The 576,716-nt window shown below is 45.6% G+C and overlaps 6 protein-coding genes, 2 long non-coding RNA genes, 4 other non-coding genes and 2 pseudogenes across 42 annotated transcripts in view; 3 read left to right on the forward strand and 11 right to left on the reverse strand.

Moving 5' to 3' along the window:
* Positions 1-18,635: 18,635 nt before the first annotated feature.
* On the reverse strand, positions 18,636-22,269 carry LOC117197796 (uncharacterized). The gene is made up of 5 exons (XR_004478676.2): positions 22,076-22,269; positions 21,613-21,722; positions 20,141-20,205; positions 19,733-19,813; positions 18,636-18,877 (listed from the first exon to the last, which is right to left on the reverse strand). It is a non-coding gene; the product is annotated as an uncharacterized LOC117197796 (long non-coding RNA).
* Positions 19,972-20,062, reverse strand: LOC117197803 (small nucleolar SNORD12/SNORD106). The gene has a single exon (XR_004478684.1). It is a non-coding gene; the product is annotated as a small nucleolar SNORD12/SNORD106 (small nucleolar RNA).
* Positions 20,280-20,370, reverse strand: LOC117197801 (small nucleolar SNORD12/SNORD106). The gene has a single exon (XR_004478682.1). It is a non-coding gene; the product is annotated as a small nucleolar SNORD12/SNORD106 (small nucleolar RNA).
* On the reverse strand, positions 21,798-21,888 carry LOC117197802 (small nucleolar SNORD12/SNORD106). Its single transcript, XR_004478683.1, has one exon. It is a non-coding gene; the product is annotated as a small nucleolar SNORD12/SNORD106 (small nucleolar RNA).
* A 144-nt stretch (positions 22,270-22,413) lies between the features above and the next one.
* Positions 22,414-50,234, forward strand: ZNFX1 (zinc finger NFX1-type containing 1). Of its 3 annotated transcripts, none has more exons than XM_049699834.1 (15): positions 22,414-22,840; positions 24,167-24,282; positions 24,842-24,982; positions 29,149-30,957; positions 34,963-35,094; positions 36,542-36,690; positions 37,274-37,423; positions 38,726-38,840; positions 40,113-40,363; positions 42,045-42,184; positions 43,193-43,347; positions 43,725-43,870; positions 45,485-45,595; positions 46,017-46,112; positions 46,722-50,234. In XM_049699834.1, the coding sequence occupies exons 3-15, from the start codon at positions 24,922-24,924 to the stop codon at positions 49,161-49,163; spliced, it is 5,757 nt and encodes a 1,918-aa protein (XP_049555791.1). In that variant the 5' UTR covers positions 22,414-22,840; positions 24,167-24,282; positions 24,842-24,921; the 3' UTR covers positions 49,164-50,234. The 3 variants fall into 3 exon arrangements, with proteins under 3 accessions (XP_049555791.1, XP_033267100.1, XP_004282934.1); XM_033411209.2 differs by having other exon boundaries at positions 24,868-24,982; XM_004282886.3 differs by having other exon boundaries at positions 24,876-24,982.
* A 2,283-nt stretch (positions 50,235-52,517) lies between these two features.
* On the reverse strand, positions 52,518-72,542 carry DDX27 (DEAD-box helicase 27). The gene is made up of 21 exons (XM_004282885.4): positions 72,383-72,542; positions 70,208-70,354; positions 68,987-69,046; positions 68,631-68,796; positions 67,285-67,328; positions 67,081-67,167; positions 66,294-66,399; positions 64,675-64,848; positions 63,854-64,004; positions 61,091-61,190; positions 60,830-60,971; positions 59,791-59,944; positions 58,882-58,963; positions 58,592-58,769; positions 56,745-56,851; positions 56,436-56,538; positions 54,773-54,867; positions 54,554-54,677; positions 53,945-54,032; positions 52,780-52,854; positions 52,518-52,648 (listed from the first exon to the last, which is right to left on the reverse strand). The coding sequence occupies exons 1-21, from the start codon at positions 72,473-72,475 to the stop codon at positions 52,630-52,632; spliced, it is 2,295 nt and encodes a 764-aa protein (XP_004282933.1). The 5' UTR covers positions 72,476-72,542; the 3' UTR covers positions 52,518-52,629.
* Positions 72,543-72,667: 125 nt separating this feature from the next.
* On the forward strand, positions 72,668-162,834 carry STAU1 (staufen double-stranded RNA binding protein 1). Of its 24 annotated transcripts, XM_033411151.2 has the most exons (17): positions 101,362-101,500; positions 112,778-112,843; positions 118,994-119,282; positions 120,966-121,090; positions 122,641-122,688; positions 124,115-124,319; positions 126,355-126,493; positions 127,924-128,089; positions 138,632-138,730; positions 152,633-152,863; positions 153,840-153,983; positions 156,213-156,359; positions 158,104-158,179; positions 158,404-158,723; positions 159,333-159,455; positions 160,239-160,324; positions 161,222-162,834. In XM_033411151.2, the coding sequence occupies exons 3-17, from the start codon at positions 119,078-119,080 to the stop codon at positions 161,235-161,237; spliced, it is 2,130 nt and encodes a 709-aa protein (XP_033267042.1). In that variant the 5' UTR covers positions 101,362-101,500; positions 112,778-112,843; positions 118,994-119,077; the 3' UTR covers positions 161,238-162,834. The 24 variants fall into 24 exon arrangements, with proteins under 24 accessions (XP_049555795.1, XP_049555797.1, XP_049555799.1 ...); XM_033411152.2 differs by lacking the exon at positions 122,641-122,688; XM_033411153.2 differs by lacking the exon at positions 122,641-122,688 and having other exon boundaries at positions 124,115-124,271.
* A 9,142-nt stretch (positions 162,835-171,976) lies between these two features.
* Positions 171,977-213,596, reverse strand: CSE1L (chromosome segregation 1 like). Of its 2 annotated transcripts, none has more exons than XM_004282883.3 (25): positions 213,440-213,596; positions 205,479-205,574; positions 202,066-202,208; positions 199,171-199,272; positions 198,950-199,095; positions 198,531-198,621; positions 196,816-196,923; positions 192,939-193,031; positions 190,973-191,140; positions 190,736-190,865; positions 189,834-189,899; positions 189,246-189,448; positions 188,715-188,799; positions 186,993-187,054; positions 181,248-181,384; positions 180,008-180,111; positions 178,037-178,134; positions 176,616-176,766; positions 176,265-176,473; positions 175,741-175,838; positions 175,554-175,639; positions 175,020-175,101; positions 173,559-173,705; positions 172,419-172,650; positions 171,977-172,197 (listed from the first exon to the last, which is right to left on the reverse strand). In XM_004282883.3, the coding sequence occupies exons 1-25, from the start codon at positions 213,573-213,575 to the stop codon at positions 172,108-172,110; spliced, it is 3,063 nt and encodes a 1,020-aa protein (XP_004282931.1). In that variant the 5' UTR covers positions 213,576-213,596; the 3' UTR covers positions 171,977-172,107. The 2 variants fall into 2 exon arrangements, with proteins under 2 accessions (XP_004282931.1, XP_033267037.1); XM_033411146.2 differs by lacking the exon at positions 213,440-213,596 and adding an exon at positions 212,877-213,030.
* A 12,275-nt stretch (positions 213,597-225,871) lies between these two features.
* ARFGEF2 (ADP ribosylation factor guanine nucleotide exchange factor 2) lies at positions 225,872-325,502 on the reverse strand. Of its 3 annotated transcripts, XM_004282882.4 has the most exons (39): positions 325,202-325,502; positions 310,817-310,847; positions 310,032-310,155; positions 302,676-302,822; positions 301,557-301,736; positions 300,963-301,197; positions 289,431-289,499; positions 287,651-287,802; positions 283,850-283,980; positions 282,426-282,660; positions 281,697-281,796; positions 280,840-280,979; positions 279,452-279,560; positions 278,559-278,742; positions 276,707-276,818; positions 275,929-276,134; positions 273,464-273,548; positions 273,189-273,360; positions 272,062-272,213; positions 270,865-270,993; positions 269,689-269,847; positions 265,881-266,028; positions 264,642-264,741; positions 262,713-262,753; positions 262,441-262,610; positions 259,710-259,861; positions 251,479-251,651; positions 249,090-249,250; positions 247,052-247,182; positions 246,773-246,902; positions 243,573-243,708; positions 242,581-242,719; positions 242,418-242,472; positions 241,122-241,236; positions 237,836-237,966; positions 233,876-234,044; positions 232,115-232,253; positions 230,127-230,244; positions 225,872-229,571 (listed from the first exon to the last, which is right to left on the reverse strand). In XM_004282882.4, exons 1-39 carry the CDS (start codon positions 325,320-325,322, stop codon positions 229,395-229,397), a joined length of 5,358 nt encoding a protein of 1,785 aa, XP_004282930.1. In that variant the 5' UTR covers positions 325,323-325,502; the 3' UTR covers positions 225,872-229,394. The 3 variants fall into 3 exon arrangements, 2 of the variants coding, with proteins under 2 accessions (XP_004282930.1, XP_033267099.1); XM_033411208.2 differs by lacking the exons at positions 310,032-310,155; positions 310,817-310,847; positions 325,202-325,502 and adding an exon at positions 304,022-304,130; XR_004478675.2 differs by lacking the exons at positions 225,872-229,571; positions 233,876-234,044 and having other exon boundaries at positions 325,202-325,499.
* TRNAR-UCU (transfer RNA arginine (anticodon UCU)) lies at positions 232,952-233,024 on the reverse strand. Its single transcript has one exon. It is a non-coding gene; the product is annotated as a tRNA-Arg (tRNA).
* A 34,701-nt stretch (positions 325,503-360,203) lies between the features above and the next one.
* On the reverse strand, positions 360,204-360,547 carry LOC101272306 (60S ribosomal protein L31-like; annotated as a pseudogene).
* A 28,232-nt stretch (positions 360,548-388,779) lies between these two features.
* The window catches only part of PREX1 (phosphatidylinositol-3,4,5-trisphosphate dependent Rac exchange factor 1), a 201,649-nt gene continuing 13,712 nt past the window's right edge, over positions 388,780-576,716 (forward strand). The window contains exons 1-30 of one of the 3 annotated variants that reach the window (XM_012537823.3): positions 388,780-389,120; positions 470,363-470,434; positions 475,839-475,961; positions 485,080-485,184; positions 491,620-491,721; positions 513,452-513,613; positions 521,202-521,335; positions 527,080-527,198; positions 528,717-528,866; positions 531,050-531,197; positions 538,223-538,323; positions 538,861-538,964; positions 539,158-539,207; positions 541,556-541,631; positions 549,479-549,551; positions 554,127-554,269; positions 555,961-556,053; positions 556,989-557,137; positions 558,827-558,912; positions 560,712-560,848; positions 561,559-561,670; positions 565,166-565,353; positions 565,644-565,805; positions 566,481-566,691; positions 567,136-567,412; positions 570,196-570,402; positions 571,730-571,818; positions 573,112-573,194; positions 573,355-573,445; positions 575,339-575,467. In XM_012537823.3, coding sequence (XP_012393277.1) covers positions 388,908-389,120; positions 470,363-470,434; positions 475,839-475,961; positions 485,080-485,184; positions 491,620-491,721; positions 513,452-513,613; positions 521,202-521,335; positions 527,080-527,198; positions 528,717-528,866; positions 531,050-531,197; positions 538,223-538,323; positions 538,861-538,964; positions 539,158-539,207; positions 541,556-541,631; positions 549,479-549,551; positions 554,127-554,269; positions 555,961-556,053; positions 556,989-557,137; positions 558,827-558,912; positions 560,712-560,848; positions 561,559-561,670; positions 565,166-565,353; positions 565,644-565,805; positions 566,481-566,691; positions 567,136-567,412; positions 570,196-570,402; positions 571,730-571,818; positions 573,112-573,194; positions 573,355-573,445; positions 575,339-575,467 — 3,889 coding nt within the window. In that variant the 5' untranslated portion in view covers positions 388,780-388,907. Of the gene's footprint in view, positions 389,121-470,362; positions 470,435-471,949; positions 471,986-475,838; positions 475,962-485,079; positions 485,185-491,619; positions 491,722-513,451; positions 513,614-521,201; positions 521,336-526,182; positions 526,275-527,079; positions 527,199-528,716; positions 528,867-531,049; positions 531,198-538,222; positions 538,324-538,860; positions 538,965-539,157; positions 539,208-541,555; positions 541,632-549,478; positions 549,552-554,126; positions 554,270-555,960; positions 556,054-556,988; positions 557,138-558,826; positions 558,913-560,711; positions 560,849-561,558; positions 561,671-565,165; positions 565,354-565,643; positions 565,806-566,480; positions 566,692-567,135; positions 567,413-570,195; positions 570,403-571,729; positions 571,819-573,111; positions 573,195-573,354; positions 573,446-575,338; positions 575,468-576,716 lie in introns of those variants that run through there. The other 2 variants (XM_049699089.1, XM_033411142.1) reach the window with 2 other exon arrangements.
* Positions 423,795-425,498, reverse strand: LOC105748697 (ADP-ribosylation factor 1-like; annotated as a pseudogene).
* LOC125961382 (uncharacterized) lies at positions 509,668-511,518 on the reverse strand. The gene is made up of 2 exons (XR_007472051.1): positions 510,770-511,518; positions 509,668-510,672 (listed from the first exon to the last, which is right to left on the reverse strand). It is a non-coding gene; the product is annotated as an uncharacterized LOC125961382 (long non-coding RNA).

Below are 576,716 nucleotides of genomic sequence, written 5' to 3' on the forward strand. Positions count from 1 at the left end.
GAAAAAAAAGTTAAGTGATTGCCCCTAGAGAACTGATAGGGTGTGGGAAGGGTAGAATGGGATGGTGGCTTTTAATTACATATATATAATAAAATATATATTATATGTATGTAACAATATTACATATATATAAAATATTGATTTACAAATGCTTTAACTACCAAGAAAAAAGAAAGAAAGGAAAAAAGAAGAAAGAGATACAGAAACAGAGAAAGGTGGTCTCTATTGATGTAAGGGTCAGTTGGGGGCAGGCAACCACTCCTGACCATGGCATGTCCCCTTGACAAGGACCAGGGGCTTCCTGTAGTTTCCAGCCTCCTTTATCTGGTTTCTTTCTGTCCTGCCAGGTTTGAAGCATCCAAGTAACTGGTGACCCAGTTCCCAGAAGATCTCCCTTGTTGTCCTTTTGTAAGGGCCCTGGGGGCTGTGGGGCTCTTGGCAGATGCCACATCTGTGGACACAAAGAGAAGCTTATTCTCCTCTTAGCAGGGAGGGGGGACCCATCAGAATTCAGAGAGCCGTCCAGCTGAGGCGGAACACCCCTCTCTCCATGGGTCTGGGCTGAAGGCTACTGGGCTTTGGGTGGGGGCAGGGGGGCTTGTCAGTCTCCCTTCACTGCTCACGTCTGTCTCAGTTATCTGCTGCTGCATAACGAACTGCCCCAGAAGTTAGAGGCCTAAAACAACAATTTATTATGATCACTCATAGTCCTGTGGGTTGGTTCGGTGGTTCACTTGGGGTCTCTCATGCAACTGCAGTCAGAAAGCAGCTGCTGCCGGGAATTCCCTGGTGGCCCCGTTAGGACCCCGCACTTCCCCTGCAGGGGGCCCGGGTTCAATCCCTGGTCAGGGAAGTAAGATCCCGCGAGCTGCTAAAATAAACAGACAAACAAACAAATAAATAAATAAGCAGCTACTGCTGAAGTCATCTCAAGGCTTGATTGGGCCAGACATCCAAAGCAGCTTCTTCACTCACCTGTCTGCTGCCTCGACTGAGATGGTTGGAACAACCGAGGACTAGTGGGCCATCTTTTTCTCTCCATATTTTCTTGTCACGTGGCTAGCTCGGGCTTCCTCCCATCATGGTAGTCTCACAGCCAAACTTCTTCGATGGCAACTAATTTATTCCAGAGCGATGTTCCAAAAGCCAAGGTGGAAGCTACAGGGCTTCTTTCAACCTCAGAAGTCAGGCACGTCACTTCTACTCCATTCTGTTGGTTTCGCAGGGTCAGCCCAGAATGAAAGTGGGAGGGGCCATACCGGAGTGTGAAGAGCAGAGTGTGTGGTTCTCTACGGGCCATCTTTGGAGGCCGGCCACTATAGTGTTGCCTGCCAGGAAACACTTTCTTCTCTTCCTCCTCCTCTTACCTCGCCAGCCACTCCTTCTTAGTTGCTTTGAGTGGTTTTTGCTCATCTTCTGATTAATCGAGTGCCCCCAAACCCAGATCTGGCCTCTTCTCTGCCTACACACTCTCCCTTACTGGTCTCATCTGGTCTCGCGACTCAAAACACCGATAAGTTGACAACTCCTGAATTTACATCGCCAACCTGGACCTTTCCTCTGAAGTCTAGCCTCTAATATCCAACTGCCTGGGACTTCCCTGGCAGTCCAGTGGTTAAGATGCTGTGCTTCCAACGCAGGGGGAGCAGGTTTGATCCCTGGTTGGGGAACTAAGATCCCACATGGCGTGGCCAAAAAATAAAAATAAAACTAACCATGCAACTGCCTAATTGACATCTGTGCTTGGGTATCACATGGGGACCTCAATGTTAGCAGCTTTAAAAAACACCTTTGAGGGCTTCCCTGGTGCAGGGGACACGGGTTCATGCCCCGGTCCAGGAGGATCCCACATGCCGCGGAGTGGCTGGGCCCGTGAGCCATGGCCACTGAGCCTGCACGTCCGGAGCCTGTGCTCCGCAACAGGAGAGGCCACAGCAGGGAGAGGCCCGCGTACCACAAAAACAAAAAACAAAAAACAAAAAACACCTTCAACCACCTGCTCCCAGACACTTCCCAAAAGAGTATATGTGAATAGCCAGTAATTGCACATAAAAAGATGCTCCATAGTCATTAGGGAAATGAAAATCACAATGAGATACCACTGCACATCCATTAGAACATCGAAAATTACAAAGACTGATCATAACAAGTGTTGGTGAGGACAGGGAGCATATGGAACTCTCATACGCTGCTGGTGGAATGCAAAACGTGCTAAACCATTTTAGAAAATAGTTTCTTGAAATGTTAAACCTGTACCCACCGTACGATACCATCCAGCTATTCCACTCCTATGCATTTACCCAAAGCAACAAAATATTTGTCCACAAAGACTTGTACTGAAATGTTCAGAGCAGCTTTATTTGTAATCACCAAAAACTAGAAATAATCTAGAAAGTTCATCAACGGATGAATGGATAAACAAATCATGGAACATCCATACATGGGATACTTCTCAGCAGTAAAAAAAAAGAAAAAGTATTGATACCTATGACATCTCAAAATCATCATACTGAATAAAAGAAGCCAACCTCCATCACCTAAAAATGAGTACATACACTGTGATTTCATTTACTTAAATTCTAGAAAGTGCAAACTAATTTATAGTGACAAGAGTAGATCAATGTTCGGGGGTGGGGGGAGGAAGGGAGGGAGGATTGCAAAAGGGCACAAGGATGGATAACAGATTTGGAAGGTGATAGATATGTTCATTATCTTAATTGTGGTGAAGTTACCATAGGTTTGACATGTAGCAAAACTAATCAAATAACACACTTTAAATATGTGCCGTAGAGTGTATAATATAGTGTATTATACCTCAATAAAGTTGAATCAAAGGAAAAGAACAAAGGACCAAAAAAAAGACATGTGTTTGGATGAATACACACCAAAAGTTAATCATCATTACCTTCAGGGAGTGGGAAGGGGGGGCAAAACTATCACTTGTTACCTTACATGCACCCAGCTTCCTAGTTTAAATGTTTTCCAACACGCATGTATTACTTATGAGCTTAAGAAAAAGAGTAATACATTTTTTGCCCCAAACTTCAGCCCAGCGCTCAGGAGACCTGTGTCACATGCCCCCAGTGGACCAAGTTGTTCCGCTAAACAAAGACACCTCCTGGAATTGAGCCAAGGGTTTCTGGGCCAAATTCCCATCTGGAGACAATGAAAAATGCTCTCCCTCAGAACAGGGACTTTATTTACACCTTATATCTACATTCCAGACTGAGGCCCACATGGGATGATTGCCCAGGAAGATAATGGAGTCATTAATCTCTGCCCAAGACTGAGCTCTCGCAGCCAACTTCCCATCTGAGTAATTAAACCAGCTGGCAGCCTGGTATCAGTCTCCACAGCATCTGCGGGGCAGAGGGAGAGGGTACCTCTGGAGGCCGCACTTGACTTCTCCAGAGGGGCATCTTCCTGGATGACTTTAGGACAAGCGAACTGAACAAAGGCTGGGGTCCTTGGTCTTGACTTGGCCAAGGCCAGGACTCAGGCAAACATGGACCTCTTGGCATGTCAGGGCTTTGGGAACAGCTGTCTGAGCTTCTGTATTTGTGACGTTGCCCATGTGTGTGCTTCTACTTTTCCTAACCTCACCCTAAACACTGGTTCCACTGAATGCCACAGGAGTGGGCTACCCCACAGCTAGTCTACCTCTCCCCCAACTTTCTCCCTTCCTCAATAACAGCATCAAGATGTTTCAGGAGACGGCCGCCTCCCCCTGCCCTCAGACCCAGAAGGTAAATCTTGATTCGGCTTGGCCCTCACTACCCAGAACAGAGTCCAGCATCCGCATCACCTGGGAGCTTGTCAGAAATGCAGAATCTCAGGCCCCATCCCTGACTTACGGACCCAGAATCTTCATTTTTAAAATTATTTACTTATTTATTTGGCTGTGTGGAGTCTTGGTTGCAGCAGGCAGGCTCCTTAGTTGCAGCATGTGGGCTCCTTAGTTGTGGCATGCAAACTCTTAGTTGCGGCAGGCATATGAGATCTAGTTCCCTGACCAGGGATCGAACCCGGGCCCCCTGCATTGGGAGTGTGGTGTTTTATCCACTGCACCACCAGGGAAGTCCCCAGAATCTTCTTTTTTTTTTTAGCAAGATCTCAGGTGATTTGAACACATTAGTTGTCAAACCTAGTTGAACATTAGAAGCCCCAGAGAGAGTTTTCCCAATACCAGTACCTGAGATTCTCAGTTGAGATTTTGATTCAGTTGATCTGAAATACAATTTGGACATCAGTATTTTTTACATTTAGTAGAGTTAAGTGCACTAACTTTAAATGGATAGATTGGTATTTTTACACACATGTACACCCATGTAGCCACCACCCAGATAATGACATAGAACATGTCCAGAAAGTTCCCTCTTGCCCCTTCAAGGTAGGATGACACACTGTCCTGATTTGTCCAAGACTGGGGGGGTTTTCTGGGATGTAGGACTTTCAGTACTAAAACAAAGAATGTCCAGGGCAAAGTGGGACAAGTTGGTCACACTTCTTGAGGTCTATACCCCAGCCCACTTCCAGAGGTAACCACCATTCTGATTTCTATCCAGTGGTAATTTTAAGAGTTGCCCTGATGACTCCAGTGTGTAGCCCGGGCTCAATCCAGTGTGTATCAGAATCACTGGGAGACCTTGGGAAACCATTGCTGGGCCTCATCCCTCGCCTTTCTAATTCACTAGGCCTGGGGTAGAACCCAAGAATTTGCATATCTAACAGGTTTCCCAGGTGGTGCTGATCCTGCTGGTCTGAGCACCTTCCTTTAAGAACTAGCTGTCTAAGCCAATCACAGTCATCCTATCTCCTTGCCAATGACGGGTTAGCCTTGACTGCAGGACGCTCTTCTGGCTACGGAGATGGAGACGTGAGGAGAAGACCGCTGGGAGCTGAGGCAGCATTCCGGTAAAGTTTATTAAAGTGGTATCCCTGGGCTGTGCATATCAGTAGCCCTCGAGGGGCAGGGGGCTCTGGGAAAGACTTTCCCACTGATAGTGGGAAATGCACAGGAAGGGATGCTCTCCTCTTCCCTTGAAAGTTCAGTAGTGTGTGTGTGTCCCCTGGAGCTGTCTCATGACCTTGAGGCAACAAGCCTGAAGGCTAAACGCCAACCACCCGGGATGGGGGACAGGAAAACGGAAGGGAGCCTGAGTCCTTAAAGAACTTGTTGAACTGCTGGATCAACCAACCCTGAACTTCCTCCTTGGGAACTTCTTTCCTTTTTATTTGTCACGTATAGTTGGCTTCTCTCTAATTTGTGTCCAAAGGTATGCAACACCCTGCTATTCAAAGTGTGGTCCTAGAGCCAGCAGCATCGGTCTCGCCCGAAATCTTGCTTGTATCAAATGGCAAAACTAAAACAATTTAGTAACGTGTTCGATGTCTTTGTTGAAGGGCAAACAATCCATGGAGTGGGGGAGTACAGCGCCTCCCGAGCAATGGGACACTGTTCGTGAGGGGTTTGGGGCAAGAGCAAGTTTTATAGAGCATTAGAGGAGGCAATACAAAACAAGGGGAACTTCCCTGGTGACGCAGTGGTTAAGAATCCGCCTGCCAATGCAGGGTACACGGGTTCGAGCCCTGGTCCGGGAAGGTCCCACATGCCGCGGAGCAACTAAGCCCGTGTGCCACAACTACTGAGCCTGCACTCTAGAATCCGTGAGCCACAACTACTAAAGCCCGCACGCCTGGAGCCCGTGCTCTGCAACAAGAGAAGCCACCGCAATGAGAAGCCCACGCACCACAACGAAGAGTAGCCCCTGCTCGCCGCATGTGCACAGCAACGAAGACCCAACACAGCCAAAAATAAATAATATTTAAAAAAAATACAAAACAAGGCATGATGGGCTAGAAGGTCCTGCTTTCTAGGGTTAAGGTCAGCTCATGACGTTGGAGGATTGTGATTGGTGTATGTTAGGATTCCTTGACAGGTGTTTCCCACAAGTGCAGGCACTTAGGTTTGGATCTGTGACATGAGCCAGGCCACTGAAGCAGCCCTCACTTTGTGGGTCCTGATATACAAATTCACTTTATCACTAGAAATGCAGAACCTCGGGCCCCGGCGCAGAATCTGCCTTTGAACAATGCACATTACCCCCACAGTAAGGCCTGAGAAGCACTGCTCTAATCGACACAGCAGCACGTATGCTTTGAATCTTCTGGGCCTTTCGGCGGGCTGCCTGCCCCACCTAATAGCTGCATGCAATCATGTTATTGCAACCACGCGAGGGCTCCTGTGCCCTTGGCGCAGAAAGCCAACGTCTTGACAGCTGTTTGCAGCAAAGCAGGGCGCCAAGCAAGGGAGTGGGAGACAAGCCTCAGATGACTCCAACTTGGTCTTTGATTAGGTTTTTTTTTTTTAAAGGGGAAGAACAAAGAGGTTGGGATTAATCCTTATCTTGTGACATTTCTTAATCCTAGTTTCGAGAGTCAGAATGTCTCTGGTTTATGATTCTCTGGCCAGGTGGTCCCTGACTTGGGGGTCTGTTAACTCACCTTGCCCTGAAGAAACAACCTGAGTTTGTACGTTAATGATGACATATCTATAACAGCGATTTTAGTACGTTAACAATCTTATTGACAACAGCAATTGTAGTCACAATTGTAGTCACAACAGCAATTGTAGTCACTCATCTGGTTGATGAGTGGTTAGCAGAGGATTGAGGTCAGAGGGGACAAGAAAGGGAATAAAGTTTTGGAGAGAGAGAGATTAATCATAAACTCAGTGAGGGAACTTGGTTTTAGGGAGACTCAGTTTCATGATTATTAATAATCATATGAAAAGATGCCGTGGGCACTGCATCTAGAAACTCCCTGGCCAAGTTTCCCTTGCATCTTATTGGTCAGAACTGAGCTGCGTGCCTTAATGCAAAGGAGGCTTGGAAGGTGAGTGGCTGGCTTCATCTGCCTCTAGAGTGGGAGACTGGTTCCAGCAAGGACACGAGGCAAGGAAATGGCTGTTGGGTAGGAACCAGCAGTATCTACCACAAATAAATATTATTAATGACTTTTGCAGAGATTGGACAAGGCTCAGAGGTGTGAAGTCACTTGCCTACAGTCACAGAGCTAGAAAGTACTTGCCACTTCGTAGAAAACTGGTAAATTTTTATAAATGAAGGTGGCTGAGTCAGTGCCTAAGCTGGGCCTTGAACCCTGATGTCCAATATAGTGATCTAGCCACTTCCTCAAGCTGCTTTCCTCTCGCCCTTTGCGTGTGTTTATATCTTAAATAATATGTTTTTGAAGGACAGAGCTAACTCAGTGGGCAATATGTGTCTGTGTGACTTCCTGTATGGCTAGCCACACCCAGAGTGAACAGATGGATGCCTGAGAAAACTGGAATTTTCCCAGCTGCTTTTGGATACCACCCAAGCCAAAATGCATATGGTACCCTCAGCCACCAGGAAAATGTTATTTTCACCATTTCCTGCCAAATGTCTAGCGGGCTCCACTGGTAAATGATGAAGTTTAGGGTGGAGCCAGGTGCATGACCCTCTCTGGAGGGTTAAACTTCCAGCTCAATTTCCCTCTCTGGCAGAGAGAGTCTGAGAAATTGGAGGCCCATTAGTTAGAGATGAGGAAAATTCCTTCAAAGCAAATGAAACACAAGTGTTTAGAATGTCTGGAGTTTTCCATTTTTACTCCACATTAACAAGAGTCCAGGTCTGATAAGTGGTTTTTTTGTTTTATTTTGTTTTTTATAAATTTTTTTTTTTTTTCTTGTGGTACGCGGGCCTCTCACAGTTGTGGCCTCGCCCGTTGCGGAGCACAGGCTCCGGACGCGCAGGCTCAGCGGCCATGGCTCACGGGCCCAGCCGCTCCGCGGCATGTGGGATCTTCCCGGACCAGGGCACGAACCCGCGTCCCCTGCATCGGCAGGTGGACTCTCAACCACTGCGCCACCAGGGAAGCCCTGTTTCTTATAAAATTTTTTAAAATAAATTTATTTATTTATTTTTGGCTGCCTTGGGTCTTCATTGTTGCGCGTGGGCTTTCTCTTCCCGGGCCAGGGCTCCTACCCGTGTCCCCTGCATTGGCAGGCAGATTCTTAACCACTGTGCCACCAGGGAAGCCCCTAAATTTATTTATTTTTTATTATTTATTTTTGTCTGCGTTGGGTCTTTGTTGCTGTGCACGGGCTTTCTCTAGTTGTAGCGAGCAGGGGCTACTCTTCGTTGCGGTGTGCGGGCTTCTCATTGTGGTGGCTTCTCTTGTTGCGGAGCACGGGCTCTAGGCATGCAGGCTTCAGTAGTGTGGCACACGGGCTCAGTAGTTGTGGCTCACAGGCTCTAGAGCGTAGGCTCAGTAGTGTGGCTCACAGGCTTAATTGCTCTGTGGCATGTGGGATCATTATGGTTTATCACAAGATATTGAATATAGCTCCCTTTCCTATACAGTAGGACCTCATTTATCTATTCTATATATAATAGTTTGCATCTTCTAACCCCAAACTCCTAACGCATCCCTCCTCCACCCCCCTCCCTCTTGGCAACCACAGTCTGTTCTCTACGTCTGTAAGTCTGTTTCTCTTTCGTAGATAGGTTCATTTGTGTCATATTTTAGATTCCACATATAAGCGATATCATATGGTATTTGTCTTTCTCTTTCTGACTTACCTCACTTAGCACGTTAATCTCTAAGTCTATCCATGTGGCTGCAAATGGCATTATTTCATTCTTTTTTATGGCAGCATAGTATATCATTGTATATAGGTACCACATCTTCTTTATCCATTCATCTGTCGATGGAAACAACCTAAAAGTCCATGTCTTGGCTATTGTGAACAGTGCTGCTATGAACATAGGGGTGCATGTATCTTTTTGGATTATACTTTTGTCTGGATATATGCCCAGGAGTGGGATTGCTCAGGAACCTCCATACTCTTTTCCATAGTGGCTGCACCAACTTACATTCCCACCAACAGTACAGGAGGGTCCCCTTTTCTCCACACCCTCTCCAGCATTTGTTATTTGTAGACTTTTTAATGATGACCATTCTGACCAGTGTGAGGTGGTACCCTACTGTAGTTTTTTTTTTTTTTTTTTGCGGTACGCGGGCCTCTCACTGCTGTGGCCTCTCCTGCTGCGGAGCACAGGCTCCGGACGCGCAGGCTCAGCGGCCATGGCTCACGGGCCCAGCCGCTCCGCGGCATGTGGGATCTTCCCGGACCGGGGCACGAACCCGCATCCTCTGCATCGGCAGGCGGACTCTCAACCATTGCGCCACCAGGGAAGCCCCCTACTGTAGTTTTGATTTGCATTTCTCTAGTAATTAGCGATGTTGAGCATCTTTTCATGTGCCTTTTGACCATCTGTATGTCTTCTTTGGAGAAATATCTACTTAGGTCTTCTGCCTACTTTTTTTAAAGCATTTTGGGGTTTTGTTTGTTTATTTTTGGCTGTGTCGGGTCTTAGTGGCGGCACATGGGATCTTCATCACAGCACGTGGGTTCTTTGTTGTAGCGCAAGAGCTTCTATCTAGTTGTGGCTTGTGAGTTTTCTCTCTCTAGTTGTAGCACACGGGCTCCAGAGCACGTGGGCTCTGTAGTTTGAGGTGTGTCTGCTCAGTAGTTGGGGCATGTGGGCTTAGTTGCTCCGCAGCATGTGGGATCTTAGCTCCCGACCAGGGATCGAACCCGTGTCTCCTGCATTGCAAGGCAGATTCTTTACCACTGGACCACCAGGGAAGTCCCCAAGACTGTCTTTTAAATGGAAGATTTCTTCAAAAATGACATATTCTAATTTTTTTTTGGATGTGGACCATTTTAAAAGTCTTTATTGAACTTGTTACAATATTGCTTCTGTTTTTTGTTTTGGTTTTTTGGCCCAGAGGCATGTGGGATCTTAGCTCTCTGACCAGGGATCAAACCTGCACCCCCTGCACTGGAAGGTGAAGTCTTAACTACTGGACCACCAAGGAAGTTCCAGAAAATGACATATTCTAATAAGTCCATTGCCAGCAGAAGTTCATATTCTAATGATATGTCCAACACCAGCATTGCCAGAGGAGAGTTCATTATTCCTCACTGAGAAAGGACCCTGGGCCAGATGTCAGGAGAAACTCACTATGTCCTTGAACAAAGCAAGCTCTCTCTTTGGGACTCAGTTTACTCATCTATATAATGGGGATAGGGTTGAGAGAGGGCCCTTTTCCAACAGCTCTTACATCTCTGACAGCCAATGACTATAAGCTGTGATGCAAATACTTTTTTCCATAAGGGTCATAAGCTAGTAGACCCACAACAGTAAAAACCAGAGGGGACCAGCTCTAAGATGAATTATTTGGGTGGAACTATTTTACACCTATGTGGGTCATGGAAAGTTACCTTATGTTAACACTGTGGCAGACACTGCTCCTTCCATATTACCAGAGTTTATTGTTGCCCTTGAACATTTTTTTTCTAACTGTGGTAAAATACACATAAACATAAAATGTACCATCTTAGCCATTTTTAAGTGTACAATTCAGTAGTGTTAAGTTGTGCAACCAATCTCCAGAACTTTCTCATCTTACAAAACTAACACTCTGTACCCAATAAATAACCCCCAATTGTCCCCTCTCCTCAGCCCCTGGCAACCACCCTTCTATTTTCTGTTTCTACATGTTTGACTACTGTAGGTACCTCATATAAGTGAAATCATACATTTTCTTGTCTTTTCATAACTGCCTTATTTCAAGGATACTGTCTTCAAAGTTCATCCATCTTGTAGCATTGCCAGAATTTCCTTGTTAAAGTTGAGTAATATTCTGTTGTGTGTATATACCACATTTAAAAAATCCATTCATCTGTCGATGGACATTTAGATTGCTTCCACCTTTTGGCTATTGTAAAAATGCTGCTGTGAACGTGGGTGTATAGTTATCTCTTTGAGACCCTTCTTTCAATTCTTTGAAGTATATACCCAGAAGTGGAATTGCTGGATCATATGTCATATTTTTAATTTTTTGAGGAACCACCATAACATTTTCTAAAGCAGGTAAACCTTCCTACCAACAGTTTGCAAGGGTTCCAGTTTCTCCATATCCTCACCAACACTTGTTATTTTCTGCTTTTTTTGTATAGTAGACATCCTCGTGTGTGTGACGTGATATCTCATTGTGGTTTTGATTTGCATTGCCCAAATGATTAGTGATGCTGAGTATCACTTCATGTCCTTGTTGGCCATTCATATATCTTCTTTGGAGAAATGTCTATTCAAATTCTTTACCCATTTTTTTTTTAATTTTATTTATTTATTTATTTTTGTGCTGGTTGGGTCTTCGTTGCTGTATGCAGGCTTTCTCTAGTTGCAGCGAGTGGGGGCTACTCTTTGTTGCGGTGCGCGGGCTTCTCATTGCAGTGACTTCTCTTGTTGCAGAGCATGGGCTCTAGGTGCGCAGTCTTCAGTAGTTGTGGCACGTGGGCTCAGTAGTTGTGGCTCACAGGCTCAGTAGTTGTGGCTTGCGGGCTCTAGAGCACAGACCCAGTAGTGTGGTGCACGGGCTTAGTTGCTCCGTGGCATGTGGGATCTTCCCGGACCAGGGCTTGAACCTGTGTCCCCTGCATTGGCAGGCGGATTCTTAACCACTGTGCCACCAGGGAAGTCCCAGGAAATGCTTCTCAAAATCATTCTCATTAAGAACTTGGGGGTAGGGTGAGGGTGGGTGTGCAAGACTTCGCTAGGAGATTGTTCCTAAGAACAAGTCATGTCAAGCTAGCATTGTTTTTTATTTGTTTTTAATAGAGTCCATATACTAGCAGGCACAGAAAATGCACTTAGCAACATTTCCTGTAATTGTTGGAGAAAAGAATAGAAATGAGAGTAGATCCTGGTCCAAGCCAGAATGAAAACACTGTGGCTGGCAGGAGCAAGCAGTTCCAGGATGCCATTAGCAAAGAGGTTATTTTGGAGTCCTTGGGTTCGAATCCCAGCTCTGCCTCTTTACCAGTCCTGGCCCACTGGAAATAGAATAACTCTAAGCAGAGTATAATTCAAGAAGAATACAGTGGTGCTCACAGAATATAAGGAAACCACAGGAGCTAGTGCAAAACCTTGGAGCTGGAAGTAGAGGGGATACCCCTACATCTGAAGGGGCCAGGGAAGGAGCATCAGAGCCCAGAAGGAGGGTCAGGTAGAAGAACATCTGGAGAGGTGTCCCCACAGGGTGCGGCCAGGGGGATGCATAGGTCATCCTCACTCCCCAACCCCACCTCCATCTCCTGCTGAAGCTCCCACCACAGGGCTTAGAGCTGACGCTGATGTGTCCCTGCTCTAGGAGTGGTGAGCAAGGTGGACTAGGGTAAGGAGGGGACCTGGATGGACAAGGAAAGGCATTGGTAGAGCCATTTACTAACTGTGTGACTTAGGTAAGTCACTTCCCCTTTCTAAACCTCAGTTTCCTCATCTGTAAAGTCAGGATGATAATATTACTGCCCTTGCAGAGTTGAGGTGAGGAATAAATTATTTTAAAATGTAAAGTACCCTAGATTAGAGGCTGGTAAGAAATTTCAATAAATGGCATTGCAGTTATTGTGCTGTTACTATTATGATTCAAGTAGGGAGAAATGGAGCTTACAGAGGAATGTTTGGACTTGACCATACAGTGCGACAGTGAAATATTTGAGGCAGCCTAGCATTTACTTTGATGAATACCACCACTCTCAGCAGGTAGCTCCTCTAGCTGTAAAAACACCAGGTCAACCTGGGCACAGCCAAAAGTGATGACAAAGTCCCAGTTTGCACATGCCACCATTTTAACACTGGAGCAAAAAAAAAAAAAAAAGAAAAAGAAAAAAATGCTCTCACCCACCAGGACCACCCCCATCCCAAACCCTCCCACCTGCAAACTGTGGCCCTGTGGCGCCAGTCTGTTTTAGCAAAAGGACCATTTGTTTAAATGAGCCTGCCAAGTGAAAGGATCCAGATTTCTCCTTTTCTCTCTTTTTAAAAAAGCCACAGATATAAATAAGCCCAAGATGGTCTGTTTCTGCCATGACTAACAGATAAAGGAAAAGACAGTTGCCTTCTAAACAAACTTGCAATTAATCAACATTGGGACCTTGGGAGAAACTGATCAGGGGACCAGCCCAGGGGACCATAGGACCTGCCAATTCTACCCATCCAGGCATTACAGCCAAATTGTAAACTATCAGGAAATTTCAGAAACCCCAATTCCCCCCCGCCAAATAATCTGAGAGGAAAGTTCAAGTTGGCAGAGATACAAGTTACTCAGAAGGAATGAGGTCCATCAAGGCTTCATCTTAAAGAACAGATGCACCATCCCAAGCCAGATGCTCCCTGGAATGAGGTTGCCAGATCTAGCCAATAAAAATACAGAACACCCAGTTACATTTGAATTTCAGATAAATAACGATTTTTTAGTGTAAGTATGTTCCATGCAATATTTGGGACATGGTTAAAATTATCTGAAATTCAAATGTATAATAACTGGGCATCATGTGTTTTACCTGCACCAGGAATGACAAGGGCGGTGCTGAAAGGGTCACAGCTCAAACTCCAGAGGTCTTACACTGGTGGCCTCTGGGCTATATGAGGCTCACACGTGTGCATGGTTCAGTCTTCACAGTTTATAAAATTGGAATCAGTTGCCAACATTTTAAGGGTTTCTGGCTTTCTTTAAAAATTGGAAAAAGCTCCAACCATGTTGGTAGTAGCTGCTCCACTACAACGAGAACAGAAGGGAACATGCAAAAGTGAAAACTGATTACTGACATGTTAGATGAAGGGATCGTGGGTAAATTTGTTTTTGGTTGGTTTCTTACACTGTGAGTGGTGGTCGCACGATCAGCAGCCCATGATTCAGGCCTGGGGAACTCGCCCTTTCTCAGGCTCCCCTGTGACAGCCAACCCCCAAAGTGCTGGCTGCAGGATCTGAAAATCTGGCCTAACTATGAAAACTCTCCTGCGGGCCATCTTCCTTCTTCCTAGCTGGAGAGTGGAGGCATCTCGCACAGGCTGGAGAAACGTGTGTCCACAGCGCCCCCTGCAGACACAGGCTGGAGCTGCAAGTTCTGGAAGGGATAAATGGGATTGTAATGAACAAGGGTGGGGTATGGATTAATGAAATAATAATACAATATGGCACATGGTAAGCACTCAATGAGCACACTTCTTACATCTCCCCAGCACAGATTTTTCTCCCATCTCAATGTGGCAGGAAGATTTGTTTATTCACTAGATATGAATTGTGTCCCTATAATGTGCCAGGCCTGGGCTAAGTGCTTTACAGACCTGATTTTATTGAAGGTTTCAACTCTCTGAAGCAGACATTGTTATGAACCCCATTTCACAGATGAGGAAACTGAGGCTGATAGAGGTAAAGAATGTGCCCAAGATCCCTCAGGTAAGAGGACAAAGAAGTAGAATGAGTCTGAAGCATCAAATGTTTTGTGGGACTGAAGCTGGGGAGACAAGATGCAAAGAATTTGAGCATCTGAGGCCTATCATTGCCTTTGGGGTTCAGGGAAGCAGTGATAGCAAAGCCTAGAGACTTAAGGGGGTGGGAGTTCTCTAGGGAACTTCTCTGACCCCTGGCTGGTAGGCATTTGGGGCCACTTCTGACCTCAGAGGTGTCTCACCAACAAGGAAGTCAAAAGCATTGAACTGGACTTCCCTGGTGGCCCAGTGGTTGAGAATCCACCTGCCAATGCAGGGGACACAGGTTTGATCCCTCGTTGGGGAAGATCCCACCTGCCGCGGAGCAACTAAACCCATGTGCCACAACTGCTGAAGCCTGCACACCTAGAGCCTGTGCTCTGCAACAAGAGAAGCCACCGCAATGAGAAGCCTGCGCACTGCAACGAAGAGTAGCCCCCTCTTGCCACAACTAGAGAAAGCCCACAGGCAGCAACGAAGACCCAACGCGACCAAAACATAAATAAATAAAATAATTAATAAATAAATAAAAGCATTTGAACTTTTCAGAACCGGAAATTGGCTCCCTCCAGTATCAGTCAGACTGCATTTCAGTAAGAGGCTGCAATTAAGCCAAGGGTTACAAACTCAAGAGCCAGACTGACAGGGTTCGAGTCCTGGCTCTACTACTTACGGACTGTGTGACTTTAGACAAGTCATTTTATCTCTCTCAGACTGTCCCTTCAACTGTCAAATGAGGTTAATAATACAATCTGCCTCATATGGTTGTTGGAAGAATAATGTTTTATTACATTTGAAGAACTGTAATTAACACACAGTAAGGGCTCAATAAATGTTAGCCATTGTTAGTATTATTACTACAGGGGTTGGTATATTAAAAGAGGGAGGGCTTCCCTGGTGGCGCAGTGGTTGAGAGTCCGCCTGCCAATGCAGGGGACACGGGTTCGTGCCCCGGTCCGGGAAGATCCCACATGCCACGGAGTGGCTGGGCCCGTGAGCCGTGGTCGCTGAGCCTGCGCGTCCGGAGCCTGTGCTCCGCAACAGGAGAGGCCATGACAGTGAGAGGCCCACGTACTGCAAAAAAAAAAAAAGAGGGAAATACACCATTGTGGGGAACTAGAAAGCACATGACCTGCCTAAAAACACATACATACATACATATTAATACATATATGTATAAAACGTTATTCAGCCACAGCTAATTATCAGGCGGGAAAATGGGTCTACTATAATCAGATCTTCCAATTTTCCATAAGAAGCCACAGTGACCTCCTTTCTATGCTCCAAACACAAAACCCAACAAGCAGGTTTTTGCCTCAAAACCTTTGCACTGGCCTGGAACGTTCATTTCCCACTGATACTCACACCACTCACTCCCTGATCTGGTTTAGCTCTGTACTCAAATGTCCACCTTTACATTTCCATTTCTTTTCCGTTTCTATTCCTTTTCCTCACTTTAGTTTTCTCCATTGCACTTATTAAATAACATACTACAGTATATTACTTTTTATTGTTTCTCTCTCTCACTAGCAATGTCATGTCCCATGTAGGCAAGAATTTTTTTTTTTTCACTATTGTATCCTCAGCACCTAGAACAGAGCCTGACACAGGGTAGATACTCAATAAATATTTATGGAATGAATCATGTCAATGCATTTTCTTTAAGAAACATTTTGTGGACTCAATATGTCTTCAGGTTACCAGGTTGAGTGCTGGTTCAAGGAGTCATTTAGTCAGTTTTGCCTCTTTGAGCACCTACTATGTGCAAGGAACAGCTTTAGAAACTGCAGGGGATACAAAGAAATGAAAACACTTCTTGTTCTGGTAAAAGGCAGTTAAGTTGGAGAGAGAAAAGGAGTCAAATAAGTCAGAGTTTGTGACCTGATTCTGTCTCATATAGAGACTGAATTTCCTCATCTGTGCAATAAGAGTGAGAATCATGCTAGTTCTCACCTCACAAGGCTGTTGTGATGAATAACAAAGTGTGCCAGTCAAGGGCTTCCCTGGCGGCACAGTGGTTAAGAATCCGCCTGCTAATGCAGGGGACATGGGTTCGAGCCCTGGTCTGGGAAGATCCCACATGCTGCAGAGCAACTAAGCCCATGCGCCACAACTACTGAGGCTGTGCTCTAGAGCCTGCGTGCCACAACTGCTGAAGCCCGCATGCCTAGAGCCTGTGCTCCACAAGAGAAGCCACTGCAGTGAGAAGCCCATGCACAACTAGAGAAAGCCTGCACGCAGCAACGAAAACCCAACGTAGCCAAAAAGAAAAAAAAAGAATAAAATAAACCTTTTAAAAAGGTGTGCCAGTCAAGTACCTTAGCAGTCCTGCCACAAGGCAAGCGTCTGATTCACTTTTTTTTTTTTAAATATTTATTTATTTTGCCGGATCTTAGTTGCGGCACACTGGATCTTTGTTGCAGCATGCAGGATCTTTAGCTGCGGGATCACAGCATGCCGGCTTCTTCGTTGCAGCGTGCAGACTCTTAGCTGCGGCATGCATGTGGGGTCTAGTTCCCTGACCAGGGATCAAACCCGGGCCCCCTGCATTGGAAGCATGGAGTCTTACCCACTGGACCACCAGGGAAATCCCAGATTCATTCTTTCATTTAATATTTATTGAATGGCCTACCATGTGCCAGGATCTGTGCCGCGTGCCATGGAGGGGCCACAAAGGAGGGACAGCTGCTATCTACACTATCTATCTCTTGTACTATCTACCATGGAGTCATGGTCTAATGTAGGGAGACAGATGACAAATATATATGCTACATAAACATACACATATAATGTATGTATACTGTAATACACATAGGCACTATTTATTAGGCAGTGGAAAATAATACGAAGAAAAACATAAGGGAATAGAAAGTGATGGGGAAGATTGTTTTCGATAGGTTCCCAGAGAAGGTGACATTTAAGTAAACCAAGGGAACCATACAAAGATCTGGCGGGGCTGGGCCTGGTCCTTCATTCCAGGTTGGAGTGCACCTAAAGTGATGGAGGACAGTTAGACCTGTGACTGAAAGAGAAGGGAGGAGATGAGGTCAGAGGTTAATAGAGAGGAAGATGGTCCAGGCCATTGAGTTCAGCTTTTACTGTGTGAGGTGGGGAGACACAAGAGGGTTGAGCAGGACAGTGGTGTGATCTCTGGTTTTCAAGGGCACTCTGGCTGCATATAGAGAATTAGATCTCAGGGAGCAAAGGTGGAAGTACAGACCAGTAATCAAAGCTTGGATGATGGTGGCTTGGATCCGGAAGATGGTAGCAATGGAGGTGGGAAAAGGGGTGAATGTCAGATGTATTTTAAGGGTAAACCGGGAATTCCCTGGGGATCCGTTGGCTTCTGGGGTCCGGGTTCAATCCCTGGTTGGAGAACTAAGATCCCGCATGCTGCATGGCACAGCCAAAAAAAAAAGGTAAACCAACGTGGGGAATGGAGCAAAACGTCAAGCATAACTAAGATTTCTGGCCTGAGCACCTAGACTGACAGTGTTGCGACACCTGGAATAGAAATGGTTGTGGGAGCTGCAGCCTTGGTGGAAGGGGGTCAGTTCAGGTTTGGACATGTTAAGTTGAATGCTCACAGGCATCATGGTGTAAGGTTTCTAGTCACCAAATACCAGGGGAGGATCTGCTCCCAAACTCAGTTGTTGACAGGACTCAGTTCTCTGCACATTATTGGCTGGAAGCCAATCGCAATTCCTCACTAGCTTGTCTCACTAAAGTGAGCAAGCCAAGGAATAAGACAGGAAGGGAACTAGGCAAGAGGATATCAACAAGTCTTTTATAACCTAATATCAGAAGTAATACCCCTCTTGGACTTCCCTGGTGCAGCAGTGGTTAAGACTCCGAGCTTCCACTGCAGGGGCATCAGGCCGTGGTATGCGGCAAAAAAAAAAAAAAGTAATATACCCCTTTAGCGAGTTTTCTATTCACCGGATGCACTAGGTCCGCACACTCAAGGGACTTGGAGTCAACATCAGGAATCAGATTAGAAGGTACAAAGTCAAAAAAACCCACAATGGAATCCTATCTTCCTAAGATTAGTCAGATCAAGTATCTGGGACAGAGTAGGGAAGTTAAAGTGAAACCAGATTAGCCCTATGTCACTAGTCTGTTTGGAACTTTCCATGTTTAAACATTAAAATTTTAAGTTTAATATTAAAAGCTCTCTCTGCCCCTAAAGCTTTTTACCTCAAGTATCATTTGGTTCAAGGTCTCTATCTCCAATGACCAAATACAACAGTATTTTGATTCAAAGGATTTTATTTTCTTTCTCCAGATAGGAAGGCTACAAAGTTAGAAATTTTTATCTAAGTTTAATATAATACTTGATTCTTCAAAACAGCCAGAGGCTTTTCAGCTCTGGACACTCAGGTTACACAGCAACCTTATGAGACTGATTCAACCGGAACCTTCATGCTTTCTCAGTAAACAGGGTCATCTTTTTCCAAGAGACCTTGCATTCCAACTCCACAGTTGAGAAACTCCTTAAAAGAAAAAAGATACATCACGATCAGGACTTCATTCTGATGTAAACTGATATAAACAGCTACTTGTTTGGGATGTGGCAGTATCTAGACTTCAGGAACTAGGTGGGTGTTGAATTAAGTACCAGACCGAGGAGAGACTTCCAACCTCGAGTCTGGCACCTCACTGAAGTCTGTGTTGTTCCTGATAACGTCAAAATGTTCATCATCAATCTACAGCCTTTCTAGGTACAGTAAATAGAGGTAAGGGAGACAAACCCAGGACCACACCAAAAGTTATGTTGATTCTAGAGGGACTTAACACAAATGAAACTCATTCAAAAGATACTTTAGGGACAAATGGGGGCATCTGAAATATAAAGTGGATAAGCAGACATTAGGGATACAAAGTGTTATTTGTTTAAAAAGAAAGGAGGCAGGAGATAGAGACTGCCTGTCTCTGGCTTGCTCACTGTGATGCAGCAAGCCACTGTGTTCCTTACCCATGGGGTAAGGAACTGAGGTTGGCCTCCAGCTTACAGTGTGAAGAATTCAACCGTTCAAAAAAAAATTACAACCAATTTCAATCTCAACTCAAAAGATGGCTTGGAGCTCCTCATCTTGTATTATCTGCCAAGGCAGAATTAAGTTTTCATTTAATTTTTTCCCCTTTCTTAAGGAAAGACCTGGTAGTACCAATAGGTCAACAGTACTGCCAAGGACACGATCTTCCCCTCCTGTTTTGCCCAACTTGGAACTGGGTACTCAGGTTACTCCCAAGTGGGCAAACCCAACACCTCTCTACCCTGAGCACATTTAGTAATCATTTTACTAAGGAGGGGTTAACACCTAGATAACAATTTGCAGAAACCTCACCTGTTACAGGACAGACTGAACCAAGCTGAGATCAGGCTGCAATCAACCTACTTACGCCCTGACGCACAAAGGGCTCTGGTCCTGTAGGAAGTTAACAGATGAAGCCAAGATAAATGACTTGAATGATGGAAGAGGGAAAAACCCCATAGGGCAAGCCCAATTCCCACTAAAAAAAGCCCCACAGAAAGTAGTCTGTTGGTGGTTAAGCAGAAAACAAATAAACACAAGTTATCTTTGTGGCCAATGCATCAGACAAAACTGGCTAATAGTTCAGTTAGATCAACAGGGTCGATCTGATGGGGAAAAAATTAAGTCATCAGCTGCAATGGCCATACGAGTCACAGAAAGTAGAAAGCAATGGGGATAACCTCTTTCAAAGAAAAGCAGTTAATAATGGACGTGACTTACCAATTCTCTCCCAATCCTGGATCCATCATGGTCCATTCAAAGTCTGCTTTCTGCCAACAGTGAACCTGAGATGAAAACAGAAACATGACCGCCAGTCAGCTAGATACCCAAAGGAGTGGGGGACAGAGGAGATGCTCAAGCTGGCATATCAGACAGAAACTGGCTTAGAGAAGTTAGATCAACATGGTCGATCTGTCGGGGAAAAAAGTTCAGTCATCATTTATGCCAGCAGGAAGCTTTTCGCCTCTACAGAAAGAACCCTGGGGACTTCCCTGGTGGTGCAGTAGTTAAGGATCCGTCTGCCATTGCAGGGTACATGGGTTCGAGCCCTGGTTCGGGAAGATCCCACATTCCGCGGAGCAACTAAGCCCTTGTGCCACAACTACTGAAGCCCACACACCTACAGCCTGAGCACCGCAATGAAGAGCAGCCCCCGCTTGCCCCAACTAGAGAAAGCCCATGTGCAGCAACGGAACGCCCAATGAAAGAAGGGAGGGAAGGGAGGGAGGGAAGGAAGGGAGGAAGGGAGGGAGGAAGGGAGGGAGGGAAGGAAGGAAGAAAAAAAGAAAGAACCCTGAACTAGGAATAAGATTTGGTTCGTCTGTTTCTCTACCTTTGACTTCATGCAGTATTTCAGCACTTCTGGGTCCTGTCCTCGGGAATAAGATAGTAGCTAAGACAAATACCTCTGACTTCTGTGCTTACATTTGATAGAGGCCAGCGTGGCTGGCAAGAATTGTGGGGAAATGGCTGGGTTTTACGTAGGTGACTGCAGGGTTTCGACTATGTGTTAGGATGTTACATTTTAATGCAAGATGTCATCACTTAAAACGCGACTTAATACTCTGGGACAGCAAGGTTTAAGGAACACTTCGTCCAAGAAGTCCCACCCTTAAAGTGCATTTCTGGACTCAGTTAAGTTAAGGAGTTGGTAATTAAAGCAAACAGGCCAACAGAAACACATTTGGCTTTCCTTAAAAATGTCATCACACCTAAATGGGAAGGAAATCTGAAAAGAGGGAATATATGTATACATGTAACTGATTCACTTTGCTGTACAGCAGAAACTAACACAACATTGTAAAGCAACTCTATGCCAATAGAAATTTTTTAAAAATGTCATCACATTATCCATCCACTTGGAAGCTTAAGTATAAAAGAAAGCTGTTTATTAAGAAACAAGTGAAGGAATGGCATCTGAAAATGTGCCTTAAAGAGCATTACAAAGACATTTAAAATTTAACACCTATTCACTTTCAAGAGATAATTCACTTATTTCACTTTGTAATAAGATATGTTTTTGTGAATTATAATAAAACCAAGCACCCAGAATACCTCAAAGAAAACATAGTAACTAAAATATGCTAATTGCTGCCCTTAATCATCTTTTCTTTCCCTCCAAGCTGCCTAGCAAACTAAGAGGCTCCTCAGAGCATGCGTTTCTTACAATAGGCCAAAAGACAAATGCTTACTCCAGAGGTCAGGAGATTGAAGGTTGTACATGTCTACACGTGGTTTCCTTGAAGGCCCAGCAGGGACCCCTTCCTCCAAGATCCATTCTGTATGCTGTGATCGCGCAAACCTGCGAACCAACAAAGAAAGGTCATCAAGCGCCATCTTCCCACAGTCGGAAGAGAACATGGCAGCGCCTTTTGAGGCCGGTGTCTCAGAACTAACTGGCAAGTATTCAAAGACATCAGCATTGTCGATCTGATGGGGAAAAAAGTGAAGTCATCATTTACACCAGCCGAAGACTCCTCAGGCCCGAGCACAAGGCGCGGGCTTTTCCAGCTCTAACTGATCTCCCCAAAGGCGCTGAGGCCTATTTAGAGTCAGAGCAGAGGCAACCACGAGGAGAGGGGGCCACCGGTAGGGGCGACCGCACAAAAAAGGGAAAAAGAGGCACAGAGATCTCGAAGCGAGGTTTCCACTCACCACATACAGTAGTAAATCCTGGTTGCCGGGATGGGACGACACGGGAGGAGAAACAGAGGAGCTACGGCGAAGAACGGACAGCACCGAGGACGGAAAAGAACAAGCAGCTCCAAAGCCTCCCTTATATAACCAGAGGGGACTCACGCCTGCGCACTGGACCCGAGGCGCTTCCTCCCCGCCCCCCAAGCCGCGCCACGAGAGGCCCTCTGGGAAATGTAGTCGCCGCGCCGCCCAGGCGGAGGAGGCCTAATGGTTGTCAAGGCGACACTAGCCCCGCCCCTTCCCGGTACACACGAGGCCACCCGGGCTCCTCGGCCTCGCCGCCATGTCGCGCTTCACACGCACCAAGCTGTCCGCTGGGTCCCCGCTCCTTTGGGTACGGCTGAGGCCTGCAACGGCCTCGGGTGCCGTTAAGCCGCCCCCCGCAGTCCCCTCCCCTCAGCGGCGCCGGCCCAAGACCGCCTGCCCCGCCGCCGCGGGGAGCTGAGGCGACGCCCGCGGGTCCAACCGCCCCTGCCGGGCCTAAGGGCGGGGGCGCCGGCTGCGCCAGGGCCCGGCCCCCTCGCTCGCTGTCCCAGGCCCCCTCCTGCTCCCCTCCCTCCTCCTCTGGGCCGGCCCCTCGGCCCGCCCAGTGTCTGCGGGGAAAGGAAACCGAAAGTAAGCTGCGCCGGGCGGGGCCGCTGACCTGCTTGGGCCCGAGTCCGAGCACCAGTCGGCGGCGGCGGCGGCGGCTTCGCTGGCAGAGAGAGGACGCGCTGGAGCCCGGTGAGCGACCCCCGCCCCGCGCCCCGGTCACGCATTTGCTCCCGCCCGCCGCGACCCCCGGCGCCCGCGCCGCCCCTCCACTGCCACTTTTGCCCCGACGCCCGCCTCAGCGCCCCCGCCACCTCCTCAGCCCCCGCGCCTCCATCACCCGCTTCAGCACCCGTCACCGCCACAGTACCCGTCACCTTCTCAGCGCCCCCATCACCCACCTGAGCCCCTGGCCCCTCTCCTCAGCGCCCCTCTTAGCCCCCTCAGCGCCTCCATCACCACCTCCGCCTCCAGCCTCATCACCTAGCTCTCCTCTGTCCCCCCATCTCCATCCTCATTTTCTGCCACAGCTCCCCCTTCATCTTCCACCGTCCTCAGCTCCCCTCATCACCTCATTCATCCCCATCCTCTACAACCACCCTGCGCACCTAGACTCCCCACTCCTATTTCCAGGCCCTCATCACTTTAGCAAACAGCCCCCAGCTGAGCTCAGCCCCACCCTCTCCTTGAGGCCCCCAAACCTCTTCCACTGTCCCCCACCTCCCCAGCGGCTCCCCGCTTCAGCTTTGCCCTGGCACCTTCTTCACTGCCGCACACAGCCCTGGCTCTCCCTTGACCCTACAGTATCTCCATCAGGAGCTGCTGGGCGCCTGGGTGACAGGGACTTCTCCATCCTTTCTTATACTCTCTCAGGACCCTGGAGACTTCCCCCTGAAACCCAGCTCTAACCTCTTTCATCCCATCCTGGTAATTAATATTCCTCTCTAATTTAACCACTACAGCAGCTTGACCATCACTGATTTTCTTCATCCTGCCCTTACAGGCCTTGATTCCCAAAGAAACCCGTTCGATTCTGCTTTTGTGGTAGCATTTCCTGTTCCTCTCTGCTCCTCCCTTTCCTTGCCTTTCTTTTTTCTTTTCTTGTTTCTTTTATCCCAGAAAATTTGTGAGTTTCTGTTCAACAAGAGGAAGAAGGAATTTTCCTCTGAGCATTTTTTTCTAATTAGACAAACAAACAAAAAACCCTCTAAATATTGAACCTGTGCCATGAGAGCTGGGTTTGATAAGATGAGGGATGAGATTCACCAAAAATATTCCCAGCAGGAAGGAAAGGGACTCCTTTCTCTGATGAGGGTAAAAGCTACTCCTCATGTAATGCCAGATCTATTCACAGTTTCCAACTATGAATGTTTTAAAACTCAGTGAAAGGGACAGTTGAAAAAGTCCCTTTGCTGAGGACTCTCAGTTAGCCACTCTTTCCCTAGCCCCAGCCCACATGATGTGTATTGAGTAGGATGGAGAAGTTTCCTTATAAGGGGCTTCCTCTTTCTCTTACAGGACTACTGTTGAAAACCATCAAGATAAAAGAAAGAGGAGAAGGAAAGAACTGCAGATATCTAGCTGTCCTGAGGAAACAGCATCCTGTAGATGCTAAGCCTCCTGGTTATTGAAACGTAATTTCTTTCTCTTGATTCAATAGAGCAGAGGACTTAATGCGTTTGGCTGTGTTCCAAAGAGTAGTATAGGGATAACTGCTCACTAATTATTTATGTACTATAGAGTACTGTAAGCTATAGAGTATTATATAGTATAAATGCTGGATGGAATGGTAAATACATGGTTTGGGGGTTCATAAAAATGTACTTCTTTCTGTTGTGGCAACAATATTTGTTTGCTTTATAGGAGAGGAAAGTGAAACCTAGCAACTGCTTAAGTATCTTGGCTAAAGGCATAAATCAAACAGGAGTTTTGAATGGGAATTGATGACACTCCCTTAACCCCAAGAAAGTACAAGGATAAAGGGAAGGGGGAATTTGATCCTTTGAAATTTGATCCTAGATTGTGAATTTAGTGTTTTGTATCATAATTGAGCATTCGCAGAATTGAACACTTGTGCACATGATTAAAATCTATGTTTGACTCTTAATTAACGAATCATTAAGATGTAGAGGTAGAAAGGATTAGCTTGATACTATTTGGGTTTTTTTCCTGCTGGATGCTGTATTTCAAAAGGCACTAATAACTGTCAACCTGTGCAGACTTCCAGACAACTGAAAGTAACGTGAACGTGGAAGAAATCAGGTGACTCAGACATGGAGAACCGAAGACCTTGTCCGGAGGCCCGGCCCAGGAATCCTCATATTAACCACAGAGGTGAGCAAGGGTTTCTACCTTCAGATGGTCCCAGACTGATGATGGTTCCACTTATGATTTTTTGACTTTGCAACATGGTCCAAAAGCAATATGCATTCAGTAGAAACCATACTTCAAATTTTGAATTTTGAACTTTTCCTGGGTAAGATACTGTCTTGTGATGTTGGGCAGCGGCAGTGAGCTGCAGCTCCCGGTCAGCCACTCTGTCCCAAGGGTAAACAGCTAGTACACTTACAACCATTCTGTACCCAGACAACCATCCTGTTCTTTCAGTACGTTATTCAGTAAATTACATGAGGTATTCAACACTTTGTTATAAAATAAACTTTGTGTTAGATGAGTTTGCCCAATGGTAGGCTCATGTAAGTGTTCTGAGCACATGTTAAGGTAGGCTTTGCTAAGCTATGATGTTTGATAGATCAGGTGTATTAAATGCTTTTTCGACTTAATGTTTTCAACCTACAGTGGGTTTATCGGGAAGTAACCCAGTTGTACGTTGAAGAAAATCTGTAATGGGAAGGAAATTGAGTTACTTATGAATGAGCAGGCCCACCAAAATAGACTGCATCTCTCAAGTAAAGAATGGTTTATTCCTGGGAATTCCCAGATGGTCCAGTGGTTAGGACTTGATGCTTTCGCTGCCAAGGCCCAGGTTCAATCCCTGGTTGGGGAACTAGGGTCCTGCAAGCCGCACAGCATGGCCCAAAAAAAAAAAAAGAGAATGGTTTATTCACTAGCTACAACATGAATGACTCAGACTAGACGACCGTCCCCTCTCCTTAAGAGAGCTTCTAAATGGGTGCAGTTCACTTTAGCAAAGGTAGTGTTGAGGTGTCAGAAATGGAAATAACTGTTTTTTTTTTTTTAATATTTATTTATTTGGCTGCGCTAGGTCTTAGTTGCAGCACGTGGGATCTTGTTCTCTGACCGGGATCGAACCTGGGCCCCCTGCATTGGGAGCGCAGAGTCTTAGCCACTGGACCACCAGGGAAGTCCCCGGAAGTAACTGGTTTAGAGGAGCATTATCCAGTAGAAACATAATGCAAGCCCAAAACTTAATTTTTAATTTTCTAGTAGCATCATTAAAAACAAAAAGAAACAGGTAATATACATTTTAAAAACTTAATATAATAAAATTTGGTATTTGTCTTATTTAAGCCAATATATCCAAATAATATCATTTTATTATAATTGAATATATTTTACTATTATAGTACTTTTCTTGGAGTTTTTTTTCTTTCCAGGTTTATTGAAATATAATTGACATACAGCACTGTAAGTTTAAGGTGTACAGCATAAATGATTTGACTTACATGTATCATGAAATGATTACTGAAATAAGTTTAGTGAACATCTGTCATCTCATATAGATACAAAATTAAAGAAATAGAAAAAAAATTTTTTCCTTGTGATGAGAATTCTTAGGATTTACTCTCTTAACAACTTTCCTATATAATATATAATGGTGTTAATTACATTTATCATGTTGTACCTTATATCCCTAGTACTTATCTATCTTATAACTGGAAGTTTGTACCTTTTGACTCCTTCATCCATTTTCCCCTCCCCCAACTCCTTGCCTCGGGAAACCACAAATCTGATCTCCTTTTCTATGACTTTGTTTTTGAAGTATAATTGACCTACAACATTATGTTAGTTCCTGTTACACAACATAATGATTCAGTATTTCTATATATTTCAAAATAATCACAGTAAGTCTAGTTACACAATCTGTTACCATACAAAGATATAACATAATTATTGACTATATGCCCCACACTGTACATTTCATACCCATGATGCATTTATTTTGCAACTGTAAGTTTGTACCTCTTAATTTGCCTCATCTATTTATCTTCTCCCCCTACCTCCCTCCCCTCTGGTAACCACCTATTTATTTTCTGTATCTATAATTCTGTTTCTGTTTTTTTGTGTTTGTTCATTTCTTTGGTTTTTTAGATTCCACATATAGGTAAAATCATACAGTATTTGTCTTTCTCTGTCTTATTTAGCGTAATGCCCTCTAGGTCCATCCATGTTGTTGCAGATGGTAAGATTTCATTCTTTTATGGATGAGTAGTATTCCGTTTTATATATATATGTATGTGTATATATAGTGTGTGTGTGTGTGTGTGTGTGTGTGTGTTTGTGTACACCCCACATCTTCTTTATTCATTCCTCTGTTGATGGGCACTTAGGCTGCTTCTGTATCTTGGCTATTGTAAATAATGCCGCAGTGAACCTAGGGGTGCACATACCTTTTCTAATTAGTGTTCATAGTACTTTAATAATCTTAATATTTGTATTGACTCCCCCCAGATATTCAAATATTATAATTTTAAGATGTTATCAATATAAAAAATTTTAATGAGGTATTTAACATGTTTTGCTGTTAAGTCTTTAAAATTCCATGTGTCATTTTACACATCTTAATTCAGACTAGTCATATTTAAGATGCTTAATAACTACACATAGCTAGTCACCGTGTATTTGATAGTACATGTCTAGAGTCCTAGGCACCAAAGCAAAGTTAGTTCCGAAAGCATCACTCTACTGTAGTGATTATTCTGTTTGCTCAGAACTTTCTAAAACGAAACTAAACTGAATGGATTCTTGCCTTTCCCTAAGTTTGCAACATGTCTTCTGAGTATCAGTCATGGAACGAATGAGGAGGAACTGTAGAACTTTATTTTATGAGCTATGTGAATGTTGAAAGGATGAGAAATGATACAATTTTCCATTCTTCCAAAATACTGAGTCTTCTAATGAGATCAGATTATTAAAAGTAGGACTTTCTTATGATGTCTTGGGAGTTTGAAAAGTAACAATTATAAAAATTTAAAGTTCGGTATTACAGTATTTATATTTTACCAAATTTTCCTTTGTCTTGTCACATTAAAATTTTCTCGACAACATACAAAACAAGGAAATGTACATTAGTGGATTTAGGATCTGATGGCATGAAATGGTACAATCATCTTGAATATGATGTGCATTTGAAACTTTCATAACATTTGTTATCATCCAATCATGGCATACAGTCTTCTTTTGTTTATTTGTTCTTAAAATCTCCAAGTCATTCTGCTAAGTTGGGTCAGCTTTAGAATCCGTTTTAGAGAAAAGGAAATTGAAAGAAAAAGGGCTTGGGTATGTTTGCCAAGGTCACTTATGAAATGTGTGGCAGATCAAGGAAGACAAATTCAGCTTCAGCCACAGGATGATGTTAGCTTTCCTGTGTGTGTTGGGTATGTCTCCTTCCTCTCCCCACACCTCCTTGTCTGAGGCTTGGGAATAGATAAGTACTAGGTCGATGAACTCGTGCTGCAGAAAGGAGGAAAAGTTAATTTTCATTTTTCAGTTTCCTGAATCACAGTTTGAGTTTCATTTCTCAGTTTCCTGAAATAGAACTTGAGTTTTATTTTTCAGTTTCCTTCACAATCTATTATTTGGCTCAAAAACATCTTGGTAAAGGAAGCCCTACCTTCCCCTTTGCCATCTGATGCTGAGGAAGGTTCAAAAAGCATTTCCCTTTATGGTTTTATCCCATTTGATGTCTCTGTTGCCTATGACCTAATTGTTTAGAGGCAGAACAAATGGTCCTAGAGATCAGCAGGGTATTCCCAATAAAAAATTATTAGTATTTCTGTTAGTAATTAACATTAATGAGAGCTTTTTATGTGTCAGGTAGTATACTAAGCATTTTATAAACATTTAATCTTTACAGCAACCCAGATGGTGAAGCTTAGAGAAATTATGCAACTTAGCCAAGGTTATACAGTAAGGAAGTACCTAGACCAAGGTTTGAACCAGGTCTGTTCAGCTGTGAAACTCATGCTCTCACTGTTGTTCGGTACTGCCAAGAGACTGAAAGCAATGAGATGACCTTTTTGAGCCTCTGAAATAATCCCAGCTTGTGAGGATTAAATGAGTAGTTATCCTCTATCATGTATTAGGCACTCAACAAATGTTTATTTTTTCTGTTGCACCCTTTGAAAAAACAATATTTTTGTAATATATACAACAACCCTTGTAAACTAGTTTATATTTATCACGACTTGGTCGGAAACCTTTTTTCTCTCCAAATAAAACCTAAGCTCCTTAGTTGTTTTGGAAAATGAAAGTATGTCCATATCATTGTGCTTACCCAAAATTCCCATTGTGTTTAGGGCCTATGGATGGAGAATTACCACCAAGAGCTAGAAATCAGGCCGATAATCCAGCGGCCAGTGCTCTCAGAGGAGGAGCCAACCAGCCCGGAAGGCATCCTAGGGCCAACAACCATCCTGTTCCTCATCGGCAAAGAGAAGAGAGGTTTGGGGCAGTGGGCAGGAACCCACATCAGGGAAGGAGAAACCAGGAGGGGCATGCCAATGATGAACCTAGAGGCCAAAGACATGGTCAGGAAAATGACACCAGGCAGAGAAGTGGCAACCAGGAGGGAAGGAACCGCAGACCACCACGATCCGGTGAAAACTTTCAGCAGTGGCGGAACCCCCACCAAAAGCCTGCAGAACAGCCACAGCAGGTGAAGAAACTGGGCTACAAGTTCCTAGAAAGTCTTCTGCAGAAAGATCCCTCTGAGGTGGTCATCACACTTGCCACAAGTTTAGGACTGAAGGAGCTCTTGTCTCATTCTTTTATGAAGTCCAACTTCCTTGAGCTCATCTGCCAAGTTCTTCGGAAGGCTTGCAGTTCCAAAATGGACCGCCACAGCGTTCTCCATGTTCTGGGCATATTGAAGAATTCCACATTCCTCAAAGTCTGCTTGCCGGCTTATGTGGTAGGGATGATCACTGAATCCATCCCCCATGTTCGAAACCAGTATCCAGAACACATTAGCAACATCATCTCCCTCCTCCAGGACCTTGTAAGTGTCTTCCCTGCCAGCTCTGTGCAGGAAACTTCCATGCTCATTTCTCTCCTGCCAGCTTCTCTTAATGCTTTGAGAGCCTCTGGTGTTGACATAGGAGAAGAGACAGAGAAGAACCTGGAAAAGGTCCAGACCATCATCGAACATCTGCAGGAAAAGAGACGAGAGGGCACTTTAAGAGTGGACACCTACACTCTCGTGCAGCCTGAGGCAGAAGACCATGCTGAGAGCTACCGGACCATGCCCATTTACCCCACTTACAATGAAGTGCACTTGGATGAGAGGCCATTCCTTCGCCCCAACATCATTTCTGGAAAATACGACAGCACTGCTATCTATCTGGATACCCACTTCCGACTCCTGCGAGAGGATTTTGTCAGACCCCTGCGGGAGGGCATTTTGGAACTTCTCCAAAGCTTTGAAGACCAAGGCCTGAGGAAGAGAAAGTTTGATGACATCCGAATCTACTTTGATACCAGGATCATCACCCCCGTGTGTTCGTCAACAGGCATTGTCTACAAGGTGCAATTTGACACAAAATCACTGAAGTTTGTTCGCTGGCAGAACTCCAAGCGATTGCTCTATGGGTCCTTGGTGTGCATGTCCAAGGACAACTTTGAGACATTTCTTTTTGCCACCGTGTCTAATCGGGAGCAGGAAGATCTCTGCCGAGGAATTGTCCAGCTCTGCTTCAATGAGCAGAGCCAACAGCTGCTAACAGATGTCCAGCCCTCTGACTCTTTCCTCATGGTGGAGACAACTGCATACTTTGAGGCCTATAGGCACGTCCTGGAAGGACTCCAGGAAGTCCAAGAGGAAGACATCCCCTTCCAGAGGAACATCGTGGAATGTGACTCTTATGTGAAGGAGCCAAGGTACTTGCTAATGGGGGGCAGATATGATTTCACTCCCTTAATAAAGGATCCCTCTGCCACTGGGGAATCTCTGAGGAATACTGAGGGCTTGAGACATCCCAGAGTTAATGTCTTAGACCCCAGCCAGTGGCCCTCAAAAGAAACCCTGAAGCTGGATGACTCCCAGATGGAAGCCTTGCAGTTTGCTCTCACAAGAGAACTGGCTATTATTCAAGGACCTCCTGGAACAGGTAAGAGAAAATTTTTCAGAGCACATGACATCTGCCCTGTGAGATAGGCAAGGGAGGCTTGACTCTAGGTTTCTGGAATGTCTCAGTTTAAAACATTGCCCTGAAATGGGCATTGAACTTGTTGAAAAAGCAGCTTCTCATAGTGATTTTCCAGTGAGGACCCATTGGTGTGCGTAGTAAGACTGCTGAGGGGTCAGACTTAGGGAGATGCATTACTTCTGCTCCGTTGCAGGCTATATTAATTTGCTTGATCTTATATAAATTTAAGTTAAATAATATCAGGTATATAATAGCACTGGACACCAAATACTGCTGTATATGATTTGCATCTGTTAACTCATTGCAACTCTGTGAGGTAGAAACCATTCCATTTTACAGATGGAAAAAACTAAGGCAAAGAGAGGTTGAATAATATATTGAAGCTCACACAGATGACAAGTGACAGACCTAAGACTAGAACTCAGGCAGTCTAGAAGCCGGCTCCTGGCTTCTCTCTCTCTTCTCTTGGAAATATACTTCCCTACATCTTCCTCCCTGTGTGCCACTCTAATCCTCCTCTGAGATGATAGCTACTATTAGCAGTTTGACATGTGTCTTTTGAGATGTTTTCCAAAGTTAAAACTGATATATCTTTGTGTCTTTATGGGTATTTATATGTTTACATAGCACACTTTTCCTATTTTTTAAATAACAAAAACAAGATTATGCTCTATATATTGGCCTACAGTTTATATATATGTATATAACATGTACGGATATTTTTACATTCTTTACACTACAGTCACATTTAGAAATATACCTCACTCTTTTTTACCATGCCTGCATTCATGGCATGAATGCACCAAGATTTTTTTTTTTGGTTTCATAGACAGTGCTTAATAAGTATTCATAATCTATATCTGTGTGTGTTTATCTCTGAGTACTCTGCTTATTATTTCTGTAGTTTTTTTCCTAACGTGGGAATTCACATTAATAGTTAGGGTAGGTACTGCTAAATTACCCTCCCAAAAGAATATTTAAAAAATAAAAAACAAAACAGGAAGAGGTTCTTTAAAAATAACGATAAAAGAATGGTAACTCATGATAAAAAATTAATGTAACAAAATGGAAAGTTCTTTCTGATAAGAAACACCCATATGATGGGAAAATCTGCATAATTAAAGTGATGCTTTCAGGGCTTTAGAAGAAGAAAAAGGATGTACCAGTTTGTACTGCCACCCAGAATGAATTAGTGTTCCCATTTCCTTATATACTTTCCAGCATTGTTGTATGTTATCAATGTTTGCTCATCAGCAGTTTTTGCTGATCTGAGAGGTTAGAGTTTTTGGCTCATTATTAATTTTAACTTTATGTTTTAATAAAAAATGGTTCAAATATTTTAAAAATTCCACGTCTCTCTCCTCCCACCATCCCACCCAGTACCTTTATCTAAAGCAATGTTATTGTCTTCCTGTTTATCCTTCACGAGATAGTCTATGAATATTCAAGCAAATGCATAATTATATTTATTTCCCCCCACTTTTTTTTGACTCACTATGCTAGAAAACACTTTGCATGTGTTTTGCTTTGCTCACTTATAAAATACATTGGTGATCCTTTCATACTGGTGCATAAGTATTATCTCACTCCTGTTTGTGGCTGCATAATATTCCATTGTATAGACAGCTCATAATCTCTTTAACCAGTTCCCTATGGAAAGATTTACTGATACAAACAATAGGTCAGTGAATAACCTTGTTTGTGAGTCATTTCACACAGAAGCAGAGTATATCCAGGAGAGAAATCCCTAACTGAATCAAAGAATATGTGAATTAGTAATTTTAATAGATAGTGCCAAATTGTCCTCTGGAAATGTATATCACAGTGGTTAATTTGTATTTCTTTAATCAAGAGTGAGATTAAATATCCTTTCTTGTTTTTATTAGCTATCTATATAACTGTTTCTGTAGATTGCCTTTTCGTATTTGCCGTATTTCTGTTGAATGGTTTCTTTTTCTTACTGATTTATAGAAGCTGTTTGTATTTTCAAAATATGCATGTTGCAACTAATTTCCCCTAATGTTATCATTTGACTTGAGACTCTTTAGCTCCAAGTATAGTAATATAATCATTTCACTCTAGGTTGGTACATACACACACACACACACACACACACACACACAGAGAGCTACTAAGAAACAGCCTACCTGTGAGTTTGAGAGGGATGTGACAACACGCTAGGTTGACACACACACACACGCAGAGCTACTAAGAAACAGCCTGTGAGTTTGAGAGGGATGTGACAAAGGGGGTCATTTTTGAGGTGGAAATCCCGAAAAGTATCCATTCCAAGGGGAAGGAAGCAGTAGGAGAGGATGGGGTAAATATTGAATTATAAAGATTTTCTTTCCTCCGAAGGACTCCTTAGCCATCCAGTCCTCCAAATTAGAAACATAGGAGTTATCCTTTTCTGTTCCTCACCCCAGCCATACCATTATCAAGTTCCAATCAAGTTTATCTCTGAAACTTCTCCCCAGTCTGCGTAATTATCTCAACTGCTGGAGCCAGACCTTGTCCTCACTCACTGGAAGATGTCAGGAACCTCCCAACCAGTCCATCCCTATTCCGCCTTGCCCGCTCTTACTCAGTTATCACTTTCCCAGGGAAGCCTCTTCTAATCTCATTGAGTAGGCCAGAATCCCAATTATTTGTTTTCTTGGTACCTTGTATTTCTCATTTCCCACATTTGTGATTTTTGCATTTGTTTGTGTGATTATCTTTCTCTTCTGCAAGTCTGTCAGGTCCAGGAAGATAAGAACCATGGCTATTTTGCTCACCATTGTATTTCTTGCACCTAACCCAGTGTCTAACACCTGTTTGGCACTCAATACATATTATTTGAAGAAAAAAAAGGAAGCAAGAAATTGTTATTTATCTATACTGAAAAGTATTCAGCTGTACTGAAATGTTTATTTTCTTGTATTGCTCACTCAACATTGAGTATTTTTTAGGACAGTGGCTTCTCAGCTTGACACAATGTAAGAATTTAGCTGTTTGTAAACAATTAATTATTGACCATTTATTAATGAGCCCATAACTCTAACTCCGATGTTGATTTCTGTGAGTTTTTCACTCCTATCACAAAGGCAAGTCTACTGTGGTATATTAAAAGCATTTCTAGGGCTTCCCTGGTGGCGCAGTGGTTAAGAATCCACCTGCCAATGCAGGGGACACGGGTTCGAGCCCTGGTCCGGGAAGATCCCGCATGCCACGGAGCAACTAAGCCTGTGCGCCACAACTACTGAGCCTGCGCTCTAGAGCTCGCGAGCCAGAGCTACTGAGCCCACATGCCACAACTACTGAGGCCCGTGTGCCTAGAGCCCGTGCTCTGCAGTAAGAGAAGCCCTACAATGAGAAGCCTGTGCACCACAACAAAGAGTAGCCCCCGCTCACCACAACTAGAGGAAGCCCGCGTTCAGCAACAAAGACCCAACACAGCCAAAAATAAATTAAATAAATAAATTTATTTTTAAAAAAAAGCATTTCTAAATAATTTGCTGTGTGAGATTGGAAACAATGTATATGTCCATCAACAGAAAACTGGCTAAAAAAATGCCTTACAGCCCTGAAAAACAAAAAGAGGATTCTTTTTATGTACTGATAGAGAACTATATTAAGTGAAAAAAGCAGGATGTAGAACGGTGAAAATAGCCTGCTACTGTTTGTATTTTAAGAAGGAAGGGGAAGGCTAGAAAAAGACTATATTCGTTTTTGTTTGTGCATAGAATGACTACCTCTGGAAAGTTACACAAGAAACTGGTAACGCCGGTTGCTTCCAAGAGGAACTAGGTGGCTGGGGGCAGAAGAGTGAGGAGGACATAACACACCCATTTGCGCTTCTAGGATTTTAAACCATCTCAATATATTACCTTAAATTTTTAAATAATAATAATAATTTGCTGTACATAATTACTCCTTTTAGAAAGTCTCTAAGTTTTTTAACTCTCCTTTTTCCTTGTTTTTTAGGCAAAACCTATGTGGGTCTAAAAATTGTTCAGGCCCTTCTAACCAACGAGGCTGTTTGGCAAATTAGCCTCCAGAAGTTCCCCATCTTGGTTGTGTGTTATACTAATCATGCTTTGGACCAGTTTCTGGAAGGTAATATCTGTAGGCAAAATTGTTCTCTGTTGGGAGTTCCCTGGTGGCCTAGTGGTTAGGATTCTGGGCTTTCACTGCTGTGGCCCGGGTTCAGTCCCTGGTCAGGGAACTGAGATCCTGCGGGCTGTGCAGTGTGGCCAAAAAAAAAGTTCTCGACTTTGAACCATCAGCAAGTTCAGTAGCTTTCTATTGCTCTTTGGATAAAGTCCACAGCCTGAAAGGCTGTGTGTGGTTTGCTCCAGCTTAATTCTGAACCTCATCTCCTACCTCTTCCCTTGTTCTCTCTAACTCCAGCAACCCTGACTGTCTACAGTTTCTTGACTTCCTCCAGCTTCTCCCTTGGCCCATGCTGTTCCCTCTGCCTAGCATGTACTTTTTCTTTCTCCCGCTGTCTCCATCTTGATGCACCCAGCCTGGATGGCTCCAGCTGATTCCTCAGGTCTCACTTCATGTGGACTTGCCCTCTTGGCCCCAGACAAGGTTAAGACTCCTTTTGTATTTTTTCCTTCAAATACTTAATTAGCATATATGTACCAGTTTATTTGTATGTGTCTCTACCCTAGACTATAAACACTAAGTGGATTGGTCCTGTTTCTTGCTATATTCACAGATCCTGGCACATACTAGACACTCAAACAATACTAATTGCATAAATGAATGAATAAGTATTTGTTTTTCCTCTGGAAAATAATGCTTAGACTATTATTTTCCACTCTTTCATATCCTCCTTTCACCTAGATTAAATCTTCCTTATTCCTAGAGTATCAGTTTAAATTAGATCCTTAAAAATTAGATCTCTGCCCCACCCAAGCTAGTTAAGGTCCCCTGTTATACACTTTTAGCATGTATTTATAGTATTAAGTTTTATTATGATAAAATGTTTAATATGTATCTTCTCTGGTAGACTGTGAGACATGAGAACAAATGAGGAACTGAACCTGTGTTTTGACCACTGTATCTTCAGAAACTAACACATGCCTGGCACAAAATAAGCAATTAGTAAATATCTGTAGAGTGAATAATAGAGAACATTTACTAATGCTTACTTTGGGCCAGGCCCTCCCTAGGAGCTATAAGGATACTCTCTCGTTTATCCAGACTATAGCCCTATAAGGAAAGTATTACTGTCTTCAAATCACAGACAAAGAAACTGAGGCTCAACTTAAGTAACCTGCCCCAGGTTACATAGCAGTAAGTGTGCAGACAAGACTTGGGTCCCCAAGTGTCTGATTCTAAAGCCTGTGCTCTTAAGCACCACACTTTACTGCTCTGCAGGTCACATCATCTCTGGGGCCTTCTTGTTCACTGGTGGGGTAGGTTCCCTGTAAGTACCAGTTTGTACCCTAAGGGACCGGCTGCAACAACGTCCCAAACATAACACAGCTCTCACCTGAGAGAATCCAGCATAGCTCCTCTTAACTCTGCCATGCTCTGCTTTGCTCCACAGGCATCTATAAGTGTCAAAAGACCAGCATTGTGCGGGTAGGTGGAAGGAGCAACAGTGAAATCCTGAAGCAGTTCACCCTGAGGGAGCTGAGGAACAAGCGGGAATTCCGCCGCAACCTCCCCATGCACCTCCGAAGGGCCTACATGAGTGTAAGTCCCAGCTTTGGAGATCTGAGGTAGCTCAAGGGAGAACTAACCAAGATAGCAGTGGCTTTCTGGGTAGGCAGTCCAGGGGAGATAGGGAGGCTCCACAAAGCTGTGAAGGACCCTGGTTCCTTCCAGCATTCCATTCGGGTAATCCTACGGTGTGATCTTTGCCCTCATAATCCAAGATGGGGAAAGGACAGAAAAGGGCACACCACCCCTCCCAGCCCCTGCCAGGGCCTTAAAGCTACTTCCCCAAAACCACCCATAGCACTTTTACTTACGGCCTGTTGACCAGGTAAGTATCATCTTCTAGCTGGGCAGCATTGTGCCCAACCAAAACTTTGAGTTCTTATTACTAAGGAAAAAAGAGAGCGGTCTCTACCACAGTATATTTGGCCTGCTTTTCTGTTGTATTATTTGTTTCCTTTTCTTACTAGTTGGTAGGAGGTTTTTAGACATTTTAGATACTAATCCTTTGGTTAAAGACTGGCTGTTCCTGTGTTAGCTTTGTTTTCCCTCAAGGCAGAGACTGAGTTTGGGACATGATGATACTTCTTCATCATTTCTTTCCCTCTGTTCTTGATAGATCATGACACAAATGAAAGAGTCAGAGCAAGAGCTGCATGAAGGGGCCCAGACCCTGGAGTGCACCATGCGTGGCGTACTACGGGAACAGCATCTGGAGAAGTACATCTCCCTCCAACACTGGAAAAGCCTGATGAATGGACCAGTACAGGTAGGGGTCATCTTGTGGGGCACAAGCATCTCACTTGTCCCCATATTTGGCAGCAGAAGTAGAAGTCCAAAGCATTAGCTATAATCTGCTAAGATGCTGCTGTGATGTGAAAAGTTCCTTTTCGTGAGAAAAGGCAGCTGAATATACTAGTCAGAAACAAGACTCTGGAGCCAGTCTGCTGGATGTGAATACTGATTTTGCTCTAGGCAATTACTTAATTTTCTTGTTCCTGTTTCCTCTTTTATAAAGTGGGGATAGGGACTTCCCTTGAGGTCCAGTGGTTAAGACTCCAGGCTTCCACTGCAGGGGACACGGGTTCCATTCCTGGTCGGGGAACTAAGATCCCGCAAGCCGTGAGGCGTGGCAAAAAAAAAAAAAAGTGCGGCTAATAACATTAAGTTGAACCCCGTGAAATTGCCAATATTTTTAAATTTAACTTGCAAAAATGGCAGTTTCTTACAGATCAACTTATTTCTTATAGGATTGTTATTGAATAAACAAGTCAATATTTGTAAACCTCTTGATTTAATAAGTGCTCTAAGTGCTTGTTAAATTAAACAAAACCATAACGAGGCAACCTAGCACATATAGAGGGTCTGGGACTTGACAGACTGGTCACACAGACTTGTGACTTGAGCCAGTGTGATCCTCAGGTCCCTCAGCAGTCAAGCAGGAATAATAATAACGCCTGCCTTCAAAGGACATTATAAGAAGTATCTGCTATCTGTGTGTTTTTTTTTTTTCTTTGTTGGCTGTACTGCGCGGCATGCAGGGATCTTAGTTCCCCAACCAGGGATCAAACCCGTGCCCCCTGAAGTGGAAGCACAGAGTCTAAACCACTGGACCACCGGGGAAGTACCTGACACGATCTCTGTAAAGTGGTTGGCCAGGAATCCAGTGAGATGGTAGCTCTACTATCAATGGGTTGGTGATTTCCAGGGTTTCAAGCCCCAAAGCCTAAAAGGGTCAGTCAGAGTCCTATAAAGGACTGAAGCAGGCTAGATGTGAGGCGTTGGGAAGTAGCAAGGACTGAGGCAAACTGGAAAAGGGGTGGCAGCAGCCAACTTCGGCCATTTGTTGCCATTTAGGAATGCAGGCTCATTGCTCTCATAGCTCCTGATTTTTTCAAAAGAGGCAGGAAATTTTTGTTTTTAAATCTATGCAAGTCATATTAAATGAGCCAGTTGCCCAAATGTTGCATTTTTAAGAGAATTTTAAGGGAATTACCTCTTGATCCTTTGAGAAGACCTTTCCTCATGCTAGTTGTCATAGAATTCTCATGACTAATAATTCTTTCCTCAGAATAGCGAATGGGTTTGCTTCCAGGGCTGGAAGCATTCCATGATGCTGGAGTGGCTGGGTCTAGGTGTTGGTTCTTTCACCCAAAGTGTTGCTCCAGCAGGACCTGAAAATACAGGTAAGAGGTGCATGTCTGCCTAGAATCACATCTTAAGGTGGAATGGTAAAGACTAGAAGAGCAGGACTTAAAAGTAAAGAGCTATAATCAATCAGAAAAAGACAAATAATAGGTTAATAGGAAAACAGATAAAAGACTTTTAATAAGCACATCACAAAATAAATCCTCATGGTCAATAAACATGAAAAGTGCTCATTAGAAATGAGAGGAATTAAAACTACAATGATATACTATTACACACCTACTAGATTGGCAAAAATTTAAATGTTTGATATAATCCCACATTGAAAGAATGTGGAGCAGTGGGAACTCTGATATGAGGCTAATGGCGATATTAATTGGCAAAACCACTTTATGATAAAAGAAAGGCAGAAGGAACTCAAATATCCATCCACATTTGTACACCAGATGGATAAATTACAATCTATTCAGATAATGGATACAACTGTGAAAAGGATTGAATTACAGCATATACAGCAATATGTATGACTCAAAAACATGCTTGGGCTTCCCTGGTGGCACAGTGGTTGAGAGTCCGCCTGCCGATGCAGGGGACGTGGGTTCGTGCCCCAGTCCGGGAAGATCCCACATGCTGCGGAGCGGCTGGGTCTGTGAGCCATGGCTGCTGAGCCTGCGCGTCCGAAGCCTGTGCTCTGCAACGGGAGAGGCCACAACAGTGAGAGGCCCGCATACCGCAAAAAAAAAAACCAAAACAATGCTGACTGAAAAAAGCAAGTTATAGGAAAATATTGATATATACAGTATGATTTCATTTATATAGAGCTCAGAAAAGTCAAAACTAGATGATGGTGGTTGTTTGAAGATATATATATATTATATATGTGGTAAAGTTAAAAGGGAGGTATGACTAATATAGAATTCAGGTTAGTAGAGCCCACAAGGGTCTTCAAAGAAATTGGTAACTTTCTGCTTCTTAAGTTGGGTGGAAGGTACTTGGATGTTCATTTTATATACTTTTATAATCCTTTAAGTTGCACATTTACGTTGTATACTTTCCTTTGTATATGTATTTGACATAAGTAAAACCTTCCTTAAAAAGGCATACATTCATGTGATTTTTTAAATGTAACAAAAATGTATGCAAGGAAACCTAAGTCTCTCTCCCCTGTCATTCCTCCCATTTCCCTACCCAGAGGTAACCACTTAAACCCCTTAAGAATGTCTTCATGCATCTAAGCTCTTATAGGTACCCTTTTTCATCCTTTGGCTTCAAGAGTCTCCATCCCTGTCCTGACTGCTTTCCTCTCTTAGCCAAGGCAGAAGGGGAGGAGGAGGAGGAAGAAGGGGAAGAGGAGGGTTCGCTGATTGAGATCGCAGAGGAGGCTGAACTGATTCAAGCAGACCGGATGATTGAGGAGGAAGAGGTGGTGAGGCCCCGGCGACGGAAGAAGGAAGAGAATGGGGCAGTACAGGAGTTGGCTAAAGTGCTTCTGGCCATGAGGCTAGACAACTATGGCCCCGGGACAGCAGCCGGGCAGGAGCAGGCTGCAGGAGAGTGGGAGGTAAGCTCACTTCCTCGTAGCCCCTGCAAGTCCTAACAGAGTAGGAAATGGGAGTTCAGTTATTATTGCCAGGTGGGTGTGGGTAACTCTCCTAAACAGGCCTGAGAGCATATGTTCTGACCAGAACCGCAGCCCCTGATTTTCACTCACTTCTGTTGCACCGTATTCACTGCATCCTCATAATTAGCTTAATTTACCCTTTTACAACCTAATCCTAGTATAAGATAGGTCTAGGGCTTCCCTGGTGGCGCAGTGGCTGAGAGTCCGCCTGCCAATGCAGGGGACACGGGTTCGTGCCCCAGTCCGGGAAGATCCCACATGCCGCGGAGCGGCTGGGCCCGTGAGCCATGGCCGCAGAGCCTGTGTATCTGGAGCCTGTGCTCCGCAAAGGGAGAGGCCACAGCAGTGAGAGGCCCGCGTACTGCAGGAAAAAAAAAAAAGATAGGTCCAGTTTCCAAGAGTATAAAAATTATGGCCTTTTAGAGGGGCCCTGGCAAGAAATGCTAACTTAGAAAGACAGGAAGTAGGTAGCCAAGTGCTTCTCTTGAACTTTTAGAGAAGCGCAGCACATATGAGTCAGATCAAACACTTACGGTCTCAGTGCTTGGTGCTTTCATGGATATTCTCTTTTCAACTACAAACAAGTCTATGCATTAAGATTTTAGAGGATTCAAGTAAAACAGAATGAAGTAAGCTATGTAGACTGGATGGAATATTTATCCTTCAATCACTCTGAAATTTGATATTTCTCTTAGAGCCAGAATAGTATAAATGTCCAGACTTTCTGTCCGCTCCTTCCTTTGGTAGAACCTAGTGGTCCTCAGAATTTACCGTGTCTTACTCTGACAATAGAACACTGAACCCCACTGATGATTTAAGGGACTTTAAGGGCAGCTTTGAATGCAGCTTTCTCCAGTCTGCTGGCTTTGAATCTGATCTCCTAGTTCAGTTCAACGTCTCTATGCGAGGGACAGAATCATGAGCCCAATACTTGGAAGCATGGATTGGGCATCTGCCATCTGGCCTCTGGAGGAGTTGAATTGTTTGGTTTTGAAGCGGAGGGGGGTCCATAGTATTGTGACATCTATCTGGCATGCCAGTCCTTCTAAAGGCTCATGCAGAGCCGGGGGGAGCACTTTCTCCGAAATGGTGCCTTTTACCCACTTGTTAAAGGTACTATCTTGATATAACGGCATTAAGACCATCTTAGCAGGACCTGTATGGCATTTAACGAGAGAGACGCACCTCCACTACTGTCATGACATATGCTTTAGGAATGAGAAGCAGACTGTGGTCAAAGATGTTCAGTAATGACTAGTGCCAGCACTCTTCTAAAGTGCTTTCCATGTATTTACTCCTCCAGTCAATCCAGCAACTCTGTGAAGAGGTACTATTGTTATTCCCATTTTATGGAAGGGGATGCTGAGGCACATAGAGGTTCAGGTTCAGTAACTTACTCTAGGTCCCGCAACATATAAGAGGTAGATGGGACTTTGAACCCAGACAAACTGGCTCCAGAGCCCTCATTTAGCAATGAAATATCTGTTGGGAGAGTGTGAGACACTTAGAGAAGTTCATCAGAGATGACAGCTCCTTTTTTAAATGTGCTCTAGCCCCCGCCTCGGGCTTAGAACTAGGCCCACCTCTACTCAGTGACTCTGACTGGTATTGATATCCATAGACCCAGCGCAACCAGAAAAAGAAAATGAAAAAGAAGGTGAAGGTTGAACTTCGCAAGCTGAACACCATGACTGAGGCCGAGGCCAATGAAATCCAGGATGTTTGGCAGCTGGACCTGAATTCTCGCTGGCAGCTTTATAGGTACTGTGCCCACCCCACCCCCACCTACCCCCAGCCCCAGCCAGCCCATGTAATTTCCCTAGGGGGTTCCTTTCCTGTTCCTAGAATATAAGCCCTTCAGATCTTCAATATTAGTGTTAACCGACGATTGATTGAGCACCCCACTGAGCTGAGTGCTAGATGCAGCCATGGGATAGAATAGACACGCTTGGTTCTACCCTCACAGGGTTTAGAGGCTATCCAGGAAGACAAATCAGTTAGTTCCACAAATAAAAAGTTACAAACAGGCATCAACACCAAGGAAGAAAAGAGCAAGGAGTGCTAAGAATATTAACATGGGAGCTGATCTGATCTATCTAGGAAAGTGACATTGGAGGCAGGATCTGGAAGATGAGTAGGCATTAATAAGGCCAGTTGGGAAGGGGGAGCAGATGAGCTTGCAGGGACCACACGGGTAAAGGCCTCGAGGGGGGAGGGAGCATGTTTGAGAAATTGAAAGAAGGCAGCCAGCATGGCTGTATCTCAGACAAATAGAAAGTGAGGTCAGAGAGGTGGGCAGGGGCCAGACTGTGCAGGGCCTCTTAGGGCTGAAGAGTACCACTGGAAGGTTTTACAGCAGAGTGGTGAAATGATCTGTTTTACTTGTGGAGAGTTACAAGTAATTCTCCACAATTACAAGTAATTGTGAGGGGAGGAGTGGGGACTCGGGCAGGAATGGAGTAGGGACAGTTTGTGAGAAATTCTTCCTGAAGCTTTTAAAGTCCCTTGCTCTTGTCCAGTAGTTAACCTCTGTTCTTTAGCCCCCTCCTTCCTTAGCTCCTGACCACTTATATACATCTCCCTGCACATCATTTTGTTGGCCATTTTGGACTCTCAGGTCCCTGCACATCTGGGTCTCTCCTTTCTCTGTGGCTTGTAACTTCCTCTAGGGTGTAGGTTCCACTTCATGCACAGGGCACACTGAAGGGGCTTCCTCCACCTTCTCAAAAAGCACATGGCTTCCTCTCCCTGGTTCTTCACATTCTCCAGGCTGTGGCTACAGATGTACCAGGCTGACACCCGCCGAAAGATCCTCAGCTATGAACGTCAGTACCGCACATCAGCAGAGAGAATGGCAGAGCTGAGACTCCAGGAAGACCTGCACATCCTGAAAGATGCCCAAGTTGTAGGAATGACAACAACAGGTAAGAAAGCATAGAGTTCACTACTGTTGCCAATGCCTATCAGATTATCTAGGACAGGTAAAGAGAAACTTCTTTAGTAGGTTAGAGGAAAATACCATGAAAAGCTATTGGAAGCAAGCTGTGTTTAGGGTTCTCTTGGTGAAATTCACCCACTTGCTTCTACTGCATTTAGAACCTCAACAGTGACAACATGGGGATGGTGCTCTGGAGACCACCCAGCAGCACTCATTCTCATGCAGTGGTCACCGTGGCCCTGGGTGAATGTGAGGACTCAGTTGTAACAGACTCAGGCTCGGGGGTCACCAATCCAGAAGCCCAGTGGCACAGCGAGTCCAGTACATCCGCTCAGAGAACTCTCTTTGTTCTCTTGACTCGAGGTGCTGCCAAATATCGCCAGATCCTGCAGAAGGTGGAGCCTCGGATCGTCATCGTGGAAGAGGCTGCTGAAGTCCTTGAGGCCCACACCATTGCCACCCTGAGCAAAGCTTGCCAGCACCTCATTCTGATTGGGGACCACCAGCAGGTAGGCCAGGGGCCCCTAGAAGATAGGCTGGCTCTCTGCAGGAGTGGAATCAGGAATCAGACAGGAAGACCCTGGTCTCTGCTTTACCAGTCCTCAAGCTTATTAGTGGCTGTCTGTGACACCTCTTTTCCTCACCTCCCATGTTCAATCTAAGAGCAGGTGCTCTTAGATTGGGGGCATGTTTTAGAGGTAGCATTATCCATTTCAGGTTCCCTTTGCTACTTTTTTTTTTTTTTTTTTTTTTTGGCGGTACGTGGGCCTGTCACTGCTGTGGCCTCTCCCTTTGCAGAGCACAGGCTCCAGACGCACAGGCTCAGCGGCCATGGCTCACGGGCCCAGCCACTCCACAGCGTGTGGGATCTTCCCGGACCGGGGCACGAGCCCGTGTCCCCTGCATCGGCAGGCGGACTCTCAGCCACTGCGCCACCAGGGAAGCCCCCCCTTTACTACTTTTTAATAATCTACCGTGGCCTTTTTTTTTTGCGCTGCGCGGGCCTCTCACTGTTGTAGCCTCTCCCACTGTGGAGCACAGGCTCCAGATGCGCAGGCTCAGCGGCCATGGCTTACTGGCCTAGCCGCATCGCGGCATGTGGGATCTTCCGCGACTGAGGCATGAACCCGTGTCCCCTGCATCGGCAGGCGGACTCTCAACCACTGCGCCACCGGGGAAGCCCTACCGTGGCCTTTTAAGTGGCCTGTTAAAACAGCGTGTTCCCCATCCCACTGCTTCCATTTTTGCCACCTTCTAATCCATTCTTCATAAAGGAGCTAAAAAGTAAATCAGGTCATGTTACTCCCCAGCTTAAAACCTTCCAGTGGTTTCCCATTGCACTTAAAATAAAAATCAAGCTTCTGGGGCTTCCCTGGTGGCGCAGTGGTTAAGAATCCGCCTGCCAATGCAGGGGACACAGGTTCGAGCCCTAGGTCCGGGAAGATCTCACATGCCGTGGAGCAACTAAGCCCATGCGGCAGTACTACTGAGCCTGTGCTCTAGAGCCCGTGAGCCACAACTACTGAGCCTGCGTCCTGCAACTACTGAAGCCCACGTGCCTAGAGCCCATGCTCCGCAACAAGAGAAGCCACCACAATGAGAAGCCTGCGCACCGCAATGAAGAGTAGCCCCGCTCGCCGTAACTAGAGAAAGTCCGTGCACAGCAACGAAGACCCAACGCAGCCAAAAATAAATAAATAAATAAGTCAAGCTTCTTAAAGTGGCCTACAAAGGCCAGTATTCTCAGGGTTCAGCCTGCTTCTCTGACCTCACCTCATACCACCATCTATCTCATTTGCTCACTGTGTTCCCACCCTCTTCTTTCTGCTCTCTCTTATGGCTTGCTCTTTGAATGACTGGTGACTTCCTCCATGCTGGTGTCAACTCAGATGTCACTGTTCAGAGAGGCCTATGTAAAGAACCTCCACCCCTGGGCATTCTGTCCCATCACCCTTATTTCTTGGCTTCATGGCCTTTGTCACTCTTTGTCCTTAGCCTGTTAACAACTAAAGCAGTGCCTGGAACACAGAAGCCACTTGAAAAACATTTGATAGGTGGGTAGATGGATGGATGGTTAAAATACATTTTCAGTGGAGAATCCTCAGACGTGTTTCTCTTCTCAGCTGCGCCCCAGTGCCAATGTGTATGATCTGGCCAAGAATTTCAACCTTGAGGTGTCCCTCTTTGAACGGTTGGTGAAAGTAAACATTCCCTTTGTCCGTCTGAACTACCAGGTGAGAAGCTAGACCTTTGTTACTACCAAATGTCCAAGGGAAGGCTCCTGGGAGCCTGCCAAATGCCAACAAGAAAGCTTGGCATTTTTATTTCATTAAAATACTGCTAGTTTAGTAATGAAATGACTCTGTCAGATTTATTTTGTTTTTTTGTTTTAAAATACCGCAAGTTCAGCCTGTGTTGAGTTTGTGTCAGATGAAGGAGCTGTTTACATTCTGCTCTTTTTTCCCTATTATTCTTTTCAAATGTTACTGCCCCAGATTTTCCACTAGCAACTTAGTCTTTAGAAAACTGTCCATTTTACTCTTTGCCCATGTTTTTAATGACATACGTGTCTTGTTTCAGCACCGCCCATGTTTTTAATGACATACATGTTTCAGCACCGCCCATGTTTTTAATGACATACATGTCTTGTTTCAGCACCGCATGTGCCCCGAAATTGCCCGGCTTTTGACACCCCACGTTTACCAGGATCTGGAAAACCATCCCTCTGTTCTCAAATACGAGAAGATTAAGGTGAATCTGCCCTACCTGATCTTTCTCTGATGCTGTCAGCAACCTAGGAGGTTATATTTTCCTCAGGATAAAAAAGGGCTTTCAGAAGGGGAAACAGCCAGCTTTTTAAAAAGCTGCCTATTGGGAATTCTCTGGTGGTCCAGTGGTTAGGACTTGGTGCTTTCATTGCCGGGGCCTGGATTCGATCCCTGGTTGGGAACTAAGATCCCTCAAGCCATGTGATGTGGCCAAAAACAAAAATCAAAACAGTAAAAAGCTAGTTATTAAGAAGAGGAATAGAATATAAGTTGAGAATACAGACCTGGATTTTTGAATCCCAGCTCTGCCATTTAGTAGCTGTGTAACCTTTAGCAAATTATATACCAATTCTGAGGGTCAGGGTCTTCTTTTGTACATGAGAATAATGGTTGCTGCTTCGTAATATTATTGTATTGAAGGAGATAAGGTATATAAAGCATTCAGCACCGTGGAATGCTCCTAAATTAAAGGTTATGGTACAGAGTATGTAGAAGCCTTCTAAGGTCCTTCCCTGGGACAGGGTCAGTGGCCAACGCACATGAAGGTAGAAAAAACTACCATGAATGTACCTTCTCTTCTTTTTCTTTCCAGGGGGTCTCTTCCAACCTTTTCTTTGTAGAACACAACTTTCCTGAACAGGAAATCCAAGAAGGCAAAAGCCACCAGAACCAGCATGAGGCTCGCTTTGTGGTGGAGCTGTGCAAGTACTTCCTGTGTCAGGAATACCTGCCCTCCCAGATCACCATCCTCACCACCTATACCGGGCAGCTCTTCTGCCTGCGCAAACTCATGCCTGCCAAGACATTTGCTGGTGTCAAGGTCCATGTGGTGGACAAATACCAAGGGGAGGAGAATGATATCGTCCTCCTCTCACTAGTGCGCAGCAACCAGGAAGGCAAGGTGGGTTTTCTCCAGATACCCAACCGCATCTGCGTGGCCTTGTCCCGTGCCAAGAAGGGAATGTATTGCATTGGAAACATGCAGATGCTGGCCAAGGTGCCCTTGTGGAGCAAGATCATCCATACCCTTCGAGAGAACAATCAGATAGGCTCTGCCCTCCGGCTGTGCTGCCAGAACCACCCTGTTATCCACACTTCAGTATCCAAAGCTTCTGACTTCCAAAAAGTGCCCGAAGGAGGCTGCAGCCTACCCTGTGAGTTCCGGCTGGGCTGTGGGCACGTCTGCACCCGTGCCTGCCACCCCTATGACTCCTTGCACAAGGAGTTCCAGTGCATGAAGCCATGCCAGAAGGTGATCTGCCAAGACGGGCACCGGTGCCCCCTTGTTTGCTTCCAGGAGTGTCAGCCTTGTCAGGTGAAGGTGCCCAAAGTCATTCTCCGGTGCGGCCATGAACAAATGGTCCCTTGTTCCATGCCTGAGTCAGATTTCTGCTGCCAAGAGCCTTGCCCCAAGGTCCTGAAATGTGGGCACAGGTGCAGCCACCCATGTGGTGAAGACTGTGTGCGGTTGTGTTCAGAAAAGGTCACCGTGAAACTCAAGTGTGGGCACAGCCAAAAGGTGAAGTGTGGCCATGTGGAGGACCTCAGGTATGACCTGCCAGTCAAATGCACCACCAAGTGTGGCACCATCTTGGACTGTGGGCATCCATGTCCCGGCTCCTGCCACAGCTGCTTCAAAGGGCGCTTCCACGAGCGCTGTCAACAGCCCTGCAATCGCCTGCTCATCTGTTCACACAAGTGCCAGGAGCCGTGCATTGGTGAGTGCCCGCCCTGCCAGCGGACCTGTCAGAACCGCTGCGTCCACAGCCAGTGCAAGAAAAAGTGTGGGGAACTGTGCAGTCCCTGTGTGGAACCCTGTGACTGGCGCTGCCAGCACTACCAGTGCACCAAACTCTGCTCTGAGCCCTGTGACCGACCCCCCTGCTACGTGCCTTGTACTAAGCTGCTGGCTTGCGGCCACCCCTGCATTGGTTTGTGTGGGGAACCATGCCCCAAGAAGTGCCGTGTCTGCCACCAGGAAGAAGTCACCCAGATCTTCTTTGGCTTTGAGGATGAGCCAGATGCCCGCTTTGTACAGCTGGAAGACTGCAGCCACATCTTTGAGGTGCAAGCCCTGGACCGCTACATGAACGAGCAGAAGGATGACGAAGTTGCCATCAAGTTGAAGGTCTGCCCTATCTGCCAGGTGCCCATCCGCAAAAATCTGAGGTATGGAACCAGCATCAAACAGCGGCTGGAAGAGATTGAAGTTGTCAAGGAAAAGATCTTGGGCTCAGCAGGGGAAATTGCAGTCAGCCAGGAACAACTTAAGGCCCTACTGGAGAGGAAGAATCTCCTCTACCAGCTGCTCCCTGAAGACTTCCTGATGTTGAAAGAGAAGCTGGCCCAGAAAAATCTGTCAGTGAAGGACCTGGGCCTTGTTGAGAATTATATCAGCTTCTATGACCACCTGGCTGGCCTATATGATTCCCTGAAAAAAGTGCATGTCTTAGAACAGAAGCAGGTGAGGACTCGATTAGACCAGGTCCATGAGTGGCTGGCCAAGAAGCGTTTGAGCTTCACCAGCCAGGAATTGGATGACCTCCAAAGTGAAATCCAGAGGCTCACATACCTGGTGAACCTGCTGACCCGCTGCAAGATAGCAGAGGGGAAGGTGAGAGGCCGCGTGGCAGAAGAGGTCTCCAGAGTCCGGAAGATCCTCGAGGGGACGTGTAAGTTCACCCGGGAGGATGAACAGCTTGTGCAGAGAAAGATGGAGGCTCTGAAAGCCACCCTTCCCTGTTCTGGCCTGGGCATCTCAGAGGAAGAACGAGCGCAGATCGTCAAAGCCATAGGTTACCCTCGTGGCCACTGGTTCAAGTGCCCCAATGGCCACATCTATGTGATTAGTGATTGTGGGGGAGCCATGCAGAGGGGCACGTGTCCTGACTGTAAGGAGGTGATTGGGGGCGTGAACCATACTCTGGAAAGAAGCAATCAGCTTGCTTCCGAGATGGATGGGGCCCAGCACCCTGCCTGGTCTGACACGGCCAACAACCTGCTGAACTTTGAGGAGATCCAGAGGATGATGTAGGAAGATGACATACCGCTGCCTTTTGCCCCGGCCACCGTATGGCTGGGGCCGGCTCCCCCATGAAAGAACCGAAGTTTGTTTTTTATTACTGTCCTTTTAGTCTTAGCACCTATTTAAGGATCCACTTTTAGGGCTTGCCCACATTTGTTTCTAGATTTACCCCTGCTCTAGAGTAAGCACTTTACTTCCAGAACTGAGAGCGAAGTTAACAGGTCTCTTCTCTCTTCTGCAAGTTAGTGGACAGACTGCCTGAAGCACGTTTGGGGCTTCCACCCAGGCTACCTAGTAGTGTCTCTGGATCCTGACTCAGTCACATGTTTTTTTCCGCAGTGCTCCAGAGGCAGATAGGAGCTCAGTGAAGCAGACTCATTCTAAATTGCCAGGACCTAACTTGCACACTCATTTCCAGTCTAATAAAGAGGCCCAGAGTTGTTGTTTATGAGCTGCTTATCCTTTCAAGGAGCACAAGAATCCCTCCTACCCTCCTCCTCGGGCACCCTCATTCTAGGAGACGGAGGCACGTGATGAGACAAAGACTTCACTGACTAATCCTGATGTTACATATTCACTGAGAGTGGGGGAAAGTGTGATAGACCACAGCTGGGGGCTTATGCAGCAGGCCCAGGCCAACTAAGGAGTGATCCCTGTACCCTTCCTGGGACTTGCACTTTGGGATGGTTGAGGTTTTTTTCCCTGCAATAGGAGACGCTCAGTAGCTGTGCTCGTTCCCCAGGGCCTTGAAAGGACTAAACTCTCATTTAGTACCAGCAGCGCCTATCCAAAGTGTGACCCTTTTGTCCCAACACCCTCTATTGCAGCTTTTGCCTGGGCAGGGTTAGCATGCCAGCAGCTTCTGTAGGTCCCAGGTCCATACCAGAAGCCAGCCCCCAGGCCTGCTGCCTGCATACGTATTCCCTCAGTCCAGTGTTCCCTAGAACTGACACTTAGGCATCTCAGGTCTTTCTAATGTTGGCGAGAAAACGTCCCTTTGCTATGTATACATTTCCTTTTTTGTCTTTACTATGCACTTTAGCCTATAAAGCCAATTAATAAAAACAGTGAGAAAAATCAGTGGTCTGTGTTTGTCCTCAACTGTTAAAAGCAGCTCAAGCAGCTTGAGACAGTGAGGATGGGAATGGAGGCAGTGCCTACAAGGAGGTCATACTTCTGTGTCTGTGTCTTTGGCTGGTAAGTCATTTTCACTCTTGGTGAAAAGAAAACTCCAAAGGTATACTTGAAGTTTCCTTCCCCAGAGGCACTCCTATTAACAGCTTTATGAGTTCTCCCAGAGAAAATCGATCAATCTGTGCATATGCAATATCTAACCCTTAAAAAAGTACGTAGTTCTGCACTTGGCCTAACGATCTAGCTTGGGGATCTTTCTGTAAGCATGTAAAAACGGTGACTGGGCTTCCCTGGTGGCGCAGTGGTTGAGAGTCCGCCTGTTGATGCAAGGGACGCGGGTTCGTGCCCTGGTCCGGGAAGATCCCACATGCCGCAGAGTGGCTGGGCCCGTGAGCCATGGCCACTGAGCCTGCGCGACCGGAGCCTGTGCTCCGCAACGGGAGAGGCCAAAACAGTGAGAGGCCCGCGTACCGCAAAAACAAGAACAAAACGGTGAGTCTGGGACTGCCCTGGCAGTCCGGTGGTTAAGACTCTGTGCTTCCACTCCGTGGGGCACGGGTTCAATCCCTGGTCTCCATCTTGTGTGTGTGCCAGTATTTACTGAACTGGAACCCTCTGTTGGCAACTTTTAGGTACAGCCTAAATGAATAGCGTTAAACATACTCTAATCTTGAGGGTATATGCTACTGGATAATAATTTTTGAGCTGAAAGGAAAAGGTCTGTGTACTGCTTAAAATTATGACATAAACTACAATCACAATTTTCCCAAGGAGTGTCCTCTGGCTTTCAATCTAATTGTCGAAGGGACCTGTGATTCAGAAAAGGATGAGAACCACCATTCTACAGGGTACAACCTGTTTTTTTTGCAACAAAGAGCTAATTTATCTGGTACCCTTTTCTGGGTTTTTTTGGCCGTGCCGCATGGCATACAGGATCTTAGTCCCCCTACTGGGGATCAAAACTGTGCCCCGTGCAGTGGAAGCGCAGAGTCTTAGCCACTGGACCACCAGGTAAGCCCCTATGTGGTACCCTTTCTGTCCCCTTTGAGCTTCCGTCTCTCCAGTAGCACTTCCACACCATAGTAAAGGTATAGGTTGAGATATACCACGATTTCAAAAACTTGAATTCCCAACTGTGCAATTTTGGAAAGTTACTCCATCTTTCTAAGCCTCTGTTTCTTTATCTGCAAAATGGGGATAACAGTACCTGCCTCATAGGGCTGTAGTGAACTGAATGAAACAGTGCTCAGTACACAGAAATGTCTGGCGCACGGCTGGTGCTCAATAGATGACAGCTTTTTGTTTTAGGACATTGACAGAACTTCTAGCACGAATATCCTTATTCCACACCCAGCTCCTCTACAAGCATAGAGATGCATACCAAGTATATATGGCAGTGCCAAGCTAGCAGACGACGTAGACTGTGCTATGGAGGGAAGAGACAGAAGGATAAGATATACAATTAGACTGGTCTCTTCAGCCTCCCAAAAATACTTCTTCCATTTGGTATTTTCTTTTTTTAATTAGTTTATTTTTGGCTGCGTTGGGTCTTCATTGCCGCGCGCGGGCTTTCTCTAGTTGCGGCGAGTGGGGGCTACTCTTTGTTGTTACATGCGGCTTCTCATTGTGGTGGCTTCTCTTGTTGTGGAGCATGGGCTCTAGACGTGCGGGCTTCAGCAGTTGTGGCTTGCAGGCTCAGTAGTTGTGGCTTGTGGGTTCTAGAGCATAGGCTCAGTAGTTGTGGCGCACAGGCTTAGTTGCTCCACGGCATGTGGGATCTTCTTGGACCAGGGCCTGAACCCGTGTCCCCTGCACTGGCAGGCAGATTCTCAGCCACTGCGCCACCAGGGAAGCCCCCTAGTATTTTCTTTATGTGAAAGCTAATCAAGAAAGGAGTCTTGGGGCTTCCCTGGTGGCGCAGTGGTTGAGAGTCCGCCTTCCGATGCAGGGGACACGGGTTCGTGCCCCGGTCCGGGAAGATCCCACATGCCGCGGAGCGGCTGGGCCCGTGAGCCATGGCTGCTGAGCCTGCGCGTCCAGAGCCTGTGATCCGCAACGGGAGAGGCCACAGCAGTGAGAGGCCCGCGTACCGCAAAAAAAAAAAAAAAAAAAAAAAAAACGGGAAAGAACCTTTGCTGACAAGGATGCTTAGGATGCTTAGGAAACAGCTATGTACCACCACCACCCCCAACTTTTCCGTTTCTTTAATGTACAAATGACAAAGATGTATTAAAGTTTTAAATAATTTTTTTACAAACAGAAAAGAGAGACCAAACCAGGATGACTTCCCACAAAGAAGGGATCTAAGAGCCGCCCCATGAACTTCTTCAGGCCACCACGGCTACTTCCTCCTCTTGTACCTATGAAGAAAATGAGCAGAGTAAAGACCAACGCTAAGACCAGAAAGAGGAAGGAGAAGCTCCTTTCCCAGGAAAGCTTTCCTCTCCAACCCCACTCATAGCCTCTGGTCCTCCAGAACTATAAACATTACCTGGATTTAGATTTAAAGTTTCCTCCTCGTCTCTGGTGGGGCAAGCCCAATTGTTTTCTTTCTTCAAAGGAGGGGCTGTGAATGAGAGAAGATGGCAAAATATTGGACAAGCAGGCAATGTTTCACCCCCCATCCTACCAGCTCCCACACAAAGCAGCAGCACCACAGATGTGTCATTTTCAGGGCCTGAGGTTCTAAGTCTGTGTTCTTCCACCTGATAATATGGGTTTATGGAAGTCAGGGCCCAGCACTAAAACAAGACGAAGAGGCTCCTCCTTCTTGTGTATGTAATAAAACTGCTGGGGTAACTTAGTTTACCCAGCCACCAACCCCAGCCCAGAGGATATGAGGAGGAAAGCACATTCCCAAGAGCACACCAGAATCCTTTCTTTGGGGTTCTATCACTCCCCTGAGAGAAAGCTCTATTTCTGAACCAAAAATGTGCTATTTCACCTCCAAGGCAGGAGGGCCTTAACACTTCTCTTACTCTCACCGTGGGAATCCACAGATGGGCTGGCGGGGAAGGGGACAGACAGGAGCCCTTAAAATTATATACAGGCAGACCTCAAAGATATTGAGGGTTTGGCTCCAGACCACTGCAATAAAGTGAGTATCACAATAAAGCAAGTCACACGGATTTAGTGGTTTCCCAATGCATGTAACGGTTACGTTTACACTATACTATAGTGTCTTAATAAAGTGTGCAATAGCATTACATCTAAAAAGAAAAACAATGCACATATCTTAATTTAAAAATACTCTATTGCTGGGAATTCCCTGGTGGTCCAGTGGTTAGTACTCCGCACTTTCACTGCTGGGACCCAGGTTCGATCCCTGGTCGGGGAACTAAATAAGATCCTGCAAGTGTGTGGTGCGGCCAGAAAATAAATAAATAAAAATTTAAAAAATAAAAATACTCTATTGCTAAAAAAAGGCTAACCATCATCTGACAACGCAGGGTTGCCACAAACCTTCAACTTGTAAAAACTGCAGTATCTGCGAAGTGCAAAAAGCGAAGTGCAATAAAGCAGAACACAATAAAACGAGGCACGCCTGCATTATAAAGCCGCAGGTGTGTGAGAACTGGGAGTGGGGAAGGAAGGGGGGAGAAGATTCATAGCTTTCATCAGAATACCGAGAGCTCCGTGATGACTTAAAACCCTACCCAGCTCGATACTGTTTCAGGGCCTTCTTGCTTGTGTTGGTGAGTTCTTCGTCAAATACAGATTTCTTCACCTGCTTTTGCTTCTTTGCTGTGCACAGAGAGAATGGGTTAGATATGGCCTTTTTGTCCCAAGCTCCTAAATCCCCTTAAGCTCAAGGTAATGGTTCCAAGTTCAGTGGATGCTCTGGCCTGATGTTTTGACATGGAAGCAAGACATCAGATCCCAGCAGAAAAGAGATAAGGAATCTTAAGTACCAGGTGTGAAGAACCACTCCAAAGGATGCCTGCAGCGTCCAAAGGTGGAATGGACCATGTAAACATAAAATGGGCTGAAAACATCTTCCCCTCATTCCACCCTGACCCATTCCTTCAAGCAGCAGCTGGTAAGGATTTAGCCTCCAGAATCAGAAAGGCTTGTGTTCAAATGCTACTAAACATGGGGTCACTTCACCCCTTGGAGCCAATAAAGGACAGCTGTACACACCTACATACTCATTAGTCAAAAAGTGTGGGCTCTTATCATCATCCCTCCCCTTTTGTCCCTGACCACAAGCCCAGGTTTCAGGCAGAGCCTTCCTACCAGCTCCTTCAGGTTCCCCATCTGCCTACCAGGGCCCCTCGCTGGCTCCTCCTCGGGCATTGCTCTGGCCCGCTTGGCTCTGCGGTTCCTCTTGGCCAGCCGCTCAGCGAACATCTGTGCCTTGAGGATTTCAAACTGGGACCTTTCGTCTGCCTGGGGAGAGGATGACATGTAAGTGTGGAACAGACCTGGCAGCCTTGACCCACATCCTCAGGCAGGGACCCAACTCCAAAGGGGAGGCTACTCACTGTCATCTCCCCCTTTTTCTTGACATCCTTCATAAACTTCTTCCTTTTCTTCTTTCCTCTTATGGCTAAGTCAAACTCCTGCAGAGCCTTGGCAACTGGGATGAGAAGAGAGCATGAGAGTCCAGGTACCATTTCATAAAATCTTTTTTTAAACTTACAATAAGAAGTGTACATATTTGGGCTTCCCTGGTGGCGCAGTGGTTGGGAGTCCGCCTGCCGATGCAGAGGACGCGGGTTTGTGCCCCGGTCCAGGAAGATCCCACATGCCGTGGAGCGGCTGGGCCCATGAGCCATGGCCACTAAGCCTGCGCATCCGGAGCCTGTGCTCCGCAATGGGAGGGGCCACAACAGTGAGAGGCCCAGGTACCGCAAAAAAAAAAAAAAAAGAAGTGTACATACTTAAAAGTGATACATTTAAGGGCTTAAAATGAAAAGCAGCAGTCACTTCCTCTCCTGGCAGTTACCTCCATCTCACTAAATAACCTGCTGGTTCCACTATTTCTTAATTAATCTACTTGAGACATTCATTATATATCTGCCTCATATTATGAAAGATATACTTCCCACCCCTTCCCACAATATAGTTATAACTCTATTTATAACACAGAAACTTAACATACATCACCTTAATTTTTTGTCCCATCAAATACAGACAGTATTTCTTAAATGCTGGTACTACCTCTTTGGAGGGTAATTTTGCAATCCCTAACAAAATAATGAATACACATAGCCTCTGACCTACAATTTCACTTTTTGGAACTTACCTTGTAAATCAAATATGCTTGCTTAATTGTGAAAGGGCATCTGTATAGCTATCTACTACATCACTTGTTTATAATAGCAAAAGATTGGAAACAACCTCAATGTCCCTCAATGGGGAACTAATTAAAATAAACTATAATCCACCTATGTGATGGAAGACCACATAGCCACTGAAAACAAGAAAAGGCACCTATATATGTGCCTATATAAAATGATCTCCAAACTACAAAATTCATTGAAAAAAGCAAGGTGTAGACAATGTGAATTTGTTTGTTTTTTAAAGGGAGAGAAAAGGGAATATATATATCTAAATATCTTTCTGACTTACTTTTTCTAAATTGTGGCAAAATATATATAACAAAGTTTGCCATTTTACCCATTCTTTAGTGTACAATTCGGTAGCATTAATGACATTCACAATATTGTACAATCATCACCATTATCTGTTTCTAAAACTTTTTCATCATCCCAAACAGAAGCTCTATTACCATTAGAGCTTCCCCATGGCTCCTGGTAATCTCTATTCTACTTTCTGTGTCTCTGCATTTGCCTATCTAGGTACCTATTATAAATGGAATCATAAAGATGTGTCCCTTTGTCTGGATTATTTCACTTAGCATGTTTCCAAGGTTCATCCTTATGGCATGTACCAGAACTTCATTATGGCTGAATTAATATCCCATTGTATGTACCTACCACATTCTGTGTATCCATTCATCTGCTGATGAACATGGTTGTTTCCACCCTTTGGCTATTGTGAATAATGCTTCAATGAATACTGGCATACAAGTATCTGTTTGAGTCCCTGTTTTCTGCTCTTTGGGGTATAGACCTAGGAGTGGAATTGCTGGGCCTGATGGTAATTCTATGTTTAGCTTTTTGAGGAACCTCCCCAACATACTTTTTTCCTTCTTCCTCTCTTCTTTGGTCTGGAACCAGCTCCTTTCAGGCTCAGGGTTTGGTGCCCCCTTCCCTTTCTCCAGGAGCCGCTGTGCTGTGTTGATCTGTGGGGACAGCAAAAGGATGCCTGCCATGAAACCTACATCTGATAATACAGAACATGGTGGCTGCAGGAAGCCACTGCCTGTAAATACTTGGGGCTCTGATGATATGTTTGGCAGACACAGCATATAAGAAGGCAGAGCAGCCGGGGCCCATGCAGTCTGCTTACTAAGCAGCATGTGGACCAGAGCGCTCCTCACAGCCTCACCTGGGCTTCTGACTTTTGCATCTCTTTTTCTTCAGCCTCTAACTGCAGAACTGCATACACATCCTTCTCCATTTTCTCAATCTTGTCCCGGAATTTGAGGATGACATCTCAGGGGAAAAGAATGAAAAAGATTTTAAAATAAGGATGAACATGGTGTAGCTGATGCAAACAACGCAGATGGCGATTTTTCTTTAATTATTTATTTATTTATTTTTGGCTGTGTTGGGTCTTCATTGCTGCGCTTGGGCTTCTCATTGCGGTGGCTTCTCTTGCTGTGGAGCACGGGCTCTAGGCACACAGGCTTCAGTAGTCCTGGCATGCGGCCTCAGTACTTGTGGCTCGCGGGCTCTAGAGCGCAGGCTCAGTAGTTGCAGCGCGTGAGCTTAGTTGCTCCGCAGCATGTGGGGTCTTCCCTGACCAGGGCTCGAACCCATGTCCCCTGCATTGGCAGACAGATTCTTAACCACTGCGCTACCAGGGAAGCCCTCAGATGGGTATTTAGTGACGCAGAAAACTGGGTTTTTGGGGGTTTTTTTATGTGTGGCTGCTCTGCTTAACACCTCCCCAAAGGCTTCCTGATGCTCGTGGAATAAATTCCAAACTCCTCAGCATGGCCCCTGCCTACCTCTCTGACCTCTGCCTACCCCTTGCTCACAGGCCTCGGGCCTCTGGCCCTCCCTGTCTTCTACTCCCACATCAAGTGTGTTCCTGTCTCTGAGGCTTTGCCCTGGTTTTCCGTGCTTGGCACACTCTGTCCCCAGACCACCCACAGCCATCTCATTCCTGTCATCCGGGACTCGGCTCAAATGCCATCTGTCAGAGGCCTTTTCTCAGCAGCTTTTCTAAAGTAGGCACTTCTCCTGTCGTTCTCAATCACACCTACAATTAGCTTATTTATTGTGTCTTTTTCCCAACAGTGTCAGCTGTTTTGTTTCCTGCTGTATCCCCAATACTTAGAATACAACAAACAGCAATAGACTGAATGAATTAAATGAAATTTTTTTAAATGAAAGGAAAAAAAAAAGACCTATGAATGGAAAAAAAGGTCTTGAAAAGATGTGTATCTAAATGCTGTGAGTGGTGAGCTCTTTCACATACAATTACATTTTTACTCTTATTTGATTTACTTTTTTCCAACACTGAATACATATTACTTTTGTAACTTAAAAAAAAATTTTTTTAACAATGTGCATTATATGACCGCTACAGATGAGTAAAAAAGGAATGAAAGATATACAAAAAGAGTAAGTGCTGACTTCCTCCCCATCCGGGGCCCCCACCAAGAGGAAGTGGTGAAGGGTTAGTGGGGGTGGTGCCTTAAGAGGCCTTCTTGGGCTTCCCTGGTGGCGCAGTGGTTGAGAGTCCGCCTGCCGATGCAGGGGACGCGGGTTCGTGCCCCGGTCCGGGAAGATCCCACATGCTGCGGAGCGGCTGGGCCCATGAGCCATGGCCGCTCAGCCAGCATGTCCAGAGCCTGTGCTCCGCAACGGGAGAGGCCACAACAGTGAGAGGCCCGCGTACCGCAAAAAAAAAAAAAAAAAAAAAAAAAAAGAGGCCTTCTCTTCCCAAAGGCTGGCGAATACCTATGACTAAGCACTTGGGGCACAAGTCTCTCCTCAGTCCCTTTCACACACAGAGAGAATGAAGCCCAGAGAGGCAAGGGGAGACCTGCCCGGGGCCCCTCAGCAAGGAAGTGGCAGAGCTGGGATTCAAATCTGGCTCCTAACTGCAAAGCGCCTGCTCTCACCCATTACCCTCTGCCCGCTGCCCCGTCCTTCGGAGTCTGAGCTAGGATGCTCCCCCACCCACCCGAACCGCCCTGAGCCGTGGTACTGACGCCTGCTCACCCTGGGGCGGCATCCGGGCCTTCACGGGGGCCTTGGCAGCCTTCACGATCTCCTTCAGCATCTTCCGCTCCTCCTCTCCCACCAGAGAGACTGAGCGCCCGGCCCGGCCGGCACGAGCTGTTCGCCCCACCCGGTGGACATAATGCTTGATGGTGTTGGGCATCGTGAAGTTGATGACCTGGAAGGCCAAAGTTAAGCATCAGTCAGACCTGGGAGTCGGCGGGGAGAGGGGGACGTGAGGAGGCAAAAGGACTCCCAGCAAAAACTCAAGGAAGATGGGGCCTGCTCACCGTTTTGACCCCATCGATGTCAAGTCCACGGGCTGCTACATCTGTGGCCACGAGGATGTCAATCTGTTCATCCTTAAAGCGCCTGGAAACAGCCACAAACATGTTCCTCTGAATACCTGACCCCAGTCAATACTCTGCAGAAGCCTGAGCCAGCGAAGAGAACACAAACCCTTCTGGAGTCAAGCAGCAGAGTACAGACCATCACAGTGGAGACAGATCCTAAGTGTCAGCCTAACGACACTCACATGCCCCCCAAACATCCCACGACATAGAGCAAATGTAGTTTTGTGTATACCACTTTAAACAGCAATTCCTATAAATAGAGAAGCTTGGGAACCACAGAGCTAGACTATAACACGGAGCAGAGGCAAGTGCCTCAGCATTGAAAACAGCCTTTAAGAAACAACTCTCAGCTGCCTGTGTGAATAAGGACCAGTGGAGAGTCCTAAAGGGTTCCTCCTTGCCTACCAAGCTGACTCGATTCTGCGAGAGTTAAACAAGAAACCACGTGGAAAAGCACAGGGCCTGGCAAGGTAAGTGCTCAAGAAATACGAATGGATTTGCTTCAGGATCTCATTCTAGCAGACCCGGGTATGTCCCCTGCTCTGGAAAGGCTGCAGAGATCAGAATGTGTGCTGCATCATCCCAAGTCAATTTCCTGCTGTGACCCCGCTCAGCAGCTCCCACGCTCAAATCCTGGGGCAAGAGTATCATTTTGTACAAAGTCAGAGTTCTGAATGTCTCTAAGACCTGACCTTAGAATGGTTAGGCTAGAATTTGTGAAGTGGGGAACTGTACTGTATCCCCTGGTACCACTCACACATGACCTCTGGAGGGTACTTTCCGTCTCTGGAATGAACAGAGCCCCCTCTGAAGGATGGGTGGGAGCCTCAGCCCCCGAAACTTTACCGGAGGGCCTCCAACCGCTGCGTCTGTGACAGGTTGCCGTGGAGCTCGCCCACCTGCAGCCCCATCAGCCCCAGGAGGATGTGCATGCGGTGGGCCTGCTTCTTGGTCTGGGTGAACAGCATCACGTGGTCGGTGAAGGTTCTCATCAACAGAGCTGCCAGGGAGAGAAGAGTGAGCGGGTGGCTGCCTCCAGCACGTCCTCCCTCCTCGCCTGCAAAGCGGCTGCTGTGCCTGGTTCGGGGGTGGCAGGTGAGGCCCCTGCCTTGGGGAGCTCCCACTCCAGGGCAGAGACGGAGAGGCCGAGTCCCAATTCTCAAGGGCGGTAAATGCCGTGAGAGAATGAAGAGAAGATGCGGCAGCTTCAGGGCTGGCCTCTCTGAGGAGGTGACATTAGGCTGAATGACAAGGCAGTCTCATCCACGAGAAGATTTGGGGGAAGATTCCAGGCAGAGGAAAGAGCAAAAGCTTGGGGGGTTTGAGAAAGCGAAAGCAGGCGGGTGTGGCTGGAGGGCCATGAGCTAAGGCACCAAGGCCGGGGGCTCCGGGCAGGCCGGGGCAGGTCCAGGGGTCTTACAGGACTCGCTAGGGAGCATGGATTTCAGTCTAAGAGCAATGGAAGACACCAGAGGGTTTAAAGAGCGAAGGAACAGGAGCGAATGCTTGTTTGTACATGATCCTTTTAAATGGTCTGCAGTGTGGAGAAGGCACCTTCCACAGGACAGCGTGGAAGCAGACGGCCAGGTCAGAGGCCACTGCAACAATCCAGGTGACACAGTAGTGGCCTGGACGAAGGGCCAGAGGGGCAGCTGGAGGGAAGTGGCTAGGAGTTCAGCAGGACATAAAGAGGACTGGACGGTGGAAGGGAGGTGAAGCGACGAAAGAAAGGGAGGAAGAACTCGTGGAGCAGAGGAACAGCAGTACCACACGCTGGGGCACGGGAGACCGGATGGAGGAGTCGCCGGGGAAAAACCAACACTTCGGTGTGAAGCTCAGGGGAGCTGAGCAGCCCTCCCTGCTCAGTCCCACCCTGGGCTTTCACCTGCCACGATGGCTTCCCGGTCCCCTTCCCGGTTTGGCCGGATCCGGATGAACTCCTGCCGCAAGAAGGGGGCCACGTCCGTGTTGCTGTTCACAAATATCCGGACGGGATTCTTCAAGGAGACAGAAGCCAGATCTTTCACCTGCCAGGCACAAAGGCAGGGGCGCTGACCAGCCTGTCAGGAGGCAGGGAGGGAGGCAAGCCGGGGCTCCAGCTCAGCCCGGGGTCCTCTGCGCCGTCCCTCTGTTCCCTACAGCCCACCTCATCCGTCATCGTGGCTGAGAAGAGCATGGTCTGGCGGTGGTGGGAACACATTCGGATGATCTCCTTCATCTGCTCCTCGAAGTACTCGTCCAGCATCCTGGCAAGCAGGGGAGGGGAGGAATCAAGAGAAATGGACTGGGCTTGCATCTGTATCGATGAAGGACAGAAAACACTGCACAGATGATGTTTCGATACTGTCATTGGTTATGTTTCAGGCTCATTTATTTACTTATTTTATTAGCATTGTTTTACCCTTTTTCCAAGATTCACCAAGAATTATCATTATCATTTTATATTTGCTTAGTCTTTCTTTTTTTTCTTTTGCTGAATCATATGCTATTAAGTTGCAGATATCATGACACCGGACCCCTAAATATTTCAGCACACATTCCCTAAGAACGGTGACTTTCTCCTACATAAACACAATGTCGTTACCACACCTGAGAAATTCAAGTGTCTGAATGATATCTAAAGTAAAGTACAATGTATATTCAGTTTTCCCTAACTGTCCCCCAAACGTCATTCTAGAGCTGTCTTTTTATTTTTTTAGTCCAGGAATGACAGTTCCTACGTTGTACTTGGTTGTCACATCTCTTTAGTCTCCCTTAGTCTACAAAGCCCTCTCATCCTTTTTCACACTCTGAATATGTCTAATTATTCCCCAGTGACTGGATTTAACAATCATTGCTGGGAGCGGGGTGGGGGGCAGCTGTGCACCTCACTGTCACTCCATCCGGAGATAGACAGTTTGTTCCAGCATCGCAGTTTGGTCACTTGGTTGAAGTGGTGTCTACCACTCTCCACTAGGAAAGGAACCTCTTTCTCTTTGCAGATAATAGTCATCTGTGAGATTACTGTGACTCCAATTTTTTCAACCCATCCAATCCTTTATAGTATTTCTTGTTCAGTTCAGGCTGCAGTTGAGGGACAGGTATCACCTTTAGTTGTCGTGTCTCTTTGGTCTCAGTCTGAAACTTCCACAGCCTTTCTTGGTCTTTTGAGACACTGATATTTTTGATATTTAAAACCTAAATCAGATCATGTTCCCTTGGCTTAGAACGATCTCCTTTACCTCCTTCAGGCCTCAAGAATGCTCGTGGGAGGCAGTCTACCAGTTATTCAACACCTATTGTGCACCTGCTAGATTCTAGACACGGCCCTGGCACTGGGATGTGGCAGCAGGCAACACAAACACAAAGTCGGCCCTTCTTGAACATGAAGTTCTGGGGAGAAGAGGGACACAGCCACCACACGAGCATTCAGGTAACAATGCGGGAGGTCAAGGAGGTGTAGCACCTCAGAGAACATAAGGCAGGAAGGGAAGGACGAGGCGGGGGTGTGGGGGGAAGGGAGGAACTATTTTTTTTTTGTTTTTTAAAAAATATTTCATTTATTTATTTATTTATTTTGGGGGGCTGCATCGGGTCTTCGTTGCTGTACACAGGCTTTTCTCTCTAGTTGCGGTGAACGGTAGCTACTCTTCATTGTGGTGCGTCAGCTTCTCATCGTGGTGGCTTCTCTTGTTGCGGAGCACAGACTCTAGGTGCACGGGCTTCAGTAGTTGTGGCGTGCAGGCTCAGCAGTTGTGGCGCATGGGCTTAGTTGCTCTGCGGCACGTGGGATCTTCAGGGGTCGAACCCATGTCCCTTGCATTGGCAAGCAGATTCTATTTTTTTTTTTTTTTTTTTTGCTGTACGTGGGCCTCTCACTGTTGTGGCCTCTCCCATTGCGGAGCACAGGCTCCGGACGCACAGGCTGAGCGGCCATGGCTCACGGGCCCAGCCGCTCCGCGGCATGTGGGATCTTCCTGGACCGGGTCACGAACCCGTGTCCCCTGCATCGGCAGGTGGACTCTCAACCACTGCGCCACCAGGGAAGCCCGCAAGCGGATTCTTAACCACTGGACCACCAGGGAAGTCCCAGGAACTGTTATAGAGTGGCCAGCAAAGTGACAGCTGGAGCAGAAACCTGAGGAGGTACAGGAGGTCATTCCAAGCTGAGGGAACAACGATGCAGAAGAGAAGCCCCAAAGTGGGAGTGTGTGGATGGGATTTACCAATGGATATCCTGGGGGGATGAGAAAATGAGGAGACAAAAATGGCACTGAGAATATGGCCTGAACAACTAGAAGGCTGGAGTTGCCCTTCAGTGGGATGGGAAGCGGGAGAGGGGCACAGAGGATGAGAAACTTGGTTAAGGACCTGGTTAGTTTGGAGATGCTTCAGTTTGAGAGTAAACTTGAACAGCCTCCTTACCCTGCCACCTCCACAGCAGTCCAGTTCATTAAGAGTTCATTCTGTTGAGTCACGAAGGAAAGAGGTGAGCAGATGAGACACGAATGAGAGAAAGGAAGGAAGAGAGGGAGGGAGGGAAGAGGAGGGAGCGGGGAAGGAGGGGGAGCCTGCAGAGTAATCGAGGCTGTCGGTTGAATGCTCCCTGTGCACTGGCACTATACCGGAGTTACTCCTTGAATCTTCAACAGCATGAGGTGGGTACTTATCCCCCACTTACAAACAAGAAAAGATTTGCTTTAAGACTCTAAATAACGTTTCCCAATCTCAGGAAGCGGTGGAGCCAGAATTTAACTTGCCTTCCCTCTTAACCATCACATTACAGAAAAAGAGCAGGATAATCCAGGCTAAGATGGACAAAAAGGCTCAAACGTGAACAGCTGAACTGGTCAGAGCCAGGTAGGACCAGGCAGAGTGCAGGTTCCCGCCCCGGGGTGTGGCCCTGGGGACCCCACCATTTCAGGTGTACCTGTCAGCCTCATCCAGGATGAGCACTTCGATGCTGCTCAGGTGGAAGGAAGGGCAGTTGTGGAGGTGATCGATGAGCCGGCCCGGGGTGGCGATGAGGATGTCAGGCGCTGCCCGGAGGGCTGCTTCCTGAGACTTCACGTCCAGGCCGCCTGCAAAAAGCAAAGCCCACCAGGCAGCCAGCTGAGTCACCCACCAGTACGGCCTTGAGCCCTGCTACCTGCCAGCTCCCGCGGCAGATGCCGAGCAAACGGCAGAGCACAAGACTGACAGAGGCCCCCCTTGCGCAGATTTTACGATACGGTGGGAGAGACAGATTATTTAATTACAATTGTGCCAAGTGCAAAAATCTAAAACGATGATGACACCAAGCCACTTCAGAGTACAGCTCAACCGTCCACCAACTGAGAGATGCAGCGGAGAGGCTGATAATCTTTCTAAATCACCTACAATTTCCTACTGCTTAAGGAGGGTAAAATGCAGGTTAGATAACACTATCATATAACATCATCAGAAAGATTCTGCCCCAATAAATATCTGATTCATTATTCATGCAAGACAAAATCATATCCTAAATTTGTTCAGCATCAAGAACAAATTTGTTTCATCATTTTGAAGTTTCGTTTTGCAAGGCTGGTGAAGCCTCAGTCAAAACCCTCCCCATCGCCCTCACTATCTACTGTGAAAACGTCATCTGGTTTTTAACTGGTTTCAATCACATGAAGGCTTTCCTGCACCCATCACCCTCAGACAGTGGTGCACATCCCCCCTCCACCGTGCCACACTCTGTCAGAGGCAGCCAGCCCTCAGCCAGACACTCACCCACAGCCAGGCAGGTGGTGATGCTGCAGAACTGGGCCAGCTGCTTGGTGACGGAGTGCACCTGGATGCCCAGTTCCCGGGTGGGAACCAGCACCAGCACACGGGTCACCGGAGCCTGGCGGGGTTTGTAGATCAGACGCTCCAAGACGGGAAGGGCAAAAGCTGCAGTTTTACCTGGAGGGAAGGGCAGCAGGAAAGCAAAATGAGAAAAGCTTCTGTCCTTCCCAGGTCCAGGTTTTCACCTGCACACAGAAAACCTACATATCTACTCAGAGGGAAATGAAGCAACTTATTTTTCATAAAACTTTTTTTCTGATTTTAAATCACATGGTCAGGGCTTCCCTGGTGGCACAGTGGTTAAGAATCCACCTGCTAATGCTGGGGACACAGGTTCGAGCCCTGGTCCGGGAAGATCCCGCATGCCGCGGAGCAACTAAGCCCGTGTACCACAACTACTGAGCCTGCGCTCTAGAGCCCGCGAGCCACAACTACTGAGCCTGCGTGCCACAACTACTGAAGCCCTCATGGCTAGAGCCCATGCTCTGCAACAAGAGAAGCCACCGCAGTGAGAAGCCTGTGCGCTGCAACAAAGAGTAGCCCCCGCTCACCGCAACTAGAGAAAGCCCGCATGCAGCAATGAAGAACCAACACAGCCAAAAATAAATAAATAAAATAAAATTTAAAAATCAATCAATTGGGCTTCCCTGGTGGTGCAGTGGTTGGGGGTCCGCCTGCCAATGCAGGGGACACGGGTTCGTGCCCTGGTCTGGGAAGATCCCACATGCCGCGGAGCGGCTGGGCCCATAAGCCATGGTCGCTGAGCCTGCGCATCCGGAGCCTATGCTCCGCAACAGTGAGAGGCCCACACACCGCAAAACAAACAAACAAACAAAAAAATCAATCAATCAATCAATCACATGGTCAATGTAAAAAATCTGGGAAATACAAAATAAAAAAAAAAAGCAATAAAAATCACCCACAGTTCAGCCAACCAGAGGTAAGCATTACCAAAACAGTATCTATATTACCAATCTTTTTTTTAATGGACAAAAATGTTAATTTTAATTCAATAACACTATATATTGTTTAGCAACATCCCTTTAAAAAAAAACATACATTTTCCTATTTCTTTAAGTACTCTACTTTTTTAAAATGGTTGCATCGTATTTTATTACATGACTATTTCTATTCTATTCTATTACATGACTATATAATTAACTGCACTAACACACAATGTTGTGATAAACATCCCTTTTATAAAATCTTTACTCCTATGACAGGGGCTTATCATGGGAGTGACAGGAGATCATGGTTACAGAGACACCCTGATAGGATTAAACAAAAATGATCTTCACCAGATCACCTGAAACCTGTAACCTGTGACTACCCTATTTAAAAAAAGTAAAGAGTATTTAAAAAAAAATAGAAAAATATATATTAATATTTTTTAAAAGGGAAGTTACTACACAGAATATACAATGTTATTGCATTAAAATTTATATTCGCATATTTAGCAAAGTGGGCTTTTGGTAAGTCAACCCAGAGTCTATTCTATGTTGCACATCCTCCTTCTTCCTCCTCCTCTCCCTCCCCCACCCCCAAGTCCCTGTCCTTTTTACCTGTCCCAGTGGCTGCACAGGCACAGATGTCCTTCCCCAACAGACCCACAGGTATGCATGCCTTCTGGATCGGTGTGGGCTCCTTGAAGCCCATGGCTGTGATGGCCTGAAGAAAAAGAAAAGATAGGGTCAGAGAGGAGAGGAGGGGGAGTCTCAGCACAAAACAAACAAGGCAGGTTTCCAAACAGGTTTCAATCCCTCCCAGTCATTCAATCCACCTACTATATGTCACTTATCTAGGCCCTGAGGATATAGTAATAAACAAAAGGAACAACCCTGCCCTTAGAATCTGGTAGAAAAAACAGGCCGAAAACAAACAAGTGTCATATGAAGATAAATGCTATGGAGAGAGCTACAGCAGTCAAGGGGGCTGGCAAGGGCATGGGGAGGGGATGAGTGCAATTTACAGAAGGGCTGTCAGGGAAGGTCTCACTGAGCAGGGGATACTGAGTAGAATCCTGAAAGAGGCAAAGAGCACCCCAACCAGATTTCTGGAACGATCTTCCAGGTGGTGGGAACAGCAAGCACGAAGGCCCTGAGGAAGAAGATGCCTGGCCTGTGTGAGGGCCAGTGAGGCCAGTGCGACCAGAGCAGAATGGCTGCTGAGAGACATCATCAGAGGGGCTCCGAAGGGGCAGGGCCGTGCAGGCCAAGACGAAAACCTCTGCATAAGAGGGTTCTCTGTGTGGACAACAGAGTTCAGGGAGGCCACGAGCCCAGTTTAGGGCAGACAGCATGGTTACGGGGCGACTGCAAGAATCCCATGGTTGACAAAAGAAGCCACTACCTTCAGAAGAGGGCGGGAAAGGTTCATGTCCTGGAATGAGAGGTTTTCATCATACTGAGATGCATCTTCAAAAAATCCTCCTGCTTCCTACATCAGAAAATCAAAAGACAGAATGAGAATTCAGCAAAAAGGGAATTAAATGACCTTAAAATTCTTTCAGGTTGTAAAAACAAGCTGCACACTGTTGTCCAAGCCCACGCTCACCTGTCCTTTCTTCTTCTTCTTCTGCTCCTTTACTTTGAGTGTATCTATGGAGAAAAAGAGAGCTGATAATCAGGGCTCATACTTCCTGAGCACTCAGTCTGCTAGACACTGTCCTAAGTGCATTACGTAGATGGACACCTCACTGAATCCATGCAACAACCTGAGGGAGCTCCTGTCACCAGCGTCGCCTCACAGAAGAGGAGGCTGTGCAGCCGTGCAGGTAAGTCACTCACCTGAGGTCAGACAGGAAGCAAACTTGGCAGCTTCCAGAGACAAGACTCCCAACCACTGTGCTATATAAGGACGCGTTAGCACTCATTTCTGCAAGAAATATTAATGGAACACCTACTACGTGGCTGGACTCATCTGAGGTGGGGGACCTATCACCCCAAATAAGTTTGAGTCATAGAAGTGTCAACAGCTGTGTGGGGCTGGAGATGAGGAAAAGAGTGAATGTGGGAATTCTCTGGCAGTCCAGTGGCTAGGACTTGGCGCTTTCACTGCTGGTACCTGGGTTTGATCCTTGCTCGGGGAACTAAGACCCCGCAAGCCTCGCGGCATGACCAAAAAAAAAAAAAAAGAAAAGGAAAAAGAAAAAGAGTGAACTCTGACTGCAAAGTACAACAACCCTACCAAAATCCCAAGGAAAAAGAGAAGCTAGCGCTTCCCTGGTGGCGCAGTGGTTGAGAGTCCGCCTGCCGATGCAGGGGACACGGGTTCGTGCCCTGGTCCGGGAAGATACCCCGTGCCGTGGAGCGGCTGGGCCCGTGAGTCATGGCCACTCAGCCTGCGCGTCCAGAGCCTGTGCTCCGCAACAGGAGAGGCCACAACAGTGAGAGGCCCGTGTACCGCAGGAAAAAAAAAAAAAGAGAGAAGCTAAAAGAAAAGAAGTCGGGACTTCCCTGGTGGCACAGTGGTTAAAGAATCTGCCGGCCAATGCCGGGGACACGGGTTCGAACCCTGGTCCGGGAAGATCCCATGTGCCACTGAACAGCTAAGCCTGTGTGCCACAACTACTGAGCCTGCGCACCACAACTACTGAAGCCCACGCATTCTAGGGCCTGTGCTCCACAACAAGAGAAGCCACTGCAATGAGAAGTCCGCGCACCACAATGAAGAGTAGCCCCCGCTCACCGCAACTAGAGAAAGCCCGTGCACAGCAATGAAGACCCAACGCAGCCAATAAATAAATAAATTCATTTAAAAAAAGAAAAAAATTAAAAAAAAAAAGAAAGGCGGTCGACCCAGAGATCTTAAATTTAACTGTGTAGAAGAGCATAGGATAACCTACAAAGTAAAAGCGAACACTCCAATTTCCTGTCCCCATTTCTGACAGTATTGCCTACCTGCTTTGGTGAGGATGTTCTCATCAGCTGATGAGTAGTCAGTCTCTGATTCTTCATCTTCTGTGGCTTCCTCGTCTTTCCCTTCAAAGTCTTCCTGCTCCTCCGGTTCAGAGCCCTCCTTTGCTTCTTTCTCCTTCTCCAACTTCCCAGACTTGGCTTCTTTACCCTAGAAAAAGAAACTGTAATAAAGCAAGGCGACTACAAACTTCAGGAAATCCAGAACCTGTGAAGGGAAAGCGAAGGGAAGGAAGGGAAAAATATTATGCTCCCATAAAGCTCCCATAAAGCTTTACTTTATGCTGAGAGTAAAGCTCAGGGCTCACCTACAAAGAGAAGTAACTGCTTTGCTTACTCACCTCTGTTTTCCTTTTCTTTCGAACTTTCTCAATCTTCTCATCTAATGTTGTGGCTGCCCTCTACAGATAAAAATAAAGAGATGAAAAAGAAACATACGTATGGGAAAGAGATAAAGCAAAGGGCTTCTTAAGGTAGGGTCTCAGATGTCAAATATAGAAAAAGCTCATCTGTACTTGGACAGGTTAATCAATCCATAGATTATTCACAACAAAACAAATAAGCAAACAAAAGACCATTAAATAAATGGTCATTTTGTGAAAAAACTTCAAATTACCTGGAACCAGTAAGAACACCCACACTGTCGGTGTTTAATATCGAGAATGATACAGTTACCAAGAGATGTCACATTGTATCTGAATGCTACTTGGAAAAACTCTTCCCCTTGCCCATCGGACATAATTTAGCCTATCAAACTGTTGAAAGGCGAGCAAATTCAGGTAACGCTGGATCTTGCTAAAACTTTCAAAAGGTGAGGTAATGGCAGGCCCCCTTGATACACGCTCAAAGCACCCCGAACCGCTACAGCGCTTACCACAGCCATAAGGAACGGCTTAATTGTTTGTCTAGTCATTTTCTACCCTGCTAGAATGTAAGCGCTATAAGACCAAGTCGGTAACTACATGAAGTACACATGAAAAGGAAAAAAAAAACCCACTCAAGATGACTTTGAAAAGGCAATGCTGTTTTATTTGAAACAGAACAAGGACCAGCAGGGTCTGGATTAAACTGCCTTGAGCAGGCAGTATTTCCCTCGGAAGCATGTGAAATGGAAAATAACTTTTAAGCACCTTCTAGCTTGTTAACCAGATTCAAAGAAAAGCACAGGGTCTTGGCAAACAAGCAGATGACAGAGACATTCACGGCAGTTTTGGCCGTGATGTGTGGGAACCAGGGACCCTAAAGAGAAAGGCCACATGAGATCACCTGGCAAGTGACAAAGAGTGATAGTATCTGTGGGGCAGAGTCAAGCCTTCAAAAACACCACTACCGAGGATGGCTGCTAGATTGTTTTTTGTTACAAAACAACATAAAAAAGGTTTCTTTCTAACACTCAAAACAAGGAGCGAATACCTAGAAAATAGACGATTGTAACATAGCTATGTCCATTTTTTAAGCAATTTATATGTAACATTTGGCATTCCTAAACCATTGGACCCTGAAGCTCACCGTCCAACCCTAACAGCCTACGGCATGGAACTGCCTATCTGTGTCAGTCTCACCTTCTTCTTGAGCTGGCTCATGACGTCAGCCATGGCCCAGCTGCCATCGTACATCCCCTCCTTCTCAGTGAAAACAAAGTCAGGGTTGAAATCGGCACTGCGGTTCTTCTGCAAGGCTTTCTGCTTTCTGCCCAGCACAATGGGCCCCTGGGAAGAGGGAGAGGCAGGATGACTATGGGACTGAGATGAAAGAACACTGGAAAAAGAAGAAGGAAATGAGGGTACCCAATAAGAGAACAGAAATATACAAGGTAAAAGCTGACAGATGACAAGAAGTAGAATAATCTACAATTGTCCTGGGAGATTTTAACACATCTCAATAACTGACAGATCAAGCAGACAAAAAAAATGAGTAAGTCCATAGAAAATGTGAACAGCACAATTAATAAGCTTTATTCCAATGAACATATAGAGAACACTGCACTAGAACACGTACATTCTTTCTAAGCACACGTGGAATAGTTGCAAAAACTGATCACATAGTATTCCTTTTAAGCAAATCTTCAATAAGTTCAAAAAAATCAATATTGTACAGACTCTGTTCTCTGACCACAATTCAATTAAGTTAGAAATAAATAACAACAGCAACAAATTTTTTTAACTCATACATTTGGAAATGGGAAAGGAAGGAGAACTGGCTGAACTATGGCTTCAGGAGGATAAACAGAAGAAAAAACCCTGAGAGCTAAAAAGTGCTATACTGATTTTTTTTTCTTACTTGAGTTAAACAATTTCATAAGAACTCTGACCCTAAACTTTATTAGTAGTAATGATTATATCTCATTTCTCCAGTACCTAGTTTAAATCGGTAATTGTATAGCACTTCAAGCTAAACTTGAAGTTTAGCATTATCATCTGCCATATTTCCTTCAGTCCTTTTCTATGACAATTTTTAAAAAATTTTTTATTGAAGTATGGTTGATTTACAATGTTGTGTTTAATTTCTGCTGTACAGCAAAGTGACTCAGTTATACATATATATTCTTCTTCTTCATATTCTTTCTCATTATGGTTTATCACAGGGTATTGAATATAGTTCCCTGTGCTATACTGTAGGACCTTGTTGTTTATCCATCCTATACATAATAGTTTGCATCTGCTAACCCCACACTCCCAGTCTTTCCCTCCCCCCACCCCCCCTTGGCAACCGCAAGTCTGTTCCCTATATTTGTGAGTCTGTTTTTGTTCCGTAGATATGTTCATTTGTGTCGTATTTTAGATTCCACATATAAGTGATAATATTTCTGTGACAGTTTTCCATTCAAGAAACAAAAAGATTCTGGCTGCTAAGTGGAAAATACACTTGGGGGGAAGGGGGGGCGACAAGAGAAACAGTTAGAGACCAGGTATGTTAGGATTGTAGGTATCCAGGTACAAGATGGCAGTGTGTCCTGGACTAGGGTGGAAGCAATGTGGACTGAGGGAGAAAGAAGCTTAAGAGAGATTTCTGAGGTAGCCTGCAGAACACTGGAGGGGAAAGAGGCTGGATAACTCCAAGGTTTCTGGCTTGAGATAAAGCAGGTTGGGAGGGTGAGGGAGACCAGAGTTCAGCTTTGGAAAAGCTGAATTTGTAGAGGCCGAGGGACACCCAAACCAGAGGTGTCAGTAAGCAGATGAGGCCACAGAGGGGAAAACACTTGAGCTGGAGCTTTAAAGGATGAGCACCTTTTCGTGACACCGGTCCCTTTTTAACTGCCATGCTGTTTAATGTCTCTAACTCCCCACCACAACATAAGCTTCAGGAGAGCGGTGTTCCTTGCCCTTCTTGTTCACTGCTGTGTCCTGAATGCTTAACACTAGGTGTAGCACATGTAGTCAATGAATACTGACTTAATGAACGCATGGATAACCATGGCTCCTTGACTAGGAACCAGGACTGACTCTCTCTCTGGATCTCTATGACACAGCGCCTGGATTAAATATCAGTTCAGTGAATGGGTACTGAGTTCACCAAGGCGACACAGAATAGCACGAGCACAGGCGCGGAGGTGAGGAAAAGCTAGTGGCGAGCAAACTGAGGAAGATTTGGGGGTCCGGGTGAGACCCAGGGACACTTGCCGGCCTGGCAGAGGATGCTGAGCCCTTGGGGGCAGGGACCTGAGGCACCACGGGGAAGGGAAGCAGTCAAGGACATCGGCTGCCCGCCGCCGCGCTCCCACCCCGATCGGCTCATACCTCCTCCTCCTGGTCTTCGGAGTCAGTCTCTGGCTCCACCGGCACCTCATCATCTTCGCCTATGGTCCCGATTAAACCCAGCTCCGCAAGCATGTCGCCACAGCAGCCACTTCCGGAAACCAGCGCGGCGCACTAGGCTGCTCTCCTGTTTCCCCGACCTCCGCGTAATCACTGCGCTTGTGCTTACGTCACTTCCTCTTGGAGGCCGCCCTGGCCCGCCCCCTCTCGCAAACTCTCGCGGCGCGCGAGCGGCAACCTGGGGCGTGGTTTGTGTGACGAAGGCAAGGCACGGCGTTTGTGTTAAACAAAATCCGTACTCTTGGTGCTCAGAAAACGGTGGGACGGTTGGAGGCGTGTGCGAGTTGCGGAGGAGAAAGTCTAAAGAGGTGCGTGGATGAGCTCCGTATATTTATGTACAAAAAAATTGTGGAAGAAAATACACTAAACACTTAGCAGTGATTGTCTCTGGGTGGTAGAATTTTAAGCGATTTTTAGTTTCGTCTTAGGTTTTTTTCCACAGTAAACATTTACTTTCATAAAAAAAGAAAAAATTAAAAATAGGAATAGCTGGGACTTCCCTGGCGGTCCAATGGGCCGCACTTTCACTGCCCAGGGCGCGGGTTCGATCCCTGGTCGGGGAACTAAGATTCCGCAAGCCGCCGCTGTGAGGCCAAAAATTAAGAATAGCTAACACTTGTATAACATTTACTCTGTGCCAAGTACTGATCTAAGCACTTCTACATGTATTAACTAATTTAATCCTTACGGCAACCCTAGCAGAAGGTACCATTACTGTCGCCATTTTACAGATAAACTAAGGCGATGGGGCTTCCCTGGTGGCGCAGTGGTTGAGAGTCCGCCTGCCAATGCAGGGGACACGGGTTCGTGCCCCGGTCCGGGAAGATCCCACATGCCGCGGAGCCTGCGCGTCCGGAGCCTGTGCTCCGCAACGGGAGAGGCCACAACAGTGAGAGGCCCTTGTACCGCAAAAAAAAAAAAAAAACTAAGGCGCAGAGAGGTTCCCAGGGTCACAGAGCCACTTAATTACAGAGCCAAGATTATAACCGAGGCAGTGGCTCCAGGGTCCTTAAGGAAAGTAGATGTCACAGCTTACCAGGAAGTTTTCATCTCTTCTCTGCTTGTGGAAATCTCACTGAATCTTAACTTCCTAAATACCACCTCCTACCTGGAGCCTTCGTGGACTACTGCCTATCCTCCTTCATAGCTGTTTGCTCCTTCCGTGTTTAACACTTTGTACTTGCAGCAGAATTGCAGTTGTGTCATAAAAGTAGGTTCAGTTGTCTTTTTTTTTTTTTTTTTTTGCTATTTTAACTATTTTTAAGTGTACAATTCATTGGCATTAATTATATTTACAGTGTTGTGCAACCATCACTGCTATGTGTTTCCAAAACTTTCTCATGAGCTCAAGTCAAAGCCTTGTAACCATTAAGGAATAGCTAACTCCCCATTCTTCTCTCTCCCCAGTCCTGGTAAACCTCTAACCTACTTTATGTCTCTATGAAATTGCGTGTTTTAAATATTTCATGTAAGTTGAATTATACAATATTTGTCCTTTTGTGTCTGGCTTATTATACTTAGCACAGTGTTTTCAAGGTTCATCCATGTTGTAGCATGTGTCAAGTTCATTATGGTTGAATAATGTTCTGTTGTATGGATATACCACGTTTTGTTTATCCATTCATCTGTAAATAGACACTTGGGTTGTTTCCACCTTTTGCCTATTGTGAATAATGCTGCAATGAACATTGGCGTACAAGGATCTATTTGAGTCTCTGTTTTCAATTCTTTCAGGTGTATACCTAGGAGTGAAATTGCTGTGTCATGTGGTAATTCTGTGTTTAGCTTTTCGAGGAACCACCAAAATATTTTCCACAGCAGCTGTACTCTTTTTACATCAGTAATATATGAGTGTTCCAATTACTCTACTTTCTATCCTGTTCACTGCTGTATCCCTAGTGCTTAGTATATAGTAGGCATTCAGTAATTACTAGATGAATAAATGAGTGAATGAATGTCCTTATGTGTTTTTGAATCATTTTCAGACGTCCGTCAAGTCTATATGTCAATGTTTGCTCAATTCAAATAAGCCTTATGTCAGCTCTGGCTCCCTCCACTCTTCTTCCCTGAGCTCTGGAGGGCCGGAACCATGTCCAAGTCATCCTTGCACCTTGGAGCACTTGTACCTGCAAGTGCACAATCTATAGTGAAGGACCAGCATTTGAAATTTCCAATCCATTGCAGACTGGTACTTCTGTAAAATACAATAAAAATGTGTGACAAGATCAGCTTGCTAGAAAACTTTCTGAAAGCTTATTCTCAATTTCTATATTTATAGTGTCCTGAGCAGGTAATGAACAGTTTACAGTTTAAGTCACACTGTCCATATTTTGAGTCACACTGCCTTGAACTCTTAGAAAACCAAGACAGCATCACATGAGATTAAAGACAAAGATGGAGGTGAACAGACTTTGTTTACTACAAAACATCAGATAAATGCCAATTGTTAGATTAATACTGTCCATTGGAACTTTTTGCAGCATTAAAATGTTTTCTATCTGTGGTATCCAATATGATGGCCACTAGCCACAAGTGGCTGTTGAGCACTTGTAATGTAGCAAGTTGAGGAATTGAATTTTCTGTTTTTATTTTAATTACAATAGCCACGTGACGGCAGCGGGAATAATTAGGAGTTTTGGATTAACATATAAACACTACTATATATAAAATACATGGAGAATTCCCTGGTGGTCCAGTGGTTAGGACTCAGTGCTTTCACAGCATGGCTGAATAAATAAATAAAAATAAAAAGATTTATTCTCTTAGCAACTTTCAAATATAAAATACAGTATTATTATCTGTTGTCACCATGCTATATGTTACATCTCCATGACTTACTTTATAGCTGGACGTTTGTACCTTTTGACCACCTTCACCCATTTCACCCGCCTCTGGCAACCACCCACTGTTCTCTGACCTATGAGTTTCAGTGGGGGTTGCTTTTTTCTTTTTAGATTCCACATATAAGTGAGATAATACGGTATTTATCTTTCTCGGTCCTACTTATTTCACTTAGCATTATGCCCTCAAGGTCCATCCATGTTGTTGCACATGGCAAGATTTCCTTCTTTTTTATGGCTGAATAATATTTCATTATGTATAAATACCACATTTTCTTTATCCATTCATCCATTGATGGACACTTAGGTTGCTTCCATGTGTTGACTATTGTTAATAATGCTGCTATGAATATGGGGGAGTTCAGATACGGTTTTGAGTTACTGTTTTCATTTCCTCTGGATAGATACCCAGAAGTGGAATTGCTGGATCATATGGTAGTTGTATTTTTAATATTTTGAGGCATCTTCATACTGTTTTCCATAGCGGCTGCACCAATTTACATTCCCACCAACAGTGCACAAGCATTCCTTTTTCTCCACATCTTCAGCAACACTTATTTCTTGCCTTCTTGATGATAGCCATTCTAACAGGTGTTAGGTGATATCACCTTTTGGTTTTGATTTGCATTTCCCTGATGATTAATGATGTTGAACACCTTTTCATGTAACCATTGGCCATCTGTATGTCTTCTTTGGAAAAATGTCTATTTGGATCCTCTGCCCATTTTTTAAATCAGATTTTCTGGGGTTTTTGGTATTGAATTGTATGAGTTCTCTATATATTTTGGATATTAATTAGTCCCTTATTGGATATGTGATTTGCAAATATTTTCCCACATTTGGTAGGTTGCTTTTTGATTTTGTTGATGTTTTTCTTTGCTGTGCAGAGGCTTTTTAGTTTGATGTAGTCCCACATGTTTATTTTTGCTTTTATTGCCTTTGCTTTTAGTGTCAAATCAAAAAATCATCACCAAGACTGATGTCAAGGAGCTTATTGCCTGTGTTTTCTTGTAGAGGTTTTATGGTTTCAGGTCTTACATTCAAGGCTTTTTTGAGTTAATTTTGAGTTAATACTTGTGTATGGTGTGAGGTAGTGGTCCAGTTTCATTCATCTGCATGTTGCTGTTCAGTTTTCCCAACAGTGTTTATTGAAGAGACTGTCCCATCCCCGCTGTATATTCTTGGCTCCATTGTCGTAAATTAATTGACCATATATATGTCGGTTTATTTCTGGGCCCTCTATTCTGTTCCATTGATCTATGTGTCTTTTTAAAATATGAATACCATACTGGTTTGATTACTATAGCTTTGTAATATAGTTTAAAACCAGGAAGCATGATGCCTCCAACTTTGTTCTTCTTTCTCAAGATCGCTTTGGCTATTTGAGGGGTCTTAAACAATTCTTTACATTAAATTTTCTCTGTTAAAATAACTAGTATAGGACTAGTGGTGGTGGTGCAGTGGTTAAGAATCTGCCTGCCAATGCAGGGGACACAGGTTTGAGCCCTGGTCCAGGAAGATCGCACATTGCTGCGGAGCAACTAAGCTCGTGTGCCACAACTACTGAGCCTGCACTCTAGAGCCCACATGCCACAACTACTGAGCCCTTGTGCCACAACTATTGAAGCCCACAAGCCTAGAGCCCATGCTCCGCAACAAGAGAAGCCACCACAATGAGAAGCCCGTGCACCACAACGAAGAGTAGTCCCCGCTCGCCGCAACTAGAGAAAGCCCACGCGCAGCAACGAAGACCCAACGCAGCCAAAAATAAATAAATTAAATATATATATATATATTCAGACAAGTGTACACAGTCATATGTACATCAAAACACTGTTTACAACGGTAAAAAGTTGTAAATGACCCTACTGTGTAACAATAAAGAAATAGTTCACTCAGTTGTGGTACATTTTTACAAGGGAATACTGTAGCCATTAAAAAATATGTAGCTCCGTTTATGCTAACATAGAATAATATCTAAGATACAGTAAGAAAGCAGATCATAAAACAACATGTATGGTAAGATTCCATTTTTATGTCTGGAATATGGGGAAGTTATTAAGAAAACGGTTGGTATTTTGTGCTTTTTGCTGCTGTGGACTCACCAAGAGGGGGCAATGGGATTTTAGGCCCACCAAGAAAGGCTAAACTGAAGAGAAACAGCGGAGAAAGCAATGGAGGTGTGTGGCTTCAGGGTTGTGAGAGGAGTGTGGCCTAATGTTTATGTTGGGTTATAGGTTTTCTAAAATGGGAAAGAGGTGGAAGCTCCTGCTTTGGGTTGAAGACGGACAACTAATCCAATCCCAGAAAGTTGTTTATTGGTCATTGTGATGGTTAACTGTATGTGTCAACTTGACTGGGCCACAAGATATCCAGATATCTGATCAAACATTCTAGGTGGTTCTGTGAGAGTGTTTTGGGGTGAGATTAAGGTAAATGACTAGACTGAGTAAAGCAGATTATCCTCCATAAGGAGCCTAATCCAATCAGTTGAAGGTGTGAATAGAACAAAAGACTGACCCCTGTGTGAGAGAGAATTCTTCCTGCCTCAGGGCATTTGTCAAACTGGAACTGGAATTCTCGTGATTCCAAAACAATTTGCAGCCTTCGGACTCAAACTGGGACATTGGCTCTACAGATTTTGGACTTGCCAGACACATAATTGCATGAACCAGTTCTTTACAATCTCTATCTCTCCCTCTCCCATTCTTCCTCTGTCTCTGTCTCTTTCTGTATCTCTATAGCCATATAGGTATCTCTAGGTGGATGGGTGGATTGATAGATAGAAAGGAAGGAAGGAAGGGAAGAAAGGAAGGAGGGAAAGAAGGAAGGAAAGGAAGGAAGGAAGGCAGGAAAGAAAAGAAAGAAAGAAAAAGAAGGAAGGAAGGGAGGGAGGGAGGGAAGAAAAAGAAAGGAAAAGAAAATCTTCAGACCTGAAGGCTACATCCAGAAACAATGGCCAAATTACTTTGTAAATCTCCTTTGACTGAGCTACCACTGAAGCCACTGCTGTTTCCAGACATCATGATTTGTCCTCTGACTAAAGAACCAGAGGTCCCTGCTGTCTCCGAAGTTGAGAGTCTCTTCTGCCATGCTGGCTACAGTGGATTCTGACTGGCTGTCTGCTTCCCATGGAAGACGGGCACTGATCCTCTGATTGGCGGAGCTTAGGTCACAAGCCTGTACTCCAGATGCAGGGATCTTGAAAAAGTGATGATCTAGTCTCCATCTTAGATAGGCATGAATTGATGAGGTGGGATACTCCCGAACATTGGGAGGGGAAGGAATCCAAGGATGTTGAGCAGCGATAAAGAATAACAGACATTCACTACAGGAAGGCTGGAAGGACAGAGAGTTGTGAATTTCTGAGTATTCAAGACCTACATCTCTCATGCTCCCAGTGCCCTGCAAAGCAGCAAGTTCCTTGATTGGGGTCTCTGCATGGCCAGGCTTTGCACAGAGGAAGTGGATGTTGAGAGCAGAGCCATCTAACTTTTTTGGGACTTGGTCTGGACTTGGTCTCTGAGCAAATCAGCAGTGATCATGAGCAGAAAACTAAATTGGGCCTTCCCCACTTTTCTTGTATTATGGGAACCCGGGCTGGTGGGTTGGTTGGTTGGTTGGTTGGTTTTGCATGATTCCAAGTGATGGGAAAGAGCCCTGCAAAAGAGCTGACATTGGATTTACCGACAAACTTGGTGAATGGAGACTGAATCAAATAAATTCAACACTGAGTTCTCTTTTGAATAAAAGGGCAAGTAGGGTGGTTTCACAAAGTCATCAGGAACCCAGGCTCCTCCCACCCTTTTGTTCCATATCATCATCACGTGGCTTCCACCACACTGTCCAAAATAGCTGCTAAACCTCCAGCCATCAGGCCTCATTCCAGCAAGCAGGAAGGAAGGGGCAGGGAAAGAAAAACACATATCCTACCCTTAATCACACTTCTAGGACTTCTGCTTCCATCCCATTGACCAGAACTTAGTCTGTGGGCATACCTACCTGCAAAGAAACTGGGAAATACAGGTTTTATCCTGAGCAGCCATATGCCCAACTAAAATTCAATGGAAGAAATGGATAACAGCTACTGGAGGCAACAGGAAATCTGTTACAGTCAAGAGGTACATACACCAAAATTTATCTCTGGAAAGGGGGTAAAATTATGGGTGATTTTTAGTTACTTCTTTATAGTTTTCCATAATACTTGATTTTTAAAAAACTGACCATATATTTGTAATCAGAGGGGAGGGGGAAGCATTGTCACTCTTTTCAGTTTGAGGGGGAAATACAATATGAGTAAAAGAAACGGTAAAAATGAAACAGGAGGGAAGAGGCCAGGGCACAACCTTTAAAAGAATGACATAGCCATAGGACATGACAAAAACTGGTTAGAACTAACTACATCCAAGATGGTGGAAGATTTGACTTCCAGTAGACCTTGAGCCTCATTATTTGCTCATTGTAATACATTCGCTAAATGACACACCCACCAGTGCCATGACAGTTCAGAGCTAACCATAAAAGGCCAAAAATTGGGTGGTGGCTGAATTCCTGGAAATCCCCACTACCCTGCCACCCCAAAATAGTTGGACTAATCCTCCCACTCATTAGTCTATGAAATTACCCAGCCTATAAAAACTAAACACGCCGTATTTCCGGGCCTCTCGCCTTCTGAGATGGCCCGTACTCTATGGAGTATGTTTCTCTCTAAATAAATGCACTTCTTACCTGTCACTTTGTCTCTCACTGAATTTTCTCTGCGTTGAGACATCAAGACCCTGAGCTTCATTAAGTCCTGAGACTAGTTGTGTGACTTCAATTAAAAGACCGTGGGGGGCTTCCCTGGTGGCGCAGTGGTTGAGAGTCCGCCTGCCGATGCAGAGGACACAGGTTCGTGCCCCGGTCCGGGAAGATCCCACATGCCGCGGAGCAACTAAGCCCGTACGCCACAACTGCTGAGCCTGCACTCTAGAGCCTGCGAGCCACAACTGCTAAGCCCGCATGCTACAACTACTGAAGCCCGTGCACCTAGAGCCTGTGCTCAACAACAAGAGAAGCCACCGCAACGAGAAGCCTGCGCACCGCAACGAAGAGTAGCTCCCGCTTGCCGCAACTAGAGAAAGCCCGCGTGCAGCAACAAAGACCCAATGCAGCCCCAAAAATTAATTAATTAATTTAAAAAAAAAAAAGACCGTGGGTTCAAGTCCCAATCAGGGTTTTGGCCGGGTTCAAATCCCTGCACGTGGGTTCAAGTCCCAGCCTGAGTTGCATGGTTTCAAAGTGATACCAAGAGCTAAGGCAATTTTTAAAGAAACACATCTGCTCTCTTGTGCAGTGTTCCCAAGGAAATAAAACTTCCCTGGAAATGCTGCTTCTTTTAGCAGCCCTACTTGGCTCTCTCCACCTACAGATAAGACCTCTTCCTCCCCAGAATGCCAGGATGATGTGTTAGGACTTGTCATTGGCACGAGGAATGTTTTGTATTGACGTGTATCTACTTGCCTTGATTCTCGAACCACCAGGCTGTGTTCCAGGAGTGCTATGCATTTCCCTGCACGTGGTGCCCCACCGGCTTAAGCTTCATTAACTATTTATTAGCCAGATCCAGGCTGCCTTCACATCTTAATTCCCTGAAATGATTTGCGATTGATAAGATCTGGGTAGATGTGGAAATCTTAACAACGTTGCCCAAGAATGAGCAAGTCCTCTGAAATCTTTGGAGGTCAAAGATGTTGGGAGCTTTGGAGATTTGCTGCACTTCCTTGTAAAATCCATCTGGACTCTCACTTCCACCCTTCCTCCTCACCATTCCCACTTAATTTCTTATCTCCTCTCCAAACTAAAGTCTAAGAAGAACAGACTGGAAAAAAGGAAAAGAGATTGCTTATTTTTCTCCTTGGGGGTCTAACATCAGCCCCAGAACTTTATTTTTATTTATTTTTGGCTGCGTTGGGTCTTCGTTGCTGCGCGCAGGCTTTCTCTAGTTGCGGCAGGCAGGGGCTACTCTTCGTTTCGGTGCGCGTGCTTCTCATTGCAGTGGCTTCTCTTGTTACAGAGCACAGGCTCTAGGCTCGCGGGCTTCAGTAGTTGTGGCGCCTGGGCTTAGTTGCTCTGCGGCATGTGGAATCTTCCCAGACCAGGGATCAAACCCATGTCCCCTGCATTGGCAGGTGGATTCTTAACCACTGCAACACCAGGGAAGGTCCCCAGCCCCAGAACTCAAGCTGTATTTAGGAAAATCAAGTTTTCCCCCTCCAATTCAACGCAGAGTTTCCAACTGATTTCGTTCTCAGAGAGTCAAGGTGGATATTCTCAATAATTAGTGTTGAGCAATATTCTACTACTGAACAGTGGTACCAGACGTTTTCATTAATTCCACAACTATTTATTGAGCTCCTGCTTTGTTTCAGCCTCTGTTTTACACACTGGGGATATTGCCTTCTCATTCCTTCTCTCTTCTCTCGCCAGAGCCAGCCATTCTCGTGAGTTCGAAGTGTAACCTTCCTAATGGTGCTATCATATGCTCATTTTACAAGTGAAGAAACTGAGGCACAGGGAGATAAAGGAATTTGCCCAAGGTCACACCCTTGGTAGGTTGTAGAATCAGTACAAACTGAATAAGTGAGATGAAGAAAAGGCAGGTTGATAACAGGGACTGTCCCAAAGCTGAGAACTGAAAGTGGAGAAAGAGGCACCAAATGTTGATTTCTAAGAAATCCTCCCACAAACACCCCAGCCCTAGGCAATCACTAATCTACTTTTCGTCCCTATGGATTTGCCTCTTCTGGACAATCGTGTAATTGTGTAATATATTGACTGGCTTCCTTCACTTGGCATGTTTTCCAGGTTCATCCATGTTGTAGCATGTATCGGTACTTCATTCTTTTATACATGGCTGAATAATATTCCATTGTATGGATATGCCAGATTTCACTTATCAGTTGATGGGCATTTGAGTTGTTTCTATTTTTTGGCTGTCATGAATAATGCTGCTGTGAACATACATGTATGAGTTTTTATGTGGACATACGTGTTCAGTTCTCTTGGGTACTAGGAGGGGAATTGTTGGGTATATGTTAACTCTATGTTTAAGTTCTTAAATAGCTGCCAGACTCATCAGAACAACATTGGGATCATCAGGTTGGGAAGTGTGCTCACTGTAATCACCCGTGGGCCCAGGCTTACAAAGGCTTTATCTCAACATGGGATGTGATGATTACCGCAGCAGTGAGAAGGATATATGACAACGATTGAACTGCCTCTTAGACTTTTGTCCAGAAACAATATAAATCACTTCTGTTCACATTTTACTGGTCAAATCAAGACATAGAGCCACACTCAACATCAAGGGGACAGGAAAGTACAGTCTTACCTAAAGTGCTGACAAGGAGAACTAGAGACATTTACAGAATGATGTTAATAATGGCAGCTGCGGGACTTCCCTGGCGGTCCAGCGGTTAAGACTTCTTCCAATGCAGAGGGTGCGGGTTTGATCCCTGTTTGGGGAGCTGAGATCCCAAATGCCTTGCAGTCAAAATACCAAAACATAAAACAGAAGCAATATTGTAACAAATTCAATAAAGACTTTAAAAATGGTCCACATCACAAAAAAAAAATCTTAAAAAAAATAACGGCAGCTGCAGTGAATGTTACATAAAAGACGTAGGGAAGGCCTCTGTGAGAAGAGGACCTTTACTCTGAGACTTGAAAGGTCAGAAAGAGCCTGTTGGAGATGATGAGGGCAAAGAGATGCTCAACGTCACTAATCATTAGGGAAATGTAAATAAAAACCACAGGCACTGTCACTTCGCATCCACTAAGATGGCTGTAATAAAAAGAGAAACTGACAATAAGAACTGTTGGCAAGAGTGTGGAGAAACTGAAACCTTCATACATATTTGGTGGGAATATAAAATGGTGCAGCCCCTTTGGAAAACAGTTTGGCAATTCCTCACAAAGTTAAACACAGAGTTATCACATGGTCCAACAATTCCACTTCTAGATACATACCCAAGAGAATTAAAAACATCTATCCACACAAAAACCTGTAAATGGATGTTCATAGAAGCCTTAATTCATAATAGCCCCAAATGGACACAACCCAAATGTCCATCACCTGATGAATAAATAAGCAAAATGTGGTAAATATATCCATACAATGGAATACTAGTCATCAACAAGAAGGAGTGAAGTACTGATACATGCTACAACATGGATGAACCTGGAAAACATTATGCTAAGTGAAAGGAGCCACCAAATATTTTATGATTCTGTTTGTATGAAAGGTCCAGAATAGGCAAATGCATAGAGACAGAAGGTAGATTAGTGTTTGCCAGTGGCTGGGAAGAGGGATGAACAGAGAGTGACTGCTAATGAGTACAGTGTTTGTTTTGGGGTGATGAAAATGTCTGGAATTAGAAAGGTATGAGTATACTAAAAACTCCTGAATTGTACACTTTAAAAGTGTGAACTGTTTTTTAAAAAGGTGAGTTTTATGGTATGTGAATTACATCTCAATTTAAAAAAAGTAACAGGGACTTCCCTGGCAGTCCAGTGGTTAGGACTCGGCACTTCCACTGCTGGGGGCGCAAGTTCGATCCCTGGTTGGGGAGCTAAGACCCTGCATACTGCATGGCGTGGCCAAAAAAAAAAGTAACAGATTAAACCCATTGAATAAAAGAGAAAAATAAAGAAATTGAAGTCTGTACAAACTACTGTTCATAAAATAAGTTGTAAGGATATATTGTACAGCACAGGGACTATAGCAAATATTTTATAATAACTATAAATGGAGTATAATCTTTAAAAATTGTGAATCACTATGTTTCACACCTGAAACCTATAATATTGTACATCAACTATACCTCAATGGAAAAAAAATTTTTTTTAAAGAAATTGAAAGTCTGATAAGGAATAACATATTTACCTAATTTCAAAGTGCCTTTCCACAAAATACTTAATAAGAAGGAAAAAAGAGTAACTATACGGATGGGAAGCCCAGCAGATGCCACCTTAATCAAGCGATCAGAGTGAACATGATCAGCAAGGGGACAAATCGCAGTCACATGTCACCTGGTCAGATGCAATGAGAAAACACCATTAGCAGTGTTTGATTTTCCTGCCAAAAACCTGAACCGAATCATGAGGAAACCTCAGTTAAACCCAGATGGAGGAACGTGCCCCAAATAGTTGCCCTGAAATCTTCAAAAGTGTCAAGGACGAGAAAGTTGAGGAAAGACTGAAGAACTGTTCCAGACTGAAAGAAATAGAACAATCTGAATGCAAAGATCTTTTTGCTGGAAGTTACATTGTTGGGTGAATTGGCAAACCTGAAAGGTGTCTGAGGGTTAGATGATAGCCCTGTATCATAATTATTTTATTTGGATGTGCGTATCACATAGAAGAAAGTCCTTGTTGTAGGAAATATGCACTGAAGTGTTTGGGGATGACGAGGTATCAAGTCATCATTTACTCTCAAATGGTTCAGGACAAAAAAAAAGATCCGAACCATATTCACAACTTTTTTTGCTTGTAGATCCGAGATTGTTTTTAAAAACGAATACACCGGGACTCCCCTGGTGGTGCAGTGGTTAAGAATCCACCTGCCAATGCAGGGGATGCGGGTTCGAACACTGGTCTGGGAAGATCCCACATGCCACGGAGCAACTGAGCCCGTGCGCCGTAACTACTGTGCTCTAGAGTCAGCGAGCCACAACTACTGAGCCCTCGTGCCAAAACTACTGAAGCCTGCGCACCTAGAGCTCGTGCTCTGCCACAGGAGAAGCCACTGCAATGAGAAGCCCGTGCATCGCAATGAAGACCCAACGCAGCCAAAAATAAAAATAAATTTTAAAAAATACACCAATTTCCTGTGAGGTTTCATACTTTCTCAATTAACCCAGGGACCAGGGACTAGGGATCAAACCCGCACCCCCTGCATTGGAAGTGCGGAGTCTTAACCACTGGACCGCCGGGGAAGTTCCCTCAGTTAACTTACTTTAATGTTAATCTTTTATGCACCTTACAATCTCTTATATCTCATTCAATATAAATAATATCTACCATTTATGTGGCACAAAATTCTTTATACATGTGTGACAACATGCATGACAAACCCTGTAATTTATTGTGTCACTTAGAGTTCAGGTTTCTGAATTCTTTTTTCTGCTTGACTAACTCAAGCAGGGAAAAGAATTTACTGGAAGAATATGGGGTATATGGCAGGCTCTGTTTTAACTGTTTCCTCCACTTAATGAAAGTGTGTTGATCTTGGGCAAATGACTTTACTCTGTGCCTCAGTTTCTGCATCTCTAAAATGGAGGAAATTATAGTACCTACCTCATGAGATTGTTGTGGGGGTTAAATTAATTAATACATGTAAAGCACTTAAAAGAGTGCCTGACACATAGTCAGTGCTCCATAAGTGTTATTTGTGATCATTAACTGACTTGTCCAAAGAAGCCATTGAGTGGCCAGTGCAGGATTTGAACCCAAGTCCACCGGAAACAAAAACCTGAACTTGCCAGCAACCCCTTATCACAACATTAACTGAGCCGTGATTCTCCCTCTTTTCTCCTAAACGTGGATGAAAACTGAAGGATGTTCCTTCTCCCACCCCACGAGCAGTTACTTCCTCTTGCATTCTCCTAGGGCTTATACACAAAAACTTGTCAAGCCAGCTCCACCCTTTCAGAGGCTCAATTCCTGCCCACACCCTCCAAAAGCTTTTGCTTCACTGGTACACTTTGTTTGCCTTGGGTAATGTTATTCTTTTAAGTATGGAGGACATTTAATGTAAATAATACTGTCCATGGTCTTTGACCTAGGCCTGCAACAGCTGCAGCTGTGAGTAACGTGCTTGCTTCATGCATTGTCTATCTATCTAAGCATTATCCTTCCTTCTCATATCTGATGTATCAGGTCAGCATCTGAAAGAGTAATGCAGTTCCCTGGAAGGTGTAGTATTAATCATGTTTTAAATTTTCTGATGTTGTGACATCTTAAAAAGCTTGCTGGTAGGGAAGAGGCTGCTCCTCCCAGGGCTACTCAATCCTTAGCGATAGCAGAGGACTCAGCTCAGAGCACGTCTTTCATATACAAACCAACCAATCTCAAGTGTATAGCTCTAATCACCTCCTTATCTAACTCACTCATCAAGCCAATATTTCCCTTGCCCTACATCATCCCAAGGCTAGGTACCAGGCAACTAGAGACCACCCCTATAGCCCAGAGCCCACTGGGATTATTCAAACTAACCAAACCTAAACGGTTTAGCCCTATTCCAGTAAAGGCTCTGGCCCAGGCTTTCCCCTCTCTCCTGTCTTCTGCCACCTGACCAACCCCGGGTGCTTCCCCTGTGGTCCTGCATGGTATAGAGTGATCCCTTCTCTGGCGGACCTGTGAGTAAATAAACTTTTTCCTTGAAGAAGAGCCTCGTTCTCATTTCCACCAACTTTACCATGCTATTGCTAACATCTACATTCTTAGAATGTACTATGAATTGATTATTTTCTTAAAAATATGCTTGATTTATATATGTTGTTAAAATACTATTAATGCGTGTTAATTATACCCAAATAAAATATATATCGTACAAAACACTGTTACGGTATAAAGGAAATTAGAGAAAGAGAGAAGATGACACCTGTAATCTACCATTTCAACAAAACCATCACTTTTATTTTCCAGTCCACCTTCCAACTTTGCTCCATATGCATTCCTCTCTTTATATGAGTAACAAAAATCTATTAACGATTTCTGCTAATTACAGTGTTCAGGTTTGCAAAACACTTTCATCTATCTCATTTTGAGACCTTAAAAAGACGGAAAAGGGGACTTCCCTAGCAGTCCAGTGGTTAAGACTCTGCATTTCCAATGCAGGGGATGCAGGTTCGATCTCTGGTCAGGGAACTAAGATCCCACATGCCGCGGGGCAAGTAAGCCCGCACGCCACAACAAAGGGTCCCTCACGCTGCAACGAGTATCCCGCATGCTGCAACAAAGATCCTGCGTGCCGTAACTAAGAGCCGACGCAGCCAAATAAATAAATATTTTTTAAAAAAGAAAAGAATAGGAGTGATCAGAGAAATAGGATGAAAACTAGAAGAGAGTCAGGTCCAGAAGCCCAGGGAGAAGATTATTTCTAGAAGGGAGTGATGGACCACGTCCAATGCCTGTGAAAGACCGAGAAACAGGAGATCTGAAAAGTCCATTGGACTTGGTGACCTCTTTTAATAAAGTATTGGCAAAGCTTTCAAGAAGTTTGGCTGTGAAGGGAAAGAAGAAAATGGGGTAGAGCTGGAGAGCAAATGGGACTAAGGCATTTTTTGTTTGTTTGTTATGTTTTTGTCCTTTAAATAAGAGAGACTTGAGAATGCTTAAATAAAGATTGGAAGAATCTAGTTGAGAGCTAATGCTTAGATATCCAGAAGAGAAAATGAATCATTGAAAGTGTGAGGTTTATATGAAGGAGAGGAGGAGATAAGGGTTGGTTTGGATAGGAGAGACACCAACCACTCCTATGGCAACTGGAAAAAGATTGGTTCAAATGTAGATAGGGTTTTGTTTTGTTTGGGGAAGATGAATGAGTTTTTCAGTATAGACATTGGCAAAGCAGATAGATGGGTTTTGACAGGCAAGTACAGCAAAATACAAATGGTCACGAGAGTTTAGGGTGTTGGAAAGAGTGTTCTTGAAATGATGGACCATGAAATCTTGCTAAATATGGAAGGGCACGAAGAATGAAGAAAACTGTTGGAAGGGGAGAAGCTAGATAGGTAAATAGACTAGAGTCCTGATGAGCTAGAAGAACAGTCTTAGTGGTCATTGAATATGAAAGCTGGAAGGGATGTGGCCAGAATGTAGAATGATGTTTTGGATATGTTTATTTTTTATGTCAAGACCCAGTGTATGGCCATAGGATGAGTGACTGAGGTGGGAGGGAGGAGGTCGCTGGAAATGAGAAGGTCCTATAACTCAATGACCAGGGTCTTTGATCGTATGTGTGTGTGAATGTCGAGGTCACTAGGATGGTGAGTGGAGGGGAGTTATATGAGCCAAGTACCAAAATGTGATGGATAAAGGCAGTGGGGAAGGGACAACTGGGCTATAGCTGAATTACGTCTCTCCTGGACTCCATTCTTGAATTTTCAGCTATCTATCCAATATCTCCACTTGGATGTCTAATAGATATATTCAACTTAACAGTGTGGCTAAGCCTCGAAGCAGAGGGGCCAGAAAATATAGCATTTTTTTTTCCTGGGCACATAGTTCTTTCAAAAATAAAGTTAGGGTTCTATTGCAAAAAAATGAGAAAATGGGTATCATTAGGCAATGAATGGTCTCTTCCACATTGTGTGGAACACTCAAATATTAACAGATATTACAACAGTGAAAATTCAGGTAGCTTTGGAAATTAAGAGAAATATCTAGAACATATAAAGAACTCTTCAAAACAAAAAGACAAATGACCCACTTAAAAAATGGGGAAGAACTTGAATAGACTTTTCTCCAAAGACGATATACAAATGGCCAAGAAGCCCATGAAAAGATGCTCAACATCATTAGACATTAGGGAAATGCAAATCAAAACCATAATGAGATGCCACTTCACACCCACTAGGATGGCCATAATTTAAAAAAAGGAAAATGACAATCATTGGCGAAGATGTAGAGAAATTACAACACTTGTACATTGCAGGTGGGAATGTAAAAGTGGTTCAGCTGCTGTGGAAAACAGCTTGGCAGTTCCTTGAAAACTAAACATAGAATTACCGTGTGACTTAGCAATTCCACTCCCACATATATACCCAAAAGAACTGAAAACAGGTACTCAAAAAAAATCCTTGTACACAAATATTCATAACAGAATTATTCACAGTAGCCAAAGGTGAAAACAACCCAAACATCCACAAACAGATGAATGAATAAACAAATTGTGTTATATCCGTACAACGGAAATTTGGCTGTAAAAAAGAATGAAGGTCTACCTATACATGCTATAAGGTAGATGAGCCTTCAAAACTTTACGCTAAGTGGAAGATGTCAGGCATTAAAGGTCACAAATTTTATGATTCCATTTATATGAAATATCCAGAATAGGTAAATCCATAGAAACAGAATGCAGATTGGGGGTTGCCAGAGATTTGGGGGAGGGGAGAATGGGGAGTAACTGCTTAATGGGTACAAGGTTTCCTTTAGGAGTGGTGAAAATGTTTTGGAACTAGTTAGAGATGGCGGTTGCTCAACGTTGTGAATGTACTAAATGCCACTGAATTGTTCGCTATAAGATGGTTAATTGTATGTTATATGAACTTCACCTCAATTTAAAAAAAATTAAGGGGAAGAGTTGTAGTATTAGGAATGATAGAAAAGTCACTTATGAAGGTAGAAGCAAATTTTTTTTTTTTTTTTTGCGGTACGCGGGCCTCTCACTGTTGTGGCCTCTCCCGTGGCGGAGCACAGGCTCCCGACGCGCAGGCTCAGCGGCCATGGCTCACGGGCCCAGCCACTCCGCAGCATGTGGGATCTTCCCGGACCGGGGCACAAACCCGTGTCCCCTACATCGGCAGGCAGACTCTCAACCACTGTGCCACCAGGGAAGCCCAAGCAAAATTTTTAACTGAAAAAAGCAGTACATGATTGTTTGTATGTTCTCACTACAGCAGTAATTCAAACACAGCGCAAAGTGTAAGCACCAAATTTATTTTCTGCTATATAAATACAAGTCTATGGACTTCCCTTGTGGTCCAGTGGCCAAGACTCAGCACTCCCAATGCAGGAGGCCTGGGTTCGATCCCTGGTCAGGGAACTAGATCCCACATGCCACAACTAAAGATCATGCATGCTGCAACAAAGATCCCACGTGCCACAACGAAGATCCTGTGTGCTGTAACTAAGAGCCTGCACAGCCAAATAAAAATAAATAAATAAGTAAGTAAGTAAAAATAAATACAAGTCTATGTTAGGAAAACAGTTGTGTGCTTTTTGACAGCTCTAGAGTTTGAAAACCCAGTGATGTAGAATTTTTCCCCACCACCATCAAGAAGAAGAAAGAGAAGGAGGGGGAGAGGAGGGGGAGGAAAAGAAAGAGAGACAGAGAGAGAAATACAGGGAAGAAATAAGAGAAAATTTGGTTTCCCATCTAAGTGTAAAGTTCTAAGGAACAGATTTCCAACCCCCCATTCCCTCTGCCAGTATGAGATAGAAAACCTCTGTGTTCTGAAGGACAATGATCTCTAACCTAGAATTCTATACCCAGCCAAATTACCCACGAAATGAGAGGATAGAATGATGATATTTCCAAATATGTAATCTCTCAAAATTTTCTCTTTCTCAGAAAGAGAATGGAGCATGAGGGAGAAAGCCATGAAAAAGGAACTTGTGGAATCCAGGAAACAGGAGTTCCAGCCCAGGAAAAAGGCAAAAGGGAGGGCTAGCGCTGCAGCTTCCAGCAGGTCTAGAGAGGAATCAGTCCCAATCAGAGCAGGAGAACAGAGAGGTATGGGGTAATGTCTCCAAGACAAAAAATGAAGAAAGAAAGAAAGAGAGAGAGAAAGAGAAGAAGGAAGGAAGGATGAAAGGAAGGAAGGAAAGAAATAGGTTACCTATTTCTGATGTGTTTGAATTTATTGAGAGATTTCTATTCCTGTCAGAGACTTTGTGGGTCGACTGGTGATAAACACATAGAAAATGAAGTGTAGCCAATTTGTTGAACAGATGGGGCCTATGGGGTGTAGGCAGAAAAGAAGTTTATTCTTGGATGTAAAGTTTATTCTTTGCATGTCAAATTGTCTCTGGGAAGCCAGTTCTTCCCTCATACTCTTAGATGAAGTCTAGGGCAAATCTCACTCTCAGGTAATAAAACTCTCTCCATCACTTAAAACTCCCAAACAGTCTCAGTTCAGTAATTAAAATGTCCACTCTTACGCATTAAGCTGAATCACATGAAATTGCCATTTTTGTGAGCATAGATGGTTGAATATTAACAATTTCATTTGATTCACTCTAATGAGTCAAAAATTCCAAATTTATTTAAAATTAAACCATCTCCCCTTCTGCCACTTTGGACTGGTCACCTGAGGTGAGAAGAAGAGGCCTGGGGGGCTTCTCTGTTTCCCCACCCAGGCCTTCCACCACCCTCCTCCACTCAGGAGTCAGCCTCTGTGGAGGTGGGGTGGGCGCTCTCTGACCTTGGCAGGTGTTTCCAATGGACTCCACCTCTCTCAGGGTACTTTTGGCATCTGTGATGCTCAGAGATACTCCTCCACCTCTCAGCCCCCACTCTGCACTCCTCTGGATGGGTCAGGCCTCTGTCAACCTGAAGATCCCTTGATTTGATGACTGCTTACAATTCCACCTTTAGCCCCCAGGCATGCAGTCTCTTTTGACAGGGTCACCTCACACCATGGGGGAAACCTCTTAGACAAGATGCAAGCTGGTGTTTCCCCAGCACAGCCCAATCTGGTCCTCAGGACACTGTCCTGCACCCTTGAACACCACCACCCCTTCCCTCTGCCGCTATCAAAGCAGCTAACCAGCCACAGTGCCTTTCATTTATACCTCTCAGGTGTGAGTCAGACACCACTTACTGTGTCACCTGAGCTTCCAGAGACACTTCAAGCTCTTCAAGAGGTCTGATGGAAGTCTTTCTTTAGGCTCGAAGAAAAAGCATCGTTCTCTTCCCCTTCCCATAAATTGGGCAAACTTACTGTCATCTCATCAGCAGCTCTCTCTCCAAACATTTTCTTTATAGTCTCTGGAAATTTCAAACTTAGCCCTTTTATGCTCTTGAATGGGTAAGGGACCAAAGATAACAAAATCAGTTTTTGTGTTTTTATTTTAGTAGATTTAATTTACTTCATTTTTTAGAGCAGTTTTAGGTTCACAGCAGAATTGAGCAGAAGGTACAGAGATTTTCTGTACATCCCCTGACCCCACAGATGCACGGCCTCCTCCAGTTTCAGCATCCCCCGCCAGAGTGGTACATTTGTTACAATCATGAACCTACACAGACACATTATTAACACCCAAAGTCCATAGTTTACTAGGGTTCACTCTTGGTGTTTTATATTCTGTAGGTTTGGAAAAATATATAATGGCATGTATCCACCATTATAGTGTCACGTAGAATAGTTTCACTGCCTTAAAAATCCTCTGTGCTCTGCCTATTCATCCCTCCCTCTCCCGCAAACCCCTGGCAACCATTGATCCTCTTCTAACCATCTCCATAGTTTTGCCTTTTCCAGAATGTCATAGAGTTGGAATCACACAGTATGTAGCCTTTTAAGATTGGCTTTTTTCACTTAGTAATATGCATTTAAGTTTCCTTCATGTCTTTTCATGGACTGATAGCTCATTTCTTATTAGTGTGGAATAATATTCTATTGTCTGAATGTACCACAATTTATCCATTCACCTGCTGGAGGACATCTTGATTGCTCACATGCTTTGGCAATTATAAATAAAGCTGCTAGAACCAGTTTTTAATCACCGCTTTTACAAGTCCCACCTGGGTGGACTTACTTTGGAATGGGGAAGCATCACTTGAAACTGAGATGGAAATAGTTCTCTATTACATCCTGTTACACAAGAAAATGAAAAACCAAGGCAAGTAATAACTTCAGGCAAGGAAATTTATGTAAGAAATGAAATTTAACCATACTACTCTACATACTCAGTGGTGAATACTACTTGTACAATCTTAATAATGTAAATATTGATTGAATCAAGAATTGTGGTACAAACATATTGGAAGGATAGGAGAAGGGGAAATTTGTGTGTTGGAGTGAGTGGGAACAGGACTAAGAGAACAAAATTCTCATATACCATAGTAAGCAAGCAACAGAAGAAGTCTAAATGGAAGAATCGAGGATTATCTGTTCAGGCATGGCGTTTAGAAACATGAAGGGAGATACCAGAGAGCTGAAAGTGTTCAAAGTGAGTGGGTGGGGATGTTGTTTCATGATAAGCTTCTTAAAGCTATTTGACTCTTTAGACTATGAACACATTACTTTGATTAAGCAATTTAATTTAAAAAACTGTAATAAAACATAGAAATTATCTAGAGACTAGGTAATATTTCAATATAACAAGAGCACTTGTACTCTTCTTTTTTTTAACATCTTTATTGGAGTATAATTGCTTTACAATGGTGTGTTAGTTTCTGCTGTATAACAAAGTGAATCAGCTATACATATATCCCCATATCTCCTCCCTCTTGTGTCTGCCTCCCACCCTCCCTATCCCATCCCTCTAGGTGGACACAAAGCACTGAGCTGATCTCCCTAGCACTTACTCTCTTAACGACAAATGATTTGCATGAAGCCAAAAGTTATTTTGCGTGACCAAAATCTTTCTAATGTTACAGGGAAAATGACTCCCTTTAGCTTTCTGCTTCTAGTATAATATGAAAATACACCCTCCTATTTCCAGATAACCTTGAGATAAGCAGTGGATTCTCCTACGAGATCAACATTTAAAAATTATATCGTGAGGGATTTGTTTTTCCCACTGGGTTACTTAGTATTAAATGTGAGAAATAACCAGGTCAGCTAAGCCAAGAGGGGCTACCTTGTCGATCTATAACTAACCCATGATCACTAATTCTCACCTCACTTATCCTGGAGCCCTTAACATCCCAATGATGAAACCCTATCAAGATTTTTTAGGACAATGGGTGAGAGAAAAAGACCAAGAGAGAAAAACAGAGATATGTTCTTCATGTAACCTCCACGAGGACAGGGGCCTGTCTTGTTCGTTTTATATATTTATTTATGTATTTGTTTGTTATTTTTTAAAACTTTTTGGCTGCGCCGCGGAGCATGCGGGATCTTAGTTCCCCGACCAGAGATCGAACCGGTGCCCCTTGCAGTGGAAGCGCGGAGTCTTAACCACTGGACGGCCAGGGAAATCCCCTTCTTGTTCATTTTAGTATTCTCGGTGTCTGGCACATAGTTAATGCTCAGTAAGTATGTAAGAATCTATTGAATAAATAAATCAATGAGTGATCCTAATTCCCCACTTTTCTCAAAGTCTATGTGCATTGGAATAAAGTTATGTTACGTTTACAGTTCATAGATCTGTAAACATCAACAGGTAAGATAGCCCTTAGGTAAGGGTACCCCATTGGATGTTTTGTGAAACAGCCAATTACAAATACTGGAAACGTAAAGTCTACCAAGTGCGTGAGGAGATGCGCAAAAATGTTGACAGTAGTAGTATTTATAATAACAAGAAATGGCACTAACCTGAATGTCCATCAATAGAAGCCTGGGTAAGTACAAGATGGTCTACTCATTTGATGGCATACTCTATAGCAATGAAAATGAACAAGCTAGAGCTACACCTACACATATAGATGAACCACCCAAAAATGTAACGTTGAGGGAAAAAAGCAAGTCATAGAAGAATTCAAATATCAGTATGCCATTTATATAAAGTTTTAAAATGTACAAAACAATATTGTTTTAAGAAGCCTTCATTTGCAGTGTAAGTATAAAAATGCATGGAAATAAGAAATACTAAATGTTAAATGAATGAATGAATATGCTTTTTGGAATTACCAGCCCCCAAATGAAGATGTTTTCTTTAAAAAAAAAAGCATTTTATTTACTTTTAATAGGTGATTATACATGCACATTCAAAAGAATACTAAAAGGTATTTTCAGTATTTTTTCCACCTCATCCCTAGCTACTCAGTCCTTGTCTCCAGAGGTAAATACTGTTATCACTTTTTGTTTTTGGTCACACCACGCGGCATGTGGGATCTTAGCTCCCCAAGCAGGGATCGAACCCATGCCCCCTTGCATTGGAAGCATGGAGTCTTAACCACTGGACCACCAGGGAAGTCCCCTGTTATCACTTTTTTAATGTCTCATTCCAGACCTCTGGAATCCAGAGGTGGTCTCTTCATTAATAAACATATATGTGTTCTGCACCTACCACAAAACTTATGGCTGTTTTTTCTTGATCAGTATGGCTAAAGATTTATCAATTTTATTGATATCTGCTTTTACCTTTATCATTTCTTTCCTTCTGCTTGCTTTGGGTTTAATTTGATCTTCTTTTTTTTTTAAAATACATTTATTTATTTATTTTTGGCTGTGTTGGAGCTTTGTTGCTGCGCGCGGGCTTTCTCTAGTTGCGGCGCGAGGGCTTCTCATTGCAGTGGCTTCTCTTGTGGAGCACGGACTCTAAGCGCGCGGACTTCAGTAGTTGTGGCACGCGGGCTCTAGAGCGCAGGCTCAGTAGTTGTGGCACACGGGCATAGTTGCTCCAAGGCATGTGGGATCTTCCCGGACCAGGGCTTGAACCCATGTCCCCTGCGTTGGCAGGCAGGTTCTTAACCATTGCGCCTCCAGGGAAGTCCTTAACAACTTTTATTTATAAAGTGCAGCAGCATTAATCATCTTTATCATGTTGTATATTACATCCCTAGTAGTTCCTTATAATTAACTGGAAGTTTATACATATTGACTATCTTCATCTAATTCCCCTCCTCCCATTTCTTAGGTCCTCTTAATGTGTTATGAAATTTGCCTTTTCCATAATTGAGGTGCAATTCTTTTTCCAGTTTGTCATTTATCTTTTTACTTCACATGATTATTTTTTGTATTTTCATTGATCTTTTCCCCTAAGCCTCCTGAATTTTGTGTTATAGTTAAAAGGGTATTCTCCAAAAAAAAAAAAAAAGGATATTCTCCACTTCAGGGTTGTAAAAGAATTCTCCCAGGGATTTTCCTGGTACTTTTATGGTTTCCTTCTTTCCAGTTAAATCTTTGATCCTTTCGGCATTTTTCCAGGTATAAGATATAAAGTATGGATGTAACTCTGTTTTTCACTTGCAGAGGCTGCATAGTTGTCCCAAGCCTCTTACTGAATGAAATCCATCTTATCTTAGCCAATTTGAAATACCACCTTTGTTGAATATTAAATGTCTACATGTATTTGAGTCTATCTGGGAATTTTTCTTCTCTTCCACTGATTTGTGGAACTAATTAGGTACTAGTACCTAATAGTCGTAATTATAAGGCTTTATAATATGTTCACTACATGGTCAGGTGTTTTCAGAAATGTTTTCTTGTTAATTTTTCCAGAAGAATTTTAGACATGGCTCATCTAGTTCCAAAACAAAATCCTATTTGTGTTTTTCTTGGGCTGTCATTAAATGTCTAGATTAAATCTCATCAACTGTCTGATCTCTTAGTGATATGGAGTCTTGCTAGCCAAGAACATAGCTTATATTTCTGTTTGTTCCAGTTTTTCTGTGTCCTTCTGCGGAATCAAATTTTTTCTTCACATAGATTGTGAATCTTTATTGTAAAGTTTATTCCTAGGAATTTTAAAAGATTTCTTTGGAAATGGAGGCTTCCATTATATCTTCTGTTGTATCCCTAAGATTTCTGAAATAGCCCTCGGAGATAACACTATCTTAAATAATCCCGAGAATTACCTAGACTAGCAAGTAGTTCTCAACCTGTTTCCCCTTGCAACACATACTATAGGTGACCTTGACATAGGCCAATCAATCCTACAGGTGTTCCTTGTTTTTTAGAGACTCCAACAGAGAAAGAGGCTGTGGTTCTTCAGCAGCTGATGGAAATTTATGTGTACCAGACATGCATTGAGGGTCAGGGACACCATGGTGACCAAGACAGCCTGAGTCCCTGCCCTCATGAAAGTTGATCACATAGTTCTAGCCAAACAGAGCAAACTCAGCAAATAATTGAATAATTATAAGGGTGCAAAGTTCTGCTAAGGGGCTATGAGATTGGAGCAGAGATAATGGTCAGGTGTTAACATCCATTAACATCCACACACAAGGCTTCAATTACCTCCCAAATGCTACTCACTCATACATTGTGTCTCCAGTCCTGAATTTCCTCTAAACTCCATTTCCACTTCCCCATCAGGAGGCAGAGTCTAATTCTCCTACCCTGATCTGGACTGGCTTGTGTTTTGCTTGTAGCCAATTAACTACAGTGGTAGTGTGAGATACGAGTCTAATTTCTTCCTTATGCTTGTGAATATTCAGTTTCCCACTAATTTACTGAAGAGAGGATCCTTTTCTCATTGCATATGCCTCTGGCACTTTTGTCAAAGATCATTGATTGTAAATTTGTAGGTTTATTTCTTTCCATTGTTCTGTATGTCTGTTATGATGTGGCTCTATGTTACGTCCAAGGCTAGGTCACATGAGGTAGTGCACCTCTGCCTTGCTGTATGGGATACACACTCTTGAAGCCTTCAGCTGCCATGTAAACAATTTGACAGCCCTGAGGCTGCCATACTGTGAGGAAGCTCAAAGTAGCCCATTCAGAGACCACATGGATAGGCCCTAAGGCTTCCGGAAGAGAGAGAGGCCCAGCTAGCACCCAGGCACTCTGTCCCCCAGTGGTCCACTCCACAGTAGAGACCCCCAAGTTACAAGAACCTAGCCAAGCTCTTTCCAAATTCCAGACCCACAGATCTACTAGAGATAATACAATAATTGCTGTTCTTCCAAACTACTAAATTTTGGAGCAGCTTGTTTTGTAGTATAGTAACTGGGACCTGGGCCACGTGTCCTACCACAGGGTTTTGCACATGCTTTCCCTCCTACTTGGAACACTTGCACTGCTTTTGCCTAGTTACCACCAACGTGTCTCTTCAGACCTTTGCTAAAGCTACAGTGCTTCTGGATGCTCCATCCTTAAACCCTGAAACCAGGGTTTCATAACATCAGGTACCTTTACTTCCTATACTTATCACAGTTGTATTTGGAGATTCTTTCACTGTCTTTCTGACAGGTCTTCAGCTCCATAGACCAGCATTCAGTCCATGCAGTTACACAGTAAGCCAGGCATTGCAAACTCAAATATCAACAGGTACAGGAAAGTAACATAAATGAGAGATGCGGGCAGGGTGGGGACTGTGGTAAAATATAAGTACCCATCTTTAGGGCAGAGCTGCCACTCAGCAGGCTCTGTGAAGCCTAATCTGCCTCATTTTTTAAAATTTTATTTTATTTTATTTTTTTTGGCTGCGTTGGGTCTTCGTTGCTGCGTGCGGGCTTTCTCTAGTTGCGGCGCAAGGGCTTCTCATTGCAGTGGCTTCTCTTGTTGTGGAGCACGGGCTCTAGGCACGTGGGCTTCAGTAGTTGTAGCATGCGGGCTCAGTAGTTGTGGCTCACGTGCTTAGTTGCTCGACGGCATGTGGGATCTTCCCGGACCAGGGCTGGAACCTGTGTCTCCTGCATTAGCAGGCGGATTCTTAACCACTGCATCACCAGGGAAGTCCCTGCCTCATTTTTAAGGAGATGACACAAACCCAGATTATTATGTGTATGTTAAAGTGATAGCAACTAATTAAAAGTAAAAACCCAGAAGAAAGAAAAGGAGAGAAAAGAAAAACAACCACCAGCTGAAGATTTAATACTCCTTGTTTTCTGAGAACGCTGAACTCTTACTTTGTGTAACCAAGAAATTGTATTTAACTGAGGCATAGGTTAGCCGTGGGCTGGCTGTGGTTCAGGGGTGGGTCACTTGGATTTGTTTTTCTCTATTTGTACCTAGAGACTGTCAGTCAAAATCTATTCCAAGGGCCAGAATGCTTCTTGACTCTTGCTTAATAATAAAATAATAATTATTTTTTAGGAATTATTTATTTTTCTTTAGGAAGCAGGTGGAAGTAAGATATTGTGACCATTAAGTTACACTAAATCCTGTGTGTTCCTTGCCAGAAGATAAATTATATATGTGTTTGTAATATGGAATGGAACATGCAAAGCTCATAAAAACCCTGTGAGAAGTTGATTTTTATCTAAAGATTATGCTTCTTGTTAGTTAATGTGTCTGTTAAAAAAACAGAAAAAGAAATGAGCTATGAAGCCATGAGAAGGCATGGAGGCAGGAGTTCCCTGGCAGTCCAGTGGTTAGGACTCAGCGCTCTCACTGCCATGGCCTGGGTTCAATCCCTGGTTGATGAACTGAGATCCCACAAACTGTGCGTTGCGGCCAAAAGAAAAGTAAAAGAAAAGAAAAGACATGAAGGCCACATACATGCAATGCATATTACTAAGTGAAACAAGCCAATCTGCATGATTCCAACTATATGACATTCTGGGAAAGGCAAAACTGCAGGACACAGTTCAAAGATCAGCGGTTACCAGGGAATGGGAGAGGGAGGGGAAGGCAGTGCTCTGAGAACAAGTGATTCCCTAGGATGACGGGTGATCAGTCACTAACAAGAGCAGGTAGGGAATTCCCTGGAGGTCCAGTGGTGAGGACTCCATGCTTCCACTGCAGGAGACACAGGTTCAATCCCTGGTCGGTGAACTATGATCCTGCGTGCTGCGAGGAGCAGCCAAAAACAAAAAACAAAAAAACCAAGAGCATGTAGTAGCCTTGGTTGCTCAGAGCAGCACACTGAGGACTTCACTAAGGAGCGTCCTATCACTCTTTAGATGGGGAAGTTGAGACAGAGTGTCATCGAACTCTACTAATTCTCATGACCCCTGGATAAAACAGGAAATTGTTTTTCCCGTTTAACTAAGAGGAAAACTAAGGCCCAGCTGTGTTGAGGCCCAAGTCACAGGATAAAATCCAAAGACTGGCTTAGAGAAGGAAAAGAGAGATCTCCCCTCAATATATGGAAGGAGGGAAGAAAGTTGAGACTAGAAGTCATAGGCCCATCACTTGGGTGCCCAAGGGTGATAGTAAAATGGGTCAGAACACCCCCTTCTACCTTTAAACCTTTGAAGAGATTGTCTGATTGTGCAGGGACCTCAGCTTTGGGTTTAGGGAAACCCCTCTGTGTCTGCTCCTTCACCCAAGCGACCTATGGGATCCAGATTGCTTGGAAGATAGAAAGAAGAAAATTCACCTTTAGCAGAGGGCTGGACAATATCTGAATGTTGCTTAGTACTGTCTTAGACTGGCACTCAATGGACAGTGAAATTCCTTTGACTGTTTTTGGTGTCCTGAAATTCAGTCTCAATGTATTTTATAAGGAGCAAAGTAAGGAGGCCTGCCTGGTCCAGAGAAGGGAGTCCTCCAAGGCTGGGGCAAGGTCCCAAAGCACTGTTTGGAGTGGCCCCGTCAGCCACACATTTCATATCATGAACTTATGCAAATTAAACTATATAGCCTTGGCAAGGAAGATTGAGCAGGAGTTAAATTGAGAGATATTGAGAGATAGAGAAACTATTTTTAAATAGTGGGGAAGCAGTCCTAGAGTGAGCAAGAGAGAGCTTGCCTGGACATCTGCAGTCCCTTCACTCACTGTTCCCTGAACCTACCACAACGCGTGTATAATTCTTTGCTGAGTGTGATTCTAGAGGGTCAACATTCCCCACGCCCAAACCTCAACCTGTCATGTAAGAGGGCTACAAAAAACTACTTAGTTTATCTAGAACTGGGTGAAAGAAATAGCAATCTGGCACTTCTTGCCTTTTAACTCACTATAAAAGTTACTGATTTTATTGTTTCACCCTCACTAGAACCTAAGTTCCATGAGGGCAGGGATTTTTGTCTGTTTGATCACCACTATGTTCTCAGCTCTGCGAGCAGTGCTTTGCAAGTAGTGGGCGTTTAATAAACACTTACGAAAGGAGCAATTGAGGGAAGGAGAGAAAGGAGTAACAAAGGCCGGAGAAGAGGAATAGGGAAAGGGAAAAAGGGAAGAACGAAGCGGAAGGAGAAAAGAAGGAAGCCCCAGCGTCCGCGTCTAGCGGGCAGCCTGCAACTCCCAGTAGAACTGCAACTCCCAGTAGAACTACAACTCCCAGCAGGCCTCGGGGCCCAAAAGGCTGGCCTAGGAGGCTCAGGCGGGACCAACGAGGGTTAGCCCGGCTCCCGGCGTGCCTTTGCGAGCGCAGGCGTCGCCGCAGGGCCCGCCGGGACATGTGGTCCGGGCCGCGGGTGGGGCTGGGCATGGAGGCGGGCGGGGGCCGGGGGCGGGCGCAGGCCCCTCCCCCGTCACTTCCTGCCGGGCTGCGGGCGCCCGAGCGGCTGTTCAGTGTTTGTGCCGGTAGCGGCCGCGTCTGGCTGGGCTCCCCCTCCCTCTAACCCCCGGCCCGGCGGCGCCCGCCTCCTCCGCGGCCACTCCGCCTCTTCCCTCCCGCCGTCCCTTCCTCCTCTTCCTTCCTCCTTCCCCTCCTCGCCGTCACCTCCGCCGCCGCCCAGGACTGCCGGCCGGGAGACGAGTTCGGGGCAGCAGCCAGGTGAGGCGGCAGGGCCAGGCCTGGCGGGGCCCGCGCGGGCGCCGTGGCCGCTGGGAGGTGGGTGGCGGGCGGGGTTTAGGCCTCGGCGGGCGCGCGCGCTCGGCCTTTTTCCCCGGGCTTCTCTCCCGCCCGCGGGGCCTTCCCGGAGGAGGCGGGTTCTCCCGCGCCCCCCGCCTCGGGGCGCCCCGCGGCCTGGACCTTGGGCGTCCCTAGCTCCTCCACCCCTTGCTGGGCCCAGAAACAGGTGCCACGCCGCCTTTCCTCATTCCTCTGATTGCGCTGCGATGCCGAAGTTATTCCCGGGGCGGGGGCGGGGCGGGGGATCCCCGCTTCAAGTCCCTGCGGGCCGGAGCACCTAAATCTCCCCAGCCGGGCCTGTAGCGTTATAGTTACGCACACGGCCCAGGTGTCCAGCGCGGGTGCAAATCCCAGCGCAGTCCCCTTCGGCAAGTCACTTGAAGTCTTTGTGTTTTGGTTAGAAAAAGGGGCTAATGCCGTCCCTGCCTCTGAAGGCTGTTAAGGTTCAGTGAAATGGGGCGTATAAAGCGCTTATCAGAGTGCCAGACGCACAGCGTGTCCCAATAAACCGTCTGCATAATTTATTAGCATGATATTAAGGTATAACTTAATGGGTAGAGTGGACCAAAGTTGACCTACCTAGCCGTTTGGGTTTCTTTAGGGGCCGAAACGTTCAGCGTTTTGCCCACCGCCAGCACCGGGGCATTGTTTTGGGTTGTTAACAGCTGAAAGGGGCGTACGTTTAATTGGGACACTCTGTAAGTAGGCAGTCTGTAAAAGATAGTGTTGCTATTTCCACGTCCTCCGCTGAGTCAACTGCAGGATTTTCACCAGCTCCCTCCGTATGAGCAACCTGTCCATTTTCCTGCCATCATCCGCTTCTTGTTGTCTTTCCATTTCTGGGAAAGTTTCCTTGAGTTTAGCAAACCTTTCTGGAGCACTTGCTGTGTGTCAGGCTCTGGAGGGAGGGTGTACGGAGCTGGAAAAGTTGTCTTTTTTTTGCCGCTGCATTTCTAACTTTTGACTTTTTCTCACGGCAGCTTTGCTTTTATTCCCTCCGTCCCCGTTGGCCGACTTTCCTTTTAAGCCCTTGCCCCACCTCCGTGTCGCAGTATTGCTTATGTGGAAGTTTTCTTCTGTTCGGGCGAAGATGTGTGCTTCAGTCTGTTCTGCCTCTGTTCTCTTGCTGTGGGGACGTTTTTAAGGTCACTCTTCCTGCTTGTAGCTTTAATTGTTTAGAGGGTGGTGGAAAAAGAGTTAGACCAGATTTTTGGTTGATTTTGGACTTTCAGGAATCAGTGTGCTTACCAAATGTATTCAGTAGATTACATTGCAGCTTGAAGTAAAAACTAAAAATACAGTGGGATTGTAGAGGGGGTAGTTTCAGTCATCCTGGTGACAGGTGGGATTTTTAAAACATTAGCTTTATTTAAAGATACTGAGTTTTTTTGTTTTTAATTTTATTTTTTTAAATTTATTTATTTAATTTATTTGTTTTTTGCTGTGTTGGGTCTTCGTTGCAGCGTGCAGGCTTTCTCTAGTTGCGGCTAGCGGGGGCTACTCTTTGTTGAGGTGTGCAGGCTTCTCATTGCGGTGGCTTCTCTTGTTGCGGAGCACGGGCTTTAGTAGTTGTGGCACGCGGGTTTAGTAGTTGTGGCTCGCGGGCTCTAGAGCGCAGGCTCAGTAGTTGTGGCACACGGGCTTAGTTGCTCCGCAGCATGTGGGATCTTCCTGGACCAGGGCTCGAACCCATGTCTCCTGCATTGACAGGCGGATTCTTAACCACTGCGCTACCAGGGAAGACCCTGAGTTTGTTTTAATTCTGTTCTTAGTTGTATAGGTGTACCCTTCATTAAGGAAATTCAATTTAAGGAGGTTCAAATTTACAAAAGAGGAAGGAGTGTGTGTTTGCTCTACTGACTGATCCTCCTGTGTCATAGCATTGTTTTAGGTAGTAAATTTCCTTACTGAATTTAAACTCTTTTGATTTACACTCATCTCTCAGTAACACACAGGATGCAAAGTGGCCTCCCTGTTTTTGACATTTTCCTGGAATTTTCTGACACAGTGTTACCATCAAGAAATAGTTTAAAGTGTTCGTTTGGATGACTCTTAAAAACACCTAAGCAAACAGCTGTAGAAGCAGTACAAAGCATGTCTTCTGCCATATCAAAAACAGTAGTGTTAGGGAAATGATGTTTTAACATTTCAGTCAATAATCTAATTTTGAACAACTTTCTCTCATGGAAAACATACAAAAGTCGAATAGTATAGAGAACCCCCCCGAACTGGTTACTCAGATTTGATAATTATTAACGCATAGCCAAGGTCAATCTTGTTTCATGTAGTACTCCCTCCCCCAAACTGGGTTATTTTGACATAAATCCTGAATATCATATAATTTTACCAGGTTGCCCCAGGCTCATAATCTGTCGCAAAATTACTTTTAGTGGAATCATAGTTCTCATTTTGTTTGCTTTGTGGGGCTTCTTATCTCTGTTTATGCATGATTACAGCAGAAAAAAAATATCCTCATCCCCCTCAAAGTCATATCCAGGATGCTGCCTTGCTTCTTTGTGTACAAGAGCAACAGTTTTTGAGCTATTAATGACTATAATTGAGGAGCAATCAGAAATACAGATAAACCTAATCCTGTTTTGGTGGAGGCCTACCTATGAAACCACTTTTTTTTTTTTTTAATTTCCTGGAACTTTTTAATTTCCTATATCATGGGCAGCTTCCCATTTCAGCACAGATCTATTTCATTATTTTTGTCTTGTGTATTCTACTGCATGGAAAGCTAAGATATTTTTAAATGATGAAGTCATTGGTCTGTGGAGATGATTATTACCTAAAGTTTAATTCTAGCAAAATGTCATCAATTTTAACTTGAGAACTGAGATATTTGGCAAAGAGATTGTTCCAGTTTACCTTTACCTATAAAATGAAACCACTTTTGATGGAGAATAACTTTGTGTTAAAATACAGTTAATAGTTCATAATGAAACTTGTAAAGTTTCTTTACAGTAGTTGTGTAAATATACTGCTGTCACCTTAGGTTAAGAATTAAGCAAAAGATTTTTTTTTTTTTTTTTTTTAAGCCGTACGCGGGCCTCTCACTGTTGTGGCCTCTCCTGTTGCGGAGCACAGGCTCCGGACGCGCAGGCTCAGCGGCCATGGCTCACGGGCCCAGCCGCTCCGCGGCACGTGGGATCTTCCTGGACCGGGGCACGAACCCGTGTCCCCTGCATCAGCAGGCGGACTCTCAACCACTGTGCCACCAGGGAAGCCCAAGCAAAAGATATTTGATTTCAAAAGTGTTGTAGAATTATTTTCTAAAGACCGCCCCCCCAATCTGCTGTATTTACAAACCAATTTTATAAATATGAATGAATTCACAGCATAAATGATCATATTTTTCTTTCTCATCTAAAAAGAGATCTCTCCTAGAATGGAAGTTGACAGGAATATTATGTTTGTCATTGTTACTTTTGAAAATTCTGGTCATGAACAGTTTTCAACTCATAGACCTGTAATGTCATTATTTCATTTGTGTAGGTTTACTTTTGAGCTTGATCAGTTACAGTTAACTTATGTTTTAGTTATTACAACTTGGGAGATGAGGAGGGATATGCATACCTCTTAACATTAGGGGGAAAAAACCCCCCAACCAATTTGGCATCTAAGAAAGGACACAATATGTACTTTATTTTAAAAAATGCTCAGTGCTTCCCAGTAGGCTTTCAGTAAAACTTTTAAGTATTTGGAATTGTTACCGTTAATACAGTTTGTTCAGACTAAAGTGCTCTAAGATTCAGCCAGAAAGCCTATTTATATACAGATTATCTTAAGTTTAGAAATGAGCATGAGGCATGGAACTCCCCCCCGCCCCCAGTTCTTGAAGTCTAACCCATTAACGTTCTGGGTGTAATCATTAAACATGGGGCTGCACTGTGCTGCTTCATCCACAGCTTCTCCCCAATACGACAGTGACAATGTAAGGCGGCACAGAGTGGGTCTCAGCTTGTGGGACAGTTTTCTCTGATGCCTTTTTACTAGATGGAGTAAGAAAGAGTGAAATTCACCAGCATAAAGATGGAACTTTCATGAAAAATGTATCTTTCTGTAGAATGTCATAAATCAAAATTCTAGGAGCCTTGTTTATGAACCTCCAAACTGGATCATATTTGATGTCATACTTAGTGACAAACATTTGCTCAATTTGGGGAAATATAAATTCTATCCCCTCAGATGAGAGCTTTTGGAGTTGCTTTATTTCTCTCAGAATAGGATTTTGTGGCCTTCAAAAATGTTTAGAGAACTTTTTTTTCACTTACATATATATGTATGTATCTTATATATGTGTGTGTTTGTTGGATTGTCATGTAAAATGTATTTTTTAGGTCAAAAAAGTTTGCAGGCCACTGTAGTTAAGTTATACTGGCAAATAAAAGCACAAATTAACCTCAAAAAAATGTTTAGAGAATTTTATGACAGATTTTTGTTTCACACTAGACCTATAACAGATTGTTTTAAATTAACTTCTTGTGACAGAGACCTTTGTGGTTAAAATGCTTCTGGTGTAATTTTCTGCATGAGCTTTTCCTTAAATGCTTGATTTTGACCAGGTTTTATTTATGCCATTCCAAAAATATAATTTGTAGGTTAGAGGTTGAACCATGAGAAGACATGTTATTTGCTATGGTTATTTTCCCCCAACATTTTGTTATGAAAAATTTCACACACATAAGAAAGTTTAAAGAATTTCAGTGTACACTTCTATGTTTACCACCTACTTTCTGCCATTATTTTACTGTATTTACTTTATTACATGTCTGTTCCATCTCTTTTAATTCATTAATCCATTCTATTTTTCGATACATTTCCAACTACATTATAACATTAGCACACAGCATGCATATCTACCACAGTTAATTTTATTTATTTTTTATAACTTTTTTTAACATCCTTTTTTTAAAAAATTAATTAATTAATTAATTTTGGGCTGCATTGGGTCTTCGTTGCTGTGCGCAGGCTTCTCATTGCAGTGGCTTCTCTTGTCGCGGAGCACAGGCTCCAGGCACGTGTGCTTCAGTAGTTGTGGCTCACGGGCCCTAGAGCGCAGGCCCAGCAGCCATGGCGCATGGGCTTAGTTGCTCCGCGGCATGTGGGATCTTCTCGGACCAGGGCTCGAACCTGTGTCCCCTGCATTGGCAGGCGGATTCTTAACCACTGTGTCACCAGGGAAGCCTGCATCACAGTTGATTTTTTTTTTTTTTTTTGCGGTACGCGGGCCTCTCACTGTTGTGGCCTCTCCCGTTGCGGAGCAACAGGCTCCGGACGCGCAGGCTCAGCGGCCATGGCTCACGGGCACAGCCGCTCCGCGGCATGTGGGATCTTCCCGGACCGGGGCACGAACCCGCGTCCCCTGCATCGGCAGGCGGACTCTCAACCACTGCGCCACCAGGGAAGCCCCACAGTTAATTTTAAAGTGAGACAGTTCTACAAGGTGTTCCTAGATCTTTAAAAGCCAAGAGCTTTGTTGACTTTTGTTTCCAATTTTACTTTGATTACAGAACTCTTTGCTGTTTATTTTATATTTTAAATTTTATTTATTCGTTTATTTATGTATCTATATATTTATTTATCTATTTATTTATCTTTATTTACTTATCTATTTATATATCTATTTATTCATCTATTTATCTATTTATTTACCTATTTATTTATCTATATTTATCTATTTATCCATTCATTCATTCATTCATTCATGCTGCGTCCTGAGGCATGTGGAACTTCCCTGACTAGGGATCAAACCTGTGCCCCCTGCAGTGGAAGCACCGAGTCTTAACCACTGGACCACCAGGGAAGTCCCAGAACTCTTTGCTTTTTAAAGGAAATTGTTTAAAGAACTTTTTGCACCAAGCTGTGCTTACCTACGAATCACTTATTACGAAGTTGGAATAATGTTGATCAAATCCTTTCTTCTAACATAAAGAGATAATAAGATTATAAATATGCAGCTATGTTGATCTTAACAAATGCCACTAGATGGATGGCTTGGCTATGTTTTGCTGACAGCTTAATGCTCTGAACTAAAAAACTTTACCAAAGAGAATTATTTATTTTAATAAAATGGTAAAATGAGGAAATTACTGCAAATAGCTTATTTACTTTTTAAAATATTTACATTCCTATAGTAGTGAATATGGTTGATGTTAAGTGATTTATGTCACCAGATAAATGGAGGTAGAAACAAATTCTCTTCAGACTTAATTATATTTTCTGGAATAACACATGTTCAATTATTTGTTAAAGGAATATATTCAGGGGGTCCCTCAGAGTAATTTACTGAAAGCAAAAGTAGAAAAATCTATCCAAGAATGTGTTTGCTTTCAATTAAGAATTAGTCTTCTAAATATTAAATCTGTATCCCATCTGCTTCTGTTTAATCTGGAATCTAATTTGGAAAAATGTGATGACTTTGTGAGTTTATAACAGTAATGGAAGCAACACAGATAATTGTATTATAATAGAGAGGTCATAATTGTCCTAGAGGCTTTTTGAAATGTCTGCTGGACTACAAAGTCTAAGAAAATCTATTTAAGTGCCCTGGGGTCTTTTCCCAAAATGAAAATGATTGCTCATCAGATTGTCTCTATATTTGAAGTAGCGTTAAAATTGGTTGCCCAGTGAGTGTGGGTTGATTTTAGTCAGCATGTCCTCTATTCCCATTTAAAATGTTTTTTTTACAAGTGGTGTGTAACTATTAAGTTTATATTTGTAGATGTTTATATGTGACTGAGGACAGGATCAGTGAATCTGCTGGATAATAATATTTGCTACTATTTATTAAGCTCTTACCATGTGCCAGGTTAGGATTACAGGGTGAGAGTTATTTGATGGAGCAAAGGAATCTGAAAGGTCAGATTGAATTTATCTAATAATATAAAAGCTGCTGTTCACCGAGCTCTTCCTTTGTGCCAGAGGTTGAAGTGGACGCTTTGTGTTGTATTTCTGTTACTCCCCAACGTCTTTGCAAAGGAAGGGTCGTAATAGCTGAGGTGCTGAGGCCCATCTGGGAGGCCAAGTAACTGGAGTGGGGTCCTGAGCTCTTTCCACTGAAGCACAACACGTCTCTAATTATTCTCAGGTGCTTTTTGTTTAGAGTAATTTATTCTGGGTGTCACCAGTGCTTTCTCCCCAGTTCTCCCACCCACCACAGTTAGGATGAATTTTGTTCACTAGGACTTCAGACCAATTTGGAAAAAAGTCTGGCTCGGTAGTACTCAGTCTTTCAAATGAATGCTGTTCATGATTTCCTTGAAATAGTTGGAAGATTTTCAGTTTCCTTTTGTTTGTTGTGACAGATTACTGTAGTCAAATTAAACTAAAACTTTTAAGCTGTTTCAAAGGTTGGGGGTGGGTCTTAGAGGTAAATGGGGATGAGGATGTTTCATTAGCCTTTGTGTTGAAGGATGCTGTCCCCTAAATTATTGCTATAATCCTTCATGAAGTTTATTGAAATGATTTATTAACTGTAGACAAGGTTGTTGCCAAGAAAATCAGTTTTTTATTTTTAATATATAAATTTATTTATTTATTTAATTTATTTGGCTGCGTTGGGTCTTTGTTGCTGTGCGCGAGCTTTCTCTAGTTGCGGTGAGCGGGGGCTACTCTTTGTTGCGGTGCGTGGGCTTATTGCGGTGGTTTCTCTTCTTGTGGAGCACGGGCTCTAGGCGTGTGGGCTCAGTAGTTGTGGCTTGCGGGCTCAGTAGTTGTGGCTCACGGGCTCTAGAGTGCAGGCTCAGTAGTTGTGGTGCACCCGCTTAGTTGCTCCGTGGCATTTGGGATCTTCCCGGACCAGAGCTCGAACCTGTGTCCCCTGCATTGGCAGGCAGATTCTTAGCCATTGCGCCACCAGGGAAGTCTGAAACTTAGTTTCTTTAGAATTATATTCTTCTGCTTTACTGCAAATGAGTTAACTAAGCCTCTAATTAACTTTATAGGGTTGTTGCCCTCTTTGCTTCCCAGCCATTTTTAAAAAATTTTATTTATTTATTTTTGGCTGCTTTGGGTCTTTGTTGCTGTGCGCCGGCTTTCTCTAGTTGTGTCAGGAGGGGGCTACTCTTCATTGCGGTGCGTGGGCGTCTCACTGTGGTGGCTCTAGGCATGCGGGCTTCAGTAGTTGCGGCACGTGGGCTCTGGGGTGCGTGGGCTTAGTTGCTCTGCAGCATGTGGGATCTTCCCCGACCAGGGATCAAACCCGTGTCCCCTGCATTGGCAGGCAGATTCTTAACCACTGCGCTACCAGGGCAACCCTTATGGCTAGTCTTAAAAAGGCTAGATCACTGAAATTTAACGTGCCTTTGGATTTGGGGTTATGAGTTTGGATTTGGTATATGAGTTTCCATTCTGTGTTTAACCTCAACCAAGGCATAAGTGTGTCTCATTAATCATGAAAAGGTGTTGGAAATGTGTCTTTTCTGGGAATGAAATGAGCAGATAATGCTTCTTAAGGTGTTACTATATTAGCTCCTCTCAGGCATGAGCTTTATGATCTACCTAGATCTTGTCTGATTCTTGCACATTTTTGCTCTTTTGAAGTCCATGCTTTCTGTAGATTAAAATTAAGACATGAATTTTCTACCCTTGCAGATTCCATCCTGCAAGGGCAGACCATTGTCTGCTGGTGCCATTGTGATTTGGTACAAAATGCAAGGCAGTCCTTTCCTCTGTTAGTAGATAATTTATATGTAATGATAAGTCTGATTATTCTTGGAGGCTTACGTTCTTTGTTGCGCAGTTTAACCTGCTCATTGAGGCTCCATGACCCTTTACCTAGATGACAGTCAAATGTAGTCAGGCAAATAAGTTTCCTTTTGGTTTGTAGTAGAGTGAACCTTTACAGTCTGAAACATTTAGAGGACGACTGCCAAGGAACTATTTCCCTGTTAACTCAGAATTTATTAAGCACCAAACATAAAAAAGAATAAAGTAAAAAAATTTTTTTGGAGGGGACGAGGTTCTTCTTAAGTTTGCTACATTTTTTTTCTTTCTTAAATAGTGTGTTTTGAACATAATTTATTTATATTATTTTATAATATTGGTTACTGTGTACCCTAAGAAAGTGATGTTTATTAGCTAACTTTGTCGTAGTTTATAAGCATTTCACCTACATTACCAGTTCATCCACCCAAGAATAATATGATTATTGTTTGTTAATCATATGAAATTGGTGGTGGTAACCCTATTTGATATATTAAAAGGTTGAAGTCTACAGAGTAACTTGCTCAGGGTAGTTCAGCTGAGCACCTGAGTTGGCACCCAAACTCAAATCCCCAGTCAAGAGTTTTCTCTACGTCACCCACACAGCCATGTCATGGCTTGTTTGCCCTTATCCTAAATCAGTGTCTTGCAGCCAGGGGACCTTTTATGTTCTTTTGTGTCTTCTTTAGTTATGAGGTAATGTGTATTATAAATGATGTTACTACTAATTAAAATGCCACTGTGAATTACTTATTTAAGTTTGTGTTGGAGTCAAGGTTATTCCTATACAAATGTGAATTCCATGAGGACAGGGACTGCATCTTATTTGTGTACTCCTCTCTCCCCAGTGCACAGAATAGTGCCTGCTGTTTATTAGGTGTTCAGGAATTATTTGTTGAGTGAATAAAGCAATGAATTTAATTCACTCTCTTGTGTTCTAGTGTGCTTCTTGAGTGGGAAAGAAAGGGAGTTGGGCTTATCCCATAGCCTTTCTTCTCTGCTGCTGCTTGGAGTAAGTAAGTGGTATAAAGATACACTGGTAGTAATCATGATGGCTTTGGAAATGGTTGGGGATTAAAAAAAAAGTTTGCTCATGGAAGTGTGAATGTGTATATGAATCTCAGCTATCACCTGTGTTGTGTTGAGATGTTTGAAATCCATGGCGTTGTAGACTGCTGTTTTTCTCCTCCCTCCCCCTTTTTTTCTTTGCAGTTAAGTTGTTAACAGTTGTTTCTCACTGTTGTCTGATTCTAGCACCTCCTTTTTAACATTTTATTTTTTTAACTTCAGGTTTGGGCTAGAAAACTAGATAACCAAACCTACCAGAAGCGTTCAGCATAGATTTAGATGAGCTTGAATTGAGGGAAGCCCGCACTGGCAAAAGGCATGGCCTCTGTTAAGTGGTCTTAGACATTTGTTTGGGCTGTGCAGAGGCCTTTTCATTTTCCATTCATGCTAGTCTTTTGAATGGGTGAGATTGCGGAACAATAGGGTTCTAGATTGGAGAATTGTTAGTATAGTGTACTATTTACAGAAAGAAGTTGGGTTGTTAAAATACTGTAGAACCAATTAAAGCTCATAATTTTATTTCTGAAATTATTTGGACAGTGAACAGCTACTTTTTATTGTTTACTAAGTCACAGTGGCAGTGTGAAATTGAAATGAGCAAAATTACTTTATGTTGTAAAAACGCAAAAAGCATCTCCAGGTAAAGAATTCTATTTGTTACTGACTACTGCCAGTTTACAGAAGGGGCACCTCTAGATAAATGAGACCTGAGAGTTTGAGAGTTAAACTCTTATGTCATCTGAAATCCAGTTCTAAAGAATGATTATGATTTGGATTTGCTAGAGGTAATGTGCTTTTTCATATTTTGCAGTTTAATATAAGAATATTTATGTACAAGTTCCTTTTTGTAATTTTTCCCATGTAATTGCATTTGCATCACCAAGCATATGGTAAGGACATTTATGAATAAAATATTTAATCAGGAGTTAAAGGCTGCAAATTTAAAAATCAGGCTTGTGTGATTGGACGGTATATGATGTCCAGTTCCTTTTTTTTTTGGCCATGCTGTGCAGCTTGCAGGATCTTAGTTCCCCGACCAGGGATTCAACCCACGCCCTCAGCAGTGCAAGCATGCAGTCCTAACCATTGGAATGCCGGGAAGTTCCCTCCAGTTCCTTTCTAAAAAATTAACTCCGAGGTATTCATAGTTCTCTTAGCAGGAAGTAATTAAGATTTAAAAAGGAAATTTTTACTGTCTCATATGTTTGTGTCTCTGCAAAGCACTTTTTACCCAGTTAGTTCCCAGGCACTTGTTTCTTTTGTAGACTCTACAGTGTGCTGCTTCAAGCCATGACATCATGCTTTCAGAAACTTCCTTCCCTACTTGTAAATTTTAGGCTTCCCCAAAACTTTAGCAATATATATCTTCATTTTCAGAAAAAGATCTACTCTAGTAAACTGCTACTGTTTCTTATTTTCCAGGAGTTTCCCAACCATTTAACCTCTCTGAACCAAAACAACATTGTTGCTGGAGCGCTTGTTTTTAAGGTACGCGTAATTTGGCTCTGTAATTTCAGGCCTGTTCATAATCTGTAATGTTTTTGGATTCTTCAGTGATTTGTGTGGAAAATGACTTTTACTTCTGGCTATAGTATTAGAGAAACAAGAAATTTTATGCAGTTTGATTTCTTTTTACTCTTGAGATTTAATTAGAAAGTCAATACAGGGAAAATTGTTGGCAAGAATGTAAAACCTTCTAGCCAGCACTGCCATACACTTTAAATGTAGAGACGTGAAAATTTACCACTGAAGTGTTGTTAAACATAACTCAGTCAATAGCATCTTGGTCATAGAAACTTTTGTAGTTTGCCTTTGATTTCACAGATTGCTTATGTTAAACCTGGTTTTCAAACTTGTGGAAATAATTCCACATTGTTTTTTGTTGTGAATGAAAACAAGTTCCATTTACCACTGACTGCTTGTGATCACCTGGACCCAAAAAGTTTTACTGTAAGAGTGTTCAGGATTTTACAGTCCTTTGTCAGGACACTGCAAGCATTGACACTGCTTTGTGTTTTTTAGCACTTTCCCTCTAAGGGCTGAAAGCATATGATCATACCCTATCTCTGAGGTGGTAATTAATAGACAAGTTAACCCTTGCTTTCTTTGGGAATAAGGAAATTGATGCATAAGGAATTTAGAGAAGTTATACAAAGCTCGGGGAATGGATTTGCACTCATCACACTGAATTTGTATAATGCTTTTCTTTTCAAAGGACTGAGTAACTGTTACCAGTGCCTCAGGATTCCTTCAGTGTTTTAGCTCTCAGATTGCTACAACTGAGGCTTTGTCAAAGAGCCTATTACAGATTGCTTTGGGGAAACTGAGGCAGCAAGCAGTGGATTGGCAAGAGTTGGGCATATAATTGCTATCTGAGTTGGGAGTAGAACTGAAAGCCACAACTCAGAAGTTTGACATGATTTAACATTGTTTGTTGCTACTTAGCAGGAAGGCTGGTTTCTACGTAGATGGCACATGGCTACAGACTACAATTTTTTTTCTTTGAAAGAAAAGACAGTTAAGTGTATTGAACCAAGCCCCTTCTTATTCAAGAATTTTTTTTTTTTTTTTTTTTTGCGGTACGTGGGCCTCTCACTGTTGTGGCCTCTCCCGTTGCGGAGCACAGGCTCTGGACGCGCAGGCTGAGCGGCCATGGCTCACGGGCCCAGCCGCTCTGCGGCATGTGGGATCTTCCTGGACCGGGGCACGAACCCGTGTCCCCTGCATCGGCAGGCGGACTCTCAACCACTGCGCCACCAGGGAAGTCCCACAGTATTACTCTTAACAATCACCAGCAAATCACACACAGATACTCATTTTGATTTAAAAACACTTCCATTTTGGGAATTCTCTGGCGGTCCAGTGGTTAGAACTCTGCACTTTCACTACCGAGGGTCTGGGTTCAATCCCTGCTTGGGTACCTAAGATCCTGCAAGCTGCACGGCATGGCCAAAAAAAACACCCCCAAACTTCCATATTTACAAAAATAATAAGTGTTTGTGTTGACTTACTTTTAAGAAGTTCTCCTAGGGAAGGGAGGAGGGGAACTTGATAACGTTTCAAACCTAGAAAAGAAAATAAGGTTTTCAGCTTGTTAGGCTGCACAGGTAAATTTTTTTTTTCCCCTTTAGTGTACAGTATGGTGTGATGGTTTTTCTATGATGAACAATAGTGAATTCTCCTTTAGGAAGTATTTCTTTAAATGGACCACCTAATGGTTACATCTGTGTGTAAAGAAAATCCTCCATTGCCTGCTTGGCCCTGCAATCAGTCACTTGTATTGGATGCAAAGGTCTTGAACAGTCTGGGTTGTTTCCAGGCATTATTTTTGGCTCATTTTATTGTCTTGCGAGTGATTGTGCCTCATCATGGCTTTTTGTTCTGTGTCTTTCTCTTGAGCACCAAGTACATTGTGATCTTTTTCTTTTAAGTAGTTTGGTCATATTTCTTTTCAAGAACCTTTTATTATTGTGTGATTTGATATATGGGCCTGCTGTTGGACATTATTTGCTTGACGTTGACATCGTCTTTTTGGAAATGATTATGTAGGATGATAGTGATTGCCATGTTTCTGTACTTGTGGTTGCCCTGCCTGCAGGTGTTTGGATAACATTTGGAGTCAGTGAATTGCTGTTTCCAGGGGGCAGGAGATGGTGGATGCTGGTAGGGGGAGGTGAAGGTAGGGTGGTATGGTGGTGGGGGAGTGAGTTCACTTGCAGAAAACATAACCACATTGCAGCTAGAAAGATGTATTGGACAGGGATCTTGGAAGTAAGTGTTGGATGTAAGGGAAGGACGTGGGTATTTTAGGTGTATTTCAAGGCTTTTATAGGAAAAGTGGTTTATTCCTTAACTTTTTGTTGTTGACAAAGTTTCTCTGAGAGTGAAGCCTCTCAGAAGCTATAGAGAACAGATTAATAGACGTACAGTTGGTTGCTTAAAGAGCTCTTCTTGTGTCTTTAAAAGTTTAACAAGTAGTTTCTAGCACTTGAGAATGTACAATCTGCCATAAAAGGGTTCACACGTACTAGATGCTTAATAAATTTTTGTTGAATAGTGAATAAATATATCCTAAAATTGCTGTTGGTACTGTTAATGTTCTGTCATGGTGAGGAACTGGAATATTCCTTTGTATCTGTGTACCCACACTATATAAAATATAATAAAGAAGAGAAGGGGAGATATTTCTTGCAGTGTCTTGGCTATCTTAAAAGCTTGTTCAGAATTGGGATGACTTTCTTTTTCCCTCCCTCCCTCCCTTCCTGTTTTTTAAAAAACACATCTTGTTTGGAAACATCACTTATTACAAAGGGGAATGATGTGTTGATTGCACAAAAGTATAGATACTTCATTATGTCATGTGTAAATCCTGATAAAAATTGGATATTAAAAATGATCTTCCCTAATTGCTGAAGTAGGTATTTCATACTGCAACAATTTAACAATCTGTTAGTTGAAAATGGTTAGGACTAAGTAGTATTGTAGGTGTTTCTGTAAACTGTTTCTAGAAGGATCTGCCTTTTTGTGTATTAAATCTCTCAGACTGTGCACTCAGTATGGCCCAGTCTTGGTAGATTCATTGCTGAGTTAGGAATATGCATTTTGTGCCTGATCACTTTTTAGCACATCATGTACAATTAAAAAAAATGCTTTTATAGAGGTACCCATAATTATCATCTCACCCCTTATAATGTCGTAGTTCTTATATGTACTCCACAAATTTAGGATTTGAGAACAGGATGAAAATGTTTTCTTGAGTTGGTTTCTCAAGCTCTTCAAATAGGAAAAAACCCAGGAGATTAAAGGTTCTCATCTGTGCTGGAGGCAGGGAAATAGCACAACACGGGCTTAACAGTCAAGGTGTTTCCAACGCTGGGGAAAACTGGAGTCTCTGTGTTTCAAACTTTTCAACCTAATTTTACTGTGTGTGAAATATTGTTCTTCTGTAAGAAGATTCTAATAAAGCATTTTAATCTCTTCTAAGTCCCTAATTTATCTGTTGGAAAACAATCCTTAAAGACAGGTGTAAAGGAAAAGATAAGTTTTCATTTAAGGATTTAATCTCAGTATGGAGCACTGTTGAGCAACAGGTTCTAAATTTATACAGAAGTAATATCTCTGAAATTCTGTGATTGCCCTGAATACTTCTGTGAACTATATAGATATCAGTAATGAAAAACTTTATTTGTTCTTTGAATTATGTGAGTAAACCATATATTTCCCCCCATTTATAGCTATGATAGCTGCCTGGCTTCTCTTAGGGAGGAGCATCTGTTTGGGTAAAATATTAGCATCAGTGTTTTAGAGCCTTTTGAGATGAAAAGGGGGTTTTCTTTTCCTGTCTGAGAATATAAGCTGCTTAATACATTAGTAAGATTTTAGTTTGTGGATTCGTATTATATATGTACTAGAAATAGCATGCTTGCCCCTCTACCCACTAGATACTGATAGGTTCTGCCATCCCCCAAATATGACAATCAAATAATGGCTCCAGATATTGTCATATGTCTTTGGGGAGCAAAATTGCCCCCACTTTAGAACTACTGCTTCAGATTCTCTTTTCAGGCTTAAAGACACGTAGAAATGTTAAATTAGTAAATGACTAAAAATGAGTACTGGTTGTTGAATTTTTATTGGTCATATTGGAAATTAAAAATTTGTAAAATACAGAGCCTTATTAGGAGGGTTTAAAATTTTTTTAATTTGCAGTTCTGAGCTACTGGTTTCAACCAGTTGTTTTAAAGACATAACTCCTCCAGGTGTACCTGGGGTTAACATTTTTGGGGCAGTTTTAATTAATAACTTGTTTGTTCCCTTTCTCAACTTCTAGAAAACCTATGAATTTATGTCTGTGACTGGAAATGCTGGCAGTGGGCCTGCTGTAGAGAACGTTAGCCAAAAGAGATCCCTTTGGGCCCCACCCTTTCTAAATTTAGTTCATTCAGTCTCAGACTCTCCAGAGCCACCCAGGGCAGAGTTGGGTTGCTCCTTCTGGATGCAGGTAGACTGTGGAGCAAACACTTTGGCTTTTGGCTTATGTTTTGACCTGTGACCTATGGTTGGTGTTGTGAAGTTGTGAGTATACTCTTTAGAAAAATGCCCTCAAGACAGAGTTCAGAAAGAGAGGGAGAGAGTGAATAAAAGAAGGAGGGGGAAGATTGAGAGAGAAGTGTTTATATTTTGGCAGCTGAATGAAATAAGAACAATGAAACAGGGTCATAGCTGACTTCTGAAAGGTTCTGGACTTGTTTCTTGACACTGGCAACTTATCTGCTAAGACCATTACCTAGATCTTCAGTGCATCTCCTCCGTTATTTTGTTCTGATTTCAAAAGTAAGCAAGGAACAACTGCAGTATTGGAGAATTTTGTTGTATAAGGTAATGTTTATGCCTCTATTAACCAAAGTCATAGTTTAGCTGAGGTTTGCTTTTGTTTTTTGTCTTGTTTTGAACTTTGTAGTCCTTTTTGTTTCAACAAGAGAGGGTGTGCCAGGACTCCTCAAGTAACTTAATTGCTCTGGTCATTCATCTCTTTCTAGAGGTCCAGCGTTAATTAAAAATCATTTTGAGACTTAAAAAAAATAAAGTAACAAAAATTACTCTATAATAGAACTTCCAATTTGTTAGCTTGCTGGCTTCTGCTTTGGTTGGCTTTTTCTGTTCCTTGTTGCTTACTGGTTATTTTTGAGTACTTTTGATTTGCTTAAACATTTTCAACTTTTTGAACTATGACTATAAAAATGAGCAGAACTGTCCTTATTTTTGACTTGTGAAGAAATTTAAATGTATTTAGGATTAATGCTTTTGGAACTTACAAGATGCAGTAAACAATCTCTGCTCCGTAGGCTCTACCCCTACAAGCCACGCTAGTAAAATCATCTGTCTGAAATCTGTTCCTCTCTTCTTCATCTTCTCCGCTTTTGCTTTTAATGATAGAAATACTATAGAATGTTCTTTGCTATTCAGATGATTTCTCAGGATCATGAGCATTGATGTGGGTGCAGCAATTCTTGTTTGGGATCTGTAAATAAATGAGACTATCTCAAACAAACCTTGAGGAAAACAAAGAGATCTTTTACCATCATAAGGAAAAAGAAAAAGGAAAAGTGAGGAATTCTTCTCTTTCTTCAGTCAATGTAAAGGAAAGCTCTAAGGTTGCCAATCTGAGCATATGGCCCTAAAATGGAAGCAGTGTTTACATTCACCTGTTAATGGTGTTACAAACCCAGTTTGCTTTCAGTTTCTTATCAATTTGAAACCAGAAACCTTTACCATATCCCATATGCAATGGAAAACCTCTTCATATTTTTTAATTTGCATTTTTGAATATAACTATAGTTTATAATTCTTAATATTCAACAATAAATATTATCATACCATGCCGATTCTCTTTGTAAAATGAACATGCAGGGCATGTGGGTATTGTAAGTCATTTAAAAACACTTTGAGAAATTTACAAGGCTAGTGAACCTTACTGTATACGAAGGAGAGACACATTTCTAATACATCAACATAGCTACGTACTAAACGGGGCCATTATCATACTAGAGTAGGTGACACCAATTTTGACTGAATATTGGCAATTACATATCTCCTCTATAATTTATCTTTTTATTTTCTTTCCCTTACAACTTTCAGGTAGAACTTTAGACTTCATAGCACTGAATTAACCTGCACTGAAAGCTGTTTACCTGCAGTTGTTCACTTTTGTTGAAAGTGACCATGTCTCAAGTTCAAGTGCAAGTTCAGAACCCATCTGCCGCTCTCTCAGGGAGCCAAATACTGAACAAGAACCAGTCTCTTCTCTCACAGCCTTTGATGAGTATTCCTTCTACTACTAGCTCTCTGCCCTCTGAAAATGCAGGTAGACCTATTCAAAACTCTGCTTTACCCTCTGCATCTATTACATCCACCAGTGCAGCTGCAGGTAAGCGTATGACTCCAAGTGTCTTCTGTTTCAAATGTTTTCTTAGCCTGTTTTCTGATCTGATAAGTAGATTGCAGATGTAGGGAGCTCTCACACACATTTACCTTCAAGAAGCAGAAGAAAGTATACCACCCATGCTTCTTTATCCCAGATATAGAACACACTTGGTTGTATATCGGGTTGATGGAGGCCTTTGACAGACCATTTCAAAGTGTAAGAAAGAAAATTGGAAACTAAACTATAAAGCCTTGTCTATTATAAAGTGGTAGCTGGCAGAAAGAATCGAACAGTAAATACCACTTTGGATATTCATTGTTATATGGGAAAATTCTGCTTTTATCATTATTTCCCAGAATTGATTTGTAGGTGTAAGCCTCCTTTTTGGATGTCTATAAGATTTTTCCCAAGCAAGGGGGCAGGCAGATTTATTGGAAAGCAAAAGAGTGTGTTCGCATTTGATAATTTTTATTTTGAATAAGTAAGCTTAAATTGAGATTCCAGAGGTGGCTAAGAAATCATAGTGAGGACCAGTTAGAAGTTGAACAAAGAAGCAGAGATTTTTAAAAAAGAAATAAGTTTAGAAGCATTCAAATTTAAATATTAGGAAAATAAAAATGAAATAAATGTGCTCATTGATCAGGAAAAACTTGAAACCTCTGGGGAAAAAACCCTAAAAACAATATTCTGCTCCCCAAACCTCCCCTTCCCCCAAGTTGCAAAACCAATTAAATGGGGTGTCAGCATAGGTGTCTCTATGCTAGAGTCACCTAATAAAAAATTCTTTTCAACCTTAAGCCTGACAGTTTCCCTTGCATTTCCTCCTCTTCCTTCATCGTCTCGTTTCCTTTACTTTGTAAATCTGTTCTTAGAGTGTTAGCTTGTCCCGCTCTCGGCAGAATGGCATCTATCATGCTGCTACCTCTAGACTTCCTTGGACCGGCTCACCAAATAGCATTCTTGACTTGTCATGGTCCCCTAGAGATTCAGTGTTCCCCATATTTGCCATTTGAATACCATCTTAATAGGAAATGGCACAGACTATTTCAGTCCTCTGGGATTTATTGCTTTTTCTTCTAATGTGTTCTTATGTCCACATTTTTTTGACTTCATAAAACTCCCACCCACAAAGGCCATTTTATTTTACTTATAATTATCAGAAATGGATATGGTCTGAGGATGGCAGCCTCTGGAGATAAGACTAGAGGACGCCCTAGGAATGAGAAGTTAGCTGTGTGGAAAAGGACAGTCGTGGTTTGAGAAATGGTACTGGCATATTGAGTTTTTATGAAATAACGAACAGGGTACAGCTGACAGCTGTTGCGGTAACCAGTGTGTGTGTGTGTCTCCACTCAAAAGACCTCCTTGTTATTCCCTTGGTTATAATAGCAGTGCTTCATCTGATTTCAAATCTTGTGTGCTTGCCATGGTTTAGTTATTCCTCTGACTTCTATTCTCTCTCTTTTGAAGACACACCCCCTCCTAGGTTACCTGGCTTCAACTGGTTCAGAAAAGATCCCAGCTGTGTCTTCAGATATGTGCCCCCAGTGTGGTTTGCAGTATTGCATCACTGCTGCTTTAAATCCTTAGACCTTCAGCTTGTTTTCCCTCTTTTTTCATATCCCTGGGAGAGCTGCAGTCTTAAATACTGCTAGTTGACTTCAATGCTCTTACGTTATTTTTCAGTTCCTTCTAACATGGCACACCCCAAAGAGAAAACCCCAATGTGTCTTGTGAATGAGTTAGCCCGTTTCAACAAGATTCAACCTGAGTATAAGCTTTTGCGTGAGCAAGGTCCAGCTCACTGTAAGGTAAATATTGTCCATACTGCTTGTGCATTTATAACCCACTAGGAATGTTTTCTTTCTTTTTATACAGTTGCAAGTGGTTCTGTGATGCAAAATATATATATTTTCAAACTGCTGAGGTTGTCTTAAAGAGACGCAAAAGTACAGATTGTTGGCGAGTCGCTTCTTTTTTCATCCTTGCAGAATGGGTCAAAGAAAAGATGTGCTTCTTTGGGGGATATTTGGCTTTTAAAACTCCAGTTAGTGTGTGGTTGTTTAGCATTCTGAATAGAGACAATTCCCAAGCACCTGTGATTGATTTCCTGTGAGTTTTCCAGGCTCTGGGCCTCCTGGCTTCTGCCTACCTCTGGCTCCTTTCCTGCTTGTTTGAAAGTGCATGTGTACCTTAGACTGGGCAGGGAGAGGAGGTGAATGGGAAATCAGTTCTGCCACTTGTTGGCAATCAGATAACAAGGTTTGAATATGAGAGGTAAAATTAGCCTCCCAGTGAGTATTTTGGATTATCTCTGATTTCAGGTACCCTTCTCATTCCCCTCATCTTAGAGGATGAAAGACTGACTGTAATTTGAATTTTTCCTATTTGTTATTCAGGAGTTCAGTCTTTTAAGCTTGTTTGATATCTGTGCTAATGTATCAGTACATCTTGGAACTTAAATGTTTGCATATCTGGCTTTATCTTTTGCAGCTGTAGTATGAGACATAAGGAATTGGGCCTCCTGTTTCTGATCCTAGCCTTGCAGTAAGATGATATACTTTTTATAAGGATGAGTTATTTGTCTCTTTATGCCTCATTTTTCTTGACATGCAAACCTCAAACCTTGACTGATACCAGGTTTCTCTTTTCATTTGACTAAAAGTAACATCAACCACAATCATAAATGGCACCACAGGATAGCACAGTTAGGTGAGTTGCCTTTGGAGTCAGACAGATCTGGGTTTGAATCTTAGCTTCTTACTAGCTGTGTGACCTTGGGCAAGTTGCTACTTTTTTTGAACCTCAGTTTTCTCATCTGTAAAATGGGGATAATAATACCTACCAAATAAGTCTATTGTGAGATATATTAAAGTGTGGAGCACAATGTCTGGCACATAGTAAATGCTTGAGAAATGGTACTTATTATTATTAGGCAATTATGCATTTAAGAAAAACAGAAATTTCCCACTCACATGAAGCTAGTTTTAATATTATTCTAAAGCATAATTATATTTGAAATGTTTCTTTACCTTTAGAAGGCAATTAGCCATTTTTTATAACTGTTCTGTTTCTTCTACAGGATTTTTTTTGCAGATCTTAACTTTGGGATTCCCTTTATTAACTGTTTTGATATTTTTGGAAATATGTACTTTCTCACTTGAACTTTAGTACTTTAGGTAATTTGGCTGTGTGTTCAATCTGTAACTGCATTTTTTTTTTTTTTTTTACCTACAAGTTGTTCAAAGAGGAAAAGTTATTCCCTCCTAGATGATTGTTAGACTATTTAAAAAGTCAGAGGTCTGGTGTACTTTTAATTGTCTGAACCAAGATCTAACCTCACTACCAACCCTCCACACAGAAGGCAGCAGAGTGGCAGCAGCGCCGACGGGGACAGCCCTGGAGAAAGGCAAGACTGATCATGAAATTAACTGTTTTCTATCTTTTAGCATTTTCCCCTTCAATGTCTTTCCATGAAAGGATCACAAAAATGACTCAGGGATTGCACAGGATTGCAGGCTTCTTCTGCCATTTGACCTTTCATGCCAGCCAGGGTTTTGAGTTCATGCTATTGGTGCTTAAGTGAGTAGCTTTATGAACTGCAGCATAAATATAGGAGACCCCTAATATTTCAAGGGGGATGAAGGATTCTTTAATTTTTCCCCTTTAGTGGAAGCTGTGCACTGAGGGAATCCTGAAGTTAAGACCTATAAGAAAAATCAGCTATAAGGCAAGTTGGCCCCATCCCTTTAGGCACCAAATTTAAATGACCTAGGCATACTCAGATTAACATTTCTCATGTGAATTATTTGTCAATGAAATAAAGTGATATTCTGTGATAAAGAAGATGAGAAGAATAAAAGCTCCAAAGTAGTGAGTTTGAAACGTTGAAGTGCATCAGAATCACTTTGGGAGCTTGTTAAAAATACACATGCTTGGGCTTCCCTGGTGCTGTTCAGTCGAAATCCCTGGGCATGTGTATGTTACCAAGCTTCCCAGGTTATTCTTCAGATGCACACCAAAGTTAAAGAATCACTGAGCTGTGATGGGTCATGGTTTTTTTTTTTTTTGATAGAGTATTAGTCCAGTTCTGATCGGATTAATGTAACCTAATTTTACGAATGGAGTGTGCACATGAGTTACCTTTATACTTAAAAAGGAAGAAAGAGGCTTGCCATTGTCAGTATTTGTTGAGGACGGAATTAGCTGTTTTGATTGCCTCCTTAGAATTGAGTTCAGAAACGTTTTTAGATCTTTACTTGCTATGAATCTGATTTGCTTCTGCAAGTGGAAGCAGTGTCTGACTAGTGCAGTCTTAGGAAAGTAAAAGGCAACATTTTCGAACCTGGCTGACATTCCCAAATTTATTTGAGTTTTCGTTCTAATGGGGTTGTGTTTTCAGACAAGCGTCCACAAACAAATTACAACATCAAAACAAATATTGTCTTCATTTGTATGAGGTACTACTGTGTGTCTAAATCAAGTTTGCTAAGTTTCTTCCATGAGAAATAATGGGAAGACAATTTTCTATTTGGATGGCTTCCAAATCATCAGCATTTAATATTTTAATATATCAGAGAACATTTTTTAATCTCTGTACTTACCCCCATCTTTCAAAGCATAGTTTTTTCATGGAGTGCTGTGCAGTACAAGTCAATGATATGTGTATCTTTTTGTGTTTATAAAAACAACGAAAAAGGGGATGAAGGGATAAATTATCAAGATAATGACCAGGCCTTTTAAACCATGACCATAAATTATGTTCAAGGACCAAGTGACATATTATAGTCAACATCAGGTTTCATGAATTGAGAGCTCACAATTTTCATTTGTAGGTGTTTACAGTACAGCTAACACTTGGAGATCAGCACTGGGAAGCTGAAGGAACTAGTATTAAAAAAGCCCAACACACAGCTGCTGCCAAAGCTTTGGAAGGAACAAAATTTCCTAAACCTATAGTCCGCCCTTTTCGTAGCGAAGGAAGGAATCCAGGTATTATGCGTGGGCCAAGACAGGTTCCTTTCAAAAGTGTGTCTAGAGGTATCTGTTTAGTATGTATATGAATTCTTTCTTAACTAACTTGTTGGTTTTGAAAGCACAGAGTCTGCACTACCAGTGGCAAATGCTTATCTTTTCAGGTCTTAGCCTTACTCTAAAGCAGTGGTTCCCAGGCTCCAGTCCCTCCACTCCTGCTGGTCTGGAAAGGTGGTCGTGGGCGGTGAAGGATGTCGCCAGATGATTTCCGAGATTTTTAGAAAAGCCTAATGAAAATACATGTTTTCTTTTGATAAGGTTGTATAGATGCCAAGAATGTGGGTTTTAGCTAAAATCACTTCAACTCCGTGTGGTCATATTGATTATAACATGTTGATCATAACCCCTGATTATCAGTTTTATGTTTCCTGATCATTAACAAGAATGAGAAAATATTTAAAATATTTGTTTCTTAAATACAAATCAGTAGGTAATATCTCTTCAAGCAAGGGCCCAACTGGGGAGAATACTGATAAAGAGGAGTGTCTGGCGGGAGCTTGAGAACCACTGACCTGGAGGCTGTAGGTAGAAGTGGCTGTTTTAGGAGAGTTATTGCTCCAGTACGTGAAGTCATTCCAGGCCCTTTGCACTCGGGAATGATCTGGGAAGATCTCAAAAGATCTCGGTCACACCTTTCTTGTTGCTTTTGATTGCTTTGTGGTATTCTTTCTTTAAATTTATTCTCTACTGCAGATAAATTTTATGGGTCAGAGCTGCTCTTACTTAAAATGCACTATTTGAATTGTGTAAAAAATATAATTCTGATGTTAGCTAGAGAGAGGTTGGTTATTCACGTGGCCCTCTGACTTTGCAAACTCAAAGATATTCTTGTAAATTTGATTTATGCACTAAACCTAGTCAAACCAGTTATGGTACAGAATCGAGTCATTTTTATTTTCCTCTACATACACCCTAAAGGGGCATTTTAAAATGGATTTTTGTGTGCATTTAAATCGAACTTTGCCATTGCTAGTGTTGTTCTGTGTTTGATATTAAAGTGTTATTTTTAAATGTGATTGTGCACCTACACTAATCTTTCCAGGCTGGTTTTCTTTTTAAATGATTTTTAAAGGTTTATGAGTTGGATGAAATGAGAGGGGAAAAAAAGGAAGATGAATAATGAATATTTTCTAAAGTTGCTATTTCTGAGATAACCCAAGATATACTTGCTCCTGTTGTATACGGCAACAGATCTCATTTTTCTAACAAGTATTACCACAAGTCAGATCCCATTATAAGTATCAAGAATGAAACATCCAGTGCTTCCCTGGTGGTCCAGTGGTTAAGACTCCGTGCTTCCACTGCTGAGGGTGCAGGTTCAATCCCTGATCAGGGAAGTTCCACATGCTGTGAGGTGTGGCCCGCCCCCCCCAAAAAAAATTAAGAATGGGAACCTCTAAATATTTTGTAGGTCTCATCTGACTTCTCCAGATAGAATTTACTTGTCTCCTCCTCAGTGATACTGCACCTTTCCTTATAGCACACATAATGTTGTATTGTAGTTCTTTGAGTGTGTTTTGTGTTCTTTGAACTCCTCTGGGGCAAGAATTGTGTTCAAGCTTAGCACAGTACTCTGCCTCCAGTTAGTACTGAATAAATGCATTGTTCTATGAAATAGTGTGTACAAACATCCTTCTAAGTGTAAGCCAGCCAGTCAGTGCAACCAAAGTTATGTTGGTTGAGTATTCCCAAACAATGAAATGACTTGGACGGTCCTGTGGGATTTTTTAATCATGGAATTTGATGTGTATTGGAACTTATTTCTGACAACTGGCTTTCACTGCTAACATCTTGCGTTACACTGATGCTCCCTTAATAGCCGTTACAGTATATTTTGTGCTGCTGACTGTGTATTAATACCTAGAAATCACAGCAGATTCTTGGATTTCCTGACCTGATGCCTAGCAGTGAAGTATTTAGATCTTTTCCTGAAATACATCATGAATCCAATTAGTAGAAAGCATGCTATTCTTTTTGATTTTAGTGAGTGTCATTCTCACATCAGAAAAAAACAATTCTTTGTGTTGATTCTGTGTTGCAGAAAGCATAACCCCTACTGTAGAGCTAAATGCACTGTGCATGAAACTTGGAAAAAAACCAATGTATAAGCCTGTCGACCCTTACTCTCGGATGCAGTCCACCTATAACTACAACATGAGAGGAGGTGCTTATCCCCCAAGGTATGTGTTTGTTTTGTTTTCAATACAGGTGAAGATATATTTGATCTTTTACGTAGAATAATAAGATCTTTAGATTGTAGAGCACAAAATGGTTTGGTCCTCTTTGGCCTGCCAAATGCTAAAGTCAGTCTTAATTGTCTTGGTGTCATTGGAACTGTATCTTGATGCTCTTTTAACTCCTGTCATTGGAAAGGGCCTGAGCACATTCCTCACGAGCAGTTAGGCTCATGCCCCAAGCTATCTGGTTAAAGCTATCACCCTTCTAACTGCTTTGTGCAACTGAGTCATATTTTTATTTTTTAAACAAAGATGGCCTAATGATTTTTATTTTATTTTTTAAAATTTATTAATTTTTTTTGGCTGTGTTGGGTCTTCGTTGCTATGCGCGGGCTTTCTCTAGTTGCAGCGAGCGGGGGCTACTCTTCTTGGAGGTGTGTGGGCTTCTCATTGCGGTGGCTTCTCTTGTCATAGAGCACGGGCTCTAGGGCATGCGGGCTTCAGTAGTTGTGGCGCGTGGGCTCAGTAGTTGCGGCTCGTGGGCTCTAGAGCGCAGGCTCAGTAGTTGTGGCGCACGGACTTAGTTGTTCCGTGGCATGTGGGATCTTCCCGGACCAGGGCTCGAACCTGTGTCCCCTGCATTGGCAGGTGGATTCTTAACCACTGTGCCACCAGGAAAGTCCCAAACTGAGTCATATTTGAACATGATTCCTGCAATACCACAATTCTCATCATTCACAGATTTCCTGATTATTGTTTATTGGGTACTTTTTGACTGTTGAACTTACATATGTGTTTGTAAATAGCCTTGGTATATGGATGCAGTAAAATATTAATCGAAACCTGAAAATGCCATGTGTTAAAAACCTTCTGCTTGTGGTCATAAGACACTAGTGGATAGATTGATGATCAAACTGGAGGTCTTCATTTTTCATTTCCCTTCCCTACTTTGGGGTAGGAGGGAGGTGGAATTTTAAAAATAGAAACCAGCCTCCACCAGGCTATAGGATATTGGGATTTACAGAAATGAGGGTCCTTTCTAAAAGACGTCTGTTAAAAAATTTCCATCCTTTTCTGGAGACCCGGAAGCGTGAATCTCAGGTACGAGAAAGTAGAGCAAGTTAAGTGTTCTGTCTCAGCCAAAGTCTAATCTATTTTAGATTTTGTAAATACGGGTTAGCTTTATAAATTGAACTCATATAATTTGTAAGGCAGTGTATTTTGTGGAACATAAACAGTATTTGCTCATACCGTGTGGCAATTCTAATGCAGCATAAACATGGGAAATCTCTGGATGTACTGATGAGGAGTCATTATTGGTGAGTAAACGCTGATGTGATCAGGACCTGTGATGAAGGAAATACCTGGAGTTTTTCAGAGAACGTATGGTGACTTACCTGAGACTTATTTTCCTTACCCCCCTCTATTTTTAGGTACTTTTACCCATTTCCAGTGCCACCTTTACTTTATCAAGTTGAACTTTCTGTGGGAGGACAGCAATTTAACGGGAAAGGAAAGACGAGACAGGCTGCGAAACACGACGCTGCTGCAAAAGCTTTGAGGACCCTGCAGAACGAGCCCCCACCCGAGAGGCTGGAGGTGAGGAGAGAGCAGAGCTGGGGCTCCTTGACGCTTTGGGTGTAGCAGGAAGGTGGTAGGGAAGACACCATCTCAAGTTGCTTTCTCTAAGAGGATGTATTGAGAGTTGTCCATAATGTTTGTTATTTGATAGCTTACAAGTTTTTATACCCTGTAGCTTTCTTGCCTTTCTTCCCCCTTAAAAAAAATGTCTCAGCAAGAAAGTCAGGTGCCTTCTTTTGTGCTCAATGGCATAGTTTTGAGTGAACATGTTAGAAAGATTGTGGACTCACTTGAGTTGTGAAGAACATGCATGGCAGAATTCTTTGGTGCTGAAGATTATGCTTGTCAGAATCTGTGATTTATGGTACCAGGTTAGAGGGTTTTCTAAAGCCATTTTGACCAGTCTTTCTTTCTTTATTATCTTGAAGTGCCAGTTATCCATTGCTGCTTAACACACTGTCACAAAAATTAGTGGCTTAAACACCTACAGGCCTTTATTTTGCTCACAAGCCTGCAGTTTAGACAGGGCTTGGCACGGGGAGCTTGTCTCTGCTACACGTAGCTTGGGCTGAGGCAGCTATGCAGGGGCTGGAGGATCTCTTTCAAGATGGCTCCTTCACATGGCTGGTGAGTTGTTGCTGGCTGTCGCCTGGGAGCTGAGAGGGGGCTTTGGTCCGGAGACCTCAGTTCCTCTCCTAGTTAACCTATGCAGAGATTGTTTACACATCCTCACAGTGTGGTGGCTAGGTTCCAAAGGTGAGCATTCTAGAAGACAGGAAATGGAAGCAGCTGCCAGTTTCTTAGGACCTAGGCCCAGAAGTCAGCACAGCGTCACTTCTGCCATATTCTGTAGGTCAAGCAGGCACAGAGCCCAGATTCAAAAACAAGAGGTACAGAATCTCACTTTTGTACTGAGGTAAAATTCACATAACATAATTTCACAATTTTAACCATTTTATGTGTATATAGTTCAGTGACTTTTAGTACGTTCACAATGCTGAGAACCCCACTTCTGGATGAGAGGAGTATCAAAGAACTTGGGGGCTGAGCCAACCAACTGCTCTGTGAGTCACTCTGAGACACATTTTATTTTTTTATTTTTAATTTTTAATTTTTGGCCACACCATGCAGCTTGTGAGATTTTAGTTCCCCAACCAGGGATTGAACCCGGGCCCTCGGCAGTGAGAGTGCGGAGCCCTAATCACTGGGCTGCCAGGGAACTCCCTTGGGGACTGTGTTTTAAAATTATCACAACAGGTAAAGGATTTGAACTCTGTGACTAAATAGGAATATGGGTCTTAGAAAATCAGTGATTCCATGCCATTGAGGGTCCAGAGTTCCAGGAGAAACCCACTGAGTTAGAAAACACTGAGATTTCATGATTCTGTTTAATCATAGTATGAAATGCTTCCTGAAAACATCCCTGGGAAGCATTTGACTTTTCTTCATCAAGAAACAAGTCCTCAAAGAATAGGAAGATCTTGCACAGAACGTAGGGCTAAATGGGTGATGATAGGTTTGAAGTTGAAGGGACCCTTGGCAGGGTGCTTGCTGAGGTCCATTGTGTCCAGCTGTCCCCCAGGGTGACCCAGCTCAGGGTGGTGCTCTGTGGCTTCATGGCTGCTGTGCAGGACGGTTTTGTTTTTCTTCTGTTGCAGTGCATTTCCATCTTGAGTGTCATCATGCATTTTAACAGAGATGATCTGTTTCCTGGGTCCACTGAGGACCAAATAAAGGAGAATGGACTATAGCTTAGAAGAGGAGAATTTAGTGAAGTGAAAGGATGAAGTTCTCAGTGGTGAGATTTGTTAAAAACACCAAAGGTAGTGAAATCTGAGTTATTTTTGGAGGCTTCATTTTTTGAGTTGACTTTCGTGCTAATATAATTGGAGTCAGATGGAGTAGGTATTTCTTGGTTCCTTCTAGCCAGCAGTTGTTAAACGATCGCTGAACAGTGGTATGTGGGTTGTCTGCTTCAGAATCACTTGAGAAGTTTAAAAAAAAAATTCCTTGGCCTAACCCACATGAATCTAGATTCTAATGCAGTGGGTCTAGCCAGGAGTCTGGCTTTTTCTTTTTTTCCTTTTTCTTTTTCCTGGCTGTGCCGCACGGCATGTGGGATCTTAGCGCCCTGACCAGGGATCGAACCCACGCTGCCTGCAGTGGGAGCGTGGAGTCTTAACCACTGGACCACCAGGGAAGTCCTGCTTTTTTTTTTCTTTTTTAACATGCTCTTAGAGTACCTCTAAAGCACAGTCAGGGTTTGGGAATCCCAGGTCCTAAGTATTTTCAGTGCTTCCCAGGCAGTTTTCCCCCTTGGAATCCTCCTTGGAAGTATGTACTCACCATATCGCTGCAAAGGGAAAGCGCCCGTCAGTGTCTCAGAGTGACTCACAGAGCAGTTGGTTGGCTCAGGTCTTAAGGTCAGGGGGCTGTAGTGGACACCCTGTCCTCGGCTCACCTGACGTTCTATAAGCAGCTTGGCTGGGAGTCATGATCATCACTTGTGCCCCTTGTTTCCTCCTCTTTGCCCCTTTTCTAATTCTATATGGTTTGAAGTAGAGACTTCAGAAATTAGGGTCATTAACTAGGATATGACCTTTTCTTTGAGGTAATAAGTGAAACACTTGGCTTCCCACCTAAATGAGCTGCGCCTGGTCTACCAGGCCCCCTGGAGGGTGGGCAGCAGGGGAGAAGGACATTTTTAAAAGACAGCTTTAATTTTTTTTCTTATAAGTAATGCCTGTGAACTATAAAAATTTTAAAACTCAAAAAGAAAAACAAATGCTGTATAAATTTACCACTTGTAGATAGTCACTGTAAACATTTTTGTGAATGTCAGTGCACATATAAGTAAGCACATGCACCTGTTTCACAAAAATGGGATGATATTGTACAGTAACCACCTTTTTTTCACTGAAGTGCTCATTATGAATATGTTGTAATGCCATTTACTTATAATTCCATGGGGGACTCAAATTCAACATGGTTCTAAGTACTTTTTTTTTTGGCCACACTGCACAGCATGTGTGATCTTAGTTCCCCAACCAGGGTTCGAACCCACACCCCTTGCACTGGAAGTGCAGAGTCTCAGCCACTGGACTGCCAGGGATGTCCCTTAAGCACTTGTTAATGGCTGCACAGTGTTCCATTGTGTGAGCATACCAGTTTATTTTTTCAGCAACAGAGGCTTGGTTTTTAGGTTGTTTGCAGTTTTTCCTGTTATAAAAATAGGTAGTGAAGAACATTGTTGTAGTTAAATCTTTGTGTATGTCCGTGATTATTTTTATGAGCCACAGTCCTAGAAGTGGAATTGCATGGTAACGTATATGGCCAAGTTCCCCACCAGGAAGATGGTACCATTTTAGGCCTCTGCCAACAGGGCCTGAGCAGCCTGTTTGCCCACAGCCTGCCAGCACTGGAAATTATCATTTTAAACGAATTGTCCATTTTGCTATTAAAAATTTTTAGCTCATGTGGTGGATCGATTCACCTTCTCTAAAATATAGCCACTAAATCTGGCGGTTTCTGTCTAAGACAGGTGTGGTTTGGTCCCTTGATGACAGGCACTGTGCTTGGCTGACCCTAAAGGTAAACAGCAGCACTGCCCCTCCCCATGTGGAGCTTGGTTGAATGGAGTATCATCAAAAAGTGCAGTGCTAGGATGGAAGTAGCAAGTATCATGAGAGCATAACATGTCTTGTTTAGGTAGGAGTACTGATGGTGCATTGAGGAAGAGTCATTTAAGCTCAGACTGAAGATGAGCAGAAGAGCAGGGGAAGTACATTCCCAGCAGAGGGAGCAGCTTGAGCAGAGGCCCTGAGTTGGGAAAGCACCTCTATTCTATTCTGTTCTGTTCTGTTCCTGTCCCGTCCATGGCTTGTGCTAATAAAGGATGACTTATTCAGTGTTGAGGTGTTAGGAGTAAGATGGTCATAACTACAGTATCTGTAATAGAGAAAAACAGGAGCTAGCCTAATATGTCCATTAGTAGGGAAATGGTTAAATAAATGAATACATTTATCCCAAGAGTATCAGAGTGTGGTATATCTATTTACGTGGATGTTGAAAGGAGGCCCATAATGAATGAATGGGGGGGGAATCATGATCCAGAGCTGTTACTACGTGTATAGTGTGATTGTGTTAAGTAATCAAAATTGCCAACTGTGTGTGCATGTATCTGTATATATTTGCATGTGCATAGTTTCTATCTTGAAGCTTATAGCAAACTTTAAAAGTAGTTTTCTCTTGGTGGTAGTGGTAGAGGACAGACTTTTAAAAAAGTTGTATTGTTTGAAGTTTTCTTTTTTTAAATACTACTTCTGAAAAAATAAATAAATGCAGTTCTTCCTGGTCTTGAGTTCTTATCTTCACTTGAGCCAGGGACGTATTTAAGTAGGACTAAAACTAAAATTGGAGACCTTAATCTTCATTATACTATCAGGGTCCATTGGACCCAATTTCCATTTTTGAGCTTTCTCTACCTCTGTAATAATTGATATTGCATGACTTTTATTCTTTTTCTAGAGGTTTTAAAAAGAACAAAGAGAAAACATACTTATTTTTGAAAGTAGAATAATGATTTCTGTCTTAAAATGATCATGTGGGTCCTTTGGATCCTTTTATAAATCTTTACATTATGGAATCTTAATTTTCCTATGCTTTGAAAAACATTTTGCTGCTGTCCTCCTACATATCATTTCAACACTCTTCATCATATTTTCCCAAATATGCAATAAACAAGACTAAAATAATAATAAAGTGGAAGAATGATGAAATCCTTGGTGGATGATACAGTAGTGAAATAATCGTCATTATTGCATCATCCTTTAATGCTCTTACTGCATTGCCTAATGTATCACATTATCTTTCAAGAAGATACAAAAGAAGACTGGAGACACCATCTTTTTACTCTACTTTTAGCTTTTGTTGAACCCAGGAGAGACTTCAGAATTTTCCTTTTTCCATCCGTACTGGCAAAGAGAAGAAAATTGATGGAGGAAGACATTTTCATTACTAGGTAAATCAGAAGATGAATGCAGAGAGAAAAACAGCAGCATTCTAGACTCTAATGGTGATGGTGAGATTGAGTGTTGACGTGACTCAGACTGGGAGTCTTCAGTTGATACCTTAGATAAGTTTTCCCAGACTTGAAGAGTGAGCAGGTGAACTGTGTATTTCTCTGGTGTATGAAAAAGAAATGTGCATTCTCTTCTGGTCAGTCATTCAACAGGAAGGACTTCGCTGCACAATATTTTGCAACAAGAACTGGACCATCCTGTTTTGTTTTTCTAAAAAATTTGTGTGGCAACATTCTCTCATCTTATATGATGTTTGGCCACCAGAGTTTTCTCACCACTTAATGTCCACAAAATAACTGGATACATATAGAAAGAGGTGTATGTATTAGAAGGAAATTGATGATACAACAATGAAAAAAATCATTAGATCCTTCTTTTGGTGTTTATAAATCTAGAAATGAAAGCATTTTGTATTGGGTTGGCCAAAAAGTTCGTTCGGTTAGTGAATCCATTCAATAATGTTCTTCGTGAAAATGAAAAATGTGTCTTTTATTTTTACTTAAAACCAAACGAACTGTTTGGCCAACCCAGTAGTTACAGGGCAAAGAAGATGGCTTTTCTCCCTTCAACAAAGTTATGAGTCAGTTTCAAAAGTAATGTGTTTTGACAATACCAGTACATGAAGAATCAGAATCATAAGCTAGAACCCATTGGAGGTGGATTTGAAATCTGGCATCGTTACTATGGGCAGTGCTCAAAGTTCAGGCGTGACAGCTGTTAGTTGCATTTAATGACCTTGCCCATTTTGGGTATATGTACCTTCCTTCCTGACTACAAACCTGGAATAAAAACTTAGGTTTGTTATTTTAATTTTTTATTAAAGTCTCTAATGAAATGATTTTTGTTGTCCTTTTATTCTGTATGTTATTTGTAAAATGTCTTTAAATATAGAAAAATAAAGAGGGCCCATTGGAGCCAGATGGTAAATGGTGATTACTATTTTTCCCTGGCATATTGAGGGTTAAGCATGGTTCAGAGTGTTTTTTTCTTTTCTTAATGTTGCCTAGATTTTATTGCTGAACCATACACTATGGGATTGATGTTAACAGTAATTCCCACTTCATGAAGGTAAGACTGAGGGCCCGCTACACTTTCCTCATCTCACTGGGAATGGTATTTGTGGATTTGTTTTGAGTCATTTGCTGCTTCCCCCATTGCAACATTTTGTCCAGTCCAGATAATACTAAAATTATTTATGTAAAAGAGCAACATAATCTCACTTCCAGATAAATGTATATCTTTGTTTCCTGTTTTGCATTTTTATTTTACTGGCTGCTTTGTCCCTTTTGCAATTCCTTCAGAAGTAGTACCTTCGAGCAGTGAATCTCAACTCTGTTTGCTAGTAAAATCACGTGGGGACTTAAAAAAAAATCAAATACTATATATAAAACGATATCCTGGGACTTCCCTGGTGGCGCAGTGGTTAAGAACATTGCAGGGGACACGGGTTTGAACCCTGGTCCAGGAAGATCCCACATGCTGTAGAGCAAATAAGCCCATGTGCCACAACTATTGAGCTTGCGTTCTAGAGCCTGCGAGCCACAACTACTGAAGCCTGCGTGCCTAGAGCCCATGCGCTGCAACAAGAGAAGCCAGCGCAATGAGAAGCCCGTGCACCGCAACGAAGAGTAGTCCCCGCTCACCACAACTAGAGAAAGCCCATGCACAGCAACGAAGACCCAACGCAGCCAAAAAAAAAAAAAAAAAAAAAAATCCAGTCCCTATCTGCAAAAACTTGAGTTCACTTATCTGGAGCAGGGCTCTGGCATCTGTATTTGTAAAGCTCCCAAGTGATTCTAATGCTGCTATGGTTGAGGACTGCTGGCTGAGAGTTTAAAATTTAGTAGTAGACCATTGTTTTTTATCAGACTTACGTGGAACCTCAATATGCAAAATAGAAAAATAACATTTCATTAGTAAAACTTATAAGTTTGAACTTTAGAATATTTATAAAAGGCAATCAATGAGAATGATTTATGTGAATTTTCACAACACAAAATTATACTATATATTGTTTTGGTCCATTTGAAAAAGAAAGCCACATGGCTGGGAAAGATCCAGTCCCATTTTAGAATAGCAGTTAACTCTTCTATGGGGAGAAGAGTGAGAAGGGCTTCATTCATTGTTTTCCTTATAAAAGCAAAAAAAAAATTGATGTCAATAGTGTCTAGTGTTGGCATTTGTTAAATCCAGCACAATTGCCTGTTACATTATTATCTGTACTTTTCTGTATGTTTGAAATAGGTCATAACTAACAATAAAAGTTAAAAGGAATTGAGCTGATATAGTGAACAAAAAATGAAAATTGGGGTACATGCATGGCAATAGAAGCATTATCATCCTCATCACCTGGTTTATTTCCAAATTTGGTTCTTGTTGCACCTAAGGAAAACATTCTCATTGACATAGTTATTTATCATGAGAGTGGACCAGTTTTTAAAATAACTCATTTATTTAAAAAATCTGTGGATACTCTTCAAATAAACAGCTGTCAGAAAACTTGCTTGTGTACAAAAATGAGTTAGCCTGTTAGCACAAGTTAATGTGTTGATGGTCTCTAGTGTGTTACTGTTTGGTATGAAACACATAGTTTTCTTTGTTGCTTTTCAAAAAATTAAGGTCAAATATATAGATAATATAAAGGACGCCATTTTAACCATTTTTTAAGTGTATAGTCCTATGACATAAAATATATTCTCAATGTTATGTAACTATCACCACTGTCCATTTTCAAAACGTTTTCATCATCTCACACGGAAACTCTTGTACACATTAAACAAAACTCCACCTTCCCCCCCGTCCTCATCCCCTGTAAACCTCTGTCCTGCTTCTGTCTCCGCACTTGCCTGTTCTGGATACCTTGTATAAGTGAATATTTGTCTTTTGTGTGTGGCTTATTTCATTTATCGTAATGTTTTCGAGGTTCATCCATGTTGTAGCTTGTTTCACGATTCCATTCCTTATTAAGACTGAGTAATATTCCATTGTATCAGTATTCCACATTTTGTTTATCCATTCATCTGTTGATGGATGTTTGGGTGGTTATCATCTTTTGGCTATTGTGAATAATGCTGTTATGAACACTGATGTACAAGTATCTGTCCCTACTGAGTATATACTTAGCAGTGAAGTTGCTGGATCATATTGTAATTCTAAGTTTAACTTTTTGAGGAACCACCATACCGTTCTCTACAGAGGTTGTACCATTTTACATTCCCACCAGCAGTGTACAAAGATTCCAATTTCTGCACATTCTTGACAACACTTGCTATTGTCTGTGGCTGTCCTTACGGGTGTGAAGTGGTATCCCATTGTAGTTTTGATTTGCATTTCTCTATGATTAGTGATGTTGAGCGTTTGTATATCTTCTCTGGAGAAATGTCTATTCAAATTCTTTCTCCATTTTTGAATTGCATTGTTTGTTGTTGTAGTTATTTATATATTCTGGACATTAATTCTTTATCAGATACATGATTTGCGAATATTTTCTTCCATTCTGTGGGTTGTCTTTGCTCTCTTAATTGTGTCCTTCAATGTACTGAAGTGTTTTTTGGTTTCTTTTTGTACAAAAGTTTTAAATTTTGAGTCCCAATTCATCTATTGATTTTCTTTTTTTAAAAATTAATTAATTTGTTGGTTGTGTTTGGTCTGCGTTGCTGCGTGCGAGCTTTCTCTAGTTGCGGCGAGCGGGGGCTGCTGCTCTTCATTGCGGTGCACGGGGCTTCTCATTGCGGTGGCTTCTCTTGTCGTGGAGCATGGGCTCTAGGCATGTGGGCTCTAGAGCGCAGGCTCAGTAGTTGTGGCGCATGGGCTTAGTTGCTCTGCGGCATGTGGGCTCTTCCCGGACCAGGGCTCGAACCCGTGTCCCCTGCATTGGCAGGCGGATTCTTAACCACTGTGCCACCGGGGAAGTCCTGTTGGTTTTCTTTTGTTGCCTGTGCTTTTGGTGTCATATCCAAGAAATCATTCCCAAATCCAGTGTCATGAAGCTTTTCCCCTGTATTTTCTTCTAAAAGCTTTATACTCTTAGCCCTTATGCTTAGGTCTTTGATCCATTTTGAGTTAATTTGTGTATGTGGTATGAGGTAAGAGTCCAACTTCATTTTTGTGTGTGTGGTATCTGGTTTTCTCAGCACTATTGTTGAACATGCTTACTTTTTAAAATACAGTATTTTTTTTGTTCTTGTTTAAACCTATTTAAAAAATAAATTTCAAACCAAACCTCTTTGGAACTCTAGCCTTCTAAGATACCTTGCTTGAACATTTCTGGCTTTAAGGATTCACTCATAAAAAGGCAGGCCCTCTTTCTCCTTATGATTTAAACAACAAGCATGAAAGTGTGTTTGGCTTAATAATTAATCACAGAAGTTGCTATGCAAACAGTTTCGACCAGGTAGTGAGTGAAGTGAAACCAGATTGGAAAGAAAACATTATCATCGTGGAAGGAGAGAAAGAATTACAGTGTCTGGTTAAATTTACTTATACAGGATTATATCCTTAATTATATTAATTTTTTTTATTTAGAGTTTTCTTTCTTTTAATTATAGCTTGAAATATGGATCCTGTGTTAGGGTTAGGATCTACCTGATAAACCTAAGGAAATGCACAACAAATCAAATCCTGGATGGTGCTACATCTGCCTATCCAGTGATTTCAGCCTTGGGTTCCTGTCATATAGTTCTTATCTTGGAAATAGGATTTTACAAATTCTTTGACAGAAGAATCCCAGTAATAAGAAAAACACAGCTGTCTTGCCATGTTTTGGGGTCACTTTGCTATTACTGAACTTATCTCATTGCTTGTATTATCACTGCCACACAGTATAGACTCCATGTGGTCCGTGTGCACAGAGAAGATCTCTGCCCCTCTGTAGTCCCAGCCTGTGGAGGACTGTAAATGAACGTTGTTACAAAGCTGGAGTCAGCTTTTGTTCAAGGTTCTTTATTAGTCTGCACCTTGCATTTTTGCCAGCAGCAGTGAAGTATGAGACACGTGGCGGTTTTGTAATTGTTCCACTGCAACTTTTTTAAAAAAGTGGTTTCCAGGGATTTTTTTGTCCAAATAAGAAACCCACATACCTAGGTGGAGAAACTTACATTTGTCCTTGCCATGCCCCACACAGACTGTACTTGGACTTTTTCCAGAATGTGGCTTGCCAGTCCTTGAGGAGGCTTCGGGAGTCCCTCTCCCTGAGCGGCCGTGGCTCACTACAACGCGATTAGACTGATCCGTACCCAAAGGCCTGTTATGTGTGGACTGTTTATGTTGGATTTATGAGGTAGAAACTAGCCAAAGTTTGATAGGACACTTTTTTTTAACCTTTTAATTTCAGTGACACATGAAACACATGTGGCTCTGTTCACGGGGTTACTGCTGCATCTATAAAGCCTAGTTTCAGTGCTTTTAAGATTTATCATCACAGCTGGGATCTTGATCGCTTTAACAAGAGTTCACTACTAACCAACTATTCTTCCTTTAGGTGAACGGAAGAGAATCAGAAGAAGAAAATCTCAATAAATCTGAAATAAGTCAAGTGTTTGAGATTGCACTTAAACGGAACTTGCCTGTGAATTTTGAGGTAAGCTTATTTTACACATCTATTATACTGTTGGTGTTCATCATCGGAATTGTATTTTTCTTAAATAACATTGGAATGATAATCATATATATGTGAATCTTCAAATTTAAGATTCAAACTTTATTTATTTTTAAGTAATCATGTTTTATTAACAGAAGAATATACAAATTTTTTTTTTTTTTTGATGGTACGCGGGCCTCTCACTGCTGTGGCCTCTCCCATTGCGGAGCACAGGCTCCGGACACGTAGGCTCAGCGGCCATGGCTCACGGGCCTAGCATCTCCGCAGCATGTGGGATCTTCCCGGACCGGGGCACGAACCCGTGTCCCCTGCATCGGCAGGCGGACTCTCAACCATTGCGCCACCAGGGAAGCCCCCAATTTTTGTTTTTTTTGAATTTTATTTATTTTTTTATATAGCAGGTTCTTATTAGTTATGCATTTTATACACATCAGTGTATAGATGTCAATCCCAGTCTCCCAATTCATCCCACCCCACCCACCCCACCCCTGCCGCTTTCCCCCCTTGGTGTCCATACGTTCTCTACATCTGTGTCTCAATTTCTGCCCTGCAAACTGGTTCATCTGTACCATTTTTCTAGGTTCCACATATATGCATTAATATATGATATTTGTTCTTCTCTTTCTGATTTACTTCACTCTGTATGACAGTCTCTAGATCTATCCACATCTCTGCAAATGACCCAATTTCATTCCTTTTCATGGGAGAGTAATATTCCATTGTATATATGTACCACATCTTCTTAATCTATTCGTCTGTCAATGGGCATTTAGGTTGCTTCCATGTAAATAGTGCTGCAGTGGGCATTGGGGTGCATGTGTCTTTTTGAATTAGGTTTTCTCTGGGTATATGCCCAGTAGTCGGATTGCTGGATCATATGGTAATTCTATTTTTAGTTTTTTAAGGAACCTCCATACTGTTATCCATAGTGACTGTATCAATTTACATTCCCATCAACAGTGCAAGAGGGTTCCCTTTCTCCACACCCCAACAAAAACAACAACATTTGTTGTTTGTAGATTTTCTGATGATGCCCATTCTAACTGGTGTGAGGTGATACCTCATTGTAGTTTTGATTTGCATTTCCCTAATAATTAGTGATGTTGAGCAGCTTTTCATGTGCTTCTTGGCCATCTGTATGTCTTCTTTGGAGAAATGTCTATTTAGGTCTTCTGCCCATTTTTGGACTGGGTTTGTTTTTTTAATATTGAGCTGCATGAGCTGTTTATATATTTTGGAGATTAATCCTTTGTCCGTTGATTTGTTTGCAAATATTTTCTCCCATTCTGAGGGTTGTCTTTTCGTCCTGTTTATGATTTCCTTTGCTGTGCAAAAGCTTTGAAGTTTCATTAAGTCCCATTTGTTTATTTTTGTTTTTATTTCCATTACTCTAGGAGGTGGATCAAAAAAGACCTTGCTGTGATTTATGTCAAAGAGTGTTCTTCCTATGTTTTCCTCTAAGAGTTTTGTAGTGTCCGGTCTTACATTTAGGTCTTGAATCCATTTTGAGTTTATTTTTGTGTATTGTGTTAGGGAGTGTTCTAATTTCATTCTTTTACATGTAGTTGTCCAGTTTTCCCGGCATCACTTATTGAAGAGACTGTCTTTTCTCCATTGTATATCCTTGCCTCCTTTGTCATACATTAGTTGACCATAGGTGTGTGGGTTTATCTCTGGGCTTTCTATCCTGTTCCATTGATCTTTGTTTCTGTTTTTGTGCCAGTACCATATTGTCTTGATTACTGTAGCTTTGTAGTATAAAGTCAGGGAGTCTGATTCCTCTAGCTCCGTTTTTTTTCCTCAAGACTGCTTTGGCTATTCGGGGTGTTTTGTGTCTCCATACAGATTTTAAGATTTTTTGTTCTAGTTCCATAAAAAAATGCCATTGGTAATTTGATAGGGATTACATTGAATCTGTAGATTGCTTTGGGTACTATAGTCATTTTCACAATATTGATTCTTCCAACCAAGAGCATGGTATATCTCTCCGTCTGTTGGTGTCATCTTTAATTTCTTTCATCAGTGTCTTATAGTTTTCTGCATACAGGTCTTTTGTCTCCCTAGGTAGGTTTATTCCTAGGTATTTTAATCTTTTTTTGCAGTGGTAAGTGGGAGTGTTTCCTTAATTTCTCTTTCAGATTTTTCATCATTAGTGTATAGGAATGCAAGAGATTTCTGTGCATTAATTTTGTATCCTGCAACTTTACCAAATTCATTGATTAGCTCTAGTAGTTTTCTGGTGGCATCTTTAGGATTCTTTATGTATAGTATCATGTCATCTGCAAACAGTGACAGTTTTACTTCTTCTTTTCCAATTTGTATTCCTTTTATTTCTTTTTCTTCTCTGGTTGCCGTGGCTAGGACTTCCAAAACTATGTTGAATAATAGTGGTGAGAGTGGATGTCCTTGTCTTGTTCCTGATCTTAGAGGAAATGCTTTCAGTTTTTCACCACTGAGAATGATGTTTGCTGTGGGTTTGTCATATATGGCCTTTATTATGTTGAGGTAGGTTCCCTCTATGCCCACTTTCTGCAGAGTTTTTTTTTTTTTTTTTTTTGCGGTACGTGGACCTCTCACTGTTGTGGCCTCTCCCATTGCGGAGCACAGGCTCCAGACGTGCAGGCTCAGCGGCCATGGCTCACGGGCCCAGCTGCTCTGCGGCATATGGAATCTTCCCGGACCAGGGCACGAACCCGTGTACCCTGCATCAGCAGGCGGACTCTCAACCACTGCGCCACCAGGGAATCCCGAGAGTTTTTATCATAAATGGGTGTTGAATTTTGTCGAAAGCTTTTTCTGCATCTATTGAGATGATCATATGGTTTTTCTTCTTCAGTTTGTTAATATGGTGTATCACATGGATTGATCTGCATATATTGAAGAATCCTTGCATCCCTGGGATAAATCCCACTGGTGTATGATCCTTTTAATGTGTTGTTGGATTCTGTTTGCAAGTATTTTGTTGAGGATTTTTGCATCTATATTCATCAGTGATATTGGTCTGTAATTTTCTTTTTTTGTAGTATCTGTGTCTGGTTTTCGTATCAGGGTGATCATGGCCTCATAGAATCAGTTTGGGAGTGTTCCTTCCTCTGCCAATTTTTTGGAAGAGTTTGAGAAGGATGGGTGTTAGCTCTTCTCTAAATGTTTGATAGAATTCACCTGTGAAGCCACCCGGTCCTGGACTTTTGTTTGTTGGAAGATTTTTAATCACAGTTTCAGTTTCATTACTTGTGATTGGTCTGTTCATATTTTCTAGTTCTTCCTGGTTCAGTCTTGGAAGGTTATACCTTTCTAAGAATTTGTCCATTTCTTCCAGGTTGTCCATTTTATTGGCATAGAGTTGCTTGTAGTAGTCTCTTAGGATGCTTTGTATTTCTGCAGTGTCTGTCGTAACTTCTCCTTTTTCATTTCTAATTTTATTGATTTGAGTCCTCTCCCTCTTTTTCTTGATGAGTCTGGCTAATGGTTTATCAATTTTATCTTCTCAAAGAACCAGCTTTTAGTTTTATTGATCTTTGCTATTGTTTTCTTTGTTTCTATTTCATTTATTTCTGCTCTGATCTTTATGATTTCTTTCCTTTTGCTAACTTTGGATTTTGTTTGTTCTTCTTTCTCAAGTTCCTTTAGGTGTAAGGTTAGATTGTTTATTTGAGATTTTTCTTGTTTCTTGAGGTAGGCTTGTAGAGCTATAAACTTCCCTCTTAGAACTGCTTTTGCTGCATCCCATAGGTTTTGGATTGTTGTGTTTTTGTTGTCATTTGTCTCTAGGTACTTTTTGATTTCCTCTTTGATTTCTTCAGTGATCTCTTGGTTATTTAGTAACGTATTGTTTACCCTCCATGTGTTTGTGTTTTTTACGTTTTTTTCCCTGTAATTCATTTCTAATCTCATAGCGTTGTGGTCGGAACAGATGCTTGATATGCTTGATTTCTATTTTCTTAAATTTACTGTGGCTTGATTTGTGACCCAAGATGTGATCTATCCTGGAGAGTGTTCCATGTGCACTTGAGAAGAAAGTGTAACCTGCTGTTTTTGGATGGAATGTCCTATAAATATAAATTAAATCCATCTGGTCTGTTGTGTCATTTAAACCTTCTGTTTCCTTATTTTTTTCATTTTGGATGATCTGTCCATTGCTGTAAGTGAGGTGTTAAAAGTCCCCCACTATTATTGTGTTACTGTTGATTTCCTCTTTTATAGCTGTTAGCAGTTGCCTTATGTATTGATTTGCTCCTAGGTTGGGTGCATATATATTTATAATTGTTATCTCTTCTTCTTGGATTGATCCCTTGATCATTATGTAGTGTCCTTCCTTGTCTCTTGTAACATTCTTTATTTTAAAGTCTATTTTATCTGAGAGTATTTTATTGCTACTCCAGCTTTCTTTTGATTTCCATTTGCATGGAATATCTTTTTCCATCCCCTCACTTTCAGTCTGTATGTGTCCCTAGGTCTGAAGTGGGTCTCTTGCAGACAGCATATATATGGGTCTTGTTTTTGTATCCATTCAGCAAGCCTGTGTCTTTCGGTTGGAGCATTTAATCTATTCACGTTTAAGGTAATTATCGATATGTTTGTTCCTATGACCATTTTCTTAATTGTTTTGGGTTTGTTTTTGTAGGTCCTTCTCTTCTCTTGTGTTTCCCACTTAGAGAAGTTCCTTTGGCATTTGTAGACCTGGTTTGGTGGTGCTGAATTCTCTTAGCTTTTGCTTGTCTGTAAAGCTTTTGATTTTTCCATCGAAGATTCAAACTTTATATTTATTTAGCAAAGCAGTATTTATTCCTAGGGCAGCCATGGATCTCTAGGCGGTCCACAGCTGGCCTCTGTAGGTCCATTAACCTCCTAAAATGGTCTGAAGGGGATCCTTTTGTTGTTCACGTGTGTTTTCTTCTGGCGGGAGGGTCCGTTGGTTTCATAAGATTCTCAAAAGCATCTGCTACCCTCCAAATATTAAGAATCTCCTTAAATGGTCCCTAAAAATGTCAGAGTAATTGTTAAAAAGACGTAAGTTTTGTCATTGCCCAGTGTGTGCCTCCCAGTTCACCCATTTAATAACCTCATTTGTTGGAGACTTTGTGGCCTAAAAACAACAATTAATGATTGTTAGTTCAAAATGGAAAATAAAGTACATTTAGTATGTGTTTCTTTCAAAGACACAGTGAGTCCAAATAGGTTAGGCAGGTAAGGGGGAATTTTTTTTAAAGTTTCCATAATTTTCAAAAATTCTTTGCAAATTCTTTCTTTTGATTTCTGTGCTTGGTTATGCAAGGTTGTGTTTTAATAGATTTCTTTATCAACTATTTGATCTTTCAGAGTTATAAAGAGTATAGGTTTAGTCTTCCAAAGAGCTTTAAAACTCAACGTATTTGTTACTTCAGGCAAATGTAATTTGAGGTGGGACATCTGCTTAAAACAATTTTAAGTGGTTCATTAACTTCTTTTGGCCTATTTCTTTTTTAAAAAGTCTACCTGGGGCTTCCCTGGTGGCGCAGTGGTTGAGAGTCCGCCTGCCGATGCAGGGGACACGGGTTCGTGCCCCGGTCCGGGAAGGTCCCACATGCCGCGGAGCAGCTGGGCCCGTGAGCCATGGCTGCTGAGCCTGCGCGTCCGGAGCCTGTGCTCCGCAACGTGAGAGGCCACAACAGTGAGAGGCCCGCGTACCGCAAAAAAAAAAAAAAAAAAAAAAAGTCTACCTGAAGTTTATTGTCCTGTAAAATACTTTAATTTTGTAGTTAGGTGATCCCCAAATTTCATGTCTGACTCTCATGAAATATATGCCTTCTTCTATTATGTGCTAATGCCCTAAACTGGCTCCTGAGTTCAGTCCTTATGCCATCAGCTGAGTGATGGTGATGGTGATTTCTGACCTCCAAACTCATCTGTTGCCATGAGGCACAGGTGGGGGTAGAGAGTGGCACTTGGCTCACAGGGCCATCCCACACCCCCGCCACACCCATCCCTGCCCCTTCCTGGCAGGCAGGATCAGTTTATATTGTCCCCTTTCCAGAGTGCAGTGCACCAGATGGCTCTCGGGCTGGCATCGTACCTGGCCCTACATCCCTTCCAGCCTTTCTGCCTCTGTTCTGGGTGGGAGATGGTGGCTGGGGAGGCAGTGAGACAGGGGACACACAGAATAATAGGGCTAGTTGTTGAGTGGGAACTAGGTGGGAGCTTCACCCGGAGAAGCCTCATGGTCTCCCTGGGAACCTGTTTTGGGAAAGGGAAGAAATGCTTCTTTCCCTCCTGCTGAGGGATTAGTGTGGCACAAGAATGGATGTTTAAAGATTGGAGGGAGGGGTACAAAGATTGTGGGAATGGGAGATGCCTGGCTTCTTGGGTCACCTAGGGGTTACAGAGGTGACTGCTGGGGCCAGGGCCCTATGTGAAGCTTGGCACCTACCCACACCAATTGCTGCTTTGCCTGAGAGTCACAGAGCTTTCTGGACCTTAGTGAGGGATTGCCATTTTATATTTTTGCTCTTTGGGATTTGGGGACCAGATTGCTTCTGTCCTACCTATACTTCTGTTTAGGTTTTAGATTTGGCTTTCATACTTCTGTTCAGGAATATGTAACACTTAGCAGAGTATTGTCAGGTAGTCACAAAAGAAATTGTGGGAGTGCCCTGTGGTGGTGAATATCTCTTGAAGTAATAATTTAAATTTAAATTTAATTTAAATTTAAAACGTGACAGTTTGTGTGTAGGTAGTGTCATTGAGTTTGTTAATATGAGTGCTTATATTAAATAGCTCTCACATATCAAAAGTTCATATTAGCTTCCATTATTAGGTTGAGCAAAGCTTTTATTTTTTCCCCACAGTTCTGTCTCTGGCACCTGGAAGATTCCCTTGCCTATATTGGATGCTCAGGAAATATTTATTGAATAAATGAATAGAATAGTTTTTTGGGTTTTTTTTTATTTTGACAGATAGCAAGATACGTCATGTTGGAAACTGAGTTAAGTGTGCAATAGAGAATACAGGAGCCATTCATACAGCTTTTCAGAAAAATGTATACAGCTAGATTTTTGATAAAATACATAGTTTTAGTTAGAAAATGTTACGGTGCTGGTTGATATAGTTACTGGGAGGCAGTTGTGACTTGATCCCACTAAATACATTCTAGGTTAAATTGCAGATGTAGATTGGTGGGATTATGATGTGAGCAGACAATGAAAATGGTTGCTGAGGGACCAGGATGGACTGTGAATCTGAAGTGAGCCATCAGGGTGGCTACCCTTACTTTTCGAGTCTCATCTGAGGATGCGGAGAGCACTGTTCAAGGAGGGAGCATTTGGAATATAGGCTGTCAGTGTGGGAGGGCATCCCGGAGGCTCTCTTTTTTTTTTTTTTTGCGGTACGCGGGCCTCTCACTGTTGTGGCCTCTCCCGTTGCGGAGCACAGGCTCCGGACGCGCAGGCTCAGCGGCCATGGCTCACGGGCCCAGCTGCTCCGCGGCATGTGGGATCCTCCTGGACCGGGGCACGAACCCGTGTACCCTGCATCGGCAGGCGGACTCTCAACCACTGCGCCACCAGAAAAGCCCCCTGGGGGGCTCTCTAAGATCAGTCTGCAAGCGCCTATGCGAGCGGGGCTCTTCCCAACAAACCTCTTCCTTTGTAGGGCAGTGAGGCCGCTCTCTGAGATGCCTCCCTTTCTCACCTTTGAGCACAGCACAGCCAGTTCTTGGGCTCACACAGATTTCCTAGCCATCCTTCCAACTTTTTATTTTGAAACATTTCAAACCAATGGAAAAGTTGCAAGCGTAGGACAGTGAATGTATCCTTCACATCGATTCACCAGTGGTTAACATTTTAGCACATTTGCTTTTTTCTTCTCTGTAAATGTACATATTTTTCTATTTTTCATTCTGCTGACTCATTTGAGAGCAAGTGGCAGACATCATGCCCTTTGACTCCTAATATTTCAGTATGTGTCTCTTAAGAACAAGGACATTATCTTAAAATAACTATAATCTGATTGTCAATACAGGAAATTTAGCATTGCTGTAATACTGTTACCTAATATACATCCTAGATTCACATATTGCCACTTGTCCCCATGATGTCCTTTAGAGAAAGTAGTTTCCTGGTCTTGAGTCTGGTACAGGATCACACATTGTGTTTAGCTGATGCATCTCTTTAGTCTCCTTTAATGTGTAACAGTTCCTCAGCGTTTTTTTGTGTTTTTTTGGTCTTTTATGATATTGGTTTGTTTTGTTTTTCAGCATCTTTATGGAGTATAATTGCTTTACAATGTTATGTTAGTTTCTTTTTTTTTCCCAACATCTTTATTGGAGTATAATTGCTTTACAATGGTGTGTTAGTTTCTGCTTTATAACAAAGTGAATCAGTTACACATATACGTATGTTCCCATATCTCTTCCCTCTTGCATCTCCCTCCCTCCCAGCCTCCCTATCCCACCCCTCTAGGTGGTCACAAAGCACCGAGCTGATCTCCCTGTACTATGCGGCTGCTTCCCACTAGCAATCTAGTTTGGTAGTGTATATATGTCCATGCCACTCTCTCGCTTTGTCACAGCTTACCCTTCCCCCTCCCCGTGTCCTCAAGTCCATTCTCTAGTAGGTCTGTGTCTTTATTCCCGTCTTGCCCCTAGGTTCTTTATGACCTTTTTTTTTCCCCTTAGATTCCATATATATGTGTTAGCATACGGTATTTGTTTTTCTCTTTCTGACTTACTTCACTCTGTATGACAGACTCTAGGTCCATCCACCTCACTACAAATAACTCAATTTCGTTTCTTTTTGTGGCTGAGTAATATTTCATTGTATGTATGTGCCACATCTTCTTTATCCATTCATCTGTGGATGGACATTTAGGTTGCTTCCATGTCCTGGCTATTGTAAATAGAGCTTCAATGAACATTTTGGTACATGACTCTTTTTGAATTATGGTTTTCTCAGGGTATATGTCCAGTAGTAGGATTGCTGGGTCATATGGTAGTTCTATTTGTAGTGTTTTAAGGAACCTCCATACTGTTCTCCATAGTGGCTGTATCAATTTACATTCCCACCAACAGTGCAAGAGGGTTCCCTTTTCTCCACACCCTCTCCAGCATTTATTGTTTGTAGATTTTTTGATGATGGCCATTCTGACCTGTGTGAGATGATACCTCATTGTAGTTTTGATTTGCATTTCTCTAATGATTAATGATGTTGAGCATTCTTTCATGTGTTTGTTGGCAATCTGTATATATGATATTGGTATTTTTAAAAGTCAGTTATTTTGTAGAATGGCCCTCAATTTGGGTTTGTTAGATTGTTTCCTCAGGATTAGTTTCGGGTTGTGCGTTTTTTGGCAGGGAACACTACAGAAGTAATGTTGGTTCTCAGCAGCACATGATGTCATTTTATCCGAGTGTTAGTGATGTTAGTTTCACTGCCTACACCAGATGTGTGCCACTCTGTGGAGACTTCCTTTCCCTTTATAGTTAATCCATAACCTATGGGGAGATGCTTGAAGGCTATGCCCTTACAGAGTTCCCCAGTGTTTCTAGCAGTCATTGATAATTCTTCCCGGCACCAGTTATTACTGTGGTGGATGTCAAACATTGATTTTCTGCATGTCCAAAGAAAATCTCCTCCTGCCTTATATTATATTAATTTATATTAGTATAGATGCATTCAAAGTGTTACTCCATTATTGTTGCTAATCATTTTGATGTTCAACTTGCCATTCAGACTAGCTCCTGTATCCTTTGATATGCCTCTATCAGCTTTTCTTGGGGGGGTGTGGGGGGCGGGGGGCTGTGCAGTCCGATTCCTTGAGGTATAATTTACATAAAGTAAAATTCATCCTATTTAAGTATGTAATTTGATGTGTTTTGATGGTATGGTTGTATAACTATCACCACAATTAAGATAAAGAACATCTTTCACCCCATAAAGTTTCCCCTGTGTCCCCTTGCAGTCAATCCCTTCCCTCCATCCTCAGCCTTGGGCAACCATTGATCTGATGTCTGTCCCTACAGTTTTGCTTATTTTCAAAATATTACGTACATGGAATTAGAGAATTTATTGCCTTTTTTTTTTTTTTTCCCCTTTTGGGCTTTCCCTTTATCTATTTATTTAACGGGATGCGTAATAACATTTTGAGAAACCTGGAGGGAGCACATAAAAATATAAAGCCATCTTAGAAAACACAACCCAGACATGACCTTTCCATAATTGTAAATCATGATAACAAAGGCCAAAGTTCCTTGTATGGTTCCTTCCCTCAGGCCTCTCACCTTTTAACAAATGGCCAACCAGATACAGTGTGTTCGGTGTTGTCCATTTGGAAGTTTGTGATCTTTCCAGATTGCAAGATTACAAATCTACTGGCAAGAGTATTTTGCCTTTTGTGTGGCTTTTTAACTTAACATAATGCAGATTTTGAGTCCCTATGTTATATGTATCAATAGTTCATTTCTTTCTATTTCTGAATAATGTTCCATTGTATGGATGTACCACAACTTATTCATGCATTTACCAGTTGAAGAACATTTTCTTTTTTTTCTTAATTAAAAAAATTTTTTTTTAAATTTTTGGCGGGCGTCCCTGGTGGCGCAGTGGTTAAGAGTCCGCCTGCCAATGCAGGGGACGCAGGTTCGTGCCCCGGTCTGGGAAGATCCCACATGCCGCGGAGCGGCTGGGCCCATGAGCCATGGCTAATGAGCCTGCGCGTCCAGAGCCTGTGCTCCGCAACGGGAGAGGCCACAACAGTGAGAGACCCGCGTACCGCAAAAAAAAAGAAAAAAAATTTTTGGCTGCATTGGGTCTTCATTGCTGCGCGGGCTTTCTCTACTTGCAGTGGGCTTACTCTTCATTGCGGTGTGAGGGCTTCTCATTGCAGTGGCTTTGCTTGTTGCGGAGCATGGGCTCCAGGTGCGTGGACTTCAGTAGTTGCAGCGTGTAGGCTCAGTAGTTGTGGCACACGGGCTTAGTTGCTCTGCGGCATGTGGGATCTTCCCGGACCAGGGCTCAAACCTGTGTCCCCTGCATTGGCAGGCGGATTCTTAACTACTACGCCACCAGGGAAGTCCAAGTTTAAGTTATCTTTGCAGTTCATTTTATCTTTACACTGAATGTGTATATTCAGAGCATTGTTTTCCTAAGTTGCTTGGATGATTTTTTTCCCTATGCTAACAGTCTATTACACAGTGATGTATGTATCTTAAGTGCACAGCCCATTAAATTTTAACATGTGTAAAAACCCATGATTCACACTACCCAGATCAAGATACAGAACATTATCATAACCTCCGTAAGTCCCTGTGCTCCTTTCCAGCCAGAAGAAGCTGCTTTCTGTAATCACTATAGATTTTGTTTTCTGTGTTCTTAGACTTCATATAAATAAAAAGATGTAATGTGACTTACTTCACTCTGTATGACAGACTCTAGGTCCATCCACCTAACTACATATAGTTCAATTTCATTTCTTTTTATGGCTGAGTAATATTCTATTGTATATATGTGCCACATCTTCGTTACCCATTCATCTGTTGATGGACACTTAGGTTGCTTCCATGCCCTGGCTATTGTAAATAGAGCTGCAGTGAACATTGTGGTACATGTCTCTTTTTGAATTATGGTTTTCTCAGGGTATATGCCCAGTAGTGGGATTGCTGGGTCATATGGAAGTCAGAAAGAGAAAACAAATACAGTATGTTAACACATATGTATGGAATCTTAAAAAAAAAACAAAACAAAACTGGTTCTTATGAACCTAGGGGCAGGACAGGAATAAAGATGCAGACGTAGAGAATGGACTTGAGGACACCAGGAGGGGGAAGGGTAAGCTGGGATGAAGTGAGAGAGTAGCATTGACATATATACACTACCAAACGTAAAATAGATAGCTAGTGGGAAGCAGCTGCATAGCACAGGGAGATCAGCTCGGTGCTTTGTGACCACCTAGAGGGGTGGGATAGGGAGGGTGGGAGGGAGATGCAAGAGGGAGGGGATATGGGGATATATGTATACGTATAGCCGATTCACTTTGTTATACAGCAGAAACTAACACAACATTGTAAAGCAATTATACTCCAATAAAGATGTTAAATAAAAAAAGATATAATATGGATTGTTGGGTCGAGTTTCTTATCCTTAACAGAATGCTTTTAAGTCTTATCCATGTGTATCAGTAGTTTAATGCTGAGTGGTATTCCAGTGTATGAATATAAAACTCTTAATTTATCCATTGTCCTATTGATAGATATTGGATAGTTGGGAACCATTATAAATAGGGTTGATAAGTCTTCTTGGGTACATGTGCACTCAGAATTGCTAAGTCAAAGGGTAGGTGTTTATAAAAATTCTCAAAACTATTTCCCAAAGTGATTGTACCAATTTACACTCCCACCACTTGTTCCACATCCTTGCCAAAAGTACCTGTTGAAGTATTTTTTTAATTGAATATTTGTCTTTTTATTATTGACTTGTAGGAATTCTTTAAATGTTCTGGATATAATTCCTTTGTTTGGTACATATATTGCAAATATTCTCTCCCATTCTATGAGTTCCCTTTTTAAATTTTTAAATGTTGTCTTTTGATGAGCAGTTTTTAATTTTGAGGACTTCTAATTTGTGTTTTTTGTGTTCAAGAATTCTTTGCCAACCTCATGTTCATGAAGTTTTCTCCTGTGTTTTCTGCTGAAAGCTTTATAGTTTTAGCTTTCATGTTTGGGTCTGTGTTCTAGCTTCAGTTAATTTTTGTTTTTGGTTGAGTTTAGGATCTTGGTTCAGTTTTTTCCCCATGTGGATATCTAGTTGCTCCAATGTCATTATAAAAAAAAGACTTTGGATTTGCTTTGGTGTGTTTGCCAGAAATCAAGACCGTCTATGTGCAGGTCTGTTTCTACATTCTTTTCTGTTTTAGTGATCTTTTGGTTTATCCTTAAACAATACCATGATGTTGTAGATGCTGTAACTTCACAGAAAGTCTTGAAATCTGGCAGTGTAAGTCTGCTAACTCAGTTGTTCTTTTCAAGGGTATCTTGGCTCATGTAGGTTGGATTTGATTTTTATTTTCCTTCTGTGTGATTATGTAATCACTTTAATTACAGTTAGGTTTCATGTTCATATTTTAGTATTTTCCTCCATCTCTGTTGACTTATTCTTATATATTTAATATGTGTAATACTAAATGGTTCCAAGAGTCAAAGCTACACAAAAAGATATATTCAGAAGTGTCATCTCGTCCCCTTTCTACCCCAATCCCTCCCATCTGCTGTAGGAAACTGATTCCATTGGTTTCTGCTTTATCCTTCCTGAGTTTCTTTTTGCAAAAATAAGCATATAAACACACACACTTGTGTGTCTATTTATATGTGTGTGTATATGTATACATAGATTTAACACCCCCCCCCACCCTTTGTACACTCTTTTGCAGTTTGCTTTTTTCAGTTACTGTGTACTGGGGATCACTTTATGTGCTTGGAGATTTTCTTATTCCTTTTTACAGCTGTAGAGCAGCCAGTATTTAATAAGCTCAATCTTGGCTGGCAGCTCAGAGCAAATATTAAACTTGACCTCTGTGTGCTGCATTTATTTCTGGGCTTTGCTGGGCCAGTTTCCTTTCTGCCGTTTTCAGGGGAGCTCACTACATTCAGGACAGTCTGTGACCCTGGGTGGGCGGGAGTAGAAAATGTTTCCCTATTCCATGTCTGTTTTGGACTCATCAGACCTGAGAACATTAACAAGTTTGGGGGAAGAAAAAGAAATGGGAAGAGAAAGCATTCAGGATTATCAGTGTTTACACTCCCTTCATTTAATGGGTCTTGTCCTCAATTCCCCTTTTCCTGTGTTTCGTGTGAAGTAGTGTGCTAACCAGTGTGCCGTGCAGCTGGTAATGAGTGCCTGTCACGCTTTCACTCAGTCTTTCCCTCTAAAACAGGTTGCCCGGGAGAGTGGCCCACCCCACATGAAGAGCTTTGTGACCAGGGTGTCGGTTGGGGAGTTTGTGGGGGAAGGTGAAGGGAAGAGCAAGAAGATTTCAAAGAAAAATGCTGCTATAGCTGTTCTTGAGGAGCTGAAGAAGTTGCCGCCCCTGCCTACAGTTGAGCGAGTGAAGCCCAGAATCAAAAAGAAAACAAAATGCATAGTCAGGGTAAGGACTTTTCTGAATGAAGAGGGCGTTTTCATTGCCCAAAGGCAGCTGGGGGGTTAGAAGGCTGGTGAAAGGAGGTCGGGAGCTGGCAGGCACAGGCCCGGCCTTGGAGAGCCTTTACAGGGGCCACCTTGGGTTGCTCCCACAGGAGTCCCAGGTTAGGCAACGACAGGGACACTGTGCTGGCTTCAGTGGAGGCCTCCGCAGGCGGCCACGCCCGTCTGGGTGCGGTCACAGTGAGAAGCTGTGTGTTGGCAGCCGCGCTGCCAGTCTGCGGGGAGAACAGTTAAATTGTGCTGCCTCCGTCTCATTGCCCACTGCGCGGTTCTGAATGCGCGGGATACTCCTGGGCGGGGAGATGTCTGGGGCAGGCGTAGGCGTCAGACGTATACACCTTCTTCTTATTTTTGAGTCACGTTAAAGAACCTATCAAAAATTATACTCTCTCTCACCCACCCAAAGAAGGGACAGGGGTCCATTCGGGGACAGTTATGAACACCAGGATCCGTTCTGATTGTCAGTATTGTTTCATGTTGTATCAAAATCCAAGTTTTTCTCACACACAAGTTAGCATATGGTTTCTGGATTTTGAGTCATTGTTAAGAAAGCTGGGAACCCATCCTTATAATGTAGACTTTTGGAAAGTTTTAGAAAGAATTTGTTATGTTTTTTCTACCTCTTCATTTACTGTCATATGTTGACATTTATTGTTCAAAAGCAGACGTTACAATGATGCTTGCCTACTCGTAGTGAATGGTGATGTTGGTTTGCTAAGAAGACCTTAAAATCGCCTCAGAGCGATCATAGAAAATCATTAGGCATCTTTCAAGTAAAAAAAGGTTTAAAAAAGATCTGATTAATTCTGAGCTGTTAGAACAACATAGAAGTAATCAACTGTCATGTCCTTGTCTCTGAATTGGCAAGGTCCTTACTGTGACTAACGTGGCACATGGTTTCTACATTCATTGTTCCTCAGCTACAAAGCAGCCCGGAGTACGGCCAGGGGATGAACCCGATTAGCAGACTGGCCCAGATCCAGCAGGCAAAAAAGGAGAAGGAGCCAGAGTACCTCCTCCTCACTGAGCGAGGCCTCCCGCGCCGCAGGGAGTTTGTGATGCAGGTGGGTCAGCCGGCTTGTGGGCGGCCCTTCTCTGACCGCCTCCTGTCTCAGGGCCTGAGGTAGTCCAGCGGCCGGACACCTCTCCCCAGGAGGCCAGGTCCAGTGGGCACTCCCTGCCGCCAGATGTCACTGTTATTAGACCATGTTGCCTGCACTAATCAGCCTTAAAACGTGCTTGTCTGCACAGCACACATGCTGCTGTATCAACAGGTAGGAGCCTGGACTCACTGCGCCTGTTTAGAGGAGTGGGGGAATCATGGGTAACTTTTTTCTTTGTTACTTCTTGAAAGTTACTATTGTTCTTCTCAGAAGCTTTATGAATTATAGAAAGGGTCTGCTTCTCCTGATCCTTCTGTAGAGCCTGGAGTTCGGGGATTGGGTTCACGCCTCAGATTTGTACAGAGCGTTTCTCCATGCACTCAGCTTATTAAACAGTTATTCACACGGGCAGCTGAATGTTTTTTTTTTGCGGTATGCGGGTCTCTCACTGTTGTGGCCTCTCCCATTGTGGAGCACAGGCTCCGGACGCGCAGGCTCAGCGGCCATGGCTCACGGGCCCAGCAGCTCCGCGGCATGTGGGATCTTCCCGGACCGGGGCACGAACCCGTGTCCCCTGCATTGGCAGGTGGACTCTCAACCACTGCGCCACCAGGGAAGCCCTGAATGTTTGATTTGAATTTAATAGTGTTTTCTGGTGAAAAACAGAATACTTCACTCTGCATAGCAGTTTACAGCTTATATTTTTATTTTTTATTTATTTATTTATTTTTTTGCGGTATGCGGGCGTCTCACTGTTGTGGCCTCTCCCGTTGCGGAGCACGGGCTCCGGACGCGCAGGCTTAGCGGCCATGGCTCACGGGCCCAGCCGCTCCGCGGCATGTGGGATCCTCCCCGACCGGGGCACGAACCCGCGTCTGCTGCATCGGCAGGCGGACTCTCAACCACTGCGCCACCAGGGAAGCCCAGTTTATAGCTTATAAAGCACCGTCAGTTAGCCTGGTGTGTTTCACCTCTGCAGTCAGAGGGCAGGAAGAGTAATGACCCTTCCACGTACAAGAGAAAATTGCAGTTTGTTGAGAGGCTCAGTAATTTGCCTAGGATCAAACGGCTGGTAGATGCCCGGTTGGGATTCAACCTCAGGCCCCTCTTCACAGGCCAGGGAGGGTTTCCTTGACTCTTTTGTGACGGGGCTTCTGGTTTTGGTCTGCGGTCAAGACCAGCTTGGAAGGGGATGGTAAGCAGTGATGTGTGCTGGAGTATGTGTAACAGCCAACTCTTAGGGAAAGGCAGTGTGTGTGGAGACTATACGCGTATATGCACACGTATTATATGTACATATGTGTATATTATAAATTTTACTGATAGGAAGGAAGTGTAGCATACAATTTACAAAAAATATGTAATACTCTTGTAAATTTCATACATCTGTGTGACAGTCACCAATAGCAGCGTTACAGAATGAGACTCGTGTGAATTCTTTATTCGCCTCAGGTTCAGCAAGGAGGTTTGCGTCTGTCATTGTTGAATGACTGTGGTACGAGCATGAGGACTGGTTGATATTTTTATTTACATCAACAACAAAGACATGTCAGAACTTCACTCATTTAAACAATATGAATGGCTTCTTTGCTGAATCAGATAATACTTTTCCAAGACTGGAAGTTTCAGTTTTTTCTATTAGTTACGTCATGGCTGCAGACTTGACAACAAATTTAAAGATTAATCTGCGTTATTCTTTTCTCCATCACTTAAGCTTAAGAATAGACAATCAACAGTATAACTTAATCCTTGATAAGTAGTAGTTGCAGATTTCTGTGGTGTAAGTACTCTCACTGTGGCCATTTTCTGTCTGAGTTGGAAAGAGATGTGTAGCTGCATATTGACACCATACACATACAAGTGTAAAGAATCTCAAAAGCATAGACAATTGTAAACTGGAGTCCAGTTAGGAAGTGATGAATTTGAAGTATTCATTCCCTCTGTTTGTTAAAATAATTTGTTTAATTATAAGCTTATATACTTTAGTGTTTAATAATAGCTACCTTTAACAGCCACCTCTCCAAATTCCTCAGGATTTCATAATGGGCTCTCACAGGCTGGTCCAAGCCAGCCCCAGGGCACCACTGTTAAGCCATCCATCTTCTGACCATTCTGGGTTCTTTTCAGTTCCTGACCAGTCTTTATTCTAAAGGGTTAAGCCCTGATCTGAGTTCTGCCTTCTTTATGCAGGTGAAGGTGGGAAACCACACTGCAGAAGGATCAGGCACCAATAAGAAGGTGGCCAAACGCAATGCAGCCGAGAACATGCTGGAAATCCTTGGTTTCAAAGTCCCACAGGCTCAGCCCACCAAACCAGCCCTCAAATCAGAGGAGAAGGTGACTGCTCAGGGCTCTGTGTCCTTGCTCTCTAACTGCAAGATGACCTTCTCACCTCAGGACTCTGACTCCTCCAGGGCTAAGCTTCAGGGCAAGGCTTCATCCTCCTGGCAGTAAAGCAGCCCGGCTGAGCAGGGTCCTAGCATTTGGTTCATTATAATGTGGTCAGAAGGGGAGTTGCATGTCCATGGCTCCAAGCATGGTGCTGGGTTAAGTCGTTACTGTTTCAGTATCTTTGTGGTCTGGGATGCTTGGTGGAGGGCAGCTTGCTCCTCTCCTTTTGTGGGATGACGGGTAATTAATTGGACTTGAAATTAATGTGTGTGTGATTCTGTCATTTGTGCTCTTAGAGTGAGTCCTGCATAAAAGACTCATCAGCCTTAGGCTTTTGTTAGTTGTGGAACACGCTTGGGACACTGAGACAGTGTGATGATAGAGTCAGGGCCAGATCCATAGTTTCGATTTGGGATTTCTTTCTCTTTGTGAATTGAACATTAGACAAAAATGATCCCATATTGAAAATTGCACTTCTGCCAAGGTTGGTAAGCAGTACCCTCAGTGAAAGCCTTGGCCGACCTTGTTTCCAGTCACTGGATGGTCCTTTCAGGATAAACTTGAAAACACCAGGACTGAATTCAGTCATGTCTGTCAGCAGAGAGAAATGGCAGCAGCTGTGGCCACATAGTCAATAACTGGGATCCCAAACACTCATCAGAGAATCTGTAGAGATCCTGGACTTGGCTTTGGGGGTTTTCATTCCAGAATCTTACAGAGCATCATAGGCAGCTTTGTCTCCTCAGAAGAGAGACCTTTGTGTTTGGCAATTTTTTTTTTTTTTTTTTTTGCAGTACGCGGGCCTCTCACCGCTGCGGCCTCTCCCGTTGCGTAGCACAGGCTTTGGACGCGCAGGCCCAGCGGCCATGGCTTACGGGCCCAGCCGCCCCACGGCATGTGGGATCTTCCCGGACCGGGGCACGAACCCGCATCCCCTGCATCGGCAGGCGGACTCCCAACCACTGCGCCACCAGGGAAGCCCCAAAATTTTTATCTAGTAACATTTTCCCCCTACATTTGTTATCTTTGGTTATGTCATTTTATCTTTTAGTGGGACATGTGCTCCAGGAAATATTCTTTGTTTATTTAATTATTTAGCATCAACCTAAAAGTTTCTTTTTTTTTTTTTTTTTTGTGGTACGCGGGCCTCTCACTGTTGTGGCCTCTCCCGTTGCGGAGCACAGGCTCCGGACGCGCAGGCTCAGCGGCCGTGGCTCACGGGCCCAGCCGCTCCGCGGCATGTGAGATCTTCCCGGACCGAGGTACTAACCCGCGTCCCCTGCATCGGCAGGCGGACTCTCAACCACTGCACCACCAGGGAAGCCCCCAAAAGTTTCTTTCTTGGTCAGCTCTATCAATCTAACATCTTCAGGGTCCTTCTGGTTAAACGTTCCCCTCTCGTGAGCACAGAACAGAGGCCCCATCCCTTAGATGCTGTTCGTGGACAGGCTGACGTGGCTGAGAGTGTGCTTTGGGAGAAAGCAGGGGGCTCTGCTGTGGGCACATTGGCGGCACAAGCAGACCAGTGGTGGGGCCTTGGGAGAGGGCCTTTCTGCCAGTGCCCTCATCGTTTAAAAGTTTATAAAACTAAGATTAGGGCTGGTTGGAGTTTGTTTAGTTTTGGACAGAAGGAACTAATTTTTCAACAGTTTGATTGATGCTCATGGCCTTTTTTTTGTTTTTTTTTAAGACACCCATAAAGAAACCAGGGGATGGAAGAAAAGTAACGTTTTTTGAACCTGGCTCTGGGGATGAAAATGGGACTAGTAAGTGTGAAGTTAATATTGTCTTGGTCTGACTGTGATTCTGGGCTTTGCATGGTTCCTGGTAATAGCAGGAACCTAGGTAATGAGTTAGTGGTCAGTGCTTGGTTCTGCATTACGCCTGTGCTGTTGTGTGTGCTGGGGTGGGGGGCAGCGTGGGGTTTTACAGCATCTCTCCACGCGGCGTGCGTGGACTTGGGTTGATTTGTCTGCTTGTCCATCCCCAGGCCATAAAGAGGATGAGTTCAGGATGCCTTATCTTAGTCATCAGCAGCTGCCTGCTGGAATTCTTCCCATGGTGCCCGAGGTCGCCCAGGCCGTAGGAGTCAGTCAAGGGCATCACACCAGAGAGTTCAGCAGGGTAGCCCCGAACCCTGCCAAGGCCACGGTAACTGCCATGATAGCCCGAGAATTGTTGTATGGGGGCACCTCGCCTACAGCCGAGACCGTTTTAAAGAATAACATCTCTTCAGGCCACGCACCCCATGGACCTCTCACGAGACCCTCAGAGCAGTTGGACTATCTTTCCAGAGTCCAGGGATTCCAGGTAACTGTTGGGTCTGAGCTGTGTGGTCTGTACCTCAGTGCGGTCATCTCTGGTTTCTCTCAGTACTAAGTAACTTGTTTTTTTAAGTCAAGTTCTTTGTCTCGGGGGATGGTTGGGGGAAGCATGGTAAAGAGTGGTCCTGAGGAAGGGAGGAGGCACGGGAAGTATTAGAACCCTGGATGGTAAGAGAATATCCTCAACCTTTGGTAATTTTTAAAAATCCAGGCCAACCGTAATGACAAGGCCTCGAATCCAGTGGGAGTTACAAAGTTAGACTTCAGTGAGAACAGATTCACGTGCTGGCCCTTTTTCTACCTGCTAGGAAAGGACATGGCTTCTTCCAGACCAGGGTTTCTGAGTAGACATTTAGGTTCCTGGAGGATTCTGGAAGCTGGGGCCCTGGCATCCTGCCTGCAGCCCTCAGTGCCCCTTAGCCGCAGACCCCACTGTGAGTCTCTTGTGCCTGTTGAGCAGGAGTTGGTGTAGACAAGTCAGGCTGAGACCAGGGAGAGGTGTCACCTCTGTTCACTGGGCCCAGAGCCGCAGCCGTGTGCCAGGCTCATACTCCCCGCCTTCCTGTCCTTGCCTCAGTTTTCTTTTCCCCTTTAGGTTGAATACAAAGACTTCCCCAAAAACAACAAGAACGAATTCGTATCTCTCATCAATTGCTCCTCTCAGCCGCCCCTGATCAGCCATGGTATCGGAAAGGATGTGGAGTCCTGCCACGATATGGTACGTTACCCCCCGCGGTGGGCCTGGCTCCAGCTCGTTGCTGGCCTCAGAAAGACAGGATTCTCCTGCAGACTTCGAGAACAGTTGATTGTTCTACAGGGTTCATATTTCTGAGGACTTTTCTTAGGTTACTGGCTTGATTTCTCATTCTGTTGATCAGAACTCATGGGCTTTGGCCAACCCCTCTCCTCTCTTCCCTTGCTGACCTGAGAGGTGGACTTGGGTCCTGGAACGCATCCAGATACTGTATTCAGTTCATCTCTGACCAGAACAAGGAATTGCATGCCCACGTTCTGGCAACTTAGAAAGCCCCTTGTTTTGGTGTTCTGTTCAGATGAAATTATTATTGTAAGAAATACTAAAATGAAGAAAAGGAATTGATTAAATTAATTGACATAAACTGTGGTATATTCACCTGATGTAATATAATGTGCCCATCATATTAATGTCACCGAGGGTAATGTATTCTAATTCTAACACAGAAACATGATAAGGTTTTATTTTAAAGCGGGATATAAAATTTGTAGAGTCTGGTGACCACAGGTTAAAAATGTTAGAAGGCAATATATAATAAAATTAACAGAGGTTGTGATTCAGTGAGGTAACCATGGATAACATTTTTTAATTTATATTTTTAATTAAAAATTCAAACATGAAAGGGTTATTTAGTGGGACCACTTGTTTTGTTGGGCAGTAGGACAAGCCCTTGACTCGCTATTCAGTGTCGTATACTGTGGTCCTGAGCGGTGGCCGTGGTTTGACTTCCCTTTTCATTCCTGCTAGGCTGCACTGAACATTTTAAAGTTGCTGTCTGAGTTGGACCAACAAAATACAGAGATGCCAAGAACAGGAAATGGACCAATGTCTGTGTGAGTGAGCTGATCTACATGGAAAGGCAGTTCTGTTCCTCATTTGCATTAAATTCAAATTGTCTGCTCAAGTTAGTAGTGAAATACTTGTCTTAGTCACTTTCTGTCCCTTTGCCCTGAAAGGTTTCCAAGTTTTGGGCAGAGAGCTCTACTTCTTTTTAATTTGTTTGTTTTGTTTTTTAAATTTATTTATTTATTTATTTTTGGCTGTGTTGGGTCTCCGTTTCTGTGCGAGGGCTTTCTCTAGTCGCAGTGAGTGGGGGCCACTCTTCATCGCGGCGCGCAGGCCTCTCAGTGTCGCGGCCTCTCTTGTTGCAGAGCACAGGCTCCAGACACGCAGGCTCAGTAGTTGTAGCTCACGGGCCTAGCTGCTCCACGGCATGTGGGATCTTCCCAGACTGGGGCTCGAATCCGTGTCCCTTGGGTTGGCAGGCAGATTCTCAACCACTGCGCCACCAGGGAAGCCCTTTTTTTTTTTTTTTAAGCTTTCAATCGGTAATACATTCACATGGTGCAAAAGTCAAAATTATTTTAAAAGGTGTCCACAGTGATACGTCTTGCCCCTCATGCAGTCCTCATCCATACCATTCTCTTCACCCCACCCAGAGATCACATTTGTATTAGTTTCTTGTGTACCTTTCCTGTATGTTTCTTTATGCAGATACATTTATTTCCTTATTTTCTTCCTTTTCCTCCTAGAGATAACATACTGCATACCCATTCTCTTCTTTGCTGTTTTCACTTGCTGGTGTATTCTGGGAAGACCTTAATCCAGTTATCATAAACTGGGGCCTGAACTATTGGACTTCTCGATGTCTGCTAGTTTCATTTTTAACATGGCTTAATTGTCTTAAATTTCAAAACTTGGGTCATTTTTGGTTTTTTTCTTCCTTAAAGGTGTGGGAGGTGCTGAACCTTATCTGGCCATGAACCATTGAAAAATCCCAACATACATACTGAAAATACTGAAACTGCTTTGAAAATTTGGAACTTCTGATACCTCCAGTGGGCCGAGAGACATGATGGGTAAAGGACTGGAGACAGCAGTGGTGAAGAAGGCGGGGCCCCGAGGAGGCAGCGGCATGGCCGCTTGCCTGTGCTATGGTTTCTCCTCATGCAGCAGCAGCTGCTGGGGGCCGGGCGGGCCTGCCGGGCACCCCGGCGCCACTGGGAAACCAGCGGGTCCACGCCCCAGGCACCCTAGCACTTGGTTAGGGTGGGGGGGGGTTGGTTTTTGGTTTTGGTTTTTTGGGGTGGTTTTTTTTTTCCTTGCTGTGTGAAAGAAGAAACAGAAAGCACGACTCCTTCTCAAACTGGCTCACTCAGACACTTTGGGACAAACCCTGGACACCACGCTGGAGAGAGGCCTTAGTCTGGCCCCAGAGCTGAAAGCACCAGAGAAAATCACATGCTTCCTACTCAGCCTGAGCTGACCTCGGCGTGCTCTGGCCCACACCTACCGCGGTACCCACGCCGTCACCACTGCTCTCTTCCAAGAGATACGTATTCTTAGTTTCATTATTTTCTTTTGATTGAAATGACACTATATAAAATTTTCATTTGAGAGTTTCTCAGTTGTATTTAGTTACATAGCACAGTTTAGAAACTTGTCTGAGACTGACCTTATCAGTAATCTAACCGGCAAAGATCATATCCGTGTGTATGTGGTTATACATTTTTATTTCATTGGACTAACCCAGGACCATTTCAGTGATGAAAATTGTGTGCCCTCTGGTTTAGCTGAAACAGTCCTGCACTTCTCAGAAACCTTGAAGTCTCCCATAATTGTATAAATTGGACAATTTAGGAATTTTAAACTTTAAATGATCATTTGGTTCCTTTTCTATTTTATTTTTGTTAATGCAACAGGACTTAAATGAACTTTGATCTTTGTTTTAAAGATTAAAAAAATTGTGTGTGTATATATATATGTGTATATACATACATACATACATACATATATATATATATATATATATGACTCTTGAAGACACATAGCTTTCACTACACTACAGGATATGATCTCCATGTAGCACATCTACAACTGCAAATTGATTTTCCTTGAGTGCTTTATACTGTTGATTACATCTCCATGTAGGGCTGAAAAGAATGACCCATGTTTATCTCTATAACTGTGTTGCTTTTGATGTCGTGTTGCTGTGCACAGAAATGTGTGCGGCGAGGTCCTGCATATGGTCCAGATGAAAAGCACGGTAGCCTTGCGAGTTAAGTACTGCTTCGATTCATTGTTTACGCTGGAATTTTTTCTCCCCATGGAATGTAAGTAAAACTTAGTGTTTGTCACCAATAAATAGTAATACTAAATTTTTTTTGTTAATTTATTCTTAAATGCCACTACTGCTAGGTTGGTCCCTCCCAACCTGCCCCCTATACTTTTTTTATTTTTAAGAAAAAAACTTTGTAATGCTTGTGATTCCATTTGGGCAAAATTCTGAAGCTCTGAAATAACTTTATATCAAACCATTGATCAATAAACAGCTACTAATGAATTTTTGGTCCTGTTGAGCAGTAACTGAAGCAGTAAGGGAAGATGTGAGGGCATGGAAGCATGGCGTGGGGGGCACTGCTGCCAGTGAGGGGCAAGTGGGTGCCCGGGTGAAGGGAGGCGCCTCTCATCTGAACCAGACGATGTCACCCAAAGAAATGACCGAGAGGAGAGAGGCTTCCTGGTCACTTCCCTCAGGCGGGCTCGCGCTTGGAAGAGTGAAGGTGAGGCGTTGCATTCTAGTCTGGCTGAGGAGTGGGGCTGGTAGTTTTCTATTTTTTCATTTTAGAATATGCTCATAAAGGTGGTTCACTATAAAACCAGCCTGTGGACTGGACTGCAAGAAGCACCGGAAGTGAGGTTATGGAAAAATGCTACAGGGTATGAGGGGACTCAGCAGGGCAGGGATAAAAGCAGTGAAAGGAAAGGCATTTTTTCCCTTTCCAATCCTGGATTCAGCATTTCTGCAAGAAGCCTTGATCCTCTTTAGTGATAGATGACATTGAGCAACCAAGGTCTGGGTGCTCTGAGACCTCACTGCTAGGGGTGTGTTGTGTCTGGGCCCTCTTAGTGGACAGCTAGGAAGTGTATCTGTGTGTACGTATACACATCTGCCGATTTGTATATCTACTTAAAAGCCATGTGTTGGTCCTGATACCTCTGGCACCTCAGGGTTCTTCACAGCCTTCCCTGCTGTGTTTTTAGCACCTTTTCCCACATCGAGATTGTAGCCAATGTCCCAGCCTTGCCAGCCACTCCCTCCACTCCTGCCCTGAGATCTTGCTGCCTCTGCCCAGCTCTCGCCTCCTTGCCTCACAGTGTTTCCAACCGGTGACCCTCCACACTGTGAAGGGAAGATGGAAAGGGCTGGACAGTACAGTCTTAGAAGTAATTCATGACTTCTAATTGGCAGTCCAGTTGGCCCTCATTGACAGCACTCCAAGAAGGGGAAGTTTCCTCTTAATATCTGGGATATTGTTAGGAAGGATCTACAGGTTTCTTTGACAGATTTTTTTGAAGGTGTATTTTGGTTGCTTTGGAAAGCTGTCCAGATGGGATGTCCTTGACTATTCTTACATTGTAAACTCTCAAACTAGTCTTGCCTCTGTGAAGGCCCTGTAGCTGTCATCGCCTGCTGAGGACTCACTTACCTGCAGTATCTCTGTCTCAACAGGCTTTGAGAGAGCTGCCTGGGAATCGAGTTTGCACTAAGTTTTATCCCAACATGATCTCTAAGAGTTGCAAGAACTTTGGCTCAAAACTAGCCCTTGGGACAACATGCAGTCCTGGTTTCCAGACTACAGGCAGAAAAGCAGACATGAAGGCACCTGAGAGGCAGGTCTGAAAAAATCAGAGCTGCGAGTCAGCCACAGTAAGACTAGTGGGTCTTAGGATTTGAGGAGCATCGATCTGCAAAGGTGGAGCAGCTCCTGTTGTCTTTGGGGAAGACAGACTTAGGATTCAGTCACCCCACAACAGGTGCACTGACATTAGGTCAATTTTGTTAAGTTCCTCTTATCACAGGGAGATATTAATGAGTAAGGATGATTTCCCCATAGCAGGGTTTTGTTCTGGTTTGTATTTTTAAAGGCCTTCTTGAGCTGAGCAATGTGAACTGTAGCTCTTAAAAAAAGTGTCATTTCTGAATCTAGGTTTTGTTCCATAGCTCACTGAGCTAATGTGCCCAGCTTTGCAGGGTGAATGCCCAGTGACGGAGACCTTGGCCTGGGTCCCAAGGTCTGAGTCTGGGGTTCTTGTGACCCATGGGAAAAGACACCTGGCCATTCCCAAGAAGCAGTATGCTGCTGCTTGCTCTCTAGAAGCTAACAGGAGCTCAGTAGACTACAACCACCAGGAAATAAACCTGAGGATGGAGATGTGTAGCTGTTTGTTTGTATGAAACTTAACTTCAGAAACTTCCGACATTACCATCTCTGGTTTAAGTGCTTAAACATCTGTGTGCCCTTAAAAACAGACAAGAAAAACTTTCTAAATCCATAAATAATGGATTGTTGAGCACTTAAGCACTGCTGGATTGGCAGGGAGGAGTTAACCAATTTTCTGAAATAGGCTTTTAAAGAGATGTGTGTTAAGATGCAAGGCTAACTGAGACTGGAGAGGGTGTGGTTTCTAGTCATCAAAGCAGCAGAGCTGTTTTCTTGGTATTTGGCACTGTGTGCTTGCAGTGGTGTGTTTAATGTATATATACAATGTATATATAGAATATACATATGAAACTGTAATTTTTACAACTCCATATTCTAATCAGACTTCTTGGCATACCAATTTTTATTAGGAAAAATACGTAATTTGGGAAATTGGTACTGCTTTGCTTAATATGTGCTTAATAACTTGTTTGATATTTTAAAAGTAGTTTCCTTTGTACATTCTTTTACAAATATTTTCATCAAAACCTACTTTGTTGGAAGTAGGCCTGTGATGACAAATTATAAAGCAGTCTTTGTGTATTGGTAATTTTAAAAAGGACCTTTGAAAGTAAACTGTGAAAAATTTGTAAGTTATCCCTAAAAGCCCTCTATCCAAACACAAACCCTATCGTTTATTTCCACCCCCTTTCACACGCACTTCTTTCATGATTGTGTCTGCAGTGCACATGCAGTGGTGCCACCCATTGTAAAGCTGAACAGCCTGGAGCTCCGTGGTCCCAGAGAGGATCAGGTATGCCCGTCCCCTGCTGCCCTCCTACAGAGCCAGCTGGATCCAGCCTTCAGCTCACTGTGGCTGTCCTCACTTCTTTAGGCTGCAGTAGAAGCAGTGACAGGGGTGTCTCTCTCTGACCTCTGACATTGCTGAGCCTGGATTCAGTAGTGGGCAGTTGGTGCCACTTTGGAGTGAGATCTAACAGAATCCTGTGTCGCTTCCTCAGACTCTTCTTGCCTGCCTTTTTAATCGTGTATTGGCTCCAGCTGCCAAAAGCCTGCCCCAGGAAATGGCCTGAGATTCCCTTGGGCCTGTGTTTTACTGTGTAAATATCGCCACCTCCCCACAGGTCTGTATGCTGAGCATATGCTCACCTGGTAGATTCAGGACGCATATCTGAAAATGTTCCTCTGGACCCCTAATAGCTTACTTTCCTCTCTGATTGGCTCCTTGGGCTCATGGACAAGAATAATGTAAACCAGGTTGAATCCAGCTAAGAAAACTGCAAATGCTCAGACCTTCCTTAGCCCAGGGACCATGATTTTTGGACATGTCGTATGGCTGTGTTTGGGGAGTTACGGCGTAGAGTGTTTGTTGGCAACCAGTGTGTCCTCTGAATCCCCAAAGCCTGAGTGGCCCCAGACCTGGCCCGACTCTTTCTGAGGTGGTTTGACCACCTTTGTCATTGCTCCCCTTGGCCAGGTAACATTTTCCCAAGGCCCCGAGCGAGGAGCAGCCTGGTGGACGGTGGATTGGGTGTGGATAAGGCTTCCGTGCTGTGAAGAGCGCCTGTAAATAGATCACCTCACGAAGGGCCAAGATGCTGTAATGTAGGTGGGTGAATACCAACATGTAAGTAGCGGCTCAGAGACTGCAGTGCGGTCACTGCAGAAGTCAGTACCTTCTGTTGTTCTTGGAGCCCAGAGACAGACTCTGAAGCCGCTTGCTCCCAGGCAGTTTCTAGAGTCCCACTGCTCAGGGTGGCTGATGGAGAGGCATTGGCCCAATTCCTTGCTGGAGGCGTCTGGAGCCCTCCTCTCCCCCATTCTGTCCTCCTGTCCAGCTGGCAGGGCTCTTCTCCCTGGGCTGCAGACCGTAGTCCACTTCCAGGTCTCTCCCAAGAAAACGTGGAGACAGATGCCATGACAACAGGAGTTCAGGTCCGTCTCAGCTACGGCTGGAGGGAGTGGTTGAGTTCTGGAAGAGGCCCACGAAGGCTGTGGCTCCTCTGGGCCCTAAGCTGCCACAGCCGTCTTCCGCCTGCCACCCTTTGTTAATTTCCTATCTTTACAATATGATCCCTTCTGACTTCTGAGGCCATGGAACCTTGGACTCTTAACAGCTTGTTCACAGCTTGTGCCGCGCCTGCGTGTCTTTCTGATTCGGTTTTTCTTGGCTTCTTCATGAGCATCAGCTCACTGGGAGGGCTGTTGGTTAAAAAGGCTGCTGGGTCCCTTTCCCAGATGTGCTGATGCCGTAGGTCTGGGGTCAAGAACGTGCATTTCTAATAAAGTCCCAGGTGATGTAGATGTACTTTGAGAACAACTGTCCTCAAGCAGTAACACCCATGAAGTTGCTAGTGACTTTTTTTCTAATACAAAACATACAACTGTAAATGATACATGCTCTTTGGATGGTAGCCCCAAATCCTTCGAATCATGTTGAGAAATGCTGCCTTTGGCTAAACAGAGGGCAGGCAGCTTTGGCCTCACTGTTTTAGGCTCTGCACTGTGCTGTCCCAGCCCAGAGGCAGTCTGTCCTGGGGACTGAAGGCAGTGTCCTCAACAGCCTGTTAGGAGGATGGGGGTTTGGAATGCTCAACCTGCAGCCGCTGGCTTAGCTCGTTGCCGCCACCCTGGTTCTCCTTGGGAAGGTTTCTCTGCAGGCACCATCGCAGAGACTTCTTCCAGCCTGAGATCTACAGTCACGACGGAGGCAGCCCTCTGCGTGGGGCTGGCTCCAGCTCAACTTTGGCTCTCAGGAGTGGGACTGTATGGCCTGCCTAGGACACTAAGCCCTGCTCTGTCTGAGAGTGGCAGGACCTGGTGGGTGCTAGGTTCCTCCCCACTGCCCTGCGGACCCACGAGGAGACAGTTTAGGATCTGTCTTCGCAGCTGACGTCTGCTGAGAAATCCAGTTTCCTGAGAGTAGCATTTCCCTCTCTAGACTCAGGAGGATTGACCCTTAACTGCTTGCCAAGGAGATGGACCATCTTTCCGACGTAAGGTAAACAAACTCTCATTTTGCTGTCCACTCCTCCGCCGGTCATCCTCCTTTTGCATCAGGTCTGAGAAACTTCCCCCTGACCTGTCTGCGGTGGCTCTTCCTTCCACGTTGTCAAGTTTTTCTCTCACATCATCCACATTATAAGGGAGAAAGTTGACTTCTCCAACCACATGTGAGCTTTTGAAAAAGTCTTTTTTACCTGTCATGCAGGAACCCCAGAGAAAGGTTGGTGGATGATGGTGGCTCTTCATAGTGTTTACCTCACAGTCACGCCCTTATTAACTGATTACCTGTTTCTAACTTTTGCAAAGCCATGGTATAGTGGCCAAGTCCTGTGCTCCGGACGCCATCCATGCTGCCTGGGTTTGAATCCCAGGTCCACCCAGCTGTGCAAGCTGGTAATTTCCTCCACCTCTCAGGAAAGAAGGATTTGGACCTGTCGCATTCTCAGACCGAAGACTCACATCTGGTTCTCAAGGTTCCATGAAACACTGGAAGAGGGAGGCTCAGCTGGGAGTCCTAGCAATTAACCTAAAGAAGCTGCATGGCCCACGAGAGCCAGTGAGCTGTAAAAAGAACATCTCAGAGAAGAGTGGAAGGGTTCCCATGTAACACTCAGAATGAAGAAAGCTAATGAAAACCAGTCAGGATCCGAATGTATCACAAGATAAAATGGGGCATGGTTTGCTCTGAGCAACTGACAGAATATGAGGGCAAAGCCCAATCCATTTGACCTTGACTCTAAGAACATTCTCTTTTGATGGATGCAAGAGTCAAACCTTGAGAGGAAGAAATATAATCTCTACACACTGCCCAGCTCCAGCTCTGAATACTATTCACACCATTGTAACAGTTCACATACTGTATCTGTTCTCACCTTTTAAAAGATACCTACAGATGAAGCACACAAAAGGACTACTGCACAGGATGAAAAGCCATCTGCTGTGACAGCGTGAAAATGAAGGCAGAGGTGGACGGTGGGAGACGTCCTGTTATCAGTACAGAGGACCCGACACGAGGGCCACAGTTGATGGGACTACAGTTAGGGTTATTATTAAAGATGAAGAGAACTGTAAAAGGTAGGCTGGAAGTAAGCGGTGTGAGCCAAGTTCTGATTTGTCATAGCAGGGAGTTATGAAGTCTTACGGTTGATGTATCAAGAAGATGAAGAATTAAGTGGTAAAGAATGAAGATTATAGGCAGTACTAGTTGAAAGGTGTTGCCTCTGGGAGGGCAGAGACTTGTTGCTCAGATACAAGCCCTATTTACTAATTAATTAGACTTTTACCACACGCAGCTAATAGTCTGACTGAATGCCACATTCATTATGCCCCACAAATAAATGAAATAACTAAGTAAGGCCCAGTGTGGGTAGGGATGTGCTACAGAAATTGGCACAACCTGGCCCAATAATTCCACCTTCAGGAAACAGACGTAGACAAATATTGGCATATATAGGATGTCCACCTCAAGAATTATTTATAAAATAAAAAATCTCTACGTGTCCAACAGTGACTGTATAACTTGGTAGTGGTATATCCAAATGATAAACACCATACATAACCACTGAAAAATATAGTTGCCGGCTTCCCTGGTGGTGCAGTGGTTGGGAGTCCGCCTGCCGATGCATGGGACACGGGCTTATGCCCCGGTCCGGGAGGGTCCCACATGCCGCGGAGCGGCTGGGCCCGTGAGCCATGGCCGCTGAGCCTGTGTGTCCGGAGCCTGTGCTCTGCAACGGGAGAGGCCACAACAGTGAGAGGCCCACGTACAGCAAGAAAAAAAAAAAAAAAAAATATATATATATATATATGTATGTGTGTGTACATATATATATATATATTTGCCAAGTAAGTGTTTTAAATGTTAAAAGGTTTTTAAAAAAGCATATAAAACTGTATTTACAGGGACTTCCCTGGTGGTCCAGTGGTAAAGAATCCACCTTCCAATGCTGGGGACTCGGGTTCGATCCCTGGTGGGGGAACTAAGGTCCGACATGCCCCGGGGCAACTAAGCCCGCATGCCACAACTACTGAGCTTGTGCGCCTCAACTAGAGAGCCAGCCTACCACAAACTGCAGAGCCCGCGCACCACAACTAGAGAAGAGAAAACCTGCACGCCACAACAAAGATCCTGCATGCCACAACTAAGACCCGACGCAGCCAAAAAAAATAAACTTTGTTTAGGCAGGAAAGAGGAAAATTAAAATGCTTAAAGAAGGTAGGAGTATGGATGATTTTTTATTTTCAAATCTTTTCCTGTATTTTCCACAAGGAAAATACACATAAAAGAGGAGATAATGATCAAACAGCACGGAGAATCAGTGGATCCGACACAAGACTCTCATGAGGAACATTGCAATGACGTCTGCCCCGTGTCTAAAAATGTCCTGAGAGTGAGGGCCTTGCCTAGGCCAGGACTCCTCCGGAGTCTTCCCACCAAGTTGTTTTATTCTTAAAACTGTCGTGAAGTTAAGTAGTAGTACCCTCATTTTTCATAAGAGTAAATAAAAGCATAGCGGTCAAGGCATTTGTTCAAGGCCTCAGTCAGTGGCAGAGGTGGAATTCAAACCCAGGTTGGCCTGGTCCCAGAGTATGAGCCCAGCTCCTCCTGCACACGAAGAATTGGCGCCACCGTTGAGGAACAGTCACTAAGACTTAGCCAAACACAGCGCAGCAGCTTCAGCCTGCCATCTCTTAAAATCTGTACAACCTCACTTTAGAACATTTTAAAAAACCATTAACAAAATATTCATGAATTATGCCAGAGTAGAAGTGCCAGCCTTCCTGTTCAGGAACTATTTAAAAAGGTGCGCTTGTTTACAGAGAGAAACCACCTTCCGTTCATCTGTTCTAACTGAGGAAGGAAAAAATTCAGAACTTAAACTCAGAAGACTGATCAAGATGCTGAAACAAGGGTCCTCCAGAACAGTAACTATCCCTGCATTTACTTAACTGTTAACCAACAGCTTTAGCAAGCACAGAGCCAAACACGAGAGCTTGTCTGAGCGCCAAACGTAAACCATCACCAATTCTGTTTGCCATTTCAGACTTTTCGCCTGTATTATGTTCATAGTTGAAAAATGGATCTCAGTGCTATCTCAACATCTGCCTGCCAGTGACCACTTTTAAGCCATGTAGTAATTATATGATTTAATACTTCCATTACTGGGTCAAAACAAAAATGGTGCAGTACACTAGATTAAGCTGGAAATCTCTCAAGCAACACAACAAAACCAACATGTGAAGAAAATAAAGCATTCAAGTCAGGTGCCTGAGATTTGAAAAAAACAAATCCACATAATCTGCACAGAATGAGATTCCAGTCTAACTGCACTAAGTATACATAGAAACTGTGCCTCTCCAAGTGTCAACAGTCTGATTCTTTTTACCCCCTAAAGATAAAGGCCATGGAACCCCTGGGCCCAGTCCAGGGAGGAGCCAGACTGGCAGCCTTTGCCAAGATGGACTGACACCTGTAGGTTCCTCCTAGACCGCAGGTTCTAAGATGTCACCGTTGGAAAAGTTCCTTGTAACCTCTGATCTTCAGAGAAGAAAGACACTGCAAAAAAGAGCAAACACCTGCACTGTCTAAAGCAGTCCCAACAGCCTTGTGAAGCCAGGCAGAGCATTTCTTTTCCAATTCACAGAGGAAACCATCTACCTAAATAAAGTTCATGCTGCCGTCCAGGAACTGGTCTAGCTAGAAAGTTCTAACAGATGAGCCCCAAGTCTGCAGTAATTGTTCCCTTTCCCTTGTAAAAAAGACTAAGTAACCTGAGTTTGAGTTATTAAGAAATTAGGATTTTATGAAGTCCAGGAGAGGAACAATTAAACTCTTCATTATAAAAATATCAGCACCAAAAGCCTGGGCTTAAGATGTTCTTAGATACAGATTTTAGGGCTCTTTTTTTTTTTTTTTTTATTGCTGATTACAGATTTAAAACTATGAAATGTGCATTTCTTGGCAAGTTACATAAGTGATTTCTTTGCTTACTGACATTTCCAATAAAAGCTTAAGGAAACGGACGAAAACACAAAGGACAAGAGAAATACGAACAGCCTCAAAACAAAAGGATTTAGTAACAGAAAAAAACCCTCCACAGTTAAGTGTCTGTCAAATTTTAGAATTATCAAAACTGTGCAAATGCTCAACTCAATGTCATACACTAAGCTAGTAAAACTTGTCTTTGTAGCTGCAAACTGAAAAAGTCACCCACTTATATTTGTGATCACACAAACCACCTAATTTTCTCAAGGTTCAGCTTAAAGCAACATTTAATAGACAAGTTCAAAAGGAACACTTGCTTTGTTTTAACACAGCTGTGCTCAGACGTCTCCACGATGTCCTCAGAAACCATCCTGGACTAAGCCAATTCAAAAAATACAGTTCAAAGCAGCGTCACACTAGCCGCCTGAAGGTATCCTTGGAGATACTGGAGCGCTTCTGCGTTGAGGCTGGTGCTCACCATTGAGGGAACCTACACAAGATGGGAAGCACACGTACAGCTGCTAGAGATCCCAGCGTACAAACACAACGCCCCCACACTTGCCGCCCTTCTACGGGGGAGCTGCCACAGCTCTGAGAAGGGCAGTCCATCACCAATAATGGTTTAAGGGATCCCCAAGTAACTCAACTGCTTTCATGCCTTCAAAAATGGGAAGATGAATGACAGAGTTCTTTGACCAGAAAGACACTTACCCTTCCTGGACAGGCAGTAGACAATTTGTGAAGTGACTGTGCCAGGTGAATTCTGGGGTTGTTCACCATCTGACCTACAGGATCATGCTCTTTTTTCCCAGCGAATGCCAACTGAGAGAAGGCAGTCTGGTATCCCGGTGTGTCTTCTATGTCAATAAAATGTTCTTCATCAGGAATAGTATTATCTTCAGGTAACTCAAACAGGCCAATCAGAGACTGTAATAAAGGAGTCCTGGATTGGAAGATGACAGAAAGACTGAAGTAACTGCTCTGAAGACTTAAACAATAAGGAGCAGCTTCCTCAGAGACGTAAGACTGTAGACTCGTAGTCTCCAGAGTAATAAGGGACCTTTGAAATTACGAATGAAATGGTGCTTATGCCTAACCAGAAACCATTCAGTTCTTTTGGCCATAGCACCCCAATGTCTCTTTCCCAGAGCCGCCAAAGCTGGCTTGTGTGAGTGACCCAGGCCTGGCTGATTAGAAGGCCATATGGCATCAAGCCAGACCAAGGCAATCCAATGCTTCTAAGTCAGAAGAAATAAGCTTCAAGTTGTCAGGTCACTTGACGGAAGGCTACTTGAGTGAAACCATAGTAAGGGAGAGGCAAAAGGTCAAGAAAAGCTAGGTCTGCACATCGAGCTAGACATCAAGCACAAGCACATAAACCTTCTCTTGGCCTATTCAGTTTCTCCTCTTAAGGACTTAGGCCGGTTTAGTCGAGTGACTATCATAAAAGTCTTAGAGATCATCTAAACCACGGACTTTCACCAGGCTTTTCAAAGGGGTCCATGAATTCCCCTACAAAGAAAAGTTAATCAGGGGACTTCCCTGGAGGTCCAGTGGTTAAGACTGCACTTCCACTGCCAGGGGCATGGGTTTGATCCCTGGTCGGGGAAACTAGGATCTCACATGCTGTGCAGCGCGGCCAAAAAAAAAAAAAGTTAATCAGGAAACAAGATCTTTCTAGGTAGGCTCAGAAGAACCCACAAGTCATGTCTTGGATCTCATGGTTGCTAGGGGGGAGGCTGAGGTCAGAACCAAGTTCTCTTGGCTCCCAAGAGAATAAGCTTGGTTAATTTTGTAGTCACAGGGGAAAGAAACTGTAATTTCCAAAACACCTTAGCATGGAGTACTTACCATAGCTTGGTATACTCTGTATCCATCATTGGGGGACATTCTGTTAGTAATTTGGTTATGCCAACCGCACAAATCTTTTTCTCTACATTTCCAGATACTTTCTGAATTTCAGGAATAATGATTTTTTCCAAAACCATTCCAAACATTCTATGAATCAATGCAAAATAAATTCATTCAGTATTTCATTATACCACTATAGTCTAATTTAACAGTGAGATGCTTACATTATTTATGCTCAGCGACTCCTTATGAATATAACAAAATACAAAATAAGGCTGTTAATTTTGGTCAACTGAATGGGAGAGACCTAAAAATGACAGAACAAAAACATCAAACCTCTACTCTGTGACCAACTGTCATCATCTTTTGTGAATACTACCTTAAGCCTCTGCTCAAGGAAAATCTTTACAGCCATTCTTTTGGTCTTGTATGTTTTTACAAATTACTCATGAAATCTTTGAAAAATTAGAAATCAGAAAACAGATAAGAAAAAAAGAATTACCATCACCCCACCATCCAGCATTAACTAGTTTTAACATTTTTGGATTATAAGCTTCCCAACTTTCTATGCTTACATACCTTTAAGTATGTAAATGTTAATGGCTGTATTTTAAAAAAATGATTTGGCCTATGAATATTGTCGCAAACATCCTAGCAGTAAAGTTTTTAATAATTCTAAATGCTGTAAGATTCTCAATGTAAAATTCTCAATTTATACTCTCATTATTTTATGAAGAATTTATTTTATTAAATTCTTTCAAGTGGAAATAGTAGATAAAGAGCATGGACATTCTGATGCTCTAGGTAACAAGTACATATTTTTTGCTCTACAGAAAGACCATACCAACTTAGGCACCACCAGCACTGAATGAAACTGCTGATTTCTTCACAATTTCCTATAGCTCGAAAAGCATATTTTCTGGTACATTTCAGGTTAATTCATTTTTTTTTACATTTCAATCAATCTGGAATTATTTTTGGTACAATACAGATGCAGAAACTTTTTCTCCAAGGAGTTGTCCTCCTTTCCATCCTTCCTTTCCCTACTACATGGGAAATGCTGCCTAACTACATTCTTATACATATATACTAAGTCAAAAGCAAAATTTCACTGATCCAAACTCTTCTCATTTGAAAAATCACAGTTGGCCCTAACAGAGAGGCAGGCTCCGGGAGACAATGCCAGCTGTCTAAACACAACATAGAACACTGGCTGTAGAGAATGCCGGGGGATGGGGCAGGGGGCGGGGGGCGGGGGGGTGGGGGGTGGAGACCTTCGGGAATTAGGAAAACGTTTGCAGTATTTCCTTTACAACCCAACCCCCCCAAGAATATTTTGGAAACCACAAAGATAACTATCACTGTGCATCAAGAACTATAAAGTCATCTATAAAATAGAGACTAAGAGGTCAAATGTTTTGCTTTTAAAAACAGGACAATAAATAATGAAAACAGACTTACTTTGGTTGTATACCATCAAATATTTCTTGTAGTGCTAGCGCCCCGTATTTTATGCAATACAAATTAATAAACACTAAGAAACCTGTTGAAAGGAGGTGCAGAGTATCAATACAGAGGACTCACTGCATTAAATAAGTGATTTAGTGAAAGTCTGCCAAATGAAATATTCACAAATCATTAAAACCCAATGACTAACTTTGGCATCAATACTGGCCTTTTAATACAATTTAACATACAGAATCGCTGCCTTTACAGTACAGTCATAAAAAGGCTTTACATACAGTCTCTGATTTATATTTCTTTATGATATTTCTATTAAAAATGAAAAATGTTTTGATATTTAAACTTACAAACTAACCTCTGGAACACAATATATTGAAACTGATTTAGTGCTTGAAGAATACGAGCATCTTAAAATATTTTATATATAAAATTTATAACTGTCAAAAGGTTTATATGTACATATAAAGTCTAAGGGTTTTTAGCCTCTTTCCTTCATTATTTCTATAGTAACACCAAAATGATTTTACTCACTCTTGATAAACTTTGTTGTTTTGGAATTCTGAAGTCTTTGGAATAGTAGAATGAAGATTTGCTTCCTGTATTGGTCAACTGACTCACTAAAGAAGTGAATAAAAAGCAACAATATAAATTCAGCATTTTTCTGAGTACTTAACAGAAGCCTCAATTAAATGTACAATGAGGTTATATTCATACTCACGGAGGCATGTGCTCTATTATACTATTTAGAAGATAAAAACCTTGGTGGTCATTGGCTTTGGATGCAATCAGCTTCTGGAAGACACCTAATAAGCCAGGCTACAACAAATTAGATTAAATAATTAGTTAAAGAAGCAACAAGGATTAATTGTTCCAAAAGTTAAACAGGTGATATATTTTGGAAAAGGGTGCATGCTGTCATAATCTAACCCTTTTTCTCTTTTTCTTACTTCTGAAGTGTAGAGGAAAAAAAAAAAACACAACAAGCCTTTAAAGTTAAGTTCCTGAAATTAACCTATTTGGCTCTTACTCTTTTAGTTTCCACCAGAGATAAATATTACTAAAGGATACCTAGTTCTAATAAAATATACATTAATGTTTTCTACTAATTAATTCTGTTACATGTTCTAATTAATTCCCTTTTTATTAAGTTTAAGAAATTTTTTAAAAAGTTTAAAGAATCTGCCATCCCTAGTTTTTCTCAGTTACCTTAGAAAATTACAGTTACATCAAAATCTGACTCACAATTTTGTCAGCGGCAGCACTTGCTATTGTATTTGAACCTCGTTCTAAGAATGCCTGGAGAAGCCTCACTAGAGCAGGAATATTTCCTGTTCTTTCCCAAAGCACTGGCTGAAGGAGATGAGGAAATAAGGCCATATAGGAAGACGGGATGTCATTTTTGTGTGTTTCCAGAAGCAAAGACATCACTTGAAAGACATACGGAATAAATTCTGTTGATAAAAGTAAAAACAGAGCTGTCAGCTTCAGAATTAATGACTCTGACACAAAAGGCACATATCTCTTAGGCAGACTGCATTTTATAATCACTAGAATAATTTTATTCAACTAGAAAAATAACTTTCTTTTACTTACCTTGTACATCATTTTGTAAAATTTCAGTAAACACCAGAAACAAAGCCTCCTCAAAATTTACAACAGCAGCAGGGTTAGCCTTGCAAGTTATTCTTATGGATAAACATATTGCTTCAAACATATAGTGATTAAAGTGAGGTTTGCTTGGGTTCTGAAATTAAAAAAAAAAAGCTTATGACTCTAATAATCCAATTGACTATATTAAAAATAACCTAAAACATTTAACCTTACTAAAAGCACACTGAAAGAGATGCCATTTTTTTTAAATCAATATTTAAAAAACCCCCACAAATTACACTAAAAAGCCTGCATATATGTTAAAATTTTACAGTGCCTTTAAAATTCAGAAAATGAAGTAATACTAATACCTGTTTGGATTTTTTTTTTTAAATGAGCAAAAGTCTACTTATGAAAAAACACTTCCGAATCACGGGGAGGTGACTACGTAAGCCCAAGCTCCCAGCGCTTGCAAGGAGCTTTCTTAAACCTGTGTGCTCTCCTAGAGTCGTCACTGTAAACAGCGGTGGGAGAAACGAGCAGGGATATAAAAGGCCTGACTCTGCCACTAGCCGTGTGTGGGACCTCGGGCAAACCTTAACCTCTGTGGGCCTCAGTATGTCTGTATCTGCACCGTGACAATCCTTCATATCATTTTCAATTTTCTTTTTCAAACAAAATCCTTCTTGGAAGGCTACCGTATGAAGCTGATGAACTCAGAAGATAAGTGTGTATGTACAGGGGCAGGTGAAAGTGGAGAGGCCCTATGTCTCTTTTCTCTCAATTCCCCCAAACCCAAGTAGGCCCAAGGCCCTTACCCAGAATTTGGTGCAAACAGGATCACTATTCTGAGTCTCTCTAATACTTCCTATGACTTCATCTCCTTATCATAGAGTAATTAAGAATAAGCGTCTACAAAGGAATTTTATTAGCCTTAAACCGATTTATTTTCTAAAACTTGGTATTAATATTTAAATATGGATCAAAATATCTAAAATCTTTGATCAAAGAAAGTGAATTTTATTTTTGGGGAAATGAGTCAGGAAGAACAGACACAAGGACTTCAGTCATCATTTTATATTAGTCTGAATAGCTGCTTTTGTGTCCATTTGGTGCAAAGCCTACTTCTTCCATCTAAGATCATTTCAGATTGTTTGTACTTTCTCAATTCTCTTCAATGAACCCGTTACTTTTTAAAGCGAGAATAAAATGTTTTAAAGTCTCTGAGCTTACACTTAAAGGAGAGTTCTGCCCAGGCTCCCATCTCTGTCACCCCACACTTTCAGAATCACACATTAACTGCTGGTCGGGAAGGAGTCACAGAGCTCTCTCTGTCCGACCGACTGCCAGGGAGTTCTGAAGCTCAAACAGTCTGAAGCATTTAGGTTAAAAAGCAACTGCACTTTCAGAACTGGTTCTGTTACCTTACTAACAGCTAATAGCTTCTGTGTAAGCTGCGTGATGAGAGTAGGGATGTAGGGGATTATGGCTTCTCGTAGGAGGGAAAAACTTCTCATGATAGCTGTAAAATATGAAAAGAGCAAAAACAAATAGTTAAACTTCAGAATAAAAGAGTGATTAGTGGGAGAAAAAAGTCCACTGATTCATAAACTAAAATCTTAAGACTCTTACACAACCCCCAGATAGCTCTCTACATTTAAAAATCATCTAAATTTCCCTCCCTTTTAAAATTAGACCAACAATTGGCAACAAAATTTAGCTGGGAAGTGTTATTTCCAGAAGGCTTAAGGGACAATAAAAAATAATGAGGTGGCTAAAGAAGCAGACCAAGAGGAGGCAGGTGAAGTAGTGGATGGACACGGCGGGCAGCAGGTGGAAGGGAGTCTGTTTTGAGTCTCCTTTACTTAGAAATCAGTGGCATGAAATTTTACCTCTAGCCTATTGGAAGTATGATCACAGCCTACCAGAAGCTGAAAGAGAAGGCCACTTGCCCATCACCCCCCAAAAGAGAGACTAGGAGCGAGAGAAAAATCCAAAAATACACGTAAAGCTAAGGCCCATGTTACAGAATTAACTGCTCATTAACAGACACCTAAAAACACTGCGCACAGGAGAGAAATACATTATCAAGCTAAAAATATATGATGGCTATTTTTGCACAAACAGAATAGATGTTTACTAAGTAGAGCACCTACTGTATGCTAGGCACACAGGATAGATAGAAAGTTATCCTTTCTTGCCTCCTCGACTTTGCAGTGATGCCAAAGACTCACCCTCCAAGTAGCTAACTGCTACCTATCCCGCACCTCAGCCTAGATATCACTTGCTAGAGAAAGCTGAGGGCTACAGGATGGATCAGCACCCCTCCTCTGGGCTGGCACAGAATCCTCACATTCATTCACACAACAGTATTTACTGGGAAGCTGTTACATACTGGGCGCTCCTGCAAACCCTAGGAGCACAGCAATGAAGACCACGGACCAGTCAGCAACCTCACAGAAATGGACATTCAACAAGAGTAGTTACACATCACTCTTGGGAGAAATACAGTGCTGAAAACACACACACACACACACACACACACGGGTCCTGACCAAGCCAGAGGCACTGGGAATTAAAAAGCATTTCCGGATTTCCCTGGTGGCGCAGTGGTTGGGAGTCTGCCTGCCAGTGCGGGGGACACCCTGCTCCGGGAGGATCCCACATGCCGCGGAGCAGCTGGGCCCTAGCGCCACAACTGCTGGGGCTTGCGTGCCTGGAGCCCGTGCTCCGCAACAAGAGAAGCCACCACAGTGGGAAGCCCGCGCACCACAACGGGGAGCGGCCCCCACTCGCCGCAACTAGAGGAAGCCCGTGTGCAGCAACTAAGACCCAACGCAGCCAAAAATACATAAATTTATTTTAAAAAAAAAAGCATTTCCTATGAGTCATCCACCATGCTAGACTCTTGGAATGCAACCGCAAGTAAGACTAAGACTGTCCCAGAGCTGTTCCCAAAACACTCTCCTAATGGAGCACCTGACAGATTGTTAACAGCTGCCTGTGTCCCTGGCAGTATTTCTATGAAGGCAGGATCTGTGCGGGGTCTATCAAATACACCCAGGTTTCACACCAAGACCTAGCAGAACATGCCGTCAATAAATGTTGTCTGAGCTCATCTTTGCCCTCAAGAATTTCAACCTAGGAAAAGAAAAAAGGAGTTTGCTACCTTTTCTTTAGTAAGAGGAGTTCTATATCAAGTTAGAGTAAAATTTTTTCTGAAAACACCAACAAACTAAACTATTTTTCATTTAAAAATATCGAAACCTACCTAATGCTTGACAAACAGTATCTGGTTCATAGACTACATAACCTGAAGTACAACTCAGAGTGTTTACCACCCCTGTAGTCTGAAATTAGATACTTATAGTCTGTACACCAGGGAAACGGCCTACCTTTCATAATATATTCATTTTCTGAAGAGCCAGGAAGTGTGAGAGCTTTGAAAAGGTTTGTTAGCAGAATCTCGACAAACGGTGCGATTTCTGCAGCTGTAAAGCTATAGATGAAAAAACAGCTTTCAGTCACTACCAACTCTTGAGCTTGTCACTTTGGAACACCCTTCGCAACTACTAAATCACACTTCTTGGCATAAAAGTGAGCCATCTCCCACCACTGACAGTCGGAAGACAGCTTAGGAAAATATTGCTTTTATAAGTGCTCATGTTAAGTTCCTAAGAAGGCATATCTGGGACCAAACACAATTAAACAAACCCAGCAAACCCAACATTGTCTACGGCTGTTGAGGTCATCCCTGGATCACATCTGTCACCATCGAGAACAGAGCCCGGACTCTCAGTCATCTAGCTTTCCTGGAGGTGGAGCAAGTTCGGAAATGTTTTCTGCATAAATTCTGGGCCTGAAGACAGGTACTGGCTTAACTCGCCTAAAGGATAACCTTTCAACCCTTAACTGGCCACTGTACATATCTGTACTTCAAGTTCTTGATGAAAGAAAGAACCTAGAATGTTTTCCATCTCTTACCCAAAGCTGTTTCAAGAAATAACACTGTTGAAGAAAAGGCCTGAAAGACATGCAGACCACCCAATCCTCTGCATTTTATCCTTGGATCAGGCCACAACAGCTACTGCCTTGGACCCTAGAGAATTACTTTCACTCAGCTGTGTCATGTCTCAGCACTAAATAAGATCACAAAAACAGCAAGGTGAAAATAACTCTGTTGCATGATGTTGCTATGAACAGGGCTACTACACTGTATTTCCTTAACAAAGGCCCACTTCTGAATAACTTTTAATTTTAATCTCATGGACATTATGGACATTTTAACTCACCAAGTTTCTCTCTGCCTTGGCCGCTAGAGGACTCCACATAAAATCCACAAGTTTCTTTCTTTAACTACTGTACAGGATCCTCTGACACACTTCTGTTTATTAACCTCACACCCCAGTTATTTTCCTTTGCTCCAATTTCCTCCATTTAACTTTACTGTCAGAATGTGTCTACTCTGGCATGCAGTCTCAAATCCTTTTGGAACGAGGCATAGTATAAATGAGTAAAATATACACATTTATTTGTTTAACTACTAATGAAATTATGAATATACTGAGATATCTTTGACCAGTACAGAATGGTCTTCACCCCGAGATGAAAAAATATATTGCATCAAATACTTACAGAGCGGCATTGTTAGGCCCCCTCATAGTAAACATTCTCTCAAGAGCATGTGCTGCATAAGTATGAACAACAGTACTTTCAGCTTGAAGATGATTAATTAAGAGAGGAATAGAGACTAAAAGATGCTCTTTTGGTACCTGAAAAAAACAATATACATGCTGTAACTCACTGATACTATCTTGAGTAAAAGACAGCTCTAAGAGAGTGACTTGCTGATTCTAAAAAGTGTTTTTTCTTCAGCCACTATTACAATGGAGATGATACAGGTGAAAACATCAAAGCTTCTCCCCTCACGTAATGGTTCAGCTCACACTCACTCTTCCAATTCTCTTTCTCTGAGCATAAAACTATGGTTAGGGTAAAATAATAATATCATGGAGAAGCAGAGATTTCATTAATCTTAGAACCATACTTTTCACTAGCAAGTATTTCTTAGAGAAGTCATTCAAGCTCTTTGTGCCTCATTTTCTCCTCTTAAAAGGGGGGGGGGGAATGGCATAAACATAAGCATACTAATCTTCACTAAAAACCTCTAAAACTTTAGCATATCCTTTAATCTTTAAAACAGAACAGCTTCACAAGGTTGCATGTAACCCTGGTAGATACCTGTCAAAGACACATAAAAAGTATAAATCAAGAAACTGAAGAATCATCCACAGGAAATAAACTGTGGCATGTTCTTATGATAGAATACTACACAGCTTACCACAAAAAAAAAAAAGAATACTACACAGCTATTAAAAATGAACTCTAACACATCTACTAAAAACAACGTTAAGCACAAAAGAAAACTAGATATGTAGACCAATACCTATAGTAGGGTATCATTTAAATAAATAAAAAACTTAAACCTATGTAATACTATAGAATTTTTGTGGAAACAAACGTGTAAAGCCATAAATAATCACTTACACTGAATTCATTCATTATCTCTGGGGAGAAAGAGAATAGAATGGGAATGGGGAGGGTGTGCCCTGCGTCCCTCCACTGTGTGTGTAGGTTTAAGTAATTATGGCCTGGAGTTAAGATTTGTGGTGGTTATGTATCATTAAATTATTCTCTATTCCTGCTTGTGTGTTTAAAATAATTTACAAGATGGCTGCAGGGTAATTTGGTGGAGGTACTGGAGGGAGTAAGACGAACTGTGCTGTTTTGTTTTCTGTGTCACTAAAATTAAAGTGACAGTGTTAAGAATCAGAAGGATTATGTAACTAAACAGCAAAAAACAATCCAATTAACTCAGCAGAGGAGCTGAATAATATTTTCTTTCTTATTTTTTTTGGCCACACTGCATGGCTTGCAGGATCTTAGTTCCCTGACCAGGGACTGAACCCAGGCCCCAGCAGTGAAAGCACTGAATCCTAACCACTGGACCACCAGGGAATTCCCCTGAATATTTTCCCAAAGAAGACACAGAGATGGCTACAGGCACCCGCAAGCTCACAGGCAGCATTAACAATGGCCAAGATTTGGAAGCAACTTAAGTGTCCATCAGTGGATGAATGGATAAAGAAAGTGTGGAGTGCACACGTGCACACACATACATACACACACACACACACACACACACACAGATGGAATGTTATTCAGCCATAAAAAAAGAAAATCTTGCCATTTGCGACAATATGTATGGACCTTAAGGGCATTATACTAAGTGAAATAGAGAAAGACAAACACCATGTATCTCACACGTGGAACCTTAAAAAACAAAACAGGAAAAAAAAAACAAAAAAAACACCAGAAAAACAAACTCCTACGGAGCACAGATTGGTGGTTGCCAGAGGCGGGGAGTGGATGAAATGGGTGACAGGGGTCAAAAGGTAAAAACTTCCAGTTACAAAACAAGTCATGAGGATGCAATGTACAGTGACTACAGTTACTTCTATACTGCATATAGAGAACAGATCTCAGAAGTTCTCATCAACAGAAAAAAAATTCTGTCAATGTGTATAGTGACATGTTAACTAGATTTACTGTTATCATTTCACAATACATACAAATATGAATCATTATGTTGTATACCTGAAATTAATGTCAATTATTTCTCAATTAAAAAAAAAAGACGAGGCTCACTGAGGGAAGAGTAGATTGGAGTCTCCCCACTCTGGGGGGTGTCTGCTCATTGACAGGCACTAGGTGGTGGAATTTTTCTCTTTCATTCTCTTTGCTGAGGCCCAATAACTGAATGTGTATAAGTCAAATGAGGTGGGATTCCATCATAAGCATTAACACTGTACTTGACAAACAGTAAAAACTTAGTAAATGTAAGCTACACTCTTTCTCCATCACAGCTAACTGTCAAAATGGTATTCAGCCCTGAAGTAGATAGAACTAATAGAATTTATCTGTCTTCCCTGGGGGGTGGCTGTTAATAAATTTCTATGTTGTGATCTTCAAACAGACAACAGCAGATAACTTAATGGTGGAATAATCAGTGGTTTAAAAATGCCCACTGCATTTCCAACATAGGAAACGGAGTACTCCCGCACAAGGGGCAGCCTCAGGTGTGGGTCTGTTTTCCTTTCTCTGGTCGAGAGTGCTACAGTTGGCTGGAGGCTGAATGTGATTGATCAAAATGGGGAATGATATGAAGATAAAGTTTTATAAAGGAGATTTATGTTGTAAAACTACATACTTCAGGATCCACAAATTCTTATTCACGGTTCAAACTATTTGGAAAATATATGAATCAAGAAATGAAAAATGTGAAGGGTATTTTGATTCTGAACATGTTTGGGGAGCTGTTGTGAAGAGCTTTAACAAGGAAAGGGTTGTGACCAAAAGACTCCATCAGTGACTTGAGGGGGTGGATCCAGAGTCTCAGTGAACTTGCTGGACTGACTTTTAGCTTTTATTGGTCCAGTGGAATCAATAAAATTGATCGTGCCTGAGAATATATATAGGTAGATGAAATAATATATCTTCTACCATTAAAAAGTAATAATAATCAGAAGGAAATTACATGTTTTCTAAAAATTAAGACCAACAATCAGATGGAAATATGGACAAAAAATATGAATAGATAGTTCGCAGAAATGAAAATGGCCCTTTAAATGGAAAGATGCGGGGGGGGGAGATAAATTGGAAGACTGGCACTGACATATACACACTACTATATATAACACAGATAATTAATAAGGAACTCCTGTATAGCACAGAGTACTCTACTTAATACTCTGTAATGGCTTATATGGGAAAAGAATCTAAAGGATGGATATATGTGTAACTGATTCACTCTGCTGTACACCTGAAACTTAACACACAATTGTAAATCAACTATACTCCAATAAAAACTAAGAATAAATAAATAAACGGCAAGATAAGCTTTTAAACGCTAAGAAAAATACAAAGTAAAACTACAATAAGATACCATTTCACATCTGTGAGTTTGGCAAAATGGCAAAATTCCAGCATCTTTGGGGAAATAGGTGCTTTTTTTTTTTTTTAAATGCAACATGATACAACCCCTGTGGAGATTTGGCAAGATCTGGCAAAATTACATATAAGTTTACCCTCTAATCTAGTAACGTCACTTCTAGGAATCTATCTCAAAGTTACAATGGCAAAAACACTATGTGACACATACAAAGCTATTGTTTCAAATAATTAGCATTATTTAAAATAGTGGAAGTTAGAAAACACCCAGAACATCTACCTCTTGGGGGACTGGTTGAGTAAACCACAGGAGAGCCACCCAGAGTACTATGCTATTTAAATTAAAAAAAAAAAAAAAGAGGGAACTGTGTAAATACTACCATGGAATGACATCCAGGATTTACTAAGTGAAAAAAAGCAAGGTGTCAGAATTCCCTGGTGGTCCAGTGGTTAGGACTCCAAGTTTTCACTGCCATGGGCCCGGGTTCAATCCCTGGTTGGGGAACTAAGATCCTGTAAACCACGTGGTATGGCCAAAAAAGAAAAAAAACCAAAGTGATAAACAGCATGTTTAGCATACTCTCTTCTGTGTAGGAGGAGGGGAAATACATAAATATATCTAGGACGGTATTAGGTTATATTTTTAAAATTAACTAATGGAAACATAAACCAAAACTTGGTAAAAAATGGTTACTTTTAGGACGAGAGAAGGAACAGGGAGGAAAGCTAGACCTTTCTGAATGTACCATGCCTGACTTTGGAGGTGTGTAAAGTAACCTTTCTCATGCCCCCCCAAATAAAACAAAACCCCACAAACAGAAGAATCTAATTATTTATCAAGTTAATGGCAAAAATGCACAAAGAATAATTTCAAGTTGCTTTAAACATAGTATTTCTTGACTATACATGCCTAATAGGATAATATACGAAGGATATAAAAAACACAAAGAAATCAAACAGCATTCAGCACCATTACTTTAGTAATAATATTGGTATTATTTATTTTCTGGCTCTCTCCTATGAAAAAGCCTAAAACCAATTTCCCTAGCACCTAGATTATAGTCTCTAAATAAAATTTCCCACCTTCAAGTGTGGCTAGTTCAGGTCTGGGGCAGGAAATGTACAAGATGAACATGGAATATTCTGTCATATATGAAAGAAGGGAAGCTGTTAAAGGCTACTAAGTGTGTCAAGGGGACACAGGAACCTACATAATGGGGCTCCTACTGGCCAAAGAAGGAACAACTAGAGAGTCAAAAAATCACTCATTTGTCCTCTGGAGGCTGGTAAGGCACTTGAACTCATTACTCTGAACTGACACGGGAAAAACACACAAACATCTATCCTGTTTTTCCCATTCAAACTGGTAATTAAATAATCTATGAGGCAGTGGTGTTGGTTGTACAAAAGAATAAACATACTAAAAAGCACACAAGTATACACTTAAAAATGGTGAATATTATATTAGGTTACCTGTATCTCAATTAAAAAATGTGTCAATAATCACTCTTAACATCACTGAAAGTGGATGAGACAATGTACGTGTCCTAGTGAAATGAAGCAAAGTATACCAGTGACAAACTCTCGCCACCCCCCACCTACCAGAGGAATAAAATCTAATCAAGCCTCCAGATTTACCAATTTAGAAATACAGGGAACAGAGGAACAAGAGGTAAATCATACCTCTGAGGATGCAATCAGCCAGAACTAGAATGAGAAACTCTGCAAGGTAAATGACTGGTTTCTCCAAAAAATGACATGAATAAAGAAAGGGGAAGAAGGACCTCTCTGTTGTAAATTAGAAGACATGAGACATAATCAACCATAAGCAACGTGTAGACCTTGTTTGGATCCCAAATTTTAATAAAATCACTGTAAAACAGTATTTTAGAGAAACTGACGAAAATTAATCATGGTCTGGCATCCTAATTTTTTATTTTTTTATTTTTTTGAATTTTATTTTTTTATATAGCAGGTTCTTATTAGTTATCTATTTTATACATATTAGTATATGTATGTCAATCCCAATCTCCCAGTTCATCCCACCCACCCCACCCCTGCTTTCCCCCCGTGGTGTTCATACATTTGTTCTCTACATCTGTCTCTCTATTTCTGCCTTGCAAACCGGTTCATTTGTACTATTTTTCTGGATTCCACATTTATGCGTTAATATACAATATTTGTTTTTCTCTTTCTGACTTACTTCACTCTGTATGACAGTTTCTACTGGCATCCTAAGTTCAAGGAGTTATTGTTAATTTTGTTAGATGTGGATATCGAATGATTGCACAGAAGGGAAGAGAAGCCAGTATACAATAAAACTCTTAAGAGATTAAGTGGCATATAACATATAAATGAAAAGCAACTTACTTGATTCCTAAAAATCATAATGTATTTGATACCATCAGCTTTAAGAACAGGAAATTCATTCACTATATAAAAAAAAAAAGTCACAGTTATTTTAGTGCTAAGGACTGTTAACTCCCAAACTAGTGACAACATTATCAGATTTTAAAAACATGGTTCTGGTAAACAAAATGTCAAGCAATTAAAGCTTAATTATATAATGATCTACTACACAGCTATTAATACTGGTAAGTTTATAAATAATTTTATTTTTCCCCCTTACCTTTAAGTGTCATTACAAATGAACGTGTGTTACTTATGTAATTGAACAAAAATGATTTGGACCATGAAATAACAGTAGTATCTTCTTCCAAAACTGAAGCTATTCTGAATCAAGAGCAAGTCTCTCTAGAGGAGCTTGCACTAGTAGTGGGAAGTAAGTTAGTGAAAGGGATAAAATATCGGCCAATTGTTAAAAGTTCCTGAAGCTGAATGATAGTAACATGGAAGTTCTTTATAATATTATCCCTACCTATTAGTGTATTTAAATTTTCCACAAAGTTTTAGAAGAATATCTCTTGATCAACATATTTTTGTAAACATATGAAAGTATCCTTAGTATTTATTAGTTTCAAGTACTTTAAATTTACTTCAATTTTTAAGAGTTCATTTTTTTTAGTTTTATTGGGTTAGCCAATAAGTTCGTTCGTCCCTTAACATATTTTGGACAAACCCAAACGAACTTTTTGGCCGACCCAATATTTTATTTTTATTTTCTTTTTTGCCATGTAGCTTGTGGGATCTTAGTTCCTTGACCAGGGATTGAACCCCGGCAGTGAAGCACGGAGTCCCAACCACAGGACTGCCAGGGAATTCCCAAGAGTTCATTTTTAAAATAATTAATTAATTATTTTTGGCTGCATTGGGTCTTTGTTGCTGCACGCGGGCTTTCTCTAGTTGCGGTGAGCGGGGGCTACTCTTCGTTGTGGTGCATGCGTTTCTCATTGTAGTGGCTTCTCTTGTTGCGGAGCATGGGCTCTCGGCATGAGGGCTTCAGTAGTTGTGGCTCGTGGGCTCTAGAGCGCAGGCTCAGTAGTTGTGGTGCATGGGCTTAGCTGCTCCGGGGCATGTGGGATCTTCCCAGGTGAGGGCTCGAACCCGTGTCCCCTGCACTGGCAGGCGGATTCTTAACCACTGAACCACCAGGGAAGTCCCCCAAGAGTTCATTTTTTAAATGAGAAGGAAAACAAAAACCAAAGTATAATTTCTAGTGCATTATTATATGTACATTAGAAATATACAGTGAAAATTTAGTCTCACTTGTTCCTGTTTTCCTTCTACATAAGAGACATTTTCTTTATGGAAAGTTAATTTCACCTGGGCAAGATCTGGGGCAACCATTTGAGATTTTATCCAATAAAGTAACTGCAATAAGGATAGGAGCCACCACTTTCAGTATCATGGTGATATAGAGCTGTAACGGTACTCATTTTTTAGTTAAAAATAAAAATTGCAGGTATAGGGACTTCCCTTGTGGTCCAGTGGCTAAGACTCTGCGCTCCCAATGCAGGGGACGTAAGTTCGATCCCTGGTCAGGGAACTAGATCCCACATGCCACAACTAAAAGATCCCGCACGCTGCAGCTAAGACCTGGTGCAGACAAATAAATAAATAAATAAATAAATGTATTTTTAAATAACTGCAGGTATAGTGTAAGCTGTACTAAAAACATTTCACAAAACTCACCATTAGCTGCTTTTAAATCAGGGAGAATGTGATTCACAAAGAACTCAGTCAGGTTTACAAGTTCATTCGCTTGTGTAATTCCATGCTAAAAAACAAATTCATAACAGTGAAATAACATGAAAAATCTGTAATTATTTACCACACTGGAAATTTAGGCAGCTTTAGAAAACCAGGTTGAAGATGGAAATGAATACTTCAAAACACAAACTACTTACATATAAGACTATTCTAATAGATAATAAAGAAACTTCCCTAAATTAAAGAACAGCTAAATTTAAGTTTAGCACGTTTTATATACTGAGTCTCAGCTAAGGAAGCAAGTGTGGCATCTGTTGATCTTTTGGTCCATAAGAAACTTAAGTGCTTAATACATCAGTATAAAGCCATCTTTGGAAACCATATGAATTCTAATCAGAACTGACACATTATCTAACAGAGTAGGCTATATAACCAGAAATATATCACTTCTTTTTGACTTCTGTGGTACCAACAACTATGTTTTAGAAATAAAAATATACTGAAAGGATTCACCTTCTGGGTTTGGGCTTTCGATGCCAAAGACGTCACCAGGTAAATGGCTGCATCTTTGTGTTTCCAGTTGACAGATGGATTTTTTGCATATTCCTGCAGCATGGAATTAACATAACCAGAGAAGATTCCTGTCACGGGTCCCTCAAAAAACTTGCATAATCCTCGTACTAGATCACAAGCAGCCCTGCGTCTAGTATCAATATCTACAAAATCAAAGGGAAATACGTTATGGGAGAAAGAAACCACCACCAACCGACCAAGTTTATAAGAAAACAAATTGCCATCTGAGAGCTAACAGCAACAAAAACAATGAAAAAATTCCCCACAAATGTAAAATGAGAACGAAACTGAAAGACCATAAGTATATAAAAAAGAGAAGACAAGTAATTCTACATCTGATACTTTGATATAGCTCGTATAAAGAGCTGCTTTCTACCATGTACAAGTTGAAGAAGGAAAACAGTTCTCCAATGAAAGCCAGCTGAAATGACACACTTATCAGGACTCCCTCACCTCCCCGTATTTATTAGAGAGCAACTTTAAAACTGGCTTGCTAAGAGACCAACAGCTAAAAACCAAAATACACACCAGATCCTTCCAAATCTCTTCTTATATACTCCTCAGAATTATCTTCAAAGGCTTCTTCATCAGCAGCTACAAAGCAAGATGACATTTCAGATCACCTCTTGAAAGACATGGCAAGTCATTCTACCTCTACAGTTGAGTGTGCAGAAGAGTATGTGGAATTGCCATGTTTTACAGCAAAGTGTTCTTTCCCAACAAATGACTACTTCATATACTCTTAATCATTACTTAGAGCAGCAAACGCTACCCTGAAAGATTAGGTAATAGGTAATGCATACAGCTGCGAGATAGGCTCACTTGTTCTAATGTGAACATCCACAGAACTGGACTTCATCACCAACCTTCAAAAGTGTTGGGAGACCAATCTAGGGATGCCAACTCGTTATTCTGCCAGATAAGGACATTAAACAAACAACCTAACAACTACTATCACCATTATTTCATAAACAGTCATTTCAACACCAAAACAAGTAGGACAGACAGTATCAGATTAAAGATCTGTCCTTTACATATAGTTTTATGAAAAAAGGAAAGGAAATAAAACCCCACGTTACACTTTTATTTCCTCATTTTGTTCCTGAATGAATGATCTAATGACTGCTCTTCCCAACTATCAGAAAGACATTTTGTACAAATACAGACTCTTAGGACTATTTTAACCTTAAGCACAAACTAGGTGGGCTTCAACTCTGTATTTAAAAGTCATCAATCACTTGTCTCAAGTCAACTGTTCAAAATAGCTTCTGCCTTGGTGAAATACTAAATCCAACAAAACTTAGACTGAATATGTTACAAAAAGCAACAGAGAAGACTTCTTAAATTCTTAAATTTATACTAACATACTCTTTTAAAAAACAAGCTTTTAATTAATCTCCTGAAAAAGCTTTACACTTTGCCACAATTACCTCTAAATTCCATGTTAGGTACAATAACCTTTTCACAGATACTTGTCAGCGTGTTCTGGTCCTCAAATAGATTCTTATAGTGAGGTCTCTCACAAACTGAAGCCAGAAACTGAATTGCATTACTTACCAACTGGAATAAAACACAAAAATAAGCATATTTTTAAGAGCAAACGGAACCATTTATTTCATGGGGGGGGGAGGGGATGTCTTAATTATTTGTCTCCACCATCACCTTACCAAGTCATATTTAACCTCTTGACCTGTTGTAACTAGTAAATTCCAGATGGCTGTGACAAAACGAGGCAGGTACCGCTGAAATTCTTCATCATATTTTTGTGCATAGAGTGCGGCATTATCACAAATCTGGGATTTTAAGAGCTCCAATAAGCCTGCTTCCTCTTCATCCTCACATAAGAGAAAACGGAAAACTCAAACATACAACTTCAACGCTATCATAAACATGGAGAGTAGCTGTAATTCCTGAACTCTTTAAAAATTTTACATCAAAGCCAAGTGCTGTGAACTACATCTATGCCACTGTAAATTTATTCACGTGGTCTATCAAACAAATACAAGGCGAAATGCTTCTTATTTATTAATCAATGAGAGCAGTTCTCAAAAGTTTTCAAGTTAAATAAAGCCATTTCAGGACTTCCCTGGTGGTCCAGTGGGTAAGACTCCACGCTCCCAATGCAGGGGGCCTGGGTTTGATCCCCAGTTGGGGAACTAGATCCCGCGTGCATGCCACAACCAAGAAGTCCATGTGCCTCAACTAAGACACGGCACTGCATGCATGCGTGAATAAATATTTTAAGTAAATAAAGCTTTTTCTTTTGGTTGCTGAATTATAAAATATTTACATATTAAATCGAAAATAATATATTCCTACAAAAACCTGAGTAATAAAAATCATATCACATTTTCCTTTGTAACATAGTCTTGCTATCTCCCAAAAGGTTCCCATTTCAAATATATTAAAATGCGTTCTCTTCCCAATAAGCTAATGCTATAACATTCTCACAAATAATATTCTGGTTATAAAATGTTGAACAACCTAAAGCAGGGGTTAACCTGCTGCCTAATTTCTGAAGTTTTATTAAAACCCAGTCACACACATTCTTTGTTTTCATTTATACAATTTATAGTATTGCCTATGGCTGCTTTCAACTACAACTGCAGAGTTGAGTATATAGCCCACAAAGCCAAATATATTTACTACCCGGACCTTTATAGGAAAAGTTTGCCAACCCCACCTGAAACCATGACAGTGACTGATATAATAATGCTTACTACATATAACAGCAATCACAAATACTTTTTGAGCTATATTATGTGCCAAAGAACTCAAATTGAGAAGAGATAAAAGAACAGCTCCTCAAGGCATAAATATAAGGGATGTCACACAGTGAGATGACGCATTTAAATGGGCAAACAATTCCCTTAAGAATCCTAAGTGAAAAACTTCCTTTAGACTTAAGTGTAAAGACAAGCTTTGTTTTCTGAGGGAGTGGTTTCTTCCTAGTGGACTGAAGGAGTTATTTTATTGGAACTCTATTTTTTTTTTGGTTGCTTCTTGTTGTGTAAAAATCTCACACAAAATTTGCTGTACACCCACAGTAATGATTCTCCCTCTGCATGCCACCCAAACAGATCTGCATCACCAACTGTAATTTTTATCTGGTGTTGAAATATTCTTAATATTTTACTTTTTACGTTTTTTGTTTGTTGAGAAAGAGGTAAATCATAAATATATTAATAAACAAGCAAATGAATAACACAGTGCTACATGTTGAAAGTACATATTACAAAACTCAGATCAGAAACTTTTACACATTACAAACTTTCATGTCCCCTCTTTCCCACACTGTAGATGACTTTTTCAAGAGGCCATTAGAGAGGTTTAAGTTTTCTTAGTATCTTCAATGACAAATGATTTTCTATTTCATAAAATGTTCACAATGTGAATACTCTTGAGGCCTTACTTTCAATAATGTAATAAAATAGCCTTATCTATAAATTGTGACTTAAGTCAGGACTACAAGAAGGGTAATTCTGCTCATTACAATTATCCTCCCTCCAATGTTCTGAGGGCACTCAAATAATTTTTTTAACATTAAAAAAAATTGAGATATAATTGACATTTAACATTATATTTCAAATAATTCTTAAAGCTTACTTGGGAAATATTTTAAATAATACTTACATCAGTTTGCAGAAGCTTATTATCTAATGTCAAGAGGGTATGAAAATTGTTCATCCAAGTTTCCATATTATCTTCAAAAAATTCAGGGAGATCCTAAAGAATAAATGGTGACTTGAGACTTTTGGTTGAAGTAATTATTATATTTTAGTAAGTTTTCCCCACCACGCCAAATGTTTTGCACATGCCTATAGACTCCAGCTCACATTTCTCAGCTAAGTCAATGGATACCTATATTGACAAGAATTCTCTGCTCCAGCTAGGTCTGACAGATGAGTAAACCATTCTGACTCTGTCTCAGTAAGCTTTCAACCACAAACGATGCCACCTGTTCCTGTCCCAATGTAAATCTACTTATTCCTTTAAGGTTCAGCTAAGACTGAAAACTTTCCTTACAAAACTCAGTGCTTACCAATACATTCCTTTTCCTTTCTGAACTACTGCACTTACTGTAAGATGACCGCCAAGTCAGGCTTATTGTCTTATACAGTTACTGATTTCCTGTGGCACAATACTGCCCTCTTAATGAGGGATAAATCCAAGGGTAAAGATTATGCCTCCTTCCTATCAGGCTTCCGTGACTAACAAGTTATTAATCACCTCATTCTACCTGACTTCTAGGAAGTAGAACTCAAAATAAGGTATACAAGAATCCAGTGGTATCCTTAAGAATTTCTCAAATTGCTGTCTAGCTGCACACTGAAGGTATGCCATTTTGGGCTGTTCATCTCATATTCATTCTACCTATTCCTTCTGAGGAATGCTCTCCCTACCACTGTGAGTACAGTCACGTTGGGAGGATTAAGTCCAAGTACTTGGCTCTGGCTAGAGGCAACAAAAAGGCTACATCCTTTCTCTTGCATCTCAGTATAGGAGTCTGTACCAGTAAGACTCCCTTCTCATTCCTGGAGCCCTGAATCTTAAAGTAATAACTCAAGAACAGAAAGAATGACTGGAGACCACCACCTCAGTAGCAACCGGGTGACCAGGCATTTCCTGCTATAAGATCGTGGCTGTGTTTCCTCTCAAATGCCACTGGTTCTTACACCTTCCCAAGTCTGTTTCTTCAGTCTTTTGTCTCCCAGATATGCTTCCATTAAAAGCTATAAGCTTTGCTTCCATGACCTGGCTATTGTAAATAGTGCTGCAGTGAACACTGGGATACATGTGTCTTTTTGAATTATGGTCTTCTCTGGGTATATGCCCAGTAGTGGGATTGCTGGGTCATATGGTAGTTCTATTTTTAGTTTTTTAAGGAACCTCCATACTGTTCTCCATAGTGGCTGTATCAATTTACATTCCCACCAACAGTGCAAGAGGGTTCCCTTTTCTCCACACCCTCTCCAGCATTTGTTGTTTGTAGATTTTCTGATGATGCCCATTCTAACTGGTGTGAGGTGATATCTCATTGTAGTTTTTTTGTGTGTTTTTTTTTTTTTTTTTTTGCTGTACGTGGGCCTCTCACTGTTGTGGCCTCTCCTGTTGTGGAGCACAGGCTCCGGATGCGCAGGCTCAGCGGCCATGGCTCACGGGCCCAGCCACTCCATGGCAGTGGGATCTTCCTGGACCGGGGCATGAACCCGTGTCCCCTGCATCAGCAGGCGGACTCTCAACCACTGCGCCACCAGGGAAGCCCTCACTGTAGTTTTGATTTTCATTTCTCTAATAATTATGGTGCTGAGCAGCTTTTCATGTGCTCCTTGGCCATCTGTATGTCTTCTTTGGAGAGATGTCTATTTAGGTTTTCTGCCCAGTTTTGGATTGGGTTGTTTGTTTCTTTAATATTGAGCTGCATGAGCTGTTATATATTTTGGAGATTAATCCTTTGTCCGATGATTCGTTTGCGAATATTTTCTCCCATTCTGAGGGTTGTCTTTTCGTCTTGTTTATGGTTTCCTTTGCTGTGCAAAAGCTTTGAAGTTTCATTAGGTCCCATTTGTTTATTTTTGTTTTTATTTCCATTACTCTAGGAGATGGGTCAAAAAAGACCTTGCTGTGATTTATGTCCAAGAGTGTTCTTCCTATGTTTTCCTCTAAGAGTTTTATAGTGTCCAGTCTTACATTTAGGTCTCAAATCCATTTTGAGTTTATTTTTGTGTATGGTGTTAGGGAGTGTTCTAATTTCATTCTTTTACATGTAGCTGTCCAGTTTTCCCAGCACCACTTATTGAAGAGACTGTCTTTTCTCCATTGTATATCTTTGCCACCTTTGTCATAGATTAGTTGACCATAGGTGCGTGGCTTTATCTCTGGGCTATCTATCTTGTTCCATTGACCTATCTTTCTGTTTTTGTGCCAGTAGCATATTGTCTTGATTACTGTAGCTTTGTAGTACAGTCTGAAGTCAGGGAGTCCAATTGCCCATCGACAGACGAATGGATAAAGAAGTTGTGGTACATATATACAATGGAATATTACTCAACCATAAAAAGGAACGAAATTGAGTCATTTGTTGAGACGTGGATGGATCTAGAGACTGTCATACAGAGTGAAGTAAGTCAGAAAGAGAAAAACAAATATCGTATATTAACGCATGTATATGGAACCTAGAAAAATGGTACAGATGAACCGGTTTGCAGGGCAGAAGTTGAGACACAGATGTAGAGAACAAACGTATGGACACCAAGGGGGGAAAACCACGGTGGGGTGGGGATGGTGGTGTGCTGAATTGGGCGATTGGGATTGACATGTATACACTGTATGTATAAAACTGATGACTAATAAGAACCTGCAGTATAAAAAAATACACAAACAAAAAAACAATACTAAACTTTCTTTGGGTTATTTGTATGGAAATATGTATGGAAACATATAAATGTTTCAGACATTATATGAAATTTCTAAGAATCTTATACGTTCCGGTATAATGTTATAAGTCATAATTCTAGTTATTACTTTAAAATGTATATCTCAGAAATAACTAAATTTCCTTGTCAACTGCATTATTATGAACTTCCATCAAAACTTTAACCGTGGTCATTTTTAAGTCTTTTGTCATTTACAGACAGTTCTGGGTGTACTCTGATGCTTTTGCAAAAATGTTCCTATAAGGGCTTCCCTGGTGGCGCAATGGGTGTGAGTCCACCTGCCGATACAAAGGACACAGGTTCGTGCCCCAGTCCAGGAAGATTCCACATGCCGTGGAGCGGCTGGGACCGTGAGCCATGGCCGCGTAGCTTGCGCATCCGGAGCCTGTGCTCCGCAACAGGAGAGGCCACAACAGTGAGAGGCCCGCGTACCACCAAAAAAAAAAAAAAAGTTCCTATAAAAGGGTTTCATCTTCAAGGAATTCATGGAAAAGACTCTGACAAGTACAGGTTTCTGGTAACTGACTATACTACTGAACTGAATGAATAAGCATTTTCAGAACTCTAATGGAAAACTGATGAATTCATAAAAGTGCTAACAAAAGATCAAGATGAAAACAAATTAATTACATGGGACTGAGTGAACTGATGAGGATGATTATATAATTGTGACTTTCTGTTTGAATAAAAAAAAAAAAATCCCACAAGGACTCAGAGGCAAAAAATATACAAATCAATTTTCACTGCAAAGTAAAGGAGCTGTTACAGTGGAGGATTACTGGACTGAATGTCAATATTATGACATAGTATGAGTGTGTTTCGCGTTTGGTAATTGCAATCATTGTTGCTTTTGTTGTGGTCATCCATTTACAATGCTTGGTGTCAGTTTATTTATCTCTTGTAAAAAAAAAAAAAAAAGAATCGCGGGGAATCAGAACACAAGCAACCAATGTCTATTTTTTCAGGGTGAGGGGGGGAAATCAATGCTAGCAAAGAAGTCTTTACCAAGTGAAAAACTTTATATATGACATCAAAGAATAAGAATCAAAAGCAAGAAATAGAACGAAACTCACCTGAAAGTTTAAACTGTAGAACAGTTTTGAGATTAGAATCAGGGAAGAAAAAAGAATCCTCAGAGCAGAGGCATCATTTGCGTGGGTGCTGCAGAGTTCAATAGTGGCCTTGGAAAGGAATTTAGAAAGACGGTTTTAGTGTATTGTAAACCTTAGTGAAAAAGCCTTGTATTAGGCTGAAACTATTCATACATCGTCTCCAAAATTTGGCTTTTAAATAGTAGTATACAGTCATTTAGAATTTTTGAAAAAACACATTAAAATATATATTTTTAAGTTGTCCATCACAGCACTACTGTAAAGTCCAATATTAATATTTTGGACTAGATCCTTCTACTCTCCTCTGTGCATGTCTATAACTATATTACACAAAACTGTCTATATGCACTCATTAAATAATTCCCTGCCACCTGGCCTGTAGGTTGTTTGCAACTGTTTGTTATTCTAACTGCAATAAACAAGCTTATGTATAAAACTTTGGGCACACTTCTAGTTTTCTGAGTTTGAGATTCTAGAACTGTATTACCAGTAGAGAACAGTATGCTATGAGTAAGAGTTCTGGAAGCCAGATAGATCTGGATACAACCCAGACTCTGTTACTCATAATAAGCATGACTCTGAGTAAGTTATTTTACTGCGCCCCCATCTCCATATCTGTCTGTAATTAAGAATAATGCCTACCTCATAAAATATGAGAATAAAATGAGAAAATATACATAAAAGGTCCTTGTAATTTGTGCACACCTACAATGTAAAAGACACTCAACAAACGTTGCTAAGTATATCCCGGAGTTAGAAAATATGAATATTATGGTTTTCTCAATGAAATGTCTAACTCCAGAAAGCTAGTACCATTTATAACCCAATGGACAGGACACTAGTGTTCATTTCACTGGACTCTGGCTAAAACATTTTCCCCCCACCCGTCCCTCTCTGCTCCTGGCTAAAACTTTTAATGTCATTAAAAAGAAATAAAAATCTTTGCTAGTCCAATAGGTGAAAAATATTGACATTTTGTCCAATTTTATTTTTAAAAATAAAAATGTACTATCAGTAAGATATCCTAACCATGAAAAATCCTGTGCATACTCTGTAATTTAGAAAGTTGTGATTATCACACAACTTTCCTTTCTGAAAACAGGAAATGAGCAGCTTTTCTCAAGTTAGCAAAACTAGGTTTGAGGCCTGGCTCTCTTTTTTATTAGCTGTGTGATACCGAACCCTCCACTTTCCTTATCTGGAAAAAAAGGTTAACAATACTTCTCTTTCGATCTTAAACGAGTTTCAGAAAGATATCTAGGAAAGTTCCTTATGTGCTATAAGATGATGTACGGATATATAAATTAAACTCCATAAACAGTCAAATCAAAATACAGATCCATTCCTTTAGAGACACATACTCAAATACTTGAGTGAAATAATAAGACGCCTGGGATTTGCTTTTAACTATTCGTATGAAATCAAAGGGAGAGAACAAATTAAAAAGAAATAAAATTCTAGTAACCATTAAACTTGTGTAGTCAATACATGGGATTTCATTCTACCAGCTTCTCTATTTTGGTGTAGATTTGAAATTTTTCAAAAGAAATGCTGCTCTAAACCATTACCTATCAAATACACTTTCAAAGCAATCTCTTAAACAAAATTTATACAAATATTCAAGCACTTTAAAATATTAAGTAATTTAAAAATACCACCAAGATGTTATCACATACCTTAAACAGATTAGTCAAAGGCAAAGCAAACGCATCCAGAACAAGTTTAATTTCAGTCCATAACTCATTTGACTTAAATTCATGGCGATATCTAGAAAATTAAGGTAAAAGAGGCAAATTTACAAATTTTGGTTAACTGACTTTAGGTCTTCAAGGCTAGATTAGAGAAAAATCTATGGCTAGATAGCTTTCTGAAATAAAAAGGGAATTCAAGCACAGTTTATCAAGACCAGGTATTTCACAAGTAATAGGGCAATATGAAATAAACATCCTACACTTAAGAAGAAACAAACACAATAATGAGAGGCTTATGCTCTTATTCTAGAATTATCATAAAAAAATGACATAATCACAAAAATACACACAAGCAAAAATATCTGAAACAAGTATTTTAAAAATATGAATTTATATATCAATACCTTTTAAATAAAGAATGTGCTGTACGAAGGACTCCATTAATAACATGGAAATCTCCACTCTGAAAGCGATTCACCATTTCTGTCAACAAGTCAGGCCATTTCTGAGGGAAATCTTCTCTGCCAATAATGCTAATGGCATCACTTAACTGTGGGGAGGAAAGAGACTAATTAGATTGAAAGCTCTACAAACAAGCCCACCTAACAAGCAGGGCCTCACATACCTGCTTCTGAATTTGCTCTGGGCTGCTAAGCATCAAGTGCACTATGTTAGCTTTAATGGCTGCTCGGTCGGCTTCGCAAATTTTATTTGGTTCATCTTCAACCTAAAAGCAAAACATTAATAAGCAAGTGACATAAATCCATATCTATTACTGTACGGGTTTGTAGATAAAACAGAACCATTTCTCATTTCCTGGTTTCCTAAGAAAAATAGAGGAAGGTAGGGCCTTCATTCTACATAAATGGGTCACAGATTCCTTTAATAATCTGATGGAAGCATTTTTCTGCAGAAAAATGTACCTTCCTTCCCAAATGCAAATATTTTACATACAAATTAAGGAGCTTCTCTGACTCCCTGATGCCAATTAAGAATCTCAGTTCTGGGCTTCCCTGGTGGCACAGTGGTTGAGAGTCTGCCTGCCGATGCAGGGGACACGGCTTCATGCCCCGGTCCGGGAAGATCCCACATGCCGTGGAGCGGCTGGGCCCATGAGCCATGGCCTGTGCTCCGCAACGGGAGAGGCCACAAGAGTGAGAGGCCCGCGTACCGCAAAAAAAAAAAAAAAAAGAAAAGAATCTCAGTTCTGTAAGTAAACTAATCAGAACATGTGGTTAAAAATCTTTATACAGGGCTTCCCTGGTGGAGCAGTGGTTGGGGGTCCGCCTGCCGAGGCAGGGGACTCGGGTTCGTGCCCCGGTCCGGGAGGATCCCACATGCCGCGGAGCGGCTGGGCCCGTAGCCATGGCCGCTGAGCCTGCGCGTCCAGAGCCTGTGCTCCGCAACGGGAGAGGCCACAGCAGTGAGAGGCCTGCGTACCGCGGGGCGGGGGGGGGAATCTTTATACATATATGCTACTCAGCCGATATTCATCTTCAAAAGCTTCAATTTGACTGTTACCTTAAGTCAAAGAAAGGTCTTTTCAATGAAAACTTCTTGACCATTACCAGTTTGAATGCATCCAGGACTACATCGCCCAAACAGATTCTGGATCTCACTAGTTTTACAAATCAAGACAGGGGATAGGGCTTGCATGTCTACAAGCAGATGAATGGATTTTTAAACATTCTAAAATTCACTAAGTCATTTCTTCACCACATGTGAGAATGCTTGACTTAAGCGTAAAAACAATATTTACTGTTTTTGAATTCTTCTATGGAATGAGGAAAAAAGATTCTAAATAAATATTTAACCAGATTTAAAGCTGATTTTTTAGAAAAACTGACTATTTCTGTCAACTTTAATACTTTCTAAGTATCATTACTGCTATTGCTAAAAACATTTCTCACTTTTTTCTTTATCCTAACCCAGAGTTACCTCAACCCCGGCATTACTGACATTTTGGGTCAGATAAATCTTTGTTACGGGGATCTTTCTTGTGCACTGTAGGATGGTTCCCAGCACCCTCACCTTCTACCCACTAGATGCCAGACACCCTCCCCACCCCACCCCCAGCGTGGACAACCGGAATGTCTCTAAATATCCCCAGGTTGGCAAAACTACCCCCAATTTAGAACCACTGTCATAAGCTAAGGTAGGGAAGAAGCTAAGGTAGGGAAGATACCCATTTCTCAATGTATAGCTATACTGATCATTAAACTTGCAGAATAAGATTTACCTTATGATTAGAAAATATTTCCCATATCCCACAAGACACAGGACAAATCCCTTACCAAAAACTTCAAATCTAAATTATTTTGCATTCTACACATATATATGTGTAGAATGCATATATATATACATAAAATGTGTTTTTTTCCAGCTTTATATAATTCTTCCTTGTTTACAATAGAAATTGCTTCAATTACTCATTTAGACTGTATCTTCCCATGTAATGTCTCTTCAGTAGATAGTAAGCTAAAGTTAAATTTCAACCAAACTGGATGTTAAAACAAAGTCTCACAGTCTCTAGCAACCTGCGTTATGAAGCTGACTTAACTGATACGAATTTAAATAAAAAACGTCCTGTTTAACTTTTTTTTTTTTGCAGTACGCAGGCCTCTCACTGTTGTGGCCTCTCCCGTTGCAGAGCACAGGCTCCAGACGCGCAGGCTCAGCGGCCATGGCTCACGGGCCCAGCCGCTCTGCGGCATGTGGGATCTTCCCAGACCGGGGCACGAACCCGTGTCCCCTGCCTCAGCAGGTGGACTCTCAACCACTGCGCCACCAGGGAAGCCCCTGTTTAACTTTTGTCAATTCTTTTGCATTCTCTACACGGACAATCATGTCGTCTGAGAACAAAGACAGTTTTATGTCTTTCCAAATGGTATATTTCCTTTTCTTACTGCATTATCAAGGACATCCCTGGTGGTCCAGTGGTTAAGACTCCGTGCTTCCAATGCAGAGGACACAGGTTCGATTCCTGGACTGAGAACTAAGGTCCACATGCCATGGCAAAAGAATATATATAAAATAAAAAAGACTTCCAACACAATGTTGAAAAGGAGTGGTAAGAGGGGACACCCTTGCTTTGTAACTGATCTTGGTGGGAAAGCTTCAAGTTTCTCACCATTAGGTATGATGTTAGTTATAGGTTTTTCACAGTCTTTACATTGCCGAGAAAACTCCTCTCTATTACAAATTTACTGAGTTTTTACCATGAATGGGAGTTGGACTTTGACAAATGCTTTTTCTGCACCTAATGATATAATAATGTGATTTATCTTCTCTTAGTCGATAGGTTTTTGAATGTTGAACCAGCCTTGCATATCTGAGATAAATCCCACTTGGTCATGGTATTTTTATACTTTTGATACATTTTTGGATTTGACTTTTTAATATTTTGTTGAGGAGGGTCCTGCTTTTATCTTTAATCTGTGCCTGAATCGTTCAGGAACACTGCATATATCAATCTTATAAACATGCAGGGTCTTAAACTATGTACTCACAAAATACTTACAATTCTCCAGTTTCTTTTAATATAGTTCTTGAATGTTACTGAGGCACACACTTTGATAACATTATCCTGAGCCTTCTCCAGTAATGTTAAGAGCAACAGTGGGTAATTCTGATTGCCTTCTACAGATTCAAGAAACTTCTCAGCTGTAAAACAATTTCCATGTTAGAAGATTTGTTATTACAAACTAATCTTAAGACTTCATGAATATGTGAACTATGCATATCTCTCACTGAAGCATCATGGAAAGATTAGGATATTTTTTCCCTTAGGGAACCTATCACTTTTAGTGCCTCACTTCTCTTATCTATTAAATGAACTATATATGATGTTACATTAAATTTATATAATACCTCGGTTTTCAGATCACTTTACCATCTGTTAACTCACCCAATTCTCACAAACCTATAAGGTGGCCTGATCAGATGATCACCCCATGTGAAGGACAATCTGCTTCTCAGAGAGATTAAGTGACCTTAGGGCAAAATTCATACACCCCGTCTTGTTCCAGAAGGATTACTATTAGTACTATTAGTAATGGCAGTAATATTTCTTTTATACTACTGTGATTAAGATTAAATGAGTTAATTTATGCTAATACATATTATTATTAACCATATGCATCTGGTGCTTTACTCACATATGTTGTCACTATTACCCAGAGAGGTAGGTAGTATTATCCTCATTTTAAAGACAAGGCCACTCACATATATACAATGGAGTACTACTCAGCCATAAAAACAAACGAAATTGAGTTATCTGTAGTGAGGTAGATGAACCTAGAGTCTGTCATACAGAGTGAAGTAAGTCAGAAAGAGAAAAACAAATACTGTATGATAACACATATATATGGAATCTAAAAAAAAAAAAAACGGTTCTAATGAACCTAGGGGCAGGACAGGAATAAAGACACAGACGTAGAGAATGGACTTGAGGACACGGGGAGGGGGAAGGGTAAGCTGGGATGAAGTGAGAGAGTAGCACTGACATATATACACTACCAAATGTAAATAGTGTAAATAGATAGCTAGTGGGAAGCAGCTGCTTAGCACCGGGAGATCAGCTCAGTGCTTGCAACCACCTAGAGGGGTGGGATAGGGAGGGTGGGAGACGCAAGAGGGAGGGGATATGGGGATATATGTGTGCATATAGCTGATTCGCTTTGTTATACAGCAGAAACTAACACAACAATGTAAAGCAATTATACTCCAATAAAGATGTTAAAAAGAAAGACAAGGCCACTGAGGTTAAGTAAGATCACACAGCTAGAAGATTTCATCACTGTAAACGTTTTAGTCCAGTCCTTATTCTACCATACTAGCCCTCAGTTTTCTTCTTGAATTAAACATTTCTAATATCAGCAATAAATTTACACGAAGATTTTACCCATACGTTTTAAACTCATACTACACTTAGGGATAATAAACCTCCTAGGTTTACAGGTCACACCATGAAGGTTTATAGCACTTCTAATTTTTCCTGTCTTAAGCTTCTTCATAAGGCAACATCCATTCCAAGGTTCCGATATTTACTGAAAAGGTCTGCTGTTAGCATGTATTATCTTCTACGATTTAATATGATTTAACACCTTTCTTCTTTCCAAATTGAGTCCCAAGAGTTTAACTTCCACCCTCAAAGCCGCCCTGCTTTGTGTCTACCATGTGGTTCCTTGGAGGATGAAAAATGCTGAACTGGAAAATATTTTTCAGGACGGGACACACTCTGGTTCTGTATGGTCTGTGAGGTTTACAGAAGGCTTTGGCTGCGTCAATGTTTGGCTGGTCAGTATTTCACATCCAGCAACCCCTTGGAAATGCTCTGTTCTTAACTCTTCTCAGAAACAACAATTTATTCCCACATTTTGTCCCTGATTCATAAGACAACAGCACCTCAACCTTACAAAGACACAATTATTAAAAATAATTTTTATTAGACAGTGTTGGCAGAGGCTTTCTGGGAACGTCTAAGACTAGAGCCATTAATTTCCTTTTATCCAAGAACAAATTACTTCTCTAAGCACTAACAGGAAAATCACAATTTTCCCTCACAGAAATCACAAAGGCCTCTCTAGACTAGGATGGATGCATTAACATGTGTACGATTCTACGTATTATATATAACATATAAATATAACATGTATGTGCACGCATTCATCTGGGTCTTCATGGGGTGCTTCCAAAATCCTCTTTATGAGAATGCACATCAGCATTTCCGGTTAACACGGCTTACAAGAAGGATCATCAACTTACTACCCACAAGACACACGTGGCCCCCGGAAATTTATTTGGTTTGCACGGTGTTTCAAAAATTTTTGAAGTTAATTGCTATCATTTAAAAATGAGAGGGACGGGCTTCCCTGGTGGCTCAGTGGTTGAGAATCCGCCTGCCAAGGCAGGGGACATGGGTTCGAGCCCTGGTCCGGGAAGATCCCACATGCCACAGAGGAACTAAGCCCGTGTGCCACAACTTCTGAGCCTGCGCTCTAGAGCCCACGACCCACAACTACTGAGCCCACGTGTCACAGCTACTGAAGCCCGCGCGCCTAGAGCCCGTGCTCCATAACAAGAGAAGCCACCGCAATGAGAAGCCTGTGCACTGCAACGAAGACTAGCCCCCGCTCGCCGCAACAAGAGAAAGCCCGCACACAGCAACAAAGACCCAACTCAGCCAAAAATAAATAAATAAATAAAAATTAAAAAAAAAAAAGATGAGAACACTTCATATAAATATACTTATTTTTCAAGCAAAGCTGGAAATCTGATCTTGAAAGCCTGGTGTGAATCCCCCAGAGTTAGCTGGTTCCAAATAATATTTGCCCCTTAACCAAGGCACTTAACCCCCTTGGCCTGCCTCCTTCATTTACCTTTACGTGTGACTCCTGCGGGCATCTGAGTTTATAATTCTAAGCTTATACTAAGTTTCTAATGAAAACTGGTCAAATTTGGAAGGGGGGAGAGAGTAGGAGGAACCCTAGATCTTAAAATATATTAATTAAATCAAACCCAACATGGTGATTTAAGAGACAGTGTCTGATTACCTAGTTTCATTCACTTAATCACTTTTTAGGCAACTAACTCTTACCTCTCTGCCCTAATTATTTTATCTCTAAAACAGGCAGGTGTATAGCGATTTTCAGAAAGGTCAAGGGACAAAGCATCCTAAACTTACCAGTCCTTTTTACCCCAGAAGGGATAAAAGCTATTTTACTCAAAAAATAAACCAAAAACAAAAAAAACCCCACGCCACCATATGTTACAGCAGCTATAAGCAGCCAACTAAAGACTTTATGGCTAGAGAATGAAAAATAAACTATGCCTAAGAATTCAAAATTTTATTTACAAACAGGCATATTGCACAAACGTTTCCCTCACCTGTCCTTTAAGAATAAATCACAAAACAGTATTTATTTTCTTTACCTGGACGTCTGATGGCAGGATCAGGATCAAGAGTTTTCTTCAAATATTCTGTTAGCGTTTGCAAATTTGCATCGCTGAGCTCCATTGCCACAGAACCTAAAACAAAAAATGAGGTTTGGGTAATTGGTCACATGGGGACGCAGTGATTTACATAAAAGAATCATTTTATATTACGGGTGTCCCTCTCTCTGAAAGTCATCTACTTGTTACATTTTATGTGTGGGCTATAAGCCTTGCTTACTCTTAGCTGAGACAAGGTTCCAGAAGATAAGGTGGGCTTTTTTGAAACAGTAGTGGGATAATTTTGAGACAAAGAAGGAAAAACATACCATAAGCTAAGGGTTAAAAACACAAATCACTAGGTTTATTTTTTTAAAGCCCCAATAAAAAATTAAAATTCTAAGCATCCTTAATTCTAAGGATCCCACAGAGTTCTGAGATAAAAAACTAGAATACATTCCTTTGTGTACAACATGCAACCATAGGTACTGACAGCAAACTACATACTGAGAATTTGTACCTGGGAAGATAATTTTGGGGTTCATAAGATGACAGCTGTGATTATAATTAAAAAGCAATTTTCCACACCAAAAGCAAAGTCAACAAAAGCAAAAATAAACAAGTGAGACTACATCAAACTAAAAAGTGTCTGCATGGCAAAAGAAAACATCAACAAAATGAAAAGACAACATACCAAATGGGAGAAAATATTTTCAAATCATATCTGATAAAAAGGTTAATTTCCAAAACATATATAAAAAATACTCATACAACTTGGAAAAAAAATCCAATTGAAAAATGGGCAGGAGAGCTGAACAGACATTTTTCCAAAGAAAACATACAGTTGGCCAAAAGGTACATGAAAAGGAGCTCAACATCATTAAACATGAGGGAATGCAAATCAAAACTACAATGAGATTAACACCTCACACCTGTTAGAATGGTGATCATCAAAAAGACGAGGAGGACTTCCCTGGTGGCGCAGTGGTTAAGAATCTACCTGCCAATGCAGGGGACATGGGTTCGAGCCCTGGTCCAGGAAGATCCCACATGCCATGGAGCAACTAAGCCCATGGCACCACAACTAGACAGAAGCCTGTGAGCCACAACAAAAGATCCTGAGTGCCGCAACTAAGACCCGACATAGCCAAAAAAATAAAAATAAAATAAAAATAAAAGCCTAGTTGGAAGACAAGATAAAACTGAAATACCAACTATAGACCTATAATCCCTTTCCTGCAGTTCTGAGATCCAAACATCTACAAACTGAGTTTTTTTTTTTTTTGCGGTACGCGGGCCTCTCACTGCTGCGGCCTCTCCCGTGGTGGAGCACAGGCTCCGGACGCGCAGGCCCAACAGCCATGGCTCACGGGCCCAGCCGCTCCGCGGCACGCGGGATCCTCCCAGACCGGGGCACGAACCCGTGTCCCCTGCCTCGGCAGGCAGACTCTCAACCACTGCGCCACCAGGGAAGCCCCAAACTGAGTTTTTTTTTTAACAAGTTTGTGGCAAACTCACTTGGCAACAAAACCTGGCCTGAACTGTCCGAGGCTGTAAATATGAATATCTCACTTAGTATGTAAATTTTTTACTAAATAATGTATTTGATTGCGGGGCGATACCCCATGCCCTACTGGGGATGCTGTATAATCTACAGCAAGTGCATTTCAAAAGAAAAAAAATCTGAATTCTGAAACACTTTTGAGTGTAAGTGCCAAATGAATCACACAGACAGCGACTTAACTGCTAGGTTAAGAGAGTCACTGGACTATTTGTGGTCCAAGACTTCCCAGAGGATACATAGATTTGGATAGGCCAAGTGGAACGAGGACCCATCTCATACAGGCAATAGTATGAGCAAAGTACAGAGATGGGAAGAATCCATAGCTCCTTTGGGGAACAGTGAACTTGGAGGCTGAGATCAGATCATATAGGTTCCCCAATACTTAGCTGAAGAATTTCATGATTTAATGTACAAGAGGAAGGCACTAAAGGTTTATTGAAATGGGTAAAAACTTAATGAAAGTGGAATATATGTACTTTGGGCTGGTAATGGTTTACAGACTGGAGTCGAGGAAGAGAACAGAAGATTAGGACACTTTTGTAAAATGGGGGAAGGGTCACAAACATGAACCAGGCACAGTGCTAGAAGATACGCTTCACATCATTTCACACAATAACCATTTTACAATCAAGGAAGGCAACTCTGAGGGATTAACTAACTTTCCCCAAGCATACAATTAATAAAGATTAGATTCAAATCAGTCTGACCCTATAGATCTACCCTATTCCTACTACCCAAGGCGCTGCCTCTCAAGTGGAAATAACGACAGAGGGCTGAACTAGAGCGGAAGCACCAGCGACAGCGATAGAAAGGATGACGTGAAAAGACAGCCAGATTAGAAGAAGGGAGAGGAAGAAGTCAAAGATGACTGAGATTTTGAACAAGACTGATCCAAACAAAAAAAGCCATAACACTTCGTCTTGTCACTAAAAAAAAAAAAAAAAAAAAGCTAGGAAGATTTTATAAGGGCTATAGCTAATGCTGTGCTTGTGCGGAGTACTCCTCCACAGCCAGAAACCACAACCTGCTAAGGAGACTGATCTGTTTGAAACTTTGTATTCTCCTCAGTACAGTCGTTTTTATCATAAGGGAAGCCAATATGCTGACTGATTTAGTAGATTCCCCCACCTATATATTCACCTCCTTTGACCCAGGGCAAACCACTCTATGGGCACGAATACCAAGCCCTGCTTAACCACACACATAATTTATCAAGAGGCTACTCTTTCTGGTTTTTATACCAAAAGTTTGGAAAATGCTACGCATCATATTCCCCCTCTTTTGGAGATTCACTTCAAAGCCTTCAGGAACTCAAAGAGTAAGTTATCCATTTAACGTTCTTTAATCGAGTTCCTCCCATCACTTGCCCACCGAACCACTTTATTATGGAACACATGTTGGAAAGCAGTGATTTAATCAATTCATTTCCCATTCTTTGTGTTGCAATGCTGAATCTGTTATGAAATCATGAAAGTTTGCTGTGCCAAACAAAACCATTTACATCAGTATATATGAGCTAAAAAAAACTTACTTTGCCACATGCAAATTATTCTACCTTTTGGGATTTATGCAAGGCAACATGTTAAACTGTGTGTGTGTTGAGGGGATTATAGATGTTAACTGGATCTATTTTGTTCAGTTTTTAAAGACACTCCTCAATAAATCTGCATTTTACTTTCTTCATGACAGAGTCCCATGCAATCTGGCACCTGTCAACCTTGTCTCCTACCTTCTTCTTGCCCCTATGTTCCAGCCCCCAAAGCCTTCTTTATGTTCCTCAAACCAGACAAAGACAGTTCTCTCTGCCTGTGATAACGTCCTTCCTTCTAATTTGATATCAGGTATCATTCAGCTGTCAGCCCACTGTCAAATCCTCAAAAGAGCCTTCCGTGACTATCATCTACCTCATCCCTATTGTACTGTTAATAGCATTTATCCTCATCTGAGAGATCTTTGACTTGTTATCTCATTTGTAAGCTCCTTAGGGCAGGGACTTTGTAGGTCTTCCTCTCCGTATACCCAGGACCTTCAACACTGCCTGGCACACAGCAGACATTCATTAAGCATTTGTTGCATGAACTAATGGCTAAGACAATATGTCAGCGAACCAGCTAAAACATGGATCCAGTTTGGATTGGAGACTATTCTCTGCGGATCAGTTACTAGCAGGCCCGACATAATGTAGTAACTCAGTTACACCTGTCAGATAAACAGTGACCAACTTACTGCCATAATTAGTTTCTGTTCGTTCAAAAATGCTTGAAGAAAGATGTGCATTTGAAATCTGTCCTGTATTACTGTTCATATCTGCCAGTGCTAGCACTTTTGTTTCGGAGGCTTGCGCTTACTGTCCCGTCTGCCTGGATATCTCTGCCCCTGGAGAGCTTTGTGGCTCACTGCCCACTTCATTCAGGTCTCTTTGCAAATGTCATCTCTTTTTAGAGGCGCTGTCCTGGACCATCATATCTAAAAGAGCACCCACCTCAGCCACTCTCCATTCTCTTACTCTGTTTTTCCAAGTCAATTTTATCAGGCATATGAATTGCTTTCTTGTTTACTATGCTTTTCCCTCCATTAGACTGTAAGCTCCATGTGAGCAGGGACTTTGTGTTTTGTTCACTGCAATCTCCCTAGACCCTTAAAACAGTGATGGGTACCTACTACATATTTGTTGTATGATTTTCAAAGGCTACATACCCTTTACTGATTTTTTTTTCCCCATCGAAAAGCACTATTGGGGCTTCCCTGGTGGCGCAGTGGTTGAGAATCTGCCTGCCAATGCAGGGACATGGGTTCGAGCCCTGGTCTGGGAAGATCCCACATGCCGCAGAGCAACTGGGCCCTTGAGCCACAATTACTGAGCGTGCACGTCTGGAGCCTGTGCTCCGCAACAAGAGAGGCCGTGATAGTGAGAGGCCCGCACACCGCGATGAAGAGTGGCCCCCGCTTGCCGCAACTGGAGACAGCCCTTGCACAGAAACGAAGACCCAACACAGCCATAAATAATAAATAAATAAATTTTAAAAAAAGCACTATCATTCTTCACATTTATTTTGGTCAATTGACTGTGACAAACAGGAAGAACTGGAGACAACTGATTCTAAGAGCACATGACAGAGTGACCCCAGAAAACAACAAAGTTGAAGTGCTAGGGTGGGACTATGTTTAAATTAAAAAAAAAAAAAAGTGTGTAGGGGGAAAAACTGTGAGGCGTTGGGGGGGAGGATATAAATATGCATGCTACAACCCTGAAAGTTAAAATACTACGTAAGTCCTATATTTTTAATGTTAGTTAAGGGACTAAATGTCAACAAATCCTTTTTCTATCTCCTCAGTGACAATGCCTATACACCCAATTTATAAGCTTAGCCTTGATTTGGGAAAGTATGACCAATCAGGTAATTTTAGAGAATACTCCACAGGTTTTCACAATATATCAGCAAGATCAAGGTCTAATTAAATTATCTTATTTGCCACAGGTGAAGGGGCTTTGACACTTGGAAATGTTAGCAATATATAAATGTAAAAAGTGTTACTGACTTTAAAGACTCAAACTAGAAGTGAAAAAATTCACTCTTTTGCTTTTGAATAAGGCGTGATACTTTACTTCTCCACTGAGCTATTTTTGGAAATCCCTACCAATACACAAAAAATAAAAAATATGTACCACAATAAATCAATTATGACAGACTTATCTAAATCCCAAGTTCTTCTTATTGAAAGAATGGCTGGGCCTAAGTCTAGCCTCTTCTCACTGGCCCTCAATTACAGGTGAAGATTTTTGGAATAAAAGCTTTGCTTTCCAAGGCCATCTCACAGACATCTGTGACATAAGTTGATCCAAGATGTGTGCCTTTTCCTTAGATATTTCCTCCACATTAGAGAACCATTCCTGAAGCCCTACATTTGGGGAAAGGGAAAGAGATCCAATAAATGAAAACTATCTGGTGCACACACACATCAAGAACATACCCCAACACCTCAATCCACCCTCTGCTTTTTAAAAAAAAAAAAAAAAAATTTATTTATTTTCGGCCACGTTGGTCTTTGTTGTTGCATGCGGGCTTTCTCTAGTTGCAGAGAGCAGAGGCTACTCTTCGTTGCGGTGCGCGGGCTTCTCACTGCAGTGGCTTCTCCCGTTGCGGAGCACGGGCTCTAGGCGTGCGGGCTTCAGTAGCTGTGGCACGTGGGCTCAGTAGTTGTGGCTCTCGCGGCTCTAGAGCACAGGCTCAGTAGTTTTGGCTCACGGGCTTAGTGGGCATGTGGGATCTTCCCGGACCAGGGCTCGAACCCACGTCCCCTGCATTGGCAGGCAGATTCTTAACCACTGTGCCACCAGGGAAGCCCCACCCTCTGCTTTCTAATCACAAGAACATACCAATGAGATGCAAATCCAAACTTTTTACATTGTCTGCAAAGCCCTATGTGATCTGGCCCCTGGATACCTCTCCCTTCATATACTACTCTGTGCAAGTTGGATTTTCTTCAAATATTCCAGGCTTGTTCCTGTCCCGAGCCCTTTGTACTTTCTATTCTCTCTGCCTGGAATATTCTGTTCCCTCATCTTTCCTGGTCTCAGCTCAAATGCCACCTCCTCAGAGAAGTCGCCTTCATCTGTCACTATCTGAAATTATCTAGGTCATTTATGTGTATTCTTGTTTCTTTCCCCCACTAGAATATAAGCTTCCCAAGGGAAGGGACTTTGTCCATTTTTGTTTCTTCACTGTATTCACAGAGATTAAGTGGATGCTCAATCAAGTTATTAAATGAATAAAGGAACAAATTAATACCAAAGGTAGAACACTGCCCCCAAACCCATCTAATACTATATAGGAAATGGTTTCCCTCTATCCCAGTCTCCAACCAGCAAAAATCAAAGTAAACAGAAGGGGAGAGAGAACTCTCTTGCACTGATGTAAAGAAATGAAAGATAAAGGGTCTTAAGAGGGAAGAGGCTGGGTAGATCAAGTCCCAAGAATTATGCAAAAATATGGAGACACACAAAAAAGGGCCCAAAATTTGACTATGGGGGCCCAAGTGGAGGAGAAAAAGAGCACTGTTAGGATCTAAGAGTAAAAATCCCCTTTCTGTGCATTATTATTCCAAGGAATAATACTTGCACATCTAACACGTGGCAAGCAACAGCCATCTGCGTACAGCAGTAATGAGACAGGCGAGGTCCTTGCTTTTTTACATCCTAGCAGTTGAGGAAGACAATAAACAAACTACACGTGATTCTAGATGATAAAAGCTGTGAAGTAACTAAACCTCGGGTGATGTGATGGAGAGTTGAAGGAAAGAGATCTTTTAAGAGGTTGGCCAAAAAAGGCGTAAGGCGAGTGAAACTCGAAAGACAGGAACCAGCAAAGACCTGATGCTGGTAATTTCCAAGCAGAGGAATGGCGCGTCCAAACGCTTTATGGAGGACATGAGCTCGGAACATTTAAAAAGAAAGGTCAGCAGTATGGCTACAGTGGCTAAGGAGAAGAGACAGATGGGAGAGGCGGACAATGGTCACCACCGACGGGACTCTGTAAACCACGGTAGTAACTCTGTGGATCCTCAGCCACTTAACGAAGTAGATGTTTTCAACCCCACTGTGCAGATAAGGAAGTGGAGGCCGGAGAGATGAAGAGACCAGCCCTAAGCTACACCCCTAGGGAGAGGCTAAATCTGGAATGGGCTCAGGCCTTCTCATTCCAACGCTGAATTCCACGCTCCGAACGGTATACCACGCCATAGCGTCTCCCCCAAGAGGCGGACCCCGTGTTACCGCGCAGGTGCGTGGACTCCCCAGTGCACGGACTACAAGCTAATCTTCACGAGCAACTCACCAAAGTGAGACCACGAAGCCCGTGTTACAGTCGCGGAGGCTGAAGCACTGGGAGGTGCCGCTCCACCGCCTCCTTAATGAGAAAGTGAGGCCAGGGGAAGAAGCGGTCGGGGCGGCTGCCCGCAAGCCCGCTCAGCCGCCGGACAGGCCTGGCTGCCGCACTCCGCTCGCGTTGCGGGTGGCCCGGAGCGCCGAGAACGGACGCGCGGGCGCCACCAATGAGAGGCGGCCTTCCCGAGCGGCGCGGCCAATCAGCGCGGTGCTGGAGGGGAAGGGGCGGGCGCTTGGGCCGCTCTGGTTAGGCCGCGCCTGGGCAGCCCTCGCCCCTCGCAGGCTCGGGGGCCGCCGGGCCTGGGCCTCAGACCTGGGGTGCCGAGAGGAGACGAGACCCGCAGGCGAAGACCCTCCCCGAGGGCGCTGCCCGGGACACGGGCCCATAATCCGCTCTCGCCCAAAGGTGCGGTCCTTGCTTCCCAGCGTTCGGAAGTGCCGGGAGCGCCTCATCCCTCCCGCAGCCGGGTCCCAAGAGGCCACTGTGCCAGGCCGTGCACGCCCGCGCCTTACCTTGTGGGGGTACGGGTACGGAGAAGGGAATCTCGGCCGCAGACCGTAGCCGGCAATACCCACCCCTGCTGCCGCTCCACCGCACATTCAAACCCCGGCAAAATGGCGCGGCGGCGAGGCTGTGGTCGGGGCGCATGCGTGAGCGGGGCCGAGGCAAGGGGCGGGGCCGAGGGCGCTCGGCTCCACCTCGGCTGGACTCGCCAATCGCGGCCCCGCTCTGTGTGTGCTGACGTCACAAGCGACAATGCCCTTTGGCTTTTTTTTTTTTTTTTTTTTTTTTTGCGGTACGCAGGCTTCTCACTGCTGTGGCCTCCCCCGCTGCGGAGCACAGGCGCCGGACACGCAGGCTCAGCGGCCATGGCTCACGGGCCCAGCCGCTCCGCGGCATGTGGGATCCTCCCGGACCGGGGTACGAACCCGTGTCCCCTGCATCAGCAGGCGGACTCTCAACCACTGCGCCACCAGGGAAGCCCTGCCCTTTGGCTTTGAACGCTCCATCGGACATCACAATGCCGATTCTGAGACGAGCACAGATTTGGCGAGTGGCCGCTGCATTGTGGCCTATTTTGATGTGAGGCACCTAGTAGGTCTTATATAACTGTTGAACGAACTGCCCAAAGTCATGTCCAAAGCGTCTCCAATCGAAGAGAACTGCCTGCCCCTCATGGAGCTTATGTTTTAGAGGGAGGAACGGAATAAACAAGATAATTTCAAATTTGATAAGTGCTATGAGTCTTCTCATAGGATTTAAAAACAGAATGATGTGGCAGCAGTGACGTAGAATGTCAATGGGATGGCCAGAGGAGACCCCTAAACAAGTGACAATTGACTTGAACTTCAACAAGGAGACAGCTGTGGATCAGCCTGCAGACCGTTCCAGGAGGAGGGGATGCTAATAGCAATGGCTCTGAGGCAGGACTGGGCTAGGCTGGGGCTTAAAAAATAAAGTGGAGCATGGCAGGAGATGAACTTAGGTCGGCAGGGGCCAGATGATGCAGGCCTCTTAAGCCAGTGTTATGTCTTAAGTGCACCCATTACAAGATGACCACCAAATTTATATTTTAAAAGGTCCACCAGTTGCTGCTTGGACGGTATGGGGGAAAGACCTTGAAGCAGGGAGACCAGTGAGGAAGCTGCTGGAGGCATCCAGGAAAGAGACGTTAGGCCTGGACTAGGGTGAATAGCAGTGCACGTGGAGAGAAGTGGACAGCTTCAGGATATATTTTAGAGGTAGAGCCCATAGGATCTTATGTCACACTGAGTGTGGGAAAGAGGAACCAATGGTGACTTATGGAAATCCCAACCCTCAGTTTTGGCCACCTCCTCTGCCTGCCTCAACAGGCTCAGCTGTCTCCCCTCAGAGCCCATCCCTTGGAATTGCTAGCTTGCTACTTCTGGGACTGAATGTCATGCTATTTGGTCATCATTCGAGGAAACAAATATAGGAACAAAAGGATATAGGCACTGAGGACAGCAGAGCTCTCAGCCCGTGGTGACTCCGTCCAAACTTCTACACTAAGCGCTGACCAATCTCGAACATGGCTTCTAGCAACACAAGGCTGTGTCCCTAGGGTGACCCCAGTGTCCCCACCCCCTCACGACTGCCTGAGAAAACTCAGTGCCACCAGGAGAATTTACTGTTTTTTTCTAACCAAGATCTGAGGATGGGCTCCAACCTCCCTTTCTTAAAGCATTTACTGAAAAGGGCTTACAATTGTGAACTCCTTCCTCTGTCCTTTTGAGAGGTATACGTATCTCCTACACTTCAGCAATGTCTTTCTTAAGGACCTGAAAGCCCTTCCTTTGAAATGTAATCATCAGGAAGGTAGGGTCTCTGTCTCCCAGTCTCTGTGGGAGGCTAGAAGCCTAACTTTGGTAATTCCCAGCTAGCAGACACTGCTGGCCTCATCACATTTACACTGACCAACTCTCTAACTTTTCACTTGAGCCCCTGTTCTTTCCTTACTCCCTCATTCTCCTTTTAAAACATCCAATCACCTCCGCACAAGTCCAGAATGAGCTCAGCTCTTTCCCCACCAGTAATTACAGAACAAAATCTGTTTTTACCACTTTAACAATGTCTGGCTGTGTTTATCTTTGACTGCACCCTGGCTACAGACATGTAAAAGCAACTCCTATGTATAAAATGTAAAAAGTTGCTCTGTTTGAGTAGAAGGGTTGTAGTTATAAGTTTTTGGTAAAGTTACTCAACCTCTCTCATCATAGTCCACAAACCCCACAAGATCTGACTCCTGCCAACCCGTTTGACTCATCACCTTCCTTTCTGCTTCCCTCCACCCTCACTCAGCTCAGCCACCCTACCTTCCTTTCTGTTCTTCCAAGCTCCAAGCTTATTCCTACCTCATTCCTACATGCTCTTCCCTCTTTGTCTGGAAGGCTCTTCTAGATCCTTGAAAGACTGGCTTTTCTGCACCTTCAGATTCCAGCTCAAATGTCACCTCCTCAAAGAGGCCTTCCACTCTTTTCCAAATGAAATTACCCACTCCTCACCACCCAATAACAAGACATTTAGGGTTGCCAGATTTAGCAAACGAAATACAGGACACCTGGTGCAATGTGAATTTCAGAAAAGCAATGCATGATTTTTTAGTATAAATATTGCATGGGACGTAGTTACACTAAAAAAATCATAGTGTTTATCTGAAATTCACATTGAATCAAGTGTCCTGTATTTTATCTGACAAGCCCTACCTCCATTATATCATCTTCTTCACAGCATTTATCACTCCCTGCAATTGTCTCCTTTTTTTTTTTTTTTTTTTTTTTTTGGCCGCGCTGTGAAGCATGCGGGATCTTAGTTCCCCAACCAGGGACCGAACCTGTGGCCCTTGCGTTAAGAGGCCGGAGTCTTAACCACTGGACTGCCGGGAAGTCCCCAATTGTCTTTTTCAATTGTCCCTCCCACACCTGCCTAAGGACGCTATTAAAACAAGGACTTTCTCTTATTTACAGCTATACTCCCAGCACCTAGCACAGCGTAGCTGTTCAATAAATATTTGTTGAGTGTTGAATTAAATGCCCTATATAAATAGGTGAAGTCCATTAAGAAAGGTGTACATTATTAGGACACTGGTGGAAAAGATATATTTTCATCATCGCAGCAACAGTATAAGCAATCATCTTGATCATACTAGTCTGCTTTCCTGGACATCTTCCTCTAGTCCTGGGGAGAGCAACCCTGATGACTTAACAGTTTTTCATCTCCGAGAGCCAATCAGGAAGGAAGCTGGCTGGCATCTTGTGTCTGCCTAGCATCACTGCCCGTTTCTGTAGGAAGCCCTCAAGATGTGCCCAGGTTATCATGTCTGTGGACGTGGCTCCAGCGGGGCGCTCTCCCCTCACCCGTAGCAGCCTCAAGAACTACAGGGGTGAGGGCCACAGAAAGGCTTGTGGGTCCTCTCTCTCCATCCTCTGTGGGGCGTGGGGGATCCATGAAAATTCCCTGGGGATCCCCATCCTCCCTCCTGCCACGTACACACACTCTTAGGTTTCCCACAACTGCTGCTGTGCTGGAAACCAAGGAAAATAATTCAGCCATTTTCAGGAGCTGGAACTGAGTATGCATGTAGTTTTCTTTCTTTCCAAACCCTGATAAAACAATGCATATACTGTATGGAAAGATTTTCTGAAAAAAGGAAGATACTCTTACATTTTATTTGGATTCAGAAGGCCATGGATACATCTGGCTGTGCTTGGAAAGAAGAAGTCTTCTTTTGGTTCTATCTCACTTTTAAAGCCCAGCTGAGATGCAGAAAAGTGTTGACAGCTAAAATTGAGACGTGTCAGATTGCTGTTTCTTACCTTTTTTTAAACGGAGGCACCTTTCTTTCTTGTGCACATGGTAGAAAATTCACATGGTACAAACAGCTTTTGGTCTTTCACTAATCAGGACATTAGCTGTAGATAATATATTGAATATTTAAGCCCTTTATGTTATTATTTTTTAAATGTTCTTTATCTGATGTTCTCTGAGAGGCGTGTGAGTCTCCCATCGTGGTTCTGGCTTTGTCATTGGTAAAGGGTACTTCAGTCAGCTTTTGATTTATAGTTTGAAGCTGTTAGGTGGATAAAGGGTTCCTGCCCTTTCTTCCTGATGAAGCCTACCATTTGATAATGTGAAATATTCCTCTTTGGCCCTTTCAAAGCTTTCCTCTTCCAATTCTTGTCTGGTATCAGTACGGTTGGACCTACTTTCTTTCTGTTAACAATTTCCTGGCTCTTCCCCTCCCCATTTTATTGAGATATAATTTTTTAAAATAAATGTATTCATTCATTTATTTTTGGCTGTGTTGGGTCTTCGTTGCTGCGCGCGGGCTTTCTCTAGTTGCGGCGAGCGGGGGCTACTCTTCGTTGCGGTGCGCAGGCTTCTCATTGAGGTGGCTTCTCTTGTTGCGGAGCACAGGCTCTAGGCATGTGGGCTCAGTAGTTGCGGCTCGCGGGCTCTAGAGCACCAGCTCAGTAGTTGTGGCGCACGGGCTTAGTTGCTCCGTGGCATGCGGGTCTTCCTGGACCAGGGCTCAAACCCGTGTCCCCTGCATTAGCAGGCGGATTCTTAACCACTGCGCCACCAGGGAAGTCCTTGAGATACAACTGACATATCTTTCAGCATCCCTTTATTGCCAGAATTCTTTCATCCTTTTGTATCATGCTAGTTAAGTACATGGATTTGAGCCAGACTACTGAGGTTAAGACCCCAATGCCATCTGTGTGACACTGGGCAAGTTACTTATAACTTGGTTGCCTAATCTCTAAAATCCGGGTAATAATATTATTTTGCCTCAGGGTGGTAGTGAGGATCAAAGAGCCAATATATATGAAGCCCACAAAAGGGCACCGGGGAAACAGCGCCCAACAGTGTTAGCTGTTATGACCATTTGTTGTGACCGGTGGGAGTGTATTCTTGACGCCCTCCCATTGGTTTTCCCAGGTGTGCTACTTTAGAGCTGGGCAAGCCTTTGGACCTTGGCCACTGTGCCTTAGAGGACTCCACGCTGGCCCTCCTCCAGCCACTCCCTGCCCACAGGCCAGGGGTCCACAGGCCAAGTGGGTTCCCTTCCGTGCTCACCCGAACCTGTGCCACCCCCTTTCAGACCACATTCCAGTCGTGCAGGACCCGGGAAGTCCCCACCCTCAGGCCCTGAGCTCTCTTCCAGGGTCTCTGGAAATCTCTTGTCTGGGTTACTTCTGAGAGCAAATACACAGCTGGCGTGAGCGCCTCTAAGCTGGAAGTGTGACTGGGAGGCAGCGTGTTCGCAGCTGTTTTTTTAAAAAAATAAATTTATTTTTGGTTGCGTTGGGTCTTCGTTACTGCACACGGGCTTTCTCTAGTTGCGGCGAGCGGGGGCTACTCCTCCTTGCGGAGCACGGGCTCTAGGCGCACGGGCCTAGCTGCTCCGCGGCATGTAGGATCTTCCCAGACCAGGGCTCGAACCTGTGTCCCCTGCACTGGCAGGAGGATTCTTAACCACTGTGCCACCAGGGAAGCCCCTGCAGCGGGTTTGGACAGAGCTGGATATCCACACACACATTCAAAGCCCTGTGGTGCAAGTTGAGGCTTGAGGCGGGAGGAGAAAGGGTGCAGGACAAAGGCCAATTCTCCCCCCACTGCTCTGTTCTGGCATGGGGAACTCTGGGGAGCCTGAGAATTCAACTTTTGAACCTGGACTTGCAGGTATTACAAAGGTATTTATCAAGGAAGGAGGTTAGGGTCTGTTTTATTCGAAAGCTTATAGCTTGACATATAACTTTGAAATATGTAGACTTAACTGCATGAGCCCACGGTTGTATTTCTGCCCCACAGCCAGCAGATGTCAGTAGTGGGCTGTGCTCTCTGCCCTCTGGAGCCAGTGCCACAATGATCTATCAATACGTCCATCCGTCTGCTCTCCAGCACATTAAATAGCCCTTCCCTTGTGTGAGATCCCTCCTTAGGGAGGGACTGAAGGGAGCATCAATGATGCAGTGGAGGGAATTCCCTGGGAGTCCAGTAGATAGGACTCTGAGCTTTCACTGCCAAGGGCCCGGGGTTTGATCTCTGGTCAGGGAACTAGGATCCCGCAAGCCACATGGCCCCCCGCCACCTCCCCAAAAAAAGGTGTAGTGGAGGAGAGGCATGCGGACAGGAGGTGACGGCTCTCACAAGCACTGATAAGTGGTGTGCAGCAGTGGTTAAGAGGCAGGCTCTAGAGCCAGACTGCAGGGCGTCAAATCTAGCTGTGTGGCCTTAGGCAAGTTCCTTGAACTCTCTGAGCCCCATGTTAAAAAATGGGGTGTAATGGGAATTCCCTGGCGGCCCAGTGGTTTGATCCCTGGTTGGGGAACTAAGATCCCACAAGCTGCATAGCCAAAAAAAAAAAAAAAGGGGGTGTGATGATGGTAGCTATCTTATGTCCTTATGGAGTGGCTGTGAGGATTAAAGGGGATAATATATGCAGAACAAATGCCTCGCACATTAAAAATCCAGTAAATGATCACTATTTGATCACTGCTCTGGTGCTATCACAGAAATGGAAAAAAAAAAAAGGCTGAACAATGGCTGAAATGGCAAAGAGCATATCAAATGATCAACAGGGAAGACTAACAGAAGAAATGAAGTTCTCTTTCTCACCTCCTTTGGTGGAGAGGAAGGGGGAAGTGAGGCCGGCAAGAATCCAGGGAGTGTGGAGTTTCAAACCAGAGCCCTCTGGGCACCTTTGGAGTTGAGGACTGAGCATCTTCCTGAATGCTCTCAGGGGAAGCAGGTACCTAGTGCTAATTTCCACCATGGCAGGTATAGAGGGCAAGTGGGGTCTTTGGGTGGCAGCTTCCTCTTCAAGCTGAGCAAGGCAAATGGAGAGTGGAATTGCCAGCAACTCAAGAAAGCACAGGAAATTACCAAATTCCTCTGGGTTTGTGAACTGTCCCATGATCACCCTAGAATTTCCACTTAAAAAAAAAAAATCCCGGGGCTTCCCTGGTGGTGCAGTGGTTAATCTGCCTACCAATGCAGGGGACACGGGTTCAAGCCCTGGTCTGGGAAGATCCCACATGCGTGGAGCCACTAAGCCCGTGCACCACATCTACTGAGCCTGCACTCTAGAGCCCGTGAGCCACAACTACTGAGCCCGTGTGCCACAACTACTGAAGCCCGTGCACCTAGAGCCCATGACCCGCAACAAGCCACTGCAATGAGAAGCCCACGCACCACAACGAAGAGTAGCCCCCACTCACCGCAACTAGAGAAAGCCCGCGCGCAGCAACGAAGACCCAACACAGCCAAAAATAAATAAATTAAATTAAAAATAAATAAAAGAACTAAAAAAACATTTTGAAAATCCCTACATTCTTTCACCAAAAATTCACTGAATTTTATACCTGGTACTGTGTTCTGGTTGGTGAGACCGTCATAAACAAAACAACCCTGGTTCCTGTCCCCACTCCATTCCCCCATTTCAGTGGGGGGACACATATCAAACAGATCATTACAGATGGTGGTGAGCTCTGAGGAGGACACCAAGAAGGCACAAGGAGTTAGTGTTTCGGTTGAACCCAGGAGGAGGAACTAGCCATGAAGCAATCTAGAGAAAGCGCCTTCCAGGCAGAGGAACAGCAGGGGCAAAGGCCCTGAGGCAGGAGCAAGTGTGGGACTCTAAAGAAGTCACGAATTCGTGCCTTTTTTAAAAAAATTGGAGTATAGTTGATTTACAATGTTGTTAGTTTCAGGTGTACAGCAAAGTGATTCAGATATCTATATCTATAAATATCTATATCTATATAAATATCTTTTTCACGTTCTTTTCCATTATCAGTTATTACAAGATCTTGAATGTAGTCCCCTGTGTTATACAGTAGGTCCTTATTGTTTATCTGTTTTACATATAGTAGTGTATATCTGTTAATCCCAAACTCCTAAATTATCCCTCCCTCCCCACCTTTCCCCTTTGATAACCGTAAGTTTGTTTTCTATGTTTGTGAGTCTATTTCTCTATTGTAAATAAGTTCATTTGTATAATTTTTTTTAGATTCCACATATAAGCGATATCATATGATATTTGCCTTTTTCTGTGTGACTTACTTCACTTGGTATGATAATCTCTAGGTTCATCCATGTTGCTGCAAATGGCATTATTTCATTCCTTTTTATGGCTAATATTCCTATATATATATATATATATATATACACACATATATACACACACACACACACACACACACACACACACACACACACACCCGTCTTCTTTATCCATTCATCTGTTGATAGACACTTAGGTTGCTTCCGTGTCTTGGCTATTGTAAATAGGGCTGCTGTGAACATTGGGGGTGCATGTATCTTTTTGAATTAGAGGTTTTGTCTTTTCTGGATATATGCCCAGGAGTGGGATTGCTGGATCACATGGTAACTCTGTCTTAAGTTTTTTAAGGAACCCCCATACTGTTCTCCATAGTGGCTGCACCAATTTACATTCCTACCAACAACATAAGAGGGTTCCCTTTTCTCCACACCCTCTTCAGCATTTACAAATTGGTGATGTTTAAGGTGTGTATTAAAGTGGAAAAATGAAGGCACAAACCACAAGCGCTTACTGGCCCAACCTCGGCATCTGCTCGCTTCCTCTTACATCTTCTCTGCCAGTCACTGTTCCTTTCCTCGACTTCTGAATGTCTGTGCTAGTCTGGAAAGGCTCTGAGGGTATAGCCCTACCAAGGTAGTGTAAGAAATCTGATAATGATTGTTTCTAACTCAGGTGTTTGTAATATCCAAGCAGTTAAACTTACAAACAGAGGCCTTGGAACATCAGCTCCTCAGAGACCAGGACTGTGTTCTGCTGGACGCCCTGCTGGGTTTCCCATCTCATCCACCACATCAACCGGCGCAGTGAGATGCAGTGTGGTTGGTGTGTGTACTCTGAAGACAGAGTCTGGGTCAGAATCCCAGCTCTGCCACTTCCCAACGGTGTGATTCCCCGCCTCGGTGGGCCTCTTGGGCCTCAGTGTCTTCATCTAATGCCGCGACCTTCATCATATGGTTGTGGTGAGGTTTAAAGGACTTCCTGTAGGCAAAGCACTTAGTAAGGTGTCTGGAGTGCTGTAAACATCAATAAATGTTAATGATGTTGGGATTTCCCTGGTGGCGCAGTGGTTAAGAATCCACCCGCCAATGCAGGGGACACGGGTTCGAGCCCTGGTCCAGGAAGATCCCACATGCCGCGGAGCAACTAAGCCCGTGCGCCACAGCTACTGAGCCTGCGCTCTAGAGCCCGTGAGCCACAACTACTGAACCTGCGTGCCACAGCTACTGAAGCCTGTGTACCTAGAGCCCATGCTCCGCAACAAGAGAAACCACTGCAATGAGAAGCCTGCACACCGCAACGAAGAGTAGCCCCCACTCGCCGCAACTAGAGAAAGCCCGCGCGCAGCAAGAGACCCAACGCAGCCAAAAATAAGTAAATAAATTAAAAAATGATGTTAATTAACATCATTAATGTTAATGAATGAATGACATTGATAGCCTGCTCAGTGCTAATACCCCGAAAGGGCAGAAAGTTAGCACAAATCCTTCTACACAAAGAGTTCTTCCTTTTTTGGATTTCCTTCTCATTTAGGTCACCACAGAGCACTGAGTAGAGTTCCTGTGCTATACAATAGGTTCTCATTAGTTATCTATTTTATATATAGTATCAATAGTGTATATATGTAAATTCCAATCTCCCAGTTCATCCCACCACCCCACTTTCCCCCTCGGTATCCATATGTTTGTTCTCTACATCTGTGTCTCTATTTCTGCTTTGTAAATAAGATTGTCTATGCCAATTTTTTCAGATTCCACATATATGCATTAATATACGATATTTGTTTTTCTCTTTCTGACTTCATTCTGTATATGACAGTCTCTAGGTCCATCCATGTCTCTACAAATGACCCAATTTCGTTCCTTTTTATGGCTGAGTAATATTCTATTGTATATATGTACCACATCTTCTTTATCCATTCCTCTATTGATGGACATTTAGGTTGCTTCCACATCCTGGCTACTGTAAATAGCTGCTGCAATGAACACTGGGGTGCATGTGTCTTTTTGAATTATGGTTTTCTCTGGGTATATGCCCAGTAGTGGGATTGTAGGTATAGCTGATTCACTTTGCTGTACAGTATAAACACAATATTGTGAAGCAACTATACTCCAAAAAAAAAAAAAAAAGATATGAAAAAAAACAGAACAAAAGAATTCTTCCTTCCAGCTTCCATGATCTGACCACTGGCCTCTCCTACAGCATGGTGCTTGGCTCTTCTCAGAAACCCATGCACTCTGGAGAAGGAAATCAATATGCCATTATTTAAGCTCAAATTCACTCAAGCTAAGGAGTTTATTAGAACATATGGGTATTTCTTGGACATAAATCAAGATAAATTCTTAAGGCAAATCTGAACTAGGTTAAAGGAGACAAGGCTATACAAGCTTCATGTAAAGACTGGGAGTCTCTGGGAAAGATGAAAATTGACTATTATATAAAATTATCCTCCGAGGCTCAATCGTCAGTTGAGTACCAGATAAGGTTGGCTTGTGTCTAGAAATAGGCATTTTAAAAAATACTGAAATCGTTTTTGCCGGAAGCCTTGGGGAGCCCCCGTCCCTGTCCCTCCTCCTCTCGCTGTGGGCATGCAGCTGCATTTACTGAGCTGGACGCTCCTAAGATGTGATACAAATCACTAACCCAAGGACAACTTAGATTTCTTAAACTGGACAACAGGCATGTTACACAGGTTTGCAAAAATTCCGGGGAACCACTCTGGTCCTCTGAAAAAGGAAACGTACTTTTGCCTAAAATGTGTTCCAGTCTGTTGGCAGGGTACAAATGCAGAATGATGCTAAAATTACCTTTCAAAATGCTTGGGGGGGGGGGTGGGATGAATTGGGAGATTGGGACTGACACACATACACTACTATGCATAAAACAGATAACTAATGAGAACCTACTGTATAGCACAGGGAACTCTACTCAATGCTCTGTGGTAACCTAAATGGGAAGGAAATCTAAAAAAGAGTGGATATATGTGTACGTATGACCGATTCACTTTGCTGTACGGTAGAAACTAACAGAACATTGTAAAGCAACTATACTCCAATAAAAATTAATTTTAAAAAAAGCTTAAATAAGTAGCACTTGAAGTAAGGTGGAGCTGGCCCTTCCCTAACCAGTGACCTCAGCATGCCCTCCGTAGGGGCGAGCAGAAGAGACTTTTTTTTTTAACAGGAAGGCCAAAGAAAGCTGAAAGTATCTGCCACAAAGGGACTTTTAGGTCCTGTAACACATGCTGAAGGAGCCCTGTTACTCAGAAGAAAGAAGTCACTTTAGTTCAGGGTGTTTCAACCTTGGCACTACTGACATTGGGGCTGGGTTATTCCTTGTGGGGCAGGGGGTCGGGCTGTTTGTTAGCCTCTACTCACTAGATGCCAGTAGCACAGCCACTCCCACCCCGTTGTGACAACCAAACATGTCTTCAGACCTTGCCAAGTGTCCCCCGTGTTCCCTGGGGGCAGAACTGAAAACCACTGGTTGACAGCAGGTTGAAAACCACTGCTCTAGATAAAACTCAGGCACTATCTGCTCTGAAGAGATAAAGACACTTCAGAAAACTCTTCCAAAAGAAAGCACTGTCCCTTTGTTCTTCCCTGGAAGCACCTGAAATGTGGCACCAGAGAGAGATGTTTTATACCAGTGAATTAATAAAGACAACCATGTATTAGTCAATTTCACCAGTGGATTTTTTTTTTTTTTTTTTTTTTCCTGGCCGTGCCGCGTGGCACGTGGGATCTTAGTTCCCCTACTAGGGATCGAATGCATGCCCCCTGCAGTGGAAGTGTGGAGTCCTAAACACTGGATCGTCAGGGAATTCCCAGCAGTGGATTATTTTAAATATAATCATGATTTACAACTTTACATATTTCAGAAGGAGTGGATTCTGCGCCTGGAGGCAGGAAAGGCAAGGTTAGAGCTCACTGTCTTCCTAGGCCAGCTCCCCGTGTGAACCTCAGAATCGTGTCCGGCTCAGTGCCCACTTGGCTTACCTGTGAGTCTTCCTCTGCGATCTCGCCTTCAGTGCCAGCAGGAGGAGATGTCTGTCTTTCTTGGGAACTAACCCACTGGTCAAACTAATTAATGAGATAAATAAGAATCTTCTCATGACCTCATAACTGGATATTCTTCCCTTTCACAGGGGGGAGGACAGTGAATGAAGGGAATTTTACTTAAAAAAATTAAAACCCACAATTAATATTCTCCCATTAATAATTATAATAGTTAAACATAAAGACCAAATTTGACCACCAATACCTGCCACAAGAACAAACTAACCCAAAACTTGATATACATTATTAAGTTTGATATAAATAATGGCTTGATATACATTAATTACTACATTAAAAGCAGCTTTACTTTTTAAAACTTTATTGATTTACCACCTGATTAAAGCATGGGATATTTATTTTAACAGTATTATACATAATATTTTTACATAGAAAACTTTACATAGCATTTCGTATTATATAATTCTGCTTATTCTTTCAAAAATGTATACATCCATTGGGCAAGGAATGCTTTTCATTAAATTACCAATATTAAATGCACTTAATCATCGTGTATAGATTAAACAAAAGAAGCTATTAACTAACTTTTAGGCATTTTTAAGGAGGTAAAACATACATTTGCACATAAAGAAATATTTGATGCAAATATGCAGATAAAATTTTTTAAAAATTAGAACACTGAGAAAAACTACACTTTTGATGAGTGTCTTTTTTTGAGAGCAAGGATTTCCATATATAGTCATTCTTTTAAATATTCAGCTTTGGTTTCTTTGTTTCCCAAACTACAAAGCTGCCAATAGCAAAATTCCAAGATTTCATATGAGTTCAAGCTATATCTACTTTAACACAAATACTAAAACAGAATTCAGAAAATGCAGTATTAAGGATCCAGCTTCTATTTAAACCAATACCCATTTGCATCATAACAACAAACGTCTGAATGAGATGGCCATACTTGCATTTGTCAGCAGGTTCCTTTAATAACTATAAAGACTACTAAATGTATAGCCATAATCACAAAAGAATGACAAGAAAGTTTAGGGGTTTTTTTTTTTTTTTGCATTTTGTACAAAAGTCACCTCTCAGAGGAAAATGTTGTTTCCAGATATTATTATACAATTTCCACTATGTGTGTTCTTTGCTTGTATGTGAGGAGTAACAGGGAAAAGGTGTATTTGAGGTGTAAAGATGCATATTAGAAATAAAATTTCCCATCCACCGTTTGTTGTTAAGATGCCAAAGCTGTTGATCTCCCTAAAGGACAACAAAGAAAAACAAAACTGCTCAAAGCAGCAGTGCTGTAACAAACGAAAACTTCTCCAGAGACTCAGCACAAAAAATCAACACTTAAAGCATGCTGAGAAAGAAATAAGGCCTTGGAAATGTGTCGCTCTTCTCCATAACCCTGTGAATGAATGGCCCCTGGCCCAGTGCTGCAGGGTCACCACACCCCTTTCACTGGTGTGTGAGTGGCACAAGCCACGTTCACCGTGAGCTAGAATAGATTCATCACAAAAGAGAACTTAGGTTGAATGACTTACTACTGAAGTAAGGGATTTCCTCTGTACCGACAAGAAAAATCACCCTAAATGGTTTTACATCCAGTCTCTAAAAGGTCTATGCTGGTACAATTCAAATGCCTTATTCAGAATATAGAATCTTTTAAAAAACACAGCTGAAAAGAAATTCAAACCTGAATGTTTCGGGAAGTGACAAAACGTGCTTACACATTTCCTACTCTGCGAGAGGGGGCAAAAATGAAAGAGAAGGCAGGAACACACGGGCGAAGTCTTGCAGTCACATTCGGTGAAGAAAACGTCACATGAGAACCTCAAAAGGAAAGGAAAAATCTCCACCTAGGGACGCAGCTGGACAGAAAATGTAAGTATGAACAAACCCGCATGCTCCACATTTATACCTTTAGTGCAAATGTCAATGGAGACGGCTGACTTGCGAAGGCTATGACCACCACAGTACCAGTGAGGACGTCTCAGCGTGTGGGGTCCATGCTTCAGGGTAAAGATGTAACGGATTCCAGGACCAGGATGTCAAACATGCTAACCTTTTCCATTCACAGTAAAATATTTAGCAGGTCCTTTCCTGCTAAATTCCGTAGCCCCTCTTCTCTCATGTATGTAAATAATGTAAAAACCTAAACCTGCTCTTTTTTTTCTTTGGTAGAGAAATTAAAACACTTTTGAGGAAAGAAGAAAGTAGACAGAGTACTACAGTTGGCCAAAACCAAACATTGCTCAAGGCCGTTAGAACACAAAAAATGTAAGAAATCGGTCTCTTAGTAAACAAAAGCACCAGAAATCCTTCTCTCTAAAGAAAAACTATCCGATTGTTTAGATAGGTTCCCAACTTACTAACTTCTAAGGCACCAGAGTTGACATCAATACAACCCAATTTACAGGACTACAGGGCGTAGGGAGCAGTCTCCACGCGTTAATAACTCGGCAACGCTTCTAACGCTGAGTGCTGCTCTCGGTGAGCAGGGGATGAGAGGCCAGAGATGAAGCCTGTGTTCTTTCTCACTGACTCAGAATAAAATTCAGCTCCCAAATCTACTGCTTGCAGGCTTCGGGCGGTATTCCTAGACCGCCAGCTTTTACACAAGCTGCACCAGAATTCAGTTCTCCTGCAGCTGAGAGTATTGCACCGTCATTAACGTGATAGGGACCCCAGAATCTAACCCTTCCAAAGAATTCAGCTCCTTGGTTCAAATTAATGGAACCACTGAACACAGGCCATCTCCTGCCAAGGTCATGGTCAGCTGTGCTGGCCCACAACAGCACAGGTCTGCTCGGGTTCAACCCATGACACATGGCTGGGGGAGGCTCACAGGAGCCACCCTTCTCACGCAGAGCCCCCAGCCCCTCTCTCTGGAGGGACCTTGCGTGGGGACTGTGCCCAAGCAGGGACACTAGTCACTGGTACACTCACTATCCCGAGGTACAAAGGAAAGGGTTACTCAGGTATAAATTAATTCTCTTAAATTACTACTTCACTTTGTTACTGCTTCATATATTAGATGGACAATGTATTCTGGAAATTTTAATACCCCTCCACAAATACTTACTTCATTGAAGACTAATCATCTTCATTCAATTGTTGACTTTTTCCTATAGACTTTTTCTCCCCCAGTTACTAAAACAGGGAGAGCCAGGAGGCACTACATTTGTTTTTTAAAACTTGCAAGCTCTTAATTCTAACTTAATTACTAAACTCTGCCTTCAATCAAATCCTCAGTAATATCTTTTTTGTCAAATGCTTTAAAAATCACCCAGACATTAACAAACGAAACAGAAAAAACCAAAATACCCAACCCTTTTCCCCCTACCTTTCCCCAAACTAATATAACTACAGTTGACTCACAACTGACAAAAACACTCAAACTTCTCTAGCACACTCAAACAACAAAAGATCCCAGCATATTTTAGGTGGCACTTAGCCGTTACAAGAAATTTTATTAACATACTCTCTAATAATCACGAACCTATACAGCTATGCTCAGTATCTTCAAGGAGAGCGACTTCCTCTGACAGAACGTCTACAGCCAATCGTGGGACTTTGCTTGAGAATGACGGCAGGTGCAATGACAGATGTGACAGGCAGTTCAACTGGTAAAGTGGAATGACAGAGATGAGACAGACTCCCCACCTACTGTGTTAACTGGGTGCGCAACTGTTTAGGGAAACACCACAACGCCTCAGTCGGGGACTCTGATGGAACCATCTTTATCCAGGCCACGCTGAGCTCCAGGATGCCGACTTTCTACGGTCTGACCCTTCCCGAGATGTGCCAGGCAGAGGCGGCGAGGTGACAGTGCTGCAGAGCTGCAGCAGTGGCCCGGAGGGGCCAGGGCTACCATACTGGTGATGGGGTCCCTGGTACCTGGGATGGCTCTTCTGGAATCCATATCTTATACACAACACCTATCCTTAGGAAGAACTTCCGCAGAACTGCTCGGAGCTCAGGAATCAGGTCAAACTGCATAATTTCACACAAGTAGGGGTAGTACATTGAAGCATGTGCTTTAAACTTGAGGTGGGAGAAACAGAGAGAGAGAAAATTAGACATGGAACTATTTTTTGGCACTAGTTTTTCAAAAGTATTCATCTCACCCTGGAACTTCTTGCAAATAATATTGGTGTTTTTTCTGGTTATTAGAAAGTAAGTGCAAAAAGTTTGTAAATTAAAACTTCTTTTAATTATATTTAACTCCTAACACAAACTATTTGGGGACAACCTTGCTACCAAAGTCAACTTTCATTTTAGTAAATCAAGTCTCCAGTTCTAAACCAGTGTTTCACAATCTCAACCCTCCCTTCCAACAAAGCCACACTGAAAATCACGGTAGCTGTTTAACAGCAACCTGCCTGGCTTCAACTTCAGCCTTTCTCCGCTGAGGCTCTTTGAGAGAAAAAGCCCCAATAACCCCAGGCGCCCATTGTTTGTAATTAATTAACTTCTCTCTGATGCATCTAGAATGGTGCTAGTTACGTAACCATCCTTGGAAGAATGAGGAAAGTAGTTACTTCAAAGTCTCAATGAAAAGCCAACCCAAATCCCTGTGAAGACATTACTTGTTTATACCTTTTCATCGTTTATTTTGAGGGTTTTTGTTAGAAGTAACAACAGGAGACTTGTCCACGCCTCCCGATGGCTTTCAGAGTTCACCGTGATGAAATAGGCCAGCGCCTCGCTGCACACACTAGAAGAATCAGAGGGGGGTTGCGGGGGCCGATGTCAAATAAAAGAGGAATATCTCACATTTCACTAGAGTGAAGAACTCTTTATTCTTTTATTATTCATTTATTTTTAAAAAATCTTTTGGCTGCGCTGTGCAGCATGTGGGATCTTAGTTCCCCAACCAGGGACTGATCCCATGGCCCATGCTGGAAGCATGGAGTCTTAACCACTGGACCGTCAGGGAAGTCCCAAGCACTCTTTATTCTTGCAATGAGTATTTAGTGAACACCTGCTCTGGCTGTGCCATCTTGAACAAATCCTGAGCCTCAGTTTGCTCAGCTGTAAAATGGGAATAAATAACTGTACCAAACTCAAGGGGCTGCTGTGAAGATGAAATGAAGCAAGTACATTAAACGTTAGTCCAGTGCAGGCCTGGCACGTGGCTCAATCAGGGTTTGCAGCACAATCAGCACAAGAGCCTGTTACCCACAGTTAACCATGAACTGTCTTTCTTTTCCCACATCGCACACGACGGCTATTTTTAAAACATGTTGTGCTAAAAACATTTATGTATCTCCTTTAGAGAAACTTTATGAGACTATGTAGGTAGTTCTCTTTTGGGCTTGATGTAAATTGAAATGAGCTGCTGATGTCCTCTTTAATTAATTCATTTTTCAGTTTATGACTTGTCATATATTCTCATTGCAAGACGACTGAAAAGTGCAAAAAATTATAGAAGAGAAAAAAATTCCCATAATTCCGTCATCCTAAGAGACACATAACAATATTCTGGAATAGGAAATATTCCAGTTTTTTTGTCTGTGATTTTTAAAAAACATTACTGAAAAACCACAAGTATATATGGTTTTACATCCTGCTTTTTTGTGGTGAAACTTGTATTATGAGCATGTTCCCACATCAAGGAAAATTATTTTTAAAAAACTTCATTTTAAAAAAAGTTTTATTTTTTGGGGGCCACGCTGTGCAGCTTGTGGGAACTCAGTTCCCTGACCAGGGATTGAACCTGGGCCACGGCAGTGAAAGCCCGGAATCCTAACCACTAGGCCACCAGGCAACTCCCCAAAACTTCATTTTTAAAGGCTGCATAATATTCTATCATAGGATATACCACAATGCAGTTATCCATTCCACAGCTGAGCTGCTTTAAGTGTTTTCTCTTTATAAGTAAGTCTGCAATGAATGTTCTGTGTGGGAATGCTGATTCCCTAACAGTGGATTACTGAGTCAAAGAAAGAGACTGAACCCTTTAAAGCTCTTGATATATATAAAATGCCCCCTGATTTCCAGAAATTGGAGAGTGAGTGTCTTTATCTCGTGTTTGCCAGCACTGCATGTTAATGTTTTCAAATCTTAAAGGAGCGAAAGGGGGCTTAGACACAGCATCTTGCTCACAGTTGCCCAAGACACTGGGTGGCAAAGATCTAGTTCTTTGCAGGGGGCTCTCTCAATGCCATCCACTGCCGGCCCACTGCTGCATTTCCACACAAAGTAAGTACATCCTGGTACCCACACGATTCTAATATGTTCCTCTGGGGAAGAAGGAATGGTGGGATGTTAGAGCTGACAGTGCTCTAAAGAGGACCCAGTCAGGACTTCAATCCAGGCTGGATGACTCTGAGCTCAGAGCACTTTTCCCTGCCTATGTTTCTGTGCTTTAAACAACGTTGAATGGAAGAAATGAGGCCCTGCCCTCTTCAGGGCATTAAGAAAAGTGAAATAGAAGAACCAGATAGGATGAAAAAACAAAAAGGAAAACAGTTGGTGAGGGTGTCAGCATATAGGTATTTTTCTCCTACTCTTTTCAAATCACAGTATTGTTATGAAGCATCTGTGTATTACAGGTAAGAAATTTAATCAGAAATCATTCTTACGTTAAAAGTCGCTGCTGTATTTCTTCCCAGGAATCCCTGCGGTTCTCATCGACATACATTCGAAACAGGATCCTCAAACAACAGGCCAGGCTGCTGGTTTCTTGTTTTAGAAGGTTGGGTTTAGACTTGCCCTTAAAACCTGGAGATCAGATATAGTCGTATAAATAGTGCACACTTCCAGGGTAATGCTGAGAAATCACGTGGGAAACTAATTGAGTTACTTTAGGAAATACCGAAAGATCTCACATTTTTAATACGGCTCAATTGTGATACCAGACGAGGCAGCCCTGACATCTCATCCTCCCCACAAGACACACTTTGCTCAACACCCTGAGTTGTTCTCCATTTAGACTCTGCTCACTGGCTGGTGAAGCCATTCATTTCATCTTCTCAAGTGTAACAGCTTTTAAGAATTCTAGAATGTCTCTGACTTGCTAGATTTTTTTCACAAACCACATATAAGAACACGTTTTGTTTTTGTTTTGAGAACCAACATGATAATTATTTTATTTTTCTAGCCTTCCAAATTAGACCCTCCATTAGAGCATTTTATCATTTGAAAATAAGGACCACTGCCCTAGATGAAAACTGCACAGCAGCTCCTGAAATAGCTCCTCAGTGCGTCTCTGTCATCTCTTCTCCCTCTGCCAATCCATCCCACACACATCAGCCAGAACAATCTTCCATAAGTATCCTCTCCTCTGTATCTCATCCCTGAAGAACAGTTTTCTTAAACAAAGCAATACCAATCTGCCACAGAGATGTGTAAACCACTCTTATAAGCAAAATCTTTTTTTTTTTTTTTTTGGCCGTGCCACGCAGCATGTGGGATCTTAGTTCCCTGACCAGGGATCGAGCCTGTGCCCCCTGCAGCAGAAGTGCAGAGTCCTAACCACTGGACCACCAGGGAAGTCCCTAAGCAAAATCTTATTATAGGCAAAGACATAAAATACCTAGATAGTTTAAAGATATAGAGAAAAATGACATTTTAAAATTATGGATTAAAACAGGCATTTGGGTGGAAAATTCAAGTAATTGGTAACAATACAAGAATTATATAAAGTATCACTTTTGTACACAGTTCACAAAATGAGACTCCTACCATCACCCCTGCACATACATGTGTGTCTACACACACACACATATCACTCACTTCCAGGACTTACATATTTATTTGTACAGGTGGGAGAGAAAACCCCTAAAAGCCTCAAAAAAATGTATGAATGCTTTTGTTGCTCCTAGATGACCACACTTTTTACATCATCATACTTAATTTTACATACATTTATTTAGGCTGCGCCGGGTCTTAGTTGAGGCATGTGGAATCTTTTAGTTGTGGCATGCGGGCTTCTTAGTTGTGGCATGCAGACTCTTAGTTGCGGCATGCATGTGGGATCTAGTTCCCCAACCAGGGATTGAACCGGGGCCCCCTGCATTGGGAGTGCGGAGGCTTAGCCACTGGACCACCAGGGAAGTCCCTAACTGTACAATCTTAACCTAATGTAAAATTTCTTGCCCTTGCTAGATCAATTAAACTCTCCCAATTCATTTTTCCATCAAATACTTACTGAGAGTCTCCCGTGTGCCAGACAATATTCCTGGTACTAGGATGAAATTTCCCTTCTCTCTCCCTCAAGCATGAAATATCTGGTAAGTTATTCCAGCTGTGTGTACCATGCCAGGAATTTTCCAAAGGCTTTAATGTTTTAGGACAGTGACCAGTGTGACCACCTGTCTCATCTGCTGTGCTTCCTCCCTTACCTGCTCGCCATAGGACAGTCCGTTGCTCGTAGTTGGAGTTGAAGGCCTTTGAGAATGAATGGGACTCCTGCAAGCAGTCTAAGAGCTTGAAGAGGTGCTGGGAAGACATGCACTTATACATGCCCTGGTCCTCTGTCTCTATATGGATATCTGCATCCAGCGTGTCTTGCTAGAGAGGGGAGGATAAGAGAGCTAAGTAAAGAAGATGGAATGGTTTTGGACACTGTGGTATTAGACAGAGATCATCATAACTCTCCAGAAGTCCTCCTCTCTATAAGGTACACTTCAGTCCTCAATACCCGGAAATGTTTTCCATTTAGACTCTGCTCACTGGCTGGTGAAAGAATATGCTGAGCTCTTGCATGACGGCAGGCTTTGCTGGCCAGAGTTTCAGTTTTGTCAGTACTGCCTTCATTGCATGAACAGGAGTTTGTACTTCTCCAATTATTTCACTACAGGATTGCACTGTCCTCTTTTTATTTTATAAAGAAATTGGAAAATGAGAAAATCAAACTGTAGTGCACGTGATAGAAGGTGTGAGTCTCAAAACATACTCACTGAAAGAAAGAAATTGTTAAGCAAAGCCCAAGTGGCATCTTTAGCCTCATCAGGTGATTAATTAACTTTAATAAGATTGACAACTGTGTTTTCAAATGTGAAGGGAAAAACCATAGAAATAGGTATGGAATGCTAGAAATTTTTATTGAACATGTTGCCTAAAATAATTAGGGATTATTAGATATAATTAAGGATTTTTTTTTTTGCGGTACGCGGGCCTCTCACTCTTGTGGCCTCTCCCGTTGCGGAGCACAGGCTCCGGACGCGCAGGCTCAGCGGCCATGGCTCACGGGCCCAGCCGCTCCGCGGCATGTGGGATCCTCCCGGACTGGGGCACGAACCCGCGTCCCCTGCATCGGCAGGCGGACTCTCAACCACTGCGCCACCAGGGAAGCCCCCATAATTAAGGATTTTATATTTGTTGAGCCCTCTAGGAATAGACCACAACCCTCCCTAGAAGCCAGAGGTTACAAAAGGGCACAGTTTGCAATACTCCCCAAATTGATCTATAAATTCAATGTAATCCTTATCAAAATTCCAACTGACATCTTTGCAGGAACTGACAAGCTGATCCTAAAATTCATATGGAGATGTAAATGACATGGAATAGCCAAAATAGACTTGAAAAAAGAAGCACAAAGTTGGAAGACTCATACTTCCCTATTTCAGAACTTACTACAAAACTACAGTAATGAAGACAGTGTGGTACTGGCATAAAGAGAGACATATAGATCAGTGGAACAGTACTGAGAATCCAGAAATAAATCCTCATATTTATGGTCAAGAGATTTGCAACATGGCTATCAGAACAATTCAGTGGGGAAAAAACAGTCTTTACATCAAATGGTGCTGGGATAATTAAACATCTACATGCAAAAGAATGAAGGGAGACCCCCTATCTCCCATCATATACATAAACAAACTCAAAAATGGATCAAAGATCTAAATAATAAGAGCTAAAATTATGAAACTCTTAAAAGAAAATGTAGGTCTAAATCTTTGTGACCTTGAATTAGGCAATGCTTTCTTAGAAATAACTTTAAAAGTACAAGTAACTAAAGAAAAAATAGTAACTTGGACTTTATCAAAATTAAAAACTTTTGTGCTTCAAAGGACACCATCAAGAAATTGAAAAGACAATGTACAAAATGGGAGAAAATAGGTCAAATCATACATCTATCTGATAAGAGACTAATAACTAGAATATATAAAAACTCTTGGGCTTCCCTGGTGGCGCAGTGGTTGAGAGTCCGCCTGCCGATGCAGGGGACACAGGTTCGTGCCCCGGTCTGGGAGGATCCCACATGCCGCGGAGCGGCTGGGCCCATGAGCCATGGCCGCTGAGCCTGCGCATCCGGAGCCTGCGCTCCACGGCGGGAGAGGCCACGGGAGTGAGAGGCCCGCGTACCACAAAAAATAAAAAACTCTTACAATTCAATGATAGAAAGATAGAAAGAACCCAACTTAAAACTGGGCAAAGGATTTGAATAGACATTTCTCCAAAGATATACAAATGGCCAACAAGCACAAAAGATGCTCTACATCATTAGTCATTAGAAAATGGAAATCAAAACCACAAAGAGATATTACTTCACACACACTGGGATGGTTATAATAATTAAAAAAAAAAGACAATAACAACCACTGGTGAGGATGTGAAGAAATTGGAACCTTCATACATTGCTGATGGGAACGTAAAATAGTCTAGCTGCTCTCGAAAACAGTCTGGCAATTCCTCAAAAAAGGTAAACACTGAGTTACCATATGACCCAGCAATTCCACTCTTAGGTATATACTCAAGAGAATTAAAAACTTATGTGCACATTAAAATTTGTATAAAAATGTTCACTGCAGCGTTATTCATAATAGCCAGACAATGGACACAACCTAAATGTCCATCAACTGATGAATGGATAGACAAAATGTGGTACAGCCATACAATGGAATATTATTCAGCCATATATAAAAATGAAGTACTGATACATGCCACAATACGGATGAACCTGGAAAACATTATGCTAAGAGGCCAGGCACAAAAGCTCACATATTATATGATTCCAGTAATATGAAATATCCGGAATCAGACAAATCCATAGAGACAGAAAATAGATTAATGGTTGCTAGGGCTGGGGCAAGGAGGGAGTGGGGAGTGACACTGATGTTTAGGGCGTTCCCTTTTGCAGTTGTAAAAAAATTCTGGTGCAGACATAGAGAATGGACTTGAGGACATGGGGAGGGGGAAGGGTAAGCTGAGACGAAGTGAGAGAGTGGCATGGACATATCTACACTACCAAATGTAAAATAGATAGCTAGTGGGAATCAGCCGCATAGCAAAGGAAAATCAGCTCAGTGCTTTCTGACCACCTAGAGGGGTGGGATAGGAGGGTGGGAGGGAGACGCAAGAGGGAGGGGATATGGGGATATACGTATATGTGTATACGTACAGCTGATTCATTTTGTTATACAGCAGCAACTGACACAACAATGTAAAGCAATTATACTCTAATAAAGATGTTAAAAAAATATTCTGGAATTAGACAGTGGGGATATTTGCACAACTCTGTGAATATACTAAAGCCACTGAGTTGTATACTTAAAAAATAAAACCAAAAACCAAATAAGGACAGCCTTTGTGCTGGATCTGGCCAACAGATGTATTTTTGTTGATCAATAATTATAGTATTTAATAAACAAGAGATGCCCTATATGAGAAAAATCTTGATTTCTGACTCCTCTTGAAAAACTGGAAGACCATCCCAGCTTGACCTACCTGACAGCAACTTGCCCCTGGAGCTGGAGGTGGCTGGGCTCTGGCGGGCCTCAAGCTCGGTGGTTCCCATTGTTCCACCCAGCCTGCCACCCGCACTCACAGCATCTCCCAGCCCCTGAAGCACTTAAGTTTGCAACCCATGGTGTAAGGTTACTGTCCAACTTTTGGACACCAAATTCTGTTTCCAAGCAAACCGTATATATAAAAGGTTGCACATAGAAAACAAAAAAGTGCACTTCCTGAAGGAAAAATTGGTACCTTTATCCACATATTTTCCCTCCCAGTGATTCATGGTTAAACTGTGTATCAATTATAAGGAATAGTCCCTGTGATTAATAACACATTTTTTTTGAAGCACCAAGGTGGGGGGTGCAGTCTGAGTAGTAGTATGCTGGTAAACTGGCTCTCGGTGAGGGTGGGGGGAGAAAATGCCTGATTTTTAGCGTTCGGTGATTTCAGTGGTGTAAATACTCCCATCGTGGCCAATTTTAAGTTACTAGTACCCTGTCACTGAATGTGGGCCTGGGAGGAATGAGCATGCTGGGCTCTTGCAAGCCAGTCTCACCAGGCTCCAGCACACCACTGCATCTGAACAACCTCCCGTCAGATGCCCTTCTTCAGGCCACTCTCACCTGGGCAGCAACCATGTGCTCTGCATCTTCCTTTTTGCTCGTTGCAGGGTAGAACACGATGTTGTCAATGGTCTGTATCAATTCCAACTGGACCACGCACTTGATGAGGAGGCTGGCAAACAGTTTCTGATCTATATTAGATGATAAAGATTAACCCTAATAATGATTCAGCCAGTACTGAATTCACTGAGCTCTGACTATGTGCCAGGCATGGTTCTTGATGCTGTGGCATAAACAGTGAATAAGCTGGACAAAAATCCCTGCTCCCGTGGCAGAGACAGACAGTAAACAACCTACTTAAGTTAAGATGTAGTACGTTAAACAATGAGGACATCAGGCAGGGATGGGGATATGGTAGGGATGGTGTCAAGGTGGGGATGCAAGTTTAAACAAGCTGGTCAGGAAAGGTTCTCTCTGAAAATGAGCTCCCTGAGCAAAGACCTGAAGACGGGGAGGGAGTCAGCGATGCAGGTCCCATGTCTTCTGGCACGTTTTTCTGCTGCCTGAAGGGTCACTCCTACAGACCAGCTCTGGACTGTGTTCTATCCACAGGAGGCTACAGGTTCCTGTGGTAGCCGGGAGCCGACTCTCCAAAGGGCTGAATCTCAGTCTTGAGGGGTGGGGTGGGGGGGAGGGGGAGGAGGGTGTGGCTTATTTAAGCTCTTAGTTCCTGGATCACTTTCTGTCTGCCCTGGAAGTAGTAGCTGCTTCCCACATTTTCTGCTTCCATATCCCTCAGTCTTCTCCTACTTCTTTCAGTGGTTAGCCCTCTTTGACTAGTTACCAATTCTTTTTTTTTTTTAATTTTTTTAAATTTATTTTTTTATTTTCATTTTTTTTTTAACAATTCTTTATGTAGAATTTTCCCTGTTCAAATTATCAGTGTGGTTTCTGCCTACTGATTAGACTCTGACTAATGTCTCATCTTCTCAATCCCTGGGCTCAGGGACAGCCCATGTCTGGCACTTACAAAGTTGGCTGATTTGACTACAGTAAAAGTAGAGCTTCCTTTTCAACTTGTTAAAGAATCAGAATGTTGAAAATATTAAATAAACATTAAATAAAAACAAGGAGTTGGGTCATCTTCAAGCTTTTGAAAGCGACTGTGAAATTATATATATGCATATAAAAATTCTCCATGCAGGGGCTTCCCTGGTGGCGCAGTGGTTGGGAGTCCGCTTGCCAGTGCAGGGAACACGGGTTCGTGCCCCGGTCTGGGAGGATCCCACATGCCGCGGAGCGGCTGGGCCCGTGAGCCATGGCCGCTGAGTCTGTGCGTCCAGAGCCTGTGCTCTGCAACGTGAGAGGCCTGCTTATCGCAAAAAAAAAAAAAAAAAAAAAAAAAAATTCTCCATGCAGAATTAGTTTTTTTTTTTTTTGGCCACACCGTAGGGCATGTGGGATCTTAGTTCCCCGACCAGGGGCTGAACCCATGGCCCCTGCAGTGGACAGTTAGAGTCTTAACCATTGGATCACCAGGAAGTCCCCAGAATTAGTTTTAATTGAAAAAGTATAGAGTGGAATTGCAACAGATTTACATTTAACATATGCCAATTCAATGACACCATCTTGGACCAAAAAGAAAAAGAAAAAAAACAATACAAGTGGTGTAAGAGATTCTGCCTGCTGCTCTATTCACTGAGCTCATGCCCAGAAGGGAGGCTGAGATGGGAGCCTGGGAGAAACAAAGCACTGTTCCTTGGAGGAATGGCAGGGGTCTCAAGCCCCAGGCACCTCTTAGAGCATAAACATCTTGCTGCACTCAGTGGTTCCATTTAAAGAAATGTCCACTTGCCCCTCCCACACAAGCCAACCCCTTTATCTGGGGCTGATGAGGAAACAGCTTCTCTCCCTGGACACTGGAGAGACACTGGCTATGCTGCAGACACAGAGGAGCAGCCCGTCAGTCTCCAACATGGCACCTCCTGAATGGATTCCATATTTTTTGTGCCTTCAAAAGATAACAGTGACCACACGGGGCTTTGTCTAATGTGCTGCTTCAGAAGTTTGATGTCAGTGTGAACACCTACAAACTGGCATGTTGAGAAGAGGCTGAAACTGCTATGAAGAAAAATAATGGGAACCACAACTTTAAGAAGAGCAGACTAATACCTGAGAAGTTCCAATTTCTCAGTCAGCCAAAAGGGTCTGAATCCCAACTCTACTACATATTGGCAAGTCATGTCATCTAAGGCCCAGTTCACTCAAATGTAAAACAGTACCGCCTCAAAGGGCAAGCATAAGGATCACATGAGAGCACACACATGGGACACACAGTGCTGTGCCTGGCTGAGAGCAACTCTGAAACCTATTTGTTTAAATGACAGACAGGGAAACACACCATAAGCAACATTAAGAGAGAAATTAGTAAAAGTAATTTGAAACTCATATCCAGAAAAGGGATATCTAAGACATAAAGAGTCCCCCCCACCCAAACCAATAAAAAGACAACAATCAATACAAAATGAACAAAGATTATGAATACATAGCTCATAGAAATTGTTCTTAAACACATGCAAAACTGCTCAATTTCACTCATAATTAGAAAACTGCAAATTAAAACTACTCAAAAGAAAAAAAAAAAAAAAAAAAAAAAAAACCTACTCAAAAGATACCAAATATCACCTACGTATCCCCAGAGATCACGTAAATAAGTACAACCTTAATAGGCAGCAGTGTGGAATTATCTATCAAAATAGCAAATGCACTTTCTCTTTTAACCTAGCAATCTTTTTTTCTGGGAATTTACCATACAGATAAACTCACAAATAACACATGTATTAGGTGATTCAATGCAGTACTGTTTATAACAGAAAAGACTGGGAATAACAGAAACGTCCAGGTAGGAACCGAATTAAGCAAATAATAGCACATCTACAACCTGGGGCAATGTACACAATAGTACAAAAGAGCGTGAAAGCACTTTAGGTACTGCTTTTGAATGATCTATAAGCTATATTAAGTGAAAAAAGAATAATGCACAGTATTCTATGATTTGTATAAAAAGGAGTGGAGAATTCATATATAAGCGTAGATACATATTGTATGCTTGTGTATGTGAATATGCATTTGCTTGCATATGAGCAAAACGTCTCTAGAAAGGTATATAAGAAACTGGTGACACTGGCTGCCATGAGGGAAGGGCAGACTGAGGCCCAGGGGTGAAGAAAGGCTTATATCCTGTTTACCGTTCTGCACCTTCTGAATATCTGAATCATGTAAACATGTTACCTATTTAAAATAAATAAATAAATAAATACAAAAACAATAAAGAAAGTGGCCTTACTTGCATACGGTCTAGCTTTCCAGCTGTCATCGGTCGGGTTAGAGAGTTGGCTCTGGCCTCTCTCAGAGGCATTTTTATCTATGCTGCTTAAAGACTGGCGGTCCAGATCCACATCCTAGAAGTAAACCGGAGAGAAACACAACGTTCATTTCTCGGTCCACAATTCAGTACCTGGGCAGAGATGAGCCTGTTTTAACACTGCTGGCCCAACTTGAATCTGTGTCTTGCTCAGCTTGAAGTATAGCAGTAGCACTTCTCAGAGGCTGCATAGGAAAGATTACAAATTTCACTTACTTCTCCCTCCCATTAAAATTTCACACTTTCTGATTCCAACTTAGACGGCATTTCCCTACGTACTATGAGTTCATGATGAGTGTGATAAATTTTTAATAAGCTCAAGTTCAAAAATAAACGAGCAGGGTAGCTAGGCTTTTTTTTTTTTTTTAAGTTGACAGTAGAAAGTTAAAAAACAGAGAATGTTTATATAATGTGCTTCATTTTTAAGTTGCTATATCCCAAATGCCTTTTAAAATCTAATGGCTTTATAGGTACTTGGAAATAGAAGCTAATTAGACAAACCCCCTTGTAAACCAAAGTATTTTAAAGTGACACTTGAATTAGAACTCTTTTATGGGGCCTTACACAAAAAATAAAAACTACTATTTCATTGGTGGAGAGGAAAGTGCTCCTTACGTAGGAGGGCAATAAATAAGGATAATGACACCAAAGCAATCTTTGTAACAGTGAAACACCAGAACTGACGAGAGTGTCCAACAAGGGAAAATTCGTTAAATAAATTACAATAATGTGCAGCCACTGAAGAAGCTGTTCTCAGAGAATATTTAAGAATATGGAGGGACTTCTCTGGGGGTCCAGTGGTAAAGATGCCACACTTCCAATGCAGTGGGCGTGGGTTCAAACCCTGGTCAGGGAACTAAGTTCCCACATGCCACGCAGAGGGCCCCCCAAAAAAAGGAACATGGAAAAATGCCCACAGTGGTGTTAAGTAACACATTATGTACAAAGTGAGCCCAAATTGCAAGCATGTGGGTTGTGTGTGCTCAGTCACATAAATAAGAAAACTAGAAGTGTTTTGTGGTTTTTATTGAGTGAAGTGACTTATTTCCTTAATACTTTTCTGTACTTTCTAAAAAATATTTTAACGAACATACATAGTGTTTAGCTCTTATAACCTTTTCTACTCACTTCCCATCAGAAAAGCACAAACCTTTGGGCTGCTTAATTTTTTACTATAATATGTGATCAGAGAAAAGACAACTGAAAAAAAAATCCTACCAAATGTTTTTCTGATGGATCTTCCTCCATTCCTACAGGTCTCCATGTCAGCAAACTAAAGAGAATGCAAGAGAAGGAAATCAATCAATATGAAGGGCAACCCGGAGCTTTAAAATAACCACTGAAAGTAGAAATAAACAGTAGTAATCACATTAACACTTACACATGTGGGATGGTTGTTTTGAAAATATCCAACATACAATTGCATGTTTTGTCCCAGACGTCAGAACTGAATTTCTCTCCATTGGATATTACTAAGTTTTCTAAGCAATTTGTACCTGATCGAGCCAATTGCTCATTATCTGCAAAACAAAACATCTATCATTAAACTTCAAATGCTGTTTTGATTCCAACCTGATTGCTGATACGTCCTATGGTGAAGTAGAGACAATGCAACTGTTTGGGCTGGTTGGCTTCTAATTAATGAAGCATTGGTACGGACGGTAAAATTTTAAGTAGGCTATAAAGAGGCAGAATTATTTATCATGTTATATTGCTAGGGATGGAAGAAGGTCAACATTTTGCTACTTAACTAACTGGCTCCTTGTTCGAGAAATGGTAAAGTAAGACAGAAAATATTAGACCAGTGTTTCTGAAAACGTAGTCACTCAAACATTACATTTCCAATTTTTGCTGTTTATTAACTATTTTATCAGTTACTTGAAAACTGAGTACTCTTGGAAAAACTTAGCTAAATTACGCCTTGTCCTAAGCCACATTTATCTATGGGATCCAGGTCTAATGTGCTACGCGGGTATTTTTCGTAATACATACTAAAATAAACACGTAAGTACTCAAAACCAAAAACGTCCATTGATGAAGCTGTTGATCTTGATTCTCACAGTACATTTAAAAAACATTTTATTTTAGAAAAGTTCAAACATACACAAAAGTAGAAAGAATAGTAATATACAAAGGTACATCTTTTGAGATTTAAAATTTACTATATCCCACCTTAAAAGAAATGCTTTATAAACTGACTTGGTGGAGAGACTGTTTTTATTTTCTAATTAAATTTTAAAAATACACATTTTCACCAATTAAATTATACATTGTGCTCCTTGGCATTACATCCATGCTTTTATATACTGAAAAAATTAATCTCTCGTTAAGGACTACGTCAAGAAAAATGATGCCTAACCACATAAAGAGTACCTTGTTTTACACACCACTGCAACTGTGCAAATACATCAGAGAGAAGAACTTCATTCAAAGCTTCATAGAACTGGGTAAATACGTCACAAATCGCATAAAGTGCATGATTGCAAGTTGTTGTCATCCACTCAGATTTCTGGAAAAACAATTAAAAGATAGTGTTTAAAAGCCACTCTCCCTGCGGTGAGATGGGCATTCTCACATATCATTGGCAAAATGTTCTGAAAAGCAATTCAGCACTAGGTAGCAACTGTCTTATAATGTTCACATCCACTGATGCGATAACATTACTTCCAGTAATGGACCCTGAAGAAATAATCAAAGATCTGTGGCTGAAGGTTTATGAATAAAGATGTTTACCAACACTGGTATTTATATACTGTAAACACAGACATAAACTAATGCTCAGTAATGTGGCAATTAAATTGAGTACATCCATATGACAGAATATTAAGTCATTCAGTGATACTTCCAAAAAATTTTTATTATGCTAAATATTCACACCTTACACCAAAAGTTTAAATACTGAAAATGATGTTAGATAGACATTTTTCCAAAGAAGACATACAAATGGCCAACAGACAAGGTGCTCAAAATCACTAATTATCAGAGAAATGCAAATCAAAACCACAGTGAGATATCACCTCATGCCTATTAGAATGATCATCATCAAAAAGACAAGAGATAACAAATGCTGGGGAGAATGTGGAGAAAAGGGAACCCTTGTGCACTGTTGGTGGGAATGTAAATTGGTGCAGCCACTGTGGAAAACAATATGGAGGTCCCTCAAAATATTAAAAATAGAACTACCATATGATCCAGCAAATTCTACTTCTGGGTATATGCCTAAAGGAAACAAAAACACTATGTTGAAGAAATATATGCAACCTCCTGTTCGCAGCATCATTATTTACAATAGCTGAGACATGGCAACAACCTAAGTGTCCATCGACAGATGAACGGATATAGAAAATGTGATATATATACACATAATGGAATACTATTCAGCCATAAAAAAGAAAGTCCTGCCATTTGCAATAACATGGATGGAACTCGAGGGCATTACACTAAGTGAAATAAGTCAAAGACAAAGACTGTATGATCTCACTTATATGTGGAATCTAAAAATAACCCCCAAAACCCAAAGAACAAAAAACAAAAAACACCCAAAACCAAACTCAGAAAAAAAGATCAGATTTGTGGTTCGGGATGAGGATAGGGGAATTGGATGAAGGGGGTTAAAAGGTCCAACTTCCAGTAATAAGATAAATAAGCCCCAGGGATGTAATGTATAACATGATGACTATAGTTAACACTGCCTGAGTGTTGGTATAACTGAGAGTTGCTAGGAGAGTAGATCCTAAACGTTCTTATCACAAGGAAAAAGAAAAGTTTTTTTCTCTTTTCCTTTCTATCTACATGGGATAATGGATGTTAACTCAACTGACTGTGGTAATCATTTCACAATACATGTAAATTGAGTCATTTTGCTGTACCCCTCAAACTTATACAGTGCTTTATGCCAATTATATCTCAGAAAGCTGAAAATAAAAAAAATGTCATGAAATTACCAAAGGAAATATATAGAGATATTTATAAATTAAGGAAAAGGTTGCTAAGCATGATTTCTAAAGTGGAAACTATAAAGTAAAAAACTAATAGATTGGGTTACTTAAAAGCTAAAATTTTCCAAAACAAAAAAGAAAACCAAGTGGGCAAAATCATCTGCAATTTATGTAAGGATATGCTATATTATTTTTATACTAAAAAACTCATAAATCAATAGGAAAAAAGAGAATAAGTCAATAGATAGGCTAAGGATATGAAAAGGCAATTTGTGAAAGAAGAAATGTAACGATCAGTGACGTGAAGGAAAACAGAACCTCGCTAGCAGTTAAAAAACTTTTAAATGTTTTACTCTTGGTCTATCATATTGATGATTAAATAAACTAAAATATGAAGAGCTGGAGTGGGTGTGGAGTAACACGAACTCTCCTGCATTGCTGACAGCAGTGTAAACGACTACATATGTATTTGGTCAACTCAGAAGTATGTATCAAAAGCCTCAGTAACATGCATGCCCCAAACCTGACAGTCAGCCACTTGCCCTAAACAAATAAAGAAATAAGTACAAATGTAGCTGGAAAAAATATTCATTTTAGTGCCACTTAAAGACGGAAAAACGGCAAAGAATTTTCCATGGACTATGGAACATCCACAACTAGGAATGTTTTGCAGTCCTTAAAAACATTGTAGAAGAAAAGTTACAGCTGTGGAAAAAATACTTATGTATTAAGTTAAAAAGTATGTGAGGTGGGATTCCATTTTTGTCAAAAGAAAAAAGGTATGAGATATACAAACACACAAGAACTATCTGACGGGGTAACAGTGGTTACCAGTGGAAGATTGAAACTGTGGGTGTTTAAATTTTTTTCTTTGTTTTCCTGTTTTATAAGGAAGAAAACTTTACTTTAAAGTAAGATTAGAAAACTGTATGTATACTATAACCTCAACCACATCTGAACCATGTAGAAGACTGAGGGAAGTTTGCCACAGTATTAAGTCTAATTTCGGAATGGTAAAATTATGAATTTTCTGTATATTCCTAATACTCTTTATTAAGCATATGGTACTTTTGTACCAGGGGGAGGGAGGAAACATTGTTCCTAAAAGAAGGTAAAAATGTTGCATTCCCATCTAAAAATCTTGGGATAGAACATCCTTTCCTAACCCCCTTGTCCCTAGACAAAGACTCCTAGATGTATCAAACATTCTTTAAAAAAAAGGCCTAATATTTGCCAACATTATCTCCAGCTGTAACCTCACTAAAAATCCTTTTAATGGATTTTTAAAGGGACAAGAGATGTTCCACATTTTACCAACTGTTCAGAAGTCGATATGAAGCAAATTAGTAAGAGGATCAGTGGGGTGCCTGCGTGTCCAATGCCTGAGGGCCAAGTAGGCAGATGGTGGTGACTTATTTCCCCTCACTCTTCCCCGGATGGGGAGAGTTTCTTAGCACTACTCGATACTGGTAGAAGAAGGCCAGGAAGGATGTTTCCATTTTCAAAACAGACCCGAAATGGCTCAGTATTTAAGACTTCCGTGTGCTGTGGATGATGAAGCAACACCAGACGCAGACAAAGGCTGGAGGGGCTCTTCTCCCATCTCCCCAGGGCAGCGCTTTAGTCATCACCCACCTCCGACTGCTGCTCGGGGAGTTTCATATTGTCAAAAATCCTGAACACGATTCTGAACAGGTCCTGCCACCAGTGCTTTTCAAAGGTATGGCCATAGCTCTTCATGATCTCGAACATGACCGTGAGCCCTCTAGAGGAAAGAAAGCCAGCATGGAAGAGGGAACGGGTGGGGGAAGAGGACAGCAGAGAACACAGTGGGAGAGCCTGGGGCCGGGGGAGCAGGGGCTGAAGGCTCATTCAGTGACGGAAGGAAGGGGCACCACCCTAGGTCACGGTTACCTTGTCCGTACATCTAGCTTGCATCTGTTAATGATGCAGGAGAGCTCGAAGAGGATGGGGAACCAGCCTCGGACCCAGACTCTGTCGCCAGTAGCCACATTCATGTCGTCACTTGTGTATTCTTGCAGCACCTACAGTGAGAATCACCTCTCAGAGACAGACTAAGCAAGTGAAAGGAAAGAACTGAAACAGAACTACATGAAGATTAAAGCCCTGCACATTTTCCTCTCCTGAAAATACCCATTCAGCAAGGGTCTGATGGGAAATCCTGAGGAGACAGAGACAAGCCTGTTCCAAGGGCACATGAGCAGTTTTCCCCTATGAATCTTTGGAACTTAGTGGGCTTTAGAATAAGTTGAGTGGAACTGACCACAAGAGTCCTGGGGGCAGGAGGTGGTACATTAAGAAAAGCAATAAAGATCAAATGGTGATAGCAAAATGTCCAGGATGATTCAATATCTTAGGTCTTTCTGGAATGTTAGTGTAACACGTATTACTTAAAATAATAGCGGCAGCAGCTACTATTTACTAAATGCTTGCTATGGGTCAGGAACTGTGACGGTGCATTACATGGATTAACAATTCTCACAACAATTCCATGAAGCAGGTAGAAATAATGGTGCCATTATACAGATGAGTTAACTGAGGCACTAAGAGATTAAGTAAGCCGCCCAAGGTCATGCAGCTGGGAGCTGGCAATCTTTCCACAGTCTAAGTAGGAAGCCCTACTTTCTGCCCTATCTCTGGGATCTTGAGCCCTCTGTTCCTTAACCACTCTTGAAGTAGTATTGTCTGTGGTAATGGAATTTCTTTAACCTACCCTGGTTATTTAACATTAGGCAATTTCTCTCTCTGCTTTGGTTAACTCCCCTGTACAACGGGGATATAATTACTCATCTCGTAGGTCTGATGTGGGATTAAACAAATCTACACACACAAAATGCCGAGAATGTTGCCTGACATGTAGTGAGTACTCAATCAACAGCAGCTCTCATTATCATCACATCTTAATGAACCATTGTAGGGACCAGACATATCATCTTAGGGGTTTACACTTCTGTAAAGAATGCTTAAGAAGAGATCTATACAGGCCATCAGTTTAGTTGTGTTCATTTCCACCCAATTTCAGTGTTTTGAGACAGTCAGCTGAACCAAACAGGACTCTTTATTTTTTAAAGGTTTTTTTTTTCTTGATGTGGACCATTTTTAAAGTCTATTGAATTTGTTACAATATTGCTTCCGTTCTATGTTTTGGATTTTTGACCGCGAGGCATGTGGGATCTTAGCTCCCCAACCAGGGACTGGACCTGCACACCCTGTACTAGAAGGTGAAGTGTCAACCACTGGACCGCCAGGGAAGTCCCAAGCAGGCCTCTTCAGAAAGGTGAGATGTAACAGAAAAACCCTAAACATTTTCGGAAGTAAACAAAAGGTCATCTTGTTTTTTTTGTGTGTGTGTGGTACACGGGCCTCTCACTGTTGCGGCCTCTCCCGTTTCAGAGCATAGGCTCCGGACGTGCAGGCTCAGCAGCCCTGGCTCACGGGCCCAGCCGCTCCGCGGCATGTGGGATCTTCCCGGACTGGGGCACGAACCCATGTCCCCTGCATCGGCAGGCGGACTCTCAACCAGTGCGCCACCAGGGAAGCCCAAAAGGTCATCTTTAAATGTGATTTCTCAACCACATCACAGTGGTATAATGTCATTTCCTAAAAGAGAGGTTTGTTTTCTTTCAAACAGAAATGTCTTGCTTCTTCAGCTTTGCCAAAATTCATAGCTAAGCTACTATTATCATCTACTAAAACAATCTGTAGAATACCATATAAAAGTTCAGTGTGAATAAAATAACTTCATACGTACAAAATAACATAAAAGGTATAACCCCTGTAATGGCAGCATTCTGAAATAAACACCTAGTTTAGGGGAAACATGCGTTTCTAAAAGAGTAGCTGGAAAGGTCTTTGCCAGGAGCAAGGGGTTTTTGCCTACAACTCCTTTCCCCCCTTACAGGCCAAATGAGTGAAGAGAGGAAAACCGTACCCGAGGCCTCTCGGAGACATATTTCCCACAGAAGCGGATGAGCCGGATGGCTTCCATGCTAGTGTCAGGGAAAGCAGCATTGCAGGCAAACTCTGATAAGCACTTCACAGCATCCTGAAAGGAATCGATGGCTGCAGGGAAATGATGCTGGAAAATGGTTGCTGGGGAAACAAAGGCACATTTTTTATAAGCCCGGGATTCAGAAATGGGGATTAAACACACACACACATACATATACCAGAGATGATTACTTTTGTGAAAATCTAAGGAAAGCATGTCAGTGTCTCTGGAAGACAGGGTTTCTTATTAAATTATTCAGGAATGAATGCATTGAGTACAGCTTGGGCTAAACTACACTGGTTCCTGAGCTCACGCAATGATGTAAAGGCCTAAACAGTCACTGATTCAACAAACATTTGTTGAGTGCTGACTACATGCAAAGCGTGGTTGTGGGCCCTGGGTACACAGAGGTAACCAAATTTCCTGCCTTTGCTCTAATGGGCAAGATGGACAATAATCACCTAAATCTGTAGGTATGTAAAATCATCTCAGCTGGGGTAAGTGCTGAGTAAGGGGACAGAAGATAGAAAAGGCTGGTGGTGAGGGAAGGGGGACTCTGTAAAGAGGTCCTTTCTGAGAAGCGGCCCTAAGGAAGTGAGAGGACAGCCAAGAGAAAACCAAGTTTCACCAGGATGCCAAGGTGTCCGTTTTAGGATGGAGCTTGCATAACCACATAAGATATAAATGTGGATGTGTGTGGGGTTGGCCCAGAGGGTCTGCCTGACAGAAGCTGAGCACTGAGCAAAGCTCTGGCCCCAGTTCTGGGATTCTGAGCATGTCCCTTAATTCCCCAGCTGTTTCCACCCTAAGACCACAACTCATGCTACCTCACTGGAGCCTTATGAAGACAAAGTGAGATAAAGAAAGTCAGTGAGCTAAAGGTGACAGGCAATTTAGAAACTGAAGGTTTTCAAAACCCTACAAATACCACCTAAGAGAAGAATACGAGGGGCGAGAAGTTTACAAAAAGTTAAACGACCTCAAAAAATCAAAGCTGACCCACTGCTTTACAATTTCCACAAAAACCAAGACAAGTAAACATCTTGTGATGTGATGACAGGCAGGACCGGGGACCTGTGGTCAGTGCACAGTGGAGGGACACTGCACCAGCTCCGGGCTGGACTGCCAGGTGTCAATCTTCCACCACCTCCCAGCTGCATGACCTCAGACAAGTCGTCCTACTTTACTTTTCTGTGCCTGTTTTCCTCTTCAGTAAAATAGGGGGAAATAATGGTATCCACATCAGTGGGTTCAACCAACCCCAGATTGAAAATATTCAGGAAAAAAAAACTGCAGCAAGTCCCAAAAAGCAAAGCTTGAATTTGCTGTGCACCGGCAACTATTTACATAGCCTTACGTTGTGTTTATGAGTAATCTAGACGTGATTTAAAGTATACAGGAGGATGTGTGTAGATTATATCCATTTCATCTCAGGGACTTGAGCATCTGTGGATTTTGGTACCCGAGGTGTGTCCTGGAACCAGTCTCTCACAGATATGAAGGGATGACTGTAGTCAGTTCTTGTTACTCATGGTACTTGTGTTCTACAAAGTCGCTGTGAACAATGAATTAGCAAATACTGAACCATCTCCTAGGGGAAAAGGGGGTTAGGTTCCTGCGAGGCTCTGGTTACAATACTTTCATCAACCTATTAACACACAACCTTGTTTTACGTGTGTTTCTGTTTAACTTATTTAATATATTTTGTTGATTCACTAACATTACACTCATGGCCAACAGCTCTATAACTCATGCCTGAACGGAGTTAACCTAAAACATGTTATTTTTCTCCATAAAGTACACCACAGTCTCCCTTAGGAACACCAGCCAGCACTTCAGCATTGGGCTATGGACTGGTTTAAATGGCAAAGTTTAACTAAGACAAAGATGCCAAAAACGTGGCAGTAAGTTTTTACCACAGAAAGGCTACCTGTTTATTTACAGTAAGAGATCTGAAACACGAAGGCCTTGTTCAACCTCAGCTGGGAATGTGTGCCTTGGGTGACAAGCATTTTGCTGCTCTGTGCATGCACATGTCAGCAAATGACCACAAAAGGGCCAGGAATGTTGGTTTTGGGATTACGTATAAATTTTAGCAAGTAGGTGAACTCACAAATGTGGAACCTGCAAATAATGAGGGTCGACTGTGTTTCCTTCCTAGGGTTGTTGGGCACATGTCAAGAGCCCAGCACACCACCTGGCACGTTAGCACATCACAGTGTAGCTAAACAAGCAAGCCCCTCTTGGGAGTAAAACAGATGGGAAAGAAATGATCACCCTTCTAGACTTGCATGTGGGACATGAGTCAGGAGGGAACAGAGACACTTACTGACGATGTGGCCTGTGGTCTGGAAGGCCAGCTCCACGATGTTCCCGTCGTGATCCGAGGCGGCCTGGTGGAACACGGCGAAGATGTTCTTCCAGCCTGAGCGGATGTTGGCCGCCTGGGAGTTCACCATCTGGGTGATGCAGCGGATCACCATGTCCCGGATGGTTGGAGACCTGAGGAAAGAATGGGGTAGCCCATGTCATCTGTACTTTGGACAGTGGGAAGATAAATGAATACAGCTCATTGTTTAGAAGCAGCACTTAAAAAAAACATTTTTTAAAGCATGTCATAATCTACATTCATTAAAAAAAAATTAGAGACAACAAAAAGAAAAAATAGTAAGACAGTCAACATGTCAGTTAGTTGCCTACCCAGCAGTCATCTTCCCACCTCCTTAATAAGTCTGATTTCATCTGGGCAGCAACATGCCCGACCTCAGGGAACTGATCATAAATAATATAAGACAATATGACAATCTTGTCTTATGTGCCAGGACCTCAATCTCCCAGCCTCCCTTGCAGCTAGGGGAGCTACATGACCTGTTCTAACTAATCAGATGTAAGAGAAAATCTATGGGTATGGGAGGGGAGGGATTTCTAGCAAGGTTCTGCTTTTGTCTTAAAAGGAATACACTTGGGGGCTTCTCTGGTGGCGCAGTGGTTGAGAATCCACCTGCCGATGCAGGGTACACGGGTTCGTGCCCCGGCCCGGGAAGATCCCACATGCCGCGGAGCGGCTGGGCCTGTGAGCCATGGCCGCTGAGCCTGCGCGTCTGGAGCCTGTGCTCCGCAACGGGAGAGGCCATGACAGTGAGAGGCCTGTGTACTGCAAAAAAAAAAAAAAAAAAAAAAAGGAACACACTTGGTAGGCTCTGCCCCTTTTCCTCTTGTTCCCATTCTGATAGTGGGCTCTGCCTCTTTTAATCACTCCCACTGTGAACACGGCATGATGCCTGGAGCTAAAGTCTCTGTCCAGCAATCATGAAACAGTAAGCTCAAGGAAGAAAAGCACCCTGTTTATGGCCAAACAAAGGGACAGAAAGAACCTGGGTCCTTGGTTACAATTTGGGCTATGGAACCAAAGTTGGGACTGCCTGCTTCTGACTTGTTAAGTAAACAATATATAGACTTGTGGTTTAAGCCACTGTTAAGTCAATTTTTCTGGCCCCAAACATTTGGACTAATATACTCATAATTTTGCCACCCAGAGATAACGATTCCTAAATTCTTAATGCATATCCTCTTAGGTTTTCGGGCAGAGATATTTGTGGATGGCAAACACATACACTTGGATGGGAGCATACATATATAACTTAAGATGAATAAATTTAATTATTACAAAATAAAAGATGAAGACAGAAAAATGGTCCATTTTCTGAAGCAGCTGCAAGGTTCAACACGGTGTGACCTGGATATTTACAACAGATTAGCACATATGTCTTTCAGACATATATGATTATGGGGTGAACACTATTATCTCACAAATAGCAAGAAGCAAGGCAACACAAACCTAATGCTTCTATCACACTAGCTTTGAAAGTCATTAGAGCGGTTTTAGGAGGAGAGACTTGGCTTGCAAATTTCACCTGGCTTAGGATAACATTCATGCTTGTCTGCTGGACCTATACTAACTGATAATAAGAAAGGTTGCTTAGAGAAGGCAAGGACAAAGTTAAAAATTAGCTAAAGTCCACAAAGAAAATTTGCCACCTGCAGATAATGGAGGACTGACTACATACCTAGGTGACTTTAACACATAATACCAATGAATTCACAGTTTTCTCTCCTGGGAAAAAAAAGCAACTTGTTGGCAAGAACTATACATATTTATTAAAATAGTTTTTGCCTGACTGTTAAAAGTAATAAATGATGACAATAAATGTTCTAGAAAATGTAGGGAAAAACATAAAGAAAAAGATTCTTTTATATGATGCTATGGCATTTCATATGGAGAGATATACTATATCACAACCTTTATTATTACAATGACCGCCCAATTCTATAACCTGCTCTTTTCACTAAGCGACTAAGCATTTCTCATGTTATAAACTTTCTTTTTTTTAACTGAATTTTCTAATTTTATTTATTTTTTTATACAGCAGGTTCTTATTAGTTATCCATTTTATACATATTAGTGTATATATGTCAATCCCAATCTCCCAATTCATCCCACCACCACCACCACTTTACCCCCTTGGTGTCCATACGTTTGTTCTCTACATCTGTGTCTCTATTTCTGCCCTGCAAACCAGTTCATCTGTACCATTTTTCTAGGTTCCACATATATGTGTTAATATACGATATTTTTCTCTTTCTGACTTACTTCACTCTGTCTGACAGTCTCTAGATCCATCCACATCTCTACAAATGACCCAATTTCATTCCTTTTTATGGCTGAGTAATATTCCATTGTATATATGTACCACATCTTTATCCATTCGTCTGTCGATGGGCATTGAGGTTGCTTCCATGACCTGGCTATTGTAAATAGTGCTGCAATGAACACTGGGGTGCATGTGTCTTTTTGAATTATGGTTTTCTCTGGGTATATTGCCCAACAGTGGGATTGCTGGATCATATGGTAATTCTATTTTTAGTTTTTTAAGGAATCTCCATACTGTTCTCCATAGTGTATCAATTTATATTCCCACCAACAGTGCAAGAGGGTTCCCTTTTCTCCACACCCTCTCCGGCATTTGTTGTTTGCAGATTTTCTGAAGATGCCCATTCTAACTGGTATGAGGTGATACCTCATTGTAGTTTTGATTTGCACTTCTCTAATAATTAGTGATGTTGAGCAGCTTTTCATGTGCTTCTTGGCCATCTGTATGTCTTCTTTGGAGAAATGTCTATTTAGGTCTTCTGCCCATTTTTGGATTGGGTTGTTTGTTTTTTAATATTGACCTGCATGAGCTGTTTATATATTTTGGAGATTAATCCTTTGTCCGTTAATTCATTTGCAAATCTCTTCTCCCATTCTGAGGTCTGTCTTTTCGTCTTGCTTGTAGTTTCCTTTGCTTTGCAAAACCTTTTAAGTTTCGTTAGGTCCAACTTGTTCACTTTTCTTTTTATTTCCATTACTCTAGGAGGTGGATCAAAAAAGACCTTGCTGTGATTTATGTCAAAGAGTGTTCTTCCTATGTTTTCCTCTAAGAGTTTTATAGTGTCCGGTCTTACATTTAGGTCTCTAATCCATTTTGAGTTTATTTTTGTGTATGGTGTTAGGGAGTGTTCTAATTTCATTCTTTTACATGTAGCTGTCCAGTTTTCCCAGCACCACTTATTGAAGAGACTGTCTTTTCTCCATTGTATATCCTTGCTTGCTGCATCATGGATTAGTTGACCATAGGTGTGTGGGTTTATCTCTGGGCTTTCTATCCTGTTCCATTGATCTATATTTCTGTTTTTGTGCCAGTACCATATTGTCTTGACTGCTGTAGCTTTGTACTATAGTCTGAAGTCAGGGAGTCTGTTTCCTCCAGCTTCCTTTTTCTCCCTCAAGACTGCTTTGGCGATTTGGGACCTTTTGTGTCTCCATACAAACTTTAAGATCTTTTGTTATAGTTCTGTAAAAAATGCCATTGGTAACTTGATAGGGATTGCATTGAATCTTTAGATTGCTTTGGGTGGTATAGTCATCTTCACAAAATTGATTCTTCCAATCCAAGGGCATGGTATATCTCTCCATCTGTTAGTATCATTTTTAATTTCTTTCATCAGTGTCTTATAGTTTTCTTCATACAGGTCTTTTGTCTCCCTAGGTAGGTTTATTCCTAGGTGTTCTATTCTTTTTGTTGCAATGGTAAATGGGAGCGTTTCCCTAATTTCTCTTTCAGATTTTTCATCATTAGTGTAGAGGAATACAAGAGATTTCTGTACATTAACTTTGTATCCTGCTACTTTACCAAATTCACTGATTAGCTCTAGTAGTTTTCTGGTGGCATCTTTATGATTCTCTATGTATAGTATCATATCATCTCAAATAGTGACAGTTTTACTTATACTTTTCCAATCTGTATTCTTTTTCTTTCTTTTTCTTCTCGGATTGCCATGGCTAGGACTTCCAAAACTATGTTGAATAATAGTGGCAAGAGTGGACATCCTTGTCTTGCTCCTGATGTTAGAGGAAATACTTCCAGTTTTTCACCATTGAGAATGATGTTTGCTGTGGGTTTGTCATATACGGCCTTTATTATGTTGAGGTAGGTTCCCTCTATGCCTACTTTCTGGAGAGTTTTTATCATAAATGGGTGTTGACTTTTGTCAAAAGCTTTTTCTGAATCTATTGAGATGATCATATGGTTTTTCTTCTTCAATTTGTTAACATGGTGTATCACATTGATTGATTTGCGTACATTGAAGAATCCTTGCATCCCTGGGATAAATCCCACTGGATCATGGTGTATGATCCTTTTAATGTGTTGTTGGATTCTGTTTGCTAGTATTTTGTTAAGGATTTTTGCATCTATATTCATTAGTGATATTGGTCTGTAATTTTCTTTTTTTTGAAGTATCTTTGTCTGGTTTTGGTATCAGGGTGATGGTGGCCTCACAGAATGAGTTTGGGAGTGTTCCTTCCGCTGCCAATTTTTTGGCAGAGTTTGAGAAGGATGGGTTTTAGCTCTTCTCTAAATGTTTGATAGAATTCACCTGTGAAGCCATCCGGTCCTGGACTTTTGTTTGCTGGAAGACTTCTAATCACAGTTTCAATATCATTACTTGTGATTGGTCTGTTCATATTTTCTATTTCTTCCTGGTTCAGTCTTGGAAGGTTATACCTTTCTAAGAATTTGTCCATTTCTTCCAGGTTGTCCATTTTATTGGCATAGAGTTGCTTGTAGTAGTCTCTTAGGATGCTTTGTATTTCTGCAGTGTCTGTTGTAACTTCTCCTTTTTCATTTCTAATTTTACTGATTTGAGTCCTCTCCCTCTTTTTCTTGATGAGTCTGGCTAATGGTTTATCAATTTTGTTTATCTTCTCCAAGAACCAGCTTTTAGTTTTATTGATCTTTGCTACTGTTTTCTTTGTTTCTATTTATTTCTGCTCTGATCTTTATGATTTCTTTCCTTCTACTAACTTTGGATTTTGTTTGTTCTTCTTTCTCTAATTCCTTTAGGTGTAAGGTTAGATTGTTTGAGATTTTTCTTGTTTCTTGAGGTAGGCTTGTATAGCTACAAACTTCCCTCTTAAAACTGCTTTTGCTGCATCCCATAGGTTTTGGATCGTCATGTTTTCATTGTCATTTGTCTCTAGGCATTTTTTGATTTCCTCTTTGATTTCTTCAGTGATCTCTTGGTTATTTAGTAACGTATTGTTTAGCCTCCATGTGTCTGTGTTCTTTACGTTTCTTTCCCTGTAACTGACTTCTAATCTCATAGCGTTGTGGTCAGAAAAGATGCTTGATGTGATTTCAATTTTCTTAAATTTCCTGAGGCTTGATTTGTGACCCAAGATGTGATCTATCCTGGAGAATGTTCTGTGAGCACTTGAGAAGAATGTGTAACCTGTTGTTTTTGGATGAAATGTCCTATAAATATCAATTAAATCTATCTAGTCTATTGTGTCATTTAAACCTGTTTCCTTATTAATTTTCTGTTTGGATGACCTGTCCATTGGTGTGAGGTGTTAAAAGTCCCCCACTATTATTGTGTTACTGTTGATTTCCTCTTTTATAGCTATTAGCCATTGCCTTATGTATTGAGGTGATGCTAGGTTGGGTGCATATATAATTGCTATATCTTCTTCTTGGATTGATCCCTTGATCATTATGTAGTGTCCTTCCTTGTCTCTTGTAACATTCTTTATTTTAAAGTCTATTTTATCTGATATGAGTATTGCTACTCCAGCTTCTTCTGATTTCCATTTGCATGGGATATCTTTTTCCATCCCCTCACTGTGAGTCTGTATGTGTCCCTAGGTCTGAAGTGGGTCTCTTGTAGACAGCATATATCTGGGTCTTGTTTTTGTATCCATTCAGCAAGCCTGTGTCTTTCGGTTGGAGCATTTAATCCATTCACGTTTAAGATAATTATCAATATGTATGTTCCTATGACCATTTTCTTAATTGTTTTTGGGTTTGTTTTTGTAGGTTCTTTTCTTCTCTTGTGTTTCCCATTTAGAGAAGTTCCTTTAGCATTTGTTGTAGAGCTGGTTTGGTGGTGCTGAATTCTCTTAGCTTTTGCTTGTCTGTAAAGCTTTTGATTTCTCCATCAAATCTGAAAGAGATCCTTGCCAGGTAGAGTAATCTTGGTTGTAGGTTCTTTCCTTTCATCACTTTAAATATGTCATGCCACTCCCTTCTGGCTTGTAGAGTTTCTGCTGAGAAATCAGCTGTTAACCTTATGGGAGCTCCCTTGTATGTTATTTGTCATTTTTCCCTTGCTGCTTTCAATAATTTTTGTCTTTAATTTTTGCCATTTTGATTTCTGCGTGTCTCGGTGTGTTTCTCCTTGGGTTTCTCCTGTATGGGACTCTCTGCGCTTCCTGGACTTGGGTAGCTATTTCCTTTCCCATGTTAGGGAAGTTTTCAACTATAATCTCTTCAAATATTTTCTTGGGTCCTTTCTCTCTCTTCTCCTTCTGGGACCCCTATAATGTGAATGTTGTTGCACTTAATGTTGTCCCAGAGGTCTCTTAGGCTGTCTTCATTTCTTTTCATTCTTTTTTCTTTATTCTGTTCCACAGCAGTGAATTCCACCATTCTGTCTTCTGGGTCACTTCTGTTCTCCTGCCTCAGTTATTCTGCTATTGATTCCTTCTAGTGTATTTTTCATTTCAGTTATTGTATTGTTCATTTCTGTTTGTTTGTTCTTTAATTCTTCTAGGTCTTTGTTAAACATTTCTTGCATCTTCTCGATCTTTGCCTCCATTCTTTTTCCGAGGCCCTGGATCATCTTCACTATCATTATTCTGCATTCTTTTTCTGGAAGGTTGCCTATTTCCACTTCATTTGGTTGTTTTTCTGTGGTTTTATCTTGTTCCTTCATCTGGTACATAGCCCTCTGCCTTTTCATCTTGTCTGTCTTTCTGTGAATGTGGTTTTTGTTCCACAGGCTGCAGGACTGTAGTTCTTGCTTCTGCTGTCTGCCCTCTGGTGGATGAGGCTATCTAAGAGGCTTGTGCAAGTTTCCTGATGGGAGGGACTTGTGGTGGGTAGAGCTGGCTGTTGCTCTTGTGGGCAGAGCTCAGTAAAACTTTAATCCGCTTATCTGCTGATGGGTGGGGCTGGGTCCCCTCCCTGTTGGTTGTTTGGCCTGAGGCGACCCAACACTGGAGCCTACCAGGGCTCTTTGGTGGGGCTGATAGTGGACTCTGGGATGGCTCATGCCAAGGATTACTTCCCAGAACTTCTGCTGCCAGTGTCCTTGTCCTCATGGTGAGACACAGGCACCTCCTGCCTCTGCAGGAGACCCTCCAACACCAGCAGGCAGGTCTGGTTCAGTCTCTTACGGGGTCACTGCTCCTTCCCCTGGGTCCTGATGCGCACACTACTTTGTGTGTGCCCTCCAAGAGTGGAGTCTGTTTCCCCCAGTCCTGTTGAAGTCCTGCAATCAAATCCCGCTAGGCTTCAAAGTCTGATTCTCTAGGAATTCTGCCTCCTGCTGCCAGACCCCCAGGTTGGGAAGCCTGACGTGGGGCTCAGAACCTTCATTCCAGTGGGTGGACTTCTGTGGTATAAGTGTTCTCCAGTTTGTGAGTCACCCCTCCAGCAGTTATGGGATTTGATTTTATTGTGATAGCGCCCCTTCTGCCGTCTCATTGTGGCTTCTCCTTTGTCTTTGGTTGTGGGGTATCTTTTTTGGTGAGTTCCAGTGTCTTCCTGTCGATGACTGTTTAGCAGTTAGCTGTGATTCCGGTGCTCTCGGAAGAGGGAGTGAGAGCATGTCCTTCTACTCCGCCACCTTGAACCAATCTAGGTCACAGTTCTTGACCCTGTGTGAGGCTGCTTTGGCAGTGGCTTTCTCTGAACTCCCTCAGCACCCAGACCCCCGGTAAGGATGCATGACGTACTTCTACTAGCTGCAGTTGTATGATCTGCCCTTCTGGGAAAGGTTACACACAGATCGTAGTGTGATTTACTTAGAGATAATAGGTGTGAATCAAAGTCCGCTCATTTTATTTGCTTCCGCCAAACAAGAGAAGAAAAAACGAATCGTGTGGTTAGTGTTAAGAGACCTTTTTAGACCCCCAGCAGAGATCTGACTAAGGGTCTTCCAGAATAATGTACATACCTGTTTTTCTTCATGATATGCTCAAAGGGCCTCAGAAAATCCTTCTGGAAACGGAAGTTGGCTAATTCTCCCTTCTCAAGAAACTTCATGGAGAGCTGCCTTAACGAGTCAACAGCAAAGATAGCCACATCCTCATTGGGGTTACAGCCAACCTGAGCAGGAACACGAGGTGAGGTGAAATAGGCACAGTGGAACAACTGTGGATATGGGGTTCTGAACCTCAAACAAGGACAGCCTGCCTTCAAAACAAATGCTCTGGGAAAACACACCTCAGGAGGAAGAAAAGGTATTTCTTGGCATGAGCTGGACAGTTTTAAGGTTAATGATGAAACACATTTAATTAAACACGCTTTCAAAATATGCTCACTTTGTGTCTCTGTGTCACATTTTGATAATTCTGGCGATATTTCACACTTTTTCATTATTATTATATCTGCTATGGTGATCTGTGGTCAGTGCTCTTTGATGTTACTATTTGCAAAAAGATTACAACCTACTGAAAGCTCAGGTGACGGTTCACGTTTTTTAGCAATAAACTATTTCAAAATTAAGGTGTGTACACCTTTTTCCGGTTGTTGCACACTTAATAGACTACAGTATGGTGTAAACATAACTTTTTTATGCACTGGGAAACCAAAAAAATCGTGAGACTTGCTTTACTGCAATATTTGCTTTATTGCTTTGGTCTGGAACTGAACCCGCCATATCTCTGAGGTCGGCCTGTATACTGAATGGATAAAAAATAATTAGCTTTGGGGAGGGTCTGGTTGAGGCGTGCTGATGGTCAAAGGTGTTTTTAGCTGTAATTTTTTTTAAGTGTGCGTGTAATGTTGATGTAATTAGAGACTAATAAGAATATTATTCCCTGGCTCAAAATCCCTGGCTGCTTCAGGAATACACACCACGCTTACTATGCAGCTTTGTACACCCCAGGACATATTTGTGCCCTAGTTTAGAAGAAGAGAAACATGTGACTGTCCCAATGACTGTCCTAGAATCCTGAGAGCTCTACTCGGCCATTTACTTCTTCAAACCCACAGGATTTTCATGTCCTCTGGCTCCCAGGGGGAAGCGCAACATCCTCCTGAGGTGGTGGAAAGAATGATGAGTCCCAGAGTGAGCAACTGAGTTTTCCACAACTTTGTGCTTAACAGCACTGATGAGATGGAGTGGACATTTGTAATGAGGTTGACAACCACGACGTGTCTAATTACTACCCGCCAGCCTAGATCCGAAGCTTGTCATAGGCTTGGACAAGAATACAAGGTGCAGTCACGGTAATGGTTCACATTTTTTCTCTCAAACAAGTTCATATCAGTGATGTCCACTAAGAATTTATTTACCCACAATAGTGGGAAAGATGGTTGCTGAGCTGACTGATTACTTTAGACGACAGTGTTACCACTAACTCAACAAACAGTTGCTCTGGGGCATCTGCAGGCTCTCATGGCCACCTCCTCACCGAGGGTTCAGAAAGGTCACCTCCGGAGAGGCCTGACACACTGCACTGCCTGACCCTTTACCATCAGTTATTTCATCATAAAATCCAAGTGAGCTCCAGGAGGGCAGGGACCCCATCTGTCTACTACCTGGTACAAGGCACTCGGACAGTTTGTTAAACAGATGGTGTGCTGAGAGGTACCTTACTTAGAGCTGATAAGAAAGCAAAGTAAACAAAGAACTCTGATTAGCTGATGGACCAAGTTAGAAGCAAGACTACATGTGACAATGCCTCATTTCAGTGGGGTTCCCCAGCTGCCCAGAAAAGCCAACAGTACCCAACTCTTCCCAGTTCCCATTTAGTGACATCACACTGCTAACCTTCCATCGATCATGGGGTGGTGTTCACACCACAGAAATCAGCAGATGCTACAAATCATTTACCAGCGCTCTACTGCTTGTTCTATATCCCAACGACAGATTACTTCTTCTTATGATTTTCTCCTATTCAATGTAGAGAGGGCAATTCTCTTTTGGATAAACTGTCTTTTATTAACACTATTTTTAAGCATCTCTATTACAATTCTTTATCTCCAGGCCTGAGAAAATTTTTTTGAGATCATGAAATGTGTTTTGGTAGCAAACAGTGTTGTTAAGCTGTTAGTTTTCCCCTAAAAAGCAAATGACATTACAGATACAGACATTCATATACACATAAAATATATTCTGATTTCATTTGTTCAATTTACATGTGCATGTGCCTATGTGTATACAACGAAACCTCGAGCGGAGAAAAATCTGGTTTTCTCGCCATAGTTTTCAGTTTTAGAACACAGAAGTCTCTGGCTTGTTTCTGATTTAAATAAATGTTAGTTTCCTCAACAAAGGTTTTAGAAGAGTGGTGGCAAAGGAAGCCAGAATACAAGAAGTAGTGACATTTAGAGTGAAACTACTGATATAAAGAACATAACTTAATCTTTGGTCATTCAGAAGGTGCTTCAGGATTTCACAATGCTTTCAAACACCAATGTCTGTCCAGTGACTATAATGATTTTTGTGGTGTGAGCCTACCTCCTAAATATGGGATATTAAAGTATTTTAGATACGAATGGATTTTTAATTCATTCTCCATGAGCTCTATCAATACGTAGGTATGCTACGAGCTGTTCTCCACTCCACAGGGAATGTGAATTATACGCACCTACACACTCAATCATTTCTGTTTTGAAGTTAGTTGCCTGCCTTTTATTTGGACATTGATGGAGTGGGGTTTTTGAATTTGAAGAGTTACCTTATTGAAGTGATCTCCAATCACATGCCATATTCGGGACCACTGTAGTCGGATCCGATTCATGTTGTAGTAAGATATCTCCACAATCTTCTGCAAGCTGAACATGCGGGGGTGATGGGGGGAAGCCAGCTCATCCATGGACACGGCACACAGCCAGCGGACAAAGTCAACTACAGGCCAGACCCGACAACACACGCGAGGCATCGTTAGTAATGGTCAGACAGTTATGATAGGAGGCTTCTGTAGTTGTCACAGGTGAGTCAAATACATACCTATTGCATTTCCATCCAGTCTGGTAGAGCCAGTAAAAATTCTAGGAAGAAAATTCCAGACATAATAAAATAAAAATTAGACTTGGAAGCTGCAGCTTCAATTTCAAACACCCAGGAAAGACAGAAAGGAAACATTTCAGGTGTGGCACTTCCACTAACATAAACAATGAGGCATCAGAGGAACAGAACTGGTCAGTGAGCTGAGAGCTGAAATGCTTATACTGATAGGAAGAGAAAGTGACACAACAAAAGGATGGGGGAGAGTCAAGATATGATAGCATGGAATGTCACGACAGTGGGAATGGCAGACTGAGGACCTTTAAGAAGCTGCTCCTCCATAAGAGCAACCAAAACAACTGGCAAAAATTTAACAAAATCAACTTTTTCAGACCTGAACTCTGGAAACTACCAAAGGCTTGTAAAAATGTTCCTTCAAGAAAAATGGCTGAATCTTTAGACAGCACAGAATTGGATCATGTTTATTTTAATTCATCCTGCCAATCTCACTTTAGATTCAAAGACACAAATAGGTTGAAAGTAAAAGTATGAAAGAAGACACAGCATGCAAACAATAACCAAAAGAGAACAAGAGTAGCTGCACTGATATCAGACGATGTAGACTTAAGACTAAAATCAGTAGTAAAGACAAAGAACATTTTATAATGATAAAAAGTTTAATCTGTCAAGAAAACCTAACTATTATAAACCTATATGCATCTAACAACAGAGCCCCAAAATCATGAGGCAAAAAACACAGAATTAAACAGGAGAAATAGACAATTCAACAATGTCCAGAATCGGCAAACCTACACAAGCAGAAAGTATATCAAGTATATCAGTGGTTACAGGAATGGCGGGAGAGGAAATGGGGAGCGACTGTGATAAATGCAGGGCTTCGTTATGGGGGTGATGAAAATGCTCTGAAATTAGGTAGTGGTAATGGTTGCACAACTCTGAATATACTAAAAACCACTGAATTGTACATTTTAAAAAGAGTAAATCTTATGGTGTACGAATTATATCTCAACTTAAAACAATTTAACAGCACACAAAAAGGTACTAGGCAAGTTACTATTGCGCACTATCTGGCTAAGGCAGAAAAACAGGAAAGAAATGTGCGGTTAATGGCACAACAAACATTTTGTTGTATTAGCCTAAACCCAAGGGGAAAAGTAGGGAAAACTCATCAAAAGTACATTACAGACAATATCCCTGTTGGAGAGAAGCAGAAAAGCAACAAGAGCAAGGTGATCAAAATATGCTGATGAAGAGTTTAAAATACTAGAAAAATTGTTCTGAGAGCAATACAACTTATGTCATAAATTCTATATTGCTATCATTTCAGAATTATCTATATTTAATGTACATGATTAATCAATGGTAATTTTCAGAGGTTTGTTGATTTTAAGAAAATTCCTATTTTAAGCCCTCATATATAATGAATATCTTCAAATGGGAATACCTGTATTTCTCCTGGATGTTTAGGTCAAGTTTTAAGTGAACAGAAATAGTGGGAAGGTTTTGAGGAAAAAGAAATGGAAATGTCAACTTGGCCAACTCTCACTCATGGGTAGGCTTTAAATCCTAAACTCTTCTTGAAAGTTTTTAAAAAGTAATTTCTACACTAAGGAAACAAGGTGATTTAAAACACTAGCACAAGGAAAAACTCTTGTTTTTGACATAATTTGGTCACAGTTATAATTTTAAAAAAGGTTATGATACAACTCAAGATCAAAATCCAAACGAATGTGAAGGTAATCAGTAGTTGTGGATCATGTGTGCCACTTTTAATCTCTCCTAGTTTGAGTAATCTAGATCTGACAATACTTACAACAGTCAAACAAATTAGTGATCATTCATACCCAGTAAATATACAGAAGATGCCAAGCCACTGGGTAGTCCAGCTTCACTGAAGAAGAAAATCATTACCTGTCTACAGCTACGACCACACTCTGTGAGCTGGTCTCACCGACCGATTCCTGGAAGCTGGCCATCTGTCTTTTGTCCACTCCACCACTCACCAAATTACCTGAAACACAATGCACAAAATCAACGGTGTTTCCAAAACAGTGAAGTATTTAGAACAAAGAATCCTGTGATATCCAATATGCACAGACAAGAAACATAAGTGAGAATGGTTTGCAAGCAAAACAAACAACCAACCCCCCAATGACGACAGAATAAAATTAAACTCAGGTTATGGCATTTGGCATTCAGAATACATTCTTATTAGAGGCTCCCTGGCTTGTACCATTCATCTCCCTTTCTTAAGCGTCGTTTACATTTTTATAGTATTAAATGTCTCTTTTTATGAAAACAAATTCAAATTGATCAGTACAAACTCAGAGCTCCAAGAACATGTAATGGTTTCCACATGTAGAAGGTCTGGAGAGCTCTCTAGGATTTCACTCCAGTCACCCTCATATACACCCTAAGAAGTAGGTGCTATTACCCCTCCCCCATTTTCAGAGTCTGTGCTTTTATACTGTACTATACTGTATGTGGGACCTAGGAAGCTTGCTCTCCGCATCAAATGGCCTGGGTTTGAAACCCTACCTCTGCCACTTCCTCATAATGTCACCTTGTTCAAGTCACTTCACCCTCTGTACCTCACTTTCCTCATTTACAAAATGGGGATGATAACAGCCCCAATTTCACTGAGTTGTTACAAGGTTTAAAAGAATTAAAATATATAAACTAAGTGCTTAGAATGTAGCCTGGCACGTTTGTTTACCCTTTTTACTATTATTATTGTTATATCACGGACAAGAGAGTCTCTCGGTTCACTGTATCGCCAGAAATAATTCTACTTTGATAAGAACATCAGTTAACAAAAGATGAACATGGAAGAGAGGTTGAATCTACCTTTGAAAATCTAGATACACACACCCACTCCTCAAATACCAGATGGCTTTCCCTCCAACATACTTATATGTATAGAAAGAAACGTAATGCACCCTGCTGATGTTGATAAAATAGGCATTTACTCGACAGTTTAATCACAATTTAGAGAGCTGAGGCAGCACTTCCGCTTCCATCAACAAACATACTGTCAGCGGGCACATAAGGAAGAGACGATCTACGGGACAGTCCTGATGAGACAAGAAGGGTTTCGTGCCGGTTAACTGGTGAGTCCGTGATGGCTGGCTGGGGGGCCTGGTATCTTACCGAGGCCAAGGCCCATGAACTCTTCTCCCGACAACGTGTGGCCCTTCAGGCTCCCTTCTCTTTCACGCCCGGACCCAGACAGGTAGCGCGTCTTGACACCGGTTCCTATCAGCTGAGCGAGCTCCAGCTGGCTGATGCATTTCAAGATCTGATGAAAAGAAGGTGTGAAAAGATGAGTTCCCATTTCATTGGCTGTAAAGGGCACTATCATTTTAAATTAGCCATTAGAGAGTTCTCTGAGACAAGCAGCTTTTCAGGTGAGAATAAAATCTGAGGGTCTCAGACTGGCTTCCCTAGTTCCAGCTAGGCAACCCTCTGAGTGTGGGTCTGGAAGACAGACTTCACTATTTCTTTTCTTTTCTTTTTTTTTTTTGCGGTATGCGGGCCTCTCACTGATGTGGCCTCTCCCATTGCGGAGCACAGGCTCCGGATGCGCAGGCCTAGCGGCCATGGCTCACGGGCCCAGCCGCTCCACGGCATGCAGGATCCTCCCGGACCGGGGCACGAACCCGTGTCCCCTGCATCGGCAGGCGGACTCTCAACCACTGTGCCACCAGGGAAGCCCTTGTTTTCTTTTTTTAACTATTAAAAAGGGAAAGAGAAAACAAGCAAAAGAAAAACTGGTAGAGTTATGCAACACAGATGTTTAGTTATGCAAATTTAATAAGTGCTCAATAAAGAAAGAAAAAGCATTTGATTGGAGCAGGGGATTCCATCCACCATGCCACTCAGTAAGTACACCATCTAGTCTGACTCAGCCAACCCCCATCTCCCTTCCACTTGACCCCTCAGATACACAACACACCAGCCTCCCCAGCCTCCCTGCTGCTCCTTTACCTCGACACGTCTGGCCCTACCCCAGAGCCTTTGCACTCTCTGTTCCTTATGCTTGAACGTGTTCCTTACACTCCTCCCCATGGCTCACCCCTTAGATTCCCAGCTCGGACATGTGTTCCTCAGACAGACCTCCCTCGACCACCCTGAGATCACACACCCTCCCCCGGCCACCCGTATTTTTTTTCCTTAGCACTTACAACTTTTTGGCATTATGCCAGCTATTTGTTTGTTCTCTGTCTTAAGAGCCAACAGGGCATTAACTCTGTCTTGTTCACTGCTGAATCCCCAGCACTTAAAATAGTTGGTGATTATTATTTGGTTAATCAAATAGATGAGAATGTGCCCTGGAATGGTCTCCCAGCCCTACGGAGTGGTGCAGGTGCTTGACAACGCGTCCCTGCGCACGGGCCGTCTCTCACCTGGAGCTTACCTGAAGAAACAGAGATTTGTTTCAACTTCTACTGGAGCAAAAACCGGCTGCTTAAAACTTACTGAGGGACGACGGCACGTAGACCTCTAGGTAAACCCTTCCTAAGGAATTTCCATGGGGACTTCTGACTAAAGCTGAGTTTTGCTTTTCATGGTAGCCTTACAATCCAATCCCAGAGTATGGGACTCCATTATACCACTGAGCACTGCTGAGTATTTTCACTTATCAACAGCCTTCCCCTTGACTGAGAAAGGTACTTAATTCGGCCAGAGAGAGCCAACCCCTGACTGTTCCACATGGCATAATACTGTTAAATTATTACTAGTAAACCGCTAGTGTCCTCCCTTTTCCAGAAGCTGGAATCTCAAGTATGTCAATAACACTTGTGGCCGAGGACTTACTGATTCCAACCTGATTTCTCAAGGTTTCTGCATATCGAATAGGTGGTTGATTCATTTTTAACATTTCCAGATGCTGCTATACACTTGGCAACTGGCAGGAACCCCACCTTCACCATATCTCTCAGGTTAAAGAAAAAAGAAAGTTCTAGGAGAGAAAGCAGCTATTTATTGATTCACTAGGTATCATGACTCCTCAGAAAACAGGAAATTATTTCTTAAAAAAACACACAACTCAAAACAACACCACTGCCCCGCCCCCCCCATCTTTTCTAATATGGAATACTCCAGAGTGGTGACCGAGAAAGGAAACATTCGGTGAAAAGGGACTGAGGTATGTGCCATGATGATGATGACCATGACAGCTAATATCTACTGAGTTCTTACTACTTGCCAAATGCAGTTGTAAGCCCTTTTCCACGTTAACCCCCTTTTTTTCTCAGAACAACCCTATGAAGGTTGTAGAGAGGAGGAAGATGAGGCTCAAAGACTAAGCAACTTGCCATGTCATACAGGCAGGAAAAGGATGATACCCAGACTGGATGCCAGCCGTCTGGCTCTAGGCCTTCCCCCTGAACCGCATGATCCCCATGGCAGGAGGAGGCTGACAGCAATTTTCTTTCTAGGGCATCACAGTCCCCACCACTCTCCATGCCCTCACCTCTACTCTTTCACAGTTTTCTCTCTAAAACAAAAAGTAATACGTACAGACAGTAGAGAAATTAGAAAACTTCAGGAAAAAAAGAAAATAAATCGCCTCTATAATGCTATCACACAGATAGGATGTTAACATTACTGTTTATCTTTTCAAATCCATTTTCTGTGTACGTCTGGCATGAAGGATGAAGCCTCACGACGTTTATAACGATTGCTCAATTTAATATACTGTGATCACCTTCCCACAGTATTAGACAGTGTTTAATAACATCTTTACCTTTTTCTCTGAAGTCTCTTTCAATCCACAGGCCTGCCCCCGCCTCACCTCCAACCATCTACTATTTTCCATGCAATGTATTTGTTGAAGAACGTGGTCACTGGCTCTGAGGCTCTGTCATATCCTAGAGTTTGCATGCTGCATTCTCATGATACCATTTATTGTGTTCCTCTGTCCCCTACATTTCCTTTAAACTGACAGTGGAGGCTTGAATTGACTCAGGTTGAAGTTTTGGGCAAAAACATTTCTTAGGAGGTATTGTGTGCGTCCATCACGGAGCATGTCATGTCCGGCTGTCTCTCCCTTCAGCAACGTTATTTTATTTTGTTTCGTTTGGTTTTATTTTTTTTTTAAGATTTTTTTTTGATGTGGACCATTTTTAAAGTCTATTGAATTTGTTACAATATTACTTCTGTTTTATGTTCTGGATTTTTGGCCACAAGGCATGTGGGATCTTAGCTCCCTGACCAGGGATCGAACCTGCACCCCCTGCATTGGAAGACGCAGTATTAACCACTGGGCCGCCGTGGAAGTCCCTCAGTAACATTATTTTAAATGGCCACACAGCATTCTAAGGAGTGGTGCAGCACACTTTTTAAAAAAAAGGGCAATCTCTCATTGTTGGGACACCTAGGCTGTTTCTAACTTAATTTTTCCCTTGAACGACTAAAATTTCGATGAACAACCTTTCAAACACCTGTTTGTGCACATGGATAATTATATCCTTACGTGAAACTCTTAGAATATGGTTTAGTTAAATAAAAACGTGAAACCACTGGCAATTTCCCTAATGGCTCACTGTAGATGCTGAACATCTCTTTTCTCATACACTTAGGAGAAATCGGGCTCCTTGGCTTTGTCTTAAATCTACTCCCTGGTGGTAAGAGCTCTCAGGAGGTACCTAAGGACTTGGGAAAAGTGGGAAGGAAGCTGCCACACCAGAAGTGCTCTCCGTGTGGACACCGGCCACCGGGGACAGGAGCACCTTGTGAGGTGGCGCATCTGAGGCATTTCACCCACCACGCCCCAGGGAGTCTGACTTTTCTGATACATGATGTATTTGAGGAATGAGACAAAACCCAGTTAAAGTTAGGCTTGACTTCAAGAAAAATGGAATCGACCAAAGAGAGACTGGCTCTGAATCAAAGGACAGCTGGGATTCATCCTCACTAAGAAAAGGCAACCCCAGGCTTTCAAAGAAACACACACCTCGTGCCAGGAATTCCCGAGGTAGTTGCCGTCCGTGTGAGCCACCGTGATGAGCGTCTTTATGGTGTCGATGTTCTTCTGCTTCATCTCTGTGATGCTGGAGCTGGCCGTCAGCAGGGAGAAGCGCGCAAGAGCCTGAACGTAGGCATCGCGTTCCAGCTGTAAGGGAACCGAGAGGGAACGCTGAGATCCCGCCCTGAGCAACACCGTTTTCACACTGAAGGGACTGAGCACTGGATCCTCTGCCGCCTTCTGTACACACGTCGACAGGCTTTACATACATTAACACACCAGTTACTCCACACTGCTATCCTCCCACTACCTGAACAGCCCATCTCATGTTTGAGAACTAGTCTCTCCTTTGCAGCCGACCTCAAACTGATGTTCACGTTCCATTCCCTTCGGAGGGAGTAGGGGAGGAATCTGCTGAATGCTAAGATTGTTACATAAATGCTAATTTCTCCAACAATCCTGCAAGGTAGGTCTATTTTCTCAAGTTTACAAATGAGGAAATAAAGGGTGTCTTAGGGAGAAGTTAGCTAGACCAATGCTAGAGAAGCAGCAGAGCTGAGGTTTGAAACCCAAAGCCCGGGGTCTTGGTACAAAAGAAAATGTCTAACTGTAAGATAAATGGGAACAGAAGACTGAGTTTTTCAACATAAATGGGTGCCAATTCTTAGTGATTTAGCAAATGATACATGGGACTGACAACTTCCTGATTTCCTAACATTCTGAGGACTGTATTTTGCTTATTTGAGTTTTTCAAGATTCAAAAGATTTACAGACATATTCATTGTGCATTGAACTATTTATTTCCCCCAGAGAAGACCTGGAAATAAGGGAAATTAAAATAATAAGCTGATTTTAAAAGGAAAAACAATATTTTAAGCACCAGGGCAGGCAGTTAGCCAGATGGATAGGAAGGCTGTTTTGTCAAATCCAATTAAGTAGCTTGGACCCCACCTATCTTCAAAGAAGGTTTTAATCCAAATCTCCAATTTTTTCCCCTAATGAGGCTGTTGCCAGCACAAATCTGTGGGCTTCCTCTTGGTGGGCATGAGTATGGAGTTTGCTGAGATGTTTTTGGCTAATTGGAAATGTCTGATAGTTTCTAAATTTTTACAAGTCTGAAAGAAAATGGCCCACCAGTATCTCTGGAGCTGTGTTTATACCCACCTGCATTCCAAAGATGCAGGCAATCCGGATCGCACATCGGATGCCTTCCAAACACAGAGAGGCCACTTCAGTGTCGTCACAGTTCTGCAGTCCGATGCTGTAGGCTGCCAACAGTGGCGTCCACACCAGCTACCAAGGAAGGAAGGTTTCAATAACGTCTAGAATCTCAGTGTGGAAGAGCACTTAGAGGCCACACTGTTAGTTATGACACAGCCAGGATGCCAAGTTCACTGCTACTTTGATTCATTCACAAAGTAAAATAATTCTTCCTAAACTGTGGTCAAAGCTGTCACTACAGATATGCCATTTACTAAACGTACAGTTCTAAAGGAAGGATGGCAAACATGCGGCTAGTGTGCCCCCACCATATCTATCTGTGCTCATGGCAGACATCACTGATCAATCAGAGATCCCACTCCCTGCTGAGTCTAATCAGGGCTCGAGAATCCTTTACACAGTGCAGCAGGCATCCATCACTAATCAGAGGCCGGCATGCAAGGTGAAATCTATAAGCAACTTGTGTTCTATAAACTTTGTTTACTGAAAGGTTCCTAATTCAAATTATTTAGACTTTACTTTTCCTCCAAGTTTCTTGTGAATTCCCTGAAAATAAAAGCTCACAAAAATCTAGAATTGATCAACTAACAGGATATTAACAGTTACTATAAAAACATCTTAGAGAAAAACATGAGTGCTATGTATTTAGAAAGTGTACCTTTTCTAGGCATTTAAAAAAGAGACCTTAGGATATTGTCTTTTACTTCTATGTAATTTCATCTGATAAACTAACCCTGAGGCCACTGAGATGAGATGTCACAATAAAACTGTCTCTTATGCCTGAATAATTATTAATTCATTCAATCCCCCGGCAGCCCTGTAGCACTCTGCATTTGTCTCCATTTCACAGACGATGAACAGACAGAGGCTGAATAACCTCACCATGGTCACAGAGCGACAAAGTGGCAAAAGCAGGGTTTAAACCAGACGTTCTGATGGCACAGCCCATGCTGACGTATCCCTAGCATCATCACAGGGCTTCTAGGAAGGACTTGCTTTAGTTGCTGTCCAGAAAGGCACACCCAGGCTTGGCCTTTTCCTCTCCCCAATCTCTTCACCATTATAAACTCGCTGGTGAGCTTCTGGCTGGTCAGCTCTAGAATCAGGCTTAGCTGTGTCCTAACTTTTTAGGATACTCACTTTGAACATTGGCCGGACGTGGTCCAGGTGAGTGGCACTCGTAAACGGGGCTTTGGCGTGGCTCACAGCCTCCATCAGGGCTTTGGCTGTTTTAGCCATTTGCTCCATCTCCAAATTATATAGTAGCCGTCGCTGCTTTTCACTAGCGACACCTACAAAGAAATAAGAGAATAATAGCAGCTAACATTCACTAAGCGCTTGCTATGCGCCAGGCTCTGTTTCAAAAGATTTACAACAATTAACTCACAAACACTCATGAGGACCACTACATGAGTCTGTTACAAGTATTATCGCCATTTTACTGGTGGGAAATGAGGCACAAAGACATTAAGTGACTTGCTCAGGGTCACACAACTAATAAGCAGTAAAGCTGGGACTTGAATCCAGGCAGCATGGCTCTACAGCCCGTGCTCTAAACCAGCGGTCCCCAACCTTTTTGGCACCAGGGACGGGTTTCGTGGAAGACAATTTTTCCACGGACCTAGGGGGAGGGGATGATTTCGGGATGACTCAAGCGCATTACATTTATTGTGCACTTTATTATTATTATATTGTAATATATAATGAAATAATTATACAACTCACCACAATGCTGACAGGAGGTGGAGCTCAGGCGGTAATGCGAGCGATGGGGAGCAGCTGTAAATGCAGATGGAGCTTCACTCGCTCGCCTGCCGTTCACCTCCTGCTGTGCGGCCTAGTTCCTACCAGGCTGCGGACTGCTACCAGTCTGTGGCCCGGGGGTTGGGGACCCCTGCTCTAAACCATACACACTGCTGCCTCTCAAATAAAGAAACTGGTAGCTTCACAGGGGTGTTAACTCAGAGAATTCTAATCAAGGTTGGCACAATCACCACTGGTGTTACAGCAGAGTTTTAAGGAACATTTTGGGGGAATGATTTAGCTCTCAGATTATTTTAAATTCCCTCTTGTAACTAATTACAAATCTAGCAAGAAGATAAGTGACATTATGAAAGCGCCAACATAATCATAATAACTAATTTAATCATATTTCTTATTTAGATAGCTAGATATGCAAATTAAATCTATCACCAGGGAACTTAATCATGCATTCTGATACACTCGAAAATTGGAATTAATAGAAATAATTTGCCATTAGACCTTACTCTGCTTAGTAGATTTGGTTGCAATCGTGTGTTCTTTTGTTTCTTTCATCGCAATTTTCTTGCCTTCTATTTCTTCATAGATGCTTGAGAGATATTCTTCAGGCAGATCTTTACTATCATTGATACCCCGATTCATTTTAATATACTGCTCTTTTGTCATTTTATTTTTTACCTGAAATTTAAAAAAATTAAGAACCCATTTAGAAGACAGCCAATGGCCCAAATAAAGCTCCTTATTTAGCCACTATAGTATATGTATCATTAAAATATTTTACCTGAGGGCTGTGCAAGTCTGTAGTTAGCATAATAATTGAATATGCTAGGACATATGCAGTGTCAGCACTAGCAAATAGAGTCTGCCTGAAAAAAAAAAAACGATTCCAGATGTGAGAACATACACGGAGACGAGGCTGGAAGGGTACAGTGCTCAAGGAGATGTGCTTCTCTGAGCAGGCCCACTGCTCTTCAGGATGCTTTCATCATCACTGAATGATAACTAACGATCCAGAGTGCAGAAAAAGCTAGTTAAGAATACGTGTCAGATTTAGACTTCTTTGAATAGAGCAATTTCAAGTCGATTTTTTATAAAGATCCTTAAGGAGCCTCCAGGGCCAGTGACGAGGGTGAGGCAAGCGAGGCGCCCCCTACTCCCAGGTGCCGACCCGACAGCACATGACTCTGAGCGAGGCCCTTTACAGTCTGCACCTTTAGTGCTTCGCTTGCCTCACGTTGGTCCTGTTCCTGAGAATACCTACTGTGTGCTAGGCACTGGGTGGAAAGGTGACTAAAACTCCTGTCCAGTTATTAGCCATTTAAAGTTTACATTATGCGGGCTTCCCTGGTGGCACAGTGGTTGAGAGTCCGCCTGCCGATGCAGGGGACACGGGTTCGTGCCCCGGTCCGGGAGGATCCCGCATGCCGCGGAGCGGCTGGGCCCGTGAGCCATGGCCGCTGAGCCTGCGCATCCGGAGACTGTGCTCTGCAACGGGAGAGGCCGCAACAGTGAGAGGCCCGCGTACCGCAAAAAAAAAGGCTTACGTTATGCACTATAATATTTAACAGCAGAAATACGAAGAAAAACATTTATGTTGCTTTAATAAACAATATGCTGGTGAAGTCTGACTTTTTTCGCCTTAGGCAAGAGAAGAAAGACAAATACTTGGGGATGCACAGCCTTGTAATATGTGAGGCTAAAGAAAAACTTGTCTATCCAAACTGCCCCCAACAGGAGAAGGAGAAGTTCTGAAGAACACAGTAAAAGGTCTACATTCTAACGTGACATTTAATTGGGTCACATATTTACCGACTAGGGGACACAGACCAAGGTCTCTAGGTCCACATAAGAGATATGTTTAAAGTAAATAACACCTAATTGTGTCTTCACAGAAAATTCTAATACCTATTTGGTTAAAACGACCAGAGGCTGCCTTTTCTAACCAGGTCATCTCATGGGGACAGCCTGGAGGATTGGGACCAATTAACATGAAAACCAAGCTGACTTAAGAGGCAAAACTGTTCTCAAAATGTTTCCACTGAAAATTTTCCACTTCATGTTCACAGTATATTCAGACATTCTTAACTTCATGTTCAGAGGAAAGAGCATGAGCTTTCTTGAGTCAGACAAATTCATATTCAATCTCTGCTACTTTCTAGCTGATTAATTTTTGGACAGGTTGCTATCTCAGAGCCTGTTTCCTCACCTATAAAACAGGGATACTACCTCCCAGGCTTACCGTTAATTAAGATGAAATGCATGTAAAACTCACGGCACGGCTGGCACACAGGAGGTGTTTAATAAAGGTTAGCTCTCCTTTCAATTTCCATTTCCTACGCAAAAATGAACTACCTAATCAAAAAAGGTCCCAAGGGACTTCCCTGGTGGTGCAGTGGTTAAGAATCCGGCTGCCAATGCAGGGGACACAGGTTCAAGCCCTGGTCTGGGAAAGATCCCACATGCCACGGAGCAAATAAGCCTGTGCACCACAACTACTGAGCCTGTGCTCTAGAGCCTGTGCGCCACAACTAGTGAGTCCACATGCCACAACTAATGAAGCCCACGCGCCTAGAGTGCGTGCTCCGCAACTAGAGAAGCCTCCGCAATGAGAAGCCCGCGCACCACAACGAAGAGTAGCCCCCGCTCGCCACAACTAGAGAAAGCCTGCGCGCAGCAACGAAGACCCAATGCCGTCAAAAATAAATTAAATAAAGTAATAATTTAAAAAACTGAACTGTAGGGAAAATAAACTATTTTAAAAATAAAAGAATTTAAAAATTTTTTAAAAATTAAAAAAAAAGTAATAGTTAAGAAAAAAGGCCCCAAGATGAAATCATGTACTTAGGTGGGGTTTTATTAGTTACGGAGCCATTTCAGTAACCTGCTCATCAGTATGTAATCAAAGAAAAACTAAAATTCTTGAGATGTACCCCATATATTAAGTCAGGGAGCTGTCCCTGATTAGGAAAGAGATGCCTGAGTGCCTCTTCTCAACCCACAGAACTGCTCTTTTGTCATAATTAAGAGCGTGGGCTCTAGCTGTGTAGTCTTGGGCAAGTTACTTAGCCTCTCTGGTCCTCAACCTCCTGTAGAGGGGACATGAACGGTCGAGGTGAGGTCCTAACGTGAGACACAGTGAACAGAAACTTTAATAGCTTGGCGCAGATTAAACCCCAACCACGCTAAGACTGGTGCTCTGAGGAAGGCAAAAAGAGGGCGCAGAAGGGACTTAAACATGGTGCTCACCCCTGGTTGCACTCTATGTATCTTGCAGCAAACTTCTCCATTAACCGATCAATCTTCTGAGCTTCCCCAGGTAGGCGGAAACCTTCTAGAAACGTCCGCAGGGCTGAGACAAACTCCTTTTCACAGAAGTCAAGTTGGTCCACATAGGCATACATCACCTCCTTGTTGAACTTCATGCTTTCTCCCAGAAAATCACCTACTTGGGTCTGAAACATACACACTCACTCATACCTACAAATTGTCAATTATGAACACCCAGTGAAAGACACTTCAGTCAAAGGCGGGGGTGGGGGTGAGGCCCGAATGCCCTGGCTCTGAACACCCAGAATGGGCTGAACTGCTAGAAAAGTTAGGCAACTCCCTGAGCCTGCCCACCCACCCAACCATTCCAGGTTCCTTCGTCCCGCCACGAAGGAAGAGGGGGAGGCACAGGAGACTGAAAAGTGGAGGAATGATGGTGCACACTCAGGAGGGAGGTGAGCTGCCAACGAGCACCCAGAACAATTTCTAGCAGCCAAGTGACACTTTTAGCTCTGACACTGTCCCACCAGATACACAACCACCTGTCAGGAGGCTGGTTTATTCCCTTTAAAGAACTTTTTGCAACACTGGCCAAAGGGATAAATAGAACTTTTTGCAACACTGGCCAATCCTGCTGTAAGCAGGGGTGTGGACAGTAGCACTGCACTCAGGGTCGGCCAGTCTCTAGGCTAAAGCCAGAAAGGTCTCAGAATCACCCGAAAGAACCCACATGCACGTACCCAGCCCCCAATCTTACAGAATCGAGGCGCTCCTCCTGGTGCAGGAATTGGGCAATGTCTTCAACTGACGTTCCCAGCATGCCCTGCTCCTGGAGATACTGGATCCCTCTCTTGGGTTTCTTGTTGAACCTTTTTCAAGAGATGGGACACAGGTTGCTTATTTCAAACTCTGGAGGATAGAAAAAAGCTAGCATTTGAGGCAAATTACAGTAACACCACGAACTGTGTGTGTCCTGGTAGTTTTTCTCAATTCCACTTTTAATTTTTGACCTAGCTTTAACAGAATCTGCTGGTTGTCACCCAATATCCATTCTCCTCTTCTCCAACACTAATAAAACCTAGATGTTTAGCTGGGCACACAACTATCTGGGATAAGAAATACATTCCCCTGCCTCGCCGTGTGATAAAGTTCTGGCCAGTGAGAGGTGAGCAGAAGTGGTGTGGATACTTCTAGGAAGGATCCTTAAACAAAGCTGACTTGGCAGGGAGGTGCACATTTTTTGCTCTTTCCCCTTCTTCCCCAGAATATATGTGTGATGACTGGAGCTCCAGCAGTCCTCTTAAACCACGAGGCAACACTGAAGATGAAAACTGTATTCAAGATGGTGAAGCAGAAAGATAAAAGGAGCCTGGGTCTCTGACGTCCATAAGAGCCACTGCAACTGTCCTAGCCTGTCCCCTTTGGGATTTTCTTTAATGGTGCTTAAGCACTGTTACTTCTGGATTTTCTGTTAAAGGCAGGCATACTTAACTGACGTATAAATTCAACTTGTTATTTACCAGGCCATGCACTGGGGAATGATCTTCATGTATAAGCACAAACTGTGGCAAGGACTGTGAGGACAGGCTATGACTATGGCGCAGGGACAGAGACTACCTCAGGACTGTTCAGAGAGTGTGGTTACAGGGGGCCTCTTTCAGGAAGAGATGCTTTGCCAAGCCCGAAGAATGAAAAAGATCCAAGAATATTCTAAGCAGAAGGTGCAATAGTGCAAAAAGCTTGAGGTGTTCAAGGGGCTGAAACGCCCCTTGTGACCCAGGAGTACTGAACGGAGATGAGGTCAGTGAGGGAGGCTGGAGGCTGGATCGGGCTGTGGGGAGGAAATGGGAAACCTGCAATGACTGTAGGCAGGGAGTGACAAGACCTGATTTAAGTTTTTAAAAGATTCCTTTAGCTGCTGTGGGAGAACAGACTGGGGGGGGGATGCAGGGATGGTGAGAGTGGAAATGAGGAGATCAACATTTTAATTAATAAATGAGTATTATAACATCAACTTTTAAAACAAATTGAGTTTACAAAACTAATCATTCAAAAGTTGGACAGGATGTGAGATTGTGTGTATATGTACTTTTGGGTATAAAAAACTGAAAAGAAACATTATGATTTACCAGTGATTGTAATAATGATGATGTGGTTACATGGGAGAATGTCCTTATTTTTCAACTATGTACAGCTGAAATATTATGATGGCTACAAAGTACTTTCAAATGGTTCAGGAAAAAAATACACAGATAACACTAATATGGCAAAAGTTAATTTTTCTGTATGTTGAAACTTTCCACAATACACAGTTAGAAAAAAGTGTTACCAATGGTGATTTCCTCTAGGTAGTAATTGTATGACTGATTTTAACATCCTTGCTTTATGCTTTTCTGTATTTTCTAAACTGGTTTGACTTTTTTAATTAGGGGGGGAAAAAAGACCAGGCATCAACCACACAAAGCTACTAAATTTCTCTCTCACTCTCAGCCCAGCCTGATTGGGCCTGGGCACAGGTGCCAGCACTGGTCTCTGGAAACAGGCATTTTGTCTTGAGGAGTCAGTGCCAGGTTCCCAAGAGATTCAGCTAGAGTGACAGCCACACTCACAGGTCAATGCCGTGTTCAATCATCTCCTTTTGTTGCTTGATGACCTCAAACTGTTCCGGATCATCCTGGATGGCCGTCTGAGTCCCCGAGGACACCGTGGACTCCATGGATGTCACGCTGCTCCGTCTCGCCATGTCAAGGCCTTTCCCATCCCCCATTTCCTGATCCGTGGACCTCTCCTGACCTGCGATGACATAAAAGCGAAGGAAACCAAATAAACAGATGGGACAGAGACACGGCTGAGGTGAGGTCTGCCTCTGCAGTTCCCTTTCCCAGACCTGTAACAATAAAGTTTGTACTGTAAGGGTCATGAGCACCTTGATATCACTCAGTTACTTTACTTAACAACTTACTTGTTTGTGGAACTTGATAAGCTAATGCTAAAACTCACATGAAAGAATAAAAGTACAAAACCAGTCAAGACACTTAAGGAACAATGAACAGGAAGACCTGTCCTAGCAGGTATCAAAACTCACTGCTAAGAACTCTAGGCATTTGAAAGGCGTGGTATTGGTGCAAGAACAGGCAAATAAATAGAACAGAATATTCAGAAACAGACTTACACACACAGGAGAATTTGGTATATCATAAACCAAACCAGTGGTGCTTCAAATCAGTGAGGGAAGGAGAGAGTACTAAAAAAACGTTGGAATAACTGGCTCCCCTTTTGGAAAAATGGAGTTCGAGCACAACTCACACTATTCCCCCCCAAATTCCAGATGGATGAGAAAACAGAACATTTAAAATACTTCACCTAGTTTGCAAATGAAAGTGTTTTGCTAACTCTAAGACACCTATATCAGGATAGCTTCCCCCGATGACGTGAGCAGCCTATTGTGCGTGGTGGGGGTGAGGGCTGGATGGGGAGGTTGTTTGCAGCAGGGGTCTCTCACCGAGGCTGGCCTGGTGGTTGGGATTCACATACAGGTCTTTGCTCCACTCCACCATGCACTTGAGGATGGACACGAGGCACTCCAGGCCTTTCTTCCTCAGACTGAGCTCCTAAAGGACGAAAGTGACACGACACAGAGACTCAGCAGATAAATTAAGTGCCGACATCTAGAGGGCTCCGGGAATCCTGAGACGACACGAGATAAGCACTGACATTCGGTGCTATTAACCCAAAGGAAAAGCTAACAGGTGACATAAATATTGACGGCTCACTGCAAAAGCATGAACATCTTTAAAGGTGTTCATTACAAACTCCCCAGCAGCAAAAATATGGGATGTGTGCATTCCCAAAACAGAGTATTATCTGGATTTTTTAAAAGAAAGTCCTCATTCATTGCTTGTTTAAATTAAACAAAACACTTAAAAATAGCATTTAAAAAAATAAATAAATAAGAGGGTCTTAACTAGTGACCCTGAAAAAAGAGAAAAGAATCTTTTCCAGCAGATGAATGATTGTGGACATACCATTATCCCCTAAACACCCACAAAAGCATTCCATTTTAAGGCTTATTCTGCAAGTAAATAAAAATACTGTTTTTTTTTTCTTCTAAGGAGCATTTCTTAAAAGTTGAATGCAAGTTGTAAATGTCTTAAAAAATGTTGCAGTTCCCTGGTGGTCTAGTGGTTAGGACTCTGGGCTTTCACTGCCAGGGCCCAGGTTTAATTCCTGGTCGGGGGAACATCCCACAAGACACACAGCCAAAAAAAAAAAAAGCAAATTATTTTAGACTCAAAACAGCATCTAAAATAGTACAGATCTCTCTCTGTGAATTTAATGACAACTATGGACCTTTATCTAGGAAAAATGCCCATACACCAAAATTCTATATATAATTCCAGGTGGCTCACAGACCTTCTGACCAGTTTCTTCAGAGACCTCAGGTTAAGAATACTATTCTCTTCGTAGGCACTCTAATAATGAGGGAATCTAATAAGAAGCAATCTCCTTTGCCTTTACTGGAGTCTGGGATCCTGTTTTCACGTGATCTATGGAAAGGTGACAGAGTGAACTCGCTTCTACAGGTCTCAGCTCAAGTGTCACCTTCTCAGGAAGGCCACCCTGATGCCCCATTAGAAATGGCACCACCCTCACCTCCAACATCCCTTCTCTATCGTCCCTGCTTTATTTTCCTTTGCGGCTTACTTCTTCATTGTTTGCTTTCAAGTGCTGGGACCACAGCAATCGTGCACATGGATGTGCATGTTTGTGTTTTTTTCACTGCTGTATCCCCAGCACCAAGGACAGTGCCTGGCACACGGTGACTCTCGAAAAATGTTTACTGAAATGAATGAACTTTAAATTATAAACGAGTGCTCTCAGTGTTTGTACCTGCAGAGGTGTCATTCCCAGCTCGTGTCCACTTCTTCCCTGAGCGATTTTGGATAAATCGTTTACGAGGCGCTCAAAAATGTTAGCAGCATTTAAATCACAGTCGTAGTTGACATAAATATCTACAACACACTGGGCATCTTGGAAAATAACACATGGATATTAGAAATTCTGACTGAACACAGACAGCAGTTACGTTATCTTATTAAATGAGATTCCTCGGTCAAAAACTTTTCCCAGTGAATTACTAACTCAGGCTGGACACACCTCACTCTGGAAATGCATGCTGGAAGGACCAGGAGCATGGAAGGCCCTCTTTCTAGGCCTGCCCTGGTACTAACTGAAATCTTAGGCAGCTGCTTCCACCTCTCTACAGCTCACTTTTCTCATCAAAAAAAGGGAGAACTGCCCGATCCAATTCTTAAAGTTGTGTAACTTTTATGCAGTTACCCAGATAACAAACAGATGCTCGGTTTATAGCTACACAATTGTACAGTGTAAGGGAAATCCACATTTACCTTAGCATCCAATCAAGGGTTGGCAGCACCAAGACCCAGGACCCTGTGACTTACAAACCTCGTTCAGCTTGTAGGTAGGGTGACAAGTGTCCTGGTTTTCCAGGATTACGGGGTTTCCCAGGACGTGGGACTTTCCATGCTAGAATCAGAAAGTCCTGGGCAAACCAGTCTGAGTTGGCCATTGGGCTAGCAGTAGCCTTTAAGGTAATGATTTCCTCAGCACTTCATTAAAACTCTAAAAGGAGGAGTTAAAGGTCTTAATCTGGACTTTAGAGAATGAAAGCATCAGAAGTGTTTCTGGGCAAGTCAAATAGATGAGCACCCTCAGGGTGAAAATACCTGCACAGATCCTTGTCAGGGTCTGAATGACCATCCACCTGTGCTCAAAAGAACTTGTTGATGTTTCTAAAATGTTCAGGAAAATCTCTTTGAAAAAGACCTATACGACAAGAAGAAGATAAAGGAGGATACCAATTAATAATTTAAATTAGGGCTCAAAACCCCCAAAGCCTTTGAAGAACAGGCAGAGCCTATGAGTGAAGCAGCCTGGGCAGGAGAAGAGGTGAGGCACACACACTGCTGACCAGCACCGGAACCCTGGGTGGGAAGAGCTAATAGGGTAGGACCACAGTGAACCGAGAACACGGCCCCATCAGAGAGAGCAGCTGCTCCTGAGAAACCACCAAGAGCTGCTACGTGGAAATGCAGGACCGGGGTTGTGGTTTTTTGAGAGAAATCACAAATCTGGATGTTCATGGAGAATCTGATTTCTCAATTTGGAAACGAATTCTAGTTATCCCAAACAACTTATAGGCACATGTTTGGGGACTGAGCCCAACACACAGACCATATGATTTAAACCTTCGGTTAAAATGAAAGGTATACAAGATTTTGGGGCAGTAACTTTTTATGAAAAGGTGTTCTCTTGCTCAAAAAATTCTTCTTTGGGGTACTAGCAAGTAGACTGTGTAACTCTAGTTCCTGGTGACTATGAGGCCAGCAGTTAACGCATTATGCAAAAGTGTCATCAAACTTAAAAAAAAAGAAAAGTCAATTTGGAGTCCTTACCTCTATCTGCATCTTCAAGTGCATTTTAAAGTTTGAAAGAAGAGTAAGAAAAATGGCAAGAGAGAGCTCAAAGACATCAGGCACTGAGGAGACGCCGTTTTTGGACAATGCCACGCAGAGATACTGCTTGATTGCATTGATGAACATCTCGTGAGTCCTGAAGACCGGGCCAGCGTTCTGCAACACGGAGAGGAGGAGCTGCAGGGAAACCACCTTGGAGCGCAGCTCGTGGGATCTGGCGAAGGAAGTGGAAAACAAGGACAGAGCTGAAAGGTGAAATTTTAGAAAGCATGTTTCTTGAGAAGGTCTCACTCCTCTACCAGTGGAGCAGGATTTTCTGAGAAGCCAGGGAGTTGAGAATTGGCAACAGCACCTAAATGTCAAGAGAATGAGGGCAGATGGCATGAGGTGAGTTCTCACAGAACCTGCAGGCCCTGGGAGAACGAGAGCTGCCAACTCTCTGTCATAAAGCACAGAACCGAGCAGGAGCAAAATAAGTGCACACTGACTCTGGAAAGCTGGTTCTGCAACTAATCTAATAGAACCAATTACTTCACATCCAGCACGTGAGACGAAAACGTCTGTCCCGCTCTACCTTTAGAGACAAGGAGAACAGTGCTCTTCATCCATCTGCCTCATGCTCCCCATCGCGTTCCACAAGGGATGGAAAGAATGGGAAACTTTCATGAGTCTTTTCCCTAACAGTCACCATATTCTTAACAGAAGAGTGAGGATTATTATTAATGACTAATAATAATGATAATAATAGTAACTATAAAACTCTCATCAAGTACTAGGCCCTATGCTTGGGATGTCATTCTATCATTTCACATCATTGATCGTGTGAGGTGATTTTCCGTATTCCCATTTTTCAGATGAGGTTTAGTAGCTCATACGGCCATGAAGGTGGACTCAAGTAAGCCAGGGCTGAACACAGCTCCCTGTGGCTCCAGAACTTCTGCTTTGACACTCCACAGCACTACCATCCTTGTGGTACATCCTTGACTCTAAAGGTTTGGCTTCTCTGAGTTGAATCTGGGGCTTAAATCTGTATCCACGAAGAAGAAGTTTCCAATCAGGGTAAGAAATTGAGGTTTGTATGCATCCTGATGGTGGACCCCCAGATCAGGAGATTAATTCATTAGTCAGTAAAAAGAAGATGAATGTTCAATATAATGATTATTTTTAGCACGTAAACCAAGGAAAGGAAAATTGGGCACAATAATCATGGTTGGTGGGAACACAGAGACAATTCATGATGAAAGGACTAGGGGACCTGCATGAGCCTGAAAAAGTTGTAAAACCATCCCGTAAATTCCTAAATTTACACCAACCAGGGGACAAGGCCCTGGGGTTTCTTGGAGCCTCCAAGATCCTTCTGGGTCATCTGGGTTATAGACGGCCAAGAACTGCTGTCTGCTCACTTTGGATCTGGGGGACCTTCGCCCAGGGGTTTCATGGACAGCTTGCAAAGGGAGCGAAACACCAGGAAGGCGTCCTTCTGCAGAATGTGCGAGAACCTGGCGGCCACTGGATGTCCTTGTGCATCTGATTCCTAAGATTAGAACAAAGATGAGAAAAATCAAAGGGTCCAAACCAAAGGGTAACTCTTCAAAAATAATAAATGTAATTATCTCATGAAAATTTAAATTATTGGGTGGGCCAAAAAGTGCCTTCAGTTTTTTTAAGTAAAAATAAAAGACGCATTTTTTATTTTCACCGAGAACTTTATTGAACAACGTATTCACCCTTTTATTCCACTACCTTCTGCCATTTTTCAGGCAACTTCATAATTCCATCTTCCCAAAACTTTTTATCTTTTTGAGCAAAGAACTGTTCCAGGTGCCTTTCACAGTCTTCCAGGGAATTGAAATTTTTCCACTAAGAGAATTTTGTAAAGACCGAAATAAATGGAAATCCAAAGGAGCAATGTCTAGTGAATACGGTGGATGAATCAGAACTTCCCAGCCAAGCTGTAACAGGTTTTGCCTGGTCATCAAAGAAACATGCGGTCTTGGGTTATCCTGACGGAAGATTACATTTTCTGTTGACTAATTCTGGATGCTTTTTCTTGACAGCTGCTTTCAGTTGGTCTAATTGGGAGAAGTACTTGTTGGAATTAATCATCTGGTTTCCCGGAAGGAGCTCATAATAGAGGACTCCCTTCCAATCCCACCATATACACAACATCACCTTCTCTGGATGAAGACCGGCCTTTGGTGTGGTTGGTGGTGGTTCATTTCGTTTGCCCCACAATCTCTTCTGTTCCACATTATTGTACAGTATCCACTTTTCATTGCCCATCACAATTTGTTTTAAAATAGGAACGTTTTCATTACGTTTCAGTAGAGAATCGCATGCGGAAATACGGTCAAAACATTTTTTTTCCCTTAACTTATGTGGAACTCAAACATCAAAGCAATGAACATAACCAAGCTGGTGCAAATGATTTTCAACGCTTGATTTGGATATTTTGAGTATGTCAGCTATCTCTCGCGTGGTATAACGTTGATTGTTGTCAATTATTGTTTCGATTTGATCACTATCAACTTCAACTGGTCTACCCAAACTGGGAGCATCGTCCAGCGAGAAATCTCCAGCACAAAACTTTGCAAACCACTTTCGACACATTTGATCAGTCACAGCACCTTCTCCATATACTGCACAAATCTTTTCATGCGTTTCAGCTGCATTTTTACCTTTCTTGAAATAATAAAGCATGAAAATGTTGCTTTTTTCTTCCATCTTCAATATTAAAATGGCTACACAAAAATTCACCAATTTTGATTTCTTATTTTTAAATGTCTGCTGATATGACAGCTGTCACATACAATTTAACAAACCTGTTTCAAATGAAGTTAAAGACGACTAAGTGCTACTAGAGCCATCTTATGGAAAAAACTGAACGAACCTTTTCGCCCACCCAGTATTTATTCAATGGGGAAGTGAGGGATGTGGAGGAGGAAACAATATGTCAAAACAGGAGCTTATGGGGGAGTCATTACAGCAATTCTAAAAATTGTTCCTTGTCCTTCAAAAAGTGGGTGTGGGTGGTTTAAAATGATAAATGAGCAAAGGTTAAACCATAAAAAATCCCAAAACAAATATAGGTAATTATTTATATTAGCTTGGGTAAAAAAGGTATTTCTAAGAATATTATTGCAGGACAAATGGGGGAAAAAATGACAGGTGTTTGTTTTAAAATAAACTTCTTTAAATAAAAAAGTAAGCTACATTAAAATTTTTTTAAAATAAATATTTGCAATATATGACAAGGATTAAATCCTCAACATACAAAAAGTTCTCATAATTCTTTCAGGAAATATGGAAACCCTACTCCCAAATGAAAAACAGGCAGAAAGCATGAGTAAACAATTTACCAAGAAATGCAAATAACAGATAAACCAAAATAACCTTACTACTAATTATTAAGGCAGGATCTTTCTTCCATCAGACCAGCAAAGATCTGAATGAATGCTACTGCTCAGTTTTAATGAGGGAATGGGAAAATGAGTGCTGAGAGCCTCCAAGTGGGCAGAAATTCGACCATTGCCCTCCTGGCCGCCTAATTTGATGTTAAGGAACAAAAGCCTTAAAGCTCCCAACTCTTGACCCAACGATACCACTTGTGTGAATTTATCATAAAGAATTAAGGATGGGCATAAGATCTATCTACAAGGATGTTCAATGTAGAACTGTCTCCTGTGATTAAACTGAAAATAACCCAAAAACCTAATAGGGAACTGTTACATTATGGTAATCCATGATAGAATTTCACATGGCCATTAAAAACATTAGTTAGACATATATGTACTACTGATGTAAAAAGATGCCCATAAAACAGTGTTGAGTGAACAAAGTTGCAGCCTAGTACATAACACACAAATACCTTGTGTGGATTTAAGTACATCCCTATATAAGTGTATTCTTAATGGGGATGATATAACCCCAAGGGGACTGCTACAGACTGGATGTCTGTGCCCCCTACTCCACCCCAAAATTCACATGTTGAAACCTAATCCTAATGTGACAGTATTTGGAGGTGGGGCCTTTGAGAGGTGATTAGGTCATGAGGGTGGAGCTCTCATGGATGGGATTAGTGTCCTTATTAAAGAGGCCCAAGAGAGCTCCCTCGCCCCTTCTGCCAGAAGGACAGAGTAAGAAGACAGTTATCTGTGAGCCAGGAAACAGACTCTCACCAGACACTGAAACTGCTGGTACCTTGATCTTGGACTTCCCAGTTTCCAGAACTGTGAGAAACACATTTCTGTTGTTTACAAGTCACCCAGTAAATAGTATTCTGTTACAGCAGCCTATACAGACTAAGACAGGGGCAAAAACTGGTTGGGGGCGGGGGCAATGGGTGTGGGAAAAAATCATTCTTTATATGTATAAAGCACAGATATACATACAGTACATAAACAGGTATCTAGTTTACCAATAGCTTTAAAATTTCATGAAACAGGGTGATGAATGGGAAAAATACATAAAAAGGCTCCCGTGTGTGTGTGTGTGTGTGTGTGTGTGTGTGTGTGCGCGCGTGTGTGTGTGAGAGAGAGATCATTTAAAAGGTTGAGAAACATTGGTGAAAAGGTACAGCGAGAGAGTGGGTTCAGGTGGGATGTTAATATCATTTCTTCCTGTTTTGAATGTTTATATATACTGTTTTCAAGAGAACAACAAAGCTACCTAAAAAAATAATAATAATGTAGCAGACACACTTAGGGGGGCCCTGAAAGGATGTTAATATACCTCAAATTTAAAAAGCAGGTTACAAAACAGCATGTACGTTGTGTTACTACATTTAAGTGGTAAAAAACATGGGAGGGAGAGAAAAATCGAGAGTATAAGTAGAATGTTAACAAATGTTATCTCTGGGTTAGAAGATTATGGATAACTTCTATTTCCTTATTTTCCTTTTCTGTATTTTCTTATTTTTCTATAATGAATATACACCATTTTGAGAGAAAAGAAAAAGGGCAGGAAATATAAGTTTTTAAAAGTCTGAATAAATACAGTTTAACAACCCTATTATATACCACCAACATTAGCATGTTCCAAGAATGGAACCTGTTAACACAAAGACTATCAGGCCAGGATGGTGTGGCTAAAGAATTGAACAGGGCTTGTTGGTTTTCACTCGCTTCCTCTGATAGAGATTTAATTCTGCATCTTCTAAAACAGTAAAAACCAAAACAAGCCTGATAGGAAGATCACCAACGTACCAGATTATCTGCCGATGACAAGGACTGTCTGTCGTCCGCTATCCCATTGGTCTGTGAGTTTTCGTCAGCTGCTGGGGGCGCGGCATGTTCCTGGCACTCCAGTTCACCCAGGACCCTCTCAGGCTCCGTCAGACTGTGCTTTTGTGCTGCTTCTTAAAATACAATGCAAAAGTCATTACCAAGTTAGTACTTACCCTAAAAGGTGGCCTCACACCAAGAAGAAGTTATTCACATAACTTTCCAGCTACTGCTTTTTCCCTTTCCCTGAGCCACTGCCCTGCTCTGGCTATATGTGTCTATTACCCACAGCCCCACTCCCAGGTGGCTTCCTTCATATTGTGGCCCAGGTCAGTGGTGCCTTCAGAATTGTGCAATACAGCAGTCCTGCCCACCCCTACCTACTTCCAAAGAAGATTAGAACCAGCTAAACATAAAAAGCACCGATTTTTTTTTTAAAAAGGGCTACTAATAAAGGGGTTAGAGAACAAGAGTTACGTAAATGAAAAGAGTTTGATAGTTATGATAGAAAACCTTAGTCACATGAAAAAAAGAAATGTAGACCTGAGCTTCCTGGCAGCCATGTGGAAAAGGAAAAGACAAAGAATTAAATAGATTCCATCATTTAATGAAAGAAAGCATATCTGATGATTAGCAGAACATCTGAACTCTATGAGGAATTTACCATGTGGATCATTATATATTTAAGGGACACCGAACAACTTAATAAGCGTAACTGTCCATAATGGTTTTTGAAGCATATATTCATTCAACAAATATTTATCAGGCACCTATTATGTGCCCAGCTCTGTGCTAGGGGCTGAGGGATATAGCAGTGAACAAGACAGATAAGTGTTTATTATGTGAGAACTTCTTGCATTGGCCCCAGGAAAAAAAAAATCTAAAGGTATTATTTTAAAGACATTTCTATAAAAAGTTAAATAATGAAATCTATGAATATAGTTTGGTGGTACCCTAAATTAATAAAAGGATAGGGCTTAGAGCAGTGGGTCAAACTTCTTTGACCATGACCCTCACTAAGAAATACATTTTAACAGTCATGACCCAGTTATACACATGTGCACATAAATAAATCACTGAAACATGTTTCATGAAACAATGCTTAACATTACTATATGAGTCACATTCAGCTTGCATCTATTTTCATTTTATTCTCTTCCATTTAGAAAACGCTGATTGCAACCCACTAATTTATTGACTTTTCAATCCATTAGTGGTTTATTGGCACTGGAGCTGAGTGTTCAGCACATAACCACTGACCTGAAATTTTGGGTAAAAACAAAGGAAAAATCATCTGATAATCATTCCGAGCTATACAAGGTTAATTCCACTGAAACTACACCAAAAACTGAGGGAGTTAAGAATGAAGTCTAACAAAATGAACAAAGCCTCCCTGTGCATCTGATACCTGCTGATGTGGGGATGGTCCCCTGGATACATCAATGGCTGGCCAGGAAAATTCACCACCTCAGGGCTCCCCGTCCACTTCTGGAAAAACCTGGCTGTATACAGGAGTGGCCCTCTGCATCTCCATGTGGAGCACCCAACTCTTAACATTGTCAGACTGTGCTTCTTGAACCCAACCCGAGTGAGAATAACGCCAATCACTAACGACAAGTAATTTCTGAATTCCATATGAAAGGTGGGCAGACAGGGGCAGACTCAGTTTCCATGAGTTTACTGGGGGTGGGCACTAAAATACCTGGCTGGGGACTTCTATGAAGGAACGAGTAGGAGGAAAGGCTGGGGTCTTGGTTCTTACCTTTAACTGCAGACGTGACCACATCTTCTAAGATCTCCTTCACCACTTCCTGAGCTCCATCTTCGATCCCTACACATACACCAAATACACAAATGCAAACACATACGTGTGGGCATTTCCAGGGAAAACTAAGGAAGGTGGAGAAGGAGATTACGAGTCGCAGTCGGAAGGCAAGGGTACAAATAAGCCCTCTCCAAAGCCAAATCTGATTGTGTCCCAGGAAATCTGGAAACTCAGAGGCAGCATCTGCTATGACTCGGTTTTCCCTCTGTGGAACACTAAGACCTCGCTGTCTTATACATTCTTCCTTCCTGAGTCACAGCTGCTGGCCCAGGGCCCTCTCTACCACCCCGGCTTGGAGACAGGAGCTGAACTGTATCCAGCTATAGTTCCTGGCAGAACAGAAGAAGCAGCTTCATCTTGTCCCTTCACCTCGTGTACCACAGAGCCCTGGTAAATGACATGCCTTCTGCTGCTTTGTTTTCCCACACTGTAAGCCCAGAACTTAGCATGAGATTTCTAATGTGACAGTTGAGAATTTACTAAATTTTAAATTGAATTATTCTATAAAATGTTAACTGTTTAAGTGGAAGAGGTTTGGTACCAGTTGTTTTTGTAGAAAACTAGTTCTGGGAGAACTAGTAAACAGCACTTGACTAGACCTTTGGAAGCAAATATTACTGATTTATAAAACATCACTGACAAAAAGACCATCATGTTAAATAAACAAAACCAAAATAACCCTTTAAATTCTTCCTTAACGAGGATTTTCAATCAGGCCACTATTTTTATGAGTTCTGTGCTTGGTCCACTAGATCCTGCAGAAGCAGCACCAAGTATTTTCATTGAGCACTTAACTCGTGTGAAAGAAAAATGTTGCCCCACATATCATATCAGTAAACAAAAGATGTTGCAGCCAACAAGCCACCAGAATCGCCCCCTACGGTAAGCCCCGGGGGAACTCAGGATGGAGACAAATGACACCACGCCCTCAGCCACTGCAGCCACCTCCAAAGGGTGCACCCTAAGGGGACTCAGGATGGGAAAGCACAGTATACTGGCCCCAGATAGTTAAGGTGCACATCAACGGAATGACTTCAATGAGCCCAGACTCTTGCATCTTCCCATACACAGAAAAGTACTCAATTCATTAACTTGAGATATCTGGTTTTCTTTAATTAACAGTAATATTTTGAAGTTCCGACTACCTGGTCTTTGTTGCAAAAACTCCTCTATACCCTGGCTCCTCCCTGACCTCTTCGGAGCAGGCCTGCAGAGAGGCTGTGTCCTGGCTTAAGTCCTCAGGTTTGTCCACCAATAAAACATAATTCTCAACTTTTATTCTCAACTGTGCATTTTTTTTCAGTCGATACTCACCATAACTATTTATTTATTCTCCACCACCCAGCTTTACTGAGGGCTAATTGACAAATAAAACCATCATAATTATTTAAATGGGTAAGTAACTTTATGTGGAAAATACTGATGTTATATGCTTTTCTTAGAGGGCAAAAAAGAACTTGAATGGAAGTTAGAAAAGTCCGCAGCCACAGGCAAAATCTTCTAAACCTGTTTTTTCATCTAAATAAGATGATTTAGTCTACATCAGTGTTACTCATACTTCAGTCATTCTCACACAACCTTCACAATTTTTGCCATTTTCGTGCACCACTTATATTATTATATTTATTACATACACTTTTTTTTGGGGGGGGTACCAAATTACTTTATTTGAAGGAATGGTACTAAGGAAAGGACTTGTAGATATTTTGGTACATACATACATATTTAACAGTGCTCTTTAACTCACCTTAAACAGTAACTAACATTCACAAAATCACAGGCTTCACACGCTAATCATACTTTCTGAATGCGTGTTAAAATAAACATACAACTATTAAAATAAAAACCATTCACCTATGAGCCGTCTAAGATCTCATCTACGCCATGATTTGGTAAACAAATGGCTAGATATTTCCAAGTTCCTTTCTAGTTCCAACATTCTCTTATGCTATGATTTAACAGAATTATGATGACAGTTTCTAATCTGTTAGTCCCTTGTACACATTCAACACTCAAGAAATATCAGCCTGATGCATACATTTCATCAGAGGAGCTGCAGGCTTGATGAGTTAAATCAGAGGCTGGGAAGTGGTGGCTGCCGGGTACATCTGGTCTGCAGATACGCACTGTTTAGCCTATACCCTGCTTCCCCCCGCCCCCAAACTTTAGTGAGCTATAAGTGACAAGAATTATATATATCTAAGGTGTATGACTTGATGATTTGATATATGCATACACTGTGAAATAAACACTACAAACAAGACAATTAACATATTCATCACCTCACATAGTTACCTTATTTTTTTCCTTTTTTTTTTCTGATGAAAACACTTAAGATCTACACTCAGCAAATTTCAAGTGTATAGCACAGTACTGTTAACTCTGGTCACACAGTTGTACATTAGATCTCCAGAACTTATCCATGTTGCATAACTGAAACTTTGTACGCCTGACAAACATCTCCCCATTTCCCCAGCCACCTTTCTACACTATCTCTATGAATCTGACTACTCTAGGTACACCTCATAGAAATGGAATCATGCAGTATTTGTCTTTTTTGTGACTGGCTTCTTTCACTTAGTATAATGCCCTCCAGGTCCATCCATGATGTTACAACTGGTGGGATATCCTTTTTTAAGGCTGAATAAGATTTCACTGTATGTATATAACCACATCTTCTTTTTCCATTCATCTGTTGATGGGCACTTACGTTGTTTCCATATCTTGGTTATCGTGAATAATGCTGCAATGAATATAGGAGTGTAGATTATCTCTTCAAGATCCTGATTTCATTTCCTTTGGCTACATACTCAGAAACAGAATTGCTGGATCATAAAATATTTCTATTTTTAATTTTTTGAGGAACCTCCATACTGTTCTTTTTTCCCTCCATACTGTTTTTTGTAACAGCTGTACCAACTTACATTCCTACCAACGGGGTACAAGGGTTCCCTTTTCTCTACATCCCCTCCAACTCTTTCTGATGAAAGTCATTCTAACAGACATGAGGTGGTATCTCATTGCGCTTTGGATTTCTATTTTCCTGGTTATTAGTGAAGTTGAGCACCTTTTTAAATGTCTGCTGACCATTTGTATGTCTTCTTCTGAGAAATGTCTATTCAGGTCCTTTACCCATTTCTCAGTGGGCTTATTTGTGGTTTTTTACTCTTGTATGACATTTTGGATGTTAACCCCTTATCAGATATATAGTTTGCAAATATTTTCTCCCAATCCATAGGTTGCATTTTCACTCTGTTGATTGTTTCCTTTGCTGTGCCTATGCACTGCTTTCTAAAACTTCTGAATTAGCTGTGAACATTTAAAAACTGGGAGACATGTCATAAAAATCCAGATCTCGCTTCTATTTAAAGAAAAAAAAAGAATATCTGGTAACACTGGCCCCAACCGGCTAGAACCAGGAGCAGCTGTCCCCTTTAGCCAGGGCATGAACTCTGCAGATGTCCTGCTGCCTCATTCCATGCCGCTCCCAACTGTCTATCCTCCTTGAGGTCAAGCACAGAGAGTAGGAAAGGAACACATGCCTAGTAGCATGTCTCTGACAAGAGTGGTAAAAATGGAAGACTGACAGGGTAGGGTGTTTTAAGAACCTCAGAGAGAAAATGTTCCTCAACACAGTGATTGAGAGTGAGGGCTCTGGAGCCAGTATGCCTGGTTCAGATCCCGCTCTACCACTTCCCAATGTGGGAACTTAAGTAACTGCCCCGAGCCTTGGTTTCCTCAGCAGTAAACAAGGATGATTACAACAGCACCTACCTCACAGGGTTTGTGAGAACTGGATAAGATAAAACACGTAAAGCGTTTAAGATGATGCCTGAAAAGAAGAGCACTCAAACGTTAATTTTTCTTAGGCCTGCGTGTTTTATGTGTAGAGCGTAATTGCATTAAGACATTCACGATGCCCTGGTGATAGAAGCTTTCTCGTTTCTGCCATCTGCCTGGCCCTGGAGACCAGTCCATATTGAAATTTCCCAACTAGCCATGTTGAAAGCACTTTCAGTTAGCTAAAGCCTTCACTATCTTTCACTCCTACAGAGAAAAGTAAAATTTCCATTTCAACGTGGATCTCCCCTTTCCTTCACTGCTGTTTTTCCATTTAAACAGCATCAGGATCACCATTTTTTTGAGGGATAAGAGTGTTTAACCTATCTTCCTTGACATGCTGGATCCGTACCAGCACCCATTCAAAATTAAAATAGTCTCAGGCTAGGAAGGGGTGGGGAGTCAGGAAGTCCAGACTCCCGCGGAAGGTTCCTGCAGAGGGCGCTGTTGCTGAGGAATCCCACTAGCGGCCCAGAAGCAGCAGGACTCCACACAGGAACCCTGGGCCGCTTCCCCTGCTGACATGACCGCCTGCAGGGCTCAGAAGAGGCTTTCCTGGATGGTGTAATGACCACCAAGAAGGCTGCTGGGTTTAAGTTTCAAGCCTGCTGTGAAAATGTGGGACAACCAAATCAAATCAAATCCTTGCAAAGTTCTGAGTACACTTAAAAAACACTGGTTTTGCTGGTTTGCGGAGAAGTCCAGCGGCCACCACCTGGCCGTTACTGATTAGGTAACAGACCCTACCTGTTTCACAGATTCTGTCCCCAAGTAAAATAAGATAGACACCTTGACTAGGTTCTGATTGGAGAAAACCTTGCTGCCACCCCCTCCCTAGCCAGCTAGACAACAACCCCTGAGGCAGGCACTGCCAGTTACCTAACTCAGATCCTTCTTCCTCAGAGAGCTCTATTTCTGTTTCGGAAGGGGCTGTGCCTACATTTCCTGGCCTTCCTAGTAGAAAGGGTGGCCATGTGACCCAGTTTTAGCCAATGAGGGGCAAGCCTAAGTAACGGGGATGGCACAGGCTTCCAGGAAGGCTCCTTAGAAGGGGCGTGACTCGGCTAGGAGTCTTTTAGTCCATAAAAAAGAAGGAAATCTTGCCATTCGTGAAAACATGGATGGACCTAGAGGGTATTATGCTAAGTGAAATAAGTCAGAAAAAGACAAATCCTCTATGTTTTCACTTATATGTGGAATATAAAAAACAAATGGACAAATATAACAAAACAGAAATAGACTTACAGATACAGAGAACAGACTAGTGGTTGCCACAGGGGAGGGGGGTGGGGTATGGGGTAAAATAGGTGAAGGAGATTAAGAGGCACAAACTACCACTTATATGATAAATAAGTCACAGGGATGTAATGCACAGCACAGGATACACAGTCAATAATATTGTGATAACTGTGTACAGTTTGTCGCCTCTAAAAATATCAAATCACTATGGTGTACACCTGAAACTAATATCAGGTGGTAAGTCAGTTATACTTCAATTAAAAAAATAAAAATTAGTCAGTCAAAGATCCTTACTCTCATGGTACTTACATCTTAGGTAGGATAATAAATAAGTAAATTATACTTTCTGCTACATGCTAGGGAAAAAGTAGAGTGGGAGAAGGGAGACCAGGAGTTAGAAGGGGCAAGTGTGTGCATGCGGTGACAATGAAATATGACATACACCTGTTTCCTAGAAACAAGGCTTTGGTGATGCCCAGCATCTAAGCATTTGGTAACGCGTAAGAAAACTAAAGGGAAAAACCAAGGCATAAAGCTGTTTGTTGTCACATTCTGGCCACACGCCAATACGGTTCCTCAAATGTATGAAATACATTGGACAACTTATTGTCCCAAAATAAATGTCCATTACACAGCTAATAAAAATGCTATAAACCAATGAGCTGCAAAACCTCCCTGTAAAGCAGGCTGTGTCAAAAACAAGTCAGAAAGAAGGGGGACCTGTGGGTACATTTTGTTGTTTTGATAAAGAGTTAGCCTGAGAACTTTTGTTTGTCTGTTTAAAGCTATTTTAGTTTTTTTTTTTTTGGCCAGGCAGCACTGTGCAGCATGCGGGATCTTAGTTCCCCGACCAGGGATTGAAACCACACCCCCTGTAGTGGAAGCGTGGAGTCATAACCATTGGACTGCCAGGGAATTCCCCAGACCCTTTTTTTTTTCTGGTCAACAAAAATAATAAAATTCCTAAAGCAGAGGATCTGGTATCATTAACATGGAAAACAGACTCACGTTATCCTACTGCACTGTTCCCATTAACTTCAAGTCTGATTACCATTTGAAATATTTGTAATTTTTTTCTCTAAACTAACTCATTTTTTAAGCTGAAACTTATATGAAAGATAATAACAACAAACACTTATAGAGCCCTAAGTGCCAGACACTGTTCTCATTAATTCTCACAAACCTATAAGTACCAGTTGTATTCTCATTTTAAAGATGAGGAAACTGAGGCTCAGAGAGGTTAAAGATTTTGCTCAAGGTCACAGAGCTACTAAGTGGTCAGTTATGATCTGAACCCAGGCTGTCTGATCAGAACCTCCACACTAGCTGAGGGAGGATACATTTTCTCTATTTTGTAGTACCTAAGAGTTGGGTTGTTTTTCCCTTAAAGAATGGGTTGCAAGATGAAAAAAGTGAGCTAAGAAATCTGTGAACACACTGGTAACTCTGTACCTACAACAGCTACATATTAGCTGTATACATGTAAAAATGCTAAAGTCTAATGCTGGGAGTTAAATAGTCAGAATCTTAAAAATAAACTTAGAAGAAAAGGGGAAGTGACTGCTCGTGGGTACAGGGCTGGGTGTGATAAAAATGCTCTAAAACTGATTGTGGTGACTGTTGCAAACTCTGTGACCATACTAAAAAGAACTGAACTGTACATTTTAAACGGTTGAACTTATGGAATGTGAATTGTATTTCAATCAAGCTGTTTTTCAAAAAATTGACGAGAATAGCTGGGCCATCGGAGGGGTGTGAATGGACAAATGGGGTGAGGTCCCAAGGGAAGGCTGCTGGCCATGCCCTAAAATTCACATAAGCTAGCATGTCACAGGCTCAGAAATCTCATTTTGCGAATTTACAAAGAGTTATCTGATCCACTTCTTGCTCAGGCCGACAAGACTGACAAATTGTAGATTTATCAACTTGGGATGAAAAACTGCTGAGGCGAAAACGATGCTCTGGTCTGTCGGTGAATTGTTACCCACACACATTTCACTGGGAGGCACATTATCCCAAGAAGGCCCAGGAAGGGTTCCCAGTAAAGCAGGACAACGTATGTGGAGCACCCAGGTAGCACGCACCACTCCTGGCACCGTGACTGCCTAGCCAGGGGTGGCTACGTGGCGGCCATTCCACAGGATGGAACCCGCAGGAGAGCTGGATGTGTCGTTCTTTCTTTAGAGCCACATCTGGAGAAGTGGAAGCCAGTCACTCTTTGTAAGGGTGACGGTGCACCTCCATTCTGACCTACCATTGGCAGGTTTGGGTCTGATTTCTACAGGCAATCTGATGCCCACGTTCTTGGGAGAAGCCTCACGGGGTATATCATACTGGCAACAAAATCCACAGCAATATACTAGGTGTAAAGCATACTTTGTTAGAACAGAATTTTAAGTTAAAAAAATGTATTTACTGAATATGTGTGCTGGGCACCAGACCAGGTGTTGGGAATATTGTGGTAAACAGGGTGGCCAAGGTCTTAGACCAGGAGCAAGTGAACACAAACTCTTCAGTGATTTGGGGTAGTAATAAGTGCTATGAGGGGGACTTCCTTGGTGGGGCAGTGGTTGAGAATCCACCTGTCAATACAGAGGACATGGGTTCGAGCCCTGGTCCAGGAAGATTCCACATGCTGTGGAGCAACTAAGCCTGTGTGCCTCAACTACTGAGCCGGCGCTCTAGAGCCCACGAGCCACAACTACTGAAGCCTGCGCACCTAGAGCCTGTGCTCCGCAACAAGAGAAGCCACGACAATGAGAAGCCCATGGACCACAATGAAGAGTAGCCCTCCCCGCGTACAGCAACGAAGACCCAATGCAGTACAGCAAAGGAAACCATAAACAAGATGAAAAGACAACCCTCAGAATGGGAGAAAATATTTGCAAATGAAGCAACTGACAAAGGATTAATCTCCAAAATTTACAAGCAGCTCATGCAGCTCAGTATCAAAAAAACAAACAACCCAATCCAAAAATGGGCAGAAGACCTAAATAGGCATTTCTCCAAAGAAGATATACAGATTGCCAACAAACACATGAAAGAATGCTCAACATCATTAATCATTACAGAAATGCAAATCAAAACTACAATGAGCTATCATCTCACACCGGTCAGAATGGCCATCATCAAAAAATCTACAAACAATAAATGCTGGAGAGGGTGTGGAGAAAAGGGAACCCTCTTGCACTGTTGGTGGGAATGTAAATTGATACAGCCACTATGGAGAACAGTATGGAGGTTCCTTAAAAAACTAAAAATAGAACTACCATACGACCCAGCAATCCCACTACTGGGCACATACCTTGAGAAAACCATAATTTGAAAAGAGTCATGTACCAAAATGTTCATTGCAGCTCTATTTACAATAGCCAGGACATGGAAGCAACCAAAGTGTCCATCAACAGATGAATGGATAAAGATGTGGCACATATATACAATGGAATATTACTCAGCCATAAAAAGAAACGAAACTGAGTTATTTGTAGTGAGGTGGATGGACCCAGAGTCTGTCATATAGAGTGAAGTAAGTCAGAAAGAGAAAAATAAATACCGTATGCTAACACATATATATGGAATCTAAAAAAAAAAAAAAAAGTTCATGAAGAACCTAGGGGCAAGATGGTAATAAAGACGCAGACCTACTAGAGAATGGACTTGAGGATACGGGGAGGGGGAAGGGTAAGCTGGGAGAAAGTGAGAGAGTGGCATGGACATATATACACTACCAAATGTAAAATAGATAGCTAGTGGGAAGCAGCCGCATAGCACAGGGAGATCAGCTCGGTGCTTTGTGACCATCTAGAGGGGTGGGATAGGGAGGGTGGGAGGGAGGGAGACACAAGAGGGAAGAGATATGGGGACATATGTATATGTATAACGGATTCACTTTGTTATAAAGCAGAAATTAACACACCATTGTAAAGCAATTATACTCCAATAAAGATGTTAAAAAAAAAAAGACCCAATGCAGCCAATAAATAAATAAAATTATATATATTTAAAAAATCTGCCACTGGACTAAAAGGAAAATAAAGCAACCTTACAAAGGATGAAAAAAAAATGCTATGAGGAAAATAAAAGAGGATGATGGGACAGAGTGATGGGGAGCTTCAGAGAGACGGATCAGTTAGAACTGAGAGACCTGAAGACAAAGGGGGGGACAAGGCAGGGACAGTAAGTGCGAAGGCACCAAGAGCAAGCACCACACTTTCAAGAACCAGAACCACTATCGCAAACAAGGGGAAAGGAAGTAAAAGAAGGGTATAGGGAGGTGGGTGGGGCCAGGCCACACAGGGCCTTGGAAGCTGTGGGGATGGGGCAGGCATAGACTTCACTCTGAATGGGACGGGATGGGAAATTATCAGAGGGGTTTAAGCAGAGGGGTGGTGGTGATCTAATTCATGCTTTTAAGAGATCACTTTGGCTGCCATATGGAAAATGGGCTGTAGTGGAAGGACGTTCTTACAGCTCAGAGAGACTTGCTTTTACATCTGCACAACTATGCTTACTACAGTCTGTTTAAATATTAATATTGATTGATTGAGCAGAGTCTGATAAAGGTTACAGTAAAAACCTGCCTGGTCCTTGCCCTGAGAGTTAATAAGGCAAAGACGATGACACATACAGAGGGTGGGCCAGGACTTCCTGAGCACCTTCCAAGACACATGACAGTGGGACTGAGTAGCCTGCAACAGTGTTCACACGAGACACACATGTAGTTCTTTGTGGCAACTTTTTCTTTGATCCTTGCCTTGGGTAAACTGATACAGAGCAACATGCCAGCAACAACACTTGGTCTGTTCCTACCTGTGCCAAGCACTGGTAAATTACAGATGAACAAAAACTGCTCAAGTATGGTCTCTCTGGTAGCGAACATACCACCAACAGACGTCATTACCAATAATGGGGCAGAAAAAGATATGAGACCAATTATAAAGGCAGGTCAGACATATATACGCTACCATGTATAAACCAGATAACTAATGAGAACCTACTGTATAGCACGGGGAGAAAAAAAAACACAATCTGTTTGTAGACATATATTAAGTTAACCTTAAAAATGCGTTCCAGGGGCTTCCCTGGTGGCACAGTGGTTGAGGGTCCGCCTGCTGATGCAGGGGACACGGGTTCGTGCCCCGGTCCGGGGGGATCCCACATGCCGCGGAGCGGCTGGGCCCGTGAGCCATGGCCGCTGAGCCTGCGCGTCCGGAGCCTGTGCTCCGCAACGGGAGAGACTGCAACAGTGAGAGGCCCACGTACCGCAAAAAAAAAAAAAAAAATGCGTTCCAATATACAGTAGGTGCAGAAAAATACTGTTTGATTCCACTTATACGAAATACCTAGAATAGTCAAATTCATAGTCAGAAAGTACACTGATGGATGCCAGGGGCCAGGGGGTAGGGAGGGGGAATGGGGAGTCAGTGTTTAATGGGGACAGAGTTTCAGTTCAGGAAGGTGAAAATTTCGGGAGATGGATGATGGTGAGAGTGGCACAACAATGTGAAATGTACTTAGTGTCACTGAATTGTACAGTTAAATATGGTTGAAATAGTATGTTTTATATTATGTGAATTTTACCACAATAAAAAAACATTAAAAAAAAAAAGATGGGTCAGATACTTCACTGTAGAGCCGTCAGCTAGAGCGAAGAATTATTTGGCAGAATCACTTGGCAAGAAGGTACATTCTTGAAAAATATATGAACTTAGGATCTGGTTTGTACAAATTGCCCAGAGAGAGATGCAAACATTCAGAAATATATGACAACCCAGTCCAAAATTTCATGCCTAATGTTTTACTTACTTTAAGACTATCACCAGGTGTGGAATATCTCTTTCAATTAAAAAAGCAAACACAACCAAATAGTGTACTTGGTCTCAGAAGAAGAAAACAAAGCTACCTGTTTATCTGTTTCTCTATGAATCCACCCACCCACCCACCTTCTGGCTCCCTTCACAGATGTCCATAAATAGCAACTAACTGTCCGGCAGTGGGCAAAGCACGGAGATCCTGTGGATACGTGACAGAGGAGGTCCTTGTCCTCCTCTGGGAGATAAAACAGACACTGAACGATCAACTACCCAAACGATTAACTCCTGGGAGACAAATGCTCCAAAGTGAACTCATGGCACTGAAGTTGACATCAAGTAGCAGTGGCTAGATATCAATACATTCCAGGAACTATCCAAAGAAAAGTGCACAACTGACAACGTGATCTGAGACACCATGCCTCACTGGCTGTGTTTCGTAAGAGAAAAGCGAAAGGGAAGTCAAGGGGGAGGCCCAGAAATAGAAGAGCTGCTATCAGAGGTTTCCTGCGATGACACCAGACAACTCTTTCACCTGCCCCTCGGATACAGGATGGACAGGGAAGTGCATGGGCCGTACCTGATAGCGACGGGTCTCTCTCTCTGGGCACATCTCCATTCTCTGCGCTCACTTTTCCAGAACCACTCCTGCCATGTTCACCATTGGTTAAATCTGTCTTCTCAGGAGTTGTTGGTTTGCTGTGTGCCTGGCTCTGTTTCAAACGATTGAACTTTGGGGACACTGCTGCAGCTTGGATCACAGGGGACTGGGGTTTCGAATGGATTGGTTTTTCCAATTCTCTGGCCTCCTGCAACTGAAAGGCAACGAAAAAGGGATTCAATCTAAATGGATCCAGCATTTTGATAAGGAACAGAAAATACGCCAGCCTGTTGCATAAAAAATTTCCAAACAGAAGGATAGAATTTTAAAAACGAAATAAAATTCCTGCAGCAAACTCAAAGCAAATTCTGAATGCAAATTTCAAAACCCATGCTAGATTCTCTCTCTGCTTTTTAAAGCAAGGATAAAAACAGAGTGCAGAGAACTCAGAGGAGGAAGGGATTGATTTTAAAATGCTATGAATCTTCACCAAGCACCGAGGCCACACATGAAACAGTTCACAGCATGGGATGGTGTCCCGCCCCCCAGCAGCTGATAACTGCTACCGCTCACCACTTGGTTTTCCATGCGGGTGAAAATGACGTTCAGCATCTGAGTAAGAGTAGCCTTGGCAGTGGTTTGATTGATGAGATTTTTGCTGGCCAAATAGATATTGTAACATGTCCTGACCGTCTGCAGGATAGTACCCTCGTGAATTTCAATGTGCGGGGACGTCACTGCAGTCAGAAGAGCCTAAAACAGAAATCCGCAACCTTCACCTTCACGAGCACCCACCTCCCATCCCCTCACAGCCAAACTTTTCTACACGGTTTGGCTTTGTTTTAAATTTGGTTTGGTTTAAGAAGATGGCTCTGCAAACTAAACTGGATGATTAGTACCAAAAACCAACCCCCTACTGCTTTGAGTTTAAACACAATTATTAACTCCATAGAATACAAGTCATTTAAAGTACGTAAGTTGCGCTGAAGTGGGCTTTCTATCAGCTTACTTTTTAAAAAGCCAAAAATACAGACTTGTCTCAGGAGGGAAAGTACTCCAACTTGATCTCACCTACGCCAATCACAAAATATACATGTTTTGATGGGGGGAGGGTCAGTTTCAGAGTTCCCTGGTGGGTTTTCAAGGGAGCTTCAGGAAAGGTGTGGCTAACAAGGAGCTCCCTCACAAAGCTAATACATCCAGGATTTAAGATTTGAAACACTGACCGCACCCATCCTGATCGGTTCTCTGACAAGCAGATGGGACCACCCCATGCCAAACCATTCCTGGCAGCAGAAATGGAACAGGGCGAAGGAAAGGGAGGGTAAGAGGACAGGGGCAAATTGGTGATAAAAGTATCAACACGAGGACCTGCTGAGAAATGGCAGTCTGGGAATCCAGAATTTCGAGGGGAAAGAGCAGAGGATTTGAAGTCAATTTAATTCACAAGCAATTTATGTAGTTATCAGCGGAACTGTTTACTTTGAAAACACACCTGGTTCCACTCTTCTTGTCTCAGTCCATGCTAATCAGTTCTGACACTTAACAAAAGATCTAAGTGATGCTTACATTTTTCTGTTCCAGCTCAGCACCTCCTGAGACAACTAACACATGGTAAATTAGAAAGCCAAATTCCCAAGGGCGATGAGCTTTCTCATTTAAAATCCAGACCAGGCAGACAGACAGAAATACCTTAATTATTTGTAACTGAACTCCTTCATCGGTCTGAGGGCCTTGAAAACAATTGCAAATGGTTTCAACAATCCTGTCAATCAGCCGCTTCCCGGGGGCTCCACTGTCGGGGGCATTGCCGGTGATGTGCCCATATGCGATGAGTTTCTAAACACAGAAATCATAGACATGAGAAGTTTCTGCCAGGCCAGGGCTGAGGCCGCCCACAGCAGTAAGAGGCAGGCAGTGGGCTCAGCCTTTAACTTCCGGTTCCCACACAGATCTCTCTGCTCTCCTGGGTGCAGGAGGCACAGCCACCCTGAGAGCGTAGCATCCAGCCTGACTCCCGATGGCAGAAGAGCCCACAATGGTGGAAAAGCACGTGTAGAACAGCCCCCAGCGCAAAATCACTTGTGTAAAAAATGGAGCGATTAAAAACTATACATAATAGAGACAGAAAGTAGTCAGCGGCTGCCTAGACCTGGGGGGATCCCAGGGAAACAGGGAGGGACTGCTGATGAGCAAAAACGGGGCTTCTTTCTGAGGATAAGATGGTCTCTAATTAGATTGTGGTGAGGGCTCCACAACTCTGTCAATGTACGAAAGTCACTGAACTGTGTACCTCAGATGGGTGAATTGTACGCATGTGAATTATATCTCAAGCTGCTAAAAAACTTTTTTTTTTCCTAACAGTAAGATGCATAAAAAACTAATGATAACATGGTTTGCTTGAGCGCAGGGAGAACTAAGCAGCTGTAGGCAGGGGTGGGACTAACACATTTTGTAGAGCAGGCTTTCATTCTTTTTGAATGTTGAATCAAACCATGTCGGTGTATTTTCTATTCCAAAAATTAAAGTAAAAAAACTAACTGACTTCTGCACCTACGTTATCAAACTGCATGTCACCCGTGGGGCAGCCTCTTCAGATGAGGCTGCTTGAGCTGTGCCCTCTCGGTCAGGTGACAGATCAGTTTGGACAGGGGCCGCCTGCCTGCCTGGGCCACCTCACGCCTGACCTGGATTTCGTCAGGGACAATCTGAGAGCTGGAAGGGAACTCAAAGGTCAGGATGGTTTCAAAGCCTGGCTGAGATTCATGGTCACCTGAGGGAGCTCGTTACAAATACAGATTCCTGGACCTCAACACAAACTTCCTCTAACAGAACTTGTTGGGTGGAGCCCAGGAATCGGTTTTTCTCCAAGTCTTCCAGGTTATCCTGATGGCTGACCACATAAAAAGAACCACTCATCTGCTACATGCCCTCTGGGATCTGTGAATTCTAAGGCACCCTCTGCTTCCAGTGACTTAGTAAAGACTCTGACAAATGCTGTTCTTTTTGGTTTCTGGCGTGTCACATTCTTGATCTACCTGCCCAGAGAGACACAGCTCCTGAGGCGATCCACAGTGCCGCCACCACTGCAACAGGAAGATGCGCCGCCCTGCGGAGGCCAGATGCCGTTTCTCAATGGCTTTTCCCCATCATTAGCCTCGAAAGCGCCGCCATTCAATAAGCAGGAAGAAAAACAGATGGAAAGAGAGTGACTGAGAGCACAAATACGACATTGCTGGATCAAGTGACCGAGTGAGCAAAAGAGAGGCCTGCACACACTCTGCTGCTCAAGACCAACCCCAGAGAGCTCCAGACGGAGGCGGGGAGGTGCTCAAGTGTGTTTTTGAAGAACAAGTCCAGATGCCTTTTACCTCATCTGCTCTCATCACTGCTCCCCATGCGGGCTTCCAGTGAGGGCAGCGCCAGCCGCCTGGTAAATAAGCTCTGGTGCCGGCCACCTGGTAAATGAGCTCTGCTTTTGGACACTGCTGACTCCTTACTCCTAATGGACTCAAGTCCGTTTTGAGTACTGGGTTATGAGTGGGATGGTCTATGAGCTCCTAAAATGTGAATGCTGAAAAGCAGGCCCCACAGAACCCAACACTGATGGTGCAAAGCAAAGATGGAGGTGAATTACAGATGTTTAAATCAAATATAAAAAAAGATTGGAAGTATTCGCCCCTCTATGCCCTCCTTAAAGGGCACGTTACCGTTCCAATGGAAAAGGGTTTTAAGTATAATTTTACTCCCTTGTGAGGCAGGGCCGGAAGAAAGCAGAGTTCCTGCAACCTGTGGGTCTTTCTAGTTCTGCCTTCTCACCCTTCCTTGTACCGGATGTTGTTTTGGCACTGGGGGTACAACAGTGATAAGACAGTCCTTTTTCTCACAGGGGCAGAAGCGTGCTTGGCAGGCTCACTTGAGGAAGGTGCTCTGCACAGTGAGTGAGGTAGAAAGTACTAGCAGGTGTAAGCAAAGGATGGACATGATGGGATACGTTTCTAAAGGCTCCGCCCGGCTCCTGAGTACAGAACAGGCTGGAGGGCAACAGCAGTGGAAGCTGGGCACCCATGATGAGGCCACCTCAGCTGTCTAGGGGGGAGATGCTGGTGGCTTGGACCATGAGGGACTGACAGAGATGGAGAGTAGAAGTTCCTGTCTTATTCTTTGCTGATGCGAAGCAGGGATGGGAAGAAGGGCAGAGGAGGGAGGCCTCTGGGCAGCTGGCTCACTGATACTTGTGTCCAAGGAGGCTGCTTGCACAGGGATGCTACTTGTCAATGCCCCTCTAGACGGGGAGGGATAAGTAAGATGGTTGCATAACACATCATTTATCAGTCCACAGGAATGCCCTCAATTTGCATGTAGTGTTCTGGCATTAAAAACACTGGTGTAAAAAGCAAGCCACAGAAAAATCTGTACAAGTGTAAGTGATATATGATATAATTTCCAGCTACTACAGCTGAGTTGAAGAGTTGAAATGGAGACCATACGACCTACAAAGCCTAAATATTTAGCATGTGGTCCTCCACAGAAAAATGATATCATAAATGATATCACTTATGTTTAAAAAAAAAGAAAGAAAGAAAAAGAAAAAAAGAAAGAAAAGAAAAGAGAGAGAAAATTATACACCTAAATAGGCAACTGGGTTTGGGGTTAGCAGTCCAAGGGCCTTCAGCCTTCATCTGTAAAGTTCCAAAAGAAATTTCTAACAGAGAATATAGTCAGGTACAATTTATATTATTACAATAGATTTTAAAATGTGCATTAAAAAATCCAAAGTCTTTTAGAAATAAGAGATAAAGGATAATGCTTGTGGGCTTCCCTGGTGGCGCAGTGGTTAAGAATCTGCCTGCCAATGCAGGGGACACGGGTTCAAGCCCTGGTCCGGGAAGATCCCATAGGCCGCGGAGCAACTAAGCCCGTGCACCACAACTACTGAGCCTGCGCTCTAGAGCCCGCGAGCCACAACTACTGAAACCTGCACGGCTACAGCCCGTGCTCCGCAACAAGAGAAGCCACTGCAATGAGAAGCCCACGCACCGCAACAAAGAGTAGCCCCTGCTCACCGCAACTAGAGAAAGCCTGTGCACAGCAATGATGACCCAACACAGCCAAAAATAAATAAATTTATTAAAAAAAAAAAAAGATAATGCTTGTGGTATGAACCAGATGGCTCAGACCAGTGGTTTCCTACAGCCTTACGTAGAAAGAAAATATTAGAAGTCTGTTTCTATCTACTTTTTTGTCCTACCCTTTCAAAAGGTCTGTTTTTGTATTGTTTATAATGTACATAATTTAATAACAGTAGTACCTGTATATAGTCTTATAATTGAAGAAATACGAATATTCTGAGAGAATATTCTGAAAAATAATTTCTGTGGTTGGTATGTGCCCAGAAAAACTTGAAGATCACTCACTAGTTTAGGCAAGCCTGAACTAACCCTCCTTCCTCCAGTCCTGGCCTTGGGGGAGCGTGTGGCGACCAGGTGCTGGAGAAAAGGAATAAGGAGAATCTTTGTCACTTGGGAGAAGTGAGAAGGGAAGGCTCTGGGCTTCTCCCTGTGGGGGAGGGAATGCTGAGCTCTGTACTCACAGCAAACCAAACCCAGAAGCACCTTTGCTACCCCATCATCTCTCCATGCTCAAAAAGGGACTCCTTAAAATGCCCAGGGCACAGCCTCTGCAGCTGGCTTCAACCCTGCCGAAACCAATCTTTACTCCTAGACACTGGCCCTCCATTTCCAAGGCAGAAGTCACATCACCCACACTGGGAAAAGCCAGTCAAACAGGTTTGCAAGGACAAACCCCAAGAGGAAATGAATTTTTTCATTCAGTATTCCAGGGAGCACCCAGCCACTTTCTACTGTCATAAAAAGGACGATACATTTTGCATTTTGTATACTAACCAAAGAAATCTTAGTGTACCTATCAAATTACAGAGAACTTCCATTCTGAAAAAGAGAGTGAACCACATGCCAAAAGCCTCAAGACAGGTACTGCACTCAAGTCGCTGAAGTACAGCAGGACGTCGATGTTTCCATCAGAAACCATACTCACACGTACACAGAGTTCCAGAAACAGACTACTTCCAGGAAAACACAGCATATTTTTAATTAAAGAGGCCAGACTACAGGGTAATAGTTAAGAGCAGAGGTCAGCAGCCTTTTTCTGTAGAGGACCACATGCTAAATATTTAGGCTGTGAAGTCACATGGTCTCTGTTCCAACTCTTCAACTCAGCTGTAGTAGCTGGAAAGCAGCCATATAGATAATACATCAACGAAAGGGCATGGCTGGTGTTATGGACTGAATGTTTCTGTTTCCGCAATTCCTATGTTGAAGTCCTAACCCTCAATATGATGGTATTAGGAGGTGGGGCCTTTGGGAGGTGATTAAGTTTACATGAGGCCATGAGGGTGGGGTCCTCATGATGGGATTAATGCCCTATAAGAAGAGACCAGACACCTAGCTTGCTCTGTCTGCCATGTGAGGACACAGTGAGAACTTGGCCATTTACAAATCAGGAAGACGGCTCACCAGGAACTTAATCAGCTGGTACTTTATCTTGGACTCCCCAGCCTCCAGAACTGTAGGAAATAAATGTCCCGTGTTTAAGCCACCCAGTCTGTGGTATTCTGCTATATCAGTCTGAACAGATTAAGGCAGCTATGTTCCAATAAAACTTTGTTTACCAAAGCAGGCTGCAGGCCAGATTTGGCTCATGGCATAGTTTAAGGACCCCTGATTAAACACAGGCTTGGGGTAAACAAGTCCTAGACACCCACCCAATCCCATCACTGCCTGGCCAGGGGAACTTGGCAGGGCTGGTCATTTTATTCTCCAAGCCTCAGTTTCATTGATTCTAAAATGAGGATGAGAGTAGGAACCTCAGGTGGTTCTTGGGAAGATTAAACATGATGCTGGGGATAAAGCACTTAGCACAGGGCCCAGCACAGGCTGAGTGCTTAACACACTGGCATTGTTTAGGACACCAATCATGTTAACTATCAGCACCAGCTTCCAAACTAAGCCTTAACATGAGGACAAAACAGCTAATTATGCCAAATTTCCTCTGAAAATGTTCACGGCAACAAATATTTCAGGATAGAAGTAGGATCTGAGCCTGCCACTTTAAAATGCTTGGCTCATTACATGTTCCACATAGGACAATCTGTACAGAATTATACTGAATGAGAAAATGGCTTTTCATTTAGAAGAGCTGCTTCTGTGAAGAAACTCTCACCAATTTTCAAGTATAGATATATCAAACAAGAGAAATTAATAGAGTAAATATCAGACTAGAGATGCCAAAGATGTGGCATGCCCACCGCCACTTGGCGGTCCTGTTCCTCAGCAGACGCGACCAATCAATCATGGCACTTTCTCAAGAAACCCAGATGAGGTTCCAGGTATTTGTTCAACACAGCTTCCAAGCAATAAAATATAGAACCTATTCACTATTCCTGTTCTAGAAAGTACTGATAAATTGTGGCTCTCTCCACTGTATTTTTAAAAATTTATCAAGCTCTTTTCATTGCTGTAGGTTGCCCACTGGGGTTAAAAACAAATGTTTCTGAGGTAACCGGAAGCTTCATGAGTAGATCTTATGAAAAATACAAGAATGCTGGACTGGGAATTAAGAAGCCCAAGTTGCAGTCCTGTTTCTGTCCCTCACTATCTGCACGTCATTGGACAAGTCACCCTAATTTCTCCACTGCTGCTTTTTCACCAGTAAAAAGGAACTTATAACAAGGTTACTTATGGCCCTAAGTACAGTCGATCCTCATTATTCACAGGTTTGTACTTGTGACTGCCCGCTCACTAAAATTTGTAAGTCCCCAATCAATATTTGGGACGCTTTTGTGGTCACTTGCGGACACCCGCAGCGCGGTGAAAAATTTGAATCACTTGATGCACAAGTTCCTGGCTAAGGTCAAACAAGGAGACGCTCTGCCTTCTTGTTTCACCTCTCATACCGTAAACAGTGTCTTTCTTGTGATCTATTTATTGCCATGGTTTTCACATTTTTGTCCTTTCCGTTGGTGTTTTCACCATTTAAAATGGCCCCCATGCACAGTGCTAAGTGTCCTTTTCGTTGGTGTTTTCGCCATTTAAAATGGCCCCCATGCACAGTGCTACGTGCTGTCTAGTGCTGTCTGTGTAGGATGCGCCCTACAAAGAAATGACGTGTGATCAGCTTTGTTCAGGCATGTGTCATAGTGCTGTTGACCATAAGTTCAATGCTAACAAATCAACAATATATATTAAATAAGGTGTCTTTAAACAGAAACACACAAAGAATAAAGTTATGTACTGATCAGCTGATGAACACGTGACCAGAGAGGCTCACAGGAACCTAGCCCTGTATTCCCTCCAGGAACAATGCTTCAGGGTTTGCTAATTCCGTGTTCACAGCAACTTTATAGACCATCACCACAAATAATGAGAGTCGATGATATCTATTTCTCTACTTGGCATTATGAATATTAATGCCATCAATAAAGAAGTAGCATTAAATATCTTATGTACCCGCATATGTACCAAATATTCCAATCAATGCTAAAGGTTTCATTTAGGAAAACATACATAAGAGAGATCAACAAAATACTTCGAGAGAAACGAATTCTTTTTTAGGTAAAGAGGTCAGACCTCTCATTCTTCCCTCCCTCACAAGACCTCCATAAAGAATGAGCTGAAGGGCTTCCCTGGTGGTGCAGTGGTTGAGAGTCTGCCTGCCGATGCAGGGGACACGGGTTCGTGCCCCAGTCTGGGAAGATCCCACATGCCGTGGAGCGGCTGGGCCCGTGAGCCATGGCCGCTGAGCCTGCACGTCTGGAGCCTGTGCTCCGCGACGGGAGAGGCCACAACAGTGAGAGGCCCACGTACCGGAAAAAAAAAAAAAAAAAAAAAGAATGAGCTGAAATGCTCCTTTCTCCATCACCGCCGGAAGCATTCTGAGTACCAGGGGGTTACGGGCACAGCTCCTGTGCAAAGGACTACCTGTGGCTTGAGAGAACATCCTTTATACCACCAAGTTGAAACATGGTACCTGCAAGCAGTCGAGGGATGTGCTGACCACCCGTGGGGACTTGGACTGGCAAGCCAGCTCAAATGGAAGGAAATACTTGTCAGCTTCAATGAAGTTTGCCTTTGGTGGTGCGGTAGCACCAAGCCTAGGAAAAAAGCAGGAGAGGGCCGGAGAGGGGAAATGAAAAAAAAAAAAAGAGCTTGCTTTTCCTACCCCCCACTCTAACTTCCCATCCCACTTGCAATCATTTAATTAAAAGTGCCTGCAAACTGCATCTGTGGGGCTAGACAATGAAAAGTTTAAACACATGCATTAGGAAAAAACACCAAGAGGCCACAGGCAGAGAACAAGGTCTCTGATGAGCAAGCTGTATCGACAGCGGCCTGGACTGAATCCTGGCACCTGCCACGTCAGAGCTGTATTTCTGAAATGGGACTCACTGGCTTCATTACTATGAAGATGAGGAGCAGCCCCTTAACAGAACAAGCTGCCCTCCTGCCTGAGGAAGCATGACATACAAGAGACAAGGGCTTTGCCTCTTCTGTCAAGAGAAGGTACAACAGCATTAACTTGACCTTCCTTATCCTTTCCTCCAAATATGCAGTTGTTGAGCCAGTAACCTGTTAACTCGGTATCAGTTCAAACACATACAAAGTCTTGCCACGTGCCCAGCGCTGTGCTAGGAGAGTGTGTGCCACCTGAGGATCAGAAATATGGGAAAACATGCAGAGAAAGGGGTTCCCACGGCCACCACCTACTACTCCCTTCATACTGCACTTCAGCAAGGAGAACATGCCCAGGCTTACCTTTGCTTTTCTATTTCTGCTTTAATTTCATCTGGTGGGAAAGAAAGAAAGGCATGTTAGGAGCATGCAATATGTATATTAAAAAAAACAAATATAACAAAATACTGAAAGCTATCTAAGTAGGAGGATGATGATCTTTTTCTCTTTCCCACATTTTCTGTAAGTATACATACTTTTTCTTTAGCACTTAAAAAAATTGTGGTAAATATGTGTAACACAAAATTTACCACATTAACTATTTTTAAGTGTACAGTTCGGTGGCATTAAGTACATTTATATTGTGCTAAGTCATATATAATTTTTATGAATTAAAGTTAATTTATAAACCTTTACCATGGAGGGTACAACAACTACATGGTTACGGTTATGGAATAGTGCCAACACTCAGAAGTCACAGTCTCAAAGAGAGATCATCTTATTTCCAGGAGAACAAGATTTTGTGCCATTGAGACAAGAACATCCTATATCTAAACACGCCGGACTCCCCCACAGCCACTTAGTCGAATGCATTCCTACGTGTCAGGCTTGGCAGGCTCGCGGTATTATCAAAGCAGGCCAGTGAAACATGTCTACCTGAATGCCATGTATTCAGATAACCTCCAAAAGGCCAGCCTTCTTCACACAATCTCTTGAGAGCCAGTGGTTTGGATATGGCATTAGTTATCCTAGCAACCCCAGAACACAGTTCTGGAAGTGACAAGTTTCCTTTTCCTGGACAACTCTATTCTAGACTGACCTTTAGGAAGTGAAAACCGAGTAACTGGACTCACTAGAGGTGGCAATTTTAACCTTCAAGCCACTCTTTCAATGTCCTCTTACTACACACATAAGAAAACAGAAGAGGAACACCAGATGACTAATATCAAACATTTCGCTCATGGACCACAAGGCCTGTGACACACAGGTTCTGCTAAAGAGAGCTCTGTGGCATGGTTCCTGCTCCTCTGGGACAAGAATCCACTCAGGAAGTAGCTCTGGCCTCCTCTAGCTGAGGCCCCAGGCTGTGGGAGTGGCCCGGGAAATCCAGCCCAGGAGGCTGGTGGCCAAGCTTTCAGCTTGCAGAAATCAACATGCATAATGTCAAGACTCTGCTTGGTGGTAATATTGTCTGTCACCGTGTGACGTGTCAGAGGGGCACTGATGCCGGAACTCAAATGCAAGGGTTCCTTCCAGTCATGGTTACCTTATTAGAGTTAAGTTTAGCTGTTAAGTGTATCTGAAGCAATTAGGCATTTGTTAGAGTCTGTGCTGACCTCTGAGCTCTAAAATAGTCTGTTCTAGAATGCCACTGGTGTCAACCCACCAGTTGACAAATCAATCACCAGGATTGCTACTTACTCACTGAGGCACTAAGGGTAATCAAATCAAAGACCTATGGAGGCCAGGCAGGAAACCTCCTGGAGAGACACAGGTGGGTGTAAGACATCAGGGGCAGGGAGGACCCCCTCCCCACCCAACAGGGCATGGAGTGCAGCAGAGTCTCAGTCCCAGCTGATTGAGCCCAGAGATGCCCGTTGTTCTGATTTTTCCAGAAGTCAAAATCTGGATTTTAAGTGAAAACTCCAACTGTAATTGGAAGTAATTTCAACTGTTTAAAAAAGTTATGCTCAGGGACTTCCCTGGCAATCCAGTGGTTAAGACACCACACTTCCAGTGCAGGGGGTGCTGGTTCCATTCCTGGCCAGGGAACTAAGATCCTGCAAGCCACGAGGCATGGCCCAAAAAAAAAAAATTATGCTCAAATGAAACTTGTTTGCAGGCTGCCCTGACCTTACACTACCAGTTTGCAACCTTTGTCTTAAGGGAGAGGGAAGAATCAAGGAGAAAGAAATTCACTGGCAGCGGAAAACTAACTGCAGGGCATAAAGGACTATGACCAGCACAAGGAAAACAAAACATCCCGGTTTTATACAAGCAAAACGTTGCCAAAGAACAAAGAGCAACTAAGGAGCCAGAGGACCAGGGTTCGAGGCCAAACTCTGCTATATCTTACAGACGAAGAGACAAGATCCAGAAAGGTTACAAGTCAGTGAGAGGTGGAGCTGTGACTTGAACCCAGAAAATTAGGCTCCCAAGCCTGTGTTCGTACCTCTTGGGTAACTTGGCTCTCAAACAAGCATGTCGAATTACTCCGTAACCTATAAGTGCGAAACAATATAAACACTCGTTTTGCATCATTAATTCAAAGCGTGAATGCTGTGATGTTCCTACTGCTCTGTAGTACGAACATCCCTCATCCAGCCTCGGGGAGCCTATTTACAACCCAGGCTCTGGAATCCCCCCACCTCTTTTTCTGGCCTGATGGGACAGGACCACAGGAAGGTGCACCCTGGTTTTCCGATGGGAATGAACAAGGGCCAGTGTGACTTGAGCAGGGCAGGGCATAGCCCTCCACAGTGAGCAGTACCTACTGCAGAAGACCAAGAAACTGCGATCTTCACAAAACACGTGATCACAGATTTCCTTTAGTCTTCTTAATCTATACGTAAGTATTCCCACAAGTATGAGGAATTGTTGCACTCTCTAGAACATTCTTTGTTAAAGAAAAAAAATTTGAAAAATCCTCTCCACAAGGCCCAGTAGGGGTCCAGATAAGGAGAAGCCCCTGGAGGGCAGTGGAGGAGGGGCCTGAGCGGACCTATGTTTGGACAGATCCCTCTGGCTGCAGTTTTGAGTATAAAGAGGAGGGTGGACAGCACAGAAGCAGGGAAGCCAATCAAGAGGCTGCTGCTAATAGCCCAGGCAAGCATTAGTGGGGGCTGGGGCCAGGGCGGGGGCAGAGACGGATGAGCATGAGCCACAGGAAAGCTGGAAATGGCTTGAGGGTAGTAGTTCCATATAGTCTGACCCAACAGGTGGCTTCTAGATATATTTGGATAATACAATATTTTTTTCCATTGAAAAGAGGCAGGGGACTTCCCTGGCGGTCCAGTGGTTGAGACTCTGTGCTTCCACTGCGGGGGGCACAGGCTCGATCCCTGGTTAGGGAATTATGATCCCATATCCCACATGCTGCATGCAGCGTGGCCAAAAAAAAAAAAAAAGAGGCAAGGAAAAAAAAACAAACAGGGGAAAAGGTGTGTGGCATGGGGTCCCACAGAACACTTGACATAGCCTGGTGTGGTGAAAGACAAGAAATGGGTTGGAAGTTCCGAAAGAAAATGGACATCTATTAGCTGAATGATGCCAGGTAGGTTATTAAACCTCCCTGAATCTTGATGTCTTACTCTAAAAAAAATGAGGATGATAAAAAGCAGCCCCATATGCTCCAGAGACTGTAACTAGGCAGTTGGGTGTAGGTAATTCTTTTAACAAACCCGAAGTATTGATGGCTAAGGCAGTGTCAGGCATACACAGGTGGTCAATAAATGTCCGTTCTCTTGCTCTTATCTTAAAACAGGAGTCAGTAATAGTACAAAATCTCTAGCGCCATCGGTGGAACGACGGAAAGCCAAGGGAAAGAAGAAAATCAATGGAACATAAATCATCATAATAACTGCTGACATTCGCTAGGGGCAGGTGCCCATTTGGTCCTCCTTACAACTCAGGAAGACAAGAGACTCATCTCCTAACCATATACAGTGAGGAATCTGGACACAGAGAGGTGAAGTCACCTGCCCACAGTCACAGTAGGAAGTGCCACTACAGGATTCACACCCAGGCTGTCTGCTCCAGAGCCAAAGAGGAGGAGGATGGGTGAGGGAGGAGGAGTGGGCACACTTGCTCCAGTTTATTGCCCTGCCTTTTAACGTGCACTGCTCTCCCAACAGCCAACTGGGCAATTAGCAGCAATAAATAAGCAGGCTGGAAAGGAGCCAGACCTGAGTCGGGTGGGGCAGCTGCACCTGAAAAGCCATGCTGTCTTCCCGGGAAATCCTTCCTGGCCATCGCTGTCAGTTAGGAACCTCGGGTCACAACTCCCCATTCATCAATGACTTTGGCACCAGCTCACATTCTCTGCTCCACTCCCAAGCTAAGTACAACAATGACCACGACCAAGCTCAACAACGCCATCCCCGGTCAACCCTCCAAAGCCCCACGACATCCCGTGGAACCTTCACCTCCCCTCACACATCTGATCTGCATACCCCTCTCTACTATGCAAACCAACACTACCCTCAGTTCCTCCTCCACCCCAAGTCAGCCTGGCGTGGCTGGCCACACTCTGAATCTTGTCCCTGTTTGGAACTGTGCTACTTCTAGCTGCTGCCTGTTCTCCGCCCACAACCTCCTTTCCTTCCAGATGACCCACTAACTGCTCCCAGTAGGACCCTTCTTTGGCCTGTCAGACCTGACAAGGCCAAGAACTTGTCAGCTTTCCCCTCTTTTCATTTTCCAGGATGGGTCCCATTACAGGATTGTTATCTGAATGACAGCCAAACAATAGGCTTGACTCTCTCTGACTTTTAGTCTTAACTTCTGGCAAAATCCCAAACTTAGATTATATGACCCTCTCCCCTGACCTGTCTCCATCTAACGACTAGACCTCTGACTACAGGGCAAGTTGGTAGGTCTATAAAGGCCCTAATCACCAACCACAATGGAACCCTAAATACTGCCAGTTAAGCTCACCACCTCCAACTCTCCACAAAGACTACTGCACGTTTCTCTACTCTCTTCAAATACCCCATCTCTCCCTCCTAGTCATCACCATTCATCTTTACTCACAACCGATGGAGCAGCCTATTTCATGCAGAAATTAGAAGCCAACACGAGGAGACTCCCTCAACTTCCTGTTGGCCAATCTACAAACTCACCTACTTCTGTACCCAGCCTGCACTCTCTCCTGCTAGAAAACAGTGTCAAGCCCCTCCAACTCCGCAGTCTCCCATCCCTACTGCCTCCTGAGGAACTACCTAGAATCTGATCACTTCTCATATGCTGGACCACCCCCATTACCCCAGACCAAGCCACCATCATCTCCCACCTAGACTAAGAGCCTCTTTCTTAACTGGTCTCACAGTTTCAGCTCTCACCCTTCCTCCCGGCCCACATCTTTGTCTACACAGCAGCCAGAGGGATTCCCTTAAAATGTAAATCAGATTACATCTGCTCAAAATAGATTAACCATAACCATCATAACGTAAGTCTGATTAACATCTGCTCCTTTGCACAAAATGCCACTGGCTTCTCATCTCACAGAGTAAAAACTCACAATCTTGAACTTGGCCTCCAAGCCTCTAAAACATCTGGCCCCCTGCTATCCCTCTGATCTCACCTCCTACCACCCCACCCCCAGCTTACTTGTTGCCTGTCCTGTTCAGGGCCTTTGCACTTGCTCTTCCTGCCACCTGGAATGCCCTCCCTCCCCCAGATATCCACAAGACTCACTCTTCCCTTCCTTCAGATGGCTGTTCAAATGTCACCTCTTCAGAGAGGCCTTCCCTCTCCACCTAAAACTGCCCTCCTTGTGATTCTGGACCACCTTACCTGCTTTATTTTTTCACTTTACACCGATTTTTCCTAGTTTTTCATCACAGTATTTATCACCCTTGACATACTTTGTATCAGTTCACTTATTCTCCATCTTCCCCAGTAGAATATAAACTCTGTGATAACATAGACTTCCGTCTGTTTTGTTCACTGCTGAATCCCCATTATCTAGGAATTCCTAGACACAGAGCAGGCACTCAGTATTTGCTGAATGAATAAACTGTCCTTTCTCTTTCTTGCATTATTTAACCTCTCCTTTAACTGGCTCCCTTCCCAATGACATTTAAACAAGTTCAAGCCTCTTCTACCTTTAAACAAAGAAAAATATAAAACCAAAAACTCCCACGATCCACATCTCCATCCTCTCCTTCACACCCCAGGCAAAGCCCTGGAAAGAGCTGTGTCTGTTTCCTCACCTCCCATGCATGCCCCAACCCATTCCAGTCTGGTTTTCACCTTCACTGCATCAGCAAAACAGCTCAAGCTAAGGTCACCCATGACCCGCATGTCTCTAAATCTGATGGGCAATTTTCCAGTTGCCATCTGACCTGACCTCCTTGCAGCATTTGACCTGACCTCCCCCTCCTTGAAATTTTCTCGGAAATTTTCTCGACTTCCGGCTTCATAAGCACCCGTTTTCATCTGCCCTCTGCTTCTTGTCCCATCTCTTCTCCATTTCCTTGGTAGACTCAGCCTCCTCTGCCCAGCCAGGTAGGCCAGGGTTCCTCGGGCCCAGGCTCTCCTGCCTCTCCTTTTCTGTACACTCTCCCCCACAGGCCTTCGCAGCCTCAACTGCATCTTCAATTCCCACCTGGGCTCGGATGACCCCCAAATCTTGATTTCCGGTGCCGGCCTGCCTTATGAACACAAGGCTCGTACATCCATCCACTTCCTATTCCACCTGTCCAACTGGATGCTCAAAGGCAGGTGAAACTCAACACATCCAAGTCCCAACTCAGATCAAGCTCCTCCACCCACCTCTCCCTAGATGGTCTTCCCACTCCCATCTAAAAGAACCGCACCACTATCCATCCAGTTGCGTGAGTCAGAAACTTAAGAGTCAGCTTTACTGATCCACTTTCTCGTGTTCTTACCCAATCCATCACCAGGTTTTCTTAGTTTTACCTTCTAAACAAGTGGGGATACATTCACTTTACTCTGTTACTACTGTCACTACTTAAGTCCAGGCCACCAGCATCTCTCCCTTGGATGATGGTAACTGCCTTCTCACTGGTCCCTGGGCAGTCCCTCTGGTTTTCCTCGAAGATGTTCTGAACATAATGGCTAAAGTGATCTTTCCAAAATACAAACCTGTTTATCCCATCACCTTCTTCCCTGTTTAGAACTCTGCAGTGTTATCTCACTGCTTTTGGTCTAAAATCAAACTCCTCAACATAACCTCCAAGGTCTTGCATGGCAGGACCCTGGACTACCTCTCCCAGCTTATCCCCAAAACCTCTCCCCCTTCATTTGCCATGCTGCAACCACACAGTGGCCTCTTTTAGTTTCTTTTAAAAAAATTATTATTAAAGCTTTTTAAAAATTTTGAGGTAACTACAGATTCACAGGCTGTTGTATCTTTTAGTTTCCTTAACCGTCATATTCCTCTCTGACACAGGGCCTTTGCATATGCTGTTCCCCCTCCTGCTGCCATAATGCCTCTCACCCTAACCTATTTAATTTTTATTTATCATTCAGCTCTCAAGACTTCCTCAGGGAAGCTTTCCTTCATCCCTTTGTCCACTCCCCTTGTGGGACCAGGTTCCTCTCCTTCATAGGAGTTGTCAGGTTATTAGTATGACTCAGAGGACATGATCATCTGAACAGTCCCCTTCCCCATTAACTGCAAACATCATGAGAACAGGGTCTTTGTTTGTTTTGTTTTCCTTGCATCATGACACCTGGTATGACACCCAAATAAATATCTTCTGAATGAATGTCACCCTGGTTTAGTCAGAAGGACTATATAGAGAACAAGTACCTTAGGACAGAGGGAAAATTTAAGAATTCTAGGTCCTAGCACAAGAAGGCTGTTCTCCCCACAAGTCTATAAAACCTAATGAAATACCTAATAAAAAAGCTAAAAGACTCATTTACAACCAAGACGGTAAACCCAAAGAAGCTTCTTATAGGAAGACTCCAGGAATGAATTCGCAAACAGTTAAGGATTTTCTAAGATAACCTTGCTGGAAAGAAAGTCAAGTATTTTCCAGGCAGGCCCCCTCAGCCTGGTGAAAAAGAACTCAATACAGTTCTGAGCTATTTATATAGGAGACTCCATGTACTTGCTGATTAAGCACACGTTTTCACAAGTTTGCTCTTTTCCATAAAGAATGGTTTCACTGTTTTCCCCAGCACTGCTTACGGTTTCCCCTGAGATTTACAAGTACAGGACAGAGCTCTAAATTTTTCCAACCACTTGCCTCACCAGTGTCGAAATGTCAGAGACCAGCAAAGATGACCATAAACCAACCAATAAGGGAGGCAGGAAGAACAAGTATTCAGTTCCTTCTCCTTTAAATATGGTAACACCAATGCCTCTGAATTTTAGTAGGTCATTTGTTAGGTGCCAGATACGGTGTCAGTTATTTATTGCGTTAGTTCATATAACCTTTACAACAATCCTGTGACACAGGCATTATCACCTTTCTCATCCCAGGAAACCAAGGCTCCGAGAAGCTAAATGATTAGTCCAGGATCACAAGACCAATCAATAAGCAAAGTTTCAAACACAGCTCCCAATGAATTTTCTGCCAATCCAACAAATAAATGCTTTTCAATAATCAAAATTCAATTTTTAGTGCTGCTTCTAGACAGAGAACCTCCTCCTGCAGAATCACTATAAAGCTTTTCAACAAAAAGTAATGTCAGGGTCCCAAGTCCTATTATTTCTCAAAATTTTTATAATCTACAGCACATATAAACAAGATGTCTAATCAAAACACCCAACTTTGCTAACATTAAAGGTTTTACTTTGTGTTTCAATTGAAAGTCTTACTTTATGACAATTTAGGGATATTTTTGGTATTTTTCAAATTTTGCACTTACGTTCCTCCTAATGATGAGAACAGTTATTTCAAACACATCAAAGTTAGAAGAACAACAACATCGTATGCAGGAAAAAGCCATTTACCATATATTATACGGACATGTGAATGCTGAATGCTTTTTGTATATTAACATGCAACTAAAATTTATGAATATACTCCCTTAATTGGCTTCATCCTAATGACATTTAAACAAGTTTGAGTCTTTTCTACCTTTAAAAAAAGAAAAAGAAAAAACCAAAGAACCCCCATGAGTCACATCTCCCTCCTCCCCTTCACAGCATAGCGAAACCTTGGGAAGGAGTTGCGTGCGCTCACGGTCTATTTCCTCACCTCCCACTCACACCTCAACCCACTCCAGACTGGTTTTCACCTTCAGCGTGCCACCAAAACAGCTCAAGCTAAGATCACCAATGACCCACATGTCTCTAAATCCCGTATATTAAACAGAGTAGCAAATCTAAAAGTGGATTTTATGATTTATATGTCAGCTACCCGTTGTAGTTGTTGCCCACCTGGATGTGCAGATGTAGGCAAGTTGCCCTCTGAGCTTTGGTTTCCCTTTGCCTGCTGTACCCAAAGACGGACATCAATCACACGTCACAACTCCAGAATGAATAGAAGAGTTTACTGCTGATGTAGAGAGAGGTCATAAATCAGCAAGATTTAATACCTCAAATGAAACTCATGGGAAACCAGCTCTTTAACTTCATTTCTTTCTTCCTGTTAGTCCGTAAATTAAACCAAAGACATAAGCAGTAAAAAGCTGCAGAGAAAAAGCTGTGATCTTTTTGATTAGAGGCTTTCAAATACTACATCTCAAAATTCAACTACAAAAAATACGGTCTCTTTACTCATTGAATGCTCTACTTACTGAAACATCACCAAAAGTTCACTGCATAGAAACTTCACTGCCAATATAATGATTGTTTAAGACTCCAATGAGTATTTTATACAACATAAGAACTTTTGTATGGAGGAGCAATGGTAGTAATAGTTAAGATCTTGGGCTCTGGAGCCAGACTGCCAGTGTTCACAGCCTGGCTCCACTGCTTCTGGTTAAGTCACGTCAGCCAAGTTCTTAAGGCCTTTGATGAGGATAATAATAGTAAGAACTAAACTGCATGTGAAGCGTATGGCATGGTGCCTGAAACACAGAAGTGCTTAGTACATGGTTGATATCATATAGCTATTATATAACGTGATTTAAAAAAGTCACTCACTCGGGCTTCCCTGGTGGCGCAGTGGTTAAGAATCCACCTGCTAATGCAGGGGACACGGGTTCGAGTCCTGGTCCGGGAAGATCCCACATGCCGCGGAGCAACTATGCCCGTGGGCCACAACTACTGAGCCTACGCTCTAGAGCCCACGAGCCACAACTACTGAAACCTGTGCGCCTGGAGCCTGTGCTCCGCAACGAGAAGCCGCTGCAACGCAAAGCCCATGCACCGCAAGGAAGAGTAGCCCCCGCTCGCCACAACTAGAGAAAGCCCGCACACAGCAACGAAGACCCAATGCAGCCAAAGATAAATAAATAAAATAAATAAATTTATAAAAAAAAAAGTCACTCACTCAACTGGGTGATAATGATGCGTCAGAGTTGGGTTCGTCACTATATAATCGCCCCACTCTGGTGAGGGATGTTGGTAATGCGGAGACCATGCACGAGGGCGGGCAGGGAGGGGAATATGGGAAGTCCCTGCACCTCCCAGGCAATTTTGCTGTGAACCTAAAACTGCTCTAAAAATTAAAGTCACTCAATTTCATATGAAAAACATAGGTATGTTTAATGACAACTGGCAATTACAGAGCACTCAGCCCCTACTTGGCACTTTGTGGGTATTAAATTATTAAATAAGATACCGAATCTCCTACCATATATGAAGACTACTGTGAAAACAATTCAGTTAAAGTTTTCGAGATTTCCAGATTTTTCCACACCATTCGAAACCACTCAGCTTATTTTCTCAAGTCTCTAAACTTGATAGAGTTTAAGGACAGAAATATAATTTAAAGAGACCATGTGAGAAAATGGCTCTTAAATAAAACCGCTGTGAAAGGGAGGTTTAAAAATGTAATTATGTACCCCAACTGGAGGGCTGAAAGGTTCAAGACTATTAATATATATAAAAACTTCATTAAGAAAGTAAAGAGCAACAATGTCCTTGGGGGGATGAATACTTTCACAGGCTCTTTTGATTTCTCAATAAAGGCTGGAAGGCCATGATCCTCTAATCGGGCAGACCCTACTTATGCATTTGGCATTTAGTGAAGATGAATCCCGGAGATTACTCCAAAACTATTCCAACCTGATAATCACTGTTTTTACAAGGAACAACCCTTGTCTTCATTGAGCTTAGCATGTTAACACTCTAATAAACACAGCCTTTCAGTCGTGTAATTACATTCCTATTTATTGCATCTACAAACCAAATAGAGCAATAAGTCATTCTTGAACGAGGAACCAACCTAAGTTAACATCAAGCCAGGGTGCTTAGAGTGTCTTGTGGTTTCTCACAGCTTAAAATAATAAATAACAGAGCAAGCCTTTACAGAGCACCTACTACATGTCAAGTTTTTTGCACACGCCAACTATCTTTTTTTAAAAATAAATTTATTTATTTTATTTATTTATTCGTTGCCGCGCGCAAGCTTTCTGTAGTTGCAGCGAGCAGGGGCTACTCTTTATTGCGGTGAGCGGGCTTCTCATTGCGGTGGCTTCTCTTGTTGCGGAGCACAGGCTCTAGGCGCACGGGCTTCAGTAGCTGTGGCTCACGGGCTTAGTTGCTCTGCGGCATGTGGGATCTTCCCAGACCAGGGCTCGAACCCGTGTCCCCTGCATTGGCAGGCAGATTCTTAGCCACCGCGTCACCAGGGAAGCCCCCTAACTTTATCTTTATAATAACCCCATCAGGAAGCTATAAGGTCTGTCCAAGGTCACAAAGAAAGCAAGTAGAAGGCAAGGGATCTGAACCCGGGCAGTCTTGAGTCCACAGAACACACTCCAAATCCCTACACTACACAGCCCCTGCATCCGTGATCCCCTCCCTCTAATATGCTACAACTGGTGGAAGGTCACAGAAGCTGTTTCCTGGAAGTGCTCCTATCGTTCAAACATTTCAACTTTGAGCAGTCACTTACAGCTCCTCTTATCAAAGTGAGTAATAATCTATACACGGCAATCTCTAAAATACTCGCCACATTGCAATGCTTCGTACACAGGCTTGTTTCAGCTACTTTTACTGGACACAAAACTGGGCCTTGAGATGCAGAGTGAAATATCACCAGATACTTTGCTATATGCTTTCTTCTGCAGTTATTTTTATTTAACAGCAATGACACACAAGTACTGTCTTAAAAAAAAAAAAAAGATGGCCAGTCTAACTCTTTACATAGGTTCCCTTGTAATAATTACTCAATTTGATGATGATGAGCCACCATGACAGTTTGCTATTCAATTAACCTGTGGTCACATTACTTCCTTTATCGGCTATTTCTTTTTTTTCTTAAATAACATCATATGGGATATTTTATTTAACTCGTCTATATTGTTTGACAAGAAAAATATTTTTAACGGAGAATTTATATTTTCAGTATAGGCTATTTCTTACAATTCACTACCAAAACAGTGAATGTGCATTCCACAACTTGGGTTGGAAAAATCTGAATTTCTCAACAAGGCATGATCCAAAAATATATAAAGAGCTCTCAATGTTAAGGCCCTCTATGATCCATGTGACGATTTTATACGTAGGTTCCAACAAAGTGATATACAATTTGCTGAAAATCTGATGTTAAGTGTTCTGAAGGGGGAATGAAAACTTCTCTGCCAAATAACTATTTTGAAACTTTTGCAACAATTCACTTAAAGTAACACTGAGAGGATAGAATCCAGGCAGATTTCCAAGCAGAGTTGTAAGTACCAGGCTTTTGCCTAACTACTGCTTTGTAGTGCTTATCCTGCATTCCTGATAAAACAATATCCAACAGTTAGCCTTGGTTTCCTGAATAAAAAAGCTTTACAAATCTAAATCTCAGTAAATTCCTCTAATTGATCCTGAATTTCACAGGACTAGTATGTTTCCAGATTTTCTCAGCAACAACCACCTTTGTACCAATAGTTCTTGATCCTTGAGGGAGTCTCAGACCCTTCTGAGAAGCTGATGAGAGCCACCGCCTTCTTCCCAGAGAAATAAATGCAAAGTTCACAAACCCATTCCTAGGCCCCAAGAGAAGACTCCCAGAGTACCCTGCACCAAATGAAAGGAGAAAGGTGATGGTAACCTCAAACTCTGTGACAGAAAAGCAAACTTTCCATTTACGTGGTCACTTGTTAGGGAAAACAGGTCTTTTTACAGATTCCAAACCAAAGGCATTGGGGTGATGAATTAACTTGATGCCAACTCTGGTCAAATGTATTGATCCTCACGGCCTAGAACTCTCTTCTCCTGAAATTCCACGTGGTGAATACTTCCTGCCTTTCAGTACTCGGCTCAAATGTCACCTCCTCAAAAAGGATTACTTTCTTGACCACCCTATGGAAAGCAGTCCTCAGGCCCTTTTTATCACATCTACTTTTACAAAAAATTTTACAGAAGTAAGGTAATTATGAAAAAATTACTTTTAGGGCTCCCCTGGTGGCGCAGTGGTTAAGAATCCACCTGCCAATGAAGGGGACACGGGTTCGAGCCCTGGTCTGGGAAGATCCCACATGCCGCAGAGCAACTAAGCCCATGTGTCACAACTACTGAGCCTGCGCTCTAGAGCCCGCCAGCCACAACTACTGAGCCCGCGTGCCACAACTACTGAAGCCTGCAAGCCTAGAGCCCGTGCTCCACAACGAGAAGCCACCACAATGAGAAGCCTGCGCACCGCAACGAAGAGTAGCCCCCGCTCGCTGCAATTAGAGAAAGCCCGTGCGCAGAAAGGAAAACCCAACACAGCCAAAAATAAATAAACAAAATAAATAAATTTTTTAAAACTGCTTTTACGAAAGTATTTATTAGCATTCAAAAAAATGTCTCATTCATTTTAAAATTTACTTATTCTGCCTCCCCTATTAGAGTAGAAGCTCTGTAAGGGCAAATACCTTGTCTGTCTCATTCCCCATTGTATCCTCAGTGCCTGCCACCCAGTGGGCATTTGATAAATATTTGTTGAGTGACAAACTAAAAGATAGGATGTTGATGATGGAATCAACTACCAAGGTTTTAACTAGAGATGAATCAGACTTCTCCCCTCTTTCAATCATCTGTGGGTCCATTCAGTCAGCATCTACTGCGTGTTAGGCCCTGTTGCAGATGCAGGGGATCCAGCGGTGAATAAAACAAACAAGTGTCTCTGCCCTCACAGACCCTCTATTTGAGTGGACCGCAAGGAAAGAGCAGATCTCTTTAACACTACAATACCTGAAGGTGCAGGATAACCCTCTACATTCCCTCCTGGAGGGAGTTATGGGCGATCCCCAAATGAAAGGAAAACATACACCAGTTGGGCACTTCCAAAGCAGGCCTCAGGAGTTTCCCTAAACCAGTTGGGCAGCTCTGCTCACATGGGGTAACTCCAACCAGCAGAACCCAGGTAAAGAAAAAACTCAGAGCAAGGGCTGCTGCTTCTGAAGGTGACGAGAGAAGGAACCAGGAAATAGGACGGCAAGGGGCCGTGGCAAGAGCCCTGGGCTGGGAGGCTGGAGAGCCAGCCCTGGCTGTCACCAACTTGCTAGGTGACCTTGGGCCAGTCCCAAGCTGGCAGGGCATCAGTTTCTCCCGCGGTATAATAAGGAGGGCGGGAGGGTGGGACTCGGGGTCGTGGGGAAGTGGCGCCCAGGAGGCCGGGCTGAGGCCCCGTGGGGTAACAGCAGGCGTGGGGAGGCCGGCGCGGGGCCGGGCCGGGGCGGCTCACCCACCGAGCGCCACCTGGCAGGCCCTGCGCAGCTGGGAGTGCTGGGGCCGCTTCACCTCCTTGTCGGCTAGGATCTTCTCCAGGGCCCGGGACACGAACATGCTCTTGGTCTGGCTCTCCTGCATGGCCGCGGCCCAGCGGGGGCTAAAAGCCCCGCGGGCGGATGGCGCTAAAAGGCGGGCGAGCGAAGCTGAGGGCCCGGCGACCACGCCGGCACCAGCCGCGTCCGTCCGCGCCGCCCAGTCAGGAAGCGACGCCGCGGCCCCACGGCGCCGCCATGTTGGAGCGCGTCACGTGACCACGTGACTGGAGGGGGCGCTACGGCGTCCGTCGACTCCGTGACCCTGGGGGGCGTGGCCTAGGCTTGGGGCGGGGCGGGGCCAGGTGGACGAGGAGGGGAGGGGCGAGGGTGGAGGAAGGAAGGGGCAAAGTTGGGAGGTGAGTAGAAGTGGGTGGAGGCTGGAGGGCATGCGAAGGACGGAAGAAAGGTGGTGGCAGGCAGGAGGGGTGGTGATGGGGGTCTGAGGAGAGAAGGTGAGGAGAAAGGCCATGAGGAACGTGAGATTGGGGATGACAGGGTCAGAGAAGAGATGAAGAAGGAGAGATAGAGGTGGAGGAGATCGGAGGAGAGGAAGAAAGGAAAGGGAACAAGAGGACTGGAAAAAAAGAGAGAGTGAGAGATGCTAAAGGAGTAAGAGGAGGAAAGAGAGGAGGTGAGGGAGAGAGAGAAGATGGAAAGAAAGTTGGTGAGTGAGAGAGAGGTGATTAGGGAGTCAGGGGAGGTGAGGAGAAAAGAGAGGAAGCTAGAGGATTGGAGGGGGGGCGGGCGTGAGAGGAGGGGAGGCGGGAAGGTAAGAGGAGAAGTGAGGGGAAAGGGAGGGGGAGATAGGGAGAGAGCAGGGAGGAAGAGGAGAGTTGGGGAGCAGAGCAGAGGAGAGGGGGAACAAAGAGGAGGAGAGGGAGGGAAAGAAAGGGAAGGGGGGGAATTAGGATGAGAGGGAGGCAGAATGGAAAAAGAAATGGTGCGGGAGGGAGGTGAAGGGGGAGGAGGCGAGAAAGGCAAGGAAACAGGCTGGGAGAGGGAGAGAGCAAAGGAGGGGGGCGTGGAGGGTGGAGGGAAAGGGCAGGGGAGAGAGGGATGGTAAGGAGGTGTATTCGTGCACACTCTCCAGAAATGGGATTTCACCACCCCTGTGGCAAGACACACACCTTCCACACAACCCTCCTGTCCCTGGAGTAGACCCGACTCCTGGCATCCAGTCCAGTGAACTTCTGTGTGTCCAGTGCCACATCTGTGCGTGGTGCTGCCAGAAAGGACCATCCCGAGTGCACCTCCCTCTGGAGTGTATCCATCTATTTTCATAAACCCGTGGTTCCTCCCAGTGCAGTGTGCGAGGTGGGGACACTTGGGGGCATCAGACAGGGGGAAGAAACAGAGATGGCCAGTGTCACACAGCCTGCCAATGAGGGTAAGGAGACAGATTCTGGCCCACTCTGTGCTGTCCACTGGAGCCCTTCCTTTCACACTGCCCACCTCCCCCAAGGGAGCCATGGTGCTGCTGGGTGTGCAAGGGCAATGTCTTTTTGGAATCTCTGGAAACTTCTGACACAGACATGCTCAGATGCTCAGGTCTCAGCTCAAACATCTCAGGGAGGCCCTCCCTGATCACTGTGTTTAAAGTAGCCCCTCTCTCCCTACAGCACTTTCTGACCTTTTTCACTTGTTGACTTGTTTGTCATCTGACTAGGGTTTAGGCCACAGAGAAGCAGGCTGCATCCCCAGGGCCTCTTCTGGAGCTAGGTAGAAGGTTTCATGGCCATAAATTCCATTGCTGTCTGGAGACTCCTGCTAAGAAGTGAAGTCTGCATAGGATGGATAAACAGCAAGGTCCTACCATATAGTACAAGGAACTATATTCAATAACCTGTGATAAACCAAAATGGAAAGAATATGAAAAAGAATATATATATATATATAACTGAATCATTTTGCTGTACAGCAGAAATTAACACAACATTGTAAATCAACTGTACTTCAATGAATAAATGTTATCTCAAAAGAAAAAAGAAAGAAAGAAGTGAAGTCTGTTTCTCTACCCTCTTGTGACTTGCCTTGACCAATAAATGTGGTGGAAGTGAGGCTGTGCTCTTCCAGAACCCAGGCATCATGAGGTCTTCAGAGGTGCAGGAGCATCTGGAAGAAAGAGCCCATGGAGAGAGAGGCCCGTTATCCCAGCACGCCTGGCTGAGCCCAGCCCCCAGCTGACCCACCAGCTGAATTCAACAGCTTGAGAAACCCTGGTGAGACCAGTAGAGGAACTGCCCAGCTAACCCACAGATTCGTGGAAAACAACAAATGATTGTTATTTTAAGCCACTACATTTGGGGGTAGCTTGTTACACAGCAATACATACATCACTGAGACACTCCTCAGTCCTCACGTGTTGAATGAATTAGTGAGTGAATGAACGAACGTGTGAAACGCAGAAGAAAGCAGTGCAGTCCACTGACTAACAGGTGTTTTGAGCCATCCCCCCATGACAAGGTCAAGCCATGTCATTCTCCTGCTGAAAACCCTACAGTGACTCCCCATCACTCTCCATTGTCCTTGGAATTGAGTCTAAGTATCTCACTGTGGCCGACTTCTCTGGCTTCATCTCTCTCCCCCTTTCCTCCTCGTCAGGACTCTCAGGCCATTCTGGATTCCTTTTTGTTCCCATCAAGGGCTTGACATATGCACCTCTGTTATGCTCAATCATTGCTTCTCCTTGAGGGCAGTACCACCCCCAGGGACATTTTTAAAATTTTGTGGAGGAAATATTTTTATTGTCATGACGGGGGGAGCAGGAATGCTTGTCTACATCCTGCAGAGAGCTGGACATTCCCAGATAGCAAAGAATTACACATGTCCCACTTGGTTGGACTAGACATTCCTGGAGGTGAAAAAACCTATTGATAATGATCTCAGCCTAGAACCTACATAAAAACACAAAGCATTTTTGGTGCGGTTTTAATATATATTGAATTTTCCAGGAATGCAACTGTGATTATAATTCAAGGGAAAACTGTATTTTGTCTGGAACGTTACCAAATGCTGTTCACTGTTTCAAAACCACATTGCCACCATTTAGGCCAGCCATGGTATTTGAGTTGCCCCAATGGCACCCTTGCATTTGCAGCTGTTGTAATCCAGGGGATTTGACTTTTAGGTTCTAGCAGCTGACTGATTCATTATATCTCTTAGTGTAATAGCACCTAAACATTTATATACTGAAATCAAATCTACAAATTACACATTGCTTTCCTTTTGTTTCGTCTTTATTAGGTCATTATATTTTCCAAAAAATTATGTGCATAGGAAGGTTTCATTATCTATGAATTTCAATTCAGAATAGTTAACGGAGGTAGAGTGTGCATCCGTGAAGGTGGAGACATTGTTCTGTTCACAGCTTTACGCCCAGAGCACGTAGGAAGTGCTCAATAACTACTTATGGGATGAATGAATGCAGGGAGGGAGGGAGCTGGATTGGGGACCACAGAAGTTAGTCATTTAATCAGCAGGTTATTTGGGGGCACAACTTCTGTTTTTCTATGGCGTAATAATGGTCCCCAAAGTTATCCTCATCCTAACTCATCTCCAGTGAATATGTTATGTTAGAGGGCCAAAGGGGCTTTGCAGATGTGATTAAGTTAAGGGTTTTGAGATGGGGAAATTATCCTGGATTATCTTGTTGGCTCAATATAATAAGAGTCCTTATAAGGGGGACACAGAAGGGTCAGAGTCAGGAGGAGATGTGTTGACGGAAGCAGAGGTTGGAGTGATTGTGGAGCCACAAGCCGAGGCACGCCAGCCTCTAGAAGCTGGAAAACGCAGAGAAACAAGTGCCCTGAGTGCCTCACAAGGAACACCACCCTGCTGATCCATTTTACACTTCTGACCTCCAAAACTGTGAGAGCCTATATTTGTGTTGCTTTAAGCCACTGAGTTTGGGGTCATTTGTTATAGCTGTTACTTTGAATTTCAGCTAAACAAGAAATCCTTTTTTTTTTTTTTTTTTTTTTAGTATAAGTAGGTCCCATGCAATAATTTGGACACAGTTATATTTTTAGAAGAATTCGCTGTCTACCTGAAACTTAAATTTAATGAGATACGTTGCATTCTGTTTAGCCATCCTCCTTCCAGCGCACTTTGTCCAGCAGCCACGTTGCACCCAGGAGGCGATCTTTGGGATAGAAGTTTTTCTCAGCAGAACAAGAGAGAAGGCGCCTGAGTCCCTGACATTCGGGAGAGTCATGCCAACTCTGGGGTGCCATGCCAATTCTGGGGTGCTGACCCATTGACTTTTACATGAGATAGAATAAGCACCTTTTATTTTCAGTTCCCGATCTCTTGCAGCTGAACCTCGTCTAACGGATAAAGTTGGCAGCCCACACTGTCTGCTTTGACTCCTGCTTTCCTCTGAGTAATGTCTTGACTTGGTAACAAGCACCAGTCATTTAAGGCCCTTGTAGCTGTGCCTGCAGTCTGCCTTTCCAGCTGCCAGTCTGGCTTCTTCCCATGATACACAGCCTCTTTATAAGCCCAGCCGTCCTGGATGACCACCCCCCGCCCCCCGCTCCCACAGTGCCTCTGTGTGTCACTGCTCCCCTGGAAACAAATTTATTTTCCATGTTTACTTTAAGGCCAGACTCAAGTGCAGCCTCCTCGATGCCTGTCAACATGGCTGGGGAGGGGGCTCGAGGCAGAAGCACCATTTGGTTGGGGCCTCATGTTTAGGAAAAGCCTCAAATGTAGATTTTCAAGATTGTCTCCAAAGGAGGTTATGTATACAGCAATTGTATGTTGCTTGCTTGTGTCCATGTGTCCAGCTGCACTAAAAAAGTGTTCGCTTGCCCAATGTAAATATTTGACACCACAGTTGTGGGGTTTTGTTGTTTGTTTGTCCCTGGATCTTGGCTTGGGCTCCCTGAGAAGAAGACCCCAAGACAAGGATTCAAGTGTGTTTGGGGAGGTGATCCCAGGACACAGCAGCAGAGGAGTGGGGATGCAGCCAACACAGGTGTGCTATCAAGCCCGTCATCACCGAGGGCATCTGGGGTTCCATCCCCTCGGAGAATTCTGGGAGCCAGTGTAGGCATGTCTCAGAGTTATCCCAGCCAAGGGATGGGAGAGCAAGTGTATCCATTCACCAGCTTCTCACCCATCATTGACTACGGGCTGCTTCTGGGGGCATCAGCTCTGATACTGTGTCCTGCTCACAGGCTGGCCAAGCCCCATGGCCTATGCAAAGCAGCCTCCTGCAGCCAGAAGAGGTGAGTACCCAGGGCAAACATCTGGAGCACTGACAGGGTCTGCTACATGCTGTTTTGGTATTTTTTGTTTTTAAATATGCCAGACCCTCGGCCTGAGCGCTCTCCCTGTACCCATATGTGTGATTGGCTGAGCCTAGGGCACGCCAGAAATGCCAGTGGGTTGACACACTGGGGAGAGCTACCCAGTGATGAAGAGACAACTCTGGCCACACACCCTGTTGTGGCTTCCTCCCCTCCCCTGTCTCACTTCCCCTCTCTCCTACTGACGCTTCCCAAATAAACCATGTGCATCCAAATCCTTATCTCAGAATGAATGAGTTTCTGGGGAACCCAACGGTGGTAGACAGACCAGTAACTCTCCAAAGATACCCACCCACATGCTAATCTCCAGAACCTGTGAATATAACCTTACATGGCCAAAGGGACTTTACAGATGGGATTAAACTGAGGATTTTTTTTTTTTAGTTTTTATTTAATACTGGAGTCTAGTTGATTAACAATGTTGTGTTAGTTTCAGCTGTATAAATTGAGGATCTTGAGATGGGAAGACCATCCTGGATTGTCTCTGTGGGCTGAATATAATCCCAAGTGTCCTTGTAAGTGAAAGAGGGAGGCAGAAGAGTCAGGGCCAGAGAAGGGAGATGTGATGACAGAAGCAGAGGTCGGAGCGATGCCCTTGCTGGCTTTGAGGATGGAAGAGGACCGCAAGCCAAGGGGACTTGGGCTGCCTCTAGAATTTGGAACAGGCAAGAAAACAGATTCTCCCCCAGAGCCTCCAGAAAGGAACACAGCCCTGCTGACACCTTGAACTTGGCCCAGTGAGACCCATTTCAGATTTCGGGCCTCCAGAGCTGTGAGGTGATCAATTTCTGGTATTGCCACTAAGTTTGTGGCAATTTGTCATAGCAGCAGGAAGAAACTAATACCCAGACAGTGAGTGTCTCAGACAGGGTTCTGAATTGTGAACAACAGCATTCACTCCAGATAATTTAAGCAGAAAAGTGTTTTATTAAAATATACCAAGAAGCTGATAGACGCTCTGGGAGGGCCAGAAAATCAGTTTTGGAGGCTTTGCAGCTGGATGCAATGTCTATATTTCACTGCTGGGCTGTACCAGAAAGATCCACTGCTGCCGTCCTGGGTACAGTCTCCACGGCCAAGGCTGGGTATGGGATGCCATTTCCAGGACCCCCACTTCTGCAAGCTGCGGGCCTCTTTGCTACTCTTACCTGATGGATTTTAGGTGGGCCTTCTTCAAGTCACTCACTTCCAAACTGAAGGCTGGTGTGGGTGTGGCTGATTAGCAGAGCCAAGGCCACGTGCCAGCCCCTTTGCTGCAAGGGAGGCTGGAGACCATGTCTGGCTTTGCCTTCCACTCTTGAGGTGGGAAATCCCCCAAATATAGACAGAGTGGCCAAAAGCATGGCACATGTATACCCACAGGTAATCTTTAGATAAATCAGAAGGACAAGGATGGCCCTTCCAGGTGAAAGGGCCTCAAAAGAGAAAGTATGATGCAGTGGTAAAGAGTGCAGACTCCAGATACAAATGGTCTGGGTTGGAATTCTTTTTTTACTTTAAAAAAATTTTTTTTTTTTAATTTAGTTTTGGCTGCACTGGGTCTTCGTTGCTGCACACCAGCTTTCTCTAGTTGCAGCGAGCAGGCTTCTCATTGCAGTGGCTTCTCGTATTGCGGAGCACAGGCTCTAGGTGTGCAGGCTTCAGTAGATACAGCACCCGGGCTCAGCAGTTGTGGTGCATGGGCTTAGTTGCTCTGTGGCATGTGGGATCTTCCTGGACCAGGGCTTGAACCCGTTTCCCCTGCACTGACAGGCGGATTCTTAACCACTGCGCCACCAGGGATGTCCCTGGGTTGGAATTCTGACTTTGCCTACTTGCTGGCTGTGTCACTCTGGGCAAGTGACTCACCCTCTTGTGTCTCAGTTTCTTTATCAGTAAAGTGGGGATAATAACAGTGCCTGCCTCGTGGGTTTGTGTGAGGATAAGTCAATGTATATATAAAGCACCTAGCACATTACCTGGCACATAGTAGGTGCTCTGTATTTGTTCTCACTCAAAGGACCAGTTTATTACTTTATCAGGAGATACCCACTGGGTGAAGAACAGTTTGAAGTTCAGGATGAGACAAAAAAGAGAAGAAGACCGGGTCCCTGGGTCTTATGCTTTCTTATAGTTGGGGGTGGAAAATAAGACACAGTCAAGGGTGAAACAATACAAGAAAAAACATCACGGACATTAGGCGGATTCATAGACACGGAGCGTAGATGAGGGGTTTTCAGGCCCTGGAGAGAGGGGGATGAGAAATGACTGCTAATGGGTACAGAGTTTCTTTGGAGGGTGATGAAAACGTTCTGAAATTAGATTGTGGTAATGGTTTCACGAGTCTGTGAATACACTAAAAACCATTGTATACCTTAGATGGGTAAATTGTATGATCTGTGAATTAAAGCTCAACAAAGCTGTCTTAAAAATAAAGCAAATATACTGGAAAAATAACTAACAATGCAGAAATATGAGGGCTAATAGTGGATAACACACATGGTACTTCCCCCCAGGCCACACTATTCTAAGTGCTTTTTTTTTTGGCCTCACCTAGCGGCATGTGGGATCTTCCCCAGGGATTGAACCTGCGCCCTCTGCAGTGGAAGCTCAGAGTCTTAACCACTGGACCCCCAGGGAAGTCCCTAAGTGCTTTTCTTTTTTTTAAAATTTTATTATTTTTGGCTGCCTTGGGTCTTCGTTGCTGCATATGGGTTTTCTCTAGTTGCGGCGAGCGGGGGCTACTCTTCGTTGCAGTGCGTGGGCTTCTCATTGCGGTGGCTTCTCTTGTTGCAGCGCATGGGCTCTAGGCACTCGGGCTCAGTAGTTGTGGCACGCGGGCTTCAGTACTTGTGGCTCGCGGGCTCTAGAGCACAGGCTCAGTAGTTGCGGTGCACGGGCTTAGTTGCTCTGGGCATGTGGGATCTTTCCAGACCAGGGCTCAAACCCGTGTCGCCTGCATTGGTGGATTCTTAACCACTTAATCCATAAGGTGGATTCTTAACCACCGCGCCACGAGGGAAGCCCCCTAAGCGCTTTTCTTAAATTAACTCAACACTACCCCAGGAGATAAGTAGTAATAGTACGTCCTTTTTACAGAGGAGAAAACTGAGGCTTCATGAAGTTTCTTGTCCAAGGTCACACACAGGTTCACATTAGCGCTGGGATTTGAATGCAGGCTCCCAGGCTCCCACAGCTGAGCTCATCTCTATAGGGCACTGTGTTTTAAGATGTGGCAACTTAGTATACAACAAAATGACTTGGGGCAGGAGTTTGGGAGAGCCACAGAGGAGGGAGAGAGCTGGATGGTGGAGGATGCCTTGGCCTAATCTAGGCAGAGAGGAGTGCAACAGATATTTCCTTCTGTCCTATCACCCTGTGGTTCTCGAACCCTGTTCTAGGCACTGGGAACACTGCAGTGAACAAAATGCCCAAGTCCTTACCCTCATCGAGCTTAATTTCTTTTTTTTTTTTTTTGGCAGTATGCAGGCCTCTCACTGTTGCGGCCTCTTCCCTTGCGGAGCACAGGCTCCGGACGTACAGGCTCAGCGGCCATGGCTCACGGGCCCAGCCGCTCTGCGGCATGTGGGATCTTCCCGGACCGGGGCACGATCCCGTGTCCCCTGCATAGGCAGGCGGACTCCCAACCACTGCGCCACCAGGGAAGCCCCGAGCTTAATTTCTAATGTGGAGAAATAGATAATAAACACATAGACTAATGTGGGGGGGGTTGGTTGAAGCCTTATCTGTATCATATTTTAAACTTTTACCAAGTATTAATTCTTGTGGCAGGTTTAAAATATGTCCACAAATTCTTTGACAGTCCTCCCATTGAGAGGTGAGATCAATGTCCCCAACCCTTGAAACTGGGTGGGCTTTTGAGACTATATCAACTAATAGAGTAGGGCAGAAGTGATGTTATGTATTTTTGAGGCTAGATCATAAACAGTGGTTCAGTTTCCGCTTTGCTCATGGGAACGCTTGTGCCTGAGCCCTGAGTTGCCATTTAATCAGGCACACTGCCCTGAGTCCACCATGCTGTGAGGAAGCCCAAGCAGCCCACGTGGAGAGCCCAGGTGGAGATAGGAAGATGCTGAGCCCCTCCAACCCCCACATGCTCTGGCTCCCACTGTCCCAGCTCCAGTCATTGCAGTCCTTGTCACACTGCAATCACAGAAGAAACTTCCAGCCAGAACTGCCAAACCACACCCTTGCCGAATTCCTGACCCACAGAAACTGTGAGAGGTACTGATTATTGTTTTAAGCCACTAAGTTTTGAGGTGATTTGATCTGTAGCTTGGTAACCAGAACAGTTATTTAATCAAAAATAATTTGATGACAAAGGGAAAGATCACCCTGCTAGAAGGGATCAAAGAGAGAATACTCAAAACAGGAAAACTTCTGCTGTTTTCTAGCTGACAGGGGTTGGTGGCCTGGACCAGAGCCGCAGCAGGAGAGGTGGTGAAAAGCAGGCAGATTCAAGACCAGTTTAGAAGGTTACATGATCAGGCCTCAGGAACTATTTGAATGTGAGGATGAGGGAGAGTAGGGTGTCTAGGATGACCCCAGCTTTCTTATTTGGGGAACCAGACTGGTGGTGAGGCCATTTACCAAGCCAGGGAACGCAGGAAAAGGTGGCTTCAGAAGGAGAAGGGTATTGTAGACTCCAACTCCAAGAGTACGCCTTCCAGTGGACATTCCTCTTAAGCAATGCCAGCCTCTCTGAAACGTCTTAGTATATCTAACATTTCTCTTTTCATAAAAGGGAAAGAAGACCCTCCACCCCTCCTCCATCCTCAACCTTCATGCAATTTATATATTGGCCATAAGAGGGCGCCAATGTTCTGATTAGACTCACCACCTGGTCCTATTTTCCACCCCCCACCCCCCCACCCCGAAAAAAAGGAGGGAAAAAGGTTTTGGTTTCCTCCTCTTGCCTTAGAATCATTCTCATGCGCTACCTTGGCACCAGAAGAACATCTAATAGCTATGTCATGTGTGAGTGTGGTACCGGCTTATTTTATTCCCCAGAGCTAATCAGAAAAAATCTCTCTCACCACAATTTTCCATGAGCCCATCTTACAAAGTCTGGGGACTTTTCCTTATTTATTTTCATTGCCAGTCTTGCGTGAAAATCAGTCAGGTTTGATTCTGATTCGCTGACACTTCTGCCTGATACTCCCTATGACCCCCCCACCCACCCCCGCCATCTAGGACCTTCTCTTTTGTTGCCTTTTCTCATTTCTGTGCTTCCAGCAGTGAGCTGTGGGACTGGAAAGCTAAGAGGATAATTCCTCCTCATAATGAGTTCAGCCTACAACTGCCCAGTATGCCCCCGAATTCTCCAAGGGGTTTTAACGAGTTGGGGGGCCGCAGGGTCTCAGAGTCTCACGGAGCCCAGTCCTCTGACATCTGCTGTCCCAGGTACCTTATTGTCCTTCATGATGGTGTGAGGACCCCATATATCTCCTGACCCTCCTGGAGGCTGCTGCTTCCCTCTCAAACCTGCACTGGCAGGCACTGGCAGGCACTTTAAGGCTAAATTCCAAGCTGGATCCTATCAGAGGTGATGGTTCTCAGAGCCTCTGGGGCCCAGGAGGAGAGGGGACCAAACCCGCCAACTGTTTTCATTAATGCCTCAACTGGAAGAGATTATTTGGCGATAGAATCTCTGCTCCTAAAGGTACCAAGACTCTAGGAATTGCAGATTCTCTTTGGTCTGGTAAAAATTATCTTCCAGACTTATGGGCTCATAGAATTCATCTCAGCCCACTCAGATCTCTGCTCCCCACCTGGTTTTTCCACAGCCAGGACTAATTTCTCTCTCTGCATTCTCTTATTGCTTGTGCCTCGATTAAAGCAATTATCCTGTTTTTTTTGTTGTTTTTTTTTTTTCTTCTTCTTCTTGGAACCTGAAGCTCCTTAGGGCAAGAACCACTTTTTACGAATCTCAGAATTTTCTAGAGCTGGGTTACCCAACATCCCCCTGCTACGTGCGTGCGCGCGCGCGCACACACACACACACACACACACACACACAACCTGGCTAGACAATGAGGAGGGTTTTTTTGATTTGTTTTTGTTCTTTTTTCTTTTAACCAGTTCATGGTACTTTGGGGAAAACAACAATGTAGTGAAAATTTTATAAACTTAAACAACTGCTGTTTATTCTAATAGTTTAATCTCTTTCCCTTTTTGGCGGGTAGTGGTGGTTAAAGTGTTCTTTCTTTGTGAAGTAATGATGAAAAGAATTCTTTAATTTTCTTTTATCTTAAAATCTTTACTTGGCAATATAAAAAGGAGACCCTCTTATGTAGATCACCAAATCACTTGTTTTGTGGAAATGTAGTCTGATTCCAGATAGCCCCGAGCCTAACTCAGGAGGAAGGGGAGAAAAAGCCACTGGGATACTACTCATAGCCTTTCCCACAGCAGTTTACCGTTTATATGGGCCTTTCTCACTGCTGTAAACATCCACGTTCATGCTGACAATAGTATTGGGGTTCCCGGATCAAACTGTGCTTGAAATCAGTACCTCCTCAGGACTTTTCAGTTACATAAGCTGATAAATTCCCTTTTGCTGCTTAAACCATTTGGGGTTAGGTTTTCTGTCACTTGCAATCAGGAGTCCTGATTAATACATTTATCAAACACATTTATTCTTGTATTCAGGAGGTATACTCCATGTGTCGCCAAGAGCTCAACATTCTGATCTCAGAGCATGCAAGGAAACCAGATCCTGTATGTAGCAGTCAGAGTCCAATCAGAGAAGCAGAAACACCTTTAGGTATTCAAACTGAGGGAATATAATACAGGGAATTGGTCATGTGGGTAATGGAAGAGCTGAGAAGCCAAACAGGGCATATTAGGCAGCTCGGTGATTAACCAGAGAAGGAAGAGGCTGCCACCCTTGTAGAGGGAGAGAAAAGACAGGAGTTGGCATTAACGGTGGCGTGGGAGCCTGGGCCACCTTTTGGAAGCTTTGACAGGCAGCGGGAGCCAGGACCCGTGAGGGAGGGGCTGTAAGGCAGGAGCTGGAGACACAGCAGCTGCTGAAGATGCTGTTGGAGGTGGAGAGAGGAGAAAAATGCTCTGGATCTTCCCTTCCTTTCACCCTCCAACCTCCAGCCACTGCCTCCCATTTGGCAGAATCCACCCAGAAACCAGTGAGGTTATTACAGGTACAATACCTCCCCACGTCCCGGCACGTAACAGGCCTTTGGGAGGCGCTGGTTGGATTTGGATTTGAAGAAAAGAGAGAAGTTTGTAGTTGCTTCATCTGTACCGTGAGGATAAGGATAGCAGTGGCAAGTAGGATGGGCTTGAGGATTAGGTGAGCTGAGTAATGCCAAGCATCAGCACAGACATTGGCATGTAGTAAGTGCTCAATAAACACATCATAATAACCACAATCTGTACCGCTGCCATACAAGGCACGTATTAGCATGTTTTTATCCCGGTTTTACTGGGAGGCTTAATTCATTTTGCAGCAGTGGTTCTCAACCAGGGATTACTTTGCTCCCCAGGGCATACGAGGTTGTCACAAAGTGGGGTGGGAGTGCTACTGGCATCTAGTGGGTAGAGGCCAGGGATGTTACTAATCCCTCAATGCACAGGATGGTACCCACAACAGAGAAGTATCTGGAGAGAACCCCAGGCACACACCGCAGCTGCAGCAGAACCCAGTGTGCATTTCCTTTTCTCCCTCAAGTCCCTTTCTTCCCCTCCCCCAATGCCTGACACTGCTTTCAATTCCCCACTGGTTTCTGGGAAGCATGTCTGCCTATTTATAGAATCTCAAGTTTGGAAGGGCCCATCTAAGTGTCTCAGCCCAGCCAGGCAGGCACTCTGTGGGGAGCTATTCGCGTGTTATCTCACTTCATCTTTACAAAGACCCATTGAGGCCGGTGCTACTCCCTGCCCTTCACAGATGGGGAGACAGAGGCTCACAGAGGATGAGTGAATTTCCACACAACTAGAAGGGCTGAGCTCCTGACCTTGAACCCAGGGCTGTGTGATTGCAGAGGCTGGAGTTGACACCATCTTGCCGAGGACACTTCCAAACTCTCTTGAACACTTCTAGACAAGGAGGTCCAACCAGGAGCATCCACCCCCATCTCCAAGAGCCACATTGCAGCACAGCCCGACTTGGGGATGTGCTGGGCTGCTAAGGGAGGAGGGGGATTAGACACTGAAGGGGCTGCACAGTCAGTTTCACGTGTACCAACCAGAGTCAGGAGAGTGTGGATGGACGGGGTCCAGAGGGCGCTGGATCAGGGGTGGAGTGTAGGGAGATAACATGATACTACATATGAGTGAGTTTACCATTTGTGAGTATTTTCCTGTGATTTAACACCTTGGCACATCCCCAGGAGACAGATGATGCTCATATGCTCCCAGGAGGGCAGCTTGAAAAAATGTGTGTGGTAGAAATGCCAGGACTGCCCCAGCAGACCATGCAGGAAGGGAGCAAAGACCCAGAACGGCAGGTTTGTAAGAGTGAGGACACTAAAACCCCGCCCTGCCAGTCTGTTCTGCAAACGGGCCCAGGGAATTCTCCACTTATCTGCACAAGAGAGATCTGGTGGTGGAAAGCTCAGGGGAGCTGGCTTCTGTAGATCAGGGCTGGTGATAGGAGATGCTGCCATAGACCTGGGCCCCCCAGTAGGAGTGGTGTTGCTGGCCATATCACGTTTTTTTTGTTTGGTTTTTTTAAATCAGCTCTCTTCCTGAAGAACATTTAGGGTGTTTCCAATTTATCGCCGTTACGAGCAAAATCTCAATAAACATCTTTGCACACGTGGGTATGTTTTTCCCTGGGGTAAAAAGAAGTGGAATAGCTCAGCAAGAGGGTGTGTGTAATTTTAATTTACTAGATATGCCAAATTTCCCTCCAAAGAGGCTGCTATCAGTTTATAATCCCGTGTCCTTATATCCTTGCCAATGTTTGATAACATCAATTTCAAAATTTGTATTTCATAACTAGTGAGATTCAAGTTTTTCATATATTTGATGATCAACTGTTTTCCCTTTTCAGTGAATTGCCTGTTACTCTCCTTTGCCTGCTGTTGTATTGAGTCATTTGTCCTTTAAAAAAATTAATCTGTGGGACTTCCCTGGTGGTGCAGTGGTTAAGAATCCACCTGCCAATGCAGGGGACACAGGTTTGTGCCCTGGTCTGGGAAGATCCTACTTGCCCACATGCCACGGAGCAACTAAGCCCGCGCGCCACAACTACTGAAGCCTGCGCTCCGCTGCAATGAGAAGCCCGCGCACCGCAACGAAGAGTAGCCCCCGCTCGCGGCAACTAGAGGAAGCCCGCGCGCAGCAACAAAGACCCAATGCAGCCCCCAAAATTAATTAATTAATTAATTAGTAGGAGTTCTTTTTTTTAAGGTATTTATTTGTTAATTTATTTATTTATATCGAAGCACAGTTGATTTACAATAGTATATTAGCTTCAGGTGTACAACATAGTGATTCAATATTTTTATAGATGATATTCCATGTAAAGTTATTATAAAATATTGGCTATATTCCCTGTGCTGTACACTACATCCTTGCATCTTATTTATTTTATACCTAGTAGTTTGTACCTCTTAATCCTCTTCCCCTACCTTGAATTTGTAGGAGTTCCTGATGTAGTTTTGGCACTAATCTTTTGCTTGTATAAGCTACAAATATTTTCTCCCACCCTGTTCCTTGGTTTTCAACTTTGTTTCTGGTTTTTATTCTTCTTGTTGAGCTGATAGATATTTATAAAACTCTTCACAACAACTGGTGGTGCAGAGTTAGCAATCAGTAGCAATAACAATGGCAAACGTGCAATGGATGCCTCCTCTATGCAAAACAAGCCTGGGGCTAGGTAGGTGGAAGCAAGCCAGGTGAAATTTAAGGGGGTGCCAAAAAACCTCCATGACTGGGAGAAATGATATTTATAATACAGTATTTACAAAAATCAAAATGAATATGAAAAATCCATAATGAACAAAATACCAACGTTTCCTATATGGACAGGATCAGTAACAGTGCCATGTGGAGCCTTACTGGAGCCTGAGACAAGAGGCAAAGTCTGTAGTACTGCTCCTGTCTATTTAACATGTTGGATATTTTTATCCATCATGGATTTTTTACATTCATTTTAATTTTTTAAAAATATGGTATTACAAAAATCATTTATCTTAATCACCGAGTTTTTTGGTGCCCCCTTAAATTTTGCTCCAAAGCAAATTCCTCACTTGCCTCACTCTAGTCCCAGCCCAGGTTCTAGGCACACTTCTAAGTGCTTTCAATGTATTAATTCCCTTAATCCTCATAAGAATGCTAAGAAAGATGGGGAAACTGAGGCACAGAGGTATGCTTTAACTTGATCACAGTCATGTGGTCAGTCAGTAACAGTGCTGGGGTTTGAACCCAGCCCATCTGCCTCTAGGTCCTATTCTGTGTATCATGTGACTTTGGGCAAATCACCAGCCTTTTCAGGGCTTCAGTTTCCTCATTCGCTATCCCCTCATTGCCACTCCCAATAGGGATAATAATAGCTGCCCTACCTACCTCTAATGGTTGTTGTGAGGCTTAAATAAGATAGTGCATGCCTGACAGCATTTTGCAAACTGTAAAGTACTGTGCACACAGGACACAGAATACATAGCAATCAAGAGCCTGGGCCCTGGGCTTTCCTGGTGGCACAGTGGCAGAGAGTCCGCCTGCCGATGCAGGGGACATGGGTTCGTGCCCCGGTCCGGGAAGATCCCACATGCCGCGGAGCAGCTGGGCCCATGAGCCATGGACGCTGAGCCTGCGCATCCGGAGCTTGTGCTCTGCAACGGGAGAGGCCACGACAGTGAGAGGCCCGCATATCGGGGGAAAAAAAAAAAAAAAAAAAAAAAAAAGAGCCTGGGCCTTGGAGCCAGCCTGCTTGGGTTCACAACCTAGCTCTGATCTCTGTTAGTTGATTGAGTTTTGGGCTACTGACTTTGCCTCTCTGTGCCTCAGTTTCCTCATCTGTAAATGGGGATAATAATAGTACCGACCTCAAGGGGTTATTGTGAGAGTTAAATGAGTTTATGTTTTTAAAATCTCAGAACTGTGCCAGATATGTCATTGGTGCTCTTTACAGAGCCATAGAGCCATTAGTCTGGAGGTACCAGAGTTTATTTCTCCATCCGCCTGCTGAAGGACATCTTGGTTGCTTCCAAGTTTTTGGCAATTATGAATAAAGCTGCTCTAAACATCCATGTTAGATTTTTCTGTAGACATAAGTTTTCAATTCATTTGAGAAAATAGCAAAGAGTCTGATTGCTGGATTGTACGGTAAGAGTAGGTTCAGTTTGCAAGAAACCGCCAAACTGTCTTTCAAAGCGGCATTAAATTCCCACCAGTAAGGAGTGAGCGTTCCTGTTGCTCCACAGCCTTGCCAGCATTTGCTATTGCCATCCATGCTTAAACTAAAGCCCTACTGCACTCCTTTTTCATTCATTCATTCATTTATTCATTGGCATGAATTCATTCAAGAAATATTTACTAAGCACCTGCAATGTACAATGCCACACACACACACACACACACACACACACACACACACACACACACTGTTCCAGGTGCTGGAGATATAACAACGAAACAAGACGGTGTCCCTATCTCAGCTGTATCTATTAGATCCAAATGATATATGTTGATGGTGATGATGATGATAGTGGCTAATTTTAGACTCCTCACTAAGCTGTTCTTTATATGCATTAACTCAAAGGAAGTACTACTATAATTTCCCCCATTTTATAGATGAGACAACAAAAGCAGACAGGCAAGTTGAGCAACTTGCCTGAGATCACACAACTGGATACGATGGACCTGAGGTCAAACACAGGTTGTCTGACTCTGTTGTGAGGCCATCTGTCCAGGTTCAAAACCCAGGATTGTTTAGGTTTTACACCTGTTGTTCTATCATAATTATTAGTAGCCACACCCATTGGTCTCAAAACTGTGCTGGTTTGGGTGATAAATTATATGGTCAGTCTACATCTTAGCCATGTAACGTGCGTGCATGGTAAAACTTCAGGAAACTTTAGAGTTTCACAAAATCCCAGAATCCAAAGCTACCTTACAAAAAACGTTTTCTCATTGAATAACTCTCTGTATATTGAAGATTCTGAATACTAAAGTCCCTCTTGGAAATCCACAATATTAGTAAAAATAGCAGAGTTTCTGGGAAGCTCCATAGTTAAAAACAAAAATAGAAATGATTTAATATGATTAAATTCAGTGCTTCCCAAAACTATTTGATAACAAAAATCCTTTTTCTTCACCAAATGATATTCTCGGTCCTGTGGAAAATAATTTAGAAAACACTACATTTTAAATATTATGGATAAAGCTAAGGCAAGCAGCAGAAATTAGTATTAGAGAAGAAATTAAGGATATAAAGAATAGGAAAAAATAGAGAAAATAAATGATATCAAAATTTGGTTCTTTAAAAAGATCAACAAATCTTTATCCAGATTGACCAAAGGGAGAAGACTCAAGTTACTAAAATCAAGAATAAAAGAGGGGGCATCATTACCAACTTTAAAGAAATAAAAAAGTTTTAAAGGAGTACTATGAACAACTGTGGCGAAAAATTATGTGATTTAGATGAACTGGACAAATTTCTGAAAAGACATAAACTACAAAACTGACTCAAGAAGAAACAGAGGGGCTTCTCTGGTGGCGCAATGGTTGAGAGTCCACCTGCCGATGCAGGGGACACGGGTTCATGCCCCTGTCCGGGAAGATCCCACATGCTGTGGAGCGGCTGGGCCCGTGAGCCGTGGCCGCTGAGCCTGCGCGTCCGGAGCCTGTGCTGCGCAACAGGAGAGGCCACAACAGTGAGAGGCCCGCGTACGCAAAAAAAGAAGAAACAGAAAACTTGAAATAACCTTGGAAAAGAACAAAGTTGGAGGACTCACAATTTCTGAATTCAAAACTTACTACAAAGCTACAGTAATCAAGACAATGTGGTTTCAGCATAGGGCCAAAGATCAGTGAAACAGATCAAAAGAGTAGAAATAAATCCTCACTCTTACAGTCAGATGATTTTTGACAAGGATGCCAAGATAATTCAATGGGGATAATCTTTTCAGTTAGCAGTGCTGGGACCACTGGATATTCACATCCAAAGAATAAATTTGGATCCCTTCCTCACATTATACACAGAGAATAATTCAAAATGGATCACAGACCTAAAGGTAAGAACTAAAACTATAAAATTCTTGGAAGAGAACATCAGAGCAAATCTTTGTGACTCTGAGTTAAGCAGAACCTTCTTAGATATAACACCAAAACAGCACAAGTGACTCAAGAGGAAAAATAGATAAATTGGATTGTATCAAAATTAAAAACTTCTCTGCTTCAAAGATCACCATCAAGAAAGTGAAAAGACAAGCTACAGAATGGTAGAAAATATTTCCAAATCATACATGTAATAAGGGACTTGTATCCAGAATATATTTAAAAAACACCCACAATCCAACAATAAAAAAACAATAAATTGAAGAGTGGGCAAATGATTTGAATAGACATTTCTCCAAAGAAGATATACAAATAGCAAATAAATCCATTAAAAGATGGTCAGTATCACTGATCATTAGGGAAATGTAAATCAAAGCCACAAGACACTACTTTATACCCACTGGTATGACTAAAATAAAAAAGACAGCCCATAGTCAGTGATGGTGAGGCTATGAAGAAGTTGGAACTGATATACATTACCGGTGGAAATGTAAAATGGTGCAGCCACTTTGGAAAACAGTCAGCAATCCCTCAAAATGTTAAACATAGAGTTACCATTTAACCCAGCCATGCTACCTCTAGGTATATACCCAAGAGAAATGAAAACATACATTTGCACAAAAAGCTGTACGTGAAAGCTCATATCTGCATTATTTGTAACAGCCCCAAATTGGAAACAACCAAAATGTCCATCAACTGGGGATGATTGGATAAACAAAATATGGTATATCAATAAAATGGAATCTTCCTTGGCTGTGAAAAGGTACGAAGTGCTGAGCAGTGCTACAACATGGATGAAACTTGAATACGTTATGCTAGGTGAAAGAAGCTAGTCACACGTGAAAAACAATATTGTATGATTCCATTTGCATGAAATATACAAGATAGGCAAATACATAGAGTCAGGAAGTAGATAAGTGGCTGTCTAGGGCTGAGCGTGGACGTGGGGTGGGGGAGGGGAAGGGGGTGTGACTGCTCATAAGTATGGAGCTTCTCTGGGGGGGTGATGAAAATATTCTAAAATTAGATTGTGGTGATTGTTGTACAACTCTGTGAGAAACCAGTGAATTGTGCCTTTTAAAAGCGTGAATAGTACAGGAGGTGAATTATATCTCAATGAAGCTGTTAAAAAGTAAGTTAATAAAGTAGATAAAAAAGCCAAAAAAAAAAATGAGGGAATAGTTATGATAGAAACAGCCTGTCAATTTAACTTAAAGCAAGTTTATTAAAAGGAACATTTTAAAAAGCAATTGTCAGAAAGGACCTATTGCAGAGTTTAAATCTTTTTTTATTATGGAAAAAATTTAAACATATACCAAAGTAAAGGAAAACACATAACACACTCCCATGTCTCCAGCACCCAGTCCAGCAATTTTCAACTCATGGCCCATCTGGTTTTAGCTCTACTCCCACTCACTCCCTTGCCCTGAATTTTTGAAGCAAATCCCAGAATCGTGTTGTTCCTTTACTGCAGGAAAATTGTTAAGGATATTACCCACCATGTCCCATGTCTCCTCAAGAAGACCTGTGGGGAGACTTTCTTTTTAACCTCGGTATTGGGAAAAGGTAAGTTTTTTTTTTTTTTTTGATTTTTTGTTTGTTTGTTTTTTGGTTTTTTTTGGCCACACAGCTTGTGGGATTTTAGTTCCCCGACCAGGGATTGAACCCAGGCCCTTGGCAGTGAGAGCGCAGAGTCCTAACCATTGGACATCCAGGGAGTTCCCAGTTGTTTTTTGTTTGTTTGTCTGTTTGTCTGTTTTTTCTGAGCAATGGGTTTGCTTTCTTTGCTTGGATAACACACTTTGTATTTAGCCACAGATTCCTTTCTGCATCGTCACTAGGATGCTTGGAGACAACCTGGCCACCAGACACCTGAGACATCTTGACTGTAGGCAGTTTTGGGAACCAGCTTACTTTCTTCCTCTTCCTTACTTTCTTCCATTTTCTTATCTGTAGCAGAGATTTCTAGTGGCCTACATGTTATCTGTTCTCCCTTCTTTCCTTGTAACCAAGCCCTGATTTTATTTGAGGTGGCAACGTGCACGGTTAAGAGACCGTACTTCTCAGGTCCCTATGTAGCTAGGGTTAAATTCTGGCCAGTGAGAGATAAATAGAAGTTTTGGGCTGGAACTTCCAAGAAACTCCTTAAAGAAAGCTGGGATTGCAGGATTTTCTCCCTTCCGGCCTCCTGCTGTCTAAATGTGGCTGCAATGGCTGGAGTTCCTGTAGCCATCTTGAACCACGGGGTGGCCTTGAGGACGGAAGCCACATTCTAAGGATAATGAAGCAAGATGCTAGGAGGAGCCTGTATTCTCAATTACTGTGGAGCTGCCACAGCAGTTCTGGACCTCCTCCCTCCAGATTTCAGTTATGTAAGAGAAAAATTAATGTCTGTGGGGTTTGGGCCACTGTTATTTCTGGTCTCTCTCACCAGCAGCTGAGTGCAATACCTGTCAGATATACTGCTCCTTATTTTTTGTTCTCCCTGATTCCCTCATGTATTGATTTCATCTTGTACATATTTTTAAAAACCACTTTAAATCCTTTATGGACTTAGAATCAAAATAAATAATTTATTAAATGGCAGCGTTACACAATTGGGCACCAGGATTCTTATTTCAAAGAGCACCAACAAAAATCACTTGCAGACGAAAAGTTAAACTGCGTCTTGTGATTCGCAAAACTGAAGTTTGAATCAGGAAGGAAATCCGTTGCTTATTACCAGAAAGATGGGCACCACATGGAAATTCAATTTCCAACAGAGTGAGTTTTTAAAATTTGAAAAGCTGAACAAAAACGGACCATATGTCTCACCGTGAAGGAAGGGTAAGGCCAGCCATCGTGTGTTAAAACAAAGGAATATCAGATTGCCACTAGGAATCACAAATATGACCATCATGTAGAATAAAGGAAGGAGCTCTACAAGGTAACAGGCAGGGAGAAAAAAGTTACTTGGCCTGGTGTCCATGCCTGCTCGGTCACCAATGTGCCAAACTATGTCTCTGGTGTCTTTAGGATCAGACAAGGTTACACAATTAACAATAATTGGTGATTTGAGGGATGGAGGGTGAGGCTCTTATTTCGTGGAGCTGTTGATCATTTAGGGTTTCCATTTAATGCATGCATATTGAAGAGTCAATAGATTACCCAGAGGTGATATCAAAAATACGTAGCCTTAGTCAGAGAGCAGGTCCAGGAGGCTCCTGCCAGCCCTGGTGTTAACCCTTTAGGTGCTAGATTATAGGATGGGCTGGAGAGTCCCAAGAGAGGGGTTGGGTGTGTCCTAGAGATCCAGGGAGTACTTGGGAGATTCAGAGTGGTGCTGTTTACCAGCCATTATGAAAATATTTCAGTGTTCTAATAACCCATGTGGCCATACTTGTACCAAGTGACTATCAGCCCTGATGACACAGAATTTTAAATACTTTTTTAAGTAAAAGTTTTAAAAGTGGAAACAGATTTCAATATGTGTGCAGAAGATGGAATCATAAAATACTACTAATAATTACTCCTGTTTTTTTGAGTACTTACCGTGCTAAGTGCTGTATAATTCACAATGTCCTTTAACCCTTACAACAGCAGCCCTTCAATGTGGTCTTTTGGTTACAAGTGACTAAAACCAAAGTCAAATTGGCCTGAGCAAAGAAGGGAATCTTCTAAGGCATGTAACTTTAAGTCTAGTGGGATTCAGGCATGGCTGAATCCAGGAGCTCGAAGATACCACCAGAACCCGGTTTTCCTCTCTCAGCCTCACTGCGCTGCTTTCCCTGGTGTTTGTCAAGCACACTCTCTCTCTATGTGGTAGCTCTTGTGGCTTAATTCTTGTATTATGCTTCTAACAACATTAGCATAAAGAGAGCTTTTTATTTCTAATAATTCCAGTGGAAGTGTCAGGATTGAATCTCATTAGATTGACTTGGGTCACATGCCCACCCCTGAACCAAGCTCCGTGAATGGTTTTGGAATGCTGCTGGAATGTTCTGATTGGTCAGTTACAAGTCCATTTTTGGATCTGGGATGGGCCAACACTTCCTGAAACACATGGGGGTGAGGGGATGTCACAGAGGTGCCCGAAAACGAGGAATGCTGGGCAGACAAAATGTCAGATGTCCCCTACAAGCATCCCCATCTTATTAATAAAGAAAACGAGGCTACTGCATGCCTAATGGTTTGTGGATCAGCAAGGAGGACAACCTGGCTGGAAAGTAGTGAGCAAGGGGAGATTAGTGGGAGAGGAAGTAGTTGAGGAATCGGAGCTGGGCAGGGGTGAAGATCATGCAGTGCCTTGTGAGCTATTGTAAGGACTTGGGCTTTTGCTCTGAGTGAGATGGAAGGTTCAGAGCAGAGGAGTGAAATGATCTGATGTAGGTTTTGAAAAAGAACCCCTGTAGCTGCTCTGTTGTTCAAATGTAAAATATTATATTGCTATCTTTAGCCTTTCATATTTATTCATGTAAAAAATATGAAATGGACATGGGGCTTAGGTTTGGCCAATCAGCATATTCCATTCCCCTGGCCAGTGACTGTATCAGGAATCAGCTTGTGACCCACATCAGTCCAGCAAGATCCAGTCCAGGCACTTCTGCCGTAACTATTGGGAGAATAGAAACTCTTTCCACTGGGGTTGCTGAAGGTATGTCTTGCCACCGAGAGTCACCACTTAGTAAGAATCTACTTGAAAATAAGGCCTACACAAAGAGCACAGGATTTAAGTGATGGGATGGAAAAAAGTCTGACCCTAATGACTTTGGTTAACCCCTAGATCCAGCCATGCCTGATGTCATTCTAGCCCTGGATTTCTCAGTTCTATAAATCAACACATCCCACTTTTCATTTAAACCATCCTGAGCTGGGTTTCTAATACTCACAACTGAAAGAATTCTGGATGAGCTGACATATATACTGAGCCCAATTATGTCCTTGTTTCCAGAGACAAATGCCAGTATGGTTTTGACTAGGTCCTTGCTCCTAATGAGCTCACAGTTGAGTGAGATAGATGAAGAACCTGTGCCTCTTTTCCTGCCTTTATCTAGATTATAGACCCCTCTTACGCAAAGACAGTCTTTTACCTTTTCTGTCCCTCCCCCTAAATGGTGTTCAATAGTTTGCTTGAGGATGTGACTTCCAACAAGAAAATGTTAAAAATCCAGGATGGCTGGGAAACCTGCCTACCTCCCAGGCCAGATTACAGTCTGAGAGTCACCCACAACTCCTATCCCACAGACCCCTGGCCAGCAATTAACCAAGAGGTAAAAGGAGAGAAAACAAGGAAAGCTCTATTCCCTTTCTTTGATTCCAAGGAGGAGTTAGCTTGATAAGATCAGCACTTGGCCACCTCTGCCATCTTTCATGTTGCATCGGGTTTCATCTGTTTCCTCCAAGGGCCAATCCTGCAGCGAGAACCGTCTCCAGAGACTCGGGTTGGCTTCCATCCCACCCACCTGGGTCCAGGTGGATGAGAAAAACAGTTTTCCAACCTCTGTCTTAACAGCAGACTTGGGCTAGAGCCTGCTGGGGAAAGGGCTTCCTGACTCAGGGATTGGGGATAGGATTACAGGATCTGTTACCCCATCTCCCACCTTGACCTCTCCGAAAGGTGTGTCTTTGTGCAGAGGAAGAGGGGGAAGGGCCCCAGATGTCTCGTTCTAGTCCCTTGTGGTGAGAGAGCACAGAAGTGAGCCCGATATATTATTACAAATCATCTGATCGTGCTGCTTCCCAGTTCCCGTGCCTGGTGTGGGACGCCCTGCACAGCCTACCCCCAGCTGAGCCCCAGCATTCCCTGTGCCCCTCTCCACCAGGAATCTAAGTTCACACCCTCCAACCTGTTTCCTTCACCCATCGGGCACTTTCAGAACACCCTGCCTTTACCTCTGCTGTGCCTTCTGCCTGCTGTGTCGTTCCCCCCCATCCTGGCTTAGTGAGCTCCCATTCATTCCTCAAGACCTAGCTCAGATGTCACCTTGTGACACCTTCCAAATGCCAATCCCTCCCCGACCTGTTCCTCTATTCCACACCACAAACACCTCAGAATTCGTCTCTTCTGTGCTTTGTTCAAACTCCATGCAAAGGGCTTCTCAAGTTATGCTATCCAAGACACCCTTTGGAAACCTTGAATTTTTAGCTGCAGACCTGACCAGAGGAAATCATACCCAGAATCATCACACGATTCACACAGCACCTCCCCTGGCCCTGATCCAGGGCCATGTGCCGCCCTGCCCTTGTCCTCTCATATGCTCATGAAGCCATTCTTGCACGGTCACATACGTGTGCCATCTTCCTCTGGCACCAGCTTGTGGTCACGCACACGTTTCCCCTCTTATCTGCCTTTGCAATGCAGATCAGCTCAAGTCCCTGCAAACCTGGCCCCTGCCAACCGCCCGGCCTTATCCCACATGGCTTCCCTACCTCCATCCCCACCCTCTACCTCACCACCCAGGAATCTTTCTCTTCCTCTGATGCCCAAGCCCTCTCCGGCTTCACTCAAGGTTTTCCCACCTGCCATTCTCTCTCTTCCCTTATTCTTTGCCTAATTCCCACTCAGCCTTCAGGGTTCTGCTTGAAGGTCAGTTCCTCAAGAAACCTTCCCTGACCCCGGTCTAAACTAAGCCCCCTGGTGACACACTCACATCACACCTACTGAGTCCAATGAGTGTAGCAATCACCACTGTTCCCAATTCAGGCCAAGATTCATTCTTTCTCTAAATTTTTCTCATTTTCTAGGAACGTGGTTAAGGCTCGTGTCCTCCAGCATTCAGCTCTTAGACGGACAGAGCAAACGTCCCGTCGGTGCCCAATCTACCAGCTAGCACATCCTGCCGAGTTGTTCAACTGCCTCAAGAGAGACTCCTTGTTTCTTTGGCTTAATTATAAGTGACCAGAGGGTGAAGGTCTTTTCTGTACATCATGTTTCCCAAAGCTCCTAACACAAGTCTGGTCATAGTGATAACTCCTTTTTCCTTTTCCTAAAATTCACTCTCAACACACACACACACGCACATACGCACAAACACAAACACAGACACAACCATCGCCTTCTCTGTGGTCCCATACGAAAGGCATAGTGGGCTGGTAACAACTTTGGGGGTATAATTGGATCCTTCTTTTTTTTTTTTTTTTTTTTTTTTGCGGTACGCGGGCCTCTAGCTGTTGTGGCCCCTCCCGTTGCGGAGCACAGGCTCCGGACGCGCAGGCTCAGCGGCCATGGCTCACGGGCCCAGCTGCTCCGCGGCATGTGGGATCTTCCCGGACCGGGACACGAACCCGTGTCCCCTGCATCAGCAGGCGGACTCTCAACCACTGCACCACCAGGGAAGCCCTGGATCCCTCTTTTATAGAGACAGCCTCATCGTAATGAAAATAAGTTTTTGAGTTTGAATCCTGGTCCAGCTATTGAAGAGGTGGGTGATCTTGGGTACGCATCTTAACCCCAGATTCCTTGCTTATAAAATAGCAACTCAAAATGTCTAATCAAATCTCCAAAATGTACAAGCAGCTCATGCAGCTCAATATCAAAAAAACAAACAACCCAATCCAAAAATGGGCAGAAGACCTAAATAGGCATTTCTCCAAAGAAGACATACAGATTGCCAACAAACACGTGAAAGGATGCTCGACATCATTAATCATTACAGAAATGCAAATCAAAACTACAATGAGATATCATCTCACACCGGTCAGAATGGCCATCATCAAAAAATCTACAAACAATAAATGCTGGAGAGGGTGTGGAGAAAAGGGAACCCTCTTGCACTGTTGGTGGGAATGTAAATTGATACAGCCACTATGGAGAACAGTATGGAGGTTCCTTAAAAAACTAAAAATAGAACTACCATACGACCCAGCATCCCACTACTGGGCATATACCCTGAGAAAACCATAATTCAAAAAGAGTCATGTACCAAAATGTTCATTGCAGCTCTATTTACAATAGCCAGGACATGGAAGCAACTGAAGTGTCCATCAACAGATGAATGGATAAAGAAGATGTGGCACATATATACAATGGAATATTACTCAGCCATAAAAAGAAATGAAATTGAGTTATTTGTAGTGAGGTGGATGGACCTAGAGTCTGTCATACAGAGTGAAGTAAGTCAGAAAGAGAAAAACAAATACCATATGTTAACACATATATATGGAAACTAAAAAAAAAAAATGTTCATGAAGAACCTAGGGGCAAGATGGTAATAAAGACGCAGACCTACTAGAGAATGGACTTGAGGATACGGGGAGGGGGAAGGGTAAGCTGGGAGAAAGTGAGAGAGTGGCATGGACATATATACACTACCAAACGTAAAATAGATAGCTAGTGGGAAGCAGCCGCATAGCACAGGGAGATCAGCTCGGTGCTTTGTGACCACCTAGAGGGGTGGGAGGGAGGGAGATGCAGGAGGGAAGAGATATGGGAACATATGTATATATATAATGGATTCACTTTGTTATAAAGCAGAAACTAACACACCACTGTAAAGCAATTATACTCCAATAAAGATGTTAAAAAAAAAGTCTAATCATAGGGTCAATATAATTGTTAAATGGTTAGATACTTGTAATTGTCATGTGAAAATACATAGTGTATGAACTCATTGTGCAAAATAAAAATCTTCTGTGTGTGTGTGTGTGAAAGTGTGGGAAGAAGTCTGAAGGGGCTCAACCCAAACTGATGAGGTGATTATGTCCAGCTGGGGAGAGGTGGGATCGGGAGGATGGTAAAGTATTTTCCTCCCTTGTTATGTTTTTATATTTTCTTGTTTGAATTTTTAACGTGACTGCATTCACGTATTATTGATTGCATCCAACTAGGTGATTTTTGAGCAAATATGTACCCTCTCCTCCTCCACTTCAGTGGATGGAACATACTTCTCCATCTCTTGTCTTTGGCCTTGGCTATATGACTGGCTTTGGCCAATGGGGTATTAGTGGACATGATATAAACAAAGACTTGAAATGTGCTGGTGGAGTTGGGCTGGTCCCCTGGGTTCCTGCATTTCACAATGAGAAGAACATGTTCTGCATAGCCCACTAGTCCCCCCAAAACGAGTGACATATTGGGGATCTCTAAACCAACCCCCTTTCCCAGAGGTCCAGCTGAAGTCATGAGATCAATAGTAGCTCCCCACTGGGACTTTCCTGGTGGTCCAGTGGTTAAGACTCCGAGCTTCCACTGCAGGGGGCACGGTTTCGATCCCTGGTCGGGGAGCTAAGATCCTGCATGGCATGCGTGGCTTAGCCAAAAAAAAAAAGCTTAAAAAAAAAGTAGCTTCCCCCAAAATCCACAGATGTGTGAGCCAGAAATAAATGAGAGTTTGTTCTGTAGCAAAAGCTGACTTATACATTTGTGTTATTTTTTTAAACAAATCCTTTTATTTTTCATGTTCCTTTTTAAATTCCTTTTTCAAGTATAGTTGATGTATAATACTATATAAATTATAGCTGTACAATATAATGATTTACAATTTTTAAAGGTTATACTCCAGTTATTATTATAAAATATTTGCTATATTCCCCATGTTGTACAATATATCCTTGTAGCTTATTTTATACCTAATAGTTTGTGACCTCTTAATCTCTTACCCCTACATTGCCCCTCTCCCCTTCCCTCTCCCCACTGGTAACCACTAGCTTGTTCTCTAAGTCTGCTTCTTTTTTGGTTATACTCACTAGTTTGTTGTATTATTTAGATTCCACAAGTGATATCATACTTGTGTTATTTTTTAAAGAAAAAAAAAAACTCAATAGAAAAAATTAAATCAGGAAACAGAGTGCCAAGCAAATAGCTGTTTAATAAACGCTGGGTCCTCTTCCATCCCCTAACCCTCCTTCAAGGGATGATACAGAAGACTCCAGAAGCCCTTCCGGGCTCCAATTTGAATGGGTTGCCCTTCCCCATTGCATTTTGCAGCCGCCATTTATTTCATTCTATTTTGCCAAATATTTAGCCATTCCCATGCCTGTCTTACCCACTAGAAGACAGTCCCTGCTGTCAATCTAGTTGCATAAACACAATATAAATACAAAGGAATTGTTTTACATGTGTACGCAACTTACACATATCTAATTATCTGTGCTCGATGTAAAAAAAATCATAATGTGATGAGTATGGGTGATTCTGTCCACTGCTCTTGACTAAATGAGGGTGTGACATGGAGGAGTATAAGTGAGAGGGGACCCTTGAACCTTCTCTCCTCTCACACCGGCCCAGTTCCTTTGAGCCTTTCATAGCTTGAGCATCTTGGTGAGCTGATTCTCATGTTCAAGGTACTTATTTTGTGTCCACTGTGGTTACCGCAGTTCAAAGTGGGGACTACCTTTATCCTTCTATTATAGTTGAGGGAAAAGGAATCTTAAAAGAGACAATTATCCAAAGTCATACAGTTTACAAGAGGGTTGAGTCAGAAGTGGAGCTCAGGTCTGTCTGGACCCAAAGCTACTTCACGGGTTTTAGTTGCAGACTCACTTCTGCAATAAGGGGCTTCCTCAAGCACTTGGGTAAAGGGCTTTAGGTTGAAAGAACAGAAATAAATAAGATTTTGTGGTTGGTTGTTACACAGTAAAAGCTGACTGATACATCTGAGAGGAGGTACTTGCTGGGTGTGGGGCCAGCTCCATCCACAGTCAACATCTGCAAACAAGCCTGGGACTTTTTCAACTGGTTAAGCTGACAAGGTAACTCTGCAGAAGCTGTAGTTTCTTACCACCAAAGCTGAGGGGTCCCCCAAGCTGGCAGTTGGCTGGGAAGTTGATCAGGTACAGTCACAGGAATCAGGCTGTTGAGATTCGAATCCTGACCCTGTGGTTCCTTCACTGTGCAACTTGAAGCAAGTCAATCAACATTTCTGGGCTTTGAAGGGTTGGAGTTGGTAAAGTTGGAACCGATGCAGCCCACAGCTTTGTCTTTTTGGATGCACATGGTTTTTATTTTGTTTCATTTTAGTTTATTTGTCAACATTAAAACAATAAAGTGTTTGTGAGGAAATAGTCGCTCATACATGACTGGCAGGAGTGGATCTTGGTACCACGACTATGAGGGGAAAATTTGGCAAGTTTGTTAAATATTAAAAATGCAAATATAAAAATTCTACTGTTTGGAAACTAGCCCACAGATACATGTGCACATGTGAAAAATGATTATGTTGGAGGTTATCCAGGCAGCATTGTTTGTAATGCAACAGTTTCAAAAAATAGCCAGAGCCTATCAACAGGGGATGGGTTGGATCAAATATGGACCATCCATAGACTGGAATACGATGCAGCTGGAAAAAATGAGGACACTGCCCAGTACTGATCAGGTAAGTTCTCTAGGATAAATTGTTAAGTAAAAAAGCCGGGTGTAAAACAAAGTGTTTATTATGCTCTCTTTTGTGTAAAAATGGAGAAACAAGACAAAACATATGTATGTGTTACTATTTGCTTGTATAATTATAAAGAAACTTTAAGTATTCATAAGAAATCAATAACTGTTACCTATGGGAGAGGAGGACCCAAGTGGGAGGGAGAATTTTTCTGTTTACCTTTTCAAAATGTTTTCAATTTTGAAGAAAAGCTTAAAACATTCAGTGTTTTCAATAGCCAAGACATGGAAACAAGCTAAATTCCATTGACAGATGAATGGATAAGGAAGATGTGGTGTGTACACACACACACACACACACACACAGTGGAATACTACTCAGCCATAAAAAAAAGAATGAAATAATACCACTTGCAGCAACATTGGTGGACCTAGAGATTATCATACTAAGTGAAGTAAGTCAGAAAGAGAAAGACAAATACTATGTGATATCACTTATATGTGGAATCTAAAATATGACACAAATGAGATTATCTATGAAACAGAAAGAGACTCACAGACATAGAGAGCAGACTTGTGGTTGCCAAGAGGGAGGGGGTTGGAGGAGGGTTGGATTGGGAATTTGGGATTAGCAAATGTAAACTATTATATATAGGATGGATAAACAACAAGGTCCTACTGTATAGCACAGGAAACTGTATTCAATATCCTGTGATAAACCATAAAGAAAAAAATATGAAAAAGAATGTATGTGTATATGTGTGTGTGTGTGTGTGTATATATATATATACCTGAATCACTTTGCTGTATACCAGAAACTAACACAACATAGTAAATCAACTTTACTTCAAAAAAATACGTTAAAAAAAAATCAGGTGTTTTCACATATAGATGATCTAGCGTCCCTGCAGGCACAAGTCAGCTGGCGCTAAGTAGGCTGTCTCTCAGATGGGGTTGCATGCTTTCCAGTTTGCCATGGTGCCCACTGCTCCCTGTTTTCTCCCTGACCCCAGTGTCTGTGGCCATTTATCATTTTGCTCCCTGCAGTTTTTCTTAGACTAGAACTAAAAGAGTGATATGCTTCTTATCCCCATGTCTCTACCAAGAGTGACAGGCTCATTACACAACAATGTGAATGCATTTAATGTTCCCCAAACGAATACTTAAAAATGGTTAAGATGGTAAATGTTAGTACATTTTACCACAATTAAAAAAACTGTTGGCAGGCTCTATGCCTGTGAATAGCTGGTACCAACAAAAGTTCCAGAACCAATTCTCATGAGCCCATCTGGGCTCACGTCCCTGCTCTGCAGCCTGCGGGCTAGAACGGCTGATCGGCTTCTCTTTCGGGCGTCACCCGTGTGGCCTCTGAAGTGTGTAACTCGTAAGTAGATGGTTTCAAGGCCTCTCCTACCTCTATGATTCCTGAGCTGTGTCTGCCCCTAACGTGCTGTGTGACCTTGGACAAACCACTTGTGCTCTCTGAGGCTTGACTGCTCCACCTGTTAACTGAGAAGCTTAAAGTGAATTATCTCAGAGGCCCTTCAGCTCTAAGGATCTCCCACTTGATTTCTCCTTGAGCAATACTTCTGTCACTGTCTCCAAAGAGACAGAAAGTGGGCTTGGGGCTGGGGTGGGGAGAGCAGAGGCCTCCTTTCATGTCGGGGCTATGTGGGCTACAGTGGGAGGTTCCCTTTTCTCTCTTCCTTCCTTTCTTTCTTTTTTTAACCAGAAAGTTATTTTAAACCCTAAGCGGGGAGCTGCTGAAAGCCACATGCCGCAGACCTCACGTGCTACAACCTGCTGTGGGGAGACAGCAAGCAGAGTTCTCAATTCTTCCTGTTCTCTCCCCTTCCCCAAACCCCACCCCAAGGGAGGGGCCACTCATTCCATTCATCCTTTGCTCGGCTGAGTCACAAAACAGAGAAACACTTGTAAGACGGGAATAAAGACACAGACCTACTAGAGCATGGACTTGAGGATATGGGGAGGGGGAAGGGTAAGCTGGGACAAAGTGAGAGAGTGGCATGGACATATATACACTACCACACGTAAACTAGATAGCTAGTGGGAAGCAGCCGCATAGCACAGGGAGATCAGCTCGGTGCTTTGTGTCCACCTAGAGGGGTGGGATAGGGAGGGTGGGAGGCAGACGCAAGAGGGAGGAGATATGGGGATATATGTATATGTATAACGGATTCACTTTTGTTATAAAGCAGAAACTAACATACCATTGTAAAGCAATTATACTCCAATAAAGATGTTAAAAAAAAAAACAACCCATTTGTCTTCTGGCCCTTGGAGGCCTCCGGGGCTGCAGCCTGAAAACCAGTGCCTCTCAACCTTGCACACGCATGCGACTCACCTGGGCATCTTGTCAAAATGCAGATTCTCTTTCCGCAGGTCTGGGGTGGAGCTGAGGTCCTGCCCTTCTAACAGTCCCCCAGGTGAATGAGGGGCCAGACTGTGAACCACGGGGCCCAGGTTGCTGGTAGCTCAGAAAAATCCAGCTGGAAAACCACCTGAAATCACTCAGCTGCTCCTCCTTTGGAAGTTGCCCTGCTCCCCTATTTAAATAATATTCTTGAAACATATGGTACAGACACAGGTAAAAAGAAAAACTCAAACTCTTCAAAAAGGGCATACACTGAAAAGTCAGCAGCCCTCTCTCCCACCCACATCCTTCTGTTCCCAGAAGTAGCCCCTGTGCCCCGTTTCTTGTGTCTTCCTCCAGAGAAAGTTTGTGCGTAATGCTGATACTTATTAGTATACCTACTCTTTACTGACCACTTCCTATGTCCTAGACCCTGAACAGAGCCTCTTATGTAGCTTACTTTATTTAATTCTTCATTACACAGCAAGGGAGGGCCAGAAATAGGATGCCTGGCCCCAGGTCCTAGCACTCTTTCACGATTCAACACCTCTATAGACAAAGCCCTCCCTCCTCTCTTCTTTCTGCTGTAGTTGAGATCGCATATAATGTTCTGAGGCTTGCTTTTCCCCCCTTAACAAGCTTTCTTGAAATCTCAATCGCAGTGGAAAGCTGACTTTTTCTTTTGAACGAAACCATAGAATTTGTTTGCGAGTATGAACCTCATTTGTTTCACCAGGGACCTGTTTAGGGGAATGGGAGAACTATGGGGTTATTCCAGTTCTTTTGCTACAAACTGCTGTAATGTCTAGGTTTGTGCATAGATCATCTTAGACACATGCGTGTGGATAACTAGGATGTCTGTAGGATGAACTTCCAGCCCTGGCACTGCTGGGTCAAAGGCTGTGTTCTTTTAAAGCTGAGTAGTTGTGATGAATTGTTTTTCAAAGCAGCTATAGCCACTTTCTCTCATCAGCGGTGTCTGAGTACCTGTTTCCCTAGAGCCTCACCAACACCATTCCAGAAATGTTGCCTTTTTCTGCTGCTGATTTTGAACCACACTGGCAGAAAGCAGAGTTGGGCGCGACTGCCCCTCCTTGCCTGATGGTCCAAAACACCAGCTGAGGTGTGTAGCTTTTTTCCATACCCAGCAACTCTGTTCTCTTGGTCAGGCCAGCCTGCTGCTCCGAAGAGCAGATTTTGTCATCAGGGATTTAATGGCTTAAAAAGAAAGGGGATCTGATTGCACTCAGGAGCCCTGGCCAGCTACGAGCCCTTCCCCCCAACCCCCAGGGACCACGGCTAAGAGACTGGAAGAAGCCAGAAGAACAGTGAGGTTTGGCTTCTCAGAACTCTGAAAGGCAGGGGGGCCCCAGCACAAAAAAACACGAGAAGCTGAAGATCAGCGTTTAGCCTGGGCTCTGCCACCAACCCTCGGGCTAAAATGACCTCCCATTATTTTAGAGCAGTGGTCAGCTCACAGACTTGGGAGCCCCATGACCTGGATTCAAATCCTGCTTCCTCCACTTTCAAGCTGTGTGATCTTAGGTTAGTGATTTAACCTCTCTGGACTCCAGTTTTCCATCTGCAAATGGGATGATAGTTTTACTTCCCAGGGTGTTTATAGGGGTCAACTGCCTTAATGCACACAAAGAGTTTGGAACAATGCCTGTTGCAAAGAAAGTACACAATAAATATTGGCTGTTCTTTCGTTATTCATATTATTTATTTATTTACTTGGTTATTGTCTGTCTACTCCAGGAGGGCAGAGACCTAATCTTTCTGTTCCCAGCAGTGCCCCCTGACCCAGCACAGTACCTTCACATAGTAGGTCCTCCGTAAATATTCACTGGAGGAATGAATGAATGAACATGTCACTTCCCCTCCTTGAGCCTCGGTTTCTTGATCTGGAAACGGGGAAATTTTTATTTCATTCTCAGTGTTTGTCCATATTGTCCTAATCCATGGTGATCCTATATCTTTGCTTTTTACCATTGGAAGAAATAATTATTAAAAAATGTATAAGCCCTTGTTCATAACTGACAAAACTTGGAAGCAACCAAAATGTTCTTCAATAGGTAAATGGATAAACAAACTGTGGTACATCTAGACTATGGAATATTATTCAGTGTTAAAAAGAAATGAGCTATCAAGCCACGAAAAGACAAGGAAGAACCTTAAATGCACATTAGTAAATGAAATAATCCAATCTGAAAAGGCTACATACATGACATTCTGGAAAAGGCAAAATTATGGTGACAGTAGAAGAAATTCGGTGGCTGTCAGGAGTTTAGGGGAACGGAAGGGAGGGGTGAACGGGCAGAGTACAGAAGATTTTGAGGGCAGTGAAACTGTGCCATATGATACTGCAATGGCAAACACATGTCATTATACACTCATCAACACATAGCACACACAACACAGAGTGAACCCTAATGTAAACTATGGGTTTAGCTAATAATGATGTGTCGATATTGGCTCATCAATCGTAACGAAAGTATCACGCCAGTGCTAATAACGGGAAACTGGGGTGGGGTTGAGAGCATATAGGGGAACTCTGTACTTTCCTACCTTCTCCTCAATTCTTCTGTAAGCCTAAAATGGCTCTAAAGAAGTCTATTAATTTTTTTTTTAAAGTATAGACTCATTTTTAAAAGCTTGGTTAATTGGCTCTTTTTTGTTTGTTTCATAACTATTTGACAATCAGTGGATAGTTCTCATCCACACTGACTGCAGATGTTTGAAAGTGGTGACAGGGACACAGGAACCAAGCTTGTCTGGTGCATCTTCATCCTCATTTTGTTTTCTGGACACCACCCACAGGTACAGTAGGGACATTGCTTGTTCATTTGGCTTGGGTCAATGCTCAGAGCTGGAGTGCCCATCTCCTTCATGGCAAACTTCTGGATCTCCCTGAGTGTACAAGGAGCACGCTTTTTGAAGCCTGCTCCACGGGTGTGCTTGTGAATGTCAATGGTATATTCTCTGCTCACTGCCTTGTTGCTGGCAGAATGGTCCTTTTCACCATCCTTCTTTGTGGGAGCCATTCTGCCGGCCCAGGCTGAAAAGAAAAAACTGCAATGGATTACTGATTAATTGGCTTTTAAAACACACACACACACGTATCCTACACTGGCATGTAGGTGGTTTCAAATTCATTCTTTTTAGGTATGCTTTGATTGTTAGGAAATGTGTTTAAGGCATAACAAAAAGTTTAGACTGTCATGATGACCTTGTACAGCTTAGAGATTTCACAGATGAGAAAACTGAGGCCTGGAGAGAGGAAGTGACTTGTCCAAGGTCATAGCATGAGAGGTGAGAGAGCTAATGTCTACTCACCACCCCTGTGTGGGCTCTGCCTCAGTTGCCTCCTCTGTAAAGGGGGTTAAAATAGCACCTACCTCCTCCTATTGTTGTGAGGATTAAATGAAACAATACACAAAATGCTTAGAAGAAAGCCTGGTACATAGCAAATGCTCAAATGAAGTTAGCCATTATTCATATTAATTCGTGGTGCGGAGGAGAAGGAGGAAGAGGATGACAATGTCAGCTCCTGTTTCTCTTTTTGGTCAGGGAGGAATCACAAGACTTTTTTTTTTTTTTTTTTTTTTTTTGCGGTACGCGGGCCTCTCACTGTTGCGGCCTCTTCCATTGCAGAGCACAGGTTCCGGACGCGCAGGCTCAGCGGCCATGGCTCACGGGCCCAGCCGCTCCGCGGCATGTGGGATCTTCCTGGACCGGGGCACGAACCCGTGTCCCCTGCATCGGCAGGCGGACTCTCAACCACTGCGCCACCAGGGAAGCCCGACTTAGCTGGCTTTTGAAAAATACATAAAAATCACCAAGTTTTCTAAGAATCTTTTTATTTCCATTGGCCATAGGTGCTTTCGTGAATTAAAACTTCCAAGTATTCAATACAGTGCATAGCATACAGTAAGTGCTCTATAACTCTGAGCTATTATTATTAGGAAGACTTATGGTTGCCAGAGGCAGGGGCTGAGGGTGGGCGGAATGAGTGAAGGGGGTCAAAATGTACAAATTTCCAGATATAAAATAAATAAGTCCTGGAGATGTAACATACAGCATGGTGACTATAGTTTACAATACCGTAGAGCATATTTGAAAGATGCTAAGAGGATAGATCTTAAAAGTTCCCATCACAAGAAAAAAAATTGTAGCTGTGTGTGGTGATGGATGTTAACTAGATTTATTGTTGTGATCATTTTGCAATATTTATAAATATAGAATCATTATGTTGTACACCTGAAACTAATATAATGTTATATGTCAATTATAGTTCAATTAAAAAAAAAAGACCTCAACTGCCTACATCAAAGAGAGATATCACCAAGGAAGAGTTTTGGAGGTCTGATGGTGATTTGGTGGGGGGTGTTAGGACCCCCATCTCCCCCACCAGGTTCCCCTAGATGCTGTCCCTGTGCTTGGTTATTTTTGGCCAGCCTCACTCTGGGATTCCGTCTGCCACCGTCTAACACTAGGAGTGAGGCCAGAGGAGACAGATCTGGCCCGTGGAAGCCTGTCTGCAGGGCAGAGCTGATAAGCCCCTCACATCAGGTCTGGCTCGTGCTCTCTCTGCTTTTCTACCTAGTTTGCAGGCAGATTCACTCCTGAACAACTTCTCTGCTCTCTCGCTCTCTTTTTCCCTACCCCCAATTCCTGCCACCGCCAGGGAGGAGGGAGATGTAAATTCATCTGCTGCAAGGCTCCCAGAGGGCGTGAACTTGAGAAACCGAGCTGAGGATCTGCCTGTATGTGAGAAAGGCAGCTGCTGCTGAGTTTGTGGGAAATCAGAGCTGGGGATGGGGGTGGGGTGGGGGTGGTAGTTAGAGTCACGTGCCAGGAGCACAACCAGGAACTTCCAGGGTCAGCTGAGGAAGTACCGGGATGTGTAGAAGGCCAAAGGGAGTCATGGAAGAGTGAGCCTTCGTTCTGAAGGAGATCTGACACCAACCATAGAGCCCTCCACCGGGCAGCCACCGCCCTTAGGACTGAATCCACAGTGGCCTGCAAGGCCCTGCGCCCACGTCTCTGATCTCATCTCTCACTTCCCTCCTCCTGGTCTGCTCTGCTCCAGCCACACTGGCCTTTCCTTTCTGTTCCTCCAGCACCATGCTTGTTCCAACCACAGGGCCTTTGCACGTGCCGTCCCTCGGCCTGGAACTACTTCCTGGCTTTGAAAATGGCTGGTTGTTTCTTAAGCTACAGGCACCACTCATACGTCACCTCCCCTGGGGCCCTTCTCTGACCACACTCAATTAGTCCTGCCAGTCCCTTTCTTTTATTTCATCCACACTCTTGGTATTCTCTGAAATTATCTTGTTCATTATGTTATTTTCTAGGTGGTCTGCTGCCTGCCATTTTCCCCATTCACCATGATGCATATCTGCTGGCTGAACAAATAAACTTGCTGTACAGCCTCAGATGAGCTATTTTTCTATTCCAGGCCTTAGTGTCCTCATCTGTGGAAAGGTGACGAAGAGCCCAGAGTTTTCTCTAACCCTTGCTCAGCATGGGCTGTGAAGACCTAAGAAGATCAGGGGAACGTTCTGAAAAGCACAAACGAGAAGTGGAGAAGAGCAAAGAAACCAGTCTACAGGAGAAATTGCTCATTTAACACATTTAATTTCCTTTGCAAGGTGTTACTCAGCCAGTCCAGTCCAGTCCAATCCCTCAACAAATAGTCTCACCTCCTTCTTGCCTTGGGGGAAGTAACAACTTCTTAAGGAGATAAGGCTATTGATTTTATTTGCTCTCATCTTCACCTGAGAGTGGGATGAGTCAATATTTGTTACATTTCGGAGCCAAGTCCTTAAAACTGGGGCTCTAGCTGGAATATGCTATGTGAACTCAGGCAGGTCTCCCCACTCCCTGGGCCCTACCTTTTCTATCCTTTGAGTGAGAGAATGCAAATGTTTGAAACTTGGGCTCTCCCAGTATAGTCTTTAGGATAACAGAATCGCCAGGAGGGAGGAGAAACGATGCTGTCACAAAGTGCCCCTGGCATAGGCCTTGTAAAGCGTGTCCATTCATAACGTTCTGATTAGTTCCCTGGTCTCCCTCTCAAAGCACTTTCCCTCCAATATCTCCTGGCAGCTCCCGGGTGGAGGTGGGGTAGGAGGCTGCTGTCTTCATCCCAGTTTGGCGGAGAAGAAAGTAGGAGAGAAGCAAGGCCTTGCCTGCCTACCCAAACTCATTTCCTACCACTCTCTCCCCTGGCTCTGCCTCAGGGCCTTTGCACATGCTACTCACTCCCTCAACCTGGAATATTCTTTCCCTGGCTACCCTCACTTCATTAGCTCTCTACTTAAATGTCTCCAAGAGGCCTTCCCTGATCACCTTGCTTAAAATAACAGCTCCGCCCTCTCACTCTCACCACCCTCCACACCCTTACTCTGTTTTACTTTTCTTCCCCCGCATTTCTTGACACTTGACATTAGATGATCTCTTTACTTGTTTATTGTCTGTCTCCTCCCCCAGAAAGTCAGCTCCATGAGATGGGGATTTTTATCTGTCTTATTTTGTGCCATCTCCCCAGTCCCCAGCAGGGGCCTGGAACAGCCTAAACACTTGCTAAATAATTGTTGAATTGAATTAGTCTCCATGGGGACAAAGAAGTCGAAGTGACCTTGAAAGATAAATTTCATCTGTCCCCCGGCCACCAGGCTGGACTTTCTGCCCTGTGTAGGTTTCTCTTCTGTGACAATCTCTCAGCAGAAATCAAGATTCTTGATGCCTTAAAAAAAAAGTGGTTTTGATCATGACCAAGATCTGCAAACTTTCTTTTGCTAACTCTATCTTGCTTTCTTACAGGGGTTGACAGAAACAGGAGAAGAGGCAAGATATTTAGGTTACATGTTGTAGACAAATGATATAGACAAACTGCTAAAAAGAGATTTGATTCCTTTTTGCACAGGACTGGGTGTTTTCTATACCTCATTCAATAGTACTGGATAGTAATGGGTATGATAATCCTATTAACAATGATGATTTTCACAAGAGTTGATATCAGGTTAAAGGTCCTGCATGCAGGACTTTCAATACCTCATCACTGAGCTTCCAAACAGCCCTGAAAGGTGGGTATTGCTATGATGATGCTCATTTTACAGGTGAGGAAACTGAGACTCTGTAACACGAAGCACGGGGTTAATTTGCCCACAGTTACACTGCCAGATGCCAACATAAGGGACACCTGAGAAATCCCTTCCAGAAATGAAATTCCCTGTGGCTGAGAGGTTCAGAGTCGGGGCTCTGGAGTCAGACTGCCTGTCTCTGACTCTGGGCTATATGACCTGGGACGAGATAATTAGCTGTACTGGGCCTCAGTCTCCTCGTCTGGAAAGTGGGGGTGATGACAATGTTGTCAGTATCAACAAAGATTCACTGAGTTTAATCTGTGAAATACTTTTTTAAAATAATTAATTAATTAATTATTTTTAGCTGTGTTGGGTCTTTGTTGCTGCGTGCGGGCTTTCTCTAGTTGCAGCAAGCGGGGGCTACTCCTTGTTGCGGTGCATGGGCTCTAGGCACGTGGGCTTCAGTAGTTGTGGCACACAAGCTCAGTAGTTGTGGTGCACGGGCTTAGTTCCTCCACGGCATGTGGGATCTTCCTGGACCAGGGCTCGAACCTGTGTCCCCTGCATTGGCAGGTGGATTCTTAACCACTGCGCCACGAGGGAAGTCCCAATCTGTGAGATACTTAGGACAGAGATTGGCACACGGTTAAGTGCTCAATATTTGTTAGTTTTATTATCATCTCCTTGTACACTTCTTCTTTCTCTGCTATAAACACACTCTCTCTCTCTCTCTCTCACACACACACGCACACACACACACACACACACACACACACACACACACACACACGGTGGGCTTCCTGGAGGAGGAGTTCTGCCAGACAGCCAGGCAACCAGTTGAGTTCAGGACCTAAGGTCAAGCTTAGATCTCCTTCCCTGGCAGGAAGTTTCCCACTGAGAGGGGAGTGGCAGCCTCTTGTGGCTTCTCCCATCCTCCCCCAGCCACCACTCTCACACCAGTCCCACACACAGTTCATGTGCTGTCCCTAGCCCCATGTGACTCAGCCTGGCAGCTGGACCAGATGGTGGGAGGAGAGTTGGAGATTAGCACTGCCAGGGGTTGCTCTGAGCAGCTGCCTGACTGCAAAGGTCAAGGTATTGGGTTTCCACCTTGCATGGCGCCCTGGGAGGTAAGCACGAGACCCCGTGGAGACCAGGCTGGGGCTGCCCGATGCCCTGCTCACCATCAGGGTTCATGTTATAATTAGTCTTTTCATGTGTATGCTTGACAGTTTTTGAAGCGTTTTCCCACCATCTGAGGTCTGCAGGGTAGCCAGTGTTATTTTGACCATCCCCATGAAATGGGGCTTATTGAGGTGGCATGTCTTACTCTATGCCACTCAGGTGGTGGAACTGAGATCCAATGGAGGTTTGCCGCGTTTAAGCCCAGCGTGCTTGCCAACACCCTGCACAGACTGTCCTCAAAGCTGGATGCAAGTGTGTGTGTGTGTGTGTGCACACGCATGTGTACATGGTGCACCGAGGGAGGAGGTGACCCACGCTGGAGCTGCTTTTCCGGTTCATGTGTGAGCCTTAGAAGCCCATAGTGAGTCTTTGTATTTAGGTGTATTTATAATTTACATTTTTATTCATTTTTTTAAAAGGTATTATAGTCACATAGTTCAAAATTCAAATGGGTATAGGAAGATGTCACCCTCTCTCCCCTGTCATCCGTCCACTCCGTTGCCCTCTCCAGAGGTACTCAGTTGTCAGTTTCTTCTGCCAGGCTGTTCTGTGCTTCTACAAGTCAATGTGAACATAAATATTCCAACCCAACACTTATATACAAAATGTTGCACATTCCGCTTAGTGTTCTGCTTCTTGATTTTTTTGTATGTTTAATAATATGCCCTGGAGATCATTCCATAGCAGTTCATACGGAGCTGCCTTGATAGTTTTGAAGGCCATGTAATACTCTATTATAGGGACGCACCAATTTGATTGGTGTCCTGTTGATGGACATACAGGTTATTCCCAATAGTTGCAAAGACAGACTATAGTACAATGAGTCCCCTTGTACCTGCATCACTGGTTATGTGTGCGGGGAGATGCACAGCCTTGCTGCTCAAAATGTGCCAGGACTAGCAGCTGGGCATCAACTAGGAGCTTCGTTAGAACTACAGCGTCGCAGGCCTCACCCCAGACCTGCTGGATCAGATTCTGCATCTTAAAAAGATGCCCAGGGCATTTGTATGCATATTAAAGTTTAAGAAGCCCTGGTTGGGAAGATAGATTCCCAACCAGAATTGCTGGGTCAAGAGATAGGTACATTTATAATTTTGACCATAACAGACAAATTGACATCTGCAGTTTGATTTGATACATAGTCTCACCTGCAATGCATAAGCATTTGGGGAGAATAAAAGAAAAAATCCACATCCAGCATTGCAAACTATGGGGCGTAGGATTCAGCGGGTGTGGGGTGAGCCTGGAATCTGCACCGTATATACTGTCTGGGTGATTCTGATATCCATCCAGGTTTGAGAAAAACTGGCCTAATTACATTCCTTACCTTTGACTCCAGAGGCTTCTTTAGGGCTCCAGGCATCCTGGCTGTAATGATCCTTTAACTCTCCATCCAGGGATGGCCAACTCACGTGCCCACAAGGGCTGGATAGATACTAGTCGCAACTGAAGTGTGCTGGTTTACAGTAGGTTTGGTTTCTACTGACACCGAAGTAAAAAAACATTTAGAAAAAGTGCAAACCAAGCAAAACATATTTGGGCTGAAATCGGGCCCACAGTCCATGAGTTTGTTACCTTTGATGCTCTCACGATGCCCTTTAAAAAAAAAAAAAACTGTTTTGGCAAATAGTCTCATTCAGCTTGGCGAGGACTCATGGGTGCCTTCTCCGCAGTGTTGGAGATATTAGGGATCAAGGCTCCCACTTTACAGATGACAAAATGGAGCCCAGAGTAGAGAAGGGGTGGCCCTGAGGCCTACAGAAAAGTTTAACCAATACTTACTGACTACTGGGCAACGTGCTCAACACTGGGGGATTTTAGCCTGCAGGTCCCGGTCCTCGAGGAGGGAAGGAACAAATACAGAGCAAACAAGTCGTGGCCAGCGAGTGTGGGCTGTGCAGTGATATGACTTGCTTCCCGGGGCCAAAGTGGGTCCCAGGAACAAGGGAAGTTTTCAGAGAGGAGCTCAGGCTGAGAAAGACATTGGTGGTTTTTGGTTTTGGTTCATCTCACGAAGGGATTTAGACCAGTGTTGGCAACCGTTTCCTGGAAAGGACCAGATAAAATATTTTAGGCTGGGCTTCCCTCCCTGGTGGCGCAGTGGTTGAGAGTCCGCCTATCGATGCAGGGGACACGGGTTCGTTGCCCGGTCTGGGAAGATCCCACATGCCGCGGAGCGGCTGGGCCCGTGAGCCATGGCCGCTGAGCCTGCGCGTCCGGAGCCTGTGCTCCGCAACGGGAGAGGCCACAACAGTGAGAGGCCCGCGTACCGCAAAAAAAAAAAAAAAAAATATTTTAGGCTTTGCAGGCCACATAGTCTCTGCCGTTCTGTTGTTGTTTGTTACAGCGCAAAAGCAGCCACAGACTACAGGTAAACTGGCTGTGCATGGCTGGGGCCGATACAAGTTTATTTATGGACTCTGAAATGTGAATGTCATGTAATTTTCATGGTTCACCAACGTCTTCCTTTTTCATTTTTTCCCCAAACATTTAAAAATGTAAAAACCATTCTTAGCTGCACAAAAACAGGCGGTGGGCTGGATTCCTCTGGCGGCCGGATTCTGTCGACCACCGGGTGTTCTAGGCACTGAGGTTGGCAGGCTCAGGGACAGGGAGGAAAAGATTTAACAGAAAAGTGGGGATCAAAATGCCGGCTCTTGGCTCCCCATGCGGTGCTCTGTCATCTGCCCAGGGGACAAAAGTGCAGAGCGAAGCAGGCTGGGTGGGGACTGCAGTGAACAAAAGAGCGATGGCTCCTCTCTTTCTAGCCCACTGATGCCAAATTCTTCTGATTTTTTTTTGTCCGCGCGGCAAGTGGGATCTTTGTTCTCCGACCAGGGATCAAACCTGCACCCCCTGCATTGGAAGCAAGGAGTCTTAACCACTGGACCGCCAGGGAAGTCCCTCCTCTGCTTGTTAAGAGAAGTTGGAAGTGCTCGTATTGCACACATGTTTTTGGAGTGCTTGCTCTGGGCCAGGGTGGTTCCAGGTACTGGAGAGTCCATGGAGAGCAAAACAGCCTGAAGACACTGCTTACAAACTAATGGGGGACAGGTGTGAACAAAACAGACTACGTAGCATTTTAGACAGTAGTAAGTGCTGTGGAGAAACATAATGCAGGGCAGGGGGCAGAAGTGTCAGGTGTATTGCAAACTTTTACGTGGGGTATTGGGGAAACCTCTGAGGTTTGCTTAAAGGCTGGAAAGATTCCCAGAATGGGCTGTGCGGTACCCTTACCCCAGGAGAAGAGCAGTCCAGGTAGAGAGAGAAGCAAATACAAAGGTCCTAAGGAGGGAGCCTGCCTGGAATGTTCTAGAAACAGTGAGGGACCTATGTGACTGGAGCAGAGGAAATGAGAAGAGTCAAAGGAGTTGAGAGCAGAGAGGTAATGGGAGCAGAACATGCAGGACTTTGTGGCCACTGTGAGGACTTTAGCTTTCGCTCTGTGTAGGTGGGAGCCATGGAGGGTTCTAAGCAGAGGAGAGAGAGAGAGAGGACCAGACTTAGGTCCTCGACGTATCCCTCTGGCTGCCTCTGGAGAATGGACCGGTAGGTGGGTGAGAAAGGAGGTGGGGAGAAGTCATCAGACTCTGGGTATTTGCATTTTGAAGGTGGAGCTATAGAATTGGCTGACGTTTAGGATGTGGGGTGTGAGACATTTAGATCTTACTGTGAAAACTTCCTAGATGTAATTGATAGCAACCAAGTCAAAATGGAAAATATCTTGTTTTGGGTCACTAAAGCCTTGCATAGGCTGCTAGTTTGCAGTCTTTCTTCTAAACCAGGCCTGCCTGTCATGTTTTAAATCTTTCATTATGATTTTAGCTTTTTCGCGTTCCTGTGTCCTTTTCCAAACTAGATTGGAATCCACCCTTAATTAAGGGGGGGACTGTGCTCTTTATTTCTTGGTGTCTCATGATGAAATTAGTGAATGTGTGTGTGGGGGCGGTGAGGCACCTTTTCCCTCCCCATGGTTATCTGTTCCATAGAAATTGGTGGAACATCTAACCACAGCAGGAACTTTCTGAGCGGGTCAGGCCCTGAATATACTGGCGCTGTTCCTCTCAGACCCTGTAGTCACGGCTCTTGAAATAATTTTTTCCCCTTAAACCTGCTCAGATCTTCTACACTTAAAAATCAAGACATGTGTTTCTTCTTCCAGATACAGTCCAGGCTGACCAGATTTCTCTGAAGGACAATGGTGCTCCCGACCAACTCCTTCCCCACCAGCACAGGCCCTGGCCCTGGCCCTCTGAAGCTGGCTTCTGCCCCAACATCCCTCCCAGAGGTCACTGCTGACTTTCCCCGCTGCCTGGCTGCGACAGCTGCTTATAGGTCTTCCCTGAACCCACCTCTGGGGCTTTTGTTGCCACTGAACAAACAGCCCTTGCTTCTGGAAACTCCACTGGTTCCTGTAACTCCCTGGATCCCCTCCCCCTTGGACCTCCGCTCCCAGGCCTCTCCTCTCTCTGGAATACATGCCCTGAGTCAGTGGATGGAAAAGCCAATGTCTACAGGCCAGGAAGGTGAAGGAAATGACTGAAGTGAGCCACAGGTGTTCTTTTAAACACAAACACTTGTTGGTTGTTAAATAGTAACAGTGGAGGACACTTACTGAATATTTAACAAGTGCCCATCTCAGCTCCAAGTGCTTTATATGTGTGTTGATTCTCATAACAACCCTTGGAGGTGGCTATGTTTATTATTCCCATTTTTCAGATTGGAAACTGAGGCACAGAGAGGTTGAATAACTTAACTTGTCTGAGGTCATACAGCTTGATGGTGGCAGAGACATAATTTGAACTCAGGGCATCTGACCCCGGGGTGTGGGAACATAATCACCCTCCAGCACGACTCTGATGCTACCTTCTCCCCACCACCCCCAATTTGCCAAAAAAAAGAAATTCTATCCATTTACCATTAATTTCCCCCCATTCCTCAAGTTGACAATGTGTTGATCCTGCCTCTTTGGCCAATTTTACTAAAATTTACACTGCGTAGACACTCCGAACCCCCTGTTTCCTTCTGGGATACTGTTCTAGAGAAATATTGTGCCCCAGGGGGCAAGCCCAGATGTTCATGGCAGCAGTGCTCCTAACAATGAAAAATCAGAAGCAACCTAAGTGCCCATCCATAGGGGAATGAAAAAGAAAATTTGCATATTCCTGTCACAGAATACATGCAGCAGGTTAAGGAAGGAACTAGATTGGTAAGTGCTGACCTAGAAAGATCTATGACTTATAGAGGGGAAAAAAACAGGTTCCAGAACAATACTTACACTCTCCTTGCTTTCCATAGATATCTGGAGCATCCGTTTCTGCCTGACACTGTTCAAGGCACTTGGAATACAGCAGTGAACAAAACAAACTCCTTACCTTAGCTGAGGTAACGTCCTATCTAGGGGGAGAGTAGAGGCAGGGAATAAGTTGTATGCTGGGGGTGGTAAACACAAGGAAGAAATATATAACGGAAGATGTTTTCCGTTTTTGTAAAAAGAATCACCACAAAATAATACGATGTGTTTTCTATGGTATTTATTTATGTATATAAATGCACAGGAAAAGGTCTGCAAGGAAGCACCCCAAACTGCTAACAGTGTTATTCTGGGGGGAGTGGCGGGTGCCTGGTGATCGCCCAAAGGTGCTTTAGCTTTACAGGAGAATATACCCATATATTCTCTGTGTGATGAAAAATTCATAATAGTAAGCAACTGGAAGCCTCATACTGTGCTGGTGGAAATATAAAATGGTACAACCACTTTGGAAAGCTGTTGGCAATTTTTTTAAAAAATTTATTTATTTTATTTATTTTATTTTTGGCTGTGTTGGATCTTTGTTGCTGTGTGCAGGCTTTCTCTAGTTGCGGCGAGCAGGGGTTACTCATCGTTGCGGTGCGCGGGCTTCTCATTGTGGTGGCTTCTCTTGTTGTGGAGCATGGGCTGTAGGCGCACAGGCTTCAGTAGTTGTGGTGTGCAGGCTCAGTAGTCGTGGCTCACGGGCTCTAGCGCACAGGCTCAGTGGTTGTGGCGCACGGGCTTAGTTGCTCCGTGGCATATGGGATCTTCCCGGACCAGGGCTTGAACCTGTGTTCCCTGCACAGGCAGGTGGATTCTTAACCACTGTGCCACCAGGGAAGCCCCTGGTGGCAATTTCTGATAAAAGTTAAGCATGTGACTCAGCAATTCACTCCTAAGCATTTGCTTAAGAAAAATTAAAACCTATGTCCATACAGATATGTGTCCACCAATGTTTAGAGTGGCTTTATTTTATTCATAATAGCCCCAAGTGGAGACAGCACAAAAGACCATCACAGGGTGGCTAGACCAACATGTTGTACGTCCACACGTTAAAACATTACTCAGCAATAAAAAGGAACAAGCTATTGATACATGAACGGATCTAAAAGCATTATACTGAGTGAAAGCAGCCAGGCATTTTGTCTGTTGTATAATGATTCCAATTATACAACAGGCAAAACTAATCTATGGTGATAGAAATCAGAAGGATGGTTGCCTGTGGAGGTTGTGGGCTGACTGGAAGGGGACCTGAGGGGACTTTCTGGGATGATAGGAATGTTCTAGATCTTGATTGGGGGGTGGGGTGTACACGGTGTAGGGATTTGTCAAGATTCATTGAATCATTCACTTCAGATCTGTGCATTTCACTGTAACGAATTTCACCTTAATACTAATAGAAAAACCACCAAAGCCTGGTGAGGAATACTCTGACGTGTTAAGAATGTTTATTTCTAAATGGTGAAAATGTAGGTGATTTTCATTTTATTCATTTGCTCCTCTGGGGTTTTCCAAAGTTCCAGCAAAGCACATAAAATCCTTTAGTGATCTGAAAAAAAAAGTAAAGGACATGGCCCATACATTTACATAAAAAAAGAACATGGCTCTTTTGTGCATATTTTATTTGTTTAGTCATTTTGAGGATTTTTTTTTTTTAAAGAAGGAAAGAAACAGGGAGGAGGGCGAGAATAGGGATCCTTTCAGTCCTATTATTTTATTTTCAACAAAATTTAACTGGTGGACTTCCCTCGTGGCGAAGTGGTTAAGAATCCGCCTGCAATGCAGGGGACACGGGTTCGAGCCCTGAATCGGGAAGACCCCACATGCCACGGAGTAACTAAGCCCGTGCGCCACAACTACTGAACCCCGTGTACCTAGAGCCTGGGCTCCACAACAAGAGAAGCCACCTCAATGAGAAGCCCACGCACAGCAACGAAGAACCAATACAGCCATAAATAAATAAATTTATTTATTTAAAAAAATTAACTGGAAAGCAGCAATATTCAGTGCAGATTACTGTGGAAAACGAAAATAATTCAGGGCAATAGATTCTGCAATCAAGAAGCTTACAGTTGTGCTGAGTCCTCTCCGCCTCTAAAAGAGCAGTTGAAAAAGGCCAGCTCCTCCCCGAAGCCTTCCTTGCTTTCTCCCTCAAACCTCCGCCTCTGCACCACTCATCTTACCTCCACCTTGACCCTGGAGGACAGGGTGCTTTCCTATTCTCTGAATCCTCAAAGCCTTGCGCTGTGCTCTGCACGAGGTGGGTTCTCTGCTCAGGCTCTGTGCACTTCATTTTTTCCGAAAGCCCCAGAGCAGAGCCAGGCGTGGGTAGGTCCCTAGCTTTTCACACTTTCACCCCACACTGAACCAATCCCGGGCTGAGGAGGAACCGAGAGGTTGACCTTCTATCCCCTCGGGGTTGGGGACAGATACTTAGGGGACTCCCAGACGCTTCGTAGAAACAACTGCCTCGCCTTGAAAGGCCAAACTGGTCACCTCCGCCCTGCTTTCTCCCTCTTTCTGGCTTCCTTGAGATGCCTGGGTGGGTGGAGGCTGTAACCTGCGGCAGACAGCAGTGTCAAGCGCGCGTCTTGCTCTCCTGCGGCCCCCTGGCCTCCCCCAGGGAGCTCAGGCCCACGGCCGGGCTGGGACAGGGTGTGCTCGCAATCTTTGGCCGGCAAGCAACCGGGCCACTCGGGTGGTTTTCTGCCTCCCGTAACAATAGAAGTTTTGCTGAGGCCCAGGGAGTGTCTACAAAGTGCTCTCCTCCGAGAGCGAGGCGCCGCGAGCGGCCCGGCTGGCTTTTTGGCGGCTTTTTATCTTTGGATCCAGGCGAAGCCGTGGAGGGGCAGGGCAAGACCAAGGTCGGAGTCAGTAGTAGCAGCGTTGGGTTGTTCTCAAAAGGGGAGGTGATCATGTGAGATGAACAAGTTGAGGTGCTGCAGGATAACGGGGTTTGGGGTGGGGTGGAGACCTCCATCCATAAAGTGAGCAGGGAGGACATCAGGGGCTAGTGACCTGTCTTCCAGCCAAAGTCCTGTTGAAAGTCCTGCTGGAGAAGGGAACCAGAAGGTACAGACAGGATACTGTGCACTCCCTCGGAAAGTTCTTTCCTTTTTGTCTTGACATCACATATATATTTTTATATATATATATATATATATATATATATTTTTTTTTTTTTTTAAATTTTTGGCTGCATTTGGGTCTTCATTGCTGTGTGCGGGCTTTCTCTAGTTGTGGCGAGTGGGAGCTACTCTTCATTGTGGTGCGCAGGCTTCTCATTGTGGTGGCTTCTTGTTGCGGAGCACGGGCTCTAGGCGCGCAGGCTTCAGCAGTTGCGGCGCATGGACTCAGTAGTGGTGGCACATGGGCTTAGTTGCTCCGCGGCATGTGGGGTCTTCCCGGACCAGGGATCGAACCAGTGTCCCCGGCACTGGCAGGTGGATTCTCAACCACTGTGCCACCAGGGAAGTCCGACATTATATATTTTTAATTTTTTTCTTTATTTTTATTTTATTTTTTATTTTGGCCAGCACCGAGCAGCATGCGGGAGCTTATTTCCCTGACCAGGGATCCAACCCATGTCCCCTGTAGTGGAAGCGTGGAGTACTGACCACTGGACTGCCAGGGAATTCCCATATCTTGACGTTATATTCTTGATCCATCCTCTTCTCTTGTCTCCAGTACTGCCCACCAAGACCAAGCCAGGCAATACCCCCTCTCACCATATACACCATAGCCTCTAGCTAGGCTCCCTGTTTCCTATAGTCCAGGCTCTGATTTACTCACTGTGTGATCCTTGGCAAGTCACTTTACCTCTCTGTGCCTCGGTTTCCTCATCTATAAAATGGCATCATAATCATTCCCATTGTTATGAGGACACAGTGAGTTAATATATGGAAATTGCTTAGAACAGTTCCCGGCACACAGTAGGTATTACAAAAGGGTTGGTTATGGGACTTCCCTGGTGGTGCAGTGGTTAAGACTCCCCGCTCCCAATGCAGGGGACCCAGGTTCAATTCATGGTCAGGGAACTAGATCCCACATGCATGCTGCAACTAAGAGTTCACATGCTACAACTAAGACCCAACAAAACCAAATAAATAAATATTAAAAAAAACAAAAAACAAAACCCCAAAAGGGTTGGTTATGATCATTTTTAATTATTACAGGCTATTCTCTGCCCAACAGTGTGACCATTTAAAAACCTGAGTCAGGTCATATCACAGCTTTGTTTAAACCCCTGCCCTGGCTGCCCACTGTGCTTAGCATAAAGTCCATGAATGCATGGACTGTCTCTGCATTACTAATCTGACTTCAACTCCTACTACTGTTCTCATTACTCATTGTTCCCACCTCACCAGCCTCCTTACTACCCCTGGAATGTTCCAAGTGTGGTCCAGCCTCAGGGCTTTTGCACTTGCCATTTTCTTCTGCCTAGGAAGCTCTTCTCATGCTTTGCAGAGCTGGTTCTGGCTCAGCATTCAGATCTCAACTATTACTTCCTTAAGAGAGTCTTCCTGAATCACCCTATCTAGGTATGTACTTTCCTGTACTTTTCTGTGAAAATACCTCATTTATTTCTTAGCTATCATTGACTATGTGTTTGTTTGTTTGTTTAATATCTCTCTCCCCCAACTAGAATATAAACTTCACAAGTGGTGAAACTTGTCTTATTCACTGTTTTTTCCCCTACATCTAGCATAATGCCTAGTATATAGTAGGTGCTCAGTAAATATGATTTGTTTAAATGAATGAATGCAGAAATGAGAAAAGGATTTAGAGTTTCATGAGAGAGACTATAGATGGAGGTGCCATCCATCTAATGGAGGGTGGATAAGGTCTTTTGGCAACCGCGTCAGATAATTGGTTCAAGTTGGGACATGTTTTTGAGGTGCCTGTAGGATTGCTTGGAAAGATGTTCCCTCTGCACCTCACACACAGGTCTGGAGTGACCCTAGAGCTACGTTTTTTGAAGTTTCACCATATATGGGGCATATCCATCAGGATAATTTTTTTCTACAACTTAGTGAAGAGCCAACTCCAGGTGGTTTAAACAATGTGTCCAGAGGTAGGGCAGTCCCAGGATTGGTTAATTCAGTGACTCAACAGCAGCATCAAGGGTCCAGGTCCTTTCTATCCATCACAATGGTACAGTCTCTCCTCATGGGTCCAAGATGGCTGCCATGGCTCCAGACATGGAGTCTTCGTGCAACATCCACAGGTCAGAAGAACAGAAGAGGTCCTTTTCTTTTCCTGAGTCCTGTTCTAAGAGAGAGGAAGGGACTTCCCTGGTGGTCCAGCGGTTAAAACTCTGCTTTCCCAATGATGAGATCAGATTAATTCAAAAGGCTTCCTGAAGAGATGGGGGTGTTGTGGCAGGATCTTTTTTTTTTTTAACATCTTTATTGGAGTATAATTGCTTTTGCAGCAGGATCTTAAAAGAAGGAAAAGGTATTGATAGGAGAATGTGTAAGTCTGTGACCACCTCAGTACTCCATGGGCCACATCCTCAATCAGATACCAAATCAATTATTATTTTTTTCTTTCTGTTTTTTAATTTGTTGGTTGCTGAAGAGACTGGGGAAAAGGAGTCCTGGTTAGTGTGACTTGACAGGTTTTATTGTTAGTGCTGAAATCATTAGCCCCCTGCCAACAGCACCCAGATTCTGCTGGTCTGCAGGCTGGAGATACATACACAATAATGCATTTTAAAACGTTCTCCAACAGGAGCTGTGACTCATACACACTTCTGCTGGGATGAATAAAAATATCGGGAGTGAAAGATGGATTAGTCCCTGGAACACGGTTTGCTTTTGAGAACTGAGTCTCCCACAGTTACCCTTGTTCCTTATTAGCTTCTGAAATTTGGAAACGGAACCCCTAAACTGGTGCCTTCCAGACATGTGTGATGAAGCCTGGTTGGGTGGGTGTGGGGTTTGGTGGGCAGAGGGTGGGCTCAATGGAGCAGGACTGGAGGCCGCTGGTGCAACGGTTCGGTCCTATAGATGGTTTCCAATTGGCTCCTGTTCTGACTGGCCTTTGCCTGGGTTGTTCATTAGGACCACCTCTAAATCAATGCCGTTCGTTCTTTCATTCATTTACTCCTTTATTCATTCCATCAGTCCTTTGCAAGCAAGGTAGTGTGTTAGTCCAAAATGGACTGAAGAAAGGAACTTACCAAAGAGCTAAGACCAGGAAACGTGCCATAAATGTCTACATAGAGATTTAGAGAAAGGAGAGATCTCTTTTTTGTCTAGCTCAAGGATTGGCAAACTGTAGCCTGCCGGCTATTGTTTGTATAAATAAAGTTTTATTGGAACACAGCCACACCCATCCATTTACATATTGTCTCTGGCGGCTGTTAGCGCTATGGCAGAATTGAGTAGTTGTGACACAGACTTTACGACCCTGAAAGCCTAAAATATTTACTGTCTGGCCCTTTACAGAACAAGTTTGCCAGCTCCTGATCTTGGGTCAGTGATTTGCAGTTTTAAACAACAGAACCCATTGTAGAATTTTATCAATTGTTATAGGGAGCTCACAGAATCTCAAGGGTGCCCAGGAAGTCAGTCTTGGCAGCCAGGCCCCCAAGAACGATGCCCAAACCACTCTGTGAGACGGCTCCAGTGATGACACTGACACCCCAACTGGCAATTCTGACTCTGGGTGACTGAAGACCAAAACTTCCGCAGTCACTGTCCCCCAAAGATTGATGCCTCTGCCATTGCTTAGGTCAGGAGTAAGCAAAATACATACAAACCCTATGGCTCAGCAATTCCATTTCTGGTTGACAACCTAAAAAATACTTGCTCAAAGATACAAATGGAAATATATATGAGAATGTTTGTTATAGCATTGCTTCAAAGAGTTTGCAGTAGTTTCAATACTAGGAAATGAAAAAGTAGAATATAGTTTTATTGGTTAGGGTTAATATTAGCTATAATAAATAGACCATGAAGTATGTGAAGTCTCAGGCCCCGTGGACATTTCATTATTTGCTCACATAAGGTGCTCTAAGGTGAACGTTACTGATCACTGGTCTGTCTCCCCTCGGTGCAGACATTCAGACCCGGGCTGAGGGTGGCTCTGCCATCTTCAACCCATGGTTTCCAAGGTCACTCTGGGGTCATCATCCCAATCAGTTTAGAAGGGAAAAGAGCATGGAGGAAAGGACATGGGAGAGGTTCCATGGGCCAGGACTGGAGGCCATGCATGGCATCTGCTGGCATCTAAAGCTCCATTATGTAGCTCCACCTACCTGCAAGGGATATTGGGAAATGTAGTCCTTCAGTGTGTCCTGGAAGAGGAGGAAACCACACTTGGGGAACAGCCAGCAGTCTACCACTGTGATACAAGCACATAATGGAATACTCAGCAATAGTCACAAGTAATGAGTTATATTTACAAAGAGCAACAAGGAATGATCTCAAAAAAACATGATGCCGGGTGAAAAAAGTAACATAGCATGAATGCATAACTGTACCATTTATGTAAAAATTTAAAAACAATCATAAAACAACACTTTCTCTCTTTATATATTTTTTACTATTTTTTACTATGTCTATTTGGATACACATATATCCAAACAAATATATGGCAGATGGGTAGAAAGAACACACTTTAAATATACCCTGGTGGGTGTCCATGGGTGGGTGGGGGGAGGAGGAGTAGAGATGGGTGACGAAGGAAAAAATAAGTGAAAATAAAACAAAGTAGAGACCATACTCTGATGTCACTGATGGTGTGCCATGGCCTGAGGAGTGTTATTAACTAATTGTGTGCATTTGAGGTCCAAATTAAAAAAAAAAAGCGGAGGAAGCAATGTATTAAAGAATAAAAGTAATATATATTCATTGTAGAAAATTTGGGAAATATAAGTGTAAAGAAGAAAATAGGGAATTCCCTGGTGGTCCAGTGGTTGGGTCTCCGTGCTTCCACTGCAGAGGACTCGGGTTCGACCCCTGGCTGGAGAGCTAAGATCTTGCATGCTGCGGGGAGTGGCCAAAAAAAAAAAAAAAAGAAGAAGAAAACAGATACCCGAAATTCCACTGCCCAGATGTAACTACTCTTGTTATTTTTGTAATTTCCTTCTTGTCTTTTTTTGTATTAATATGTAATATATATTGACAATATTAGGATCACAGTCTATATGTAATTTATTCCACTCTTTTCCTCCCCATTTATCCATGTATCATGACCATTTTTCTATTCCATTAAATATACTCTGATAGCAGACTTTTAAAGGGCTAAATAATTTTCCACATTGTGGACATACCGTAATGTATGTAACTATTTACCTATTAGTGGGAATTTAGGTCCTTTCAAATCTGAGCTATTATAAGTAACACTGCAGTGAACATCTTTGTGAATTAAAGTTTGTGTGAGTGTGTGATTATTTCTGTGGTTCAGATTCCCTGAATGAGAATAACTTGGTCAAAGGGTATGAATATAGATGTGTATGCTTATTTTTAAGGCTTTTGATGCATTTTTTAGGTTGAGGAATGGAGAACACAGAGAGAAAAGTGTAGAAGACACACATGTAAATCATAATAAATTATTATAAAGTGAACCTTTGTGAAATCACAACCTAGGGTAAGAAATACAACACTGCCAGGCCCTTAATGCCTCTGTACAGCTTCTCCAAATCCCAGACCCCTACTCCCTAGTCTGGGAGAAAAGCACTGCCCTGACTTGTGCAGTAAATGCTACCTACACTCTTTTCTTTATAGCTTTACCATCCAAGTGTGCACCTCTAAGTACTGTAGTTTAATATTTTCTGCTTTTGAGCACTATATAAATGGAATCATGCATAATGTGCTTTTTTATATCTGGCTTCACTGGCTCCATATTACATTTTTTTTAAGGTTCTCATTAGTTATCTATTTTACACATAGTAGTGTATATATATATCAATTGCAATCTCATGATTCACCCCCCCTTCCCCGCCTTGGTATCCAATACGTTTGTTCTCTACATCTGCGTCTCTATTTCTGCTTTGCAAATAAGTTTATCTGTACCATTTTTCTAGATTCCACATATACGTGATATTATATGATATTTGTTTTCCTCTTTCTGAGTTATTTCACTCTGTATGACAGTCTCCAGGTCCATCCATGTCTCTGCATATGGCATGTTAAGTTTTAAAAATTCATCCACATGCTGTTGCATGGAGCTATACGTAAGTCTTTCTCTGCCACAACTTTTCTTTTCTCTGAAGCTGTTTTTTTCTCTGCTTCAGTTTCACATTTCTGAGGACCTAAATTCGGGTGGTAGGGAAAGAAATTCCTTTCATTTGTATAGGACTCTTCATCTTTTTCAAGCAGTTTGGGGTCTGTAAGATTTCATTGTGTCCTCACGTTCCCTTGGAGAGCTGGCAGAGCAGGATTCTTAATGTCCCCATTTAACAGATGAGGAAACTAGGCTCAGGACCATGAAGGAATTGACTGAGCTGAGACTGGGAACCTGACTGTTGCTCCATTTCTCAAGGTCATGGGAGACTCCATCACTATGTCCAGTCTTCCTAGGAAAGCCAGGGAATCTCAACAAATTGGAAATGGACTCTCTGTAACATCTGTTCTGGCTGCCCCAGCTCTGAATGCTGGTGGGGGCCAGGTCTCTGTCCTTGTCTTTGTCTCCATCCACATGCCCTCCCTGGGTGATCTCCCGCAATCCCGTGGCTTTTAACTCGTACTTATGTTCTGACCATGCCTACATTCTTATTTCCAGGCTGCCCTCCCTCCTGAACCCCAGGATTGCGTCTCTGACTGCCCACCCGACATCTCCACCAGGCTATGGAATTTGCAATCTCCCATGATCAAAACTGAATTCTCCATCTTCTCCCCCAAACCCACCCCTCCCACCACCTTCCTCATCCTGGTTAATTCCAAGCCCATTCTTTCAGTTGCTCAGGCCAAAAACCTTGGAGTCAAGTTGAACTCTGTCTCTCTTACCCCCAGCACTTCAGCAAACCTATAGGTTCTAGCTTTTTTTTTTTTTTTTAATTAAAAAAATTTTTTTTGGCTGCGTTGGGTCTTTGTTGCTGCGTGCGGGCTTTCTCTAGTTGCAGTGAGCGGGGACTACTCTTCGCTGCGGTGCACGGGCCTCTCACTGCGGTGGCCTCTCCCGTTGTGGAGCACGGGCTGTAGGCGCGCAGGCTTCAGTAGTTGTGGCACGAGGGCTCAGCACTTGTGGCCCACGGCCTCCAAGCCCTTGTACTTGCTGTTCCCTCTGCCTGGAACACATGCAGCGCCTACTCCCTCACCTCTTTCTTCCAGTTCTTTGCTAAAATGTCACCTTCTTAGTGAGAATTTCTCTCCCCCTCCCCCCTCCTCCGGATGCTCTTGCCCAGCACTCCCTGTCATTTTTCCCGCTTGTTTTTCTCCATAGTCCTCACCACGATCTGGCAGACTTTGTGATCGACGTATTAGGGTCTTAATTGGCCATCTCTTTTGCCACTAGAGTGTCAGCTCCAGGAGGGCGAGGACTCCGACCTGTTTTGTTTGCTATTCTCAGTGCCTAGAGCAGTGTCAGGCCTCACAGTGAGCTTTCTCCCAACCTGGAGTCCAAACACGAGTACTGAGATACTCATTCATTCATTTGTTCAATTAATATTTGGGTGTGCCTGGCATTCTTCTATGATGAGGGAAACAAGATTCTCACAGTCCTCTGGCAACACCAGAGTGGTGGCTTGGCGTGGATTTAGGGTCAGACACACCTGGGTGACAAAGCTCTGGCCAGTCGGGTGAGAGTGATGTGTGAAACTTCCGGCCTGGGGGTGTTTAAAGAACCAGGCATTCCCTTCTCTTCTCCCTTTCTCTTTCTGCTGGTTGGAATGTAGCACCAGAGCAGCCATCTTGGAGCATACAGTGGATACCACATGTTAAGGAAGTTGGAAAGAACCTGGGCCCTGAAACCTTGAGGCCTCCATACCTGCCTTGGGTTGTTTATACCTGGACTATAACATGAGAGAGAAACAAGGTATGTTTTTAAAAATTCATTACTATTTGGGTCTTGTCACAATGTCTATCTTTATCCTAACTAATACAGCCACCTTGATCAGGTTCCTTTCTGAGCCTCAGTTTTCTCATCTGTAAAAATGGGACAATAATAACTACCACAAAGGGCAGTTGTGAAAATTTGATGTCACTTCTTAATAGTGCCTGGTACATAGTGAGTGCTCAAAAATGGTAACAGTTGGTATTAGAACTTTCTCCCTTTCAACGAAGGCTCCAAGAATGGAATTTGCCCAGGAAATTTGGAAGGCAGGCTGCAGTATAAATGGCATTGGAGAGGGTGTGGCTGTTTGTGTTTCTGCTGGCTAAAGAGGAAACCATAAGTTTTCAGTAAAAGTTACTACTGGGATTGCCAGGTGTCTGGAATTGGACTGGGCAGCCCTATTCTTGAGTTTTCAGTCCAGGAAAGAACCTGAAAAAAAAAATAACCCAGACATATAAATGTGTGTCCAGTATGTCTGTTAAAACCATCTGGCATCCCTCGCTGCAGAATTTCAAGATATACCATCCAGGTCAATTTCCAGGCTTGACTAAGTTGTAGAATTTACCCTTTATGCACCAATCTCTTCCTGAAACTTTTTCTTAACTTTTACCCCCAGTCCAGGCTTCATGTTACAAATCTTAGACCTTTGCTTCATTGGGAAAGCAATATGGTGGAGAGCAGTCCTCTCTGGGGCATGTGCCTTTTAAGAGAGAAGTAGGAAGTGGGCAATGCTTATTTCAAAGGATTGGGTGGCCATAATCATCCAAACAGAGATGTTATTAATAATATTTATCCTGGGACAACAGGTACCAACTGGGAATGTCCCATGCAAACTGGGGTGTTTGGTCATCCTATGAACAGAAGATTCAGGTCATCCTAGTGGGGAGAAATCTAGGGGAAGGGAAGCATGTCAATTAGGGTGCTTTTGGTTTCAAATAAAGGAAAATTAACTGGCTTAAACAATAAGGAAATTTTATTGTCTTATAATACAAGAAATGCAGAGGTAGGATGGCTCTACAGTTGGTTAATTTAGGAGCTCACTGACATCAAAGATCCAGGTTCTTTCCATCTGTCATTTTTGCCATCTTCAGCTGGTCAGCAATGTCCTCCTTCATGGTGTCAAGATGGCTGCCACACCTCCAAACATCATGGCCTCACCCAATTATAATAGCTAACACTCAACTGAATATCAGGTAGCATCCTAAGCACTTTGGAGCTATTAAGTATTTTAATCCGCACAATAACCCTGTGAGGTAGGAACTCTTATCGGCCCCATTTTAAAGATAGATACATCAAAGCTGGAAGAGATTAAGTCACTTGCACAAAGTAACACAATGGGAAATGGTGGGGCTGGGATTTGAATCCAGGCAGCTGGTCTCTAGAGCTACAACAATGTCCAAAGCCTGGAAAAAAAAGAAGGTACCATGTCAGCGGCCAAGCCAGGATTGGAACCAAGGGTCCTAAGCATTTCCTTCTCTCTTTCCTCCGGGCTATATTTCCAGTGCTTTCTGGTGGGAATATGATTTGGCAAAGCTCTGGAGCCCTGACTTAATCTGATATCTATTATGTTCGAATCAGACCTTGAACCAGAGCCTTCTGGAGATATCTGCTTCTAAGAGCAAGGCTTTCTTTGGAGAAGTTTTGACTTGGGGAGTTGTGCGTGACTCCACCAAGAGCAGCAGGAAGAGAATTGTATCTTGGTCTGAAGAAATGAACCCCGGCCTGCATGTCCAGCCTTGCGTCGGGTTGTTCAGCTGTTCTGTCCAATACCAAGGGTGGAGATGCCTCTCTCCTCTTCTCAGAAAGCTGCTCTTGGTGCTTGGAACGGGGAAAAGACTCTCTGGGCAGCTGGCCTGGCTTACTGAGAACTTATTTGCATTTGAGAAATGATTGGCTGTCCTGGGCAGTCCGATAACTCAGTTCTCACCTGGCTCGTTCAACTTGGGAGGGAAAAAAACCACCCCTCGTTTTATCTTAATTATTATTATCATTTTAAAAAGCAGAGCTTGGGAAGGGGACGCCTTCAAATCCTGAGCCTGCAGAATCTGAGAGAGTCTCATCAGAGAATAAGGAACTATCTGTCTAATGATTCCAAGCAGCATTAACTTCTTCCTCACAACTGTGAAACTTATGCAACAGAAACGAAACGGTATTTCCCGCTATTTGCAAAGTACGTGGTAACAGAAACTCTAAAATTGTCCCTGTAGAAGAGAATTTCCCCATCATTACCATTGCTTTTTTTTTTCTTGCTGAACTGAGAGCCTTTTTTTCCCCCTCCTTTTTCTCTGTTCTTTTGGTGAATGTTTCCCAGCTATAGCCTATTTTAGGCCCTGCCCTGGAGATAGACAGGGATCTAAGGGCTCCCCACTGAAGATCCTGGAGGGTAGGGATGGAAGTGTTGAGGAAGAAGGGAGGAGAGGTCAGGCTGACACCGGGATAGATAAAGGAAATCTCCCTGAGCTTTTGATTCCTTAGTCATGTTTGGTTCAGTGAGTTGCTCTGTGCCAGGATTAGCTGGGAGGCAGCCAGCCCTGGACCAAGGGAGTCCCCATTGATCACACCAGCGCTGAGGTCTCTATCTGAGTAATGAGACCTGGGTAGGCAGTGACCTGAGGCAGAGGCCTGGAGGTGCCACCGAACAACTCTGGAGAAGCTGAAAGGATCTCGTTTATTTGTTTGCTTGTTTATTTTATTTTTAAATTAATTAATTAATTTATTTTTGGCTGCGTTGGCTCTTGTTGCTGTGCGCAGGCTTTCTCTAGTTGCAGCGAGTGGGGGCTACTCTTCATCATGGTGTGCGGGCTTCTCATTGTGGTGGTTTCTCTTGTTGTGGAGCATGGACTCTAGGCGCACGGGCTTCAGCAGTTGTGGCATGCGGGCTCTAGAGCGCAGGATCTTTAGTTGTGGTGCACGGGCTTAGTTGCTCCGTGGCATGTGGGATCTTCCCGGACCAGGGCTCGAACCCATGTCCCCTGCATTGGCAGGTAGATTCTTAACAACTGCGCCACCAGGGAAGTCCCTGTTTGCTTGTTAATTGATTTTTTTTTGAATGTTGATTTGGTTATTGTTTTTCTCCTCCTGCTCTGGATTGGACGCACCAGGAGGGCAGGAACCTTACCTGCTGTGGTCACCGCTGTATCCCAGCCTGGCACATAGTAGGCCTTCAATAAACACCCATTGAATGAATGACAGAAGGAACTTGCTGTCTTTAATTCATCACTGTCTGCTCCCCCTGCTGGAATGATGTCAGCTCCAGGAGGGCCTGAACGGTGTTAATCTTGTTCACGTCTGCAGTCCCGGAACCTCACCCCCTGCCCGGCACATAGTAGGTGCTTGTGGTAGACGCTTCTCTCTTAACAACAGAAGCCCAAGTTGTTCAGGCAGCCATGTCCCAGGAGATGGAGCAGGACTATTCTAAGTTGCTGGTGCCAACCCTGCTCTTGGTCAGGGAGTATTTAAAGGCGGGAATGTGACCCAGTCTGCCTGTGAAGTGTAAGGGAGAATCTGCTTGCTGCGGGCTTTGGGGAAAGTTTTCTCCCTCTGATAAGAGAGAGGCACAGGGGAGCACCCCCTTTACCCTCTTCTCTCCTGCTTTGGAGCTGTGTTAGCAGGTGACATGGCCAGTGCAGCAGCCACCTTGTGTCTCTGAGGCCCCAAACTTTGGGAGAAAAGCCACCATGATGAAGATAGCAGGGTCACAGGTGCCTTGATCCTTGAGGATGTCACCAAGTGCTCAACCAGCCTGAGGAGCCAGCCTCCTCTGGACCTCTTGTTAAGTAAATGACGTCCTATGGTTTAACCCATCAGTAGCCCGTTTTTCTCCTCCTTGCAGCCAAATGCATCCCAATGGATTCAGCACTCAGTCCACACGTTGACTAAATAAACGCCTTCACTTCCAGAGCGCTATCTGCTCTAAGCACTTCCCATGTACTAACTCAGGCATCTTCGCAACAACCTCATGACATTGGTACAGTTACTATCCTCAGTTCACAAGTGATGAAAACGAGAGCTTAAGTAATTTATTAAAAGTTGTATTATCTGGGCTTCCCTGGTGGTGCAGTGGTTGGGAGTCCGCCTGCCGATGCAGGGGACGCGGGTTCGTGCCCCGGTCCGGGAAGATCCCACATGCCGCGGAGCGGCTGGGCCCATGAGCCATGGCCGCTGAGACTGTGCGTCCAGAGCCTGTGCTCCGCAACGGGAGAGGCCACAACAGTGTGAGGCCCGCGTACCACAAAAAAAAAAAAAAAAAAAAAGTAAGTTGTATTAGCTTTCACTAGGGATGGGATGGTGGGGGAGAAATATCCCAGAGGAATCTGAGGGAGTAAAAGAATGTAGAAGAGATGGGGTGGGCCAGAGGTGGGCTCCATGCATGGAAACGCGGAAACATTAGGCTGGTCTTTTTGGCAGGGTGGGTCAATTCTTGGGTGAAGCATGGGATCTGTGTGTGTGTGTGTGTGTGTAATTAATATCTCTGAAGTTGAAGCTAATCTTTCTTGGTCACGGCTGGGAAGGGGACTAACAGTTGTTGAAAGCCTAATATGTGCTGGCTATCTGTGTCAGGTACTTTGTATCAGTGGTTCTCAACTGGGGGTGATTCTGTCCCTCTGGGGATGTTTGGCAATGTCGAGACACTTTTGGTTGCCACATCTGGGGAGGGGGTGCTACTGGTATCTAGTGGGTACAGTATGACTCTAAATGTCCTACAACGCATAGGATGGTCCCTCACAACTAAGAATTATCTGGCCCCAAATGTCAATATTCTGAGGTTGAGAAACACTGCTTTACATACATTTTTCTCTTACAAAGATTCCCATTTTACAGAACAGGCAACAGGCTCAGAGAGGTGAAGTGTTTTGACCAAGGTCACCCCAGCCAGTTAGATTTGGAACTGGGAAACAAATGCAAGCCAGTTTCATCCCACAGTCAGGATGCTCCCGCTATGCTCTCCCCTTGTGGTAGATAGGATTAATTTAAGGACAAGGCAACTGAGGGTCAGAGATTTGCTGTGACCAGTTGAAGGTCACAGAGCAGAGTTGCTCCAGAGCCCTCTTCCCGAGAACCTCGGGAGCCAATTACCTTTCAGACACAATTGATTCCACTACCCAAACCTGGCAGGCTCATCTACCTCACACCCTTGACTACCTGTCCAGGGGAACTTCAGTCACCCAAGGCCCAGATCAAATGTCATCTTGTCCAAGATCACAAAGCAACAGAGTTCTGAGAGGGCAGAAGACACCCCACTCTCTCCTTGTGTCCTTATGCACTTGCAGTATTTACCCAGAGGCCATTGGGAGAGTGATCCTGGGTGTTCGGAACAGCCTAAAGGATGATTACAGTCTACGGGGGGATATTACATGAGTCAGCCAATCCACTGCAGAGACACAATCTCTGGCCCTTGAACAGGGGCAGGTTAGGAACTGTGTGGACAGTATGGAAAGTGGGGCTGGGCTAAGAGGGCTGTTCATACATGCAATATTAATAATAAACATTTATAGAGAAATTTCTAGGTGCCGGGCACTGTTCCAAGTACCCCTATGGATTAACACATAACCCCGTAGGACCCCATTAGCTAGGTACCATGATTATTCCCACTGTAATGATGACACTGAGGCTCTTGAGGTAAGGATATCAGGGCAAGGTCGCCCGAGGAAACTAGCAAGTGCGGGAGCTGGGATTTTAACCTGAACAGGTCCCAGAGGGATCTTCCCTTCACATCGTCTAGTGCGGCAGGTGAAGACACTTGTCTAGCAGTTTGCTGATTATCAAGGTCACACAGAGCAGCCTAGACTAGAAGCCGGGTTTCCAAAGGCCTTATGGGGGCTGGGGGTGTATGGAAGGAGGCACGGGCAGAGCAGCTGCCGCTTGATTAGTGACTGGAGAGCAAATAATTTCCTCTGAGAAAGGTTGGAAAGGGCAGACTCATCTCATGGGAGGCATAGAAGTTATAAAGAAAGAGAAAAAGAGGAGAAGGAAGGAAAGAAAAAGGAAGGGGAAAGAGAAAAGAGGGGGTAAGAGAGAGAACGAGAGAGCCGTGCGTCTTCCTTCCCAAGGTCGTGGCAGCGCCCGAGGGCACCCAAAGGCCTGGGTGTCCCAAAGGCAGGGGCTGGGGTCACCGCTTTCTTCCCGGGGCCGGCGGGGGCGCGCGTGGTGGGGAGGGCTTTCTCCTGCGCGGCTCCGCTGCCAGCTTTTCCAACAGGGTGTTGACTCAGCCCGAGCGGCGGCGGCCGGCGACCGGACCTGCGTGTTTGTGCTGCGCGCGGTGGGTGTCGCGTGTGTCGGGGTGGGAGTGGCGTAGCCCGCGGCGGACGGGGGGGCGCCACGCGTTCGGGCGCGGAGTTGGTGCATTGGCCGCGGCGGGCGCGCTGCTTCGGACTCTCGGGGCTCTGCGGGGCCCCTCGTGGAAGATTTTCGCCCAAGAGCCCCGGGCGCCCAGCTCAGGCCGAGCCGAGCTTCCGACGTACCAGCCCAGTGCCGCGGCGCGTCTCCAAGGGGCCCAGTGCGCGCACGGAGCGCCTCTGCGGCCCGAGCACGGCGTGGCACTTGGCAGACGCTCCCTTGGCGGCGGGGGAGGCGGCGGCCTGGCCAGCCGTCTGGGAGCCCCGAGGGCCGGCCTCCTCCCGCCCCTCGTCCTGCCTCCGCTCGCTGCCTCCGCCCCCGGCGCGGGCCGCCCGCCCCCAGTCCCGCCTGCTCGCCCGCCACGCCATGCGCCGGGCCCGCTGCTGAGCCCGGCCCGCTGGCGCGCCCCGTCCGGGATGGAGTGCCTGGACGCCTGAGTCGCCGCTCGGCGCGACCTCCGCGCGGGGGAAGGAGCCGGTGCCGCGCGGCCGCGCTAGGATGGAGGTGCCCGGCGGCAGCGATCCCAGCGGCGACGGGGCTGGGGACGGTGCCTACCTGGACCCCCGGGCACCCGGCGCCGCTGCGCCCATCTCCGGCCAGTGCGCGGCCGCCCGGGAGTCGGAGCGCCAGCTGCGCCTCCGCCTCTGCGTCCTCAACGAGATCTTGGGCACCGAGAGGGACTATGTGGGCACCTTGCGCTTCTTGCAGTCGGTGAGTGTAGCCCGGGGAGCGCGGGGACAGCCTCCGCTCCAGCCGCCAGCCCCGCTGCGCGGGGTGGTCCCCACAACCTGTGGCCACGGCCCCCGGGCGGCGCGAGAATCGCCTCAGACGTGGGGAGGGCGGCCTCCTCCAGAGCTGGGCTGTCGCCTCCCTGGCCGGCCCCGACCCGGGGTCTCCCTCACTCCGTTTCTCCCTACGGCACGCTGTCCTTTTGTCTTTTTCTTTCCCCTTCTCCGCCTTTCAAATAGTTTTAAAATTAGTTACATCCGTGAGGCAGGGTCTCTGGGAGCCAGGCGCCGGGAGCTTGGGCTTGCGTTTTTTTTCCCGGGGATTTCTTCGCCACCTAGTGCATCACAGACTACTCATCTAGGACGGACCCTAGAAATCCTAGAGCCCAGAGTCCCTAAGCGCCCAGTAGAGTAGGATAAAACCCAAAGCCCGGAGTAGGGACAGAAGTCGACAAAACCCCGGGGTAGGACCCCTCTTTCCCACGCACACGCTTTTGCTGGAGCTTGGGGACAGTGGGTTTCGAACTCACGACTCCGAGGTTCAGTCCCATCCTCCCCATCCCCAATTCCAAGTTGCAAAACCACAGCGTCAGATGCTGTAAAATAATTGAGCACTTATTATGTGCCAGGCGCTTACATTTGTCATGAGAAGGTTGAACCTTCACAAGTGGCCCATGAAGTAGGGACGAATATTTCCCTCATTTTTTAGATGGGAGAGTTTAGCTCCAGAGAGGTTGAGTAACTTGCCCAGAATCAAACAACTGGTTACTTGGGGATACCGGATTTTGAACCAGGGCAGTCTGAGCTAGTGCTCCAAACCCCTATTCTCGGCTGCATTTTTTTTTTCTTCTTCTTCTTCTTCTTCTTTTTTTTTTTCTCTGTGAGAGGGAGGAAGGGGCCACTTCCCTACTCTCCTAGGAAGTGAGAAAAGTGGCTAGGGGGTGGGAGTGGGGTGAGCCTTGCTGGAAATTAGGAGACTCCGAGGGCTTTAATCTCCAAACCTCCTACTGGGACCTCATTTACTCCCTTCTCTGCTCTAGGAAGTCTTTTAATCCTGGTTCAGGAAGGGCTGGTTGGGGGGGTGGGGCGGGGGCGGTTGGTGTTTCCTTCAGAAACCCCAGAGCCAGGCTCTACAGCTCCCAGTCTCCGGGGAAAGAGGGAGACTCTGGCATCCTCTGGGGTCCCCCGTGGCTTGGGGGTGCAGCTGAGGCTGTGTGAGGTCCGAGTTTTAACTCAAGGAGGACAGAGCCCTTCTCTCTGTGAAAAGAGGTGTGCGTGTTGAGGGGTGGATGGGCGGGGAGGAGAGTTGTGCAGAGGCATTGAAAACCATTTGGCTAAAGGACCCTTCTAGAAAGGCCTGTGAGAATGAGGCAGGGTTGGCCTTTCTTTCCCATCCCTCCCTCTCTCACAGTTAAAAAAAAAGAAAAGAAAAGAAAAGAATCTGCTCAGTTTGAATTAAAGATGTAGACAGCCCTGGTATCTCTGAGCAACGTCAGATTCTAGGGGACTCCTCATTTCTCCTTCTAGCCACTCCCTGCTTCTCAGTCTGGAAGGGAAAGAGGAAAGACAAGCCGATTTTTATATTAATAGGAAAGAAAATATACGTCTTCCTCCCACGTCCTTGCTCTGGACGGTGTGGTGCCTTTCAGAACAGATAGAGATGGCATTTGGGTTCACTGTGGTTTTAAATTGTCCATGTGTAGAGTCTGAGGAAGCTGGAATGATGGAAATTGATTGGAATCAACCATCCTTATTAAAGAAACAGAAAAAAAAAAGATTTCTCTACTTCCATAGTATCTCCTTGACACTTTGAATTTGCTGAGCTCATCAGTTTTTTGTTTTTTGTTTTTTTTGTATTGACCTGTCAGTTTTGAGATGAGCTGGTTCCGACTTGGACATCTTGGATCAGTCGTGCACATGTCCTGGCCTCAGTTTCCCCACTTGTCAAATGAGGGAAGGGGAATCCAGGCTTTCTTTCTGCCATGTCCTTTTGGGTGTCCCCAAGCTGGTGCCAGAAACAGACTGGTTGTGTAACCCGACTAGCGGTATCTCGTTTGTGAGCTGTAGGAGACCTCTCTTGTTTGGCTCCATCAGAAACGGTCCCTAAACGACGCAAGATCTTTCAGTTTTGAAAACCCAGGGCTTAGAGCTTCACGAACTGCTAATTACCAAGGTTTTCCATGGCAGCGAGGCTGGCAACTTGCAGGTTGTGATTCTCTCCTGTCTTCCCACTCTCTCCTCCCAGCCTTTATACTTACTGAGGGCTTGTTCCCACTCGGAAGAATGCTGGGTAATCCCTCCCTGCTTTTAATTCCATGTGGCAGAGGCAGGTCTCGAAGGGTTGCCTTGGCCTCCTTGTGTCCCTTGTTTTAAGGTCCTGTCGCCAGTAGAAATGAAGTCTTTGGGGTAGACTGAGCATTGTGCGAAATGCAGAAAAGCCAGTTCTAAGTTCCTGCCCTCGAGGAGGGCCAGGTTCTAGTCAAAGGTGGCGAAATGGGTGTTTACAGAAATCCAAGTATGAGGCTGGGCTGGAGCCAGACTGCTTGGGGTCGGGTCCTTGGGCTATGTGACCTTAGGCAAGTGGCTTGACCTTTCTGAACCTCACTTTCCTCATCTGTGAAATGGAGAATGATAATAGATCTTATAGGGTTTTTAAGAGGATAAGTGAGTTATATAAATATATATAAAGCACTTAGAACAGTGCCTAGCAGGTAGTAAGGCATTTCTAAATATTAGTTATTATCATTAATTGTTATATGATAATTAAATATTACAGATGATTATTATTAAATATTAAAGATGATTAAGATGATAGGATTCTAGCATCTAGCAAGCAGGAGTAGTCAGGGAGGGCTGCTTGGAGGAAGTGAGATGTGAGTCAGCACTGAAAGGAGGACAGGAACTCTGAGTGAATTTCCTTTTGACCATCTACACTCCGGAACCAGTGGTTTTGTTTGGTTCCGGGCCTGGGGCTCTCTGGTTCCTCTAGAATCTCCCCATCATTGCCCACCTCCTTCAGGAACTGGATTGCACCTCCTCCCCTGTCTCCGATGGGGACTGATGACTTTGGTGCCGTATTTTGTGTGTTTATTGAAGAGTCATGGAAAGGCAAGGACAGCCCTCTTGTATGGATGCTGGATCTCTCTTGGGGGACCCCATAGAGATTGTGGGAGAAAATGCCCCGGGTTTTGGCTGAAACTTGGATCTCAACATCTAGAAGCCCCGGCTGTGTTGGGTGCACTGTGTGTACTCTTGGGCAGTGTTAATAATGATAATAATAATGACAGTCATTACTGTGTAGGAGCTGACACTGATTCATCATTTACCCTTCTATCAACTCATTTGATCTTTCCAACACCCCTATGAAGGAAGTGCTGTCCTTATCCCCATTGGCAGATGAGGAAACTGAGGCATAGATAGTTTAAGTGAGCTGCCCTGGGTCATGTAGACAGCTGCCCACCCCAGAACTCATGTTCCTAGCCACTTCGCAGACTACCTCTGGCTTATAAAGGGCTTGACACCTGCCTTATTAGGGTGGCAAAACTGGGATTCGAATCCAGGTCTCTGTGACAATTACCCTCTGCCTATGCTTCCTCTGGTTACTTCCCCTCTGTGACTCCTGTTCTCTCTTCCGCACAACGGGCAGAACTTAGAAGAATGGAAACGTCAGGCTGCTGGGTTCCTCCTTTGCACTCTGTGTCTGTTCATGGCGTGAGGGTTGAATGTGGGGCTCTGGAGCCAGGCTGTTGGTGTTCAAATCCTGGCTTTACTCCGCACCGCCTGGGCAGGTCACCAGCCTACTCTGTGCCTCAGTTTCCCCATCTGTACAATGGGCATAGTACAGCACCTGCTGCATCATAGGGGTGTTGTTGAATCCTCAATGAGCCTGAGGTTAACGCTCTTAGCACTGTACCAGGCACCAGTAGGTGCCCAGAATGCTCTGGTGGCTTTTGGGGGGATGTGCAGCAACGGGGGGCAGTTGAGGTTGTCTCTTTGGGGCTCAAAGTCTTCCCCCTTAAAGAAAGGCCGGGTGAGCCTTGAACCCACTTGCCTCTTGGTTGGATTGGTTTGGGGTCTCTGCCTGCAAGCGGGGTGGGGGGTCTGTCGTCAGGGTAGGTGCCAGTGGGTCCCCTGATGGACGTGTCATCCAGCCTGGGCGGATGAGCTGAGAGACTCCTGCGTGCGGAGTGAGTGGTCAGCAGCCCCCCCTGAAGGGCTCCCGTTGGCTGAGGACAGAGACCTGTCACTCTCAGGCAGCCAGAGGGTCTGCCTGAGCTGGCTGGGCCAGGGTCCCTGAGGATCAGGGGGTGTGGGCAGAAGGCTCCCAGAATATCTTCTGTGGTTCTGCTTTTTGGGGTTAGGAGACGAAAGCTTTTCTTTTCATTGGAGCTCTGCTTGCCGAAACAAGAAACTGTGTGGTTTTGTGTTGTCACTATTTTTTTTTTTTTTAAGATTTTTGTAGTCCTAGTCTGACACTAGGGAGCAGTGCTGGGGAGTGGGGACGGGGGGGTACGTTTTAAATTCCACGGTCACTGAAACAGAATGACCTAACCAGTGATGTGGGGGTTTTTCACAAGCTTGTGTTGTGCAAAGTAGGATGCTAAGAAGTTCTGCCTTGGGAAAAACACTAACCATAACATGATGTACGTTGTGTGTATAACATTACAGGAGTTTGGAGAGAAAGATGAAAAGACGTGTATCTTGTGAAGAAAGGCAAGCAGAAAGATGAAAAAGGAAAAAATGTTCTAAGAAAGGCTGTTTGTAATGCCCTTTGCACGTAAAATTATGCATATGTATGAGAATATATTTTTTACAAATCGCCGATGGAAGTAATTGCATTTTCAGCATGATTATTAGATGAATGTACAGCAATAGTAATAATAATTTTGCTAACATTTATGTAGTGCTAGATGTTTGTAAGCCCCATATAAAGCATTCTCTGTGTATCAGCTCAAAAGTTCCAGGTATTATTGTGCTTACCATTTTACAAATGAAACAAAGGCACAGAGAGGCCAAGTCAGTTTCCCAAGGTCACACAGCCTGACCCAGCTGGGATTCAAACCCAGGTAGTCTGGCTGCATAGCCCCCATTCTTTACCACTACCCTTAACTGCCCCAACATGGTGCTGTGTTCATGACCCAAATTACTGTCTTTGTGAGGCCTCTGGGCTGCCCAGGTGGGCAAGAATTAAGCCAAAAGGTCCAAATTATCTGAGCTTCAGGATGCTAGAGGGCCAGGACCAGGCCACTTTGTATTGGCCTGAACATTTTCAGGAAGCAAGTGAAAATTTTGTGCTGATAAAAACCTAAGCATCAGTAAGAGTTAGGTGAGGCCCATCTTTTGTGTATTGCAAACAGAGCTACGTATAGGTAAAGCCATAAAGAAATTAGACAGTTTTTCTCAGCGTGTACGTGTATAGGGAGCACCTGCTGTATATTCCGGGCAGTGTTTTAGGCCACAAAGATGCAGCCGTCAACAGGGCAAACGTGGTCCTTGTCCTTATGAGAAAGATGACTCGGGGATGCTAGAACTCGTGCATTGAATGAGAGTGCTCTTCAGATAAGCATCCCGGACATCCATTCACTATTATTTTGGTGTTTGCTCTTGTGACCATTTCTCTGTCACTTTAAGAAGAGATGGATGGGGTTGGTGTCCCTGGCTTCTGGAGGCTTCAAGGGGCATCTCTTTCTTAGAGAGTATCCCTCCTTTATCAAGCCAGTGAGCAGAAGAGCTGTTGGGCTTGGGGCCACACCCTCAGATTAAGAAACCCACATCCTTTCTGCTTTACAGCGTTCCTCTCTTAAAGCTTTTGCAAGAGTTGAGTCTTTGAAGTAAGCCATGCCTTGCTGCAGAACTTTACTTCCCAGATTTTTGTGATTTCTCTTCTTTTTTCCAATAGACACAGGTTCTCTGGCTGGAACCCTAGTGAGAGGTGGGCAACCAGAGTATCGTGTCCCACTGGCTTTGTTTCGCAGGCACCAGGTGAGGTCAGAGCTGGTTCTTGCCCCAGAATTTAGGAGACGTAGAACTTGCGAGCAAGCCGGGGGTGGAGGGTCTGAGACCCCCCTGGAGGGACCCCCTGCAGCAGTTGCGGCCCCAAGGGGGAGGTGAGCCCTGGTGAAGGGTGGTGACTCTGCAGCTGGTCAGGGTTCCAACCTGAGAGTTCTGGGGAGAGAGGGCTTGGGGGCCTTCTCTGGGGATTTGTGTTTTAGCCTGGATTCAACGTCCTCCTTAAACAGGTTCATCTACAGGGGGCATTTCCAGCCCTAGTACCTGGTCTGGGGTGAATCCCTCCATCTTCCAACCTTCGGCACTATTGACATATTGGGCGGGATTATTCTTTGTTGTGGGGTTGTCCTGTGCATTGCGGGATGTTTAACAGCAGCCTTGGCTTCTACCCACTAGATGCCAGTAGCATCCCCTTCCCCCAGTTGGGACAATCAGAAATGTCTCTAAACGTTGCCACATGTCCCCTGGGGACAAAATAGCTCCGGGCTGGGAATCACTGGCTAAAACCTCCTTTGACCACCAGCTCTGCTTTCAGACCATTTTAGGGCATTTACAGGCCTACATAGCCATGTATAGCATTGATGTGTATGTGTAAATGTGTGTGTGTTTACATAAATGGCATGGTACGGTTTGTTCTTTTCACTCCCCAGTGTGTCTTGGGTTCGTGGTTAAGAGCACAGACTCTACAGACAAATGGCCTGGGTTTGAAACCCAGCCCTGTGACCTTGGACAAGTCCTTTTGCCTCTATGAGCCCTGGTTTCCCCATCTGTAAGATGGTCGTAGCCCTCCTAGGGTGGCTGCAAGGATTGAGTGTAGTCTTCCATGCACCTGGCACAGCTGAGTGCTGAGCAGGGTCAGCCTCCCTGAAGTACTTGCCACAGAAGGAAGCCCTGAGGAAGGAGGGAAGCCCTCCAGCCTTCCAGCCGAGTGTGGAGTTTTGGGTTTATTTTTATTTTCTCGGCTCCTGGAGGACCAGAAGAGGATCTGCCTGCCCGCCCCTCTTTTGTCTTGTGGTCAGACACACAATCTGTGTTTACCCGCCTGGTTCCTTCCCCAGGGTGGAGCTGACAGCCGATCCCTTGTTTCTGGGCCAGGAGAGGTGAGGCTATTTCAGGCTGGCGGGACTAGGGCCACGTAGAGGCAGGTGGCCAGTTGCCACGGAGATCTGAGGTCTTTCCTCCCCTCGCTGGAGAGGGTGGGTGGCTTCTGCAAGGGGCTACTCCCAGGAGGGGTGAGGCCAGGGTCAGAGCGGGGCGTGGGCAGTCAGTGCTTTCATTCACAGATTCACTTGTTCATTCACTAAATGGACGTTAAGCACCTACTAAGTGCCAGACACTGGGCTAGGTGTTGGCATGTGGCCAGTACAAGATGGAAAAGGTTCTTGCTCTCATAGAATCTTCGGACCGTACAAAAAAGAGGTCACTTGGGAGAGTGACAAGAGGTGTAATAATGATAAACTAATCCACTGAGGCCCTGCTGTGTGCCAGGTGCTATGTGAATTATCTCCTTGAACCCTTGCAACAACCCTCTGAAGTAGAGACCATCATTATACCTATTTTGCAGGTGGGGAAACTAAGGCCCAGAGAGGTTGAGTGACCTGCTCAAGTCCACACAGTTTGAGAGTGGGTGCACCAAGGAGGAAATAAAATGGGGATATGTTGGTGACACGTGGCATCTATTGAGATGGGGTGGTCAAGGGAGGCCTCTCTGAAGAGGTGGCATCTGAGCTGAGTCCTGTGGCAGAGAAGGAACCAGCTGTGGAAAGAGTCGAGAGAAGTGTGTTCCAGGTAGAGGGAATGGCATGTGCCAAGGCCCTGAGGCAGGACCGTGTTTGGCTTGTTTGAGGAATAGCAAGAGGCCAGGGTGACTGGAGGGGAGGGGAGGTTGGCATGGGCAGCGGGGGCCTGGTGGCATGGGCCTCACACACATGGTGAGCAGTTTGGGTTTGAGTCTTAGTGGGCTGAGGAGCCCCTGGGGGGTGAGATGGCTTCCTGCTTCCCGGGAGGGAGGGGGCACCCCTTGTTTTCTGTTCAAGAAACTGATTTGTATGATTAAAAACTGTTAGGTGGCACCTTGGACTCCACCCTCCACTCACAGCTGTCATAACAGCACTTTATCTGGTATCAGCTCTCACCCCTGCCCTTGGGGGGAAAAAAAAAAGTCTTTTTCAGACCCACTTCACAGATGAGGAAAACTGAGGCACAGAGGGTAACTTGCCCTGGGACACACCATCTGGAACTGGCCATCGCCTCCTCTGCTCTCACCCTTGCCTCCCACGGTCTGTTCACCATACACAGCCTGAGGTCTGTTCACCATACACAGCCTGAGGAGTCCAGTTAGCACTTAAGTTAGGTCATGCCGCTGCACCACTCAAAGCCCTCCTGTGGCTGCCACCGCCCTCAGAGTAAAAGCCACGTCCTTAGAGTGGCCTGGAAGGTCCTGCATGTTCTGCCCCTGTCACTTCTCCCATCCCTCTCCTAGTCATCTTTTTTTCTCATACAGTTTTTTTTCTTTAATTGAGATGTGATTCACACATGGTAAATTTTACCCCCTAAAGCGTACAATTCTGTGGTTTGGGGTGTATTCACAAGTTGTGCAATCATCACCGCCATCTAATTCCAGAATCTCCTGTTGCTCTCATTCCCTCCCTCACTTCCCTCCAGCCACATTGGCCCTTTCTCAGATGCACCTGGCATGCTCCTGCTTCAGGGTCTTCTCACTTGTTCTTTCTGGAATGCTCTTCCTCCAGTATCCCTGTGGCTCACTCCTTCAGGCCTCTGCTCAAACGTCATGGTCTCCATGAGGTCTTTTCTGACCAACCCCCACTTCTAATTTGAAATTGTACTCCACCCTCACTCACCACTTCCTGTCTCCTTTTCAATTTTAATTTATTTAAATTAAATAAAATTTTAATTTTATTCTCTCTCTGGTTTTTAATTTATTCTCTCTCTCCAGCACCAAGAACAATGCCTAGCACATAGTAGGTCCTCATTAAATATTTGTTGAATGAAGGAAAAAAAAGCCTCTCTTCTGTATACATGTTTATATATTTTTTTAAATAATGTGATTATCTTGATTTATATAACTGCTAAATTTTTTTTGTGTGTGTGTGTGTCACGTGGGCCTCTCACTGCTGTGGCCTCTCCCGTTGCGGAGCACAGGCTCCACACGCGCAGGCTCAGTGGCCATGGCTCACGGGCCCAGCCACTCCACGACATGTGGGATCTTCCCGGACTGGGGCACGAACCCGTGTCCCCTCCATCGGCAGGCAGACTCTCAACCACCTCGCCACCAGGGAAGCCCCCTAAATATTTCTGTGTGGACTTTTGGGGCCCAGGGTCTGGCCCAGACTGTCTGGGTCTGAATTGTGTCTCTGCCCCTCAGTGGTTGTGTGGCCCTAGGCAAGGATCTTCCCCTCTCTGGGCCTCAGTTTCCTCATTTGTAAATGGGTTGGGACACTTTGCTCAGTGTCTGGGACATGGCCAGGCTCCAGTCAATGGTGGTCGTTCTTTCATTAAAATTATTATTATGTTTTAAATTCTCAGTATTTCCCTATTTTTTGTACAAGGACAGTTACAGGGCCTCATCTTGAAAAAAGTGCCTCAGATCATTCCTGGGGCTTGAAATAAGCAACTGAATTCATTTTGACCAAGTGACCCCTTGCCCCGGACTCCTGGTCTCTGTACTCTGAAGGCAGTTGGGAACAAGGGCATCTCTGGAATGACTGGCATTTGGAGCTAGAAGAGAATAGCCATCTCCTTCCCTAAGGACCCCACTTAAGGATAGAAAAAAAATGGTCAACTTCTCAAAAATGCGTTAAGGCCCCCCAGCACCCCACTCTGAGATCCCTCCACAGACTTGAGTAGACATGGAATAAACCATTCCCTACTTCCTGGGTGAGGCTGTTACACATCCTGCTTCCTTTGCATTCTCACAGTTGTGCAGATGAAGAAAGTGAGGCCCAGAAATGTGAGGCCCCTTGCCCAGGATCACAAGAGAGGACGTATCCGTTATCTGTTGCTGTGTAACAAATTACTCCACAGTTAGTAGTTTGAAGCAGCCCTATTGATAATCACCTTGCAGTTTCTGTGGTCAGAATTCCGGGCATGATGTAATTGGGTTTCCTGCTGCAGGTCTCACGAGGCTGCAGTCATGGTATTGGCCAGGGCTGTGGTCTTGTCTGAGTCTTGGGGGCCTCTGCTTAGGTTCTTGGTCGAATTTACTTTCTTGTGGCTGTAGGACTGAAGTCCCCATTTTCCTGCAGGCTATTTGCTTGTGATGACTCTCACCTCCTAGAGGCTGCCCTCAGGTCCTTGTCATGTGCCCTCTTAAACATGGCCCCTTCCCATAACCTAATCACAGGAATGAACTCAGCTGCATGGTCCCACCTATTCAAAAGGAGAACAGATCCTCCAGGGCATGTACACAAGGGGGCAGGACACCTGGGGGCCATCTCAGGCTTCTGCTTACCACCATGGTAGGTGGTGGATTTGAACTCAGATTGATCCAAAGTTCATGTTCTTGACCACTGTATGTTGTTTTTTCCCTCTCTGGCCCTGTCCAGGATGGACCCTGAGTGAGGTGGATTGATTGGTTGGTGGAGTCATTGGGTTCATTTTGAGCGAGATGGCTTAAGTGGGATGCCACTTCCCTCCCTGGCAGGACCTGGTCTCTCTAACACAGACCCCTGGTATGTCTTGAAGTGATTTGCTGATTGGGTTGTTGAGGATGAGCCCGGATCATCTGCTCCCCTAGGTCCCCTCCCCCCTCCTAGTGGGGGTTTAGGCTCAGACCTGGCCATGGGGCAGGTGCCTGATGGCTCCCTCCTTTAGGAGACATTTGTGTCATATGTTGTCACCCTAAGGGTGGGATAGGGATTGCGGCAGCCATGCTGGTTGGTATTAATTTCTAAATATTGGGGCTTTTTCAGATAACTTATTATTTAGTGATTTTTAATTTAATTCTGTTGTGCTCAGAGGATATGCTCTGCGGATTTCCAGCCCTTTGAAATGCTGGTTTATGACCCAGCATACGTCTGCCTTAGTGACCATTCCCTGTGCACTGGAAAAGAATGTGTGTAGGCAGACCTCAGAGATATTGCGGGTTTGGTTCTAGACCACCGTAATAAAGTGAATATCGCAATTCGGGGAATCACACTAAATTTTTGGTTTCCCAGTGCATATAAAACTATGTTTACACTATACTGTAGTCTATTAAGTGTGCAATAACATTATGTCTAAAAAAAACAATGTACATACCTTAATTAAAAAATAGTTTATTGCTAAAAATGCCAAAACAATTGCAATAGTAACATCAAAGATCACTGATCACAGGTCACCATAACAAATATAATAATGAAAAGGTTTGAAATATTGTAAGAATTACTAAAAGTGACCCAGAGACATGAAGTAAGCAAATACTGTTGGAAAAATGGTGCCTACAGACTTGTTCGACACAGGATTGCCACAAACCTTCAATTTGTAAAAAACACAATATTTGCGAAGCATGATAAAGTGAAGCGCGATAAAATGAGGTCTGCCTGGGCTCCTCTGTTGTTGGGTAGAATGTTCAACAAATGTCATTTAGATCAGGGTGGTTTATAGTGTTGTTCAGGTCTTCTGTGTCCTTACCGACTTTTTTTTTCTTTTTGCGGTACGCGGGCCTCTCACTGTTGTGGCCTCTCCCATTGCAGAACACAGGCTCCGTACGTGCAGGCTCAGCGGCCATGGCTCACGGGCCTAGCTGCTCCGCGGCATGTGGGATCTTCCCGGACCGGGGCACGAACCCGCGTCCCCTGCATTGGCAGGCGGACTCTCAACCACCGTGCCACCAGGGAAGCCCCCTTACCGACTTTTGGTCCCCTTGTTCTACCAGTTACTGGTAGAAGTCTTCAACTATGGTTGTAGGTCTGTGTATCTCTTCCTTGAATTCTTTCAGTTTTACTTTAAAGTTGGAACATACACGTTTATGATTATGTCTTCCTGATGAATTGAGTCTTTTATCATCATGAAATACTGCTCTTCACCCCGATAATGCTCACTGTCTTGAAGTCTCTTTAGTCTGATATTAATATAGCCATGCCGGCTCACTTATGCTTTCTGCTTTCTGTCTCTTTCCTGTTAGCCTCTTTGTGTCTTTATATTTCAAGTCCATCTCTTATAGGCATCACAGAGCTGAATCTTGCTTTTTTATCAATACTGACAGTCTCTGCCTTTTAATTGGACTATTTAGCTCACATACATTTAATGTAATTATTGACAGGGCTGGGTTTAGGTCTAATATCCTGCCATTTCATTCTGGTTTGTTTGATGAGGCAATGGCAATCAAAAAGGATCTCCTTCTTCCCCATCCCAATTGCACTAAAGGTAAGGGGAGCAGGAAATTGAGGTTGATTGAATCCAGACTCCTTGCTGTGGCTTACAAGGCCTCTGTGATCTGGACTCTGCTCACCATGCCAACCTCATCTCTCCCTACATTCACTATGTCCTGGTCCCATCAGCTTTCTTTCTGTTCTTGAACTTGCTAGGCTGGTGAACCTTTTCATTTGGTGTTCCTCTTGCCTGCATCACCTTTAACTGTGCCACATCAGGGGTCCTTCCCTCTTGTTCAGCTGTAACTCCAGTGTCACTTCCTCAGAGAGCCTTCAAGTCATGGTCTCTGTATTCTTCTTGGTTCCTGTCACTCCCTGAAATAATCTTGTCTGTTTACTTGATTAGTGTCTGTCTGCTCCCCTAGGATATAAGTCATATGGTCTGCTGTGTTCACTGACACCCCTACAGCACCTAGCACATAATGGTTGCTGTTAGTATGGGTCGAGGGAGCGAATGTGTGAGTGAAAGGGATCGAATGGGGTGCACTCTGTGGCAGAGGCCTTCCTGGTTCCTGCCACTAGGCCTCCCTGGTTCCTTGACTTTGGGGAGCATGGACCACAGTATGGGGAGTGGCTGCAGGCTGGCATCCTTGACCTCCTGCCCTTACCACACTGGGAGGGCAGAGGGAGCTCTGTGTGGTCCCAGCCACTAGCTGATGGCTGGCCAGGCTGTCGATTGGGTGGTCTTTTAAGGTTTATTTCCCCTCAATCACAAAGGTAACAAATACGGTGGGGGCGTGTGTGTCAAAAGCCCATTCCCTTATGTCTGTTCAATTACAGGCTCTCTCTTATGGAACCAAGTGTGGTAAAAGGATGTTTTATGTATGTACCTGGCTGTATATGTTATACCTTTCTCCATATGTTCAGGGGTCTAGACGTAGAACTCCAGTGTGCTGTATTTGTGGACATTTTAATGCATTTTTTCAAAGTTAATTTTTTGGTAACTTTTTATTTTGACATTTCAAGAATATAGAGCACCCCGTGTACCTTTCACCTGAATTCACCAATTGTTGGCCCTGGGCTACATTTGTTTTAAAATTCTCCCCTTGTCTTTCCCTTCCTCCCCACTTCCCCTGCCCTCTACATACAAACATATGCGTGCATACACACACACACAGACACACACACACACACATTATTATTATTACTTTGATCCATTTGAGAGTAATTGCAGACATGATGCCCCTAAATAATTCAGCATGTATCTCCTAAGAACACAGACATTCTCTAATATAACCACAAGACACTGAACAAAATCAGGAAATGTAACACTGATAGTAAATTATACAATCCATGGGAATTCCCTGGCTCTCCAGTGGTTGGGACTCCACGCTTTCACTACCGAGGGCCCAGGTTCAGTTCCTGGTTGGGGAACTAAGATCTCATCAGCCATGTGGTACAGCCGAAAAAAAAAAAAATTATACAATCTGCAACCTATATTCAAATTTCACCTATTTTCCCCAAAATGTTCTTTATACCTCCCCTCCCCTCCTTCCCCATCCCCAGTCCAGGGTCCAATCCTGGATCATGCATCATATTTCGTTGCTTTCTTTGGCGATTTTGACTGTGTGTGACTTTTAGCCTTGTGCGGGTAGTAGGAACTCTCCACTAAGATGCGGCTCTGACAGTGCTTCTCCCAGGCCACTACTTACCAGCTCTGTAACGCTGGGCAAATGCCTCTTGGGCCTCAGTTTCTTTGGCTATAAAAAGGGGAAATCTCTGTTTCTCCCCCATAGGCTTCTTCTCTTCCACACATTTTATTGAGCGTCTACTGAGTGCCTGGCTGTGTTGTAGATGCTGGTGAGTCAGCAGTCTCACCCATTCATTTCATTTTTCCAGGCAAACATCTGGGCCCCCGGGGCGGCGGCTGAGAGGAGAAGGTATGGTGGAGTAAAATAGTAGGTGTTGGGCACAGAGCTGGCTTCCAGGGACGCACTCCACGCATTGGCCGTTTTTGCTGTCTCTGCTCTTTGTAGAACATTTGGAAAATCAAGACAAGCAAAAAGATCTCACCCTTCCAAACAGTCACTTCACCTTTTGGTACATTTCCTGCTTGCTCTCTGCGTTCTGTTTGAGCTGAGGTGTGATCACGCCGCACACACTATGTTTCGTCTTCTCTTGCCCCTTCTGTGCAGCTCCTCGTGTCCCTGCCAAGCACTCTTCGTCACTAAGCCTTTAATGGCTTCGTAGTGAAACGTGGGGCTCTGCATCTGCTCTGTCCAGGTCGAGTTGTTAGGGAACTGTTGACTGAAATCGCCCACCTTGACCAGGCCTGCTCGCCTGAGTTGTCTCACAACCGGAGGTCCCGATAAGGAACATGGTGCCGCTGTGGAAAACTAACCGAAAGAATTCGGGAGGGGCCTAAAGAGGGAGGAGACAACCAACCTCCCAGAGTCCCTCGCGCTGGAATCCATCTTGGCTGAGAGATGCGTGCGCCACGAGGAAGGACCCTGACTCAGACTATGGGTCATGCAAGGTGATTGGCCAGAGACAACACGGAAACTAACGCCATTACCATAAAACCTGAGGCTGCAAACCACGTGGCAGAGCAGTTCTCGTGGGGTCCCTGACCCTGCTGCTCTCTGCCCAGGCGCCCCTTTCTAGTAAAGTCTCTTGCTTTGTCAGCACGTGTGTCTCCTTGGACAGTTCATTTCCAGATGTAGACAAGAGCCCACTCTCGGGCCCTGGAAGGGGTCCCCCATCCTGCAACAAAATCCTGGCTACTTACCGGCTGTGTAATGGTGGTCAAGCTGCTTTACCTGGGCATGCCTCACTTCCGGAAATAGTGCCCACCTCTTAGATTGATGGGGAATTAGATGAATTAAGATCCGTAAGATCTGTAAGCTCTCAAAACAGTGCCTGGCACATGGTAAGCACTCTGTATTTATTAGCTATAATTATAATAATTATTATAATAACATAATAATATACTAATAAAATTATTATCAGTTAACTATTCCATTTATATTGGGCATTTACATAGATTTCAGCTTTTCACAATTACAGAGTACATACGTCTTTGTTCAAGTTGCCAGTTCTTTTATTGATTCAGTAACTGGGGGCTGAAGAAACTTTGGTTTAGGGCCTTTTGGTTTTTAAAAAAAAATTTTTTATTTTTGGCTGCGTTGGGTCTTCGTTGCTGCACGCGGGCTTCCTCTAGTTGCGGTGAGTGGGGGCTACTCTTCATTGTGGTGCGTGGGCTTCTCACCGCAGTGGTTTCTCTTGTTGCGGAGCACGGGCTCTAAGGCACGAGGCTTCAGTAGTTGTGGAACAGGGGCTCAGTAGTTGTGGCTTGGGGGCTCTAGGCATGCAGGCTTCAGTAGTTGTGGCACATGGGCTCAGTAGTTGTGGCGCACAGGCTTAGTTGCTCCGTGGCACATGGGATCTTCATGGACCAGGGCTCGAACCCATGTCCCCTGCATTGGCAGGTGGATTCTTAACCACTGTGCCACCAGGGGAGCCCCGGGCCTTTTGGTCTTTACTAACCCAAAGAAATCATTGGCACCTAGAATCCTAGAATCGGGTTGTCAGAGCTGAGAGAGACCATGACATCATCTCACCCATTCATTTCATTTTTCCAGAAGGGGAAACTGAGGCCCAGAACTGTTCAGTGACTTGGTCCAGGCTTACCAATTGAGTTTGTGATGGAACTTGAAATTGAAAGCAGTTTTCCTGACTCCTATCCCATGATTGTTCTGCTTTTGTCCAACAGCTCAGATGCTTGGAGGGCAGAGAGGGAGCTTTAAGTTGTGTCCAGATGAGTTGGAGGAATCCTGTGTGCCTAGAGGATGCCTTTGGGAAACTTTATTTTCAGATTCTGTAACTTTAGTGACCATAAATGGTATGTGTGTGTCTGTGTCTGTCTGTCTGTCTTACTATCATTCATCCTCCATGGGTCCATAGCACCATGAGTTCCAAATTGGGGGTCCTCAAGCCAGCGCCGCCCGTACATAGGTTTTGTCAGGCCTGTACAGTGTTTTAAAATTTTTCAGTTGGTTGCCAGCATTGAAAAATCAAGAAATTTCGTACAAAAATTTATGTTTCTGATTTCTTAAATAATCAGAAGATCTGCCCACATCAAGCTTGCATGCCTACAGGCCAACACTTGGCTGGAGCTGAACAGTAGCTGCCGTCTTTAGACAGGGCTTGCAGTCTTCAGTTTGCCACAGTCTCCACCCTTCCGTAATGTCCCTGACATTGAAACCAAATATTGGTTGCCATTTATCATTGTGCTTGCTCTGCTGTTTTTTAGTTTTTTGTTTTTTTTGCGGTACGCGGGCCTCTCACCGTTGTGGCCTCTCCCGTTGCGGAGCACAGGCTCCGGACGCGCAGGCTCAGCGGCCATGGCTCACGGGCCCAGCCGCTCCGCGGCATGTGGGATCTTCCCGGACCGGGACACGAACCCGCGTCCCCTGCATCGGCAGGCGGACTCTCAACCACTGCGCCACCAGGGAAGCCCTTTTTTTTTTTTAAATACAGTTAAGAGGACATTGGAATATTTTTTCTAACCCTTGTTTCTATCAAATGGAAAACTGAAAGCCAGACCAAGAGGGTTACATATTTTAAGAAATAAAGGAGGGACAGGTCTATTCTCTGAGGTGAGTAGAGGGGGAGAAGGTTGTTGTCTCTTAGAGAGGGTGACTCTCTTGTCCTGACTTCCATTTCCTGTGGCCTGTGGGCAATCATTCTCTTTTCTTTTTTGCGACATCAGCTGTTGAACTGGAGGTTGCCACATTCATCTGTCCTACTTCCTGCATCTTGTTCTGTACTTACGCTCCTTTGGGAGATCCTGGGGTGCACATCCCAGAGAGGAAGCAGTGAGCATCCTACAAGGGTGTTAGGGGTTCTCTCAGCTACCGTCTGGGGCCTCCTCTTGGACTTCAGGACGCTGGTACCATCCCAGTCAGGCTTGGTGTCTTCCTGCGCTCGTGCAGCCCTGTGGAAACCTCTCCCCTGCTTTGTTTCTCCCAAATCTAGAAGGTTTTAAAACAACAACAGCAATAACAACAACTATAACAACAACAGCAATAACAACAACAACTATAACAACAACAGCAATAACAGCAACAACTATAACAACAACAGTAATAGCACTGCTCTTGCTCACAAGATCAGCAAGTGCTGGTTGTCAAGATTCTTTGGTTGCAAGTGACAGAAAACCCAGCTTAAACTGCCTTCAGCAGAGACGGGAATTGCTTGGCTTGTGTTAAGGAAGGGTCTGTCTGTTGTCCTGGGGTGGCCTCTGATTGGCTGCCTTGAGTCATGTGCTCATCACTGAGACTGACTGGCCAGGTCTGGGTGAGGGGCCCACCTGTACCACATGGCAGTGGGGGAGCCATGGTTCCTGGAAGGAAGACTCCAGGCTGCTGGGACCAGAAGAAGGGGAGGGATGCCAGCTGGGAGCATCTCTCCTCCTCTGTGCTGGTACCATCATCCCAGATTGGAAGACTTTACCTTCTCCAGAGTCTTGGGTTGCAGGGAACCCTGTTGTCACTTGGGCTGCCTGCAGTGCCCCGTGGCTTTTCCACATCCTACCTCAAAGCCTTGCTCATATCCTGCTTCCTCAAGAGGTCCTCCCTGTTCTTGCTCTTTCCATGGACCTAATAATAGCATCAGCATCCACATGTGTGAGATGTCTTCAGTGGACATGTCTCAAGCAGCATAACCTCCCAGGAATCTGGTGGGGAAGATGTTCCAATGTTGCCTATTTTATGGATGAGGAAACAGAGGCTCAGAGAGGTTCAGCAAGCAGAAAGGCTTGAGGGTCACACAGCATCCTTTTCTCTCATTGGAGGCTCCATCGTGTGTGTTTTGTCTTCCCTAAGGCCATACAACCTGGATTTGAATCCAGGTTCTGCCCCTTCTAGGTGTTGTCACCTTAGGAAAATGGCTTAACCCCTGTATCTGGGGGAAGAGCATTCCAGGCACAGGGAACAGCAAGTGCAAAGGCACTGAGGCAGGAGCATGTTTCAGGAACAGCAAGGAGGCCAGAGTGGCTGGAGTAGAGTGAGCCAGGTGAAGCGTGAATCAGAGGTGAAGTCAGGGAGGTAACAGAAGGATGGGGGAGGCTGGTGGGCAGATTGTACAGGGTCTTATGGGCCATTGTAAGGACTTTGCATTTTACTTTGAGTGAGGTGGGAGCCCTTGGAGCTTTTGAGCAGAGGAGGGACAGAATCTCACTTAGTTGTCACAGGATCCCTCTGGCTACCAGTGGAGAATGGACTGTAGCGGGGCAGGGTGGAGGCAGAGGGAGGAGGCTGCATGGTAGCCCAGGTGGAACAACATGGCAGCTGGGGGGGGGGGGGTCTGGGGTGTTCCACAGGTGGCTTGAAGTTAGTTAATTGCCCCTCCTTTGTGTTCCTGTGTTGTTCGTTAGCTGTATTGGTTTGGGTCCTGGCTTTATCTCATTGAGCCTCAGTTTTCACATCTGTAAAACGGGGTTAATGGTGTTACTTCTCTTATCAGGCTGTGGGCGTGAGTTACATGCGATGATAAATGTAAAGTGTTTCCCGGAGTGCCTGGCATGTTGTAAGCTCTCAGCAGATATTTGTGGAATAAACCAGTGAGTGAACGACAGGGAGTTTGGGGCTGCTCCAGCTCTGCCCAAGGCATCTACCCATGAGGTAGCCCCAGAGCGGGAAGCATCCCGTCTCCCTGCCCAACTCTACCCTCCTTCCCACACACACGGAGATTTGAATGAACAGAACCCAGAATGTTCTGGCAACAGTCGCTCCCTCTTTCCTAGTGACAAAGACATCTTTGTTATGCCTGGGTGTGAAATCCGTCTCAGAAATGAGGATGGTGCAGGCTCAGGAGGCAGCTGGCAAGGAAGGGGAGGAGCTTGGGAGGAAGGCATCTCAGGGCCCTGTGGAGGGACAGCCTGCCCCCGCACAGTCATCTAGCCTCGTGTGGGTCAGAATGCTCTTGCACTGGTAGTGCTTTGTGGAACGAGAACTATGCGGGGCCACATTTCTGCTGAGTAACCACATCGGTCAGCATTACCTTCTGTAGCATTACCATTATCTCTCTCTCACACACAGAAAAAGTGATAATACCCAGTGCTGGTGTGCCTGCTGGGAAGTGCACAGTTCCATAGGGTTGCTGTCAGGAGTCTTAATGCTGCTGTCTTTTGGGAAAAATAGTCTGGCCATGTTTTCTCATTTATTTATTTTCCTTCTCATTTCATTGAGATATAATTCACCTACAGCCCTGTCTAAGTTTAAGGTGTACAGCGTAATTATGTGACTTACGTCACGAAATTTTGATCCCAATAAGTTCAGTGAACATCCATCAGCTCATAGAGCTACAAAATAAGAGAAGTAGAAAACATTGTCCTTGTGATGAGAACTCTTAGGATTTACTCTCTTGACAACTTTCATATCTAACGTACAGCCGTGTTAAGGATATTTATCGTGTTGTCGTCTGGCAATGTTTTCAAAAGTGAAAACCCAGGATACCCTTTGAATCAGTTCCTTTGGGAATCTCTCCTGTAGAACCAAGAAGAAAAAGTCTGTAAAGATGTCAGAAAGTTGTTTGTTCCGGTTTTGTTTATCACGGCCCTCCCCGCACGAAAGGCAACCCCTTGGGTACTCCTTCGCAGAGAAAAGGCTAAGGTCTTTGCTCACCCGTGGTTGGGATGTTGGGCAGCTGTTAAAAAGAATGAACTAGATCTCTTCTCTTGATGTGAAGGGCTGTACGTGCTGTACTGTTGAGAAAGGTTAAGTTGCGAGTCAAGTGTAGAGCGTGATCCCAGTTTTGTAGGAGGAAACCCAACAGCCCAAAGACCCTCTGGATGGGTGTTTATGAATGCCGAGAGAGGCACTGGAGGCTGCGTCCCAGGATATTAACATTGGTGGCCTTGGGCTGAGAATGGGGAGGGTTTTAGAGAAAGATATTTTGTTTATCTTTGTATTTTTTTTCATTGTTCACTAGTTATAATGAACACATTATTTTTCAAATTAAGATAAACTGACAATTAAAAAAAGACAGTTGCTGGCTTCTCACTCATGTGTGGCGGACCCGTACATAATATTGGGTCATATGAACCCTCCCATAGTCCTTTGAGAATCAGGATAACGGGGTGGTTGGACACGATTCTGAATCCAGGCCCCTCATGTTAGATCTGGGCCCCAGATTTGGCCAATGGATCTTTGCCCTTGTGGAGCTGACATCCTGGTCAGTGTAGAACTGCGCCTAGAACAGGGGTGTCCGAACGAGGGCACGTTTTGCTCCCCAGGGGACAGCTGGCAAAGTGTGCAGATGTTTTTCGTTGTCATAATTGCAGAGGAAGGATGCTACTGGCATCTGGTGGGTAGAAGCCAAGGATGTTGCTAAATAACCTACAGTGCCTTAGGACCACCTCCGTGGCATGAATTATCTGGTCCCGAACATCAGTAGTGCTGAGACTGAGAACCATGGGCTAGGTCAGTGTCTGGCACACATTAGAAGCTCAACAAATATTAGCTGCTGTGATGAAAAGATGACATAAACATGTCTTTGTTTGCCGCCCATCTTACAGACAAGGAAATCGAGGCTTGGAGAGAGGTGCCCCATCCCTGGGGGAGGGAGGTGGAGTTCGGGGCTCGGGGCTGGCCTGTAAGTCCAAGAAGTGGGAGACCTCGATGCTGGGGAGACTCTGGAGACCCAGGCCTGAGCTGGGTGCTGGCCACCCCTCCTGGCTCCGCAGCTTGGTGCCAGCACTGTCGTCTGCCAGTCACCACGATATCTCGATGTCTCGGGCCAAGGTATGTTCTCAGCCCCCTCCCCACGTGTCAGTCTTTGTCACGTCCTCTGTGCTGGCAGCCCCGGAAGGTGGGGTGGGCGGGGGGGGCGGTCCTTTTTATTTCTGCTCAGGAAAAGCTGTGTTTGGTAGCAGCACATGGTGTCGACAGCCAGGGGCCCGATTCGGGCAGGTCTGCCAGCTGACAGCCTTTGGACTACCTTGCGACAGCCTTGTCCCTCCCCGAGCCTCAGATTCCTCAGCTGGGTGATGCAGTGGGGCGGGCAGTGCTGTATCCTCCCCTGCCTCTTTCTTGGACACGGGTGAGATGCTGGATGTGCAGCTCCTTTGTCCACAGCAGGTCCTTCTAGAAGGAGGAGCTGACGTCATTATTACTCTTTATCACCTGTGGGGGTGGGAGCCCAGTGTCAGGGGGCTGGGGATGGCTCCTTCCTTCTCTCCCTCTGTCATTTTCTCCTCATTCTGTGATTGAGTTCGTCTTGTTCAATCACTTTAACTGCCATCCCTTTGCTAACATTTCCCAAATTTATATTTCCTGCTCTGACCTCAGCCCTGACCTCCAAGCATCTGTATCCGGATGATGATGACATCTCTCCTTGGGTGTCTAGCGGGCATTGCCAACACCCCACCTTCACCAGCTCACCCTGCTCACAGCCCCTTCTGTCTAGGTAATGGTCCCTCCATCCTTCCACCTGCTCAGACTCATCCCTGGGGCCATCTCGATTCTCTTCTTCCTCTTACATCCTGCATCCGAAAGCTCAGAAGGTCCAGCTGGCTCCACTTTCAACGAGCGTCCGGAATATGGTTACTCCTCACCCCTCTGCGCTGCCACCATGGTCTCGGCCACCATCGTTTCCTGCCGGGACTGTTGTGGTCACCTCCTCCCTGGTCTCTTGCTTCTGCCCTTGCCCCGGACAGGTGGTTCTCCACACACATTGTCTGTAAGTCAGGTTACATTCCTCCTCTGCTCAAAACCCTCCTATGACTCCCACCTCACTTGCTGTAAATGTCAAGGCCTTGATGATGACCTAGGAAGCCCTTCAGTATCTGTTTTTCCTGCTCTACGTGTCTGTCTGCCTGACTTCATCTCCAAACATACCTGACACATTCCTGCCTCAGGGCCTTGGCACTTACTGTCTGCTTGCTCTAGAACACTCTCCAGGTATTCTTGTGGTTAGTTACCTCTTTGGGTCTCTGCTCTGATATCCCACTTTCTCAGTGCAACCTTCCCTGACCTTCCCATCTAAAAGCATACCTCTTCCCCATGCTCCCTCTCCCCCTTCTCCATTGCACTTAGATTTTACTTACTTGTTTGATGATTGTCTGCTCTCCTCTCACTAGAATTTAAACTCCTGAAGGGCAGGGATTTTTGTCCCTCCTGTTCCCTGCTGCTCCCAGACCTAGAGCAATGTCCAGCATACAGAGGGTGTTCAGTGAATATTTGTAGAGTGAAGGAAGGAAGAGCCACCCATTCATTGTCCCATATCTCTTGAGATTATTTTGTATGTCAGGCTTTCTTCTAGGCATCAGGGACAGCACTAAATCAAACAATGGTTTGTGTCCTCAAGGAGTTCTAATCCAGGGGAGAGAATAGACACAAGTAATGACATTACAGTGTGGTAAGTGCTTTAACAGATATATTAGTCAGAACTCTTTGGGTTGTGAATGACAGAAACTCCAAGTCAGAGTCTTAAGGAAAAAAAAAAAGGCTATTCTGGGCTCAGTTGACTCAGGAAAAATGGCTTCAGGCATAGCTGGATCCAGGTGCTCTCCGGCCTGACCCTTAGGACATGTACCCATCCATGAACCAAGTATTGCTTATCTAGGAGCCCAGAACTCGGATTGCCTGGCTTGGGTCACGTGTTCATCCTTATCGATGGAGGTGAGGGATCAGCTTCTCCACAGGTACATGTACCAAGAGCAGGGCTCAGGGTTGACTTTCAGGAGGTCACATCTCCGGGAGCTGCAGAAAGGGTGGATTCACATAGATTCTAAGCAGTTTTTGGGGTGTGAGGCCCTGTCTGTTGCAGGTGGCTGGGAGGTGGAGAAGGGGGTGCTGCAGGTTTCCTGGTGACAGGTGGCCCCCTGCCTCTCCCTGCACTTACCTCCTTTGCCCCCTTGCCCCATGCTTTGTAAATATTTCCGGCTCGCTGCCTCTCCACTGTCCTCCCTTCCCTGTATCACAAAGGGGCTCCAGATGGTGTGGCTCTCGGGGAGTCTGCCACATAAATCTGTTGGGTTCTAATCCCCCTTCTCCCTCCCCACCCACATATGCAAGGCTCTGGGCTTCTCGGATCCTATTTCGGGCCTGAGGGAGGAAGGATGCTCAGGGACCCCGATGGGCCTCACCACTCTTTCTGGCCTGTGGTGCTGGGGGGCCACTTTTTATATGAAGGTGGCTTCATAGGCCTGCCCTGGGTCTTTTGGTTCCCAGGGACACCCTGAACCAGACATGCCTGCTATTGCCTACTCTTCCTGGGGTCTAACCCAGGATGTCTCAAGTTTTACTATACATAGAACTGCCTGGGGTAGGTCTAATTAAAATGCAGATTCTGGGTCAGCAGGTCTGGGGTGGGGTCTGAGATGCTGCATTTGTAACAGGCTCCCAGGAGATGAGATGCCCGTGCTGCTGGTCCAGGGACCACACTCTGAGGGGCGAGGGTCTCAAGTACTTTCTACTCCTTGGCTCGTCCCTCCCCCTCCCCAGGCTGGGTCAGGTTCCCCATTGCTCTCTGCACTGCCTGTCTTCTCTCAGAGCCCTTGTCACACAGGGAATAGGTGATCTACTGTGTTAGATACATTTTAAGCTCCAGGAATCTTATTTTCTAATGTCTTCATACTGTCAGGAAATACTGATTAAGGTCCTACTAGGTGCCAGGCATTGGAGAAGCAACAGAGAGCAAAGCAGACAAAATCCTTGCCCTCAAAGACCTGGCATCTAAATAGGAGGAGATGGACAATAAACAAGAAAAATTCTGCAAGTGACAAGTGCTATGAATACCGTAATACAGGGATTATAAATTAGATAGTGTTGGAGGCTGGTTTGGATCTGATGATCAGAGAAGGCCTGTCTGGTGAGATGACTTTTGAACTGGAACCTGGTTGCCAAGAAGCCAGCCATGGGAAGAAGGGCAGGAGGAATTGTGTTCCAGGCAGAGGGAGCAGCCTGTGCAAAGGCCCTGGGGCAGGGATGAGCTTGGCCAGTTTTAGGATCAGCAGGGAGGCCGGTGTGGGGCTGGGGTGGAGTGAGTGAGGGGACAGTGGGTGGGGGAGGAGGTCTGAACAGCGTTGTGGGGTCTGCATCACAGGGGAGGAGCTGGGCTTTTATTCTAAGAGCAGCAGAGGGTTTGTGGCCAGGGGGTCACGGTGAATGAGTTATCTTAGAAGAATCCCTCTGGCTGCTGTGAAGAAAGTAGATGGGTGGGGAGAAGGGGAGAGGAGCGGCCAAGTTCAGGATTTGGGCTGGTTTCTGAGCAGAAGGCCAGTTTCCATGTGGCGGGAACTGTTGCCTTGGCTCTCACCTACTAAAGGATCGTGCTTTGGCCAGAACGGATCCCATTAATGGGCAGTTTTAGGAGCCTTCTGGGTGCTGCTGAGTGGTGGGCCGGTCTGGACTTGCTTCTGTGGAGATGGCTATTGCCGGGTGGGCGGCTGGGGGGGTCTCATCTCAATGCTTGTCAGCAAGGGGGAGGGCCCGGCTGGGCCTGGCCTCTCGCAGTTTGACATCATTTATCCACACAGACATGGAGAGTTGCTGAAAGAGGGAGTGTGCCTTATCTTGCTTACATGGTTTCCATAAAACTACGCTGCATGTGATGTCAATACATAGTGATACCAATACTACTACAGCCATTAATAATAATAGCTGATACTTATTGTTTCCTTTGTAGATCATGTTCTAAGCCCTGCAGTGTGATCTCACAGGATGCTCACTGTCATCTGTGAGGAGAGGACTCTTATTATCCCCATTTTACAGACGAGGGAACTGAGGCCCAGAGAAGTACAGGAACTCGCCCAAAGGCCACCCAGTTTTTTTTTTTTTTTTTGCTGTACGCGGGCCTCTCACTGTTGTGGCCTCTCCCGTTGCGGAGCACAGGCTCCAGATGCGCAGGCTCAGCGGCCGTGGCTCACGGGCCCAGCCGCTCTGCGGCATGTGGGATCTTCCTGGACCGGGGCACAAACCCATGTCCCCTGCATCGGCAGGTGGACTTTCAACCACTGCGCCACCAGGGAAGCCCTGGCCACCCAGTTTTTAAGTGGCACACTGTAAGTTCATATTTTTAGAAATCCTGTGACGATTTGCAGCCACAATAGTTTGGTCCCGTGTCATGTATGTTAAAGACACTGCTCTCATAAAGGTCAGTGCTGAGAATGGACCATGGCTCCTGGGGTTGTTTTGGCCCACTCCAAGAGCCTCAGGACGTGGCGAGTGGGACCCTCCTGCCATCCGAGAGGCTGTGTGCCCTCTACTTGGTGCTGACCGTGGGCAAGTTGTGCGGCCTCCCCATCCTCAGTTTCCTCATCTGTGAAATGGGGGAGGAGGGGAGGCGAACAAAAGCCCCGCCTCCAGGCCTGTGTGGTGAGGAGTCGAGGAAAATCCTGCTTCGGGGGTTTGGACAGAGCCTGGCGTGTGTAAGTGCTCAGTGGTTTTCAGCTGCTGTTACTTTCACTGTTATTATTATCTTTATTTTTATTGATGGGTAGAGTGGTAAATAGAGTGACCAGCTGCCTTGGTTTGCTTGAGACTGTCCTGGTTTTAAAACTAAAAGTCCCGGGCTTCCCTGTGGCACAGTGGTTGAGAGTCCGCCTGCCAATGCAGGGAACACAGGTTCGATCCCTGGCCCGGGAGGATCCCACATGCTGCAGAGCAACTAGGCCCGTGCACCACAACTGCTGAGGCCAGGTGCCACAACTACTGAAGCCTGTGCGCCTAGAGCCCGTGCTCTGCAACAAGAGAAGCCACGACAATGAGAAGCCCACGCAACGCAGTGAAGAGTAGCCCCTCCTCGCCTCAACTAGAGAAAGTCCATGTGCAGCAGCGAAGACCCAACACAGTCAAAAATAAAACAAACAAACAAATAAATTAAAACAAGAAAATAAAAAAAAAAACAAGAAAAAAACCTAAAAGTCCCTCATCCCAGGAAGCCCCTCAGTCTTAGATAAACCAGGATGGTTGGTCACCCTCTGGTTAAAGTACTTATAAATAAGTTTAGGCCTGCCCTGGCATCAGCTGAGCCTAGATTTGAATCCAGCTCTGCCACTTGAGCAGGTCACTTAGCCTCTCTGTGCCTCAGTTTCCCCACCTCTAAAATGGGGAGTGATTGTTGTACCTAACTCGAAGGATTTTTATGAGGTTTAAATGCGGTCAGGAGTAAAAGGGTTTGGTGGAACAGTTACACTGAAACTACCTGGGGGGCCCAAGTGGACTGGAGAGAGGCTGAGACCATGTTGAAGGCTTGGTGTGGGTCTTCCCCTCCCCCACAGCTGGCCCCGGCTTCTGAGTCAGGCCGGCTCCATCCTCCACCACATCAAAGTTTTCCCAGGGCCCCTTTATGGCAGGGGCTGCTGGGCCCCTGGTGCAGCGGCTGATGAGAGCAAGATCCTATCTGCATGGGTGGAGGTGCCCGGCAGCGGGGAGGCAGCCCCTGCCCCTCCCACACAGGCCCTCGCTGGTCCTCTTGGGGTGGGCAGAAGCCTGCACGCCAGCAGGACCCCACACAAGCTGGTCAACCTCTCTGCTCCTCATTTTCCTCCTGTCTAAATGGCGATGCTAGAGTCTCCCCGTGGGGTGCACGGGAGGGCCCCTCCAGTCTTGGGCTATGTTAACAGAATGCATCTTGGACCGAACTGGGTCCCAGATAGTGGTGTTTGAAATACTTTACTGTGAACCAACCGATGCTTTGAAAGCACACCAGCTCCAGGGCGGTGGTGGGACTGTGCTGCTCAAAGAAGGGTTCCAGGATTTATAGAAGTTGCTCTTTATTCTTAGGCGGCTACAGACAGTGTGTTGGGGAGCATCTTAAACTCGGTGGTTGCGAGGGTCTCCGTGCAGTGAGCCCCTGCCACCCCCAGCCCAGTGTGCAGGGGAGTGTTGAGAATTAAATGGAGGAAAAGAAGTGGCTTCTCAATAAATGGTAGCTGCTAATTTTTTAAGATTGAACTTTTATTTATGTTTACAGATTTAAGTCAGGGTCTCGCAGAGATCTGAAAAGATTCCAACGTAATCCCAGTAGGAGGACAGATACACAGCCCTCTGCAGACTCATTTAGTCAGATGACAGTGACTATAGGATATACATTTTACTGAGCACGTACTGTATGCGGAAGCCCCAAAGTCCTTGCTCTCCTCTGGGTTTGCTCCAGGGACCGACAGCATCCACAAGGGAGTTTGAACCTACTCCAGCGCCACTGTATCAGAATCTGCTCCTAACAGGCCCCCCGATGATTTCCAAGCACGCTGCAGTTTGAGAAGTGTTGGCTTAGCTGTTTTTCCCTCCTTCAGTCCCTCCAACTACCCTGTGAGGTAGAGCTCCTTAAAAAAGGGGAAACTGAGGCACAGAGAGGCTCAGTAACCTGCCCAGGCTCACGCAGCCAGCAGAGTTTCTAAGAGTCTATGACAAGAGGCGGAGGCAGGATTCGAACTCAGGCCTCCCTGCACCAGAACCCTGCTCTTGACCGTCATGTTTCCACTCAGCGGTGCAGCAGCTGAGAATGTGGGAAAGGAGTGGGTGATTCTGGCGGGGGAAGGATTGGCCTCCGGGGCACCCTGATTGAGTTGGGCCTGCAGAGAGGGGGAGGTCTCGGCCAGCAGAGGGGTGGGGTGATCAGTCCCCAGAGCGAGCCTTCATTTGCCCATCCCCGCCTGGCACCTGGCAGGAGGCCCCCGCCCCTTCTCTCTGCTCCAGCTTCAGGAGCTGTATGGAAACCCTGAAATGCAGACCCTCCTCATACTGCAGGGAGATCTTGGCTGGTCCAGTCAGTAGCCCAAGAGCTGGTCAGCAGCAGTTGGTTAGTAGTGCCTGCTTACTGTAACAGAGCATGAGGCAGCTCTTGAATTAAATGCAGTTAAAGAAGAATAGGAGCAATCTTTTGCTAATTAATCAAATCCCCCATCTTTATTGAGCACCTCCTTTTTTTAAAAAATAAATTTATTTATTTTATTTATTTATCCTTGGCCTCCCTGGTTCCCCATCGCTGGGCGCGGCCCTCTCCAGTTGCGGTGAGCTGGGGCCACTGCTCGCCGCGGTGCGTGGGCTTCTTATCGTGGTGGCCTCTCCTGTTATGGAGCATGGGCTCTAGGCGTGCGGGCCTCAGCAGGTGTGGCTCGCAGACTCCAGAGCGCAGGCTCAGCAGCTGTGATGCACGGACCTAGTTGCCCCGCGGCATGTGGGATCCTCCCGGACCAGGGCTTGAACCCGTGTCCCCGGCATTGGCAGGTGGACTCTTAACCACTGTGCCACCAGGGAAGCCCTGTTGAGCACCTCCTGTGTGCCAGATGCTGTACTAGGTGCTGGGGACACAGGAGTGAACAAAACAGACAAAGTCCCTGCCCTGGTGGAGCTGATGTTCTAACAGGGGGGGCGACAGAGAAATAACAAGTGCAAAGGAGCCGGACCATTCCAAATTTTAACACCTGCATGCTGGGGTGGAATCAGGGCAGGGAGGATGGTGGGTGTGGTGAAGAGCGACCTGGAGGAGGTTCTGCCTTCCGCTGGGTGCTCAGAAAAGGCCTGACCTGGGAGCAAAGCCATGAATGATGTATGGGAGCCAGGTATGTGACACTTTTGGGGGAAGAGAGTTCCAGGAGGAAATGGCAAGTGCAGAGACTGGGAGGTGAGCGAGAACTTGTTGAGTTTGAAGTGCAGCAGGTGCTGGAGTGGAGGGAGGGAGGGGAGGAGATCAGGTGAGGAAGGTAATGGGCACTTGGGCAGAGCCTGGCAGGTAAAGGTGAGCGGGGCTGGGGGAGGCCCTTCCTCCTGGCGCGGCGGGCAGACCTGGAGGGCTGTAAGCCGGCGGGAGTATGGTCTGATTTATGTTTTAAAAGGGGCCGCTTGGGTCAGAGTGTGGAGGCTGGGCTGTAGGACCAGCAAGACTGATTGGTGGCAGTAACTGGCAAAGGATGGTGGCAGCTTGCACCAGGAGGTGGTACAAAGAGAGGGTGACAAATTCAGGATGGTGACAGAGCTGGCTCAGACTTGAATTGGTGGTGGAGGAATGTGGGAGGTGAGGCTTTTCAGCAGAGGGGAAGTTAGACCTTGACTGGTGTAACCTGGAAGGCTTCCCGGAGGAGGTGTAGGTGGTCAGGATGGGTGTTACAGGCTAGGGGACATTCTGGCAGTAGAAATCCATGAGCCAGGGCCAAAGTGGGTTCCTGTGAAGGGCAGTGGGCTCATATGGCTTATGTAACCTCCTTCCCACCCTTAAAGGTCACCAGCTCAGAGTTGTCCCTGAGGTTTCGAAGCTAGAGAAGGGATTAAGGGTCAAAGGTTTAGGTCTCCCCCTTGAGTGCGGGCAAGAAGACAGCTAAGGGAAGATCAGGACACCCAGGTGGAGGAGTTTTGAGGCTCTTAGCCCTGGCCCTGGCTGGACGGCAGGCCTGTCACCCACCGTTCCTGGACCTCGGTTTCCTCAAGCATCAAGTGGGGTACCAGGGAGGTGCAAAGCGAGCCTGCGGCAGCCTGGCAGGTTGGAACAGAGGTTGCCTGCCGCCCCCGTGCCAGGGCCCAGAGCAGCTTGGTTTGCAAGGCGGCACTTTCTGGGTGAGAACAGAGTTTTTGAGGAGGGCGTGGAGGGGGGAGGAAGGGGGGCTCTTTCTTTTTTCTCTCTGGACAGATCATTGTGGAGGAGCGGGCTCACAGAGGGGCAGTGAACAGAGACAGCGCTGTGGGCCTCTTTTTGGGGGGGCGGGGAGGGGAGAGGGAGCTAGGTTAGCTGTATGGGCCACTTAATACCCATGAACTTGCAATTAAATGCGGAAGTGGGAGACAAGGGGGTGGTCAAAGGGGATATTGTTCTGGCTCCGGAGAGAAGGGCGGCTGGAGCCCTGGGGAAATGGCCAGCCTCCAACATGAATGGGCTTCAGTGTCCTAGGGGGGCTGGAGGGGGCAGGGGGCCGTCATTTGGCCCTTTGTCCTGTTCTGCTGGACCCGGCCACAAAGGCCAGCTTGATTCCCGTTTGGTTTCTTTTGGGGGGCCGAGGTGTGGGGGGTGCCTCGACCCCAGCTTGGCCCCCTCCCAGGGCCCCAAGCAAAGTGTTCCCTCTGGCCATGAGGGGCTCTCTAGAAATGCCCCTCACTGTGATTGAACTTTGTTTTTTCTTGAAAATTTTTAATTTTAATTTTTTTAGGCATGTCTTACGTACAATATTAGGTGTACAGCTTGATGAATTTTTACATGTAATTTATCTGTGTAACCTTCACCCACATCAGCTGGTAAATATTGCCAGCACCCCAGAGGGTGTTCCCTCCCAAGTCAGTATCCCTCAAAGTAACTACTGTTCTGATTTCAATCATCACAGATTAGTTTTGCCTGCTTTTGAACTTTATGTAAAGTAGAATCATACAGTATATGCTCTTTTGTGCCTTTTAATTTTTAAAATATTATAAATATACATGTATACATAACTATATATGTATATATGTGTGTACCTAAAAATTATATATACATATACTATATATTATTTTTATATGTATTGTATGTAATCATTTCCATGGTTCAAATTAAAAAGGCATAAGTAACGCAGATTAAAAAGTCAGCCTCCCAGAACTATGGAGACAGTGAAAAGATCAGTAGTTGCAAGGGATTGGGGTGTGTGGAGGGGTGAAAAGGTGGAGCACAGAGGAGTTTTAGGGCAGTGGAACTGCTCTGTGTGGTGGCATAGTGATGGTTGCATGTCATTATGCATTTGTCCAAACCTGTAGAATGTACACAACATAATGTAAGCTATGGATTCTGGGTGATTCTCGGTAACGTATCAGCGCACGTTCATTGATTGGAACAAATGCACCACTCTGGTGGGGGACGCCGATAATGGGGGAGGCTGTGCGTGTGTGGGGCAGGGGGTAGAGGGGACATTTCTGTACCTTCTGCTCCATTTTGCTGTTAACCCAAAACTACTCTAAAAAAATAAGTCAAAAAAAAAAAAAGTCAGCCTCCCAGGTCCCGCCCCAAAGCTAGCCGCTGACCTTGGGCCCTTCAGATGGGACACACCCCTTTTGTTACAAGAAAGTGATGGCCTGTTGTACTCACATTTCTGCACTTGGCTTTGTCCCCCTTTCCACCCTGTATCCTGGAGCTTGTTCTATAATAGCACATAGAATTCCACTGGATGGATGCATGGTGGCTTTTTTTTTTTTTTTTTTGTGGTACGCGGGCCTCTCACTGTTGCGGCCTCTCCCGTTGTGGAGCACAGGCTCCGGATGCGCAGGCTCAGCGGCCATGGCTCACGGGCCCAGCCGCTCCGCGGCATGTGGGATCTTCCCGGACCGGGGCACGAGCCCGTGTCCCCTGCATCGGCAGGCGGACTCTCAACCACTGCGCCACCAGGGAAGCCCCATGGTGGCTTTTTTTAAGCTGGTCTCCTCTTGATAGACACTGAGGTTGTTCCCATCTTTCGCCATTACAAACGATGGTATGACAGATGCAGACTGCTTCACACCTGTAAGTTCATTCATTTCTGGGAAGGGAACTTTTGGGTTAAAGGGTATATACATCTGTTTTAGTATTTATTTATTTAATTTTCCCTTCCAGTTTTATTGAGATGTAATTGAGCTACAGCACTGTGTGTCAGCATAATGATCTGACTTCGTCCATCATGAAATGATCACCACAGTAAGATTAGTGAACGCCCATCATCTCCGGCAGATACAAAACAAAAGAAACAGAAAAAAGTGTTTTTCCTTGTGGTGAGAGCTCAGGATTTACTGTCTTAACACCTTTTATGAATAACATACAGTGGTGCTAATTGTATTCGTCATGTCGTGCATTACATCCCTAGTATTTGTATATCTTATAAGTGGAAGTTAGTACCTTTTGACCAAATTTTCTTACGCCCTGCCTCTGGTAACTACGAATCTGATCTCTTTTTCTGAGTTTGTTTTCTGAAGTATAATTGACCTGCAACACTATGTTAGCTCCTGGTGCATATCGTAGTGATTTAGTATTTCTATACATTACCAAGTGATCACCCCAAAGGGTCTGTCCATGTGTAATTTATCGCTCATCTTTAATTACATGACAGATATGAATGCAAAATCTCCTTGTAGAAAATTACAGACAAGGGAACCTTTTCCTTCCTATCCCTGGCCCCCACCTCCAGTGTCTCTTGTTACTAGTCTACTGTGCAGTGTTCCAGATCTTTTTCCCTGTGTGTTTGTGTCGTTGACATACATAAACATGAACCTGTGGAAAAGACAGGGTGTGTTTTTAAGCGTGTGCATTTGTTTAAGTAAAAGGCCTCAAACCGAGGCCATGTTTAAAGCTGTAGGCTCCGGAGCCAGCCTCCTGGTTTAAATTCTAGCTCCGTCCCTTTACCTGCTCCCTGAGGGTAATCTCTTGTGATCACCCAGTATTCCGCAGCCTTGTTCACTGTCTAGGGGATCTTTTTATGTTGTTTTGCACACTTCCAGCTCATTCCTTCTAACTTCTGCCTACTCTTTCACAGGACGATTATACTGGAGTTTATACATCCGTTCCCCTCTTAATAGGTATCTAGGTGATTCTTTTTCCTTTATATTAGGAATTCTCAACCTTCACATAATTGATAGTTTGGGCTGCGTAATTGCTTGGTGTGGGGGGCTCTCCTGTGCACTGTAGGGTGTTTAGCAGCATCCCTGGCCTCTACCCACTAGATGCCAGTAGCAACCCCCCTCCCCCCAAGTTGTGACAACTGAAAATGTCTCCAGACATTGCCAAGTGTAGTGCTGAGAAGTGCTACAGGGAGCATCGTTCTTCAAGCCTCCCTGTACGCATGGGCAATGGCATCATTATTGTATTGCTATCTCACAGATAAGGAAATGGAGGCCCAGAGAGGTCGAGTCATTTGCTTAAGGTCACACAGCAAATACATGGCAGAACCAGGATTTGAGTTCATGCTCCTTCCCATTTTGAGGGCACCCACCAAGTGCCAGGCATGCATGGTTCTAGGCTGAGGTGGGTGTTTAATGGGTGCTAGCACCGACCCAAGCCCCTGCCCTCATAGAGCTAGCATTCTTGCGGGAACGGCAGACAGTAAGCTAGTCATATTAATAGATACCTGACTCATCTGGTGGTGGTTGATGGGTGAGGGTGAGGAGGTAGAGAGTCACAGTAACAATGCCACCTGACATTTAATGATATTTTACAGTAATAAATGATGTTTAGTGAGGGTTTAAATACATCAGTTACCGTTCTAAAGAGTTTCGCAGGATTGACTCATTGAATCCCCACCAAAAACCCCTATGACATACCATTAGTCTTATTCTCATATTGCAGATAGGGAAACTGAGGCACAGAGGTATTGAAGTCCTTTGCCAGGAAGTGGCAGGGCCGGTACAAGGACCTGGGCTGCTAGAACTCTTAACCATTGTGCAGGCCGCCCTCATGCCTGCTCTAGGACCTACTTCCTGGGTGGTCGTGAGGGTCACCTGCTCTAAGAGTGTGACTCAGTGTGGTTCGCATGGAGATAAGGACAGAAACTGAGAGTAAACGTTTAAAGTTTTATAGCAATTTCACAGAGTAATTTTATGCCAGTTTAGTCCAGGACTAGAAAAATTAGGCATGTAGTCTGCCTTTTTACTTTGTTTTTCTAGTAATTCACTTTTATTGCAATTTTCGAAAGTATTAGTCTCAAACGGATTAGAAATTAAAGACAAAAATAGTTCTTCCCAACAGATAGTTGGAGGAATGCTGTGTTAGGATGGGGAAAGTGCTAAGAGCAGGCCCTGGCCCATGGTATGACCTCCATAAATGTGAGCTTTATTATTAATCTGTTGTTCTGACATTTGATTCTCTCCATATAAGCTCCTTACCCCTGGGAGCTAGAATGAGCTGAGGGATCTTCTTCCCATTTAATGGATGAAAAAATTGAGGCCCAGGCAGGTTAGGTGTTTAGGATTGGCTGGCAAAGTCTAGATGCTTGGGGATCTTTTCTTTGCTGACCCTGCCTGGGCCATGATTTTCATGCCCCTCTCCAACCCAGGCAGATGGATAGGCCCTGACCTGCACGCTTCCCCGTGGACGTGCGGTTGGCCAACAGCCTGGAGCCCTGGTTAAGCAGGTCCTAGAGAGAGACTGGGCTTCCCTGGGGACTGTAGGCGGCTGGGGCCCCTCATCAGCCCCTCTCTTTGTCTCCGTGGCCATGACAACCTGGCTGGATGCTTGGCACATCCAAACCCAGCCCCCAGCCTGACCAGCCGGCTTCCTCCCTGGCTGAGGCCGCCCTGGCAGGCTGCTGCCTGGCTGGGGAAGCTGCCCCCAGCCCCCATTCCCCTCTCTCCCACTGATGGGGGCTCCTGGGCAGGCCTAGTGCTGCCATTTCTTTTTTGTTTGTTTTGTTTTTTGTTTTGATTACTAATTATGTATTGAAAGCAGTAAGAGGTTCCACGACACCCAATAAACCAGTTCTGAGGTTTTCCCCAAGATAAAGTTTAACAGCTCCAGCTTCTTCAGTGTTTATCAAAATACAAAAGAAAAAAGTAGAGGTTATCATTTTTCGATGGCAGATCTGACCCTTGCAGGCTGAGGGAGTGAAAGCACATGTAGACAGGGGCTCCGAGGGGCTGGGGCTCAAGGATGACCAGCCGCGCTCCTGCTGGTGAGACCCCAGAGAGCCCGGAGCAGGCAAGCAAGGGGACTGCAGGGCTTCTGCTCAAACCAGAGCATTCCAACCTAAGTGCCCATGTTGACCCAAGGAAAGGCTGGGGATCCTCCAAGGGGTCTGAGAGCGGTGGCTGCAGCCTCCAGCCCATCTCCTGGGCAGCCACGTAAGCACAGATACAAGCACAAACGCTATGGGGTGTGGGATGACCCAAGACAGAGCAAATCACAGGGACCCCCTATTGTGACTATGCAGAATGGATCATAGCTGATTCTGCCCCGTTTCATGTTCCCAATGGGAAACAGACCACTGGTGGACTGGACTCAGGCCATTACTGCAGAACCTACACTAGGCACATTTCTCCCTTCTGTGTGTCCAAGTGTTCTCCTTATCTTGTATTTGTAACTATTTTTAAAAATGCACTGAGTTTGGGTTAAAAACCAACCACCAAAATGGATCTCAACACAGATGTAAGGCCCAGAAAAGGAACATCAGGCTTTTCTGACACAGCGACTCCTGGATGACCCGTGTGCCTAAAATCCCTTCTCAGTACTAAACAATGGGTTGGTTTTCTTTTTATAATTAAAAAAAGCTGAGTAATATTGCATAGGAGTACCAGAAACTGCCTCATTGGAAACAAAAACCATTTACGTTAAATAAAAACCCAGGTGCAGGCAGCGTCTGCACACTTACAGCACAGTGAAGCACACCGTGACCGACCATGGAGACGGCTTCTGGCCCTCACACCCCAGGGGCACGTTTGCCACATGAGAGTAAAGCGAGGGTAGAAGGAGGGAGTGAGAGGGGAGGAGAGAGGAGTACAGCTCACTTCTGGTTCTGGAGCTGATTGGACAGCCAGTCCAGTCCCTCATAGAGCCCGTCCCCGCTGGTAGCACAGGTGGCCTGAATGTACCAGTTCCTGTGGAACAGAGAGTGCAGACCCAGCTTGTCCGCGATCTCAGCTGCATTCATGGCATTGGGTAGGTCCTGTTTGTTAGCAAACGCGAGCGGAACGGCGTCCCTGAGCTCGTCTTCTGCCAGCATCCTCGTGAGCTCCTCTCGGGCCTCATTCACACGCTCTCTGTCATTGCTGTCAACCACGAAGTCACATGAGACCTTGTGTGTTCTGGAAGTAGTGGCGCCACGGAGGCCGGATCTTGTCCTGGCCGCTCACGTCCCACACAGTGAAGCTGATGGTCTTGTATTCCACGGTTTCCACGTTGAAGCCTGGAGTGGGAATGGTGGTCACGATTTCACCCAGCTTCAGTTTGTACAGGATGGTGGTCTTTCCCGCAGCATCTAGGTCCACCATGAGAATGTGCATTTCTTTTTTGCTAAAAAGGCCCTTGAAGAGGTTTGCAGAGATATGCCCCACGCTGTAGACCCGTGGGAGCAGCACGGGCCAGAGAAACCCTGGGCGGCCGCGGCGCTGGTGCTGCCATTTCATGTGGGAAGGACCCCCAAACTCAGGCCTCTGGGGGGTCCTCCCTCTGCATCCGGGCCTCTTTGCTGCTGGCTTTGAGCACACTTGTGTTCATTCTCCCCATTTGCTTTCTGTCCCCAGCCCTGCCTCCAGCTTCCTACTGAGCTCTCTGTCAACCTGGGTCTGTCCCTTCCCTTCCCTTCCCTCTGCTTTTCCTCCTCGGTCATATTCTCTGTTTCTTTCTCTGTGTCTCTCCCTCTCTCTGTCTGGCTTCTAATGCATCATCATTTGCAGATTGGTCCCTACATCTGAGACTGGGGCTGCCTCAGAGACCCCCAATGCAGGGCACCCTTGGGGACCCTTCCGTGCTCAGAGAAAGGACTGCACTTTCTAGGTGCTTGTTTGCAGAAAAGCTGCAGCTCCAGCCACCACCAGCCCAGTGAGATCCTGCTGCCCCAAATGGGGTAAGGATGGTCTTCCGATCTTGCGAGGGAGGAGTTTCTGTTGTCCCATGGAGGGGTCTTCCAGGTGAGGGAGGGGTGGTCCTCCCACCCTGTGAACAAGAGGCTCCTCTTGTCTCGTGGGGTTTCCTCCTGCTGAGGGAGGTGGCCCTCTAACCCGGTGAGGTAGTCTTCCTGCCTGGTTAGTAAGGCATCCTCCCCTGATGGGACGGTCCTCCTGGTCAGACCCTCTTAGGAGGAGGTGGGCTGCTGAGCCCCCTTGCTCTGACATTTGAGCCAGCCGTGTGAAGGGCTTGGACTCAGAAAACCCAGAATGATTTCTTCCCATGCACCTGGGAGAGGGCCATTTCCCACTGTGGGTCGTTAAAGTCATCATTTATTAATGGCCACAGCTATCCCTATAGATATGAATAAATAGTGTTCCACTACAATGCCCTAGTCTTGTAGGATCCTTGAAGACCTTAGAGGGATCTAGATAAGAGCCATCTCAGTCTGGCCTTTGACTGGAGTCCAGAGAGAGGAAATGATTTGCCTGTGTGAAGTTGCAAACCCAGATGCCCATGGGTTGACAGGTAGAGTAGCCAGGTGTAGGAAAAATGACGTCACCTCACCATCTGTCTTTTCGTTTCTCTTGTTTCAGCATCAGCCTGGATATCTTTAATCTCCATGTGCCTTGGTTTTTTCATGTATAAAACAGAGATAAGAATATTTGTCTCATAGATTTCTTTAATTTTTTTTTAAATTGAGATACAATTCATACACTGCAAAATTTACCGTTAACAATGTCCATACCACTGGCTTTTATATAGTCACAAGGTTGTGCACCATCACTGCTTTCTAATTCCAGAACATTCCATCACCCCAAGAAGAAACCCCAAACCCATTAGTAGACCCCCTCCATTCTTCCCTCCCCCATCCCTGGCAACCACCAATCTATTTTCTGTCTCTACAGATTTGGAATTATACAATGTGTGGCTTCTTTCGCTTAGCATGACTTTTTCAAGGTTCATCCATGTTGTAGATGTGTCAGAATTTCATTCCTTTTTATGGCTGAATATTAGTCCATTATCTGGATATATCACCTTTTTTTATCCATTCATTAGTGGATGGACATTTGGGTTGTTTCCACTGTCTGGCTGTTATGAATAATGCTGCTATGAACATTCGTGTACAAGTTTTTGTACAGACATAGGTTTTCACTTTTCTTGAGTATATATACCTAGGAGTGGCCTCATGGCTTTCTTGGGAAGATTAAATGAGCCCTTAAAAGTACAACTCTTGGGACTTCCCTGGTGGTGCAGTGGTTAGGAATCTGCCTGCCAATGCAAGGGACATGGGTTCAAGCCCTGGTGCAGGAAGATCCCACATGCCACGGAGCAGCTAACCCCTGTGCCACAATTACTGAGCCTGTGCTCTACAGCCCGCGAGCTACAACTACTGAGCCCATGTGCCACAACTACTGAAGCCCGCACGCCAAGAGCCCGTGCTCTGAAGCAAGAGAAGCCACCGCAATGAGAAGCCCGTGCACCGCAACGAAGAGTAGCCTCCGCTCGCCGCAACTAGAGAAAGCCTGCGTGCAGCAATGAAGACCCAACACAGCCCAAAATAAATAAATAAATAAATAAATTTATAAAAAAAGGAAAAAAAAAAAGTATAACTCTTAGGACAGGTCCCAGCAATAGCAAGTACTATATGTGTGCTAGCTCTTACTATTACAAAACAGTACCTCAAGCCTTTGACCTTGATGTTGGAGAGAGCGATGCCATTTAACACTTATCGAGTGCTTACTGGGTTCCAGGCACCTGTCCTATTGGGTGGCTGCCCTTTTACAGGTGAGGAAACTGAGGCACAGAAGCAGTAATTGGCCCACGATCACACAGTGAGGGCATGGCAGGGCTCAGATAGCAGTGAGCCTGGCGGGTGAGCTCCAGAGCCCTGACCCCATGCCTTCTGGAGGACCGGAGGTCCCGTGTCCCATGTCCCGTGTAAAGGGGCAGCTGAGCAGCAGTTCCCGTGTGGGAACACAAACCCAGTGTTGCCAGATCTCCTGACTTTTTAAAGATGTTTTCCAACAGCTGGAAACATGGAGTCTTGTGTATGAAATCACTCAATTTTTAAAAGTTGGCAACTCAGTCATATTTTTAACAGACACTGTGTTGGCCAAACAAAACACGTCTGTGGGCCAAGCCCGTGGGTTGCCAGTTTGCACACTCTGCCCTTGGGGCGACTTGTTGGGTGGGGAGGGGCGTCGCTGGGCCCCCGACCTTGACTGCGGGCATTTCTGGACCTTCCCTGGGGGTTTCGGGCTCATGTCTGTGCCAGTCGTGTTTCAGTCTGGCCCCTCACTGGCATGGTGGGCTTGGTGAGGGCCCCAGTGGCATCTGGTCATTTGGGATGCCTGCCTCTCCCCCCCAGGGTCATGAAACCATGGCTCGCTCATAACGGGTGCTCGCTGTACAGCCCCTGCCTTTGACTTTAGGAGTTAACTACCTTTCTACAGCTGGAAGCCCCCTGGCGCATCAGGGCCTGGGATCTAGAGTCAATCTCTGGTTCCATCCCCAGCCCTGCCCCATCCCAGCTGTGACCTTGGGCAAGTTGTTTAACCTCTTGGTGCCTCTGTTCTCTAATTTGTACATCCACAAAATGGGGCTAACCCATTATTTCAGGAATTAATACGTAGCTGGTGCTCAGGGTGCATGTGGAGCCCGGCTGGTTGCAGCAGCATAACGTAGTGACGTGGGTGCAGGCTTGGGAGCCGGACTCCCTGGGTTCGAATTCCAGCTCTGCCACTCACCAGCAGCATAATCTCGGGGCCAGTGACTCTGCCTCCGTGTTTCAGTTTCCTCATCTGTCAAATAGGGGTAATAATAATACCTACGTTATGGGGTTGATGTAGCACGTAGGACAGTGCCTGGCACATGGCAGGAACCCAGTAACATCAGCCATCGTTAATATTACACACACACATAAGCGCAGACAGACCTGCAGACAGATGCAGGAACCACCAAGGCTCTGCCATCTGGCAGAAACAGCGCGAAGGTGACTATTTCCGCGTGCGTTTCTCTGTGTGTTTACTGCAGGGAGTGATGTGAGCGTGTGATGCGCGAGCGTGAATCTGCATATGGGCCTGAGCTCGTTAGCGGGGGTGCTATATTCTGCATAGGCATTGCCACGCATTAGTAGAGTGTGTACATTATGCGTGCATGTGCTCGCTCTATTTCCTTTTCCTCCAGAAATAAACACATGCTGGGGTTCTTGGGCAGTGAACCCAGCCACCTGAGCAGCCAGTGATGTTTGAGCTGATTGGGGAGGGCAGGTGGCCACAGGTGGTCGGTGGATGGAGGAGTTGTTTGCTGCTCCTGAGGTCGGGATGTGGCAGGGAAAGTGTTGGGGGCGCTGAGGGCTGGGCTGTGGGCCGTGGGTATGACCCTGCCGGCCGTGGCCTTGGGGGAAGGCTCTGCGATTTGACTTTGACCCTTTGGGCAGTCAGCGCAGGTTTGGCAGGCCCAGCGGACTCTGAGTCTTTCTCTGCTTCTCCTCACCTTCCCTTTCTTCTCTGCGGCATATTGCAGGCACTAATTTAGGCAAAAGCCCCTTGGAGGCTAAGAAAAGCTGAAGCACACAGAAGTAACAGAGCAGAATTTAGCTATCTGGAGAGGCAGCCTGGGCGACTGAATTTAGCCTCTGTTTCTCCCCCACCCCATGTTCTTTTTTCCCTGTTAAACTTCTCAGATTACCTTGCTGCCCACTGCCCTCCTACTCCCATTGAGCCTGGTGGCTCTGGAGGCCTTTGTTCACCTCTTTTCTCTTTCATTCCTGGAAAACTTTCTGGGGAGGCCAGTGGGACTTCAGGCTGCTTTTGAAGAGGTGAAGGGGTGAGATTTTGGGTCATTTTCCTGTGCTGGTCTGAGGATGGATTCAGTTACTTTTTCTTACTGTTAGCTGATACATATCAAGCACTTCGGGTGTATCAAGCTGTGTCCTGGGCGTTCGACGCCCGTGAGCTCGCTTAGTCCTTCTGACACCTTAATGGAGGTAATTCTTATTGTTCCATTTTACAGATGAGGGAACTGAGGCACAGAGAGGTTATGTCACTTGCCCAGGGCCCCACAGGGAGGAGAGGCTGAACCAGGATGTGACCCAGCAGTGCGGTTCTAGGGCTCTGGCTCCTCAACACAGCACTGTGCTTCCTTTGTTGACGGGTTAATTCAGTATATTTTTTGAGCCCCTACTATGTGTGTGGCCCATTTTTCTCCTTCTTTCCTCCCTTTCACTTCATTCTTTTTCTCCTTCTTCCCTCCCTCCTGTTCATCCATCCATCCACCTATCCATCCATCCACCCATCCATCCATCTCCATCCATCTGTCCATCTCCATCCATCCATCCATCCATCCACCCATCCACCCATCCACCCATCCACCCATCCATCCATCCATATATCCATGTCCATCCTCCCTCCTATCCGTCCATCCACCCATCCATCACTCCACCCACCCATTCATCCATCCATCCATATATATCTATCCACCCATCCATCCATCTCCATCCATCTGTCCATCTCCATCCATCCATCCATCCACCCATCCACCCATCCACCCATCCACCCATCCACCCATCCACCCATCCATCCATCCCCTATCCACCCCCCTATCCATCCATCCACCCACCCATCCATCTACTCATCCATCCACCCATCCATCCATCCATCCATCCATTAGTGTTTCCTAAGACTTACTGCGATATCAGTCTTATGATTTTTGTCATATTCATATACCGGCTACAACATGATTTATATAATATTTTTACTTAATCTGACCCTCCTTCCTTTTTTAAAACTTCAGTCTCCTCTTTTTTTTAAAATAGTTTTTAAATATATTTATTTATTTGGCTGTGCCAGGTCTTAGTTGCAGCATGCGAGATCTTTGATCTTTGTTGCGGCATGTGGGATTCCCAGTTGTGGCACACAGGATCTTTTAGTTGTGTCATGCGGCTTCTTCGTTGTGGCATGCGAACTCTTAGTTGCGGCATGTGGGATCTAGTTCCCTGACCAGGGATCAAACTCGGGCCCCCCACATTGGGAGCGTGGAGCCCCTGCCACTGGACCACCAGGGAAGTCCCTAAAACTTCAGTCTGCTCTTAAGCAAGAGCGTTCATGACTCATGGATTTGATAGGATAGCCGTAGTTATTAAGATCAAGATAAAAGTGTTCTTGAGTGCTGCCCCTAGGTCGCCTCTCCCCAGCCTTGCTGGGCCCACCCGGAGAATCCTGTCACACGGTGAGACAGAGATCGCAGCTCGACGCCAGGCCCAGGGTGGCTGGGTGTCTTTCTGACCAGAACTTCCCAGCTGGAGGACAGTGGGGAGGGTGCCATGCTGTGGTAAAGAACTCTGGGAGGCCACCAGAGATCGCCTCCGGCTGGAGCGTTAGGGAGAGGTGACATTTGAGCCGGAACCCAACATAAGAGCTTAGATTTTGATTCTTTAAATATTTTTCTAGTTCCTGGTATGGGTGTGTGCTGGGCATACGGGGTTGACGGGAGCGTTATTCCTGACCTTGTCGGTCTCACAGCTGGGGTGCTTGGGGTGGGTGGGAGACAGACAGAACCTGAAAGAATGAGTCACAGATCACTTCAGACTGTGTCAGGGCTGTGAAAACTGTAATGCAGGGGGTGGGGTTGATAGCGTCAGGGGTGGGTGTGGATGGCCTGTGTTAGGAGGGCAGGCAGGGAGGCCCGGCAAGGAGGTGGCATTGTCACTGAGCCTTGGGAGGGAGCAGCCGCGTAGAGTACCTAGAGTTGTTTGGGCAGAAGGAATAGCAAGTGCAAAGGCCCTGGGATGCGAGGTGGGCGTGAGGAGCGGTGTGAGTGGGCAGGTGTCTGGGGCCAGATCTTTCCTGGCGAGGTAAGGAATTGGGATTTGTTTCCAGGTGCTTGGAAAGCCGGCCTTTGGCGGGGTGAGAGCAGGGGAGGAACGTGAGTGGGTTGTGTTTTTACAGGATCCCTCAGTTGCTGTGTGGGCTGGAGCAGGAGAGGCAGCAGGCTGACCAGGGAAGAGGCAGTGCCGTAGTCCAGGTGGGAGTTGGTGGTGGCCCTGACCAGGGAGGTGGCAGAGAGGGGACAGGCGTTTAGAAGGTGGCGCCGACAGGATTTGCTGGTGGTTGGATGTGCAGGGAGACCCAGGAGACTAGGCTGAGGCAAGGGGTATGTGCTTTTAGGGGCTGACTCCACCTTGCAGGGCCCTGAGGGTGAGCCCCTCCTCACCCACCTCCCTCTCCCCCATAGCTGCCCCGAAGATGGCTCCAGGGTTTGTCTGAGTGTCTAAGTTGGAGGCTTGAGGAGGGAGAGAGATCTTCCAGCCAGAGCTCTGTGAGGGAGGAGTCACAGAGCATTTGTGGTTCCCACGCGGCCCGGGGACCCCCTTCTCTGAGCTCTGCACAGGAGGGTCTTTGCGGGGCTTCCTCCTTCCATTCATCTGTGGCTCTTTTTTCTCTCATGGACAAGGGTTGTCTTCCTATGACTGATCCGTGCATGAGAGAGGCTGAGTCTGAGACAGCCCCAGATGGACTGTGAGGCCGCAGAGATGCTCATGCATGCGTACATTCATTCCTTCACAGACCTGCCCACCACCCTAGGTGCTATGATAGTGAACAAGGCCAGGAGCTCCTCACCCTCCTGGAGCTTGCATATGGGTGGAAAGACAGACAGCGAACAAATAAACAAGCAAATACACAGAGTGCCAGCTAGTGATAAATGCTAGTGAGGAAAACAAGGCAGAGACGGGGATAAAGGGTGCAGGGGTGGGAGTGAGTTGCTCTTCTTAGGTGGGCTGAGTGGGGATGGCTTCACAGAGGTAGTGATGTTTGAACAGGGGGCTTTAAGAAGTTAGCCATGGGAGCATCCAGGGAAAGCATTCCAGGCTGAGGGAACAGTAAGTGCAAAGGCCCTGGGGCAGGGGGGTCATGCTGGTGTGGTGAAGGCTCATGTGGCTGGAGCAGCTTGCACGGAGAGTGGCAGGAGGTGAGGGCTGGTGAGAATGTTGGACCTGATTCTCAGTGGGGTAGAAGCCACTAGAGCCCTTGGAGCAGAGGAGGGACATGATCTAAGACTCAGAGAGGCTGAGGCTGCTTGACTGGACAGCAGAGAAGTAACTGATAAGAACAGAGTGAAAGAGCAGAGGAGCTCTCAGTTGTTGAGGGCTGGAGGGCTCCATGCAGGCGTGGGTCTGGGAAAGGGGAGGGGTGGGCAGTTCCTGGCAGTGGACAGGTCAGCGTTTGGGGTGGCTGGGTGTGGGCTGGCTGATAGCCTGGCCCTGCCATGGACAGGCTGTGTGACCCTGGCGAGTGACTTATCCTTCTGCAGCTCAGTTTCCTTATCTGGAGCATGAGGATGATAACAATACCTACCTCTGAGGGTTTTGGGAGGATTAAATGAGATACTACATCAAAGTGCTTATGCCGGGCTTCCCTGGTGGCGCAGTGGTTGAGAGTCCGCCTGCCGATGCAGGGGACACGGGTTCGTGCCCTGGTCCGGAAAGATCCCACATGCCGCGGAGTGGCTGGGCCCGTGAGCCATGGCCGCTGAGCCTGCGCGTCCGGAGCCTGTGCTCCGCAACGGGAGCGGCCACAACAGTGAGAGGCCCGTGTACCGCAAAAAAAAAAAAAAAAAAAGTGCTTATGCCTTATGCTTGTGGCTGCTCAGTCCATCCTGAGCTCTTAGGAAGAGCTTCCTGTTGATATTCACCCCCTCCCCTCCCCCTCCTCCCCTCCTTCACCTTCCCTCTCCCTTCTCCCCCTCTTCTTCTTCGTCTCTTTTCCTTCCCCTTCCCCCTCCTTTTCCAGAAAAGCACTGTGGTGAGGGCTAGAGTCAGGGACTGAGGCTCAGTAGGTTGTCCTGGCGGTGAAGGTGGATGGAGACATTGAGGAAGCCGTTGCCAGATTTCATCGTGAAGCTGGACACTTCACCCATGACACATAAAGGACTTGTTTCATTATGAATGGGTGGTTATTTGGAAGGAGTGGGCATAGCTGGACTTCTGAGTTCCTAGCTAAGGTCAGGGTTTTATTTAGTCAGTGGATGGTGGACTCTCTGTGTGAGTGACTGAAAAAGGAAACCAAACTGATTTAAACAAGAGAGGAATGTAATAGCTCATGCAGCTGGGATGTCAGCTTCAGGTAGAGTTTCATCTAGGTGCTCAGTATTTGTCTCTGTTCCACTGCCCTTCCCATTGCCTTCATTCTTATGCCCTGTGTGGCTCAGGTGGAGGTCAGGTAACACCCCCTTAAGCTGCATTGGGGTGCTTTACTACGAAAAGGGGAAACAAGCTGATGGCAAAAGGCGAGATGCTTGAAAGAGGGGAGAGCCCTGTGTGAGGTGGGTGTGGGTGGGTCTTTGGGTCTAAGCCCAGTGTTCTGCAACTGAGATTTCTAAAGGATATTTGAGGACTGCTTTCATGACTCATTCTTGGATGAATTCACTTCACCCAGGTTACATCATATCCTCAAACATCTGCCCTCCATGCTGCAAAAGGCTCTAGGACACTGCCTGCTTGGTCCTTGGGTGGTGGAGAACAGGGCTTCATGGTGGATGCAGTCTTAACAGTAAAATGTTCTTGGCTTACAGAACACTTCCCATGGGTCCTTTAAACACATCAAGTGAATTGCAAGTTCCATTTGGGTTTGCACACGACCTCTCGTGGTCCCCTCTCCAGCTGTAGAGGTTTGGGTCTGGGTGCGTTCACCGTGAAGCCTCTGGCAGTCCGCAAGTTAAGTTTAGTCACCACGTTGGCAATTTTCTGAGTTTTTCTTTCCCTGGGTATTTGTGACTTCCCTAATTTTTAGGTTTCTTAAAAGCAAAGAAAATAAAACAAACCACAGTCGTATTTCCAGACCCCAGCATCTGGTGGCCACTTATAATTTGGGATGTTTGGGAGAAAAAAGTGTTTTGATCATTCTTCAAAATTAGACTTTAAAAATGTATCATTGGGTATTTCTATATTAAAAGTTTTTTTTTTTTCCTTTTAAAAACATTTTGCAACCAGGCTTCTTTAGGGATTTTCTTAGTCCTTCCCCTACTCTGCAGATCTGCTTATAAAATTCCTTGCAAAAATGGGTTTTTCTTTTTTGCAAGAGGTTTTTTTTTTTTTTTTTTCACCTTTGTATAAATCTATAATGTTGTAAGCAGCAGAAAGAGGAAACGAACTAGAACAGTGCTCAGGTCTTTGAAGCAGTCTCTCGTGGATCCTGGTTGGCCAGAGGCTCTGCTGCCAGCGGGGATTTGGGCATCCGTTGCCCCTTCAAACACTTGTTACATGTGATGTTTTGGAATCAGCCTTTTTTTTTTTTTTTTTTTTTTAAAAAAAAGGATCTTTATGATGCCTTTTAATAGAACTCATTGGAACCGTTTCACCTGGTTAGAAGATTGGTATGTTCAGAGGTGACGTGTAGTCCCGTGGGCTAGGCAAGCAGACGCAGCTGTCAGTGTTTCCAGGGTTAAAAGAATTCTCTCTGTCCCTCTTCAGGACGCTGGTGCACTGCCCACCACCATGGGGGGGAAGGAGGGCGTCCTGAATGGCCTGCCCGGCTTTGCGAGACTTGCTGGCCACCAGTGAGGCCCAAGGAGTGAATCCCCAGAGAGTCATCAGCATGCTGTGCTCAAGGGGGTTTCTGAGAGGTGCCTGGAGTATGGGGTGGGGAGGGGGCTGGGAGGGTCATGGGTCATAGGCCAGAGATGCTCTGACCCAGCCCAGTGACCTCTTGCCCTTCCCACCCCTCCTCTTCCCACCCCTCCTCTCCCTCCCCTCCCCCACTCCCTTTCCTCTCTTTCTTTCCCCTCCCCCTCCCACCTCCCTCCTCCTCTCCCCGCCTCTCTCCGTGCGCTCGGCCTTCAGAATCCTTGCTCTTCACCCCTTGGCTCTCTGCCTCTTTGCATGTAATGTCTTGGGTCACAGGTGCTGGGGGTCTCTGTAGGATTGATTCCAGAAGGGGATTGGTTTGCTTCTTCTGAGGACACATGGATTTTAGATTTTCGTAGTTGTTGCTCATTTGTCCTGCAAAGGGGTCTCACCACTTGCCCTCCCCCTTCCAACGTAGCACCAAGGTCCCTTTCCCAGGGAACTTTGTGCAAACCTAGATTCCTGGGTCTGCCGAGTGGCGCTGCCCTCCCCCCTTCCTCCCCTCTGTCTGGGGGCACCCCAGGCACAGTCCTGCCTCACCTTCTTCCTGCTGCTAACACCCTCCCCGAGGATCCACCGAACCCTCCTCCTTTAGGCCTCTCTCCCCTCAAATACCCTCTGCAGAGAGGCCCTCCCTGGCCGCCCTGTCTGAGAAAACCCGCCTTCCCCAGCTTTACCCTTCCGCGTAGCACCTCTCCTCTGGGTCCATCAGGATGTTTGTCGGCTGGTTGGGCATGTGTCTCCTTTTACTAGAAGGCAGCTCTGCGTTTCTCTTGTTCCTGCGACTCCATTGCCTGGCCCATGGTAGGAGGCTGATAAATATTTGTGGAAATAATTTGGGGGAATGTACTCAAACTTTTTTCTCCAGCTGGGACATGGGGGGATCAAAAACCTCAGAGGTACACAGGCTTAAAGGGGGAAAGAAGAGGGGCCACTGGCCGGGGCTTATCGGAGGAGGTGAAATCTTGAAAGTTGGCCGTAAAAACCCAGAGAGGCTGGCCAGTTGGGAGGAGTCCTTGTGGCCGAGGGGCTGTGACCATGGGGTGAGAGGAGGAGCCCCCGAGTTTGTATCTCAGCAGTGATTCCTGAGCTTGAAACTGGCTGGGACAGCTCTCCTGCCCTGGTGCCAGGCCCCCTGCAAGGGGTTTTGGGAGCCCTGGGTGGCACAGTGGCTGGAGCTAAGCCTGAAGCCAGTTTCTTGGGGCAGAGTGGACAGCAGTGGAGGACCAGTGGCTCTTAGCGTCCTTTGCATTTTTGTGAATGAATCTGAATGGTGCTCCCTGGTGCTGTTAGCCCTCACTGATTACTGGTGGGGGGCTGTTACAGGAGACCCCAGGCAGGGTACTCACAAGCAGATCAACACTTCTTAAATATATAAACTTTATTGAGATGTAATTTACGTAAAATAAAATGTACCCATTTAAAGGCATGCCTCTATCAGATTTCACCAGGCTGGGCCCACTGGCTACAGGCAGGGGAGCCAACAGCTGCTTTCTGCCCAGACAGCAGGGCAGGGAGGGGCTGCTGAGGGGTCAGATGGGTTCAGGAGACGCGCTGGGCACTTGTCACTCAAGGTTTCACACCCAAAGGTCCACTAGCCTTTCTCTTCTGGTGGGTTTGTGGTTCCCGTGAGCAAGTCAGCTTCTTGCCCCTGGTGACGAGGTTTCTCCAGGGAAGGCGGGGAGGCCTTTAGGTCCAGGAGGGCCCAGCAATCTGCATATCTAGGACAACCTCACTGTCCCAGAATGATTTGTACCAGGAAGAGGACTGTGACCAAGAATCCGCTGGAAATAGACACTAACATAGCAATATTGGGAGTGGGGGGGTGAAGGGCTAGATGAGGACTTTACCTTGTGGAGGTATCCTAAAAATAAGTTGAATTTTATCCTTTCATTAATTAGGATATAGGATTTAGGATACAGTAGCAACTTTGCATGAATTCTTAGATCAGTAAAGAGGGACTCAAGTGTTGGTTTTTTTTTTTTTGCGGTACGCAGGCCTCTCACTGTTGTGGCCTCTCCCGTTGCGGAGCACAAGCTCCGGACGCGCAGGCTCAGCGGCCATGGCTCACGGGCCCAGCCGCTCCGCGGCATGTGGAATCTTCCCGGACCAGGGCACGAACCCGCGTCCCCTGCATCGGTAGGTGGACTCTCAACCACTGCGCCACCAGGGAAGCCCTGGTGTTGGTTTTTTTTTCTCCATTGGGGGATGCGTAATTTTTCTGATGAAATTAAATGGTCTGATGTGATGTCATTTCACGTAAAGTTGCCGTTTTCAGTGTGATGGTAAAGACTATGACGGTAAAGAGTCATTCTGCAAAAGCATTAGAGCTGGTTTTCGGTGCTCACGCCTGCCTCCCTTTGATGGTCTGATCACCTCCTGGAACTCTGCTATCTTGTGTCCTTCCTTTCTGTGTGAAGTGGTCCACCTGCTAGGTCCTCATGTGTTTACAGCTTTGCCAGCACCATGTGCTGTTTGCCAACATCACTTTCATCGATGTCATGAAATCTAGCATCTCTTGCAAAACTTGCAGTTTCACTTTGCAACCGATTTGCTTTCATTTTGCCTCGTATTTTGACTGTGGCGTATTCGGGACAGCGGGAGCTGCAAAGATACGGAAGGGATGCTAAGTAGAGTTTGCTGTTTGGGGGATAATTTTAGAAGTGGTCAGCTTGTTTGGAATATGTTGAAGACAGGGTGACCTTTCTCCCTGGGAGGACTTGGATGATGGGCGAATTGGAGTGGACCGTGGAGCATTTTAGGATGTGTCTTTGTTGCGGAGAAGTTGCCGAGTGGTCCAGGGGACCAGTCTCATTCCTGAAACGAGCGGAGACGATTCAGGGGCAGTGCCCGGATGCCGCGGGTTCCTGCTTTTCCTTCTGTGCCGCTGCTCAGTCTGTTTGCTGAATCCTTCTCTTCCTCCTGGCCTCTGATTGTCGGGGTTTGCCAGGCTCAGCCCATGGACCTCTTTCCATCCCAGTACTCTCATCTCTCCTGTGGATTTCACAGTCGTGTGGCTACTGCCTCCTTACTGTTGCCACGCACGTGGATACCTTATAACATCTTATGCTAAACCTGTATCAAACCGAGTTCCTCATCTTGCCGGTGAAACCAGCTCCCCTCTGTCTTTCTATCCCAGTTAATGTCAGCTCCATCCTTCCAGGTGCTGAGGCCACAACACTCCCAGGGGTTGTGAATACCAGGAGAGGGGTTTCACTGGGGTCCATCTCAGAAGCTGCTAACCTCATGGCTCTCTTGAGCAACGTTGCTGTGAACCTTGCTGAAACACCTCCTGGTGCCTATGTGCCGGAGGAGTGGAGGTGCTGGGTTGTGAGGCCCCCTTTGCTTGTTTTTCTCTTATTAATGTATCTTGGAGCTTGTTCTACTATCAGTACATAAAGAGCTTCCTCATTCTTTTTCACAGCTGCACAGTTTTCTGTGTCTTAAATGGACCATCATCTGTTTAGAACTGTTTAAATTGTCCTGTAGTTAATATCCTTTTTAACAGCATTTCTGTGCCTGTGTATGAGGATGTCCCCACTAGGAACTGGGCTGGGTCACCTTCAGCTGTCAACAGGAGATCATTGCTCTGCCCTGCATCCTTGCCTTGCAGAGTTCTGATGCTCATGGAAAGTGCTGTAGGCGAAGTGTGATGTGACTGTGCCTGTGTTCAATTTGAATTTCCGCTTCCTCTCCTAAATCATAGATGAAATGTACCTGTCCTTTAGCCCCTGTATGTGTTGATGTAATGAGAAAATTAACAACACCCAGCATTAGTGGACTGTAGCTTTCATAGCAACTTCATAGCCAGGCACTTGCATCTGAGCTTCCTGATAACCCCTGAAGGTTGACCCCTGCCCCATTTCAGAAGAAGAAGGGGAGTCCCTTATCCAGGATCCCCCAGTGAGTTTGTAGCAAGGCCTGGGTTTGAACCCAGATCTTATCTGTAGGCCACTGCCCTTTTTGCTCCATCCTCTAAGTCTGGCCATAAAAAGCCAGTTGAGAGGATGGGGCCGGGGAACCTGACTTGGGGATTCTTCTCTGCACAAGTTCAGAGAGTTCTGCCTTGGGCCTCCCTGGGGAGGAATGGTGGTGTCAGCCATAGACCAGTGTATTAGTCTGCTCAGGCTGCTATGACAAAACACACAGGCTGGCGGCTTAAACAAGACGTCTGTTTTCTCACAGTCTGGAGTCTGGGAAGTCCATGATCAAAGGGTGCGCAGGCTGGTTCTTGGTGAGGGCTCTTTTCCTGGTTTGTAGCTGGCTGCCTTTAGGCTGTGTCCTCAGCTGGCAAAGAGAGAGCTCCGTTGTCCCTTCCTCTTATAAGGGCACTAAACCTATGTTGAGGACCCCACCCTCACGGCCCTATCTAAACCTAGTTACCTCCGAGTGCCCCACCTCTAGATACCATCACACTGGGGAGTAGGACTTCAGCAAATGAATTGGGGGGCAAGACAGAAACATTCAGTCCCTAACAACCAGGATTGCAAACCTGTGGTTTCTCGGGCTGCATTTGTTGTGTAGATGTGTGTTATTTGGCCAGTAGATGATTTAGCTTGGTCAGCACAGGGTTTTTGTTTTTTTTTATATCTTAAAATTTTTCTTTTAATATCTGTATTGGAGTATAGTTGCTTTACAATGGTGTGTTAGTTTCTGCTGTATAACAAAGTGAATCAGCTATACATATACATATATCCCCATATCCCCTCCCTCTTGCGTATCCCTCCCACCCTCCCTATCCCACCCCTCTAGGTGGTCACAGAGCACCGAGCTGATCTCCCTGTGCTATGTGGCTGCTTCCCACTAGCTGTCTGTTTTACATTTGGTAGTGTATATATGTCCATACCACTCTCTCACTTTGTCCCAGCTTACCCGTCCCCCTCCCTGTGTCCTCAAGTCCATTCTCTATGTCTGTGTCTTTATTCCTGTCCTGCCCCTAGGTTCTTCAGAACCATTTTTTTTTTTTTTTAGATTCCATATTTGAGCACAGGGTTTTTTAAACTTTTGATTTTGAGATAATTTTAGATGTCAAGCAAAGTTGCAAATATAGTAGAGTTCCTGTATATCCTTCACCCAACATCCTCTTATGTTAACATTTTATATAAATGTAGTGCAATAAGGAAACCTAAGAAATCAGTCTGGATATAGTACTGTTAACTAAACTACAGAATTTATTTGGATTGCACTCGTTTTCCTCCTGATGTCTTTTTTCTTTCCAGGATCCAAGCCAGGTCACCATGTTGTAGTTACATATCAGGTCTCCTTAGTCTCCTCCTAATCTGTGACAGTTCCCCAGTCTTTCCTTATCTTCATGATCTTGACACTCTTGAAGAGTACTGGCCAGGTGTTCTGTAGATTGTCCCTCATTTGGGTTTGAGGTTGTGCATTATTGGGAGGAATACCTCAGGGTGATGTGTCCTTCTCAGTACATCCTATCAGAGGCACATGGTGTCAGTATTTACTGCTGCTGATGTTAACCTGATCACTTGGCTAAGATGCTGAAAGTCAGGATTCTCCAGGGCAGTTACTATCTTTTCCTTTGTAACGGCTGGGTATTTTGGGGGAAGATCGAGACTATGGAGATATCCAAATTAGCTTAAAGTTTCACCCACAAAGTTTAGCGTCCATCCGTCTATCTTGCCTGTGTCGGTTCTTACTGGAGTGTTCTAATGGTGACTTTTTATTTCCTTCCTTCCTTCTGCTTTTATTAACTGGAGCTCTTCTGGAAGGAAGAATTCTCCCCTGTTTACTTATTTATTCATTCAGTTATTTATATCAGTATGGGCTCATACACCAGTGCTGTCATTATTTATTCTGTTCAAATTGTTTTGACTTTGGCCATTGGGAGTTCTCTCTGGTTGGCCCCTGTGCTCTCTTAATATGCCTCCATCCTTTTCTTTTTTCTTTCTCTTTCTTTTGAGCATTTCTTTACTTGGTACCGTGTGATATTCCAGGTTCATCTTGCATTTCCCCTATTAAGATAGGGCTAAGGCTAAGGCCCTGGAATCAACTGCTATCCAAGGAGCTCTGGTTCCTTTTATTGGAAGATGGTATTTAGAAACCGAGATCTGGGGGCCAGGTGTGCTTGTTGCTACTCTGACTGCATGTCACTGCTTCTGGGCCCTGTTGGTGGATAGAGCTAGGAAATGTACATATATGTGCTATTCACACATGTGCACACATCTATATTTCTATAGGAGTCTCTCTGTATATAGTCATCCCTTGGTATCCAGGAGGCATTGACTCCAGGACCCCCGCAGATAGCAAAATCCGAGGATGCTGAAATCCCTTATATGAAACGTCATAGTATTTGTGTGTAACCTATGCACATCCTCCCATATACTTTAAATCATCTCTAGGTTACTTATAATACCTAATACAATGTAAATGCTATGTAAATAGTTGGCAGTGCGTGGCAAATTCAAGTTTTGCTTTTTAGAATTTTCTGGAATTTTGGGAGAATATTTTTGATCCATAGTTGGTTGAATCCCCAGATGCAGAACCTGTGGCAATGGAGGAGCGACTGTACATTAAAAAAAACCCCTCCAAGTTCGTATTGATACCCAATGCAAGACTTTTGAAGATTTAATTTAAAAAACTTACATACAATAAAAATGACTTTGTGGGGGTATAGAGTTTTATGAGTTTTAACACACTTAGAGAGTCATGTTACTACTGGATACAGAACAGTTCCGTCACCACCAAAAAGCTCTCTCGTGCTGCCACCCAGAGGTCACGCCCTCCACACACCTACAACCCTCGAAAAACACTCATCTGGTTTCTATCCCTACAGTTTTGCCTTTTCCAGAACGTATATCTTCCTTATAAACGGAAGCACACAGCACGTAGCATTTTAAGACTGGCTTCTTTCACGTAACATAAGGCCTCTGAGATTCATCCATGGTGCTGTGTGTTTCCAGAGTTTGTTCCTTTTCATTGCTGCGTCGTGTTCCATTGTTTGGATGTGTCCATCTGTCGAAGGACATATTGTTTGTTTCCAGTTTTTGACACTTATAAATAGAGCTGCTATAAACATTTGTGTACAGGTTTTGATGTGAACGGAAGTCTTCATTTCTCAAGGGTGAATGCCCAGGAGTGGGGCTATATGCTAAGTGGGTGTTTATGAGAAACTGCTACACTGTTTTCCAAAGTTGCTGTGCCGTTTCACATTCCCAGTGGCAGCATCTGAGAGGTCCTGTGGTTTTACATCCTCGCCAGCACTTGGTATTGTCAGGTTTTTGGTTTCTTTTTCTTTAAGCCATTCCCATAGAAGATAGTGGTATCTTATTGTGGTTTTAATCTGCATTTCCCTAATGGCTAATGATGTTGAATATCTTTTCATGTGCAAATATACCATCCATATATCCTCTTTGGGGACGTGTACCCATTTTTTGGGGGGGGTTGTTTGTCTTCTTACTGTAGAATTTAGAGTTATATTCTGGATACAGATCTTTTGTCAGACAAGGTCATTTGCAAATGTTTTCTCCCAGTCTGTAGCTTGTTTCTTCATTCTCTTAACAGTATCTTTGGCATAGCAAACGTTTTAAATTTTAATGTATCATTTATTTTCTTTTATAGATCTTGCTTTTAATGTCATATCTAAGAACTTTTTGCTTGACCTCGGGGCACAAAGATTTTCTCTTATGTCCTCATAAAAGTTCTGTAGTTTTACATTTTGATCCCCCGATCCATTTTGAGTTAACTTTCATATAAAGTGTGTAGCTTAGGTTGAGATTCATTAATTTGCATATAATGTCAGTTGTTCCAGCACCATCTGTTGAAAAGACTATCCCTTCTGCATTGAATTGTCTTTGCACCTTCATCAAAAATCAAATGGTTGTATTTGTGTGGGTCTGTTTTTGGACTGTATTCCATTCCTTTGATCTATGTGTCTGAACTTCACCAGTACGGTACTGTCTTGACAACTGTAACTTTATAGTAATTCTCAAAATTTAGGTAGTGTGAACCCTCCAACATTGTTCTTCTTTTTCAAAATTGTTTCGGCTATTCTAGTTTCTTTGCCTTTCCATGTACATTTTATTTTTTTAATTTATTTTTTGGAAAATTTATTTATTTTAATTATTTTTGGCTGCATTGGGTCTTTGTTGCTGCATGTGGGCTTTCTCTAGTTGCTGCAAGGGGGGGCTTCTCTTCATTGCAGTGCGTGGGCTTCTCCTTGCGGTGGCTTCTCTTGTTGCCGAGCACGGACTCTAGGCACGCGGGCTCAGTAGTTGTGGTGCACGGTCTTAGTTGCTCCGAGGCATGCAGGATCTTCCCGGACAAGGGCTCGAACCCGTGTCCCCTGCATTGGCAGGCGGATTCTTAACCACTGCGCCACCAGGGAAGCCCCGTTTTAGATTTAGCTAGCACAGGGTTTTAAAAGTTGGAAAAATTGTTACAAATATGTAGATTTCCAATTTCTCTTGGAAACCAGAGAGATCTGCCTCTGTTTCTGCCTGGTGACAGCTGATTGGAGCGGAGTAGCAGCCGCCCTTTTAGATGAGCATCTGCTGTCCAGTTTGCCACAGTCCCTACCCTCCCTTTTGTCCTTCACCTGGCCAGCTTCACTCGTGCACTCTTCTTTCATGGCTTCTGGTATTTGCGGTCCCTGGTGTAGACTTCTTGGGCACCTCTGGCTGTGGGATCTGACCTACTGGTAATCCTGCTGCTGCTGATGGAGCAACAGAAGTTCCTCTCAGAGCTTTGTTTTTGGTGCTATTCTGAGCCCCTGGTCCATGATCTCTCCTCAGATCTTTGCCGCTATAGGGTATGACTCTCATTATGCCCATTTTACAGATGTGGAAGCTGAGTCTCAGAGAGGTAGGTGAGGCTGCTGGCCCCAGGCCATAACAGCTTGGGTTTGCTGTGACCTCAAGGCTATGTTACATCAGAGTTCATTTTTTGTGGTTCTGGCTGCCTGGAAGCTGAGGGCGGAGACCTCGTCAGCATCTCGGTTCTCACTTCCCCACCCGGCTCTACACTGTCAAGGTTTGTTCTCAGATATTTGTAACGTGACATTAAGAGGCCATTCATTTCCTCATAACAGCTATCTGTAGATAATTCTGGGTGGCAGGAGTGGGATGAATATCCAGCCTAGTGGCCAGCCCCGAGGGACACTTGGGTTAGCAGCCTTCTGCGTGGTTTCTTGAGGTTGGGGTCCACTGAAAGTATAATGGTGGGGTGTGGCCAGGGTCCCTGGGCCTCAGGCTGGGCTGGAATCAGGAGAGTCAGAGAACTGGGGACTTGGAGGCTTGTCCAAATTCAGACCCAGATTGTGATTATCGAACACCCGATAAGTGCCTAGTGTCGTCTGGCAGGTTTCGGTGTCCGAATGCCGGCATTTTTGCTGCAGTTTCACCACTTCTTAGTGAACCTTCTTAGGCAGGTTCTTTACCTCCCTGGGCCTCAGTTTGCTCCTCTGTAAAAAGGGCTGTTCATAACGGCCACCTCGCAAGTTTGTGAGGGTAAAGTGAGCCAATGCAGTCGAGTGCTTAGAAGAGTGCTTGGACCATACAACATGCTCAATAAACATTAGCAACTATTATTACCATCATTATTAATGCTGTAGAAAGACTTGCTGACTGGACTAGTGGGTGAGAGAAGCACCCCAGGCCCTTTACACACCAGAGACAGGATGGTGGCATGGGTGAGAGGCCTGGCGTGGAGGTCAGCCTCGCTGACGCTGCCCCTTCCTGTTTGCGTGTGATGCTGTCCCTCTCTGTGCCTCAGTGTTCTCATCTGTGAAATAGGATTAATCAGAATACCACCTACCTCAGGAGAATTAAATGAGATAGCGGCACATAAAATACTTAGCCCGGAGCCTGGCACACAGGCAGTGCTCCCTATAAATGCTTGCTGTTCTTACTTGTATTTATTAATGCTGAATTCTCACACGTCCCCATGGGGTAGGTGTTGGTCTTCCTTCTGGAGAGAAGCGAAGTGAACCACTCTGGGATCCAGTGCTAGGCAGGATCCTTCACTGAGTGAAGCCTGGGCCTCCAGTCCTGCAAGCTGTGCCTGCTGGCTTTTCTGAGGGCCCAGGAGTCACGCTGCTTTAGAGAGGAGCCTGGGAACCCTCCCTTCCCCATTGACTCCCCCTCTGAAGCAGTGCCCAGCCTCAGGCCCCAGCTGCCGGTTGCCATGGAGTCCGGCTGCCATTCCAGTGCACCGTTGCTAGGCAGGCGCCTGGTTGCCAGGCACCACCTCCTAGGACACCTTAGCTCTCAGAGAGCCTATTTCAGGCTGTCTGAGGGGGGTTGGGTCCCTGGGGATCCAGCATTTCTGTTGCACACTGGAACCTGGGAGATTTGTTCTAGGGGGCAAAGGGGTCAGAGCAGCTGTGAGGCTGGGGTCTGGGATGCCCCAGCCTCCAGTGCCAATGTCTCAGCATGTTCCTCATTGGGCCCCTACAGGAGGCTGGGCAGGCCTTGCATCTCTGTTTTACAGATGGGGACAAATGAGGCTTGTGGCAGGGAGGGGAGGGCCCCAAGGGGGCCGCCGAGTCCTCTGCACTGTCCTAGGGGAAACGGGGCATTACTCACCCCCCGACACTGAGGAGTAGGGTCTTTCCCCTGCTTGTCCAAGGTGCTGGGTGACCTTCTTCCTCAGGGCCTCGCCCATCATGCTTAGAACACAGTCCATCTCCTGAGCCTGCATGGTCCGGCTCCTGCTTACCTTTCTGCCTGAGTCCATGACCCATCCCCGCCTAGATCACCTTGCCTAGTCCTTCTACTTACCTGTTTGCTCTGCTCCAGCCACAGTGGTTTCCTTGCTGTTCCTCAGACACACCAGGCAGGCCCCTGCCTCAGGGCCTTTGCACTTGCTGTCCCTACTGCCTGGGCCATGCTCTCCCCTGGTATCCCATGGCTCACTCCCTCATTTCCTCAGGGTCTCAACTGGATGTCCCCTGATCAGGGAGGCCTTCCCTGGCCACTGCATTTAAAATAGCACCCATCCCCCCGCTTTATATCTCCCTTTGCTGCTGAGTTTTCTTTGTAATGCTTAGTGTATTGTTGTTTATTGCCTGTGCTTCATCCATCAGCTCTCTGACAGTGGGAGCATCCTCTTTTGTTTACTGTTCTATCCCCAGGGCCCAGAACAGTGCCTGGCCCTTAGTAGGTGCTAAATGTGTTATTTGCTGAGTGAGTGCATGAATGACTTCGTAGGGTTATCAAGGATGCAGAAGCAGTGTGTTCTGGGCTGCAGAGTGGGTGTGAGTGAGAGTGTGGCAGCTGGCTTGCAGAGGAGCTGGCCCGTGGGCATCCCGTGTCCCCAAAGCTGAGAAGACATTGGGTTCTGGTTGCCCGCCGACCGGTCCCCCTCCTCTTCCCCAAAGGGCAGTGGCCCCTGCTGCCCTGCACAGCAGTTTAAGACCAAATTCAGCCTCACTGGGAAAAACGCCCCAGCCCCAAGGAAGCTGTGCATTTTCAGAGAGTCCCATTTTGAACTGACGGAAAATCCCAGCAGGACCTGCCAGGGCCGCGGGGGGCGGGAGGCTCCCCTGGAGCCAGTGGTCCCGGCTGTGGTTTTAGCCCTGCAGGTCCTGCAGCCTCCCTGACAAAGGAGCTTTCACTGAGGCTAGGGGGAGGCACGCCGTGTGGCAGGGCAGGGGGATGGCAACCCTCTCTGGGTTTCCAGAGCTTCACACCGCCCCCCCTCCGCAAGCAGGGACAATCACCCCCTTTCAGAAATGAGGAAACTGAAGCCTAGAGGGGTGAAGTTGCCAGTTCAAGGCCACACAACAAGAAAGAGGTGAGTCTGGGATTTGACCTCACTCTGTCTGACCCCACAGCTCAGCCACAGAAGCCATGTTGCCTTCGTTCTTGGACTCTTTCCCCACCGGGTGAGAAGTGGGAGGTGAAGCGATGGGGAAAGTGGAGAACACACGGAGGTAGCGGCTTTCACCGCCTCCCTTGCGTCCCCGGCTCCTCAACCCTCTTGCTTTAGCTCTGATTGTGCCTCCTCCAGGCAGCCTTCCCTGAATGCCCCTGCCTGGGTCACCTCTCCCAGTCCTGCTTCCTGGCACTCAGCACGATTGCCGTTGAGTCCACACTGTGCAATGTTTTGCTGACCATCTGTCTCTCTTGCCAGACTGGCTTGCATGACAGACACTTAAAATGTCCCCAATTCAACTCTTGTTCTGCGTGCTCCCCCCACGCCCAAACCACAGTATTTCCTGTCTCAGTTAGAGTGACCTCCATCCTGCCCGTGTCTCAGGCCAGACACCAGGGAGTCAGCCTCCTCTCACCTCTCACATCCCATCCATTAGCACAATCCTATGGGATCTGCCTTCAAAGTACATCTAGAATCTGACCGTTTCTCCCACCCCCACATCACCACCCTGGTCGAGTCCACCATCATCTTCCACCTGGACTCATGCCGGCGCCCCCCTCCCCGGGCTCCCTTTGTCCGCCCCACCCCCTGACAACTGCAGTCCACCAGGATGAGAAGCTTGAACTTAATCATTATGAGGGACATTTGTGGAGCACATGCTGTGTGTTGGGCCCTGGGCCAGTTAGCGCTTTACAGATATTCTCTTATTTAGATCGTCATCGTAGCCCTGGCGCGTAGGCACCATTTGACTCGTTTTATAGATGAGTAAAACCGAGGCCACTGAAGGTAGTGAGTGACCTGCCTATGGACACAGTCTCTGAGTAGACTTGTTTGATTTCTCCAGACAGCTTCTCCAGCTGCCCTGGCGTGCTGCCACGTGGTCAGCCCTGGCTGGACGATGGTGGCCAGATGAGCCCTCGGCCAGTCCGAGCAGCCTCTTCCTCTTTCCTCAGTAGGTGTGAAATGATTTGTGTTGCTGTCACCATTCCTCCCTGTGGGAGGCTGACTTCCTTTTTAGCTTGATGTGGCGGGAAGTTCCGCAAAGAGAAAAAGGGAACTGGGATGTCTGTGCGGAGCTGAGTACAGGATTCTGGGTCTGTGTCGCCTGGCTTGTGGCTGGTGGTCGGGGTGAGATTTGGGGCACTGGGGCGCTCTTCTCCAGGGGCACCGCCTCGCCCGCTGCCGTCTCTGCAGACTCATGCCTTCCTTCAGTCATTATGTTCTCTGCCGTCCTGAGGACTTGGCCCCAGGCCCTGGGCCACGGGCTTGGGCATCTCTTCAGCAGGCAGAGTCCAGCCATACCCACGGATACATGTCACCCAGTGTCGCAGGGACCAGGGCTGGCTTGTCGCCAGGAATGGCTCTGCCGCAGGTTGTAGACGGATGATCTCTTGTCCCTTCTCGGGGGTGTGGGTGCCCTGCCCGGCCATCTCCTGTGCCACCTGAGAAACCCAGCCAGCTTCCTGGAACCCTGATTTTGCTCAACAGTGTGGTTGGACAAATCATTTTTTTTCCATTTATTTAATTTTTATTGGAGTATAGTTGCTTTACAGTGTTGTGTTAGTTTCTACCGTACAGCAAAGTGAATCAGCTGTACTTATTGGCAAAGCAGAAACAGAGGCACAGATGTAGAGAACAAACGTATGGATACCAAGGGGGAAGTGGGGGGTGGGGTGGGATGAATTGGGAGATTGGGATTGCCATATATACACTATTGACACTATGTATAAAATAGATAACTAATGAGAACCTGCTGAATAGCGCAGGGAGCTCTACTCAATACTCTGTCGTGACCTTGATGGGAAGGAAATCCAAAAAAGTGGACAAATCATTTTTATAGGAAAATTGAGTACAGGTGATGGTGATGGTGATGAAACATGCTTACTGAGTGCTCACTGCAGGCCAGTACGTGGTCGTCAGCCCCAGCCCACAGGGTTGTGGTGAGGGTCACAGGAATTCACGTTGGTGAATCACTCAGAACTGCGTCCAGCATAAAGTCAGTTTCCAGAGAGCATTAGCCACGGACACTTTGCTCTCTGGGCCTCGGTTCCTGCTCTGTAAGGTGGTGGGGCTGCACCTCTGATAAGGCTCTACCTTGTGGCTTTGGGCGTCATTTGGGGGCAGTAAATTGGTGCAAACTCTTTGGTGAAACATTTAGCAGAGTTTGCAGGAACCTCCCAAACATGATGCCCTGGGATCCCTGGATCGTACACTGCAAATGGAGTCCGAGAAAAAGTCCTAAGCATGGGGGAAACTCCCAGACACTTATGTGCCGCAATGTTCATCAGAGCACCGTGTGTGAGAACTCAGCGTTGGAAACACCTAAATGTCCCCAAATGGGGAAATGGTAAGGTGACCGGGCACGCCCCCTTCTCTAGCTGCCGCAGACCAAGGAGAAGGTGACACGCCTGATTATGTACAGCCTGTGATGGCATCTGTGCTTTCAAAAGTGCACAGAAGGAACCATTGAAAGTGACACACCAAAGTGTTAGTGGTGGGTGTGGTTGGAATGCATGATTTCCAGTTTTCTTATTGTGATTTTATTAAGTTTCGCCTTGAAAGGCAACTGTATACATTCAAACCAGAAGATTAGACTCAACCAGCGCTTCCTAAACTTCAGTGCCTGCCCCAGGCACCTGGGAAAGTGTATTACGAATGCAGATGCCCGGGCTCCACCCATCCTACTGCATTGGAGCCTGTGAGTAGAGGTGCCCAGGAATCGGCTTAGTCTGAGTTTGTCTGTTTGTCAGGATCCTCTGTGTCCTCCTCCTCTGAGCAGCCCTCCTTGACTGCCTGCCTGCTCCTGAGTTCCCCATGCTCCCCTGATCCCTGCAGGGTATCTGGGAGCTTCTACAAAGGTACAAGTTCCCTGGCTTTCCCATATCTCTTGAATCAGATTAGCACTTCCTGGACAAATGTGTCTTTTGAAAAGCTCCCTGGGTCATTTTTACACCACCCTTTGGACATCAGACCCCCTGACCTAGGGATTGCCCCCACTTGGCTTTTAAAACCAGACTTCTAGTTGTGCCTTAATTTTAAGTTGTAGAGATAGCACATGCTCATAACATTGAAAAGGATTGAAATGAGGCAGAAAATTATAGGAAAGTCAATCTTGTGATAAGCCTCTGGTTTACCTCCTTGTGCCTATAAGCAATTTATTGGTCATGTACTATGTACCAGGTGCTGGGAATGCTGCAGTGCACAAGACAGACAAAAGCCCTCATCCCCACTGAGTTTACAGTGAAGCTAGACCACGAAGATATTAAGGAAGAAAAGCCTGTAGGGTTAGTAGGAAGTGCTGTGGAAAAAAATGAAGCAAGGTAAGGGCAGTGGGGTACTGGGACGGAGTGGTCAGGGTGGGCCTCCCTGAGGAGGAGATGTGGAGATGTTTGAGCAAAGACCTGAAGGAGGAGAGGAAATGAGTGTGTGGCTACCTGGGGACAGGTGTTCCAGGCAGAGGGGACAGCCAGTGCAAAGGCGCTGTGGTGGGAGCCTGCTGGATATGTTCCTGGAACATCATGGGGGCCCGTGTGGGAGGAGAGGAGGGAGAAGGAAGTCAGAGAGGTTAGGAAGCGAAGTTGTGTCAGGCCTTGAAGGCTGCCGTTGGGAGTGTGGTTTTATTCTGAGAGTGGTAGGCGCTGTGGGAGGGTTTTAAACAGGGAAGCACCATGCAGTGGCTTGTGATAGACTGTGATGCACGGGGTGTGCCCACAGCTGGGGCTCCTGGAGGTGCCCCCTTAGTAACTGTACAGCAAACGTTTGTGGATGTCTCTCTGCCCATGGTGGGTGGGGGACACCCGTCAAATACCTGGATTGGATCCTCCTACAGTATTCAAGGCACTTCTCATTCAGTGGGGACCCCTCCCTGCTCCCAGCTCCCCCCTCCCCTGCACGACCACCCTGATCTTTTTGCTTCAGAACCTCAGAGCAGACCGTCTTCCTGTTCTTGCATCTTCTCAGAAGCTGGGCCGCGGGGGGCAGTGAAGGGGTGTGTGTGGAGGGCGGCTTGTCTCTTTGGCAACAGGCCCCACCGAAGCCAGGGCCGCGTGCATGAGGGCCCGGTCTGCCTGAAGCCAGAGGGACGTGTTGGCTGCCAGAGCCTGGGAGACCCACGTGTGGGCAGGTGGATGAACCAGGGTGGATGGGAGCAGTCTCCTTTCCATCCGTTTGCTGAAAAAAAAGTGTTTGGAATAATTTTTAGAGCAGTATAATTACATCCATTAAAGTACACAGTCTTAAGTGCACATCTCCATGGCTTTTTACTTGTGCGTCACCAAGTGAAGTTCTAGAACGTGTGCTCACCCCAGAGGACACTTCATGCCCCTTGCCAGTCAGCACCTGGAGAGAAAAAGTTATGTCTTTGGTTTTTTGATGAGAAAAATAACCATTTTGGCAACCTCTGTCATCAAAGGTGCATTTTGCCAATTTGTTGGCTTTTGTAGAAGTGCAATCCCACAGGATACACCCTTCTGTGTCTGGCTTCTTTGACTCGGGCAGTGTTTTTAGGACACACCCATGTCGTCATGTGTGTCAGCAGTTTTTCTTCTGATTGCGGAGTTGTATTCCACTGTGTGAACGCACTACAATTTGTGATCCATTCGCCTGTTGATGGACATCTGTGATTTTTTAAAATCTGAGTTTTTATTGTGTTCTCTTCCCCGTGCTAAGCACTTTATGTTATACGTAATGTTTCCTTTAATCCTCCAAAGAAACCTAAGAGAAAGAAGCTCTTATTTATCCTGTAGAAACGAAGGCTCAGGGGCTTATGTGACTTCCCTTCCTTTCTTCTCTTAAATATTTTTTCAGCCTCTTATATCTGCCTTGTACCAGTCTAAGTGCCGGGGAGACAGTAGTGAACCAGACACACAGAAATCCCAGCCCTCGTGGAGCTGGCGTTCCATGGAGAGAAGGACCACTCGTCAGTGTATAAAATAACATATAGATTGTGATAACTGCCTTATAGAGAATTAAAGCAAGGTGTGGTGGCAGAGAGTGCCCTGTGCTGTAATAACCTGGAGGAGGAGCCTTCCAGACTGAGAGAACAGCACGTGCAAAGGCCCTGAGGTGGGAATAAGCCTGGCGTGTCATAGGAAAAGGCAGATTAGCCAGTATGTTTGGAGTGGAGTGAGACACCCAGTTTCGGGGAGATGAGAGGAAAATACATTGTGGTCTGTGTGTTGGGGGTGGGGTTTCTTCTGTCATCACGCACTGACAGATAAATAACATCAGTGATGGGGATGTAAGTGCTGGCATTTCACGAGGCCTCACTCTGGCACGATGCTGAAGTTCAGGTCCATTACTCTTTTATCTCCTGAGGTAGGTGTTTGAATCTCTGTTTACAGACGAGGAAGCCGACGTTAGCACTTATGCACCTTCTCCCGCTGGGAGGTGGGGGTCTTGAACCAGAGCCTCCCCCTCCCCTCCTCTCCCCTCCCTCTCGGGGTCGCTGGGTGGTGGTTGAGTCCCCCAGGAAAGGAGCTGTTGAAAGACTCGCTTGGAAGAATCTCTGGTGACCTGTTGGACCTGTCGGTCTGCGATGGGGCTTGTTTTGCTGGCAGGGTGTGGGGTGATTAAAGTGTGTGGGTCTGACCCCCAGTTCCAGATCTGGGGGATCCTTAGGGAGCTTCTCATCCAACCCCTGCTATCCCCGTTTCACAGAAGAGGGAATAGAGGGTGGAATATGGGAACAGCTTCCCCAGGGTCACACAGTGAGTCCATGGCAGGGTCACATTTGGAAACCAAGTCAGAGGGTCCTGAGCAGTGGGCACTGTGTGGTCCCCATTGTGCGGAAGGGGAAGCTGAGGCCCAGAGAGGAGTCAGTCTCCCCACGTCACCTAGCTAGTGTGCATCATTTCTTAGAATCCTCATGGTGACCATTGTGGTTGGCACTATTACTCTTCCTGTTTTATAGATGAGGAAACTGAGCCCCAGAGAAAGGGATGTTTCATTCATTCATTCATTCATTATCACCTAGTCATTCATCAGAAATGTATTGAGTGCCAGGCACTAAGTGCTGGGGCTGTAGCTATGAATAAAACAGAGTGAATGAAACAGGAATAAAACTGTGACTAAGCAAGACCTCTAGGAGTTCTGGTGAGGAAGACAGGCATGAATTGAATAATCTCGTAGGTTATTAGAGCTACGAGGGCTCTAAGAAGGGTTTACGGAGCTGCTGGAGCCTGTACGTGGGCTTTGACCTGGTTGGGAGGGCAGGGAGGGTGAATCGATGTTAACTGGGTAAAGGGAGGGCAATGAGCGTTGTGGTTGGAGGGAACTGCATGTGCAAAGGCCCAGGGGCAGGAGCAAGCTTGGCATCTTTTTGGAACAGCCTGAAGAGCCTAAAGGCTTGGTGGTGGTGGCGAGGTGGGGTCCTGCATGGCCTTTTTGGTTGTTATCCTCAGAGCAATGGGGAGCCATTGGTAAGTGTGGCAGGGCAATGGGGGACCACATTTGCATTTTGTAAAGATCCCCCTTGTCACTTGCCTAGGGTCGCTCCAGCCAGGGATGCCTAACTGACCTAGGCCTCCCGACTCCTGATCATCCCACCAGGCCACACCACTCCCCCCACCCCCAACTAAATTCTACTCCCTTTTGAACCCAAGAGGCCACCTAGTCCCACGGGAAAGACTCTTGACTCTGGAGCTCCATGGGCCTGGGCTCAGTACTGGCTCCGTCCTTTCCTCCCTGCATGACCTTGAGCAAATGACCTGAGATCCCATTTCCTTGTCTGTGAACAGGGCTGCAGCAGTCACCTCCTCATAGACTCTTGGCGTTGGCATACAGTAAGTACTTAATTCATGGTGCTGCTGGTTCTTGTGTCCTACTCCACTGGACACGTGAGCATCATATAGTTCAGCTAACTCGGCATCCTGAGGTTTCCCACATCTGATCTTACTAAGTGGCTTCTTGCGTTCTAAATTCAGGAACTGAATAGAGCTGGGTAGTTAAGGAGAGTTGATATTATTATAATTATTATGATAATTTTTGTTTTCAGACCACCAGTCCTTAATGAATATTTGTTAATAGAGACCATCAGTGGTAGGGAAAGAAGATATTTCACAGCTTACTAATTATAAGACTAAATAGAAATGTATGAACTGTGTAGCTGTACTACGTAATAGTGTCTGTTATGTATTCGTAATAATTAACAGTGGAGTATTAGGATTGTGTCAGGCTTTGATGGAGATGTGATGGAGGTTTTGTCTTCTTTCCTGTATGTGTCTCCAGGTGGGTGGTTGTATCAGTTTCCCTTTGCTGCTGTAGCAAATTGCTACCAAATTGGTGACTTAAAGCAACACAGATTTATTATCTTAGATTTCTGGAGGTCACATGTCTGCAGTGGGACTTACAGGGCTAAAATTAAGTTGCTGACAGGGCCGTGTTCCCTCTGGAGGCTCTAGGGGAGCATTCATTTACTTGCCTTTTCAGTTGCTAGAGGCTGCCCGCATTCCTGGGCTCCAGGCCCCCATCCATCTTCACAGCCAGGGATAGCAGGTCTTCCTCACGCCGTATCACCTGACACTCACTCTCTGGCTTCCTTCTTTCTCTTTTAAGGACCCTATGTCCTCAAAGCGCCCAGTTGGGTAATCTGCCATAATTTCCCCATCTCAAGATCATTACCCAGATCACATCTGCAAGGTCCCTTTTGCCATGTAAGGTCACGTATTCATAGGTTTGGGGATTACGATGTGAACATCTTCGGGGGGATCCTTATTCAGCCGACCTTGGTGGTCAAGGGCAGCAGGGGCCTCTCTGCCCCCTGGTGTCCTCAGGCTCCCTTTGCAACATCTCCCTCTCTTTATCTCCTGGACCTGGAAGGCCAGAGGCTGTGCTGGACCATGGGGACAAAGGTGACGGCCCTTGTGGAGCTAGAAGGGAGAGGACTTCAACAAAGCGGCCCCATCACAAGTGGGATGTGGGTGGGTGGTCAGTCAGGGAAGCTAAGAGCACAAGACTAGGTCAGCAGATGCAGCAGAAGGCCAGTGTTCGGACTCTGGTGGCCCAGAGGTCAGATCCCAGCTCTGTCCACTTAGCTGTGTGCTCTGGGGCTGGTGCTTCATCCACTGAGAACCTCGGTCTCCTTTTCTGAAAAACGGGAGTGAGCTTGTCTGGGATAAGGCAGTGTGTGGGAAGCAGTGGGAGCAGAGCTGACACTCCCTAAATTTAAGACCCCAAACTCCATCTGAGCAGCAAATGTCAGTGCTCTTGAGACTGGCACGGCTGTCAGCAGCCTCTTCGAGTGCCTGAATTCCTTCCCTGGGGCCTGAGCAGGCGCTGGGAAAAATAAACCGGAGGAAACCTCCACGCTGAGACCCCTCCCCGGCCGGTCGCTGAGTGCCACTATTTTTACATTCTCTCACTTTTGTGCATTGTTTCCTGACTCTCCAAAGACAATTCTTCACAAGCCCCGGGGGGGACCGCTCCCCCACCAGCCCCAGGAACAATTGTTTAGGGAAATGGAAAAAAAAGCCGGGCCGAGGAAAAAACAAAACCTCTTGAAAGTCATTGTCTTCAGATGTCAAGTGTCAGCTCCGTGGAGAGGAGACCACATTCCACCCATTGTCCTGCCACAGACAGGCACAGGGACCCCAGGACGCCCAGCCGCCCCACCCTGCATCCTGGGGCCCCCGAGTGACTTGGTTTGCTTTGTCTGGGACATTCCGGCGGGAAATACCACCCAAAGTGGAGCCCGTTCCCAGACACCACTGTCTCAGTCATTGCGGGCTTTTCCTCGAAGCTGCCCGCCCATCTGCATCCCCTGATCGGTGTGGACTGATGTTGATACTATGGGCTAAGACTCATTTTGCGCTTACTAAGGTACTTTATCCTAAATCATCAAATTCTCACAATACCCCTGTGAGGTAAATACCGTGTGTGTGTGTGTGTGTGTGTGTGTGTGTGTGTGTGTGTGTGTGTGTGTGTGTGTGTAACAGCTTACTGAGATAGAATTCACGCACCATATAATTTACCCACTTAAAGTGTGTAATTCAGTGGTTCTTAGTATATTCACAGAATTGTGCGACCATCAACTACCCGTCTAATTTAAGGACATTTTCATCACCCGCAAAAGAAACTCCATACTCATTAGCAGTCAGGTACCGTTTTTGTATCTGCATTTTGCAGAGAAAGAAACTGAGACAGAGAGGCTGCCCAGGGTCACACAGCCAGTAAACGACAGAGCCAGCATTGGCTTGGCTCGAGAGACATTTTCTTAACTATGATGTAATACAGTGGTTCTTGACTGGGGGAGATTCCCCCTTTGTCCCCACAGGAGATATTGGGCAATGTTTGGAGACATTTCTGGTCACAACTGAGGGTGGGGTTTGCTACTAGTTTCTAGAGGGTAGAGGCCAGGGATGCAGCTAAATATCCTATAATACACAGGACAGCCCACACAGCAAAGAATTATCTGCTCAGATATCAGTGGTTCCAGGGTTGAGATACCCTGCTCTAATCCCACAATGATGAGCCCATTCTTCAGGAAAAAAAGCCGAGGGGCCCAAAGGAGAAGGGGGAGAAGTTGAGGTTAGAATAGGCAGGATCTCAGATCATGTTATGGGTGTGGGTGATAACAGCGAGGGGAGAGAGATTCTCAACAGTGTAGAGAAGACTCAGCAGGAAAGAGATCTGTGCTCCATCAGTGATGTCTGCTCTGGGTACCGGTATGGGGAGAATTGGTAGGCGTCACAGTTGCCAGGTCTAGGATCGGGGTCTCACATTCAAATGCCCACAGGGCCAGGTAGGAAGATGACTGTAGCAAGAGGTTGGGTAGTGGAAAAGCAGCAGCACCTGCCCTGGGTAAATTTGGTAGCTGCCACTCTCCTACAGCCAGCTGTGGCTCTGTGGGCTTTTGAGACCTGTGGTCAGCTTTTTCAAGAGAAGCTGAGATTTTAATGGGAAATCTGATATTCAGACTTAGGCCTGAATTTCCTCAAAGCACATTGCTGGTCAAACTAAACATGCCTGTGGGCCACCAGTTTGAGACCCATGAGAGTAAATTATAGCTTGGTAGCATGTTGGAGGCACTGGGTGTATCGTTGCTGAAGGAATGATGGGTCATGGGGGAATTCAGGGAGATTGCAGGCCAAGCCCCAGCCCCTGGGGTGGGATCTGTGTGGGGAAGAGTGTTGGCTTCCCGTCTATGGCCCCCCTCCCCCTTCTATTGCATCAGACCTGTTCACGACAGGTTGTAGCAACTCAGTTTTTGCTTTAACTTCCTCCGTGGTGGGGAATGGGGTGGTGCTCCAGAGCTTGTGGGCCTCCAGAGCTCGTGGGCCTTTTTGCAGGGCCTAGAAGCTGTGTGGTGTGTAGCGGGAGTCTTTTCCAGATGATTAGTTGATTAGTCAATTAAACACGTATTTGTCAAGGGTATTCTGTGTGCTGGGCCCAATCCCAGACTCTGGGGATACAATAGTGACATAGACAAAAACATCATTGCCTTTCTGGAACCCATATTCTGGTGGGCTAGAGGGACAATAGACAGATAAGTGGACACACATAATGTCCACAGTGACTGGTGTTGTGAAGAAAACAGGCCAGGAGGAGGGACAGATATTTTAGTTAGGCTGCTCTTAGATGGATTGAATGTGCCTGAGGGACTTTGCACTGACTGTTCCCTCTACCTGGAATGCCCTTCCCTCGGATGCCTGCAGAGCTGCTTCTTCACCTCAGTCCCCGAGTATCTGCTCAAATGCTAGCTCCTCAGAGAGGCTTTCCTTGAACATCTCTGTGAAATACCTCCCTCACCTGATCCCTCTCTGTTGCCTCATCTTGCTTTATTTTTCTTCATAGTGCTCGTCCCCACCTGCCATTTAATTTTGAAACCTATTTATGGTCAGTCTTGCCACTGCTCCATGAGGGCAGATTTGGTCTGATTTGTTCATTTACCGATGTGTCGTTGGCTCCTAACAGTGCCTGGCACACAAGAGGTGTGCAGTGAGCGTTGAGTAAACAGGTGAGCGCAGGAGTAATCGATCCCCCCGTGGCAAGGTCATGTCTGTGTCTCCAGCGCCCAGCTCCATGTTTGGCACACAGTACGCCCCAGGTCATGCTTGTTGGCCTGGGTGGTCCTTGGTGACAGCCTTCTCCCCTGAGAATACAATTATAAGCAAGTTCCTGTTTCCTTGCATAGTCTAGCTCACCTCTCTCTGCCCCGCTTCTGTGCCACTTCTTCCAGGAAGTCTTCGTAGTTAGTTTTTACCTGCATCATCTTGCTTACGCCTCAGCAACTGCCTCTTTTCCTTGGACGAAGAAATAGGCTCCGAGGAAGAAGTTCAGTGACTCTGAGGTCACGCGGTTGGCAGGCGGATGGAGCAGGGTGGCGAGGTGCCGTGGCAGCAGTGGACGGCTTTGCATGGTGCCAGGCAGATGTGGTGGCACAATACAGTCTGTAAAGCCTTCCCCCTCATCTCACCCCGGAGCCGGGGAAGCCGTTGATAATAAGACTGTTTTTAGGGTGAAAAAGACAAATAACAAGTCAACGTAACGTCGGATAAATGGAAAAGTCTCTGGCGCATAGTAGGAGGTCTATAAATGGGGTTGCTCCAATTCCAGAAGCTTCCTTAAGAAACACAGTGTGTTCATGTCTGTCTCCCTATCAGCTCGAGATGGGGCTGTGGAGGTTATAGCAGCTGATACTTGGTTGAGCACTTACTGTGTATCAGGCACCTTTCAAAGTGCCTGCTCTGTGTTAGGGTCTGTAATCCTCACTGGAGTCCTGTGTACTCATTTTACAGAGGTGGAAACTGAGGCAGAGAGAGGTTGAGTGAGTTGCTCAAGGTCACACAGCCTGTCACTGGCAGAGCTGGTGCTTGAGCACTTTGCCCGTAGTATTTCATTTTAGCCTCATGGTAGCCTGTGGTGTCAGTAATTTTAGTATCCCCATCCATTTCATAGACGGGGCACAGAGAGGTGGTCTAGTCTAAGTCACACAGCGGTAGGTGACAAAGGCGGGATCTGAACCAGGTGGCCGGTTCCAACCTCTGAAGCCCAGCCCTTCTCATATATGCTGCTTCCTTAAGAGATGCGGGACCCTTCTGGCATTTGAGAAGGGAGAGTTTCTCAGAGCTGGAGGAGACCTTGGGATGCTGCGGCCTCGTGGCGGGTATGTGCAGATGCCCTGTGACACAGCCGCTGTGCGAAGTCCCCTCCAGGTCTGACTGGGCTTGCCCGCGGCTTCTCAGCTACCTCCTCTGACCTCAGCCCCCACACACTGAGAGATGTTGCCAGTCACCAAAGTATTTCCCAACCAGGAGGGTCATCCTAGTGCAGACCAGGAGAACATCAGTTTGACCTGGGAGGCCCTCTGTCACAATAACCAGCTGGTGCAGCCTTCATTTCTCAGAGGCTGGCCTTGTGCCTTGGAGCAGACGCAGCCGCTCCCCGACTCTCGGCGGCCCTAAACCCTCTTTCTTCTGGAGGCTGCTTTTGGCTCCCCAGCCACTCGGGGCTCTCCAGCTGGACTTCCCCCTGCCAGTACCTGCAGTCCTCCGCCTGCTGGCTTTATCTGGCCAACCGAGCTGCTTCCACACTTACAGGGCAGACTGGAAGTGCCGGTGAATTAGCGCCCAGCCTCCTGCCCTCCATCCAGTGGCCAACAGGATGGGTGTATAAATGCCCCAGCTCCCTCGGCCCCCTCTCGCCCCACCCCGGGGATCACTCAGAGGTGACCACTCTGGCTGTCAGGGGGCCTCAAAGGGATTGAGCCCCCATGGTCCACCCTGGCCACTTGCTTGATCTCATACCCTAAATTGGCTGCCCTCTCTTCCTGGGCCCACTTCTCCCCTCCCCTGCCTGCGTTTGCCAACGTCACCTCCCAGATCAACTACTTGTCTCAGACCTTTGTCTCAGGGTCTGCTCCTGGCGAGCCAGCCCAGGGCTCCCGTCATGGTAAAGCTACTAAGACATGCCCGTGCTCCCCGTATGTGCAGCTATGAGGGGAACTGATTGGTACTTGATGCGCGGACACAGGTTATGCTTTGCAGACATTTAAATGAAGATTTAATAATTTTGACAGCAGAGTTTTCTTTCTGTATTTGGGGCCAACACCCGTATTTTTAAAGGGCCCCAGTGTTTTTGTAGGTCCAAGGAACGGTACCGCCTGTGGCCAGAGGCTGGCGGGAAAGGGCCTCTTCTTGTTCAGGGGCGACATGGAATTAAAAGTGCCCACCCCTTCCGTGCTCATCTGTTCACCAGGCACCTCCTGTGAGCCTGGCACCGAGCCTGATTGGGGGTCCCTGCGTGGGGTGGGGAGAGACCCTAGGCAATGGACTGTTGACCTGCAGTGTGGCATTTAATCCTTACTTCAACACCTGGCGGGGTGGGGCTCCAGGCACAAAGCTTGACCGTCGGGCTTCAGAGCCCCACTGGTGATTCATGTCCTGGTTTCCTTTTTCCTAAAAAGGGGCTACTCACAACATACCTCATGGGATTGTTACCATGGATAGGCAGGCTGGTCACCAGTAGCCCGCGGAAGCCCTTTTTACTGAGCACCTACTCTGTGCCAGGCATTGGTCAGGCCCGCGAGGTGGATGCCGTATGAACAAGCCACTGCTCTGCTGGAGCTGATGTTGCAGGGCACACGTAGCAACAAGCAGAGATGTAGATTCGTGTAGGTGGAGGCCAGTGCTGTAGCGGGGATAGAGAAGGATAAGAGGGGGAGGGGGGAGGGGGGCTTCTGCTTTAAAGCGGGTGGTGGGAGAAGGCCTCTCGGAAGTGAGCAAGGGGCCCTGCAGATTTCTGAAGAGAGTCTTCCAGGAAAAGGGAAAGCACATGCAAAGGCCCTGAGGTGGGACGGTAAGGACGGTGCCTGGGATGTTCACAGAACGGTCGGGAGGCCTCAATTGTAGCTCATTTTTAGTGCTGAAATGGAAGCCTGTTGAAGACACAATACAAGGCAGCTTATTTTTGCTATTACTATAAAATATCATGATCTCTCGATACATAACGTGCTATGTGAGATGTGAGGTACAGGAGGAAGTCTGAAGTTGTAACAAACGTTATTTTCTCTCAATCCTCTTAGGTAGGACTGTGAGTGAGTAGGTAACCTTCCCTGGGGATGACGTCTCAAATCTGAAATTTGGGCCTCTTGGGAAAGCTAGTTTTGGGCCAGTGGCTCTGTGCTCCTGGCATAGGCCTGACGAAAGGGGGTGCTTGCAGAGAATGGAGTGGAGAGGTTTTTAATCTCTGCCTGGGTGGTGGTAGTGGCTGCGGGTGGGGGAAGCTCTTATGTTCTGCCCAAGGCCAGCTCCTGGGGGGCTCGGCCAGTATGGGCACCTTCCTGGGGAGCCTGGTGGTTTCCAGAGTCAACACGGAGAACGAGGGGTAGGCAGCTCAGAGGCCCCACTGCGGACGGACAGCCTTCTCATCTCACATGTGTCTGGTTTCGTCTCTGCCGGTGGGCACTCCCCTTTCCACCCGGGGACACATGCCCTCTAGGAGGAAAATGCAGACTAGTCTTCCTGATGCTGAAGAAGTGATGATTGGGGTGAGAGCCTGGTATGTGTAGTGACCTCTCCTGTCCAAAATTAAAAAAGGAAACCATACATTTATGTTACAAAATGACTTTTGATTTGAAAGTAGAAATTTGGAAAAAAACAGAAATGAAGAAAGGAGAAAATTGAAATTACTTCTAATTCCACCCTCAGAGTTAGGTTCCATGGCTAGTGATAAAACCCAAACAACAGTGCCTTAAATGATGTGGAATTTTCTTTCTTACTGAATTATAGGCTGCCCAGGATAGATATGTTGGCTCCACTGTCATTAGGGACATAAGCTCCTTCTGTATTGCTGCTCCATCTTCTTCAACCCCTGGCTTTTACTTCGTGGTATAAGATAGCTGCCTGACCTCCAGGCATCACATTTGCTATCCAAGCAGCAAGAAGGAGGAATAGCAAGAGAGAATCCCTGCCTGTGCCTCCCATCATCTCCAAGGATACTTCCATGATGTCATATGTCATACATCCACTTATACCTCCCTAGCCCAAACTAAGTAATGGGACCACACCTAGTTGCAAGGGAAGCTGGGAAATACAGTCTTTATTCTAAAATCTGGAAAAGGAGAGACCAGATATTGGGCAACAGCTAGTAATCTTGGCCATACTCTCACACAGTTGAGGGTATTTCATTCCATACTTCTTTTTTCTATGCTTACGTAGAAATAATTTATTTAACCAAAAATGAGACTATATTTTATGTGCTCTTCTGTAACTTGGCTTTTTCCCCCCTAGAGATACATTAACAGTCTTTTTCTGTATCATTATATGGATTTCTGCAAATCATTTTTAGCACGATGTCCTTTTGTCAAGATGGACCATAACTAAACCCCAAGTATTAGAATTTTAAATCAGATACTAAAGTTAAATTTTTTTTTTTTTTTTTTTGTGGTACATGTGGGCCTCTCACTGCTGTGGCCTCTCCCGTTGCGGAGCACAGGCTCCGGACGCGCAGGCTCAGCGGCCATGGCTCACGGGCCTAGCCGCTCCGCGGCATGTGGGATCTTCCCGGACCCGGGCACGAACCCGCGTCCCCTGCATCGGCAGGCGGACCCTCAACCACTGCGCCACCAGGGAAGCCCTAAAGTTAAATCTTGATGCCACATGTGAGATTTAGTTTTTCCTGCAGGATAAGTGCTCAGAACTTAAGTGGATGGAGCATAGCACTTGGGCTTTGTAGGAGCCGCTGCTCATTTGGGCGTCTTCCCAACTCTGGCCTGCGTGTGGCTGCTTGGTGCAGGCTCTCAAAAAGCCCCTTCTGCTGTTGTTATTGTTACTTTATTATTATTACTTCGATTCACTGCTGTTCTATGACACTCTGCTTCCCTGGACCCTGGGCCACCCAGATCACATAGGGGTTTGGGGTCTTCAGGGCACCTCCTTTCCTCTGTCCTTGTTATGGTCTGGGGGCTGCCCTGCCCCCACCTCCCCTACTTCTAGCCATTCCCCTGGCCCTCTCAGGTTTCACCATATGTCTGATGAGGTCACCCCAGCCGAGGCGGGGGTGTCCTTGGGGGCAGGCGGGCCCTCTCCTCTCAGTGATCAGGTTGCTGGCATCCGTCTCAGAGGGTACCTTCGAGGCCTCTTTCCCTCCTTTTTATCTCCAGGGAGAGAATTATCCTCCCAAGGCTGTGGCTACAGGTTCCAGACAGATGGAGCCTCCCCAGGGGCACCCCAAAGGGCAGCTGCTACCTTATGCAGTTTTTTGTGTACAGTTACTCACTGCGGATGCATGTTGGAAATGGATTGGAGACTGCCTGGGTTTGAGGCCCAGCTCTGCTACCTACTAGCTGTGTGGCTTTGGGTAATCTCTTCACTACACTGGGCTTCAGTTCCCTCCTCTGTAAAATGGGCACAGTAATAATAGTACCTACCTCCTAGGATTGTTTGAGGAGTAAAACACTTAGAGTAGCACCTGTCACATACTAAGGTCCAGAGGTGTCAGGTATGATAATAATTGCTAAAAAATCTGTTATTGTTATTAATATACTTTTCAATTCTGTACCTGTTACTTCTGGAGCCTATTCTGGGGCTCCTTCCTCAGTTTTTCTCCCTCTCTCCCACCTTTCCTCCACATGTTTCTTGAGCACCTACCGTGTGTCAGACAGTGTTCTGGATGCAAGGGGACAGCAGTGAACGAAACCATCTTCCACTGTGAGAGGGTGGACACTCTCTGGGGAAGGTGTTACCGAACAATCAGATATATACAAAACTTAGTTGATACGAGCACTGCCGATAGTGATGAATTCTGTGAAGGGTAACAGGGTTCAGACGGCTGTGAGGAGTGAGGCGAGACCCTCCTTTATACGGAGCCCGAGAGGGAGACATCCTCGACGAGGGGGCTCCCCTGCCAGTTGAACATCTTGCAGCGGTGGCTTTATAGGCAGAGAGCTGCAACGGCAAAGGCCTGGGCGGGAGGACAGGGTCAGTGTGTTCAGGAAACAAAAAGGAGCCGGCACGGCTGCACCTGAAAGAGTAAAGCCCTAGTGGGGTGGGAAGGGCCCTTATCCTGCAGGATCTTGTCGGCTGTAGAAGGGAGCGGATTGTTTCCTAGGTTTTAGTAAGAGCCACTTCTAAGGCAAGGGTTTCTCTGCATCGGCACTATTGACGTTTGGGGCCAGATACATCTTCGTGGAGGCTGTCCTGGGCATTGTAGGATATTTAGCAGTATCCTTGTCCTCTACCCTTGAGACGCCAGCAGCACCCACATCCCCAATTGGGACAACTAAAAATGTCTTCAGACATTGTCACATCTCTTCTGGGGGATAAAATCAGCCCCCCTGGTCAAGGACCACTGCTCTAAGGCAAAGGGGGGCAGGGACAAGGCTGGCCTGGCATCAGGAAACCTGGTTCTGAACTGTGTCTTATCACCAACTTTTTGTTTGAACTCAGACCTGTGTCTCTCACCCTCTGGGTTTCTCAGTCAAGTTGGAGCTCGCTGGACATGGCAAACGCACAACTCTGCTACTCTTCTCCTTCCCATGGCCGTGGCAGACATCACTAATCAATTATGCTGTGTCTTCCTGTTCAGCTCAGAGCTCTGGGGACCGTGAAGGCACTTGGGTTAGGAGCTCTATGAGCAGCCTGTCTGGTCCCCTCCTCCCAAGCAGCAAGCAGGAACCAGACAGTCCTGGGCTCAGGTTCGGCTCTCTTGGTTTCTGGCTGTGTGACTTCTGTTAGGTTACTTCACTTATGAGCCTCAGTTTTTCTCATCTGTAGAGTGGGACCAAAATAGCTACCCTGAAAGCTGATCATGGGGGTTGCAATGAACTCATGTCGGGACTTTGCTGGTCTCAGCAAATGTTTGTTGCATGAACGAATGAGAGCATGTGGGTCTCGTTCTGGGTATGGAATGGTGGGAACTCTCATCGGCAGCTGGTTGGAGTGTAGGTTGGTACATTCGCGTTGGAGACCCATTTGTCATTAACCAGTCAAGTTGAACATGTCTCTAATCTACGGCCAACCACTCCATACCTAGGTGTACACTTGGAGGAACTTGCACACCTGTGCTCAGGAGATTCAGGTGCGCCTAGAGGATCTTGAGCACCTGAGCCCCAGTGGGCCTCTTCATCATAGCATCGTTTATAGAGAGAACATTTGAAACAGCTTAAACGTCTGCAGCCTGATATACTTACATCTGCTCAGCAATGAAATGGACAACTTGAGGTCTTAGTGTGGGGCTCCCCAGAAACAGATCCTGAGACTGATTCAAGGGCGAGCAGTTTCCTTGGGAGTTCGCCCCAGGAAGCACCAATAGCAGAGTCGGGGAGTGAGGCAGGGAAGGGAGGGCAGCTGAGAAAGGTGTGTCATCAAGCAGGTGACCAGTGCGGGCCCCTGGGGCCCTCGGGGAAGCAGGCCCTCACGTGCCTCAGTCCTCGTCTGTCTTTGCAGCCTGCTCTGCGTGTGAGAGAGGGTCCTCACGCCAAGAGACGCGGGTGCTGGTGGCTGAAGTGGTGCTGGGGCGCACCCCAGGGCTAAGAACCAAGGGAGGTGGGTGGGGTTTGGGCGGCAGGCGTTGCCAAGTGCACGTATTGATGTGGGTAAAGGTGGAAGATGTGATGTTGAGTGAGAAAAGGAAGTTGCTGAAAGGACGTCATTTATAAAAATGTCGTAAGCACGCAGAACGGTGTTCTTCATTGCTCGTCAATTCACACGTGCCTGGTAAGCAGGCGGAGGCATGTGTGGGAGTGAGGACCACATATCCAGGGCAGTGGGTGCCTTGCAGGATGGGCAGGTGCACAGGTAGCTCACCTCTCTCTGTAGTGATGCCTTTCTTCCTGTGTCTCCACTGAGGTTTAATATTTACAAGGTACCTGGGTGAAGTGCACGGATCTTAGGTGCACACTGATTAGGCTTTGCATATGCATTTGCCTGTGTAACCGCCACTCAGATCAAGAAGTAGAATATTTCCAGCCTCCGCCCTGAGGGCTTCCTCGTGGCCCTTCCCTGTCTGCACCTCCTCCAGACTTGATGAATTTCTTTTTGAAAATAGTTTAAAGCAAATTTGACATAATGCTAATAAGATTTGCTGAAACTGGGTAGCGATGCGTTTGTGGGTGTTTGTTAAATTTTCCTCTGTCCTTTTCTGGCTCCTTGACGTATTTCATCATCATCATAAAGAGAAGAGGCGGACTTGGCCAGATGCAGGGAAGCGGCCCAGGCAGGGGTGCGGCATGGACACGGCATGGGCAAAGATTCCAAGCCGGAGGAGAGTTTCAGGCAGTCCTGGAAACCCTGAGAACGGGCTTGTCTCTAAGGGAGGTTTCCAAGATGAGAGCTGCTTTTGGCCGAGTGTTTCAAAGCTGTCAAGGTTTGGACACGGAGTCACCCTGGAGGGTCCCTTTCACCATCCTGCCTACACAGAGGGCATTGGCGCCGCCTGGAAAAGCCAGTCGTGCTGTGGGCAGCACGGGGGCTGGGCCCAGAGCCCCTGCCTGCCCATTCTTTCCGGGTCACGAGCTGCCCATTATGCCCATCACACCAGCCTGTTTGCGGCTCCTCTGTGGGTGGCCCGAGCCTCGCATTGTCCCAGCACAATAGTGGTGGCCGTGCTCTTGTGGAGAAAGTGGGACAGGAAGCTGTGATCTAGGCCAGCCGAGCTGCGCTCCCAGCTTCCTGCTCTCCCTGGCGGTGCTGGGTGAGGCTGCCTTTGTCGCTCTCCTGTCTGAGGAGGCTGGAGGCTGGACTTCCCGGCAGTATCACAGGCCCTGTTAAAACATCCTCTAGGAACTCCTGTCTCCTGACCCCTCTACCCGTTGTCCTTTAAAGAGAAAGATCATCAGGCTTCCCAGAAGCCCGAGTTGAGGTTCCTGCCATGTGTCGGGCACTGTGTCAGGCAAATTTTATCCTTCCTTTGATATGTGAGGGTTTACTGTGTTCCAGGCACTAGTCTAGGCCCTGGGGGTACAGCTGGGAAGCAGACCCTGCCCTCATGGAGCTCCCATTCACTTTATCCTAGTACATTCTGAAAGGTAGGACGACAGTATTACTATGATCTACGTATTTGCGAAGAGTAAACTGAGACTCAGAGAGGCTAATGCACTTTCCTGAGGTCACACCACACGAAGGAGGAGGAATGCAGTTTAAACCCCAATCATTAGTCTCCAAACCTGGCCTCTGTTGCTGGATTGGGATAAATGTTTCATTCCAGCCATGCTCCCTTCTTATTTTGGTCTTTCCCTTAGGCACTGGTGTAGACTGCTTAATCTTAGTCTTTTTATCTGACAAATGGGCTCTTAATGCAAGATGAGAAGGTGATAAGTGCATGAAGACAAGGAGGGCATCCTGGAGGAGGTGACATTTGAGCTAAGGTCTGATGAATGAGAAAAAGCTGTCTCAGGACAGAGCTCGGAGAGAATATCCTTGCAGGTAAGAACAGCATGTGCAAAGGTCCTGAGGTAGGGATGTGCCTGGCAGGTGGAAGGAATAGAGGGGTTGAAGATGTGGCTGAAGATTATTGAAGTGTGGGGTGAGGGTGGAATGCTGGAAGATGAGTTCAAAGAGGTTAACTAGTACAGGTCATGGGGACCTGTAGCTGTGGAAAGATGTGGATTTTTTTTTTTTTAAGTGTATTGAGTAGCCATGGAGAGTTTCAAGCCATGAATTGATAGGATCTGATTTACATATTTAAAAGGATCCCTCTGGCTGTGTGTGTGGAGAAAGGAATAGGGATGAGGTGATTGCATTAGTCCAGGCAGGAGGTGTTGGTGACTCGGACCAGGTGGGTGGCTGAGGAGGTGGGGAGAAGTGGTCCAATGTTTAATACATGTTGAAGGTGAAGCTGATAGCATTTGCTGATGGATGGAAATGGAGTGTCAGAGAAAGAGGGGGGTCGAGGACGACACGGGGTGGGGGTTTGGCTGGAGCACTTGGAAGGCAGAGGTGCCATTCCTCAGGCTGGGAAGGGCTTGGTGGTGTGTGGGTTTGGAGGGAAGTTCAGGAACTAGGTTTTGGATGTGTTAATTTGAGATGCCTCTTGGACATCCAGGTGGAGTTGTCGAGTTGTCAGAAATCCATCTAAGTCCAGGCTGGGGATATACACTTGGGCTGCAGGAACTGGTCGAGAACACGCTGCGGTGAGTGTGGACAGAGAGGCAGGGCCACTTTGCTGTGTGTCCCTGACTTTCCTCTCTGTGACCTGCCAGGTGGAGTGTCAGCACACCTCTTCCTAGGAAAGCAGAGTCTGCAGGTGGCCGGCTCCCCGTAACATCCATGGATGTCCCTTCTCATGATGGGAAGGGATCCAGCAACCTCCTCTCTGCTGGCCTGCCCCTGCTTCCCTCCATCCTGGGCTGTCCCTTCCACCTCTCCCCACTCAGAGATCTCCCCTTTGCTCTAAACACCCATGGCAGGGAAGGTGACTGACAGGCCACCATGCCTCATCATGGCCAGTGGACCGTGAAGTCATTTTCGCAGGGGACTCCGTGTTGTCAAGCTGGGGACAAGCCCTCGAGTCGGGGCACCCCCGGCAGAGTTCGCTGTCAGCGGGGCTGGCCTCAGTCTCCCTCCGTTGCTCGCATGTCCTCCTCCCCACGCCCATGTCTGTTCTGTTTCCCCGGCCTGTCCACGGGGTGTCTTAGTGGCTCGTCCTCTGCCTGCTCTGTCCCACCCGTACCAGTGCCAGGCCGCTGTCGTTGCTCATCAGTGGAGGGGCTGCACCCCTCCACTCTGGTCCCTCCACTTTCATGCCTGACCCCTAAAACCTAGTTCCTCACAAAAACAGATGGCTCTTTTGCCACCATTTAAAAGCTGGGAGACTTTGCTTTAAAAAAAAAATCCTAATTTCTGGTTTCTCTTGGGAAATAAAACAAAAACCCAAACCCGGAACGTCTGGTGATACTGGGCCTGCTGCCCTCCCACCTGGCCGCACTCGGCGGGGACGAGTAGCCACCCCGCTTCGACGCATGTGAGCTTGCCTGTTCCCCACAGTCCCTGCCAGGCCCCGCCTTTATCGTCTGTCACATCACAGAGGAGGGAAATGATTTCTCTGTTCCAAGACCTTGAAAAAAGTGGCAGAACGACTCCGGTCTGTCCATACAGTAGGATCCTGGGCAGCCATGAAAAGAGAATGAGGGTGCTCCCCATGTAATGATATGGAGAGATCTCTAAGTGGAAGAAGCAGGTGCAGTGCATCCTGTGTATGCTGCTATCCCTTGGTGTGTAAAAAGGGGAAAATAAGAATATATGTGTGTGTGTGTGTGTGTGTGTATGTATATACATAAATATATTTGTGTTTTTTCCCCCAGCTTTATCGAGATACAATTGACATGTAACACTGTGTAAGTTTAAGGTGTACAGCTTCCTTTAGTACATTTATATATTGCTAAATGATTACCACCATAGTGCAACTTTAAGTATATAATAGAGTATAATTAACCATAATCACTGTGCTGTACATTAGATCCCTAGAACTTATTCATCCAATAACTGGAACTTTGTACTCGTTGATCAACCTGTGTATGTTTATTTGGAATGATACACAAGCCCCTAGGAGCTGTGGTTCCCATGGGGTATGGGAAGGACTGGATGGATGGGGCCTGTGGTATAGGAGACGTTTCATAGTTTTGACTTTTTATATTTTTGATTTTTGAGCCATGTGGATGGTTATTATTTAGAAGTTAAGTTTTTAAGCAAGAGGGAAAAAAAGGAAAATGAATTGTAGTCTGAGAGGGTCCTGCAGGTGATGCAGCAGGTGTGAGTGCAGCTCATGAGGGCGGGGTTTGTGTTGGTCTCTGCAGAGCCTGGTGGAGTAGATACTCCGTAAACACATGTTGGCTGAAGGGCAGAGTAGGTTGTTGCTTATTTCCTGCCCACGTCCCTGGATTGTGGTGCCTCCCAGGGCCTAGTTGGCATTTGAACTGGTAACCCTTTTTTCGGGCCACCTCCGGGGGACTGGAGGCGTGGACGCTCACCTCTCCCTGCTTCTCTCCTCCAGGCATTCCTGCATCGCATCCGGCAGAACACGGCGGACTCGGTGGAGAAGGGCCTGACGGAGGAGAACGTCAAGGTGTGGACCCGGGGCTGGCCCCTTTCCCGACTGTCCCTGCTGCTGTGTGTGGAGCTGCCTGTTCCTCCCGGGTGATGCTCAGAGGGTGCCCGGGTCCACCCCGCGGGCAGCTGCCTTTGGCCTCCCAATGGCTTGCCCCCTGCAGCCCCTGGAGGGCTCTGGGTCCTGCAAGCAGACAGTGCTTGGGGGATGTGAGGAGGACTCAGCCTCAGGGCCCCACTCCCCACCTCGAGGCTTTCCCCTTGCTCAATGCAACCAGCCTGTCTTCCAGCCTCCTTATGCCAGGGACCCTGGCTTGGAGCCAGTGGAAAATCCCTTCCCAAGTGCCCCTGGGAGCCTGGCACCTCCATCTGCCCTCCTGGCAGCCCTGGCCCCTGCCCTGCACTGGGTGTTGAGTGTCGAGGCTGGGCGGATGAGGAATTGGGTCCAGGCTAAGTTTGGCTGTGGCTCTGGGGAGTTTTGGAAGGAAGTCAGTAGACCTTGTGTGTGCATGGTGGAGGCCCCAGCGGTCCCCAGGCCTGGCTTTCTAATGTGGCCTCACTCTCTGGGAAGCCACCTCCAGTCCTTGGGGCTCCAGGGTCCTGGTCCTCAGAGAGAGGGGAGACGGGGCAGGGTCGGGGTCAGAGGTGCCAGCATGTACAGCATATAAAGGGCTTGGTCAAGCAGGACATCCCCTTGTGTGTATCCTGGTTAATAAGGATACCTTGTACATTGACAATTCTGAGTCCAGTATTTTGGATAAGAAAGCTGAGGCTTAGAGATGTAAAGAGACCTACACAGGGCCAGTGCATGGCAGGTCCCTGGTAGGGCTGGGATCAAAGCTTTTCATTCATTCTTTGGGCAAATACTTACTGAGTACCTACTGTTTATTAGGTCTGTTTATTACAAACTATTTATTACAACTTAAAAACTATTATAATTAAAATTTATAATTTATTACAGTTTGAAAAAATTACCTTTTTTAGGAGGTATAATTCACACACAGTAAAGGGTACAATCTTAAGTGCAGGCTCCTCTGTGCCCCCCCAGTACATGCCCCCACCCCAAAGATAACCACTGACTTCTAGTGGTGTTAATTAGCTTTGCCTGTTCTTGCACTATATATAAAAATGAGCTCTTTCGTCATGCCCGGCATCTTTTGCTCACTGTTATGTCTCTGAGATTTGCCCATGTTGTTGTATGTAGCCGGAAGCCATTCCTTTTCATTGCTGTGTAGTATTCTGTAGTATGACTGTGCCGCGATTGACTCATTCATTCTCCCGTGGATGGATATGTGTGCAATTTCCAGTTTTTGGCTGTGATGACCGTTCTTGTCTATGTCTTTTGGGGGACACAGGCTCTAATTTCTTTGGGGTATACACTCAGGTGACAGATACTTATTTTGAAATTCTGTAGCCATTCCTTGAAGTAAGTATAACAATAGGATCTATCCTATGTGTCTTTAATGTAAGCAGATTTAACCATGTGAGCTGGACAGAAGAAGAGAGAGAAAAATAACCCAACAGTGTGGGTGATTCTTCCAGCCACTTCATGGGACAAGTGTCCCTCAGGGTGAGTTTGAGGAGGACGAAGAGGTACCCTGGCCTTCTGGGACTGCAGCTTTGACGAGTGGTCTCCTGCCCCTTGGCCTTCCCTGCTCCCTTTCAGGGCTCTCCCCCTGCAGACTGTCTGGTGCCTCCATAGGGTCCATGGAGTTGGTCTTCATTCCTTGGGACCTTGACTCAAATGTCACCTTCTCAGAGCGGTTGTCCCTGGCCTCCATGTTTATTGATTGATTGATTGATTGATTTTTAATCACATCTTTATTGGAGTATAATTGCTTTACAATGGTGTGTTAGTTTCTGCTTTACAAAAAAGTGAATCAGCTATACATGTACATATAATCCCATATCCCCTCCCTCTTGCGTCTCCCTCCCACCCTCCCTATCCCACCCCTCTAGGTGGTCACAAAGCACCGAGCTGATCTCCCTGTGCTATGCGGCTGCTTCCCACTAGCTATCTATTTTACATTTGGTAGTGTAGATATGGCAGTGCTACTCTCTCACTTCGTCCCAGCTTACCCTTCCCCTCCCCGTGTCCTCAAGTCCATTCTCTATGTCTGCGTCATTATTCCTGTCCTACCCCTAGGTTCATCAGAACCATTTTTTCCACATATATGTGTTAGCATACAGTATTTGTATTTCTCTTTCTGACCTACTTCACTCTGTATGACAGACTCTAGGTCCATCCACCTCACTACAAATAACTCAGTTTCATTTCTTTTTATGTCTGAGTAATATTCCATTGTATGTATGTGTCACAACTTCTTTATCCATTCATCTGTCGATGGACACTTAGGTTGTTTCCATGTCGTGGCTGTTGTAAATAGAGCTGCAGTGAACATTGTGGTACATGACTCTTTTTGAATTATGGTTTTCTCAGGGTATATGCCCAGTAGTGGGATTGCTGGGTCGTATGGTAGTTCTATTTTTAGTTTTTTAAGGAACCTCCGTACTGTTCTCTATAGTGGCTGTATCAGTTTGCATTCTCACCAACAGTGCAAGAGGGTTCCCTTTTCTCCACACCCTCTCCAGCATTTATTGTTTCTAGTTTTTTTTGATGATGGCCATTCTGACTGGTGTGAGATGATATCTCATTGTAGTTTTGATTTGCATTTCTCTAATGATTAATGATGTTGAGCATTCTTTCATGTGTTTGTTGGCAATCTGTACATCTTCTATGGAGAAATGTCTCTTTAGGTCTTCTGCCCATTTTTGGATTGGGTTGTTTGTTTTTTTGATATTGAGCTGCATGAGCTGCTTGTATATTTTGGAGATTAATCCTTTGTTGGTTGCTTCGTTTGCAAATATTTTCTCCCATTCTGAGGGTTGTCTTTTTGTCTTGTTTATGGTTTCCTTTGCTGTGCAAAAGCTTTTAAGTTTCATTAGGTCCCATTTGTTTATTTTTGTTTTTATTTCCATTTCTCTAGGAGGTGGGTCAGAAAGGATCTTGCTGTGCTTTATGTCATAGAGCGTTCTGCCTATGTTTTCCTCTAAGAGTTTGGTAGCGTCTGGCCTTACATTTTTGGCCTCCGTGTTTAAATGTCCAAATTCTTCCTCCTGCTCCACCCTGGGACTCCCTTCCTGTTTTATGTTTGTCTTTAGTGCTTCTTTTCACCTAAAAACTATAGTTATTTGTTGGTTGTCTGTTCCCTTCCAGTAGAATGTCACCTCCATGGAGGCAGGCACGTCGTTGTTCCCTGTTGTGTCCCCAGGGCCTGGCACACAGTAGGGGCTCAGTTAGTACTTGCTGAATGAATGAATGGTGAGAAACCCTAGAGGGAACCGTAGCCCTAGCGACACTGGTGACCCCTGGCTGCCAGCTGCTGTGGGTGGTGAGTGGGGGGTTGGGTGGGAGAGGGACTCTGTACCATATTTATTTTACTGTTTTGGTTTTTGAACCCTGTGAATGCCTTCTTCAAAATTGAATTTAAAATGCACCTGTTTAGGGAATTCCCTGGTGGTCCAGTAGTTAGGAATCGGCGTTTTCACTGCCAGGGCCTGGGTTTGATCCCTGGTTGGGGAACTGAGATTCTGCAAGCCACACCGTGTGGCCAAATTAAAAAGAAAAAATGCACCTATCTAAAAAAAAAAACAAAACAGAAAAAGTAATTCATGCAGTTCAAAGGGCCTTAAGTCAGTGAAAATCTCCCCTAGTTCTTCTTAGAGGCCCTGACGGTTAGCAGCTTGTGTTATTGTCCAGGGGGGTCTCTGCTTCTGCCAACATAGGAGTGGCCTTTGTGTGTGTTATTTTACACAAATGGACCCATATTGGAATCCCACGTGGCACCATGATTCCCCCCTCCCCCCGCAGTATAGATCAAGGATCATTCCAGGGCTCCAGATCCATGTCTACAGGCCTGCAGATTCTTTTCACAGGCTCAAAGTATTTCAGAATATGGCGTGTAGTTAAATATAGCCAATCCACTTTATTTAACTGTTTGGCGAGTCCCCATTAATGGATATTTGGCTTTTGTCTAATCTTTTACTAGTGCACATAAGGCTGCAGTATATGGTCTTGGCCATCCACCCAGTGCTCAACCTGGGTGCAACGAACAAGTTGGGCTGGACGAGTCTTTGCCATGGGGACCGTCCTGTGTATTACAGGATGTGTAGTGGCATCGCTGGCCCCTACCTGTGAGACACCGGTAGGATCCTTCTCCCCAGTTTGTGACAACTGAAAATGTCCCCAAACATTGGCAGGTGTCCCCTGGGAGGCAGAACTAGCCCTGGTTGGAAATGACTGGTCAAAAGGTTAAATTCTGAAACGTAGAATTGTGGGTCAGATTGTGCATTTCAAACTTCATAGGTTCCTGTGGGGAAACAGGCACTCATATATTGTTTGTTTAAATGGCACATTTGGAACATCCTTCCCTATTGTATTTTCTGCTATCAGGTCATTTTAATAGGTGCCTGGAAGTACCCTCGTCGTTTTAAAAAATCAGCATATGGCTGATTCACTTCGCTGTACGGCAGAAAGTAACACAACCTTGTAAAGCAATTATACTCCAATAAAAAAAAAATCAGTCCTATGGTTGGACATACCAGGTGTGTCTGGCCGTGATGAAGATTGTGATGGATGTCTTGGTATATACTCCTCTGCAGGCTGAGTGTGAAGTTCAGTTCCGCTGCTTCACCGGACCACGTGACCTTGGGAATGTTAATTCCCTTCTCTGAGCGTCCGTTCTTCATCTATGAATTGGGAATGATAATAGCTCCTGCCTCGTGGAGTTATAGTGAGGATTAGGTGCCATAAGTGCATATAAAGTTATTGGCACAGGATTAGGCATTAATCCTGTTTAGTAAACGTTGGCAGTACTTTTGTCAGTATCATGATTTCTGTTAGCTCCAGCGTATGAGACTGCCCGTTTTCCTACACCCTCCTCGCCTGCACCGGGGGGTTATGTAATTTTTTTTAAAGATTTATTTATTATTTATTTAATTTATTTTTGGCTGTGTCAGGTCCTGGTTGCGGCACGTGGGATCTCTGTTGAGGCATACAGGATCTTTTGTTGTGGTGCGTGGGCTTCTCTCTAGTTGTGGCGTGCAGGCTGGGCGGGTGGGCTCTGTAGCCGTGGCACGCGGGTTCCAGAGCACGTGGGCTCTGTAGTTTGCGGCACGCAGACTCTCTAGTAGAGGCGTGTGAGCTCAGTAGTTGTGGTGCGTGGGCTTAGTTGCCCTGCAGCATGTGGGATCGTAGTTCCCTGACCAGGGATCAAACCCACGTCCCCTGCATTGCAAGGTGGATTCTTCCCCACTGGACCACGAGGGAAGTCCCTATGTATTTTTTTTTTTTTTTATGCTTCATTTTGGTCTCCTCTACGCCTTGATTAATGTTCTCCTTGGGCCTCATTTTTCCCTCACAGATCCTGTTCTCAAACATTGAAGACATCCTGGAAGTTCATAAGGATTTCCTGGCTGCCTTGGAGTTTTGTTTACATCCGGAGCCGCAGTCTCAGCATGAACTTGGGAATGTTTTCTTAAAATTCGTGAGTACGATGCCCCAGCCCCTACCAGAGCCTGCAGCTTTTGGGAAGTGGGCTTCTCCCCCGGGTCCCCATTCCATCCACCCTTGGCTAGCTTCGTCTGCAGGTCTATCTGGGAGGGGGAGAGGCAGGTGGGCAGGTGGGTCCAGCCTCCACCCCCGGGAACAATGGAAAGAGGGTTGGACCCAGCAGACTGGGGCTCTTTTTAGTTGGCTCTCCCTCCCTTTAATGGTATGTAGAGTGTGGTCCCCTTTTCCTCAGAGCTCTTTGCTGGATGACTGCGTCCTGGGGCTCCTCCTGGCCTGGCCTGGCGGGGCCCCTCTGCTGCAGCATGACTAAGAGGGTGGACTCGGGTCAGACACACCTGCATTTGAGTCCCGGTCTGGCCACCCACTGGCCACCGAGGGTGTCTGACCCTTGGGTGCCCCCTTGGGCTGCTGGACAGGGAGACTGATCCTTGTTGTAATAGCCACTCTCTTCCCAAGTCACTTAGAATTGTGAGGGGACAGCTGGAGGGAGGGGGGCAGCCTAGCCCACAGGAGGCAACTGCTTTTCTCTACCTGTGCTGCGTGGGACCCTCCCCACTGGGAGGAAACCCGCACTGGCCTCACGGGCATGAGGCCTGGGCCAGATTCCAGTCCTCTCTGAGCCTCAGTTTCCTCCTCAGATGGAGCAGGAGGGATAATGGTGCCTCCTTGGGTTGATGGAAGGACTCAAAGAGGTAAAGCAAAAAAGTGTGTAGCCGAGAGCAGCAGTTCTCAACCAGGGGGTGATTTTGCCCCCAGGGGACATTTGGCCACATCTGGAGACATGTTTGGTTGTCACAGCTTGGGGAGGGGCCATGCTACTGGCTTCTAGTGCATGGAGGCCAGCGATGCTACCAAATAGCCCATAATGTGCAGGACGGTCCCCACAGCAGAGGATTATCCGACCTCAAGTGTCAGCGGTGCTGAGATGAGAGACCTTGGCCTGGAGCAAGCACTCGGTCCATGTCGGTGCTTACTTTCGTTGTCATTGTCATCGTTACTAACTCCCTTCTCCAGGGAATCACATCTGTATGGTCTGAGATTAGCATGGCAGAGCCGGGCTGCTCGTGGGCTGTGTCATCCTTGGCAAGTTGTTTTAACTTATCTGTGCCTCAGTGTCCTCACCTGTAAAATGGGTAAAAAACTAGACCTGACCCTTGATGTCCTTGAGGATCGAGTGAGCTAATGCAAGGAAGGAGAGGGCTCCGAACAGCTCCTGGCCCACAGTAAGTGCTCACTAAATGTTGGCTATTAGCTCTTCACGTGGCCACCATTCCTCAGCGTTTGAAATAGGATGAATGTGAGAGCAGACGGGTGAGATGGGCACTAATGGAGGGCGTGGTGCAGGGCAGGGATGTGATCTGCTTTGCATTTAAAGGGCTGCTGCTGGGGAAGTGGGGAGACCGGGAAGTGGGGAGACCAGGAAGAGGTCACTGCACGTCTGAGATGATGGTGCCCATCGGCCAGGGTGGTAGCCATGCATGTGGTGAGAGGGGCTGGTGGCAGTACTGGTTAAGGACACATCTTGTTTTTTTTTCTCTTCCCGAGCCGCGAGGCCGGCAGGATCTTAGTTTCCCAACCAAGGATTGAACCCAGGCCCTAGCAGTGAAAGCACCAAGTCCTAACCACTGGACCGCCAGGGAATTCCCCAGGACAAGTATCTTGAATAGGAAAACAGAAAAGATGGGAGGGACAGTCTTCCCTTTGGGTTCAGAGGAAGGAGTGAGCCCCTATTTCTCTGGAGCCAGGCTGCTTAGGTTCCATTCCCTGTTCCATCACTGAAAAGCTGAGTGACCTTGGGCAAGTCACTTCACCTCTCCAGGCCTCAGTCTCCAACTCTGTAAAATGGGAGTAATGACAGTACCTGCTGTATGGTGCTGTCATGAGGATGAAATGAGTTAATTCGAGTAAAGCAGTGAGATCTGGCCTGGCTCCAAGCTGGTGCTGCATGAGTGTCAGCAATGGATGTTATTCCAGCTGGGGCACCAAGGAAGGCTTTTGGGAGGTGGTGGCATAGTTGGGGATGCCTGTGACGTGATGACATCTGAGCCGAAAGTGGAAGAGTCCATACTTTAGACGAAGTGGGAAAGGGGTCCTCAGGGTGCATTTTCCAGCTTGCCAATAACTCCAGGCCCCATGTGTCCCCCGACTTCTCTGCCTGAGCCGCAGAGGTGTGGTAAGCAGGTTTAGCGTGCTGGCCAGTGAGGGTCTCCGGCTCCTGAGTCCCTACTTGGGCTAATTTGCTCAGAGATGCAGGGGACGGCTGGAGGAAGGAAGGTGGGGATTTTAGAGCCCAGGAGGCAGCCTCTTTTCCATACCCTCTCCTGCGCTGCCCGGAACCCTCCTCATGTGGCCTCATCAAACTGGACATCTGTGAGGGCAGTGCCTACCCTCAGAATCTGGATGTGCCGACGGTGGATGTTCAGGCCTTTGTGGGGAGTCAAAAAAACTTATTTAAAAGGGAAATTTGCATGATTATTGGATGTGGAAAATGAGTGTCTCTTGCTATTAAAAATAAATGCAGGGCTTCCCTGGTGGCGCAGTGGTTGAGAATCTGCCTGCCAATGCAGGGGACATGGGTTCAAGCCCTGGTCTGGGAAGATCCCACATGCCGCGGAGCAACTAGCCCCGTGAGCCACAATTACTGAGCCTGCGCGGTGTCTGGAGCCTGTGCTCTGCAGCAAGAGAGGCTGCAATAGTGAGAGGCCCGCGCACCGCGATGAGGAGTGGCCCCCACTTGCCACAACTAGAGAAAGCCCTCACACAGAAACGAAGACCCAACACAGCCATAAATAAATAAATAAATATTTAAAAAAAAAAATAAATGCAATAGAAACCAAGCTGTGTTACAGCATTCTGTCTAGAAACTCTTGCCCACCTGAGTCTCTGAGCCTGAGACCTGCGCTGGGTTTGATCAAAAGGAAGATGAACGGTGTCAGACTGGCTTTGGTGTCACAGCGCACCTTGCTGAGACCCTTCCTTGAGGTAATTGGAACAGCTGAAAAAGGAGTCAGCTTTCTCCACGTATGATTCCGTGTTTTTAATTTAAAGTCATCTTTTTCATTTAACGTTTGCAATCATCACCCCGCTCCCCCCAGGCTCATGGCAGACGGTGCTGAGTTCTTTTTAAAAGCGGCCACTGCTGTAGGTTGGTTTCCAGGAGATGGAGGCCTGCGTACAGGTGGCCTGTTGGAAGCAGCTGAAGAAGGTTGCACAGTCTCCACCTGGCCTGACCCAACCTGGGGTTGGGGGAGCTCTGGAGCTGGCGTGCCTCTTCCTTCAGGTCGCCTTGAATTGCCATGAGGTGGCGGGGCCTTTGCACCCCCATTGGACATGGGCTGTCCCGGGGAGTGGGTGGACAGCCTCAGGCCAGCCAGGCAGCTGTCTCAGGCTGAGGACGGTCCCTGGGGAGGGACTCACGGATAGGACACACTCACCACAGCATCCCCCGACAGCCCCAAAGGGAGGGGGCACCAGGGCCAGCCAGACAGCATCAGGGTTGTAAGGTGGTGACTGGGAACAGAGCTCTGTGGACAGGCTCTCCAGGAGAGGAAGGGGCACATCAGACCCTGTGAGGGGCCCTGGCTTACAGACCAGCCCACCGCTGCTGCCCAGCCAGTGGACAGTGGGGGACTCCCTCACACCCTCACCCCCAAACCCAACCACTAACTACTGAGGTGATTGCAAACTAGCACTCAGTGAACCTTCTCTTGGTGCTGGGTGCTGGTCTGAGTGCTTTACGTATATTAATTCATTACAACGTCACAACAACCTTTAACAGTGGGTGCTGTTATTATACCCACTCTACAGATGAGGAAACTGAGGCCCAGAGAGGGTAAGTCAGTGCGCAAGCTTACTCAGGCAGTGAGTGTTGGAGCCAGGATTTGAGCCAATGTCGTCTGACTCCTGGACTTGTGTTTCTCACCGTCTTACATGATAAAGTCCCTTTATATCATTATTAAGCACCTACCGTGCACCAGGCACTGTACTTGGCCCTGAGGATGGTGCCCTGAATAAGACAGATTTGCTTTTTGCTGCCATGAGGCTCCATGAGTAGGGTTAGTCGGTTGACAGAGGAGGTCGTTTCAGATGTGGACGTGGGTTTGTGAAGAATATAAAATGCAGATGTGAGGAGTGACTCTCCTTGAGGTTGTCTGAAGTTGGGAAGTCAGGGACAGGGTTGCTAGATTGAGCAAATAACAACACCCAGAATGGTGGGTGTTTGGATGAATTTGGATTTCAGGTAAGTGACCAATAATATTTTAGCATAAGTATGTCTCATACAATGTTTGGGACATACTTCTACTGAAACACGATTTGTTGTTTATCTGACGTGAGCACTCAGCTGAGTGTCTTGTGTTTTATCTGGCGATCCTGGTCAGGGAAGGCTTCTGTGAGGTGGTGACGTAGGGGATCTTGGAGAAGGATATTCCACATGGAGAGGAAGCCAGGGCAGGGGCCCTGGATGGAGCTGGAGCAGGCTTGGTCCACTGGAGGAAGGCAGGGAGGCCAGAGTGGTTGGAGCAGAGTCAGTGATGGGGCGAATCCAGGGATGTCACGGGGGGGCCCTGTCCTGCAGGGACTGCATTATGAGAGTTGGAGGGTTTAGCAAGAATTGGTGTGGTCTGTGTTAGGTTTTAGCCTCTTCACCCCACAGCTGTGTGGACAGGCGGAAGATAGCTTGCGGAAAGTGACCTGAATCTCATACTCTCCTCCCCACCAGAGAGGTCTACATGGCCAGCTCCTTCCCTTCTCCAAGTCTCAGTCTCTGTGGGTGTGAAATGAGTGGTTGGGAGCAGATGGTCTCCGTGGAGCTAGTGTCACCCCCTGGGTACTGTGGACGGCAGCCACCACTTCTGACAATCCTCGAGCTCTCTCTGGGGGCTAGAGCCTCTCCCCCAGCTGTCCCCAGCTGGCAGCTGTCCTCTTCTCCTCCTTCACAGCCCAAATCCATGGCCACACGCCCCCCACCCCCACGTCTGTGTGTACGCAATGGTTTGTCCATTTCCTCCAAGCCAAACAAGCAAAGCCCCACGGGGCGCCCCTAGGAGGAAATTGAACACTTGGCCTCTTAGCTGTCAAGGGTAGCATTTCCACATTTGCTGCATCTTCGGCCTGCGATGCAGCTGGGGTTGAGCTCAATGAAAGGAGATGGGAGTGATGAAACTCGGCATGGTTTTGAAGAGGGGTGTTGTCATTTACTAAACTTAACTTCTCCAAGTCTCAAGCCTTCTCCCCTGCCCTTTTCACAGGCCGAAGGAGAGGATGACATCGCACAGTGTGTCAGAGAAGGGGCTCAGGGAATGAGGAATGACAGACCTGTGGCGATCTTATGACTTATTCCCCTCTCCTGCATCCATGGCAGACATTGCTAGTCAATCACAGCATTCTCCATGGGGTTCCAGAATTCTTGTCACTAGCGTCTCAGACAGCAGCACTTATTGATTGGGGTTGGCGTGTGAGAATGAACAGATTTGGCTGTGCTTCTTGGTCCAACCCCTTCACGGTACAGATGGAGATGAACAGGGAGACGGTCATCACACCAGACTTGGGTCCATGTTTTTCATTTTCTTCCCCTCTTAGAGTGTGCATATATTAGGACTGTCTTCACTGCGAGGGACAAAAACAACTCAAATAGGCTTAAAAAAAAAGGACTTTATTGGCTCCTACAAATGAAATATTCAGGGTGTGTTGACATCAGGTATAGCTGGATCCAGGACCCCATATGATGTTTTCAAAACTTGGTTTTTCTTATCTCTAGGCTCTGCTTTCCTCTGTTTCGGCTTAATTCTTAGCGTGGTGGCAGAGGTGACCCTCAGCAGTTTCAGGGTGACAGTCAGCGAGCTTAGTAACAAAAGTTCAAAGAGAGCTTCTCTTCACAGCAGTTCCAACCTGAGTCCTTAAGGGCTCTCACTGGCCCAGTTTGGGTCGCATGTCCATTGCTGCCAGGACCGGGAGCTCTTTGATTGGTTTGGCCTGGGTCACACGCTCACGCATGGTGCCTGGGAGTGGAGTGGAGTCAGTGGGGTCAGAGTGTAGGAGGCAGATTCCCCAGGGGAAAAACTGGGGGCTGTGACCAGAACAAGGGGGAGTGGCTGCTGGGTGGGTGAAACAACACACGGGCCAGCGAAAAGCTGAGGCTGCCTTGCGGTGCACCAGGGCTGTCCGGAAGAAACGTGGGGCTGGTGTGAGGGTCTCGGGCACCACTCAATTCCTCCCTCTGCTCTCTTGCTTCATTCATCAAGTAGTCACGAGGCCTGCGCTCTGTCTGGGACTTCAGTCCCCACTGGCCATAGCCGTGACCTCATCAGTTTGCAAAGCCTGCCTCCATGGAGCTCATGGTCCAGGGGGTGGTTGTGGGGAGGTGGACAGTGCAAGAATGAGAAATCAAATATACCGGGAGGCGAGAGCCACCACAGTCCTCAAAATCTGCCTGGTGCCTTCCCTGGTGGCCTCCCCCAGACCTAAGAGTCCACTCAGCTCCCTTCCTCCTGACTCTGCCTGTCTCTTTTTTACCATTAAATCCTACCCATCCGGGCTTCCCTGGTGGCGCAGTGGTTGAGCATCCGCCTGCCAATGCAAGGGACACGGGTTCGTGCCCCGGTCCGGGAAGATCCTACATGCCACGGAGCGGCTGGGCCCGTGAGCCATGGCCGCTGAGCCTGCGCGTCCGGAGCCTGTGCTCTGCAACAGGAGAGGCCACAACAGTGAGAAGCCCGCGTACCGCAAACAAAACAAAACAAAACAACACAAAACCTACCCATCCACTGTCCCACCTGTCCTAGATGGATTCACCAACGGGATGATGAAATTGCTGAAATAGTAACCATGGTAATAACAGCAACATCGACAACACCGATAACAATAGCGGCTAATAGTTAAGGAGCCCTTACTATGCACTGTTTTACGCATTTACTGTGAATTCACCTGATAACCCTCACAGCGACCTTATGACGGGGAGGTCATGGCTGTCTATAATTTATAGGCACGAATGCAGAGGCTCTGAAACATTACGTGCCTTGCCCAAGGTCACAGAGCTGGCGAGCTGGGGAGTCGGGCTGTGAACCTGGGTGGTCTGGCTGTAGAACCTGGACTTGCGCTTGTGAGGCTGACGCTGATCGTAGCCGTGGGGGCTCCGGTGTCTTATCTTGGAGCTGTGCTAACAGCAGGGCCTCTAGGCTCTTGGCTGCAGAGCCAGACATCAGCGTGGGGTTTAAGAGAGGTTGGATCCTCCTTCTGCCACTTCGCTACGTGTGAGACCCTGGGCTCGTGACCTTTCATTGGTTTCCCACGTGAGAATGGGTTGAATACAGTGATGACCGTGTCAGGTTACTGTGAGGTGTGAGTGAGCCTACCCGCATGCATTCCAGGAGAGCAGAGGGTGGCGTGTCCTAACTGCTCAGTACATACTACGTGTTGGCCATCGGCTCTGGCTGTGGACACTTCGCTGCTCAGGGCATCTGCTCAGATGGTGTACACGGAGCCCCAGGGGGAGCTGGGCCGGGTTGGGGTGGCTTACTGATTCTGAAACCCATTCTCTCTCCTCGTTGGTTTCCTCTTTCCTGCAGCCACCCACCGGCAGGATGACTGGGGGCTTGTGCAGAAGCAAGACGAGCTGCTTACTTTGCAGACCCACCTTTTCCTTCCTTAGCTTCTTGGGGTCTCCTGGCCACCCCCCAGCCCAAGGTCAAGGCCCTTCAGCCACCTTCAGCCCTTCCTGTCCTGCAGCCTTCCCCAGGACATCCTTGTTTGGAGTTTGGTGGGTTGGAAGGAGGTGTTCTGTGAGCCTTTGGGAACCGAGTATGCTCAGTGGAGAGCTTCCTGCTAACTAAGACGGCTCCTGTCCCTTTCAGTCCCGGAAACCCTGACTGATGGTTACAGACCTGGTGACTCACAGGTGACCTCTAGGCTGGAAAGAGTCCAGCTTTGGGCTCCGGGGTATCTGGAGGTCAAGACAACTATCCCCCTGCCTCAGCACTGCCACTGCTGTGTGGCAGTGACCAGAGATCTACTTGTTCCCCCAAATTCCCGAGTCTTATTTAGACTCTTCTGGTTCATATATACAGGGCATTGCACCTAGTAGGTGTGTAGAGTTCATTCATTTAGTAAGTATTTATTGAGGGCCTACTGTGTGCCAGGCATTGTGCTAGGACCTGGGGACACCTCAGTGAACAAGAGGATGTGGTCACTGCCTTCAGGGAGCCGACTGCCAAGTGGGAAAAGACAGATGATGAACAAATAATCTGGATAATTCCAGATTGTGAGAATGCTATAAAGAAAATGAAGACGGGGGTGGGGGGATGATAGAGTACACCTGAGTGGCCACTTTAGCTAGGGTAGTCCAGGGGTCATTTGAGGAGGTGGCATTTGAGTTGAGACCCGAATGCTGGGGAGTAGCCAGGCTTTGGGCAAAAGTGTTCCAGGTAGAAAGAACAGCAAGAGCAAGGGCCCTGAGGTAGGAACAGCCTTGGCAAGTTCAAGGAGCAGATAGAAGGCTAGTGAGATGAGATCTGAGAAACTCAGGGTCACATTGTCTGGCCCTTGAAAGGTATAATAAAGTGTTGGATTTCATTCCTAGTGTAATAGAACACCACTGGAGGGTTTTAAGCAGTGGGGTGACACAATCTGACTTGTGTGTTGATTCTAAAACATTTATCGAGCACTTCTTGTATGCTGAAACCTCACCTATTAAATCATTTAATTTCAGTAACAATCCCATGAGTTAGGGACTATAATTAACTCCACCTTAACAGATGAGGAAACCAAGGTCAGGTAACTTGCCCAAGTTCACAGCTGGAAATGCACAGCCAGAGTTCAAGCCCAGGATGCCTGGCTTGAGTCTGTGTACTTGACCCTGGGCCCTGCTGCTTCCTGAGAGGTTACTGGGTGCAGAACTGGGGCAAGAGTGGAGGCTGAGAGGCCTGTAGTGAGTGGGAGCGACTTCATGTGAAATCCCGCCTGCTGGGTATGTCTCAGGGTCAGGGTGTGGGGTAGGCCTTTCCTCCCAGGCCTGCTGGCCCAGCTGTCCATACATCTCAGAGCGTCTGCCTTCCTGCCGTGACCTGTCTCCCACAGGCTCTGTCCTTGTCTTGCAGAAGGACAAGTTCTGCGTATATGAAGAATATTGCAGCAACCACGAGAAGGCCCTGCGTCTGCTTGTGGAGCTGAACAAGATCCCCACCGTGCGGGCCTTCCTTTTGGTGAGTTAACCATTGCCCTGCTTCTCCCTTCCTCTCTGCCTCAGCCTTGCAACTCCACACAGACCCATGGTACCTGATCCCTCCCTCAGCTAGGGCAGTCTGTGTACAGCAGGTATCGCAAACGTTTTCTGTAAAGGGCTAGATAGTGAATAATTTTTGCCTTTTCGCATCATACAGCCCTGTCATCACGACTCTACTCTGCTGCTGTAGCATGAAAACAGCCATAAGTAATATGTAAGAAATGAGCATGGCTGTATTCCAATAAAACTTTATTTATAAAAATAGGCATAGAGGGCTGGATTGGCTCTAGGGCCAAATTTGCCGATTCCTGTTTAAAGCAATGATCCTGATAAGACTGATAACAATAGTATTAATAATTGTATTCAATATTATTAGTATTATTTAATTATAAGCGAAAGAAAATCTGGTTAAAATTGGCTTAAGGAAAAAAAAAGATTTACTGGTTCACTTTCTTTGGAAAGACCTGAGAGAGCTTCAGGTACAGCAGAATCTGGGTGTTCCAGTGACATCATCAGGAGTGTGTCTCTTGGTTCTGCTTTTCTCACCTTGGCTCCATTCCCAGGCAGGCTCTCCGCATGTGGTGGCAACGTAGCCTCCAGTGGCTCCACGCTTATACCTCTCGTAGCCGAGCAACTCCAGGATAAAGAGGGCTCCTCTTTTCTAATGGTAACAACAAAAATTCTGGGTCTGATGCTCATTGGCTCAGCTTGGCTCAAGACCATATCCGTGAACCAGTTGCTGTAGACAGAGGGATTGGCTGGTGCTCGGATTGGTCACTTCTCGAGCTGGAGGGCGGGGTCAACTCCATTCATACTACAGGCCCTAAGGCTGTGGGTGGATCCCTAAAGGATGTTGGTTTGCACTTGTGGAAGTAAGTTGGGAATGTATGTTGGTCAGGCAAAACCACAGACACCCATGATGGTCTTTCCTACCATCGCACGATTCACTTGTGTATAAAACGGGTTCTCATTTGTGATCTCCTTGGAGCTTTACCAGCCGCTGTCTGTTGTGTATGAGTTGAGGTATTCATTTGTCTGCCTTACAGACATCCCAAGTAACAGTGGTCTAAACAAGGTAGACATTTATTTCTCTCCCATGTTAAGAACGTGGAAGTAGGCAGTCTGGGGGTGGTATGGGGGTCCCAGTGTCAGGGGCCAGTGCCCTAGTATGTGGCCTCATCGATATGGTCTAAGACGACTTCTCCCCACTTCCACACCCCAGGTGGTGGGATGCAGGAAGGGTGGGAAGGAGGGCCTGCCCCTCCCTTTTTAAGGGCACAGTAGGAAGCTGCACACATCTGCTCACATCCCATTGGCCAGAACTTAGTCATGTGGCCACACCTAGCTGCAAGGGAGGCTGGGAAATGTAGGCTTTATTCTGGGCAGCCCTGTGCCCAGCTGAAAATTCTGTCGCTTTGGAAGAAGAATACATTCAGGGACACCGCATAGCCTTTGCCACAGGTTGTTTTGACGACTCCAAAATATTAAGTGACTTCCTGAGAGTACATACTTGAAAAGTGATTGAGCTTCTCATGGGTTCCAGTCTTCCTCTTTTGCCTCCAAATTCCCTGCTCATTCAGTCACAGACCACCCACCCCCTTAGCTCCCATGCTGTTTTATTTCCCAGTGGCACACACAGAATTCAGCACACAAAAGTAGAAGAGTTAACTGCCATGGCATGAGGAGTCTTAACCGTGTGCCCAGAGAGCTAAACTATATAGTACAATTCTTAATTGCACTTCTCCCTAATGCACAGTCTCCAAGAAAATACTTCCAGGATCTTGATTCAGAATGTGTGTTTCCTTCAGCAGTGAGTTCGTGTTGCTTGGCCCACTTCCAGTGAGCATCTGAGGCAGGGGAGCTTGGCCAGCTGATCGCCACCTTTGTCTCAAGCGTCTTAGGTGTTCAGGACTGGTGCATTTTGTTGTTGGTATCTGCATCTTTACACTTCTGGTTTTTCACTTATAGTCGTAAGAGTCTGGGCACAAAGCAAAGATAAGTCAGGTAGTGTAAGGTCACACACGTGGCCACGTCTCTGTGGTTGGCCCGGGACTTTGAGGCAGCACCGCTCTGCAGTGGTCCTGCTGCCCAGGCTTGGGCTCCCTGAGTCCCACTGTCTGGACTCGACTGTGTCTTGGGAGGCAGGAAGATGCCCAGGAGGTGTTTGCAGGGGTGTGGGAAGGAAGCACTTCACTTCTTCTTTTTTCCTTCCTCTCTCTCCTGCAGTCTTCCTGGTAGGCCAGGCTGCCCTTTTCCTGGCAGCAGCTGGGCTGGGCCAGATTGGGCAGGGGGAGGAGGTGTGGGGTGCCAGCACACACGCCATCTGTCTCCCTCCTTGCTGGCATCTCCCAGCTTCTGGCCACCTGCAGAAGAGCCGTCTCGAGTCTATTATGGGATGTTAAGGCATTGGGAACAGACCCAATCTGGCTTTCCATTCATGAGGTACTGTACACTACAGAGAGATGGGGCGGGGACTTTGTCTTTCTGTGCCTCAATTTCTTGTCTATAAAATGGGGATAATGGATTCATTTATTCATTCAACAGCTTTGTTTTGAGCACCTACCAAGTGGTAGGGATCATTCTAAGTACTGGCGATATAACAGTGACCAAGGCAAGAAAAGTCCCTGCTCTCATGGGGTGGCCATTCTCGTAGGGGGGACTTCCATGGCATGTCTCATGGCATTTAGTTCTCTGCAGGGAATAAAGCGAGTTAAGGATGGCAGGAGGTTTGAGCAAGTTTGGGTGGTGGCTGCTGTTTTAGATGGCTCTTTGGGAACACAGTGTCTTAGGTGACATTCAAGCAGAGACCTGGATAAAGTTAAGTGAGAGAGGCAAGGAGTATCTGGAGGGAAAGCATTCTAGGTAGAGGACCTGCGAGTGCAAAGGTCCTGAGGTCCTACTGTGTTTGAGGAATAGCAAGAAGGCCAGGGTGGCTGGATTGGAGAGTATGAGAGGAAAAGTAGAAGGACACGGGGTCAGAATGATTGAAAGAGGCCAGATGATGAAGGAGCATTTAGACAATGGGACGGATCTGAGAGTTTTAGAAAGCTTTGTTATTGCCGCGTAGCACACTTGTGGTGAGTGTACTCACAGCATAATGAGTATTCGCATATGTGTGCTCCCATGGAACCACCCCCTGAGATCAAGATTTAGAACACTCCACTCCAGAAGGTTCACTCCAGAAGGTTCCCTGTGCCCTTTCCCAGGCATGCCCCTCTGTGCAGCCAGAGGTAACCTCTATGCCGATTTCTCTCACTAAAGGTTAGGTTTGCCTGTTGTAGAATGTTTCACGAATGGAATCACACAGGAGGCTTTTGTGTCTGCCTTCTTTTGCTCAACATAATGTCTGTGAGGTTCGTCCAGGTTGGAGCATGCGGCAGTACTTTCAATAGAGTATTCAATTTTAGTCTGAGTGGGGTGGCAAACTGTGGGATGGTTTCGAGCAGAGGAATGATGTGAACCAATTTGCATTTTGAGCGGCTCCCCTTGGCCGTGTGAGGGTAGGAGCAAGGAGACCAGGGTGGAGGCTTGTGTGAGTTTCCTAGGGCTGCTGTGACAATGACCACAAACTGGGTGGCTTAAAACAAAATTTATTCTCTCACAGTTCTGAGGCCCGAAGTCTGAGATCAAGGTGTCAGCAGGGTTCTGCTTCCTCCGAAGGCTCCGGGGAAGGGTCCTGCCTTTCCTCTTCCAGCTTCGGGTGGCCTCACGTGTTTCTTGCCTTGTGGAACCAGAACTCCAGTCTCCGCCTCCCTCTTCACACAGCTGCCTTCTCTGTGTCCTGTCCTCCTCTTATAAGGACATGGAGCCTGTTGATTTCAGGCCCACCCTAATCCAGAATGAGAATGACCTCATCTTAATTGGACTAATTATATCTGTAAAGACCTTATTTCCAAATAAGGTCACATTCTGAGTTTCCGAGTGGACATGGCATTTTGGGGGACACTATTCAACCCACTCTGGGGCTGCTGCAGTGGTCCATGACGGTGGTGAGGGTGGGGCGGTAGCGCTTGGAGAGGTGGCTGGAGAGGTCCAGCTGACACGATGTGCCATGTGGTTGGCTTTGGGGTATTAACGAATGGGAAGAATCAAAGATGTCTCCAGGGCTTAGGGCCCAAACAACTGGAAGAATGGAGGTACAATTTCCTGAAATGGTGAAGGTTGGGTAGGAGCAGGTAGGAGAGGTAAATTAAAAAATTCCCTTTTGTGGAATTCCCTGGTGGTCCGGTGGTTAGGAGTCAGCGCTTTCACTGCCGAGGCCGGGTTCGATCCCTGGTTGGGGAACTAAGATTTCGCAAGCTGCGGGGCACGGCCAAAAAAAAAAAAAAATTCCCTTTTGGATGTGTGAGGTTTAAGGATGCCTGTTAGATGTCCAGGTGGGGATTTGGGCCTAGAATCAGAGATGTGAGTCTCGGGTTTTGGGAAGGGAGGGGCCAGGCTGCAGATAGAAAGCTGAGTAGTTTCTGCGTAAAGGATGGTTAAAGTGGTGAAAGTGATGGGTCTGGATGAGGTCAGCGGGGAAAGAGTGTGGATGGAAAGGACGACCCAGGGGCATGGCTGCCATTAGGAGGTTGGGAAGAGGGTGAGGATGACACCTCACCTGAATCAATTCTGTGAAATTAGGATGGTTTAAAGAGAGGATTCTCAAAAGTTCTTCCCATAGTGCCTGGGGCATAATATTATTAGAATAGTGAATAGCTCTGTGTGTGCTTGCTTTTTTTTTTTTTTTTTTTTTTGTCTTTTTAAATGAAAATCTAGGGTGTTTGGGGTGAAGAGGAATTGGTGGCTGCAACAGTCCTGTGAAAACTTCTTGATCCTGGACAAAGAGACAGGCCTTTCTCCAGCCAAGCCCTGGGGGCGTCTGGAAAGCACACCCCACTCCCAGGCTCCCTCTCTCTGCCTGGAGCTGACATCATCAGGGCAGCTTGTGGGGAGCGCTGGCTTGGAGGACAAAGGCCTGAGTGTGAGCAGTGTGGGACCTGGCACATCCCAGCTGCTGCAGCCCTGATCCCCCGTCTGTGCCAGGGCTGGATGTGGGGCTGGGAGCCATGCAGCTCCTGCTAGAGCAGGGACCCAGGGTCCCTGGGACTATTTCTGTAAGGAGAGGGTCCCCAAAGATCCCCGAGAGGCAGAGGACTTAGCTCTGAGACTTGGGCCAGTGCTTCTCGCCTCTGAGTGCCAGTCTGCCCATCTGGAATAGGGATCTTGCTTATTCTAGGGCTGTGAGGATGAACTTTACCTATGGGTGAAACACAAGGCACAGAGCCTTAGGCCTGGTAAGCACACGGTAAATGTTCTCCGGTCTTATTTTGCCTTGACTATAAGCAGGGAAATCGTCTGCTTTTTTGGGCAGTTCCCCAGTGCTTGGAACTGTGCCCGGCACATAGTAAGCATACAGTGTGTATTTGGAGGATGAATGAATGAATAAATGATTGGATGGGAATCCATTTTCCCAAGAGTCCCGTTCCATTTCCATCCTGCTAGCACGGTGTTGAGGCGGAAGGCTGAGACCCCTTCATTGCTGGCAGCTTGTTCATCCATTCATTAGTCCATTCATCCATTCATTAGTCTGTCCCTTCATTCATTCATACATTGGGCACACAGTGAGCCCTAGGGACCCAGGACTGTGAGGGGCGTGGTGGGAGACCACAGACATGTAACTCGGTACACTTCTTTCCCGTGCATGACTTTCTACTTCACTACGGATAGGTTCTCCATAAACAATGCCTAGTTTTGTTTTGTGTGTCATTAAAAGCTTGATGTAAATGGGTTCATACCATACGTATCCTTTTGTTTTCCTTTTGTGCACAAGAGCATGTTTTCGAGGTTCACCCACATTGCTGTACATAGCTTTAGTTCTCCCATTTTCACCACTGCGTGGTGTGGAAATGTGCTGCAGACGTTTTTCATTCTCCAGTTGATGGATATTTAGGTTGCTTTCCACTTTTTGCTGTTTCAAGCAAGGCAGTTTTGAGTGTCCATGTTCCTGTGTCCTGTGCACGTGTGTGAGTTTCTGTAGAATGAGGGTTGGCAGACTTTTCTGTAAAAGGCCAGATAGTAAATATTTTAGGTTTTGCGACTATAAGGTCTTTGTTACAACTACTCAGCCCTCAGACGCAGCCATGGACGTTATGTAAACAAATGGGTATGGCTGTGTTCCAGTAAAAATTTAATTGCCAAAAGAGGGAGTAGGCAGGATTTGGCCCACGGGCAATAGTTTGCCAGCCTCTGATATAGGCTTTGGGCTGGGTTGTAGAATATACACATTTCTTCCTCCCCTGGGTATTGTTAAGTTGCTTCCAAAGTGATTGTCTGTAGCTGCATTTTGAGAGTGCTTCCCGTGATTATTTGAGGGTGGCCAAGTTCCTTTGCTGTCCTTGGTGAGTTCTAACGAAGGTCTCCTGTCCCTTTTCAGAGCTGCATGCTCCTGGGAGGCCGGAAGACCACGGACATCCCTCTGGAGGGCTACCTGTTATCTCCTATTCAGAGGATCTGCAAGTACCCCCTCCTCCTCAAGGTGAGACGTTCCCCCTGTTCCTTTCCCCTATTTTGAAGCGACAGAAGATTCAGCTTTGCCTGGCTTAATCAAAAAAAATTAAAACTTGTTAGTTCAGGTAGCTGAGAAGTTTAGGGGCAGCATCGGTTTTGGGCCAGGCTGCATCCAGGCCAGGACCCTGCCTCTTTCTCCCTGGTTCAATTCCGCTTCCCACCTTTCAGCTCTTATTTTCAGCATGGTAGCAGATGGCTGTAGTTACTGTGGCTTTGCACCCTCTCAAGTTCAAAGACAATGGGAAAGAGTGAGCCTCTCTTCCAGTAGCTCTGACAAAAGTCCTGAGAGTCACTCAGGCTTTGGTCATCTGTGGCCAGGAGAATGCAATATTAGGAATGCTTTGGGCCTGAGTCACGTGCTTTAATTTGAACCAATTACAGGAAGCCTTTGCTTGTGCTGTTTGCCCTCCTCTCATATGCTTGGACTTGCGCTCTACCCCTGACCCAATCACTGTGAACTGGGTAGTGTTGTGCTTTGATTGGCTGAGATATGGTCCAATGACAGTGAGCAGGGCAGTGTCGTGTTCTGATTGGCTGAGACCACAGTCGGGTGCTCCACCCCTGAACCGATCAACCCTGAGCAAGCCAGCTCTGATTGGCACGGACTTGTGTCATGCGCTCCCACCAGTTACTGGATCCCACAGGCCAAAAGTCCAGTGATGGAGAGAGAGGGACCCCCTCACCCAAATCTGGGCTCTTGGTGGAAGAGGGGTGCGGGTGCAGATGCAGGGGGCATAAACCAGAGCCATCGACACACCTGCTGTCTCCCTCCCCGCCCGGCCACATTTGACTTACTCTTGGTCAGGCGGACCAGGGGAAGATGTGCTGCCTGTGGGAGGGCCCAAGAAGTCTCGATCCTCAACTTCCGAGTCAGCTTCCAGGCAGATCTCCAGCTGGGTGCATGGCTCTGCCGCCATCCACAGCTTTCAGCCCAGGCTTTTCCGCCCTTGGAGATGGTGGCCGTTGGCCTGAGCCTGCCCTGGCTCCATCCTGAAGGCCTTCTGTCTAACAGCTGTTTCCTGGGGTCCCTGCTGGTGGATTAATTTGGCTGGTGGTGCCTCATTCATGCACCTGCACACTGGGGCCACATGCATCTTTGCTCCATGAGCTGAAAGGGAGAGGGGGCGGGAAAGGGGATTCTTGAACTTGCCTTTCTGCTGGAGACAGTGTTTGGGAAGACCCTCGCGGGGGCCATCAGCTCTGCCTGTGAACACAGGCCTTTAACATGCGTATCCGTGGGTGGGGGGACCCAGCTCTCCCTGCACCTCCTCTGGCCTGCTGCTGTTGATGCCTCCCAGGGAGCTGAAGGAACCATCTGCAGTTGTTCTTGCAGCTGCTTTGATCCCTAGACAGGTGTTGGAAATGCCGTAAGTAGCTCAGCTCTTCATCATGGTGCTGAAGAAGCTGCAGGTGGAACTTGTGAATTGGTAACCTGTGGACTGCAGTGGACCTGCAGATGTGCTTCACTTGATTCGTTTGGTGTGTTTTCCAAACTTGAATCAGTTGCCGGCATTTAAGAGGTAGTATTCTGCAGCGGTTTAGGGCAGGGGTTGGCGAAACTGTGGCCTGTGGGCCACATCCGGCCCATGGGCTGTTTTTGTACAATCCGTGAGCTAAGAATGGTGTTGACATTTTTTTAAGGGTTGTTAAAAAAGCCCCCCAAACAAGCAAAGAAGAATATGTGGCAGAGACCGGCTGTGGCCAGCAAAGCCTAAAATGTTTACAGTCCGGCCATGTACAGAAAGAATTTGCCGACCCCTGGATCGGAGCCAGGCTTTGCAGTCACAGGCTGACTGGGTTTGAATTCTAGCTCTGCCATTTACTGGCTGCTTAACCTTGGGAAAGTCACTTCCCGGGGCCTCAGTTTCCCTGTCTGTAATACAGCCTTTGTATTAATAGTACTGATAGGGTTGATATGATGATGAAAGATTTATTTACTTAACTCTTACAGCAACTCAGTGAAGTAGGCACTGTGATCAGCCCCACTTTAGAGATGAGGCACAGAGGCACAGACAAGGGAAGTGGCCCGTGTAAGGTCTCACGTTAGGTAAGCGGGAGGAACCATGATTGGAATCTGGGCAGAGTCTGATTCTAGAGTTCTGCGCCCTAACCATCAGGCTACACTGCCTGTTGAGAAGCACTTTGGAGAGTTAAGCCGCCGAAGTGCTGGGGTGTCGGGGATGCTGACCTTCTCAGTTCCCTAGGTGGGGGTCTGGGAAGGTTGGTGGCCTTGTGTTTTGTGGCTTGGTGGCCAGTTTGCTCCTTTCCTGGGTTTCAAAACCTTGAATATCTGACCCATTGGAAGAATCGCCAGCTACAGCCCCAGACCCCAGCCAAGGTTCCCTAGGTACGAACACTTTGGTTTCTGGATCTTGGGAAAGTCTGGTATCCCAGTGGCCGCTTGGAGTGGCAGTTACCGTAATGTATTTTAACAACCAGTGGGGCGGGACCCGTATGTCCTGGTGGACTCTAAGCTCTCGATGTGAAGTCCAGGTGTTTCTGAGGCCTGCTCAGCCCCAGGGGCCACAGTCTGGCCCGGTGAGATTCCTGGACTGTGGCTTCCCAGGAGAGGGGGGAGAGAGAGAGAGAGAGAGAGAGAGAGAGAGAGAGAGAGAGAGAGAGAGAGAGAGAGAGAGAGAGAGAGAGAGAGGGAGAGAGAGAGAACCCGCTTGCAATTGATGGAGGAATAACTGCCCACAGGAAACAATGAGGAAGTGGAGCTGTGGGTTTTCCTCCAAACCAAATGGCTGTTTACACGTCCCGTTTCCTCCATCTCCAGCTGTGTTTATCCGGGGCTCAGAGAGCACTGGGGCACCTGCCAGCAGGGCCTGAGATTCCTGTGGGGACATGCCACGCTCCCCGCCCGACAGAATTGCTCAGAGTGTCCTGGCCTTTGGCACCCACAGCTGGAATGTTTGCATCAGAAAACAGCTGGGATTGAGGGGAACTCTACGTACCCCTCCTGAGTTCCTTTTTTCTGTCACATTTTCCAGTGGATTTTCAAAGATGATCCTATGAGCCTGGGGCAGCTGAGCCCGAACCCTCAGTCCTGCCCACACCCCCTCCGATTCTGACGCCCTCGCAGATGTCCCTGTGACCTTCCAAGCCCCATTGTTTGAGCTGAACTTTGAACTGAGTAGGCGAACAAGGTCGAGGAGCCTGGGTGGGAAGGGGGACGAGGCGAAAATGAAAGTCTCTTTGGGAATAGCCCCCAAAAGCTGACCTTGAAACGTTGCCTAAGAATAGCCATAACGTTCTATTCCAGCCTTCAGCCCAGGTCTGGGGTAGCCAGTTGGCATTTGCAGGCTTTGCTGAGTTTTCCATCACCATTGCCCAGAAAATGATTCAGGTTTGGGGTGATGCCCCTGAGGCTCAAATGGCAAGCTCCCGAGGGGAGACCCACTGTCACGGACCCTTTTAGTTATTGCCTGGTGACGTGCAGATCTTACTGGCACGCGCACCAGCTGCTGGCACGGCTCAGGGCCACCGTTGTGAGCAAGACAGACCCAGTGCCTGTCCCTTGGAGCTTCGGTCTCGGACTGGACCCACAAGGGCCTGGTATGTAATGGAAGCGGGTTGAGGCCGGCAGGGGGCAAACAGGAGGGGCACATCTGTCTAAAGGGGCAGCTTCCCCTCCAGTCCCCTGTTCCCTTTGTCTCCTGCCTCTCTGACCCCTTGCTTTCAGTCTCCTTTGCTGATTCCTCACCTTCCAGGCCTCCAAGTGTAGGTGGGCTCAGTCCCTGTGCCATTTTTCTATCCAGATTTGCACCTGCGGTGGCCTCATCCATTCCACGCCCCACCCCCCTTTGAAAGTATATTCCAAAGTTGTGCAACCATCACCACAATAATTTTAGAACATTTGCATCACCCCCAAGAGAAACTCTGGATCCACGAACAGCCACTTCCCTTTCCCCTCCTTCCCGCAGCCCCCGGCAAGCACTCATCTACTTTCTATCTCTGTGAATTTGCCTACTCTGGGCATTTCATATGCGTGGAATCATATAATACGTAGCTTTTTGTGTCTGGCTTCTTCCACTTAGCACACTGTTTTCAGGGTTCATCCATGTTGTAGTATACATCACCACTTTATTCCTTTTTGTGGCGGAATAATATTCCATTGTGTGGGTATACCGTGTTTTGCTTATCCGTTCATCAGTTGATGGGCGCTTGGGTTGTTTCCACTTTCTGGAGGTTATGAATACTGCTGCTGTGAACATCCACGTAGAAGTTTCTAGGTGGACATTCCCATGGCTTTAGACCCCGTCTCTGTCCGATGACTTCCAGCCTGGACCTCTCACCTAAACCTGGTCTTGTTCTCCTGCCCACTTGACTTCTCCGCTTGAAAGTCTCACAGGCACCTTCTACCCACCATATCCCAAAGCAAACGCTTGGCTCTCCCCTTCCCCCAGACCTGTCTCCCCTCCCACCTACCGCCTCGCCCTCATCTCCGTAGATGGCCAGATCAAACATTCTGGGCCCAAACTGGGCACGTCCTGGGAGCCACCTTCTGGGACAGCAGCTGCAGAGGGGTTGCGTCAGGGATGCTTCTGCAGGATCTCTGCTCAGGGTATAGCCTCGGGACCCTGCATAGGCTCCAGTGTCTTCTGTGCCTCCCACGTCTATCTATGGGTGATGCAGCTGTCACCTACACAGAGTGTGAGGACCTTGCCATTTGGTTGTTACCTCTGTCTCCTTGGCCGTCAGGAGTGTGGTGCCCCTGGGGATGGCCCGTGGTCCAACACTAAGGAGGTGTCAGCATCAGTTCTTGGTGCAGGGGGATGACTGGGGAGTGGTGTGTTTCCCAGAGTGTGGGACGTGTACCGCTCACAGCTCACCAAAGGATTTTAGGTGGCACAGGAGGAAACTTTACGTGGGGTGGGTGGTGGGAGAGGGGAGAAGATAACACCAAGCACAGTGAATCACACCGTGAGACTAGTACTTCCGTAACAAATCTCTTTCAGTCTTCCTGATTATCTCCAGGAGGGGAGCCACAGTGGGTGCTACACTGTCTAGGGTTTGTGGAGCCGTTCATTCATTCACCAACCATTGAGCAGCTATTATATGTCAGGCATTATAGTAGGTGCTGGAGATACAAAGTGAACAAAAACTGCCCAAACCCCTTCTTCTGTGGTCTGACATTCTACTGGAGGGGTAGAAAGAGACAACAAATGAATGAATAGGAAATGTGTATACTTGTTTAGATGGCATGAATACTATGGAAAAAAAAAATCAGGGTTAGTAAGGTCCAGGAGTGATGGATGGAGAAAGTGACATTTGTGCCAAGACCTCAAGGAGGTGAGGAAGGGGGCCATACAGGTACCTGAGGGAAGAGTCTTCCAGACAGAGGGAAGAGCCAGTGCAAAGGCCCCGAGGCAGGAGTGCATCTGAGGAACAGTGAGGAGGCCTGTGTGACCAGAGGGGAGGACCTGAGGGAGAGAGTCGGGGAGTGAGGTTAGAGAGGTGGTGGGCCCGGAGTATGTGGGGCCTTGTGGGGTCTTTGTCTGCTCTGAGTGAGGTGGGCACCGTGGGAAGGTTTTGAGCAGAGGAGGGACAGGATCTTAGTTCTCACGGGATCCTACAGGCTGTTTGTGGAGAAGGGGCTGTGGGGTGATGAGGGTGGAGGCGAGGGGCGGGGAGACCAGGGAGGCGTTGATACGAACGAGTGGTCCAGGCAGGAGGTGACTGGACCAGGGTGGTGGCAGTGGAGACAGAGGCATTTTATGAGAACTGCCTCTTTATGTCATTTGCTCATGTTCTGTTGGATAGGTGTCTTTTGTGTTGATTTGCCGGAGTTCTTTCTCTTCATTCTGGCTACCTCGGGTCATCTCTTTGGAATTCTTCTCTGACCCTGATGTTACGAGGTGAGTTCCTAATCTGCTGGGGATCTGGCATTGTTGCCGTCTTGCCGAGAAGGCACAGGAAGTCACAGGTCTCTTTTCTGTGGCCCCCTTTGCCCCCGCTCTCGTCTTCCCCCCCAACCACAGTGCCCGCCCTGCATCTTGCCTCTTGGGCTGAGCGCTAACACCTTGCCCACAGCTGCTTCAGCACCTCTGACTGCACCAGCCCCAATTCAGGCTCTTTCCGTGTGGTGAGCAGCAATAGCCTCGGGCTGCTCGACTCCCTCAGGGTGGGGGACCTGCTCTCTCCTCTCCCTTTCAAAGCCAAGCTCCAATTCCTGGTCTTACTAGGGGCCTCCCAGACCACTCTTCCTCGGAGTCCTGCCTGCATTCTGCTTTCTGCCATGCTCTGCGTGATGGTTAAGAGTCTAAGTTTGAAAATCCAGCTCCAGGGAGACTTCCGGGAAGATGGCGGAAGAGTAAGACGCGGAGATCACCTTCCTCCCGACAGATACACCAGAAATACATCTACGCGTGGAACAACTCCTACGGAGCACCTACTGAACGCTGGCAGAAGACCTCAGACCTCCCAAAAGGCAAGGAACTGGTTAGGGCAAAAGAAAAAACTAAACAGAGACAAAAGGATAGGGACGGGTCCTGCACCAGCGGGAGAGAGCTGTGAAGGAGGAAAAGTGTCCACACACTAGGAAGCCCCTTCGCGGGTGGAGACTTCGGGAGGCGGAGTGGGGGAGCTTGGGAGCCGCGGAGGAGAGCACAGCAACAGGGGTGCGGAGGGCAAGGCGGACAGATTCCAGCGCAGAGGATCGGGCCGACCGGAACTCACCAGCCGAGAGGCTTTTCTGCTCGCCCGCCGGGGCGGGCGGGACTGGGAGCTGAGGCTCCGGCTTTTGTCGGAGCGCCGGGAGAGGACTGAGGTTGGCGGCGTGAACACAGTCTGCAGGGCGTTGGTGCACCGCGGCTAGCCGGGAGAGAGTCCGGGGAAAAGTCTGGACCTGCCGAAGAGGCAAGAGACTTTTACGTCCCTCTTTGTTTCCTGGTGCACGAGGAGAGGGGATTAAGAACGCTGCTTGAGAGAGCTCCAGGGACGGGCGCGAGCCGCGGCTAAAAGTGCGGAGCCCAGAGACGGGCATGAGACGCTAAGGCCGCTGCTGCCGCCACCAGGAGGCCTGTGTGCGAACACAGGTCACTAGCCACACGCCCTTCTGGGGAGCCTGTGCAGCCCGCCACTGCCAGGGTCCCGGGATCCAGGGACAACTCGCCCGGGAGATCGCACGGCGCGCCTCAGGCTGCAACGTCACGCCGGCCTCTGCCGCTGCAGGCCCACCCCACACTCCGTGACCCTCCCTACCCCCCGGCCTGAGTGAGCCAGAGCCTCCGAATCAGCGGCTCCTTTAACCCCGTCCTGTCTGAGCAAAGAACAGACGCCCTCCGGCGACCTACACGCACAGGCGGGGCCAAATCCAAAGCTGAGCCCCTGGGAGCTGTGAGAACAAAGAAGAGAAAGGGAAATCTCTCCCAGCAGCCTCAGAAGCAGCGGATTAAAGCTCCACAATCAACTTGATATACCCTGCATCTGTGGAATACCTGAATAGTCAACGAATCATCCCAAATTAAGGAGCCCTGTGGATGAAAGGCTCTTGGTGCTGCAGCCAGGAGTCAGTGCTGTGCCTCTGAGGTGGGAGAGCCAACTTCAGGACACTGGTCCACAAGAGGCCTCCCAGCTGCACATAATATCAAACAGCAAAAATCTCCGAGAGATCTCCATCTCAACGCCAGCACCCAGCTTCACTCAACGACCAGCAAGCTACAGTGCTGGACATCCTATGCCAAACAACTAGCAAGACAGGAACACAACCCCACCCATTAGCAGAGAGGCTGCCCAAAATCATAATAAGTCTACAGACACCCCAAAACACACCACCAGACGTGGACCTGCCCACCAGAAAGACAAGATCCAGCCTCATCCACCAGAACACAGGCACTAGTACCCTCCACCAGGAAGCCGACACAACCCACTGAACCAACCTTAGCCACTGGGGACAGACACAAAAAACAACAGGAACTACGAACCTTCAGCCTGCAAAAAAGGAGACCACAAACACAGTAAGATAAGCAAAATGAAAAGACAGAAAAACACACAGCAGATGAAGGAGCAAGATAAAAACCCACCAGACCTAACAAATGAAGAGGAAATAGGCAGTCTACCGGAAAAAGAATTCAGAATAATGATAGTAAGGTTGATCCGAAATCTTGGAGATAGAATGGACAATAGAATGGACAAAATGCAAGAATCAGTTAACAAGGACCTAGAAGAACTAAAGATGAAACAGGCAACGATGAACAACACAATAAATGAAATTAAAAGTACTCTAGATGGGATCAATAGCAGAATAACTGAGGCAGAAGAACGGATAAGTGACCTGGAAGATAAAATAGTGGAAATAACTACTGCAGAGCAGAATAAAGAAAAAAGAATGAAAAGAACTGAGGACAGTCTCAGAGACCTCTGGGACAACATTAAACGCACCAACATTCGAATTATAGGGGTTCCAGAAGAAGAAGAGAAAAAGAAAGGGACTGAGAAAATATTTGAAGAGATTATAGTTGAAAACTTCCCTAATATGGGAAAGGAAATAGTTAATCAAGTCCAGGAAGCACAGAGAGTCCCATACAGGATAAATCCAAGGAGAAATACGCCAAGACACATATTAATCAAACTGTCAAAAATTAAATACAAAGACAACATATTAAAAGCAGCAAGGGAAAAACAACAAATAACACACAAGGGAATCCCCATAAGGTTAACAGCTGATCTTTCAGCAGAAACTCTGCAAGCCAGAAGGGAGTGGCAGGACATATTGAAAGTGTTGAAGGAGAAAAACCTGCAACCAAGATTACTCTACCCAGCAAGGATCTCATTCAGATTTGATGGAGAAATTAAAACCTTTACAGACAAGCAAAAGCTGAGAGAGTTCAGCACCACCAAACCAGCTCTACAACAACTGCTAAAGGAACTTCTCTAGGCAAGAAACACAAAAGAAGGAAAAGACCTACAATAACAAACCCCAAACAATTAAGAAAATGGGAATGGGAACACACATATCGATAATTACCTTAAATGTAAATGGACTAAATGCTCCCACCAAAAGACACAGATTGGCTGAATGGATACAAAAACAAGACCCATATATTTGCTGTCTACAAGAGACCCACTTCAGACCTAGAGACACATACAGACTGAAAGTAAGGGGATGGAAAAAGGTATTTCATGCAAATGGAAACCAAAAGAAAGCTGGAGTAGCAATTCTCATATAAGTTATATATATATATATATATATATATGTAGTTTGCTTGAGTGCAGTGTTTTTTGTTTTCTGTACTGAATTCATTAGCATGGGTCGGTATAAAATTTAGCATAGGTCAATATGTAATTTGTAAACTAATAAGGTCTTAAAAGTGAGGAATTAAGTCTTTTAAATTTAATTATTTATTGTAAAGAGCAGAATAGCATACATAAACAGGTGCCTAAGGAAAACTTGTATTCTAATATGGAACTCTCATGAACACCTTTTTTTTTTTTTTTTTTCTTCTAACGGTATGATAGTAGGCCATTTGATTATTTTTATGGCTTTAACTTTACAACAATGAAATATTCGTAAATTTTAAAAAGTATTTTTCTTTATTTGATGCGGGTGGGATACTGGAGAAATGAAAGGTCAAACATCTATTGAGGAATCCATACTTGTCTATATATTGTGTACTTTTATTTCAAGAACTGATTTAAAATTCCTAAAAGGATGCTATAATAAGTTATTATGCCATTTTACAGACTGAATTAAGTGAATTTCAGGGAGGTATGAAACTTGCCTAAGGCTATCCAGCTACCAAGCGGTAGAAGTGAGAATTAAATCCAGGTATACCTATAAAAAAAAAAAAAAAAAAAAAAAAAGAAGGCGAGGGCAGCACCAGGGTATGGGGTTGTTAGTTTTATAGGGGTGAGTAATTTCATATGCTGATGAGTGGGAGGAGTATTCCAGCTATTTTGGGGAAGGGGTGGGGATTTCTAGGAATTGAGCCACCGCCCACTTTTTGACCTTTATGGTCATCCTTGGAACTGTCGTGGCACCTGTGGGTGTGTCGCTTAGCTTGCTGATGTGTTACAATGAGTGTATACTGAGGCTCAAGGTCTAGTGGAAGTAGACTCGTCCGCCATCTTGGACCTATTTTGTTCTAATCAGTTTATGTTGTGTCCTCGGGCTATGTAATTCTTTTAAAGGTTGTGCCCTGCCCCCTTTCCTCCTGTTTCATATTGAATATATAATATTTACCAGAGTATGTTTTAATAATTAATACATGATATATTGTATAATTAATTTATATATCATATATATAATGATATCTATAGGTATTTGTTCTAATAAGTCATTAAAAATAAATGAATATTCTTTTTCTTTCATAAAAAAAAATAAATAAAAATAAAGATAAAAAAAAAAAAAAAAAAAGAAAATCCAGCTCCACCTCTTCTTAGCTGTGTGACTGAGGGCAAGTTGCTGAACCTCTCTGTGCCCCCATTACCCTATCTGTAAAGTCACTACCTCCCAGGCTTGCTGCAAAGATCAATGAGACAATGCCTGAGAAAACCCATGAGAGCACTTCGCATTTTACTAGGTATAGTCAGTCATGCTTGGTAAATGTTAGCTACTCTAATAATGTAATGATTTTTATTTTTATTGATCCCAACTCCTCCTCTTATTAGTATTACCTCTTTGAGAAATGACAAATTCTCTGTGCCTCAGTTTGCTCCTCTGTCAAATAGTGCCTTATCATTGGTTACTGTGAAGATTAAATGAAATAATACCTATAAAAGGCTTATAAGTGCCTAGTAAGTATGAGCTATTTTTATTGTCTCAAAGTCTGTTTTGTTCAGTATTAATAAGCTACCATAGGTTTCTTTTGATTAGTCTTTTCATGATATATCTTATTTCATCCTCTTACTATTAACAATTCTGTACCCTTAGATTTTTTTAAAATTAATTTTTATTGGAGTATAGTTGCTTTACAATGTTGTGTTAGTTTGTGCTGTGCAGCAAAGTGAATCAGCTATATGCATACATATATCCCCTCTTTTTTGGATTTCCTTCCCATTTAGGTCGCCACAGAGCACTGAGTAGAGTTCCCTGTGCTATACAGTAGGTTCTCATTAGTTATTTATTTTATACATAGCAGTGTATATATGTCAATCCCAATCTCCCAATTCATCCTACCCCTCCTTCCCCCCTGCCACTCCCATCCCCATATATCTGTTCTCTACGTCTGTGTCTCTATTTCTGCTTTGCAGATAAGTTCATCTCTGTCGTTTTTCTAGATTCCACATATAAGTGATATTATATAATATTTGGTTTTCTCTTTCTGACTTACTTCACTCTGTACGACAGTCTTGAGGTCCATCCACGTCTCTGCAAATTGCACAATTTCGTTCCTTGTTCTGGCTGAGTAATATTCCATTGTATATATGTGCCACATCTTCTTTATTCATTCTTCTGTTGATGCACACTTAGGTTGCTTCCATGTCCTGGCTATTGTAAAGAGTGCTGCAGTGAACATTGGGGTGCATGTATCTTTTTTTTTTTTTTGCGGTACGCGGGCCTCTCACTGTTGCACAGACTCCAGACGCACAGGCTCAGCGGCCATGGCTCACGGGCCTAGCCGCTCCGCGGCATGTGGGATCTTCCCGGACCGGGGCACGAACCCGTGTCCCCTGCATCGGCAGGTGGATTCTAAACCACTGCGCCACCAGGGAAGCCCGCATGTATCGTTTTGAATTATGTTTTTCTCCAGGTGCGTGCCGAGGAGTGGGATTGCTGGGTCATACAGTAGTTCTGGTAGTTCTGTCTTTAGTTTTTTAACGAACCTCCATACTGTTCTCCTTAGTGGCTGTATCAATTTATTGATACCTTCCCACCAACAGCGTAAGAGGGTTCCCTTTTCTCCACACCGTCTCCAGCATTTATTGTTTGTAGATTTTTTGATGATGGCCATTCTGACCGGTGTGAGGTGATACCTCATTATAATTTTATTTGCATTTCTCTAATAATTAGTGACGTTGAGCATCTTTTCATGTGTTTGTTGGCCATCTGTATTGTATCCTTAGATTTTAGATACTTCTTTTGTAAGCAGTGTGAAGTTAAAGTTTTAAAATCTGTCCTGTCAGTCTCTATCTTTGAACAGGAGAGTTTATTTAGTCTACTTATATTTATTGATATATTTGATCTTGTTTCTACCACCTTTATAAAATTTTTTAATTTGTCCTCTTTTTTTTAATGCTTCTTTTTTCCCCCTTTCTTGCTTTATTTTGGATAGTTTTAGTTTTTTTGGTTTAGTTACTCTTGTTTTCTTCCTTCCTTTCTCCTTCCCTCACCCCCTTCCTTCCTTTCTTTCTTTTTTTTTTCTTCTACTAAATTGGAATTTAAAACTACCACTACCACCATCATTATCTCTCCCAAGTTTACCCTCTCCTCTCTAGAACCTGGAATTGGGAGTGCAGGATGTAGACCTTTGCAGTAAGGTGTGCTAGGACCTCCTTTGGAAGTTGGATATAGAGTCACTGCATGTTGGAGCCCCACCACTGAATGTCAGTAGATACCAACCCAGGGTGTCAAACGCAGGTGCCTGCAGCGCAGGTGAAAGAAGTGAGTGAGTAGATTGGATGTAACCCAGCGGGTTGGGATGGGGATTGTGACAGACCATATAGCACACATGTGCCGTCTATGGGGTTGGCCACCAGTCAGGTCAGCCAATTGCTGTTGTCCGGTGGAAGCACAGACCAAAGGTGGCTAGAACTTCTGCTCTGCTGAGAGAGCCTGGCAATAGCATTTGGCCTGCAGCGTCTGGATTGTGACCCAGGCTCTGATCCAGTCGTGCATTGCGTAGCCAGGAGACCAAGGCTCGGAAAGGGGATGAGACTTGCCCAACGTCACATGGCATGTCCTCATCAAAGCCAGAACGTGAACTCTCAGAACTGAGCCCTCTTCCTGCTGTCTCCCACCATCTCTCCAAGTGGAAGGAAGGAGTTTTTAAGACCCATGAGCATTATTTCCTTTCCCCCATTAATTCCTAATCCAAGGGGCTACAGTTTTCAACCTGCAGCAGGGGCTGGCATTGTTAAAATCGGAAATATATTGTCATGAACTATATTTCATATAATAGGCACGCATGGAGGTTTTCTTTACCGTGCCGGGCAGCTTTTCAGTTCTGGGTTTTCACGGACTTACAGCTGTTTTTCGTTTCTTGTTTTTTCTTTCTTTTCTTTTCTTTTTCTTCTTCTTTCAAGTGGTGGTGGGTCGTGCTAGTGCCTCTTCATTTGCATCTTGCTGTCACCCTAGACAGGGCATGCAGGGACCCAGAACGGAAATACCGGGAAGTCTTGGTCATGAGGTCAGAGCTTGGCTTCCTGAGCTTTGATGGTGGTGCCTTGGGCAGAGGTCTGTGGACAGACCCACAGCTGGTGCAGGATCAGCCCCTCCGGGAGCTGGATGAGGTGTCCCCAGAAAGTGGGTGTGCTCCGTGGGATCCAGCCCCCGTTGGTGACGTTCCCATCCTCAAGGCTGCCTTTTTCTCTTTGTAGAGAAGACAACATGACTTTCTAACCACATGTCTCCTTTTGAGCCTCCAGGAGCCCCAAGTCACAGCAAGTAACGGGTATGGTCACTTCTTCCAGTGACAAATCCAGCTGTGTTTTCACTCTGTGGTTTTATGGCTCCATCTCCGTATGGCTGCATCCAGGAGCTCAGATGATGCCATCGAGAATCAGGCTCTTCCCATCTCCTGGCTCAGATTTCCTCTGTGTCAGCTTTAGTCCTGGGAGGCTCCCTTCTCATGGTGGCAACGTGGGCCTCCAGCAACCTCAGGCCTGTGTCTGATGAGCACGGCTACCAAGGGAGAAGAGAGTGTGTTCTTCCCGAATGTCCCAGGGCTCGTTGGGTCAGCTCGGATCCCGCAACCGTAGGGATCAAACCCGCAACCGTAGCAGTGAAAGCATGGGGTCCTAACCACTGGACTGCCAGGGAGTTCCCCACTATGCTCTTCTTGAGCCGGTAGCTATGGCTGGGAGATGGAAGGCTCTCAAACACGCCCTGGGAGCTGGCCGGGAGTGGCCCCTCTTGGACTCCAGGACGGGAGAAAGGACAGGGGAAAACTGGGGTCCCATCGCCTCCCTGTCTCGTGTCCTCTGCACCCTGTCTTCCTCTGCCTCTGGGCCCTGTGTTTTTCTCCTGGTCCTTTTCTGAATCTCAAGCAAAGCAGAGCAAGAAAGGGGGAGTTGGCTGCAGCTGTTTCCTTGATGCCCGGTTTGGCCTGGAGTTTGAGGCCCAGTGCCCACACCTCCGGGGACATGATGGGGCCGCACAGAGCGGACACAAGCGGGCACCCTTTTGGTAAATGTGATGGGAGGGGAGCGGAAGTGGTGGGTTCCTGTGCTCTGACATCCTCTCTTCCAGGAAGCCCTCACCTCGAGCCCTGCTTGCAAAACCACACGGGGCTGGCAGGACGGATGTTGGGGAAAGGTTACCCAGCCTGGCTCTAGAGGGGCTTCCGCTGCTGATTCGCTGGGTGACCCCCGCACACCCCCTCCCTTCTCTGCTCTCAGTGTTTTTAAGGAATACCCAGGGCCTGCCCCTGCTCAGACATTTCGTGTTTGTTCTAAGAGCCTACTTGTGGGGGTGTTCACGCCCTACTGGTACTGTTTCTGGAGGGGCCTGTGGATGTGGTGAGGTGTCTACCAGGTCCTGCTTTCTGGCTCTGTGGCCTTGGGCAAGAGGCCTTGCTTCTTTGTGCCTCAGTCTCCTCACCTGTAGAGTGAAGATAAAAACAGTACCTACCTCTCTGGGATGATTTGAGGATGAAATGACTTAAGAAACTGAAGTTTGGAACAGTGCTTGGTACACGTAGTAAGTGCTCAAGTGCTAGCTATCATGATTACTACTATGATTACAACTTTTACTGTTATTATTACTAGAAATAATAATAAATGTAACAGCTATGATTAGTATGGAAATAATTATGATGACGATAAATATTGTGTCCTTACTGATTACCAACACTTTTACATTCACCATTCCGTTCGATCCATACAACCACCTTAGGATCTGATTGTGATCCCATTTCACAGATGTGCACACTTGGTCCACTTGGACCCTCTGAGGTCTTGCAGATCCAGAGGGTTTCTTCTTAGTTTTGTGGTTCTCCCAAGATTCTTAACAAGCAGCTTTTGGGCTCCTTCCAGAAATACTGTTCTCAGCGTCAAGCCCTGTAAGTTCATGTAGCTATTCCACCTTGGATGTGGATTCCAGTGTTTTCAACACCATAGACTGTCTCTTTTGAACTTGACTCTGTTGTAACTTATTAAGACAGTGTGTTAAGTTCTGAACTGGGCAGGAGCCTCCTCACCTCCCTCCTTTTGCATGTGAGGCTTTTGTAGGGCAGCTCAAGCTTCCATTAATTTTCAAGATACCCATATTTTATGCTTGTCTGGGGCTGACTGGGGACACCTTTGGGATTCCGAGATCCTTGCAATCTCTCTGGGATTGTGAAGCAGTAGAGACTCTCAAATACAAGGAATGGAAAAACTAGCTCAAACAGGCTTAAAAAAAAAAAAAAAAGAGCCCATGTAACTGAAAAGTATGTGGCTAGATGGTTTCGGGTGGGGCTAAATCCAGCTGTCATTGGGGAATTGCCAAACTCTTTTCCAAAGCTGCTGCACCGTTTTATATTTTCTCCTGCCCTGTATGAGGATTCCAGTTTCTCTCCATCCTCAAGAACACTTGTTATTGTTTGTCTTTTTGATTATAGCCATTTTGGGGGGTGTGAAGTGGTGTCTCATTGTGGTTTTGTTTTGCATTTCTGTAATGACTAGTGATATTGAGCATCTTTTCATGAGCTTATTGGCCATTTGTGTATCGTCTTTGGAGAAATGTCTGTTTAAATCCTTTGCTTATATTTTAATTGAGTTGTCTTTTTTTTAAATCAATCAATCAATTAATTAATTAAATTTTTGGCTGCGTTGGGTCCTCGTTGCTGTGTGTGGACTTTCTTTTAGTTGCGGCGAAAGAGGGCTACCCTTCGTTATGGTACGCGGGCTTCTCATTGCGGTGACTTCTCTTGTTGTGGAGCACGGGCTCTAGTTGCGTGGGCTCAGTAGTTGCAGCACGTGGGCTCAGTAGTTGTGGCTCGCGGGCTCTAGAGTGCAGGCTCAGTAGTTGCGGCGCACAGGCTTAGTTGCTCCGTGGCATGTGGGATCTTCCCAGACCAGGGATCAAACCTGTGTCCCCCGCATTGGCAGGTGGATTCTTAACCATTGTACCACCAGGGAAGCCCTGAGTTGTCTTTTTGTTAAGTTGTGAGAGTTCTTTGTATATACTGGATGCAAGTCCCTTGTCATATATATAATTTACATATTCTGTAGATTGTCTTTTCACTTTCTTTATAGTCTTTGAAGCACAATGTTTTAAATTTTGCTGAAGTCCAGTTTATCTAATTTATTTTTAGTTGCCTATATATTTGGTGTCGTATCTAGTAATGCTTTGCCTAACCCAGGGTCAAAAAGATTTACACCTTTGTTTTCTTCTAACAGTTTTATAGTTTCAGCTCTTACATTTAGTATTTATTTTTGTCTGTGTTGGGTCTCCGTTGCTGCGCACGGGCTTTCTCTAGCTGCGGCAAGTGGGGGCTACTTTTCATTGTGGTGCACGGGCTTCTCATTGTGGTGGCTTCTCTTGTTGCGGAACATGGACTCTAGACGTGTGGGCATCAGGAGTTGTGGCACGCAGGCTCAGTAGTTGTGGCACGCGGGCTCAGTAGTTGTGGCACACGGGCTTAGTTGCTCCATGGCATGTGGGATCTTCCTGGACCAGGGATCGAACCTGTGTCCCCTGCATTGGCAGGTGGATTCTTAACCACTACGCCACCAGGGAAGTCCCTATGATCCACTTTGAGTTAATTTTTGCGTGTAGTGTGAGGAAGGGGTCCAATTTTATTTTTTTGCATGTGGATACCCAGTTTTCCCAGCAGCATTTGTTGAAAAGACTGTCCTTTCCCCATTTAATTGTCTTAGCACCTTGTTAAAAATTTATTGACTATAAATGTAAGGATTTCTTTCTGGACTCTGACTTATTTTCCATTGACCTATATGCCTATCCTTATGCCAGTACTGTACCACCTCTTACGATTTGGAGAAAGAGTGTGCCAGTAAAGGGCACAGCAAGTGCAAAGGGCCAGAGGCAGGAATGGGCCCTGAGTTTGTGGCTGGGCAGAGCGGAGTCAACACTCCCTTGTGAACCAAGACACCAAAGCCAATACCTTCCCCTCAGTTTTGGCCCAGCCAGGAACCTAGCCAGAAGGTCCTGCTCAGTTTCAATTCTCCATGCCCAGCAGCGATCTCAGGCAGGAGAAGAGGTGGGAGCAGCCAGACGGAAGAGGGAAATAACCTTTTTCTCATTTTTACTAGCTACTGGGTGTTGGCAGCCCCTCAGGGAACCATCAGTAGAGGATTACTGAAATTCCAACTTCCAGGGGTTTGGGATGTGGTGGCAGTGCCTCCCAGGGTGTGACAGGCCCTAAAGCTCTTAGTCTCAAGAATAAGAGAGCTGAGGGCTTTGCACTTGTGGAGGGAGGTGGGAGGAGGTAGGATCCCAGGGACACAGGCGGGAGAAGCATGGAGTAGTGGTTAAAAACGTGGGCTCTGGAGTTCAATTGCATGGGTTGGAATGTTGGCTCTACCCCTTAGCAATCTTCGACCTTGGACAAGTGACCTCGCCTCTGGGTCCACCTCAACTTCCTCATCTGTCACATGTATCAGGATATATTTTAGCTACAGTGACGGAGACCCGAAACAAGAGTGACTTAACGTGTAATTTTATTTCTGTACAAGGCAGTCCAGGGTTTATGTTCTTCCACCCCTGGGTTCTCAGATGTTCACACCGTGTCCACGTTCCAGCCAGAGAAAGGGGAGACAGGCAAGGAAAACGGAAGCTGCACACACCCCAGTGATCAGAACCTGTGTCCTGGTGGACGGGAATGTTGCCTTTATTCCGGGTGGCCTTGTGCTCAGCTAAGAATCTGTTCTGTTGCTTTTGACCAGGGATCAGCAAGCTTTTCCTTTAAAGGACCGGATAGTAAATATTACAGGCTTCACAGGCCTTATGGTCTCTGTCGCGACGATTCCACTCTGATGATGTGGCTACAAAGAAGTGAGGACAGCGGGGAAATGACTGAGCGTAAAGCTTCGTTTATTGCAACAGGTGGTGGGTTGGACTTGGTCCGCAGGCTTTCATTTGACCCCCTGCTTTTAGAAGGAGAGCATGCTGGATCTGCTTTGGGGGTTGAGCCCCTGTCACTGCTCACTCGGAGGAAACAGGGAGCTGGCTGGCTACACTCCCCTTTTGTGCCTTGGCTGGCTTGGCAGAAGTTCAGATGCTCAAAATTACTTACATTGGAGCATGGGGCTGGGGGTGCTTCGGGGAGTTCAACTGAATTCCGCATCATAGGTCACAGGCTTCTATCGTAGTTTTATCTGTGGACATGTCTGCAAGCAGGCCGTCAGCTCCAGGAGAGTTGGGGCAGTGTCTGTGTCATCTGTGTCCTCAACAGAGGGCCCAGCCTGAGGCCAGGTACACAGGAGGCCTCACTGGATGGATGAATGGGGCACAGAGCTTCCTGGTTCCAGCCTTGAGCATCTCTTGCCTGGACCATTGCAGTAGCCACTAGCCAGTCTTCCTGCTTTTACATTCACTTTATGTTCCCTCCAGTGCATCTTCCACTTGGCAGTCAGAGTTTTTTTTTTTTTTTTTTTTCCCCCCGGTACGCGGGCCTCTCACCGCTGTGGCCTCTCCCGCCTCAGAGCACAGGCTCCAGATGCGCAGGCCCAGCGGCCATGGCTCATGGGCCCAGCTGCTCCGCGGCATGTGGGATCCTCCTGGACAGGGGCATGAACCCGTGTCCCCTGCATCGGCAGGCGGACTCCCAACCACTGCGCCACCAGGGAAGCCCCTAGAGGGGTTTTTTAAAGGCTAAATAAATTGGATGGTGTTAGGCCTCAGCTTATAACCCCCCATCACCTCCCCATGGCTCTTGGGATGAAACCCGGAGACCACACCCAGGCCTTACCTGATCTGTGTTTGGTGTGTGCATCCGACCTCAGCACCCATCCTTCTCCTTGCTCACTCTGCTGCGGCTTCCCTGGCCTCCTTGCTGTTTCTCACTGCCTCAGGGCCTTTGCTTGTGCTCTTCTCTTGCCTGGAGTGCTGTTCCCACAGATGTTTGTATAGCCTGTGCCCTTACTTCATTCAGGTCTCCACCCTGAGGCCCTTCTCCTCAGAGAGACCTTCTCAGACCAGTGCACCTCCCTCACTGTCTGTCCCTTCACTTGCCTGATGTTTCACCTAGCACTTAATCAATAATATAAATTATATTTACCAGAGAGGAAAGTATTCCTATTTAACTATCTGAAAGGTTATAAATAGTATAGATGTTCAGAGCACTAACCTCAGAGCCAGACTGGTTAGGCTCAAGTCTGCTCCGTGACCCCAGGCAGATGACCTGACCTCTCTGTGCCTCAGTTCTCAAATCTGTCAAATGAGGATAATAATAACTGCCTCATAGGGTTGATGTGAGGATTGAGTGAGCTCAGAAAGAGTGCAAGCACTCACGAAATGCTAACTCTTACTATTACTGTTAGTGGTAATACTCAACTTCTGGACTGTTCTCTTGACTGTGAGCTCCCTGAGGGCCGTCTCAGTCTCTGTCCAGACCCCGGTGCTCTGGTACATACCTGTTGCTCAGTCTGTGTTTGTTGAGTGAGGAGTGAATGGAAATACGTCCCCTTTGTACAAAAAGCTCAACCCTCAGTGACCGGCCTGCCTCTGTCTTACTTCCTCCTTGAAGCTTTTCCGGCCACACTGTCCTTCCCCTTCTCTGATTTATCACGAGCGCTTTCACCACTTGGGGCTGTTGTTTGTGCCCCCACCCCACTTCCTCCCTTCCTTCCTCCCTCCATCCCTCCCTCCCCCTTCCCTGGGAGCACCTTTCCCAGCTCAGTTGCCTCCAGAGAGAGGGCTCCATCCTTCCCCACCCCTTGCTTCCTTTCTGGTCTGTCCCTGGGCCCAAGGCAGGTGCTCAGCAAATCCACAGGGTCCTGATGTTACAGAACATCTGGTCCTTGGGCCATTCGGATCCTCTCTGCAGAAAAGAGGCTGTTCACGTTCAGGCAGAGAAGAAATGAAGTGACTAGAGAAGACCTATTTTTGGAGCTGGTGCTCCGCAGGGCGTTCTCAGAACAACACCTGCCTGGCCCGTTGCGGCCTGCGGGCCCTGCTAACGTGTACCATCCTACGGAAGCGGGACTGATAATGGTCAGCGTAGACTGAGTGCGCACTGAGGCTGTACTTTCCCCCAGAGCTGCTTTTCCTGCAGTGTCTGATTTACCCCTCACCATGACCATGAGCGGAACCAGATGGCCGGGTTCAAATCCACGTTCCTCCCCCTACTTCTTGGAGCCCTTTGGACCATGCCGCTGAGCCTGCATCTCCTCCTCTGTTAAACGGATAATAACAGAACCTACCTCCCAGGCACAGAGTAAAGGCTCATCGTCACCATCCTCCCCCACATCACTGGTTTTCAGTCGATGAACCTGAGGCTGGACATGGAGGGCATCTGGCCCGAGGTCACCCAGCCGCCCAGGGGCGGAGCTAGCCCTGGAACCCATGTGAGACTGTACTGGGAACCAGCCCACTGGAGTGTCATGTCTGTGATTTTTGAGGGAGCAGAGAGATGGAGAGATACCGGAACATCTGAGCATGTCAGAGCAGGATGATTAGAGAAACTTATCTCTGCCGGCGCGTGTCGGTTGAGTGACGCGGCCTGAAAATCTTCCCTGATATCTTGAGACCCAGCTGGTCTCTGCCGTCTCAGTTCCTTTCTCATCACACTTACTGTGGGGCTGAAACCCTTTGATTAAGACCAGCCTGACCTTTAGAGTGTCCCAGCCTGTGCCGGTGGTGAGGTGCGAGATGAGAGTGAGAAACAGTGGGGGAGGGGCTTGCGGATTAAGCCCCCGACTGGCGTCTTTGTCCTCTTTACATGTTTCCTCCTCGTCCCTGTGAAGGCAAGGGGTTCTTTATACCCATTTTACAGATGAGAAAAACTGGGGGCTAGGGAGAGGCAGTGTCTATGGCCACCTCTCTGGCCAACTGGTCTCTGTCTCTTTCTTTCTCCTTCTCTCTCGCATTTACTCTCCTCCAGCCACACTGCCTCCTGGCTGTTTCCCTTACAGACCCCATACACTCCCACCATGCCCCTTTGCGTTTGCTGTTCCTGTTACCAGGCATGCCCTTCCCCCAGATTTTTGCAGGACTCTCTCCCTTCCTTTATCCAGACTCTCTGTTCAGATGTCACCCCCTCAGAGGGGCTTCCTTGACCTCCCTATTTGAAAGAACACCTCCTTTCCCAAGACCTTCTAGCCCCTCATTCTGATGTGTCTTTGTAATATTTGTCACTGATTTTTCTTAATTTTGGCCCACCTCCTTTATTAGAATGTAATAGCCACCAGATGAGGAATTTTTCTGTTTTATTAACAAATTTGTCCACAGACTCCAGAACACTGCCTGTTGTGGAGGAGCTGCTCAGGGGACATTTATTAAATGAATGAATGAATGAGTGATGTTCTCCAGCTCCAGATCACACCTTTTGTCCAGAGTAGAGCTGGGACTTGGTTCAGGCCCGGGTGTCCTGGAGGCTGTTTGGTGCCCTCTGGGTTGATGTCCCTCATTCCTGCCCTCTCCTCTACCCTAGGAACTCGCCAAGAGGACCCCCGGCAAGCACCCCGACCACCCCGCAGTCCAGAGCGCCCTGCAGGCCATGAAGACCGTCTGTTCCAACATCAACGAGACCAAGAGGCAGATGGAGAAGCTGGAGGCCCTGGAGCAGCTGCAGTCGCACATCGAAGGCTGGGAGGTGTGTCTGGGGCAGGAGGAACCTTCTGGGCTGGGGATGGGCCCGGAGGGTGCACAACTTGGGTTCAGACTGTGGTCTGGGCACCAGATTTGGCCTGTAGCATATTTTGTTTGGCCTCCATGGTGTTTGCAAAAAAAAAAAACAGTTTAATTATTTTTCAATTAGGTCCACATAAAAGTCTAGATTTAAAGTTTCTCTTAAAAAATTGGTAACACTGAGCCCCCCTTTTCCATGGCAACAGCCTCTGGAGCCTCTAGTTTTCCTCCATCCCCAGTCACTCTCCTTCACATGTTGCCTGTCTGCCTGGTGTCCCTTGAGCTTTTGATGCCAAGGTCAAGGGTAGCTTTTAAGGGTTCACTCCAGGATAGAATTCTGGCTTTGACACTGCCTTACTGGGTGACTGTAGGCAAATGTCTTAACTTCTCTGAACTTCGGTTTCCTTATCTATACCTGCATATAGTCGGTACTCAATAAGTGATAGGTATGGATATTACTATGATGATGATTATTAAGGGATGGGATTCTTGAGATCTTCTGTTGTGTCTTCCTTAAATTATTAGAGCTGTCCTAAAAGATCTGTAGAATGAAATGGGAAAATCTGAATCAATAAAAAAGTCAATATCCAAGTAAGTACAGCTGGAATGGGAGATGAAGACTAAGGAGGAACGACTCTTGGACACAGATAATTCTCTGAATCATCTGCCTTAGACCCTTTGGATGTGCTGGCACTGGCTGCATTTGGGATTTCCACTTCATCTCCCTGTGTTGGGGAGTCCTAAATGAGACTGTATAGCTGCGAGGTTGAGGGTATGGCTGCAAAGGGGAAGGACCTGTGCTCTGGAGGAGGTGGGTGTTGTGGATTAGTGTCTGTCATGTACCCACTCTCCTCTGCCTGGCCTTCCCGCCCGGCTGGAGAACAAATAGTTGCATTTCTCAGACTCCTTTGTAGCTCAGGTTTGGGATACGATTGGCCAAGATCAGATCCAGCTGCTCGAGATTCGGAAAGCAGGAGTGGGACGGAGGCCACCCTTGTGCTGTTGGTGCAGCAAAGCACAGCCGTGGTTGTGTTTGACTTTCTGTGATAGCATTTGCAGTTTCCAGCTTCTGAGTGTCAAGAGGAAAGGCATCCATTGTGTTGTTGGTGGTGTGTATCTAGCAGGATGGGGTGGCTTTGTAGCTGAGAGTTGAGGCAGCAGCTTCTGAGGGCCTGGAAGCAGCTTGGGCAGCATTTCCCTAGAATATCAGCTCGGGCAGGTGGTGGTCTGATTCTCCTTTTCCCCAGTTGGAGCAGGGGCAGTGGCTTCCCTGGAGGGCCAGTTCTACAGTGTTCTTGGTTTTTCTGGCAGCTGTGATTCTAGGCTCTTCTAACCCCTCCAAGGATTGGATAAGGCCCTCGTTTCTTTCTGCTTAAAATGCATAGCTTGGTTTCTGTTCCTGCACCTGAAAATTGTGTCAGGATGTGTCCTCTGAGGAATCACATTTCACCTTCATGATGTCAGAGCTCTGATTTGGTTTCTTGTGATCCTCTCAGCCTTCCCCTCTATGGTTCCATGATGGCAGCAGCTCCAGGCATCATGTGTTCCAAAGCAGGAGGAGACAGGGGCTCGGCCAGGGCAGTGAGGGGGAGCTCTCCTCCCTAGTGGAGGAGAACCTTTCCCAGAAGACCTTTCCAACTCATTGGCCAGAAGTGCGTCACTTTCGGCAAATATGCTGACCTAAAGAGCACATAGAGTGGATATGTTTAAACATCTGCCTGTTTGGGCTTTGAGCTTCCTGGCAGCCAAGGTAAAAAGAGCAGGACACCGAAGTTAGTCAACATTCATTGTCAAAAAAGGAACAAGCCGAGCAGTTCTTCTGGGTGACAGAGAGTTTCCTGACATCCAGCTAGAAGGGAAATTTCTCATGTGAGCCCCTGTGGAGAGAGTATTAAGCAAGCGATTTGGCAGCCAGAGCAGAAGTGATTTCCAGATGCCTCCTGGTAAGGGCCTAGGGAAATAGAAACTAAGGGTCTTTGGGGTCCTTGTTGACCCTGAAATATCTGCAGTTTGAGAGTGGCCTTTATTTTGACCTCTGTCGCTGGGTAAAGTAGGAAATAAAGTGACGTAGAATAAGAATTGCTGGCAATTTACTGAGCACCTATTACACATTTTCAACGCTAGAAGAGAGGGCAGTTGTTATCCCTATTTTACAGATGAGAAAACTGACGTGCAGGGTCTTGGCTTTGGTGCCCATCCTTTTTTTGTTTTAATTAATTTAATTAATTTATTTATTTTTGGCTGTATTGGGTCTTCGTTGCTGCACGTGGGCTTTCTCTAGTTGCGGAGAGCAGGGACTACTCTTTGTTGCGGTGCACGGGCTTCTCATTTCAGTGGCTTCTGTTGTTGTGGAGCACAGATTCGAGGCACGCGGGCTTCAGTAGTTGTGGCACATGGGCTCAGTAGTTGTAGCTTGCAGGCTCTAGAGCACAGGCTCAGTAGTTGTGGCGCACAGGCTTAGTTGCTCCGTGGCATGTGAGATCTTCCCGGACCAGGGCTCGAACCTGTGTCCCCTGCATTGGTAGGTGGATTCTTAACCACTGTGCCACCAGGGAAGCCCCCAGCCTTTTAACTTACAGATTATCCTGCCTTATGCAAGTTTGTCCTACTCTCCTGGCCTCATTTTCCCCTACTTATCTAATTTCAGAAATAACATCTCTGAAGTTATCTTCTGGCGTCATTGTGAGGGTCAAGCGAAGGGTAGAACATGAATGTTCTTCGGAAAATGTGAAATGGTTTTCTGTATAGTAGAAAGGTTTTTAAGTTTAATCCTCAAGATGACTTGGGAAAATAATACGTTCTAGCTAGAAAAAATAATGTTTAACAGTGAAGCTGCTTGTAATAGCTTCATGCCCTCAGTAGTTAGAACCTCAGGGGACAGTGTGACTTACAGGTGTAGTTCACAGTGAACGATGGTGGTTGCAAATCCTGATTTCTGATTCTCTCCTTGATCCTTTTTAATCTTTTTTTTTTTTTTTTTGCGGTTCGCGGGCCTCTCACTGTTGTGGCCTCTCCCGTTGTGGAGCACAGGCTCCAGACGCGCAGGCTCAGCGGCCATGGCCCACGGGCCCAGCCGCTCCGCGGCACGTGGGATCCTCCCGGGCCAGGGCACGAACCCGTGTCCCCTGCATCGGCAGGCAGACTCCCAACCACTGCGCCACCAGGGAAGCCCGCTTTCTAATCTTTTTGTTTGACCTCTTGCCAATCTGATTAGAGGGCTGTCATCTCTCTTGGAATATGGCTGACAAGGGACTTATTTCTGGAGGAGGGGGAGTCTTTTCTTGGCCACTTTCTTGCTGTGCGCTTGGGCTTGCATCATTAGTTTGATCTCCAATCTCCGGGTTGTTTTTTTTTTTGGCCTGATCCTCTGTAAGCCAATTGTCCTTTTTAGTTGTGGGACTGGTTTAGTTAAAACCGGATAAGTTAATCCATAAATCCATTTTACTGAGCACAAGTAAATGGGAGTATGTCGCAATACTGTGGATGTGAGTGTATGAGCCCACCCCCTCTGCTTGGTGGGGTACCTTTGCCTCAGTTTCCTCATCTGTACAGTCTGGCTAATGCCAGGGTGCCCCACGGGTCACTTGAGGATTCAGGGAGTGGATACATGCAAAGCGCTCAGAACGGTGCTTTCTTTATTGGATCAGAGGAAGCGCTCAATAAACGTCAGGAGGAGCCGTGGCAGCAAAGCAGGATTTCTTTCTTCATTTTTTTTAGATGAGAAAACATCATGCAACTTTGCCTAGGGCTCATACCAGTGTGGGCTGACCCTCCTGCAGAGGGACACTCCGGACGTTGGGCCCCACAGACTTTCGTGAGAAGCTCACGGTCATAAAAAGAAGTGCATGTTCTTAATAAGAAAGAAATAGAACACACCACTCTTGCTGGCTCTGGAAGCCCTGCTTTAAGAGACCATCAACTGCACTCACCCACGAGGGACAGAAGGAAATAGGGGTGAGGAAACATAAGACCATTAAAAACAAGGACCATAAACAGAAGTTCTTGTATGTTCTTCCCACCCTCCCTGGGATGCCTTGTGCTCTCGCCCCTTCGAAGACCCCTGCTCTAGACCAACAGCTGCATAAAAAACCCTTCAGGTTACCTTCTAGGAGGCAGCACAGGGTAGTAGAGGTGAGTGGCTAGGATGGTGGGACCACCTGTCTGGGTTCAGGTCCCAGCTCACTCACTGACCAACTCTATGACCTTGAACAAGTCACTTCACTGCCCTGTGCCTCAGCTTCCTCCTCTGTAAAATGAGAGTTTAAGGGTTAACGGAGTTTTGTAAGATCCTTAGAACTGGAGTTGGTGGGTGGTGAGCCCTGTGCCTGTGTTAGCTTTTGTCATCTTCTCTGAGTGTCAGCACTTCAGTTCTGCACCGTCTGAAAGAGGACTCCAGCCCTGACTGGCGGACACCTTGGTGCGCAGCCTCTTCCCTGGGTATCTGATCCTTAGCGCCACCCCTGACCTGGGTTCAAGGATTCCGGGGAAACCGAGTGTCAGCTGGGCTTCTTAGCAGGCCTGGGATGGAAGGGACCTCCCTCCGTAGTGTCCTTGGCATTTCAGATGCAGTTTGCTGGGTGGTCCTTGGCCAAGGCCAGGGAGGCAGCTTCCCAGGCTGGGTGTGCTTCTTCTCTGCCGTCCCCTGACATTGGTCTAGGTCTGTGTGACCTCCAGGCTCTTGGGCCCTACAGCTGGGCCAGGAACTAGGTTCATATACAGTACATACGAACGAGTTCCATTCCAAGAGTGTGTTTGTAAGTCCAGTTTGTTCACGAGTCCAACAAAGTTAGCCTAGGTACCCAACTTTTTTTTTTTTTTAACTTATTTATTTTTGGCTGCGTTGCGTCTTAATTGCCGCGTGCGGGCTTTCTCTAGTTGCAGAGAATGGGGGCTACTCTTCCTTGTGGCGTGCGGCTTCTCATTGCGGTGGCTTCTCTTGTTGCGGAGCACGGGCTCTAGAGCGCAGGCTCAGTAGTTGTGGCACGCAGGCTCAGCAGTTATGGCTCACGGGCTCTGAGCACAGGCTCAGTAGTTGTGGCGCACGGGCTTAGTTGCTCCGCGGCCTGTGGGATCTTCCCGGACCAGGGCTTGAACCCGTGTCCCCTGCATTGGCAGGCGAATTCCTAACCACTGCGCCACCAGGGAAGCCCGGTACCCAACTTTTACAGATAACGCCAGACACGAAAACTAAGTTATGTGATTGGACATGCAAGCACATGTTCGCATCTTTGAAAGTTCGCAACTTGAAGGTTCGTATGTAGGAGACTTACTGTACAAGCAGCCAAACTCTCCCTTTGGAGCCTGGAAGGGCTGGTGGGTGGACATGAGTGAGGTGGAGGAGACAGGAAGCACATGGTCTCGAAGGAGCTGTCGAGTTGCTCTGTGCTCTGAGCTGGCCAACGGGCCACTGATGGAGTCTTATCTACCAGGGAATCACACTCTCCCTGTTTGCAAGGATGCTGGGGCTCCCAGGGGCTCTTCATCCCCTAGCCCCAGGGCAGCAGGGGTGCTACCTCGCTGGGTCGCTGTGCTGTGGGCATCACACATCTGCCTGTGGCACGCAAGCGTCCAGGCTGTGGTTTCTGTTAACGGGTGTGTGCTTCTGTCCTGGGCTGCACAGCTCTTGATTGCAAAGAAGCTGGTTCCCCAGGACCCCGAGTGGGCCCCAGAGAGGGTCTCTGGCACCATTGGGCAAATGGATTTGCTGCTTCTAGCCGGCCCGTGGGCACAGAGCAAACCGACTTTGACGGCAGTTGGGGAGACTGCAGTGGGCAGTTAGAAAACAGCCTGATTTCTGAGTTGCCAAAACCAGTTTCCCATACTGGGTATCAGAAATAATTGAGTCAGCAGATCTTTCTGGGGTACGAACTCCTTGTCAGTTCTGGGCGTTGAGTGTCTGGGGAAGGAGATTCTATGAAGAATTCTCCTTCTTTCCTCCCCAAGTTCCTTTCCAGGCAGAGGTAGCATCACGTCTCTTTGTTGTGGTCTGCAGGTTGGTGAAATGAATTTCCCCTAAAATACCACTTTTGCATAATATCCCCTGGGCCTAAATGTCAGAGGCACCCCCTTGCCCACCTGTGGATGGGGCCTCCAACCTTATCTTGTATTTGATGTATTTAATAGTATTGATGTATTTAAAAGTATTAAAAAGTACATCAAGTACTTTTTAATGTATTTAAAAGTACATCAAGTATTTAAAAGTACATCAAGTATTTAAAGTTGGCGGCTGTAAGAAAGAGAGACTTCAGTGGCTTAAATGAGATAAAAGTTTATTTCTCAGTAGTGATGCAGGCTTGGGGTGGGGCACCTCTGCTCCATTCGGACCCTGGTCCCTTCCAACGCCTTCCTCCGTCCTTTGCTGCGTTGTATTCCACTACCGTGGCCATCTTCCAGCCTATGGCAAGAGGAGGGAAGAGAGGAAAGGGAGGGAGGCAGTTTTCTCAAGGAAATGATGTAGAAGTGAGGCATACTGGCCATAATGTGGTCACGTGACCACGCCTGGCACAAGGGATGCTGGGAGGTGGAGTCTGTGGTTGGGCAGCCATGTGCCAGCTGAAACTCCGTGCCTATGACGGAAGAGGAGCACGGATTTGGGGACCCTCCGGGGGCTTCCTTAGCCGGCATTCTGTGCCCTCCAAGGTCTCTTTCCAGCTTCCTCTCTGTTAGCACTTTGGGATCTCTCTGCCCCTGCCTTGGTCCCCCCAGAGTTCCAGATGGATCTGTGTGGTCCCTGGCTCTGAGGACTCCTCCCAGCAGGGACCTTGCCTATCCCTATCCTCAGCCTCTTTATCTTCGCCATCCTCCCAGGCCCATCTTGCTCCTCCCCGGTGCCTTTCCTGACCACATCGCCCTGAACCCCATGGATGTTCAGTGAACGTCATGAACACCTAACATCTTGGTCATTTAGCATAGATGACCAGGTAGAATTTGGGAACTGTTCCCGTCTATTCTCACATCCTGAGCTAGAGAGGGTGCTCTCAGAATCCTCTGCCCCTGGTGGAACTCACATTGCATTGGTCACCTGTTCTGCAAGCATTTATTGAGCACCTACTGTGTGCCAGAGAGTGTAGTAGGTGCTGGGAATACCATGGCAACTGCTTGATAGATGCTTGATAACGCTTCCTGTCCTTATGGAAGTGGGATTCTTGTGGAGGAGATAAAGTAACAAGTCAAGACACGAATAAATAAGGGGGGGAGGAGAGAGGCAAAAACCCAACCAAACAAAACCCATAACAAAACCAGATGTCCACTAGGGCCGTGTGAGCTGAGTGAGTCCTTTCACCTCGCTGAGCCCCAAGCCCCTGTTCTGTGAAATGGTCATCTGTGTGTGCTCCTGCCAGCATTGTTCTGGCACACTCACCAGAGGGAAGCCATCGATCAGGCTGTGCTGGGTTTCTGTCTGCTCACAGAATGTGCCTCCAGCGGTGCATTGAGATTTTGGGGGTGCGAGGGAGGCAGGGGCAGGTTCTGTCTGTGGGAAGGAAGGGGGGCATTCCCAGGGGAGCTCCTGCATTTGCCAGCTCATGCACCGCAACCCCCCATCGCTCTCCCAGGGCTCCAACCTCACGGACATCTGCACCCAGCTCCTCCTGCAAGGGACTTTGTTAAAAATCTCCGCCGGCAATATCCAGGAGAGAGCCTTCTTCCTCTTTGACAACCTCCTTGTCTATTGCAAGCGGAAATCCAGGTGAGTTGCTGGGGAGACTGGGACAGGGCTGCCCGGGTGGGCTGGGAGACTGGGACAGGGCTGCCCCGGTGGGCCGGGAGGCTGGGATTGGGTTGAACTCTTGACATAGGCTTGTCACTTCCCTCTCTAGGCCTCCCTTTTCTCTTCTGAGTTCAGGAATTCGTTCTAGATCAGCACTATTCAAGAACATAGGTTATTTAAAATTTTCTGGTAATCACGTTACAAAGAGCAAAAGAAATAGGTGGAATGAATTTAAATAACATTTCATTTACCCCAATATGTGCCCAAATATTATTATTTCAACTTAACTTAAAAATTTATTAAATAGGTATTTTGCATTCTTTTTAAAAATTTACACTAAAGCTTCAAAATCTAGTCTGTATGTTACACTTCTAGCACCTCTCAATTTGTACTAGGCACCTTTTAAGTGTTCAGTAGCCGCCTGTGGCTTGTGGCTGCCACAGTGGACAGTGTAGGTCGAGACGATCATGGAAGTTTGGAGAGTCTTTGTGCCACCAGAATCCTGTGATTCTAAGATCCAAAGGTAGATGGTTTGAGGGGAGGGAAGTCCTCTCCTGTTAAGTTTTTTGAGGGAAAGATAGTATCTTTGTCATCTTTGTGTCTTTCACTGGAGCTTCTTAAACTTTGTAGCGTGAACGGATGGGTGGATGAGTGGTAGACTGATGCGGATGTATGTGTGGTTGGATGTGTGGGCAAATGGGAGGAGGGATAGATGGGTAGTTGCAGGTTTGGGAGATGAATGGGAGTGATTGTCTATGTGTGTATGAATTGGTTCGTGGATGGATGAACGAGTAGATGAATGAGTGAGCAGTCAAGTGGTTGGAGATTTAGGAGATGGCTGGATGGAGGGATAGGTAGAAAGTTGGGGGAATCTGTGAATGTTTGGGTAGTTGGAGAAATGGAAATGAAGACATGATGAGCCGGCAGAGGTTATATTTATTTATTTATTTAAATATGTATTTATTTATTTTTATTTGGTTGTGCCAGGTCTTAGTTATGGCTCGTGGGCTCCTTAGTTGTGGGATCTAGTTCCCTGACCAGGGATTGAACCCAGGCCCCCCTGCATTGGGAGTGCAGAGTCTTAACCACTGCACTACCGTGGAAGTCCCTAGGACAGGTGTATTTAAATGAAAGGCGTGTTGGGGTCTTTATGTATGGTTTGTTGAGTGAATGGGTAGATGGATGGATGGTTGGATGGTCATAAACTTGGGAGGCTGAGTGGGTGGTGGAGGTTTGGAGATCAGTGGAGGGATGATCAGTTGGATGGGTGTGTTGAAGGATGATTGGTTGATAGTTGCCAGGGTGGTTGGACTCTGGTACGGGAGGTTGGTTGATAGGATGGTTGAGTTGATGGATAGGTGGATGAACGATTGGACAGACGGAAAGTTAGGAGACGGAGGGGTAGGGGCACGAGTGGATGGTTGGATGCATGAGTGGGTGGGTAGATTGGTGGACCAAGAGAATTCTTGCCTTTCAGTTTTCTCGCTGAGGAGGTAGAGGACAACTGACCAGTGCAGCCCTTTTTGAATTAAGCTTCCTGTTATTTTGTTTTAGGGATGAAATGGTGACTTTCCAGAGGCTTCTTTACTCTTTTATCTAGCAAAAGTTAGGGCTGAGGGGAGGTCCAGATCCTGGGTCCTACTGTCAGCATCACCTCCAACTTCCCTTGTGGCTCTGGGCTTGTCACTTCCTGTCTGTCTGAGCCTCGTTTTCCTTGTCTGATTCTGCTGGCCTCCTAAGGTGGTGGTGAGGAACCTTTCCACAGGATGAATGAGGGCTTTCCGTGTGAGTGTGGGGAAGCTTCTCATGGTCTTCCTCCTCCAGCCTGACCTCTCTGAGCCTCAGTTTTCTCTTCTGTAAAATGAGGTTGATAAACCCCTTCTTACAGTAGTGTTTGCTTAAGAGCAACTGTTGAATCCCTGCTCAGCCATTTCTCTAGCTCTGTGACTTTGCCTCTCTTTGCTTCAGTTTCCTCATCTGTAAACTAGGATGAATTATCATGTATCTTGTACCGTGTACAAGGGCAAACATGTTAAGTGTGCCTGGCACATAGTAAGTGCCCAGAATAAGGAGTAGCTGCCATTACTGTTAACTTACCTCCACATGTGATGTGTTCCTATTGAGTGCGATCCCACGGGTGCAGCACCTGGCACATAGTAGGTGCTTTAGCCACAGGCCCCTCCCCTTCCTCCCTTTCCTCCCTGTTGTGGGACTTGGTCCTTCTGGTCAGAGATCTCCATCTCCCTCTTTCACCATCTCTGAGTGGCTGGGTCAGTGTGTCTCTTTCTCATTTGATATTTTATTCCCGTTAGTCTGTCTGCATCTGTCTCATGTCCTCCTATCCCCCCATCAATGCCCCCTTCTCCTTCCTCCTTGCTTCCTGCCTGTTCTCACTGGAGCCATCCTGAGAGTCCTTCTTCGACAATGCCAAGACCACTGCCAGCGTCCACCCCTAGCCCTTCCCCCCCACCCGCCGTGGGCTGTCTGAAGCAGGCACTTATCCCAGAACACTGGGGTTTAGAAAGCAGAATGTCCCTTCAGGCCTCTGTGACCTCCCAGCCTGGGCCACGTTTGCTCAGCCTTCAGTCACCCTGTCGTGGGCCCTTCCTCCACTGGAGCAGTAGCAGCTGATGCCGATTGTACTGGACACCCAGTGGGTCGTCTAGGGCGCACGCACTCTTGTAAGGCCGTTTCCTGTCTCAGGCCTGCAAATGAGCTGGGCTGGCTAGAAGGAGAGGGCACATCTGTCGCCTGGGAGAACCTGGCAGGCGGCCTCCGCCCCTGCTCTGGGTCAGGAGCCAGAGGGCTGGGCTCCGAGAGGTCTCAGAGGGATTGGGCATTGGTGGATGGAACTCGCAGCATGGCTCTGATGTAGTCACAGGAAACGCCGGACGCTGGTAGGTGTCTGTCTACGGTCATGTCTTTGCCTGGGCCATGCCAGGCACTGCCTCTCCGGGTTGTGGGTCAGGGGAGGTCTCTGACTCGGAGTGCTTCTGGTCTGATTCAAAAGCAGAGGCTCCTTGGATGTCAGAAGTGGAAGGGAGAGTTTTTAAAAACGCACCTCCCCATTCTTCAGAAGGCAAAACTGAGACACAGAAGAGCTAAGTCTCATGTATCTCGACTGCTTGTTTAACATCTTAGAGGCGTCAGCAGCGTGTAGTGGTTAAAGACTCAGAGACGCTGCTGCTTGCAAGCTGTGTGACCTTGGGCAAGTTATGTCAGCTGTTTGTGCCTCTGTTTTCCTGTCTGTTTAATGGGGATGAAAGCAGTCTCCGTCTCATGAGGTGTTTTTTATAGATTAAGATAAAACATGTAACGTGGTTAGAATGATGCCTGGCACATGGTATGTAAGGTAGAAGAACTCTAAATCTGTATCTTCCCTTGGGTGTGTCACAGACAGCTTACCCTTAACTTGGGTCTAAAACAAGACTCTTCATTTTCATTGTAACTCCTGCTCCAAACCTTTTCCTCCTTGAGTCGTCGTCATTCCCAGTAAATGGCACCGTCATTTACCTAGGATCTCAGGCCAGAATCTTAGTTGTCCTTGATTCTGACCTGCCTCACCCCCCATCACCAGCAAGTGCTTTGCATTCTCTCATCAAACGTTGGTCAGAACCTCAATGTAATTATGATAAAAATTCCAGGAGGGAGGTTGTGTGTATATGTACGTAAATGATTTTAAAATTTACGTGGAAACAGAAAGAGATAAAACTAGCTAAAGACAGTTTTGAAGAAGAACAAAGCTGGAGGACTTTTATTACTGATACCACGGCTCACTATAAAGCTATAGTAATTAAGACAACGTAGTACTGGTGTAAAAACAGACAGATTAATGGAATGGAGTAGTGAGTCCAGAAGCAGACGTACATGTAAGCAGTCATTTGAATTTCAACAGAAGCACCAATGAGGTGCAATAAATGGTGCTTGGTCAGTTTGATATCCAGTGGGAAAAATGAGTCTTGAACCCTTACTTCACACAGTATACAGAAGTCATCCTCAGATGGATTATTGATTTCACTGTGAAAGATAAAACAATAAAGCTTCTAGAAGAAGGCATAGGAGGCTATCTTCATGATCTGGGGGTAAGCAAAGATTTCTTAGATTGGACAGAAAGTATAATTATAAAGGAAAAATAGATTTATCAGACTACCTTAAAATTAAGAACTTCCGTTCATCAAAAGACACCAAGATGAGAGTAAAAAGGCAAGCCACAGAGGAGGAGAAGATCTTTGCAATCCACTTTGCAAAGGACTCATATCCAAAATATATAGGCCAAATTTGGCCCTCTGCCTATTTTTATAAATAAAGTTTTATTGGCACACAGCCATGCCCATTCATTTTTGTGTTGTCTCTGGATGCTCTCATGCCTCAAGGGCTGAGTTAAGTAGTTGTAACAGAGACCATATGGCCCACACAATTGAAAATGTTTACTCTCTGGCCCTTTTTCAGACGAAATTTGCCGAGCCCTGCTATAAATCATTAAGAAAAAGGCAGACAACCCAACAGAAGAATGGTCAAGGGACAGTCATTTCACAAGTGGAAGACACCAGATGGCCAATAAACATGAAAAAGTGCTCGGCCTCATTATTCATCAGGGAAATACAGATGAAATCTTTATTAGAGACACTCCTTTCTGCTGCCAGAATGGCCCAAATGAGAAATTAAATACCAGTTATGGAGGATGTGGAGCAACTGGAATGTCCCTCTGCTGCTAGGGGTGGGAGAATTGATACGGCTTGGCAGTATCTACCAAAGCCGATCGTATGCATTCCTTATAACTGAGCAATTCAGCTCCTAGGTAGATAACCCGGGGAAATGCACACATATGTTCTTCATAAGACATGTGCCAGAACATTGCCAGCAGCACCAAACTGGAAGCACCCCAAATGTCCATCACCATCACCCTGTGCGATTCCACGTATGTGAAGTTCTAAAACAGGCAGAGTGAATCCATGAGTTTAGACGTCAGGGTAGTGGTTACCCTTGCACAGGGTAGTGACCAGAAGGGGACGTGATGGAGGGCTCTTGGGGTACCTTCTGCCCTCCTGTATTGGAAGGTATATTCTCAGAGACTTTGTTTTGTTCCCTGCTGCAGCCCTAGCACCTAGAGTAGTGCTTGGTGCCCAGCAGGTATTTTCTTGAGTGCCTGTTGAATGCATGGGTGAGTGACTCCCCTGGTCCCAACTTGGTATCCTTCCCATACGAAGCACTGGTCAGATTGTTTGTTGAGTGACTAAATGGGTGAGCAAGAGAATTCACCTGAATGAATGAATGAATGGTGGGTAGGTAGATGTAAGTGGATGGATGGATGGATGGACTTCCTACTCCAAGTTCCTTTCCATTCTGGTTTTATTTCAGGAAGTTCCTGTTTGTTAGACACCCTGAGAGTCTCTACCCATTTTCTAGCCTAGAAGAGTGGGTTTCTGTTGCTTCTTGTTGGTTTCACATCCACATCTCCTGTTGGCTCAGAAGTAGCTCTGGGAGGTCAGCAAGGCTATTAACCCATTTTCCAGATGAGGAAGCTGTGGCTGAGAGTGGAAAAGTGACTTGCTCAAGTCACCCAACCACCAGCCAAAATGCCATACTTCTGACCTGGTTCCTGCACTTCTCCTGTCCCCGGGCGCCCTTCTGTGTTACTGCCTTGCTTCCCTTTGCTCTGTTGAAGACGGTTGAGCCCCAAGGAGAGGAGGCATAGGGGACATTGACTTCCCACTGTCTTTCAGGGTCACTGGGAGCAAAAAATCCACCAAGAGGACCAAATCCATCAACGGCTCCCTGTATATCTTCCGGGGTCGAATCAACACTGAAGTCATGGAGGTGGAGAACGTGGAGGATGGGACAGGTAGGTCCCCACCCATGCCCTGCCCGAGCCCAGCCCCCCTGCTCTACAGCACAGTCTCTGCTGCGGTTCACCAGTGTTTTCCTTTGATCGGGAAAGATAACCTGTCCACAGAAAAGTGCCTAAAACATACGCACATAAAGCCAACCCCTGGGTGGTCACCATTCAGGTTAAGAAATAAACTGCTACCTGCACCCCAGAAGCCCCTCACACGCCCCTCCCTGGCCACAGTGCCTCCTTCCCCCAGAAGTAACCACTCTCTGAATTTTGTGATGATGATTTTCTTGCTTTTTAAACATATTTTTACCTCCAAAATATGCATTGCTAAACATTTTAATTAAGATTTCTGTTTTCGAACCTTATTTAAACGGTTATATGATTACAAATACATATAAAATTATATATATGTATTTCTTATTATTATTGCTTCTCACTGTGTTTCTCTGGGTAGCACTGGCCCAGAATGTGGATTCTTTTTTTTTTCTTTTTAAATTGAGGTTTAGGTGATTTACAACATTCTATTAGTTTCAGGTGTACAACATAGTGATTCAATATTTGTATAGATTGTACTCCGTTTAGTTACTACAAAATAGTGGCTGTGTTCCCCTGTGCTGTACAATATATCCGTGTTGCTTATCTATTTTATACGTAGTGGTCTGTATCTCTTAATCCCATACCCCTATCTTGTCCCTTCCCCCTTCCCTCTGCCCCCTGGTAACCACTAGTTTGTTCTCTATATGGTATAAAGGGTCGTAAAGTGTACTGTGCATCTTGCTCCTTTCACTCAGCCCCGTGGTGGTGAGAGTCATCCGTGTTTCTGCATGTCGCTCTCCGTAGCTCGTCGGTTTCCATTGCTGTGTAGTTTTCTCTTGCACAGATAGTCCCCAGTTTACCCATTCCTTTTGTGAGGGCCATTTGGGTCGTTTCTGTCGTTTACCATTATAGACAGTGATCCTGTGAGTATTCTTGTGTGTACACCTCTTGGTGTTTTTGTCCTTGAGCTTGTCCAGGACAGGGGTTCTGAATTGGTTTTGAGCCACAGACCCCTTTGGCAGTCTCACGAAACCTGTGGACCCCTCCTCAGATTCAGGGTATAGCTGGCTGCAACATTCCTGGATAACGTCAGCCTGTTTTCAGAGAGGTTTGCCAATTCCCATCCCAGCCAACACTCTGTAAGGGCCCGTGACTTGGCATCATCAGGCTTACACTAGGGTTTTATGCAGCCCAAGTGCCAGAATGAGATGGGCAAGGAGGCATAAGGTGTCTCCCTTTGCAATCGAGGGGGTGGGAGGCTCTTTGCTTGAGGTCTTTGTTGCCCACCAGAGAATAGATAGGAGAGGGAGCATCTGGAGGATAGTAAGTTCAACTCCCAGATCCTGATGCCATTGATGCCTCTGCCACCCTGTCCTTCTGGAGGAGGAAGGGCTGGTCCTGTGGCCTCACTCGTAAGCATATAATGATGAATGTTGGGTTGTATGGCTGAGCTCTTGCTGACCCCGCTTTGCCTCCTTCCCTTGCCAGCGGATTATCACAGCAATGGCTACACCGTCACCAACGGCTGGAAGATCCACAACACGGCCAAGAACAAGTGGTTTGTCTGCATGGCCAAGACAGCGGAGGAGAAGCAGAAGTGGCTGGATGCCATCATCCGTGAGCGGGAGCAACGCGAGAGTGAGTGGCTGGGGGCTTCCCCAGATCCCTGGGGCGTATATGGCTTCCTGCAGCCTCGTCCCTTCTGTAGAGTGATCTGTGTCTAGGGGAGGGGTGTAGGATCCTTTCCAGAAAGGTCAGAGCTACAGAAAGCAGGTCTCTGAAGGGGCGGAGAGCTCTGGGACTGTTAGAACTTGGTGGGATCTCAGCTCATCTGGTTTAGCCCGCCAGACAGATGGGGAAACTGAGGCCCCATGGAAGGGAATTGCCCAAGGTCATGCCAATGTAGTTGATCATCCTGATTCTTTGCTTCCTTCACCCTTGAGGGTTAGTAGTCAAGATGCTCCCTACGTGCCTCTGTCCCCTCCACGCTTCTGTTCCCTTCACCGGGGGTTCTTTTTGTTTGACATTCACCAAGTCTTTGGGAGGAGGGTCCCGGGGGCTGCCCCTAACTGTCGTATGAATGCTTGGGCCAGGCACTTCTGAGGCCCCTGCGTTAGGAAGTGCAGAGCTGGGTGATAGCTGGGTGCAGTTTGGGGGTGGGAGACTCTGAACTGCTGTACAGAGACCACCGTGCTCGGAAGAGGAGGCCATGGTGTGTTTGGGGGTGAGTTGCTTCCGCTTTCCAGACCTCAGTGATGTGGCCTGGTAAATGGGGATAAAGCTCCTGCCGCAGAGGGTTGTAGTGCTGCTAAATGAGGTTTGGATTTGATGATAAGTACTTGCAGATTTGACTCATGATCCTAAAAATGGTACCTAGCGCCCAGCTTTACAGAGGAGAAAACAGAGGCCCGGTTTCCTCCATATCTATATTCTGTTCTCTTGAAATCCCTACTTGGATGTGTCGTGGACATCTCACACTTACCATGTCTAGGCAGAATTCTTAATTTCCACCCTGTCTTCTGCCCCAAACCCACTCATTCCCTGGACTTCCCCGTCTCAGTAAGTGGCTCCTTCAGTCATCCAGGAGCTCAGATTGAAACCGTTGGTGTCACCCTGTTGTCTGCCGACTCCCCAAACTCAGTAGATCAAGTCCCTTTAATTCTGCCTTCCACTCACATGCCAAGTCCATCTACTTCTGTCCTCTCCCTGCTTCCACCCATGTACAAGTCACCACCATCTCTCAGGAATGAGTATGGGCCCAGCATGGCCAGGTCCACTGAATTTTTTTTTTTTTTTGAGAAGTTAGACATCAGGATTTTTAGGTGACATGTCTTGATTTTAAATGTTGCATCAAAATTTATTAAAATGCCATTAGGCCAGGTAAACAACTGAACGTAGCCCCTGCTGGGGCAGGTTTATGACTTCTGACACGGATCAGGGCTGGGTGTGTGGTCAGGACTGGGGGTGGGGGTCAGGGGTGTGGCCTGGCCTGGGTGGGGCTGATCAGTATCTTTGTGGTCGGAATGGATGGCTGTGGTCAGTGCTGGACATATGTGCTCATGAGTGGAGTGTGGCCTGAGTAGGCCTTGGTTGTTAGAATCGGGGTATCACCCAAACCCTGAGCTCAGGGCTGAGTTTCCAGGCCTGGTACATGCTGTGGTCAAGAGCACAGATCTGGAGCCAAGCTTGAGGGTCTAAATCCTGGTTCCACTACTTCTAGACGGGCAACCTTGGACAGGAACTTAATTTCTAAGGACCTCAGTTTCTTCAGCTGTAAAATGGGGATAATGGAACTTGCCTTGTTTCCTTGTTTCCTGTGAGGATCAAGTGGCATAGAGTAGGCACTATAAAAGCATTTGCTATTATTATTTGTCACTACTCTTATTGTCAGGATTGGATGGGGTCCAGGTAGAAAATATGGGGCAGTGATTGGGATTATAGTTCTGTGTGTATTGTCTAGAGAAACAGGGAAATTTCCATCCCTGGCCTGGAAGGAAGGTCTCAGTAGGTTTTCTGATAACCTCAGAATTTGGAAACCCATTCTCAGGTTGAAGGGTCGACTGCTTATTACCCTGGGACTTAGCCTCTCTGGACCTCAGCTTTGCAATCTGTGAAATGGGGGACTTACCCACCCTCCTCTACAAGGTCTTGTGTGGGGTCACTGGCAGGTGCCTAGAAGAGTGTCCGACATGCAGGGAGTGCTCTATGGGTGACCACTGGCTGTGGCGGTAGTTGGGGGCAGCTGGGGGAAAGGCTTTCAGGAACCACATGCCCGCCTGCTCTGCTCCCCAGCGCTGGTGCTGACCGTGTCCCCTCCGCAGGCCTGAAGCTGGGCATGGAACGGGATGCGTACGTCATGATCGCGGAGAAGGGGGAGAAGCTTTACCACATGATGATGAACAAGAAGGTGAACCTGATCAAGGACCGTCGGAGAAAGCTGAGCACCGTCCCCAAGTGCTTCCTTGGCAAGTGAGTGACCCCATCCTGGCCTCTGCTGTGTCCCAGGGTCTTGGCTGGAGGCTGGAGGTGGGCAGACCCTCTGTACCCACGTGGCTTTTCCCAGCCCTGCCCCTTCCGCCATGGGCAGAGCCACTAAGGCACCTCGAATCCTTGTGGAACAGTCCTTGGAGATCAAGGACAGTGGGGTGCCCATATCAGGGCTTTCAAATGTTTTGACCACAACTCACTGCAAAATGTAAGTTTTATATTGTGACCTGGTACACACATTCACGTAATATATGACTGAAACCAAAGTTTCACAAAATTTACTGTGCTTGTTACACTCTGAAAATACCTGTCTATTCTGTTCTGTTCTATTCTATTCTAGTCATTTCTTCATTCATTTCAAAAATAGTGCTGAGTGAAACGCATGAAATTGATTTCACAAACTGTGAGCGGGTTTTCCACCATGGATTGAAAAACGCTGCTCTAGCATTCAAGCAAAGAGAAGCCCCTATAGATATGTCAAGCAGAAAGGTATTTAATGCAGGGAGTTGATTTCAAAGGTTTTGGAAGAGCAAATGTAGACCTTTGAATTCGCCTTTTTGGACTGTCATAACAAAGTATCACCGTCATGGCAGCTTAAACAATAGAAATTTATTTTCTCATAGTTCTAGAGGCTAGAAGTCTGAGATCAAGATGTTGGCTGGGTTGGTGTCTGGTGAGGCCTCCCTTCCTGAGATACACAAGGGGAAGGGGAGGTCCATATGGTTTCAGTACTTAGGGCTTCCAATTTCTCTGTCTGGGAATTACGTTATTTCCTAATAATAAAACATTATTACCCCCCACCCCTATTTTATAACCAAGGATCAAAGGACCAGAGCACAGGTGAGATGGGATTGGATCCTAAACCCACATTTAAATCTCATTCACCTGGGGGAGGGGGCTGGGGATTGGGAGAAGCAGGAGAAATGCATTTCTTGTAAAACCATCAGGCTGTTTCCAGGCCCTACTGTGTGTTAGACCTAGTGGTCGGTGCTCTGGAGAGGGTAGAAGAATGCCCAGGGCTCTTGACCGCACGAAGCTTGTGGGGAGAGAAGCTTGCCTGTGAGGCTGGGATTTTGTTGAGAATTTATTAACTTACACCCCACCCGCTTCCCAAAAGATTTTGAAGAGTCCTGGGGTAAAAGCGGCTGTAATTATTGTATTGCCGTAGACCAGGTGAGAGGTGCCGTGGACTGGGGTAGTCACCGTGGAGATGGGGGCAGGTAGTTGCATTCTGGATCATGTGGAAGGTGACAGCATTGGCTCATGGGGTGGAGAAAAAGGGAATTAAGGATCCTGAGCACCTGGAAGGGCTGGAGTGCTGATTGCTGCGAAAGGGGAGACAGAGGCAGGTTTCAGAGGGTGGGAGTCGAGCCCAGAGGCTCCACTTGGATGCCTACACTGAGACAGGCTCCCGGACAGAGATGTCGACTTGTTAGTTGGATATGAAATCTTGACCTGGGGAGAAAAGTTCTGGCTTGGAGACCTAAGTGCAGGGGATGTGGGCATTTAGATGGTTTTCAAAGCCATGAGACTGAATGAAATCCTGCAGGGGGATGGATAGAGAGAGGGATGAGGCAGAGACTGGGCTCTGGGGCGGAGGAGGAAGCAGCAAAGGAGACTGAGAGGGAGCGGGCAGAGGGGTGGGAGGCACGCTGGCGAGTGCAGTGATCTGGAAGCCAGCTGAGGGAAGATGCAGAGCCCGTTTGCACGTGTTAAGGTCGAGATACCCAGGAGACGTTCACATATTGAACAGATGTTGGATGGGCAGCTGGAGACCAGTGTGAAGCCGGGGGCAGGGGGCCAGGGGGAGCTGATTGGTCATGGCTTGCGGCAGCAGGCAGGGGATTTTGGGGGTGTTTGGGCCCCTGGAGTTGGCCTGGATGCCTTGGAGTCAGGCTGCCCTTTTGCCCTCAGGGTTAGTTGACCCCAGCTCCATGTTCCCTGGGAGGGTCTGTGGAGGGGAGGCTGTGGGCCCCAGACCTGTGGGAAGCAGGGAGGGGGCAGCCGGGCTGGTCTCCATCAGCTAATTCCTAATCCCTGGGCAGAAAGGAGGTTTCTCTCGAGGAGGGGTTTGCTTCCGGCCCCCCCAGGGTCAGAGGACCTCCCCCCCCCCCCCGCCTCTTTCCAAACCCTTTGGAGAGCTTAGTCCAGCTGGATGGGCTAACCTGTCTGTGATTAGGGCTTCAGCAGGGTGTTCTGTCTCCTCAGGAAGGATTAGGGGAGATTTCTTTTACTGCCCATTTGAAACAGGGCCAGGATTGAAGCTTGTTTGGCAATCATTGGGCCCTCAAGGACCAGACTTCCTGCAGGAGATCGTGCTGATAAAAACTCTCCTTGTGTGGCTTTGCTCTGCACACAGCCCTGGGCTCGTGGTCCTCCTCCTTCCTGGTCAGGGCCCAGCTCCTCCTCCAGGAGCACCCGGGCCCCCTCCAGTGGAAGGAACCAGCAGCCACAGAGACACAATCGCGGAGCCTTTCTCTGCTCCAGGTGCTGCCATGTGGCCGTGCCTTTTATTCTTTGTGTGACACTGTGAGGCAGTTTACTGCCATTGTTCCCATTTTAAGGGTGAGGACACTGAGGCACAGAGAGGGAAAAGGTCCTACACAAGGTCACATGGGCACAAATTGGGGGCTGGGATTTGAACCCAGTACTTTCTCTCACCACACTCTGCTGCGTTTATCCATTTCTATCTCTATTCAGCACATTTCGTTTTTCCTTGATCGTTACCTGTCTCTACCAGATGGGGGACTCCAGGAATACAAAAAGTGTCTGATTTATCTTTATAACCTTTAAGGGTTAGGCTTTGGATCAGACTTGGACTCAAGTCCTGCTTCCCCTGCCTTCTAGCTGTGTGACTTTGGGTAAGTTTCTTAACCTCTCTGAGCCTCAGTAAATGACCAATTAATGAGAGAGAATGAAATGTTTGCCTTGCCGGATTGTCGGAGGATACAGAGAGAAAACACATGTGACATGCTCAGCACATTGTGGGCAAGAGTGATGGAAATGTGATGGAGCTTAAGGAGTGGCCTGTTTCTGCCCTCATCAGAGACAAAGCTCATGGATGCCACGTGAAGAAAAACCAAGGAATGAAATCTGTGTATTTTTGTGGAGGCTTCATGGGAGGAACATGGCGTTTGCCCTCTAGGATCCTCGGATTCTAGGGAGACAAAATTGATCCCTTCATCTATCCCAGTCATTGTTTATTGAGCCCTTACTGTGTGCAAGCAGTGAACCCCTGCCCTCGTGGAGACAACAGGCCAGTAGGGGAATCAGAAACTAGATAAATACAAACAAGGAAGGGAATTTCAGTGACTTGATGAGTGCTTTAAGGAAATAAGTAGGTTGATGTGAGGAGGTGAGGAAAGGGGGTGTGGTTTCAGCCAGGGTGGTCAGGAAGGGCCTCTTGGGGGAGGTGACATTTTAACCAAGATCTGGATGACAAGCAAGAGCCAACCATGAGAAGATCTGGGGGAACAACATTCCTGGCAGAGGGAATAGCAGGTGCGAAAGCCCCAAGGCTGCAATGAGCCTTGAGTAAATTGAGGAACAGCGAGGAGGCCAGCGTGGCTGGAGGGAGTGAGTGGCTGGGGGGTGTCGAGATGAGGCCACAGGGGGTAGCAGGGGCCAAATCAGGCAGGTAAGGGGTGAGGGGTTCAGATTCTATCCCAGGTGCTCTGGGAATCCATTGAAAGAGTTTACGTGGGAGAGTGAGGCGAGCGAGGATGAACTCATTATACAGGCCTGGGATGAGGGCACTGTCAGAGCTTTAAGAACTCAGGGCACAAGGTGTGATGGTCTGTCTGGCAGGGCAGTCAGGGAAGGCTTCCTGGAAGAAGAAGGCCTTTGGTTATACTCTAGACAGAGTTAGATGTCATTCATTAATTGAAGTCTGCCAGAATGGGAGCACCCAGGTGCAAGAGGCCACACTGTCTCACCCACCTGTGGGCACAGGTACACGGTATTAGCGCGTAATAGCTGATCAATAATGATTCGTCAGGCATTGCTGCAGACACCACCCGGAAGCATCTCAGGCAGTGGAGTCACAGGGATGAACATAAAACCCCCAGTTCCTACCCTTGTGGAGCTCAAGGCCATGGAGGAGACGGGCAAGAGAAATGGGATTCTTGTATTGGGGATGAGTAGACGTTGGATCTCAGCTTGGGGGCTCCCCCGGGAAGACTGCCAGGGTGTACCTGTGTGTCCCCTGTGCCTAGCCTTGGACGTGACACTTAAAATTCATGTTTACTGGGTGCGCGATACTGGGGGGCAGGAAGGAAGAGTGATGCTGCCGTTAGCTGACACATGCTAACTCTCAACTAGTCCCCCATTCCCTGAATCTCAGACTCCCCGCCAAAGCAGGCTGACCTGCTCCCTGTGTCCGCAGCGTACGTCACCCTGCTCCTGGTTAGGTCTTTCTGGAAGACTGGATCTCGCTTCTCTTTGCCCCCACCCCCAGCAACTGGCAGATGGCTGGTTCCCTAACCTTCTTACTCAGGGCCTTGGTATGTGCTGACCCTTCTGCCTGTAACACATGTCCTTGCACCCAGCGGTAGCACATGGCGCCCCACTGACACAGTGTGGTTCGCAGATGTGTTTTCCCTGGGCCACACGGTGCTTTCAGAACATTTTGGATTCAATATCAACATTTAACAGTTGGGAGATTTCACAGGAAATGCTGGGTTTCCAGCTTCTCTTGAAAAGTCGTAAGATGCTTTAGTCTTCCCATGCGGCCACAGTTGGCCGCAGTGAGTGGCTGCCGTCTTCAGAAACGCTGGCTGGTTCAGCAGAGTTTCCACCTGGTCCCTCTTACTCATTTATGAGAGTTTAAGGTCCCTGCATCAGAGGTGAATTTTGTCTGGTTTTGTAGGCTGGATCCCAGCTTAGGACTCAACATGATTTGAAAGTTACTGACTAAATCCAGAAGACCCCTGAATGAACCCCTTGCCAGATGGACCCGGCTGAGGCCCAGAGAGGGACAGCAGTTTGCCCAAATTTGCCCAGTAAGTTGATCCTCAAAAAGGCTCAAGACTCAGCTCAGGGCAGAAACCTGGGTCACAGTTGCTGTCCTCTGGGCTGCATTTTTCTGCCCTTGCAGCTGCTGTGGGCAACTTCCTGTCCCCCTTTTGGGACCTGCTGTGGTCCCTGTTGGGACCCCCCACAGGGCTGCCGGTCCGTGCCAGAGGTGGCCCCCGATGGGACAGCTGGTGGGCAGCCAGAGGCCGAGTCTCCAGCTTCCGAGAGTGGGCACTCAACATCTGTTCACCTCCCCCAGCTGCTGGCAGCTCTCTTTCTGCCTCTGATTTTTGGGACTTCAAGAAAAGACCTGGGGGAGGCCAGGATCATCTCTTCCCCACTCGGGGCTCCCGCTCCACAGAATAGATCCATTTCTTCTACGCCCCCCACCCCCGGCTCTCACTGGGGTTCCCTGAATGCCTCGGCACACACTGCTACCTACACACAGGGCAGGTCTTTGCTAGCCAAACACTGCAAAGCTAAAAATAGCCCTGGCCCCCTCTGGCCCTGTAATTGGAGGCAGGACAGCTGGTTTTGATAAGCTCCCCACTCTGGCCAGCTGCCACCCGCTTTCATTGAGAACAGAATGACCACATCCCCAGCTCTCCCCTGGCCTGCTGACTTCCAGTGGGTGGAGCTCTGCATGGAGCCCAAACTCTACTCCGAGAACCAGGACCTGGGCTCTGACTGAGCCTCTGCCCCTCTGGGTAGTCACGTTGGATTTGCCTCATTTCCTCTGGGCTTTTGAGCACTTCTTTCTTACTGAGACCTTCCTGCTTACCCCAGAACATTCCTTCTTGTTTGATGGTTCATTCCTTTATTTGTTCAAAAGATTATTGAGCCTTGCTGTGCTTTGGACCATCTTCCAGGTGCGGGGGGTGTAGAGCTGTGAATCAGACAGAGCTCCCCATCAGCATGGAGGTGACATTCTGGTTCAGGGAGATGGTTGATAAACATATAAATAAATCTGTAAATAGTATAATACAAATCCAGTGATAAGTGCTAAAAAGGAAGTAAAACGGAAAGATGGGGATGGTTTGTGTGGGTGTGGGGTGTCTTGATGAGGTGGTCAGGGAAGACTTCTCCGAGGAGGTGATATTTGAGCTGAGACCTAAAGATGAAAGAGAAAGGCTGTGTGAAGAGCTGGGGAAGGGTGTTTCTAGGCAGTGGGAACAGCAAGTGCAAAGGCCCTGAGGCAGGCAGGAGTCTGGCAGTTTTTTTTAAGCAGGGGAAGATGGTGGGTGAGACTAAAGCAGAATAAGTGAAAGGTATAGGAGATGAGGAAGGGGCAGTTCATCATGTCAGGGCCTTGCCATCATGTGGGCAGAGTTTGGATGTTTTTCTGAGAGTAACCAGGAAGCCCACCGGAGGGTTTTAAGTGGGAGAATGACATGACTTGATCACCCTTAGCTCTTCTGACTCTCCACAATCATCTTTCTGGGTCCTTACTTCTTCCTGCTTATTGGTTTCTTCATTCCCTCTGTCTGTTCATCCAGCCAGCCAGCCATCATCCATCTCCCCACTCATCTACCCAGTAATCTCTCCACTTATCACCCACCCATCTGTTGCCCTCCCCACCCACCTACCCACTAATTTTCCCAGCCACCTAGTCATTTATCTGCCTGTCAGATCATCCAGTCATCTGCTCACTTTTCATTCATTTATCCACTCATGTGTCCATCCCCTCTCTCTGTCTCTCTCATCCATCCTCCCGTCCGTCCATCCATCCATCCATCCATCCATCCATCCATCCATCCAGTGAGCCTGAGGCGGGGCCTGGGGTCTGCTCACACCCACCTCTCTGCCATTGGTCTTGGGGAAAAGCATCTGGCCTCAGCACGACCCCCAGGCCTGTGGTGTCCTAAGCTCTGCTTTCCCGTGGGCAGTTCTGGCTGTCACTCCTGGGAGTCAGGGGGGCCAGGCCGGTTCAGTGCTGGCCGCTGTGGCCTCAGGACTGGGGAGGTCCTCTCAACCGCATGTTATGTTCCTGGCAGTGAGTTTGTTGCCTGGCTCCTGGAAATTGGCGAAATCAGCAAGACGGAAGAAGGCGTGAACCTGGGCCAAGCCTTGCTGGAGAACGGTATCATCCACCATGGTGAGTGCAGGCTAGGCCTGGGGGGCCGAACAGTAGGACCAGGTCAGAGCTCAACAGTGCTGTGCTGCCACTAACTCAGAGGCCATTTCTACACTTCTGTGTGGCCAGCTGTTCCTTCATGGTTTGAAGGGAGAGCCTGCAGGATCAGCTAATGGATCCAAAGTGGGGAGTGAGACAGGGAAGCGCTAGGGGCGACTCAGGGCCGTTGTGTAGAGATGGGTTCATAAATCTTGACGGTGGGGTCTCACACCCCAGCCTGCTTCGTGATCTAGCTCCAGGGAGACGCTGGGCAGGTGGGCCTCAGGGCAGGCTGGAGCGGGCATTTCTGGGCCTCTCATGAGACCGGCAGATGCCCCAGCCCCCAGCTGTGGGTCTCAGCGGGCCCTGCACGTAGCCGGAGGACCGGGAGTGTGGGCAGGGGCTTTGGAGAAATTGTGCTTGGCGTGGAGCCTGGCCGAGTGGAGGGTGAGGATGGTGGGCGTGGATCAGGAGGGCCCGAGGGGGCGCCCAGCCTCACCAGCCCTGGGGTCCCTCCAGTCTCTGACAAGCACCAGTTCAAGAACGAGCAGGTGATGTACCGCTTCCGCTACGACGACGGCACCTACAAGGCCCGGAGTGAACTGGAGGACATCATGTCCAAGGTGGGAACCCCTCCACCCTGACCCCATGACCTTGACCCCACAGTCACCACAGAGCAGGCCTCTGCCCCAGTGGCCTGTTCTCCACTGCCCTCACCAGTCTCCCCTCTCCCCCCACCCTCTCTCCCAGCAGCCTGGATTTGGGGGCCCCTGAAGGATGTGGCCTGATCACAGACTCCCGTTTTTTCTCTTTCAGGGTGTGAGGCTTTACTGCCGTCTTCACAGCCTCTACACCCCTGTGATCAAGTAAGTTACTCTCTCCAAGCTTCAGTTTCACCTCTGTCTCTTCTCAGCTGTGTGGCCTTGGGCCAATAACTTAACCTGTCTGAGCCTCAGTCTCCTTCTCCATCAAATGGGGCTAATAACTGTACCTACCCTGTAGGTTTGTCATGAGGGTCAAGTGAGTAAATTTGTGGGAAACACTGCAGTGTGGTGGTGAAGGGTGTTAGTTCTGGATCTCAGCCTGCTAGTCAGCAGCTGTGCGCTCTTGGGCAGTTATTTAACCTGCTGGGGCCTCAACTTTTCCCTCTGTGGAATGGGGATAATAATAGGATACACCTCAGGGCCTTTGCACTTGCTGTTTCCTCTGCCTGGGGTGTTCTTCCCCTACATATCTGCATATCTGCTTCCTTACTTCAAATGTCTCCAATTCAGAGGGCCCCTCCCTGACCATGTGTGTAAAACATCACCATCTGGAACACGCTACCCTCCTTACTTCACTTTGGTTTTCTTCTTGAAGCTTGTCAGTAGCTGACATACTGTATATTTATTTCTTAGTCTGTATACTGTCTGTACCCCAGGGAATTGTACACTCACCAAGGGCAGGGAATTTGCTCACTGCTGTGTCCCCAGACCCTTGACAACACCTAGAGCGGTGCTGGCCAGTAGAACTTCCCGCACTGATAGAGATGCTCTGTGCCTGTGCTGTCCAATGCAGTAGCCACTAGTCACACGTGGGTTTCACACTCTTGAGACTGAAGAGTGTAATCTTAACTCTGATTTAACATTAATTGGTTGAAAAACCGCCATGTACTGGAGAACGCAGTCCAGGGCAAAGGAGCCCTCAGTAAATGTTTGTTGAGTGATTGTTGAAAGGTAATTAACTTCTTTTGCCTCTGTTTCTGCATCTGTGAAATGGGCATAAGAATAGCTCACACCCCTTGGCTGATCTTGAAGATTAAATTTGACTGGCGCCTGGCACACAGTGAAGGCTCTGTCAGTGCCAGTGATTGGTGGTTGTCTTTACTGTGAAGCTTGTGGCTGTGGACGAAGGCACAGGGAGGGTGACCTGGTCCTTACCAGCTACAGAGACCTCTGCCCTCTGTCTTGACAGCTCTTGTCACCTCTCAGGAGCGGAGAGGAAGAGTCTTTTCCCAGCATTCGCTGGAGGCCAGGCCCAGGGAGCCCCTTTCACCTCCAGACCTGCCCCGCTGGCTCCTCCCCTGCTGCCTTTGTGCAGGCCCAGGAGGCAGGCGGGGCCGCCCGGTCCAGCCTTGGCCCTTGCAGGAGAGGCCTCTCTATCGGCCCCCAGAGGAGGAAGTGGCTGGGCTGGCAGCGGGTCCCCAGTTACCGCGCACGTGACCTGCTGGGCTCCTCAGTTCCTGAAAGCCTGAGAAGAACTCCCCAACCGACCTTTCTCAGCCCCCACAGGGGCTCCCCAACCGGCCTTTCTCAGCCCCGACAGGGGCTCCCCAACCGGCCTTTCTCAGCCCCGACAGGGGCTCCCCAACTGGCCTTTCTCAGCCCCGACAGGGGCTCCCCAACCGGCCTTTCTCAGCCCCGACAGGGCCCGGCCGCAGAAACTCACTCTCGTCAGCTTCAAAGGCTGAGAGATTGTTGCAGTTTGGCGGCAAGGTCCGCACAACCCTTTGTACCAAGACTTGGCAGGAATTAGTTGCTACAACAGGTCAAAGCAAAGAACCAGGACCCTGACAGCCCCCTGCCTTCTGCTCTGTCCTGACTGCCCACACCAGCCCACGGAGAAGCATTTCCATGTCGGTATTGTTTTGTTACCTTTAGACACACGAATGTTAACAGCAAAACAAAAGGAAAGAATTGGAAGTTTTTCTCATTACTCAGAGTAAATCAGGGTTCCGCAGGCTCAGCGTTTTTGACGTTTTGGTCTGGATAATTGTTTGGGGGCTGTTCTGGGCAGTTTTGAATGTTTAACAGCATCCTGGTGTCTATCTGCTGGTTGCTGGTAGTACCTCCGCACTCCGCCCCCCAGCCAGGTCATGGCAGCCAAAACTGTCACTAGACACGGCCAAGTGTTCCTTGGGGGGCATAGCCATCCCTGCTTGAGAACCCCAGGCTGGGGAAGCTTCCAGAGCCTTAGAGCCACCTACTCCTGCCCCTTGATGCTGTTGGTGAGGATGGGGTCCTGGGTTGGGACAGACCTGCCCTCAGTGACACTGTGAGTGAGGTGTGGAGTCAGGGCTGGACTCCCTGCCTGCTGCTCTCCCCGGCCCCCCTGCCTCTGACCCGTGGCTGGAGAGCCTGGAAATCCTCGGACCCCGAGCTCTTTGAGTAGGGACATTGGGACTATTTCCCCTCCCTCCTCCCTGATCTGCTCATGGCCTGCTTCCTCTCCACAGGGACCGCGATTACCACCTGAAGACGTACAAGTCGGTGCTGCCCGGGAGCAAGCTGGTGGACTGGCTGCTGGCCCAGGTGAGAGCCCCTCCGAGCAAATGTGACCCGTCGTCCCCTCTGCCCAGGCCTGAGGGGCTAACCAGGATGTTGGCCTTTGAGGTTTAAAAAAATTTTTTTAAATTATTTTTTTAATTGTGGTAAAATACACATAATATAACATTGATCATCTTAACCCATTTTAAGTGTACAGTCCAGTAGCCCTAAGTCCATTTCCATTATTACACAGCCATCACCCCCATGCACTTCCAGAGCTCTTTCCATCTTGCAGAACTGAAACTCTGTCCCCGTTAAATAGTAACTTCCCATTCCTCCCTCCCCCGGCCCCTGGCAGCCGTCCTCCCACTTCCGCCCTCTGAGTTGCCGGCTGTGGGTGCCCTGTGCAGGTGGAATCATGCAGCGTTCGTACTTCTGTGTCTGGCTTGCTTCACTCGGTATAAAGTCCTCGGTTCATCCACGTTGTAGTCTGTATCAGAATTTCCTTCCTTTTAAAGGCTGAGTAATATTCTCTTTTGAGGATAGAGCACATTTTATTTATCTATCAGTTAAGGGACACTTGGGTGGCAGCCACCTTGAGGCTTTCCTTTTTAAAAGTGGGACGGTCCCAGGCAAACTGGGACAAGTTGGTCTCATCCTGCCACAGAGCCTCCATATAGGGCTTGCCAAGCTATTCCCTTATCCTAGGTTCCCAGTGAGTGGGGGCCGGGCAGAGTCTTGGAAAAATCTCTGTGCTGATTTTGCTGCAACTTCCCAAAGATGATTTGTTCCATCGAGGTGCCGTGGACACTCTTGCCTACCTGCCTCTTATACCTTATGACTTCTGTTTGCAGGGCATTTACTCTGGGCCAGGCCCTGTCTGGACTTTGTGCAGTATCTCATTGAGTCCTCCAACCCATTTCCAGACAGGGAACTGGGGCCCAGAGAGGCCAAGTGCCTGGTTCAAGGGCACACAGCCTGGCAGCAGTAAAGCTGGGAATCGGATGGGTGCATCGTACCTACTTAGGCCTCATTTCTGCAAACTTTTCAGGGAGCCTGCAAGAATGTTCATTCATAGTCTATAAGAAGAACGTAATGTCTCCAAAGACAAGAAGACAACTGTGAAATCTAAATGTTTAAACTTTCATAGAGTGCAGCTTTATGGCAGCCTTATTAATTGTTAAGTTTAGCATTCATAGAAACTTCATTCCATTCAAAAACAATTTGTTGCCTGGATTTTCTCATGTCGAACAAATTCCTGATGATTGCCTAGAAATCATAGCCAACCTATGTAAAGTAAATGCTTCTTGGCGTCAAATAACTTCAAAATCAAGTTTAGAAAAATTCTTGAAAAAAACTTTTCAGGCCCCCAAAACGTATTTAATGTAGGATGTGTGTGCATTTTAATATGTTTGCTATGATGTGGGGCCCTAAGACGCGGGAGGTCTTAAAATGACCTTGGATTTGAATTCAGATTTGCACAGCTGGGAAGCACAGAGGTGCTAACCATTGCACTACACCACACACTGCCCCCTCCTAAGGATCCCCTGAAGCCAGCTCAGAGCATGTGCTTTATTTATAGCCAGGCAGACCTGGGTTCAAATCTCAGCACTGCCACTTCTCAGCTGAGTGATCTTGGACAAGCCGCTTAACCTCTCTGTGCCTCAGTTTCCACACCAGTAAAATGAAGCTCAAAACAATACCTTCCCCTTTAGATTATTTTGAGGATTCAGTGAGTTAATCATCTAAAGTGCTTATTAGAACAGTGCCTGGCACAGAGTAATTGCTTAGTAAATGGAACTGTTATTATAATAATTCCTCATTTCCTTCCCAAAGGATTCAGGGTGCCTCAAAATTCCACGCAGTGTGGAAGGAAGGCTGAAGAAATTACAGAGGGACTTGCGGGTGCAGGAACAGACGGCTGGGGAGAGCCGAGGGGCAATCTGTTTGGGGTCCCATCTTCTGAGTGGGCTGTGACAGGGGAGGGGTGATTTATCTTGTGGTTTAGGTTCTTCGTTCAGACCCCAGGCATGCCGGGGTGTAGGGCTCTCTGAAACGCTGCTTCTCCCCACCTTGGACCTTTGTGGCCTCGTGTTTCCTGAGCTCCACGGCTGACTGTTGGTTTCAAGGCGCGATGTGGACTTTGCCTTAAGTGGCGAATCCCAGGCCTGAGCTGGGAGTGGGGTGGGTTACCGAGCTGATGAGAAGTCAGTGAACCTGGGAAATATCTGGAGATGGAATCACAGGATGCACCGCTCTGGGGCTGGGAAGGGGTCACGGATGGGTCCTGGGGTTTTGGCGCGGTGGGTTTTCCCTTCGTTCACAGTGACGGGAAGGCGGTGGTGGGGGGGGAGAAGTTGAGCATTCTCCTTGGCCGTGGAAAGGCGCTGCCTTTGGGGTGCCCACTGTACTCCCTAGTGGAGTGGAGGAGGTGGGTGGGGGAGGGGCAGGCTTTGCACACCTGCTGCTCAGGAGGCATCTCTACCACAGATACTCTGTTCCTTGTCAGCTCCTGGGTGGTATTTACAATGAGGGGGCAGAAGGGAGTGTAGAAAAATCCGACAAGAGGGCTTATGGGCTCATCCCTTTTTTCCTCCTAACACCTGCTGTGTATAAGGCACTGTTTTAGGTTCTGGGGGGACAGCAGTGGACAAGACAGACAACGCTCCTGCCCTCGTGGATGTTAAATTCTGGTGAGGGGTAGGAGAGGCGTTTAATAAACAAGGAAAAGGAGTAAAACACTTTGTTAGCTGGTGCTAGGTGCCAGCTCGGGGGGAGCTACGGGCGGGAGTCGACCTTTCACGTGGGTGGGTGGGGATGTGGTTGTTCACAGGCGGCAGAGAAGGTGGTGTTTTGAGCAGGGACCTTGGAGTAGAGACCGGAGGGAGGTGGGGAACGAGCCAGGGGGCCGTCTGGGGCCGGAGCTTTCTCTGAGCGGACAGCAGCTCGGAGGCTCTGAGTGGTGTGAGCTTGGAGGGTCTGGGGGCGGGGAGAGGCCAGTGTGGCTGGAATGGCGTGAGCGAGAGGGAGGGTGATGGGGAAGCTGGTGGGCAGCCAGCCCCAAGGGGCCTTGTGAGCTCTTGGGAGGATTTGGGCCACTGCAGGGCTCTGAGCACAGGTGGGACAGCATCTGACTTCGGTGGGATAAGATGCTCGGGCTTTCGGGGGACCAGTGAGGAGGCGGCTTCAGAGCTGCAGGTGGGGAGCGTGGTGGCTGAGAACCGGGTGGCCGCGGGGGAGGGGACAAGAGTGGTCAGGTTTGGGATTCTTTGAAGGGAGACCTAACAGAGCCTGCTGTTGAATGGACGGAGCGGGCGGCAGTGGTGAGAGACACAGGAGTCCTGAATGACTGCAAGGCCCTTGGCTGAGCTGGGAGGCTCAAGAGTGCGCCCTGGAGCACCCCGGCAAGGAGGAGAACCGGCCAGAGCAGCGGCCTCTGTTGGTTTCTCTTTATGATTGGTGTTGGGCATGGCAGGGGCCTGCTTGTGGCCCGTGCTGTCAGGTTAGCTGTGATCCTGGCCGAAGGCCCCGTGGAGTAGCCTGAGTCATTGTCAGTTGGTCCAGAGGACCCCCCCTCCCCGCTCCCTGCCGCCATCCCCCAGCATACAGTCACAGTGGAGGCAGGGGGCGGACGGTGGAGTGAAGGTTGCAGCTGACCCTCTGTCCACTTCAGCAGGCCTCGCATGGCTTGGCCTGGTCTGGGGACACAGGGAAGCTAATTGGAGTTGACATAGGATGGCTTCCATGCGATTGACCAAACGACAGCTGGCATCTGGCTCCGGGTCAGGGAAAGGGGGGGACGGTGTGCGTGTGGGTCTCTCTGTGGGGGAGAGGTTGGTGATGAGGATGTGGCCTTGAAGACTGCTTACAGCAGGTCTTGATTTCAAGAGTCATCCCCACCTGCACTTTAGCAGGCAAGTCAAGAAGAAAACATATAATTGTGTAGTTCAGCAGGGTTATTTTGCTTTGAACACATGTTCATGTGTAACTCTAGGTCATTCTGCTCCTTGAAACCAAATGTTGATTGAAACCCCTTAGACCAGCTAGAAATACTTTTGGCCGCACATAGTAGGAAACATGACTTACACAGTCAAGACATTTTTCTCTCACATAATAGGAAATCGAAATTATACAGTAAAGACATTTTTTGCTCATATAACTAGGCGTCCAGAGTTCATGGTCTTAGAGCTCAACAATGCCATTTATATCCATGCTCTTTCCATCTTTTTGTTCTGCCATCTTGCCAGCTGCCTCATTGTCATAAGACAGCTGCCACAGCTCCAGGTATCACATCTATGTAGACCTATGGCCAAAGGCAGGCAGCAGGGGCAGTTGGAAAGAGCTTTCTCACTATGTTTATTAGGAGAGGAAACTTCCCCCAGTCCCCTCCCTTGCCCAGTGGTCTTCCCCTTAGGTCTCATGGCCAGGTGGGTCCCTCATGTACCCCTAAACCACTCCCTGGGGGAAACAATAAGGATTGCTGAGAGTGCCTTAGAATTCCTCAGAATTCATCCCTTGAGGCTGGGGGAAGGGCTCCCTACCAACTACTCAGATGAACGAGAGTTCTTTTAGCTCAGAGGATAAGGAGGGTATTAGTCATTTGATTGACAAGCTATGTACTGTATCACTTCTGATCTTCTGTGTGTATTATCTCATTTAATCTTCAGAAAACAGTTGTTGTCCCCATCGTACTGATGAGGAAACTGAGGCTCAGATTATGTAACTTGCCTCAGGATACACAGAAACGAGGTACTCCTATAAGATTGTGTGGTGGGGGGCCTTCATGACGCCTTGGTAGTCAATAATAATAGAAATTGTAATAATAATCCTCTGTATTGATTATAGCTTGTACTGTGGAGTCTGAGTGGGGAATACCACTGAGAGGTGGCAGAGGCCTTGGAAAGTCAAGGGCAAATCTGGGGATAAAAAGTACAAATGAGGAAATGAAAGTCAGAGAGGTTAAGGAATTCCCCATGGTCACGGTTGGCCAAACAGGGGTTTGAACCCGGGGGATACAGCTCCAGGGTTTGCTCTCCTCACCTCTTTGCTCATGGTTTTTTGGTCTGTGCTGCCTGGACTCCAGGATGCCCTAGGCTGTGGCCGTCAAAAGGAGGTTGGGGGTCAGTGGGCTGGGGCAGGAGAGAGCAGGGACAGGCCAGGAGCCAGGTGCGGGACGGCTCGTATCTGCCGGCTCCTGTTCCGGCTCCGCAGAAATGTGCCCTGAGCGCCCGCTACGCTGACCTCCATGCTCAGGCAGATGGCAGTGCTGACGGCGGCGGGGTTTCTAGCATCTGGGGTGGGGTGGCAAGGCTGGGGTGGGTGAGCAGGCAAAGGGCCAGGCCGGCAGCTCAAGGCACTAGCAGAGGCAACAAAGGATAAACAAGGACAGGGCAGGAGCCCTGGCCGTAACGCTGGGTAACTCTCCTCCCCTCTTGGAGCCTCAGTTTCCCTATTTGTAACTTGGAGGGAAGGTCCGGCTGTAAAAGGATTCCACTCTCATGCTGTAAACTTGGGCAAGTGCCAAGCCTGTCTGTGCCTCAATTTCTTCATCTGTCAAATGGGGTTAATAAGAGCGATTGCCTCTGGGTTGACCATCTAGGTAGTTAGGAGGAGCTGACATGGGCACTGAGACCTGAAAAGCCAGGGCAGGGCATTCCAGGGGGAGGAAGGAGTAGGTGCAAAGGCCCTGAGGTAGGGTCTCATGTCGTGTGTGGAAGGAGCAGCAAGGAGGCCGTCGTGGATGGAGCCCGCAGTGAGGGGGGTGGGCGAGTGGGGGATGAAGGGGAAGTGTGCTGCGGAGGTTGACTGCACAGGGCTGTGTGTGCCTGTGCCTTCCTCTGGGAGGGGAGGAAATGGGGACCGGATGACTTCCGGTTTCCCCACGGCTGGCAGCATGTGGGGTGGGGGCTTGCTTTTCAGGCGGTGGACACATCCCGCGTTGGCATATTTCACTCTTGACCAGAGAATCCCTGTGCTGTTCTCACTTTGGGAGCCATCCCATGGGTCACCCCAGGGCCCTTTGGAGAGAAGAGAGGCCGGGACGGGCTGGACTGGGCTGGGAGCCCAGGTTGTGAGAGCTTCGGAAAGCTAGGTGGGCTCCAGACGCCTGCCCGGGCCCCCTGGGCTGCAGGGCTGGGCCCGCCCGCCTCCTGGGCCCCTCACAGCTGGGGGCGGCTGCTCCGGATGTGGCCTCTTGCATGGATGGCCGCCCTGCTGGCGGGGCTGTGAGCGTGCTGGCTCTCCAGCCACTGGCCCGCGGTCCCGCAGGACAGATTTGTCATCTCTGAGTCAGCCTGGGGCAGCTAGAGCAGCTGAGGCCAGTGGCTTCCCCAGGCTCTGCTCTGGGGCCTTGGCAGGCTGGGGCCTGCAGCTCTGAATTCATTTCTCCTGTAGCTGAGGAATTCCCTCCCGGGCCCCTCCGCTGCTGGCAGGGGCCTGGGGGGGATACACCAACAGTGGAGGCCTCTGGCCTGGCTCTGTCGGGCCAGTGCCTCTTGGAATAACTTCTCACTTGGGCAGTATTTTAAACGAGAGGCCGGCTGAGCGGAGCGAAGCTCGTTGACCTGGCCACAGACTAATGCATGAGTTAGTCCCTGCTGACAATGTCTTTATTCAATCAGCAAGTATGTACTGAGCACCTACTGCATGCCAGGCTCTGTTCTAAGCACTTAAGATTCAGCAGGGAACACAATAGATCAAAGGCCTTTTCCTCAGAGCTGACCTTCTCACTCACCCTGCTTTCGCCGGCCATGTTATTTTCTGTACTCTAAGCTTTGTCCGCCTCTGGACCTCTGTCCGTGCTGTTTCCTTGGCCTGTCACTTCCCCTACGTACACACACAACTCACATACTTTGCCTGGATATGCTGAGATGATTTGGGTTGCAAGAAACAGAAACAGTATCTGGCTAACTTAAGGAAAGTAAAAAAGAGAAGGTGACTTATTGAGAAGTCCACAGAGCACCCACAGAGTCAGGGGGAGACCCAGGAGCCAGGTCCTAGGAGGAGCTGGCACCAGGAGACTCCCAGCTTCTCGGGAGCAGGCGCGGAGGGGCACCGTCTCCAGGGCACACTCTCGGGGAGAATCGGCACCAGCTGTTCCCTGACCTTGGTTTCCTCTACTCAGGGAGGAGCCAGGTCAGTTAGGAATTGAACTTGATTTCTAGTATCAGAGAGCCAACTACAGAGGCTGAAACAAATTAGGGGTTTATTTTTCTTTGGTATGAGAGAAGCCCAGAGGTTGGTGGTCCAGAGCTGCTAGTACAATCTCATGATATCTTTGAAGACCACCCCTGCTCTTTCTTTTTGCTCTGCCATCCTTAGTATGTTTCTATTTTTGAGGTCACATTGTGCTCTAGGGTGACTGCAGGAGCTCCAGCCATCGCACCTTTGTTCCAGGCGGGAGGAAGAGAAAGGAAGGACCGGGGACAAAGAGTGTTTTGCCAGAGCTCCCTATCAGTGGTTTCTGCTTATATCTCATTGGCCACCTCTAGCTGTAAAGGAGGCTGGGATCTGTGGTTGTCTAGGTAGATGAATTGCTGTCTGTAAGAGTGAGGGTTTCAGTACTAGGGCGGGATGGGGCCGGGGAGGGTTGTTGCTGGGCAGCCAGCAGTGTCTGCCACATAAAATAGCCCTTTCTCGTTTGTGGTGTTTATGGTGCACCATGCATTTCTCACATGTAAGTAATTAACATGCAGTCAAATACTTCTCTTGTTTGGTGTTTATTAATAACAGTCACAGACACGGTTGGGGGATACCACAGGAAACAAGACAGACACACATCCCTGCCCTCGTGGAGTCTCCATTCCCGGTGGTGGTGGGCTTTTTCCCAGCCTGCCTCAGCCCCTTGGCTCAGCGGGTCCACCTAACACCCTCTGCTTCTTGTTCTGTTCCAGGGCGATTGCCAGACACGCGAGGAGGCGGTGGCGCTTGGTGTGGGCCTGTGTAACAATGGCTTCATGCACCACGGTAATCCGCCCCTTCCCCTTCAGCCCAGCCTCCCCGGGGTGGGGTGGGGGTCCTGTCCTGGAACAGAAGAGCTGGCAGGGACCCTGGTCCCTGGTGCATTTTATGGTGGGGGGAAACTGAGGCCCAGAGAGAGCAAGTGGTGGGCTGGCGGCTGCCCAGCGTGCCCATGGGTGAGCCCGGGCTGGATGCCGAGTGGGCCTGTGCTGCCCTTCCCCACCCCACCCGCCCCGTTCTTCACTGATGGGGACATCACTTCAGGTGGCCAGTGGGGACCAAGGTGGCTGGTAAAGATTGGCTGCAAAACACAGACCGGATGTGAGGTCAAATCCATGGACTTCCTGAGCCCTTCCTCCCTCATGGGATGTGGCCTCCCAGGGTGGGCAGTGAGGGTGGACGACACGGACCTGGCCCACGGGCATCCAGGGAGGAGAGGAGAGGAGAGGGGAGGGGTCTGTGGGGACAGAGGATGGGCAGGTTGTGAGCATGAGAGAAAGGAGGCCAGGCGGGTCCTCGCCCCTCAGATGCCTCACTCCTCCCCACACAGGGAGAAGCACCTAAGAGGGAGAGAGGCGGACGGTCCGAGATGGTCCTGGGTCAGGAAGCTGGGGAGAGGGAGGGAGAAAATGGTTCCATTGACACCATTTTCAGTTAACACAGAAGTGATACTCTGCGTGCCCGGCCTCCTCCTAAGAACTCTGCATGTAGTAATGAGTTTCGTCCTTGGGGCGATCGATCCTTTGATGTTGGTATGAATGTCATCCCCGTCTGTAAACGAGGAATGGAAGCTCAGGCAGCTGGGACACTTGCTCAAGGTCACCTGACAAGGAGGGGCTGGGATTTGAACCCAGGCAGGCGGGCGTCGCAGGCCACATGTCGACCACTGAGCTCTGTGGCCTGTCCTTGTGGCCCTTGGGGAGCCCTGAGGCTCCCACCCTTTTGGGACGGGTGGACTTTGAACCTCCACTGAGGAGCCTTTCTCCTGTTTCCAGAACACTCCCCAGGGCCTTGTCACTTGCAGTGTCTCTCGCCCGGGTGTCCCTCCCTCCCTGCCTCACCCGCTCACTTCTTCAGTGTTTCTGCTCAATTCGTGCCTCCCCAGCGAGGTCACCTGGCCACCTGCTAGGATGGCTCCTCTCTTTCCTCACCCCCTGGACCAGCTCAGATTCGCTTTTCTCCCTGGAGCTGCTCTGTCCCTGTGAGGCTGATTCCACACCTCCCCTCCGTCTTTGCTCATTCTGCTGTCTTCCAGAGGCCGCCTCCTGCGTGCAGGCACTGTGCTAGGCTCTGGGGACCGGGGTGAGCACGCTGGATGCAAGTCTTGCCCTCGTGTGCTTGTACGCGCGTGTGCGCGTGTGCGCATCACACGACAGTAAATAAGTACATTTTCTGGACTCTTCTGAGTGTGTGAGGAGGACTTTGGCTCTTACTCTAGTGAGCTGGGCGTCCTGGAGGCTTCTGAGCAGGGGAAGGACGTGCCTGGCTGGGCTTCTGCAGGTCCCCTCTGGCTGCCTGCGGAGAGTGTCTGTGAGGGTGGGGGCGGAAGCAGGGAGGCCAGGGAGAAGGCGGCTGTCACAGTCCAGAGGAGGGACCACGCTGCCTGGATGCACGTGGTGGCAGCGGAGGCCTGAGACTCGGGAAGGGCTTCTGGCCATTCCTCCTCCCGGCGTCTGCTCTGTGCTCCAGCTCAGGGGTTGGTAGACTCTGTCTGCAGAGGGTCAGACAGTAAATATCTTCGTCCTTGGAGGCCACGCGGTCTCTGTCACAGCCCAGCTCTGCCCCTGTAGCCTAAAAGCAGCTGCAGGGGGATGTGTAAACAAGTGGGTGTGGCTCTAAGCCAGTAAAACTTCATTTAGCAAAACAAGTTTTCTACCCCTGGTCTAGCTGCTGGATTTCCTCTCCCTTCAGCAGGGAGAGAGAGGCACCCCTGGGGTGACAGGTCATCGGATTTGCCCCCTGCCTCGTAGCCGGCAGGCCCGGTTTTGGGCCTGACTCGGCGGACTGCCGGCAAAGCCCTGCTCCTCCCCGGCCTCAGTTTCCCCATCTTTCCCTTCCCATCTGAGCTCAGCGTGGCCACGGCTCTGTGGGGTTGGGACTCACCCTGGGGCAGGTCGGGAGCCCGGCAGCCTCCGTCATTCCCGAAAGCCGCTCTGTTCCCTGCGGGGGCCCTCGCAGCTCCATCCCCCCCTCTCGTCAGCTGGGCAGAGCCTCTCATTTGTGGGTGAGAGTAATTAGGGGTCCACCCCAGCTACTATTTTGGGAAGGCGGCTAGCTGAGGACACTGTGGAGGGGGTGATCCCAGGCAACAGCAACACCCTCAGGGTCGCTCAGGGAGAGAAATTGCAGGGCGCGGTCCTTGCTCCCTTGTTCCTGCCACGAACTCAAAAATAGGCTGAAAGAGGAAAGGGCCAGATCCTAGGGTTGTGGCCGCTGCAGAATGCAGGTTAGGGTGCAGGGTGGGGCGTGGGGCGGGGCCCGTGGGGCACCTCCCGTGGTGTCCGACCCGAGCTCCCGGGGCTCTGAGGTGTCCCCGGGGAGGGACCCAGAGGCCAGCGGTCCAGTGCCTTGGGCACATACAGGGAAACTGAGGCTCACCATTTAATCCTCGCAGCCACCCCGGGAAGTTGGTGCTGTTATTATCCCCACAGATGAGGAACCTGAGGCTCAGAGAGGCTAAACGGCCGTGAAGTTGGGAGGGGCCGGGCAGGGATTTGAACGTGGATCTGTGCCCGTCTCATGAAGCCTGGCCAGTGGCCTCGACTGGAAGTTGGGAGTGGTTGGCTCTCACCTGGCTGAGCTCCCTGACTCCGGGATTCCAGATGTTTCCCCACATATTTCAGCTGAGACACGAGACACAACACGGTGCTTCCTCTTCCCACTCCCTGAGTCTTTTAGCCTCGTGTTTACAGTGGAGGGGAAGCCAGCCGGCCTCCTGGGGCCTGGCTCCCAGCTCTGGGGAAAGCAGCAATTTGTGTGTCTGTTGTCTCCAAGGAGGTAATAGAGGTGGCCTGAGAACGGTGCTCACAAACAGCGAGCTGTCCCGGGAAAGGAAGGAGACAGGAAGGAAGGGCTCCTGATGCTTTCCATGTCACCAAAAGTCTTCGGGGATGGCGGGGACATCGCGAAGCTAAGGCAGCTGCTTGTCCTTCTTTCAGGGACCTGCTGACTTCAGACGATTGCCTCGATTTCTCCCCTTTATTTAATTTGTCCTCGCCCCCATCTATCAGGCCAGGCTGGGCAGTATGGTGAAGAGGAGGAGCCTGGACTCTGTGACCTTGGGCAGTTTATTTAGCTCCTCTGGGCTTCAGTCTTCCTGTCTTTAAAAGGGGTGCAGCAGGTCCTTCTTTGTCTGCGGAGTAAGTGAACTTAAGCCTGTATCCCCGGCGTGCCCTGCACGAGAAGGTATTTAGTTGAATTGTAATCCACAGGGACCACATCACATGCTGATTGTTACTGGTTCTTTTTATTCATTTTCCTGCGACTTGTCTTAGAACAGAGGTCAGAAGACTTTCTGTAAAGGCCCAGATAGTAAATATTTTAGATTTTGTGGACCATACAGTCTCTTGCAATTATTTAATTCTGTCATTGTGGCCCCAAAGCACCCCAGACAATATGTCAATAAATGGGCGTGGCTGTGTCCCAATAAAACTATTTCTAAAAGGCAGGAGTGGGCCACACTTGGCCCACAGGGACTGAGTGTGTTAGTCCCTGGTCTAAAGGGTTTCACTGTGGTCTCTTTCTGATTGTCAGCGAGGGTGAGTTCATACAACTGCTGCCCACTTAGATTTTCCCATATGTTAGTTGCTCATTCATATCCTTTGCCCTTTTATCGATGAGTTTCCCAGCTTTCTCTGGTTGATTTGTTGGAGTTTCCTATATGTTCTAGGTATTTATTCTTTGTTGGTTTTAGACAGTACAATTAGTTTTGAATCTGCGGCCTGCCTATGGCCTTCCTACTGAATGGAAGTCCGTAATTTTATCGTAGTGCTTTCTGGGGGGTCTCGTATATGAACTCCTTTTCTGCTCTAAGACAGAGAGATTTCTCCTGCATCTTGTTTGGTGAGCTTTAGCTGTTCTGTTCCTATGTAGGTGTTTAATCCAAAAGGAGTTTATTGTTACATATGGTATGAGGTAGGGATCTGGTTTTTGTTTTTTTTTTCCCGTGAGTCAGTTTTCCCTGTACCATCTGTGGAACACTCCACGTGATCGTTCGGCATCCATCAGACGCTGAGTTCCCGTAAACACAGCGTCCTCTTACGTGATTGCTGTTCTCTTCCGCTGGCCTTTAATCTGCTTCTGCTGTGGTTCCACACAGGTTTTGTTACCATGGCTTTGTAATATGCCTTTATAGCAGTGGGGCGAGTTCAGCTTTTTCAAGGGAAGTCAGAAAGCCAGGCTTTTATGTTGAATATCCTAATATGTTAGTATTGGCACAGGATTTTACTTAATAGAGCACCGTGCTGGCCAAACCAAACTTGTCCAGGGGCTGGTTCCGGCCCGTGGCTGCCAGTTGGCATATGCTCCTGAAAGCTTCCCGTGTGAGCCTGACCTTGCGCTTGCATGTCTGTGGGTTCACAGTGCTGGAGAAGAGCGAGTTCAAGGATGAGTCCCAGTACTTCCGTTTCCACGCAGACGAGGAGATGGAGGGAACCAGCAGCAAGAACAAACAGCTTCGCAGCGACTTCAAGCTGGTGGAGAACATTCTGGCCAAGCGCCTGCTGGTAGGAGCAGAGCTGTGCCGCTGCATCTTCCTTCCCAGACCCGCCTGCAGGCCCGGGAACTGGGCAACCTTCAGGTTATAGCTGGAGACGTTGAGGTCAACTTGGAGTACCCAAGAGTATGGGGGATTCTAGGTGGTGGCTGGCAACGCTGCCCAGAGGCCAGGTTGCTTTACTGGACAGACTACCCTCTTGACAGATGAGATTGGGCTCGCTGGGCTCCTTTTCTTTTCCTTCCCATCTCCCCTTGTCTGCCCCACACCCCAGCCTAGCCTTGTGCAGGGAGGATGGCCTCCTGAGTCCTGCAGGACTCCTCCTGCACACGAAAATCTTGTGTCTTCTGGGCTGTCACCCTGTCCTTGTTGAGTTGCTGTAAATAGCCTTGCAGTTAAGGTAGAATATTTACCAGCCTGTTCAGATGTTTTACCAGCCTAGCCCACCAAATGCTGTTTCTCTCCCCCTGGTGAGCAGCGGTCTCCATCTTAAGGCCTGGCCCGCAGCAGGCAACTGGGAGAGAGGCTTGGAGAGGTTAGGTCTCTCGTCATTGCCAGAGTAGAGGCCGAAGTCCACCTGATGGGAAGGCAGCTCCATTAACTTCTTTCCTATAGTACTTATGGGGCTTGCTGTTCCAATTCCCATTTATTGCACAACAAAGCCCTCCAGTACTCCCAATCACACTTAGGATAAATCCAGTCTCTCACCATGGCCTTCAAGACTCATCATGCCCCTCCGGCTTCATCTCCTGTGCTCTCCCCTTCTTCATCCCACCCACCCCAGCCACTCCAGCCACCCTGATCTTCTTTCTTATCCTCCAGTACCTTGGAGCCTGACTCAGGGCCTTTGCACATGCTGTGCCCTCCGCCTGAAGCACTTTTCTCCACCCTTTATAAACTTCTGTTCCTCACTTTATTCAGGTCTCAGCTCAGATATCACCTTCTCTGGCCCCGCTGCCACACCACTTCCTGTCCCTTTAAGTCATCTGTTAATTCAAACTACATACACTCCCTGCACCACATTCTATAGTTCTTTGTTTGTAGTCTGTCTCCCCCAGTAGATAGTCAGCTGCACGAGGGCAGGAACCGTCTGTCTTGTTCAGTGCTGTTTCTGGAACAGTAAAGTACCTGGTCCGTATAACAGGCAGCAGCTCAGCACATATCTATTGAACGAATAAATGCATTTCCCTGTATCCCCACCACCACTGACCCCCCCGAACCCACCAACCTGCCTGTCATCCTGTGGTGGGGAGGGACAGCTCCTCCCTAAACCCCCTTGCTGTCCCCAAGTTCTTGGTGGCCGGATACCTTTGGATCTATTTTATTCATTAAGTCAGTAAGTTGTTATTTAGCACCTACTGTATGCCAGCAGATGGGGAGACAGTGGTGCATAAATAAGGAGGCTCTGTCCTCAGGTTGGGGAGAGGAAGGGGAGACAGGCAATGAAAAGTAAACTAATACGTGTGGTCAGCAGCAGGCTGAAGCATGAGCCCAGTGGCGGGTCTTCACGTGACAGATACGTATTGAGCATCTTCTGCGTCCTGGCACCATCCTGCCGCACCCCACCCCCCAGTCTGTACCCTGAGTAGATCTGGGGCACGAAGAGCTGGCAGGATCACGGTTCTCACCATGGGGGCCAAGGTGGGGTTGGCTCCAGGCCCCCCTCCCTGCCTCACCATCTCTCCTGCCTCGGACCCTCAGATCCTGCCCCAGGAGGACGACTATGGCTTCGACATCGAGGAGAAGAACAAGGCCGTGGTGGTGAAGTCAGTCCAGAGGGGCTCGCTGGCGGAGGTGAGGCCGCTCAGAGGGGCCGCCCTGGCTCGGGCTGGGTGCGGATGGGAACGTGGGGCATCTCTCCTCGTTTCTTGAGGCAGGCCGGCTCAGAAAGCCCTGGGATGTCAGTGGTCCCTCCTTGTTCATTGCCCTGGTGGGGAAAACGAGGGTGGGGCAGTCTTGTCTGCAGAACCCACGGCTTGGGGCTGCCCTCCCGGCATGTGCCACCGGCTCCCCCTGCTGGCCGTACGGGGTGGTGCATGAAAACGACCCGAGGGTCTGAATCCACTCCGATTGTGGAACAAATATCCGGGGTTGCTGTGACATGGATACAAGGTCTGGAGCAGGACAGCCAAGGATTCAGCCCCGGGTCCTCTCAGCTGTTCCCAGGGGGTGTGCAGGTGGGTGGGAGAGAGGCACCTGCCGCTTTGTCCAGGTGCTCTGGTTGCTTCCTCGTAGCGATTAGCAATGTGTACGGCTGCGAGTAGCCACATGCTGGCCTCAGTGGCAGGAACCGCGGGGCTTCATTTTTCTAATAACATAAGCAGTGAGAAGGAGGTGGTTGTGTCTTGGTTCGGGGTCGATGTCTCTTTGACTTTCCTGGCCAAGCCCTCGTGGTCACAAGGTGGCTGCCCCAGGTCCATGCCTTGTGTCCTCACACGGCTGGGTGGGAAGCACTGACAGCTCCTCCTCAGGGGAAAAGCGTCTTTCCCGTTAGCGCCCCCTGTAGGCCTCCCTCCATAGCTCGTTGGCCAGAACGGGTCTCCCCAGCGCCCTAACTGCTTACCATAGAGGGGAGCGGGGCCGCCCTGGGGGGCTCCCGCTGGTTGTGCTTGGTGCCTGGTGCCGGCTCTGTGCTGCCTGAATGCATTCAAGGCTCCTTAGTGAGGAGGAGAAGGGAGGGGAGGGGCCAGTTACCTGGTGTGCTTGTCTCCCGCCCCACCCCCGCCCAGATGGCCGGCCTGCAGGTGGGGAGGAAGATCTACTCGGTCAACGAGGACCTGGTGTTCCTGCGGCCCTTCGCAGAGGTGGAGTCCATCCTCAGCCAGTCCTTCTGTTCCCGCCGCCCGCTGCGTCTCCTGGTAGCCACCAAGGCCAAAGAGTGAGTGTCCCCCCCGGGTGGGGTGTCTGGTGACCTTCCTCTCGGGTTGAGGAGTTGCCCGAGTCCTAGAGGTGTTGCTGGGGGCCCGAGCCGTCCCGATTCCCCGTGCTTTGGGCTCCTTCTGCAGGCACGTGACACAGTGCTGCTGCCTTTGTTCAGTCGACAGATGTTTGAGTGCCTGCTGTGTGCCCACTGGTGTGTCAGGCTCTGAGGATGCAGCCCCGTCTGGATAGATTCATTTCTACCCTCGTAGATCTCAGTCTGTTTGGAGGGTAGAGCAGGAGACAGACAAAAAAAAAGCAGAAAAGTAAGAGATATACTGAGCCAGGTTGTTCAGGTAGTAGTGAGTGTGGACCAATATATAAAGCTGGGACAGGAGATGGGCTGTGTGGAGGGGTGGTGGTCAGGGAGATGCCCCTGAGAACTGAGGTGAAGACCTGAAGGAGGTAAGGGAGCGCGTCAAGGGGACTTCTGGAGGAGGAGGGTTCCAGGCAGAGGAAACAGCGAGTGCAAAGGCCCTGGGGTGGAACTGTGGCTGGTGTGTTTGAAGAACAATGAGGAAGCTGATGGGGCTGGAAGAGAGTGAATGAGAAAGAGGGGTGGGCAATGAGGTCAGCCAGGCCCCCTGTGCCCACGTTAAGGACCATGGAGCTACTGGAAGGTTCTGAGCAGAGGGGTGGCATGATCTGATGTAGGTTCTGGCCGAATCTCTCTGGCTGCAGGTGGAGAAGAGATTGTCAGGGGCAGAGGTAGAAGCAGGGGGAGTGGTAAGGAGGCTGGTGGCCCAGCCCCGCGTGGCAATGGTGGGGTGGAGAGAAGTGGTCGGGTACCAGATATAGGTACAGGGAGAAGCATTTTCTATTTTATAACCTGTGGATTTGGTTTTCACTTCTCCCTTCTATTTAAGGCAGATGCTCCCGGTTTTCTATTGTTGAGAGTGATGGAAAGTTTTAAATAGGATTATTTCAGTAAAAAGACGTGTCAATTTAAGGAAAATGATTGATAGTTTGGTTGGTATATAGAAGTGGCAGAAATCACCAAGGTGGAACGTTCCTGCTTCAAGTTCCAAAAATACCTGGTGTTTGAGAACAGGCTCTCAAGACGGCCTTATCTGGCAGGTGGGGACGATCCAAGGCCCAATGTAGGGGGCACGCCCTTGGTAGGGAAGCTCCTGGATTAATGACACCTGCTGTATGACCCTGGGAAGGTGTTGCCCACTCTGCCCTGGTGACCCACCGCAGAATGGCCAACACCTGGGCTTTCAAATCATGCTCTCTGGGGGACACGTGGGCATTTTTCTAGAGTCAGCACCAAGATGTGCTGGGTCACTTGTCACTCTCCCAAATCTGTGATTATTGAATAAAATGTTCACTGGCCAAGGTGCTGGTCTGGCTGCCACGAGGCCTCCTCTCACCAAGAGAATGATGGAGAAGGGGTAGGAGGGTGAGTGGGAATTTCTGTGCATGGACTGAATCTCCAAGGGTGGGCCAGCTGGTTCTGATCAATCAAAGATCCTGCTGCCGTGGGCTTTGGTTAGACGAGGTTTCTCTATACATTTGGACAGCGTGGTGCTACTGCTGTTTGGGGTTTGATTTCCCAAAAGCCTGGGGGGCAGGGGCTCCCGGGGTGACCCCCTGGGCTGTCGGGAGCGGTGCTGCTTTACCTTATGGCTGCTTTTGCTTGCTGCAGGATCATCAAAGTCCCCGATCGTCCAGAGGCTCTGTGCTTCCAGATCCGTGGAGCTGCCCCGCCGTACGTCTATGCTGTGGGGAGAGGTGAGCGGGAGCCTAAGAGGTGGAGAGGGGAGCTTTGGGAGATGGGTTTGCGTGTGTGTGGAAGGAGTTCAGAGGCCCCCAAACCATTACCTCCAGGCCTGTGCTTAGTGCACCGTTAGCACTTACCTTCTTTGCCTGAAGCCAAGGCTTGCAAACTCTTGTGGAGGGGGGGGTCAGGCAGTTACAAATGGGCAACTAAAATGAAGGCACTAGGGAGTGGCGGGGACTATGGCAAAGTGAGAAAAATACATGTTCACTTGAAAAGGGGCAGTTTTTCTTCAGCTGAAGCTCATTATTGTCAGGCAGGAATGTGGACCTCCTCCGGCCATATTTGGTTTTTTTTTTAAAGAAACCAGAACTAGGAATTTGGCCACACTTCTGTGGCCAGATAGATCCAGGCCATAGGCCAGCAGTTTGAGACCTCTGATTTCTTATTGCCTTCTCCTTGTGTGCTGTTTAAGAGGTTACTCTGTCCAGGAGATGAAACCAGATTGACCTGAGATACGGGATTCCCAGCCCTCTTTGCATCTGAGGGCCCCGTTTTTAAAGTTTAAACATTCATTGCCCACTCTTGTGGTCATAGTTGTACTTTTAATATGTATTGATCGAAAATGCATGTCACGATAGAAAGCTACGGAGAATTTGTTAATATCTTCAAGTAGGTTTTAATTTTATTTATCCCTAAAGCAGTGGTTCTCAACTGGGGGCAGTTTCACTCTCCAGAGACATCTGACAATGTCTGGAGACATCTTTGGTTGTTATAACTTGGGGTGCGGGTGCTACTGGCATCTCATGGGTAGAGACCAGGGATGGCGCTGGACATCCTCCAGTGCCCAGGACCGCTCCCCACAGCAGAGAATTATGCAGCCCAGAATGTCAGTAGTGTTGAGGTGAGAAACCCTGCCTTAGAGCAGAATAGGTGTTTATAGGCAAACTAGGCAAAAACAGTAAGACCGCTGTCATTTCTTGAGTCCTTACTAAGAGCCAGGTACGGGGCTAAATGTTTAACATGTTTCAACTCACCGAATCTCTCAAGAACCCTATGAGTAGATATTATTAGTGTCTTCATTTTACAGACGAGGCAGCCAAGGCACAGAGAGGTTTTGGAACTTGCCTGAGGTCCCACAGTTGGTCAATGACAGAGCCAGAATTTGAACCCGGGCTCCTGGGGTCCAGGCCTGTACTTGTCCCCATCACACCACGCAGGCCTGATTTTTTTCCTGTGTACAAAGCTTGACATTCACTTGCATTTCTAGACCCTTCATATTAACCACACAAAACCCTGGGGTCCAAGCCCTGCAGTTTGGGAGTTGTGGTATAGCTGAGAAAACATGCCCTTAGAGTGTGGTAGACCTGGGTTCGAAACCTGCCTTATCCTAGGCACGTGACCTTGAGAGAGTCGCTTTGCCTCTCCGAGCCTCTGTCTCCCTGTCTGCAAAACAAGGCTGATCCCGGCCCCAGTATCATGGGTTGTAGTGGGACTTTAAAGGAGATGAAGCTCTAGAGTGAAACGTTTCTGGATTCAAGTCCATTCTCCCTTGCTGCGTGACCTCGGGCTAGCTGCTACTTCTCTGAACCTCAGTCTCTTCTTCTGCAGAATGGGAATGCCAGTCCCTGTCCTGCCCACTGGCATGGGGTGGAGAGTGGCTGCAGGGTGCGGGGGATGGAGGTGGCGTTTGGGGGAGTTGGGGTGGTGGGTGGGGTGGGTGACAGGTTCATCTGGTTACTTGCCCTTGCCTGGCACTGCCCCAGGCTCTCTTCGCCTGGCATCCAGCCTCGAGCACTCTTGTCCCCCTTAGGCTCTGAGGCCGTGGCCGCAGGCCTCTGTGCCGGCCAGTGCATTCTGAAGGTCAATGGCAACAACGTGATGAACGATGGAGCCCCAGAGGTCCTGGAGCACTTCCAGGCTTTCCGGAGCCACCGAGAAGAGGCCCTGGTGAGCCCCCCGGCAGCTAAGGGGATGGGGAAGCCCTGCTCATTGGCGTAGGGGCTGAGGACCACGTTCCCTTCTCTGGGGAAAAGCCTGAAGGCGCCACAGCATTTTGGGTGGGGTGGGGTGGGGTGGGGTGGGGCTGCCTACCTGGCAGGGCTGAGCTGGGCTTGGGCTCTAGGACCTCTCTGCTTCCTAAACCTCGTGGCCTTGGTTTTCATAGCTGTGAAACGGGTGTGATAAGACCCTCTTTTCTTACCACATGGGCACGTCGGGCAAATAATCACGTCAGTGGTAAAAAATTGATGTTATACTTGGGTTGGGGCCCAGAGTTCTGTGGAGGGTGATCCCAATTCATTGGTTCATTTAATAAGTGTTTATTGAGCACCTGCTGTGTGCCTGGCATGTCTCGAGGCCCTGGGGCCACGGGAGAGACAAGGTTTCTGCTCCCATGGAGCTGACTTACATTTCCTAAGGCTCCTCCTTCCCTGGCTTCTGTGTGGAGCATAGACTATAGACAGTGAGGGCTGAATGTGACTGCAGGTCCCTCAGGAAGGTTCCAGAGTGAAGTCTGGGAATGCTCTCTGAAGGTGGTGTTGCCGACAGGCTAAAAGCCTGAGCTTTGGAATTAGGGAACAGTGTGCACCTCGGCCCCTTCCCTTCCTCCCTGGGCTCCTGGCGTCGTGGCCGCCCCTCTTACTCTGCTCCCTGCACAGGGCCTGTACCAGTGGGTCTACCACACCCACGAGGATGCCCAGGAGGCCCGGGAGGCCCCCAGCGAGGACCCTAGTGGCGAGGGGGCCCGAGAGGAAGACCAGTCCAACTCAGGTAACAGGACAGGTGGGCCGTGTGACGGAGGTGCCAGTAGGGACTGGGTCCTCCTCTGTGTGCACAGTCCTCCCGATCCCATCCAGTCCATCTCGACGCCATGGGTTCTGTGTTAGTCTCTGACTGCTGCCGTAACAAAGTACCGCAAACCTGGTGGTGTAAAACAACACACACTGGGGGCTTCCCCGGTGGCGCAGTGGTTGAGAGTCCGCCTGCCAATGCAGGGGACGCGGGTTCGTGCCCCGGTCCGGGAGGATCCCACATGCCGCGGAGCGGCTGGGCCCGTGAGCCATGGCCGCTGAGCCTGCGCGTCCGGAGCCTGTGCTCCGCAGCGGGAGAGGCCACAACAGTGAGAGGCCCGCGTACCGCAAAAAAAAAACAACCAAACAACACACATTTGTTATGTTACAGTTCTGGAGGTCAGGAGTCTGAAGTGAGACTCACCAGGCTATAGTCAGGGTGTCAGCAGGGCTGCTTCCGTTCTGTGGCTCTATGGGAGAATCCATTCACTTGCCTGTTTCAGGTTCTAGAAGCTTGGCTCGTGGCCCCCTTCCTCCATCTTCAGAGCCAGCAGTGTTGGCCTGCGTCCTTCTCACACTGCCACCTCCCTAATTCTAACTCTCCTGACTCCACCTTCCCCATTTAAGAACCCTTGTGATTACACTGGGTTCACCTGGATCACCTGGAATAATCTTACTGTAAAGTCAGCTGATTAGCAACTCTATTTCCAGCTGCAACCCCAATTCCTCCTTGCCGGGTAACATAGCGTACGCACAGGGCCCAGGGATGGGATGTGGGTATTTTTTTAGGGGTTGTTATTCTTTTTCTTTTAATATTTTGTTGCAGTGTTTTGTTTTGTTTTGTTTTATAAATTTATTTATTTTATTTTTGGCTGCGTTGGGTCTTCATTGCTGCGCGCGGGCTTTCTCTAGTTGCGGCGAGTGGGGGCTACTCTTTGTCGCAGTGCGCGGGCTTCTCATTGCGGTGGCTTCTCTTGTTGCGGAGCGTGGGCTCTAGGCATGCGGGCTTCAGTAGTTGTGGCTCGTGGACTCTAGAGTGCAGGCTCAGTAGTTGTGGTACACGGACTTAGTTGCTCCACAGCATGTGGGATCTTCCTGGACCAGGGCTCGAACCCATGTCCCCTGCATTGGCAGGCAGATTCTTAACCACTGCGCCACCAGGGAAGCCCCAGGGGCTGTTATTCTGTCCACCACGGGCTCCCATGTTTTTCTCTCTGCCCAGCCTCAGCCCTGGACCCCCAGACCTGTCATTCTACCTGACATCCCCGGATGTCTAACAGGCATCATGGCCAAAATTGAACTCCTGACCTTCCTCTGAAGCTTGTTCCTCCCCTCAGGGTCCCCTCTCCATCCTTCCAGATTCTCAGGCCCCAAACTCAGAGTTCTCCTTGACTGTTCTTTCTCCTGTATCCTGCCACCTTGCTTCCAGCATCCAGGCTCATTGCCTGTACCTTCCCCTTGCAACCAGAATCACCACCTCCATCGCTGCCTGGTCCGAGCCACCATCATTTCTCACCAGGACTATTGTAATGGCCTGCTCACTCTTCTCCCTGCCCTGCCTTACCTCTCCTCCTGTAGGCTAGTCTCAAAAAATAGAACAGAACCTTCCAGTGGCTTCCACCCTATGCAGGGCAAAGCCCAAGTCCTTGTCATGGTCTTCCAGGCCCAGCCTTGCTTCCCAGCCTCACCTCTCATCACTTTCCCACTTGCCCTCACTGCTCCATCCACTCCAGCCTCTTGTTCTTAAATACCAAATGGACTCCTGCCCCAGGACCTTTGCACTTGCAGTTCCCTCCGCCTGGAATGCTCTTCCCCTGAGTACTTCTTACCCATGCTCCTCACCTCACTCAGCTCTCTGCTCAAATGTCACCTCCTCAGAGAGGCCACCTTGAGTGCTGTAATTAAATAAGCCCTTTCTGTCCCTCAGTGTCTCCTTATCCTGTTTTATTTTTCTTCACCATGTGCATTACTTGACATATATCATACAGTTATTTATTGCTTTTCTCTGTTTTCCCCACTAGCGTAAGCTCCCCGAGGGCAGGGATTTTGTTTGTTTTATTCCTTGCTGGATGCTCCGAGCCTTGAACTGTGCCTGGCGCATCGTAGGCACTGAGTGAATACTTGTAGTTTGAATAATAGCCCCGCCTCTCCGGTTGCTTCTCTGGACTCTGCCCCGTACTTCTGCTGGGCTGGGGGTGGGGGCAGATGCCATGGGTAGACCAGGGGCTTGGGTGCCTCTGTGTCCAATAGCTCTGGGCTCCTGGCTGGTGACTTTGGGGTCAGAAAAGAACCAGGGTTTATGGGGTTGGCTGGGAAGCTATCCTGCACTGCTGAAACACCCACAGCCTGGCAGAGGGGTCCTAAAGGGGACAGGCTGATGGGGAGGGGGGAGAGGCCAGCTGGCAGGTGTGTGCTCAGTTTGTGCCCCTCTGAGAGGAATGGGCTGTGGGCCTCCTTCCTCAACACGTGGGCGACCCCTGATGATGACCGTAAACCACGCTGAGAGGAGTTGGCGGTTTCTACTCTTCTGTTCAACAAGTAGAAGCACCTACTACGTGCCAGGTTCTGTTCTAGGAGCTGGGAGACACGAGTGAGCAAGGCAGACAGGGTCCCTGCCCTCAGGACACGGATGTGAGGGGAGCCGGACAGTGAACAACAGAACAAAAAACCTGACAAGTGGTGACACAGTATGAGGGTGAGGGGAGAAAGAGTGATGGGGTGTGTGTTGAGAGGTCCTCTTTGGAGCTGGTGGGGAGGAAGGCAGTTCCCGCCAATGAAGTGTCTACTTTCTCCTTAGATACATCACTGCCTAGCTGTGTGGCTCTGAGGAGTCACAGCCTCTCTGGGCCCATATTAATCAGGACTGAAACTGAGCTACATAAAAACACGGGCTCAGCAAACTAAGATGTCTGAGTAGGGTCAGCAAGCTTCAGGTCTCGCTCAGTCCAGCACTTTATATGGTGAAGAGGCTCTTGCTTTCTCTCCAGTTCTCAGCTCTGCTCCCTCTGTGTTGGTTTCCCTCTTACATGCTGTTTTTCCCACCTGGTGGCTCTAGTGACTTGGGATCCAGTTGAAAAAGAGAATGTCTCCGTCTCTTTGCAGATGCAACAGAAGTGCCAGACTTTACTCTCATTGACTCAGCTTGGGTCACGTGCTCACTCCTGAACCAATCACTATGAACAGAGGAAATCAAACATGCTGATTGCCAGGCCTTTGCCTCTGGGGGAGGGTGTGGTTGGGGGGAGCCCTTTTCTGAGCCACATAGACTGAGAAAGGGGCTCAAGGGTAGATTCCTAGAAGGACAATCTTCTAGAACAAGAGGTGAACGATAGCGGGCTGGCAAAAATGAACAGAGCTGCAGCACTTTAGTCCCCCCATCCGTCCAACACAAGCCATCTGCGGTGCTGGGTCAGGAGGCTGGCTTGGTGTGGGGTGGTGCCCCCTCCTCAGGGTTGCCTGTCCCTCTGGCTTCCAGCCTTCCCCCTGCTGTCCCTGGGTCCCCAGCTGAGCCTGCACGAGGACAGCCCTGTGGTCAGCCTGACGGTGGACAACGTGCACCTGGAGCATGGCGTGGTGTACGAGTACGTGAGCACAGCGGGCATCAAGTGTCACGTGCTGGAGAAGATCGTGGAGCCCCGTGGCTGCTTCGGCCTCACTGCCAAGGTCTTGCTGGGTGCTGCCCTGCCCTGGGGGGTGGGGCAGCCTGATTCCCATGTCCTCAGAGTTAGCCTGGAGCCCTGCATCCTAGGTCCTCCCCCTCCACTCGGTAGCTGTGGGGCTTAGGAGACTGACTTGTTATCTCTTAGCCTCAGTTTACTCATCTGCTAAATGGGCCAGTAATAGAGCTGACCTCACACATGTTTTATGAGGCATATAGTAGTCACCCCAGATAAACCCATTAAGACCCTCCCAGGTGCACAGTGAGTGCTCAGTAGCTGTTAATATTTCTGCAGATCCTTGAGGCCTTTGCCACCGATGACAGTGTCTTTGTGCAGAACTGTGGGCGGCTTATGGCCCTGAGCAACAACATAAGGACCATGTCCCACTATGAGTTCCGCAACATCTGTGACACCAAGCTGGAGAGCATCGGCCAGAGGATCGCCTTGTACCAGGAGGTGCCTGCACCCTACAGGGTCTCAACTTGGGGTATTTTGGTTGTAAAAGTCAAAACCCAACCCAATTTAGCTTAAACAAACAGGAGAATTTATTGGTTTATATTACTGAAGTGTCCAGAGGTGAGCTTCAGGCATGGTTGTATCCAGGCACTCAAACATCACACTATTACAAGAACAGGGCCTCTCTCTTTCTCTTGACTTTATTTTTCTGTCTTGGCTTTGCTCTCAGGCAGTTCCTTTTCATGTGGTGACAACATGGCCCCCAATGGCTCTAGCCTTAGCAACCCCAGTAGAAAAGGAACTTGAAGAGAGCTTTTGTTGACTTGCCTTGGGTCCCTTGCCTAGGCCTGTACCAGTCTCTGCAAGGATGGGGAGGTAGCCTTATCTGAACCTCATGGACTGTGGGTCAGGGAGAGATGTTCCTCAAGGACAGCTCAGGTAAAATGGAGAAATGAACGTGGGTAGGTACTTGGAGGCCTCACGTTTCTCCAGGCCTTCCCTGAAATCTGGGTCCAGTAAAAGGCACTGCAGGGGAACTTACTTTTCCATTTGGAGCTATTGACATTTTGTCCAATTTTGGATTGTCTGACCTAGGCCAGGATAAAGTGGGTGCTGGTGGTGGGCCAGGATTTCCAGACCCCTGTATCACGACTCCACGTCCCCCACCTTTCTCAGTTTGCAGCTCAGCTAAAGAGCAGGGTCAGCCCGCCCTTCAAACAAGCACCCCTGGAACCCCATCTGCTGTGTGGCCTGGACTTTTGCCCCACCAATTGCCACGTCAACCTCATGGAAGTGTCCTACCCCAAGACTACTCCCTCGGTTGGCAGGTCCTTCAGCATCCGCTTTGGTCGCAAACCCTCCCTCATCGGCCTTGACCCAGAGCAAGGTAACTGTGTGTGTCTGTCAGAAACTGTGTCCAGATCTCACACTACAGATACTTAAACAGAAGTATGTCTGAAAGCCAGCAGTCCAGAGCTGTATTGATAGTTCCACGGTCATCAGGGATCCAGGCTCCTTCTGTCTTTCTGTGCCACCATCTCTAGATGTTGCTTTTATCCTGAAGGATGCCTCATGGTATATAGAATGGCTGCTGGAGGACCAGCCATCATGTCTACATTCCAGGCAGGAAAAAGATCACAGTAGTTAAAAGTATATTAGCACCAAACCGAAACTTTCTTATTGAAGTAATTCAGTGTATTAAAAGAATATTTAAAAGAGAAATATTTCTCATTCATTGGGATCCTTAAAATGAATTTGTATACCTCTGTCTAAGGGGCTTGTGGGTGTCTGGGGGCTGTTTCCAAGTGAACGCTCCCTCCCTCCACTGTAGGTCACCTGAACCCCATGTCCTACACCCAACACTGCATCACCACCATGGCTGCCCCGTCCTGGAAGTGCCTACCTGCTGCGGATGGGGACCCCCAAAGCCAGGGTCCCAACGACAGCAGCTTTGGGTCAGCCAATGGAACCCTTGGCCAGGAGCACCGGGGTTTGAGCTTCCTACTCAAGCAGGAGGACCGTGAGATCCAGGATGCCTACCTGCAGCTCTTTACCAGACTGGATGTGGCCCTGAAGGAGATGAAGCAATATGTTACCCAGATCAACAGGTGAGCCCTGGGCCCAGGAGAGAATGGCCCGAGTGTCAGGGTCAGGATTTCTCAACATCAGCGGCATCAACATTTTGCGTAGGATCGTTCTTCGGAGTTGGGAGCTGTCCTGTGCATTATAGGCTATTAGTGGTATCCCTGCCTTCTACCCACTAGATGCCAGTAGCACCCCCTTCCCCAGTTGTGACAATCACACATGTCTTCAGACATTGTCAAATGCCCTCTGGGGGGCAAAATCACCCCTGATTGAGAACCACTGATCTAATGAAAGGCTGGATGTAGGCAGCATCATCAGTAGAGGCTAAAACTATTTGTTGAGAGGTTTTGGGGGAACTTTATCATTTTAATGTTGCAGAAAGAGAGACGGCTAAACGTGATGTCCCTTTTGGTGCGAAGCAGCAGGACACACGCACCGCATCACCTACAAAGCGTTCTTGCCAGCACAAGTCGCACCATTCTCTGATCAAAGTTCTAGATCTCACTACTCAGCTAGAGGACTGGGTTTTAAGGGAGGATGAAATGCCACCTCAGGGACACAGTTGGCTAAATTCAGAGGGTGGGTGATTCTAGATGACAAACGACCCAGTTTCTTTAACAAATAAATGATTGGAGGGGAAGCAGGTACAGGGAGGCGGGGGAGGAGGAACTGTTAGGGAAGAGACTTGAGAGACACATCAACCGAATACAGTGTCTGGACCTGGTTCGGGTTCTGTTTCTAACATACCATCTGTGAGAAGACACTTTGGGGAGCATCAGGGATCCCGTGGTCTGGGAACTAGATGGTATTATGGAATGATTGATTTTGTTAGGTGTGGTAACAGTGACTGGTTATGTTTACAACAGTGTTTCTCAGCCTCGGTACGGTTGACATTTTGGGCCCGATAATTCTTTGTTGTGGGATACTTAGTGGCATTCCTGGCCTCTACTCCTTGGATGCCAGTAGCTAGCCCACTCCTCCCTGCCCTGCTTCAGTTGTGGCAACTAAAAATGTCTCTGGACGTTGCTTAATGTTTGCGCCTGAGGGAACTTGCTAAATTGCTAACCGTTTCCTGGAGTGGGAGAGTGGGGGACAGAAAGCACCCTCAGTTGAGAACCGTTGCTTTAAAAATAAATCCTTATGTGCTAGAGACACATATGGAAGTGTTTATAGGGGAAATTATATGATATCTTAGGTTTGTTTTAAACACTCCAGAAAAAGAAAAAGCAACAGGAAAGATGGAGGAAAGAAAAGTGGATCCTGAGTTGCCACTGTTGAAGCTGGCAGCTGGTTACCTGGGGTCCATCATACTGGTCCCTCTCCTTTTGTGTATGATAGAAATTGTCAATGAGAATAGGAAAAATAATGTAGGGTCTGGAGGCAGGAGGCCTGGGTTTGATCCTGGCCCTGCCACTTATTAGCTGTGTGACCTTAGGCAAGTCACTTAACCTCTCTGAGCCTTGATGGTCTCACCTGTTAAAATGGGGCTAATCATAATACTGACCTCATTGAGATGTAGTAGGATTATATCAGCCAGGGTTTACTGATCACTTACAAGGCACCAGACACTCTTCTAAGCACTTTACATATTTTAACTCCCTTAATCTTTACAGCAGCTTAGGACATAGATAGTGATATTACTCCAGATGAGGAAACTGAGTCTCAGAGAGGTTTAATAATTAGCTTTAGGTCTCTGAACTAGGAATTGGTAGCATTGGGATTTGAACCTGGGGTCTGTCTGTCTTAAAAACCTATAGTCTTAACAATTATACTCTATGCCAGGGATTGACACACTAGGGCCTATGGGCCAAATCCAGCCCACTGCTTTTTTTTAAAAAAAATAAAGGTTTATTGGAACACAGCCGTGCCCATTTCTTTACATGTTGTCTGTGGTGCTGTCACAGTACAGCAGCAGAGTTGAGTGTATAGTTGTAACTGAGACCATATGGCCCTTACAGACCACGTTTCCCAGTTGCCTTCTTTTCTCTGGAGCCTGTGTGTAGCTTGGCTGTGAAATAAAGAGTGTCCATATGTCACGCCCCCTACAGGAGGGACAATGTATTCACATCTGCAAAGTTGCTGGTGGGATTTTATTTATTTATTTACTTACTTACTTACTTACTTACTTATTTATTTATTTATTTATGGCTGTGTTGGGTCTTCGTTGCTGTGCACGGGCTTTCTCTAGTTGTGGGCAGCGGGGGCTACTCTTCGTTGTGGTGCGCAGGCTTCTCATTGCGGTGGCTTCTCTTGTTAGAGAGCACGGGCTCTAGGCGCGCGGGCTTCAGTAGTCGTGTCATAAGGGCTCAGTGGTTGTGGCTCGCGGGCTCTGGAGCGCAGGCTCAGTAGTTGTGGCGCACGGGCTTAGTTGCTCCGCGGTATGTGGGATTTTCCTGGACCAGCGATCAAACCCACGTCCCCTGCATTGGCAGGCGGATTCTTAACCACTGCGCCACCAGGGAAGCCCTGCTGGTGGGATTTTCAGGGAAGGGCCACAGAGCATTTGATGGTTCCCTCTGCTTAGGATAAAAGGTGAGGCCTGAGCTTCCCTGGTGGGTTCGTGCCTCGGTCCGTGAAGATCCCACGTGCCGTGGAGCGGCTGGGCCCATGAGTCATGGCCGCTGAGCCTGCGCGTCCGGAGCCTGTGCTCCGCAACAGGAGAGGCCACGACAGTGAGAGGCCCGCATACCACAAAAAAAAAAAAAAAAAAGGTGAGGCCTGAGGTCAGGGCCTTGTCTGGGGCCTCCATGGAGGCAAGTGGAGCCACGGGCCTCTGCCTTTAAGTTCAAAGTCTTTGCTCCTGCAGGCTGCTGTCCACCATCACGGAGCCCACCTCGGGTGGGTCCTGCGATCCGCCCTTGGCCGAGGAGGCCTCATCCCCCCAGCTGGTCAGCGAAGAGACTGAGATGGACAGGACCGACCACGGGGGCAGCAAGAAAGTGTGCTTCAAGGTGTCAGAGGACGATCAGGAGGACTCGGGCCATGACACCATGAGCTACCGGGACTCCTACAGGTGGGGGCAAGCGGGGCTCTCGTGGGGTTTGCTGTGAATGGCCACTGACACAGTTGAGGCCTCCGCTGTGGGAAAGTCAGAATCAGAGGACATTTCCCAGGAAGCAGTGGGACGGGGCGCTGTCGCCTAGCCATGTGGTCCTGGGGGCTTAGGCCACGCCCCACAGCACACCCCAGATGCCCCCTTCGGCTCCCCGTCCCCTGGTGGACACCACCCATCCTTTCTGCCTTGGCTCCACTCCGCACACGTTGATGGAATGTGGTCCAAGGAAAAGTCAAGATCTGCAGTGTGTTTTAAAATCAACGTTAAGACCTCTGGTTTCTGCAACAAACACTATTTTTACTTGATCCAGGGAGTAAGACCATTTTTTCCCCTGCTGACTCAGAGGATCTGAATTGTTTTCTCCTGGTTAATTATTAACAAGATCAGGGAAGTTTGAATTAGTGGGTTAAATAGACTGAAACCCCAATTTCCTGTAATAAACCATAGAGTGAGTGAATGGAATTCCTTACCACAAATAAACAAGCACCATAGCCTCCAGTGAAAGGTTACATAACATCTGACCATTGTGGTTAAAGTAGAGTCTTGGAGGGGCACTTCAGTTGTTCGTGGGCAAAATACAGAACTGACAGAATTTGGCAAGAAAGGCTTTGGTCCCCATCCTTCCAGCTTTTATATCCTTTCAGTCTTCAAGGGACCAGATTGGTCGGTGTGTCTTGGTGTCTGTATTACGAAATGGTCTGGCTGACTGGGTACTGTGTGTTCCTGGAGCCTCTTGTCCACAGACCAAGATCTCTCCATCTCTCTGGGTTTCCATTCTGACATTTTTGGGTCCTCCGATTTTTCCTTTAATTGTCAGAAAGGTGAAGGAAAGAATTTCAGGGTTGTGGTTTTTAATTCCCCATGCCTTCTGACTTCCTGGGATACAAGCCAAGCAAACACAGTCCTTGTTCTTAGGAGGTTTCTAGCCAGGCTGGGGAGACAAAATATGGAACCATGTGGCCAAGTGTGGCGAATGCAGGTGTGTCCAGGGACAAGGCTGTCCCATGAAGACAGTGACAGGAGTTACACCCAAACGAAAATGATTCATTATCCACCTACCACTTCTGTACTGAGGCCTGGAAATGTTTCCCCAGCGTCAGACCTAGAAAACGCACCAGGACAACCCTGCCCGTCTGTGGCTCTGGCGGTTGGCCCACGGTGCCTTCTCTGGACCAATCGTCCACCCAAGGGTTTTGTCTACACTCCAGAAAGTGGGTTCCGGGTGCTGGGACCAGAGGCTGTGAGTGGGAGGGTGACTCATGCCTTCGTCTCTGCTGCTTTGCAGTGAGTGTAACAGTAATCGGGACTCCGTCCTGTCTTACACCAGCGTGAGAAGTAACAGCTCCTACCTGGGCAGCGACGAGATGGGGTCTGGTGAGTGCAGAGGCTTGTGCTCCAGGAGAGGGGTCCCCCAGCGCGATTCTGTTTTGTTTATTTTTATTTTGTTATGCTTCACTCCATGTTATATTGTCTTCTATTACTTTGCATGGTGTGGTAGTGGTTTTCCTTCAGTCCTTTAGCAAACATTTATTGCTCACCAGTTATGTGCTGGGACCACGGCAGTGAATGAAGAGACAAAGATCCCAGCCCTCACGTTCTCCGTGAACGCCACGGACACGGGACAAATAAAAACACACACGATGCAGTTACATGTTGTGGTGAGGGCTCCAACGTTACTAAAATAGGGTGACCTGATGGTTTCCGTGAATGATGCATGCGCAAACCAAAAATTCAAATGACACAGGAAAGTTCAAAAGAAGTACATGGAAATAAGTCAGAATCTCAGCCTCTCCCCCAGAAATGACTATTGATTATATTTGGGGATTGCTGGTGAACATGTATTTCTGCACAGATGTGGAGAAATGTGGGTGGACGGCTGGAGGGACAGACAGACGTAAATAAGATTTTATAAATTAGATTCTATGTTACTTGGAATTTTTACTGAAAGACTGAAATTTGTTTTTATTTTAGTTTTATTGATTTCAGCCTTTAAAAATTTTATTTTGTGAATAAGACAGACATCCACATGGTTCATAATTCAAAAGGCATGAGAGGGTGGGTAGTGGCAAACCTCCCTCCCACCCCTGTTACCCGGCCTCCCGGTTCCCAAGCTCCCGCTGTCACTACTGCCCTATGTGTCCTTCCAGAGGCAGTATCTGTGCATAAAAATTTAATTTTAATCATACTTCAGTTTAACAGAAGAAAAAGAAGCTCACGTAAAGTCACAGATATTTCTGAACTTTAGGTAAATATCTCATCACATAAGATATTCAGCTGCAAAAACTATCCCTGGGGAGGTTTTAGGAAGGCGCTCACATGTGGCAGCTGATTTAAATGAAATGACTGGGGGATGAATCAGGAGACTGGGATCCGGTTCCTTATATCTGACTTTCTGTCTCCTCGTCTGCAGAGTGAAAACTAATAACATTGACTTACAATTGCGTAATGTTTTAGTTCCTGTTGCCCATTTTGCAGATGAAGAAACCGAGGTGCAGAGAGGTCAAGTGACTTGTGCAGTGTCACACAGCCAGGACCTGGGTCTATGAGACTCCAAGTCCACTGTGGGTTTTGGAGCTCTGTAGCTACATTGCTTTCTTGAGAAAGAGGCTGGGAAGGTGTGAGATGGGGCAGGAATAGTTGATGGCTGTGGTTTCTTCCTTCTGCAAGGGGACGAGCTGCCCTGTGACATGAGGATCCCGTCAGACAAGCAGGACAAGCTTCATGGCTGCCTGGAGCACCTCTTTAACCAGGTAGGACCTTTGTCCCAACTCCGGCCTGACCTTGAGTTCTTCCCATCACCCCTGGTAAGAACCCATAAGCCAGGAGCCGGGGCAGGGGCTATGAGTAATGAGTCCCTGCCACTTGGAGGGCCCTGTGGGCCAAACTAACCCAGAGCTTCCCGCCACCCAGGTGGACTCCATCCATGCACTCCTCAAGGGGCCAGTTATGAGCAGAGCTTTTGAAGAGACCAGGCATTTCCCCATGGACCACAGCTTACAAGGTGAGCAGAGAAGAGTCCCCAGGCAGGGCGAGGGATGACATCCAGCATCCGTCGGGGAGACGGGCTGCAATGGGTGACGTGTGCTGGACAGGCGTCAGGCCACCTGGGCCACGTTCTCAGCTTTGCCCCTCACCTGTTGAATGGCTATGGGTCAGTCCAGGGGCAGTCAGCAGGATCAGCCCGTGGGCCAGATCCAGCCCATGGCCTGTTTTTGTACAGACTGTGAGCTCAGAATGACTTTTCATTTATAATGGATTGTTAAAACGGAACGAAAGAAAGAATATGTGACAGAGACTGTATGCCCTGCAAAGCCTAAATCAGTTCCTATCTGACTCTTTACAGAAAAAGTGTGTGGACCGCTGGGCTGGTCCCTGAGCCTTTCTGGGCCTCCATCTGCCTGTTTATAACATGAGGGGAAGGACTGGAGCACGATTTGCCAAACCTCAGACACCCCACCCACAGCCCCTTCATCGTTTTAGACATATTCATAGAATCTGCCAACATCTTTACATTTTTTAAACCATATTCGTTTGCTGCCCATATTATTGATAGATCAAACTGTCTCCCTTTAAAAAATTCAGTTTTGAAAGGACCTTATTTAACTCCCCGTAAATGGAAAACCAGTATAAAATGTCATAAAATAATGATAAATCCAATGGAAACAGCAACAAAAAATGTCATTGTACTGTAGTTAGGCACTGTTGCCTGCCCAGAACTCTTTGTTCCTTATTCCTGAGGGGGATTAGTGAGTTAAAGAAGTGTTAAGGACTTACCAGCACCAAACTGAGACCTTCTTCTTGAAATGATTGAGAGAAAAAGATTGACTTTTATGTCCCTCTATTTACTTCTCCTCCCATTTACCCATCCACCCACCTATTTAATCTATCCACCCATCTGTCCATCCATCCATCCATCCATCATCCATCCATCCATTCATCTATCCATCCATCCATCCATCCACCCACCCACCCATCCACCTACCCACTCATCCACCCATCTGTCTACTCCATGCATCCATGCGTTCATACATCCAGTAAATAATTTCCAAGAACCAGCTTGTGTCAGGCCTTGTGCTGGGCCCTGGGGCCCATTAGATGAAAGTGACACTGCCTCTGACCTCAAGGAGCTTCAAGTAGAGTTCAGGAGATAGGAAAAGAAACAGGCAGTTGCTCCTAAGTGAGGGTCGGAAGTGGTGAGACGTTGGGGTGCCCTAGCTCAGCTCTCCCTCCTGCTGTCTCAGGATCATCTCTCCCTGGGATGGACCTTAGGAAGAAGAAATGTCAAACTCAGAGGAAACAAAACCACACATATCTCAGAAACCTGGGACTTTGTAGCAGGGAAGAGGCCAAAGGAGCAGGGACCTGTGTTTGCTTGTCTGGGGCCAGGTTCAAGTCCCTTTTCTGTCACTACCCTGCTGTGTGACTTGAGGCAAGTCACTTTTCCACTCTGTGCCTGGACGTCCTCCTCTGTGTAGGGAAAAGGTTACGCTAGGTTACAACTCACGTGCCAGCTCGATTGGTTGTGGCTGTGAGGAGGTAGTACCCGAGAATCCTTCCGTGACTACATCCAGGCTTAGGAGACAAGCATGCCCTGATTGATTTGTGATGTCTGCATTGGATTTGTTGTACCTGTGAGGAGTCGCGGCCTCAGACGAGCGGGAAGGAGTGCTGAGATTGATCAGCAATGTCTGCCATGAGTGTGATACTATGAATTCGTAGCACACTTACCATGTATTTGCCTTCCATGGACCATAGTACCCTAGAGTCCTGCCAGCATCCTTGACCTAAGATTCTGAGCTTTGGAATCTAGTGATGGTACAGAGGCCTTTGTGCCACCATTTTCCAAAGCTATCTAATTGTCCCTTTCCTGCCCTCATGTCGCTTTCTGCCCCAGAGTTCAAACAGAAAGAGGAGTGTACAATTCGTGGCCGCAGCTTGATCCAGATCAGCATCCAGGAGGACCCCTGGAACCTCCCCAATTCCATCAAGACCCTGGTGGACAACATTCAGAGATACGTGGAAGGTCAGCTGGGCGGGGAAGGCTGTGATGTGGAGGTTTTGTGGCCTTTGGTTCTTGATGTGCAACGTGGAAGGATCAGGAATGGGTCCATCTCCGTGCCCCATGTCTCTCCAGGCCCTCTGGAAGAGAGAGTGTCCCTTTCTCAGCTGTGTCCTGCCCTGGGCAAGGCCCTGGGACAGTACACACTTGATCAAGGAACCGCTGATTTGGGGTGCCTGGGGCTTCCTTGCAGAGTCAGGAGGCTAAGAAGGCTGAACTTGTTCCTTCTCAGCTTCCAAAATTGTGGATGTAGTTCAGTTCCTTTTGCTTATTAACCAGGTTACAAGTTGGGGGGTGGGTGGGTCCTGATCAGACTTGGGCTGCCAGGTAATGTCTAATGCCGCAGCATTAAACACTGTGAACCTGCTGCCAGCATTTATAATCCGAGACCCCACTTGGCTGGAGATGAGTGGCGGCCACCCTCTTTAGGTGGGGGAGGGGCGCCTCCCAGTCCACATGGATCCCACCACGGCCTGTGGCCTGGGGTCTGCTTCATGCACCTTATGTTACCTGCCTGGCCCTTGGCAGCATTTGAGCCTGGGACTCCTGGGTTAGAAGGATCCCAGGCCAGGGAGACATCTGACCAGGACGGCAGGAGGTGCTTGGCCCCAGGGTCATGACCCCAGGAACAGCACCCTCTGACTTGGAAGTCTGTGTTGGCCCTGAGCTGTCCTGTCTTCCAAAACTGTGACTGGTGAAGAGCATGGACCCCAGAGCCAGATGGCCGGTGCTCGAACCCCAGCTCTCCCACTTATTGGCTGTGCGACCTTAGCAAGTTCCTTGACTTCTCTGTGCTCCAGTCTCTTCATGTGTAAAATGGGTTCATAGTGTTGTTGTGAGGGATAAACGAGTCGGTACAAACAAGGCACTTAGTACAGTGCCTGGCACACAGTAAGTCCTCAGTAAGCATTTGCTGGTGTTATTACCACACCCTGCCCTGCATCTTAGTGCCTCCCGAGGACAGAGTGTATCCCAAGAGGGCAAATCCAGGGGCCTTTCAGATTTTTCTTTTAAGCCCCTTCTGGGCCCAAGAGCCTTTATTTGACGGAAAGAGACCAGGGTGTTAGGCCTGTGTCTGGAAGGTCTGGGCTTTGTCTACCTGTGGGCAGGGCTTGGCTGTGTAGGACGATGTGAATAAGTACCTGAGTACACGTGTGAGTGTACGTGGTCTGAGTGTGCTCCCACATGTACGTACACACGTGTGTCAGGGTGT

The sequence above is a fragment of the Orcinus orca genome, chromosome 16, assembly GCF_937001465.1.
Source record: "Orcinus orca chromosome 16, mOrcOrc1.1, whole genome shotgun sequence".
Taxonomy (NCBI): Eukaryota; Metazoa; Chordata; class Mammalia; order Artiodactyla; family Delphinidae; genus Orcinus; species Orcinus orca.

Bases quoted from the DNA above. Each gene is read 5' to 3' on its own strand.
- STAU1 (XM_033411151.2), top strand. From the start codon at position 119,078: ATGTCTCAAGTTCAAGTGCAAGTTCAGAACCCATCTGCCGCTCTCTCA. The intron at 119,283-120,965 runs GTAAGCGTATGA...GTTATTTTTCAG, and splicing joins ATCCACCAGTGCAGCTGCAG to TTCCTTCTAACATGGCACAC. The intron at 124,320-126,354 runs GTATCTGTTTAG...TCTGTGTTGCAG, and splicing joins TTTCAAAAGTGTGTCTAGAG to AAAGCATAACCCCTACTGTA.
- ZNFX1 (XM_049699834.1), top strand. From the start codon at position 24,922: ATGGAGAACCGAAGACCTTGTCCGGAGGCCCGGCCCAGGAATCCTCAT. The intron at 38,841-40,112 runs GTAAGAGGTGCA...TTCCTCTCTTAG, and splicing joins AGCAGGACCTGAAAATACAG to CCAAGGCAGAAGGGGAGGAG. The intron at 43,871-45,484 runs GTAGGCCAGGGG...TTCTCTTCTCAG, and splicing joins TGATTGGGGACCACCAGCAG to CTGCGCCCCAGTGCCAATGT.
- DDX27 (XM_004282885.4), bottom strand. From the start codon at position 72,475: ATGCTTGCGGAGCTGGGTTTAATCGGGACCATAGGCGAAGATGATGAG. The intron at 66,400-67,080 runs GTAGTGGCTTCT...CTTTTTCTTCAG, and splicing joins TTTCCCGCCCTCTTCTGAAG to GCCATCACAGCCATGGGCTT. The intron at 61,191-63,853 runs GTACACCTGAAA...CCTGCTTGCCAG, and splicing joins ATCCTGGATGAGGCTGACAG to GATGCTGGACGAGTACTTCG.
- ARFGEF2 (XM_004282882.4), bottom strand. From the start codon at position 325,322: ATGCAGGAGAGCCAGACCAAGAGCATGTTCGTGTCCCGGGCCCTGGAG. The intron at 310,848-325,201 runs GTGGGTGAGCCG...CTTTCCCACCAG, and splicing joins GGCCTGCCAGGTGGCGCTCG to ATGAAATTAAAGCAGAAATA. The intron at 242,473-242,580 runs GTAAGTGTTAAT...CATTCTCTTTAG, and splicing joins AAAACAACCATCCCACATGT to TTTGCTGACATGGAGACCTG.
- CSE1L (XM_004282883.3), bottom strand. From the start codon at position 213,575: ATGCGCCCCGACCACAGCCTCGCCGCCGCGCCATTTTGCCGGGGTTTG. The intron at 188,800-189,245 runs GTGAATCCTTTC...TTTGTTTTTTAG, and splicing joins CGAAAGCCCAAACCCAGAAG to CATGGAATTACACAAGCGAA. The intron at 176,474-176,615 runs GTAAGTAAAAGA...TTTTATCAACAG, and splicing joins TTTACAAAATGATGTACAAG to AATTTATTCCGTATGTCTTT.